Source organism: Pelodiscus sinensis, chromosome 20 (genome assembly GCF_052426305.1).
Source record: "Pelodiscus sinensis isolate ZL-2025 chromosome 20, ASM5242630v1, whole genome shotgun sequence".
NCBI lineage: Eukaryota > Metazoa > Chordata > Testudines > Trionychidae > Pelodiscus > Pelodiscus sinensis.
The window spans coordinates 11,074,515-11,521,352 of record NC_143071.1 but is presented as its reverse complement, the minus strand read 5'-3'; the positions used below and the strand labels follow the sequence as shown (position 1 = coordinate 11,521,352).

The following is a 446,838-nucleotide window of genomic DNA, read 5'->3' as shown; positions in this document are numbered from 1 at the left end:
AGCATTTGCTCCCATCAGTCTCCCTCTGTGGAGACTGCACCATGCTTGGCTTAAGGTTGTCTGACTCCAGCTACATTATTTACGTAGCTGGAGATGCGTACCTTAAGCCGACCTTCTGGGTCTAGTGTAGATTTGGCCCATGTCTCTTGAACAGGCCACAGTCTGCTCTACAGTGACTTTTAGTGGACTTACTCTACAGCTAGGGCCCAGTTCTACATCATTGAGATCAATGGGAATAGAATTGAGGCCTTCTATGGTGTAACTGAGGTGGGGGATCTGGCTCTTTGGAGAAACATCTATTCATAGCATAGAAAGAGGATGGAATGCACCCAGGACTGGTCAATATTTCTGCATACTCAGCATTGTCATCTTAAATTTACCATTATGTACTCATCTGATTTAAAAAAAGACGTGATTCTGTATTTCTGTTATGGTCTCCTACTTTTATGTAATGACCCACAAGTTCAGTCATACTCACAGGAGCACAATCTCTTTGTAGGTTAATCCACTGCCTGAATTTTGTCTGTCAGTAACGAATTAATTCAGTTTCACCCACTTAAATCTATAGGCTGAGATTTGGCAAAGAGGCCTGGGGGAATAAGACACCCTAAATCCCCTCTATCAGCTTGATGACAAAACCTGCCTTTGTTTCTTTGGGCTGGATTCTGCCATCCTCAGACCATGCTCTGTGAATTTTCATAGAAATCAGTGGGTCAGCTCTCACAGTAACATGCTACTCAGTATGAGTAAGGGTAGCAGAGTCAAGTCCAAAGATACAAACCCAGATACATGACCAGAGAGACAGTGTGTCCTAGTAGGTAGTGTGTTGTAGTAGAACTCAGGAAACTGGGGTTTTATTCCTAGCTCTGCTAGCGTGTGTTGATCAAATCACTTCACCTGTCAGTGCCTCGGTTTCCCCATTTATAGAGTGAGGATAATGGCATCTCCCTCCTTTGTAAAGTGCTTTGGGATCTATAGTTAATTTTTAAGAAAGCATCTTTGATCTAAAGGTTTTGGGTACATAGTGTTAATCTTCCTGCAGAGATACTGGGGCTGGTGTCAGTCTAGTTATATATTTGGTAATACTCACGCCAGTGTGAATCAGGAATAAGAGCAGAATGAGGTGCAGTGCACGGGAATGTGAAATGTAACAGAGCAAATAATGAGAAAGGTAAAAAAGAGAGAGGACACCAAGGAAAGTTAAAAACACTATTGTCTGGATCCACACCCTTAATAGTCAGAGAATTCTCCCATTCAAGCACATGTGTCACACTCTGACCTCTGGTGTGAATCTGGAATAATTAGGGATGGCTGACACATCCCCTCTGAAATGTAGATGGGAGTACTACAATCTTTGGAAATACCAAAAAAGGGCTGCCGCTGCTGGTTCTTGGATCTTGTAAAATTGAGGGTTTTTTATTTTAAACTTGGCTATTTTCAGTAGTGAGTTAATCCATTGTTCCCTTCCTGGTTATTGTTCCATGCCATTGTTAGTCTAACATGTTATTAATATATTAGCCTTTTGACTGCCCAACTGGTTCTAACAAACCGCTTACATTTATTTTTAGAGTTGTGAAAGTTATGATGTGTTACAACCTGATACGGGTGTGATTCCATCTGACCTGAATGCAGAGTTAATCCTCTTCATAGCCCCCATCCAGAATGGAGCTGCAATTGCAGTGTCCCCATTCAATAAATTCCCTGCTCTTTGGAGCCCAGTCAGCAGGTACTTGTATGGAGAAGGCCCACTCCCTGGTGAAGATGTGGTGAAGTCTACAGCGCCGATCTGGGGGGTGGACATACTCCCTGGGAGGCAAAGATCTTGGTTTCAGTGGGGCTGCCACTGAAGTTTTGTCACTGCCTTCCAGGAGAGTAGTGGCTGTCTGAGATCAGGCTCCACTGTAGGAACTTGTGCTGTGCAAAAATCCTGAAAAATGCCCAGTCCTGCTCCAGTTGAAATTAATAGGAACTTGACCTCAACTCCATTGGGAACAAGATCAGGACCTGAATCAACATGCAACAGGGCTGAAAATAGCAAATTAAACAGCTGTTTCAGGGATGCTCCAGCTAAGCAATATGTGATCATGTTAAATTGGGCGACGTATCTCCCTTACGCATAGGAGAGGTAGCAAATGTTCTATTCCTGTCTTGTTCTCTCTTCCTGTTTTTACATATTCTTAGCTATGGGTTTTTAGGACTAACCACAAGTAAAAACATGCAGCAATCTTTCTGCCTGAGCTGCTTTTAGTGGAACTGGCCTCAAGGAGTAAGCAGAATATATGATAGAAAAACCCAGTATGATAAAATAATGAATGAACAGCACATGCTACCCCGTGATCTCTGTAAACACAGTAATGATCTTATCACTTTTAAATCAAATTTGCCGGTGTTATTCCATGAAAAATAATCTGTGTCATCACCACAGTGCTCAGGGAGACAGTGCTAGTCTCTTGATCAGTGTGTGCAACTCTATTTACAAGAATTGCATTATTATGTAATTATGATGTGATTTCTATGCTATGATCACGTGATCAGCAGGTGCATCAATGTAACATCTCCCTTTAATAAATGTTATATCAATACTTTCCATGTAGTTTATTCTTTAGCCTTTTAGCCTGTGCTTCCTTACTTATTTTGCATATTCCCTGACTGTAAACATTTAGCAACCTTCTAACCAGGGAACATAACATCTGCATAGACTGTTATTTGATTTGTGTATTACTGGGGAGAGGCAGCAGAACAGCAAGAATACTGCATTAGCAAGGGAGATCCAGCTGCTTTTTCTCTCTCTGAGTGACACTGGTAAATCAAGCAATTTTTCCATGCCTCGGTTTCCCCATGAAAATATTCACCATTACAAAGCACTTTAAGGTCTATGGAGAAAAGATCCTAGAGGACGGTTCAGTGATGCATTTATTACACACACATATATATATTTATATATGTGTGTGTATGTCAAACTGTTTACCTCCCCTTTTTGTTTGGAGATGTTTGGCTAGCTTCCACTCAGCACTGACATTTTAATAAATAATCCTTGCTTGCATTGCCCTGGGTAGTGGCCTGTATATAATTTAAAACATATTTTCCAAACTGCCAAAAAATTATATTTCACAATAGCAACTTCTCCAGAAATTCTGTGAAATCTATCTAAAGTAATCATCTGTCTGTCTCATCACAACAGTGTCTAACCTCCTCCGTGTTCCATGACTACAAGCCACATAGATTTTCTAACCAAGAAGATGACAACATCCAAAGTAAAAGGTGCTTTATATTCTGATGTACATAGAGGCACTGCCCTCCTTTCCTTTCACTTAGGGTGCATCTACACAGCACCCTAAACTCGAAATAAGATATGCAATTTGCACCATGTAAATTGCATATCTTATTTCTATGGTATAAGTTATTTCAAAATTTGGCGTGTCTGCACAGTGCCAAATTTCGAAATAACACGCTATTTCCAGACATCCCTTAACCCTCATGGAACGAGAGTTACAGGGATGCCAGAATAGTGCGCGCCCGTTATTTTGAAAAATATTTTGAAATAACAGGTGCATTTAAAAGATACCTACTGTGTCCTGAAATAGCCCCGCTGTCTAGACGTATCCTTACTGATTTACAGGCTTGTCTGAGGCCCTCATTTCACCCTCTTGAGTCTGAGTAACTCCCATTGTAGTCAACAGGGTTTATTCACATCCTGTGCATGAAGGATTGGACATTTGAAATACAAATACTATTAAAGATGATGACAATCATAGGATCAGATGCAAGAGCAACTTCTAATCCGGCCCAGAACAATCAGGCCTTAGATCTTCCAGCTACCATTTCCCATGATCGCTAAGATCAAAGTCCCTTGATAAATTTATCTGAATCAGATAGTGTGGTAGTAATTGATTCAGCAGCTAAAATGGTTTTGGATATACAGGCAGTCCCCGGGTTACCTACAAGATAGGGACTGTAGGTTTGTTCTTAAGTTGAATTTGTATGTAAGTCAGAACTGGTATATATTGTAGGGGAAACTCTAGCCAAACATTTCTCCAGAGCTCAGTTTTATTCTCCCACACCTCACTTCCCTCAGTCCTTTATTCTCAAGCTGAGGTGTCTGCTGAGAAAAGACCGCGGCGCATCTCGTCTTGGCGGTCTGCTGGGGGGGGGGGGGCGCAGCTAGTGTGTGGTTGCCTCACCCCGTTTGTAAGTAGGGATCCGATATAAGTCGGATCCATGTAACCCAGGGACTGCCTGTAGTTGTGTACCCAGCTCATGTTTGTCATCTTGGAAATATAAGACAAGTTACCTTGTGTGTGTGTGTGTGCATGCACATACACATGCACACAGATACAGTACTCTACATTTGGAGAGTTTCCCTTTTACTTTTCTTTTTGCTATGCAAACGTAAGACCAGATTTTTCACAGGTGTGAAGCGCCTACAGCTCTCTTTGAATTCAAGTGGCATTTACAGTATTCAAGATTTCAGTAAAACCAGGCCTATAATAATTGGGCACGGGCAAGACTTTTAAAGTGAGATCTTGGGACAATTAAATATGTTTGTTTTACTACATTTTTTTTCTTTTTTTATGAAAATTTGGATGTATTTTACACTGGCTTTAAAATCCCCCAAGGGAGGGAGTTGAAAGCACTGGCTTATTTCTCTCTCTTTCTCTCTCAAATTTCTCACTGAGGCCCGTTCAAACCTTTTGCCAAGTCTTGGTCCTATCCAAATTGCTCTGCACAGCCCCCATGGCCATTCCCTACACTAATGCACAAGAAATGTACAATGAGGTAGCAACCGATGTGACTAGAGCAGGAGAGGAATGAATCAGCAGTCCAGGGTTTTCAGCTGATGAATCTGATTGTATTGTCAGACACATCATCTACCTCTAAGTCCAACCTCCTCCTGATCATGCAGCAATGTAACTAATGTAACTTTATTGCAGAATTGCAAAGTCCAGAGATGGAGGAGACCTATTAGGCCACCTGGGATACTCCCCTAGCCTATATTGTCCTAGACAGAGTGAATAACCCAATAGGCAGGGAAAGGAAATAGTCCACCTCTCCCTGAACCTCTCACCCACACAAACACACTTCAGGGAGACATGCGTAAGGCCCCGAGTGATGTGAGATCTACTCATTATTATAGTCTTTGGAAAGTCGAAATGCCACGAGACTATGATATTTCACATTATTTTAGTCCCATAAATAGCTAATTTTATCATACAAGCTAGGTGAAAACCCCTGCACAAATATTAATATAGCTGTCCTACAAAGGGCACATGACTAGCAGATATCTATATATTTATTAGAAATATCTGCAAGAACTCCTCCTAAACAGTAAGAGCTAGGGCCACCAAATTCAGTGTGGGGCATCCTCTTACTCTAATGTAAAGCAAGGCCAGGGGTTGGTTGTGCCAGGAAAATGGAAAGTGCAGAGAATGGGACTGTTTTTTAGCACACGGAAAGGGAGGAGGCAGAAAGGACAGGAAGAGATGCAGTCACCACTAGGGGCAGCAAGATCAGGGGACAGCTATACTGCAGAATGACCATTGGGGCAGCCACACCTGTAAGAGAGTGGCCAGCTGGGGATGGGGCTCTGCAGCAGAGCAGGTAAGTGGCCTCCTTACCTTAAAACAGTGTTGGGGGGAACCTCCCAACCCCCCTCCCCTGAGAAGAGGCCGGGCTGGGAATCATATCCCAGCCCTGGACAGACTGCAGTGGAGAGGGGTGCTGGTTAAGCGTTGGTGGGAGCAGGGCAGCCAAGGTGAGGGGTTTGTATCGGGGCTATGGGCAGGCATGTCAGGCCATTGAAGCAGGGGCAGAGCCTGCCTGCCCGCCTCTTTAGTGCAGCCGGGATCTGGGGCTGCTGCTGTGCAGCTGGGGCCGGGTCCTGCCTGCCCCCACTGTGGCCATGGCAGCACGTCCGCAGCCAGGGTCCTGCCTACCCATCATGCATCCCTGCCTGCTGAGTTGGCTGGGTTCCTGGCAGCAAGATCCAGGCAGCTGACAGGCCCATTAACTGGTTACCAAGTAAGCATTCTGGTAAGCCTAATGCTTACCGAGTAACTGGTTAACTGGTTAACCTTTTGCATCCTATTTGAGGCTTGGGCATGGATTTCCAGAGCAGCTGAGCAACCATGAATCCTAATCATTCCATTCTGCCCCTGCTGACAACCAGGTCTCTCGCAACCCAGACCCCTGAAAAATTAAGGTATCGCCAAAATCCAGGCCTCTTTTGAAAGCGTGGCTGACACTTGGGTAATTCCTTTGCCTCGTCACACCCTAAAGCAGGGGTGGGGAACCTTTTTTGTGTCAGGGGCCTCTGACCCGCAGAAAAATCAGTCAGGGGCCATGCACAAGTGAGAAGAGGAGGGACTGGAGCAGGCTCCTCAATGCTCGAGGGGGGGACCCTGAGCCTCGGGGGCTAGAATCATGCAAGCTAGGGCTGCATTCAGCCCCCCAGGCCTTAGCTTCCCAGGTGTGGAACGGGCACCAGCTGAAGGGCCGGAGGGCAGCTTGCCCAGCTACCAAGTGGCCTACTAGGTTGTGGTGCAGCCCCAAAGCAAACTTCTCCAGGCTCCTGTATCCCCTGCAGGAGTCTGATTACTCTTGGGTACCCCTAAGTTTCACCTAATTTGTTTACAAAAAGAGACCTAACCATACAAAAAGTGTCTCAGCAGGCTATTCCTGCAATATTGCTGACTTTCTCATGTGCACCGTATTATTATAAGATAAATCAAGTGGAATGCACCCATTGCCCTTACAATGTCAGCCCATAGTACGTAGTTGAAGCAAAATGCAGGACAATGTAGCACTTTAAAGACTAACAAGATGGTTTATTAGGTGATGAGCTTTCGTGGGCCAGACCCACTTCCTCAGATCAAATAGTGGAAGAAAGTAGTCACAACCATATATACCAAAGGATACAATTAAAAAAATGAACAAATATGAAAAGGACAAATCACATTGCAGAAGAGGAGGGGGATGCGGGGGGGGGGGGGGAGGAAGGAAGGTAAGTGTCTGTGAATTGATGATATTAGAGGTAGGGAGAGTGGGATGTTTGTGAGTTAATGGTATTAGAGGTGATAATTGGGGAAACTGGCTTGATAATGGGTGAGATAGTTCAAATGTTTGTTAAGTCCTTGTTGGCTTAGTACGTAGAGCAGCAGAAAGTCTTTGTATCAAATTTTAGCTGGTACTGACGTCCCTGGGGCTCTTTATGCAGCCTGCTGTAAAACTAGGCACATCTAGAGAGGAGTTCATCTCCCCCCTGCAAGCCCTCTGTTATACCCTGGCTTGCAAACCACAGCTCCACGCAGTATCCGCGGAGAGATCCACTAGGGGGCCTCTCTGTCCCTTCGTTTTTAGAGGGGGGAAAAAAAACCCGATTTGGATTGCTCGAATGGAAGCAAAAGGAGGGAGAGCGCGAGAGAAGAGGAAAATTACTGGACACGAGCAGGCATCATGACTTAGGGGAAACCCCCCAAAGCGGTGACTGTCCATTTCCTGGCTTGGGCAAACCTTAAGTGACCAAAGGCTCTTGGGGGGAGGGGGAGAGGGGGAGGGCGGGCAGCGCCTCCACATTTGCCAGGCTAACTTGCAGCAAGAGCTGTCTAATTTAGGGGGTGGGGACTCGGGTGCTTCCTTAAACAGCAAGGCGAGCGCGAGGGATTGAGCACAGGAGGTGAATCCCCTGTCACCCGCGGCCTCGGCAGCCCCGCGCCCGACACGCCGCCGATCGCCGCCGGGAAGTGTCATTCCCACGTGGGGGCTGCGCCGTGCGAACTTTCGCAGGATATTTTCTCTCCAACTTGGACGGAAACTCCGCGGGATCGGAAACGTTTCTTAATGGTGCAAAGGATCCAGTCGCCTCTTTCTGGTTTGGTGGGGTATTTTTTCCCCCTTCTGCTGGTCGGGTGGGGCTGCTCCCCTTCCCCCCTCTCCTGGGCAAATAGAACCGATTTTGTGGGGGGCCCCCATGGGAAATGTGGCGATGCCCCCCCCCCCTGCACTTTTTTTTCCCCCACAAGGGCGAAGAGGAAGGGTGGGAAAAATTCTCAGCGTGGTCAATACCAGCTTCGGTATCCCTCTCCTAGCGGAGGGCGGGGGTGATTTCTCCTTGCTTCTCTCCACTTCGTTGTACTTCCACTGCAAATCTGGGCTGTCCGTAATTCGGAGCCGGGCTTGCCTGAGGACAGGGGAGGGGAGAAAGCTCTCTTCCCCGGTGTCCTGTCCCCACCACACTGAGAGAAGGTAACCGGGTTTTGACAACGTAAGGGCGATCTCCCCTCCCCCTTGTGTAAACTTCTGCTTTAGCTAAGAAAAGCTGATCAGTTTCAGCCCTACACTCCCGCCCCCCCCCCCCCCCCCCCGGCTGCAGACAATACCTAGTCATGCTGCTCTTCTCTTGGTGCAGGGGCTAGGCACCGCACTTTACCGTGTGGTTTGCACGTTAACCCTTTGGCTTCACTCCCAACGCTGCAAGTGACCCTCGGTCTGGCTAGAAGGATAAACCCTGGATCTGGGTTTCAATGTGCAAGGCAGGGGGAGGCGGATTGAAGTCCCCGGAGAAGCCCGGCTTGATTTCGACCCCCTGGGGGTGGAGGAGTCACTTTTGAAGGCGAGTTCCCTGAAGTTAGGGAGGGGGCTGCTGCGGCAGCGGTTCTAGTTCACATCTCGCTCCCATGTGGCAATGCCAAGTTGCTTGCTCGTGTGTGTGTTTCAGCCGCCCGCTCAGGTGCTGGATCCCTGTTTTAAAACACTCAGAGGGGTGGCCGTAACTTTACAAACCAAGGAGTAGTCCCGGGGCACCAAGCAATATCAATGGTGTCTGAGCTTTCGTGGGCAAAACCCACGTCTTCCGCCGAGATAGCTCTCGGTGTTCGATCGGGTGGATTGGGTGAGTCTAGGGCTGGGTCTTTGCGGGCGAGATGAGAGGTTTGTGGATTCAACTGGCCTACAAAGTCCCAGTTCTCGGCTCCCAGGACCTGCAGTGCAGTAGTGCAGTGGAACAAGTCGAGCATGGCAACAGCTGAAAGTTAGAGCCAGGGGGTGGGAGAGAAAATCGTGGTTTAAAAAAAAATAATAATTGTCATTCTCTGGGATATTAACCCTTGCATGGGGCTGTTAGAAGCGGTGCCGTCCGACCGGTGGCACAGATCGGCAATAAGTCTGCTATGTTTTACCTCTTTCCGGGCACTAAGCGTGTGAGAGTTGGGTTCTCTCCTCAGCTGACTGATTTTCAAAAAATCATTTTAGACCCTGGTTAAAAGGTATTTCACCCCCTCCCCCCCCCATGGGGGGAAAACCCCGAATTCACTTCTTTTAAACTTTCACTTCTTTTAAACTTTCTAATCCAAGACTCCAATACAATTCCTCCTGGGATGCGCACAAATTAAGTATTATTACTTATTCAGATCTGAAAGCTCAGAAAGAAGATTTTCTTTCCTTTTTAACAGGGCGTTATCAGCAGTGGCTTCTTTTTGGAACTTTTTATACTCGCTGTGATGTTGTAAAACCAAAGGAAACACGTTGGAGCATAAAATATTTCACTCTGGGACTTTGGAAATGCGTATTGCTTGAGAAAAAGCCATAGATTTCCACATGGCGTACAGTTTCGGTTGTAATTAATTTTGACTTTATTATATCACTTTGAGGTCCCATGGTCCTAGACTGCACTGTACTAGCACAGTCTGCACTTCCCTCTAGAAAGTTTATTTTGCAGAACACACTTTAAATTTTAAGCTTACTTTCCATCTTGGGCTTTTTTAAAAAAAAAATCTGCGTCAGTATGGAAGTGATTGAATCCTCTGTGTGCCCATAGGACTTGTTTCTTCGAACTTTCACTTTCAGAAAATACAACTGATCAGATTTTTGTAAATCTGGTAATTTATTCAGACTTTTAACAGCTTTGCCCATTAGCTCTCTTCATGTTAATATGCTTCAATCACCAATCCCCCCCCATTTGTGCTAAAGTTGGTCCTTAATTTATAATTTGTGCCTTACATCTCTAAATTTTGCCTCTTTCTCTCATTCATACCCAACTTTTAGTGTGTCTATAAATATGAGTGTGCATGTATGATGATACATATAGTGTATCAAAATATATATGATTATATATACACTTTTGCGTTGTATAGTAGATACACATGCATACACATTACCTCTCTTGTTTCTCTCTCTCTCTCTGTATATTTATATGTATATATGCACACAAACAATGGAGAATGGTACAATCATATATATATATGAATTGTAAAATAATGATGGTGCCCTTTTGTGTTACCATTACATTTTTTATTCCTTGAGTTCTTACGTACGAAGTATTTTGAGGGCTAAAAAGTTTTGATTTGTTCTCCATTTTAAAGGCTAGACTACTGAAATAGGATAAGGAGCAAGGCCAAGAAATAATAGTATACAACTTGTCTAGAATTAATTGAGAATTAAAACCTTTAGGATTTTTTTCAGGCATTTTATAGAACTTATTAAACTTGTCTTTTTAATGGGTAATGTCGCCTTTTAATATCTCTGTTTCAGAATTGTATAAGGATGATTACACATAAATACAGATATTGTACTTTCTCCATTTAGTTATGTAGCATTCTGAAGAACCTTATTGGTTTCCTCCTTGTCGAATTCTACTAGACTCATGAAGCACAGTAATCATTAATATTTACATAATACTTTTTTATTGAAGCATCCCAAAGTGCTTTATAAACATTGTTATAACACACATGCAGTATATACAATTAAAACATTTGCATTCTGAAATTGTACATTGCATATTTAAATAATAATATTCCAGAATGTATCAGAGGCCTATTAGTTTTAACCCACAAAGAACTTTTGCCCATGTGTACGCATTTCTGATGTTTTCAGTTCATGACTTGAGCCTCCTGTCCCTGAAGTTAGAATGCTGCATTGGGCCTGATATCTTTATAAAACATCGTATTAAGAGCTGGTTGGGAAACTTTCCTTGAAACAAAATTTCTTTTATTTTCAAACTTCTCCCTGCCCCACTAGCTTTCCATCAAGCTCTGTCTGGTGGATACGTGAAGGAAAAGTGAGTGAAAATAAGATGTAAAGGCAAAAATCTAAAATGGTGGGTTTGCCCCCAACATTACAAATATTGTGCTTGTAACACTGAACACAGTTATAAAAAGTTCTGACTCTGAACTACCTGCCATCCTTCCCTAGGGATCATTAACCTTAAACTGCATTAATCTGTAATGAAATCACAGCAATCTGATTTTAATCAGTTGCCCTGAAACATATGGGAGCTTCAGCAAGACGAGTGAAGGTAACACATTGTAAAAGTACATTGGGCATACAGGGCTGTATCCTGCCATCAGGTTTTATGCAGGATTGTTGATTTCAGTGCGGATTTAGGCTTAAAAACTGATGGTACCGTATGGCCTGTCAAGTGGTGATGTGGGAGAGAGATCTATTTCTGAGTAAATCACTTCTCACGCCATCTTTCTAGCTGTCCATGCAACTTCTTGGACATCACTTTTTCTGTTGCAATGAAAGTGCAATTCTGACTCAAGATTATACGTGTGATTTCTTGCTATTTAGTTTCCTGGGATTAGCTGATGGGACAGCTATAGTTTTTCTTTCATAGGAGAGTTTCTTTATTGTGGTTTGCTTTGTAAAGTTTCATAAGCTGCCAGGTTTAGTTTTTGCCAGGACTCCAATGATCTGAAATATCTTATTTCCAGCAATATATTTTTCTTTTCTTTCTTTGAGTATTTTAGGCCAGAATTGTTAAAAATGACTGGTGATTTTGGGTTTCCAAATTTTGGTTGCCCAGTTAAAACATATTACAGGGAGCTAATTCTCAGAGGCTGTGTGATCCACTGTTTTGGCAAATCAGGCTTCTTTGAGTGTCTCAATTGAGCCCCCCCAAAATACAAGTTACTTCTAAAAATCTTTTTCTTTAATCACATTATTTGTCAAGGTGAAAGGACAAATGTTTTCAAGCACAATCCACCTGTTTTGAATGACAGTGGATGCAGTTGTTTTAAAACTGAAAGAACTCTAGTGACCTACTCGCTGATACTAGGAATTGTATTTTTTCCCCATTCATTTTCAACAACAATATTTGTTTAGATTTCAGTAGCACACACAAAGTTCTAGGCAGTATCCAAACGCAGCCCCGTGCCCACAGAGCAGTCTCAGCCAATGCAAATATTTTTTAGCATCATTAAATTCATTCTGATTGGATTAAAAACATCAGACTTGAATCTAAAATTCCCTCATCTCCTAAGTGACTTGACACATTACAAAGTAAAACCAATTGCTTTTTTTTTTTTAATTGGACAGAGCAAATGTTAGACTAGAAGTCAGGTTTGGCCCAGCCAATGCTTTAGAATGGGAAATGTTTCAAGCTTCGGCTACAAGTAGTTGCTCTGATAACAGTTTTCTTAAATGGTGATTTTACTGTTAATCTGTATTTCCAATTGCTCTGTGCTTTCTGGGTTGCAGGCTCAGTGAGGTTGTTAATAATGAAGCTTTGTTTTATTTTCACTTCCAAACTTTGCGCCTCTTCTGCTAATCTTTCTCAGTGTACAGATCAGTTTTCCTCAGCAGAGTTGACAGCATATACCCCACCATAACCTAATTCTGGGCAGAGTTGCTCCATCATATACAGAGAGACAAGCTCTTACTGTGAAGTTTTTTACACTGTAAGGCTGACATTTTCAGCCTTCTGAAAGAGTTGGTATATATTTGGCAGTTCCTACTCCTTTGGCACAAAAAAGGGCTGTGTTTTGTCTCACAGGGGCTGAAAGAAAACCAGCTGAGTAGTTAGGGCTCTGCTCGTTGAAGAGAGGGGTGGGGTTCCTGCTGGATTCTCACTGCGTGAATTGTGGAGAGAGAGGCAGAATGTTTGTTTGCCGCGTTTAGGAAACTGCTGTCGCTCCATGTTTGCAAGTAGCAAGCATCAGGATGGGGAGCCCTAAAAGCTCAGGAGTTACAAGAGGGTCTGGGACATAATGAGTGTGGGGAATCCTTTTTACACGTGTATGTGACTGAGGCTGTCGTCAATCTGGATTCTGTTCTATATGGTCTTTGCTATGCAGTACATGAGAGAGGCCAGGTTTTCAGAAGAGCCTAGCACCCAATTTTTACCCTACCTGCTCTGCTCCCCAGTGCATCCCAGAGTGAATGCAGCATGCCATGTATAACAGGCTCTTTCTGAAGTGCAGCTCTTAAAGAAACACAGTCACCAACAACCTTAGGAATGTTTGCACTTTCTTTTAAACATTTCTGAATTATAAAGGGAAGACAAATACTTCCAAATTGTTAATGCAGATCATAGCTTCCCTCCCGACCCCGCCTGTATCTAAATAGCAAATGGTCACTGATTCCAAATGGAAGCGATGGGGTAGATAAATGGCTAGAACACATCATAATTTGTCGGAGTTGGATCTGTCTGTCTAACCTCCATCACCACAGTATCGAGTGCCTTTGTTATATTCCATAGCAATAGCCAGTCCTATGGACTTCAGTCTCCCGTGTTTCTCCTTCTTTAGGATAACAACTCTGTTTGCTGGAGAGTTTTTGTGATTTCCCCCCCCCCCCCCCCCCCCGTACAGTATTAATTAACTTACTGCTAGGAGAACCCATAAAAGGGTATTGCCTAATGAACAGGTTCAGGATTCATGGCCTATTTGATCAGTTTTGGGGTAGTCCAAATGCTTAACCTTCCAGGGCTCAAAAGAGATGGCTAAAACTTTCTGTGGATTCCACAGGATCTTTATGGATTCCGGAGGATCCAAATGTTCTAGTAGTGGAAATCTGTTTTGTTTTCCCCTGTGCTGGTGGTACAGGGACACCTATTTCTCTCTAGACACCCTCTGATAATTTGGAGACTCTCCTTAAAAGTGTCCCAGGGTCCTCTACTATGGGATACTCTGTTCTCTCTTTCTATTGGTTTGTTCATGGTTTGAATATATTCTCCAGTAAGATTAGTTGTTGTTGCTCAGCTCCCGTTATGAGTCTAGGACTCAGTTCTATAAGCATTCTGGGTCCTAACCAATGTTCCCTCTAATCTTTTCCATACATGTACAGATTTTTTCCATACGTGAAATAAATTTTAGGTGCACCAAAGCAATTCACGGGGTGAATGTGCACCACCAATAGAAACAAAAAACTTAATCTGTAGGTGCTCTGCTCATCAGCTGGGTGGACCTGGAATTTCTGAGTGGCAGCACAAGCGCCCAGCTTACAGGGAATTCTGCTCCTAACTAGCACCTCTTCTAGGGAACTGTGGTTTCTTGATTACAAATGTGTATTTACTTGTAAAGAGTCCCACCTGATCAAGGCTTCTGGGCCCTAAACAGACAATCAAAGTGCAATGGTGATAATAAATAACAGTGAAATGGACACCATTAAAAGAGCTAACAAAACACTGATATTGGTTCTAATAATTTTGGGAAACAGGACATGGTCAGTGTTCCATTAAAAAGAATATAATACTGTCCTCCTTTTATAAGCAGCTGTGAGCTCTAGCAAGGAAAAGCATTATATGGATCTGATCCTGCTTTCGTTCACTTTAGTTGAATATTTTTCACTAACTACAGTGGTGCCAAGATGCTATTATTTTGAATCTCTTTAAACTGCATTGTCAGTTTTCTCAGTTTTAGCTATGGAATTTCCTAGAACTAAAAAGCCAGAGCAGCATTCATTCCGAAACAACTCTTCCCTTCATAATTCGATGAAGAACACCGCTTAAAACATGTTTAAATTTAATTTGCTACGCTGTCTGTCAAAACTATTCAGCAAATAACTAGACAGCAAGCTAAAGCAGTTCTTGAACCAAAGGTTTTGTGGACATGGAAAAACCTTTAGTCAGATCTGTGTGGTATTACAAAGGACGTGGCTTTTGAATCCTATGCTATCCACGGGGTTAAATGCAAATATGGAAGCGCAGTTGTTTCAGGAATAAGTTTCAGAAGCTATTTAACTTTCGGCTTCATTACAGAGCTGCAATCAGGTTGAGTTAAGCAGAATGGCTGTATGTTGAAACATCTGGAATAATATCACATTTCCACGAAAAGGAATTTTGTTAGGGAGAGCAAGGATGGGCTGATACTTGAGAGAATGGAGCTAATAGCAACTTACAAATGCTGGGAAAACCAATTAAGAATTTATAGCGTGAAAGAGTGAGACCTTGTCGGGAACCTTAATTTTGAATCGCAGTCTTTTTAAAAAACCAGCAGCAAAATTGCTTTTTAAATCTCAGACTTTCCCAACTGAATTGATCAATGGGAAGCCTTAAGATCTGGGGGCAGTGCTCAGCTTATTGGAAATAGACTTCTTAACATGTAATGGATTTTATTCCTATTAAACAAGTCATGGCAAACATATTTGGAGCTCGCAGGCTGGATGGTAGCAATGTTTGGGAGAAAATCAAAAGTGTTTTTTTTTTTTATGAAACAACAACTTGAACATAGTTCAGATGAGCTTGCTTTTTAAAACACTGTTAAGGCTATATTTGATAGTTCCTGGAATAAATAATGTCCTTTATTTCACTGTTAAATAGAATTGTTATAATTAGAGATGTTGTTAATGAAATTTTGACTGTAAGTTGTGTTTTAAAGTTATTATTTTGTACAAAACCTAATAAGAATAAAATGTGTAATTTATACATTTTATTGAATTGAGTAAGTAAAAACAACATTTTGGGGAAGGGGAAAAAGTGATTCTAATACAAGTCATTCAATACTAAGCTAGAAAGCTAATCTAAGCAAAAGTGAATTAACTAATTTACTTTTATTGTCCAATGTGAACAAAATACATAAAAGTAAACAAATGTCGTGACTATGAAGACAGGTTTCAGAGGAGTAGCCGAGTTATTCTGTTTCAGCAAAAACAAGAAGTCCAGTGGCTTATGCTCTGATAAATGTATTAGTCTTTAAAATGCCACTGACTCCTCACAATTATGAAAAGTGCATTGAGATATTTACAACTTCTGTCTTTTTTAATGTCAATGTGGTGCTATTCAGAAACACAGTTAATGATTTTTTATATTAATAGTACATGTGAAATTAGTCCACCCTAAAGATCTATAAAACAACCTGAAAGTGTTTGAAAATTATTTTAAAAAAATCAAGCTCTCAAGTACACTGAGTAATTTATCTGGACCAAAAAAATCCCCAGTCTTAGTTAATAAAGTGTTTTTAGAACTTAACCCAATATAGCTACCGACTCTGTAACCGACTTCAGAGAATCATTTTATAATGTTTGTCTGTTGCAGCTATAAGTGGTAAATTGAGATTAGAATTACAGAAAGCCTCAGACTAAATTTAGCCCTGGGATACATATACTGGACTCATTTCACTGGGAGAGTTTGGTTCGCATTTAGCATAGTTGAGCTAGTTTAGCATCTCCTTCGGGAATAAATTAGAGCTTGAATGAGGACATTCACACACATTTATGACATTAGTGCTATATGCTATTGGAAGTTCTGCTTATGTTGAGGCTGTAAAACTAACACTATCTCTTCCCTCCTCCAAGGACTTTATTTAATTTCTTTATCAAGAGCCACTAAAAGCTACTAGCCACAATGAAATGGAGGGGGGTTTTTGACAGCAGTTCTCCACTGAGATCTTTGCAAACACAGCAATAATCTTCTCTCTGCAGAATTCTCTATGGAGGGACTTTATCTTGTGATTACAGTGAGTGGAGCAGTTGTTTCATACAACCCTATTTTGAAATGTAAACGTTACAAAGAGTAAGGAAAATGCTTACTAGCCAATATAGGATGCTATATAATATAGTTTGTCTAAAGTTTTGACATGTTTTTTAACCCTGGGATACTGTTCATTTAAAAAAAAAATCCGCAGCTTTATTTCAAAACATCTGGTGGGAGTTTCATTATGAAAGATAAATTGGGGTTTTATATGTATGCCACATTGTATGTAACCCAGAATGGAGCAGTAATTCTCTAAGGAAATAGTACTATGGCTGTAAGCAGTTACAACAGATTCTCAGAAGTCAATGGAGCTACATTGATTTCCCCCAGCTGAGGTGTAATTTTTGTGAACAGTAATATTTTCTGACAAATATCCCTGAAGCCTTTTTCTCTTGATTGTTGTTAGGAATATTCCAAGCTAAAGAAATGCAAGTTATGTAGCACTGTATTATCAATATGACACCATGCTAAAATCAGAGCTCTGAGATACCATTTGGGCACATTTTTTGAAAGACAAATATTTTATCCCTAGCTACTAGTGTTACATTAATACTGAATTACAATCAGCCACTTTCCGGCTGTAAACAGATTGAAGTGTTTAAAAATAAAAATTATAAATATGCTCTTGCACTATATAATAGGACAGAGCCTTAGCTACTGCAAATGGGAATAGATGTTGACTTGAGTGGAACTGTACCAATTTATACCAGTTGAGAATTAAGGTTCCCCCTCATTTTTCCATCCATGTGTAGAATAAAGTTTGTTACATGCACTGAGACATGTACAGATGTGCACCACCAGTAGAAAAACACGCTATCCGCTGACTTGACTCAAGCGATGCTGATTGACACCAGTTGAGGATTTGGCCCAAGCAGAGTCATTGTTACAGTCTCTTTTCACACCCCAGCAGTGCAGAAGACTTGAACAGCATCACTGAGCCACTGTGTGAGACTCAGGCAGGAAAATGGCTTGAAACAAAAATAAAACTGAGCTGTCTGTTTTCTTTGTCTGAGCTTGAGAAAAATTCCAAAGAGAGATTGGACAGCACAAGTAAGGAGGCCAGAAGTTTTCTAAACCCCATCTGTGCAATAATTATGTATGTAGAAGATGTGGGGCAGCAGGCATTAACCAATAAACCTGATCTCAAACCCTTTTTAAGTCCAGGAGAAGGCCACATTGACCTCAATAGGAATTTGCCACCCTGTTTTCCATCTTACTGTTACAGTTCTTGGTGAGAGTCGGAAACAGTAAGCCATTAAAAATACATACACTAATACTGACTCACATTTCAAAAGCTCTTCAGTCACTTAGAAATCTGTCTCATTTACAGTAGAACAAAGCAAAATTTTTTAGCCAAAACTTTTTTTCCTCTGGAAAGTGCAGGTTTGGGTTGACCAAAATATTTAGTGAATTTATGTTCAATTCATTGACTTGTTTCAGTAAATAAATAAAAAAAAAAAAACCCTGAAAAAATTGAAATGTGTTTTAACATTTTCTAAAGCAAATGTTTTGATTTTTCTAATTGAAATGACTTTGTTTGGAATTTTACTTCCATTTTAATTTTTAAAAACATTTAAAAATTAAATGTTTCATTTTGTTTGACCTAAAATGAATTTTCCTCCCAAATCTGTTAGTTCTGTTAAAAGATCATTTCAACGTGAAACAATTTTTTTCTGGTTCAGACAACAAACCTAAGCTTCAGTTATTCACACAGCTCTAATTGAAAAGTACTCTATTTGAAAGGTGTGACTTAGACTCTTAAATAAATTTGGCATTTTTGAAAATTATGTCTGGAGAACTTAGATTTGCTTGACTTTAATATACTCCTGGCCCTTTAACACACACTTTTCCCATCCTTTCATATATTTTAGTTATGGACATACAAAGTAGCTAGTGGTACAGATTGCTTTACTATTTAATTTATTCAATAAAAGAAGTAGTCAGTTGTTTCACTAGTCACAATTCATTTTTAAAAATGTTCAAAAGGCTAAATAACTGAACTTAGGCACATTCATTGTCTAAATTAAAAAGTAAAATACAAAAAAGGAAACGTACATACTCTGCTTCTGAGAAGCAATTCTTAAGGCATATTCACCTTACATAGAAGCTATACTTTGAAAATATATATTTAACCTAGCTAAATTGATAATAGTGTTACAAGTTACGAAACTTACTATAAGTCACTAAAATCCAATCTTGTCAATTTGTAACAGTTCCTTAACTCGGTTGTTTTGTTCTGTATTTTTCTCGTTCTCTCTTGAATACTATATTCTAAACGATTTGCCTCTGAAAATACCTATGCTAGGACATAGAATGTATATATTTTGCATTTTATGAGTTGTCTATTAGCAAGTACCAAAGCTGACTTCAGCTTTGTGAAGTATTATGGGATACTTAGCATGAGTGGACATACTTGTGGGAAGGTCATAATATGTTCAGTTAATGTAACTTCTAAATACTTATGTTAATACTGTGCACATAATACTCATTAATGTGGTTTATACTATTTCTAACAGGCTAGCAAGTCACTGGACAGAGATCATATTCAAACACAGTCACTGTAGGCAACATTGCATGTAGACTGCATGCATGTTGGTCTGACTGAAAGTTGTGGTTTTACTGCTGCCCATAAGTGAAAGTCTTTATTCATGTGAACCTTATGGTGTTAACAACAAAGAAAAGGAAAATATTTAAAACATGAACTTCATGCGCCAACACCATTCTAATTTATTTAATGGAATTTAATAAATCCAGGAGCTCTTCCTGGGACCTTTACTCACACAAGCAGGCTTTTTGGATACAAAATTGACCCCCAAAATATAGCATATTTCCAACGGTCACTTACAGTATGTCTAGTAATTGTTTCCTATAGTTAGACATTTAAAAAAAATTACCAGGATGGGATCCAGGTAAAAAAAGTCAATTTACAAATTCCCCAGTACATAAAAGCCATATAGTGATTGAGTTAATCAGATATACTGTCTAATAACCAACTTTTTTTTTTGCACAAACTTTTCTTAGTAGATCAGTGTAAATGCCCAACAAAACAGTGAGACTTTAACCCAAAGGTTGCACAATTTTAAAGAGAGTGTTTATCATATTAAGTGTGAAAGGAGAGAGAATATTAGGGTTCAGTGTGAAATCTTTCTGGCAATCTAATACTTTTTTTCTTTCTCACTTTCCCTGGGAATAAAATGTGCTCTTTCATGAATTTACTGAATGGGTTGAAAGTAATAGCCACCATTTATTAGTTATTGGAGCTATTTTCTTTCACAAGGGTTGTTTCTATTGGTGGATGCTTCCTACGGAATTGACACAACTTTCTTTTCTAATCCTTATAATCAAAATCATTGCTTTCTTGGTTGGCCATTGAAAATTGATTTGCACATGCCCTACACTAATTGAAATCTCCTGGGCAGTCACTGTTAAAAGAGGTTTTGATCTGGGTGGGGAGCCCCCCCCTTTCAAATTGGTTCAGTTGGCACTACTGATAGGTCATGTGGATTCCTTAGTGAGAAGCCAGTTTGTTTATTTAATCCAACTTGCCTGAGCATGAGCCTCCGTGGCAAAACCATAAATGGGAGCAGTTATGTTTCCAGAAGGGGAGTTTGCATTGACTCCCTTAGTTCCATTTTGTTCATCTTCTGGAAATGGAGGAGATTTGATTTTCCTGCAGATACCATGAGCTGGGAAGAACTGTGCTGAGGAGGCAGAAAGATACAAGAAAAACATTCAAACATCCTGTAATGTTCTGGCTAATAAAATATGACTTGACACAAATAACCAGACTCGACCCATGATTTATTGACTGCACCCTGTCATGTGATGGGCCCTCTGGTAGTAATAACAATACTTTACAATTTCTTTGGAGGGTCTCAGATCGTTTCCTGAATACAAGCTAACTAATCCCCTTGACAACCAATGTTCCCTGTAAGCTGTGTGCTAAGGTGGCCACCCAGGAGAGAGTCGGGTGCTGCCAAGATGATTAGCATCATGCCCATAGCTCCCAAGCTGGCAGCATTTGTTTCTACTTGTGGTGCACATCTGCACGTGCTTTGGTGAACATAGCAAATTTTATTCTGCACATGGATAACCCTTATTATATCCTTTCTGCCAGGCTTGTAATTTATACAGCCTAACAAGCCAATTTGCATAGACTCCTTCCAGTCCTCGGTCTTCAGCACCTGGTCCTCTCCTATCACATCCCAGTCTCTCAATGTGTAATTATTTGTATGATCTCCATACAGGCTCTAGAGGCAATTTAAAAAAAAAATCAAATTAACCTTTTATTGTAACGCTCACATTGTACAAAGGCAGAATTCCTCTCATAAGAAAAAGTGGTGGTAGGCAATAGGTCAAGGTATCTGAGCCATGGCTCATTACAAAGAAAAGGGTGGTGGTGTTATATTGCATTGTCGCTGAAGGATTTCAGAAGCAAAAGTCCATTTTGCTGGACTTCCAGGAGTGAGCTGTTTTTGTGAGAAATATTAATTTAAAGTGTGAAATCTCCCTTAAAAAACAAAGACTCCATCGGATATAGAACAGCCAATGTTTTACCTCTTTGGCTACGTCTAGACTGGCATGATTTTCCGGAAATGCTTTTAACGGAAAAGTTTTCCATTAAAAGCATTTTCGGAAAAGCGCGTCTAGATTGGCAGGATGCTTTTCCGCAAAAGCACTTTTTGCGGAAAACCGTCCGTGGCCAATCTAGACGTGCTTTTCCGCAAAAAAGCCCCGATCGCCATTTTCGCGATTGGGGCTTTTTTGCGGAAAACAAATCTCTGTGTCTACACTGGCCCTTTTGCGCAAAAGTTTTTCGGAAAAAGACTTTTGCCCGAATGGGAGCAGCATAATATTTCTGCAAAAACACTGACAATCTTACATGAGATCGTCAGTGCTTTTGCGGAAATTCAAGCGGCCAGTGTAGACAGCTGGCAAGTTTTTCCGGAAAAGCAGATGCTTTTCCAGAAAAAGTGGCCAGTCTAGACACAGCCCATGTGTATAGACCCAGGCTGTAGTCCTATGAAGATATGCATAGATGCTTCACTTTGGACACTGTGAGTAATCCCAAAGTTAAATATGTAAATAAGTCATTGTAAGATGTGGTCAATATTCTTAATTCTGGATAATGTTAGTAATGTTACTATGATACTTAACTTGAGATATTTAACATCTGTTATTCATCTTTTAGTAATATCCATTCCAGGTAAACTGAGGATGTTAGAAATAATTTTGTTACAAAAGTGGGCATTAAAATCTAAAATCAGGGGCATGTTGAACCCTGTGTATTTTATCAGAACATAATCAATCTGATGCTGTTTAGTGAATTCACTTCATTTTTTCGGCCTCAAGGAATTGGGAAACTAGGAGCCGTATATGATCCATTGGATCAGATTACTGGCCCCGGTTCATTAAAGCACCTACCATTGCTTAACTTTAAAGCATGTGACTAATCAAATCTCTCTTCAGCAAATTAATTAAGCCTACACCTTAAGCACACAATTACTCCTGGGCTGATGTGCTTTGCCATATCAGCACCTGGGAATTATAAAAAGTACCTGTATTGTGATGAAACCTGTGAATTTGGAGGTGCTTTTAGGCTGGGGTTTTCAAAGGAACCTGAGGGAGTTAGACACCCAAAGCTCATGAAATGGCAGTGCCAGTCCATATCTTAAAGTTCCATCTGCAGTAAATGAAGCAATGTGTTCCTTGACATTATTAATAACTCCTTATTTAATTCAAAAGGAAACCTTTTTACAAATCCAATTTTCTTTGCACTTTTTCTCCCTGATCTTTGCTTACTATTTTCACTTTGCTCGGCACTTTGGCCAGCGCACATCTCTGAAGTCCGTTCCTCTGCTCATGGCGGTCAGCTGCATTCCTGGTTTCTTAGTGCTTCAGTGGTTGAGTCTTTCAGCCCATGTTTAGCGTGAAGCACGTGCTTGTGTCTTTCGAATCAGGGCTTAAAATGCTGTAGGTGACTATTTATTAGTTTAAAAGCAATTGTTTCCATCATAATTTAAGTCAGCAATGTCTCCAATGATGGGCTCTCACTGTGTTAAGCACAATACGCATCGTAGGCAGGTGTTTATGACACTAAATGGAGTGTCTTTACATCAATTAACTATTATATAAATTATGTCTGCCTCGTAACTGCAACAAGGGTCTCTGTGTGCCATATTCTGATTTTAGTTATACTTGTGCCTTACCAGACTAAAATAATTGGATTTTGGTGGAGCTGCTCTAGCCTCATGCAGGTGTCACTGGGAGCAGAATCTGGCCTGCCCTGAGGGGTCTTTATCTGGCGTTACCTGTTGTATCTCATTTGGTACTGTTTTCACTTTCAAATCAGCCCGTTGGGCCGGATTACCTTTTACTTGGTATCAGTGTTCCCTAAGTTCCCTGAAAGCTGGGTGCATGTGCAGTCACTCAGGAGAGATTCCAGTGCGGCCTAGCTAATTAGCAAGATTTTGGTTTCTACGTGTGGTACACATTTGCACATGCCTTGTGCACATAACAAAATTTATTCCGCACATGGATGGAAAAATCTGCATATGGATAAAATTAAAGGGAACATTGCTTGGTATAACCCAAAGAGGAGAATCCCTTGTGGAGTTTCTCCGCAGGTAATTGATTAGTCATTGCAGGGGCTGGTGCCAACCCCTGCAGATTCTGAGAGCGGCATCACCCCAGAATTCTTACTTCAGAATTCTTACTTCACCTTCGTGCCAACGATGGATACCCAGCACTTTCCCCCTCAGACTATGTCTACACTACTAGGTTATTTTGAAATAAGCTATTTTGAAATAACTCCCCAAAATAACTATTTTGAAGTAAGCTTATTCCTCTTCACAAGCAGGAGTTGTTAGTTTGAAATAACAAGCCCGTTATTTCGAAATAACAGGCTTGGTAGTGTGGACGCTCGCCTTGTTATTTCGAAATAAGGGGAGTTATTTGAAAATAACTCTCCAGTGTAGACATGCCCCCAGATTCTATACTTGGTTTATTGGTTTATCTTGGTCAAGGATTAAGGGCGTGGCTTAATTTTGTGCTGCTGCTGGCATGTGTCTGAGCTTCTTCTTTTGAACAGCAAAGCCGACACTCTGATCACTTCAAAAAAAGTCTCTTGAAACTAATTGTTTTGTTTAATGTAATTTGAGTCGGGTACTGTAGATGCCTTCATGGCCTTGCTCTGTTCTTCTGGTGTGTAAGTCCCCTGCACATAATGGCGAGCTCTTCAAAACAGGGTGAAAGTGTTAGATGAGCACTACAAGTTACTAGCTGAATAGTTGGCACCTGCCTGGTTGGGGTGCGGCCCATGACAGATCTGTGTGGGGTGTTTAATTATCCAAACCTGACAGGTTTCAAACAGACCCTGGGAAAGAGGCCTGAAATAAAATAACTTGGGCTTTCCAACTCTTCTGAGACAGGTGGACAAACCGGTCTTCCAAACTGAGGACATCAAAGCTAGTAAAATGCAAATGGTGTGAAATGCCCCTAACCAACCCTAGAGGCGAGGTGTTTTTGCACTCATGCACTAGTACTGCCCTCTTTCTTTCTGCACATACTCTCTGTTCTTGTATGTTTTAGTGATCCCATACAACACACTGGCCCTTTCAAGTGTCTTTCTCAGAGAAATCGAGGCATTGGTTAGCTCAGCTCTTTGCAGCGAGGGTAGAGAAGCATAGCAAGGGGCAGGTGAATCTTCCTGGAGCAGGAGAGAGCCTCTGTGCTGCATGAAATCCACGTGGCTTCCAGTACTTTTGTCACTTTCATGTTTTATCGGGACTGGGAACATAATAAGCTGTGGCCCCTTGGGGTTCAGTCCTGTAACCCTTACTTACGTAAACTGCAGGAGAAACTGGAGAGGGTCTAGAAAAGAGCAACAAAAATGATGAAAGGTCTGGAAAATATCACCAATGAGGGAAGACTGAAAGAACTGGGTTTGTTTTAAGGATGTTAGGAGGCGGGTAACTGACTAATCATATTGACTACACGATTAGTCGAGAAGAGAAGGCGCTTTGTCTCGACTTGTGGCGGTCCAATAGCTACCCCCGCTGCAGCTCTGCAGTTTAAATGTATTAGGAGTCAAACGGGCAGGCAGCCAGCCAGGCTCCTGCTACATTTAAAGTGCAGAGCTACAACAGGGGTATGTCCTGGACCGTCATGAGCCAGGACCACTGCTGCTCTGCATTTTGAGTGCAGTAAGAGTACAGCAGCCCGGCGGGGCTGTGGTGAGGTGGGGTGGCTGTGGCTGGCAGTGGGGAAGGAAGGTGGTCGGGGGAGCCGGTAACAGGGGACTTCCTCTGGTCCCTCATTCGGGACCGGTGAGGTCCCCAGTGTACCAGACCAGAGAAATCCAACCTGTAATAACCTCTTGATAACTGTCTGCATTACCTTGGACACATGGTGCAACTGCGCATTGCTTGAGTTGGGCATGGCTGACATAACATGCGTTATGAAATTATATACTTTTATGGGTACTCTGAAATCACAGATTCAGTATTTCCTTGGAGATCCAGAATATCATTTTAAGATGTTAATCAGCCTCAACCATATTCTCAAGAATAAATCTTGAGACAAGGCTCTATTCATAAAATAGTATGTTCTTCCAGGGGCTAAATACCAAAAATAATCAATTTTTGGATGCAGGCACCGCCCCCATGTCTCAAAAGACGTTAGAAAATTGCAAGGCTGCATCTTTGAGCATCAGCCATTTTCTTGATGTTCTTGTCCGCTGGCTCATTTAAATACAATCGGATTCACCTGTAAGACACATAACGTGTGTTTAGATTTCTCAGACTGTCAAGTGCTCTAAAGTCGGTTCTTGGTCTAGTTTAACATGGAGTCTGAGCCTGTTCCCAGTGGGAAAGCTCACATTGATGCCAAACGGGAGCAAGCTGAGGGACTGCACTCAAGGCCATGTCCTGAGCTGGTGAGAATTGGTGCTGTTCCATTGGATTTGCACCAGTCTTCATTTGGGGTATGGAACATTTTGTTTTCACTTTTTGCCTTGGAAAGGAAACCAGACAACGTAAAAGTCACGCTTTCAAACAAGCAAACAAACAAACAACCCTCTTGTCTGTTATTAATGACCCCTTCAGATGATTAAAGTTGAAAGAATTTTAAAAATCTAATTTACTTCTCGTGTTCCATGATGATTTTTTTTCTCTGCCTTGTCTTGTTTTTGCATTTTGCTCAGCTTAGGCCCAGAGCCAACAAAGCACATAAGCACATTTAACCACATGACCGACCGCTCTGATATCAGCGGGATTTAAGCATGTACTTAAGTGCTCTGCCGAAAGACAATGGGATTGCTCGCCTGCTTAATGCTAAGCACGTGCTTAAATGCCTTTGTCAACTTGGGGACTTGGACAGTGAAACGAAACTCCTGGATCTTGCTTTCCATTCCTGGTGCACTTCGCTCAGTCTGGACTTGCAATGCCAAAGAGCCATGTTCAATCCAAACGCTTGTAGCTTGAGAGCTCTGAGGAGGAAAGAACCAGTCGCCTAGCAGATACTGCTCTAAATATATCCAAATCTCTGAGTGAAATTGGTGTGGGTGATTCCATCACCCTGTGACATGTGCTTTTCTGTAAACTCTCTTTATTTTATTGTTACCCTGTTTCTCTGCCTGTTTTGTCCTGTATAATGTCCGGATCGATAGCTCTCTGGGGCATAGACTGCCTCCTGTGTTTCTTGTCTGTATAGCACCCGGCACAAAAAGAACATGATGTCGAACTCTCCCACAGAGTGTTAGCTCTTACACACTCCCACAGTAATAAAGAATAATAAAAAGGTTGCTTATTTTAGTGAATATGCATTAAAGGGCATTTTGCTACTCTTGCTCTGCATTTCTTTGCACAAGACCTGGCTGTTGCACTTCCTTTAGGACACCAGTTGTTTTTTTTAACTGCTGTCATAATTTTAAAAAGTTGCAAATAAGTTTGCTGGCTCAGAATCATGGCTGGTGTTTTATTAGCAAACAAGGACCAAGAGCTCTCTTTTACTTGTATTTCAGCCTCTGGGGGAAAAATGGTCCGTATAAAAATAATGAGGGTCTTATAGACCTTTTTGACTTTCATTGCCTGCAAAGGCAGATTGTGGTCTCCCCCTAGAAGACATGGGAGATAGAAATCTAATATTATACCTCATTGGTGTCTGTGTAGTGTGTAAAATCTAGACATTTACGTTGCATGCAAAGCAACACTGCTAACCTACCAGCTGTATCCGTGGTGATGACATGTTTGGCGCTTCAGCAACTCCAAACAAGATGCAGTTCTGTACAGAGAAAGCAGCTGAATGTGCCAACTTAGCTTACTTTATTTTGGAGATGAATGTTAACACACCTGTTGGAAACTGAATCCAACCCAATGCCGGGCAACGAGGGGGCACAGCAAAAGGCTGTTCTGTTTATCATCAGAGAGCTGCTGGCTGTCACTCTGCGGAGATTAGCTTCATGTTAAGAGCTGTTGAACCAATGACACTCTTCCTACCCTGCTACCAAGAAATGTATCGGGAAACGTTTGCACCTTCTTTAATGCAAGAGGAAAGCTGGGTTACTGTTATGCAATTGGCCTGGGACTTAGGCACCCTAGGTTCAGTTCCCGACTCTGCCACAAATTTCCTGTGTGACCTTGGGCAAGTCACTTAGTCTTTGTGTGCCTCAGTTCTCTATCCCTAAAATGGGGATAATCACACTGTCCCACCCCATAGGAGTGCTGTGAGTCTCAATACATCAAAGCCTGCAAGGCGTTCAAAAATGGAGATGTGGGCAAGGGAAGGACCTTAGGTGTGATGCAAAATGAGGCATTTCAGGGATTAGCTCAGGAGTTCAATTGAGTCCACCCATTAAAGCTTTGAATTATTGGTGAAAAAGCCCCACTCTCCTCACCCAGAACTGTGCAGTCGTAAATGTGCTGATGTATGATGGGATTTTCAAAGGAGTTAAAAGGCATGTAGCTCCCATAGATTTTCAGTAGGATCTGGGTACCTAGATCCTGTGGCCCTTTAGGTTGGAAGTTCTTTGGGGAAGGGTCCATCTTTTAGTTCTGTGTTTGTGCCCCATTTGGCATAGTGGGGTTCCAGTCATGATTGGGGTTCCTGGTAAAAATCAATAATAATCTCCTAATACAAATCTCAACTGTCCTGCCTCTATTAATAAATCAAAAGGAACTGAGGCTGTGTGTGGTTTCCTACCACTGACAGTTGATTGTTACTGCTGACCTTCCGTTAGCGCGCAGCGGTTTATCTTCTGATGACAGCATGAGTGGTTTGAGCTTGTTCCGTATTGGTCTCTGTGAGCGGAGAAAAGCCCCTTCCGCCAGCCAGAATGACACCTCTCGTTGGATTTGCTGTTCCTTTCATGTGCTTCATACAGAACCCGATTTGGTTGGTGCTCTAGTTGTTCAGGATAAAAAGCTATCTTCAAGCATGGGCAGTGGATGAACCTAAGACGGGGGGGGGGGGGCAACTCCCCCCCCCCCCCAGCCCTGCCTCTTCCACTCAAGGCCCTGCCCCCTGCTGGAGCCAAGCTCCCCCACACTGTAGGGGTAGAGCTCCAGCTCCCCCCTTCCCCTGCAAGCCACCCCCCACTGTAAGGACAGCTCTCCAGCCCCTCACAAAAGCTTCCCTGGCCCTGGAGCAGGGGGCGGCGTGTGGTCCCAGCCTCCCTGACCCCAGCGCATGGAGAGGGCAGGCAGCATGCAGTCCTGGCTTCTCCAGCCCCAGGGCACAGGGAGGGCGGGTAGCACACGATCCTAGCATCCAGCCCCGGAGCAAATGGAAGGCAAGCAGCATGCAGTCCCAGCCTCAGCGTGGCTGAAGCCCAAGGGCAGCCCGGGAGCCACGCTGAAGCAAGGTGTGGATTGTGGGAGGGACCACGCCTAGCATGTTGGGAAGGCAATACCTTCCCTTGCCTCTTGTACCCGCTGCCCATGCTGGCAGGGTTTGCTGGGTGGCATTTCGATTGGCTCACAGGGGGCTAGTGACCAAAAGTCACTGCAGCATATAACCTCCTCCTCCCCCCGTTGCACTATTTAGCTCGAAAGGCAAAACTTATGATGACTAAGCACCTCCAGTGGTTTCTCTGAGCGGTTGCTGGGGGAGAGAGGAGAGGACTGGGGAAACTGCGGAAACCTTCCCGTGTCAGTTTTACACAGCACCAGCCAACCGGAGCGAAGCAAGTCTGTCAAGTCTCCGAGCACACGGGGACCTGGAGGGCACTGAGAGGCAGCAAGAAAAATGAGGGACTTTCAGGGGCAGCTGTGTTTTACTAACCCAGTCATAATGCCCCTAAAAATCCTTATTGTTCTTGCAATGTTCAACTAAAACCTCCAGCCCTGGGAGGCCATTCCCAGGTAAGTATCAGCCTCTGGAAGGAAGACATCTGAGCAGGTGGTTGTGTTCTCATTTTAAAGGGATCCTGTCCACTAGGAACTTTATTATGATATGAAAGGCCGGGAGAAAAGGGACCTACCAAAGCAAATCTGGATAGGAACGTTGTCATGAATTGTCTTACAGAAAATTGTTTTATACCGAGAACCGAAACAATAATAGTTTGCGGACAGCATAAGAACCTAGACATGAAACCAAAGAGAAGTGCAATTAAAACTCGCTACTCTATTTCCCCGCTGCCCCTTGATTAACTGGAGTGAAATGCAAAATAATAGCAGAAAGGATTAATAATAGTTAAAATCAGATTTTTTAAAATCCTTCACTTTAGCAACTTGGATGTTTGTAAGTTCAGGTGTGGGAGGGAACCACCAAATCTGCAAAGACTTACATGCTTAATTTTACATGCTGAAAATTATCCCAGAGACCATTCACAGCATGGGAAGTTATGTAGATGCGTAACTTTGCAGGATCTGGGCCATAAGGAATGGATATTGAATTGGGAGAAACTGGTGTTTCTCAGAACCCTGCTGTTTAACATCAGCCAGAGATCCGGACCTTAAATGTTTACTGGTTTTTAAATTCAAATAAACGGGGTGTTTGTACATTTAAGTGCCCCGCCTTGCAAATACTTATGCTTGCATCCCTTTATGGAATTTTAAATGAATGTGTTCCTCTAATGGATTTAGAGTACCAGCATTTAAAAAATATTGTTCAGAGCCTGCAATATTGCCAGTACACAGCATGCAAATGTGTGTTTTTTCACAAAGGAATGTGGCCTTCCAGCTGTTCTTAGTGTCTTTTTATCCCTGTGTAATAAATTAGAAACATTTTGGTGATTCTCTTTAAACTTAAACAAATTCAGAATGACTCTCCCAAGAAACCAGACAGAACAAATGCTCCTCAAGTTGTCTGGAAGGACCCTGCTCCCTATCCAAAAGGAATCAGCCAACAAACCATCCTTCTTGTGTAGGAACATGCCCTGGCCTGTCCTCCCAACTCCTGGGACTGGACAGCAGTCTGCCATCCATACTGTTATGAAACCCTTCGACAGTGCAGCTTGGTCAGGAATAGCAGAGGAGAGAGGGAAACAGGAAATATTAATTGGAAGTAGAATTCCTGGGTGCAAATTTGTGAGGAACTCTGAATGAAGGTCCCACTTCAGCAAGGCCTAATATAAGCACATGACTAGCCTGACTGAAGTCACTGGAAGATAAATAATTATCTCGTGCCTGAGAATGTTGGGGCTGATACTGCATATGAAAATCCTTGAGAGTTTTGAGCTAAATTTCAAGGAAGGCAGGATTAGGACCCTTGTAAACTAGGGCCTTCGGATTAAGTGGGCCCCTCTGAAGCCGGTGACACAACTCCTTAGGCCATGTCTACACTGGCGGCTTCTTGCGCAAGAACATCTTGCGCAAGGGTTCTTGTGCAAGAAGTCGGGCGCAAGAAAATGTCCATACTGCCATGGGCGAGCTGTGCTTTTGCACAAGAGCATCCATGGCAGTGTGGACGCTCTCTTGCGGAAGAAAGCTCTGATGGCCATTTTAGCCATAGGACTTTCTTGCGTAAGAAACCCCTGCTGCATGTCCACACTGCCTTCTTGCACAAGAGCTCTTGCACAAGAGAGCTTACACCTGTTAGAAAAGAGCGTAGTTCTTGCGCAAGAAGCCCTCTCTTACCACGCTGTACTGTAAATCTTCTTGCGCAAGAGTAGGCAGGCAATGTGGACGGTCTGCGGATTCTTGTGCAAGAACGGCCGTTGTTGCACAAGAACCTGCCAGTGTACACACAGCCTTAGTGTTTACATTCTTTATATGCTTTTTACTACCTCCAGAAGCAAACTCTGAGTCAGACTTTACCTGAAGGAAAGTTTTCTAGCATGTGCTTCATAATCTGCTCTCCTCTTGTACAGCCCCCCGAAATCTAACCTGTTGTATCCCCTTTAATGACCCACAGGGCCCCTCTCCTGTGACGTTCTTCTGGAGACTATGTAGGATCTTCATTCCACACCCAGTGTGAAGCTAAGACAGCCTGGGAAGGCTCTTTCCATGACTCAGTGCTGACCTGTTGCTTCGAGGATACCAGCAGTTCAGTTCCAGAATTGAAGACACAAGCTCCAGCACATTTGAAATGAGTTGATATATGTGTCATAATGTTACGTCTGGACCTTCCACGTCAGGGCGTGGCCACAAAGCCAAGTCTGTGCAGCAGCTCCCCACGCTGGACCTATCTCTGGACAGAGGAGCTCAATCGAATGTGAATTCAGTAGAGTTCCACGAGGAGCCAGCTGACCACATGTCAATGGTTTCAGTGATGAAGGGTCAATCAAGCCCAGAATCTTGTCTCTGACAATATCCACACCGGTGCTGTTCAGAGGAAGAAACCTACCTCCTAGTGGACAAGTATGGAATTATCTGTTTATAAAGGATAGTTCTTGCTAATCCCTACACTGCGCCTGTTGGCCTACCGTTTAAAACAAGAAGTTTTATAGCCTTTATATTTTTACCTTGACTCTGGATGTTTTTCATTATGCACATAATTGACCATATTAATTCTGCTGAATTCTTGGCCTCAACAGCATCTTGTGGCTATGAGTTCCACCAGTAAATTATCTATGACATATAAAAGAATATTTCCTTTTCTCGGTTTTAAATGTGTTGCCTTTTGAATTCATTGACTAAGCTCTTGTATTATGGGAGAGGATAAACCAGGGCATTTGATTTGCCTTCTCGATACAGTACATTGTTTTGTAAGCCTCCCTCGTGCCCCCCCTTATTCATCTCCTCTTTAAACTGAGCAGCCCCAGTCTTGACAGTCTGTTCATATAGAAAACTTTCCAGGTCTCTGCTCATTTTTTGTCTCCTTTCTCACTCCTCTTTTTCTGCTGCATCCTTCTTAAGATCAGAAGAGAAGGCAATATTGCAGGTGAGGATTTCTCGTTGAGTTATAAAATAGCATTCTAATAGTCTCTGTATTATGCTCCATTCCATATGCATTCTAATGCTTTACTTGCATTTTTGACTGTGCATTGAAAAGAGGTTTCCATTGAGTTCTACAGTGATGCCCAGGGCCTCTTGCCATTTAAGCTTTTTGCAAATCCATAGAATCCACGTCAGCCAGGGCACGTCTACACTAGGAAATGATTTCAAAACAACTTATTTCGAAATACTAACTCCCGAAATAATTGTTTTGAAATAGAGTGTCCACACTACAGGGAAGCCTCAAAATTAGTTCAAGGCAGGCTCCCTTAATGTGGACATGCTGCCTCCCCTTGGAGTCGCAGGAAGCACTGGGGAGTAATTAGTTTGAATGGCTCTAGGGAGTAGTTATTTCGAAATAGCAACAGTGGATCATCCACACTACCGCTATTTCGAAATAACTATTTCAAAATACCCGCTATTCCTCATGGAAAGCAGGAGATATTATTTTGAAATAACCAGCCCCTTACTTCGAAATAACGGGCTTGGTAGTGTGGATGCTGCACTTGTTGTTTTGAAATATGTGGAGTTATTTCAAAATATTTCTGTAGTATAGACCAGGGCCTAGTTCTCCTGTAGCCACTAGGAGCCCATGCCACGCTCTAGTTCAGCGGTGCGCAGGCTGTCTTCCTGGGGGGTGACAGCGCTGGGCCGGCCGCCATTTTGTTTTCCTGGCTCGGCTCCCAACGTACATGCGGCGGGGGCGAGGGGAGTGCCAGGGGAGTGGACAGGCGCTTTAAATTAAAGGGGCCACAAGAAAATGTTCCCAATGCCTTTTTTGTTTGTTTTTCAACCAAAATTTTCCCAGCCCTGGGGGTCGCGAATTAAAAAAGGCTGGGGTGGCCAACCTGTGGCTCCAGAGCCACATGTGGTTCTTCAGAAGTTAATATGCGGCTCCTTGTATAGGGACCAAATCCAGGGCAGGAGCTACAGGTGCCAACTTTCTACTGGGCTGGAGGGTGCTCGCTGTTCCATCCCCAGTGCTGCCCTAGGCATTGTCCCCCTCCACCTTTTCCCCCTAGGATCCTGCCACTTCCTACCCTCTACACTGAGCCTGTGACACCCACGCTTCTCCCCTCCAGTGTCTCCCACTGAGACAGAGCTGATCCCAGTGGGCAGGAGGAAAAGGAGAAGGCGGCACTGACCGGTGGGGCTGCCAGTGGGCGGGATGTGCTGAGAGTGGTGGTGGGGAGAAGATCAGGGCTTGTGACATGTAACTGTTGCTCTTTGGTAAATTCTGGCTCCTTCTCAGTTTTAGGTTGGCCACCTCTGCTCTAGAAGATTAGAGACGCATGGTTTTCCTCTGCATTAACCATGCTGGTTTGTCCCTATGGTACCATATTCAGCAAGGTGTTATATATTCTGGTTTTATACATCATTTGAATCCGTTTACCAGGTTTTGCAATAAGACTTACTGCTCTGTTATTCCAGGGATCCCCTTTAGCACCTTCTTAAAAATAATGACTTTGCCACTGTCAAGATGATTTTTTATGAGTCTGAATATTTTTCATAACAATTCAGCTCAATTGTTGCATTCTTTCATTGCTTCTGAATTATTTCTGTACCACAGGGGTACCTAGAAGTCCCAACAGAAATCAGGACCCCATTATGCTAGGGGCTGTACCTACACTTGGTAAGGGCTTGTCCACATGAGGAAGTTATTCCAGAATAAGACCAGGTGTGAACTGAAAGCATTAGAGCTATTGTGGAATAAGCATGACAGCTTGGGGAGTTATTCTGGAACAGCAATGGCAGAATAGTTATGGGTCAATTTCCCTGCATAGAAAAGCCCCAGAAGACAATCCCTACCCCCAAAAGAGCTCTTGATCTAAATAGAGAAGATAGACCAGGGGAAGGGAAGGTTAATTATCCCCATTTTTCAGACTAGGAACTGAGGTATAAAGAGATGTAACTTGCCCAAAGAAATCTGTGGTGAGCCAAGAATTCACTCAAGAGTTATTGAGTCCCAGTAGAATGACTTAATCACTCAATCAGCCATCCTCTCTATTGCCTATCCTGGGGATTTCTTGCACTTGCAGTCAGCTGTTTGATTCAGTCCTTCCTGTTTTGACACCTCCGATGTCTTCCAATACCTCATCCTAGGAATCCTTAAGTGCAGAGCTCTCTTGATTGATAGACATTTCCTCCTCTAACACCTGCCAATGCCTTCCCCTGGTACTGAGGTAAGAAGGAAGGGGCGGCCTGTTTTCTTTGGCAAGGCCGGTGGATGTGACTAGCTTTATCTTTCTGCTTTGGTTCTGATGTGTAACACTGACTAGAGAGCATTACCATCCCAGGCAATAGGCTGGCGAACAAGAAGCGGGTTAATGGTAGTGCTGAAAACAGGAAAGGCCGGTCACGGTTAGAAACATGGACTTTTTTTTGGAATTTATTCTCTGGAATTCTTGATTTTGTCACTATTATTTTGAAGGATTTAAACGCTAAAGGGGGAATGTTTCTGTTATAAAATAAATCTGATCCAGCCTTCATCACAGAAGCCAAAGATTGCACATGCCGGCAGTGTCTGTGCAGCATTGAAAAAGCCATTGGTGGCCCGTGCCGGCTGACTTGGACTCGCAGGCTGTGTGGCTGCTTCATTGGCGTGTAGACTTCCCAGCTTGGTGCTCTGGAATGACCCTCCTACCTTTTAAGGTAGGAGGGTCTCAGAACTCGGGGTCCAGCCTGTGCCTAGAAGTCTAAACGATCCCACAGCCTGAGTTCCACAAGCTGGCCCAAGCCAGCGGCAGGTGTCTGGCTGCACTGTAGACCTGCCCAGCAATTGTTGCCTTTGGCCATGCAACTTGGGAGTAAACAGGAGTGTGTCTTTCAGGAAGACTTCCCGTCTTGGTACAAAGACTTTGGCAACCTGTTCCAATGGTTAACTCTTCTCTGTTAAAAATGTGCTTCCTATTTCTTATCTTCCGGCCAACTTCAACATCCAACCATTGGCTTTTGTAATGTCTTTGCTGCAGGAAAATTCCCCTTCTGTCAAATAGGGAGAAACTATGTGGATAATTCTGGTCCAATCAAGTCACGCCTCCACTTCCCTTATAGGTAATAGAGACAGAGGAAGCTGGACAAAGCCTGCACAGAGCCTTCCACCTCCATCCCCCAAACCTTTCCCAATCGTGGCCAGTTGTGCCACGTGGTCACATGTCAGCTGCACGAGTTTTGTGATGCCCCCTACTGCCTCTGCAGCTCTTTCCTCCAGAGCAGGGGGTGAGGGCTAGTGTTCCCTGTAAGCTGTGCACTTTTTTGTGGCCGCTCAGGAGAGATTCAAATGCCAGCCAGCTGATGAGCAAAGCGCCCACACTTAGGTGTTTTTGTCATGCCTTGGTGTACATACAGGGTATGTCTAGACTACATGTCTCTGCCGACAGAGGCATGTAAAATAGGCTACCTGACATAGTCAATGAAGCAGGGATTTAAATATCCCCGGCTTCATTAAAATAAAAATGGCCACTGTGCTGTGCCAGCTCATCTGATCGTCAGCACAGTGCGCGAGTCAAGACGCGGATCGGTCGACGGGAAGCCTTTGTTGACCACTTCCTTATGCCTTGTGATATTTAAATCCCTGCTTCATTGACTATGTCGGGTAGCCTATTTTACATGCCTCTCTGGACATACCCACAAAGTGTGTTCCACACACAGGTGAAAAAAATCCACATATGGATGAAAAAGATTAGAGGGAACAGTGCTGAGGGCATGCTAGGTTCATAGCAGATCTTCCTTCTTAGGTGATAGGCTGGCAGCCATTAATGTTCCACACTGCATGCTGCTCTGAGCCGGACTGCTGTGGAGGACCCAGACCTCTATAAGCCTTCTGGAAGGCCATGGCCTAAATGATCAAATGACTGGAGATGTTGGGTGCCTCAGTTTCTCAATGCCCAATTTACGGTGCCTTAAAAGGGCTTGACTTTCTCAAACCTGCTTGGCACTTCCAGAACCCAGGCCCCAACATGGAGGCACCTAACCTAGCTGGTCACGTTTGAAAATGGAGGCCAATGTGTGTGTGCAAAACAGTGTCTGAGGGCCCAGTCTGAGCCCGTGGACTAATTCCCCCCCACCAGCAGCGGAGGACCATCCGCAACCCCTCCACCATCTGTGCCAAACATCGGGCGTGCTTCTTCAACCTGCTGTGCAGCCTGGATGTTAACGAACCATCCACCATCCCTAAAAACCCAACCAAAATAAAACACGGCGCTACCCACACACTTATCCCTCTCTCTCTGCTGCTCAACATGAGAGAATGAGAGAGACCAAACCGGGTCTGAAAAGTGGTTGTGTCTTTTAGGGCATGTCTACACTAGGAAACTATTTTGAAATAACTAAAATCGATGTAATAACTCCAAAAATAACAAAATCGAAATGGCGGGTCCTCAGTATGGGGAACCCTCAAAAGTAGTCCGAGGCAGGCTCTGATGCGCTACCTTGACTTAGAGCCTCCGGCAGTACTGAGGAGTAATTAGTTTGAATGACTCTGGGAAGTAGTTATTTTGAAATAGCGGCACCAGAGCGTCCACACTATTTCAAAATAACTATTTCAAAATTAGTGTTATTCCTCGAGGAAAGCAGGAGTACAGATTTCAACTTAAGTGGCCCGTTATTTCAAAATAAGTCTAGGTCATGTGGACGCTCCGCTTAATAATTCGACCTAAGGGGGGTTATTTTGAAATAAAGCCCTAGTGCAGACCAGGGCTTAGTGTCCTACTGGAAGGGGCTCAGATAATACAGTGCTGTGTGATATAAGAACCTACGAATGATAGAACAGAGGGGCCTCGTGTGAACGAAGGTTTCAGGACCAGACCTCTACCGAAGAGCAATTAGAGTGATGTTTCACTCACAGCTTGCAGCCTGGCTTTTGTGGGCACCTGCTGAACTCTTCTGTACTAGTGTGAATCACCACCAGTTCACAGCTCACTTTTGTGGCACTGTAACATGGTGCGTCCAATCAGATGGGAATTGTCCGTGAGCCACATGATGTGAATTAAACCAGTGGCAGCAGGAAATACCCTAATTTCACAGTCAAAGCCTCTGATTATGCCAATGGAACTCTTTGGTTGGCGGCAGGAACGCTTGGTAAATAGCTGTTCACCAGCGGAAATAGGGTTATTAAGGAAAACTTAATTTTATTAGCAGTTGAAACACTTCTTTCTGGGGGAGATGGACGACATCCCAGTTGCTCAAGTACCCCTCGAGCAGATTGTTGGGGACTTTTTTTTTCTTCTCTCTACCTCAGACCAGAGCTGGTAGCATTAAAACCGGGAACATTTACAATGTGAGGGAATTTGCAGTGGGTGCTGGAAGGGGAGCAGCAACCTATGAGTAGGAGAACAGAGAAGCTTAGACCAAGATCTTTCAAAAAAGCTTAGCGATTGGGGGTGCTTGCAATATTGGGTATCCCACTTGAGTGGCCTTGCAGGGCAGATGTTCAGCACTTAAAAAAAATCAGGCTCCTTCAAGGTTCTCGTGTGAGGTACCACAAATTTTTAGTGGCTTCAACGATGCTAGATCCGGAGTGGTGGGGGAGCTGCGTCACCCCCTGGTTTGAAGTGGTTTCCATCTTACAGAGTTTACAGTTTGGTTCAATGCTTCTCAGTACCCCTATAGTATAAATTGTTCCTGAACCTCAGAGAAGCTTTAGAAAGTTGTGGCCCTTTACTATTCCAGGACTACTTGGTCATGCTTAGCCCGGGGGGCTGGACTAGTTAATCATGCCAGGTCCCGTTCAGACATAGGCTTCCATGATTCTGTGATTATCACGTTCCTCTGACCCCTTGTGATTAAAGAAATTCCATTCCAGTTTCACTGAGGCTGAATACATCTCCCCAGCCTGAATGCCAGGCAGGGATAAATTTATAAAACTGGAAGGGACCTCGAGAGATGATCAAGTCCAGTTCCCTCCCCTCACGGCAGGACCAAGCACTGTCTAGAATCATCCCTGACAGGTGTCTATCTGACCTGCTCTTAAATATCTCCGGTGATGGAGATTCCGCAACCTCCCTAGGCAATTTATTCAAGTTTTAACCACCCTGACAGTTAGGAAGTTTTTCCTAATGTCCAGCCTAAACCTCCCTTGCTGCAATTTAAGCCCATTGCTTCTTGCCCTATCCTCAGAGGCCAGGGAGAACAATTTTTCTCCCTCCTCCTTATAACATCCTTTTAGATAGATGAAAACTGATAGCATGTCCCTAGGTAAGGCTGAAGTTCCAGAGTTTGATGGCTGCATTATGAGCTACCAAAAATAAATCAAGCCTGCCACGTCTCCTGAATATGAAGATGAAAAGTGGAAGGAATGTGGCATCCCAAGGTAACCAATAAAGTGGGTGGTAGTGGATTAAAGGCTGGATTGTGTGGCCCGTAAAGTCACCTGTGACTGTCAGTGCGATCCTCTGCATGAGTTATCCTGGCTGCAGGAGGAGTCCGTCCATTTTCAAAGGCTTTCCCCCTAATAACTGCCCCTATTCCCTCCCAGACTCTCGCAGGCATGAGTAGCATCAGTGCTTAACCCTGATATGTTCATGTATAAAGAATGGAAGGCTGGAGATGTAGAGTTGCAGGATTCCTAAGGAATGGGCATAGGAGGTTTTTATTTGCCAGTAGTGGAGGGGAAGCCAATGAAGTTTCCCCTGTGTTTACCTAACTCTTCCAGCCCCTCCTCTATATTGCTGTAGCTGAAGAAGTAGAATCTGTGACACGTGCAAGCTTTTTGCAGTAGCTGGATCAATGCTGTAAGTGAGTCTGAGTAGGAAATTCCCTCCCCCCCAACCTATTACTGATTCTAGCTGCTCTTTAAGTGCAAATGAAGGTCAGACACATCAGTGATTAGGTTTTCTATTGACTGCGTTCTGTGAATGTTCTTTTAGAATACAAGCAGTCCTGTGGCACCTCCACAACTGAAAAGTCTATCATGAGCTTTTGTGGGTAAAACCCACTTCATCTGATGGAATTTGCAGTAAGTGCTCGAAGGGGAGTGTCAACCTATTAGTAGGAGGGCAGTGACCATTAGGCCAAGATTGTCAAGAATGCTTAGAGATTTGGGGTGCTTCCAGTATTGGGTGCCTGACCTGAGTGGCCTTCCAGACTAACATGGTTACCCTTCTGAGATTCTTAGAATAGGATTCATTGCACTTCTTCTGGGGCACTATGTGTTTCACGCTGCTATTGCACCCGCCATCCAAGGATCTCAAGGAGTTTAACAGAGGAAGCTTCCTCTCTCATTTAGCTTCTTTTGCAGCCAGTGATGTTTTAAGGCAGGGGATTTTAAATGTAACTACACCCTATATTGCCATCGATCCACAGCCTCTCTGCATGTAGTTGCTTGAGACCTGTGCATCCCGTGTATCCAGGAGCGGTCCAAGGCGGGCTGCGGCAGCTGGCACCCCAGGCGGAAAGTGGGATCGGCTCCTCCGCCTGCACGGCGATCAATGGGCCGTCAATGGGGTGATGTCATCATAAGGCGCCCCGTGGTGTCATCATCGGGCTCTGTCCACGGCGGCGCCCCTAGGCGACGGCTGAGTCAGCCTATAGCCACGGGCCGCCCCTGCGTGTATCTGACTGTCCCAGTGACTGGCTTATGGTGGGCTGTGCCTGCTCTAGGTTTTCTGGGTTGGATGGAGAATATTGTCCATGCCATTTACGGTGTTCCTGGACTTCAGGAATAAGACTTTGTCATTCAAGCTGCAAGGGGATTCGTGGCACATTTGACCTTCAACATAAACGAAAAACTAACAAACCATTTCTCACTGGCTCTTTTCAAATGTGATTTCTATTGTAAACATCACGACTGAGCCAATCTATACTTCATGGTCTCTTTAGTAAGGGCCAAATCCTGTGAGGTGCTGAGTACCCTCTATTCCCAGGCGCATGTTATGGATGAGCACTGGCTGCTATTTTAATCACCCCTGTAACTCTCTCTCTCTGGGTATGTCTAGACTACATCCCTCTGGCGACAGAAGTAAATTAGACATACCAAAATTGCTAATGAAGCGGGGATTAATTATCCCGCGCTTCATTTGAATAGAAATGGCCACCGCTTTTTGCCGCCGTGCCACTTTGCCAGCAAAAAGCGGCAGTCTAGACTGGGATCGGTTGACAAGGAAAGCCTTTTCTGACCGATCCTGTAAACCTCGCGAGGCATAAGGGAGCATAAGGCATAAGGGATCGGTCAGAAAAGGCTTTCCTTGTCGACCGATCCCCATCTAGACTGCTGCTCTTTGCCGGCAAAGTGCCGCATCAGCGAAAAGTGGCGGCCATTTTTATTCTAATGAAGCATGGGATATTTAAATCCCCACTTCATTAGCAATTTTGGTATGTCTAATTTCTATCCCTCTGGCAACAGAGGGCTGTAGTCTAGACACACACACACACACACACACCATTAGTGTCAGTTGCATTTGCCTCCCACCCCTGTGGTTTCCTTGGGTGAAGTCGAGATTGTTTCTCAATATCACCCTGTTAATTAGAAGTGCAGCCACTTGACCACCATGGGCTTGTCTTGCATCTGTCATGGGGCATAGATAGACTTTGCCCAGCAAGTAGGATACTATCTGTGCTGCCAAGCAAAAGATCAGCATGTATTGCAACAGGCTATTGCGACACGGCTATTTAAGGCCCCTCCCAGGCTGATGGCCAAAAGCTGGGTGGTGTAATGTAGGTTTGGAGAGGTGGAGCTAATACACTAACAGCAGCAGTGTGGCTGGGGCAGCACCTTGGTCTTTTTACCCACTATTTCTCCTGGGCTGGGGGTTGGAGAGTTTGTATTTAGGAGGCAAGACCGAGTCTGAGGTGCCAGCTGGCCCACCACAGTACAGCCTGCTTGGCATACTCCCTGGAGCAGTGTTAGCATGTTCCTGGGCAGCCTGTGGACAGAGTCTGCAGCGTAAACTGCAAGGAAGCAGGATGTGATGCTTAAAGCACGAGGCTCAGCCTCTGGAGAGCTCAGGTCTAGGCCAAACTCTGCCACTGATTGGCTGTGGGACAGTTAGGAAATCATTTCACCGCTCGGAGCCTCACTTTCCCATTTGTCAGATAGGGCCCATGATGCTTGGCTGCGGTGCTCCATCAATGAGTGTTTCTTAAATGCTTTGAACTCTCTGGCTATCAGGCACTAAAAAAGTGCAATGGATTAGAACCTGGCAGAGCATGTCAGCTGTAAGAAAGCCAGGATGGAAAACGGCTTGGAAACTGGCAAACATTTTCATAAAACCTTTTCCCCCCTTTTCCATCCAGCTCTCTCCAAAGTGTCAAGTCTTATGGAAAGAGCCATGTGCTTTCAGTGTTACTGGGAATTTACACTGCATGCTCTTGCGGTGTTTTTTTACTCTGCTGGAGGGAGGGGTTGCCATCCGACAAGCATGGATGAAAGAGCCAATCCTATTCCCAGTACTGTGCTAAGCCCACCCAGGTGTACATTAAAAATGTCCATTGCAGCAACAGAGCAAACTTTGTTTCAAGTTCCGCAGGTACCCAATGAGAAGCCAAAAAGAAAAGGATGCAAGTGGTAGAGGATGTTTAGGTTTACACACAGAAATAGTAAGGTAAAAACTACCTATTCTACAAATAACCATGGTAGTGACCGTTTTAAAAATAGCATTTGTCAATCAGTACCAGAGTTATAGTCTGGAATTTGGAATGCCAAATACAATGGGAAAACTATAATTTTTCCTATCCTATTGTATAGTAACTGTTGTCAGATAGTAGCCATGGATGCTGTAGGCTGTTAAACTAGCTGCTGTGTTTCACCCCAGAGATGGCTGCATTTCCAGGAATGAACTGCAACATAGCAATGCATTTATTACCAATGTAAATTGAAATAAACAGGATTTCAGATAATCCAGGATGAAAAGCATTGGAATAATGCCACTTAATGGACAAACAAAAATTGATCTCAATGAGTCAAAGAATGGGATGGATTTCAGTATTAAGGGGACCGATCTAATAACCTCTAGGAGTCCTAACTTATTTGAAAATTGCAGATCTGTAGAGCCCTGCACGGATACAAAATTTGGATCCACATCCACTTCTGTATCTGCAAAAATTAGTTGAGGATATCCACATTGCCATCCGCAGATGTGGAAATAAAACGGATATTTGCTGGGCTATATAGATCTGGGAATAATGCACAAAAGATCCCAAATAGTTACTCTAACAAAACCAGCAAAGAGAAATGATTATATTTGTTTTATAGCATATTTAAATTCTCCCAAATTCTGCTGGATAATTTTCTGCTCTTCCAGATATTTTCTTTCTTTCTTTCAATGGTCCCCAACCTTTTGGGGCTGCCGGGCACCCAGGGGGCGGGCCACCCATACGGCACATGTGCCCGGTGCTGGCGCCACCCATGCACTGCACTCCCAGTGCCGGCGCTGCTCCTGTGCTGCGCGCCCAGGGGTGGGGCTGCCCATATGCTGTGTGCCAGGGCCAGAACAGCCCATGTGCCGCATGCCCGGAGGTGGGGCCGCCACTGCCCGTGTGCTGCATGCCCGGGGCCGGCACCACTCCTGTGCTGCACGCCCAGGGGCCGGCACCACCCATATGCCGTGCGCCTGGGGCCAGTACAGCCCTTGCGCTGCGCACCCGGGGACGGGGCTGCCCAAACGCCACTTGCCCGGGTTCGGCACTGCCCGTGTGCTGCACGCCTGGGACCGGTGCTGCTCCTGTGCCGCATGCCCACAGCCGGGGCCGCCCCTGTGCCACGCACCCGGGGCCGGCACAGCCCTTGCACCGCACATCTGGGGGCAGAGCCACCCAAACGCTGCGCACCCGGGGGCGGGGCCGCCCATGTGCTACATACCCAGGGCCGACACTGCCCATCCGCCGCGCGCCCAGGGGCAGAGGTGGCCCCGTTCACTTGGCGGGCACACAGAAATGGCCCAGCGGGCGCCATGGCGCCTGCAGACAGCACGTTGGGGACCACTGTTTCAAATGCTGAGCTGTCCACAGGCCAATTGGATATAGCTTTGACACCTGGAAAAAGCAAAGTAGCAAATCCCCATGTCCCTCTCAGGAGCTGCTGTATCACGAAGCTGACAGCCTGGCACAGGCTGTACGTTAATGCCCTGTTTTCTTTACTTAACACTGTTATGGTTTTGTCTCTGCTTTTCAAGCGTTTTATTTTTATCTTGGTCAGAAAAGGAATGTGTGTGCCGCTGCGAGAGACCAAGAAGGAGAGAGAGCGACCAAGAAACTGTTCACTTCGTTGCTGTACAAATAATGTCTTGGCATGAAACCTGTAGCTCTGTAGATAAAGACTGGCTATTGAAACATTTTTAACTTTGGGTTCTTTAAATAAGCAGCCCCAAAACAAGGAAGTAGTCTGACAAAATTAGCAGCTCCCAAGTGCTACAGAAATCCTCTAAGGGCTGCTTGTTTATTGAAGGGAACTTTAAAGGATTTGTTTTTAAAAGCATTATTTTATTAGCAGCTGCATGTGTCAACAACTCAATGCATTTAGGAGTCCGGATTAGCCAAAGTTTTAGGTGTTGGCAGATGTGCTACAATGGAAGGGAAATACCAATGGAATAACATTAAATATGATCCAATCCCTGATGATTCACTGGATGTGTTAAAGTTTCCTTTCAGGCCATGTAAGTAATGCAGTGACAGAGTGCAGAATGCAAGTGACTCAGCTTTGCAAGGCAAAGAGAGGATGTCAGAATTACTCACTGGGCCAGCAGGAATCACATATAGCCATAGGCCAGGCAACAGCAGAGGGGAGCTGATCTTGTCTCCTTAAAGAGCTGAGTCTGCTGGTTCTCTGCTATCAAAGAAGGACCTTATTTTAGCTGTCGAACCAGAACTCGCAGCACAGGCCTCTCTTTCTTCCTTCATTTCCATTTGCAGTGATTAGTATCAGGTTAAACGTGCAGCTGCATTTTCAACCCCAGTTCGGATGGGGAAGCCTTCGAAACACCCACCAGGCCCACCTACATACCTAGGAGGAGCTCAGCATCAACACCCACTGAAGCCAAAGGGAGCTCAGGGTGGGCAGTAGCCTGTGGGAGGTGCTCTGCAGCATGCAGAATAAAACCCTTCCCAGGCTCACTTACCTTATTTTTGCATAAGAGCAGGCACCTTTCTTCTAGTGCAGCGGTTCTCAAACTTTTTGGCCCGCAGCCCACCTGCTCCATACAAAACTTTCCGTGGACCATCAGCCAACCACCCATGACAACAGAATGGCTGCAGGAGAGGATGTGGATGTGGGGTCTGGCCAGGACATAGGGTGCTGGAGCAGGCTGAGGGTGGGAGGTCGGGGGCGGGAGAAAGGGACTGGGGGCGTCTTGGCATGAGGGGATTTTACGAAGGCGATGGGGGTCATTTACCTGGCGCCACACCCTCCACTGCTCCTATTGGCTGTAATTCTGGCCAATGGAAGCAACAGGGAAAGCCTCTAGGAGAGCAGTTTCCTTTGCTGCTGTTCTCCCAGCTGAGGGGAAGAGAAGCAGCTGTGTATGGAGCCACTTCCTTCCCCCACAAGCCGGATCCGGCCTGTGAGCCCATTCCCTCTCCCTGCAGCAGGAAGTTGGCACTGGCACTCCAACCTCGCAGGGGTGAGTCCCAAGCCTGCGGTCCACCTGCAAGACTGTCGTGGACCACTAGTGGTCTCTGCGGACCACACTTTGAGAACCACTGTTCTAGTGCTATCGTCTTAGTGGTCAAATTGGTCGGTGCAGGAGCATGATACTAATGTCATCGCACCACCATTGTTTGGCCTATAGGGGCACCAACACAGGCCTCTCCAAGTTTAGTAAAGCACTGATTCCGGTGGCCAGTAGCAGTAGTAGACATTCATCCACTCTGTGGACTGGCCACTAGAGGTGAGACACTACGCACTAAACGTGCCTGTTCTACTACCAAAACTCTGCCTCTTGAGCATCTTATGGTAGGAGGCATAGAAAATTTTCCCCTGAATTGGAAGTGTGAATGTTGGGTCATAGACAAGTGGTGCCCACAGAGGGAGGAGGTGCTGGGAGGGTCACCCAGGGCAACAAGGAAGCACCCCGTTTAGCAATTAACATTTTGGGAGGGATACGGCATATTGGGGTGCATTAGTAGGCGCATTGCCAGCAGATCTAAAAAAGTGATTATTTCCCTTGATTTGGCACTGGTGAGGGCATATCTGGAATATTGCATCTAATTCTGCCCCTCCCCCCATTACAGAAAGGATGTGGACCCATCTAGACTACAAAAATCTATCGGAAAAAGATATGCAAATTGCAAAATGCAATTTGCGTATCTTTTTCCACTTTTCTTCCGAAAAAGGCTTTTCCATCAATTGGTCTACACTGGGCCAATTGTCGGAAAAGAAGCCTCTTTCAGAACATCCCTTCTTCCTTGTAGAATGAGGTTTACAGGGATGCCGAAAAAATGTGTCTGCTTTTCCAATTTTTTTTCGGAAAAGCAGACACATTCCTCGAATGCAGCAGAGCTTTTCCGGGATACCTCTGGAAGTCCAGTGGAGGGCAACAAAAATGATTAAGGAGTTGGAGCACATGACGTACGAGGAGAGGCTGAGGGATCTGGGCTTATTTAGTCTTCAGAAGAGAAGAGTGAAGGGGGATTTGATAGCAGCCTTCAGCTACTTAACGGGGAGTTCCAAAGAGGATGGAGAGAGGCTGTTCTCAGGAGTGACAGATGACGGAATGAGGCACAGTGGTCTCAAGGTGCAGTGGGGGAGGTCTAGGTTGGATATTAGGAAAAACTATTTCCCTAGGAGGGTGGTGAAGCACTGGAATGGGTTACCTAGGGAGGTGGTGGAATCTCCATCCCTAGAGGCTTTTAAGTCCCAGCTTGACAAAGCCCTGGCTGGGATGGTTTAGATGGGATTGATCCAGCTTTTAGCAAGGGTTTGGACTCAATGACCTCCCGAGTTCTTTTCCAACCCTGTGATTCTATGATACAGGGAGGTGGTGTCACTAACTCCTAAGTGATACCACAAGTCACCAAGGGAGGCTATGGGGGAGGCGGGGGGAATGGATGAGAGACGACTGGAATATAGAGCTTTGTGGCATCTTCTGCTGTCTGACTCCAAAAGCAGCTGAGGCCTGGATGAGATTGTCATGGCAAGGGCTCCCTGACGGCTGGTGAACGGAGCAGTTTGGTGAACGAAGTGTCTGGAGCGGTAGGCCTCAAAGAGCTTGGGGGCAAAGGGTGGCAGAGGTCTCCTATGAGGAAAATGAGATTTTAGTTCTTAATGGAAAAGCTAGAGATCAACCCCATTAGAAGTGCATTTTAGAGAGGCTATCTATCAAAACACAGCCCGGCATCGTTAATGGCCGGGTAGCTTGGAGCATACGCTGCCCTCAGCTTCATTAAAGGACACCAAGTGAGAAACTTGCTAATTTGCCAGAAGCAACATGTGCCTCCACCCTGGAATATTAATTACACTGCCACCTCAGGCCATTCATTTTAACTCAGCCTGGCTGATAACTTCTTCCCTAGTAGAAATGTGGTTATGGACTAGGCATAGCCAACAGGTAAGACCATGGGCCAAGACTTTTGAATGAACCCTAGTCTTTTTATTTATTTATTATCATTATTATTTTTGTTGTGGTTTTTTTCCTTTGGACTTTGAGTAAACTTGGACCAAAAAAATTGGACCTTAACAAAAAGGAATCAAAGCAGACGGTGAAGAGCTTCAAAAAGATCTCACCAAACTAAGTAACTGGGCAACAAAATGGCAAATCAAATGTAAGGTTGATAAATGTAAAGTAATGCACATTGGAAAAAGTAATCCCAACTATATATACAATATAATGGAGACTAATTTGGCTACAACTACTCAAGAGAGAGATCTTGGAGTATTTGTGGATAGTTCTCTGAAGACTTCCACTCAGTATGCAGTGGTAGTCAAAAAAGCAAATAGAATGTTAGGAGTCATTAAGAAATGGATAGAGAATAAGACAGAGAATATCTTATTGCCTCTACATAAAACCATGGTAAGCCCACATCTTGAATACTGTGCACAGACGTGGTCGCCTCATCTCAAAAAAGATATATTGGCATTGGAAAAGGTTCAGCATAGAGCAACAAAAATGATTAGGGGTTTGAAATGGGTCCCATATGAAGAGAGATTAAAAAGACTTGAACTTTTCAGTTTAGAAAAGAGGAGACTAGGGAGGGGATATGTTAGAGGTCTATAAAATCACGATTGGTATGGAAAAAGTGAATAAGGAAAAGTTATTTACTTATTCCCACAATATATGAAATTAATAGGCAGAAGATTTAAAACAAAAGGAAGTTTTTCCTTCACTCAGAGCACAGTCAATCTATGGAACTCCTTGCCAGAGGATGTGGTGAAGGCTAGAACTTTAAGAGGATTCAAAAAAGAGCTAGATAGATTCATGGATGTTAGGTCCATCAATGGCTATTCACCAGCATGAGTAGGAATGGTATCCCTAGCTTCTGTTTCTCTGGAGGTGGGTGGCAGGGGAGGGATCACGTGTGGATTACCTGTTGTGATTCTTCCTTCTGGGGCATCTGGCATTGGCCACTGTTGGCAGACAGGATACTGGGCTAGATGGACCTTTGGTCTGACCCAGTATGGCCATTCTTATGTTCTTAATCGACTACCAGTTATGATGGATGTGAATGGTTAACCAGTAAGTGTCACCCATTAAGGGTGATGTTTACTGGCTGTGGTTAACCAATGGGGACTGGAGCAGCCCACCGCAGGCAGGGGGCTGCTCCAGCCTGGGGGCCTGCTGGGGGAGGGAGGAGGACGGGGGTCCAACCCAGCTGGAGTAAGTCCCTGTCTGCAGCAGACCTGGGCTGGCTTGCTATGGGCAGAGGTGCTCCTGCCCATCCAGAGCAGCCGCTCCAACCCAGACATGGTGGGCAGGGAGACTGCTGCAAGCAGAGTGCCTCCCACCCCCATTTAAGCAGTGAATTGGTTAAACATAACTTTTAACCAGTTCACTACTTAAACATGATTTTACATCCCTACCAGTTAATAGATCACGCTTGAGGCTCATGCATCATCCTATCTTGCTGGACTGAGCATGTTCCATTAAAAGCTTCTTTTCCTTAACAGCACTGAGAGATGGATGCAACTGATGCACAAGTCTGTGATTGAGCCACAGTAGAAGAACCCCCATTTCCTCTCTGCCTATTGGCTGCGTCTAGACAGCTGGCAAGTTTTTCTGCAAAAGCAAACGCTTTTGCGGAAAAACTTGCCAGCTGTCTAGACTGGCCACTTGAATTTGCGCAAGACCACTGGCGATCTCATGTAAGATTGTCAGTGTTCTTGCGCAAATACTATGATGCTCCCGCTCGGGAAAAAGCCCTCTTGCGCAAATGCTTTTGCACAAGAGGGCCAGTGTAGACAGGTAAAAACTGTTTTGCACAAAAAAGCCCCGATGGTGAAAATGGCGATTGGGTCTTTCTTGCACAAAACCGCGTCCAGATTGGCAGGGACACTTTTCCGCAAAAAGTGGTTTTGCACAAAAGCATCTGTGCCAATCTAGACGCTCTTTTCCACAAATGCTTTTAACGGAAAAACTTTTCCGGTAAAAGCATTTGCAGAAAATCATGCCAGTCTAGACACAGCCAGTGTTGAAGTCAGGTCTTAGGGCTGCCACAGAGCGGGAGAAAGGCAGCCGGAGGAGGGAAGGGAAAAAAGCCAACTCCTTTATCAAGGAGGAGTGGGCCAATTAGGATCAGCTGACAAGGAGCTGTCTCAGGCAGATTAGGGATCAACTCAGACTGGGCTGCCTTGAACCAATTAGGGCCAGCTGACTCAACTTTTGGCCTGCTGGAGACCTTTTAAAAGCCTCCCCTGCTGGGTGGTGGGGTGAGTGTGAGTTAGGAAGGAAAGCGCACAGGTACATGTGTACTTACAAGAAACAGGAGGGGAGCAGGGTGCTCCAGGAGGAGCAATGGTCTTGAGCTGCAGTGGGGGAGGTCTAGGTTGGATATTAGGAAAAACTATTTCCCTAGGAGGGAGGTGAAATACTGGGATGGGTTCCCTAGGGAGGTGGTGGAATCTCCATCCCTAGAGGTTTGTCCTGGTGTGACAAAGCCCTGGCTGGGATGATTTAGGTGGGATTGGTCCCCCTTTGGGCAGGGGGCTGGACTTGATGGCCTCCTGAGGTATCTTCCAGTCCTAGGATTCTATGAGAGGCTGGGCTCCCTTTGCTGCTCCCAGGGCCTGACTACTAGGCTAACCTGCTTCTGAGGGAGGTCTGATTGCCCTTACTTGACAGACAAGGGGCTGTTTTGCCTGAGGCCTTTCTCACCGAGGGGAGAAGAGCAGAGTTCTGCAAGGGTGGCCCTTGCCACGCTTTGTAGATGGCCTCTCCCACCCTTCTGTCTCAGCATAGCCATTAATGAGCAAGGCAAAGTGCTGCAATTCTCTCTTGACAGATGAGTGAGGCTCCAGGAGATTGTCAGATTTTTTTTTTTAAAAGATCTCTAGATGCTTAAAAATGCCACTGAGTGGAACTTTCCAGAGCCTGTAGAGGCCTCACTTCCCCCTATCCTTTCTTCTTGCACTGGAAAAAAGCCCCACTTGCTTGCCCTCAGGGCACACTCTTGATGTGGCTATCACCCATGCTGCTGCTGCTGCTTTTGGGCTCAGGAAGCAGGTCATGCTGGAAGGCTCTGTGTTCCATCTGTCGCTACCAGTGCCCAAAATTCAAACTAGGGGCTTTTGCAACCCTCACTATGTGCCTATCTGGATCTTCAGATGCCTAAATAGCTGAACTACTCTGGCCCTAAGTTACACAAGGAGGTGGTGGAGCTGGAAAACGAACCCCAGTCTTTTAAATCCCTAGCTAGCAAGTGAAACATAAGACTGCCTTTCTGCTCCACCAGGGAAGTGGTATGGGACCTTGGGCATGTTACTTATCCTCTCTGGGCCTCTGCTTTCCCATCTCAAAGTGAAGAGAGCAGCATTGCCCTAGCTCACAGGGGTGTTGTGAGGATAAATCTACACTAACAGACTGGAAGGCACTCAGGCACAAGGGCAGAGCAGTACCCTACCTAAATAATCTACCGTTTGTCATAGGCAGTTTCTGCAGGTGAATGAGTGAATGTCTTAAAGCAAGTGGTAGAAAGTGCTGTGCTGGAACAGAAGAGCAAGCTCCCCTCCTCCTCCTCCACTGCAAAATACTTTGAAATCTTGAAATAATTGGGCGTGTATGTGAAATGTGCCCTGGGGGATCTCAAACATGCATGGCCAGCACTGGGCCCAGCACCTCCTGACCTTGGCAGTGTTGCAGGAATTAGATTTTTGTTGTAAAAGAGCAATCTCTTCTTGACCGGCCCCATCGCTGCCGGAAACACAAAGCCGCCTTGTCTGCCAGGTGTCCCAGCCTTCTCTGAAGGCCTGGTTATTGCTGCCCTAACACGTGGTTTGGGCATTGCAAGAAAAACACAAACTCTGCATTAAAGGGGCAGTGCCCAGTGAATGAAAGTCACAAGCTGAATCCCCCCTCTGCCCCCCTGCAATTCAAGGCAATGGAGGAGACCCAAAAAAACCCAAATGCCTGCAAAAGCTGGTGTCTGCTGGGCCTCCCTCTACTCTTACTTGTGTAAAAGGGGAACAACTCTTAAGATGTCATCACAGACACTTCTAGTGAGCACGGTTAGAAGCGACACTAGAATCAGGCCTGCAGAGGCTTGGTTAGTTTGTGCATTGAATAAAGAAAGCATTTCTATTTGCATCAGGTCAGGGTGACATTTCCTTTCAAGAGCCTGGAGTCATGTCCCCGGGGTCCTACATTGACAGTCAATAGCTGGCATTTTCAATGGAAGCCCATTAAATTCTCTCCAGCCCTTAGGCGCCTCTCGTGGCTTGAAGCCGACTTTGCTTCCCAGCCCTCCTGTAACAGTTTTGCCTATCCTTTCCCCCATGTGCTGTTTGCTGGTTGTTAATAGCTCTCCTGCAGCAGATCTGAGTCATCTGGAGGGCTGAGACCAGCCTCCCTGCCTGGCCCGTTAACAGTCTCTGGCCCAGTTCTGCTCCCGGGATCAACGCTGATTTCAGTGGTGCTGGGGTGAGGGAGCGCAGAGCTCAGACATGTGGCCTTTCCTCCGGGGGAGAGGGGTGCGCAGCAGGGAGCAGCAGCAGTTCAGGCCTTGAGGAAAGGCCTGCGCTGCGATACCCAGCGGTGCTACTTTGCTAGCTGCTGGGTTTTCGAGCAGGCACTGTTGGTGCATTTAGGGTCAAATTCATCTGCAGTGCGGGGAGCCGTGGGGTAGGGGCTGGGGCCTTGGCACTGAGTTTACCCCAGCAGAGCTCACATTGGAATCTGGCCTGCAGACGACTTTATCCAAGGAAAAGAGAAACCCAACAGCATCCACGAATTTCCTGTGCGTCCTAATAGCAGCAACTGTCCAAAAGGCTCTGTCCCAGTATGCTGCCCTCTATCGAAGGGGCACACTGGAGCAGGCTGGTATGGAAGCTGTTTCATTCACCATGTTATGCAAAGCATCCATGGGACTTTAGCATTTGCAGGGGCCGGAGCCTGAACTCTTGAAGCACTAATCACTGAACACAAGACCAGAGGAAATCTACAAGCACCCTGCATCCAACGTAGGCTGCTTCCATGAGAGTCACTAGCACAGATTCCGGCCCATGGATTTTAGCAGAAGCAGGATTGGGCCCTAAGAAATAGAAGTAGCAATTCTGGGACATGCTACAAATCAAAAAGCTAAGGAAAGGCAGTGTCTGTCTGGTGCACAGAGCATGTGTTAGGTGAATATTAATGATTCAAAACTCGTAATAAGGTAAGTGCCTCTGGATTCTTTGGCTGACTTTGGCAAGGGGCACTTTGCGAAGGATAAAACAATATTTTCTTTGCAGAGAGTTTTCCACCAGTAATAAAATATGCCCCAGAGGAGGCTGATAATGCTTGGTGATTGTTTTGGGGAACTGCTGGGAGTTAGAGATTTACACTGCTGAACTATATAAGCAAAACAACAGACTACTACAAAAGCCAGAATCTAGCATTTGCAAGTGCCTAATGCAAAAACAACCAGAGAGGCACCTGAGGTATGATTACTCTGTAACTCTGGGAAGAAGAAACTTTCTGTAAATGTCATATATTTTCTGTGCATATAAAATACCAAAACAATAAAAATTAGAAAAACAGCTGCATTGTATCAGCAACTAACACACTGAGACTGGTCACTGCTCAGAAATTCACAGCTTCCTTGGGATATCAGCAATAATTATTTATAGCCTACTATGTGCATAAATTAATCAAGAAAAAGTGAATGATTATAATGAATGAATAAAGTCACCACTAAGGGGAAGGGTGGAACACACTGCATCTTCCCACCTTGAAATACAAGATTTGGAATAGTGGGTGCATCATGATAGAACTGAGAGATATTTGTGTGTATAACGTAATGATTCCCTATTCTGTTCATTCCCTCTGGGGCACCTGGTACTGGCCATTGTCAGAAGACAGGATACTGGGTTAGATGGACTTTTGGTCTGAATTTATGGTCATTCTTATGTTCTTACTAGAAAACTTACCTGGTGTTGTCAGGTCAGGGAACTGGGGGCATGCAAGGGTGCAGGAGTCAAGGCAGGGCAGGAGGCTGGGTGCGGGGTGTGTGTGGGTGTGCAAGAGTGAAGGTTGGGGGGTGAGGAGGGGCTCAGGGCAGGGGGTCCCATTGGGCATGGGCCTTTTCTCCCCCTCTCAGTTCCCCAACTGACCACCAGGGGCCTTTTCTCTCTCCTTCCCCTCTGGCGCTGCTGTCATAGATCAGGAGTGGGGGGAAAGATTGGGGCAGGAGGGAAGGCTACTTATCTAGTGTGTTGGCAGGCAAGAAGGCTACTTATCTAGTGTGTTGGCAGGCAAGAAGGCTACTTATCTAGTGTGTTGGCAGCTGCCCCCAGTGGTCTCCCTGTAGTATAGCTCTTCCCGGTGGGCTCGCTGCCCCCAATGGCCACTCTCTGTATCGTGACCCCCTCACCCCCATGCCCCTCCATTTCCGTGTTATTGAAAACAATCCCTTTCCAGTCCCTTCCCATTGTCCCGGCACAACCAAACCCCGACCTTGCTTTAAGTTAAGGTAAGAGGAAGTTGCCTACCAAATTTGGTGGCCCGAGCTCTTACCTTTCAGGAGGAGTTTTTGAAAAACAGACTCACATACAGAGAAACAGACAGATGCACAGATCTCTAAAATATTCAGAGAGAGAAGCCGCATGAGGAGCTAGCCACAGACCCTGTCTAGGGGAGAGCTTATGACAGCAAGAAGAACCCTAGGCTTGTGAGTGGGCCACATGGATGGCCCTCCATCACCTCAGTGGTCTGCAAGATTGTCATAAACAAGATGGTTTCCCAGGATGGGGCAGTTTTGTTAACTGCGCTTGCTTCCCTAGAGTTTGTCAGGTGTGTTGACAGAACCATAGCAGCACTTTGATTGGATGCAGAGGGAGCGCACGGCTCTCACAGTCTGTGTTGTGTGACCTCAGCATGCACCTCACTTCATGTGCCCTTGTTTTACGTGTGCGTCACTTTTGTAATACCGGTAGGAAAAGAACGACGCAGACAGAAACCAGCGAAATCTGGCAACCCTGCGCATGGGCAACAGAAAAAGAAAATGTCTCGTGGGCTACACATTGAACCCTAATGGGCCACAGGTTGCCCACTACTGGCTTATGATTCAAATAGCTAAAGAGTAGGAAGCAAAATAGAGGCACAGTCAGTTGAAGTAACAGGCACAAGGTCATACAGTAGCTCACAGGCAGAACTAGAACCCCTACCTGCTGCTACCCAGTCTGGTGCCTTAGCTACTAGCCCAGCCTCCCTCCCTCTCTTGTCCTTTTCTGCTCAGTTCTAAAGTGTGGACAGCACGTAGCTTCAGCAGAAAGCTCAACCAGACCAAGAAATGCCTTGATTAACGAACATGTTCTGGCAACTGTGCAAACAAATGCTTTTGTATGATTAATCCTTGTCTCCTTTGCCAGACACATGAATCCTTGCCTGGAATCGGTGCCTATGTGAGCTAAGAAATGAAAACATTTTCCCCTCACGTCTCACCTCACAATTGTCCGCTGCATGTTATGCTAGCTTGATGGTGCAGCCACATAACTCTTCCCATCCTTGTGTGCTATGAATGTTTATAACTCCTTCCCCTCCTTGTGGTACACACCATCCGTAAGACATACCATGCGTTCTGAGCTAGCAATGCCTCTCACAGGTTCCGCACTGAAGTTTAATTCCACAGTTAATCTATACACAAAAATGCACTTTAGGCATTGTAATGATAATATAATTGAAGAGCAGTACATAAGCAAAAACTGGTTGCCTAGAAATAGACAAATATTTGTTTTCAAGTAATTGTCAGTATTAAGGGATATCAATCATCCCTTTTTATTTATTTTTTTCCCATCTTTATCTGCTTTTCCTGTGTTTAAAGGCATTAGTTAGCAGATAGTAGGACCAATTCTGCTCTCTCTTAGGGTACATCTACACCACGGCGCTATTTCGGGATACTTCTGTAGCTATTCCGTGTCTTGACAGCATGCCTGTTATTTTGCAATATCTTTCGAAATAATGGGTACGCTATTCCAACGTCCCTGTAAACCTCGTTTCACGAGGATTAAGGGATATTTTGGAATAGCGATTTATTTTGAAATACACCCAAAATAAGCTACACAATTTGCATAGCTTATTTCGAGCTAAGGGTTCAATGTAGACACACCCTTTCAGCAAGGCAGCTTCAGTGACATAATTAGTGCTGACTGGATTCTCACCAGCTTCAGGGATTGCATGCAGAATTGGGACCACTGTGCATATAAATTTCTTTTAGCTTCAGATTGTAATAGCCTCACTTTAATCAAAAGCAAAATCAAGGTGAAATGCAGTTTATTTGGAATCAGTTAAAAAGCCTAGCAACTGCTGAATATAAAGTGGAATTTATAAATGCCCCTTTCATCCTTATCAAATTTACTACTGGATGCAGTTGTGTTTGTTAATAACAACGTCCTTTAAACCACATTGTGAAAATCCATTAGCAATAAAGGCTTTAAAATGTATAAGAGGCGGTGACAGGTGATTTATTGAGGGCTCACACTGTTAAAACAATATACACAGCTTGAGCATACTAGAGAGAGCTGTGATTAAACACAAACGGTGCATATATTCATAAATGTACCACTTATACAGTGCTTTCTTCTTGGCTCTGATCACCTAGATTAGCTAATTGTAACCCAAACTACAGTAGCCTGTCCCCAACTTATTCTATAAAGCTCAGTTCCTTGCCCACCTGCTGTGGGAACAGGAGGTTGAAGGTAATTTCTAAACTCCAAGCTCCTAAGAGGCATATTGCACCCCACAGCAGTAGGCAGCTGTATTCCATTTTTTTAAAAGATGTGTCGTCCTTATAGTTAATGAAAGGCAAAGTATGAGTCACGGATTAACTGGGGCAGTGGGAGTGTGTGAGAGTCAATCACAGCTGGTGAATGAATGATGCAGCAGTTCTAGGCTGTCTGAGGCATTGTTGTTCTGCGCGGCAAATTAGAAGTAACCAAGCAGTCCATGAACGACAGCTCCTAGTCCCTCCTTCGGTGACTGATCTGCTCTCCTCCCTTATCTGAGCATTCCCCAAACCTATACAAATGCATAAACAGGCTGGTGCGTGGAAGCACAGGGCAAAGTGTTACAGTTCAGAAGCGAATACATAAAATGTTGCCCAATTAACTCCTGGGGGATACATTTAATACGTCATAGATGAATAGAGAAGCAGTGTTGGTTGAGGTAAAATCTTTTATTGGCATTGGAAAAGGTTCAGAAAAGGGCAACAAAATTTATTAGGGGTTTGGAACGGGTCCCATATGATGCACAGCTTAGAAAAGAGGAGACTAAGGGGGGATATGATAAAGGTCTATAAAATCATGACTAGTTTGGAAAAAGTGAATAAGGAAAAGTTATTTACCTAGTCTCACAATATAAGAACTAGGGATCACCAAATGAAATTAATAGGCAGCAGGTTTAAAACAAACAAAAGAAAGTTTTTCTTCACTCAGCACACAGTCAACCTGTGGAACTCCTTGCCAGGTGAACGTTAGAACTTTAACAGGGTTCAAGAAAGAGCTAGATAGATTCATGGAGGTTAGGTCCATCAATGGCTATTTGCCAGGATGGGTAGAAATTGTGTCCCTAGCCTCTGTTTCTCTGGAGGTGAGTGACAGAGGAGGAATCACGTGAGGTTTACCTGTTGTGATTCCTCCCTCTGGGGAATCTGGCATTGGCCACTGTTGGCAGACAAGATACTGGGCTGGATGGACCTTTGGTCTGACCCAGTATGGCCATTCTTATATTGGCCCAGCTTCTGTTGGGGAGAGAGTCAAACTGTCAAGCTTTTCCTCAGCTCTCTGTAGAACTTGAACACTTATTGGTTCTCTTTCCAACAGAAAAGATTTACCTCACCCATAACCGCTGATGGGGCAAGTGACCTGGAGCCTGATGATTCAAAAAGGACCAGGGCTCCCAGCCACTGCCACAGTAACTGGGCCTTTAAATTGCCACTGGAGCTCTGCGCCGCACACTCCAGGTGGCTCTGAGGTCTGTGGAGGGGCAGGCAGAGCTGAGGACTGCCTGCTTCTAGCCCTGCCCCTTCCAGGAGAGCAGAGCTGCCCCTCTCCAGGGGCTTAGGGTGGCTGTCAGCTCTTCTGACTTCACCCCCTCTTTTCTCTCTAATATCCTGGGACCAGCATGGCTACCCCAACACTGCAAAGCTAGAGGAGTAGACAGAGCTGTACTGTAGGATGACCAGCACTGAGTGGGCCTTCGTTACTCAGTTTATTAAAAGGATAAACTTAAAAAACAACAAATGGTCTGGAAGCACTTTATAGACTAACGAAACATGTAGATGGGATCATGAGCTTTCGTGGGCATAGCCCACTTCTTCAGATGACCGGAATTTTGAGTTTACGGTGTGCGGACCCAAAATAAACAGGGGAGAGGAGGAAAGGGGGGAAAAAGTAAGGGGGCGGGAAACAAGGAACAGAGGGCATGAAAATATCAAAGGGAAAAAGGAAAGGGTGGCAGAAGCAATTAGTAGCAGCCTGCATCTTCGGTAACGCACGCATAGGACTGATAGTTTTCTGTCCCAGCTGAGGCTGCATCTCTATGATTGTTTAATTCTTGAGGCCCCGGCACGGCTAGCCGGCAGCTACCGATGCTTACAGCTGAACAAGTGGAAATGCGATACATTTCCCAAAGAAAAAAACCTGCGTGCATGTTTCTACCCTGTAACATCTTCGTGGAAGGACTTGAACTACCTAACTCTCTAGGTAGCCATGACATGGTATGAAGGTTAGTGAATTGCTTGTCAGTGCTTAAGATGGTTGGTTCAATGTATCTCTCCAGATGAAAACTGTCCAGATAAATGCTGGCAGGACAATATTTGGCATCCCTCGGGAACCATCACTCTTGGATGGACTAGAACGCCCCTCACTTCAGTTCATTTTCTATCTCTCAGGGTACATCTAGACTACATGGCTCCGTCGACGGAGCCATGTAGATTTGTTGTTTTGGAAAAGGCAAATGAAGCCGCGATTTAAATGATCGCGGCTTCATTTACATTTACATGGCTGCCGCGCTGAGCCGACAAACAGCTGATCAGCTCTTTGTCGGCTCGTGCGCTAGTCTGAACGTTCCCCCTGTCGACATCAAAGCCCTTTGTCGGCAGCCCCGGTAAACCTCATTCCACGAGGAATAACGGGGCTGCCGACAAAGGGCTTTGATGTCGACGGGGGAACGTCCAGACTAGCGCGCGAGCCGACAAACAGCTGATCAGCTGTTTGTCGGCTCAGCTTAGCAGCCATGTAAATGTAAATGAAGCCGCGATCATTTAAATCGCGGCTTCATTTCCCTTTGCCTATCAGCCTAATCTACATGCCTCTGTCGACAGAGGCATGTAGTCTAGACACAGCCTCAGTTACTGCAGTGGCAGAAATGGGATATAGAGAGAAGCCAAGGGAAAAGGACTAGGGGTACACCAGTGAACAGGAGAGTGAGGCCTATAGGTAAGGAAAAGTGTTGGGACAGGTGAAGAGAAACAGGGACTGACGATACATTTAGGGCCCCTACTATTTATTCTCTTTGGGGGGGTGAAAGAGGGAGAGAGTGAATAAGAAATATTTTTCAAGAGGAGCCCTAAAAGGGTAAAGAAATGAAAATCAATCAAAGTGGAGAGAAATCTGAAGGAAAAGGGTTGATGTGAAAGAGAGGAAACCAGTAAGATGGAGGAGAAAGAAGGAAGAAGGACCAGCAAAGAGAACAACAGGAAACTTATGTGAGAGGCAGAGAGGGTGGAATACATTGAGGGAAAACATGAAGTGCAGGGGGGGATTAGGCAGAATATTGTGGGAAAAGATAAGGAAAGGGAGCCAACAAAAAATGGACACATGCCAGAGGCAGATCCCCATGGGGCTCAGCTCTGAAGTCAGTAGGTGGGAACTATTGCAAATAGGGTTGCCAGATGGTTTAACCAAAAATACCAAACCCCCCCCCCAAAAAAAACTCTGTTGAGAAAAAAAGGGGGAGATCAAAGTTGTTTAGCAAAAAAAAGGGGGGGGGGGACCTCAACAGTTATTAAGCAAAAAAACAAAAACAAAAAACCAGCCTCTTTAAGAACCTTTGGGGCTTTTTTTTGCTGGCAGCCATCTTGTTTTCTTACTCTGTGCGGGACGAGAGCTCCCCTGTGGAACCAGGTAAGTGGGGAGGAGGGAGCATCCAGGAGGGGGCTGGGGGCTGGGCCTGGTTGCTGATTGTGTGTAGGGTTGCCAGGTGTTTGGTATTTTCGCCTCGTGGCAGGGGAAAAAAAATCAGAAAATACCGGATTTTTTTTTTACTGGACACCTGGCAACCCTAGTTGTAAATGGGCAGAGGGGCCAACAGAACTGTCGGGCCCCCAGGCAAGAAGGGGATGGCTTGAGTGGAAGGGGTGGGACTGAGGGCTAGCCTCCCACCGCCAGCTCTTCTGCGATGCCCAGGGCTCCAACCAAGACTGAAAGACCCTGGCTCTAGCTGCTGCTTCTGCTGCAGTAGCAGCAGCTGGGATCCCTAAGCCCTTTTGAATCACCAGGCCCTGGGGCAGTTGCCCCCTTTGCTCCCCTGTTAGTGGGTCTGGGTGTGAGTAATGTGCATTGAGTCAGACCCTAGCTTGTGTTAATGGGTGTGAGTGCACTTACGTCACTAGTGCTACCACTGCTTTTGCACGAGGTAAGGGAGGGTTTTCAAACTGAGCTGAAAATAACAAGTCAGCAACGAGTGGCCTGGTTTTCACAGGTGCTGAGCGAATCCTGCTTTTACTGATGCTTCAGGCATCTGCCAACACTTACAGTCTCTGACAGTCAGCCCGTGGCTCCCTTTCATGTACCTTGGGAAGAGCTGGCACTTTTTGCATTGCTAACCACAGCCTGTCTCACTCGTTCTCTCGCTCGTTCACATTGAGCGCAATGGTAGCAAGAAAGATCAAGCCAATCCATGGCAGTTTCAGTGGCTAAGCCAGTGAAACTGTCATCTGTTGGCTGCTTTCCAGACATCAGAGGTACAGTTTGTTTTGCTTTCTCCAATAGCCTGCTAAGATCCCTGATTTACATGTGTAAGTAAGACATGAGTAGGGGAAAGAGGCATCCGTTCTGCTGGCTGAAGGGAAGTGTTTGGCTTTTTGGCATGGCTTGTTTGGCTTGGCTCTTAGCACTCACTCACTGTTACTAGAGTAAGCAATAAAAATACATTGCATACTAAAAGCTATATTAAAACAACATGGCGCATGCAACACAAATCAAACAATGCAGAGGGTTCATTGTTCAGACTGCCGTTCTATCCTTTGGTTATTACGTTGTACTTCTATTTTATGGAACCAGCGCTAGAAGCATTTAGATGGGTGAGCTTGTGGTTTAGGGCCTAGCCCTGTGGACCCCAATACCCAGATTCCAGTATTGGCTCCTTCCACAATTTGCTAAGTAGTTGGCTAGTCCAAGGTAGGGGAAGACTTTGGGTACAACTTGAAATTTCTTTCCAGAGTTTCTGAAAGCCCACAACCTGATGTTGAGTATTTCTTACAATCTGACACAAGCTTTGAAAAAGACCTAAAAATGCTTTGTATCTCCATTTCTCCATTTAGGTTAGTATTATAATATCCCCATCTTGCAAGAATATATGGAGGATTCATTCATTAATGTTTGCAGAGTTCTCTGAACTCTTCGGAGGGTTAGTGCTATAGAAGCATAAAGAATGACAGGTTGAACCTCTCTGGGCTCGGCCTCTCTTGTCTGGCAACATCTGTGGTCTGGCAGAGTTACATTAGGTTGGACAAAATGGATCTTAAAAGTAGCTCAAGCTGGTTTACAGCATAACCCCTGGACCATGTTTCTGTGACACACGCTAATGTGTCTCCCATCTCAGCAGTGGACATTTCTTAAATCTAGTTATTCGTATGGGTATCGCCCAGTAGGTGTACAAAGCACTGTACAATAGGCCGACTGCCATACAAGCCTGAAGCTGGAAGGCAGGAGCATGTTCTTATCTGACAATACAGAGCAATGGGTCGTTTTTAGAGCTGGTATAAACTGTGGCTCTCAAGCCTTTTGATCTCTGTTTTTTTGGCATGCAGCAGTCTACTGTTCAGAGCCATTGACAACATCATGCATGAGATGGGGAAGGAGATCAGTAATGAGGGTAAAGGAGGACTAGTAATGGAGAGTCATGCTCTAAAATGACTACATTCGGCACCTTTCTTCCAGTCTAGGCGGAAGCCAAAAATAGAATGGCCATAGGCACTAAACTCATGACTCCACGTTCAAACCGTGATAGACTTACTCACCTGAGTAATGTACCTTTATGCCTGTGTATCCATTCTAACTAGGCACATTTCTGTTCTTCCCCTGCTTGCTCACGCTTTAATTTGGGAGCTGTGGTTTTTGCCACGCACTTTCTTTGCAAAGCCAAGTCCAGTGTTGGGCAACCTGTGGCCCGTGGTCCACATGGGGCCCATCAGGGTTCTTTGTGTGGCCCGTGAGACATTTTGTTTACCGTTACCCATGCAGGGTTGCCAGATTCTGCTGGTTTTCATCCGCGTAGGTTTTTCCCTAATGCGATTACTAAAGTGGCACGCACATACAGCAAGGGCACGTGACGTGAAGTACATGTTGACTGCACACCACATCGACTGTGAGAGCTGTGTGCACCCTCTGCATCCAATCAAAGTACTGCTGCAGTTCAATCGGCACAGCCTGTCAATTCTAGGTACACAAGTGCAATTAGAAAACCCTAGCCTATCTTAGGGGACCATCTTAGTTATGACAATCTTTTGGCCCACTGAGATGAAGGAGGGCCACTCACGCGGCTCATTCATTAGCTTAGGCTGCCCATGTCTGGCCAAGTCCCATTTACGATAGCCTTTCTTTAATCTGGGTCCCCAATTCACGTCACTCATAGTTAGTCTATTGGCTAAGTGTTCGGATTCACAGGACTTGGCTTTGTCGCCTAGCTCTGTAATGTAATGGCCCATGGTCTCACCTGGCAGCTGGCTTTTTTAGAAATGTTTCTTCTCCAAGTGTCATTTATGTGTGGATCAAAATATGCTTTGAATTTCTGACTAGCTGTCTCTTGGCGTGATGTGGACCTTCCATGCTGGGATGCAACTCTGCAGGGCTTTTGCACAGCCACATGTAGCAGTGGGAACTATTCCCTCTTGGTATTGTCTTTGCATTTCTTCTGTGGGGCATCTGAAACTCACAAGCTATGCGGCAGATTGGTTGGGCCAAAGGTGAGCTGAGATGTCCCCCCACCCACTAAGCTCAGTTTGTTTTGTTACTCCTTTCCCCACCCACCTCCACTCCCATGCCTGTTATGTCCATTCTTGGCTCCTGACATCTAGCTCTCTGGGACAAAAACTATCTCTGTTGTTTGTCTGTGCAGCACAACAGGGTCCTGTCCTTGTTTGGGGTTCTTAATCACTTCCATAATACAAATAGTCAAAGAATGTGACATGGCAGTGACATATAAAACCCCGCAGAAGTGTGAAGTATTTTGGAGAATGTGACTCAAACGCCAATTGCGCCGAAGCAGAAGAAGCCAATGAAATGGGTACTTCAGCTCATTCATTGTTATAATTCAGAGACGTAACTTTAGGAAAGCAGGGTCAATTACTAGAACTGGATCACTAGTTTGAACAAGGTCAGAATGTTCCTTTGATTGCTCTGTGTGTGCGCGCACATGTGTGCAAATCAAGTCACGATGGAACAGCAAACCTCACAGAGAGGAATGAATTTATGTACTCATGACCTCTAACAAGTATAGCAATTGTTTCCTACATTCTGAGAGATCGAGAAGGAGCTATAATGTGATAATTATAGGGAAACCTTCCTAAATGTATATTTCTGATGCATCAGCAAAAACCCAGCAGGTCCCTCCAGCTGGCAGGGGAACATGTGAGTTAATCCCAAGATTCAAATCTGGCCACGCACATCAGCTTGTGCAGCTGTGCAGACTTAAGCAACTTGCAAGTATGAGGAGGAAAGAGAGCAGAGAAGCAGCAACAAAACTATTTCTGCAGTGCCTTGCTCATGCATTCATGAACTTCCTGTTTCCTGTATTAAACCCATCTTCCAGATGATTAAACTGAGGCACAGAGCGTCTACAGTAAAAATTATGCCATTAATTCAGGGTGCATCGATATTTGAGTCCCCAGTGTGAGGCAAGATGGGCCCAATTTGCACAATGCTAAGCTCCCGCAGATCTCGTGAGAAGAAATTATTCCTCCGCTCTATTCCTTTGCACTAAAGTAGCACACAGAGATCCTAGCAAGGCTCAGGACTCCATTGTGCTAGTTGCCAAACAAACACCATAAGGCAGCTCCTGCCTCAAAGAACTAAAACGCTCTGAAAGGCGCCTCAGTTTCTCCATCTGTGAAAGGGCTTTAATGACCCCCTCCAACCTCACTGGCATGTGTGAATGTTTTGCAAAGCACTTTTAGACCCTTGAAAGAAGGCCTTTGTAGAAGCACAAATGATAATTTATTGCTTCAGTATGAAAAAAAAAGTGTGTTTGACAATCAGCAGTCTGTTTATACTCCTATGTCCTCTCCAAAAGGAGCTCCAGCATTGGTAGCTGATGGCTTTTGGCACAGTCTGTCCGGTAATCCAGGCTCACCAGCCTCTTCTGTTACACACAGTGTTTCTGTGTAACTTTGCAGGCTGTGTTTGACTTGCCTGAACTTGAACAGTCACCACTGATTGATTGGCTTCTAAAAATACCCACCCACCACGTTTGACGTCTAGAAAGCTCTGGCAGATTTGGATGGGGACCTCTGAGTTGGAAAGCAGCTGGAAAGATAGACATCTGCCATCTGGTCTCTTCTGTTCCTTCTCTCCAATCTGCTGGCGGACTCTGCTGTGTTAGTAGGAGCGGGCAGAGGCAGACACTACGGAGGCTAGCCTTGCTCTCAAGCAAATTCTACGCTCCCTTCATGCTTGTCAGCACCAGTTACCATGGAGCTGCAAATCAACAGCATTTACCATGGCTCACAGATGCAGCGCTACAGTTAACAGTCCCTGCCCGAACACTATTTATAAACCCTCTGCCAGGCAGGATGGTGCAACATTATTGATCATCTGGATTAATCACTATGAACCTTGCTCAGGCAAAACGCTTCAAAATTAAAGACCTCTGGGCTCACACACTGAGCACACATGATTCCCTTGTTTCATTAAAAGTTGTAGGTGCTTGGCACATCTCAGAATCAGGCCCCATGTGCATGGTTGAGAGCCCACGGAAATAAATGGAAAGACCCACATGGCCTTCCATGAGCATTGGATTGACTGTGCATAAACTGGTCCAGAGGCAGGCATGGGTAATGGGAGCCATGCTCTCTCCTCTGTCCCCCCGGAGAACACTGCAGCTGTTGTGAAGTTGGGTGACAAAAAACCCCAGTATGAAGCAAGAAAAGAAAAGCATTTGGATTCTTTCTGATAGGGGTGGGGTTTTTCTCCCTCTCCTGCCCCTCCCCACTCCCCGCCCAGTGCCAGAGTAGCTGAATTTGGAAGGCACATCTGGATTGTGAAGCTCCAAAGTGCGATTGCAGCATGGTTTAATTGATGCCCCCACTCACTGGCTTCTCCAAGGCTACGTTTAGACTGGCATGATTTTTCCGCAAATGCTTTTAACTGAAAAGTTTTCCGTTAAAAGCATTTGTGGAAAAGAGAGTCTAGATTGGCACGGACGCTTTTCCGCAAAAGCACTTTTTGTGGAAAAGCGCCCATGCCAATCTAGACGCGCTTTTCCGCAAAAAAGCCCCGATCGCCATTTTCGCGATCAGGGCTTTTTTGCGCAAAACAAATCTGAGCTGTCTACACTGGCCCTTTTGCGCAAAAGGACTTTTGCCCGAACGGGAGCAGCATAGTATTTCCACAAGAAGCACTGATTTCAGACAGTAGGAAGTCAGTGTTCTTGCGGAAATTCAAGCGGCCAGTGTAGACAGCTGGCGAGTTTTTCCACAAAAGCAGCTGCTTTTGTGGAAAAACTTGCCAGTCTAGACACAGCCTTGCAAGAGTCCAGAATACGCTCACTCTGATTTCTCCACAACTGTGGGCCCACTTAGAACATAGGCATGGGCTGCCCTGACAAGGACCCAACTCCAGGAGAGAACAGAGAATTGTTCTCTGCCTTTCCCTCCAAGAAATTCCTCAGAAAGCAACCCTAGCAACTCCCCGATACAGAATCCTCTCCCCACCACAGCGGACAGGGTTTTGGAATGTCATTGTTGCTCCGTGAATTAGAAACACCCACTGTTTTCTCATTTCATTGGAACAGGTTAACGAGGAACTGACTTCAGCCAGGAAACCAGCAAATAAAATAAAATATATAAGAAGTCTTAGAGGCTTTCTATTTTTCTAGTGGCTCAGCTCTTGAAATCTGCTGCCTATTTTTTTCACCTAGTCAAGGATATTTTAGGTATTAGGTCCTAGGAACTGTTCGGTGTAAAGGGAAATGTTTAACCCCAGTTAAAATTAAATCCTGTAAATTAAGCAATGTGTAACAAATCTATTCTAGACACGGCCCATTTTCTTGCCTAGATATCCCAGACAGGGATTACCAATTTCTTAAGACATTGAAGTTGTACTGTATGTCAGAATCAACACCTTGGTCCTCCAAGGTCAGCAGGCTTTCAGGGGATATTAGACTTGAAATAGACTTTAAATAACGAGGAACACCACAGGCATCTAACAATGTGGGTCATCCCCTGGCACCAGAGCCAGCAGATGGCCAAGCAGTGTTCAGTCTAAATAAGATACAAAATGAATGTTGCCTCTATTACTGAATGCACCTTAACACAGCAGGACCTTTGTACAGTGATGCATTTTAGTTAGGTTCAACCTAGCTAAGGTCAGTTTTCTGCGAGGGCAGGTCTTCACTGCAACATTATCTTACCCAGGTACTGCCCTTTGGTCCTCTCCACGTACACACACTTCTGACCCAATTTCAGGGGTGCTCTCTACCTGTGCTAGCTGGCATGGCGTGGGATAGGGGATAGAGAGCCCTCTCTCACTTGCGCTGGTAACCCACCCACCTTGCCCTGAGCTTTCAGGCAAAATCACACGAAGGCAGCTAGTCCTCCACGACCAGCCCACAATTCCCCTCTGCCCCCGTGTGCCTGGAAGGACAGACAAGTTCTCCCATAATTTTCTGGGAAGGAATCACAGAGTGACTCAGCTCACTGGATATGCCCCCACAAAAGCTAACCAGAGGGTCTGGCCATAGTGTAGATCGGTAGTTTTCAAACTACGAGTCGCAACTCAGTACTGACTCATACAATGTCAGGTACTGGGTCTCATTGCTGCAGGGGGATCAGGTGACCAGTGGGGTGCTAAGGCAGCTACCTGCCTGTCCTGGCACCGCAGACTGCGCTGTGCCCCAGAGGGGGCCGGCAATGGCCCGGCTCCTAGATGCAGGGAAGGAGAGCGCACAGGCCTCCATGTACTGCTGCAAACACTAGCTCTGCACTCCCATTGGTTGGGAACTTGCTGCTGGCTGCTTCTGGGGCTAGGGCCGGCCTGAGCCATTTTGGTGCCCTGGGCCCGGGCGCACGGCGCATACGCGGGCCCACCCTTGGGGCGCGGACCTGCCCCTCCCAGGATGCGCAGGCCCATCCCTGGGGCGCACGGTGCATGTGCTGCCTGGCCCGACCACAGCCACTGGTGCGCAGTCCGGGGCCTGTCCCCGGGGCGCACAGCGCATGCGCTGCCAAGCCCAGCCCAGCCACCGCTGCTGATGTGCAGTCCGGGTCGGGCCGCACCTGGCCGTGCAGGGCCCTGCGGCCGTGGGGGGAAGGGCATTGCTGGCCAGCGCTTTGGGGATGGGGGGGCCAGCGCTGCGGGAGCCGGGCGCACGGTGCCTAATGGCAGCTATAAGGGACACTGCATGCCCCTTACAGCTGCCATTAGGCGCCCCCCATAGGTTGGTGCCCTGGGCACCTGCCTGGCTCGCCCACCCCTTAGTCTGGCCCTGTCTGGGGCACAGCATGGTCTGGGGTGCAAGGAGAGGCTGGAAGCTGCTTCAGCACCTCTGCTGCACCGCTGACTGGGAGCCGCCCAAGATAAGCCCCTCCTGCCCCAGCCCTGACAACCCCCAAAGCTGGAGGTTCCCCCCACACATCAAAGCTCTCAGCCTCAGCCCCACCCCGGAGCCCACACTCTAGTCAAATTATGTTGGGTCGCAGGCACCAACAATTTTCTTCCGCTGGTGTAGAATACTGGGGTCTGGGATTTGTTCCTGGCTACGCCTCAACAGTGGCATTAGCCCTGGAGGATCAATGGAGCTGGGAGCTTTGCATCTTAATTTGACAGTTTGTCACTACTAGCAGTTGTCAATGCTGTAATTGGTGCCCAGTGGGTGTGAAATGCTTCCGCCTGTTCTCCTTCCACAGCCACTGCTCTCTTTGCACAGGTGTGATTCCACAGCCAATCAAACTGGCGTTGTTGTTGGGAGGGTGCGCATGAGGGTTAATGGGCAATGTAGGACAGTCATGTCGAACTCAAAGCCTACTGAGGGCTGCACAAATGAAAATGGATAGATTTCAGGGCCACCATGTCAAAGAAAATGTACTTCTATTGGAAAGTCATAATTATTTATTATTATAGATTATGTTTTAGGTGTATTTTATAATATTTCAGGTCTTGTTTTAATATAACACAATAATTTGACATGTAAAATTATTATTTGCCCATATAATATAATTTTTTATTTAAATATAAATGTAAGGTACTTTTTAATTTTTGTATGATACATAACTTGTTTTGTTGAAATAAAAACAAGTATAAACTGTGGTTAATCAAATAGAACAGGCTTCTGTGAAAAAGACACTTTGTAAGTTTGAGATTTTGCATAAACATATATTCATGCAATTGCAAAAAATTGACATTTATTGATATAAAATTAATATACATTTTGTGACTTTATTTGGGAATAAATAAAAAATAAAATATTAACAAAATTTCTTTCTCCTCTCCCCCAGAGCCAGGCACTCCCCATACCCCCATTCTAATCCAATTCCCCTCCACTCCCCCAGGGCTTCCCTCCCCTACTCTAACCCAATGCACGTGCTGGAGCACCCAGCACAGAGCGGCCCAGTCGGCTGTGAGCACGTGCTGGGTGCCGTGTGCAGAGCGGCCAGTCGGTTGGCTGTGATCTGCACTCAGCCATGTGCTCTGAGTGGCCAGTGGGCCGCACTTTATTCTTTCATAAAATTATAGTGGCGGGCTGCAAAAAATTTCGATCGGGCCGCATGTGCAGATGCCTGTTTGACATGCCTGATTTAGAGCATCCCAAACCAAAATCTTCAGAACAGAATTTCCTTTCCATTGTCTTAAATGTCACGCCCCTCCAGAGCGGTGGTGTAAGCCTGCAGTGTGTAATAGTGGGAACTGCATGGAGTTCGACCTTGCTACCGCATGTGTTTGCATTGCGGTCGTCCTTAGCCTCAGTCGTAGCCTAGGTTCTCGTTGTGCAAGGCGCTGTACAAACACAAAAGACAACGAATTTACCTGTAGCCTATTGAAATGCTCACTGAAATCAGATTGATCTTGTGGTTGATGACCTCGTCATTGTCCATAACACAGTTTCCAAATATTGACTACTGCTGTGCTTGTATCAGTATGCCCTCCCCCCCCCCAGCTTATTTTCTGGGGGTGATGGTTCCTGCTTTATGGATGGAGACTTTGCTATCAGTTCATCAAGACTCTCCTGCTGCCACGTTCACTGAGAACCGTCAGATGCCATTGCCAGAGACCATCCCTGGTTATATTCTTTTGTTTCCTAGCTCGTCATTCCGCTGAGGTCTGGTGACCTGGCCACATTAATAATTTTAATTACCCAACCATCTGCTTTGGTTCAACATAAAACCTTTTAATATTCTTCCCCCACTCCCTTTACACACAGAAAAATATTGCCTTCCCAGGTTCCCATACAGTATCTTTTCATCCGTTTCTTTTCCTTAATTATCAAGGTAAGGAATTCATTCAAGCATTCAGCACGTTTTTCCCAATTCACATCCCTCGGAAGGCCCCAGTAACTCCTTGCCTGGTTGCCAGCCTTTAAAAAGATTTACTGTGTATATGCTGCTTTATAGCTTTCCTTGGTTTTGATTTACCATTTTGGCATACTTATCACACTGTAACACTTCCTATGTGTCTGCCTTTATAGCTGCTCGCCTTTCCTCCGTGAGACTGCCACGAGGCATTTCCTTAACTGCATTCACCCCAGTGCACATCTCCTGTAGAAGGCCTAAGCCCAGCAAAGCTTCGGTGGGGCATAAGTGGCTTCTTGAGCTGGCCCTGAGCACAAGGGCAGCGTTAATTCCCTGGTCAGCTTCCTTATACAGCCTTTTAGGGCTCTCTAAATTCCCGTCCATCTGTACTGCAGCAAATCTTTGGCCAATAAATGGCTTTGAGAAAATGTCACCTTTCTCCTCTGCACTTCTTTCTGACTGGCACCTGCCCCCACTCTCAATCCATCAGAGCAGAGATGAGACTGAAGCTATAAAATTGACATCTGGATTTCAACATCTCGCCCCAGTATGGGTGCGTGTTCTGTTCCCAGGTTTGAGGACAGCCTATTAGAGAAAGCAAAATGCAGGATCAAAAGGAAGTGGGTCTGGCCCACGAAAGCTCATCATCTAATAAACCATCTTGTTAGTCTTTAAAGTGCTACATTGTCCTGCATTTTGCTTCAGCTACCCCAGACTAACACGGCTACATTTCTATCACTATTAGAGAAAGTGAACCAACTGAGGCCAGGTCTGCACTTACCCTGAGATCGATGCTCCGGAGAGCAATCTTCCGGGGTTTGATTTAGCAGGTCTAGTAAGGACCCACTAAATCGACTGCTGATGGTGCCCCTATTGATCCCAGCACTCCATGGGATCGCGAGGAAAAAGGGAAGTCAGCAGGAGAGTTTCTCCCATTGAGATTCCTGCAGTGGGGACGCCATAGGAATTTGACTTAAGGTACGTCAACTCCAGCTATGTTATTCTGGTAGATGGAGTTGTGTATCTTAGGTCAACTTTCTTGCATAGTCTAGACCTGGCCTGGTAAATTCAAAATCATGCCCTGGGGCAGAGGCATACATGGAAGAAAGGGGCTGAAGTATTTCTATACTCTCTAGCAATCCCTGGCTACCATAAAAGCCTCCGCAAGCCATCACTCTGTAGGATTGGAAGAACAAAAAAAGGGCTCAAGCATCCACTGAATCTCCTACCCATATGTGAATGATCAAATGGTCTATAATCATAGCTAAGGTTCTTGTCTATGATTTTTTTAACCCAACCTTTGACGTTCTTTTCAGACTTGTTCTCTGACCTAGGCGTAAGTGTTCCCCGCTGTAGGGATTAAATATGATAATAAATTATCACATGAATGTTTACGATCACAATTACTCCTCTTCCTAGAAGGATTTTCACAGTCAATTAAGTCCCATTATTCACTTCTGTCTCCTTATGCTCTGCACTGAAATCCAAGCTTCCTGCGTAATTGAAACCTATAGGTTATGATTTCAGGTTATTAAAAAAAGGTATAAAATGCAGATCATCCCCAGTTGTACACTGGCACTATCACAGCAAGCCAGGCAGGGCACAGAATGGCTTTGACTGAATCCCTGGATACAAAGAAATGTTCTTAAAGATCATGTGCCTTCAAAAGAGGATAACAATGAGAAATGATCATGCATGTGGCCAGGACCCTAAGCCAATTGCTATAAAATGCTACAGGACCCCTGATTAAATCAATTTTATCCAAATTAGGCCCTGACATTTCCCTGGAGAGGAAATCTCTGTTACCAAGGTATATTAATAGAGCGCTGGATACTACCATTATTCAAGCATGCAAGATACTAGGCAAAAAAGCTGGAGAAAATTTTAAGCTGTCAGGTCCATTCCATCCCAACAGAAAAGCAGAAGCACTTGTGGGTGAAATTCACCTTCTTGGGCACAGGATCTGCATGGCTGCCTTGTATTGAATAGGATTTAAGAGGGAGTTAGGTGGCCCGCAGTTGAACTTTTTGGTGTGGGGCTCTCAAATCTAACTAGAACTAGGAACGGGAAATACAGACATTCTGTTTTACAGGCCTGTAGGCTGCAGCCCGTGAGGTGCTAAGTGCCCCCAGCTCCCACTGAAGTCACATGGAAAGATCAGTAATAGAGATGTAGCTGTGTTAGTCTAGTCTAGCTGAAACAAAAAACAGGACTATGTAGTACTTTAAAGACTAACAAGATGGCTTATTAGGTGATGAGCTTTCGTGGGCCAGACCCACTTCAAATAGTGGAAGAAAATAGGCATGACCATATATACCAAAGGGATACAATCAAAAAAAGTGAACACATATAAAAAGGGCAAATCAAATTTCAGAACAGAGGGGATATGGGGGGGGAGAGGTAAATGTCTGTGAGCTAATGATATTAGAGGTGATAATTGGGGAAGCTATCTTTGTAATGGGTAAGATCAGGCACTACAGATGAAAGTGTGGATTTAAAAATGATACTAGGCAAAGTTTACCTGCACATGAGGTCTAGGCCTGGAAGGGCTCAGCCCTTTAGCTGCTTCACCAATAATCAGACAAATAAATCAATGTATAATTAAAATCCCCATTAAGAGCCTTTTTGGAGCAGAGAGTTGTTTCACACTCTGTACTCAGAGATATCATGGGGCATTTTTTTTTCAGATCTCTCCCCCTCCCTGAGTGCAACTCAATTTATAAAGTGACCTTTCTGATAAGCAAAGTTAATTCCTACAGTAATGAGTTATGCAAGCTGATGTTCATGAACATACCAGACCCCTTTGAAGTCCCATGTAGCATATATGCCTAATGGACTTACATGGTCTTGTTATATGACTGAATTAATGTACAAAGGTAGCCATTAAAAAGCTAACAGTCACCAATAGTTTTGACATTACAGAATCTGATTTACCGCAGTCATTGCTTATTCTAATTGTAGGAAAAATGCTAGGTTATCCTATATGCTATGGTACGGTCACTTATAGCAAATGCTGAGTTTTTAAAATAATTTACTGTACTTACAACCTGTGCCTTAAATCAGTGATTCTGAGCCAATGGCACAAGTACCCTCAAGGGTCAAGAGAAATCTGGGGGGTATGTCAACATAACTGAAATTTGGAGAAAACTGAATTTTTGTTTTAAGTTTTACAGTGCTGTATTATTTTTGTACTTTTTACACCCACAAACTTCATCGCCTGCCCAGCTACAATTAAGTTGTTTAAACAAACGTGTTGCAATCCTAGAAAAAAAATTGTGTGTCTGAAAACTGTAGGTACTGGGAGTACTTACAATTTTTTTAAAAAAATGGGTACTTTATAAAAAAAAAAGGTTGAGAAACACTGCCTTAAATAGTTAATTGCTTGGTTGGGGAAGGGATGTGATTCTAAGATTTTCACATAATCTAACATAATATCATGTAAAGTGGCAAAAAAATACACCACAGAGGTCACAATCCTGCTAAGCATACATAAGCTTAGCTTCATTACACACTTTGCGTACCCTCGCTGAAATTAACGCAGCCGTTCTCAAGGTGTAAAGCCTGTGCATAAATGTTTGCCGGATCAGGACCTAAATTACCTTCTATACCGTTGAGGACTTAGTTCCACTTAATCCCATAGAATCTGTTTAAAATAATGTTGAAGCACTTAGCGATTGCTAAAAATAGAGCAGCAAATAAATTACTCTGCAGTGGAGCTGATAAAATGTAGCTGTTTACACATGATTCCGTCCTAGCACTAAGATTAAAGACAACTTCAAACACAGCCCTTGGCCAATATGTCATGTAAAATTCTGTTTGGTTTAAACAAAGCAGTGAATGATTTTAACAACCTTGTTAACCAGAGATTAAGAATGGAGAAGATTCTATTTGGCACTGCAGAGGGTGTTAATAACAACTGTGGGTGCAGAAGGGCTGTGAAAATGGACTGGACTAAGCGTCGGCATTCCAGTTATCCAGGGAGGGGCCACTGAACATGGGTGCTAAATCACATCCAAAAAACACTGGCACAGGGGCAATGGACTCAACTGTTATTTGTGGTCTGAAAGGTCACACAGCCTGCGCCTGGACTAGATTCCACACAGTGGCACGGTGAGCAATCTTTGCTGGATCTGTGCACCTCCTCTCTTGGCTGAACTCAGGTAACCGCTGAAGTGAGGCCATCTGCAGAGCAAACCAATAGCTACGGAAAACAATTTGCAGCGTGTGCTCAGTTGGGTGCTCTCCAGCCCTTCCAAAGTCCCCTCCACTTTCAGTGGGCTTCTCTTCATACAGAAAGAAGATGTATGGCTGAGGGATGCTAAACTGAGAACACTGTCATCTCACATTGAAACCGCATTGTGTGGGGGTGCAGTCACAGAAGCCCCCTTGGGATTGTTTCCTGGTGTGCTGATCATACCCCTGACACCTGCTGTCTTGCTCTCTGGGATTCCCCACCACCGTGTCCTGCTGGACCAGATCCTCTGGTCTCCCCCCAGACAAGGCACAGAGTTGGGGTAACCCCCTCCCAGCAGAGCAATGGAGATACTGGACCACTTCAGCTCTAGATGTAGTTCTAGGGCATAGTACCCAGGAAACCAACCCCCAAATGGTGCCCAACCCTCCAATAAATCCATCTTTCTTTGTGGAAAAATTTTTCACAAGGAAAGCTCATAGGGTATGTCTACACTACCCCGCTAGTTCGAACTAGCGGGGTAATGTATGCATACCGCACTTGCTAATGAAGCCCGGGATTTGAATTTCCCGGGCTTCATTAGCATAAGCGGGGAGCCGCCATTTTTAAATCCCCGCTGCTTCGAACCGGGGCTCGAACTAGGTAGTTCGGACTAGGGTCCTATTCCGAACTACCGTTACTCCTCGTGAAACGAGGAGTACCGGTAGTTCGGAATAGGCACCCTAGTCCGAACTACCTAGTTCGAGCCCCGTGTAGCCGCGCTACACGGGGTTCGAAGCAGCGGGGATTTAAAAATGGCGGCTCCCCGCTTATGCTAATGAAGCCCGGGAAATTCAAATCCCGGGCTTCATTAGCAAGTGCGGTATGCATACATTACCCTCCTAGTTCGAACTAGGAGGGTAGTGTAGACATACCCATAAGGATGTTCGCCTTCTTTATCAATGGAAGAGAGATATACACACGTGTCATTCCCCCGCAGGTAACAATTATTTATACCGAGTCTGGTAGAAAATAAAAGTTTTTATTAAATACAAACAGTAGGATTTAAGTGGTCGCAAGTGAAATCAAACAGTTCAAAGTATGTTACTAAATGAAAATGAAAAGAAAACACATAGCTAGTTCTAATTCACTAAGACACTTAGAGTAAGCAGATTCTTACCTTAAAAAGCTGCTCTTATTTCAGGCATAGTCCTCAAGACAGAGACAAACTCTTTCACTCTGAGAGTATGTCTACACTAGCCCTCTAGTTCGATCTAGGGAGGCTAATGAGGGTGATCGAAATTGCAAATGAAGCATGGGATTTAAATATCCCATGCTTCATTAGCATGTTTCTGGCTGGTCGCCATTTTAGAAATTGACTAGCCCGAAGTAACTGCCCGTGTCTACATTCCAAATTAAAGCCCTAACTTGAATTAGCTGGTAAACCTCATTGTAGGAGGAATAACAGCTAATTCGAGTTAGGGCTTTAATTCGGAATCCCGTTTCACTGCCGCGTGTAGACACGGGCAGTTACTTCGGGCTAGTCAATTTCTAAAATGGCAACCGGCAGGGAACATGCTAATGAAGCGTGGGATATTTAAATCCCGCACTTCATTTGCAATTTCGATCGGCCTCATTAGCCTCCCTAGATCGAACTAGGGGGCTAGTGTAGACATACCCTGACTTGGGTCTCCCCGCCCTCTTTGTATCTTTTTGTAGTATGCCAGGCCAGCCAAAGACAAAGGGCTGATAGCTTGCTATTGCTTAAATAGACTTTCCCTCCAGGGCATGAATCTTTTGTTCTACATTACCCCCCTCTGTGGAATTTACCAGGTTCAAGATAGATGCCAGCACCCAGAGGCATGGTCACATGTTTCCCGGGACAAATAAGGCTGTTTACATTTCGTTAAAAGTTGATCACCATGTTGCCAAGGCTTAATGGCTCTCATTAGCACATTTAAAACTATAAACGGTCTTACGCTTCATATTTCTAACTTTACATACAAGAATGATACGTGCACCAAAATAGGATGTATAGATCCAGCAGCTCAAAACACTAAAATTGATAGGTTACAGGAAGTATTTTGTCTAAAGCATCTCTGAGTTATGCATATTTATATGCATAAGCCAATAATCATAAAGCATGGGGGGGAACTGTCACACACACATACTCTTTAAAATACAGGGACTCAGTCTAACCAGCCTCTTAACTGCACTGGGTGAAACAGAGCAAGATGGACTGCTGGAAGCTCTGCCACCTGTTACTTCAGCAGTCAATCTGTCAGCTTCTCATGGGAATGTCTCTGTGCCTTCTTCCACGCAGCCTCCTATTTCTTTCCGAGCTCATGTGTCAGGCAACTCTACTGCCCTTTGCATTCAAAGTCCTTCCTGAAAGTCCTCTTCTGCCATGACCTACATATGAGAAACTAGCAGATGGATAATGATAAGTTAGAGGAGTAAGAGGGACGGCAGATAAGTTTGTGTTAACATAACTTTATATCACACAAATGAGGCCAATCACCCCCCCCCACCTCCACCCTCCGAACAATTTATTTCTGTGGTAGGTCTCTTCCCCTACCTTCTGTCAGCTTTGGGTATGTCAAACCTGTCCTTGTAGTGTAATCTAAGACAGTTTTTCTTAACCTTTTTTTTATAAAGTACCCCTTTACAAAAACCTATTATTAGTGCCCCCAGTACCTACAGTTTTCCAACACACACATATTTTTTCTACCATTGCAACACATTTGTTTAAACAACTTAATCATAGCCAGGAGGGAGATGAAATTTTTGGGTGTAAAAAGTACAAAAATAATAAAGCACTGTAAAACTTCAAACAAAAATTCAGTTTTCTCCACATTTCAATTGTGCTGACATATCGCCCCCCCCCCCCCCGACTTCTTTCAAGTACTTGTACCACTGGTTGAGAAACACTGATCTAAGCCACACAATTTGAGTTACATTAGAAGAGGAGAAAAAACTCTCCTATCAACTTCCCTTATTCATCTCATTCTGCTGGAGTACTTGAATTGACAGAAGAGTGATTGGTGGTCGATTTAGTGGCTCTTTAGCAGACTCACTAAATTGACTGCCTGTGGACTGATCGCTGAAAGATGTCAATACACCACATAGTGGAAGCAAGCCCTTTGTGAATGTCTTGAGGCTGGATTTACACCTTTTTCTATTAGCATAGTGTGGGGACAACCAGAAATGAGTCAGAATACATGAGAAGAAGCAGGTGAGTTGGTCTGGATTATGTCATTCGGAGGCCCTAAACTATGTCAAGTGTAAGAGGCCCCACAACATAAAAATGAATTTATTATTTTCACAGAAAGAGACATTGGATATATAAAAATGAAAGCTTTATGTTCCCACAGGAAAACAAGAGAGAATAATAGTTTCTTTGCACCATGAATAAGGAACATTAGCCTTCTTTTCTTATGAATAAATGAAAAATGATTCATTAATTTTGCTAGGAAAATACAAAATTTATCCAGACTACATATTTACAAATGTTTCTTCCAATTTAATTTTCATTATGAAACAATGACTTGTTGGGATTTTTCTTTTGCCATACTATAAAACCACAGTGATGGTTCCCAAAACTGACAGAGGGAAGTCAACACAAATTTATTCTCCTTCAGAGCCACATGACCCAAGTCCATAAGACGATCACCTGCAAATTCAATCATGTGAAGCAGAAGGCGACGTGTGCACTAAAATACACAATTGAACGTGTGTCCATATCAAAGAAAGAAAGAACACACGAACATTTAAGAAGATGAAGAAAAACAGGAGGGCAGGCACTATATAATTAAACCTCCTGGACTGTAAAAAAGAGATGGTGGCCTTCCAGTTATTACCAGCCAAGAGGGACTCTATGCTTGATGTCACTTCTAGGACGAGTCCCATATACGTATGGGCTTGTCAGGTTTGCTTCATGCCACTGCCATCTCTGACCTCACATTTTTCCCATTTGACTATGCGCTACATGAAGAAATATTTCCTTTTGTTTGTTTTAAACCTGCCGAGGAGCCGAAGAGACAGTTGGGTCGTGGTGCACAGGAGGAATACACCTCAGGCAGGATCCCTCCTCTGAAATGAATAGAGTAGCTCAGGAGATTGGCTGCAGCAGCTGGCGCCCCAGGTAGAACGTGATCGGTGTCCCCGCCTGCAGGGCCGTCAATGGACTGACGTCATCATTGGGCACCCTGTGCACCCCGTGATGTCATCATCGGGTGCCCCGGGCGCCCCGTTGAAGGTGGTGCCCTAGGGGGTATCTGAATCCGCCTATAGTTATGAGCTGCCCCTGGAGTAGCCCTATGATACATCTGTCCCGTTCTGTTTTAATTCGTCCCACAGAATGGAGCATTCAGGAAAGTGACTCCCATCAGAAACATCCACATTGGCTTTAGATTGTAAGCTCTTTGAGAGGCGACTGTGTTCTATTTGTACTGGACCTACCACCGTTGGGGCCTGATGCATGTCTGGGGTGCTTAGAGGTGCTTAGGCGCTACCATCGCACAAGTTGTACATAGGGACATTTAGAAATATTCCTAGTTTGGAGAATTCATGGCACAAGTCCAGGTCTTCAGATCTCCCCTTTATGGATTTAACTTTACAGCAGCGGTTCTCAAATTTTTTGGCCTGAAGCCCACCCCGCTCAATACAAATCTTTCTGTGGACCACCAGCCAGCCACCCAGCCAATCCCTTTGCTTGTCTTTAAATACCTTACATGTGAAATTATTTATGTTAGGCTACTGGAGCTATAACATAAGGGGGCGTGTATAATCGGTAAGAAAGGAAATATTATGAATCCAAATCAAAATAATTAAGTAGATTAAGTGCTTTAAGTTTATCATTATAATTTACCACACTTCATTTTAAATAAAGTAAAATAGGAATTGACCTCCAAAACTAAAGGTTTCAACCTTGTCTTTATTTACGGCAGGATTGGGGAACTTTTTAGGTTGGGGACCACTGATTCACAGAAATATCAGTTGGGGGGCTGCACAAAAAATGAGGTTTATAGGCTTTTTCTGCCAATGGCCCCATCTACACAGGGCTTTTTATCGCAAAAACCTCTTCTGCAAAAAGGATCGGAAGAGAACATGCAAATGAGAGCACGAGATTTGCAAATGAGCTCTGCATTTGCATTTCCTCTTCCAAAAAACTGTTGCAGTGTAGAAGTAGCCTGAACGTCAAGCCGCGGCCCATCTGCAAGGCAGCTGCAGCCCACTAGTAATCCATGGGCTCTAAGGGTACATCTACACTAGCCCCTTAATTCAAACTAGGGAGGCTAATGAGGGCGACCAAAATTGCTAATGAAGCACGGGATTTAAATATCCCGCGCTTGATTAGCATATTCCCGGCCGGTTGCCATTTTGGAAACTGACTAGCCCAAAGTAACTGCCCGCGTCTACACGCGGCAGTGAAACGGGATTCCGAATTAAAGCCCTAAATCGAATTAGCTGTTATTCCTCCTGCAATGAGGTTTACCAGCTAATTCAATTTAGGGCTTTAATTCGGAATCCCGTTTCACTGCCATGTGTAGACACAGGCAGTTACTTCGGGCTAGTCAATTTCTAAAATGGCAACCGGCTGGGAACATGCTAATGAAGCACAAGATATTTAAATCCCGCGCTTCATTTGCAATTTCGGTTATCATCATTAGCCTCCTTAGATCCAACTAGGGGGCTAGTGTAGACATACCCTTATATGTTCTTAAGTCTGTGCAGTGCTGAGCATCTTTAACTTCCAGTTCAGTCTAATGACTTTCTGCTCCTCCGAGAGAGTGGAGGTGCATAGTGCCCAGCAGCATCAGACCTTAAAGGCTGTTTGAAGGTAAGTGACAGCCTAGCATCAGCAAGTCTCCAGAATCACTTACCTCCCTGACTCAGTCCTTACTTTGCAAGAGGCAATCTACCCCCTGGGTCTGCACTGGGGTGTGCTCTTCCAGCCACATTCCATTCCCAGAAACACAACCCAGAAGCCAATGCTGCGAGCTAAAGTAACTAAAGAAACCACTTCAAAGTGAATTACCTTCCACTTGTTTGTTGCAGGAATGGCAAGACCGAAATGCTACATGAACACTTCTGTGCGAGTGCTTTTCTTGAGATGTTTACAACAAACTGCTCAAGGATAAAAAATAAAAATAAAAAAAAAATAAAAATTTGAATCCTCCCTTCTGTTTTGCAGGAAACAAGCAGTGATTCAACAGGAAAGAATTTCTTTAGGTACCATTCCTGAGAGTATTTTTGTGGCTTATAGCACAGCAATGCCCCATTCCGGATTGGAGCCCCTGTGTGCTAGGGGCTGTACATAGATATATGAAAAAAAAGGTGTCCAGATTTACAAAAATGACAGGCGATATGGGGTGTCCAACTGGAGATACCTTAAAAGGCCAGATTGTTCTGAAAGCGTTGAGCACCCAGCCTTTGGAAATCATGCTCCTTTAAGGTATCTTGAGGTGGGCACTCAAAAATTGAGTCTCCCAAAATTGCTGGTCATTTTTTAAAGTCTTAGCCAAGGTCCCAGTCCTGAAGATAGAGATTTACCATGCACGTGTTACCATGCATGTGTTTTAGGTGCAGTTTGCTATTAATGGTTTGTGTGTACTTGGATTTTTCAGAAAGGCTTTGACAAGGCCCTCACCAAAGGCTCTTAAGGACATGAAGTAGCCATGAGGTAAGCAAGAAGGCCCTCTCTTTTGAGATTAGCAACTGGTTGAGAGAAAGGAAATAAAGGGCCAGTTTTCAGAAGGGAGAGGGGCAAATAGTGGTGTCCCCCAAGGCTCTGTACTGGGTGTCGTGCTGCCAAACACATTCATAAATGATCTGGAAAGGGGTGAACAGCAACGTGGCAAAGTGGGTAGATGATACCGAATTATTGTTAAATCCAAAGCGGATTGTGAGGACAAGCATCTCACGTAACTAGATGACCAATAGAATGGCAGATGAAATTCGGTGTTGTTAAGTGTAACACACCTCCCAGTAGAAAAAATAATTCCAACTCTACATAACTTGTTTTTTCTAAAGGGGAAGAATATTCAGCATTTCCTTCCCAGAATTACCTGCCTCAATCCCAGCAAATAATTGGGAATGGGCTGCACTTGAAACTAAAGATTTCACTTTTTTTTTTTTAAGTGTAGGCACAGTAAAACCAATCATTCCTGAGCTTACAAAAATACTGTAATGCACAGCACATCAACAACGCACAGGAAATGAATTCTGATTCCCCGCTCCTCAGTCAAAATACTCCCACTTGGAATCAAGGCCCTTTGGAAGCATCCGTCAAGCAATCCATACCCAGACTCTGGGAGGAAAGTATTCTCCACACGGAGCTAGGTTGCACTTGGATTTCTTACCCATGCATGGAAATGGGAGAAGTAAGAATCCTAACTCTACATATTCAGTGCTGGGGACTAAATTAGCTGTTACTACTCAAGCAAGAGATCCTAGAGTCAATGCGGATAATTCTCTGAAAACTTCTGCTCAATGTGCAGCAGTAGTCCAAAAAAAGCTAACCAAATGTTAGGAGCTATTAAGAGAGGACTAGAAATATATAAATATAAATCTATGGTGAAGCCACACCTCGAGTACCATAAGGGCCCTGTCTCAAACAGGAAATAGTGGAACCGGAAAGTTCAGAGAAGGGCCATCAGGATGATCAAGCCTAAGGAATGACTTCCATATGAGGAGTGGCTAGAACGATTAGGGTTAGTCAGCTTAGAAAAGAGATGACTCAAAAGGATATGATTCAGGTCTATAAAATCCTGACTGGTGTGGAAAAAGAATTGAGAAGTGTTATTTACCTTTCACGCAATACAAAAAGCAGGGGGACAAACTGAAGACATGAAATGCAGCCAGTTTGATACACCCTAGAGGAAGTATTTCTTTTACACAATGCACAGCTCACCTGGAATGACAGGGTGGCCAGAAATATAACTGGGTTCAAAAAAGTGCTGGATAAGTTCATGGAAGAAAAATCCATCTACCGGATAAGTATCCAAGAATGGGATAAATCCGTCTGTGGCTATTACTAAGAGGGTCAGGAACATAACTCCCCATGTGGGTGAATCTAAACCTCTGACTGCCAGAAGCCAGTCATTCCATAAGTACCCTGTCTGTACACTCGGTCAGCCACAGTCGGTGATAGGATACTGGCAGGCCCGGCTCGAGCCATTCCTGTACCCTGGCCATGTGGCACCTGATTGCAGCTCTAAGGGGCACCACGTGGCCAGGCTTACAGCTGCCATCAGGCGCCCCCCATAGGTTGGTGCCCCGGGCAGCTGCCCGGCTAGCACTCCCCTTAATCCGGCCCTGGATGCTGGGTATGATGGACTATGTACGGCAACTCTTATGCTTCCATAGCTTCTTCTAGTCCAGGTCCCCAGCTTGTAAAGGAAGCTGCATAACACCTATTCAGGGTGGTACCTAGGGTGTTGCGGGGCCCAGGACTCAGATGCCAAGTTTCTAATCTTCTCAGGGTTTTCCTCCTGGCTCCACCCACTTCTCCCTTTCCCCCAACGCCCTACCCCCACCCAGCTTCTTCTCACCCTGACCTTGACTCGCCTCTTCTCGCCCCGCCTCTCCCCCACTCCACTTGTTTCCAACCCAGTTCTGCCCCTCCCCAAGTGCGCTTTGCCCTCGTCCCTCACTCCTCTCCTTCCCTCCCCCAGCACCTCCTGACCCCGTGAAACAGCTGATCTGTGGCAGGCATGTGGCCAGACAGACTATAACCCCATATCATCCATCTTATTTGCCTCTCTGAAGCACAGGGCAGAGAAGGAGCAATAATATCAGCATAGTCTATGCTGGCTCATCTGATCCTGAGAAGCTGAAACACAGATATGTGGATAGAGAGCAGCTAAGTCAATAAGCCGGCCTCGAGGCTGCGGCTGGCACCTATGTTGATTCGAACACACACAGTCCCAGGAAGAGGAATTTCCCACTGAGAAAACAATGTCCAGTACTTCAAAATTTAATCACCTCAAATCTCTTACAAGTGTAAATTAAGTTCACAACTCCCTTGTAAGAACTGGTCTCACAGCAGACAGACCAGCATCAATTGGCATTACAGATAAGAAAGAGAAATACGTGACCCCATGATTATAAAAGATGGGCCCAGCACACACTCACTTGGAGTGTCATTCTACCCTCTACCTGCTGGTCGGGTTAGGTGTTTGACCTCCCGAGGTTCTATGGGGACGCCCACCTCGTATTTTCGTCTTTCCTAGGAATTGAGGGACCGGCCCTGGCCTGACATGCTGGAGTCGAGAGGCACAGAAGGGGGTAAAAATGGTACCTGGATGTGGTCCTCTGTCTTAAGTGTACACATAGAAAGAGTAAGCTGTTACTTGGTACCATTATTTCTATTTTTCTATCTTTATCTTCTTTGTAACCATTTTTAAGACCTATATTTTGCTAATAGTTAAGAAATAGAGCAATAGCCATTGTAACCATATGATTTATAAGCTTCCTCAAATAAACCTGTAACTGTTTAAGTTTTAACCTGCCTCCTTCAGTTGCTGTAACAGAACCAAGCACAATTTAAAAGAACTTCAGCCGGTCTAAAGGGACAGTTATAGGAAGAGCTTGGGCGTTTGGATCTGTGTCACTCCCAGGTGACAGGACCCACTGGGGCATCTTTCAGTCTTTCCTCAAGGCTGCCCACTGCGAAGGAATTATGAAATTCTAGCAGCTGAAATCTAAGATGTAATAAGCTCTTCCTATATAACGGGGCGTCTGTTGGCCTGCTGGCCACCCTCTGCGATGGGACCCCGGTCCTAGCAGTAAAGGCACGGACGTTAAACCTTTTCTCGGAAACATACACACACACACTGCCCTGACCGTCGGCTGACAAGGCAGTAGGTGTGAAAAGCAGGGGGTCACTGAGCGGTGTGGCAGGAAGCACTGGGGAGAAAGGAGAGCTTCTGAGTGTGGGTGGGGGGGCAAAGAGTAAGGTGCAGGGTGCCCCAATTCGCTGTACCCAGGAGGCAGCTCTGGTGGTATAACCTCTCAATACAAAAGGAAACTGGGGTTAAATGTCTTACCCAGCATCACTTATTTGTATGACCACAGACAGTGGGCACACAGACACGTTATAGCGTGACTCTATTTCCCTTGCTGTGAGCTTCCTTTATTCAGACTGCTACTCCCCAAATGCTTCACTACAGAGCTCCTTACCTGCAAGCAGGCCCAGGGACACCCTCCCCCCCCCCACACACTTGCAGTTTGCAATGCCATCTGTCCTCGGTATGGCACCTGGGATGTCTATGGCAGAGCTGGGCCATTGCTCTCCTGAGGCCCCGACCTGAGCACCGGCCACTACAGGGAGAGCTACACAGAAAAGCCCAAACCCACAGCCGTGATGCTCAGAGCCAGGGTCTGCAGCCGTGGGCTTGTGTGGAAGGGCTAGCAACAGTCCTGTGGCCATCCCAGCTCAGACTGGCGGCAGTCCAGGGCTCTGAGCCTCACGGCTGCGGGTTTGGTTGTTGCTGTCAGGGCTGTTCCCCACTCTGGCACTCAGAGTGCAGAGCTCAAAAACACCCCACAAAAATCCTTTGCCTCTACAGACACTGGTTACCGAAAACTTCCCCCCAGAATCACCACACACAGATTTGGGGGAATTTGCTGCCACCATCAAGTGCTTTTTGTCCCTAAAACTGGGGGTGAACACTTTAATTCACCCCCAGGGGTATCCCCAAGCGCTTTTGCCCCAAAAAGAAAAGAGAAAAACAAGCTGCAGTCTCTGGTATGGGTTCCTATGTGCTGCTTTGCTAGGAGGGTTTGGAACAGGGCTGGTGGTGCCATTACTGCATAGACAGCCCTGTCCAGCCCCTCCATTTCTGCCCATGGAGTGTGCTAGGGTCACGGAGCCCCTCCGGGCTCGCCTTGAACTGGAACTGGCTGTTGTATAGACATGACGGTCAGTTGTGTAGAACAGCTATGGAAAGCCGCATGGGACAAACTGGTGCCTGGATGCCATGCTTGGGCCTGCTAGTGCTTTGCCACACATCTTTTTGCACGTCACATAGCTGCTCCGTGCCTCAGTTTACCAAACTTGACAGGCAGCATGAAGCTTTCTTGATTATTTGCCAAGTTCTTTAAAAGCTTGGGATGAAAGGTACTATGCCACATTCCTAAGCAGTCCACCCACAAATGCAGTGCTAAGATCTGCCAGCATATTACACTCAAACAACTGATTCAATTTGTCTTCTCCAGTAGTTACATTACTGACCCTGCCTGCATTACATTCTTGCTATTAATGTACAAACCTGATTGGTTTGGTTGTTAATCATCTCATTTAGACTCAGTTGTATTTCAGGTCATTTTTCTCCTCCCCCCCCCCCCCCCACTACTCCCAAATATGTATTTAGCATCAATGTGCTATGAACAGCTTTCAGAGTGTTTGTCTCCTTTAAGCTCTTCCTCTGATCTGTGGTTTTTGATGTGGTCCCAGAAAAGGGATCACACTTTAACTTCTTGACTCACACTCAGTGCAAATAATTTCTCTGGCACCTTGTAGGCACTGGGTTTTTAACAGAATTGCCAGTGTAGGTAGGGGAAGCGGCAATGGCTGCGTAATTAATTTAGTTCCTATTCGTTTAGCTTGTCCCCTGTCACAGGAGCAAAGTAAATGCTTCCTTTGCTTCACTCACTGTTTGCTCCCTGCCTGGCAACTCTCTAGACTAGCCTTGATGGAATGTGTTGGTGAAAAGCGCTTGAGACAATGGTCCAGTGCCAGCCCCCGTCCGTTCAGTTGCCTCACAGCTGTTTATTGCGAAAGGAAAGCCAGGCTGAGTGCTGGGAAGGCTGTGTGGCAAGCGCCACAAACTTCCCTCCAGAACAGACAAAAGCACCCCACTTTGTGGAGCGGACGGGAAAGCGAGGTGCCGCCCTTCAGATATCCCATGCCAAGTCTTGGGAGCGAGGGAGGAAGTGGCGACTTTCTCTCTTCGAACTCAGAATTGCTCGTTCCTGGTTTTCTTTGGCTCGTGAGCAGAATACCCTGCCCCCAGGCAGGCGTTGCGCCAAACCTTGGCTCTTTTGGGAGTCAGCATTCTCTGTTTCAAACCCTGTTTCACCTCTGGCAGCTGAGCACGCCAGCAGCTCTTGCTTTCTCTTTAAAGCAGTGGTCCCCAAACTTTTTACCTCATGCTTCCCCCTTGTTGGTTGGGAGTGGGACCACAGCTCCCGGTGGTGGGGGACCCGGACAGAGGTAAGGGTGTGAGGCTGAGAGCCACAGCTGGTGGTGGGAGTGGGAGAAGAGCTGACTGGCACTCCCTCCCTGCCCCTATGGTGGCTGGCCCAGGTGCCAGCCTCACCCTCCCAATCATTCCTCCACCTGCCCCCAAGAGAGGGCACCATACAAATTGGGGATCTCTGCTTTTGAGGCGACTTTCTGCAGTTGGGAATCCCCGTACCTGTCTGAAGTTTTATGGCTAAAGGTGGGGGCTCAAAATATCTGGGGCTCCATCTCAACCCGTGGGACCCTATGGACAAGTCCCTTTCAGTAAAATTTTCAGAAATGCCTACAGCACAGCGCCTCAAAAGCATTTAGGTGCATGACTGACTAACTTGGAGGAGAATGGGACACGGATGAGCAGCTACACAGTGCGAGTAGAAAGCCCCCAATCTCGCCTTTAACCAACAAGTTAGAATAGGCTCTGATCCTGTCCCAAAATGCTAGAATGCCTCTATTCCAGTTGTTTGTAGATTCCCGCTCATTATCTGGGAAGCAATCACTTTTTTGCTGTTGTTGCACATGAAGCAAGAGGTCAGGAGTAGAACTCTTTGATGGCTGCAGTTTGCAAGAGCATTTGCTCTTTCTTCAGCTTTCATTATGGGCCACTGTAGTCTTTAAAATAATGAAGAGGGGGGGAATCAAAAGGTTTTTTTTCAAGTTCTTATTAATGTTGAAACCAGTTGTTTTAGGCACATGCCCCAAACAGCCCTTCCCCTCCCCAGTCCTCTATGTCCCATAGCTAGGAAATCCTGCATGCTCATGTGAAACAGAGCTGGGCAGAGATTGGCATTTGTCAGGCTGTCAAATCAGCAAACTTCTGATTTTGTCCCTTCCTGAATTACAGGCTTGCTGTCAGCAAATGACCGGTTTTAAAAAGTCAAGCCAGGCCTCATTTCAAAGGCTGAGAAATAAATCTCTCATAAATCAGTGTATGTGGATTTTATATATAAAGCTCTAACTCAGTGTTGTTCTCTAATTGCAATATACACTGTGTATCTATAGATATGTAGCTTGAGTATTTTCTTTCTGGCCATAACACAAGCAATAAACCATATAATTCTCTTCTGTAACATACTTTTTCCTGCCTGTCCCGCTGACGTGATCTCTTACCCCTTTGTATTCAGTTCCAGTGCACTATAGAATTTTTTAGTGTACGTTACAGTTTGGTTTGGCACTGGTCCAATGAAGTGATCTGCTTTTTTCATAAAGCACACAAAACTGTACAGATAATCCAAGCACAGAAAATAAACATGGTATTGCCAACTTCAAGCATTCAACAGTTATGAGCTGGGATCTCAAACATTCTGGTTTTTTTTTTCCTTAAAAATCTCATGATTTTTTAAAGAGAGCTTTTAAAATGTGTCTTCTAGCCTTTGCAAGTTTCAGAATGAATCATGTTTTCAAGCTATTCTTTAAAACCACAAGAGCTAGAAACTTTTTTTTAACAAATGTTGAGATTTTCACTTACTAACAGGAATCCATGATCTGGGACTTTAAAACTATCAGCTTATGGTAAAATCATGAGAGCTGGCAACACGGTAGGATAGAGTTCACCCAGTGTTTCTTAAACTGTGTGCCACGAGGCAGTCAGAGGTGTGTCATGGAGAACAACAGAGTTCAAAATGCCCACCCTTAAAGGGGAAGGTGCTCAACAAAATCCTTGGTGTTCCTCATTAAAAAAAAATATTGTTTGGTGTTCCTTGGTCTTAAAAAGTTTAAGAAACACTGCTCTAATGCAAGGCAAGTTATCCTTAACCAATGGTCTTCCCTGTTTTCCAGCTGGGACCCCCTCAGATAGGTTTATCTCAGCTAACCAGGAACTAGCTGGGAACCAGCCTGGAGGGCACTACCCTCTGATGCCTGTTTGCAATCCCCATGCTGAGAACAGCCATCTCCTTGTTCATTTTGTAAGTGAAAGGATCCTACTGGATGACGGGAGAGGGTTCACCACCCATCTCGTTACCAGAAGCGTAAAACTGATGCTGTCCTCAGTTAAGACGATGCTAACCACCCACAACTCTGGCTGAAATGAATGGAAGCTAGGGATGCTGCGCACTGCTGCTAACCCAGCCTTGAGGCTGTGGTCCCAACTCTCCCAAGCCTGCCACAGCTGGTCCTGCAATTACAGCTGGAGCATGAGCGGCAAGGAGTCCTGTGGCACTTTATAGACTAACTGAAGTGTTGGAGCATAAGCTTTTATGGGCAAAGACCCACTTCAGTTAATCTATAAGGTGCCACAGGACTCCTCGCCACTTTTGCAGATTCAGACTAACACGGCTACCCCTCTGATAGCTGGAGCATGGAGAGTGAAACAACCCAGAGGTAGCCCATGAGCAGTATTTCCTCTAAGCTGAGCTCTAAGCAGCTGCCCAGGAGGGATTCAAATGCTGCCCAGGTGCCTAATAGAGTGCCCAGCTGGCAGCATGTGTTTCTACTGGTGGTGCACATCTGCTCATGCTTTGGTGCACATAACATTTATTCCACACATGGATGGAATATTGGAGGGAACATCCCCATGAGGTCAAACTCAGTCATATTTTTCAATTTTTGAAGGTCCTCCTGCATGCAGAAAACCCTCTGTTCCTTAGTCTGTCATTTCACAGCCTCCCAAATCCCCCCATATGTGCAGAGGGATCTAAGTGATTAATCCTGGAGCGATGTGCAGCTGAGGTGCCTAGCTCCAAATCCAAACTTTGGGTCACACCAACCACTCTAGATCACTGGTGGGCAGTCTGCAGCCCACGGGCCACATGCAGCCCGTTGAATTTCTATGTGCGGCCCATGAGACATTTGGTTTACCATTGCCAATGTGCCAGGTTGCCAGATTCTACTGGTTTCCACCCGCACAGTGTTTTTCCCTATCAGTATTACTAATGTAACACGCATGTAAAGCAACATGCAACATTGACTGTGAGGACCATGTGCTCCCTCTGCATCCAATCACAGCGCTGCTGCGGTTCAGTCGGCACAGCCCACAAATTCTAGGTATGCAAGTGCAGTTAACAGAACGAGGCTATGTCTAGACTGCAGGCTTCTTTCGGAAGAAGTTTCCCGGAAGAGATCTTTTGAAAAAACTTCTTCCGAAAGAGAGCGTCTACGCAGCAAAAGTGCACTGAAAAAGCAATCTGCTTTTTCGAAAGATAGCATCTACACTGAATGGACGCTCTCTCGCATTTCAGCTGTGATTACTATAGACGGAGGGGCTACCAGGGCACCTGTGCTTTTTCCTCTTTCCTCTTCTTGCTAAAGAACTCCCTCTTCCCCATCCACACATGCCTTTTTCCAAAAGAGCTCTTCTGGAAAAAGGCTTCTTCCTCATAGAAAGAAGTTTACCAATGTCAGAAAAGAGCCTGTTTTTTCTATTTTTTTTTTAAAGAACGTGATTGCTGTGTGGACGTTCCTCAAGTTTTTTCGGAAAAACGTCCGGTTTTCCAAAAAAGCTCTGCAGTTTAGACATACCCCTACTCTATCCTGGGAGAGCGTCTTGATTATGACAATCTTGCAGCCTGCTGAAATGAAGGACAGCTATTTATGTGACCCACTCACTAGCCTAGGTTGTCCGTAGTTGCTTTAGATGGCAGAGAAGAGACCCACTGCAGTATAGATCTGTCACTGATGGTTAACTGCTGCCTGTATGAAATACTACAGTTTCCCTGGTGAAAAGGGAGAGGTCCTGAAACAGTTTGTGGTAGCCAGCAAGGTTAGATCAACAATCTCTTAGGTGATACATCATCTGGCCACTCCAACCCAACCCTCTGCAGACCACAATTGCCACGTACTAACAAATCAAGGTGCCGGATCTATTTCTGTGGCTGTGCCTGAGATAGACAGAGCCTCCTGTCCCTGGAGGTAAATGAGACATTAATGCTTGTGCAACGTCCTGTACATTCTTCAGCACTTTGGGCAAGACTCTTCTCAATTTTTGATGACTCCCATGAATTCACTGGAACAACAGGACTTAACCCTCCAGGCTAATTTTTCCATCTCCGTTTCATGGTTAATCTGGGACAGGACAGCAGTTTGGGGCTCATGCCCCCCCTTCGCGGTCATTCCCATCCCTGGGAATTTGCTGTTCTTGCCTTTCTTGCCCATAACACTCACTCCGAAGCCAGCAGTGGGTGCATAGAATGCCATTGTCCCACTCCTTTGTTTAATCTTTCCCACATGTGCCTGCCCTTTCATATTGAGAACATGGGAAATATTTAGGCTGAGAAGTCAAATCTCCCAACTCCTATTGACAGTCAATGGGATTTAGGCACCTAACTCCCTTCACCCCCTTTGTGAATCCAAGCTGCAGGGCTTGGCTGCATGTAGGGTTCTACCAGTTTAACCTGAGGTGTGATTTTTAACCACTTTTAGTGAAACCAGTGCCAATGGCCCATGTGGATGCTTGTTCAGTTTGACCAAGGCTTGTTGCAATTCAGCATCAGTTGATTAGGAATCACTTTAAACTAAACTGAAACAAATTGAAAGAAGAGGGTCCACACAGCCCTGTGCACTCGCTTAACTAAGCCAGCTTACCTAAGCCAGTGCAAGTTTGTGTAACCCAAATCTACCCCCGCTTAAATCCTTCATCTTTGGCTTTTTTGCTTTGGATGGAGAAGGTGGACAAGGTGTTAGTTTAGAATTAGAGTGTTCTAGTTCTCCTGGTGAAGCTCCTATCTTCTCAAATCAAGTCACAATGCACACTAAGACCCTGTCCACGTAAGACAGTTGCACGCCTTGTAATTAAAATAAGTTTTTAAACGTTTGTTTTAAATCAGTGGACATACTCAGGCCACATCTTCACTAAATGGAAGATCAATGTTGCCATGATCAATCTTCCAGAGTTCGATTTAGCAAGTCTAGTTAAGACTCGTTAAATCAAACTCAGAGAGCGCCTGGTATTCCTGCTCTGCGAGACGTAAGGGAGGCTGACAGGAGCATTTGGGAATGGCAAGAAACTTGAAATAAGGTATGTCGACTCCAGCTACATAAGTAACATAGCTGGAATTGTGTATCTTGATTCAACATTCCCTTTTAGTGTAGACCTGGCCTCATTTTAGTGTAGACCTGGCTTTAAGGGGGACTTAGTTCAGTTTAATCTGATTCCTAAAGGATTTAAGATAAACTAAAGTAAGCCTAGTAAAATAAGGGGGGAAACTGTGTACGGGATATGCATTCCCTAGATAACTGTCCCTAGCCACCTTTCTGGCAAATGCAGTAGTGTTAAGATTGTTCCATGAATGTAGCTACTGGAAAAGAGCCAGTATCTGTGAGGAAATCTCTCTCTCTCTCTCCCTCCTGGACTGCAGTTATCTATTTTGGGATCTATCCCTGGAGACAAAATCTTTTAGGCTGACAATGCTGATGATGAATCTGATCCTACCAAGTGGAGCACCTGGCTGCAATAGTCTGGCTGTGTACTTAGTTTGTCAGGATCAGGCGCTTGGGACAGAGAGATCAGCAGACTTTGTGTAGTGGGTAGAAAGAAGCATTTTAAGTTCTGTCTTTGGGTTTTGTTCTGTTGCCCATCACAGTTGTGTCTGGGCAGTTCCCACCATAATTATATGGGCTACAGTGAAGTCCTGAGTAGACCTCAAGGGAGTAACAAGGAACAAGAGGGTTGCTCCCTCCCCGAAGGCACCCTTTTCCAGCCCTTACTACAGCAGACCCTCGCCCTGCCCTCTTAATGTGGCTTTGATTAACTTGTTGCAGCAATTGCTCTACAACAAATCTAACCACTAGCTAAAGAAAATAACATGCTTCTGTTGCCATTAATAACACAGCTGGTCAGAAAATGGCCCTCCCACTTGATGGTAAATATCAATTAAAAAGGGGGAGGGGGAAATTTTCAGTGGGAAATGTTGACTTTTTTTATCATCAAAAAACTGAAAATTTAAAAAAAAGCCCAAATGCCAAAACCCAAGAAGTTTTCTGCTGAAAATGTTCAGAGGAGAGTTTCTCAACAAAAAGCAAGCGCGTTCTGTGAAAAATGTCCCTTTTGTCATAAACCAAATTGTCAGTGGAGAGAAAAGGCGATAGAACATTTTCAACTAACCATCACAAATAATAATACTTTGTGGTATTGCCATATGGCAGTTTTCTCCTGAAAGTATCAAAGCATTTTACAAAAGAAGAGTATGTTGTCATATTGGCTACAGGCATCTTTTGGAAGAAGCTTTCTTTGGAAGAGATCTTCCGAAAAAACTTCTTCCAAAAGAGAGCGTCCACACTGCCAAAGTGCATCGAAAAAGCGATCTGCTTTTTCAAAAGAGAGCGTCCAGACTGAATGGATGCTCTCTCACATGTGAGCTGTGAATGCTATGGATGGAATGTCCACCAGGGCACCTGTGCTTTTTCCTCTTTCCTCTTCTTCCAAAAGAATTCCCTCTTCCCTGTCCACACACACCTTTTTGTGAAAGAGCTTATTCGCAAAAAGGCTTGTTCCTCAGAATGAGGATTACCAATGTTGGAAAAACACCTCTATTCTTTTGATTTTCTTGCGGAAGAACGCAATTGCAGTGTGGATGTTCCTCAAGATTTTTCGGAAAAACGTCTGTTTTTCCGACAAAACTCTGTAGTGTAGACATAGACTCATGGCCCCCAGAGGAGTCTGGTGAAGGGCTCTACAGAGAATACCCCTTTTAATAGCTGGGGGACTGAGGTACAGACAAGTGAAATGACTAGCTCAACATTATACATCACAACTGCAATTAGAGCCCTGGTCTTCTGAATCTAAATCCCTTGCTCTGTACATGGCACAGGGCTCTGTACAGGGCTCTGAGCACATCTGAACACACCCAAATGTCATCCCCGACACTCTGTTTTTAACAGGCAGCAAAATACCCAGCTCAGAACATCTCTGACTGTTGAGGTGGTGTGGCTCAAGATGTGTTCTGAGGCAGGGGGTCCCCGAGCAAATTGAGCTCACTGGATTCTCTCCTGCCATTGGACACTGCTGCTAAACAGATCACGTGTCACAATCAGGGGAACAGTTACACTGGAATGCAAGTAAATGCTCCCCAAGGAAAGCTCCTGAAATGTGGGATCCAAATCCCCCAGAGACTTCTATGGAAAAATTTCTCTTCCTCTCTGCTGATGGATGTTAACTTTATAATTATACTTGGCAAATGGATACGTCCTCAGAGAACAAGAAAGAAGAGTTTAGTCATTTATGGCACTCTAGTTGTCTCTGCCTCTATTCGGGTTTTAAAACCATTCTGCCTTGCAAACGCTTTGGGGCCCGATCCTGCAGAGGTTTAAGAATGTGTGTAGCCCACACCCATGCTACATGCGACAGTATCTTTCCCCTGCCCCACACCCAACACAACAGCCCTCTGCTAAAGGACATACAGGCATCCAAGGATGTATTTCAGCATGGTGCTCATTTGCCATGATGCTGGATTTTATGCAAGAGCTAAACTTCAAGTGCCTGTGCAAACGTGTTGGGTGCGTGTGTGTACCTGCATGTGTGGGCAAGCACATGTGCACAAGGACGGAATCGCTTCCCCCATCATTACCATGTAGTCACTTTTTTGCAGCTCCAGGATGGTGTCCCAAATATAAAAATCCACCCTGTGGATTTTCTGTGGCATTTCTGTGCTCCAGGCAGAGATGTTCTATCCACAAAGACTGCTGTTAGCTGCTCACCCATGCTTAGGTTGGGCGTGGGAGCCTTTTTTCGATCAGGGGGCCAATGATCCACAGAAAAAATAAGGGGGGGGGCTACACACAAGTGAAAAGCAAAAACAAAACCCCCAAACCCTCCCTAATTGGCCCCCAAGTGAGAAGCAAAAAACCCCCCAAACCAAACAAACAAACAAACAAACAAAAAACCCCTCAAATTGTCAGTGGGAAGAAAAGGGGAGAGAAAATTTACACTAACCTCACTTTCACTCAACTTGGGGGTACTGGGACTCTGCTTTCTCTCCAGCTGTGCACAGGGGGGAGAACAGGAGGGGACACTGAGGCTCAGGGCTTCCCCTGGCAATGCAGAGACTTGCTGCAGGCCGGATCAAAGTAAACTGCAGGTTCCCCTCCCCTGCACTAGGGCCTAGAAACCCCGATGGCAATTGCTGCTCTCTTGTGCAAGGTGCTGTACATACACACAGCAAAAGGCAATCCCTGTCCCAAGGAGCTCACAATCTATACAGTCAAAGAACAGATGGGGAAACTGAGGCACGGAGCCTTGCCCAGCGTCACACAGTAAGTCAGTCAATGCAGGGACAGGAACCCAGGCCATATGACTTGCCCTCCCATGCCTCTGGTATGCAGTAATAGAGACGGGCCACAGAGAAGACTGAGACACAAGGGGCACGTCTACCCTGCAACATTATTCTGAAATAACTAGCGCTAGTCCAAAATTATTTAGTCCGCATCTACACAGCAGGCAGTTATTTCGAAACAGTGTCAAAATACTGTCAAGCTGGAGGACTGCTTACTCCGACTCCTGGACCCTCATCGTCTGAGGAGTAAGGGAAGTGGGAGGAAGAGTGTGCTCTGTTTCGAAGTAAGTGCTGTGTAGAAGCTCCCTGTTTCGAAATAAGGTACACAATGGACGTAGCTCAGTTTGCGTAGCTCATTTCAAGTTAAGCCCTGCTGTGTAGACGCACCGAGCTGCAGCTGTGTGGCTGAAGCCTTCCATTTCCAACACCGTCGGTCGTGGCACCCTGGAGCAATGGTTCCCAACCTTTTTTCTATCAAGGACCAGCAAACCCATTTGTAAACTTTTAGTGGACCGGTAACTTTTTATTTGCACAGTTGCATATTCATTATACAAATAATGAATATGCAAATATGCAAATAAAACGTTACCAATCTGCCAGGAGCCTCGGCTCCCGAGCCCCCCAGTGGCAGCCCTAACTTCTAGAGCCCCCCACCCCTCCACTACCCCCAGCACCAGCTACTGACTACAGAGTCCCCTGCACCCAACCTCCCTATGCTAGTCTCCCACCCTCAGAGCCCCCCCGTGCCAGCCCTTCATCACAAATGCCTCAGTGCCAGCCTCTTGCCCCTTACAGACCCCCCACTAGACCCCCTCAGTGCCAGCCTCCTGTTTCCAGAGCCCCCCCGCACCCAACCCCCCGAGTACCCATCCAGTACCAGCCCCGAGTCCCCAATATTAACCCTGTCCCCAGAATCTCCCAGGGCCAGCCCTGCCCCCATAACCCTCCCACTACTAGCCTTGCCCCCCGAGCTCTCCAGTGCCAGCTCCCCACTGCAGATGACCCTGTGCCTCCCAATGTCAGCCCCCTGCCTCTTAGAGCCCCACCCCTTAGCGCTCCCCAGTACTAGGCCTGTTCCCATAGCCCCCAAGTATTAGCTTCATTCCAGAGCCCCCCAGTGCCAGCCCACCTCTTAGAGCTTCCCACCCCCTGAGCCCTCCACCACTAGCCCCACTCCCAGAACCCCTGTGCTGCCTCCCAGCCGCCAGCTGAGTGCTGCTGCCTGGGTCGTGGCTGCTTTGAGGGAAGGCACCCAACAAGGCACATTTACTCAAGGAAAACAGGGTAGTTCTCTGAACAGGTGTCCCATCAATTACATTAGGCCATCTTGTAAGGGCTCCTCTTGGCCCTCCCACCATGCAACGAACCGCTCTTCCACGTCTGGGAGGAGAGCCCACCCCGTCCAGCAGGGGTGGAGGAGGTGAGGCAGGACACGCCTCTGCCAACGGCCATGGCGGGAGGGGAAGGGCTGGGCAGCGTACCTCAGCCCCGGCCCCCAGAGCCGCTGCAGCCTGGCAGTCAGCGGTCCGCGGCCAGGCACCGGGGAACCGCTGCCCTAGAGTACTGATGGGGATGATGTGCAGGGTTTCATGTAGCTCAGTGCACAATTTGGCCCACCCAACAAGGCACATTTACTCAAGGAAAACAGGGTAGTTCTCTGAACAGGTGTCCCATCAATTACATTAGGTCACCTTGTAAGTCAATATGACACTTAACTGGGACACTTCACAATGCAGCATTATGTGCCATACAGGGAGTTATTCACTCAGCCAGAAACCAAGTAACCAGCTGCAGCAACTCCCCCGTTCATTCAGAGCAGAAGTCACCCCTGTGCAGAAACCCAGCACTCAAGCAAGGCACCATTTAAGTCAGGGGTGAGCAATAAGCATTCTACCGGCCACACATGGTTCGCCAGGGTTCAGCTCTGGTAGGCCTCCAGTTGCTTTATTTACCTGCACATCTGTAGGTACAGCCATTCACAGCTCCCATTGGTCGTGGATCACCATTCCTGGCCAAGAAGAGCTGTGGGAAGTGGTGTCTCAATCTGTGCCACTTTCTGCAGCTCCCATTGGCCAAGCATGGCGATCTATGGCCAATGGGAGCTGCGAGCAGCTGTATCTGTGGACACTCAGGTAAATAAAGTGTCTGGCGGCCTGCCAGTTGCTAACCCCGTCAAACTACATCCAGCCTGCGGGACGCTTATTGCCTGCCCCTGACTTAAGTGCTATTGCTGGAGTTTTCAAAGGAGCACTCAGGAGCTCATAGGAAGCTTATGTGAGGCTTGGGTGGTGTGAATTTCACCCTACGTCCCCATCCACAACACAGTACGTTTCCCAGATCAGATACATGCATACAAGTGCCATCTCCATCCTGCCAAACCAGAGCAAATTCTGCTAGGCACGTTAATACCAAAACCAGTCAGTCAGGTTATGTATGTCGCCCAGAAGCTGTTGCACTATTTACCTACAGTCACACAACACTCACAAAGGCATATATTTGTTTGCATGTGGTGCTTATGGGCAATAGAGCTTTGGATCTGTTTGTCATGTCTGAGCTCTGCACTGTCTTAGACCTTCTCTACCCTACAAGGTAAGGTCAAATTTATTAAGCTCAATTTTTTAGCACCCGATTTTGTCAAGTCGAAGGTGCATAACCCCACTGTGTGCAAGAGTTCAATGTAGTGCATCCCCAGTAGAGTGGCTACCATTGACTTTGACAGTGATGCACTGTGGGTAGCTATCTTGCAGTTCCTGCTACCCCTTTGCATTCTGGGCTAGGCTCCCAGTGCCTGATGGGACTAAAACAGTGCAGTGGGTGGTTCTGGGTATGTCATCAGTGTCCCATAATGCACTCATCTCCTCCTTCCCTCCCTGCTGGAAAGCAAAGGTAAACAATCTTTTTGCATCCTTTTTTCCCCTGGATATCTGTGCAGATGCCGCAGCAGGGCAAGCATGGACCCTGTTCAGCAGCAAAGTTCTATGGCAATCATAGCAAACATTTTGTGCCATATGCTGCAGTATGTCTGGAGCCTAGCCAGGGCCCACTGGAGCAAGGAAGCTTGTGAGGAGGCCATGAACAGATACTAGTGCTAAGCACTTGAGTTGAGCAATTGGCAGATGCTGGCAGCAGTCGATCCACCAGTGTCACGTTGGTTCTGGTGCCATTAGTCAAGCACAGACTGGTGGGACCGCCAGCTATGGGACAACCAGCAGTGGTGGCAAAACTTTGGCACACATAAGGTCGCTTTCGTGGAACATTGCAAATTGCTTTCCCTCACCCTGAAGTGCAGCAATACCAAAGTGAGACCTGCTCTGACAGTGGAAAAGTGAGTGGCACTAGCCCAGTGGGAACTCGTAATGCCAGATAGCTGCCAGTCAGTTAGGAATCAGTTTTGAGTGGCTAAATCTCTAATGGGGGCTGCTATGCTCCAAGTAGCCAAGGCAATCAGTACTCTTTGCAATGAAGGGTAGTGTCTCTGGGAAATGTGCAGGACAAAGTGGAGAGCTTTGCCACAATGGGGTTCCTTAACTGCGATGGGGTGCTAGGATGGAACGCACATCCCTATCTTGGAACCCAACCACCTTACCAAAGAATACATAAACCACAAGGGGTGCTTCTAGATCATAGGTTCCTAAACTGGGGAGCGTGAAGAAATTCCTGGGGGGGGGGGCACAAGGTCACCCAGGCCCCCCCCCATCAATCCTGCCCCCAAGAAAGAACCCAGTCCATCCAGTAAAAAAATTCAGAAAATACCATGTGAAATATCTGGGATTTTCTGTTTTTCCTGGCTCAAGGGTCCACCAGAACATGTGCAGCTTGGGCTGGCTGGGGAGGGGTGAGGACGGAGCATCCGGGCAGAGTTCAAAATGGCTGCCTTAAAAGGGCAACTTTTTTTTTTTTTTTTTGCTCAACAAGTTTTACTGCTTTTTCTTGGGGAGGGTGTGAGGGTTTCTCAAAATCAAAAAGGAGACGTGATGCCAAAAAGTTTGGGAAGCACTATTTTAGATGGTGGTGCAGGTGCAGGTGGATCACAAGGGCCATTTCACTGACATCAACGTGGGATGGCTGTGAAAAGTGCACAATGATGCGCACATCTTTAGGAACTCCAGTCTGTTCGGAATGCATGATGGAACTTTCTTCCCAGACCTGAAAATTAACATTGGAGGTGTTGAAATGTGATAGTCATCCTTCAAGACTCAGCCTCCTCCTTGCTCCCATGGCTCATGAAGCCCTACCCAGGCAGCCTGGACTGCAGCAAGGAGCATTTCAACTACAGTCTGAGCAAGTGCAGAATGTGCTTTTAGGGCATTTAAAGGAAAGATTTCACAATTTATTGACTAGGTTAGACCTCAACAAAAGCAACGTTCCTATTGTTGTGGCAGCCTGTTGTGTGCTTCGCAATATCTATGAAACTAAGGGAGAAATTTGTATGCCTGGATGGGAGGTTGAGGCACAGAATCTAGCCACTAATTTTGAGCAGCCAGACACCAGAGCAATAAGGAGAACACATCAAGGGACACTGAAAATGAGAGAAGCTTTAACAAACAACTTTGTGACTGACCAGGCAGCAATATGACAGTCATGCTTGTTGCTTTTAGTGAGGTCCCCCCTGCATTAAGTGTGTTTGCCAGTAAACTCCCAGCCTCCATGCAACACAAGGAGTAAAGATAATGTTGCTGAGGAATCATGTGTTTTTATTTAAGGAAGCAGGGACAGAAAGGGAGTTCAGGGTGGGAGCTTTGGAGTGGGGAAGGGAAAGTGGTGCCAGTCTCCATGTACAGCAATCACCCAGGTGTGAGAAGGACAGCCGTTTGTTCTGGGCGACATCCCTGGGGGATGAGTGTGAGGCTGCCCTTAAATTCCCATCACTCCCCATGTTCTAGGGTACCTGGCCGAGGAGGCTATGGAATGGGATGAGGAGGGCATATGGAGTCTGAGCCGGAGTGAGTGTCTGTGGATCTGACACTCCTGTGAGTCTACCAGGCCCATCACCAGCACTGCCAAGATCCTCAGGACAGTCTCCTCTGTGTTCATTTTGCGTTCCCTGCATGCTGTCCTGTCTTCACACCCCGCTAGCATCTCCTGCAGCAGCGCTCTCCCCCACTCATTGAATTGCACCCTGGCCAAGCAGGCGGATTGCATTTGCTCATTGAACATGTCATCCCTAGTATGTTTTTGCCTTCAGATCTGGGATAGCCAAACAGCTGGAGGAGCCGGACCCAGGAGGAGTGGGCAAAAGGCTTGCTGTTGCACCCACTGTAACAAAAAGTGACGGGCAGACTTTACAGGAGACACACTGTGCAGTGTAGAACCTAATCTCATCACATAAAGGAAGGGCTGTCCAAGACAATAGGCACGTGCTATGTACAAGGCCACAGGAATGCTTTTAAGCACCCGCTATGCAGCAGTTAGACCATAGAGACCTTAAGGGAGCAGCTGGACTGTTTGGTGTCACGCATGGTAAGGGACAGATGGGGGCTTGCTCTTTTGCTTCCACTTTGAAAGCATCTGTGACGCCGTGCTTGCAAATAGCAGCTCCCACAGCTAGGCAAGTGTCTGTGTTTGTAAAAGGGGCCATGGAGGTGTGGCAGCAGGGCAGGGACTCCAGAAGTGATCGTGCGTTCCGCACCCTCAGTTTGCCGGGAGAGTGCAACTTTCCCTTCCCACAGGAGCATGCAGGCAGGAGGGGGAGAGGGTCTGGGCATCGAGGAAGTGCAGAGGCACATGCACACCTAGGAGCCTGCAGGCAGGAGGGGTTCTTGGACGTAGCGGCATGGCAGGGGCTCAAGCCATGCATGCATTGTTGGGGACGGGCAGATGGAGGTGTACTGCTGTGATATATAGTTACACAGCTTCCCCTGCTTCATCCAGGTTGCCATGCATGGTATCATAGAATCATAGGGCTGGAAGAGACCTCAGGAGGTCATGGAGTCCAGACCCCAAATACCTTCTCCAGATCACACAGAGTGATAGGGAGTAGAGGCTGACTGGATGTGGCCAGACACGTGGGCCTTATGTTGCAATGCTTTGTGCTTCAATGATGCTAGACCATTTCCTTCTGGCTTGGCTTGTTCAACCAAGAAGGACAGAATAAGACTGACCTCCCTAGAAACTTTGTGAGAAGGACGAAAGAGTTCCTTTATGAGAGCTTTATGGAGATGTGCGAAGACGATTCTGCCTCATAACAACGGCCCTGTCCATCTAGTCCAGTATCCTGTCTATAAAAGGAATTTTCACCCCAGATGGGACTTGAACCCACAATCCCTGGCTTAGGAGGCCAGTGCCTTATCCATTAGGCCACTGGGGCTTGACACAGCAGAAATGTTCTGGGGTGTTCCCACTATGTAGGCAGCTTGCTGGCCATAGACCACACTCAATTGTTTTAATCCACATGTAGCATAATTAAAAATGTAAACTCAGCAGAAGTGCCTTCCCAGCGTCAGGGCTCAGGAGTGAGACATCCTGCGGGGAGGAGATTGGCTCTAAAGTTAAAAAAAAAAAGTCCTGGCTCTCAGTGAGGTCACTTGTTGACCATTTTCCACCTCCTCCTCTCCCTCATCCACACTGTCATCCCTGCTGTTGCCCGAGGGTGCCGGAGGAGTGTCTCGGGAGGAATCTATGGATTGGGTTAGGAAAATGGTCTGGTCTCCCCTACAATCCCATGCAGCTGCTCATAGAAGTGACATGGTTGGGGTGCTGACCCAGACCATCCATTTGCCTCCTTTGTTTTCTGGTACGCCTGCCTGAGCTCCTTTGTCACGTGGCGCTACCGGGTGTCCCAGGTGTATCCTTTCCCCTCCAGGCCCTGTGTGATTTTGGCACTGATATCTGGGTTTGTTTTGCTGCTCCGTAGTTCTGTAAGAACAGATTCCTCTCCCCACCCAGCAATGAGGTCTGATGATTTTGCGCAAAAAAATCCTTTTGCACAAAAGCCTTATGCAAAAGGGGTGGGTTTTTTTTTTTTTTTTTGCACAAAACAGAAGCGGCTACACTGCTTCTTTTTGCGCAAAAAGCATCAGCAGAAAATATGCTAATGACATCACGATTCATGCTAATGTGTCCGTCATTAGCATACATTCTGCCGCAAAAACCTTGTAGTGTAGACAAAGCCTCAGTGTCCTGCTAAAGAGTGACAGATATAAATGCAGGGGTCTACTCTGTCTTGCCTGTGCATGATTTCCTCAATAGGGGACTTTTAGAGAAACTAGGGGGCTGTGCCCTCAGCTTGCTATACTCACCTAATGCCACTCCCCACCCCCTCTGGCCGCTTTTGCTTTGCTGAGAGAACCTGTTGATGCTGATGACATCATTGGGTTGCCCGGCAGGAACATTCTGTCATCCGGCAGGAAAAACTTATTTTTATATAGAAGGAGATAAGAGTCTAGAGTCTCAAAGCTTGTTCTTCACTTTAAGCACATGGGTAATTCCACTGACACCCCACAGGATTGATGATTAGCGCTTTGTTGGATCAGCACATTGGTGGGGAAGTTCAGAGGGAATATTGGGGAAGGGGCTGTTCTTTATTTGCCCACTCACCTGAGCTGTCAGCAGGAGGGTCAGAGACAGTGATGCTGCTAATATGGGATCAGTGCTCATGGATGCTTCTCACTCCACACCAGAAAGAGGCTGAGCGTGTCCTGTCCAACTCTGAGCTAGGATTTGGGATTCAGGGGTGATTTAGGGCCAGGGCTCAAAGCTGACAATTCTGGCTGGAATATGATCTGCTGGGCAACATTTCCAATATTTAAAACAGGGGTGAGGAACTTCTAGTCCATGGGCTGGATCTGGGCCGCCCTTAATTTTATCCAGACCCCAGCAAACCTCCACACTGTGCCAGAAACCCCGGTTTGTCTTTGCAGCCCTCTAGGTGCAAGAGGTAAGGAAAGTTTGGCGATGAACCCTGCTCCCACTCCCAGAACCGACTCTGCATGGAAGCATGGCCAATGGGAGCTGCTGGGGCAGCGCCTATGGATGTGGGCAGCACATGCCACGCAGAGCCACTTGACCCCTTGGATGTGGTGGCTGCTTCCAGGAGCAGCATGGGACCAGGACAGGCAGGGAGCCTGCCTTAGCCTCGCTGCGTTCCTGACTGGGAATCGCCTCAGGTAAGCGCCGCCTGGCCCGAACCTGCACCTCGAAACCCTGCCCCAGGTCAGAACCCCCTCCCGCACCCTAACTCCATTCCCAGACCCCAAATCCACACCTCAACCCTCTGCCCTAGCCCTGAGCCCATTCCCACACTCCAGCTCCTTTGCCCCCAGCCCAGAGCCACATACCCATCTGGAGTCCTCACCCCCTCCTGCACCCTCACTCTCGGCCCCAGCCCAAAGACCCCTCCCCCACTCTGAATCTCTCATTTCTGGCCCCATTCCCAGTCTCCTGCGAGGCTGGGGGTGGCCTGCGATTGACTTTTTTCTGTGCGTCAGTGGCCCCGATAGATAAAAGATTTAAAACATACACCTGTTGGATACCCCCTCCACCCGGGACAAAAGACACAACTTGCACACACGTGACCACTGCTCGACCTGCAGAAGAGACAGAGCCTATGGCACCTAGAGCAATATCAAGGTGGCACACGGGCATTATCGAGGGAAAGGGCTGCTCCCTCTGAGCATATCTAGCGCAGAGGAGTGCAAATGGGCCACAGGACTGTGTGAGAAATCAAAGACCAGCTCAGATGGGAGGAGGAAAAGTCTTTTGGCTAAAGCATTAGATTGGGACTCCCGGCATCTGGTTCTGTTTGCAGAGTCGCTTGTGATCTTGGGCAAGTCCCCTCATCTCTTGGTGTCTCAACTCTCCATCTGTCACATGAGAGATAAGAATATGCCCCTGCCTCATGTGAGCAGTTTTTAGGCATGATGATAATGGTCTCAGAACCAGATGTCTGTACTGAGCTCTCTTGAACGTGCCTAATGGAGCAAGCTAAGAACTTTTGGAGGAGCAAACAAGCCTACTGACGGGACAGTCTTCAAGGAGCATTTAAAAGGCCAAACAAAACTATTAGGAAGTTGACCATATTTTAATATTTGAGGAGCTTGTTCTTCAACCTAGAAAAGCTAGAGTAGCATGGGAGTACTTACTGGCTGGGTCGTTTTGGTCCGTAGGTACATTTTGCCTGACAGGACGATTGAAAGATGAGAATCAACAAGAAACTACAGGAAACAAAGGGACGTTTCAAACGGCAGTAAGTTTCCAAGCATCAAAGCTGAAATGTGTTTGGGTGTGGGGAGGGGTGTTTATACTAAAAACTCTGTTTGGGGTCGAGTCTGATAACAGCTGAAATTGACTGTCAGGGTTCTTAGGAACGTGCTGAGAGAAAGCAGACTTATATACTGAAACAGGAGATATCACTGAGCAATAAAGACCTAAGGCAACTGGTAATTTGGCGGGGAGCAAGATTCCATTAAGTGCCTTTCCCTACCTTTGGGAATGGAAAACACAATGCTGTTCCAATACAATCCCCTTGCCAAGTGTGAAGGCACGGAGCCTGATTCTCCTCTAATTTATAACCATCTTAGGAGTCCATGGATTAAAGAACACTGGTGTAAAACCAGTGAAGATCAGAATCAGGGACCAGAATCCAAGATGCTCTTGTATTTGTTAAATCATAGGTTCCCAAACTGGTGGGGGATGCCCCCTTGGGGGGGCTTAAAGAAATTCCAGGGGGGGCACGAGGCATACCAGTCCCCCCTCCCCCGCCACGGTCAATCTCCCCCACAAGAAAGAGCCTGGTCTATGTGGTAAAAAAAAAATCAGAAAATACCATGTGAAATGTCCAGTATTTTCTGTCTTTCCTGGCTCAGGCATGTGCCAGAACATGTGCAGCTCAGGCTGGCTGAGGTGGGGGGAGGATGGAGCATCCCGGGCAGACTTCAAAATGGCTGCCTTAAAAGGGCAACTTTTTTTTTCTGCTGCTCTTTTTGGGGGGGGAGCATGAGGGTTTCTCAAAAATAAAAAGGGGGTGTGATGCCAAAAAGTTTGGGAACCACTGTGTTAGATCATGGGAGAGAGGCGGTGATTCAGCACTGAACAGCACAAGACAGTGACCCGGGGAACGTAATTTTGCCAGATGTTTTTGGAAGGTCTCTGACTATCAGACTCAAGAAAATGATTTGGTTATAGGTCTCTAGAAATTGTCAGGCAGCATATGAGCCCACTAGTGCAGAAGCTGATTATCCTATGGACTTCCTATTCCTCTTGACACCTTAGGATGAAATGCTGCCTACTAAAGCACTGTGTTGTTGAAGATCTTTCTACAAAAAGAACCAGGGGTGACCCCATGAAATCAATAGGTAGCAGCTTTAAAACAAACAAAAGGACGTTTTTCCTCATGCAGCACACTGTCAACCTGTGGAACTCCTTGCCAGCAGATGGTGTGAAGACCGAACTTTAACAGGGTTCAAAAAGGAACTAGATAAATTGATGGAGGTTGGGTCCATCAATATTTATTAGTCAGGATGGGTAGGAATGTTGTCTCTAGCCTCAGTTTGTCAGAGACTGGAAATGGGTGACAGCAGAGGGATCACTTGATGATTCCCTGTTCTGTTCACTCCCTCGGGGACATCTGGGATTGGGCACTGTTGGAAGACAGGATACTGGACAGGTGGACCTTTGATCTGACCCAATCTGGTCATTCTTATGTTCTTATAGTCTTATGCTTTATTTCAATCTTTATTTTCACAGTAGGCCAAATTATCTTCCATTATCAGTTTAAATCCAGAGTAATACAACCAGTTTGACCATGTAGATTAATCTTGTTGTTTGATTTCAGTGAATTAACATAGGATTTGCACCAGTGCAACCAAGAGGAGAATTTGTGTGATGTAACTTCTAACAATCAAAACTACAGCACATGAATTTTCAGTGCAAGACTAGGAGTAAAAACTTAGCAAGGCAGCCATTTTGCACCCAACCCTCTGGGCATCAATGCAACCTTTATTTATTTATTTATTTTTTTAATCAAACAATTCTCCTGAAAAGGCTTCCTGTTCATGCATGCAGTGTAAAATTCTGCAGGGCTCACCTGGATCGTTTCCTTTCGGAGTTAGCTTTTATTACTGAACACTTTTTAAAATGGGGAGTAGGGTGTGGGAAATAAAACCATACACAGAGAAGAAAAAACAAGCATTCGTAAAAGCACAGCATGGTTTTTTTCCATACATGCTTCCCCCATGAGTCAGGGGCCATATTGTGTCCTGACAGATCTGCAAACCTGCTCTGACATGTGGGCAAAAGTTTTAGGTGAGCACATCCCAGCACATGGAAAACACTGAGACCAAATTCCATCCCACAGACAAGCAGAGAGGAACTTTGTGCCATGCAATTTTCTTCCATAACATCAGAAAGCTGCTTTTCTGCTCCACACCCTGGAGATCGCACATTTGCTGGAGGCAGAGTCTAAGATAGGCTGTCAGACATTCTAAAAGGGTCCTGACATATGCCCTGATGGCAGGATCCTATGGGTGCAATTACAAAATAATCAACATTACCCAGGCTTCAATACTTGCCTTGAGTGCCACATTTCCCCTACTGAGAATGGGTAACAAGACTAATGTCATGGGAACCTTATTTTAACTGACTTTTTTTTTTTTTTTTTTTTGCATCACCCATTTAACTATAAAGATCATCCATCATATTATGAAATAGGCACACTTGAAATCTTGCCCTGCTTGGACAGGATTGAATAATTTGGCTGAATCTCCATCTAATCTAATTTCAAAAGCCAGGCAGTTATTTTTCTGTGGCTTGAATTGCGATTTAGAGATTGGTTAATTAGGCTGACCGTCCTGAAAGCTCTTAATTAAACTTTACAAGTGAGACATTAACCACCTTAGTTATGTTATTAGGCGTGTCCAGTAAACACAAAACAACTTTAAAGTTACACAATATATAACTGGCAACTATTTAGTAGCCTTAATTAAACTCTGATTATTATTAAGTATTTAACTTGCTTTTTCTAAAGGGGAAGAACATTCAGCAGTTCCTTCGGAGAATTACCTGCCTCAATCCCAGCAGATAATTGGGAATGGGCTGCACTTGAAACTAAAGATTTCACTTATTTTTTTTAAGTATAGGCACAGTGAAACCAATGATTCCTGAACTTACAAAAATACCGTAATGCACAGCACATTAAAAATGCACAGGAAGTGAATTCTGGTCCAACCTACCCCCGCCCCCCTAATACTCCTACTTGGAGTCAAAGCCCTTTGGAAGCATCGATCAAGCAATCCATACCCCGACTCTGGGAGGAAAGTATTCTCCACACGGAGCTCGGTTGCACTTGGATTTCTTATCCATGCATAGAAATGGGAGGAGTAAGAATTCCTCCTTGCATCTCTGTGCAGGGGAGCTGGACCATGGGGTCTGGGAGTGTCCAGTTAATCCCGCAGTGCTGGTGAATGTACAGTGGGCAGTGAAGGACAAGAACAGGCACAGTGCAGATGCCACCTCACACTCCACTCAGCCCAGCATGTATGTGTCGCAATAGGGCAGCTGCAAATCACTGTAGCACCCCTCTCTCAGCAAGGAGGATGCAGAGAGAAACGGATTCAGAGACGCGTCTGCAAGTCGCAACGGATCCCAGGATGGCGCAGCTTGTGCACGTCTTCAGGGCTGGGCTGAAAAATCACCGTCAAGCCCTAAGGACTTGCCCGAGCCGACAGAGGATGGCAGCATCTGTGATAGGGAGCTCCAGACCTAGTGCTGTGTGCAGAGCACGTGCCCGGGCCTCGCCCCTAAGAGGAGCTATATTTCAGTAGAGCGTTCTTTTCTTTAGCTCCGAGTTGCTTGCATCACAATAAATTCTCAACAAAGCTGTTATCCATTGCCAGCTTACTCATGTGCTCTCTGGGTCTTTGCCCCTGGCTTGGGGGCTGCTATAACATACATGCCACTTCCCAGAGCAGAGAATAACTGTAGTGCAACACACCTCAGTACATCCCTAACACAGTCCCTACGCCAAGGGCTGACAGGACTTGTGTAGCTCTACATTGGCTGTGGAAGGGCTCTTCATATGGGCATGGGGAGCAGTCCTTCCTATTTTAAGCCCCATGAATGCAAGTGCAGAGTTCGTATGGGAGCCAATTTAAAGGTTGTGTTGGCTTTCGTAAGGTGTATAATACATTACCAAATCACCTGCATTTACTAGCTTCTAAGTAGAACTGAATGAAATAATTGATTTTTTTGGTTAGTTAGGTGCTTTATTTTTGGTTTAGTGTTTCCCAAAACATTTGGGAAAAAACTGCTTCATTTCCAACCCAAACTGATTTTTTTGGTTTTTGGTTTTCTTGACAAATTAAAAGAAAAAGAAAGAGTTGTTCTGGCTGAAGGAAGCATTTTTTCACATTTCATTTGGAACACGTTGATTCAAAATGAAATGTCAAAATGGTACATTCATTTTGAGGTGAACCGTTTCAGTATTTCTAAAACGTTTGTTTCCAGGTTTTTGTTTTTCAGTTGAAACCACAGGCCAAATTTGACTCAAATTTGTAAACAGTCTTGTCCTATGTCAATGACATTTTTCAATAAAATTTCTAAAAAAGTGAACTTTCCAAAAACTAAAAACAAAGAAAAATGGGTCCACATCACATTTTTTCCAACCACACCACCCCATCCCACCCAACAACTTTGATGCTAGTTGAATTTTAGCGTGGATAGAGAGGTCAGCATCTTTAGTCTTAGAAAAACCCCTGTGGCAGTCCTGTGGCACCTTTGAGACTAACAAATTTATTAGGTCATGAGCTTTTGTGGGTAAAATCCACTTCATCAGATGAGTTGGAATGGAAATTACAGAATCCAGAGTATATATAACAGCAAAAGAAGTTACCTGTCAATTGCAGGACCAGTGTTAATGAAGCTGATTAAGTCAGGCTGGATGTGTTTCACTCATATCATGTGATTTGGGAATGTGAATATCAAAGGTAGGGAAAAGCGACGAGGAGTCCTGTGGCACCTTATAGACTAACTGAAGTGTAGGAGCATAAGCTTTCGTGGGCAAAGACCCACTTCGTCAAAGGTAGGGAAGTTGCTGTTGTAGTGCATTTCCCTGTAATACTCAATACCTAACAGAGGGTATGTCTACACTACCCCGCTAGTTCAAACTAGCGGGGTAATGTAGGCATACCGCTCTTGCAAATGAAGCCCGGAATTTGAATTTCCCGGGCTTCATTTGCATAAGCCGGGCGCCGCCATTTTTAAATCCCGGCTAGTTTGAACCCCGTGCCGCGTGTAGCCGCGCGGCACGGGGTTCGAACTAGCCGGGATTTAAAAATGGCGGTGCCCGGCTTATGCAAATGAAGCCCGGGAAATTCAAATCCCGGGCTTCATTTGCAAGTGCGGTATGCCTACATTACCCTACTAGTTCGAACTAGCGGGGTAGTGTAGACATACCCTTAGAGGCTTTCTTAGAAAATCTCAGAACACTTTGCAAAAATGGGGGCTATTAGTCCCATCTTACAGATGGGAAAACTGAGGCACAGAGTGGTTCATTGATTTGTCCAGGATCAAACAGTGAGTCAATGGCAGGGCTAGGAAAAAATCTCAGATCTTCTGACTCATAGTCTGGAACTCTATTACTGGATCACAGGCCCTTGATTTTTATTCTACATCTCATCCCGAGAGCAGCATCTCCATCAGCATAGTCTCCTAGCACCTTGTTGGGCAAGAAGAGTGCCACCTATTGAGTTGCAAACCCTTCTTCTATTAGCAGCAGTATGGAATCTTGGAGGTTCCCTAAATCAAGCAGGAAGTCTGGTGCTTAGTTTGCAGGAGCTTCGAAGGTCGCACCGTGAACTACCAGAGCTGCAGTTAAATCAGAACCTTTTATAGCCTCACAAATTATCATCAGCCACAATTTTTGAACAACATGTGAATGACTCCTTCTCATTCTACCTGTACCAGCTGGTAACAGAGAACAACTCAAACTGCAAAATAAAGCTCTGCTGATTAATCCTCCACATCTCTCCCATATTCGGCTTTGATGGTTTTAGACTCAGGCCCCTCTCTCCTCTGTCCAGAATGTATTTATATACCACTCTTTGGAGAGCAGCAATTCTCAGTTGTCCTCAGATGTTCGTGCGCCTGGAGAGAGGTTTCCAGTTACACTAATTTATTGCAGTGTGACACTTACAGATCTAATTTCTTGAGAGAGATAACTAGGTTCAGTACCTTCTGGCAAGGAACTGAAATGTCAATGTGACAAGCTGATCGCTTACCACACCATAACTTAATACATCCTGTGCATGTTTGGGAGGATGTTTTTGATGAACTAGCAACTTAAATTAGCAAGGAATTCTCAGCATGTGGATGCTCTTCTCATACGTCAGGTATCAGGGTTCACCTGGAACTGGAGATCATTCCATTGTCATGACTCCACTTGCTGTAGCATTGATTTATGTCTCAGAGGTTGGTGGGGCAAGGGGAGAAATAGCCACAATTATTCAGGGAAAGATGACACTCTCCAACAGACAATATGGCACCATTCACTTTCAAAATGCACAACGTTCTAAACAGATCAGCAGTAAGATGGAGGACATATGCTGCATCTTGATGATTGGATGGGAAAATCCCATATTATCCCACACCAAAAAATGAAAAGAGGATTCTCCCCCTCCCATTTATGCTGCTCCTGATTTCAGACACTTGGTCAAATAGCTTCAGGAGCATGGAGACAGCTTCATGGCTTTTTTAACTCCACAAGGCAAACAACCCTGATTGGAGAATGAAGGGGATACTGCAATGACTAATTACCAGCAAGATCAAACAGGATGGTTGATACAGGTTCATTCACGTAGGGCGACCATAGAAAAGCAGGACTAGATTTGGACTCAGTGATTTCTCAATCCTGGCTTTATCCCACTGAAATCTGTTGCTGTTTACAAGGTTGCTGCTGGGTTCACTCTACCTCTAGAGATGTGAAACTGTTTATCAGTAGCAAACTGCTGATGTTCACAGCTTTGTGCCACGTGTTTCTCAGATTACTGCCCCATAATCCAAATATAGTCATCTGTGATAGCCAAGATCTGGAAGTATTTTAAACAGGGCTCTCCTCCCCAAGGGCAGTATGCAATACAACTTGGAGTTGGAATAGTTGGTCTCTTTTCTTTTTGCTGGCACTCAGGACTTGGAAAGAAACACTCCTTGTGGAGATGAGACAAGAATACACAAACTCACAATCAGGAAGGTTAATGGCTCATGTTATTGTTACTATCAAATCTGCATACAATGGTGACAATCTACCCTGCACCTCGCAGACTTAGATAAAGGTGCATTCGGCACAGTAATGAGTTTACAAGCTCAAGAAGATCTATGCTGACGGAAAAAACAAGATAGCACACACAATTGTAGAACCCTTTTTGTCTCACTGGAAGTATTCAGAGACTACACTGATAAGGGTTATGAGTGCATTGATAGATCAGTATGTAGATTTAAAAGACTTAATATCTTATGCATGCACATGGGTTTCTGATCATAGTAAATTCTCATTGACTGTGTGGTTAGAGAGAGGCATGGTCTTGTGTTCTTAGCATATCACTGACCTCCTCTGGAAGTCTAATCCAGGTCCTGATAATGATTCCCCCTCTGGCCTTGAGAAAATCATTTAGCTTCTCTACTTCGTCTTCCCCATCTATAAAATGAGTTTACCATTAAGTTCAATAGGGCCAGATTTCACCCTAGGTCACTGTTACAAGGTAACACAATTGCCATTGATGAAAAATACCATATACTAGCCCCGCCTGACCTGCTCACTTCAGTCAATGGTGATATTTTTGGTCATCCATTGACTTGCTTTTTCAGCTTGCTCCAGTGATTAGCGCTCACCCCCCTGATCAGGACCCATTCTGAACCATCGAAACCCTGCCAATTAGAGCACCAAGATGATTATATTGCAAAGGCGGCACTCACAGTTTTAAAGGGACCCTGTTAAAATGGCTGACACAACATTTGATCTACCCTTCTTTGGCGCCCCCTATAGTTTCATGTTTGCAAAGTCCATGTGACGCATGGATTGGGAGGAACAATAAAGGGGCTTTTTCAGGGCAATTGTTTTATGTTTTTTCCCTGCCCCTCCAAAGTAGTGTTGTGAAAGCAAGTCAGTATTTATGAGCAATCGTATAATAACAAACCAGCATATAGGGCTGGATTAAGGCATGAGGATGTCCTAAACTACGCCAAGTTTAAAAGGCCCCATAGCATTACCAAAAATGTGCATTATTCTAACTGAAAGGACAATGAAAATAGAAAGAATAAAGTTGTATATTTGCCTATATACCGGTAGATAGGTGAGGCTGCAATGAAAAACTAGTAATTTTTGTATATAGAGGCCCCTCATAATCTGAGACCCTAAAATATAGCTTGCTTATTTTGTGCCTTAATCCAGCTCTGCCAGCGTACCAATCTGTGGAGTGAGCACAGAAGAGAGCTCTCACATTAATATGCCAGACAGCGCGCACAGAGGAGGCAGAGGGTAGTTGGTAAGGAAACAGGTTTGAGTTGCAAGTTCCTGAGGGTTTTTCTTTTTTTCAGTAAAACAGTAGTAAGAAAAAATATTTTTCAAATGGACCAAGCCGGCAGTGCCCATTGAAGAGAAGGTAAGGATTCGTCCAAAGTTCACCAGACTACAGGAGAGTCTGAATATTGATTTCAGTGGGCTTTGGATGAGGCTCATAGTGATCGAGTCTGCACAGCTCCTATATGTGTTGCAGGAGCCCCAGTTAATGACCTTACTTTACCTGGAAACACCCACCCCCATGCCTACATGCAAGCACAATATGCATGGCATATACAAGTTGGACCTCTCTACTCCAGCACTCTCTGGTCTGGCAATATCCGTGGTCCAGCATGATTTTAGTGAGCCAGATGTCCACTTATCATGGTTGTGGCCAAGTTTCCCGTGGTCCCATAAAGTTTGTTTACAGCCACTAGTCCTGGCTTTCAGTGTTCTGTGCTGTTATTTAGCTCTAATTTACCTCTAAATGTCTTCTAAGAACCCAGGAAGCTGTGGAAGTGTTGGTAATGCTGCTAGACAATTTTGACCTCCTGTGGTTTGGCAAATTCTCTGGCTCGGCACCGGTCAGATCCCAAGGGTTCTGGACTAGAGAAGGTCAACCTGTATGACATGTACAACACACACAATAGAGCACAATTTTCTAAGACATCCCAATCCCACTTCCAAGTCCCATTCAGAGCCAGCATTGGTTCCTCAAGCATCTTTTGAGCTGCTCTCCAATATCCTCTCCATACAATTTGTCCCGACTTGTGTCGGTGACATTGTTACTGGCCATGGGTGATGTTCTGAGGCAGCAGATGTGTTGTAATTCATGCAGCGATGCTACTGATCACATTGGGGCTCTGGGACTAAACTCCTTTGCAATCCTATTGGGAGGTGCTGACAAGAGGCCCTGATAAAGTTAAAAAAGTTATTCGGGACATATTTTATAGGCCTGATCCAAAACTCGGTGACACGAATGGAGTTCTTCCTATAGACTTTATTGGGCTTCTCTTCAAATGATTTATCTGATAACAATGCCATTTTTATTTCATGCACATAAACTCCCCAGGGGCTGAACAATAACTGCTGATTAAGATATTTATTGAATAAAGTCCTGTTAGTTTAATCTATTATTGATTTCTAGCATTGTAGTAGCCATGTTAGTCCCAGGATATAAGACGAACAAGGCACGGGAGGTCATATATTTTATTGGCCCAACTTCTTTTGATGCAAGAGCCATAGTTTTGGGCGCCACCACTCCACAATGATAGCAGAGTTTTGTGGAGGCTGGAAGCTTATCTCCTTTATCAACAGTGCTTGGTCCAATAAAAAAATATTACCTCCCCCAATGGTCCTGCTAATCTTTTCCATCCATGTGCAGAATAAATGTTCATGCGCACTAAGGCATGTGCATGCACCACCAATAGAAACAAAAAACCTAGCTGTGGGCACTCTGCTAATCAGCTGGGTGGCATTTGAATCTCTACTGAGGGATTGCCCTAGCACTCAGCTTATAGGAAACATTCCCTCCCACACATTGTCTTTCTAGTACACAACTAGATCACTACTTTTATCAGTATTTGACCAACTGTATTCTATATAGCAACATTGTAGGAGTGCACAATAGCTTGATGCAAAAGGGAAATATATATATGCTGACATTATTTGTATGGAAAATGCAAATGCTTTTGAGGGATATTGACAGGTAAACAGACACATACGTACACTGGCATTTGGTACAGCATGATTACGAAGTACAATCATTTTTTTTATTTAGCCTTCATTTATGTTTAAACAATATCAAGAACCACTTATTCTTTTTCATGAGTGAAGTCAAAATGTGTTCTGCTAGTATGGTCCTTTGCTACTTATAGATTTATAACAGATTTAAAAAGCCTGGTTCAAGTTATTGTGAAAAGTGTTTGTGAGAGAGAGAAAGAGAGAGAGAGAAAGAGAGAGCAAAAATACCATAGCCTGAAGTAGTTACCACGTAACTCCCCATGCCTGCAATTGACTGCGCCCAGACGGACCACTGTGCCCACACAGAACTTGCTGATTTCAGAAGGGATCGGCACAGCAGTCTGCCCACATGCTACCAATTGCAGGAACGGAAGGGAAAGGTGGGAGACAGGATGTGGAAAGCTGCAGAAGGTGTTTAATTATCCTACGTGGTTTGGTTGATCCAGACAGCAAAACAAGGAGATGCTTTAGCCGGAGTTGGCTGCTTTCCCCTCCAGTGGTGATCAGGGCACTGCACATATATTAAAGAAAGAAAGGCTGGTTCACTGTGTGATTGGCAACATCTAATCAGGGTACATCTACACTGCAACACTATTTCGAAAGAACTAGCGCTATTCCGAAATAACTTAGTCTGCATCTATACAGCAGGCAGTTATTTCGAAATCGTGTCAAAATACTGTCAAGCTGGAGGACTTCTTACTCCAACTCCTGGAACCCTCATCGTACGAGGAGTAAGGGAAGTTGGAGGAAGAGTGCTCTATTTCAAACTAAGTGCTGTGTAGATGCTCCCTATTTCGAAATAAGCTATTTCGAAATAAGATACGCAATTGCTGTAGCTCAATTTGTGTCGCTTTGTTTTCATCCTCCCCTCTACAGTACAGTGCAGTGTAGACACACCCTAAGCCATCCTGCACTGTACTGTAGAGGGGAAGATGAAAACAAAGCACAGCACATTCATTATTGTTTGAAAAACACACAGACACTACAGTGACAAGGCCCATAGCAAGCGCCACACCCTTTACATCACTTTTTATCGTGAACATTGTTCTTTCACTAGCACTGTGCACAAAGAACCAACTCCCCTCCCGTCAAAGCCAATGGCAAAATCCTCAATGGCGTCCCTGGAAATCAGGCCCATAATGGTAAGGAAAAAGTTAGCTCAGAAGCTTCCAAAGATGCTAGAAGGGCTTATGATGACCCCTTATTAATTCAGAAGCAAACCGATTATTTCTCTGAAGGTGCAAAGGGAGAATTATTTAAAAACTGTCTGTAGGCAGCTACCAGAGAATAAGAAAAATGCAACTACCTGCTATATCAGGTCTCATCTTCCAGAATAAAATTAAATGTGTCAGCTTGTTTCCTTGGTTGTGATTGTTTTAAAGCCAGAGTGAGAATTTTGTATGCGTTGGGAAGGCAGGTGTGGGTCTCTGAACTTTACATCCCTAGCGAGCTGCATTTGACAGTTTAGAGGGTTTTTAAAATGTAAATACAATTCTTCTATGTGGGAACAGAAGGGACAGGAAGTTGGGTGGGGTCCAGAAATGTGAAGACAGATTCTCTACCCCTCCACCTGATCCCTAAGCTTTTTCTGGGTGAGGATAGGGGGCGATTGAGCATTCTGCACCGTTAGGGCTGGGTTAGCAAGCATTTTATTGTGTTAGCATCTACTGGTATGAGCTGAGGGCAAGAGCTCACTTTGAGAGAGGTACTGCGCACATCACATTTCAAGAAAGATATGGACAAATTGGAAAAGGTCCAGAAAAGAGCAATAAAAATGATTAAAGATCTAGAGAACATGACCTCTGAGGGAAGACTGACAAAACTGGGTGTGTTTAATTTGGAAAAGAGAAGACTGAGAGGGGACATAGAATCATAGAACAATTTTTAACTTGAAGGGACCTCGAGAGGTCATCGAGTCCAGTCCCTTGCCCTCATGGCAGGACCCAATACCGTCCAGACCATCCCTGATAGATCTTTGTCTAACCTGCTCTTAAATATATCCAGAGATGGCGATTCCCCAACCTCCCTAGGCAACTTATTGCCTTTGCCTTTCTAATCTTGCCCTGCATGCCTGTATTGTTTGCGTATATTCATCCTTTGTAATTTGTCCTAGTTTCCACTTTTTACATGACACCTTTTTGATTTTTTACTTGACATGATAGCAGCTTTCATGTGCCTAAAAGAGTGTCACAAGGAGGAGGGAAAAATTATTCTCTTTAACGTCTGATAATAGGACAAGAAGCAACGGGCTTAAATTGCAGCACAGGATTTTTAGGTTGGACATTAGGAAACACTTCCTAACTGTCAGGGTTAAGCACTGGATTAAATTGCCTTGGAAGGCAGCGGAACCTCTATCATTAGAGATATTTAAGAACAGGGTAGACAGACATTTGTCAGGGGTGATCTAGACTGTGCTTGGACCTGCCATGAGGGCAGGGGACTAGCCTTGATGAACTTTTGAGGTCCCTTCCACTTCTAGTGTTCTATGAGTCTATGCTAGTGACTGGCCCCTACTCCCAAAGAAATAGCTGAGGAATAAGAAGGGAAACAGAGGCACAGAGGGAGAAATGACTTCTCTGAGGTCTAACAGTAGCTCAGTAGCAGACTCAGCCTAAGGCCTCCTAACTCCCAGTTTTGCCTCCAGATTCTCAGCTACTGTAGTTTGTCTCAGCTCAGCTTGACTCTCTGGGACAGAACAGTGGTACACCAGATGCCGAGCTGCCCCCAGAGTCTTAAATGTAGTAAGTGGTGGGATTGTCAAAGGAGTCAAGGAAGTTAGACCCTATTGGCACATCTGGCCACCTATCTCCAGCAGACTGCTTAGAAAACCCCAACTTTAATGTAGATGTGACGAATGGCGACTCGGCAAATGACTAGGTCATCTAGCCATCTATCTATCTAGTTTGTCTGAGAGTCATTTGTTCAAGAACTCCTCCTAAATGGAAAGACCCAGGGCCCACATTTGGTATGCAGCATCCTCTTCTCCTCCCTTAAAGTAACAGGGTTTGGTTGTGCCAGGAGACCCGGAAGCCCCGGGAATGGGACTGTTTTCCATAACATGCAAAGGGAGGGGCACAGAGAGGCGAGACACGATACTGAGAGTGGCCACTGAGGGGCAGTGAGTCTGCAGGGGAAAGCTCTCCTGCAGAGTCTCCGCTGGGGGAAGCCGTACCACCACGGGAGTGGACAGCAGGGCTGGGGCTCCGCCATCTTGCCTGCCAGCAAGTAGCTCCCCAACCCCAAACCCAAGGTGGCTTGGCGGAGAGAGAGGAAAAAACATGCCCCAGGCAGACTGCGGGGGTGGATGTGGGGGAGAGAACTAGCCTATGGCTCCCAGCGTCCTGCACCCTCCCACATCCCCAAGGTCCTATCCTGAAGGACGTGGGCACTGCCGGGGAAGTTGGCTAGTTTATATAAAAAGCATACACAGTGTTCACGACTTTGTAGCAGCTTCGTCTCTCTTCCTTAAACTTTTTAAACAACCTTCTTTTAAATGGAAGGTTCTGCAACCAGGGCTAGATCCCGCCCCGAGCAAAGGAGAATGGCCACATTCCTGCTGCCCAGGCAAGGGGAGGAGGAGCACGGTGCTGTAGGGGCTCTCTGGGCCTGGGGTGGAGGAACAGATTGTGGACAGTGGGGAAGAATAAGGGCAGCTGTGCAGACACTAGCCAGCTCCTCAGCGTGGCAAGGCAAAGACGAGCAGCTGCTGCTGGGGAAGTCAGGGCCAGAGGGTGGCTCATCTTCCATCCATCTCTACAGAGTCCTGTCCCAGGTCCAAGATCTGTCCCTTGGAGAACAATTGCAGCCAAACAAACATCTCTGGCTCCAATACTTTGTTTACTTCCCTTGATTTAAGGGGCAATGTTATTTCTGACCTAAACTGCTGCAGATACTCTGAAAAACTGCCTCTTTGCTTATCCTGAAGAACAGGAGGGAGTCTAGTGTATCTGGAACAAAAAACCACCTCTGGGAAAAGGACCTGATCAAGGTCTAGGCCCCACTCATGCCCCACTCTAGGGGATGGATCCCTTGATGGTTACCTGTTCTCTTTATTCCCTTTAGGGCACCTAGTGTAACCCACACACAGAGGCTACATCTACACTGGCGTGATCTTGCGCAAAAACTCTTTAGCGCAAGAGAGCGTCTACACTGGCATGTGCTTTTGCGCAAGAGCATCCTTGCCAGTGTAGACACTCTCTTGCGCAAGAAAGCTCTGATGGACATTTTGACCATTGGGCTTTCTTGCGCAAGAAATTCATGTTGCCTGTCTACACTGGCCTCTTGCACAAGAACAGTTGCGCAAAAGGGCTTATTCCCGAGCAGGAGCATCAGAGTTCTGGCGCAAGAAGCACTGATTTCATACATTAAAACATCGGTTTACTTGCGCAAGAACATGTGGCCAGTGGAGCGAGGAAGCAAGCTTTTGCGCAAGAGCGGCCACTTTTGCGCAAGATCGCGCCAGTGTAGACGCAGTCCTAGTGTGGTCACTGAACAATGCAAGTGGTACATAGACTACAGCTACAGTTAAGATTAAGAGACCTCTACAGCATGGACTAGGAGCTAGCTGGCTTTTAGCTCAGAGGGTAGAGGATCCTATAGTCTGTTTCAGAGAGCCCAGGTTCAAATCCACCTGGTGGTGGTTAGAAATGGGGGCTCATCCAGGATCTCAACTGGGTCTCTGAAGTTTGGGATGCGCTTCCTCATCTAGGGGAAGTATGTAACCCACACACCAAGGCTATGTCTACGCTGGCGTGATCTTGCGCCGGGAGTATGCAAATGAGGCTAAGCATGGAATATCACTGAGCCTCACTTGCATATCTAATGAGCTGCCATTTTTGCAAAAGAGGATCTTGCGCCAGAAGGAGCTGTCTACACTGCCCCTTCTTGCACAAGAAAAACCCTCTTGCGCAATGCCGCTACGCTGATTATTTTCAGGAATAATGGCATTGCGCAAGAGGGTTTTTCTTGTGCAAGAAGGGGCAGTGTAGACAGCTTCTTCTGGTGCAAGAGCCTCTTCCACAAAATGGCGGCTCATTAGATATGCAAATGAGGCTCGGCGATATTCCACGGTTAGCCTCATTTGCATATCTCTGGCGCAAGATCATGCCAGTGTTGACATAGCCTTAGTGTGGTTACAGAGCAATGCAAGTGGTACCTAGACCACAGCAACAGTTAAAATCAAGAGACCTCTATAGCATTGGCTGAGAGTCAGCTGGCTTTTAGCTCAGAGGGTAGAGGCTCCAATACTCTGCTTTAGAGGTCCCAGGTTCAAATCCACCTGGTGGTGGTTACACTAGCATGGGCCACTGTTGAATAGTAGGATACTGGGCTAGATGAACCTTTGATCTGACCCAGTCTGGCCGTTCTTAACCCTTGTCTGTATTCTCTGCACAAAGTAAAGTTGCACCTATCAGTAATAAAAGGCTTTGGGAAAGGATTAGACTGAAGTAATACAATGCCCCTGTAGTGACTCAGCCCCCAACATAGCACACTCTCTGGCTGCTCATTACCCTACCTCTGCTGTTCCACTTTTTCCTTTGGTTGTCCAATAGAAGTTGTAAGAACTCTCAAATTTTCAAACTCAAGCACAGCCCTCCAGATTTCAGGAAAAATTTGGAACCCCCCAGCTTTTCACAGGGTTGATTCAGCCTCATGTTTTCCTGGGACGGGCTCCCGGTGCCTGATGACTGAAAAGCAGAGAAAAAAGGAGAGAGTCAACAATTCACATTTTTCCAGGGCAAAGCTCATACAAGCCCAAGCCAATCAAGACAGCCATGGACTCTACCAGGGTTTGTTTTGTCTCTTAAATATTTTTAGCTGATGGTATCCTTTGTGTTCTATGGGAACGTTAAGAGACTCGTCGGTTTAAGAAGTCCTGCAAATCTCTTTCCTTTGATCTCCCCATATACTTTGCATGGGCGTGTTCTTATTACAGCTCAGAAAGACCTGAAGATCTTGTTTCCAAGTATGGGGCTGGTTTGAATTCCAGTCAGCAGAAAGTGGAAACAGAAGAGGGCTAGAGGGTGAATGCTTTTGCCCTATTGCTTGATTCTGCCCTGAAGGATGCAATTATGAGGGGGTGAAATTGACTCTGGAGCAAAGGGCCTGCACCATATAAGTCTTCCGTAAGCTCCTAGATTGTATCATCAGCCAGGCTTAGTAGCTGGTCAAATCATTTAAAAACCACATGGCTACATCTACACTGGCATGATTTTCCGAAAATGCTTTTAACGGAAAAGTTTTCTGTTAAAAGCATTTTCGGAAAGAGCGCGTCTAGATTGGCAGAACACTTTTCCACATAAGCACTTTTTGCAGAAAAGCACTGACAATCTTACATGAGATCGTCAGTGCTTTTCCGGAAATTCAAGCGGCCAGTGTAGACAGCTGGCAAGTTTTTCCGGAAAAGCGGCTGATTTCCCGGAAAAACTTGCCAGTCTAGACACAGCCCATGTGTGGGGTAATTCTTTCAAAATAAAAACCAAAAAACAAAACCAACCTGGCCTCCAGGCTCCAGAAAATCACTTACCTGACCTGCTGGTAGGGTGTGAGGAGCTCTTGTAGGGGCTTAAAAGGGGCAAAGTCTTTCAGCTGGTGCTTGGCACAGAGGGGAGTTCCAGCTTTCAAAAAAGTCAGAACCTTCACAAAAGCAGCCGAAGTCCGCACGGAACCCATTCACCTTTGGGTGCACTTGAGAGGCACCGAGCCCACTGACAGATAGCATAACGAAACTGTTCTACAGCCTTTGCCAAAAGATCAGGTGACTTTTAGCTCCTGGGATAGAGGCTCATGCACCAAGCTTCTCCAGAGGTCCTAGGTTCAATTCCAATTGCTGGCCTTATGCAAGGATCACTTGTGCAGGCCATGTGAACTCGGCAAGAGTTAGTGCCTTCAGTTAGGTATGCGCAAGCGTGTCCCTTCTGTTAAAGCTAGAATAACTTATCCCAGCCTGCCAGGGTATCATCCACAAATGGTCTGTGCACTTTGGTTGGTATAGAGAAGCAGTTTTCATGGAGTCTAAAAGGTCAGAACGGACTATGCTGATCACACAGTCTGCCCTTATGCATAAAAGAGGCTATAGAATTTCATCCAGTAATTCCTGTAACAGATGGAATTAATCTTCCCTCATAAGTGACTGATCATCCTCAAGTTGGGTGACTTGGGCCTGAACTGTAGCATATCTTTTAGAGAGACATCAGGGCCTAGCCCACAGGGGTTCTGATCCATGCTTAGGGCTCCTTGTTGCTACCCAAATAATAATCTGAAGACTCCAAATGATGATGATTTTGCGTTTTCCTTTGGCAAGCTGTTTGCTGAGCAGTTATGGTTAATTGCCCCTGTTATGCAAGAGCTGTTTCTTATTTCCAACATAAACTTTTCTAATCTCAACTTCCATCCTTTGGTTCTTGTTGTGACGTGGTTTACTAGATGAAAACCACAAAAATCAGATGCAGTCTCCCTCTCAGAGCATGATTAAGCAACCTTGTGGTGAAGAAATTAATTGGCATTTTAAGATTATTTCTGTGCAGAAGTCTAAGATCAACACCTGAAAATGTGCAAAAAAAAAAATTAGGGGAATACAAGACTGCCAACAACAACATATTTTTTGTCATTATAGGTAAAATTATACTCAGAACTTTGAATACAAAAGTCCACTTAGTCCAATTATCCAGAGCAGGAGAGAATTTCAGTGACTTTTATTATCTCACTCTTCATTAGTTCATATTACCAATAGGTTTGCACCAATCAGGGGCTATGTTCCTGCTAATCTTTTCCATATACAGATTTTTTCATTGATGCGTGGAATAATTTATATGTGCACCGAGACATGTGTGAATGTGCACCACCAGTAGAAACAAAAAGCCTAGCTGTGGGCACTCTGTTAATCAGCTGAGTGGCATGAATCTTTCTTGAGCGGCCTCGCAAGCAGCCAACTTACAGGTAACACTGGCCCTAGGGTCAATTTGGTAATTCATAATTACTCAAAACTCCTGCTGAAGGCAGTGTTTCTGGAGCACAGAATTTGTCCATACAGTATGAGTGAAAACTTTCAAACACGGGTGTAAGAAACAGTCGCCATTTAGCAGAGCTGGAGTAACTCAATGCTCAGAGTGTATTCCATGTCCTCCCATCTTTGCCTGATCCACAGAGGATATGAGTCCATTATAGTCATGAGCCTGAGAACTGACTCTTTAGCTCAAGCCAATTGTATTTCTCCTCCTGGTCAATCCCTGATATTTACTTAGGTTGCAGTCATCAGACTAGCATGGGTGAGATTGTGATCGCTCATCAGCTTGCGTGAAAAAGACACACTATGCATTAGGAAGGTTGAGTGCTCACAACTTGCACTGAACAAACTCCTCCGGAGCCATTCCATAATGAAGGACAGCAATGCTACTGTGGGAAACCATTTCAAGTCACAGTCCGAAACTAAAATCCCATCCAGAAAAAAGAAACCATAAAAATCTAATTGTAGGACAGGATTGTGACTCTAACTACAGGGAATTACCTAACAGAAGCTTTGATCTCTGCATAGGCATTTTGTTTAATTACAGAAGAGACGGCTACTATATCCAGTGAGAATGTGACATCGCATGAAATAAGGTAGCCATAGCGTAGAGCCACAACTAAAATTCTACAACAGCACAGCTATAGCGGCACCACCATAGAACTTCAGTGTAGACCGGGGGTGGACAATAAGCAGCGCAGGGCTAGACACGGTTCGCTGTGGTTCGCAGGTGGCCAGCACTTTATTTACCTGTGCGTCTGCAGGTACATCCGCTGGCAGCTTCCATTGGCCATGGATCGTCATTCCTGACCAATAGAAGCTGCAGAAAGTGGCGTGGCCAGGGACAGTGCTTCCTGCTGCTCCTATAGGCCGGGAATGGTGATCTGCAGGTGTGCGGTGAGCAGCATACACAGGTAAATAATACGTATTCTATGTAGCTGGAGTTGCGTACTTTAAGCCAAGCTCCCAGATCCAGTGTAGACCCTGCCTAAGTCACTAGACTTACTTGATTACACAGTAAATGACACAGGGCCACACTTCAATGACCAAATTTACAAGAAGTGAATTGTGGTTTCTCTATAGCTTTCTTCCAGTTTTGTTAGTTGAAATAACATGTTGCCAACAAGCTAATGCTATTTAACACTGAAGACGATCTGGAATCCTGCTGACTTCTTTTCACTTTTGGGTGCATGCCAAAGATAAGACTAGGTGTTCTTATATTAAAAATAACGTTCACATTTGAACTTCAAAGACCGGTTGCTGACTTCTGCCTATGAAATTTTCAGTGGAGTCTTCAGATATAATAATGTTACTCCTTTTACTCCGTCTGGGATTTAGGCTTTCTGGGTAAATTCATGCCGATCTCCGGTTTGGGTTTTAGTGATTTTACCCACCTTTGTTTTGTGTCTTTACCTGTTGTGATTCCCTCCCTTTGGGGCATCTGGTATTGGCCACTGTCAGCAGACAGGATACTGGGCTAGATGTACCTTTGGTCTGACCCAGTATGGCCGTTCTTATGTTCTTTGTGACAGTGCCATGGAATGTGACTGTTCTGAACTGAGAACTGCCCCTGGGGGATTCTGAATATGTGTCATGTGGATTTTATGTGGCTCTGGCAAAACCAAATGGGTGATCCAAAGTCCACTGGAATTTACACATTGGAATTTACCAGTTTAGGAATGATGCAGTTTTCAAGTCCAATAAGTCTGTAACCTTCCAGAGATTTCAAGGTCTTGCCCAAAGGAGCAAGAGATTTCAAAAGCTACTCTTAAAAAACCCCACCAAAATCCAAGAAGTAAATGAGACCTTACTGTGGAAGTCCTGGAGTAATCACAAGGAGATTCTGGCCCTCAGCTGAAACCATCAACTTTCATGTGATTATTTTATAGTGCTCATAATGTTCACAGCAGATGAATGCAAGCAAGGACTCATTTCTTTTACATTCAAGAAACTGTTTGTGTTGGCAGAAAATGTCTCTTCAAAGCCTATTAATGGTGAATTACAAAATAAGATAAAACAGTAAGTTACTTAAACTGGTAATCAAACCTGTTTACCTTGATGAAAGGAATGGTTAAGGGCAATGAAGGGCGTAGCAACAGATGAGAGACTCACACATTGAGCCCAATACTTCAAACGCTTACTCTGATGAGTAGACAAAACTCAGGATCATTTAGATGGGTATGAACACACCTGGAAGACCCCCAGGGAGCTGACAGACTTAAGTGGGGAGAGGACCGGTTCCATGCTCCCTTAAGGAATGGGGATTCAGGTGGAAGGGGTGGGGCTATGGCAGGCAGCCTTCAGTGCCACCTGGAGTGAACCACGCCGTGGCCCCTCCCCCAGCTGCCCAGAGCAGGCCATGCAGTGTTCCAGTGGTGATCTAAATGGCCCAGGGCAGCAGTGACTGGGACTTCAAAGCCTTTTTGAATCGCCAGGCCCCGGGGCAGTTGCCTCCTTACCTCCCTGCTGCTGACGAGCCCAGAGACCCCTTTTTACCAATTGTTCTTAGTAAGGTTAAACCACAATGTCCGACAAGATAAATCCCCGTTGAGTACAATGGCTTAGGGAAACAGTAGACCTATTTGGTCAGTCTCACCACTCAGACACTGGCAGCCTTATACTGGCTAGCCATAGGCTCGAAATTAGAGTTTCATAGGAACTGCTAAGGAGCAGAAATATTTGGCGCACCTAGATCAGTATTTTGTTGTTTGTCTAACAGGACGTAACTCAACGTGAAGTCATTGTGATGACCAGCAGCCACATATGAAGTTTCATAGTGTAAGGACAGACAGACCTCGGGAGTATCTATTCTGACCTGCAACATCACACAGGCCAGGGTGTTTCACCCCGTCATTCCTGTATCTGCCTGCATAGCTCAGCACATCACTGACTCTGCAAGTCCATTAGCTGGTGCAGTAGTGAGCACGTTTTGCAGGGCGACCTGAGAAGTTTAGGTATTAGGGCTCATTTTGGGCCTGGTAGACAACTCTTTATATGATCATTACACCAAATCCTGAGAGTAGGGTTGCCAGGTGTCTGGTATTGAACCGGACAGTCTGGTATTTTTGCCTCCTGTCCAGTAAAAAAATTCAGAGAATACTGGACACCTAAAACGTCTGATATTTTCTGGTTTTTTCCTGGGCAGGAGGCAAAAATCCTGGGTGCTTACCGGGTTCTGCAGGGGAGCTGTCCGGCCTGATGCAGGGAGGCAAGATGGCAGGCAGCTGCCAGCAGCCAGTTAGGGCCAAAAAGCCTAAAAAATAAAGCATTTCTTAAAGGGCCAGGCTGTTTTTGTTTTGTTTTGTTTTTTGTTGTTTTGTTGTTTTCTGCTTAACAACTCTCGGGGTCTCAGGGTCCTTTTTTGTTTTGCTTTTGTCTGGTATTTTTTCAGAAACCATCTGGCAACCCTACCTGAGAGGTACTGAGGATGTTCAATCCCAATGAATCTAGCAGAGGCTGCAGGGGGGGGAAGGGCCTTATGGATTTGGCTCCAGCTTTTTGTAGCAAGTTTCTAATTTACAGTGGGCTTAATCGGGAAAGCCAGACTCCAGTTTTATTGAAGTCAAAGGGGGAAGTGGGGAGTTTACTTAATTAAGGGCTGAATTGGGACTCATGGCCTTGACCCAAAACATGCAAACGTCTTAAAATACAGGGAACCCTCGTCAGTTGCAGCGGATGTGTTCCTGGTACCACCACAAATGGTGAAACCTGCAAATACTGGGAGTGGCAGCTTCCAACTGCCACAGTGAGCTCCCAAACCTGGTCGCTGCCGTGAGCGTCCTGTGGCTCCCAAACTCACTGCAACTTCCAGGATCTGTGGGGAGCCCACCAGGAAGGCCAGGAGCCATGGTGAGTCCCCTGCAGCTCCCAGCCCCAGCGGTGAGCTCCCCAAGGCTGCAATGAGTGCAGGAGTGGGGGGAGGGGGCCTGACCGCTGTTGTTATCTGGTAACAGGCCATCCTGAAGCTTTGTGTGCCCCCTACCCCCCATCCATGGGATGGGAGACACCTCAGAATACACAAAGTCATGGAATAGAGATTCTGAATCACAAGGATCTCCAGTAATTGCTTTGACTGCAGAGATTTTCCACCCCACTGAGGTGACCTGAAAAATTCCCATCCACTGGAAAGATCCAGGAATGCATCCTCATCCGTGCTCTCCGGCTCCAAGAGCACCATGCAGGAATATCACGGAGACTGCTCACTTCCCGGGCCAAGAACCCCAACCCAGAGATGTCAGGCAGTGAAATCACAGCTGCCCTTTGATGTATTTTGTTGCGCACAGTTCACATGTGAATTGAAATAGGATTGCTCACCACTTTTGGTTCCCAAAGATTAAAGCCAATGTCTTCATGCTCTCAGCATGAGTATGATACCTGTTCAGGGAGGAAAATCTTAGATCTTGATGAGTCAGATACCACTGTTTCTTTAAAATACTGGTAGTACCTGGCCACCATCCCAGAAAGAAGATTCAGAATAGGATCAAACAAATGAAAACTAAGTATTTGCAAAGGATAGAGGTTTGGTGTAAAGACCCAGGATAGGGCAATGACTATGGGACCAATCCTCTTCCCCATACCCAGGCAAAACTCCCCCAGAGCACTTATCTCCTCTAATAATGTGGGAAAACTGCAGCGGCAACAGGAGTTATTGTTCATGTACCTGTGTCGTTACTTTCCTACCTGTGACATCTTGCCCTAACTTGAACAGCCTCGGGGAGGCTAATTACACTCATCTAAGGGAGACAGTTCCTAATTGCTTGTATGGAGTGAAGCGATCCAGCAAAAGAACACCATTTAAAGAGCTGGTTTGCTTCCCAAGATCCCCAGATATGCCTGTTCAGTACTAACCTGGGAACTCATGCGATGACGCCTCAAAGTAAAGGCTTGGACCCAGTTGCTGTTTACACTGAGACCACATTACACAATTCTGACACACAATGGGGCCTTCTTATTGCTTCAGAATTTGCTTCCACTTTGTGCCAGGCCCCTTTACACAGGAATGACCTTTGTGTAAATGAGAATAAAGCCCAATAGATCTGTTAATATTGGCAGGGCAGTTCTCTATTATTTGTATTTTACATCGGGGACAAGCATCACCTCAGCAGCAGCTTAGTGCTTTGTTACTATTCTTTGTATTGTAGTTGTGCCAGTCACAGATGAGGACCCTATCATGCTAGGCCTGTAACACCAAGCCCTGGCACTTTGAGGCTGAAATTCTGCTGAGCCAGTCACCGCTGGAGAAGTTAGATGATTGTCACCCTGATTGCTACACATTAAGGCCTCGTCCTATTGACACTTCAGATATCGATCTTCCAGAGTTCGATTTAGCAGGTCTAGTAAGGACCAGCTAAATCGAACACTGATGGCGTACCCATCAACCCCAGGTCTCCACTACGTCATGAGGAGTAAGGGAAGTCAATGGAACAAACTCTCTCGTCCATAAGATATGTCGACTCCGGCTATGCTATTCTCGTAGCTAGAATTGCGTATCAGCATATTAATTTTTTTAAAGACTCCCATTTTTAAAGCCAATCTCATAGATTTGGAGTCTTGGCAATTCTGAGCATGCAAGTAAAGCGAAAAAGGTGACTTCGGAAAATAGACAGGGCAGTCCAGAGTAACAGTGCAATAAGCGGCTGTCACTACACACCAGTTACCTACCCATTGTGCAGGCTTTTTAGGGTCACTAATATGAGCATCTCCTAATGGAGATCATGCTCCAGGTGTACACCGGACAGCCACATTTGGGTTCCTCAGGAATACCTGTCATCAGATCAGAATATGGCTCAGGAAAAACCCTTTACTGAGGATCCCAGTGAAGAGTCTCGTTCACATCCCAGAGTGGATGACTAATCCTCACTTTACATTTATGAACAGTCATGACAGGCCCTGGTCCTGCAAAGCGCTCAAGCACATACTTCACTGTAAGCCTGCAACGGTAGTCTCAGGAAGTTTCAGAGTGTGATTAAGTGCTTTGCTGGAATGGGACCATACTTTTTAACGGTTCAACCTTGATGGTTGTTTGCATGCACATCAATTAAAACTCTCAGAAGGGATTGCTCATTATAAAACCTGCTTTTCTTACATTCACCACCCAATTGACATGAAAAGCTAAGTATAAGACACCTCCAGCCCACTCAATTAACCTCATTAGCACTGGCACTACAATTGACAGGTACTTCTCCCACCCCCCTTTTCCTTCTTTTTCTGTTATAAATTGTGAGAGTCCCTCCTTTTTTGCCACTCTGCTCATCTGAGGAAGTGGGTTTTTGTTAGTCTCTAAGGAGCCACAGGACTGCTCATTGGTATCAATTAAAATGTTACATTAAATTTAAAAAAGGGATGTTACGTGGAGGGGAAAGGAGAGAGGGTAAATCAATAGCAAAACATGGTGGCTAGGTGAGAGAGAGATGCTGCAGAAAGACTATCTGGTTCCTAAAATAAAACAATTACCAAACGTCCATGGCTCCCAGAAGGGAAAACGCAAGAGAGCTGTGCTATGTAACTGCGACTTCAGCATTCATAAAGGTTAGTGTGGCCACAGGTCTGTGAGGGCAGGGCTCAGTCAGAGACTTGCTCTATGTTTCGCGCCGAAAGCAGTTAATGACAAATATAAACAAGCAAGACTAGTGAGCGTATTGTGACCTGAGAAATCTTCTCTAGTGTGGCGCATGGAGGAGGCAGCCTGTGTTCTAACTAGGGATGTTAAATAGACAGCCGTGTAACCGCTACAAATCTCAGCAGTTACACGACTGTATGCTGCAGGCTCTGAAGTATGAAGCAGAACCCTCAGAAAAAGCTTCTTCAAGAGCAGGGCCGCCAGCTGACTCCTGGGGAGGAGGCTTCACTGCCCTTCCTCAGCAAAGCTGCTTCCCCAGGAGCCGGCTGAGTGTAACCAACGTTAGAGTTAACGTATCGGTTCAACAGTTAGCTGGTTGCACTCTCGCATCCTGAGTTCTAACTGTGCTTGTGGTTCAGGTGCAAAGGCCTCTGGGAGGGGCCAGGCATTCATTTTATCAGGCCCCCCCCCACCGCATCACAATCACAAGAAATAAGCGCCCTGCCATGGCTCCAGAGTGGTGTAACTGCCCTGACAGTAATGGACATCAGCCTACGTATAATAGGAACCACAGTGCGGAGGGCAGAGGAAGGAGGCAATCAGGAGATGCTATACATCAGGCCCGTGGGCTGGACGTGGCCCCCGAAGCTCAGGGCTTCCCACCTCCCCAGCATTGAGGAGTCTGTGCAGTTGTTCCAGTCTCGCTGCTGCAGGGCTATAACATTTGAGGTCTCCCAGCCAGAGCCTATCTCTGGCACTCCAGCCCCTCTCTTCATGCCCCAGCCCTCTATCCCCACATTACCCAAACCTTCTGCATCCCTGCTTCAGCCCTCATACACCTTCCCAGACACTGCATCCCCTCCTACACACCTCCTCAGGTCACAACCCCCTCTCAGACCTGGCACCCCAGTCTGCTATCCCTGGTCACAACTCAAATCTCTGCACCACGTCCTGCACTCCTGCCCCCGGTCACAACCCCTTCTCAGGCCCTGCACCCCCCTCCTCATCCCAGTCCGTTGCCCCAGGTCACGATCCTCTACTTCACCCAAACTCCCTCCCAGATCCCACACCCCAATCCCTTATCCCAAGCTCCCTTCTGCACCCAACCTCCATCCCAGACCCCTGGACCTCCTCCATTAATATAACAGAAGAGTGACGAGGAGTCCTGTGGCACCTTATAGACTAAATGAAGTGTAGGAGCATAAGCTTTCGTGGGCAAAGACCCACTTCGTCAGATGCATGTAGTGGAAATATCCAGAGGCAGGTATAAATATGCAGGCCAGGATCAGGCTGGAGATGACGAGGTGGATCCAATCAAGGAGAATGAGGCCCACTTCTAGCAGCTGATCTGGAGATGTGAATTCCAAGAGAGTAGAAGCTGCTTTTGTAGTTATCCTATCTGTTGTTAGATATCTCCAGTGATGGACATTCCACAGCCTCCCTGGGCAATTTATTCTAGTATTTAACCACTCTGACAGTTAGGAAGTTTTTCCTAATGTCCAACCTAAACCTCCCTTGCAGCAATTTAAGCCCATTGCTTCTTGTCCTATCATCAGATATTAAAGAGAATATTTTTTCTCCCTCCTCCTAGTCCCTTTTAGGCACTTGAAAGCTGCTATCATGTCCCTTCTCAGTCTTCTCTTTTCCAAATTAAATACATCCAATTCTTTCACACTTCCCTCATAGGTCATGTTCTCTAGACCTTTCATCATTTTTGTTGCTCTTCTCTGGACCTTCTCCAATTTCTCCACATCTTTATTCAAATGTGGTGCCCAGAACTGGACACAATACTCCAATTGAGGCCTAATCAGCACACAGTAGAGTGGAAGAATTACTACTCATGTCTTGCTCACAACACTCCTGTTAACGCATCCCAGAATCACATTTGCTTTTTTTTTTTTGCAACAGTGTCACACTGTTAACTCATCGTTAGCTTGTGGTCTACTATAACCCCTAGATCCGTTTCTGAAGTATCCTTCCTAGACAGTCACTTCCCATTCTGTATGTGTGAAACTGTTCCTCCCTAAAGGTATGGCTAGACTGTGAGGACCTATTGGAAAAAGATACACAAAATGCCCTCCACATTTTGCGTATCTTTTTCTGATATTTTTGTTGGAATAGGCTTTTCCAAAATTTGGCCCATTTAGACAGGGCCAAATTTCAGGAAAACCCCGTCTTTTGAAAGCCCCCTTCTTCCTTGTGGAACGAGGAATACAGGAGCTTCCAAAAGAACGCATTTGCTCTTCTGCAAAAACAAGCGGAAGGGCAAACGTGTTTCCTGGTCACAGTGGAGTTTTTTTGGGATACCTCTGGTATCCCGAAAACCCTCCACAGTTGAGCCGTACCCTTAGTGGAGTACTTTGCATTTGTCCTTATTAAACTTCATCCTGTTTAGCTCAGACCATTTCACTAGTTTGTCCAGATCATTTTGAATTTTCATCCTATCCTCCAAAGCACTTGTAACCCCTCCCAGCTTGGTATCATCTGCAAACGTAATAAGTGTACTCTCTATGCCATCATCTAAATCCTTGATGAAGATATCGAACAGAACTGGTCCTAAAACAGAATCCTGCGGAACCCCACTTGTTATGCCCTCCCAGCATGACTGTAAGGGTGTGTCTAAACTACATGGCTCCATCGACGGAGCAATGTAGATTAGGCTGATCGGCAGAGGGAAATGAAGCCGCGATTTAAATAATTTAAATAATTGCGGCTTCATTTAAATTTAAATGGCTGCTGCGCTCTGCCGACCAGCTGATGATCAGCTGTTTGTCGGCAGATCGGAGCAGTCTGGAAGCTCCCGCGCCGACCTGAAAGTCCTTTGTTGACCTCCCCCTTATGCCTCGTGGGATGAGGTTTACCGGGGAGGTCGACAAAGGGCTTTAAGGTTGACAGGGGAGTGTCCAGACTGCCCCGATCTGCCGACAAACAGCTGATCAGCAGAGCGCGGCAGCCATTTAAATTTAAATGAAGCCACAATTATTTAAATCGCGAATTCATTTCCCTTTGCCAAATAAACAAATCTACTTGGCTCCGTCGACGGAGCCATGTAGTCTAGACGTACCCTAATTGCTGTCTACTAACTGGAAATCCACAGACAGAGCATCCCTAAGAACTCCTCATGGGAAAGCACATTTGAGGATCCTAGAGAGAGTGGCGTAGAGCCCCCGAGTCACTCAAGATCACATGTATGTCTCCAAAAGCAGAATCTCTTTCCGAGCAAGATCCAGATGTGCTGCCCTCAGCAGGCTGGATCCAAAGCGGTACTGAGCTCCCTTTCTCTCACTGATGGCAGGAAGAGTCGGGGTTCAGCACTGCTGAGGAGCAGGCAGTGCTTGGGTGGTTGGAATGATTTCTACCTCCCGGCTATTATTTTAAACATGTTTCCAAGAGTTATTTTATCCTCACTAGCAGCTGTGACCCTTCAGTTCTTACATCCCCTCTTCTTCCTTGATAAGCCCCAGGGGCCAGGCCTGTGAGTCCAGAAAGTCAGACTTGACCTTTTTCCTTTGGAGGACAGACTGACAAGAGTGTTGAAAGTAAGGCTGCTCGGAAAGAAACCTGGTGATGGCACATAGGCTACGATCCCCCCGACCCCATGGAATTTGCGAATCAAATGTTCTATGATTGAAAACTCTATTGTCGGAAACACACAAGAACCCTGGTCAACATTCTCAAATGCGGAGCCTTACAGTTAGAGCCTCAAAGCTATTGGCAAGCATCTCAGGTGCTTAAGCAACACACAGACACAGCAGAGAAGTGAAGCGACTGGCCAAGGTCACCTAGCAGGCAAGCGAAAGATGGGGAAACAGAACTCAGCTTTCCTGCAACCAGCAGGGATTATCAGAAGCACTCAGCACTAGCTAACGGCTCCCAATGATGTCAATGAAAAGCTCTCCCAGAGACTTCCATGGGAACAGAGTTAAGCTAATGCTCAATACGTTTGAAAATCCCATCCCTCGTTCCGGTGTCCTAGTCACTGGGCCATGCTGCTTCCTGAGAGCCTTTGGCTGTGTCTAGACTGGCAAGTTTTTCCGCGAAATCATCTGATTTTGCGGAAAAACTTGCCAGCTGTCTACACTGGCCGCTTAAATTTCCAGAAAAGCACTGATGATCTCCTGTGAAATCATCAGTGCTTTTCCGGAAATACTATGCTGCTCCCGTTCGGGCAAAAGTCTTTTGCGTGAAAGGGCCAGTGTAGACAGCATAGTAGTGTTTTCTGCAAAAAAGCCCCGATCGTGAAAATGGTGATCAGGGCTTTTTTGCGGAAAACCGCATCTAGATTGGCCACGGACGCTTTTCCGCAAAAAGTGCTTTTGTGGAAAAGCATCCTGCCAATCTAGACGTGCTTTTCTGAAAATGCTTTTAACAGAAAACTTTTCCGTTAAAAGCATTTTCGGAAATTCATGCCAGTGTAGACGTAGCCTTTCAGTTTAGACCCCTTAGCTTGACCAAAATGATGAACCCTGCTCTAAAACAGAACAAACTCAGGCACAGGTACCCTGCTGGCCACTCTGTTCATAGTAATCACAGCTGAAATGCGAGATAGCGTCCATTTAGTGTGGATGCTATCTTTCGAAAAAGCAGATCGCTTTTTCGATGCATGTTGGCAGTGTGGACACTCTCTTTCGGAGGAAGTTTTTCCAGAAGATCTCTTCCAGAAAAGCTTCTTCCGAAAGAAGCCTGCAGTCTAGACATAGACCCTGTGTTAGATGATACAGTGGGAATTCTGTTGACGCTAGATTCCACTGTTGCCTCCAGACGTGGAGCTGATGTTTACTGTTGCCATTGGAGATGGTCTTGAATTCTCTCCTGGCTGAACAGTCTCAGTCTTGGAGGGCATCAGCAATTGGTCCCTGGATTGAGAGCTGACTTTTGCAAAGAGCCTTCATCTCTATAAAGGCCAAAGCAAACCTTGGCATATGGTGGTGCTGGAAATCGAGATGCAAAACTGGCAGTTTGGACTCACCCATGAGCAGAAGAACATGGGGATGAATTTGACACCCGCTCTGTCTTTCAAAGGACACAATGGAAGGGGTTTAGGCACCTCCTACCATTTATCAGCTCAAACGTTACCTACGCTAGTCTGAGTCCAATACCAAGATGTAGTTTGTGCTCTTGTCAGTTCAAGCTTAGAAAACAGTTGCAGGAATCCAGTCATGCTCATTGTCAGCCCATGTAGCTCTTTGATCAGACTCTGGTTTCCCCTCTTCCTTCCTATCATTTGCTTGTATCTTACATCATCTCTTAAATTAGACAGCAAGCTCTCCAAGCTGGGTGTATCGCATCTCTGTGGTTTTGTACTGCCTAGCATCACGAGGCTCCAATCCCGACTGGGCCTTTGTGTGCTACTGCAAGATAAACATTTTAAAAGCCCAATATTATGGTCCTACAGGTTATCCCTGAGGAAGAACCAGCCATTGAAGTTGCATGTGTTTAAGCTTTGTCCCTTACTCATCTCCACCAGTTTGCACTGGCTCTGACATCCGCCCCAGCTAATGACTCCTCCACCAGGCACTGCACTGCATCAGCTGCATAGCACTTCTCTTTGCAACCTTTTGACACCTGCGTTGTGTGTCATGATTTTGGAACTCTCCTCTCAGACTCAGCAATCTGGCTTTGTGATACTCATACAATTCCAGCTTTTGACGTTTTAACCTCAAGGATTGTTTGTTTCGCTTGGCACTTCCACTGCATCTGGACTGGAAAGGCTCCTGCGCTTGTGACTAGCTGCTTCCCACCTGAGAGTCCAAGTGCGGTTGGGCATGTCTCTCCCAGCTCCCGAGATCACCCACACCTCCTGGCCGGGTGTCAGAGGAAAGAGCAGAGCCTAAAAAACCCACTTATCCATTTTAGTTTGTTATTCATTGGCAGCCTAATGAAACATCTATGCTTATACTGCTAAATACAAATTGCCTCAGGACAGATCTACACTGCATGGGGGAGGGGGAAGGAAGATCAGCTTACAGTAAATAATGTAGCTGGAGTCGACGTACCTTAAGCCAAGCTTGGCACCATCTCCACAACAGGAGGGTAATGGAAGAAATGCTCCCATGGACTTCCCTTACTCCTTGCAGCAGTGAGGAGTGTTGGTGCCAATGGGGGTGCCCTCAGCATTCGATTTAGCCGGTCTTTACTAGACCAGCTAAATTGAACCCTGAAAGATCGATCGCCAGAGTGGTCTGAGGCCACTTCTCCTCTGGCAAGTGGAGAAGTGGCCTCAGACACGATTTGCACTGTGCTGACATGGCTTCTTCTAAAACATGAACTACCGCAGGGGCATCATGGAGATTAACAGCCAGTGCCTACAGGCAGGAAGGTTGTACAGATAATGTTACTGGTGGTAGCCACACCGATTCACAGTGCCTCACAAATGAGCGTAAAGGAGGCAAGACAGAGGGAGGGACAAAGGAGGAAAGGCTGAGGGATTTGGGCTTATTTAGTCTGAAGAAGAGAAGAGTGAAGGAGGATTTATTAGCAGCCTTCAACTTCCTGAAGGGAGGCTCCAAAGAGGATGGAGTGAGGCTGTTCACAGTAGTGAACGAAGGCAGAACAAGGAGCTTTTGTCTCACGTTACAGTGGGGAGGGTCTAGGTTGGATATTAGGACAAACTATTTCACCAGGAAGGTGGTGAAGCACTGGAATGGGCTCCCTAGGGAGGTGGTGGAATTGCCATCCCTAGAGGTTTTTAAGTCCCAGCTTGACCAAGCCCTGGCTGGGATGATTGAGTTGGGGTTCGTCCTGCTTTGGGCAGGGAATTGGACTCAACTCCTAAGGTCTTTTTCAGCCCTAGGATTCCATGGCCTTTAACAATCACCATATTCCAGGCCTCAGGCCCGACTCTCCTCTGCCTTACACTCTGTGCCTAATTTATGCCCACCCAAAGTCTTTCCCATCTGGTGGTGTTTCACATCCCGTTCCAGAAGCAACGCACAGATACAAGGCAGTGCAGAATTAGGCCCTACTGGAGCCAGTCTTGCCGGGCTGGGAACCTGAGATCCCAGGGAGACTTAGAGCACCAACCATGAATTCATGCCACACAAGCTACTATGATTTTGTACCATTGATGCAAAAGCCTTCTCCGCTGCTGCTCTTCTAGCCAGAGACGCCTTCCCACCTCGCTCTTCTTCATTCAATTTGCCAGTTATCTTGTAAGATCAGCTGAAACTATGTTTTTTCTTCCTTGGATGTCCATTAATATCTCTACTATCTCAAAGCTGGTAGACATTTTTCCACACAAAAATTATTTTGGATATAAAAAATAGCTTTTAAAGATGCAAAATTTCACATTTTGTGATGTAAAACCACAAAAGGTTACACTGATACTTGACAGGTGCCCCCCTTTTCCTCTTTGTTTTCCTTTTTCCATTTCACCACTGGAAAACTGAGGAAAAGAGGGAGAGAAGGCAGAAGGGACCAGGAACCATTGGGATTTCTGGTTTTGGTAGGAAAAAGTCTGACCATTTCTTAACTTTTCATAAAACATGCTGTCAATATATGGAGCTGTTCTCTCTCTTTCTCTCTCTCTCTCTTGCACTTCCCACAGCAACTCATGAACACTGCATGCAGGACACTAAGGAAAATAAACTGTATTTAGAAATATAGTCAGAATGAAACTTTCTTCAAGTTAAGGAATTAGATGGATTGACCCAAGCCCAGCTCCAATACCTTGAGCCAGTTCTCCCTGAGTCAGTGGAAAAACTTCTATTTTTTTCAGGAATTGGATCAGGCCCTAAATACAATTTTGTCGGGCATATTTCTGACGACTTTGCTTTGTAGTTTTTAAATCAGTTTTTGGCTAGGTTCCAAACTAGCCTCAACGGTTTCTGTTTGTCAGAGACAATTCCCCACTGGCTTTTTGACCTGAAACAGATTGAATTTCAGCACTCCAAGCTATTTGAACTCAGATCTTGTACGTGTTGCTTGCAATTACTGTAAGGGATCTTGGGGACTTTTGACATGAAATCTTCTGGCTCTAAATCAGCATTTGCACGCTGCCTTTTTACTTCTTTTTCTTTTTTTGGCCTCGAGGTGGAATGTATTTTCTTTGGATCAGAAAGAGCCGTCTGCTAGCATTAGAAGGTCTAATACATGGTTATTAAATCATTTAACATAAGATAATAAGCTGCTACAGAAAACTTAGGTGACATGTTCACTGATTCAAAACAGACATTGTGTACATAGATCCACGTGCTGCACTCAGGTTATATATCCCCACTCACCATCTATGTTCATGTCCCTCGCGTTATCTTAGGTGAAAGTTTACTCTGCAAAAAAGTCATAAAAAGATTGAAATGCCTGCCAAGATCTAGAACACATGGCAATTGAAACACAGGGGTGCAGCACTGGTTAGTGGCTAGAAACACTTCATATTTTTGGTGACATGTTTTTTTCCTCCTTTACTATAAATATTTCAATACTTTGTAGCTGTTTACCTGTTCTGAGAGAAGAGATTCTCTGAATTTCAAGCTCTGTTTGCCACTTCCTCCAAGATGCAATTCATAACCCAGGGAAAATTAGTTTGATTACTGTGTTGGATAGGGCCAGAAGAGGAAAAAACCTTCAGCAGTTTTGTAACTAATTTTGCTCTATTTTATTGTTCCCAATTTTTATGGCTGCCTGACTTTGCAGCCCAATTTTTTATCTTTTCCTCGTGTACTGCCTCTGGAAAACGCTAACAGGAAATGTCTGATTGCTGAGTTACCAACAAGCCAGTTATTTTCTCCTCGGTATTAAAGAGACAATGTTTTCCTGCAATGGTGGGCATTTGTTTTAGAACACTTTTGGTGGTAAATGCAGCTATGAAATCAGAATATTATTTCCCTTTTTGTACTGCACTGCCACATTCCCAACATTCACCGTGCATTCAGAGTTCTCAGAGTTGTGCAGCTTGTTAGAGAGGAAATGCACACACTGTGCTCTCACTCATGAAGAATTTACTTTTGTTCTGAACAGGGCTATCAAGCAATTATGAAAATTGATAATGATTAATAGCACCATTAAACAATAATAGAATATCATTGATGTCAATATTTTGGGTGTTTTCTACATTTTCAAATATATGGATTTAAATTAAACATAGTGCTCACTTTTTATTTATTTTCAATTACAAACGTTTGCACTGTAAAAAACAAAAGAAACAGTATTTTTTAATTCCTGCATTGCAAGTACTGTAGCACAATCTCTTTACCATGCAAGATGAACTTAGAAATGTAGAATAAAATATAAAATAACTGCACTAAAAATAATACAATGAAAACTTTAGAGCTTACAAGTTCACTCAGTCCTACTTCTTATTCAGACAATCATTAAGACAAACAAGTTTATTTACATTTGCGGTAGATAATGCTTCCCACTTCTTGCCTCACCCACCATTCCAGACAATATGCATCCATGGTGATGACAGGTTCTACTTGGTAATGGTCCAAAGCAGTGCGGACCAACACATGTTCACCATCTGAATCAGATGCCACCAGCATCTTTTTCGGTGGTTTGGATTCTGTAGTATCCATATTGGAATGTTGCTCTTTAAAGACTTCTAAAATAATTCTCCACAACTCTTCCTTCTAAAATTTTGAAAGGCATGGCAGATTCCTAAACCTTGGGTTGAGTGCTGTCTCTGTCTCACGTGGGTACCTTCTTTGTGGTTTGTCAAATCTGCAGTGAAAGTGTTCTTAAAACAAACATGTGCTGGGTCATCATCTGAGACTGCTGTAACATGAAATATATGGCAGAATGCAGGTAAAACAGAGCATGAGACATACAATTTTGCCCCAACATGTTCAGTCACAAATTTAATTAATGCATTATTTTTTTGTAACAAGTGTCATCAGCATTAAAGTATGTCCTCTGGAATAGTGGCCAAAGCATGAAGGGACATATGATTTAGCATATCTGGCATGTAAATATCTTGCAATGCCAACTGCAAAAGCACCAAGCAAACAACTGTTCTCATTTCAGGCGACATTTAAATAGGAAGCGGGCAGCAATATCGCTAGCAAATGTAAACAAACTTGTTTCTCTACATGGTTGCCTGAACAAGAAGTAGAACTGAGTGCACTTGTAGTTTCTAAAGTTTCATATTGTTTTCTTTTTGAGTGCAATTATGTAACAAAAAAATCTACATTTGTAAATTATACTTTCACGATAAAGAGATTGCACTACTTATATGAGGTGATCTAAAAATACTATTTTTGTTTATCCTTTTTACAGTGCAAATATTTGTAGTAGAATTAATAATATAAAGTGAGCCATGCATACTTTGGATTCTGTGTGGTAAGTGAAATCAATATATTTTAAAATGTAGAAAAACATCCAAAACTATGTAATGAGTTTCAATTGATATTCTATTTTTAACAGTGCAATTAAAACAGAAATTAATTGCAATTAATTTTTTAAACATTATTTTTTGTAATTAAGTGTGTGAATTAACTGAGATATTGGCAGCCCTAGTTGTGAAATAAAAGTTATTCAGAATGAAAGTATATGCCTATAGAAAAAAATGATACATCTAGATTCCCTAAAACTGCAGGATCTAGGCTCAGCAGAATCAACTCTGCTCCTTTATCTACCCCTTCATAGTAGATACACTGAGTCCAAATAAATTGTGTGTGCACAAAGGGTGTGTGTAGGTCTTTCTGGCCTTAAAGAGCAGATGAGGCCATAAAAGCGACTGTTCTCTTCAAATAGCACCTCCTTGCTCACCAGATCTGCTTCCCGTGTTCATTTGAAGTCATAACTATTTATTTTAGTAACTAAGAGCATATTTTCACTATTTTCTACTCTTGTTAGTGCAACGGAGCTTACAAGTTATTTCTCCTCTTTCTTGCAAATCAAAAGAATTTGTCATTCTACAGCCTACGCCTTACCTTGATGCACAAGGGGGGAAACCTGAATTGCACATATACGGGGTGGGGTTGACACCTTTTGTGAATCTGCAGGGAAGGTGTGGGAGGGGCCTTGCACTATGCCCCTGGAAGGGGCAAGGCCTCGGTTTGAAGAGGCGGGGCCTCAGGTGGAAGAGGCGGGGCCACGGGCACCTAGCCCTCAATGCCACTCAGATAACAGTGCTGGGTCCCCCTTAGTCCTCAGAGCCATGTGGCACGTGCAGAGTGGTGCCCCCCATCGATGGGCCTACACATACAACACAGAATTGCACTGGGGTTGCTGGTCACAGGCATTAAATTGATCCACCCAGGTGCTGAGTGGTCACTGCAAGTTGTGGGTGCTCAGCACCTTGCAAAATCGATGCTTTTGCCTGTCAGCTCCTTGGGTCAGTGGCTGTTTTCCTTTATGTCTACGGGGACCGACCACTCGTACGGTACTTGGCAAACAGGCTTTTAGGTCCACATGAGTCTGCCCATGAAAGCTGGCCGAAGGTGCGACTCTTCCAGAGAGGGACCATGCTTCTGTGAAAGGAAAAAAGTTGTTCCCCAGTTCCAGGAGCCCATCCCTAAAGTGTGGAGGAGGAAACAAACTGGCAAGGAGACAAGTTCCCCATCCTCGTGAGAATCTGGGGAAAGATCAGATGAGGTGTCACACGGGAGGAGGTGGAGATAGTGAACCAGCTTGTTGATTCGCAGGCAGGAACGGGGTCGAGAGACGTCTCTTGCCAAGGGCTCCGTTACACCTAGCACCACCCCGTAGGACTCAGATGGAAAGAATTTTACTGGCAGGCAGCAAGGTGAGCCAGATACAGTATCTCAGTGCTGTGCCCACCCTTTCTAGCCGACGGGCTTGCCACTGGTTTTTATGCTGTGTGTGTTTGGAATGCATCTACAAAGAAATGCCGGATCTGCGCCTGGATTGTCAACCTTTCCTCCACAAAGAAAATAAGTAGAATTAATTAAAAACGCCAAGGTTCCTCTGACTCAGGGTCTCTGAGTCACCCTGCACCAGCATCTCTGGCCAGTTACGTTATGAGGTGCATACACGTTCATGGAGCGTGCTACTGTAGGTCCATGGGGAGTGATACGCTAGATCCATGGGGTGTGCTACTCTAGATCCATTGGGCATGCTACTCTAGATTCATTGGGCGCGCTACTCTAGATCCATGAGGTGTGCTACACTAGATCCATGGGATGGGATACGCTAGATCCATGGGGTGTGCAACTCTAGATCCATGGGGCATGCTACGCTAGGTCCACGGGGTGTGCTACATTAGATCCATGGGGCATGCTATGCTAGATCTATGGGGTGGGATATGCTAGATCCATGGGGTGGGATACCCTAGATCCATGGGGCATGCTACTCTAGTTCCATGAGGTGTGCTACACTAAATCCTTACCCACAGCAGACAGCCAACAAGACGTTGCTATAGTCTTGGAGAGAGGCTTCCAAACATACAGCCCAAGAGACCCTAGGTCATTCCTGAGGGTGGTCTTAGGGGGCTGGACATAAATTATGAACTACATGTTCATTGCCACTGGGGTGCCTGGCATTGGCCACCTTCAGCAGACAGGATACTGAGCTAGATGGAACTTTGTTCAGACCCAATATAGCCGTTCTTATGTTCTTAAGATTGGGCTCAGGAGTGGAGCTGCACTGAACCCAGTTTCATTACAAACAAGTTCCACTCCACAGCAGTGAGATCACTGGTGTACGGTATCTCCAGTAACATGAGTCACCACCAATGAGCACTACTACCGAATAGGTAGCTATATATAGTGATGCACGTAAAGCAACAAATACAGAGGGGCAGATGTTGCCCTGATTAATTTCCATCAATTTCAGTGATGGTGGCAGGGATGTAGCGGTGGACAGAGAGGACCTCAGTGAGGTGATAAATAAGCCCAATATTCTTTAGCCCCAGGAGATTTACCTGTTGCGAAATGCACCAGACACATAATCATCTCATTGTTATCAATTCCACATTGCCAAGTCATGACTATGTTTAATAAGAAGTAGACCGCTCCTTTTTTAGTAAAGCAATGTGGTTTACTGGTAAGGTGGTGTTAGCAGTTAGCACTTCTGTGATAGTTTCATTTTCCAGGGGATAATAACTTGGCTGTAAAAATTTTACTCTGGAGTGAAATTTAGCAGAGACATGGTCTTGGCTCAGTTGCAAACATTTTTTTTTTTTTTGTAACGAATTTAAATAGTATCAGTTTGAGCAGTTAAGTGACACAAATACGATAGAGGCCTAGCCATTTATGGCGGGGTTATTTTTTTTCCTGCACTCAACTATCTCAGAACCATATTTCATTACAAAAACAGCCAAACTCAGTTCTAAGACCAAACACAACCTGCAAAAACACCCTTCTCATTGATTCTGCCCACGTGAGACTTGATCAGCTGATGAGTCCATTCTATTGTTGGTCACAGAGGTTGCAACTTCTGCGTTTTTAATGTGATCGTGCAATATTTGGTCTTTTTCTCAAAGCCCCAGAAAAAGTTTCTAGCCCTTGTGGCTGTGGAATAAAGCTTAAAACCACATGTCCTAAATGTTCAAAACCCAGAAAGCAAATAAAAAGAACCCCAAGTGTATTTTCTGGAGGGCAGACTCATGATTTAAAAGCGTAGGCTACACTACCATGGGCCATTGATCTAAGCTGCACAATTTCAGTTACATCAATTACGTAGTTGAAGTTGACACACTTTGATCTACTTACCACAGTATCTTCACCATGGTGAGTTGACAGCTGATGCTCTCCCATAGACTTCTCTCACTCTTCTCATTCTGGTGGAGTATTGGAGTGGACGGGAGAGTGCTTGGCTGTATTGTTGCATCTATATCAACCCCCACGGGATTGATCACTGCCCATCGATCTGGCGGGGTAGTGAAGACATGCCCAAGGAAAGGAAAAAAGAAAGCTGAGATTCTCACATGTTCACATAACTCCCAACCATTGGGGCTTTCAGTAAAACTTCCACATGCTGCAGCCCTCATGGGAAAACCGGGAGATTTGTCAACACTGGGGCTCATATTAGGGTCTTTCCTCCGATGCAACTTGGCGTGGCTGTTACCTGGAAGAGTTCCCTGGATCTCCATCCAAGTATTGGTGTGTGGTAGGGAAAGGTTAAGGTAGATCTCAGAAGCCACACACATTCTGCCTTCACATACAAGAGCAACCACATACTTTCAGTCTGACTAATCTGCATTTTATTGGGTATTATACTCACACCAAAGCAAGAAAGAACCAAAATAAGGCCTCGAGGCGGGAGCATAGCATATGAGTTCTGCCCTACAACAGGCAGCACCCGCACAGAAAACTGCAGCTACCTTTGCACCAGAAAGGGGATAAATCTCCCAGTTTTATCATGAGGGCTGCACCATGTGGAAGTCTCCTTTCCACATAAAGGGGCCGTGCATAAAACAAGCCAGCACAGCTACAAGCCGGGTGCTCCACATGTCTATCCACATTGGGAGATGTGTCCCTCTAACTACCAGTACGTCTACACAGCAGCTGGGTATGGATAGACAGACACGTTAGCTCTGCTCCAAGTTAGTGCACTAAAAATAGCAGTATGGCCATGGCAACTCGAGTCAGCTCCCTGGATAAGAAATCAGGGATAGATAAGCTCTTCATCCGGTCCTAAGCCAGACAGTCCTGCTTTTGTATCCTGTCTCCCCATCCAGAACTGAGATACAGTTAGAGGTGTTTTCCTTTGGTAGGATGCACAGAGGATACCTTTAGCAGAGCACATTGCTCTGCCTCCACTGGCGTGACCTTGCCCCCACACTGTTCATGCCAGGTCCTGCCCATGGGGACAGGACAACACACTCGGCAAAATGCACAAGGTTGCACCGGCAGAGGCGGGATCATGCAGACAGGGTTGGGGAAGTCTGGTATTCTGGGGATGTGTCAATGGCCCCTCTACCCACCGAGTCAGGGGGATAAGTACTCAAGAAATACCCCATGCCATTATCGGTGATGCCACTTCCACACTGTTATTTTTAGGTGACAGCTCGCGCACAGCTAATGTAGGTATGTCTATCCACTCTGGGAATTACGCCTCCCAGATGCTGTGTAGATGTACCTCCTGCTTAGGAAGTAACAGCTCCTCGACCCCCAGCTGGTAATAGAAAACAAATGAATGGCACGTACACCACAATTCAGACCCGAGCCAAACCCCAACAAAATCAATGGGAGTCTTTCCATCAATTTTAATGGATATGGATCAGGGACTCCGAAAGCATCACCTGCTACCCAGTTCCTACTCTCTCGCCATTTTGTCCTAAATAATTCTGCTTAATTCAGGTCCAAATTTATGTGCGTGGCTCTAGTCCCAGGACTTAAGCACATGCCTAAATGCTTTGCTGAAAGAAGGGCTAAAACATCCATGTTGCTCATTATTCCTATTGACCACAGGGATGAAACACCCCTATCTAGGGAGAGAAATGACATCTCCTTGCTATTGTTTGTGAAGTGCTGAATTCCAGCTTCTGCAGTATTAGCCCTTGATTGTAATTAAGGGCTCGTCTCCATTACACAGTGGATCGACACTGCAGTGATCAATCTGCAAGTGGTCGATTTATCGCAAAATCGATGAGAGAGCATCCTCCACTGACCTCACCACAAGGAAGACGCCGTGGTGGGTGGACAAGACTAGGAGGTGGGAAGAGCAGAATAGGAGAGTTCGGGGGGTAAGCCCCAGCCCCACTCAAGCCCACCTGTCCCTGGGGTATAGGGTAGACTAGGCCTCAGATCTCTGCCACCATGTGGGAGCCTGGGCACTGATAAGTTCTTGAGGTCCCGTCAAGCCCTATGTTTCTATGATTCTACAGAAACACGTGAGCCTTGATGCCATCGGACATTCTTATACTTTTCATACTTTTATTAGTGAGAAAGAAGAGTTGATAACATGCCTCCTTGCGCTATTTACAGCTCCAAAAAAATCCATCATGTTAGATCATTTCAGTTCACCACTGAAGAGCAAAGGTCACAGCTCTGTCACACCCATGCACATCCGAAGCATCTCTATTAAAGCAAAGGGAATGACTCCAAATTTACCCAAGGAGTAACTGAGACCAGACGGTCTGGAGATGAACATTTTCTGAGCCAGACTCTTCACCCTCAGCCTTGGGAACGTTTTCATAACAGAACACGATGTTTGTGAAAACGAGTCCAAAGGTGGCTTTCTCCCTCCGTAAACATGTCTAAAGCAAATTGGCAAGCGCAGGACGATGTCACTGGAATGTGCAGGAAATGGCTGTCACGATACTGATCCGTCAAACAAATAGCTTAATTCCCACCACCAAAAGAGATTCTAACATGTCATGCTCACAGTAGCTTTGATAAAGGGCGATAATATACGGTATGCCCCTTAAACAGCTTTTAAAGCTCAGCCAGAGCATTTCATTATGAGCTCATTCCCTCGGACGTGCTGCAGCCACACTGCAGAACACGGGGTAATTTAGAGCCGCCTTCCTGACCTAATATAATGTTGTGCTATAACAGTCAATGTAAACGTTCGTTTAAATTGCCAGTGTTGCCATACAAATCAGCACACTAGACTTGGCAGGAAACCAAATCTCTACGATAGTCAAATTTGGCACAAGCTGTAAGTGAGTCAGTTGCACAGTTAAGAAAAACAAACCTGTAGCATGAGAGTGCTTCACAGAGTTAGTATTTCATTTACATGTTTGTAAAATCTAAGGGCCACATTTTTATCTCATTTACATGGGTATAAATCCATAGTAACTGCATTGTCTACTGTTATTGAGATGTAGTTCTCATTCAAATCTAGCCCACTGTTTGACTTAATTGAAGGGTAAATTAGGCAAGACTAATTCTTCTTACAATTTCATCAGCACCAAAATCTAATTAGAATAGAAAAAGGGTATTTTAGCAGTGTCAGTCATGCTGCTATAATTAATTGTGCATGAGCTTTCATGGGCAGACCCACTTTATCAGTTGCATTCTGTGCTTATGCCCAAATGAATCTGTTAGTCTTTAAGGTGCTACAGGGCTACTCATTGTTTTTGCAGATGAAGAATAACACGGCTACCCCTCTGATTGTGCATTATAGCATTCATTACAAAACCTCTAGTAAAAAAAAGTTCATATATACCTGGCAAAAGTTCTCTTTAGACTGAAGTCTGGCAAACAAATGAGAAGGCATTTTGTTTTTTTATTTTTTAACCTTTTTAAAAATAAAAGCTTCAGAGGGGTAGTCGAGTTAGTCTGTAACAGGAAAAACTTTAAAAACAACAAATAGTCTATACGCTCTTTAAAGACTAACAAAACATGTAGATGGTATCATGAGCTTTCATGGGTACATCTACACTGCATGGTATTTCGAAACAGCTACCCTGCATTATTTCAAGCTGCCCGTTATTTCGAAATATTTTTGTAAATAACGATCGCTCTATTTCAGCATCCCTGTAACCCTCAATCCATGTGGGTTAAGGGATATCTCAAAATAGTGTGCTATTTCAAAATTTGGTGCCATGTAGACCCGCCAAATTTCAAAATAAGCTATTTCAAAATAGAATCAAAATAAGATATGCAATTTGCGTAATGCAAATTGCGTATCTTATTTTGAGTTTAGGGTGCTGTGTAGATGCACCCAAAGAGCATAACTGTTTCAAATACATAGTAATAAAGGGTCATTTTACTGTTGATTTCTCCATCAAAAAGATCCCAACTGATAATTTTCTATATTCAGTACTATAGCATATTTATAACACAGGTTTAATTATCCTACTATTAAACCTAGTGGCAATATTCTGATTGACTTCAATGGTGCAGAACTGGAACCTATTTTAATAATATAGTTACACTTAAATGTTGATTTAAGGGTAATACTATATTCCTTCGACTTGAATTTCTCAATGAAGTTAATGAAAATATTGAATTGAGCCCATATGTAACTGATCAGAGTGTCACTAGAAAATGCTACTGGAGTTCTGAGTAAAGAGTGCAGACTCAGACCCAGACTCAGAGCAATATGTATTTTTTTAGAACTATCCAATTGTACATTTTCCCTTCATCTCTTTGAAATATGAAAAATCAATTTTCTTAGTTTTAGACCCGCACTTAAGTTAGGAGTCAAACTGAGGGAAAAAGTAAGTAGTTCTCTAAGCTCTGTTTACAGAGTAAGCTCTAACCACTTTAGACACTAACTCAAATGTTTCTCTTTACTTTCATGAAAGCTTGAGATTTATAAAAATAAAACCTGAGTTTCTGAAGGACTAGAGAGCAACCTGAGAGAGTTGCCAGTATATTGGACCAGTCCAGTCCAAGCCTTTTAAGTGACACAAATCAAGAAAACCTAATAAATCCCAGCCATCTGAATTTCTTGTCATTGTAGCTTTTTCTGCTCATCAGAGCATGAGTTAGTAATGGAGTAGGAGACCATTTAGCATACAGGAAGCTTACAAGAAAGCTAATGCTAATAAAAAAATATTCTAACCATATGTTCAATTTCAGAGAGTAATATGACTGAAAATTCTATCTTAGGTATAGCAACAACAAAAAAATAGATCAAACAGGAAGTTACCCTCTTAGCATAAACAATATCTGATATCTGTGCAGAAAATTAGTGCCCTTCCATCACAAATATTCCAAGGAGCTTCCCAAAGTATACAACGTGCTTGAAATGCAGCCACCTCTAGGGCATTGTATAACAGCCAACTAGAATACAGCACCAGCGCAGAAGAGAGAAAGAGAAACATTTTTTACCTAAGGACACTACTCTGCTTTCTGGCCTCACCCAAACCCATGGAAGCCAGCGAGAGTTTTCCCCTCGACTCCAATGGGATTTGGATCAGGGCCTGTGCAAACACGAAAGAACGTAGGGCACCTTTAAGAAGCTGGCCGTGGCCAAAATCCGCCCTTCTTTAGCATGCTGTGTACTGGCTGCCACCCTACACCCTTTTCAGTGCTGTTGTACATGCTGTGAAGACCAAACTTGTTGGCTCTGGGCAGAAGTCCCACTGAAGGTGATGAAAGGTTTGCCCAAGTAATGACTAGATACTCGGGACCCTAGGGCTAATCCTGTAAACTGATCTGTGTGAGCACAGAGGTCTCCCTGCAAGGATCAGCTTGCTGGATCAGGGCCTTCGTTTTACAGAAGCATCCATTTTTAAGGCCAAAAGGGACCATTATGATCCTAACAGCACAGGGCCTTCAACTTGACAGATCACCTGTCTCTTCCTGCCACATGGATGCAGTTGTGATCAGAAGAAGTACATGAGCTCGATCCCCAAATGGAGTGGCGGGGAGGGGGTGTGGCGGGCATGGCAATCGAATACTCTCCATAAAGGACCCTTTGCTCTGGAAGGGTATGTCTACACTACCCCGCTAGTTCGAACTAGCAGGGTAATGTATGCATACCGCACTTGCTAATGAAGCCCGGGATTTGAATTTCCCAGGCTTCATTAGCATAAGCGGGGAGCCGCCATTTTTAAATTCCCGCTGCTTCGAACCCCGTGCAGCGCGGCTACACGGGGCTCGAACTAGGTAGTTCGGACTAGGTTCCTATTCCGAACTACCGTTACTCCTCGTGGGTGCACATCACAAACTGTATTCCACACACAGGATGGAAAACATTAGAGAGAACAATGGCCCTAATTTGTTGCCTTTTCTAGCTTGTGGCAAGGCTCATCTGTGCGTGAGGAAAGTAGGGTTGGCTCTGATTTTTGGAGTGTAGAAAACTATATTTTATTGTGGAAGTGGCTGTAGAGAAAGGGGAAAGCAGCTACTTAAATTGATTTTCGTGTTTGGGAGGGACACGGAGCCTTGGATGTTGCCACCAAAGAAATAACAAAGATGTTGGCTGTAATAGTTGTCAGAGTGTAAGTGATATATGGCCTGTTTGGTCTCATAGGGTATCCCTGTTGGCAGAGGGATGCAGATTAAGCAGGTCGTCATTGAAAATGAGGCAGGGATTTAAATATCCCGTGCCTAATTTGCATAAAAATGGCCACTGCGTTAGTGGACTCAGCACTTTGTCGGCAGAAAGTGGCAGTCTAGAGGGGGATCTGTCGAGAGAGAAAGCCTTTTTCGACAGATCCTGTAAACCTCATTGCAGGAAGCATAAGGGATCTGTCGAAAAAGCCTTTCTTTCTCAACAGATCCCCCTGTAGACTGCCGCTTTCTGCTGACAAAGTGCTGAGTCAGCAAAACGCGGTGGCCATTTTCATGCAAATTAGGCACGGGATATTTAAATCCCTGCCTCATTTGCAATGTCGACCTGCCTAATCTGCATCCCTCTGCTGACAGAGGGATGCAGTCTAGACATACCCATGCTGTAGAACCCTCTTCTGGACCCACAACGGGTCTCCCTGGGACTCTGTTCCCTTCCCCTTATTTTTTAATGAAACCACTTGTCTGTGCAGATCTGAGTTAAAAGCACTAGCATTCACCTACTTTGTTTGGTTCCTTTCAGCTGAATGTTCAACCCTGTTGTTGGGAAAAAAAACAACAACCCTGCCTTGCTGCAGAAATAGAAAAATATCAGCTGGTCATAAAAAAGAGCAAGTTATGAGCTCTTCAATTAGACCACAGCCATTTTACAAGGGAAGAGAGTCGGGGTGGGTTTTATTCCCAGAGCCTGAAATGTACAAGGCATTTGTAGGGTGTTATAGAGGATGAGTCTAGATCTAGCTGTCCAACCATGCAGATGCCTGTAAAAATAAATACGGACCTAAAAAAGAATGACATCAGCCAGAATTACTTATCCTACCAGGGATTTGGCAGGTACAAGGCAGCAAGAAACCAACTGCATCCTGTTGCCTGGGATCAGAGCCTATTTCCCATCATGCAGGGTGGCATGCCAAAACCTTGACACAATAGCAATCTTTGCCCCATGCCAACTATTCCCCATCTGGCAGCTTCTCTTGAGGTCATGGGACTGCAACGGCATCCAGGCTAGAGAAAACAGCATTACTTAGGAGGTGCAATGAGTGTCGTATGTGGGAGGGACTGTTTGCATGCATCCAATCCCTTCAAGCGTAGTGAGACATGGGATACAAACAGCAGAACAGTGCCATTACCAACCGGAGGCGGACTGTAGGGACAATGATCATGACCCATGGATATGTGGACCCCTCCCTGGAACCGTATGACAAATGGATTAAGAAACATTCTAATGGCGGATTCCCGCTCTAGAGGAGGCAGAGAACAGTGGGGGAGGAAGATGAGGAACTGGCATGTTGCCTCTCTCACCTTGTGTCACTCATGCTGGATGCTTTTCTAGCATCGTGGCAATGAGAAAAGTTCTGGATGGCATTAAATTCATCCCTATCCATAGGGATGTTTGCCATTTTGACAAGCTTTTGACACTTGGCCCCAGTGGATCATAGCTACAGGTGGCCTTTCTTCCCCTTGGCTTCTTGGTTAATGAGCAAGTCTAATATTGAACAACAAAACCACGGCTGTTGGAACACCAAGATGACAATGCTAAGTAAATACAACGACATATCAATCAGCTGCTCTTGAGCATTCCATGTGTGAATTCTTTCTGGGAGGGAGCCGCCTCTGTCCTTGGATGCTGGAGAGAGTAGAAGTAGGGGGCAGAACTCACTTGTCTGGTGAGACACTAAATACCTCCACAGTTATGTTTTGCTATCCCAACAGGTAGACAAAGGAACTGATGGTTAAGTGTCCTACAACCATCTAGGAAAAGCAAGTTATCGAGTCCCAGCCAGGCGGACTGCACAGGTAAGTTGCTTGCAGCAATACACACAAGCAAGGCTCCACTGTTACAAACCATTGCAGCTGGCTACAGAAAGATCTACTTCCACACAACGTTCAGTGTTGGCTGTTTCGAAGGGTTTAAAGCAGACCCATTTTTCAGCCCTCTGATTTTTTTCTATTTTCACTGACTATGTCTCATAACATTTTCTTTAACTATTTTCAAGAGAAATTCAGTCAACAAAAGGCATGACTAGACTTTGCAACACGCCAAAAATTCAGCCATTTTTCACACAAAAAATATCATTTCAGATGTTTGGAGAGAAACATCTTTGGTTTGAAAACTTCAAGCTAACTTCACAAACGGTCTCAAGATGACCTAAAGGTGAAAGAGTCTGATGCTATCCCTGTGCTTAGAGTCAGGTGTTCTGAATTCTAGTCCCAGTTCTGCACTGATGCCCTGTATGACCTCAGGCAAAGCACTTCTCTGCCTCAGTGTTCTCCCTCTAAAGTGGAAAGAACATATCACGTGAGGCTCAGATCATTCATATTTGTGAAAGGTTCCAATACAGGTTAAAACTCTCTGGTCTGGCATGAGTTTAATTAGCTGGATATCCACTTACCATGGGTGAGACCAAGTTTCCTGCAGTCCCATAAAGTTTGTTTACAGCCACCAGCCCTGGAACTCAATGTTCAGTGTTGTTATTTAGCTCTAATTTACCCCTAAATGTCTTCTAACAGCCCAGTAAGCAGCGGAAGTGTTGGTAATTCTTCTAGACAATATTCAACTCCCGTGGTTCGGCAAATTCTCTGGTTCAACACAGGTCAGGTCCCAAGGGTGCTAGACTAGAAAGATTCAACCAGCATGATGATGACCCTCAAACATGTGCAGCTACAGAAAAAGACTTGAAGGAGAAAAGAGATTCTGAGATCTCTCTCCCATGATCTCTCCTCCATCCTGTAGTTTCCTGGAGAAACATTGCTCCTTTAATTTGTTGGATTAACAGTTTCTACATTTACCAATGTAGCTTACACAATCATTTGCATGCAGCAAAGCCTGCAAGTTTGTGGGCTTTCCTGCACTCACAAACAGCTGGGATTGCAAACATTGTGGTTGCAGTTCGAAGGCTGCCTGGAAAACCTGGCCCTTAGCATCACCTTAGGTTGCTAAACAACCCTGTCTAGAGATTAACCACAGCCCACACAAAAACAGTTACCATCTTTTTTATCACTGTTCATGGAGAGCGGTGTTGGTAAGAAAGCAGGATTGATTTAAAAAAAATCTAATTAATTAAATCTGATATTTAAAAAAATCTAACTTCTATAAGCAGATTCTTCCTGGTAAATAAATATACAAAGACACAGGAGATGTCAAGGGATCATTTTAACATGTTTATATTTGGCATAGTAAATGCTTTCCAACCCTGAGCAACATTGCTGTGAATATACAGATTTTCCAACTGAAAAAAAAAACAAATAACAAAGCTGCATTTATTGTAATCGGTATTTTTGTTCATGAGTTGGTATTTAGGATAAAGCCAGATTATCTGGAGCAGTTTGCAAATTCATTGTTTAGGCCTCTATCTCCAATGGTAAACATCCTCCACTATGTATATAATACAAGCCACTATTTTTATACTTCAAAGTCTGGGCTCTTGGTTTAGGAAAGGGCAGGACATAAACAATCTCTCCCCCCCTTCGCCGCCCGTACACAGTACAGTAGCTTTATTGTTTTTCTGTAAAGAGAAGAGACGGTTCACGTTATCATTGTGGACGCCACGCACTTCCATTTCTTGGAGGGATTAACAGCAGAGAAAATAAATACAAACAGCAGGCGGCAAATCCCAGCTCCGTGAAGCAGCTGTGATGAAGAGTGGTTGACATAATGGCAGGGCTATGCAGACTAGCTTTTCCCTCTACTCCTTTGGGAAGGTGGTAGCTTTTTACCCAGGAACTGAGGTACTGATTCTGCAGGAGAGACTCTCCTGCCCGCCTCCCATCTCTGGGGATACATTAGTCAGCAAAAAGTAATATCCAAAGTCCAAATGAGGGCACTTTATGTCCATGGATTCTTCCATCAGAGGAGCTCGAAGCACTTTACAAATAATCAAGGCCATGGCTATACGATGTGGAAGATTGACGCTGCCACAGTTGATCTTCCAGGTTCAATATAGCCGGCCAAGTGAAGACCCACTAAATCAAACTCAGAGGATGCTGCCATCGACGCCAGAACATCTGCTCCTCACAAGGAGTAAGGAAAGCCAGTGAGAGCATTTGCTTCCATCAGCCACCCACTGTGTGGACAGTGCAGAAACTCAATTTAAGATACATAAGAACAGCCATACTGGGTCAGACCAAAGGTCCATCCAGCCCAGTATCCTGTCTACCGACAGTGGCCAATGCCAGGTGACCCAGATGGAGTGAACCGAACAGGTAATGATCAAGCGATCTCTCTCCTGCCATCCATCTCCACCCTCTGACAAACAGAGGCTAGGGACACTATTCCTACCTGTCCTGGCTAATAGCCATGAATGGACTTAATCTCCAGGAATTTATCTAGCTCTTTTTAAAACCCTGTTATAGTCCTAGCCTTCACAACCTCCTCAGGCAAGGAGTTCCACAGGTTGACTGTGCCCTGTGTGAAGAAGAACACCCTTTTATTCGTTTTAAACCTGCTGGTTTGTTTTCAACATCAGCTCCAGCAATGTAATTAATGTAGCTGGAGTTGCATATCTCAATTCGACCTTCCCCTGTAGTACAGACCAGGCCCATGCAAGCCTCACCCCAGTCCTGACCAGGCAGATATTATTTCCATTTTATACATGGGGCAACAGGCACAGAAATCGAAGGGCCAGCTTTTCCAGCGTATCATCTCATTTTGACTTCAACTGGACATCTGGATGCTCAGTACTGCTGGAAATTCATGCCCCCAGTGTCTCAAATGACACAATGTCCAACCTACTTTGGAAAATGTCAGCTTGCCAGGGTCACATAAGTCTGGGGCAGGATTAGGAACAGAACCCACATCTTCCAGCTCCTCTCCTGTTGCTTAGCCACAAAACGTTCCTCCCCCAACAACTAGATATTTGGATTTCGTCAACCATTTCCTTTTGCATTCCTGTGTGAACGGCACAGGGAAAAAGAAGAGGAGACTTGACATGGAAAATTAATTTCGAAATTGTTAAGCAGTGTCCGTTTGCCAGCTTTTATTTTTCTGGCCAATTCATTCCAGGCACTCGCTGCCCTTACTGAAGAGCTAGTTTTCAAGCTGCCTGCCAGATTTTGCAAGTGAGCATAAGAGGACGTTTTCTAAACGCCTTTCTTGGAGAAGCATGGGGAGGAGGGCAGCATATTAATAGCCAGGATTCTAATTCTCATGGTGGGAGAGACTTTTTTACTGTTCACAAGGGTGCCTGGAAGCTACCAAAAGCCAACTCTCCAGAGGAAGACCATCAATACCACATCGACAGCCCCTCTAGATGTACAATTAGATTAACGGGAGGATGTACGCACTCTTTCTTTAAATCTGTCGCAAAAGGCTAGGCAGGAGAGGCATGAGAAGTGTTCCAGGCAGAAGCTCTGCAGTCAGGGACAAAGTAGCTTTAGGGATTAATCCAGTTTCTAACATTCTACTGAGTAGAACCTCAAGGCTGCCAGACAGTTGATCTGCACCATCATGAATCCACCAATGTTCCACAGCCCCCGTTTTGCCCAAAAAATATGCAAATGAGGCAAAGCATGGAATATCACTGCGCCTCATTTGCATAATTAATGAGGCTCCATTTTTGTGCAAGAGGCTTTTGCGCAAAAACCTCTTCATGTGCAAGAGCCGTTCTTCCTGAAAAAAATGTGGGAAAATGGCTCTTGCACAAGAGGGGGTTTTTGAGCAAAAGCCTCTTGCGCAAAAACGGAGCCTCATTAATTATGTGAATGAGCCGCGGCGATATTCTATGCTTCGCCTCATTTGCATATTTTTTGCACAAAATTGGGGCAGTGTAGACATAGCCTCAGTGTTCTGTGTTGTTATTTAGCTCTAATTTACCCCTAAAAGTCCTTTCACAGCCCAGTAAGCAGTAGGAGTCTTGGTAATGCTGCTAGACAATACTGACCTCCCATGGACCAAAAATTCTCTGGTTTAAAGCCTGTCAGGTCCCAAGGGTGCTGGCCTAGAGAGGTGCAACCTCTACAACACTGAGCACCCTGAGACTGACTGTCCAGACTTTTCACAGCTTAGTCATCACTTCTGCTGTGTTCATGAGCCTTCTGTGGCCTTTACAGAAGCTGCCAAATTTGGTGAAAGGGGAAAAACAAAGAAAGACCTACCACTCGCCTCCTTTTGTTGCAACAAAATGTCCTCAAAGCCTCCAACAGTGAAAAGCAATCTCAATTGTGCTATGTATTTGGCACTTAATGCACTGCAGGCCACGCACGTTAGAGAGATGCTAGTGCCTGAAGCCAACAGGTGTCTCATGGCTGCTTCAAAACTTCAGTTTTGCCAGCCAGAAGCAGGTTTAGCCTGTCCCAGTTACAGTTTGTTCCTAAGAAATGCGCTTAATGGTATCCTGGGCAGGCCACACAGCCTTCTGTTAATAATTCTGTTGGCAAAATGTTGCATCACGACAGCAGACAATATGCACATCAGGAAATAAATGCCTCCGTGTCTGAGAGAAAATGCTTGCGATCTACTGCACGCTGTTCCTCCACTCCAGCTGTGTTCCTGCACACTTTCGCCCATCCTCTGCATGGCCCTCTGAGATTTGCAGAGGGCACGCCCGGTACACATTTACAGAATTCCAGACACACGGGGTAAGTAGCCTAGTTAGATTCCAGACTGCAGATCAATAGGCAATGGAAGAAAGCATGGAATTTACAGTTACATCAGCATACATCTGGAGTCGCGCCACGGATGACAGTGGAGCCTCTCTGCATTCGCACAGATGTAACCGAAAGCAGAATTTGGCCCGCAGACTTTGGGGTGCTTCCTGGAAACTGACAAGAGTAATTTAGCAACTTAAATCTCAGTTGCCAACATCAAGGTCCAAAGAAGAATGTGCAGCAACATTGAGATTAAAAACAGATGGATGGGCAACCAAGGTTTTGTAGTTTAATTTAACAACCTTGGAATTCTTGGGCATATCAGCATGTTCATTCCTTGGTATGATTCAGTGTGTGTTATTACTTCTGGGCACCTTCCCGGGACGCAAAGCCAAATACATCCCTCTAATGATACAACCTAAGACAATATACACATTTGTGAGAGGCTTGAGAAGAAAAGGTTAAGAATGTTGACTCTGGCCCAGCGAAAGCACTCTATAATGAGGACATCTATACGCAGCACATTAATAGCCACCGAAGGAGGCTGGAATTTAAAATATGACGAGCAAAAACAGCTTGGGGAGGGGTTTTAGGAACTTGGCAAGTTGAACGTGACTGACGGTGTTCTGGATGGCTAGAAGCCTGTTCCATTAAGGTAGACTGAGGGATTTGAATGAGATTCACTGTAAGAGCCTGAAGGATTCACTCTAGTCCAGCAGGGTCTTCCTGCTTCATCCTCTCAGATCTGCTCTAGCCTTCTTGGGCCAGCTCAGCTGTTATGAAGGGGTCGCAAAGCCGGCTTAGCCAGCCTCTGTGGAATATCCCACCTCACTGAAGTGTTCTTGAGTGATGGAGGGAGTTCGCACTGCCTTCAGTCCCCTGGAGCTGCTCACAGAGAGGAGTGGCCAGAGGCAGAAGCTGTCAAGGTCAGAACGCACACAGAACACTCTGTGCTCTGGCTAGAAGGCCGCGGCCAGGCCTACATTCTCAGAAGCACAGTAGTGTTGTACTGTTCCCTTTGCCTCCCTCCTCCCCTCAGCACAGCTCACTTGCCATATCCCTTCAGGGCTCAAAACTAAGCTCTAAACCCTGATTTCCCTGCCTTAAAGGGGCTGGACCAAACCCCTAGATCCTAATAGCTTGGAACTTCAGAGTGTTTAAAATCTGGATCCAGAGCCCATATTTTTGTGGTCTGGGCCTATCTAGAGATTCACTCTCACTCACTGGACTCCTCCCATTCTGGAGGCACCTCACATGAGGCTTGCCTGGAATCCTCCATGACCTGGAAGTTGACACAGTTGTGTCCTCCACACTGCCCTGTGTCAACACCCGTCCTAGTGATAGCCCCCTGCATTCCAACAAAGCAACACTGAGCAAGGGCCGCCTGGCAGGAAGGTGCCCCACCTCTCACAAGGCTCTGGCTGGAGTTAAAACTCACACATTTTAACCACGAGCCTGTCTCTGTTTACTCTTGTGGGGGCATCTTGTTTAACATCCTGCTAATTAAAGTGTTAGAAAACACATTGTCTAGTAGGAAGTCTCACCCAGGAACTTAACTCTGCAACAAACTCCATTGCCACCTCTATCTACACCTCTATACAAGCGACACTATCACAGGACCTAACAACAGGAGCTCATACAACTGCACATCCTCTAATGCAGGGTGGGCAAGAGGCACCCAGTGGGCTGGATCTGACCCCCCAAGTCAGCAGATCTGGCCCATGGCTGCCTCCCCAGAACCCTTAGGCAGAGAGCAGCTCACACTCTGCTCTGGATGCTGAGGAGGAAGGCTTTGCGCACTTGTCCCACCCCCAGCCTCAGCAAAATCTCTCAGATCTCATTGGCTAGTTTCTGGCCAATAGAAGCTGAGAAATTTTACCAGGGACGGGGACAGGGACAGCTTGTGAACCCTCTCTCCCTCTTCCCCCTCCCCCATGCCCACAGCAGAGCCAGATGGAGTGGCCAGCCCATAAACCTGGGATTGCAGGAGACACCCTGCCTCAGTCTCCTGCAGGGCTGCTGGCTGGGAGCCACCTAAGTAAGTGCCTCCCAGCCAGAGCCTGCCTCTAGTACCCCACACACTCTCTTCCCTCCAACTACCTGCCCTAGGCCACCATCCAAACACTCTGCACCCCTTTCCCTGTCTCCCAGGTCACAACTCCCTCCCAGACCCTGCACCCCACCCTACACTCCTCCTCCAGGCCAGAATCCTCTCCTGGACCCCATACCCTCTCCCTAACCCCGCACTCCATTCCGCTGCCCCCAGTCACTACCCAATCCCCTTCTCCCAGATCACAATGCCTTCCTAGAACCTGCACCTCCTCGTCCAGCTCCTCCCCCTGGCCAGAATCCTCTCCCCTCTCAGACTCCACACCTCCTCCTGCACCTTAGTCCCCTACCCCAACATGCCCTCTGCACCCAACCTCCATCCCAGACTCTGTGCCACCTCCATAGGAGTGTGGCCCTTGACCACTTGCCAAAATCTTGGTGTGGTCCCCCCCCCCATTAAAAATGATTGTCCACCTCTGCTCTAATGTGATATATATAATCAATATATGGAGACATACCTATCCTGTCTCATAGAGCTGGCAGGGACCTTGTGAGGTCATCAAGTCCAGTGCCCTGCCCTCACGGCAGGTCCAAGTACCATCCCTAACAGATTTGCCCCAGATCCCTAAGTGGCCTCCTCAAGGCTTGAGCTCACACTGCTGGGTTTAGCAGACCAATGCTCAAACCATTGAGCTATCCCTCTTTCTGAGTACCACTACTGCCCCTCTGCCATGTATATTGGCCAAACTGGACAGTCTCTACAACAGTGATCTCCAACCTTCTTACACCCAAGATCACTTTTTAAATCTCAGAACAGGCAAAGATCTACCGCCCCACACCTTCCTTGAAGCCCCGCCCCTTCCTTGAAGCCCCACCCTCTCTATTCTCCTCCTGTCCATCACTTGCTTTCCCCAGCCCTTACTTACACACTCTGATAAATAGTTTATTTTAAAATTATGCGATACATAAAATTAAAATCACAAGTTTATAGTTATGAAATAAATGGTCTGTTTTTTATTCTTGCTATTTAAATCGAAAATGAAGCATTTATAATTATACATTTTGTAGGGACAGAGTTCTGCGGCTGGGAGCAGGGGAGAGGGAACAGGGTGCTGGGAGGGCAGAGGACAGGGTTCTGCAGCAGGGGACAGGGTGCCAGTGGGGACAGAGTTCAGGGAGTGGGGACGGGAGTGGGGACAGAATTCTGTGGCTGGGGAGTAAGGTCTGGGGAGCGGGGAGTGGAGTCTGGGGAGTGGGGACAGGGGCGGGGTGCCAGTGGAGGCAGAGACCCCTGCATCTGCCTCCTCCCAGGATTCCAGCCCCCCCCCAGAGGGAAGCCAGCGCATGCCTCCTCTGGGCCCAACCCCAACCCCAACCCCTCCCACGGTGCAGGAAAATCCCGCGAGTGCCTGCCCCAGGGCCAACCCCCCCGCAGCACAGGGAAACTCCGCACGTGCCTGCCCCAGGCCGACTCACCTTTCCAGCACCAGTGCAAGGAAGTCGCCAAGCTCCTCCTCCGGGGCCAGCATGCCCAGCAAAGCAGCCAATGCACAGCCGGAATCCCCGGAAGTGCCGTTAAGCTGCGGGACTTCGGTCCACCCACAGGAAGCCAGCGCTACCTCCATTTTTGCTGGAGGTAGGCAGTGGGGCTTCTCGGGGGTGGGGGGACAATAGGGGGGGGACAGACGCTTCGCGATCGACTGGTCGAGGCCTTGCAATCGACCAATCGATAGCGATCAACCTGTTGGTGACCACGGCTCTACAACAAAGGACAAATGGACACAAATCAGACATCAGAAATGGTATCACACACTAATCCATGGGGGAACATTTTAACCTCCCTGGCCATTCTATAATGGATTTAAAAGTAGCCATTCTTCTACAAAGGAATTTCACCACTCAATTACAGAGAGAGACTGCCAAAAATGGAGTTCATTTGCATGTTCAACACTGTTTTCCTGGGCTGGAATAAAGATATTAACTGGTTAATGCACTACAAAGGCAATTTCTCCTGCCTTTAACATTCACATTTCACATCAATAGCTATGAATGCGACACATCCAGCCTACTTAATTAGCTTCGTTAATACGGGTCCTACAATTGACAGATAACTGTGCTGGCTGTTATACATATCTTGGATCTGTATTTCCACTCCAACTAATCGGATGAAGTGTGTTTGACCCATGAAAGCTCATGATCCGATACCTTTGTTAGTCTCTAAGGTGCTCCAGGACTACTCATTAATTTCCAGTAAGTCTATAGTGCACACATGGCTTAGATGTTGAAATTACACACAGCAATAGGCCATCATTCTGGCTAGTTCAACCACACTTCGCGCCTACTGTGCTAAGCTCTTTAGGAGACACAGGGGCATGAGCCATTTGTGCAAACAACTGCAGGTGTCTGTTGTACTTGAAAACTGCAGTTCCTTCTCCCTCAGCCCCCCTGCACTGATAAAGTATATTAGCCAGGGCTGTGATTTATAACCAAGAATACACCAAAAATGCATTATCTGGATCTAGACCCCTTTACTGAAATCAACGGAAAAAATACTTGCATTTGTTTTTGATTTATGTGTTACAGGGTCACTGTTATGGAGTTTTAACATTTCCTGTTCAGTAATATTTCTGGAGCTTGACACTTGGAGACAGAAAACAAAGAGCAGGCGCTAAGTTAGTCATGCAGATTTCTACGTTATCTGGAATCTTCATAACAAAATAGCCACCTGATCAATTTGGTATGGTCTCCTGCTTGTGATTGTGACACAATCCAAAGTAAGTGACTTTGGCTTCAATGGGATTTGAATCAGGTTTGGTATGGATCTCTTACCTGGTTCCCTGGCTACTGCCTCAGTTTCCTTTTCTGGTGTATGTCATTTAGGCCGTGTCCAGACTCCGGGGTTTTTCCGGGAAAAGTAGCCTTTTCCTGAAAAAACTTCCCCTGCGTCCAGACTCAAGCCGCGTTCTTTCGAAATTATTTCGAAAGAACGCGGCTTTTCTTTCGATGGCGGTAAACCTCATTTCACGAGGAAGAACGCCTTCTTTTGAAAGTTCCTCTTTCGAAAGAAGGCGTTCTTCAATGTAAAGAGGCCGTCTTCGAAAGAGAGCATCCAGACTCGCTGGGTGCTCTCTTTCGAAAAAGCGGATTTTTCTTTCGAAAGATCCGCCTGCAGTCTAGACGCGATCTTTCGAAAGAGGCTCTTTCGAAAGAAGCCTGCAGTCTAGACATAGCCTTAGTCCCAACCAGTCCAGGTCAATGGAGATCCAGAACAAAACAGCCAGAATTGAGCATCCTCATCAGGTTTCTTCTCTCAAGTGATTCTTCTGAGGCCCAACTCATGGGCAACTGGTGCCTTCTGGGGGAGAGGCTGCAGGGAGGGCCACCCACAGGGGCAGAGAGAGGGCATGTAGAAGCACCCTATTTAACAAATACAATTTTTGTGGGGATATGGGGTGACATCTCCCAAGTGCTACCATGAGTCACCTATGGCCCACTCACCCTAGTGGTTAGTGTATAGAGATCAAACATGCACAACAGGAGGATGCATGCTAAATACCATGCAATTGGATCCTCGGTTACCTCGTTCCAAGCCCTCAACCAGGTCATAACTTGTTCTCACCCAACAGCTGTAGGAAATAGGTGAAGGGAAGGAAATTTTCCTCCTCCTCTTGCTAGAAGTCCTGACTCTGGGCCCCAAAAGAAAGCCCAGGCCATTTTCTTCACCCAGAAGAAAACTCTCCTAACAGAGTTCCCCCAAACACCAAAATAGCCCTGATCTGTTAAGGCAAACTGCAAGATTTATCTGTGTGTGAGGAGGATGGGGTGGCTGGGGCATGGAGCTTGGATCCTTCTTAGGGTACGTCTACACTAGCCCCCTAGATCGATCTAGGGAGGCTCATGAGGGCGACCGAAATTGCAAATCAAGCCCGGGATTTAAATAACCCACGCTTGATTTGCATGTTCCCAGCTGGTTGCCATTTTTAGAAATTGACTAGCCTGAAGTTACTGCCTGCAACTACACGCGGCAGTGAAACAGGACTCTGATTTAAAGCCCTAACTCAAATTAGCTGGTATTCCTCCTGCAATGAGGTTTACCAGCTAATTCGATTTAGGGGCTTTAAATCGGAATCCTGTTTCACTGCCGCGTGTAGACACGGGCAGCTACTTTGGGCTAGTCAATTTCTAAAATGGCGACCGGCCGGGAACATGCAAATCAAATGTGGGATATTTAAATCCCAGGCTTGATTTGCAATTTTGGTCTCGCTCATTAGCCTCCCTAGATCAATCTAGGGGGCTAGTGTAGACGTACCCTTAGAGAGAGGGAAACTGTGTAAAATAAAAACTCCCTGTTTGGTTTTCTCCTTCAATCGCTCAGCAATTCCACACTCTGTAATATTCCCTCAGCTACATCCCTGGTTCTCACAAACCGATCCAGAGGAGCCCAGTCAGCGGCCACTTCTCTCTCCAACGTGCGAGAGACAGTGGCTTATATAGCCGCAAGGTTCTCTTTCCCAGAATGCCTTGTGCCAAAGTCAGGTTCATCTTACTCTGAAGCATTCAGGATGCTAGAATAAGACACCCAAAATACATAATGCACCTGAAAATACCACCTCATCACATTCAGAACATAATGGTTCCGATTCTCCTATCCATTACAACAGCCTTACTCTGCCGTTACCATTAACTCAGCTGACTTCAATTGAGAATGCCTTCTCTTCGACCCTTAAAAAGAAGGGTCTGATTTTCAAACCAGCCTACATTTTTGTGTGCATAATTTTACCCATAATTCCCCCTCCCAGTGCTTTTTTTCCTTTTTTCAGGTGGAAATCTGCAAGCACAGTTCATCGCAGGTACAGAACTGCATACCCCAAAACAGAGGCTTGCTTTGAACAATCAGATTCAAAATGTGTTTGGACAGACGAACATAGGAGCCAAACCTCAACCTAAACCTTCCATACAGTAAATATGAGATCAAATGACCTTCCAGAAAAAGACTTCTCCAAACTAACTTGGCTCGCAGTATTTTCATTCAGATTAAATTAAAAGAATTGTAAATCACATAATCTGGGAGCTGTCTTCTGTAAACCACTCTTCGGTATTACATCAAGTTTTGAGATCTTTATGTCGGATTCAATCCTAAAAAACGTGTTGAGAAAGAGAACCAGTTGCCTTTTCTCAGGGATGAGAGAGGGGTGACCCAGTATAGATTGCAAAATTGGGATAAAGTAAAATAACTTTTTGAGGGATTGGGAGGCTGGAGTTTCTTCTCTACAGGTAACCAGCTAAAAATGAGAAAGATTGAGAGCGGAAGTGTTCTCTGGATTTTAATCAGAAACTGGTGCCAAGTTGTTTATTTCACACACCAACATGCTTTAGCTAACAATATGTTCCTAATGATTTCCATGTGATGGCTACCTGAGAACTCTAGAGCCTTAACTGCACCAAAACCAGCCACCCAGCCTTGCAGGTTCACCACATGCAAAGAATAAGGCCACATGGACTTTGACTGGACTCTGACAGGACCGGACGTGAACTGCCAGGCTTCTTGTTGTATCCTGACAAATGAGAGAGGCAAACCTGAAGTAAACTTGGCTGTCAATCCCTGCCCTTCAGCTGTAGCCGCCAGCCAGGTTTTTAGACTCATAGAATTCTAGAGTTGGAAGAGACCTCAGGAGGTCATCAAGTCCAGCCTCCTGCTCAAAGCAGGACCAACCCCAACTAAATCAACCCAGCCAGGGCTTTGTCAAGCCAGGATTTAAAAACCTCTAGGGATGGAGATTTCACCCCCTCCCTAGGGAACCCATCCTAGTGCTTCACCCCCCTCGTAGGGAAATAGTTTTTCCGAATATCCAACCTAGACTTTCCCCACTGCAACTTGAGACCATTGCTCAGGTTTTGGGTATCACACTAGAACGCTCATTTCACACGTTATTTATTTTTCCTCGGATGCCTGTTTATTGGCGGTAAGAAAACCCTGCTAATAGCTTTTCCCTGCCCCTCGATGGGCTTTGGGTGGTCTCGCAGATTGATCTAGGGAGGCTAATGAGGGAGACCGAAATTGCCCAAGTCTACTGACTAAGGGTGAGAACCTTCTATAGGACACCCAGCCAAAGTAAAGGTGCCCTGCATTCCACCACAGGAGCATGGGAAGAGGAGCAGTGTCCCCAGCCGCTGCCTACAGTAATAGGGATGCAGCCACAGTGCACACACCATTGCAGGGAATTTCTTCCTCTTCCCTCACAACTGGTTTGAGAGATAATAGAATCATAGAGCTGAAAGAGACCTCAGGAGGTCATCAAGTCCAGCCCCCTGCCCAAGACAGGACCAATCCCAACTAAATCAACCCAGCCAGGGCTTTGTCAAGCCAAGACTTAAGCACCTCTATGGATGGAGATTCCACCACCTCCCTGGGTAAGCACTCCAGCGCTTCACCACCCTCCTAGTGAAACAGTTTTTCCTACTATCCAACCTGGACCTCCTCCACTGTAACTTGAGCCCATTGCTCCTTGTTCTGCCATCCGTCACTACTGTGAACAGCCTCTCTCCATCCTCTTTGGAACCTCCCTTCAGGGAGTTGAAGGCTGCTATCAAATCCCCCCTCACTCTTCTCTTCTGCAGACTAAACAAACCCAAATCCCTCAGTCCCTCCTTATAGGTCATGCACTCCAGCCCCCTAATCATTTTGGTCGCCCTCCACTGGACCTTCTCCAATGCGGCCACATCCTTTCTATAGTGGGGGGGCCCAGAACTGGACACAATATTCCAGATGTGGCCTCACCAGAGCCGAATAAAGGGGAATAATCACTTAGCTGGATCTGCTGGCAATGCTCTTCCTAATGTACCTCAATATGCCATTAGCCTTCTTGGCTACAAGGACACACTGTTGACTCATATCCATCTTTTCATCCACTATAATCCCCAGGTCCTTTTCTGCTGAACTGCTACTTAGCCAGTCGGTCCCCAGCCTGTACCAATGCTTGGGGTTCTTCCATCCCAAGTGCAGGATCTATACTTGTCCTTGTTGAACCTCATCAGATTTCTTTTGGCCCAATCCTCTAATCTGTTCAGGTCACTCTGGACCCTATCACTGCCCTCCAGCATATCTACCTCTCCCCCAGCTTATTGTCATCTGCAAACTTGCTGAGGGTGCAATTCATCCCCTCACCCAAGTCATTAATAAAGATGTTAAACAAAACCGGTACAAGAACCGATCCTTGGGGCACTCCGCTAGAAACCGACTGCCATCCTGACATCGAGCCATTGATCACTACCCGTTGGGTCCAACAGTCTAGCCAGGTTTCTATCCATCTTACAGTCCATTTATCCAATCCATACTCCCCTAACTTGCTGGCAAGAATATTGTGGGAGACCGTACCGAAAGCTTTGCTAAAGTCAAGATATGTCACATCCACTGACTTTCCCATGTCCACAGAGCCAGTTACCTTATCATAGAAGCTAATCAGATTGGTCAGGCATGACTTGCCCTTTGTGAATCCACGTTGACTATTCCTGATCACTTTCCCCTCTTCCAAGTGTTTCAAAATGGATTCCTTGAGGATCCCCTCCATGATTTTTCTGGGGACTGAGATAAGACTGACTGGTCTGTAGTTCCCTGGATTGTCCTTCCCTTTCTTAAAGATGGGCACTACATTTGCATTTTTCCAATCATCCAGGATCTCTCCCAATCTCCACGAGTTTCCAAAGATAATGGCTAAAGGCTTCACAATGACATTTGCCAACTCCCTCAGTACCCTCAGATGCAGTAAATCTGGGTCCATGGATTTGTGTATGTTTAGTTTTTCTAAATAGTTCCTCGCTTGTTCTTTCCCCACCAAGGGCTGTCCACCTCCTTCCCATACTGCATTTCCTAGCACATTTGTCTGGGAGCTGACCTTGTCCATGAAGACAGAGGCAAAGAAAGCATTGAGTACATCAGCTTTTTCCACATCATCTGTCACTAGGTTACCTCCCTCATCCAGTAAGGGCCCCACACCCTCTCTGATCACCCTCTTATTGCTAACATGCCTGTAGAAACCTTTCTTGTTACCCTTCACATCCCTTGCCAGCTGCAATTCCAATTGCGCTTTCGCCTTCCTGATAACTCCCCTGCATTCTCTAGCAAATTATTTATACTCCTCCCTAGTCATCTGTCCAAGTTTCCACTTCTTGTAAGCATCCTTTTTGTGTTTAAATTCACCATGGATGGCCCCAGTAAGCCAATCTGGTCGCCTACCATGTTTGCTTCTCTTGCTGCGCATCGGGATGGTTTCTTCCCGTGCCTTTAATAAGGCTGCTTTAAAATACTGCCAGCTCTCCTGGACTCTTTTCTCCTTCATGTCAGCATCCCAAGGAATCCTGCCCATCAGTTCTCTGAGGGAGTCAGTCTGCTCTTCTGAAGTCCAGGGTGTGTATTTTGCTGCTCTCCTTCCTTCCTTTGATCAGGATCCTGAAATCTACCCTCTCATGACCACTGCTTCCCAGGTTATCACCCACCTCTACATCCCCTACCAGTTCCTCCCTGTTTGTGAGCAGTGGATTGACACAGGCATGGGCCCGCATCCAGACAGAGCTCCCTTGTATGTGGGGTAATATGGAAGAGTTCTCACAGGCATGTGTTTTAAAGGACCTCATTGATGGCCAATGGATTTCACCCAGCAATAAGAAAAATGCAGCTGGAGAAGCAGAGTCTGCAGACTCCAAGGCTATCCCCTTTTCTAGGGATGTTCATTGTCGATTAATTGAATAATCGTGTAACCGTGTCAGATTTTAGCAGTTACACGACTATTCGGTAGTCCCCGGGGATGGGGCCAGCAGCCAGTGTGCTCCCAGCCCCGCTCCCTGGGAGCTCCCTGCCACCAGCGCTGCTGCCGCTCTATCAGAGGCAGCAGTGTGGGGCAACAGGTTGCAGCCGCTCTGCGTGGGGAGCTGGTTTAAAAACTGGCTCCCCATGCAAACTGGCTCCCAGGTGCCACCCCATGCTGATACAGAGGCAACAGCATGGGGTGGCATTAGCCCCTGTCCCACAGGGGACCCCAGTTCCCCACAGACAGAGACTCTGCTGGCATTCCATGGAGCAGCCTCTGTCTGGCGAGCCTGGGTCTGCTGTGGACAGAGGCTGCTCCACATCAGCCTCCCTTCCCCCTCCACACCCCATTCTGCTGCCTCTGATAGAGACAGCAGTGTGGGGGGGAGGGTAGGTGGCTCCATGGAGCCAGTGCATATGGGGAGCCAGCTCCCCTCAAGCACTGGCTCCCCCCCCATGCATATTGGCTCCCACTTGCCCCCCTCCCCCTCTGGTGTGTCTGATAGACAGGCAGCAGTGGGGGGCCAGCAACTCCACAGGAGCCAATATGCATGGGGAGCTGGCTCCCACTTGCCTCACTCATCCTCCATGCTGCTGACTATCGATCAGAGGCAGCAATGTGGAGGGGATTGGGAGAGGCAGCTCCACGGGCTCACCACCCCACCCTCCTGTCTCCTCTGTGTCAGAGGCAGTGGAGAGGGAGTGCATGTAATTGCTAGGATTAACCATTAAGCCCAGGCTTATCAGTTAATCGTGTGGTCAGTACATGTTGACATCCCTACCCTTTTCCACAAAACCCCCATGGGGAGACACTCTTATAGGACGAGGGAAGCAGTTTTTTGTACAGTGGCCAGAGCAGAGTAATGGGAAGACACCAGGACTCTGACCCTGATGCTCCCGCTAATCCAGAGAGAGGTTTGGAGCTGGTCACGTAATGTCTCTGGGTCTCATTTTCCATATCCGTAAAGTGAGTCTGAAGATTCCCATCTTGTGGCAGAATTGCTCCAAGTGCTGTGAGATCCTTGGTTGAGGTGGCATGGAAGGGCAAAGGACAGCTATTGACATGGGGAGAAATCGGTGCATTGGTCCTTGTTATGGAGAGGTTGAGAATGAGTTAAACTCCGCCACATGCATTCATTTCCAGAGCCTCTGCTAAATTTGCTCTTTCTTATGGGTGCCAATAAATCCTCACATTCCAGCCATGCTTCTCTAAAAGATACAGACATAAATTCTCATTTCTACTTGGCTAGTTTCATGACTGAAACAAAAGGAAATGAGAGCTGGGGGGGAGGGGGAGAAGCCGCAGTACAAGTGCACAGTTAGCCCATCGTGCAATATTCTCTTGAAACACCCCAAACTGGTGCCGCATTTCAGGAGAGCCAAGAACTCTATGGGCAGCAGCTTTAACGACACACATATTCACAAAAATGCAACTTCCACATCCAGCGAGGATCAGAGCTGCAAGCAACGATTGTGCAATGCTTGCAGGTAGCTAGTAACGATAAGGGAAGTAATGCTTTGCCCTTCTCCAGCACATGGGATCTCAAAGCACTTTACAAACATTTAGGGTACGTCTACACAGCAGGGCTAAAGTTGAATTAAGCTATGCAAGTTGAGCTACGTCAATTGCGTAGCAAAGTCGAAATAGCTTAACTCGACTTTTGGTTCTGTCTCCACAGCAGGAAGTTGAAGGAAGAACACTCTTTCTTCAACTTCCCTTGCTCCTCGTAAAACAAGAGTTACAGGAGTCAGAGTAAGACATCCTCCAGCTCGCTATTGTTTCGAAATAACAGCTTGCAGTGTAGACATGCTCTGTTATTTTGGAATAACAGCAGTGTAGACATAGCCTTACGGTTTAATGCTAACCATGTCCTAGTGAAGAAGGCAAGTGTTATTTGCCTCCCTTTGTGGCTGGGGAAAGAGAGGTAAGGAAAGTGGAAGTGATTTGTTTGAGGACACAGAACACGCATGAGGCAGAGTCAGGAATAAAATAGGGCCTCTTGGCTCCAATTCTTGTGCCTCAAACACAAAGCCATCCCATCAGGGCTAGTATGTTTTGCCACCTTCTCCTTCTTTGCCCTGGCATTGCCGTGAATGGCTTAGATTTTACTTTACACCATTCCCCTTTTTGTACAATTTAGGATTACCGTGCCATTTCTATGAACTGCAGTTAGCTTCTGCTTACATATTCTGAACACTCGGTTAAATGTAGTGAATCCCCAGTCGGGTAGCAATCACACAGTCCATATTGCCCCATCACAGCCTGGGCCAGCGCCAAAAACAGGACATCCAATATATCCTCATCATTCAGTCTGTTGATAGGAACAGCTAGAATTTAAACTATGTTCCACAGAGTAGAGCAGGATATATTTTATTAATGAGCTGTGACATGTAACTCACTTTCGAAACCTGGAATTGCCTAGGTTATTAGCTGTAGTTATCCACGGAGGTGATCGTTCTTTCAGAGGAGTTTGGGGTGCTCCTCTCATTAATGGGATTCTGCTCTGGCTTTGGGGTGGTATCACGGTGATTTTGGTTCCCCCCCCCATCACACACAACACGTTTCAGCCACCTCCTTGACAGTTGTAAGTGACACATCAGGGTGGTCTGCTGAGAAGTTCCCCCACCTGATGGAGTTCTCCCTGTAGACGCCGCAATTGCAGAGTTCAGGACAAGAGTCATTCTTCCACTCCCCACTAAATAGGCCACTGAGCTCACTAATGAATCCTAGTGAAATGGAACAGCGCAGCCCAACCAGTTCCTCTGGCGTGATGCAAAGTGCACGCAGGACCGTTTAACATACGACTTTAGAGGCGCAGTTCAATTCTTTTAATGCAGAAATCCAAGAGGTGGCTTGGACAGAGCCTGTGACAGCGTTAGTGGGAGTGGCAAGGATTCGTCAGCCTACGCAGAATTTAAACCACCCCGGGGCACGCTGAATTGTAAACGAGAAACATAAAATGGCAAGATGGTCCTGTCTCATTAAAGGGACAAACAGAAATGCACCAGGGCTCCCCCCAATCAAAGTACAGGCTAGGGATGAACAGTGAGGCTTTCGTCAGCCCCAACCAGAGCAACAGGGTAAAGTAAAGTGAACAATAAGTGGCCATGGGCCAGACACAGTTCACCAGGGTTAGCCCCCAGTGGGCCATCACCAGTTTACTTATCTGCGTGTCCACTGGTATGGCCACCTGCAGCTCCCACTGGCTGCAGTTCACCATTCCTGGCCAATGGGAGCTATAGGAAGCGGTGTCCCAGTCCACGCCACTTCCCACAGCTCCCATTGGCCGAGAACGGCGAACCGCAGCCAATGGGAGCTGCAAACGGCTGTACTTGTGGATGCCCAGATAAATAATGCACCAGTGGCCCACCAGGGGCTAACCCTGGCGAACTGTGGCCCATGGGCTGCTTATTGCCTATCCCAGGTTAAAGTGTGGATTACTCCATCCAAGTTCAGAAGGGGGAATGATGATAAATATAGTTAATATTAGGTACCAATATTATATATTTGTTAGCAAATGGTTCTATCAATATAAATATTAATTATTAAATCATATAAATATTATGTATAACAATACTTAATTTATATCCTTATAAAATGCTCTGAGCTTCTGGAGTGAAAGCATGGCAAGAATAAACACACAACCCCCGCAGGGTGCAAAAGAACATGCTCCCCACCCCAATTGTCTCATCTCTTTTGCAGCAGGTCTATCCCGGAAGTTGTGTGAGTGGTTGCAGCCTCCCAAAGTTGGACCGGTATCGTTAAAACCCATCACGCAGCTCTTGCCGTTTGCAAGACACAGTCATTGCTCTGGTCACGAGCCACTTTCAGAATCAGACCCTACTGAAATGAGAGGACGGAGAAGCACAGAGAATGGACTCTGTCTAATTGCCGGAAACCTAACCCTCAAAACCATTTATATAGGACTCGATAAGGGGTGGAGAACCTAAGGCCAGGGGCTGCAGGGATACAGTCCCTGAGGCTAGGGCCCCCCCCCCCATTATTGGGGAGCCTGTGCTTGTGCTCCAGCCCCCGCCTGTTTCCATCGCTCTGTGGGGCTGGAGCACACAATCTACTAGCCTGGGCCTCCCAACGTTCTGATATGCAAAGGGAATGTGGAGAACGTCTCTCTCCTCGGTTGGGAGCGGCCTCAATGAGGGGCTGTAACGAGGTATTCCTGGCAAGTACTGTGCCTCACAGACACTCATTAGGGGGCACAAGTTCCCACCTCATTTGCCCTTGGCCTGGGAGCAGGTGTCGCTCACCTCTCTCTCTGCATCCGGCCAGCAGATATGGGAAGGCAGAGTCAAGTTTCTGCCTGTCCAACCTGTTCACAGCGGGAGTGCCTGGGGGAGGTGGCTTGCTCTCATCAACAGATTTGGACCCAAAACGCAAGGGTAAGCAAGGTGTCTTAGGGGGCATTGCTCCCTTGCGAGGCTAAGGGGGCATATTGTCAGCTGCGATGACCTTGTGCTTCACTCAGCCCTCATGAGATGGATCAGTAGTAAATGTCACACAGAAACCACTTAGTTCCCGAATGAATATTCCTGTGTTGGTGTTGGAGCAAGCAGGGAAATATTAAAAGCTGGAGCCCCCCCATCAGAAGGCAACAAAGCTTCCGTCTCAAGGTTGTACTTGTCTGTTGCTGAGGGGATCGTCTCCATGTTAAGCCACGTGCTGCAGAACTCAGATTCAATTGCAGTATCTAGGGCACAGCTCTTGACAAACACACAAAAAAGCAGAGGCCTGACAGTCAATACCGGCTATTGCCGAGTGTTTCTGCAGCAGGGTCAAGAGGAGGCCAAGGATGAGCAATATTATGGAGATGAAATTGTGATAATTTGCAGCCCGAGATTGGTTTGTATTTCAAGGGAGGTGGATAAAAAGCTGAATTTTTACTGCTCCGTTTTAGGCAAGGACTTAAGTCATCGTTATAAATGTAGTGAGGTTTGAATGTCAGAGCTAAGGACTTAATACAAGAAGCGTAACTTTGAACTTCGCGGCATTAATTAGTTTTCCAACAGGCTGTGAGACCAGACAGCATACACGATAGCGAGCAGGGACACCGTCGGGACAATGCGTTGCCTAAGGACAAGGGATTGGGTTGGAGTGGTGCTCAGAGGGGATCTAGCAGACAAGAAGCCATTTTTTGTTCTGTGTTTGCACAGCAGCTAGTGCAGCGTGATCCGAGTTGATGGTGAAGGCTCCTCGATGCTAAATTAATACAAATAACTGAAGAATGGTTGAAAGAAGGAGTTTGCAGTAAGGGGCGCTAAGCAGCGACCGCGAGAAGAAGCCATTCTTGGTAAAAGCAGTGAGAAGTATGGAGCAGCGTGTGCGAAAACATAGGTGGACAGAGCGCACAACTTTAGGGTACATCTACACTGCATGGCTATTCCGGGATAGCAGAGGTGCCCCAAAATTGCTATCCCACGTCTACAAAAGCCGCCTGTTATTTTGAAATATTTTTCGAAATAACAGGCGCGCTATTTCGGCATCTCGATAAACCTCGTTGCATGAGGGCTAAGGGATGGCTTGAAATAGCGTGCTATTTTGAAATTTGGTGCTGTGTAGACACGCCAAATTTCAAAATAAGCTATTTCGAAATAGATTCGAAACAAGATACTCAATTTGCGTAGTGCAAATCACGTATCTTATTTCAAGTTTAGGATGCTGTGTAGACACACTCATAGAGATGAATGGCCACACTTCAGAACAGAAGGTGGCCACTCAGACATAGTCAGCTGTACCATTTGTGAGCTGATGATGCACAGCGACGCAGAGCAGTGCTGCGGGAAAATACAAGGGAGGAAAGTGAGATTCTGACAAAGTAGAAGAGCATGGTAAAAAAAAGCGTGTAAAATATCAGAATCCAAATTCCGCTCTACTGTAAATGAATGCTGTTTTCTTTTTAGGGAGGACACTTCTTTTAGAGTCACCCTCCCATGCGCTGAGGAAGGAAGCCCTACCTTAGGATCGCTTTAGGCGTGGGGAAATCTAGAATTTAAAAAAAAAGCCTATTTAAAAGACGATCCAAGTAAAAAAAACCCTGGCAAGGAATAACACTTATGTTTTTAATACCCCGACAAACACACACACAAAGTGGGGAGAAGAGAGGTGTCACCATGAACTCATAATTGCCTGACCATGGAACCGATGACTCATATTTCAATGCAGAGAGAAAATCATGGTTTTGAAATTATCGATTTGGCATTTCCAGCCAACATCTCGTCTTTTATCAACTTATGAGTGACCCTTTCAACTTGGGCTTCTCTCCAGCTTTGTGGGTCCAGTGACGATGATCAATCTCCGCTACTGGCCAACTGCACCCAAATGATCTTAGCCAACTGGAATGATAAATGCAATCGCTTGTTTCCAAAGAATTTTATCATCTGGTCTGTCCAGGCCAAGGGTAAATCCTACCACAGTGCTCTCTCTCCTAAATAGATGCAAGTCGCTCTCTCTTTCTCACTCTCTCTCCATTTTTTTTTCTTTTTCTTTGGATACATATTAGAACAACCGGAATATCCCGCAATTTATCTTGTGTGCACAATACTCAATACGCCAGATTCTGATCTCACTTGCACCAGTATAAATCCAGAGCTATGACTTCAGCTAAAAGCAAGGATCTTTCCTGTTGCTCCTAAGGCATTTGCAATGAACAGCTTCCATCATCAATGCATACCGCTTCTTTCACATAGCAGCCCTTTAACTCGTGGGACAGGACCGCAAGGACTATTCCCATTTACCCCTGCAAAATCTCATGAACATTTATGAGGCCATCCCATGTCGACACCATGTGATCCCTCTGGCCCTGACTCAGCACAGCAATGGAGTTAACTGGGACTTAGTTGCTTGCTTGAAAGAAAACCCAGTGGTTTGGTGCTTGGCTGGCTCAGAGCCAGGTGCTCAGTACAATCCACACACCTTTAAGGTGTGTGGCACTGTCCCATCGAGTTGCACTGAGACCACTTACAAAGAGAACAGTGAGTTTGCACTATAGCGTGAGCTAATAGTCCACTGGCTTTTAGTTCACAAGGTAAGGGCTTATGCACTAAGCTTCAGAGGTCCTAGGTTTGATTCCACCTGTTGGCATTACATCAGCACCTTACAGGATCACATCAGTAAGCACTCCAAAGACGTGCTGATGGAAAGTTAGGGTGTTAAGGATGAAGAGTCTGACTTTTGTACTAGAGAAGAAAGAACCAGGAGGTCTTGAGGAGATGGGGCTGATGTGATCAGAGTACAGAGGGCGGTTACTTCAAGGGAGATATGATGAATAGATTGGAGAGAAGAAAAGAGACTCAGGATGTCCAGGTGAAGGAGAGACCCAGGCCTGGCAGCAAGGATGGGGAGGCAAGGGAATGCTGTAGAGGAGGAAGAATCAGGATTAGGCAAGTGGCTTAGCGATGGGGGAGATTGTGAGATCTCAGCGGAGATGGGGAAAGAGAGAGAAGAAAGATAGGAAACTCGGGTTTCACTATGTTCAGTTTAAGGAAACGTTGGAACATCCGCGAGGCGATCTCAAGAGGTGAGACTGGGCAGAGCTGAGGTGAAAACCAGATATGTGAGATCCAAGCATAAAGGTGCTAAGCAAGACTATGGAGGAGATGTGGTTTCTCAGTAGTAAGTGAAAAACCAGGGGTTCGAGGGCAGGTCCCAATAGGAGCAGGATGGGAATTCACTAACAGTAATTCTCAGAAATGCAGGAGGAGAACCAGGAAGGGAAACCCGAAGAGCAGTGGGCTTTGAGAAGATAAAGGTAGTTGACAGTGTCAAAGGCAAGTAGAGCATGGAGAATGAACATGTGGCAGATACTTAGACTTGGCAGAGAAAAGGTCTCTGGTGACCATTGGAACGTCCAGTTCAGTGGAGCAAAGAGGGGTTATTTACGTACTAATAAAATACAATAAAGAAGCCTTTATACTAGGATACAATTGTGATTCCCTACTAGTGTTAGGAGCTTAACAGAGCTTCCTTCACTTGAAAGAGAATTTGTATAATGGAAATGACTCTTACCCCATCACCTACCCTCTTAGACCAACCGTTATTCCTCTCTCAGTGCTTGTCATGGCAGGCCCGGCCCATTCCTGACAGGCTGAAGGCTAATCTGCTAATATTAAAAAAATGTGGATGATGTGCAATTAAGGCCATATTGCGGCTGGGTCCTGTGCCAAAACTGTTTGGCTTGCTCATCAAAAATAAGAGCGCTGACACATAAATCTATTTTCTCTATTGCACAACAGAACTTCTAACTTCTTCCCCTGCCCCCTAAGTGGAGTGTGCTCCCAGACTCTACTTACACTTCCATCAACCACCCCTCCGCCCTTACTCCCATTGATCTGCGGGTGACAAGCCTCCTCCAAAGTCACACACGACAATGGGTGTCTTTCCATTGACTTCAGTGGCACCACTCTCCCCGAAGCAATGCACTTTAGTCCATTGAACTTGGTACAATGAACTTTAGTAGATGTCAAGTACAGTAGCAGGGGTTCAAGAGTTGCTAATAGTGTGTGGCTTTTTCACTTTAGCCAGACCCATCAGTCTTCCCCATTATATTGATAGGAAATAGCTCTCCAAATAGTACAGAAGTAGAATGGTGACCACAGGAATCTGAAGATGGTGTGAGAAGTGACCACCATGGGCCGAGGGGGAAGGCAAGTCCCAGCCCCGCCCTTTCTGCCAGAAGCCCCGCCTCATTGAGCTAAGCCGAGCCCCCATCAGCTGAACACCCCATACTCCTTAATATCCCCTGTCCCAGTAGATGGCCACAGTACCTGGTGGATGGAGGGCCAGGCAGCTGCACCACAGCCCCATCCTTTCCTGGATAGCTGGAGATTGTACACAGTTTCAGGAAGCCAGTGCCTTCCCTTGCCTATGTTACCCACTGCCCACGGTATTAGGAATGGTCAGCCAATCTGGACCTATTCTACCATGGCCTTCCTCCAGTTCTATTCCGTTTGTTTTACTCCACTGATGTCACAAATTGCAGTCAGTGCAGTCACACCAGCGCGTGTAAAGTGGTGTGGAAACAGGCCCACCAGTCTGAAGCTTTGCAGATGTCTGCGAGCATACAAGGGAGATACATTATTCTATCAGCCAACATCTATTTCTTGAGGTTTTTTTAATGTGGAAAAATCTCAGTGGCACTTCACTCTATTTGTCTTTTTTTTTCTCTAGTCATATGATAGTGTACACTTAAAACCAGTGAATCATCAAAAAGAAAAGTCATAAAGAGAAAAATAACTCCTATGTATGCCTCTGTGGTCAATGAAATCACTGACAACAGGTATAATGGGAATAATTATATATTGCTGAGAAACTTTACCCAAAGCCCAGCTCGGAAGGCCACTTACGAAGTTGGAACCAATGCTGAACAATTCTGAAAGTGCCAGGTTAGGAGGTTTCAGATTTGTGTTATTTTGCAGGGAAACATCCTTCCCTCGTGCCTGTTCTATGCTGAACATTGTTTATACCTAATTGAACAATAATAACTTAATAGATTGATTGCCGGGGTTTTTTTTAATTGACTTTTAAGTCGGGAAATATCTTGTCATTAGAAAGTCGAATAGCCAGTTTTGGGAGAATCTGGCACTATTGTATAACTGATCTTTTAAAGTATTAATATTCAGGGCTCGACAAGTCACTGAATCTATTTGTGAGTAGATTTCAGCCGGTCGCCCCGTTCACCAGCAGCTCGCGCATGCGCAATGCGGGTCTTGCGCATGCTCAGTGCGGGGCCAGTGAGTAGGTTTCGCCACCATTTGTCAAGCCCTGTTAATATTTATTATTTGATTTCCATTTTTATAATATTTAGGGGCTGAGCATGCAAGCTCCTACTTACATGAGTAGTTCTTTATTCCATTCTGGGACTACATTCTGGAAGAAGGATGGAACAGTGGTTGCAGCTCTAGCATTGGACTTGGCAGGTCTGGATTCTCTGCTCTGCCATAATTTTCCAGGGACACTTTTCAGGATCAGGCCCTACCACATTTTGATTCTCACACCTATTTCTCCTGCGTCGCTCCACTTTTCATTCACACATGGGCTATGTCTACACTGGCGGCTTCTTGGGCAAGATGTTCTTGGCAAGGGTTCTTGTGCAAGAAGTCTTGCACAAGAGAGTGTCCACACTGCCATGTGCGCGCTGTGCTTTTGCGCAAGAGCATCCATGGCAGTGTGGACGCTCTCTTGCGCAAGAAAGCTCTGACGGCCATTTTAGCCATAGGGCTTTCTTGCACAAGAAATCCCTTCTGAGCATCCACACTGCCCTGTTGTGCAAGAGCTCCTGCACAAGAGGGCTTACACCCATTAAAAAAGAGCATAGCTCTTGCGCAAGAAGCCCTCTCTTACCACGCCATACTGTAAATTTCCTTGCACAAGAGCAGATGGGCAGTGTGGACACTCTGCGGATTCTTGCACAAGAACGGCTGTACTTGCACAAGAAGCCACACATGTAGACATAGCCATGTAGAGTAACATACCATTTACCACTCCAGTTTAAAAGGATTATCTGCTGGTATGTTACTGATTCATTGTAACATGACCTCCAAGATCAGAAGTCAGACCTTTTATTACCTTTGTGAAATACGTGGGTGTCAATCCAGTTTAATGACGAGGAACCTATGTTTAAAAAAAACCCAAAACACCATGGCAGACAGCACTATCATTAGCAGTCTCCATGGAGAGGCTAAGGGCCTAGTAGGCTTTAATTAACCTCTCCGTCTGATGACTTCCAGGGCTGAGGCAGATTAGTGGAGTACGGAATGGAGAACCATACCCTGTCACTGCCTGTTATATAGACAACTAGCACATTTACCCAGCGTTGCTGAGGTCCTTAACTCAATTAAGTTTGTGCACTTTTCCCTCACTCCCTGAGAGTATGTCTACACTACCCTCCTAGTTCGAACTAGGAGGGTAATGTAGGCATACCGCACTTGCAAATGAAGCCCGGGATTTGAATTTCCCGGGCTTCATTTGCATAAGCGGGGAGCACTAGGCTTCCTAGTTCGAACTACCGTTACTCCTCGTGAAATGAGGAGTAACGGTAGTTCGAACTAGGAAGCCTAGTTCGAACTACCTAGTTCGTGCCCCGTGTAGCCGCGCTGCACGGGGTTCGAACCAGTGGGGTTTTAAAAATGGCGGCTCCCCGCTTATGCAAATGAAGCCCGGGAAATTCAAATCCCGGGCTTCATTTGCAAGTGCGGTATGCCTACATTACCCTGCTAGTTCGAACTAGCGGGGTAGTATAGACATACCCTGACAGTTATGAAGGGGAATAGCCAGCAACATCCCCATATGAATCTGGGGAAGGGGGAAGCTGCAACCCTTTCCCCCACCCTCCCTAAAGGGCATCTAGGAGGTGGGAGGCTTAGGGCTGGGGCAATCCTTCACTGAGGGGGGTGGGGCATGTGTGACAGACTGAGCCGGGTCTGGGCACAGCTGAGGGCATCCACGCAGGGCAAATTGCTCAAATTCGGGGCTCTCTCTAGCCCGCAGACTGGAGGCCTTCCCAAACAGGCCACAAACCAGTCCCACAGAGCGCTTCAGCTGCCTGCCTGAAGCCTCACGAGCAAAACCCCTCCGACACCCCAGCAATATCTGCACCCCAGATAGCCCCGGCCTCATACACCGGTGGGGGGGTCTTAGAACCCAATATCACCTACCCCAAACAAATTCTGTCCGGTTCCAAGAAACCAGCCACAGTTCCCAGGTCAATTTACACTCTGGATCTTACCCACAAATCACGCTAAGCCAATCCTTTAGAATCTACAATCTAAAGGTTTATTACTACAAGAAAGAAAAGCATGAGAGTAAGGCTGTTAAAGTATCATACATTACATGCATCGAATCTCCCAGTTCTCGATGCAGGCTTGCAGCAGAGATGTTATAGCTGCTGGCTTAAAAGTCCTTGGTGCACATCCTATGCCAGGATGGGTCCACAGCTCTTCCCCACTCGTGAATCCCTGCGAGGCCGCAGCTGGGGTCAGGAGCAGATCTGGAGACCCACATGGAGTCGGCCATATGGCCTATTTATACCTCCTTCCTGGTTTCTTCCAAGCTGGCTAGAGTCACATGGTCACATGGCCAGTGGCCAGGTGTGTCTTTGGCCTCCAGAGATCCATTATGCCCTGGAGATTTGCTCATTAGCATGTGCATTGGCTGAGCATTCTTTGTCTATTCTCAGCCACAAACAGAGAAATATTCAGTATCCACACAGAATACATGCTTATAACTTCACACACAGACATTATACAATTACATGAATAGCATATAAAGAATCAGTATAAAGTAAGCGTTTGTTTGACACCTCACATGGCCCCCTTTGTACCCACTTTTGGAGCAAACACTCCCCCATGGGCGCAGCAGGGACCTGGCTGTTTCTCTCAAAATCCAATAACGTGACAGCATCCCCTCAGCCAGTCCCTTTCATCTGCCTTGTGATTCTATCTCTTGTCTATATAGTTTTCGGCGAAGCAATCCCATTCCAGGCACATCCCATTTTCCTGTCACAACCAAACCGTCACATTGCTTTAAGTTATGATAAGAGGAAACTGGATACCAAATGTGGTGGTCCTAGCTCTTACCCTTTAGGAGGAGTTTTGGGACAGACAGACAGCCAAATGGACGGACTCTCTCAAATATATAGTAGATGAGAGGATTGCGGTGTCCGGTGCGGTCAGCCGTAAGGCCTTCTGTGACTACTCAGCCGAAAGAAAGACTAAAAATGAATCGCACATACCAAATCCTCCCGAGTGAGAATTTAAACCCCCAAACCAATGCAGCTGTGAGAAATTAAAAACCAAACCTAGCCGCCGTGGTGGGTACAGCTGTGAAAGCATGAAGCTTTGTGGTCACTGTACCGTGACAGGGCACCGTTAGCAATAGCATGATGGGCACTGCTGAGACGCTTGCAGGCAGGGCAATCCTCAGGATTTATGGGGGCCGACGCAGCATTATTAAAACTGCTGCCCCTTTGCCTGGTGGCAGCTGGGGAGATGACGATTTTTTAGAGGTGCGATTTTATAATCCTCAGCGACACACTAATGAACTATTTTTAAAACATACTTTAAACCAAGGCCCTGTCCACTAACACAGTAAATTCAGACACTGACAAAATATATCCAGGGTTGGCAAGAGCCTGTTAAACGGCTTTGTTACCACTTGAATGGCTCTGTCATGGGTTCAATATTCTGCTATTAGCTCTAGCAGGCTTTTTCAGTCAATTAGATCCTCTCCAGCAGTAGCAGAGCCACAGAACCAGGAGAGGAAGAGGCAGATGGGTGGACTCTAAGACCCAGCGGTGCCCCAAATTTTCAGGTGCCCTACACAGCTGCCTATTCCCCGTATGAGTAAGGATGGCTCTGAGTGCAGGTTTAATGACAGGCAATGAATCAGTTAGGATATGTCTAAACTACATGGCTCCGTTGACGGAGCCATGTAGATTAGTGTACTCGAAAAAGGGAAATGAAGCAGCGATTTAAATAATCGCCGCTTCATTTACATCAAAATGGCTGCCGCGCTGTGCCGATCAGCTGTTTGGCGGCACAGTGCAGTAGTCTGGATGCTCCGCGGTCAACAAGGGAAGCCCTTGTCAACCGCTCTAGTAAACCTCACTCCACGAGGCATAATGTGGAATCATTTCCCTATGTCTAGAAACCTCATCTACATGGCTTCGTCAAGGAGCCGTATAATCTAGCCATACCCTTAGTGTTGGGGTTACTAACATTTGTTTGGGAACTGCTGAGCTCGTGAGGCAACTTGCTCAGCAATTGGGAGGAGAAAGGTGGGAGGAACAAGAAGCAGGGGAGCTCAGTAGGTGAGCCTGGGCTGAGGAGGAAAAGCAGCATGGAAGTCTCCTTCTGTTTTAACCCAGCAATGCATTTTTCTATATGGTGTAAGTGAAGAATAAATACACGTGTGGCAAAAGCGAAACAAGCTGGTGTATGTTTGTGGGTAAGAGATCAAGAAACAGGGAAGCAGAGGAACACACTGGATTGAGCCTGTGCTACGTACTTTTCTATTTCTGAGGACTATTCCAGTGGCTGAAGACAGCAGCTAATTTTCTTCTACGAGCTGTTACAGAGACTAGGCACATGCTGCGCTCTCTCTTGGAAAATGCGCTTGTGTGCTTTCCCTTGATGTAAAATAAAAGCCCTGTTCTACTAAAAGGGAACAGATGCTCTTTATGGATCCAAAAAACCCACAAAACATGGTTCAGCTGATTCACACCAAAAACATGAGCCTTGCCCATCTGCTCCCCTCCCCGCCCCAGCACAGCACCACAAATTCACCAGCACTGGTCTTGGTCCTACGAGACACTACATGCCCTCCACTCCCATTGACTTGCATTGACTCGTCGCGATGCAGTTCTAGGCAACAAGTTCTATTTCTGAGAACATCGTGTATGTCAAGAATGATTGAAGCAGCTGGATGAGATCCTGCCAACGCTAGGAGCAACCAACTGTCCAGCCTACAGTGAAGAACACCTGGTGAGGTCTCAGATGTAGTATCATGGGCCATTGTACTGTACGAAAGTGGGAACAAATTGGAGAGAGTCTGGAGGAAAGCAACAAAAATAATAAGAGGTTTAGAACAGTGTTTCTCAACCTTTTTTTATAAAGTACTCCTTTAAAAAAAAGTCACCCCAGTACCAACAGTTTTCAGACACACACATTTTTTTCTACCAATGCAACACATTTGTTTAAACAACTTAATCGTAGACGGGCAGGTGATGACATTTTTGGGGGGTAAAAAGTACAAAAATAATAAAGCGCTGTAAAACTTAAAACAAAAATTCAGTTTTCTCCAAATGTCAGTTGTGTTGACGTATCCCCCAGACTTCTCTCGAGTCTCCCTAAGGGGACTCGTACCACTGGGTGAGAAAATGTGACTTAGCAGGAAAAGGCTAAAAGAACAGGACATGTTCCATCTGGAGAAGAGAAAAGGCCTGATAACAGACTATGTCAGTGGTGGGCAACCTGCAGTCCAAGAGCCTCATGTGGCTCCCAAGACATTGGCTGTGTCTAGACTGGCAAGTTTTTCTGGAAAATCATCTGCTTTTCCAGAAAAACTTGCCAGCTGTCTACACTGGCCACTTGAATTTCCGGAAAAGCACTGACGATCTCATGTAAAATCATCAGTGCTTTTCCGGAAAAACTATGCTGCTCCCATTTGGGCAAAAGTCCTTCTGCGCAAAACTTTTGTGCAAAAGGGCCAGTGTAGACAGCTCAGATTTGTTTTCTGCAAAAAAGCCCTGATCGCAAAAATGGCGATCGGGGTTTTTTTGCGGAAAATCGCGTCTAGATTGGCCACGGACGCTTTTCCACAAAAAGTGCTTTTGCGGAAAAGCATCCTGCCAATCTAGACGCGCTTTTCCGAAAATGATTTTAACAGAAAGCTTTTCCGTTAAAAGCATTTTCGGAAATTCATGCCAGTCTAGACGTAGCCATTTTGTTTACCATTGCCCATGTGCAGGGTTGCCAAATTCTACTGGTTTCCATCTATGTAGTACTTTTTCCCACCTGTATCAGCAAGAGCACCTGAAGTGAGAAGCGGGCGGATTGCACAGAACCATGACAGTGAGAGCCGTGTGCTCCCTCTGCATCCAATCAAAGCATAGCTCTGGTTCAATCGGTGTACCCCACCAATTCTAGATACACAAGTGCTATTAGCAAAACTCCCCTTATCCCAGGAGATCATCTTGGTATAACAATCTTGTGGTCCACTGAGATGAAGGAGGACCATTCATTCAGCCCACTGCCTCGGCTGCCAATCGCTGCTCTATATAAAAGGTTGCTACAAAGAGGAGGAGGATCAATTGTTCTTCAAGTCTGCTGATGGTAGGACAAGAAGTAATCGGCTTAGTCTGCCGCAAAGGAGATTCATGTTAGATATTAGGAAAAACTTTCTAACTATAAGGCTGGTTAAGCTCTGCAACAGGTTATCTAAGGAGTCAGTGGAATCGGCAGCATTAGGGATTTTTAAGAACAGGTTAGGCAAACATCTGTGAGGGATGGTCTAGACACATTTAATCCCGCTTCAGCACAGGGGATGGACTTGACAACCTTCTAAAGTCCCTTCCAGTGCAACATGTCTATGATTCACTTGAGAAAGCAACTGAAAATGTCCCTTTAAGGGGAGATGAGATGCTGTTGTAGCATTTCTGGGAAATGTGAGACATTATATGATCTTAATTTATTCCAGAATTTCCCTTTACTCTTTAACAATACAGTTCAGTCTTCAGTTCAAGCCATAATGCCTAATGGCTTGTGGTCAGCTGAGTTTATCCAACATTTCTGTGCCAGGTTAAAAAATAAACAAAGCTGCATCTACTGAATGGTACAGTCAGAGGGGTTTGTAATGCTCCCTTCCCAAAATCTGCACTGTAACTTGCAAGTCCTACTTCAATAGGGCTTGCAGAAGAGTAGGAATTCTGTAAAACCCTTTAATAAAAGGCAACATGACTTGGATAGTTCACAGAGGTGTGACCTCTGCATATTAGGGGACACCAATGCTGGAAAATTTTCAAACCAAAATTTAGTGAATAAAAGGCCTATCTAGAGCCTGCTTTAAGGACACGCACCAATATAACTTCCAAACACCACCTGAGAAGGAAAAAAGAGGGTGACCTAGAGAAATGTTAATGAGAACAGAGAGACGGAGAAGGAAGCCAGATCTATCCACACACTCAGAGCAGCACAAGACTGAAATAAGGGGCAGAAAGTGTTGGACACGGTCACGGCCTCAATCCCCAAACCCGATACTCTGCGTGCGCGGGGGGGGGGGGGGAAGAGGGAGGTGTCTAGTAGAATAGCCACTGCAAAAGCCTGTCTCTGTGATTCCCACAGACAAACTTATTCAATCTCAGTCCCCCAGAGATTCAACAAAAAAAAAGACAAGACCGGTTCTTCGCTGCCACCACCCAAGTGATGACAAGAAAATATAAAAATAAACCCTTTTCCAGGGAACAGATCACTTGGGAATCCCCTCCCCAAGGTAAAGCTCCCGCCCCTCCTCCCCCGCCTCAACCTCTGTTTTGCTTGGAGTTGGGAAAACAGAGGGAAATCCACACACAACAATGGACTCTGCCCTTGTAACTAGGCATTTAATCCTAAGGCCACAACAATCGACCAATGCCAGTTAATTAGAAAAAAAGAAATCTTTTTTTATTTTCAAAACAAAGCTACTGTTGCAAGCATAGTAAATTGGCTAGGTGGTAAATAACCACAATTTGACATATACGCAGGGAAAGTTCCTGAGCTGTAATCCTTGGTTACAAAAGAGAAAAACAATTAGCCAGCTCAGAGATGATTTCCAAACCCCCAAACAAGGAAAACAATAAATCCTGATGGACTATCTAAACTTTTCCCACATTTTAAGAAGTCTGTTCTTGGAGAGAGACGCATTTCCCATCTCCCTCGATACCTGGGAAAAGCTGCTCTGATCTCAAAACAAAGAAGAGAGAAAGAAAAACTCCTTTTTTCCAGTTTGACATTCCTACCTGCATTGTTATTGGCTGACTGCCTGACTCCCCCTTCCCCCAGCCGACACCTTTGCTAGGCACCTGAGTTAACCCCTTAGGGTATGTCTACACTACCCCGCTAGTTCGAACTAGCGGGGTAATGTAGGCATACCGCACTTGCAAATGAAGCCCGGGATTTGAATTTCCCGGGCTTCATTTGCATAAGCAGGGAGCCGCCATTTTTAAAACCCCGCTGGTTCGAACCCCATGCAGCGCGGCTACACGGGGCACGAACTAGGTAGTTCGAACTAGGCTCATTTCACGAGGAGTAACGGTAGTTCGAACTAGGAAACCTAGTTCGAACTACCTAGTTCGTGCCCCGTGTAGCCGCAAATGAAGCCCAGGAAATTCAAATCCCAGGCTTCATTTGCAAGTGCGGTATGCCTACATTACCCTCCTAGTTCGAACTAGGAGGGTAGTGTAGACATACCCTTAGTCACCGGGTGCTGGTCAGCACTCCTGATCATGACAGACATCTTGTGTCTCAGAGGGCATGGGAAAATGAAAAAAGGGCAGAGGCCTGCTCTGAGATCAGGAATCAGTTGTGCAAGGAGCTTATCTGTTGTGCAGAGTTAACTTGAGTGATTCATCTTGAACTTGAGATTAGTTCAAATTTATTAAGGTCGATTTTCAGCACCTGATTTTGTAAAGTCAAAGGTGTATGTCCCTCCTGTGCGCAAGACTTTGATGAAGTATATCCCCAGTAGGGTGGCTACCGTCTTAAGCTACCCCACAGTTCCTGTCGCCCCTTTGCATTCTGGGTTAGGCTCCCAGTGCCTGATGGGACAAAAACAGTGCAATGGTTGGTTCTGGGTACATCTTCAGTGTCCCATAATGCACTCATCTCCTCCCTCTCCACCCTGCTTGAAAGAACGAGCAAACAATCTTTTCACACCCCGTTTTCCCTGGTTATCCAGGCAGATGCCATAGCAGGGCAAGATGCCTCATTCAGCTACGAAGTGCTATGGTAATGCTAGTAAACACCTTAAGCCTTATGCTGCAGTTTATCCAGAGCCTAGTCAAGAGCTTCCAGAGTAAAGGAGAATGTGAGGAGGCCACAAACACAGCCATGTATGAAACACCTGAGTGGAGCAGCGGGCAGATGCTGGCAGCAGTTGATCCTTTTGACACAGTGGCACGCCGGTTCTGGTGCTGACGCAGAGGCTGGCAGGACCGCACAGATATGCAGCAATGGGACAAGTCAGCAGCAGCTGCAAACTTTAGGCCGCTTTCACTGAAGTTTGCAAATTGCTTTCCCCCCCACCCTGGCTGTGTCTAGACTGGCCAGTTTTTCTGGAAAATCAGCCGCTTTTCTGGAAAAATTTGCCAGCTGTTTACACTGGCCGCTTGAATTTCCGCAAAAGCACTGACTATCTCGTGTAAGATTGTCAGTGTTCTTGTGGAAATACTATGCTGCTCCCGTTCGGGCAAAAGCCCTTTTGCGCAAAACTTTTGTGCAAAAGGGCCAATATAGACAGCTCAGATTTGTTTTCCGCAAAAAAGCCCTGATCGCGAAAATGGTAATCGGGGCTTTTTTGCGGAAAACCGCGTCTAGATTATCACGGACACCTTTCCGCAAAAAGTGCTTTTGTGGAAAAGCGTCCGGGCCAATCTGGACTCTCTTTTCCGAAAATGCTTTTCACGGAAAACTGTTCTGTTAAAAGCATTTGCGGAAAATCATGCCAGTCTAGACATAGCCCCTGAAGCACAGCAATGCCAGAATGAGAGCCACTCTGACAGTGGAGAAGCGCAAGGCAATAGCTTTGTAGACGCTTGCAATGCCAGACAGCTACTGGTCAGTTGGGAATCAGTTTAGAGGGGGTAAATACAGAAGGGGCTGCTGTGATCCAAATAGCCAAGGCAACCAATACCTTCTGCTAGGAAGGACAGTGTCTCTGGGAAATGTGCAGGACATCGTAGATGGCTCTGCTGGGAGGAGGTTCCCTGACTGTGGTGGGGCAACAGACAAAACACATCTCTGTCTTGGTACCAGACCACCTTGCCAAAGAGTACATAAACCACAAAGGGTTCTTCTTGATGGTGCTATAGGTGCTGGCAAATCACAAGGGCCATTTCACTGTCATCAGCTTGGGATGGTCGGGATAGGTGCAGGACGTACACACCTTTAGGATCTCCAGTCTGTTCAGAAAGCTGCACGGTGGAACGTTCTTCCCAGACCTGAAAATTAACATCGGAAGTGCTGACATGCTAATAGTCATTTTTCAAGACTCAACCTACCCCTTGATCCCGTGGCTCATGGAGCCATATACAGGCAGGCTAGACTGCAGTAAGGAGCCGTTCATCAACAGGCTGTGCAAATGCAGAGCGGTGGTACAATGCGCTTTTGGATGTTTAAAGGGAAGGTTTCACAATTTATTCACTAGCTTAAACCTCGGTGAAAGCAACATTCTCATTGTTGTGGCAGCCGTCCGTGAGTTCCATAATATCTGTGAAAGTGTAGGGGGTGGGGAGATTTTATATCAAGGTGGGGGCAAGGCAGGTCGCCTAGCCAGTAATTATGAGCAGCCAGACATCAGGACAATAAGGAGAGCACATCAAGGGGCACTGCAAATCAGAGAGGTTTTGAAAAATAACTTTGTAAATGGTCAGACGATGATATATGTTGCTCTTAATGAGGTGCCCCCTGCTATAAGTGCGCAGGCCTGTATACACACTTCCCTATGCAACAAAAGCAACAGAGGTCCTGTAGTTGAGAAATGATGCATTTTCATTTAGGGAACACAAGGAAGCAGAGACAGAAAAGGAGTTCAGGGTGCCAGCTGAACAGCTGGAGGAGCCGGCTTGCTGTTGCCCCACTGTAATGAAAAAAGTGAAGGGCAGACATTGGAGGAGATACATTGTAGACTGCAGAATCTAATCTCTTGTCAGAAAAGAACAGCTGTCCAAGACAAGAGGCATATACAAGGTCACAGTTATGTTCTTAAGCGCCCACTATGCAGCCGATACGGCACAGAGATCTTAAGGGAACAGCTGGACTCGGTCTGGTGGCAGGCATGGTAAGAAACCATTCAGGGCTAGTACTTTTGTTTCTGCTTCAAGAGTATGTGTGACGCAGAGCCTGCAAATATCAGCTGCCGCTCCCAGAGCAGGGGCTCACTCGGTGACCATGTGTTCAGCACCCTCCATTTGCCAAGGAAGTGCAACTTTCCCTTCCTACAGGAGCCCGCAGGTAGAAGGGGATTCAGGCACGGCAGCAGGGCAGGGGCTCACGTGGGCATCGAGGAGCGGGTGGCAGGAAAGGTGGGCCAGGCAAGGTGGCAGGACAGGGGCTCATGCAGTCGGCAAACCTTGCTTTATTGGGGATGAGCAAATGGAGGTGTACTGCTGTGGTAGATAGTTGCACAGCTTCCCATCATTAATTGTTCAATGCACAATATTAGTCGTCTCTGCAACACTCAGAGCAATAGGGAATATTTATTTGTATCTCTAGACCCCTTGCTCCATTCATCTGGACTAGTGGGCTGTGCCCACGAAAGCGCATGATACTATCTATTTCTTGGTGTTTGTCTCTTACGGTATGTCTAAACTACATCTCTCTGTCACCAGAGGGATGTAAATTAGACATACCGAAATTGCTAATGAAGCGGGGATTTAAATATCCCGTGCTTCATTAGAATAAAAATGGCCACTGCTTTTTGCCAATGCGGCAATTTGCTGGCAAAAAGCGGCAGTCTAGACGGGGATCGTCAACAAGGAAAGCCTTTTCCGAGCGATCCCTTATGCCTCATGCAATGAGGTTTAAAGGATCAGTCGGAAAAGGCTTTCCTTGTTGACGGATCCCCGTCTAGACTGCCACTTTTTGCCGGCAAATTGCCACATCGGCAAAAAGCAGCACACATTTTTATTCTAATGAAGCATGGAATATTTAAATCCCCGCTTCATTAGCAATTTCAGTATATCTAATTTACATCCCTCTGGCGACCCTTAGGGTACGTCTAGACTACAGGCTATTTTCGACAGCGGCTTTGTCAACAGATACTGTCGACAAAGCCTCTGTCAAAAAAGAGCATCTAGACTACAGCCAGTTCTGTCGACAAAGCAAGCCGCTTTTTTGACAGAGAATCTAGATGCTCTCTTTTGAAAAAGCACAGTGTGGATGCAATAGCGCCTTTTTTTGACATACCTCTGTCGAAAAAAGGCATTATTCCTTGTAGAATGAGGTTTACCGCCGTTGACAAAACTGCCGCATTCTATCAACTTACTGTCGACAGAACTCGGCAGTAGTGTAGACGCAGGTATTGTTTTGTTGACAAAACCCTGTAGTCTAGACACCCTTAGGTACTACATGACCATTTGTTGTTTTTTTCAGACTTTTTAGCATGATAGGGAGTAGATACTGACTGAATGTGGCCAGAGACCTGGATCTTATGCTGCAGAGCTTTTTGCTGCAATGATGGCAGGCCACTTACTGCTCACTTGGCATGGAAGGATGTCCCAACAAGAAGGACAGAATAAGGTTGGCCTTCCTAGAAACCTTGTGAGAAGGATGAAAGAGTTCCTCTGTGAGAGCTTCATGGAGATGTGTAGGGAGGATTCCGTCGCCAGAAATGTTAATAAAATGTTCTGGGGAGCTCCTCTGTGTAAGCACAGTGGCCTCCACAGATCACATCCAGTTGCCTTAACCTACTTGTAGCATCATTAAAAAATGTGAACTCACCAGAAGTGCCCTCCCTCCCCCCATCAGGGCCCAGCAGCGATGTCTCCTGAGAAGAAACAAAAGACAGGACTATGCAGCACTTTAAAGACTAACAAGATGGTTTACGTGGTGATGAACTTTCGTGGGCCAGACCCACTTCCTCAGATCCACTTCCACTTCTCCTGAGAAGAGAGAGAGAGAGTCCCTGTGAGTCCTTGCGACCCTTTTAAAACATAGAGGGCAGGAAGCGAAACAGAGCCACAGAGAAGTGAAAGTGACTTACTCAGGTCAAGTAGCAAATCCTAATTTCCCAAAGATCCTTCCCCTTCCTTTTGATACTGGGAGCTCACCAACCAAAAACCCCCCACTGAGTTTTACTAGGCAGCCAACAGTCCCCTTAAAATGGCGGAGTTGGCACATCTCCTAGTCCCAGGCCAGGGCTCTGTGCATTGAACCAGGCTGCTTCCCAAAGAGTTTAAATGTAATCTATAGCTCGACTGAACTGGAGAGTCTCAAGTCCGCAAAATTCCCCTCAGGGAGGACGTTGGCTTGACTCCCTTGTAGGTGGCCATACTCGTGGACTTCAGCGAAACTTCATCCCAGGAAGGAAAAGCCTGTGCGAGACAAAGCACGCTACCGGGGGACGGGAGACGGCACTTGCGTCTGTTTGGCTTTCTGCTAGACACACAAACCTCTCTCCCTCATTAGTATCAGCTCTCAATAAAATCAGCTGAAAAAAAATATTACGGCTAGATCCTCAGTTGGTGCAAATAGGCACAGTTCCACTGACATCAATGAAGCCAGGCGGAGGTAAATCAGCGAGAGGCTGGCCCTTTATGTGCTTTTGTCGGTCGCTACACCCCCTTTAGATCCTTTCTTTCCCACTCCAGCCCTGGTCCCTTTCACTCTTTCAGGTGCCTGGGAAATTGAGTATCTTTAGGTCCACTGATGTGGGGGACAAGGGGGCAATTTCCCTGCGGGCTAGCAATTCTAAAAGGTCTGGGGCTCCCAGCTGCTACTGCAGCATTAGCATTGCTGTAGGAGTGCCACATGGCATGAGCCAAAGCCCTGTTCTCTGCCCTCCAGCCAGCTCTGAGGGCCGTCAGGTTTGGGGTGCTGGGCTGTCCGTGTAGCACTGGGGGCTGGCTATCCCAGCTCCGCCCCTTCTGCCCAAGGCCCCACCCCTTATGGGAGCACAGAGTCCCCCATTGTCCTGTCAGCTCCCCTGAATATCTTCCATTGTTTTATACTGTATAGCTGAAGCCATACGGGCCCCAAGGTATTAACAAGATAAGGTGGGTGAAGTAATATCTTTAATTGGACGAGCTTCTGGGGCCGAGACAGAATGGGAGGAGGAGGGAGAAGAAGAGCTCTCTCTGCTCAAAAACTTGTCTCTCTCCTCCCCACACACAGAAGCGGGGCCAATAAAAGATATTACCTCACCTACCTTGTCTCTTTGACATGTCAAGCACTGACGGAGACCACCGCAGTCACGTACATGGAAATATAATCAGTCGCTCCGTGCACGGAAGCGTGGCCCGGAGGGTCAGTATATTACAGACAAACCACACGGAAATCTGGAGCATGAATCAAGATGAGCCATGACGACAGGTGCCCGCATACGGAAAGGAGCCTCCGAAGCAGGCCCCAGGGAGCCAGAATGGAAACCATTCTTCTACGCAGGGCCAGACATAGGATAGCCAGCTCAAAATGTCAAATGCTGATGTGCCATGCCAAGCCACTGGTCAGGCACACATCAAGTGAGTCTTCTTATTTGGCATCAGCACCTCCCCACTGAACACACATTCCCTCTTTAAGGCCTATGTGGATTAATCTGTAGTTGTCATGATTCATGATGAAAGAAAGTCTTGGTCCAGCCCAAACTGGCACTTTAAGGATACAGATTCTCATGAATCCGTCTGCATTGATCCTCTTCCTTTGCTTTCCTTCCTGTGCTAAATACCAGCCAGCAGCTGAAATAGCTAGTTCTCCAAAATCATCTTTTAATGTAATTTCTGCAAACTTGACAGCAACTATTTAAAGCTGGCTTGTGGTTTGAGTATTTTCAAGGAGAAATTATTGTGAGAGGCTTTGAAAAGTTTCCATTTGTTACTTTATTGCTTCTTGGTCCTTTGGTACTTTCTTTACTGGCCGCTTTACCCATTCAACTTGCCACTCCATCACTATGCAAAATTGAATGGATCTCTTTGAGGCTCTCTTACTTAATGGTGCTAATAGGAAAGGCAGAATGACACAGAGTGTTACATTCGAAACAGAACTGCTTGGCCCTGCCCATAAAAATATTTTGAGTGCAAATGTACTAATAAAGCATTTTCCCTTTTGCTCAAAGAGGCTTTCTTTTCTGCACAAAAAGCTCAGAGTAAAAGTACATTTCTGTTTCCCAGAAAAGACCATTTACTACAGCTCTCTTTTGCAGTACTTTGTGGAGTGGTTTTTTGAAATCTGTTATAGCAATGGCACAGAACTGACCTACAGTACCATCAAAGAAATCTCCTCTAAGACTTCCAGTCTGTTATTTGGAGGTCTGGATTCCTATCCAGAAAGCCTGTCTGTTGCACTTAAACAAAGTGTTGTTTTTTTAAAAAAGACCACCATTTGATGTCTTAAAATATATTTTAACATATTCTCTCCTATGTCAGAAAGACTGGGCTGTTGGCCAGCTTTTACTGTAATGGAATCTCATCTCCACCCTGCCCCCAATGAAAGGCAAGAGGTTAACTAGTTTTTAGTCCTCTGATATCACTTTCACATGTGTTCAGCATATATTGTTTCTTTGCTTTTGCTCCTGTATTCTGCAGCTAAATACATAAAAATATGACTGCTTTGGGCTTTTGCGACACCATTCACCTCATGATTCCCAATCTCTTTATAAACATCTATTAATTAAGCTGCACAGCACCCCTGAGGTAGTTGCTGCTGCCCTCTGAAGAGGATCCAACACAGCCCTCCAATTATGCACCCAACTCAAAGCGGGAAAGCAAACACCTCTGCCAGAGAGGGGAATCCATTCGTCTCCACATTGCTTCTCCCATCCGACTGACATCAACTGAGTTTAAACTGGTCTGAGCTTCAGCCAGCGAGTGCCCATCTATGCCCAAGCTCTCCCTGACAGAAAGAGATGATGGTCTAGTGGTCAGAGCACTAAAACGTGGGAGAGCTGAATTCAAGCATCTGTTCCACCATAGACTTCCTGCGTGACCTTGGGCCACACCCAAGTCTCTCTGTGCCAAAGTTTGCCATCTCCAACATGAGGATAAAAGCCCCGCCCTATCTCATAGGAGTGTTGCGGGGATAAATGCATCAGAGATTGTGAGGTGTTCGGATGCTGTGGTAACAGAGGCCTTTCACATCGAGGTGACAGACACAGGCAGGGGCAGATGACCATTTTGCAGGGCCCAGGGCAGCACAATTTCATGGGCCCCCCCCTTTGCCATGGCGCATGCGCGGGGCTTCTTGAAGCGCAGGGCCCGGGGCGGCCACCCCGCTCGCCCTGCCCTATATCCACCCCTGGACATAGGCTCAACAGCCCTGGCGGGGCCGGGTGAACTGGCAGTGGGCAAGGGGGCGTCATGCACGCAGCTAGCAGTAAAAGTAATTGTTGTAACCTTTGGTCTGAAGCTAGTTAACCGGTCAGCGTCACCAGTGATGTCCTCAGAGCCTCAGTGGAAGGTACCATTGCATCAGGAGGGCTAACTCCCTAATAACTAGGGACCTACCAAATTCACAGCCATGCAAAACATGGCACGGACCATGAAATCTGATGTCCTTTGTGACATCTGGCCTTGTGTGAGCTTGCATCCCATACTACACAGATTTCATGGGGAAGACAAGCGTTTCTCGAATTCCTGACCCAAAAGAGAGTTGCAGGGGGATCATGAGGTTATTTTAGGAGGGTCAGGGTATTGCCACTCTTAGTTCTGTGCTGCCTTCAGATCTGAGCGACTGGAGAGTGGTGGTTGTAATACTGGCCACATGCCCAGCTCTGAAGTCAGCATCCTGCCAGCAGCAGCACAGAAGTAAGGGGGAGGGAGGAAGAGGCAATACCACATATCACATCACCCTTACTTCTGTACTGCTGCTTTCAGAGCTGGGTGGCCAGACAGAGGCGGCTGCTGACTAACTGTCCAGCTTTGCAGGCAGAGTGCAGAAGTGAGGATGGCCTGGTATGGTATTGCTACCCTCACTTCTGCACTGATGCTGGTGGGGTGCTGCCTTTGGAGTTGGGCATATGGCCAATATTAAAACCACCTCTCTTTAGCTGCCCAGCTCTGAAAGCAATGCTGCTGCCAGCAGCTGCCCAGAAGTAAGGGTAGCAATACCTCAACCCCCAAACAACAACTATGTGACCCACACACAACTCTTTTTGGGTCAGGACCCTACAATTACAACACCGTGAAATTTCAAAATTAAACAACTGAAATCACGAAATTTACCATTTTAAAAATCAGATGACCATGAAATAAACCAAACAGGACCACGAATTTGGTAGGGCCCTATTAATAACCTCTGAACTTTTCTCCAGACCTTGCCAAAAGGCGTAGGCTATTCCTCTGAAAACTTCCTATGTCATTGTCAATGATGCAGGAACATCAGTCTCATGGATGCCATAGAGAGCTACAAACACACAGATGAGTAGAAGCCAAGACTCCAAATTCTTTTTTTTTCCCCGTGGCTCTACTTGTCAAGTCACACTAGTCAGGTCATGTTACATGCCCAACTACCACACAGAAATACAATGATTATTTCTCTAATACTGTCCCTGCAAAGACTCTGTCAGCTTTTCGACGAGCTGCTTAACTCGTACCAGCCAGCACAATGGGGCTGAAATGTAATTGCAACTTGACTCGCAGGTCTGCACTATGCACACAAGACACAACACAAACCGAGGATGCACAGATGAGCCAGTTTCTAATGGAAGTGAAAAAATAAACCTCTTTCCGTTTGTTTTTGTTTTTGTTTGGTTCTCACATGCACGCACTGCATCCCATCTTTCCCCACTGACAACAAACCAGAACCCGAATACTTGCCAAATGAGCTGACTCATACAGTTCAGCCTGGAGAGGAGGCATGTAGAGTGGGCATTCAAACCTTGGCACCTCTTTATTCATTATCCATGGCTGCCGGGGGATTAAAATGTTAAACGAGGCTTTCTTACGATAAATATTACTATAAAATGAAGCAAAAGAGAGAGGTGGGTGGGTCAGGCGATTGTTAAGTTTTAGTTCCTGCTCCAGAACCCTTTCTCACTCTCTCTTACACACGCTTCTTGCCAAATTAGAATTTTCCAACAACTGCACCAGCTGTTTCAGATTAAATCTCAATGGTGGGGAGCGCAGCCTGTTTATGGTTGGTCCCTCAGCTGGGCTTCCACAAACGCTCCAACTTCTTACTTGCTCTTTCAGAAGTTTCCATTCTGAAAACAAAAACAAACCAACCTCCTGCCTCACGACTTAGGGCCTGATCCAAAAGCCCACCCAAGTCAATGGAAAGACTCTTCATTGGGATTTGGATGAAGACTTTTGGGGATCTCGACATGCCCTCAAGTGTGCAGCAGAGTATGCTGACTGGCCTGAGAAATGCATCTGTGAAGGCAGAATTTTTACTCTCGGGTCCAGAGCAAGCATGATCCAGCTGTTGCCCCTGGAAACTTTGCTGAAGGTCCACCAAATAAACCCACCTGAGAACCAAGCAGTGGAGGACTGGAAAAGGAGACAGCTTTAAAAAGAAGACTTGGTAAGTGGTCCACAGAATTCTACTGTGGAAGCCAAGAGTTTTGGATGAAATGCTGGTTCCAGTGAACTCAAAGGGAGTTTTACCATTGATTTCAAAGGACCCAGGATTTCACCCCTGAGAATCTGGCCTCAACTGCTCCACTGATTTGTAGGCAGGTCAACTCAACCAATCTGGGCATAGGTTGCCACAGCTGTGAAATGGGGATAATACTGCTCCCCTGCTTCACTAATACTGCTCCCCTACTTCACAAGGGTTTGGTGAGGCTTACATTTTTGCAAAGTGCTTTAAGATCCTCCCCAGAAAGCTTCGGTAGAGGGTCAAAGTATGGGAGTCATATGGGCTGTGTCTACACTGGCCTCTTATTCCAGAAAAACAGCCGCTTTTCCGGAATAACTTGCCTGCTGTCTACAGTGGCCGCTTGAATTTCCGGAAAAGCACTGACGATCTACTGTAAAATCATCAGTGCTTTTCCGGAAAAATTATGCTGCTCCCGTTCGGGCAAAAGTCCTTTTCCGGAAAACTGTTCCAGAAAAGGGCCAGTGTAGACAGCACATATTTATTTTCCGCAAAAAAGCCCCGAGGATGTAAGTTGGGAGATTTCGGCCCCTTCCGCGCTTACGGAAAAGGGCATAAGTGCAGGGGTTCTCATAACTCAGGCCGTCGCAAAGCAGGGTCCTCCTGTATAAAGGATAATGACTCGCATCAGTTGAGATTCTGATCCAAGGCATATTGAAATCTGTGTCAGCCCATTGCCTTGGTGGGCTTTAGATGCCCTCAGCCTTGCAGGATCAGGCCCTGATAAAGCCATTAAAAGCAGCCAGAAGAGGATGGGAACACAAATCTGAAAAGATCTTTTCAGGATTCACCTGGGCTTGATCTACACTGCAGGAGTTTTGCACAAGAAACGTTTTGTGGAAGAGATCTTCCACAGAAACTTCTTATGCAAAAACGCATCCACACCTCAAAAGCGCATCGCAAAAGCGATATGCTTTTGCACAAGACAGCGTCCACACTGCATGGACGCTCTTGCGCAAGAAAGCTCTGAAGGTCATTCACAGAATAGCCATCAGAGCACCTGTGCTTTTTCTGATAGGCTCTTTCTGTGCAAGAAACCCCGGTGGAGCGTCCACACATGCCTTTTTGTGCAAGAGCTGTATTGCAAAAAGGAGTTATTCCTCCTGGGGAGAGGAATAACTCTACTGGCAAAAGCCCTCTGTCCTGTCAATTTACTGTGTTTTTTGTGTGTGCAAAAATGCACTTAAGGTGTGGATGCTCCGCTGTTTTTTGGGCAAAAACAACCGTTTTTGTGCAAAAACCTTGTAGGATAGACATAGCCCTGGAGTCTGTGCCTGACAAGCATACAGTAGGATTGAAAGAGATGGAGAAAAATGCAAACAGATGAAAACCAATCTCAGGGGCCGCGAGATTGGTGTTCTTTAGAAAAGATCAGATGAAAAGAGAACACAACTGAGCTATACAATTCTCCAGAAGGATCCTGAGCTAGTGGAAGCCACCAGACTTTGGGATCAAGCAATAAATCCGAGAACAAGAGGACATGCCCTGAAACTAAGAAAGGGGAAGGTGCTGGAGGTGCTTCACAGAAATGTCTTGTTCACAGACAATGCTAAGGAGCAGGGAGTCATGGGATTACTGTCAGTATTACCCAGGGTCATTGGCACAGAAACAAGGCTGTTAAGCAGACGACAGTGATATCTGGAGTTTAACCAACAGGAAGGACAGCCAACATGCAGAAGGAATTTTTCAACTGGTGCAGGCAGCAAAATAAGGTTCTCAGGAAGGGTGCCAAACGGAAAAAGGAGAGAACAAAGAAACCAGTTCTGAAAGACGTGTGCATGAATAATACCTTTACGCTTGGCAACGAGAGTGAGGAACTCCAGAGGAAGCCCACAGTTACACATCACTGCACAGAGGTCTCTTCTCTGGCCTGCAGGGAGGTGTGTACAGATTTACAATGGCGGGTTAAAGAAGGATAATGAGAGAGCTGCTACAAGATAGCCGGCAACAGCATTACAAGAACCAGAAGCCAGAAATTTTTAGACGAGAAATAAGGCAGGAACTTTTAACACAGACAGTAATTAATAATGGATACGGCTTAACAGATAATGTGACCGATTCTCCATCACTTGAAATGTTTAAAGCTCCAGTTTTCAAAAAACTGTGTGTAGCTATTGGGGTGTTGGGAATGCTTAGAGCAGCCACTAAGAGCACAGAGCAAGAAGGTATGAGTCTGTGTAAACAGGAAGTGAAGATGGTCTCTCTCCCTCTCGTCCAGGCTCGCAGTGTTCACAGATGCACATAGCTGTGCAGCCAGCTGCTCTGAACGGCATGTGGGGATGGCACAGGCCGGGAGCCTGCCTGAGGCTCTGGCTGGCCCACAGGCCAGACGTGGCAGTGTGGCAGGCCGAATCAGCCTGCCGGCTGTATTTTGCCCATCCCTGTGCTACAGGATCTTAAAACCTATGACAGCAGTCCCCAACCTTTTGGGGCTGCCGGGCGCCCGGAAGCGGGGCCGCTCATGCGCTGCGTGCCCGGGGTAGGGGCCGTGCATGTGACACGCACCCAGGGCCTGGGGCGCAAGAATGGCTTCGGCCAGCCCTGGTCACTCGGCGGGCACACATAAATGCCCCGGCAGGCACCATGGCGCCCGCGGGCACCGCATTGGGGACCACTGAGATACGGAGAGTGTAATTAAGCCATCTCACACGTGGAGAGGACTTTTGGTTCCCTCTGCTGAAAACCTTCACCTGCAGTTGGTTCCTTCTCACTCTACTGATACACTCTGGGGTCTTCCTCACCATCACGAAGGAGCAAAACCGAAAAACAGCAGCAAATCAGAAAAAGATGTGTGTGTGTCTGTGTGTGTGTCTGTATGTGTGACATCGCGTGGAGAGACAGGAGGAAAAAGCCAAGGGATTAGAGAACAAACCAATATAAAAGCCTTTGTGAAGCATCTGTAGTTACAAGGCAGCCATAATGCAAGGAGATGGACCAGACTTACTTCAGATGGATGATCAAGGGATGGTGGGAAAACTGAGGCTAGGACTACACTATAGCCTTTTTTGGAAAAAAATTACGCAAATTGCATAGCTTTTTCCGATTGCTTTTCCTGAAAAGGCTTTTCTAGACGGTCTAGATGGGGCCAAAAGGCGGAAAAGCCTCCTTTTTCGGAGGAGCCCTTATTCATCGTAGAACGAGGAATACAGGGCTCCCCGAAAGAGCATGTTTGCTTTTCCGCAAAAAAAATCGGAAGAGCAAACGCATTCCCTGGACGTGGTGGAGTTTTTCTGGGATACCTCTGGTCTCCTGGAAACACCAGCCCCTCCCCAGTCTAGTCATACCCTGAGAATGATGACAGCTGGGTTCCGAGCATCTGTAAAAAGGTTCAGCCCCAATTCAGGAAAGCACCCTGTTCATGATAGCACTTACCAAAGTACTTAAACCTATCCACGTGCTTAGGGGGACATCTTGAATACAGAGGAACTTAAACACGTGCATGTTCTCCTCAAATGGGAGCTCCATGCACGTATTTGCAAGCTAAGGAGACGAGGGAAATTTTTTTGTTCCAGCCAAATTTTTTTTAATGAAAAGAGAAAGATAAAAAGTGCCACCATGCAGGGTAAAATCAGGCTCTTGGATTCAATCAGAAGAGCTACCTATGCAGGATGAAACAGCAGAGCGGAGAGATTGTCGCTTTGTTACAAATGTAAGTGCATTTTCTGTAAACAAAAAAAGCTGAACAAATCTAAAGGCATTTTGTGCTGCTGAAAGAAGGACACTGGGTGAAATTAAATGCATGTCAAGTAATTAATTGTTTAACAAATTAATACCAAACTTCATCTTTAGACGCTTCAGAGGGTAGCTGAGTTAGTCTGTACAGGATAAACTTAAACAACAACAAATGGTCTGGTAGCACTTTATAGATTAACAAAACATGTAGATGGTATCATGAGCTTTCATGGGCACAGCCCACTTCTTCAGATGACCAGAGTTTTGAGTTTAGGGTGTGCAGACCCAAAATAAATAGGGGAGAAGGCAGGGCGGGGGGGGAGAAAAAAGGAAGGGGAGTTCCTCCTTGTTTCCCGCCCCTCCTCCTTTTTTTCCTTCCCCCTGCCCTTTTCCCCAATTTATTTTGGGTCTGCACATCCTAAACTCAAAACTCCGGTCATCTGAAGAAGTGGGCTGTGCCCATTAAAGCTCATGATACCATCTACATGTTTTGTTAATCTATAAAGTGCTACCAGACCATTTGTTGTTTTTTAAATTCATCTTTAGAGGTTTTGAAGGCCAGGCTTGACAAAGCCCTGGCTGGGATGATTGAGTTGGGAATGGTCGTGCTTTGAACAGAGGACTGGAATCCATGACTCCTGAAATCTCTTCCAACGGTGCTTTTCTATGATTCTATGACAGGAATTTAAAACACTGCCCAAGTACAGCATCCTTCCCCTAAAGATCTGAAAGCAGGATACTAACACCAGTTCTGAAGAGCTAACGACTGACGCCCTCGTGGCCCACAAACAGAAACTGAGGCTTAAGCAAGTTGTGCCTGACAACAAATCCATGTTGAATCTGGGAGCAGAACACAGAAAAGCTGCCTCACTGTGCAGTGCTGTACAAAAGGAGCTCATTGCTTGTCATGCAACGCTCCAGGTTATTGAGAGTGAGAGGGAGCAAGGGGATCCTTTCCTTGGCCATGGAAAGCACGCTGGTTTGCCTCCATCATGACTCATGTGGCAAAGTCTCAGTGATACCCACTATAACATATGGAACAACCACGTCTGATAAAGAGATTAGAGAAAGTCCTTGTATCCCGCAGATCTCAAAGCCTCATCTGGAATCAGTTAGTGTCAATTCAGGCTTTATTTAAACACATTGTTTGGATACAGTTTATCCCTCTTGGTGCATGGTTCAGAGTTCACTCTTTAAACTCTGACATGCTCTTTCTTGCTCTGAAACGGTCGCCCATTTAGGAACATCTTGGGAACAGAATTAAATGCAATCAAAATTCCTTGAGTCTCTTAACACTGTTGCTAATGCCCTATGCCTGTTATTAAGAGCTATCACACTGCAATGCATATGTGCCCGTATGCATGCGCACACAATGCCAGAGCAGTATAAATACCTTTGTGTAACTGAAAATCAGGTCCATATGAGTTTACAGCATGCTGTGCAATATGCGTAAAGTACATATGCACTCAACTTCAAATGCACGGTGGAAGTTTCCAGTCTGCCAGAGCCAGGAGAGTTAAAAACAAACTCAGTAACTCAAGGACCATGTTATCTTTCCCTTTTCATGTGCTATCTTCACTACAGTAAACAGCATCTCTCTGAAAATCTAGGGCTTAACTCAACACAAAGGTTTTTCTCTCTTGGAGATGTTATTAAATGTTTGCACTCAAGAAGACCCTCCTTGTTGTTGTCTATATTATTCCCTCCTGAGTGAAATATCTGGTCTCTCAAATGCCTATTCAACTCAGCTATCCCTCCTAAGCATGAAACTTTGAGCATGAATTTGTCCATGAGTAGAAATGTTCAAAGGTGCCCAAATGACTTAGGAGCTTCAACCCCACTTTCAAAAGTGACTTGGGTCAGATTTTCAAAGGTATTTCAGGACTAAAAATTGAGACATTTAGTGGGATTTTTAAAGTATGTAGGCTCCTAACCCTGACTAGGCACATTTGAAAATCCAAATACATCTTCAGGTACCTAAACACCTTTAAAAATCCAGCCTCAAGTCCCGAATGAGTCTCTGGATGCTTCTGCACAGCAGGGCTTAACTCGAAATAAGCTACGCAAATTGAGCTACGTCAATTGTGTAGATTATTTCGCAATTGGGAGCGTCTACACAGCACTTACTTCGAAATAGAGCACTCTTCTTCCAACTTCCCTTACTCCTCATAGGATGAGGGTTATATGAGTCAGAGTAAGAAGTCCTCCAGCTTGACAGTATTTTGACATTATTTTGAAATAACTGCCTGCTGTGTAGACACAGACTAAGTTATTTCAAAATAACACTAGTTATTTCAAAATGATGTTGATGTGTAGACGTACCCTCTTTCTCACTGAGAGCCAATTGGATTCCTAAACCCCTTAATTCTTCTTAAACTGCAACTGTCCTTTTAAAAATATCTTACCTCAGGCCTGATTATTTATTCCTCCTCTTAAGACAAACACAAGTCACACCTTCTACTATGGATATCTTTATAACAAGCTTATAAATGTAAGCAAGGGTTGAATCAATGCTTCATTACAGCCAGCAGGCATGGGAAAGAAATCCTGGGCGTGTTTATGTGAATACAGTTTGCCCCTGCTTTGCTTAGATATGTTTGATATTCAGCTGTTACAAGGCTATTTTGCCCATTGTAACCCATTTGGCTGTTGTGGGGTCACAAATTGTGTTAACATTAAATGCAGGAATTGTGAGATATGATCACCAGTGCTTGCAGTTATTGTGGGAATGCAGACAAGTCAGACTGTGTCTTACTCAGTTCAAAAGGAGAGACCTTGTCAGTGTAAATACACTTGGATGGACAGAGGCTGGACTTCCAGAGCCCTATGAGAGGAAGCCGCGGAGAGAGGACTCTGAGTCAGCAGGTTGCAGGCCCTGGAGGTGTGAGCTGTTAGACTGGTTCAACCTGTTTCTCCCCACTGTTTCAATGGTAGATCTAAAGATAGGCTCCATAAGGAGTCTCTTTAGTAATTCAAGTTACTCCCGTGGCTGCTGGAAGCTTTTGTGGCTGGCCTGTGCTTTGAGCTAAGCACTGAAATCACTAGGTTTGGCCCACAGCCAAACCCACGCAAGCCAGCGGAAGATGTGCTGTGCAGCATGGTGAGCGGCCAGCAGGGCAGTGATGTAGAGGTGTAGAGAGCAGCAAGCAGGTGGATGGTGAGTGACTAGCGGAGTAAGATGCCTCCTACGTGTCCTCCGGCACTCAGGATGGGATGTGAACTCTGCAGATGCACCTTTGAACAGAGGGTCTGCCCTGACCAAGGGCAGCAACTGTGAGTGGGGTGCAAAAGAGGGTTGAGCATGTGAAGGAGACATTTACGTCGCTGGACTTAGGAACCGGAGTGGGAAAAGACACTGCCCAACCTATCTGAGCTGGGGCATTTACTCGTGGTTTTTGTTACAAACTGTTTATGGTGTTTTCCCAAATTAATACCACATTACTTCCCTCCACTTTTATGAAAGGGTTCTTTTCTACACTCAGACTCAGTGCTGCCTCCCAGAGGTGCCCAGGAGTTTTGTGTGAATTTCCCAGGTTACTGTGTAGTGGCTCGAGCCAGTTATGTGTTGGATGGTTAGAGAGGAACCCCCAGATACTGAACCCGGCCCTGGCTGCGGCTGGCACTCCCTGGCAGAAGGGTTACATAAAGGACTAGAAGATTTACCTGGCGTAGCTCGGGTCCTTAACTCAATTAATGTTTGTTTTTTGGAAAATAAAATGAAAATGTTTTTTGGAAAATAAAATTAAAATCATTGCTATAGGGCCTCTACCTAGTGCTAAATTTTGAAATAAAGAGCTCTTCCAAGTCATCCTTTATTCCTCGTAGAACGAGGTTTACAGGGATGGTGAAAGAGCGCATCAGCTATTTCGAAAAAAAATTCCAAAATAGTGGGCCCATTCCTTGGATGCAGCATTGCTATTTCTGGATACTTGCAGTATCCTGACATAGCAATGCAGTCTAGACATAACCTAAGATACCAGCAGAGGTGCTTAGTTTTGCAGTTTTCAAGCTGTGGATTTGTGTATTCAGGGGTAACATGTAGATAAATAAATAAATAAATAAATAAATAAATAAATAAATAAATAAAGGTGATAAATAACAGCCCTAACCCTATTGTCTCGCTTCAAATTTGTGTACACAGAGTCAATCCCATACCTCTCTTTAAAAGGCAACAACATTGATAACTAATGGCATTTCACTGCCCCTGCATTCATACTAAAGTGATTTGTAATCCAACATTAGCCAAAGTCGATCACTTTGAGCAACAGGGCTATATCTGCTGGATATCTTTGCAGAGTAAGTGGTTTTCATGTAAATACAGTTTGCTCTGTCAGTCCCTTCCTCTCCCAGCTAGTTGTCATGAGAGAACTGATTCAGATCTTTCTTACAAATTTAAAATGTGGCTGGGACGCTTGCCATGTATTTGACTTCAGTAAGTTTTGGCTCAGGACCCCAAAAGGTAATTTCTAACTGCAAGGAACCCAGCTCTTTTTAAGTCAGCAAGGGTGTGTCTTAACTACATGGCTCCATCGATGGAGCCATGTAGATTAGGCTGATCGGCAAAGAGAAATGAAGCCACGATTTAAATAATCGCGGCTTCGTTTAAATTTAAATGGCTGCCGCGCTGAGCCGACAAACAGCTGATCAGCTGTTTGTCGGCTCAGCGCGCTAGTCTGGATGCTCCCGCACCGACCAGAAAGCCCTTTATCGACCTCCCCGTTATGCCTCGTAGGATGAGGTTTACCAGGGAGGTCGATAAAGGGCTTTTATTTAAATCGCGACTTTATTTCCCTTTGCCAAACAAACAAATCTACATGGCTCCGTCGACGGAGCCATATAGTTTAGACATACCCCAAAGGAATTTTCAAACCTAAAGCTATAGTCAGAACAGTGAAATCAGTTCTTGTCCACAGCTTCCATATCTACCTGGTTACTTAAAGGCAGCAGCTGTAAATGAAGCAGATAAAAGTGAGTGACATGGACTCAGAGATTACATTAGCATAAAGTACATTACTGGACAGTGTACATTTTTTAGATAATGTAAGAAAAAAAGGAAATATAGACTAGAGTGAATAATTATTTCCATTAATGGGACTGTGATGTTTAAATTAGGCAATTCTAACTTTTTTTCTTTTTAATGGCATTTTCCCAGAAAAGAAAGGTACATTTAATAAATATTTCAAAGTAACCTGGGCAGCAATTTCCAGATATTAAGCTCTCATGTTGCTGGCCCTAGGTACATTGATTCAGTGTAATTATATACATCTTAACATCCAGTAAGCTCTTAAATGAAAACAAACACCTTTCCTTAGTAGTCAAATGAGCTTCATGTTATAGGACTGAACAAATGCCATAGAACAATGAATAGTTCTATATTAAACATTACATATTGGAACTGGGGCCTGGATGGAAAGAGTGATATATCTAAATGAAGCCTTGATTTACAGTGAGCACAGAGTTACCATAGAATTCTCATGGCTTTCAAGACAGCAGGAGAAGGCCCTGAGATGTGGAATGTAGCGTTGGGGACACGCAAGTAGCAAATGAAATAGCTGTTGCAACTGATTAGGCAAACAGCTGCTTCTCTGTGGGCTGCAGCCAAAACCTGCTGACTTTTCCTTTGACTTTAGTGGGCTTTGGATCAGGGCCTATGGGCTGCATTTACAAACCAACTTTGCCCTCACCATCAGAAATCGCTTTTGAAGAGAGCTCAGCACATGGGAAATCTAGCCTTTAACGTACACAATGCCTCTTCTCCAGACTACCCGGAACAAAGCGTTCTCCAGGTCAGGGCTATGATCTTTGGAAAAGATTGGAATGCCTGAATTCGGCCCATTGTAAATATACTTTAGCTTGGGGTAGGCTTCTCCAGGAACGGCCTGATGTAATTTATAGCCTATGAGTGACGTTGGAGGAGTTGTGTTCACCCATCTGAGAAAGGCAGGCTATCCGAGGCAAATAGATCTGGCAAGGAAGTGTGCTATAGTCTCTAAGTTTGCCAGGGCTGTGACCGATTTACTGTTCATTTCCTGCTCCTCCCCATCCTTCATCGCTTCCGCTCTCAGACACTTTTCAGATATGAAAAGCAATTTTGCGAGGCTGTTTTGGACATCAGGCTCAATTGAGAGTCTCTCTCACTCTCCTCCGGCTCCCTCTGTCTTCCCCCCACCTCCTCCTTCCCTGCTGGTCCCCTCCTTTTGTGTGGATGCTGAAATATACCAGACAGGATGGTAAAGTCTGACTCGTTGGTTTTATGGTAAAGTCTGACCCGTTGGTTCCTCTGCTTTTATGGTAAAGTCTGACCCGTTGGTTCCTCTGCTCCTTGGAACTACTTGTTTGAGTTTCCTACTGTCTCGGTGTTTTGGGGGGACTTTTCTTGACTCACTGTTAAGTGTGAGCCTGCTGGGTTGCAGGAAGCATCCCTTGCCAAAATCCATAACTCTAGCAGATAGCTTGCTACAGCTCTAAAGGCCAAAAATATGGGGATTTGATTGTTACTGGAAAATGTATTAGATATGGTGAAAATATTGCAGTGTTTCATATATACTGTAAATTAGTATGTAAACCTCACTTTCTTCAAGTGTTTGACTAATGTTGATAGCCAGAGAAGACATAAAACAGGCATTGCAACTCTTTGGGATCATTAAAGATTATACACATTATTTATTATTTTTGTTCCAGAAGTGCCTAAAGGCACCAGCCAACTGGGCCTCCTTGGGCTAAGTGCTATACAAACACACACTAAAAAGCAGTCTCTGCCCCCAAACAGTTTACAATCTAAACAGAAAAAAACAGCAAAAGAAGAATTTTTATTCCCCTTTTATTAATGGAAAACTGAGGCACAAAGAGATGTGATACAGAAAATTAGTGGTGGAACCAAGAATTGAACCTACCTTTCCTGAGTTGCTCATACTAGTGCCTTAACAACAAACCCTTCCTTCCTGTCTAAGAGTATGCAGCATTTTCTGCAGGAGGATAAGTATTGCCATCCAGCTTGGCTAACTATATTCCCTCTTGTTGTTTCAGTTAGATAAGGCATTCACTTCCTGTCCGAAACTGCTTTGTAGTATAGCTGTTTGCTGGTAAACTATTGTTGGGAATCTATTGTTCTCCGTCCCAGAAGTGTCTGCAATCACTGGCAGGTGAAGTGATCTTTGGGTATAGTTAGCACAGTGAAGGGGGATAATTTTTGGAGGGATACTCCAAGGTTTTGGAAAGTGGTCAAGAACCATACTTTCCTATGGAGAGGATGAGGGTCTGGGATGGAGGCTGGGTGCAGAAGAGAGCTTGCAGTAGGGGAGTTGAGTGCAGGGGATGGTTTGGGGTCTGAGAGTGAGTTTAGGAGAAGGAAGGGATTGTGATTTAGGGCATGGGCTTGGGGTGCAGGATCCAGAAGGGAATATGGGTGCAGGAGAGGATTCTGGCCTGGGGCAGGCGTATAAAAGCAGCTGCAGGGTCTTGTGACCTGGGGGAGGAGGGGTGTAGAGGGTTTGGGTAATGAACCACTAGCAGCTGAGAAATTGTGCTGGGGGGTGGGAGCAATGTGTGAAGCCATCCCCTCCCTCCAGTGCTCAGAACAGAGAACCACAGAGAGCAGCCAGCCACTTAAAACCATGTGGGGCTGCTCTGGGCTTGAGTGTCCTGGCAGGATGGCCTGCAGGCTAGATCTGACGGTTTAGTGGGCTGAATGCAGCCCACTGGCTGCATCTTGCCCACCCATGAGTTAGCATATCAAAGTATGGGCGTGCGAAAACTTTTTGTTCCTGTGTGGGATGAAAGCTGCCAGCTAAATTGATGCTGTTACAATGGACACTGTAGACTTTGGATCTGCCGCCTGGAAACCTGAGTCTCACCAGCTCTCCTCATGATGCAGGAGAGTTTTCCACTCCTTTTTTTTCCTGACATTTTGTGAATCTTTGCTGTGGAGGTTTCCCTGCTGACTCCTGTCTTGCATTCCTGGCCGGGACCCTAGGAATTATTAAGAAAGGGATAGAAAATAAGACCCAGAATATCTTACTGCCCCTGTATAAAACTATGGTACGCCCACATCTTCAGTACTGTGTACAGATGTAGTCTCCTCACCTCAAAAAAGATATTTTGGCCTTGGAAAGGGTTCAGAAAAGGGCAACTAAAATGATTAGGGGTTTGGAACGGGTCCCATATGAAGAGAGGCTAAAGAGACTGGGACTTTTCCGCTTAGAAAAGAGGAGCTTGAGGGGGTATATGATAGAGGTCTATAAAATCATGAGTGGTGTGGAGAGCGCGAATAAAGAAAAGTTATTTATTAGTTCCCATCACAGAAGAACTAGAGGACACCAAATGAAGTTAATGGGTAGCAGGTTTAAAACTAATAAAAGAAAGTTCTTCTTCACACAGCACATAGTCAACCTGTGGAACTCCTTGCCAGAAGAGGCTGTGAAGGCTAGGACTATAACAGAGTTTAAAGAGAAGCTAGATAATTTCATGGAGTTAGGTCCATAAAAGGCTATTAGCCAGGGGATAAAATGGTGTCCCTGGCCTCTCTTTGTCAGAGGCTGGAGAGGGATGGCAGGAGACAAATCGCTTGATCATTGTCTTCGGTCCACCCTCTCTGGGGCACCTGGTGCTGGCCACTGTTGACAGACAGGACACTGAGCTAGATGGACCTTTGGTCTGACCCAGTACGGCCGTTCTTATGTTCTTATGACACACAGCCCTTGTAAAAAAGCCTGTGCACGAAGGGCTTTAGCCTTGTTTTCCTGTGCCAGGGAATGAGCACCACTTCTCAGAGCCATCAATGGGGCCACAAAATTGCTGCCTGGCACTGCTAAGGGTCTCTAGCCCCCATTAGAGAGGCCAAATGGCTCCTGGTGCAAGCCAGGGGTAGTGATGGTGTGAGAGGGGCTGTGAGCCAGCCCACTCTGCTAGAGAAACGGTCTCTGGGTCAATGGGTCTGATTCTGATCTCGCTCACACCTTCTTCACACTGATACTACTCTGCTCTGCTAACTTGACCTATAGCCATTGACACCCCATGTGAGAGGGTGGCCAGGCTCAGAGTGCCCTGCAGAAGCTTTGGGAAGCATGGGGCCAAATACTTCCTCTTCCTACAGCAGCTCAGCTGGTCTGGGAGGTTCAGAGAAACTCCCTCCTCCCGCACGTCCCTGCACACAAGACGGACAGCAAAGCAGATGAGTCTGGCCCCTGAGCAGAGCGTAAAGGAGGTGAGGGTAGGGTCCTTGCTCCCTTTCTTCCCTTTACACATCCACATCGGGGAGCTAGACCCGGTCTGGCCCTGTGCAGTTCTGCCTTCCATCCAGAGTAAATCGACTCAGGAGGGAATGTTAGAATTAACCACAGAGGTTCACAGAGCACAGAGCGCGCTTTGGAAGCTAAGGGTTATTACAGGGCTGCAGTCCAGCGCCCCAGCTCAACTGGAATAACCTCTCTGTCTCCACAGAGCGACTCGCAAGGTAGGATGCCATTCAGGGTGTGTTAGCGGCAGAATCTGCCTCTTAAACCCTCCCCCAACCAGCCCTTCAGCAGCTCGGTCTCATTTAGCCAAGCACTTCAGTTCACTTGAGGCATGTGCTGAAGTCCCTTTGGCTTAACCCTGAGCACATGCTTCATGGCTTTGCTGACTAGGGATGCACCAAAGTTGCAGGTTAAATGCTTTGCTGGCTTGGAGCTGTTGGGGGAAGTGGAAGGTTCTTAGTTACCCAGGCCAATTTGCCCATCCTTTAGCCTCCAGATGAAATGTAGAGCCCAGAGCAGTGGTGGGCAATGTGCAGCCCAAGAGCCTCATGGAGCCCAGCAGGGTTCTACGTGCAGCCCACAGGATGCTTGGTTTACTGTTGTCCATGCACATGGTTGCCAGACTCCACTGGTTTCCATCTAAGTCGTTTTTTTCCAGCCAGTACAGTAATTCCTCATTTAACACGTGCCCGCTTAACACGTTTTCGTGATAGCACGATTTTTTTTTAGGGACCGTTTTTTGAATTACACGACTGTCCTCAAAATAACACAATTTCCCCAGCCAGCCCATTGCCGGTGGCTACGCACGGCTTCCCTCACCTCCCTGCAAAGCGGTGGAGGGTTTGCCACTTGCCATGCTGTTCCCTGCTGACTCCCCTCACCGGATGCCTTGCCCCCTCTCCCCTGCTCCCGCTTGCAGGCCAGAAGCTGGGTTTCCCCTGCCGATCCATCGCCGGTGACTGCGCGGGGCTTCTCCTGCCTCCCTGCACAGCGGCGGAGGGTTCACCGCTCACCACGCCGTTCTCCGGCGACCCACATCGCTGGACACAGTGCGGGTGCCAGCAGACTTGTCACGGGGCATACTCCCAACCCAATCACACTCCCTTCCTTTCCCCAGAGCCAAACACCTCCCCTCCCTGCTGTAACCCAGGTCCCTTTCTCCCCCAACCTTATGTCCCGGTCCCAACAGACACCACCGCTTGAAACGCAACTCCCACCTTTTCCATTATCTTCAATGGGAAAACTGACCCCGCATAACACGTTTTCACTTAAGACGATCATTATCTGAAACATCTCTATAGTGTTAAACGAGGAATTACTGTATTGCTAAAGTGACACATACCGGAAGCAAGGCTCTATGAAGTGAGGGCTTGCGGATTGCTCATAGGACTGACTGTGAGAGCCGTGCGCTCCCTCTGCGCCCAGTCAAAGTCCTGCTACGGTTCAAATTCCAGGCACGCGAGTGCAGTTTGCAAAACTCCCTTATCCCAGGAGACCACTGTGACGGCACGTCGGGGACCCCCGACCCTGCACCCCCGTCTGCAGCAAGATGTGACTCCGCCAGCCAGTAGAATAGAGAGGATTTATTGCTTCTCCAAGATACAGCACAGCCCAGGTTTGATATGGGCATCGAAGTAGGGGGGCAGGCAGCCTCAGAGCCCTTGGGGTAGGGGTCCACGGCCCCTGAACTCCCTGTACTCAGCTTAGTCTCTTCTCTTCATGATTGCTGAGCCAAGACTGCCTCTTCTCTAAAACCACTGAACACACACACACCCAGTAGCCACACCCCTTCCTTTGTTTAAACCTCTTCCCCTAGTCAGGTGAGAACCAGCTGGGCCATGGTCTACCTGACATGACAGCCCGCAGGGGCAACCCCCCACTAGGCAGTGCTTACAGACAGAGGCCTGTAGGGGTCACCCCCAGCACACACAGCAACCAGCAAATGCCCAACAGAGTGCACCCAGAGCCACTAGAGTAGACAACCCCCAACTACGTCACAACCACTTGGGTTACAACAATTTTGCAGCCTGCTGAGATGAAGGAGGGCCACTCATGCGACCCACTCGCTAGCCTAAGTTACCCATTGCTGGCCCAGAGTCTCAGTGTGCATGGATAGAGCCAATACTTCTCAACTCCCTATGTCTCTCATGCTGCATGCCCATCGGCACAACCTCCATTTTCAGTCTGACACTTGAGGAAGCTACAGGAGAAGTGAGCGCTGACATCTGCATCAACACGCGCTCTTCCTGACACTGTGTTCTGTGAACGATGGAAACAATCATTGAATTTGTTGGGGAGCATAGCAGATAATATTCATTTTCCTCTCCTCTTCGCTCTAGCTTGCTACTGAGACTAACAACAGTCACAACCCCTTGAGAAACCCCCGCAGTAGATGTATCTATAAAAAGTTATAGCGATTAATAAATGATTCATAGACATTCGAATTAATGATTGTTACAATGATTGAGTTTGCTATATCAATAGGTTGCTTAGATCCTCTATCTATAGTACCTTCTGTTGATAAGCTCACAACCATCTATAATACACACTGTTCATGTCTCTAACATGTTTATAACTTCTATTAAACATGTATTCATCCACCATATATTTGAGCATGTTTGTCTGTTTGTTCAAGAATTCCTAAATGGTAAGAGATAGAACCATCAAATTTGGTAAAGCAACAAAAGGGTTTAATTGTGCCAGGAAAATGGGATGTGCCTGGAATGGGATTGCTTCTCAAAAAAACATACAGAAAAGAGATAGACTCAGCAGGCAGGTGAAAGGGGTTGGCTAGGGGAGTGCACCCATCCCCATCCAGAACTACACCAGTCCCAAGCCTCTATCCTCACCAGGCACCCTTTACAGAGGATGTGGGGGCCTGAAGCTCCTCCCCCCTCTGATTCTGTTCACCTTCATCAGGGAGCAAGGGGAAAGTGCACAGCTTGCTGCATTCCTCAGTCTGGCTGGGGAGCCAGACCTGCCCCAGCCGAGGAACATGCACCCTTCCCCCAGCTGTGTCCGCTGGGGCTGCAGTGGCCTTGGAGAGGTGCTTCTCACCTGGCCCCAACCTGCTCTGTTAAGAGAGGGCTGGGATAGCCCTCTCTCCCTGGGGCAACCTGCATCCTGAACCTGCATCCACAGCCCCACCCCAGAGCAATGATGTCAATGAAGCATGGCCATTTTCATTTTATTTTCCAAAAACCAAAAATTAATTGAGTTAAGGACCCGAGCAATACAGGGTAAATCTTCCAGTCAGACATACAGGAAGAGCCTATTCTGTATGGATGAAACATAAGTTGTTTCAAAGTTCTGTTTCTTTCTTTTAATACATATTATTCTTAATTTAAAGGAGGAAAGGATCAGAAACTCAACTCAGGATCTGCTTTCCATGTCATGTTAATCAATTACTCTAATTTTCAGAAGATTCTTTCTTTTTATAGTCCCTCCTGACCTTTGTGGCTAATTTTGACCCTCAATATCATACCTATAGTGCAGGGGTGGGGAATCTTTTCAGGATCGGGGGCTGATGGCCCACAGAAAAATCAGTCAGGGGCCGCACAAAAGTAAGAAGAAAAAAACACCCCCCTGACGTGGCCCCTGACTGAGAAGCAGTGGTGTAGCGAGGGGAGGCAGGGGCATAGTTGCCCCTGGGCACCACGCTAGAGGGGCACCAATTTAGCTGCTGGGCCATTTGCTCCCTGCAGATAGGCCCTGGCTTGGGAGCCTCTGCTGCCCCCATGCACAGTTCGGTGCAGTCTGCCTTTGCCCCCCAGGCACATAAGACCCTCACGATGCCACTGCTGAGAACAGGGCTGGCCTTACCAGGAGGCGAACTGAGGCAGCCGCCTTAGGTGCCAGACTGGGGGAGGGGCACCACTAGGACCCAGCGTGTAGAAAATCGTGTCTGCTGCTGGTGCATTTTATTGGAGTAGGTAGCAGAGCAGCACCATGTGAGGGGTAGAACAGGAAGAAGGCAGAATTGAGACCTTTCAAAGTTTTGGCCCAAGCGAGGAGGCATGGGGGTGTCATTTGAGCTCCCCACCTCAGGTGCCAAAATGTTGTGGGCCGGGCCTGGCTGAGAAGCAGAAAGACACTCCCCCACATTTCTCTCCCACACCTAAGGGGGCCCCTCCTTAGATTTTATGGGCCCCTCCGGCTCTGGGGGGGGGGCAAAAATGCTGCACTGCCGCTTCCCCAGCCCCAGCTTGCCTGACTTCAGCCTGTGAGGCTTGGGCTCCCCCCTCCTCTGCAACTGAGAGCCAGCACTGGCACTCCAGCCAAATGGGAGGGGAGGACAGGAGTGCTGGGGGGAGGGGAGCCTTGAGCCTCGGGGACCAGATTCAGACAAGCCAGGGGCCAGATTCGTCTCCGGCCTATAGGTTCCCCACTCCTGTGGGGATAAACTGCTATTGAATTCCATGGGTAACTGATGGCACAATTGAGTCCATGATTGTTTTGGATTTTCGCCCTTTCTTGCTCTTTCAGGCTTGCCTATTTGTACGATGTGCCGTGGAGATTGGGGGGCGGCTGATGTTTGGCTGTAAAAGGCTGGCCGTTGGTTACCATGTCAGTAAGGCTGTGTCCAGACTCAGGGTTTTTTTCGAAAAAACTTCACCTGCGTCTAGACTGCAGCCGCGTTCTTTCGAAATTAAATCGAAAGAATGCGGCTTTTCTTTCGACGGTGGTAAACCTAATTCCACGAGGAAGAACGCCTTCTTTCGAAAGTGCTCTTTCGAAAGAAGGCGTTCTTGAAAGCAAACAGGCTTTTTAGAAAGAGAGCATCCAGACTCACTGGGTGCTTTCTTTCGAAAAAGCGGCTTGCTTTTTCGAAAGTTCCGCGTGCAGTCTAGACGCTCTCTTTCGAAAGAGGCTCTTTCGAAAGTATCTTTTGAAAGAGCCTCTTTTGAAAGAGGCTTGCAGTCTAGACATAGCCTAGATGGTTACCTTGTCAGTGGACGGAATTCAAGCCATTCAGGATGCTTCTGTTTTGCAGCTATTTATGGCCCATTTTTCTTTGGAATTTCTTGTGTGGTCACATTGTCTCCTGTGAAGACAACTGTCTACACACCCATAAAAATAAATAGATCTCTTCTCCTGCAGTCGGAGGGGCACCTCTCAAAGAAGACGGCGCGTAAGTGCAGACGTGTAAATAAAGAGCATGTGAGAGTGATCTGAAACCAGTTGCTGCAAGGTTAAGTACTATGTTCAGCTCAACAAAAGCTGCGGCTCTGTTGCCGTTTCATTTGGCTTTTAGACGTGGCTCATGCTGACCTGCTTGCCTTTGACTAACTCAAAACATTCCACTTCTGTTGGTCTGTACATTTTTCACACCGTTGTGGAGATCGGATGATCTAACTTTCCCCCCTTGTGTGGAACCATTACCTTTGCCTTTGTTCCTATTATTCATCACAATCTGCTTGAAGAGGAAAACAGAGACTGGATTAAATTAGCCAATTGCTAAAACATTTATAACTTAGCCATAGTAGGTGCAACACTTGGCTTCTTTCACAACAACTTTGTCCACTTTCTTCTATCTTTTCTGTTTCTTCTGCTCTCCTGCAGAGGAGTAATATCAGCTTTCAGATCCATGCATGCAGGGGCCTGCTGTGTTCCTGGAACTTGTTAATGCACAACCGAATTTCCTGTCTTATGAAATCCTTCAGCAGCAAATGCTTTCCTTCCAGGGCTCCATATCTTCTGTAATATTCACCAGATCAGTAAGGGAAAGTACTATATAAAGCGCATTCTCCTCTTGGTTTTGCAGACTAATGATACAAACCTGACATGCTTGGAGACTAGTTAGAGAAATAAGGTAATATGCAGGTAATGTCGTGGGAAAACTGGTGTCCTATCAATCCCCCTGCTACTTCACTTGGTTGATCTGCCAAGAAGTTGGAAGCTGGGACTTTCAGCAACTTCATGCAGTACAGGAGGCTGTAAATCATTCACGGCAAGAGGAAGAGTTTTAAACACACCAAATGCCTGGATTTGGATGGATCGCACTCCATTATTTTATGCAGTGTAATATTTGATTTCTGTATGGTTTTCTGACATTTCAGGTGCATCCCATTTTTCCTGGCACAACCAACCCCTTACTTTGCTTTAAGTTATGATAAGAGGAAGCTGTATACCGCATTTAGTGGTCCTAGTGCTTACCGTTTAGGAAGACTTCTTGAACAAACAGACGAACAGACAAAGTCTCTGAAATACACAGTGCAGGGTATCCCCACCATAAATCGCCCTGGGTACACATCCATTCCACACTAAAGTTGTTGACGCCTGTAGGAAATGATGCGTTGTAAGTCCTCCCATTTCCCACTCTTAAAACACACACACACACACACACACACAATTTGTTCAAATGGAAGTCAGCCATGTGAAAAAAAATCCCAGCTTTAAATTGTTTCACTATAAATCCAAGGTTTTTTAACGTATCTTGGACCTAAAGCGAGGAAAGCCTGTAGATTATAAGACCAGGTGACATGTGATGATAATGACATTTCAGTGCAAGATTGCAGGAAAAATGTGGGCTCTTAAACACGTCTATGAAAAATCTGCTTCCAGCATAACAAAGTCCCACAGTTTATCTTTCTTTAACAAGGGTGAAGGTTAGACCTTCTTTTTGGTACCATACAGCACAGCAAGAGCAGTCCAGGTATGTATTTCATATACCTCCTTTCTCCAATGTTTCCATACCTCTCTCCAAATAGGTGTAAGATAGAACTGGTCAAAACACAAAAACAAAATGTCAAAGGTGCTCCTGCCCTGCAGGTTTTCAAACGCACACACCTTTCATTTTTTCACCATTTTTCATTATTTTTTAAAATACAGATCTTCTCAAACCCATTATTGAAGTTTCCCCATGTTTTCAGTAAATGAGAAATGTCAATAATATATCAGTAGTGCTTCCAATACAGATTCTAATTAAAATATGATTAAAAAATGCATGGAAACAAAAAAATGGGAAAAGGAGAACACTGATTATGATTTTTTTAGAGAATATTTCTCAGTGAAAAAACCAAAATCTTTGCACCACCTCTTGTGTTCAAAGACCTTTGAAGAGTCTAGTTTTGGAGGGCCGGTGGGGCTGTATCTCAGGAACCCACTGATTAACTGACCTCAGATTTTCCCACCAACTCTACGTCAGCATCTGCCTTGGCCTGCTAATTTTCAAGCCAATCTGATTACGGAGGTCAGTGGTTTTCACACTTTTTTTCTCATGACTCAGTTGAAAAAAACTGTTGATGTCCGTGACCCAACATAATTTAACTAAAGTGCGGGCTTCAGGGTGGGGGTGAGGATGAGAGCTTTGGGGTACAGGAGAGGGCTTTGGCTTTGGGGAGGGCAGGACTGGGGCAGGAGGGACTTGCCTCAATTGGCTCCCAGTCAGCAGTGCAGCAGGGGTGCTAAGGCAGCTTCCTGACTCTCCGAGCACCACAGACCATGCTGCACCCCAGAAACAGCCAGCAGCTGATTCCCATCCAATGGGAGTGTGGAGCTAGAGCTCAGGGCAGAGACAGTACATGGAGCCCTGTGCACCTCCTTGCCACCTAGGAGCTGGGCCCGTTGCCAGCTACTTCTGGGGCACAGCACAGGCTGCGGTGCCAACACAGGCAGGTAGCTGCCCTAACCCCCACTGATCCCCCTGCTGCAACGAGACCCAGTGCCTGAAATTCCAAGACCCAGTCCTGAGTCGCAACACCTAGTTTGAAAACCACCAAAGTAGGTGATTTTTAGAGAGGATGCCAAATTCATCTTTGAACAGAAATGTGGCCTCCCCCTTAACCGTGGTACAACTAGCAATCATTCCTTAAGAGTCGCGGCTTAGATCCTGCTGCTACTGAAGCCCTTGGCAAGGCTCCCTGTGACCTTAGTGAGGGCAGAATTGGACACTAGATCAATCTGGCCACTTGACAGCACCGTGAGAAATAACTCTCTGCCATGGCCCAAATGGCAACACTCAGCCTGTTCGACTAACGCTTTCTGCGGCAGTTACCTCATCTTCAACAGCAAAAGAGCCTTGGGAATTTTTGCAAGGCCTTTAAGTGAAAGTAAGGGACTATGCATATGAGAGATGCAAAAACGTCCAAAGCAAACCCAAAATGAGGACGTCTCCTGGGCCCCTTAGAGGCACTTAAGCTTTTTCTTGCCATTTTGGTTTTCGAAATAACGTGCATAAACCTTTATTGCCTGTAGGTCTCAGTGGTATTTTTGTGGCTAGCAGGGTCACTTATAATTGAAATCTGAGATTAAAGAGGATACTATTTTTGTTTCTTCTGGCAGAAATATCCTGTTCCCCATCAGTGAAACTGAGCTTTCTAGAAGAGCTTGCAAAGCAATCCAACTCCTCCTATGCCATTAGCCTTTTCTTGGCTCTGTTCTGACCAACCTTGGAAGTTCTTTACCATACTGTTCTCCTACAGAGCAAAATTCACCCCCGTGCAGAGGGCCAGCTCAAAGCCTATGCATTATTTACTGTTTGGAGAATTTAAGTGGCAGAGAAGTCTTGTGCTGGCTCTCTGATCAGAATGAATAATAGTCAGCTAATAAAAGAATCTGCAAAATCAGACAAGAGGAAAAATATCACAGGGATAATAATTCAGTTCCTTAAACTAGCTTTGAAGGGGCAGGCAACTACCAAATGTTCCATCTGAAGCCTACATAAAATCATTCCACATCTGATGGCTCAAAATGTCATTCGGAAGTAGCTGACTTAATTCATTTTGAAAAAATATTTGGCACCTTCAGAAACTAACAAGGTTTGCAACATCTATTTATGTAGTCAGGCGATCTTATCCTCATTTCCTTTCTCCTTCTTTTTCATCCTCATTTACTGCCTAGTCTGAAATTAGATTGTATGCGAATATCTCTGAGGCCAGGTCTACATTAGATCTGGCAGCTCAGCTTAAGGTACGCAACTCCAGCTATGGCTTACCTTAAACCCACCATCCCTACAACGAGAGGCCGATGGAAGCATTTTCTCCCATTGGCTTCACTTGCTCCTCGCAAAAGGAGGAATACCAAGGGCACCCTCTGAGTTCGATTTAGTGAGTCTTAACTAGACCTGCTAAATCGAACTCTGGAAGACCGATTGAGGCAGTGACGATCTTCCTTTTAGTGTAAACAAAGCTTCTTTGTGCATGTACAGCATCTCGTACCAACGACACCTAACTGGGACTTCCGGGTGTTGTAATATTAATAATAATGGTGGTTAGCCCAGTACAAAAACCTCAGTATCTCAGGAGTATTAAAAGCTCACAATTTAACATTTAATTATTTTAAAATATTGATTAAATGTAATATATGGAAGCACGGTCTAGTGATTAAAGCAAGAAGCTTCACATCATGTTTAGGTCCTCAGCTTTGTCACTGCCTTGCTGCGTGTAGTTTTTTTCTTCGGCTCTGATAGACCATTATGTCTGTTTCAGAGGCTTCCCACTTCTGGAAAACCAAGCCCTTAACTCTTCTGTGCCTCTGTTCCCCCCTGTTAAAAAGGGGCTACCGCTACTCACCAAATTCTTAGCGACGTTGTCTTAGTCAATATCTGAAAAGCAGGGAGAGCCTCAAATGAAAGGCTCAAATGCACACAGTAGGGCTCCAGAGAATTTCTGACAGATTAGCTAAAGGAACCTTGTGGAACATATAGAAACAGTTGTATTGCTTTGTTTACCTCCAACTTTGGGTTTTTTTTTAATAGTGACAGCTCTGAGACTCCCATTGTCTCACATTAATCTATTTTCCCCTCACCACTTTACAATGAGTTGACTGCTAACTTCCTGTCCAGAGCAGGGGTCAGGCGTTCCCAGCAGAGTGAATATCACTGGCTGATCAGTGAATTATCCTGCAGGGAGCAGTGAGGTCAGCAAAGTCTGAAATGTAACCCTCCACCAGGCTGACATCATCCATTTTAGGATGCACCTGAGCTCCCTAGGCTAGCAGGCTAAAATCTGTTCCAAAATTCACTTCTGTCCCAGGAACTCAGCAAGCTTTCCAAAGCACGGGGTGGGGGAAAGAGGAAAATTGTCTATAGCCTACATTATACGTTTATGATCCGTGCAGGTTTTAAACTAGGAGATGTTCATTTAAATAAGCTTCTGTGAGGCCTCACAAAGAAAATCCTATAATGCCATAAAAATTAAGAAGCATGTTACAGACTAACGCAGCTACCCCTCGGAGACTTTATAAGAATTCAGAGGAGACTCAGTATGAGTTTGGTTTTGATCCACACGAACATGTTACCAGCACTGCCAATCCCAACCATTTAAAAATCATGAGTCTGGCGCCTCAAATGCATGAGATTGGCTGAAAAATTAGGAGATTATTAAAAAAATGAATTTGGGGCTTTTTTCCCTTAGACTTCTGGTCTCTGAGCAACTAGCATCCCCCTCCAATCACATTTTTGAGCTTTTCTGTGTAACCACAAGAGCTAGACACTGACATTTTTTAAACGAGGGCAGTGATTCTCACGCAGTGTCAACTCCAGCAACTGGTGCTTTAAAAAAATACCACACCTCAGAACTGCTGTCAACCCTGTTAACAGAAAATTGGGGGGAGGGATAGCTCAGGGTATGTCTACACTACAGCACTAATTCAAACTAATTTAATTCAAATTAGTTAATTCGAACTAAGCTAATTCGAAGTAGTGCATCTAGATCGAAAAACTAATTTGAATTAGCGTTTTGCTAATTCGAAATAGCATGTCCACATTGAGTGGACCCTGAACCGAAGTTAAGGTTGGCCAGAACCAGTGCCAGCAGGGCATCAGGTTAGGACTTAGAGCATGGAGCTGCTGCCTCAGGCTAGCCGAGGGCTGTGCTTAAAGGGACCCGACCCCCACCCCAGACAGATAGTTCTCAGGGTTCCCCGCTTGCTTGTCTACCTCGATGAGGGACAGCAAAGCAGTCCTGTCTTGGAGTGCCCTGAGTGCCCACACTCGGCACATCACAGCACTCGGCCATCAGCCCGGCTGCACTTGCCACAGGCTGCAATCCGGGGGGCTGTCAGGATCCAGGAGGCCCTGCAGGAGAGTTTCCACCCCAAGGAGCCTGCAGAGCCACCCCATTCCTCTCTCACCTCCTTCCACTTACCCCTCCCTAGCCCCCCTTCCTGATGTAAAAAATAAAGGGCACATGTGTTCAAAAATAGAAACTCTCTTTATTTAACAAAACTGGGGAGCGGGGGGATTAACCTCTGGGGAGATTGGGAAAAGGAGGTGGGAGCGGCGAAGAGAGAGGGTGAGAGTGGGGAGGAGGAAACCTGGGAGGAGGGAGCTGGAAGGGGGAAGCCAGGAGAAGAAGGAGGAGGGGAAGTATAAAACTATGGTACGCCATATCTTCAGTACTGTGTACAGATGTGGTGGTCTCACCTCAAAAAAGATATTTTGGCCTTGGAAAGGGTTCAGAAAAGGGCAACTAAAATAATTAGGAGTTTGGAACAGGTCCCATATGAAGAGAGGCTAAAGAGACTGGGACTTTTCAGCTTAGAAAAGAGGAGATTGAGGGGGGATATGATAGAGGTATATAAAATCATGAGTGGTGTGGAGAGGGTGAATAAAGAAAAGTTCTTTATTAGTTCCCATAATATGAGGACTTGAGGACACCAAATGAAATTAATGGGCAGCAGGTTTAAAACTAATAAGCGAACGTTCTTCTTCACACAGCACATAGTCAACCTGTGGAACTCCTTGCTGCAGGAGGCTGTGAAGGCTAGAACTATAACAGAGTTTAAAGAGAAGTTAGATAAATTCATGGAGGTTGGGTCCATGGAGTGCTATTAGCCAGGGGGTAGGAACGGTGTCCCTGGCCTCTGTTTGTGGAAGGCTGGAGATGGATGGCACGAAACAAATCGCTTGGTCATTGTCTTCGGTCCATCCCCTCCGGGGTACCTGGTGCTGGCCGCTGTCGGCAGACAGGCTACTGGGCTAGATGGACCTTTGGTCTTACCCAGTACTGACATTCTAAGCTCAGGGCTCAGGGTCGGGGGTCTCACTGGACCAACTTGATTTTCATGCAAACCTGCTCCTGGGTTCGCATGTGGCCCTTGGTGGTCAGGCTGGCAGCTATCCTGCCATAGACAGCTGCGTTCCTGTGCCTAGTGCAGAGATCGTGGATGTTGGAGACCTCCCCCCAAACCTTGATGAGGTCCACGATCTCCGCACTAGACCAGGTGGGCGCCTGCCTCTTGTGGCCCCGGGCAGGCTCCTGGGAGCCGCCAGCCAAGTCCTGGGAAGAGGCAGAGGGCTGGGTGGCAGCGGGTGGCTGGCTCATGCTGTACCAGGTGCAGGGTCTGCTGGCTGGGTGCTGGCAGGCTTGCAACTGGCACAAGCACTGTAGCCAGACTGTGCCTCTTTGAGGGCTCCGGGGCCAGGAGGGGGGCAGAAGAGTTTCCCTGGATTGGCCCAGAGTGGCCACCAGAGTAACCTGGGAAGGGCTAGATTCCAACTAGTTCGAATTAAGTGGCTACACAGCCTTTAATTCGAACTACTTAATTCAAACTAGGCGTTAGTCCTCCTAGAATGAGGTTTCCCTAGTTCGAATTAAGCGCTCCGCTAGTTCGATTTAAATTCGAACTAGCAGTTTGTATGTGTAACCCCTATTAAAGTTAATTCAAACTAATGGCTGTTAGTTCGAATTAACTTTGTAGTGTAGACATACCCTCAGCGGTTTGAGCACTGGCCTGCTAGACCCAGGCTTGTAAACTCAATCCACGAGGGGGCCATTTAGGGATCTGAGGCAAATCTGTCAGGGATGGTGCTTGGCCCTGCCATGAGGGCAGGGACTGGACTCAATTAGCCTCAAGGTCCCTTCCAGTTCTATGAGATAGGTATATCTCCATGTATTATATTACATAAACAAAGAAGGAATATGATACAGATTGAACCTCTGTGGCTCAGGACTGTCTGGTCTGGCAACATCCCTGGTCCGGCAGGACCACAGATGTTGCTGGACCAGAGAGCTCCTGGACCAGAGAACCCGGGAAGCCCAGTGTCCTGGGGCTGCCACAGAGTAGTGGCTCTAGGGCAGCAGTCCCAGCTCCTCAGAGGCAGGAGGGGATCCAGACTTGGCTGGCAGTGGAACCAGGTGGGGAACCTAGTGGAGTCTACTGATGGACCCCAGGAGCGCCTGGAGTCCATCAACAGAGGGGCTGGCATTGACTTCCCCTGGTCAGGCAAAATCCCTTGTTCAGACCAGTCAGGTCCCAGCAATGCCGTGCCAGGAACGTCCACCCTGTTAAACATTAGTTTGGAGTCAGGACTGTCTTGTGGCTAAGGCACTGGGATTCAGCAGAACTCAACTGCAAGTCCCATCATGGATTTGCTGTGTGACCGTGGACTTAAGCTATCGGTGCTTCCTTTTCCCACCTATAAAATGGAGGTGCCCATGCTCTGTTGCACCCACCTTTTGTCTGTCTTTTCTATTCAGATTGTAAGCTCTTGGGGGCAAGGACCATCTTTTACTAGCGTTATCCCCGTTAACGCTTAGTCAGTCTTTCACCCTTTGAAAATCTGTTCTTTTTCTTTACAACAATGGAGGTCGTGGTTTGTTAGATTCCAGCTCCCGGCAGGCCCATTTGCTACCAGTGCTCTTGAACCTTATGGGTTTGGGTTCTAGCAAAAATGAACTGGGACAAAACAAGAATCTGGGACATAACACTGTTTGAAAGCTCACTTGGTAGTTACAATAGGTCAGGGTTGGGCAAAGTCCAGCTGGACCTAGTCCTCAGGGTTAATCCCATGCTGGTCCCCACCTCTATGTTTACCTGCACCTCTCCAGGTATTGGACGATCCGCAGCTCTCTTTGGCTGCGAATCGCCGATCACGGCCAATGGAAGTGGCAGGAAGCGGCGTCCCGGTCTGTGCCGCTTCCCACCGTTTGCATTGGCCGTGAACGACAATCCATGACCAATGAGAGCTGCGATCATCTGATACCTGCGAAGATACGGGTAAATATATACGGGTAAATATAGTAGGACTAACCCTGGTGGGTTGCTTTTTTTTTTTATTGCCCATCCCTGCAATAGGTGCTTCTTCCACTTCAGGCAAAAAATAAAAAATAAAATTAAAAAAAAAGGGCTTCGACTTCTCAATGGGGTTCTTAGGTGCTACCACAATACCAGTTAATAACAACAATTGTAATTAATTGGCTGGGCTTGGTTGATCAGCCAGCTGGGGAGAACCCACTGTATTAGCGGAGGAAGCAGGAAGTAAGACAGATTTAAGTTGGAAGATCTAGACGAGGGACTGGGAGTAAGAGAAGAAAAGGTTAAATCTCTCCGGTCCAGCAATATCTGCAGACCAGCATGATTTTTGTTAGCTGGATGTCCACTAATCAGGGATGTGGACAAGTTCCCTGCAGTCCCATAAAGTTTGTTTACAGCCACCAGTTCTGGCTCTCAGGGTTCTGTGCTGTAATTTAACTTTAATTTACCTCTAAATGTCTTCTAAGAGACCAGTAACAAGTGGAAATGTTGGCAATGCTGCTAGACAATACTGACCTCCCATGGTCCAGCAAATTCTCTGGTTTGACACTAGTCCGGCCCCAGAGTGCCAGGCTAGAGAGGTTCAAAACGGTATAAAGGATGGGACATCTGAAAGTCCAGATCTGTTCAGATAACCCACTAACACCTGAGGATTTAACTAATCTATTGCTGTGCTTTTTGCTTACACAAGAGCTAGCAACCACAAAAATATCACACATTATTTGAAAAAGAGCAAAACAAATGAGAAGACCCCCTGCACTCAGTGTAGGTAAAATATTTACCACCCTGTAGTGAAATCCAGTTGGCATTGTCACCTTATTATGCAGTGCTAGTAAAAAAAACAAACAAACAAGGAAAAAAACCTAAGATTTTCCTGTACCTTTAAGTAAACAAAATGAAAAATAAATTGATCCAGAACAACTGCTAATTAAGTTGTGTTTTACTAGATATATTTGAGACCTTGCATAATTTTTTATTGTTGCTATTTAATGAAGTAATTTGTAATTAGTAATACAGTTGTCACATAGAAAATCATTATATAACTTACAATAAACTAGAAAATGGCTTGATTTATGGAAGGCAGTGATGTCTAGTGGTTAGTATACAGGTCTGGGATTTCGTTCCATGTAATTAGTAATGCATTTGGACTCACAATACTGTTGTTGATCAACACATATGTATATGAATCAGTGAGGGGGGGTTCATACTTCAGTTTCAATGCACTGGCTGCTGGGTATGTGCACTAACCACTAGACCAGTGGTCCCCAACGCGGTGCCCGCGGGCGCCATGGCGCCCGCCGGGGCATTTGTAGGCACCCGCCGACAACCCGGGCTGGCCCCGCCCCCAGCGCACTGGAGGCGCCGGCCCCAGGCACGCGACACTCACCGGCGCCTGGTGCGCGGCGCTCGGGCGGCCCCAGCCCCGGGGCACATGCGGGCGCGCGGCGCCGGTGCCGGCCCCAGGCACGCAGCTCGGGCGGCGGCGCCAGCCCCGGGCCCACGGCACAAGGGGCTCGGGCGGCCCCGGCCCTGGCGTGCCCCAGGACGCGCGGGCGTGCCCCAGGACGCGCGGCCCCGCCCCCGGGCGCCCGGCGCGTGTGTGGCCCCGCCCCCGGGCGCCCGGGAGCCCGTAAAGGTTGGGGACCACTGCACTAGACCATACTGTCACCCATAAATAAAAGCATTTTTAACATGCTGAAAGTGGGAATAATTACTTGCTACATGGCAGATGTGCTCCTAATGACAATATAGGGCAAATAAACTTTGGTCTGTTCACATCCCTCCCTCCTCCCCTCAACTGATTCACTTTGCGATCTAAGCAATTCACTTAGACCATGACTACGGTACCCTACAGATACGATTGAAGCAGCCGCTGTTGATCTTCCAGGGTTCTAATTAGCGGGTTTAGTGAGAGGGCTCTCCCATTGATGCCAGTAGTCCTGCTTCTACGAAGAGTACAGAAAGTCGAAGGGAGCATGTGAACTATAAGGTGGGTGCATAACTGGCTGGATAACCGTACTCAGAGAGTGGTTATTAATGGTTCACAATCCTGCTGGAAAGGCATAACAAGTGGGGTTCCGCAGGGGTCTGTTTTGGGACCGGCTCTGTTCAATATCTTCATCAGCAATTTAGATATTGGTATAGAAAGTACGCTTATTAAGTTTGCAGATGATACCAAGCTGGGAGGGGTTGCGACTAATCTGGAGGATAGGGTCATAATTCAAAATGACCTGGACAAATTGGAGAAACGGTCTGAGATAAATAGGATGAAGTTTAATAAAGACAAATGCAAAGTGCTCCACTTAGGAAGGAACAATCAGTTTCACACATACAGAATGGGAAGCGACAGTCTGGGAAGGAGTACGGCAGAAAGGGATCTAGGGGTTATAGTGGACCACAAGTTAAATATGAGTCAGCAGTGTGATGCTGTTGCACAGAAAGCAAACATGATTCTGAGATGTATTAACAGGTGTGTTGTGAGCAAGACACGAGAAGTCATTCTTCCGCTCTACTCTGCGCTGGTTAGGCCTCAATTGGAGTATTGTGTCCAGTTCTGGTCACCGAATTTCAAGAAAGATGTGGAGAAATTGGAGAAGGTCCAGAGAAGAGAAACGAGAATGATTAAAGGTCTAGAGAACATGACCTATGAGGGAAGGCTGAAGGAATTGGGTTTGTTTAGTTTAGAAAAGAGAAGACTGAGGGGGGACATGATAGCAGTTTTCAGGTATCTAAAAGGGTGTCATAAGGAGGAGGGAGAAAACTTGTTCATCTTGGCCTCTGAGGATAGAACAAGAAGCAATGGGCTTAAGCTGCAGCAAGGAAGGTTTAGGTTGGACATTAGGAAAAAGTTCCTAACTGTCAGGGTGGTGAAACACTGGAATAAATTGCCCAGGGAGGTTGTGGAATCCCCATCTCTGGAGATATTTAAGAGTAGGTTAGATAAATGTCTATCAGGGATGGTCTACACAGTATTTGGTCCTGCCACGAGGGCAGGAGACTGGACTCGATGACCCCTCAAGGTCCCTTCCAGTCCTAGGATTCTATGATTCCATGATAACCCATGAGCATCACAGTCCATGTATTAACGGGCTATTAATGTTGTCTCCAATCCCCACGCCGAGGTCTGCCTCCTTTCCTCTCAGAGCCTGGAGTTTCAGATGGGAGAATTCAGAATATTCTCATTCCCTGCAATGTACATCTGTGTTTATTATTTTTTGGCCTGTGAGGTTGACAATGTGCAATCCTAGGCTATTCATGTATTTTCTAAAAGAGAGCAGAGTTTGTTTACCTATCAGTTGTGGGTGCCAGTGCTTAGTGTGTATGAGTTGACAGGAAAATAAATGGAGCTATTATACCACATTTAGTCTCCTCCCACTCCAGCATATTTGTCTTTACTTCTGTTCTAAAAGTGGGGCTGCAGAACACATTGTACTGTGTTCTGGCTTGCAGCTGTTTGGTCCCTCATAAGCATGTTTTAAATACATGGAATTTTGCTTCAAGGGCTTGATCCTGTATTACCCCATAGACCGGGGAGGGCAATAATTTTTGTAGGAGGGCCACTTCACCAATATTAGCAGTGGCCGTGGGCCAGCCTCAGAAGAGGGGGAGCCTCAGGCAGACGGGGTGGTTCCCTCTAGGCACCCAGTGTGGGGGAGGGGAAGGGAGACTCCCCGTGGGGCGGGGAGCATGGGAAGTGTCTCACCTCCCCCTGTCCTGCCCAGCCAGGGGTGCACAGTGCCCAGAGGGAACCTGGAGGAACAGCTGGAGGTTCCCTCTGGTGCGGCGCATCCCTAGTGGGGGGGGGAGACTCCACGTGTTCCCCTGCCCCCAGACCTCAATTGGTAGGGAGGCGGGGGAGCACATGAAGTCTCCCGTCCCTGCCCTGCCAGGGCACATAACACCTAGAAGAATTGCCCAGCTGTTTTGAACAGCTGGTGGTTCCATCTAGTGCTGCACATCCCTGGCAGGGGGAGGAGACTTTGCACACTTCCCCACCAGGGTTCCTTCTAAGATTTTCCAGCCATGAACGGAGTGAGTTTTGGCTTGTGCACCAATACTGAGGTCATATGCGCTGGTTTGGATGTATGCCACCGTAGCACCCAATTTATTAACACACACATTCCCGGCCGCTGGAGAAAAAAACCCTCTATCCCCCCAGCCATTTGGTATGTCCCGTTTCCAGCCACTAGAGTAGAAACTCCCCTCCCCTGCCATGCAGCATGTCCCATTCCCTGCTGCCAGAGCAGATACCCTCCCCTCCCCCATCATGTGGCAGGTCCCGTTCCCAGCCCCAGCCGCCAGAAAAGGCCCTGGCCCCCCTGCCACGTGGCAGCCCTGGCCACCAGAGCAGGCCTCCACCTCTCGACCCCAGTGGCTCCCTCACCACACAGTCTCAGCCGACCCCACCCGCCGGAGCAGCCGCCTGCCGTGCGAGTGCTCCTAGGTGGCTCTCCAGAAGAGTTGGGTAGGAGAAGAATTTTTGTGCACAGCCATATAGATGCACATGGGAACTATGTTTCTCCCCTCCCCCCCCCCAGCCCGACTGGCTTGGGGACGGGGGCGTAACAGGGCAGAATGCGGGCCAGCTAAAATGGGTCGGTGGGCCAGATCCAGCCCACAGGCCATATCTTGCCAACGCCTGCCATAGACAAAAATCAGGACTGGCCCTTTAAAGGGAGATTGCTACTGCTGTAATGAACTGAGCTGGTTCAGAATTTTCGACTGCTTCTTTAACTGGGAGTGTTTCAAATGAACCCATGGAGAAATTGCCTGGGTTTTAAAGGCAGATAAATAATTTCTGCAGCATACAGAACCAGGCCAAAGAGAATTTATGAGGCTCTCTAGTGTGTATTTACAGTAACAATGTGACTGTTCAGCCTTTGTTTTCTGTGTACTGGATTTTTAAATCTAAAAATGAGAGCTGGTGAAAAAACGAGTGTTTTTTTCCCATGGAAAATGCTGACTTTTTCATCCAAAAAATGGAAAACCCCAAAACTGAAAACTGTTGGCCAAAACCTAACAAAAACAAAACAAAACAAAATTTTAGCTGAAAACTGCCCAAATGCAAAAAAGTTTCAATTTCCAGCCAAAAATTTGGGGGGGTTGATTTTCCAATGAAAAATACTTTTAGTAAAAGAGAAGACACTTTCCATAAAAATGTTTATTTAGTCAAAAACCCAATTTCTGTTAAAAAAAAGTTACAACAGAAATTGTTAAAGACTACTACATACACAGTTGGCCATTTTGTGTTTATTTCAGCACAAACTGTTATAGAGGACATACACACACAAACTTGCTCTCTCTGGGTAGGTCTACATTATAGCCTTCTTTTGGAAAAGGCTATGCAAATTGTGCTCCACAATTTGTGTAGCTTTTTCTAATTGCTTTTATGGAAGAGGCTTGGCGGAAAAGCCTCCTCTTTCGGAGGAGCCCTTATTCCTAGTAGAACGAGGTATACAGGGCTCCCTGAAAGAGCGTGTTTGCTCTCCTGCAAAAAAAAAGTGGAAGAGCAAATGCGTTCCCTGGATGTGGTGGGGGTAGGTATCCCGGAAAACCCCCACATTCTAGCCGTACCCGCTCTTGCTCTCTCAGAATCTGAACTTTTGTTTTTTCTGATTTACATCAGCCCCAAGATTTGTTACAGCAGAGGTCAATAGTATGAGACCCAACAGACCAGTTTCCTATTGAGATTGCCTTGCATCACATTCCTGGATGCATTTTTTTATACCTTAAAATTATGATAGAAGCTCAAAAAGCAGAATAAATATGAGAGACAAGCCTTTGTCCTTGAGACCATCCCTGATCCCACTTAACAATCTACATTTATTACAAAATAGCCTGAAATGTTGAAATCACTGAAAAGTATCTGATGGGAAAGCAGCTTTTGCACTGAGAAAGCTCAGCCTCCCTTTTTTCCCTGCAATGTAACGTTTTAAGAATACAGAATTCTGCTCAAGTTACGGGCAATGAAATTTGCAAATTTGCAAGGGTAGGGAGCTGTATTCCCTTTAATTTTTTCCATCCATGTGCAGCATAAATTTTGTTTTAAGCACCTAAACATGTACTGATGTGCACCACCAGTAGAAACACGTGCTGCCGGCTTTGGGCACTCCGCTAATCAGCTGGGTGGCATTTGAATCTCATGTGGGTGGATGCCTAAGCACTCAGCTTACAGGGAACCACTGGTGGAGAGTGGTTCCTTGAATGTTACAGCCCAGCCCTTTGATAGACAGTTGGACTGTTCTGTTGTCCATCTGGGAGTAGAAAAGCAAGCCTGGAAAGAAAGAGACAACAGCTCTAGATAAGTCAGACCCCCAATTCCTTGAATGCAACTTGTTCATTGAGGGTGTATGGGAAGGAGGGGGCTACAATTAATTTGTCGGTGCTCAGTCAATATTAATGATATAACGAAACAGAAGAGTGAGCATGACTGGAGCAAAAAGACCTTCTTAAGATCTTGACAACCAGGCCTGATGTTCTCTCTCTCACGTGCTGTGCAATATCCGCAAATCCCAGAGCTTGGATTCTGGTGAGAGCACTCAGCATCCAGCAGAATTTGGCTGTAAATTTGTGCTGAATTGTAAGCTTGTGCCTCAGCCAATTAAATCAATAGGAGTTGTTCAGTGTCTCTAAAAAGCTCCAAATAGAACTAATCTCTCTCATTTCAGATGGAAATAATTAGAAAGCAAGACCTCTAACTGTGGGGAGATTTCTGATTATGAATGTCCTCCATGGACAGAATATGCATGTTTTTTCATGTTGTGCCTTCGTTTTCATCCAAAGTGGCTTCAACCTTCTTTATGAAACAATCTATGGCTTGTCCTTTGGTCCACAGATCTTTGTAGCTTCCTTTTTTATGTGTCTCCAAATGTTGATACATTGGAAACTATAGATGCTCCATAGCTAGACTTGGCAGAATTCCATCTTTTTAATAACGTGGACAGATAATATCAATGTTCATTTTTAAGCCTTTTCCTCTCAATTCTTATCTATTGAAATGATCACAGTTGCAGGAAGTTGTGGGAAGTGCAGAAAATTACTGAACAACAATAGACACTGAGAGTCAAAGAGTTAAAGCTTTATGACATTAAAACATGCTGAATAATCTTACCTCAAACTTTAAGAAGTTCACATGCCACCTTCTTCTTACTATACCTATTATTACTATGCCTATTATTATTATTACTGATTATTATCAGTGGGAACTTTTTTCCATTGGGATGTGTGTGTGGGGGGGGGGGGGTGTATGGTGAAATTGACACGCATCATGCAAATCTAATCTTTCCTAGCCTATACCTCAGGGCTGGGCAAAATGCAGCCCGTGGGCCAGATCTGGCCCGCCAAGCCACTGTATCTGACACACGGATGCAGCAGGGAGCCTCAGACAGACTGCCCTGCTCCCAACCCCCTTCTCTTCCCCCCCTCCAGAAAAGTAGCTGTGGGCAGTTTGTGTTTTACAGCTGTGAGGAGGGAGGAGAGGCTTCATGTGCTGCCCTCATCCCCAGCACAATCCCATTGGCTGGTTTCTAGCCAATGGGAGCTGCCTGTTTGAAGAATAGGCAGCATGTGAAGTACCACTCTCCCCTCCTCTCCAGCTTGTAGTTATTCACAATGCACATGGCCCCTGTAGCCTGTGCAGGGGCAGGGCAGGCAGGAAGGCTACCTGAGAACCCTGCTGGACTGCTGGCCAAGAGTTACCTAGATAAGTCTCCTGGTCAGAGCCTACCTAAAGACCTGCTAAATCAAATGCTGAGAGCGCCCCCAGCTGGCGCCACTACTCCTGCTCCTCGCAAGGAGTAAGGGACGCTGAGGGGGGTGTTTGCTCCTGTCAGACTCCCCCTGTAGAGATGGCACCAACCTTGGCTTAAGTGTGTTGACTCCAGCTACATTATTTATGTAGCTTGAGTTGCATATCTTAGGCCGACCTTCCGGGTCTAATATAGTCCTGGCCTATGATATCTACACACCTTGCTTCTCAGCCTGGGTTGACAGGCTTGGGCTGGTGCTCAAAAACAGTGTTTCTCAACCTTTTTTTATATAGTGTCCCTTTAAAAAAAAAAAAAAAATTATAAGTAACCCCAGTACCTTCAGTTTTCAGATACACACAAAAAGTTTCTACCATTGCAACATTTGTTTAAACAACTTAATCGCAGCTGGGCAGGCGATGACATTTTTGGGTGTAAAAATTATAAAAATAATAAAGTTCTGTAAAACTTACAACAAAAATTCAGTTTTCTCCAAATTTCAGTTGTGTTGACGTACCCCCCAGACTTCTCTTGAGTACCCCTAAGGGTACTCGTACCACTGATTGAGAAACACGGCTCTAAAACAAGCATTGTTGGAAGTTGTGGCTCAGGTAGAAACTTGGGCTCTGAAGCCTGGGATGGAAGTTTTACACTGGTGTCACTCCATGGACTGATTTACCCTGGAGGGAGAGAACAAAGTAACAAAGCAAGAATCAAATGGATTAAAAACCACATTAGCCTAAGCCTGGAAAGTCACTAATACAACTAAATACTGTTGACGTAGGAAAAGAAAATCACATGTCAAAGCTGAAGGAAGAGAGGATTTAATTCAAGTTTCCCTAATACACCTAACTGGTTCAGCCACAATTAACGTACCTGCGCCACTGACACAGTTCACTCCAGCCAGCATGGAAACCTGTGGGATTGAGTCTCTCCTGACCCACAGCAATAATACGCTGGTATAAACTCAGCAGAGCTACTCTTGACTTACAGCAACATACATGAGAAACGACTCGAGCGCGGAAGCTTCTGCACCCTGCAAGGCCTGTGTCAATTATCCAGGATCAAATAAACCACCTAAAGAATGCAGTGCGGCTTGAAACTCTTTTATAGTGCTTTAATTTTCATTTTCAACTTGCTCCACACTAGTTCTCATTAAAAGATTCACCGCTGGCTGGGGAAAAGGAGTTTTTCCATGCAAGGACAGGAACTTCGTTTTCATTCTACTAGCTAAGAAATTGACAAGCCAAACAAGAAATGCGGGAGGGATTTTTTTTTAATTTTATTTTACAATAAAAGAGGGTAATGTTTGATTTTCTTTCAGCTCTTGTCCTCGAGCTAACTTCAGGGATATTTCAGGCCCTGACCCTGCAAAGCACGTATATACCTGTGCATGTGATTAGTCATTATTTCTACACCTGTAATACCTCAGCTGAGATCGGGCCCACAGTCAGAAATCACAGAGTGTAAAATCAAGTTATCTCGTGATCCAGGGCCACTCAACTTTGGAAGCCTCAGGGGCCACAATGATATGTATAGCACATACCGAGGTCCGCAACTTAAGTCTGGTTGCATATACATGCAAATATGTATGCAAATAGCTTCTTTCACACTGACAGGCATGAATACATAGCACTTCCCACAATGCCCCTGTGTTCCTAGCACCTCCTCCCTGTGGGCTAGAAATGCAGACACCCTGTACCCATCTGTTCCAGCCAGCCTGTCCGTTTGCATCTTTCAATGCTCACCCCGCTTGGGAGACACCTCACCGTTGTCTTCCCAGTGAAGGCCACATTCAAAGGATCCCCCCCATGGGCCTCATGTTGAGCTCCGTGTAAACCCAAACCACACCGCGAGCCACAAACAAATGGGCTGCGGGCCGCATGTTGAGCAGCCCTGATCTAGTCTGACCTCATCCCTAAGGCAGGCCATAAAACGTCCCTGAATTAACTCCTAATTGAACCACAGCAGGTATTTTAGAAAAAGATTTCATCTCGATTTAAACATTTTACTTCCCTTGGTATCTTGTTCTAATGGATAATTACCCTCACTGTCAAAAATATGAGACTTATTTTGAGTCTCAGTGTATCTAGCTTTAACTTCCAGCCATTGGATCATGTTGTACCTTTGTGTGCTAGACTGAAGAGCCCTCTGTTATGAAATTTCTGTCCCCATGTGGGTGTTTATAGCCTGAAATCAAATCAGTTTTCAACCTTTTTGATGAGCTAAATGGTGTTAGGTGCTCTACAGTCACACTGTCATAGGCAGCCCCTCCCTGAAAGAGTTAACCATCTGACATTACAAATGTGTTTGATTTAATGAACACAAATAATGTATCAAATCTTTTAATTTAAGTGCTATTTTCAAAACAAGATACGTTAAAGCAAAAGAAAGTAGAAAAAGAACTTGAATAAAATAGGAAAATCATTAAAAGTCAGGAAAAAATGCATACACAGGCTGTGGCTGGTGTTTTCTCATGACAGTAAAAAGCACTGAGACAAAATCAACATTTTGATATCCACACAAAATTGACCTTTTAGTAGAAGCCAAATGAGTAGAATCTTTTAACATGTATACCTGCTGATGGAGGTTAGCAAGAGAAAGCAAAATACAGCCTTACTCTTTTTCACATATACTTAGGTGTGTGTGGTACCTTAAATTCATACACACAAAAAACCCCACAAGGTCACACCCGTTAGCAGCCATATAAAGGCCTGATCGTGGACATTCTTCAGAGAATGTCTGGGTCTCTGTATGAGCAGATAACATAATGGCAACTGGCTACAGAGATGAAATGATTTCCCAGGATATAAGGAAAAAGGGATAACACCTTTGGGAGAGTATAATTTATCGAGGAAGCAGAAATCTAAATTGTCCATGTAACACTGTGCAGTTCAATATTTGGGATTTATGCATCTCATTTAGTTGTCATAATCCTGAAGTTCGTGCTTATTAAAATGAATCTTTCCCAGCCTCTCAGAACTGGTATTTCACCAGTTTACACAACACAGGCTGGGTAAGTACCTTGGCTTAGCAGCAAGAGAACAATAAGCACTGGGTTTGGACTTGGTAAATCTGAGCTACCTCCAGAGCCTGAGATTGTGGGTTTGAATTCCTCTCATGCCCCCACCCTAAAGAGGCTGCTGCACGCACACTCCCACCAAGACCCAGCCCCCGCCATAAGATTGACAGATGGCAGCCCGAATGTGTGAATGAAGCTGGATATGACCAGTTATGATGAAGTTTAATAAAGAGAAATGCAAAGTGCTCCACTTAGGAAGGAACAATCAGTTCCATACATACAAGATGGGAAGCGACTGTCTAGGAAGGAGCATGGCGGAAAGGGATCTAGGGGTCATAGTGGACCACAAGTTGAATATGAGTCAACAGTGTGATGCTGTTGCAAAAAAAAGCAAATATGATTCTAGGCTGTATCAACAGGTGTGTTGTAAGCAAAACTCGTGAAGTCATTCTGCCGCTCTACTCTGCACTAGTTAGGCCTCAGCTGGAGTACTGTGTCCAGTTCTGGGCGCCACATTTCAAGAAAGATGCGGAGAAATTGGAAAGGGTACAGAGAAGAGCGACAAGAATGATTAAAGGTCTAGAGAACATGACCTATGAAGCCAGGCTTCATGAACTGGGCTTGTTTAGTTTGGAAAAGAGAAGATTAAGGGGGGGACATGATAGCGGTTTTCAAATATCTAAAAGGGTGTCACAAGGAGGAAGGAGAAAATTTGTTCCTCTTGGTTTCTGAGGACAGAACAAGGAGTAATGGGCTTAAAGAGCAGCAGGGGAGGTTTAGATTGGACATTAGGAAAAAATTCCTAACTGTCAGGGTGGTCAAATATTGGAATAAATTGCCAAGGGAGGTGGTGGAATCTCCCTCTCTGGAAATATTTAAGAACAGGTTAGATAGACATCTGTCAGGGATGGTGTAGACGGAGCTTGGTCCTGCCTTGAGGGCGGGGGGCTGGACTCGATCACCTCTCGAGGTCCCTTCCAGTCCTATGATTCTATGATGTAAACTTCAAAGTAATGCGCAAAAAGATGCAGCAGTCCCTTTAAATAAAGTCTGTGAGTACAATGTTTCATTGATGCTATTACTAATCGTTATGTCAATTATCAATACTATTACATTGTATATTTTCAGTCATACAAATGGGCAGTTTTATACAGCTCTTTGTTGGCCACCTGTTCTGAATTTTGATGTAGTTTTGCTCTTTCTTTTGAAAAGGCTGCCGACCCCTATCTAAATAAGACAAACTTGACCAAGTGTGGCACAACATAAAAACACTGGGTAGTATCCAGTTAAGTGGGAGGAGGAACAGAAGCATAGAGAGGTGACATGACTCCTCAAGTTCATGCTGCAGGAGCTAAACTGGGACTAGACCTTTGATCTCCTGATTCTCAGTACCGTACCAGGCCCGTACGCAGGGTGGGGGGCTGCAAAGGGTGCGAATGCGTATGGTTCCCCATGTCAGTGTGAGGGTGCTCCTCAGCCGCCTCCCTGGTGGTCCACAGCTTGAGCTCAGTTCCCTTCCCCTGCAGCGGGAAGCCTACGCTGGCGCTTCAGCCTCGCCCTCCCACCTCCCCCTACTCCATGCAGTTGGACCACCAATGCCAGCTTCCTGCTGGGAAGAGAGAGAGAAAGATCCCCCTGCTGCACGATCCAGCTCACAGGGAAGAAGCACTCCCCATCCCCTTCTCCCGGCTGGGGGAACAGCAGCACACGTTTCCCCAGCCAAGAGAGGGGGAAGGGGAGGAGAAACGCTTATTCCCTGCGAGCTGTATCATGCAACGAAGCTCAGGGATTTCTTTCTCCTCCCCCGACCCAGTGGGAATCCGGTGCTGGTGCTCAAATGGAATCCAGCCAATGGGAGCATCAGGAGGCAGTGTCTGGGACCGATGCAGGGCACCAAGGTGAGTAAGTGCCCCCTAGCCCACCGCACACCCAGCCCCCTCACGCACCACCACTTTGCTGAGAACCCCCACCCCACCCTGCTCCTGCACCCCGGCCTGCTCCTGCACCCTCCTCCCTAACCAGACACCCTACCTCCAGCCCACTCCTGCACCCTTCCTCCCATCCAGATCTCACACCTCACCCTGTCCTGCAGCCCACCTCCTGCCCAAACCTTGCACACTCACTCCTCCTACACACCATCTCCCGCCCAGATCCTGCACTCCCATTCCTCTTGCTGGCAGCCCTGTCCTGCACACTGAACCCGCCATTTTTGTCCCAACCCCAGAGCCCGGGGGGTCCACAAAATCCGCTAACCCTGGAACCCCAGAAGAGTAAATCGGGTCTATGGAAAGCCCTGAACCTCAGTCCTCCCTGTCCCTCCCTATCCCCTGGTGGGGCTGGAGCACCAGAGGAGTGAAGTATCTCAGCTGGGGGCTACATCAGTGAGGCTTGGGGGTTTTCAGACTTTTTTTTATTTGGCTTCTTACTTGTGTGGTCCCAAAATGATTTTTTTCTATTGGTCAGTGCCCCCCCCCAAAAAAAGGTTCCCCACCCCAGCCATAAATAAGGAAAACATGGGAACCTTTTGTGTTGGACATAATTTAATATTTTAAAATGAAGTCTGATAAACTAACATGAGAAAATTAAAGTGCTTAGTCTGTTTAATAATTTAAATTAATATTTCCTTTGTAACTGGTTAAATTCAACCATTCTCCCTAGTTGCAGCCCTAGCAAAATGGCTTGAGCATAATTATGTAATTAACTGGTGGTCCACGGAAAGGTGTGCATTGAGCCAAGGGGGCCATGGGCCAAAAGGTTTGGGAACCACTGTGTTAGGGAGTGGGAGAGAGCTGTGTTGCTGGGGGATGGGCGGGTGGGTCTGATGGCAGTGCAGCAGGGCTGGGGGAACAGCACCTCCCCCCTGCAAAGAGCAGCCCGGGCCCGGCCTCGCTGGCCAGAAGACCCACCCGCAATCACCTGGCGCTGGCTTCACCAAGCAGGTACAGCAGCAGCAGGCAGAGGCGGCCGAAGGTGCAGGGGGCCATGGCAGCCGCACTGTCCGCCATGATCCCAGAAGGTAATTTCTATAAGACCTTTATCACTGTATAAATGTTTAGTATGTGACAACAAAATCATTTTACCAATCACTGTTTCCTCTCGAATTTTTCATTAACTTCTCTTATGTACACTCACTGCACGACTATTTTGAACTCCTTTATATTTAAAAAAAAATTGCAATCAACATTTACAAAAAAAGCATCCCCCAATGAAATTCCTGCATACAGTGCTGTCTACACTGCTTCCCACATGAGTCCATTAAGACTACCCAGTTGAGGAATGGTATTCACATGCCTTATGTTTTCCAGGATCAGAACCTACAGTAATTAAGAGCACCAGATCTTCAAGGTTATGCCTACATTCCACCTATATTAGGCCTTGATTCCACATTCACTGAGTCAAAGGGAGTCTTTCTGTTGATTTCAGGTCCACAGTGCATGTGCGCATATTTTAAAAGCTTTAGGTCAGATACACTCAAATGACCTATGTGTAGGACGCAATCTTTTTTACTGTGCATGTATGGAAAACAGCCAGATCCTTTCATGCCAGATTCTTAAAAAGCTTTTCTTTCTTTTTAAAAAAAAAAAAATAACTAAAAAGGGAATGCTGATCCTTAGCAATAGAACCAGGAATTGGTGATATAGAAATATAAACGACATATGGATTTCCCTACCCTTCCCTCTCTTTGCAACTTTGTGCATGGGACCTGATGTTGATTTAAACCATTTCATGTTCCTCCATGGTTAAAACACTGGAACACATGGGACAGGATCTGACATTAAGAAAACACAGTGGGTTTCTACACATTGTTTAAGGTACCACATTACCAAATATTATCCCATCTGCTTACTCATACATCGAAGGGTTAATATAGCCCAGCTTCCTTGCACGGTAGTTTATTGAGGTGTATCAAGTTTTGGCGCTGGAGTCACTGAGCAGTCGCATGCTAACGTGTTCATGTTGTACTGTATGTTAGCAAGACTGCTCTCCAAACAGTCTGCCGGAGTGAAAGAAATTGCCAGGACTTATCCGTATGCTGGCATCCTTGCCAAGATGGGGGGCAGGGGTTGCTTTGGACCCCCAGAAGAAGTGGGGCCTTTGCTGGAAGGGGCGGGGCTGGGGCAGCCTGCTCCACTCATCCCTTGCCATTCATGGCCGCCGTTGCCATGGCAGCCAAGAGCCCCATGGCTGTGGCAGCGATTTGAAGGACCAGAGGCTCCTGGCCAGCGCTGCTCCAGTAGCAGCATTCAAGAGCCCCAAGCCCTTTTAAATCACCCCAGAACAGCTCCCCTTTCCACCCCCATCAGGGACCCTGCTGGAGGGTCTGGAAGAACTGCCTGATCCTACCAGCAGGGCCACCTACAGGGAGGGAACAAAAGAGGCAGCAACGTTAATGTCGGCTGTGTATGGGCTGGTAACGAAGACCAGTTCCTACCGGTATGCTGTACCAGCCCGTATCGGCCCACTTTCCCTCCACAGTCTACCACATAGTGAAACCCAAATTCGTCCCCCCCCCCCCCTCCCAATCAGGGTTCAGCTTTATTAGCAAACAGAATAACCCTGCGAACATTCAGACCTTCTCTTCACACCTGGCTGCTTCTAAGGTTCCTCTCTCAGGAATGCTCAGCCTTCAGCCTATCCCCTCTTTCCCCAGGAGCGGTTCCCATCTCTCTTATCATCCAACAGCGTAAGGGAGCATCTGTTTCAATGACTCAATGGAACCCACTTTCCCAAGAGGATCAACAGCTGCTCATGGAGTGGGGTGCTTCAGGCAAACGCTGCTGCCCTGTAAACAACTGGTCTGCTGATCATTGACTGTCATGTAGCCACCAGCCCCTTCCCTCCCCTGCTGAGCTCAGGCCAGCTGCAAGGGGTCCGGAGCCACATGAAGGGACCAAAATTAACTATATTTGGCAGGATGTAGCAGCTCCCATTAGGGAATGTGAAAGTGCTTCACAGACCAGCTGTAACGCCTCTTTACAATATACCTGTCAGGTTGGTGAATATTATGTATCCCTGTTTCAGCCATGCCTAAACAGAAGCAGAGAGAGGGCAGCCTGGCCACGATTATGCAGCGAGTCAATGACCAGGAACAGAACCAAGGAGTCCTATTGTAATGAGGAATTTGTTCATCAGATAAATATGTGCTTTGTGAGTGTATTTTACCCCTCATAAACTGAGGCACAGGCAGATCGTGACTTGCCCACAGTAACACAATGAGCCTGGAAAATAATGCAGTTCTCTCTAATGAGGAAAGCCTTGAAAAACTGGGTAGTATCCCTTTAAACAGGAGGGGAAACAGATGCACAGAGAGGTGAATTGACTTGCCCACATTTACACTGGAGCCAAGCTAGGACTAGATCTTGGCTCTTCCGAGACTCAGTAGAGTATGGGGCTCTGTTCCCTAGGCCACACTGCTTTCCCAAATGAGTCCAATAATGACTCATTCGAGGATAGTTACATTTGTGCTGTTTGTGCTTTATTGTACATATGCATTATGCATCATGTTAATCCCTCTGCAGCCGTATTAATCAGTGCTGCTGACAGACAGCCTATGTTCAAAAAGTAACAGCAAAGGGACTTTGCACCTGCACGCACAAATGTCATGGCATTATTATTAAAGAAGGGGATCGTGGACTCAGATTTGCAGCTCAGCGATTTCTTCAGTCTTGTTCTGACCAGTCACAGGCCAGAAATTATAATAGTCCAATAGTTAAAACACTAGTCTACAACTTGGGATCCCTTCCGTGCCACCGATGTTCTGTGGGACCTTGGACAAGTCACTCTCTGTGCCTCGGTTTCCCATCCGTACAATGAACTGGGTATTATTACTGTTATGGCCCATTTCTCCCAGTCAGCACTGCACCCCAGCTCTCAGAGGGCACCACACTTACTGCAGCTGTGAGAAGCCAGGTTGTAAAGGAAAAATCCATTTCCCTCTGCTAACATCTAGTGCCTTAGGAATGAAGGGGCAGGAAGCTGACAGTACTACTTCAGGTCTTATAATAAACAGGTATTAGAATGCATGAAAATCAAAACTATAAACATTGAATCCAGCATTAGTTTCCTGACTGATTTAATTACTGTGTCTGGATGGCTGGAGTCACCTTCTGCAAAGCGATAGCAGATACTGGGGGCCCTGCAGATCACTTTCCCATTGAAGAGACAGGATGTGGAGTCTAGGTATATTTTTAGTGTAAGTTGTTTTGATTATACCATAATCCTTTCTTTCTGAAACCTCACCCCAAACATCCATTCCTGGCAGCAGCTCTACCCAAGAGTCGACTCTTTTGCCAGAGATTAAGGCAGGGAGCAAACACTCTCGCTAATTGCCACAGCTCCGCCAAAATGAACCTGCAGCATCACACGAACAACAATACAGCTTTTCTCCGGGGATGGAATAGTGTCTGCACACTAAGGAGAAAGAACGTGTAAGGCTACATGGAACCACGCCATCTGATGACTTCTGCTATGGCAACATAGATATGAAATCTTTTGAAATGTATCATGATTGACATTTCCACTGATTCTTAACAAGGGTGACAGCCTTGAGGTCTGAGCACTGAGATTACTAGTTACTGTGTAATTTTACATTAAGGCTATATGGATTTATTTTCTAGGTCTACAATTTGAGTCCTACTGTTCCTAGAGGAGGCTTCATTTAAAACAAGGCAATGTCAGATTTAACTGCCTCAGGTATGCTGATCCCTGCTGCATATCAACATCCCTCAGGCCTGGGGATGAGATTTCACACACTGCATGCCAATCTGATGATTACGAGCAGTCAGGTAGGCACATGCAGTACCTGAGAACAATCCAAGGACCTAAGAAAAAACTACAGAGCGTGGCCTGTTTATTAAAGCTGCCCACCACAAAAGAAGTTATCAGCAGGCAGCTTTAGATCTTAGATGCTACGGCAAAGCAAAGGGGAAGTAGCAGGTCAGAGCTACAACACAGCAGGAATTTTTAAGAGGTTCTCTGGTCTATGAGATAGAGCCAAAGGGAGGGGAATAGCAATCGGGTGGAGCTGTGAGGATGGCTCAACATGATACAGTTGGTCAGATCATCTCCATATATCACCAAGCTTCCCCTCGGTACCAGCATTATCGAACTGCACCTAGGGTACGTCTAGACTACCGCGTTTTGTCGACGGAAGTTTTGTCGACAGATACTGTTGACAAAACTTCCGTCGACAAAGAGCATCCAGACACATTGAGTTCTGTCGACAAAGCAAGCTGCTTTGTCGACAGAACTCCGTAGTCTGGACGCAGTGTTACAGGCAATAACACCTTCTGTCGACAGAGTTCTGTCGACAGAAGGTGTTATGCCTCGTAAAATGAGGTATACCAGCGTCGACAAAACTGCTGAGTTCTGTCGACGTTATGTCGACAGAACTCAGCGGTAGTGTAGACGCTGGTATAGTTTTGTCGACAAAAGTCCACTTTTGTCGACAAAACTAGGTAGTCTAGACACACCCTTAGACCTGGCCCTGAATCACACAATTGGAACACACGTCCCATCCTCCCTAAAATGTGAGGGATTGGGAAGCCCCCAAAGACTTGACCTGAGCCCATTGTTAGTGCCTCTTGGGACCGAATCTCTAGCATGTTTCAGCTTTGTCTTAGTGAGGCCTGCAGAGCATGGGCTGGCCCTGGCTGCCGCCAACAATCAAGGGAGGACACGGGACCTTTGTACGGGAGTGAGAATAATGTTGTTAGACATTCACATATTGCAGTGGTGACGGTAGTGGAGGGACTTGATCCAAAGTCTGTCAAGGACAGCGGTGGCAGGGATATCATTTCCGAGGGAGCCGGGGCAACGTTGTGTCAGCAAATTTCTACATACCCCTATGAAGAGTGATGGGAAGGGGGCAAATGAAGCGGTAGAGGTTAGACTGTCTCCCTTGCCCCAGAGGGAACGATGCTCATCGTGAATAGCTACAGCTTCAGTGGGTTGGTGATCAGTCCTTAAATGTTTAAATTCAATGAGGCATATAGACAGGAGACCAGCTTAGCTGGGGAAGGACTACAGCAGGGATTTGGGGACAGGCTCCCAAATCAGCGAGTATGACAGTCCTGGTGACCATGAGAGGAACTAGCCTCCCATCTGCTGGGAGGGGATGTTATTCCTGACTGCAGAGTTTGGATCATACACACCCTCTTGGGGGGGAGAGACAACCAGGCCTGCCGACAGGGGGGAAAAGGGGGCAAATGCCCCAGGGCCCAGTGATTCAAAAGGGCCCAGGGCTCCCGTCCACCACTGCCACTCCCAGAGCAGCAGTGGTGGCCGGAACCTGGACCCTTTAAATCACCACCAGAGCCCTGCATGGCATACCCCAGGTGGCTCTGAGGACTGGCTCAGGTGGAGGGTGGTGTGATGCAATCCAGCCCTGCCCCATCTGCCTGAGACTCCACTCAAGGCCCCCCTCTCCAGGAGCATGGAGCCAGGTCCCCCCTTTATCTTGTCCAGGGGCCTGGCAATTCTGTCAGCCCCCGGAGGCAACAGATGTAATGTAACTGCTGCTTATTACACAGAACCATCACGGTCTGACTCTTGCCTTGTGCCCTCCCCATCCGGCTGTGGGATCCACCTGTTCTCTCTCCTCTTGGGCTTAAGAGTGCAAGCTATTTGGGGCAGAGGCCATGAAACTCCATGTGGGTTTGCAGTGACTGGTGCAATGTGGCCCCCGTCCTTCAGGCATGAGTGCAATATGAACACACAAGACTAAAAGAAGGGCCTGTCTATTTCTGGCCACAGACAAGGTCAACCATGGCCTTCTGGATGGGTTAAAATAGGTGTTACGTGCCCAATTGTAATGCGGGATGTTTACATGACCCTTCCCTGGAAATAAACCTGTGGCATTGCCATTCCAGTGATGGCTTGGGATCGAGTAAAAGGGATTCTGGCCCAGGAAGGTGTGGAAACCTCTCAAGCCCTATCTTTCTGCGTGCTCTTTAAAATGGGCAAATTGCTGACTCTTTCCTAAAGTGCCATGATTCACTGTTTTATAGACAGGCTAAGAATCCACTGGCAGTATAACACTTAATCAGCTTATGTCAGCTGACCCCGCTCGGCCTAACACAGCCTCAGCAGCAGAAAGGGGAATGGCATGTTTGTGTTTGTGCTGCTATGGGTGTTTTAAAAGCCTCTGGCTCTGTCTGATCTCCAGACAACAGTCTGCTCACTGCCAGGGCAAGCCGCTGATTTATTGTCACAAGGCATCATTTCAACTGGTCTGCCAGCCAGCACAACAAGCAGGACATTTGGATCTCCTATGGGGGATACACAGATGAGCTCCCCAGAGGCAGATGTATCCGAGACTGCACCAATTCCACAATGACAAACTTAGAAGGCTCTTTCTGCTCTGCATCTTGCCTAGAGGGCAGGAGGTCAAATTTTCTAAAGCACCTAAATTATGTAGGCTCCTAAGTTTTGCTTTCAGAAGTGACTTAGGGCCTTACAGGCCAGATCCTTAAAGTATTAGGCAGTCCTGGCCTTAGGGCAAAGCGAGCAAGGCGGTTACCTTGGGCCCCGCGCCTTCAGGGCCCTGCGCTGCCCAATGCCTGCCCGCCCACTCACTGCCCTGGCTGGGAGCCACCAAGCCACATGGTGCAGCCAACCACAACATGCTGCATTGGACCTTGCAAACTCTTTGGCTGGGCCTGGTATTAGGCACCTAACTCCTACTGGTACGAATGGAAGTAAGGCACCTGACTAGCTGTGAGGAGCTGGCCTGAAGCACCTAATTCTTACTGGAATTTAGTGCTAGGATTTCCAGATGCTTTCACAAAAAATTCCGAATGTGTCAGGAAAAAATTGGTTGAGAAAAAAAACGGGGGACAAAAATTGTTGGAAAAAAAAAGTCGCTATACCTTTAAAAATCCCCACACTCCTCCATCTCCCCTCCTCCCCCCCATCCCTCCTCCAGATGCAGCAGGGGAATAATAATGTCCATGCTGGCCTTCTGTCCGAGAAAAACAGAAAATACCAGACATTTTACATGTCCGGTATTTTCTTTTTTTTCCCCCCCACTGGTCAGCGGTCACAAATACCCAACTGTTCAGACAAAAACTGGACACCTGGCAACCCTATTTACTGCTGAAGGGCCAAAGTCTTAAAGATATTTTGACCCCCAGTGGGCTTTTGAAAGCACCAGCGCATAACACCTATGGGTGTTAACAACATAGATCCCTTTGGATAGCCTACCAGGCCCCTAAATCCCTCCTACTATATCTCTGGCAAGCTCAGCTATTGTAAACTCCAAAGCAGGCTCCCTCTCTTAATAGCTGCTTCCAAGATTAAACAGTTCTCACTTGAATAGCTGCTCTTTCCAGTACCCCGTGACAAAGCATTATGAATGATGCAGTCCCTGTGCCAGCCACATCAAAGGAAAGACCAGGCAGTTTATTCAGTTATCCTCCGCATTGACACATTTCTCTTCTCTTCCTCAGTTCAGAACTTCCCTGAATGTTTTATTCAGTGTTATATTTCTTGCCCTCCATCAAGGCTTGTGTTATAGTCAATGGCCATAGCACAGTGCCTCTGTTAATCCTTCAAAATAGTGTATTTTTAAAACCCATAACCATCTCTTGGCCAGTGAAGCTTTCAAAAGTATTCATCTCCCCTGATGACAAACGATTCTTGTATATATCACTGGAGATTATCTACTGCAGCTTTACCACAGACTCCAAAAGGAACAGCATTAAGCCCAGGCCTGCCGACAGGGAAGGGAGGAGGGACAAGGAGAGCAGTTGCCTGGGCCCCCCATGATTCACAAGGGCTGGGGATCCCGGCTTCCACTGCTACTACTGTGTCAGTGTCACTGTCTGGAGCACTGGGCCCTTTAACTTGCCACCAGAGCAGTGTGTGGCCGTACTCTGGGTGGCTCTGAGGGCTGGGGTGGGGCACATCAGGCGACGATCTGGGTAGCTAGAGTTGCCAGATGGTTTAACCAAAAATATCGAACACCGCCTCCGCTAAAAAATAAGAAACATCAGGGAAAAAATTCGTTTGAGAAAAAAAGGGGAGACCAAAGCATGTTGAGGAAAAAAACCCAGCATGGCCCCTTTAAGAAATGCCTTTGAGGATTTTTGCCGGCAGCTATCTTTCCTGCTCCAAGCCAGAAGACAGCTCCCCTGCGGAACCAGGTAAGTGGGGAGTGGAGGAACTGGGCCCAGTTGCTGAGTGTGTTGTAGGGTTGCCAAGTGTCTGGTATTTTCACCTCCTGGCAGGGGGAAAAAAATCAGAAAATACTGGACATTTTAAGTGTCCGGTATTTTCTGAATTTTTTTTACCGGACAGGAGGTGAAAATACCGGATTGTCCGGGTCAATACCGGCAACTCTACGAGTAGCGCTGAGGGCTGCCTGCTCACACCCCCTCCACCTGCGGCCCAGCCCCTTCTAGGAGCACAGTGCACCCTCCCCCACACCTTGCTTAGGTCAATGTTGAACACTTTATAAATTTCCACCACAGTGTCTTTAGCGGCATTTGTACTCCTTGTGTGCCCGATGGGGCTGGGAGAAAAGATGGCAGGGGAGTCAGTGAAGCTGCTCCCTCACCCTGCCCTGGTGCAGGAAATTCATGTGAAACTGATTCTGGCAGCATGTGAGGTTTTGTGTGCGATTCCCAAACACTCCACCGCATCTAAAGCGCTCCACATCCAGAGGGATTTGGCCATAACTCCGCAAGACAATTCAGGACCATTTGCAATACAGTAACAGATTTTGAAGGGCAGATGAAGAGCCCTTCAGGTAAAGTGTTTGTAATTAAACAAGAAGTCTCCACACCATTAAGCCACCCATTTATTAAATGGCAAGATTTTTTTTTTTTTAGATGAACTAAACAGATGCCTTGAGACTTTCGCCTACCAGCCATCTGAGAGACAGGCTTTGTGACATCTATTTCCAGACAAGGCTGGGAGGAAGAGATGTTGCAAAACAACAAGCATGCAGAGTACCGTGTCATATGGGGTTGTGCTGTTTTGACACTGGGTGGCTGGTTTTAAATAGGATTAGCATTTGGAAATTAGGCGAGAGGATGAGTTTCCATTGCTACATGGAGACTCAACTACAGCCTCCCCAATTGGGAAATAGCAGGGGGGCTGACGGAATTGCTGGGTCCCTGAACAAAGTAGGGGGTCTCAGCTCCTGGCTCCCAGAAGGGGTTGGGCCTGGAGTAGAAGGGGCGAGGCTGGGGGGCTAGCCTGCCCCTGCCTTCCTTTCAGCGCCACTCGGAGCCCATCACACAGTGCTCTGGCAGTGATTTAGAATCATAGAATCATAGAATAATAGGACTGGAAGGGACCTCGAGAGGTCATCGAGTCCAGCCCCCCGCCCTCAAGGCAGGATCAAGCTCCGTCTACACCATCCCTGACAGATGTCTATCTAACCTGTTCTTAAATATCTCCAGAGAGGGAGATTCCACCACCTCCCTTGGCAATTTATTCCAATATTTGACCACCCTGACAGTTAGGAATTTTTTCCTAATGTCCAATCTAAACCTCCCCTGCTGCACTTTCAGAAACCAAGAGGAACAAATTTTCTCCTTCCTCCTTGTGACACCCTTTTAGATATTTGAAAACCGCTATCATGTCCCCCCTTAATCTTCTTTTTTCCAAACTAAACAAGCCCAGTTCATGAAGCCTGGCTTCATAGGTCATGTTCTCTAAACCTTTAATCATTCTTGTCGCTCTTCTCTGTACCCTTTCCAATTTCTCCACATCTTTCTTGAAATGTGGCGCCCAGAACTGGACACAGTACTCCAGCTGAGGCCTAACTAGTGCAGAGTAGAGCGGCAGAATGACTTCACGAGTTTTGCTTACAACACACCTGTTGATACAACCTAGAATCATATTTGCTTTTTTTGCAACAGCATCACACTGTTGGCTCATATTCAACTTGTGGTCCACTATGACCCCTAGATCCCTTTCCGCCATGCTCCTTCCTAGACAGTCGCTTCCCATCTTGTATGTATGGAACTGATTGTTCCTTCCTAAGTGGAGCACTTTGCATTTCTCTTTATTAAACCTCATCCTGTTTACCTCTGACCATTTCTCTAACTTGCTACGGTCATTTTGAATTATGTCCCTATCCTCCAAAGAAGTCGCAACCCCACCCAGTTTGGTATCATCTGCAAATTTAAAGGGCCCAGGGCTCCAGTTGCCATCACTGTCACAGTAGCAGTAGCTGGGAGCCCCGGGCCCTTTTGAATCACCAGGCCCTAGAGCAACTGCTCCCTTTGCTCCCCACCCCCATTAGTGGTCCTGGGAAATAGCAAGGCCTGGAACAAGAAGAAGAGGCTAAATCTAATGGTAAACTGAGGATTCCAAATTCCTGCGTGCACCAAAGATACCAGGAGTTTTGCCATTAATTTCAGTAGGAGCAAAACTGAGCCCCTGCCTTCCACAAAATACAGAAATACACTGCTTCCCACACAACTATCTGAGGTACTTCTCTAGCCCCCATCGCCATACATCAGAGCACCTCATGATCTTTAATGTATTTATCCTCGCTGCACCCTTGTGAAGCAGGGCAGTGTGGTTAGCCCATTTCACAGCTGTGGAGCTGAGGAAAGCAAGGCCCAAATCCTTAGGGAAGTTAGGCACAGATTCTTGAAGCTAATTAAATATTAGGACTATAACAGAGTTTAAAGAGAAGCTAGATAATTTCATGGAGGTTAGGTCCATAAAAGGCTATTAGCCAGGGGATAAAATGGTGTCCTTGGCCTCTGTTTGTCGGAGGCTGGAGAGAGATGGCAGGAGACAAATCGCTTTATCATTGTCTTCGGTCCACCCTCTCTGGGGCACCTGGTGCTGGCCACTGTCGGCAGACAGGATACTGGGCTAGAAGGACCTTTGGGGTACGTCTAGACTACCGGGTTTTGTCGACAGACGTTTTGTCGACAGATACTGTCGACAAAACTTCTGTCGACATAGAGCGTCTAGACACATTCAGTTCTGTCGACAAAGCAAGCTGCTTTGTCGACAGAACCCTGTAGTCTAGACGCAACCCTACAGGCAATAACACCTTCTGTCGACAGAACTCTGTCGACAGAAGGTGTTATGCCTCGTAAAATGAGGTATACCAGCGTCGACAAAACTGCTGAGTTCTGTCGACGTTACGTCGACAGAACTCAGCGGTAGTGTAGACGCTGGTATAGTTTTGTCGACAAAAGTCCACTTTTGTCGACAAAACTCAGTAGTCTAGACACACCCTTGGTCTGACCCAGTACGGCCGTTCTTATGTTCTTAAATGTCTAAGTGACTTGCCCAAGATAACACAGGAAGTATGTTGCAAAGCAGGGAATTGATGGAGGTCTCCCAAGCCCCAAACTAGTGCCCTACCACAAGACTTCTCAGGAAGTGCATTTACCTGTAGGATGGTAACAGCTACAACCAAGGGCACCTCTCCACATCCTGAAATTTGGGCAACCGATGAACATTGGGGGGCTTTAGGATTTTTCCCTATGAGCTACACTGATGCTATTTGGCTTCAAGTCCAGCCCAAAACATTCAGAAACTGAAAAATAACAAGGCATATGGCTCTATACTGCATTGCTTTCTGCTCCAGAAACAGCCAATGCTGCATTTCTTTTTATAAGCCAGTCAGATTCATGTTGGTACAACCCAAGAAATGTAGAGGTCGTAAGGTGTAAAATAGTCAAAAATTGGCCCCTGTCTCTTTCAGATAGCAACGCACTTCCTTGTTGTCTGCCCTCAGAATCTTCCATGCAAAAAGCCTGAGAAATCTTGATAGAAATGGGTGAACCTCTGGCAGTTGGGTGTTTTGTGGACCTTTCGCACTTATGTATAGGGTTTAATTTTCTGTGGATCACTTTCTCAACCTCATGTTCTTGAATTAAGGCCTGGGGAACCCAGAAGGAATTCAAGGAGTTGCATGCAGGACACAGCCCTTAGCATCCAGTTAAAATAGACGTCTGACTGTATTAAAGCAGCTTGGTTCATGGCAGACCACCAAGCCCCACATACACGGTCAGCCAGATGCATTAAAGTGCATCATAGATTTAAAGAAATGCCAACTAACAGAAAGAGCAATTATTCCCCCAGAAGAAGTACATCCATCATCCAAAGGCCACATGTGGCTTGCAAACTCTCAGACATTTGTAACATTCCTTGCTAAGCTGCCTTTTCTCTGTTCCAGAGAAGGCAAATTCCTAAGCACATCAGGCTCATGTTTTGTCCATATTACCATGCACACAATGTATAGCTTGGGAGGGGACTCCAGGTTAGGGTATGGTTCATAGAACACCTCCCTTGACACAAAAGAATTTTTCCCTGCCGTTTGTCCTCAGAGTCCTGCAACCGAAAGCCTGAGGACCCATGAGATGGAAGTTACAGACATACCGGAAGGGCTGCTGAGACAGTACAATACTGGCTTTCTTTGTCAGATTTATAACAGTGAATGCAGCATGGAGAAACACAGCTCTCCGTTTCTAGGCAGCGTTGATGGGTGGTTTCTATGGCTGCTCCAATGAGGCAACATTCCCGTCGCTCACTGTAAACAGTAGCCTGCTTTTAAAACCCAAACATGTCTAGGTTTCTTCCTCTCCAGGAGTCCTCTTGCTCCCTCTCATCACTGAACAAGAGTGGATTCTTTTTTTAAACTTGCCTCCATTTGTCAGCAGCCTGTAAATAGACAGACTCAGGCCCCACTGCATCTGATGGGCTGTGAGCTGCAAGGTTAATTTCTACATTGCCATTCCAAATTTAAGGTTAAAACGGCCTCTTTAGTAAGAAACTCACATTTTTTTCAGTGCTGGCACAAAGGATGCACCATCCAGAAAGGACTTGTCCTTGTGCGTAATCCCAGGGGGGATGAGAGTTTTGCGGGGCCCAGGGCAGCACAATTTTGCGGGGCCCCTCTCACCTGTGTTGCGCGACATTTCAGCACGCCGCGCATGCGCTCCTCCAGCGTGCGGTGCCGGGGAATTTAAAGTGCAGTATCCCGTCAGGACAGTCCATCCTTGAGCGCAGGGCCCAGGGCAGCCACCCCGCTCACCCTGACCTATATCCACTGCTGCGTAAGCCACCGATACCACCTGCCACTTCACATCTTCACAGCAGTGCACTCAATGCCCCTGGGATGTGAGTAGCTAAGGTTGCCAGTGGTTTAACCAAAAATACCGAACACCTCCCTGCCCCCCCAAAAAAACACTGGGGAAAAAATTCTGTTGAGGAAAAAAAAGGAGGAGACCAAAGTTGCTGAATAAATAAAAAAGGCCCCCAAGAGTTGTTAAGCAAAACAAATTTAAAAATTTTAAAATTTTAAAATAACACAGCATGGCCCCTTTAAAAAAATGCTTTTGAGGCTTTTTGGCCACAGCCATATTGCCTCCCTGTGCCGGGCTGGACAGCTCCCCTGCAGAACCCGGTAAGCACCCAGGATTTTCGCCTCCTGGCCAGGAAAAAAAACAGAAAACACTAGACATTTTAGGTTTCCGGTATTTTCTGAATTTTTTTACTGGACAGGAGGCGAAAATACCAGATTGTCTGGTTCAATACCAGACACCAGGCAACCCTATGCATGTGTCCTTTTTGCAGATGGGAGCCATACACACAAAACGCCTGCTTCTGAGTTCGGCTAAGGCCCTTTCAGACTGACAGATTTGCTGGACCCTAGGCAAAGGGAGGGATGGGGAACCCAGCTCTGCATTACCGGAAGGGGCAGGGCCTTGAGTGGAATCGGCGGGGTGGGAGCAGCCGCACCCCTTCACCCTCTCCCACCAGCCCTCAGAGCTGCCTGGATCACATCACGCAGTATCCAGCAGAAATTTAAAGGGCCAGGGGCTCCAACTGCCACCGCTCCTGTAGTAGAGGCCAAGAGGCCAGGACCCTGTTGAATTGCTGCACCCCCCTAGGCAACTGCCCCTTTTGCCCCCCCTGTCGGCGGGTCCAGGCACAAGTATACAGCCATATGGCTGGGTGCTTATTTCCAGGGGACAGCCAAGATGGGGGAGGCAAAGGTGGCTTACAGCCACTGATGCTTCCCCTATTCTCTTGTTCCTAGGGGCCAACCCAACTCTTTCTGCAAGTTAGAGCTGCCACGAGGCTGTTCCAGCTTGTGAAGGCTACAGTCATTTTCTGGCGACTGTTTTGTCAGGCAGGCAGTAGCAGAGGGCATGAAGGGGATGCCCCTGGTTGCAATTATCACCATACCACCTTGGGCTCATTCTGCCTTCCATCCTTCAGCCCAGGAGTCCCCAGCACCCACAGCACAAAGAGACTGAGGATCTGACTCATCGATATCACAGATCATAGAAGAATGAGTAAAGAAGCCGCATCTCCCAGCCCCAAAACTCACACCCCTTCGAATGAAACCAAGCTAATATTTCCTCCTAGATTCAGGGCCAGATTAAGATTCTGAGAGGCCTAAAGCTAATGGGAGGGAAGGATGTAAATAAGAATGACATATTGCAAAAAAAAAATTAAGTCTTCAAACACTGATCTACATACATATTTACATATTATTTATTTTCGCAAAATTAACCAGTTTACTCTGCTCTCACTGCACTCAGTTCTTCAAACAGATACTTGTCCCACAAGGGATGCTACGCTGTCCTTCTCTTAGGCCTCCTCCTCTCTCCTGCGTAGCAGAGTGCTCATCTGTATGCAAAGGAACACGGACACATTCTCCTTCCTGCTTACCACTTTCAACCTTGTGCTTCTACCCTCAGCTCTCTATATAGCATAGCACAGTACGAAGCCCAGCCCTGCCCATGTGTCCCCCAAGCTACGGCCTCCGTACCACATCCCCTAGCTCACTCTGACTCCAGTCTGGGAGGCAGCTGGCTTTTGTTATGTAAAAGAAAACCACTCCAGTGTAAAATCCATGGAAGTGGAGGGAAATGACATTGTAGTGGCATTGTATTGTGGTGGTCATGCTCCAAAAGGTGCCTCCTAGGCTACGTCTACACAGCTTCCCTCTTCCTCAAAAGCCTGTGCAAATGAAGTGCAGATTAGCATACTGCCACAGTTCATTTGCATAATTAATTAGGAAACGTTCTTGCACAAGAGCCATTCTTCCTGAAAAATGAGGAAGAACGGCTCTTGCGCAAGGGGGGAGGGGTTGTGCAAAAAGGCACTGTGTAGACGGTGCCTTTTTGCGCAAATACCTCTTGTGCAAAAACGGCTCCTAATTAATTATACAAATGAAGCATGGCAATATGCTAATCTGCAGTTCATTTGCATAGGCTTTTGTGGAAGAGGGAAGCTGTGTAGACGTAGCCCTAGTGTTGCACTGGCTGAGGGCAATGAATTGCTGTTTTCAAATGGAACCCAAATATTATCTGTGGGATGATATCCAGTTTTGTAGTTAATCTACCATGATTCACCACACCAGACTATTCTGTCATCAAGCTCTTCCACAATTAGAATCCTAGGATAGAATCATAGGATGGATGGGAGAGGTCATCTAGTCTTGTTCCCTCATGGCAGCTGCAGGACTAAGTCGCCTACAGACAATATCCCAACCAGAAGCAAATACTTACCAGCAGCCACACACCACACCTAAGACATACACACCCAGAAACCTACCCCTGCAACAAACCCCATTGCCAACTCTGTCCACATATCTATACAAGTGACACCTTCACAGGACTTAACCACATAAGCCACAACATCAGGGGCTCATACAACTGCACATCCTCTAATGTGATCTATGCCATCAAGTGCCAGCAATGCCCCTCTGCCATATATATTGGCCAAACTGGATAGTCATTGCAACAAAAGATAAGTGGACACAAATCAGACATCTGGAATGGTAACACACATAAACTTGTAGGGGATATTTTTACCTACCTGGACACTCAATCATGGATTTAAAAGGAGCCATTCTTCTACAATTGAATTTTACTGCCCAATTACAGAGAGAGACTGCTGAACTAGAATTCATTTACAAATATGACACTGTCAACTTGGGCTTGAATAAAGATATTAACTGGTTAACACACTACAAAGGCAATTTCTCCTGCCTTTGACATTTGGATTTTCACATCAAAAGCTATGAATGGGATACATCCAGCCCACTTAATTAGCTTCATTATCATGGATCCTTCAATTGACAGGTAGCTGCTTTTGCTGTTATATATATCTTGGATTCTGTTATTTCCACTGTAATTCATCTGACGAAGTGCTTTTATCCACAAAAGCTCATGATCCTATATATTTTTGTTAGTCCCTACAGTGCCATAGGATTACTTATTGTTTTTAAAGTTACAGACTAACAAGGCTACCCCCTGAGACTAGACAGTGTAGTCAGCAGCTCTGACATGAGCTTTTTTAAGCATGAATTCTGTGTATGCCAGCCCTTGTATTTGTTTGTTGAAAGCTTTCTGTAAGAAAAAGGTAACATCTAGAAGAGAGACAGGTTGCCCAGTCATATTTAGTACTTCTGTACAATGTTAGCTCTTCAAAATCACTGTACAAACATTAAACAAACTTAATCTAAAGCCTTTCAGCTTTTGAAAGACAGGAGTTGACAAAACAGAACTATTCCCTCTTGTATTCTCTGCCCTCCTGAACAAAAAGACTTCCCTGAAAATCAACATCTTAAAAGCACCATTAAGGATCTTTCAAAAGAACAGTCCAAGGAAGACTGCTGCAGTGACACTCTTGTAAAATCAGATCTGGTGTTTGTTTAAGGCAGGTGTGGAATGAAAGGGAGATTTCTGTTTCATTTGCATGTGTAAATCATGCAGATCTTGCTTATTTTTTTCCTTAAAGTGCTTAGAGTTTAGGGGAGTGGTTTAATGTGCCAACCCCCGCACTGGGCCAGGAGCAGTCAGCCAGGGCTATCTGGCTGAGAGAACCCCACTGGGCATGTGCTCCAACTGGAGGATGAGTATAAAGGCCAGTGGCATAGGCCAGTCAGGAATGACCACTGCAGAGGAAGGAGCTGCTGCCAGAGCTTGGCAGCAGCAGGAGTAGGAAGAGCAGCAGCAGATGGATGCTGCAGCAGAGGCCAGCCAGCGGAGGCAGGTAGGAAGTAGCCCAGAGTGGGGAGTTGGAGCCCTGAGAGCGCAGCATGTTGCAGACGGATTCCCCGCTGAGCTAATGGCGGGACACTCTCACCATTGACTGGGACCTGGCGGAGAGGGAGGACTCGGGTCCTCCTACCTCCACTCCTCATTAAACCACAATGGGGCACTACCGTTGTTGCTACTGACTTTGGCTGCCAGGCCCTATTGCCCTGCGAACAAGGATTTGTTATTGACTCGGGCCACTAGGCCTTATTACCCTGTGGACAGAGGTTGCTATTGACTTGGCCACTGGTTCCTACTGTCCCATGGACTGGGGTTGCTATTGCCTTAGGCCACTGGGCCCTATTGCCCCATGGACCGGGGGGTGGTTACTGACTTTTGCCACTAATCTGGACTCTTGTATGGGGAAGAAGGGGGTAGTGAGAGGCCTGGGGGTATTTGGGGCTGTAACATTCACGGGGAGGAACATGTGTTCAGGGGCCTGACAGGCTCAGCATCCTGCCTCCGAGGCAGCTGGGCATACCCACCCCATGACAGGGAGGAAAGTGATTGAGATTCTGCTTATGCCAGGTGTGAAAAAGCAGAAAGCTCCAAAATCTATTCTTGTGCAAAAATCCGCTTTCTTCGAAGTCAGTAAGAGTACACAGGTGTAACTACCAACAGGAACTGGCCTTTGTTCTCATTCTCTTCTAGAATCACACTCATTCCATGCTTACCCAACATTTTCAACTTGGGAAAGAAGTTAGTTTGTGTTAGGGCAGAGGACTAACTTCAGGTTTATTTAGCTTTAAGCTTTTTAAATGAAATTGAAAAGAGATCAAATGTGAGACACTTTTATAATTCACTGAACTAGTAGAGACTCAGCAAATGGACAGAAAATGCCTTTAGTCTATTCAGCCAGTCTTTCTATCATACCTTGCTAAGAAGTGGATTTAAAATCCTTGAGGGAGATGGGAAAGAAAAACCTACAACACTGTGTTCAACACTACATGGGAAGGTTGAAGTAAGAGACACAACTTCAGCTGTATACATTTCATAGCTGGAGTCCATGTATCTTAAATCCCCATGGGCTTCCTTTACTCCTTGCAAGGAGTAGGAGTATCCATCACTAATGGGGGTGCCCTTTCAGTTCAATCTAGCGGGTCTATACTAGGGATGTAATAGTGCAGTCGATTAACCGATAAGCAAAAGTGTATAGGTTAACGCTATAGACTTCATGCATTTCCCCCCCACCCCTGCCAGTACATTTTTTAGCAAGCTAGCCAGCAGCCCATCTCAGTCCCAGCTTACACTGGGTCCTGGACCTACCCCCGGAGCGGCTCTGCATTTAAAGTGTATTAGGATCCAAGTGGGCCGGCAGCCCGGCTCAGTCCTGGCTCATGCCAAGTCTGGGAGCTCAGACCCCACCCCCGCAGACAGGTGCTGCCCCGGGACTATAGAATAGTCGACTAACCAATAAGAATTCATGAGGTTAATTGACGATTCAATTAACCGATATTTAACATCCCTAGTCAATACTACACCCACTAAACTGAACCACGGAAGATCGACCGCAGCAGCATCAACCTTCCGTGTAGTGTAGACGCGCCCTGTGTGCTGAGCTTCCTCCAATGCTTTTGCAACCCCTTAAAAGTACAAAGATGTACTAAAGGCTAAGAATAAGGAAAGAACTTGGCTGCCTGTGTATGCCAGTAAAGAAAAATACATCAAAGGAAAAATGGGATTCCTTTGATTTTTAACGCAGTACAATTTTCAATACAGTATTGGACACAGTTCATCATCAAGCAGAAGCCTCCCAATGGAGGGTATTGTAAAAATTGAAGTACTGGTATCCAGAATGGGATGCTTTGTTTTGTTTTGCCGACAAATGTGTGGGAATTTGTTTCTTACACATGGGAAGGACAACAGTTCTGTCTGGAACTGGATAGTGTGTGTGCAAGTTCTAAGCAAGCTTCCCACCCTACCACTGGGGTACTGCATCTTCTCTCTGCCACGCCTCGCCCTGCCCCTTCCCACAAAAGGCACTCACCAGTTGTCCAGAAACAGGACCCAGTGCACATGGAAGATGATGATGATGGGTACTAGGACCCAGGAGGCAGTATCCTGAAGCTGCTTGCCAGCCTCAGTCAAGGAAAGGTAGCTAGAATCTCTTCCCTCCCTGTTAGCTAAGTTCCTCTTCACTCGGTCCTGACCACACCCCCAGCCTGACCACTAAGGCCTAAAAAAAGTCAGGGTTGCTTAGGGAGGTTGTAGAATCTCAATCATTGGAGATATTTAAGAGCAGGTTAGACAGACATCTGCCAGGGATGATCTAGATGGTGCTTGATCCTGCTGTGAGGGCAGGGGACTGGACTTGATGACCTCTCGAGGTCCCTTCCAGTTCTAGGATTCTATGAATCACCAATGTCATAAAAGAACTCTACGGCGGGGGGAAGGAGGAGGAGGGGAGCAAAAGCAGCACCCATCCCCATTCTGCACTGGCCAATAAAGCTGGGCGGGCAGAGAGAGAAGCGCATGTGGCGCCTTGTTAAAGCGAGCTGCTGAGGTGTATGCTCTCCCAGTGTTCCCAGAAGCCCTGTGCATTATAATGGCTTTGACAGCAGCTGTTGGTCCCACCCTCTTTCACTCTTCAGTGTCTTTTGTCTTTACAGCACAGACGCAACATGGGGGGAAAAAATCAAACGGGCACAACAGTGGGGTTCAAATAAGCATGTTTCTTGAGCACATCAGCATGACAGGACTAGCTACATATACACACCGCTTTTCTGGTTGAGTTCTGAAAGCTTCTGGCTTCAGCAGATCCTCCCAGTTTCACAATATTTCTGGCACAAGATCTTATATTTATTGTGTAAAGACCAAAGGCACAGCACCTCCCCAATGAGGCCTTGGCTTAAAGCCATGGCGTGCTCCGTAGTCAACACTAGGTGAAGATCATTCTGCTTTACTCTGACAATTAAAGCAGGTTGAATCAAATTAGACACATTTCCAAATATTTCTCAGATCAGTTATTTGACTGTTCATCATCACTACTTTTCTAACCTAGATAATACATTACAAGGCATTCATGTGCTGTTATACTAACTACCTGCTGAAGGAATCATGGGGAAATCCAGATCTCTGCTTTCTGTAGATGTAAGTGAAATTCTCAATGCAGTTCATGTCTCTGGTAAGGAAAATATCATTGAGAAGCTAAATGCCTGTCAGAGGGGGTAAAAGAGGTCAAGTACATGCTATCCTAAACTTCTTTTTATCAAAGCAAACTTTCTTCAACAAAGAAATATTCACAGCTCTGGGAAAGGAAACACACTTATCAGATCAGCACTGTTTGCAAAGGAAATGAAAAATGGTCAGTGTTTATAACACAAAGTGTTTTAAATGAGCCTAAGTAGAGTATTCTGGGCAAGATGGAAAAGTAAAACAGCTTAGAAAAACAAGCAGCATAAGAGAGATTTTGTGATGTGATTGCAATTTACTAATTACCTGCTTTGCACTAGCAGACATGTCCCAGACACCTGCACTGGCCCTATTTCATTGTGATCATCTATTCTGTGGGCTGACTGCAAAATTGCCATGGAAAACCTCTTGCCATGTACTAATGTGAACAAATCAACATGGCCACCATTTGTAGCCAGAGCAGAATGATGGGATCTCTAGCTACTTGCCAAACTGATATATTTTATAGTATAAACTTAAAAAACAACAAATGGCACTTTATAGACTAACAAAACATGTAGATGGTATCATGCGTTTTCGTTGACACTTCTTCAGATGACTGGAGTTTTGAGTTTAGGATGTGCAGACCCGAAATAAATAGGGGAGAAAGGGCGGCGGGTAAAGGGGGCGAGCAGGAAACAAGGAGCAGAGGGTATGGAAATAACAAAGGGAAAAATAGGAAGGAAGAATGGGAATCAGTAAGCACCTGAAGATTGGGTAATTAAAACGAAGCAGACAAGAATAAAAGGCAATAACAGGAATCAACAAAAAGAGCTGTTTGCCCCTTCATTGAATATTAGGTTGATAGTGTCCCAACCATCCCTCGTCACGATTGAGTCCCTTAGCATGAGAATTGAACTTGCGGATGAACTGTAATGCCAACGCCTCTCTGTGTATTTGGCTAGTAGAATTGGTTTGTGACAAGACAGCCACTTGAAGATCTTTTAAACAGTGATTAGGTAGATAAAAGTGTTCCCAAATAGGTTTCTGTATGTTCCCTTTACGTATATCTGATTTGTGTCCATTGATCCTTTCCCGTAGGGACTGTCCAGTTTGTCCAATATATATAGTAGTGGAGCATTGCTGGCATAGATCAAATTACTGGATGTGCAGTCAAATGACCTTTTGATTTGGTAGTTTATGTTGTTGGCTCCAGTGATGAATTCGCTTGTATAGATATGTGGGCAGAGTTGGCACCATGATTGGTTGCAGGGCTGATGCTTATGATGTGGTTGTGTGGCATGGTTACCGGAAAGAATTAGTTTCAGGCTGGGGTGGTTGTCTGTAAGCAAGAATAGGCTTTTCTCCCAAGGCCTCTGAGAGTGAGAGATCATTTTCCAAGATGGGTTGTAGATTGCGTATAATGCATTGGAGGGGTTTGTGCTGTGGACTATAGGTAATAACAAGAGACTCCCACATATCAGGGACACCACCCAGAACTTCTCAGGTTTTCATGCTTCTCTGGCTAAAATATTAAGGGTCTTATTGCAGTCAGAAGAGCAGATGAGTAATCCAAATTTAAAGCCAGTTAAAGGTGGCATGTGAAAACAAAAAGCTGGGAGAGTCAGTATTCTGGCAAAAATCAGAAACAAAACTTTGGAGCTGAGCATAAAAGGATAACTCCACAAGGAAACTGTAATGAAAAGAGCATGCTATATACCCAAAGGAAGATCAGATAAGATCAACCCATTTTGTAGGTAATTAAAAAGAACAGAGTACTGCAGCTTAGGCCCCGATGCTCCAGCTGAAGCCATTTTGTCACATATTCTAGAGCAGTGTTTCTCCACCAGTGGTACAAGTCTCTTATGGGTACTCAAGAGAAGTATAGGAGGTACATCAACACAACTGAAATTTGGAGAAAACTGAATTTTTGTTTTAAGTTTTACAGTGGGTTTTTTTTTTTTTTTTGGGTACTTTTTACACCCAAAAATTTCAACGCCCACCCAGCTACTATTAAGTTGTTTAAACAAATGTTTCACAATGGTAGAAAAAAATATTGTGTGTTTGAAAACTGTAGGTACTGGGGGTACTTATATTTTTTAAAAGGGGGTACTTAATTTTTTAAAGGGGTACTTTATTGAAAAAAAGTTGAGAAACATTGCTTCAGAGGATTCCACGAGTCCAGAGAGGCTGTGTGTGGATGCAGAAGACCACCAACCCCTGGAACATGCTGCCTTGGGTACTATGCACAGGAACAGCAAGAGATTGTCCATAAACAACAGAGATTTTTTTTAACAAATATGTTAATGAAGGAGACAGCCACTGGGTCACTCTGTACTGTTAAGAATCATCAGTCTTGGACCTTCGGCCGGTGGTGGGCAACCTGCAGCCCCCACTGGGGTTCTACTTGCAGCCTCCATGTCAATCTTCAACTGGAGCAGAGGGAAACCATCCCATAGTTGGGACCCTCCATCCAAATGTTGTGCCATCCTCTCGCATTGAGGATACCTCTCTGGGGGCGGGAACTTCAGTCATTAGGAAAAGGCAAGTGTTAGTAATGGGGGATTCAATCATTAGAAACGTAGATAGCCGCGTTGTGATGACCGGGAGAACCGTATGGTGACTTGCCTGCCTGGTGTGAAGGTTGCGGATCTCTTAAGAGGTCTAGATAGACTTATGTGTAGTGCTGGGGAGCAGCTGGCAGTCCTGGTAGATGTAGGTGCCAATGACATAGGGAAAGGTAGAAGAAAGGTTCTGGATGCCAAATTTAGGCTGCTAGGAAAGAGATTGAAATCCAGGACCTCTATGGTAGTGTTCTCTCAAATGCTTCCAGTTCCACACGCAGGGCTGGGTAGGCAGGCAGAGCTTCAGAGTCTCAATGAGAGGATGAGACGATGGTGTAGAGAAGAGGGGTTTAGATTTATTAGGAACTGGGGAAACTTTTGGGATAGGGGAAGCCTATGCAGGAAGGATGGGCTTCACCTAAACCAAAATGGAACCAGATTGCTGGGACTTAGTTTAAAAATTGCTCTACGACCTATTTAATGTTAAGGGCTGAGGGAAAGCCAATGGGTGTGGAGTAGCACATGGGTCGGACAATAGATCTCTTAGGGGAGGATCTATTAACGGAGATTCTCTGTTCTAGTCAGGAGGAGAGGCTGGAAGATGACAAAGTATGGGTGAGATCAGATAAGAAACAATCAAATGAGAAAGAGTCTAACACATCATAAAATGGCAGACCAATAAATAGTGACAAATTTTTAAAGTGCTTAAACACAAACACTAGGGCTATGTCTACACTATACATTTTTGCAGCAGAAAATATGCTAATGAGGGACTCATAATAGAGGCCCAACTTAAATGTATACCACAAATTAAAAAAACACAGAAACAGAAACAGAAAAGTGCCACCATGGCTTAACAACCAAGTAAAAGAAGCAGTGAGATAAAAAGGCATTGTTTAAAAAGTGGAAGTTAATCCTAGTGAGGAAAATAGAAAGGAGCATAAAATCTGTCAAATTACGTGTAAAAATATAATAAGAAAAGCCAAAAAGGAGTTTGAAGAGCAGCTAGCCAAAAACTCAAAGTAATAGCAAAATGCTTTTTAAATACATCAGACACAGAAAGCCTGCTAAACAACCAGTAGGGCCCCTGGACGATCGAGATGCTAAAGAAGCATTCAAAGACAATGAAGTCATTGCAGAGAAATTAAATGAATTCTTTACTTCGGTCTTCATGACTGAGGGTGTTAGAAAGATTCCCAAACCTGAGCATTTCTTTTCAGGTGATAAATCTGAGGAATTGTCCCCCAGACTGAGGTGCCATTAGAGGAGGTTTTGGAACAAATTGATAAATTTAACAAGTCACTGGGACCAGATGGCATTCACCCAAGAATTTTGAAAGAACTCAGATGTGAAATTGCAGAACTATTAACTGTGGTTTGTAACCTACCCTTTAAATCAGCTTCTGTACCTAATGACTGGAAGATAGCTAATGTGACGCCAATATTTAAAAAGGTCTCTAGAGGTGATCCTGGCAATAACTGATGGGTAAAACTAATCTCAGAGCTGGGCAAATTAATTGAAATTATAGTAAAGAATAAAATTGTCAGATACACAGATGAACATAATTTGTTGGGGAAAATGTAACATGGTTTCTGTAAAGGGAAATCACGCCTTACTAATCTACTAGAGTTCTTTGGGGGGGGAGTCAATAAACATGTGGACAAAGGGGATCCAGTGGATATACTGTACTTGGATTTCCAGATAACCTTTGAAAAGGTTCCTCACCAAAGTCCCTTACGTTAAGTAAGCTATCATGGGATAAGAGGGAAGGTCCTCTCATGGATTGATAACTGGTTAAAAGACAGGAAACAAAGGGTAGGAATAAATGATAAATTTTCAGAACAGAGAGAGGTAACTAGTGGTGTCCCCCTCAGAGTCCGCACTAAGACCAATCCTATTCAACCTGTTTATAAATGATCTGGAGAAAGGTAAAGAGTGAGGTGGCAAAATTTGGAGAGGATACTAAACTGCTCAAGATAGTTTGGTAAGATCTTTTTGAAGCTCTCCACGGTCTGCTTTAGGGTTAACTAAGTGATTGGGCAACAAAATGGTAAATGAAATTTAATGTTGATAAACGTAAAGCAATGCACATTGGAAAAAAATAATCCCAATTATACATACAATATGATAGGGACTAATTTAGCTATAACTACTCAAAAGAGAGATCTTGGCAGCATAGTGGATAGTTCTCTGAAAATATCATTCAGTGTGCAGCAGCAGTGAAAAAGCAAATAGAATTTTTGGAATCATTAAAAAAGGGATAGAGAATAAGAAGATATCCTATTGCCTCTATATAAATCCATGGTATGCCCACATCTTGAATACTGCGTACAGATGTGGTCGCCTCATCTCAAAAAAGATATATTGGCATTGGAAAAGGTTCAGAAAAGGGCAATAAAAATGATTTGGGGTTTGGAACAGGTCCCATATGAAGAGAGATTAAAAAGGCCAGGACTTTTCAGCTTAGAAAAGAGGAGACTGAGGGCGGATATGATAGAGGTCTATAAAATCATGACTGATGTGGAAAAAGTGGAAAAGGAAACGTTATTTACTTGCTCCCATAACATAAGAACTAGGGGTAACTAAATGAAATTAATAGGTAGCAGGTTTAAAACAAACAAAAGGAAGTTTTTCTTCACACAGTGAACAGTCAACCTGTGGAACTCCTCGCCAGAAAATGTTGTAAAGACCAGGACTTTAACAGGGTTCAAAAAAGACCTAGATAAATTCATGGAGGTTAGGTCCATTGATGGCTATTAGCAGGGCTCACCGAACCATGGCGAGCCCCGCTCGCCAGCCGCACTATCCGGCGATCTGTGCATGCGCAGATCGCCCAAACCTGGCTCTTCTGGGTTACAGTCTACTCACCATGGGCGAGTAGATTGTATTATTTGTCAAGCGCTGGCTATTAGCTAGGATGGGTAGGAATGGTATCCCTAGCCTTTGTTCATCAGAAGCTGGAAATGGATGACAGGAGAGGGATCACATGATGATTACCTGTTCTGTTCACTCCCTCTGGGGCATCTGGCATTGGCCACTGTTGGCAGACAGGACACTGGGCTAGATGGACCTTTGGTTTGACCCAGTACGGCCATTCTTATGTGGCCCACTGGATTTCCACCGCCGTCCCGTCTGCCACCCCTCCCCCATGTGCCTCACACTCTGGAGCTCCACACTTCCTATCTCTCCCACCCAGCACTGTCAGAGCACCATGAATCTACCAATTCATGCTCTGCCCCTGCTCCTCCCCCTCTCTCCCAGAGCTTGAATGCCACAGATCAGCTGTTGAAGCTCTGGGAGGGAGGATGAGGCACGGTGACGGAGCACGGATCAGTACATTCATAGTACTCTGAAAGTGCTGGGCGGGAGGGGGACCGGGAGGAGTAGGAAGTCCAGGGCTCCAGTGAAAGAGAGGTTTGGGGGAAGTGGACGGGGGGAAGGGGATGCAGGCTGCAGGTGGAATCCCAGTGGGCTGCAGGCTCCCCACCCCTAGCAATCATGCAGCCCACTAAAACGAAGAAGAATCACTCCTGCAGCCCACTCACTAGTCTTGGCTGCCTACTGCTGCCTTAGCCTGTCTCTACTTTGCTACCCAAATTAATGTGGTAGCAGCATGTCCCTGGGTGTACAGTGACCTGAGAATTAAATGTAGTTTTGAACTGAAGGGAAAGTTCAGTCCTCAATGCCATGCCCTGGGAAGGGTGATCGATTTGAGAAAACGCCAGCACGATTCTCTGGGAGGGGGATCACTGACTAGACTTTGTTTTCAGGTAAGGAGAAGGTAACTCTCCCAATAGGGGTAAAGCCTCCCCATTTGGGTAGAATGCCAGTTGGCTGGGGATGTTTGTGGTTGTTTTCTCAAGCTGTAGTTCAAACACATTATTTGCTCTTGCTTAAATGTAAGCTAGTGGGAGCAGCAACCGTGCCAGCCTATTTATGGCATCATGAAAAGTATTCCTGCTCCCCACGGACACCCAGGACTGTCTGGAAAACTGAGACTTGAAGGAAATCATTGAGCCATTGGCAGTCCCAAGGCATTAAGATGGCAGCCTCTGAACACTAGGCAGGCCATTTTGTCATGGAAACAGAATCTTGGCTTCATATTGTTGGCACAGGCGACAGTCTGACATCCCAACCATTGCAAAAAATGTGTCCTGTATGCCAAGTGACTGCTCCTCTGTGGAGTTTGGACAGAGCTCCACTGATACATGGAATATCCATTGCTGCTAAAGGGACTGTTTCCATATCGCCAATGAACATAGCTGCTCCACTCGGAAATCTCTTGGTAACTTGCCCTGACATTTTGAAGGAAACACAGGAGATTAATACAAAATCATGGGGCAGGGCGGAGATTACTCATTTAGGACAAAAAATTCTTCCCAGAGATACAAAAAATTCTGCCCGGGTTTGATAAAAGTGTAGCATATGCACCGTGACATAAGGTAAACAAACATGACTCTGGGAAGGTGCGTTTCCAAGTAGGGATGTTAATTTGATTAACCTAATGAATTCTTATCGGTTACTCAACTGTTCTATCGTCCCAGGGGGCAAGGCCAAGCAGCCAGTGTGCTCCAGCCCCACTCCCAAAGAACCCCCTGCCACTCTGTGCTGCTGCCTCCGTATCAGAGCTCCTAGACGCAGCACAAGCTGGAACTGAGCTGGGCTGCCTGCCCATATGGCTCCTAATACACTTTAAATGCAGAGCCACAGTGGAAGTAGGTCCTGAACCCAGCCCAAGCCAGAATTGGGCTGGGCGCCTGGTCAACCTGCTAACAAATTTACTGGCAGGGGGAGGAGGAGAAATGCGTGTAGTCTATAGCATTAACCTATGAGCCTTTGCTTATTGATTAATCAGTTAATCGACTATACTATTACATCCCTATTTCCAAGAAGAGTTTGACAGAATCAGAAAAACCATATCAGACTATAATCCTTACTGAAAGGAGGTATACTAGAGAGAGACAGAGAGAGAGAGAGAGAGAGATTGTCACTGAGTTGAAACATGTAAACATTTCAGACCTAACTCTCATTTACACTGTGGGCCCTTTACACTACTCTGGCAGCATAAAAGGACTTTAAAGTGAATGCTAACTGTTAAGGGGCCACTAATGTAACTGAGAATTAAGCCTTCCTGTTGCCTGAGGTGAAAGAGAGATAAATACTTCAGAAGTGAATTTTCCCAGTGACTGATCAGCATATTTACAGTCTAACCCTTCAGTGCTTGTGCCAAGAACAGATGGTACCGATGGCAAAAGAAGATACAATCTGCATGAGCATCGACTTCTGCAATGTGAATTTATCAGCCTTTGATGGATACGCAGTGCCCCAAGTGAATAATTAATTGTGATTGATTGATAAAAATGGATCAAGCGGAAATATGTTACTAAGTCTGATTTTGCTAATAAGCAACAGCCAGGGGCTGTAATTAACAACATGGTCTTTTCACCTCTTAAAAAGAGTCTACTTTCAGGGTTATGCAGTTGGGCTTTCAGCTATGTGGTGCTCAAGTACAGCTCACTGTTCTAGCATTCGGGAAATCAGAGTGGCCTGTTTAGGTTATGGTTTTATCCACATTAACTCAAAGAATTTACAAGCACCTGAAAATATAAGGGCCTGGGCTGATTATTTTTCACAAATGAGTCAGGAAGCAGACAAACAGGTATTCCAGACTCACGCCTAATTAGTTCAGAGCTATCACAGAGCCTGTTACTGATTTTCCTGTACCCTCTAACACAATCTCTGCAATTTTTCATGAACTCGTATACTCCCTTTGTGAACGAGCTAGCAACTCAAAATGGAGAACTAACAGTAGGAATCTAGGCATCCTATCAGTGCCTGGGGGCATGATGACCAGCTCCAGCGGCTTCTGAGGATGGTGTAAGAAATCCCACAGCGTCCAGTGATGCAATAACTTGTCAATAAGAGGATTTCCTTCCCAAACCTCATCAGTTACAAGCTGGTGGGTGCCTTGAAGCATGAGCGAGTCTAATCAGGAATCTGTCACTGAATTCTCTCCTTAGATTAGCTGCTGAGGAGAAAAGACAGGGAGTTTGTCTAGGTAGCAAGTTCATGGGTGGTAAGGTTGGTGAGTTGTAGATTCAGACCCTGGCTTACTGCAGGCTAAGGTCGCTGCATAGACAAGACAGAGTCACTACTTTATGCTAATCCGCTAGCGAGGGTGACCAGATGTCCCAATTTTACAGGGATGGTCCCAACATTCAGGGCTTTGTCTTATATAGGTGCCTATGACCCAGGCTGCCTCAGAGGTCCAGAGAGGCCTGGGCCACTTCCAGCTTTGAGGCCTCTCGTCATAATTAAAAATAAAAAATGATGCCTCAAGAAAACAAAATAAAGCACCAAAAAAAGAGTGAGGCATCATTTGAATATTACTTTTATTTAAGAAATGCTTTTCTAGCCTGAGAGAGTGGGTCATGTTTTGGTCCGATAGGGATGCGCATAAAAACAGGTTGTGAAACTTATCAAATGCCACAAAATTAACAAGTGCCGAAATTGGAGGCCTTCTCTGGGTCCTCTCTCTGATTGGCCCTGCTATTACCTCCCAACCCCATCCTGATTTTTCACCCTGGGCCCTACCTCTAGCAATCACTGGAAAAGACACATTCTAGGGTCTACAGCAGGTGTGGTCAAACCAGGGTTTGCAAGCTTCACGAAGCTCTTTTACGGTTTAAAAGCAGCTCATGGAATGCCCCCTTCCTCACCTCCATTCTTTACCTATCAGACTGAGGAGGGGAGCTTGGGACCTCTGCCTTGCAGGGGGGTGATGGAGGAGAGGCTTCTGCCCAGGGGGGGCAGGGATCTCGAGGGTTCGGCCCCACAATATGCACCTGCTAGTGGCGGGGATTCAGCAGGAGGGAAGCTCAAGCCCCAAGCAGGCACCTCCCACAGACATAGGTTCTGGAAGTGGAGGTGTGGGGGGTGCTGCAGTACCCTCAGGTTTGGGGCCTTCTGGCCACATTCCTTGCTGCCCAGGGTCTCTGCTGCTGCTGCCCCCGCAGTTCCCTGGCAGCTTCTATTCCAGCCTAAGAGCTCTGCTTACCCTCTCGGCTGCCATCCCCATCTACAGGGGCTCGTGGCTGGCCCCGGGTCCCACTCAGCTGCTGGCCCCGCATACAGGATCCCACCCAGCTGCAGGACCCAGGGTCCCAGCCACTGGCCCCTTGTGCAAGGCCCTGGCTGCTGGCCCCAGCTCTAAAGAGCAGTGAGGGGCATGGACAGAGGTAAAAGGGGATGCAGCTCAGCACCCCCACACTGCAAATTGTTCCCGGGCCACTGCCCACACAGCTGTAGCCCTGAGCAGTGCTCAGACTTCAGAAGATTGTAGCACATGGCTCACAGGGTCCCTAAGTTGGGCCATCCCTGGTCTGAAGTTCATGAGACTGAAATGAGGAGCATAATAAGGCAGGTGCACAAGCGCGTATGCATGAGACGCAGGGACAATATTTACTTTAGTTTTCTGCATTTTGCCCAGCCTTCCTTTCTGCCGCTTCCCAGAAAAACACAAACCCACGACACCGCTTAGCGACGAGCCCAGTTAGAGACTTTCAGTTGGGATCCTTTGCATTCTTGGCACCCAGCATTTGCTCTTGCTCACATGAAAACCGGAACGGGGATTATTTTTCCCACGGCATTTCAAAGTAAGGTAAAGGTTGAGCACTGCTTGGAAATGCAGGGAATGAGCCCCGTCTGTCTGTGATCCATGGGATGTAACAGCAGTGCTGCTGGAAGACAGGAAAACGATTATTTCAAGGGAGAAGAAAGGTCTGGATGTGGTGGCTTGCAGGGTGATGCCAGCAGGAGACTGCAGAAGTAAATGAACACACACTAATTATTTATGTCTGGAAGGGAGGAGGCAATATCTGTTGGCTCCTGAGTTGGGCCTGATTCCAGTGTCTATCTTCTGCCTGGAAATACTGCAGCACTTCATTGCGAACTTTGACATCGCGAGCTCTCAGAGCGGCCTGTATGCTACGGTGAGTGTTCACTAATGGTAGTTAAATTTGGCTCTCCCTGCTCTGCTTGTTATGACAATTACTCTGAAGCTACAGACATTCTTTCTGGTTCTCCGTCCAGTCCACTGACCTCAGATCATGCAGCAGCATATTTGGCATGTAAGACTGCCCACTATTCAATAGCTTAGGGTCCTACATTCCCTGTAAGCTGCGCAGCCCAGACCCCCACCTGCCACAGCTGGGGCAGCCTGAACCCCAGCCCCGCTGCAGCTGGAGTGGTCTGGCCCCAGAGTCCCCCCCCCAGCCACAACCCCCTCCCACGCTCACTCTCACACCTCTGCAACCCCACCTCCCCACCCCAGAGCCCGCCCCCCTGCCAGACCTTTTGTACCCCATCTCTCCTCTGTCCCAGCTCTGAGCCCCTCAACTCCAGCCCCACCACAGAGTACTCACAGGCCCAGTTGTCAGACACAGGTGGATCGATCCTGTATCTGGATACTTAAAGTAGAAATTTAAATGGGGCAATGTGGGGTTTTTCCTAAGAGCCAATTTAAGCGTCCAGGATGGATTTGGAAATCTTTCCTAGGTGCCCACCTGAGAGATGTGGGCTCTCTGTTTCCATCTTCCATTGCCCTGCATGGCTGGTGTCATACCTTTACCAGTGTTCCCTGTAAGCTCAGGACCTGGGCGGCTGCTCAGGAGAGATTCCAATGCCACCCAGATGATTAGCAGACAGCCCGCCGCTAGATGTGTGTTTCTATTAGTGGTGCACATTCACACATGCCTCGGTGCACAGAGAACAATTTATTCTGCACATGGATGGAAAAGATTAGAGGGAACATTGACATTCACTGTTGCATAAAGGTGGCTTCGTATGTGTGCTGAAGACAGCCATTTTCTAAAGAAAAACTGGCCGAGGATGAGGATGGCTAAGTAAACAGCAAGTTTGTGCCCTGGGGAAAGCGCCTAAACTGAGAGCCGCTGTGAACCCCTGAGGCGAGCAGCCTGCCTGAAAGCGGGAGACCCCCTGAGATAGAGAAGGGGCTTCATCACACGACACATGAGCACCACACTGCAGAGGGTGTCACAGATGACCCTACAGAGATTGCTCAGGCAAAAGTCTCCTACAACAGTGCACGTGGGCACGCACTAGGGATGTAACAGTGTAGTCGATCAACTGATTACCCGATAAGCAAAAGCTTGTAAGCTATAGACCAGTGTTTCCTAATTTTATTTGGCCACAGAACCCCTAGGGCCCCACTGCCACATTTCATCGAGCAAAGAAAAAGAAAAAAAAGCCCCGCTGCCAGGATTCCCACCCAGTAAAGATTCTGTCTCTTTAAGAGGGGGCGGGGGAGTGGCCGCTCTTTGCAGAACCCTTGCTTTTCGCTTCCATGGAGCACCAATTGGGAAACACTGCTATAGACTATATGCATTTTCCTCCGTCCCCACCTTACCAGTAAATTTTTTAGCAGGCTGGCCAGCAGCCTGGCTCACTACCCCCGCTACGGCTCTGCATTTAAAATGTATTAGGAGTCAGGCAGGCAGGCAGCCTGGCTCAGTTCTGTCTCAGCGCATCACCTACCTCTCCTCCCCACCCCCGGCCAGGGGCTGCTGCCACAGAGGCAGCAGCACGGCATGACAGGCAGCCAGTCCATGAGGGGAGCAGGTTTTTAAACTGACTCCCCTCACAGACCAGCTCCCACCTGGCACCCTGCACTGCTGCCTGTGGAGTGGCAGGGAGCTCCTCGGGAGTGGGGCCAGAGCGTACTGGCTACCAGCCCCACCCATGAGGACTATAGAATAGTCAAGTAACCAATAAGAATTCATGAGGTTAAATCGACTATTCAATTAACACGCACAGCTAGAATGGAACTGACATGAGCAAGCACTTGAAGAAGAATTGGAATGTCTCTCTGAAAGGCAAAGAGCTCTAGGGCCTGGCCAGAGAGGCCCTTAAGAATACTTATGGGAGAATGTTTAGGGTTTGGCTGGTATCTGAGTTACCAATAAAGCGAAATACTAGGAAAAGGACACTTTGAGGCTTTCTACAGCACACACGTATTCTATTCAGAGCAGGCCGGGGTTTGCATATTCACATAAAACCTGGATCCACTAGGTAATTCAGAGATTTCTGGCTGAGCACACTACTGTATAGTGTTCTGTACTGGGCCCATTTGGCATCAATGACAAGTATATGACATATAGGGTGTGTCTAAACTACATGGCTCCATTAATGGAGCCATGTAGATTAGGCTGATTGGCAAAGAGAAATGAAGCCACGATTTAAATAATCGCGGCTTCATTTAAATTTAAATGGCTGCCGCGCTGAGCCGACAAACAGCTGATCAGCTGTTTGTCGGCTCAACGCGCTAGTCTGGACACTCCCGGGCCCACCTGAAAGCCCTTTATCGACCTCCCCGTTATGCCTTGTAGGATGAGATTTACCGGGTCGATAAATGGCTTTCATGTCGGCAGGGGAGCGTCCAGACTAGCACGCTGAGCCGACAAACAGATGATCAGCTGTTTGTCGGCTCAGCGCGGCAGCCATTTAAATTTAAATGAAGCCGCGATTATTTAAATCGCGGCTTCATTTCCCTTTGCCAATCAGCCTAATCTACATGGCTCCATCGATGGAGCCATGTAGTTTAGACACACCCATAGGGGCATAAATGGGCACACATGAATGGTAAGGTTCCACTAAGAAGCATGGGTGATTTAGACAAGTCCTCCTGCTCTTTGCACCAGCGCTCTGAAGGATGGACCTGAGGGTGCCATTCTGAAAGAGAAGAGATGCTTCCAAAACTCCACATAACTTCCTTAGAGCAATAATAACATTTGCCTTCTCCTTCTCATGTTTCTGATACTTCTATGCCTGTTGTGAGAGCCACTGCACATTCCATGGCCTCTGGAGTCCATCCCACCTCTTATGTTATAGTCAGGAATCTCCAGGGTATAATCCTCTCTGTTCCCTAGAGAAGAAAGTTCAACTTCAGTGAGAGTATGGTCTAGAGACATAAATGGTCAACTGGTTACCCAGTTACCATTGCCTTATCGGCATGCTTACTGGAATAACCGGTTAGCTGGTGCCCTGCCTGGCTGGAGCAGCCCCCACCTGTGATGCGGTGGCCCAGTTAGCCAGTTAAACATATAGTTTCATGATGAGGGGTTTTAGATAATAGTTAACATTATAGATGCGATTTTACATCCCTAGTGTGGTCTGGTGAAGAATGAGTGGCTTGTGTCCCCAACTGTCATTGATTAGATGTGAAGTCTTGGGCAGGTCACTGAAGCTCTGACTCTCAGTTTCCCCATCTCTAAAACGGGGGCATGATTCATGGGGCTGCTGTGAGAAGTGATTGACACTTGCAGGAAAAGTCAATGGGTAGGTGCCATATATTTTAATGTTTATTCACATCTATTCCTATTTAGGCAAAGGATGATTAATAAAACAGCATGAAATCCAAGATCTACTCTTCTAGGTTCATTTCTCCCTTCATAGTGTATGTGTGGGAGGGGAGGAGGGAGCAGACACCTTTATCTGCCAACCCCTTAGATCCGTGGAGTCCAACATGCTAGCCCAGGGACTATCAAACCAAAGAGCCAAACTAAATCAAAATTCAGAACACATGGTCAACAAAGAACCGTATAAGAATGCCCATTTGCACGACCGAAAATACACAACTTAATATTATTGATAATTGACATAATGACTAATAATAGCATCAATGAAACATTGTACTCACCGACTATATTTAATGGGACTTCTGCTGCCACATCTTTTTGCACATTTCTTTGAAGTTTACACTGAAACTAGTCAAATCCAGCTTCATGCAGGCATTCAGACTGTCTTCTGTCAATCATATGGCAGGGGATTGGAGATGTGGGGGTGCAGGAATCTAGGTTGGAGTGTATGAGGGGCTCAGGGCAGGGGAGTTGGGTGTATGATTGGCTCAGGGCACATGGTTGAGATGTGTAGGAGTGCAGAAGTGTTATGGCAGGGGGCTGGAGATAGAAGGGTACAGTAGTCTGGGGATGTGGGAGTATGAGGGGCTCAGAGCAGGGGGGGATCAGGTGTATGATGGGCTCAGGGTTGGTGTGGGGGAGGGTGCCGGAATGTTATGACGCTGCAGCCAGGTGGGGGCTGGGCCCCAATTAGGGACTTGTTGGCCAGGCTTCATTTATAAATAAAGTAAAATATTATGTCCAACACAAAAGGTTTCAACATTGTCATTATCTATGGCAGGAGTGGGGAACCTTTTTTGGGTCAGGGACCACTGAGTTTGGGTGAAGGAGGCAGTTGTGACCCAATGCACAGGACTGGGGTGCAGGAGTTTGGATTGTGACCTAGGGCAGGAGGGGACTGTGTTCGGGGCAGAAGATTGGAGTGCAGGGGTGCCAGAGGCAGGCCCCAGCTGGGAGATTCCAGGCCAGTAGTGCAGCACGCTCAGGAGGCTGCAGGGCCGTGCGCTCTGTGAATAAGAGCCTGAGGGGAGGGGAGATAAGCGCGTTGCATGATGCTTGTTCTTGAAACAGGCAGCTTCCATTGGCCAGAAACTGACCAATGGGATTGTGCTGGGAGCAGGAGCACTGCGTGAAGCACCCCTCTCCCCGCTCTTCCTGGCTCACAGTTTGTGAAAAACAAACGGCCCCACAGCCACTTTTCTGAGCAGTGTGCAAGGGAGGGACGAGCATGGGAGTCTGCCTGGGGGCTCCCTGCTGCGTCCGCAGGCTGGATTGTTTTGCCCAGGCCTGCTATAGCGCCAGTGCGGGATCCCTGCTGTGGGGCAAGCGGGGGGAGGTGAAGGGGGGAGAAGGGCTGGGCTCAAGCTTCAGAAGATCCATATCTAGCTTCCTAGTGAGCCATATTTAGCTCGTGAGCCATAGGTTGCCAACCCCTGGGCTAGCCACTAGCTACATATGGCTATTTGGCCGGTTGAATACAGCTAGTTAGCTGTAGCAGTAGCCACTATAATGGCTACTGCTTCAGAGCTGGTTGGAAACCAGGGCCTTAGATGAAGTCCCAGGAAATCCATGAGTTCTCTAACACCCATTCACTAATCAGCTTGTCTATATATGGAAAGCCAATTTCTGGTGCAACACACACTCTCAAGTTTGTCGGTGAACATCATGCCTAGGAACTGTCACAATTATCTGATGCCAAATTCTAGGTAGGAACTAAGCCATTCAGAATATGCCTCTCATTCCAAACCACCCTAACCAATTAAAAAAAACCCCAAAAACAGAAACTGGTTTATTAATTGAGACATTCTGCAAGGAGAGGCAAAACCGAGTACACACTTAGCAAGGGCTGAAAATGAAACCGAGGAAAGGAAGAACCAAAAATAGGCTTTAAGTGAATCAGAGATATAGAGGGAGAAACAGAGTAAGCAATGGAACAGCTTGTGTAAGAACACAACTGGAAAATAAAGCATGTGTTATCAAATACAAAAAACCTGAAAAAGCCAGACCTAAGTAGAGTTAGGTTATTAGCTTCTAATTGTAGCCACATGCCCTTTTCTTGTTCGTTTTCTGTGAATATCTAGTAAAAAAGATTCCTGACTAGACTGTTCTAAACGAGTGTATTTTACTCATCTATAGGAGCAAACTCAGAGAATTCAGATACATGAGCATTCTCGCTAGAATTCTAGTTCTAAGAGTTTTGTCCAGTCAGAGAATAGGAACAAGCCACGTATCCAAAATGCACCCCTACACCATGAGTTCAAAAAACAGGCCAGCCCACCCCAGATATTCAAAAATCATGTATCAGGCCCTCAAAATGATGAGGGTTTTTAAATAATAATATATTTTTCTTTTTATTGGCCTTCTGATTGCTGAAACTTCACGATACACTTGCTTCACATTTTCAAGTTTTTGCCTGCCACCATACAGAAACTTACTTTTTATTTTTTAAGGAAATCTGAGATTCTCTTGCAATTTGATGACAATAGCAGGTTGAGACTTTTAAAAAAACATCGTATCAGGGTATGAGTTGGAAACACTTAGTTTAAATGAACAGATAAAGAGGCAAAACATATTAACTGAGTTATTTATTCTGAAATATTCACCCAGCCAAAAAAGGAAGGAAAATGAAAACAAGTCTGGAAGAACTATAAGAGAGGCCATCACAAACAAAAGGTACATGAGATCATCAAACTTGAGCACTGTCAGTGCAAATAAATAGGATTGCTGGCAGGACATTCTTTGTGAGGGTCCTGGTCATTTCCTCTTTCTTGGTTTAAAATAGCTCAAGGCTAAGATCATGTGTAATCTTTGTAGCACATTGCTAAGTTCACCTTTTCTTCCCATGCTGGACATTGTGGGAAATAGTCCCAAAGGGAGGCAATTGTGGTTGGTTGTCTTAACCTGCAACATGTAGATTGCGGGAGTGTGTAGGAGCCCTTTTTATATTTTTATAAACGTAAATCAAATCAACTAGATGCAAAGAAATCCCTTTTAAAAGCAAATTGTTGGTTCTTTTAAGTAAGAATCAAAACCAATGGCAGGGATTTGATTGAACAGAAATCTCTGGATTATCTAGTGCAGGGGTGCCCAAACTTTTTTCAAAGAGGGCCAGATTTGATGAAGTGAACAAGTGTGAGGGCCGACCATTTAGCCTGACGTTCTTTGAACCATTAAAATTAAATGCAAATTAACTATTTTATGCAAAGTTTATTGCAAACGGCATACTTTTCATTTCGTCACATGGATGACAAATCTAAACAGGTGTTAAATCACTCTGCCTTTCATATCTGAAGGCCAGATGAAAAAAAAATCCAGGAAGCTGAAATTTATGTCAGGAACATTGTAAAGTACATTACATATTATTGGTAATAAAGGTTGTCTGTCAACTTTTAAGTTCAAAAAATATGAACAGGAACATAACACCAAGTATACATGTTGTGTCCAAATATATTTATAACTGATTTAGACCAACTGACATTAACTGAGATTTTACAATATATTCATCTCAATACATATGGATTCGTTGGGGGCCATAAAAGATAGATATTGCCAAATTACCTGTGGGGCCGTATTAAACCAGAACACGGGCCGCAATTGGCCCGCGGGCCGGACTTTGGACATGCCTGATCTAGTGGATGAAGGATATCAAGGTTGCAGATATCTAATCATGTTTAGATCTGTAGAAATGTCAATTTGGAAAGAATTTTGTTAGACTGTGAGCAGGAGCCTTTCCCAGCCTGCTTTAAAATAAAGTCAGGGCACACTATGGCATTAAATCTCAGCCCCATTCCTGGGGTTTGGTTATTAACAAAGACTTTAATAATTACAAACATCAGCTCTAGCCTTCTCTCCAAGTTTGGCTGCTCCTAGGATTTCTCCTTCAAGTGTGCCTTGCCCACAGCCTAGATCTTCAGTCTCTAGAGAGCCACTCCCACCTCCATCAATGAGTCAGCAGACCCCAATTAACCCTTTCTCAGCATCAACAGCAGCTAACCAGAGCAGGGTGTTCCATACGAACTCTGCCAAGCCTATTAAATTTGTTGTCAATGGAATCTCTTGAAAAGTTTCAGTGGTTGTTATAATGTTCTCATACAAATTAGTTCCAAATTTTACAAAAGCAGAAGAGTCTTCAAAATAAGAAGTGAGTCATATGCTGTAGGTTTTCGTTACTTCTGCATTTTTACATATAAATAGTAAAAAGCAATTTTTGGTATTTATTTTTCAATAGAGATAAGGGTGTTACCATGGTTACCAACCTCCAGCAATATGGTTTAAAGGATTAGAAAAGGGAAACCAGACTGGGCTTGATATAGTCAGGTCACTTTGCCCAGTGCTCACACAATGCAAAAGATGACACCAAAAGGGGCCTGAAAAAGATAGTCAGTCTGGAAAAGATGGAGTATTGAACATAGAAATGAGCCAAGAATGTGGGAAATGGGACTTGTGTGCCATGGAGACACATTAGATTCAAGATATTTTAAATTGCATGGAATGGCTGAATAGGGCTATGCTACGTGTCAAATTTTAATTTGCTCTGGGGCTTTAATAAAGACGAACTCTTTCATTAAGAAGATTCATTCAACCACACAAGCAGTGGAGCTGGAATATTCTGCTTCGTGTGGGTGCCAAAAAAAGGGAACGAACCATGGTTTTGTGTCCAAGGCATTGGCCTGGGACTCAGAAAAAATGGTTACTCACCTTCTTGTAACTTGTTCTCTGAGATGTGTTTGTTCACATCCATCCCAATCAGGTAGGCACGCATCATAGGGAACTTTTTCCCTTAGCAGCTTCCATCAGGTCAGCTGGGGAGCCCCTGGAGTGGCACAATGACCTGATGAATCGCTTACCCCAATGCTCGTTCAGTTCCTTCTTGCTAGTTACTCCAACAGAGGAGAAGGAGGATGGGTACTGACTTGGACGTGAACAATGCATCTCAAAGGACAACAGTCACGAGAAGGTGAGTATCTTTTTTTCTTCAGGTGCTTGTTCACGTTGATTCACGACTCCCAAGCTCTGCCCCGGAGGCAGGGTCAGAGTTCAACCATCGCTGGTTGGAGAAACACTCTGCCAAAAGCTACATCATCTCTGGCATGCTGGCTGATGGCTGCCTGGTGAACGTGTGCACTGAAAACCAAGTTGCCATTCTACAGATTTTCCAGATAAACAGCTGGGGCAAAAATGGCAGTTGACAAGGCTTGCACTAGTGTGAAGCGAGCTGTGCTTGCTGGGGCCGGGACTTGGCCAGCTCGTAACAGGTCCAGATGCAGTCCATGATCCAGGATAAGATGTGTTGAGACAACACCGAGGGCCCTTTCACGTGGTCCACCACAGCTATGAAAAGTTGGTTTGATTTCCTGAAAGATGTCGTGTGCTCAGTGTAAACCGCTATCACTTTCCGCACATCTACAGCATGTGGTCTCAGCTCTTACACACTAGCATGAGGCTTGCGGTAGAAGACTAACAGGAAGATATCCTGGCCAGTGCAGATCTGAGACGTTGCTTTGGGTCGGAAGGCCGGGTGAAGTCCGAGCAGCACTTTTTATTTCTGAAAAACCATGGCAGAGGGGGTGTGTGCAGAGGTTAGCACTTTTAACTCAGATATTCTCCTGGCTGATATGATGGCTACCAGGAAAGCTGCGTTCCACAAAAGGCACAGAAGTGAGCATGTCACGAGGGGCTCACCCCCATTACTCTGGAGAGGACAAGGTTGAAGTCCCAAGCAGAACTGGTGGTCATGAATGAAGACATAGCTTCTCCGTGCCTTTCAGGAAACAGCCAACCGTGGAGTTTGGAAATACAAAGTGCCCCATCTCTCCCACCCCATCTCTCCCGAGATGACTGCAGTGTGCACCCAAGGAACCTGCTAACCCCTGTTGTTTCATGTGTAGTAGCTACTCAAGCATGAGCAGAATTGATACCTGAAACAGGGAGTAAGAGGTGTATGCTGCTCACACCAGTATGAGAGCCTTTTCTACTTAGCTAGATAAGTGGCTCTGGACCTGATGGTGAGTCCAGGGGGTCCATAAGGCCACTGTGCTGGGAAATGGCCACTGTGGGTGCCAAGCTGCTTACATCTCTGAACGGCATCTACTTGACCAATGTCTCTTGCACCTGGAGTATCAGAGTCGGCCTCTGAGTCCGAAGATCCTGAGGGCGATGACCATGGCAGCACTGACAGCCCCTGCACCAGGGGTCACTGCCACGACAAGGAGTGCCACGAAGATCGTGTTGAGAATCGGAGCCGTCTATCCCATGACCAAGACCAGCGCTGCCTGCTTGGTTCCAGTGAACAGCTGCTGTGCCTTGGCGCCGGCTCTGCCATAGTGACCTGGATCAGTGCTGACATTTTGAAGCCGGGGAAGCAGAACAATGCACTCTCAGTGCCTCTCAATGTGCCAGTGCCAGGGAGTGTCTCAAAGACCTGGACTGGTGCTGGGATCAGAGCCGGTCCAGCATCAGCGAGTGCCACATCATCGCAGGCTTGCTCTCCATGGAACCAACCTAGGGGGCGCCAGAGGCTTTTCTCTAACTGCTGGGGGTGGGGTCTCAGTTATTTCTACAAGGTCATTAGTGGCCTCAAATAGTCTGGAGTGGAGGGCGGTTCCAACACCTGCACCAAGCACTGCCCCACCAGAGAGTCACTAAGTGCTGGACTCAACAGTGCCCTCGGGGGTGCTGGAGTCAATAACATGAGCTCTTGTCCTTTCTCTGGCACAGCAAGGTCTCCCCCGATGGTCGTGTAGCTCTCTGGGGAGAGCACCCTCCATCCGCCTTCTTATGGGGCTTTTAGGGCACCAGGGATGTGGAGTGTTGCTGAGGTGCTGATGATCTGTGGTGCCAAAGGTCTCTCACTCCAGAGTCAGTCCTTGGAACCAGTACAGGGACAGACACCAGAGCGCTCTGCACCAAGTCCGGGACCTGGCAATCAGGTGCTGCTGGACGGAGAGCGGTTTCCATTAGCAACTGTTTTAATCGGAAGTCGTGCTCCTTTCTCGTCCTATGCTTGAAAGCCTTCTGGATCTGCCGCGCTCTGACTGATGCGCCTCCCCAAGGCACCTCGCATATGAATCGTGGGACTCACTACTGGGCATGGGCTTCTGGCATGTGCCACAAGACTTGAACCCTGGGGCTTTTGTCATGCTGCGACACCCAGGGCAGTGCGAGGGGATGTGAACGATCCTGCCCACCAATTTCTCTGCTAACTACATTAACAAACACAAGACAAAGAGACTGGAATGAACTGGCTGTTAGTGTCTCACTTGCTGATTTCAAGTCGTCACTTAACCTGACGGCAAGAAGGAACTAAAGGGGGGTCGGGTTGGTGGGGTGATATAGGGCGCATCTGTACAGCAGGGCTTAACACGAAATAAGCTATGCAAATTGAGCTGTCAGTTGCGTAGCTTATTTCGAAACAGCTTATTTCAAAATAGGGAGCATCTACACAGCACTTATTTCGAAATAGAGCACTCTTCCTCCGACTTCCCTTACTCCTCGTACAATGAGGGTTACAGGAGTCACAGTAAGAAGTCCTCCAGCTTACCAGTATTTTGACATGATTTCAGAATAACTGTCTGTTGTGTAGACACTATTTTGGAATAGTGTTGTAGTATAGACACACCCATATTGAGCACCATGAAGGCACCACTCCAGGGGGTTGCCCAGCACACCCAATGGGAGCTGCTAAGGGAAACAGTTTCCAACGACTGTGCACGCAGCACGCACACTTGACTGGAATCGATGTGAACAAGCACTCGAAGACGACGGCCAACGGTCAGTTCCTGGCTTTGCCACAAACTGCTTCTGTGGCCTTAGGCAGACTCAGGCTACCCGGCTTTAAAATCGCAAAGACAGCACCTGAAAGTTGTGACGTGTGGCTTCTAAGGACCACCCCAATCACTAGGCTTGGGCACCTGAGCCACAACAGCTATTTTTAGAGTGCTAGCCCAAGTCTCCCAGGCTCCGAGGCTCACAGCCGTAGGCTGTGTAGACGTACTCTATCTCTGCCCATGGGCAATACATGAGGGGAGATGAGGGGCCACATGACCCCCTAAAGACCGTGGTGGGGAGAGGCAGAGGGCCAGAGCAGGGCACCTGTGGCGAGGAGAGGTGAAGCAATGCAGCTCAGCTCCCCAGCTGCCAGCCTCATCACTCAGGGGAGGGGGCAGACTGCCCCTCCCCCCACACTCACTAGCAGGAAGTGGAGTGACACAGACAGCAACTGGGGAAGTGAAGTGGGCTGCAGCTTTTGTCACTCCACTTCCCCAGCCCCCCACCACTGACAGTGAGTGGGTCGGGGCTGGGCCTTGCTGCCAGAGCCAGACCCCCCCCCAATAGTCTTCCAAGCAGCATTTCTGGGGAGGGCTGGGGGGGAAGAGGCAGAGTAAGGGTGGGGAAGAGGCCAGGAGAGGCAGGGCCTGCGGTGGAGAGGATGTTGTCTTGGCCCTTCTGGGCTAGAGGTGGAATAGGGAGAAGTCACTTGGGGGGGTGACTGGTGCCCACCCTCCCTCATGTCCTTCCTCACAGTCGCCCATTTGTGCCCCAGTTCCTTATCTGTCAACTGTGCATGACAATAACACTTCCCTGCCCTCTAGTGTGTGGGGAGAGCCAAACCACGGCTGCTCCGGAGGTGCTCAGATGCGAGTGCTGTGGAACATACATAGGTAACAGATACAAATGTGGCCAGCAGGATATCAACAGACAACACATTCCACTAATTAAGTGCAAGAGAAAAATGTTACATCAGAACAAATGCCAAGGCACGGACACTTGCTTTGCAAATACTGACAGATAATGAACACTTTATCGGCAACATGTACAATATAAGCTATCTGTGGTATAATGTGACAAATTTGTGGCCATATTGCAGCAAGAATAGAATATAGATCTATCTCCTTCAGAAGCATAGGAAGCAACTGGTAATGCTCCAAGGGACTCTTAGTTAACGGTACAGGGACTCTGACAAGCAGCTGAGCAGTTCTGATTTCTTCCAATAGGGGGCAGCAATCTGAGTGCTATGCTTGTGCACAAATAAGAAGAAAGATTTTTTGTGCATAATGACGCTGAACTGCAGATGTACCCCACACCCTAGAATTTGGTTAGTTAGTGTGAATGATCAAGGGTACTTTTTTTTCCAGAGACAGGTAACTGCAGAATTCTTTTATTCTGTCTGCATATTTCTCAGGGTGGGATTGCAAAGGTCCCAAATGTTGGCCTGATCTTGACGCGTAGCCAAAAGCACTGCAATTTTAACACAACACAGCCCCCGTTGACACTGTTCCTTGCTCCAGTCTTCATCCGACTGAAGGATAAAATAGATCAGGCAAATGATTAGCAGTGAATTATGATAAAGCCACTGGCGGACTCACCTTGAAGAATTATGCAACAGGAATTTTTGTGTACTGCTGCCTTCAATATAAGCTGTTTCAACCGAGTCATTTGGAGACCTGAAGACAGGAGCCAAGCTTGGAGTTCTGGTACGGCACTACAAATCATTGAGTTAAGGTATGAGACTCCAATTGGAACCAGTAAATCAAGAAAAAGTCCTTGGATATTTGGTCCAGTTAATAGAAATTTTGGACGTCGTTCTAGCTGTTCATCTGGGGCCTAATCCAAAATCCGATAAAGTCAGTGAAAAGATATATACTGACTTCAGTGGGTTTGACTAGCCAGAAATAAATGAGCGCCTACTATGTCAATCCGAACCATTCCATCTCTGTAATACTTACAAGCGGGGGGCATACTTTGTACTCAACCCTGTGTGCAGAAACAGTGATGCACAGATGAGCTGCAAAGGTAGAATTAGGGAAATGTATGTTCCATTAAAGACTGGTTTATACACAGAGTTTGGTCCAGGTAAAACCATTTCATTGAGGGGTGTGATTTTTTTTTTAATCAAAATAGCTAAACCCCCAAGATGGACTCAGTTATCCCACTATAAATATGCCCTGTATATAATGCTTGTTTGGGATAGCTATACTAGTATAGGCTCATTAATACTAGTGTAATCGTGTCCACACTAAGGGGGTTGTACAGATACAGATAAAACAATACAGCTTGTGTTGTGGATAAGGCCTATTATCTTGATGGGAGCTTTTCCCTTGTTTCTATTTTCTAGTGAAGCAAGTTTTATAACATTATCTCCTTGTTTTAAAAAATGGGAAATCTGTATCTTTTCACACATTTCATTAACTAGCACATTGCAGATGCTTTAGATAGATATGCCTAGCCAGCTACTTTATGTGTAAAGAGAGAGACTTCATACCTTGTCTTAAGGATCCATTAAGATTTATCCTTGCATTTCACAAACTTTGCAAATAAGGTGTTATAGAAAATACTGAGAAGAATATGTGGTTATATGACTCATTATTTATTGATACAAGTTATTGTTCACAAAAATGTAGCCTCAGTTAAACAGAGCATAATACATTAGGGGGGGAAAGGAAAAAACTGTTTGGCTGCTGAAGATGATATACTTTTGCCATTTGTTGTCACATGACTGAGCTGTCTGCGGTGATAATTTATAGAGGGAAAGAACGATAATTTGTGCTTATATAACTGGGGCTATTTAAATTTTAAATGAAGACTATAATTTCAAAGTTCTCACTGTTTCTCAAACTGATTTTTTTCTCCCGTTTCCTCTACCCTCATTCTCTACAGTCCCCTGATGCTGAAATTGAATATTTAAAAGTTTAGGCTTCATTGTCCCTCCAGCTATTGGACAAATCTTATAAAATTCTGCATGCTGCTACCTCGACTCAGTGCCTGTTGAGAGTGCCTGGCCCTTCACATGATCTGCCTCCTAATTTGTACTGTTCTAAACTTTCCCATTACCTTAAATCACATGAGCGAAGCACACTGAGATGACTCTCTTGCAGCGCCAGCAGCGTCAGCACATTTTAACACTAGTTTGTTTGTGTGTTCTTAAGCCTCATGATGTCCTTTGTGCATTTGGCTTGATAGCTTGAAATTTGTTGATGCTTCTGGCGCCGCAGGAGGTTCATCTCTATGGAAGAGTAGCAATGCAATTTGCCCCATGGGATTTAAAGCACCAGGAACGTAGACTGATACAAATTAAAGGACTGATCCTGCAGGGTGCTGAGCGCCCACAATTCTCAGTGCCCAAGCCAGGCATAAGTGAGGAGGATATAACCACTGAACCCACATGCTGGATATTAAATTTCAGCAACATTCAGGAAGAATGTACAGAATTAAGCCAGTAGAATCAGAAAAAAGAAACCAGTGGAAGAGACACTGGGGACCTCCGGTCATCTGAAGAAGTGGGCTGTGCCCACGAAAGCTCATGATACTATTTACATGTTTTGTTAGTCTATAAAGTGCTACCAGACCATTTGTTGTTTTTAAGTTTATCCTATTCAGACTAACACGGCTACCTCCTGAAGCTACATTTATACTGTACTTTTATAAAGAGCCCTGATTATATAAGCCCAAATTATCTTTCTGTCCCTCAATAAATGATCACCACATGCAGCTCAGCCACAGAGCAATGAATTGCAAAAGTATCTGTCTTCTTAGGCAACAAAGCAATTTCTCCTCCCCTCTCCCATACAGTTCCATGCTTCACTGCAGGTGAACTATAATTCCAAATACGCACATTATCGTAATGAAATACCATGGTAACTTCTTAAGGAAAGGTAGTATTTGTAATAAATCTTATCTTGTGACTTGTTGAAATGCAATATGCACCAATGGGTCCTTGTTTTCCTTCCCAAGGTGCATCCAGATGTCCGTCCACTGCATCAACTGTTCTAACAACCGACACTGACAGCCAGCCACAAATATCAGGCACTGATTATCCACAGTTAGACCTGGTTTATGGGTCACTTGGGAATTTTGAACAGACCTATACATTTTTCATAGAAGACAGAAAAGAAAAAAAGACTAGACAGAATAGATGTGGGTGTATTAAAAGTTTTTTTCCCACCCCTGGGAACAGAGGCACACAAGTTTCTAACAAATAATATTTTATAAATGAACACGGGCAATCAACACTGGCAAAAGAAACGAGTCAGACTCATCTACTCTACATTCAGAACTACTTCAAGATACACATGGGCAAGACTCAGACCAGATGTGAGAGAACTGCATCACATTTTTAGAGCCTCTTCCTTTCTATGTTTAAACAAAACCCCCACAAAACTGTGAGGAAGATTTTCAAATGCTCCTGAAGGACTTAGGAACATAAGTCCCAGCCAGTGTCAACCTTAAGGCATATCTGAACACCCTACTCCTGGAAGCCCGCTGGATCCGTTCCAAGAACAAAGGCCCAAATATCAGCATACATTGTACCCCTGTGGGGAGTGTATGTTACAGGTCCTCTCCCGCCTCCCCGTAGGGTTGTTCAGAAGATATGATTTGTTACAGCCCAGCAATGGAACGTTGGCTCTTTAGATCATGTGTTTAGCTCTCGGGAGTCCTAGTGAGTCAGCCAAGAAGGCTGGTCATTACACGCAATTCACTTCATCATGGCTATTCAGTTAGTTATGGATAACACCATCACTCCCTTTACACTGAATGTCTTTTTTTTACAGATTAGCCCTCGTGATAATCATGCATTACACAGTGATGTGTCTATTATTCAGACTAATGCCAACAAGTCCCTGGGTTCTGGCTTTCCACACTGACACTGATTTACTAGGCGAGCTTGGGAACCTGATTCTAATAGAGTAAAAACATTGTAAACAAGATCATAAGCAAGCCCTTTGTCTCTCTGAGCCTCAGTTTCCTTCTCTGTGGAATGGGAATAAATCTACTTACCTATCTAGCCAAGGAGCTGTGAGGAATAATTCCCCGATATAAAGGGTTAGGAGATTCTTTGGTAAAAAGTGCTGCAAAAATCCATAAACATTATAATTTTCATCCATACAAAGCATCCACACAGATAATACTACAGGCAGTCCCTGGGTTACGTACAAGATAGGGACTGTAGGTTTGTTCTTAAGTTGAATTTGTATGTAAGTCGGAACTGGTACATATTGTAGGGGAAACTCTAGCCAAACATTTCTCCAGAGCTCAGTTTTATTCTCCCACACCTCACTTCCCTCAGTCCTTTATTCTCAAGCTGAGGTGTCTGCTGAGAAAAGCCGCTCCGCGTCTCCCTGGTCTGCTGGGGGGGGGGGAGGTACTAGCTTCGCGTCTCCCTGGTCTGCTGGGGGGAAGCAGCTAGTGCGGGATTGCCTCATCCCTTTTGTAAGTAGGGATCCGATGTAAGTCGGATCCATGTAACCCGGGGACTGCCTGTATTTGAAATTTGCTTAGCTATCCTCGGTAATAGCAGAGAAGACAATATTATTATTATCTAATGAGCATCACAGGAGTGACAAAGAAGAAGGATGATCTAGCAACTAGGGAGCTAGCCTGAGATTTGGATTTTATTTACTATTCTGCCACAGACTTCGTGTGGAACCGTGGGCAACTCACTTAGCCTGTGCCTCAGTTCCAAAATGTGGACATTGTGAGGATAAAGAGATTAAAGATTCCAAGGGGTGCAAATACTACAGAGGCCTAATAAGTGCCTAAAAAAGGAACTGTGGCTCAGATTTACACTGTGGCTTTCTGTTTCCCGCTGTCTCTTCAGCCTAGGCAGTAGATTGTTCCTGCTTTTAGATCTAAATGCCCCAGGTTCAGTCCCCATCAATAACAACCTATCCAGGGAGGTCATGTTGTACAGTCCCTGAAGTCATGTTACAAAGATGGAAGAAAAAGCAAGTTATTGTACCAAGGTAGGCTTGCAATCTAATTGTATGTTTGTGTTGGGGGCATCTGCCCCGCACTGGCCCTACAAGGGTTAAAATCAGTCTAGAGAGGCTGAGTGGTAGGCAACCAGAAGTTGCTGGTAACCGGAAGCTAGAGGCTTCCTGAGAGAGAACAGAGCTGGGGAATTCTGGCCTGATCTCACTCCCAGACTGCAGGGCCTGAGGGTACGAGGGCAGCAAGGAGGCAGCCAGGGCAGGAGAAGGCAGCAGGTCCACACCCCTTGCCAATGAGTGGCCATGTCAGGCTGCAGTTTGCCCCTGAGGTAAGGGGTTAGATGACGACTGGCAGTGGTTCACTGAGACAAGGTGGGTAGAAGGGGTTGGGGTTTTCCTGAGGGGGAGGACCCTGAAGTGTGGGGGCACTGCAGCAAGGCAGTATCCAAAAGGGAGGATGCTACGGTCTGGAAGGGACACGGATCCTAACACAGGGTGGTGAAGCCATGAACAGAAAACAGTGAACAGCAAGCAAGATACCAGCCAGAAGAGGGTGCTTCAGCACTGAACAGAGCTAATTCCTGAGCACCAGCAGGAGGCGCTGCAGTGGTAAGTCACACTGTGTGACAATGTTAAATAAAAGTAGTTTGTTTTAAAATGACATGCCAATTGAGGATCCAGTCTCTTAAAAATCTGGTTTGTTTTCTTTTAATATCATTATTTATCTTTTTGGTGGATGAGTACTGAAAGAGTCGATGGTCGTTTCCTTGGCGACTGATTTTTCAACTGGATCAGAGAACCATAGCATGGAACACCCATAGAAAGCTAAAAAAAACATTTTAAAATAGATAAAACTCACCCTCCTTTTTTATCTGCTTATCATGACCCTAGTCAGGAGACTCTTGTAGTACAGACCATGCACCTGGATTTGATTATAAGACTGGTGGTTTATAGGGCAAAAAGCTGAGATAGTATTTGTTTTACTTAGAAGAGAAAGTTAAGTAAAAATGTTGTGGAACGAAGCTACTGATCTGTATTGTCAGGCTGCACTGAAATCCCTTGCAAAGTTACTTTGGGTGGGCTTTCCAGCTTGTGTTAGTGTAATAACATTGCTCTTATTAAAGTCAGTAGGAGTCTAGATATTAATAAAAGCAGAGTTAGGCCAATGCTGAATGTTTTCCAAAACCCCACCATTCAGCTCTTCAGACCCTGATTCTGGGGAACCTTACTGAACTGTAAGAAATAAAATACCAACATCTTACCTCTAGAATGCTGCACGGTTTAGGCTCTGATTTTAGGATGACTTCCAGGATTTGAATTTCTTACAAAACCCAACCCTGGGAGAATGACAGATCAAGGTAGATAAATCCTATTAGCTTTCAGAATGCAGCTTCACCCACTCAAGGTGGGTTGACAGCTTCATTACGATCAATTGTTCTAAAAACAAGATGGATGTCCTACAACTGTGAGTATCCCCAAAGTAGCATTTCCTGTGTCTGCCCTAAATTCACACTTAAGGGAGTTTATGACCTTTCAGAGGAAAGGATCCTTAAGCCAGGTTAAGCATTTTAAAAGAGGCAGAGGTTTAGACTATGCAGATCTAAGATGATGGGCCAAATTCTCTTCTGGTGGAAAATGTCGATTTTACACTAGACGAAAATTTGGCTCCCAGTCTCTTCTAGATTAATTTACTCCGGTTGCAAACATAAAAATATTGGTGGTGAGGGAGGGCACGCTAAGGATATAAAGGGAGCAGCCTTATATGTAATACAAGCCATGGATTTAAAATGCTGAAAGCTTGCTATGATGAGACCATCAATAAAGTCCTACAATTCTGATAAAATCTGGGTCCAGAAAAAAACTCCTGAACTATGGAAAATAATAGAGCCCCTTTCCTTGGTAATATCATAAGTGATTATAACAAATGGCAAAAAATTACACTCAGTGTTCGGCAAAATCTTCTGTCATCTTAAGCAGAATAAAAGAAATGGTTTTAAAAAAATTGAGGGGAGAACTGGATGATCTTCCACCTAAAAAAAACAATGCGTCCGCCATATTTTCACCCTAAGAATAATCACTGAAGAGAACATTGAATGGCAAAACTCAATCATAATCAGCTCCATAAATTTCCACAAAGCATTCAGCAGTCTTTATTGTGGTCCATTTTGGCACCCCTTGAATTGTTTGATATACCAACAAAAATAGCAAACTTCATCAAGACCTTGTATCAAGGTTTGCCCAGTTAAAGCAAATAGTAAAATGTAGGCACTGGTGTTTAATGAAGATGCATTCTCACATCCCCTCTTGTTTGGCATTGCTATTGACTTCAATGTGAGAAAAAGCAGACAGATACAGAACAGCCTTCACGTGCCCCAACATCAGTACTCTAGAAGATCTAAATTCCACTGACAACATACCTCTTCTAAGCAACTACTCAACCAACATGCAAAGCAGAGGCCAAAAGACTGTCCAGCATCACAAAAAAGATAGGATTAATAATGAGAACCCAAGCAATAGCCAATGATTTAGAAATCAACAGAACAATAAATAACATACAAATAATAACTAACTTTTATACAGAACAAGTAGAGTCAATTCACATACCTGGGCATTAACATGCAAGCCAACAAAGAAGTCCAGAAGGAAATCATGTCATGAATTGGCAAGAAAGAAGCTGTATTTACCAGTTCAAACAAGATCTGGTCATTGAAAATCTACAATTTTAAAGGCTAAATTATAAATCTTCAATTCAAATGTTATTTCCATCTTACACAGGGATGTAAAAGCTGGAAATTCACTGAAGTACACACGGACATCTAAACGCCTTCAAAAGCAAATAACTTAGAAAAATATGAGGTATTAAATTGAATGAATTTCTAACAAATACCAAGATTCGTCAGCAACCTCTTATCTTTAAAGTTATCCAGAAAAGAAGATGGAAATATCTGGGACATATGTTAAGAATTAAGCTGGAGTGTCTGCCATGCAGGCGTGCCATTGGGCAGTGGGAGGAACACGTAGAAGGGGCCTACCAAAAGAATCCCTTCATCGAACACTGCTCAGAGAGGGAAAATTTATGGGACTTTCCCGTCTAAGCTGTTTGCATATGTGGGTAAGGCTGAGCCTTGTTTGTGCCCTGTGCAATGACTAATGGTGCAAAAAGGATTCAGCTTCATAAACTTTAACAGCTGGGGTCTCTGCTCCATTCAACCCTGTTTCATGGCAAAAGTGTGAACTAGTAATTTTTTAAAAGACATGGAATTCAATATAAAAGTAAACAGTGCTTTAAACTACTGTAGGGGCAGTATGGTCTGAAGGAAGGAGCGCTGAGCTCAAATCCAAGCAATCAGTGACTCCCCTGACCTTCGAGAAATCACTTCACCACCACCACCACCTCCCGCCTCAGTTTCTTCATCTTTAAAATGAAGATAATGCTGCTCATTCACCTAGGCAAAGATGAATTAGTTCACTGAGTTCAAGGCCAGACAGGAACGCAAGGATCATCTAGTTCAACTTCTGTATAACTCAGGCCAAAGACCGTCTCCTAGCTAGTGTCCAGACAGCACTCTAAAGATGTGTGTATTATTACCCTGGGAGAGCCCCTTTCACAAGAAGATATCAAAGGGCATTCTCTTCTCTTTTCTAAACAATCTTCCAGCTAAGTCCAAGTCTGCAGTGACCACTCCAAGTCAAGTCATATCTTACCCCATTACTGCACGTGCCCTGCTGGTTTTGTCAAGGTACGTTTTCAATAGGAGGTTTTGTCCTAACTACCCTGGAGCCTAGAATTGTTTGGATTTGTTTGTTCGGCATTTCTAGAAGTATGTAGGCGGAACTGCTTTTCTTTTTTACTGTGAGCAAAATTTAATGCTCACATCTGCGTGATCCATCATTTCACACAAGTACATATGTGATTTAGATGTTAGGTTTTTGGCCCAATAAGTATTTCTAAGTTCTGTGGCAAGTGTCCTGATCTCACAAGCTGTCCGGTCGTTGCACAGTTATCATTTCAGGACATGCCTAAAGAGAAGAGGTTTACTTTATTCTGAATTTATGAGTCAGAACTTCTGCCAATGTAAACTGGCCAAGATCCATTAAAGTCAATAGAGCTAGGCCAATTTACATCAGCTGAGAATCTGACACTATGTATTTACTGCTTTTAAAATAAGCTCATTTGGAAGCTGCATTTGTTTGCAGCTGTTACTGGGGATGCGTATATAGGAGAATTCAGGGCTGTGCTGTGAAGAGCAAATCACTTGGTAATGCTGAAATTATCTTGCAAAGTCCTACAAAATTGGGAAGCAAGTAACTTACGTAACCTTGCTCTATATTTTGCATTAGAATGCATCATGGTGATATAAGGCAGCATAGTTTACAGTAGTGGTGATGATGATGGTAATCACTTGTTGGTCAGCATAGTCATCTTCCGTGGGAGTTGACAGATGCTTCCAAGTAAAGCAGGAGGCTGTTGACCATGACTAGAAGCCAGTTTCCCCTTCCTCCTGCACCTCTTCTCCTCTTCAGCTTGTCGGCAGGCAAGTTCAAAATGCAGGGAGCCATTGCATAGGACTTGTCTCCATTTTGAGCGGTCCTGGGCGAGTGTCTCCCAAGTGTCAACGTCAATGTTGCACTTCTTTAAGTTATCCTTTAGTAAGTCCTTATGACACTTCTGTTGTCCTCACATGTTATGGTGTCCTTCTTTCAGCTTAGTAAACAAGACCTGTTTTGGGAGGCAATGATCTGACATCCGAACAACGTGACCAGTCAAGCAAAGTTGTTGATGGATGATCATTGTCTCAATACCGGTGGTCTTTGTCTCTTCCAGAATGCTGATGTTAGTGCGCCTGTCTTCCCATTTGATCTTTGAGATCTTGTGGAGGCAGCATTGGTGATATCTGTCAAGGACTTTCAAGTGGTGTCTGTAAGTTGTCCAGGTTTCAGACTCATACAATAGCGTTGGAAGAATGACAGCTTGATAGACAAAAAGTTTGGTGTCTGTTTGAATACTGTGATCTTCAAAAATCCTGTGCCATAAACAAGCAAAGGCTGCACTGGCACAGCTCATACGATGTTGGATTTCTACACTAATATCTGCCTTAGATGAAAGATAACTTCCGAGGTAGAGAAAATGATCAACATTATCCAGTGCCTCTCCATTGATTTTAATAGATGGGATGTATGGTACCTCATTTGGGGAATGTCGATGAAGCACTTTGGTGGACTTGATGTTGAGGGTGAATCCAAGACATGCATAAGCATTAGCAAACACATTCAAGATAGTGTGAAGATCTCTCTCAGAATGGGCAGAAACTGCATTGTCATCAGTATACTCAAGTTCCACAATAGATGTGATGGAAATCTTACTCTTAGCTTTCAGTCTGCTAAGCCTAAACAGCTTTCCATCCATTCTGTAGATGATTTCAAGGCCAGCTGGGAGCTTCCCAGCAATTAGGTAGAAAATGATGGCAATAAAGACTGTGAACATGGCTGGGGTGATGATACAGCCCTGTTCGACTCATGTTTGTACTTTGAAAGATTCACTTTGGGAGCCAGTGCTGCTCAGAGCAGTTGCTTTCATGTTGTCATGAAGCAACTTTAGGACGCTGATGTATTTATTGGGACATCCAATCTTTGAAATTACAGTCCAAAGGGCAGGGCAATTCACTGAGTCAAAGGCTTTAGTTAGATCAATAAAAGCCATGTACAGTGGTTAGTTTTGCTCCCAACACTTTTCTTGCAGCTGCCGTGCAATGACGATCATATCCGCAGTTCCGCAACATGATCGGAAGCAACTCTGTGACTCCAGTAAAATTTCTTCTAGAGAAGATGAGTTGCAAAGGACCAGAACTTTGCCTGCAACAGCAAAGAGAGAGATACCACAATAGTTTCCAGAGTCTGCTTTATCCCCTTTCTTAAAGCGGGTAACAATCAAGACATCCCTCATTTCACTGGGTATCTCCTCCTTTATCCAGATTTTAAGGATAAGCAGACTAAGCTGCCAAATTAACTCTGATCCACTGTCTTTAAAGATTTCAGCGGGGATCCCATCTGGAACTGCAGCCTCCTTGTTCTTCATCTGTTTGATGGCACTGTATACCTCATAAAAATTGGGAGGGTCTCCAAGCTCATCCCTAGAAGGTCGTTGGGTGTTTGCTTAAGAATTTTGTATGTAACCATGGAGTTACAATTACGAAGATCTTCAAAATGTTCTTTCCGGTGAAAATTAATGGCTTCATTGTCCTTCAAGACAAATCTGAGGATTGTGCCAAAAGAAATCTGACGAGGTTCAACAAGGACAAGTGTAGAGTCCTGCACTTGGGACAGAAGAATCCCAAGCATTGTTACAGGCTGGGGACCGACTGGCTAAGTAGCAGTTCTGCAGAAAAGGACCTGGGGATTATAGTGGATGAAAAGATGGATATGAGTCAACAGTGTGTCCTTGTAGCCAAGAAGGCTAATGGAATATTCGGTTGCATTACGAGGAGCATTGCCAGCAGATCCAGAGAAGTGATTATTCCCCTTTATTCAGCTCTGGTGAGGCCACATCTAGAATACTGTGTCCACGTTTTGGCCCCCCACTATAGAAAGGATGTGGACACATTGGAGAGGTTCCAGAGGAGGGCAACCAAAATGATTAGGGGGTTGGAGCGCATGACCTATGAAGAGAGACTGAGGGATTTGGGTTGGTTTAGTCTACAGAAGAGAAGAGTGAGGGTGGATTTGATAGCAGCCTTCAACTTCCTGAAGGGAGGTTCCAAAGAGGATGGAGAAAGGCTATTCACAGTAGTGACGGATGGAAGACCAAGGAGCAATGGTCTCAAGTTACAGTGGGGGAGGTCTAGGTTGGATATTAGGATAAACTATTTCACGAGGAGGGTGGTGAAGCACTGGAATGGGTTCCCTAGGGAGGTGGTGGAATGTCCATCCCTAGAGGTGTTTAAGTCTCAACTTGACAAAGCCCTGGCTGGTTTGATTTAGTTGGGATTGGTTCTGCCTTGGCCACGGGGCTGGGCTTGATGACCTCCTGAGGTCTCTTCCAGCTCTATGAGTCTATGATTCAAAAGTGTGGTTCCATCCTTAGAGCAAAGGGGGTTCATGCCATGACAAGCTGGCCCATACACAGCCCTAATGGCACTAAAGAAACCACGTGTATTACAGGTATCCACAAAACGTTGGAGTTCTTGCGCTCTCTCAGTCCACCATTTGTTTTTGAGTTCCCTGGTTTTACATTGGACTTCTCCCTCACCTTAGCATGGGCTTTTCTCTTTGTATTGCAATTTGTATCATTCTGCTAAGCACAAAGTACCATTCTCTTCCCATTGATGAGTTGCTCGATTTCAACATCATTCTCAAAAAAACCAGTCCTGATGCTGTCTAATGTGGTAGCCAATGGTTTCCTCACAGGTATTGATGATTGCTGCTTTCGGTTGACTCCAGTGTTCCTCAGTTTCTTCTGGAAACTCTGATGGAAGCTTTTCTTCTAAAACTGCTTGGAATTGTTCACCCTTAATGGGGTCTGTCAAGGCTGTTCTTCACTCTGGCACAATAAATGCAGAAATGGGGGCCCGCAAGAGCTCTCCAAAACTTTGCCTATACATGCTTTGGTACAAAAACTTCCTCCCCAAAATACTAATACCCAGATTTTTGGAGAATCCGCTGCCACCATCAAGTGCTTTTACATTTACAACCAGGGGTGGACACTTGAAACCAACCCCAGGGGTATCCCAATTTTTTTCCCAAAGGAGCTTGAAAAAGAGAAAAGAGAAAAACAAGCTGCAGTCTGTGGTAGCTGACCCCTCAGTCAGCCATGCAGATACACATAGATAGACCTTCCAGGACACAAAAAAATCAACCAATCCTGGTTGATTAGAAAAAAAAGAAACAAACTTTTATTATCAAAACAAAACTACAGCTGCAAGCATAGTAAAGTGGCTAGACAGAAAGAGCCACCAATTGATCTAGGTACTCAGGGGGAGCCCTTGGGCTAACAGCTTTAGTTACAAAAGAAAAAACACACACTTAACAGCTCAGACATTAATTCCAAATTCCCAAACCAGGAAAATAACAAAATCCTGACAAATTAGCTAAACTTTGCCTTACTTGCACATTGTAGGAAGTATGTTCTTGGAGACTCCCATTTCCCACAGTCTTGGAAGAAACCGTTCTAAAACCGATCTTAAATCCAGAAGAGAGAGGAAAAAACCCTTGTCTTCTAGTTTGAAATTCCTACCTGCATTATCATTGGCTGACTACCCGATACCTGGCTAGGTACAGGAGACATTGTTAACCACTTAATCACCGGGTGCTGGTCAGCACTTCTGATTATGACAGGGTCCTTCAGATCTTGGACCTTCAGCTTGTGCCTGATCTGCTTCTTTTGCAGCCTCCATTTGGGGGCAATCTTAATTTTTCCTGTGGATCGAATGAGGCGATGATCAGTCCAGCAGTCATCAGCACTTGTCAATGCTCTTATGAAAAGAACATCACTACGATCTCAAGTACGAACTATGACATAGTCAAGAAGATGCCAGTGCTTTGACCGTGGGTGTCTCCAAGATGTTTGGAACTTGTCCTTTTGTCGCAAAAGGGTGTTTGTGATGATAAGTTCATGTTCAGCACACTTGGTCAGGAGCAGGATTCCATTTGAGTTGCTTTTGCCAATTCCTTCTTTCCTGATTGTTCCTTTATACAGGTCTGAGTCTCGTCCAACATTTGGACTGAAACCCCCAGAAGAATGTCTTATCTTCTTTAGGGGTATCTGATAAAATAGTTTCCAGCTTAGAGTAGAAATCTTCCTTTACATCCTCATCGGCATCCACTGTTGGCGCATAGGCACTCACAATAGTTACTAGTTGGTTTTAGGTGAGCCTCAATCTGAGTTTGTTCTTTATAGCAAAGCCTACTCCATCCAATCAAGGTTCATCTAAAGATTTTACCTTCAAGAAGTAGGTGTACCTTCCTTTCTCCTCCCTCACCTGTCCTTCACCAGCTCTTCTAGTTTCGGACAAGGCAACAATATTGATGCTAAACCAATTCAATTCATGAGCAATGATAGCTGTACATCGCTCTGGTCAACCACTGTCTGAGTTGTCCATCAAGGTATGTACATTCCAGGTTCCAAAGTTGAAAAGTTTCTTACATTTTTGACCATGGGGGTGGTGATCCTACTGGATGCAGCTATCCAGCCAAGAGGAAAGGAGGCAAGACTATTTTTAAGGCACCTTTTCTAGTCTCCTCCCCGTGTGGGGTGGGTGGAGTGGGTCCTAAAGAGGACTGCTCAGCCATGGGTGCAGTTGCCAAGATGCTCAACCTGCCTCAGTCCTCGAGCAAGACGACTGACTCATACACCTGTTACCTGTCCCTGAACCAGCCAAAGAAATAACTTAGACAAAGGGTGAGCTAGAGCAACACTGGAGCTAATTTATTAGTATAGATTCTTAAGGGTATGGTGATACTCACACTCACATCACATTCATCCTGGCAGTTGAAGGTAGGCTGCAAGTGCAGCGTAGATGACTTCCAATTTCACAGGCGTCAGCTTCCCAGAGGTCGACTGCAAGGCCATGGCAATCCCTGAAGTCCCTTGAATCCATGGGAGGGCTACTGCCTCTTATTCAATACCAGGTTTCACAAGCTGTTACATCCCTTCCAAAAGAAGATGATTTCCTGGTCGCTCATCAGTTAATTTATCTACATTGCAGGGTCCTTGCTTGCCTTAAAAGGTTTCAGATCCTAGACTGCCTTACAATTGGGTATTTTTCATTCATACTACCACACACATTCCATAGATTACATACATATTCATAAGCCTACAGTAAGCAATATGGTTTCTAGGCAAAATCCGGTCTTATGTCCTTGACATAACAAAAAACCTAACATAAATGGTATGGCTTAACACAACAAGAAGACATAACAAAAAGCCTAACAAATCGTATTGCTTGACACCTAACATAAATTGTAGCTAAGAGAGCCAGAGTCAAGGGTAGGGGGAAAACACGGGAGTGCATCCAGCCAACTAGACTCCAAAAGGTGGAAGGGTCGTGTCTGGCTGGCTACAACATCCACCGTCTGTGTGTTGGTCGGTGACTAAGAACTTCCGGAACACACTGTCCTGTTCCCATTGCCACTCGCCGTCTGCTCTGCTGTTGAAGACCTTTTGGTTCATGCTTCATCTGGAACCTCTCCCTTGACCGTTCTGCTATAAGTGACCCTAAGGGAGTACATGACTCCAGGCAGCGTCGCTCTCGGGGGTCACTGGAACACGCAAGCCTCTCTACCACTACAAGGTAATGATCCATGGAGAGGAGAGCAGTGGTAAGTAACATGTGGCACATGGGTCACATGTGGCCCATTGGAATTCTATGTGTGGTCCGCAAGACATTTTGTTTCCCATTACCCATGCTCAGGATTACCAGATCGCACTAGTTTCCGTCTACATGGGGTTTTTTTCCCTACCGGTATTAATAAAGTGATATGCATGTAAAAAAAGGGCATGAGAAATAAAGTGCGTGCTGTTCGCACACAGCATTGATTGTGAGAACCATGAGCTCCCTCTGCATCCAAAGGGTTGGTAAGTTTCAATCGGCATGCCCCACAACTTCAAGCTATGCCAGTGCACTTAGCAAAACTACCCTATCCCAGAAGACCATCTTGGTTACGACAATCTTGTGGCCACTGAGATTAAAGAGGGTGACTTATGCAGCCCACTCACTAGCCTAGGTTGCCCATCATTGGCCTAGACCCTGGAGGGCAGGCATTGTATTCTAACTCCGGACTTCTAGGTCCCAACTCTGCCACCAGGGACAAGTCCGTTTCCTTCCATAGTGCATAGCGTAATGAAGCTTTGATGCTGATTGAAGCCAGGTACAGCTGTTATACAAATACCTGCATATTCATTATTTGTACCATAGCAGTGTCTAGCAGTCATGGACCAATACCTCATTGCAAACCCAAAGGAGTTGCAAGTGTGTCACTAGGGGTCTGATCATGAAATCAACGGGAATCTTTCCATTGACTGCAGTAGGCTTTGGATTGGGTCTCACGTCCTTAAAGCACCTTGAGGTAAGTCTTCTCACCAGGCTAATAGCACTGCCAAGTTTCACATAAGGATTTAATGCATCACAGTAAATTAGGCGAAACTCCAGTTTATATTAATCAAATTCCTCTTAAACTCAGGTGAACGTGGTGACTCAATAGAAGATTGAGCTCAGGCGCCCATTAAGAACCTGGAAATGCAATATAATAAACATGTTCCTCTCAAGATTACAAGCTTGGTTACCAACAGAAAGAAACCACCATGGAAGTAAATTTGTTACTTGTCAAATTCCATTTAGATTAGATTATCCTGGCGACTGAGAGCCAGACATGAAGTTCCAATCTGGGAGCAGATCATTTGTGGGAGATTATAGGCAGGGTTATAGTTTGGGCCCAGTTTGTCTGATATACAGATTTCTCCACCCTCTCTCTCCCGGCTCCTTGAATAAAAGAACAACCTGTCAAATAAGGGCACAACATAGGACTAAGCAACATCTATGGGGCAGACACCAGAGAAAGCTAGCAGCATAACCTGAATGCATCTGTGGAGGCTACTCAGCACATTCCTTGGATAACTTAGCCAGTCCCCTTCGCAGCCAGCCATGCCCACCTTCAGTGCTGTTCTGTGACAGGCTGTCACAACAAAGCCGGGTGGTACACGCCATGCACCATCACAAATGCTCCAGGTGAGATTTGACTAAGGATATTAAATATCGACTAACTGACTAATCGAATAGTTGATGTATTTTGCATCGACTAGTTGATAAGGTGCCTCCACTTTTCAAGTGTACCAAAGGTGAAAGCGCCACGTGGAGCCTAGGGTCAGCTGGGGACTCCCCCGCTGACCCCGGGCTCCATGTAGTGCTGCCACTTTGAGATGCCACAGGGAGCCTGGAATCAGGCTGCACACGGAGTTTCAAAGCGGCAGTGCCACGTGGAGCCCAGGGTCTGGTCCCAGGCTCCAAGCAGTGCTGCTGCTTTGGAAGTACCCCCTCCTCTTCTCCCCCTTGCTGCTTTTTTCTGATAAAGGCAACAAGGGCGGGGGGGAGTGACTAGTCGACTAGCCTGTTGACTATCCGATAAGCATATAAGAATAGTCGACTAGTCCTTCACATCCCTAGATTTGACACTGGCATGTTTCCTGCCCACTGGGCAGCAGTAATAGAAAATATCTGAACCTGTACCTGAATCAGGCCCCCAGTCTTAAAGCAGAAGATTCAGATTTGCAATGTGAACCCTTCCTGAGTTATGGGTAAAGGCAGGCTGGATAACCTGTTAGTGTTGCCCTGGTCGATGCAAGGATATAGGGATGACCAGGACTCTGGACATATTCATCCTACATCTGCTGTTGTCAGTCCTCCATCGCATATGAATATTTCTTTAACAACAATATTGGTACGTGTTTAACATCACATACCCAGGCAAGGTCTTAGCAGACAGAAATACACCACATGACACTCAACACTAGGAGAGTTATATACTTTGTACCACAAATACTGTCCTTACACACATGTATATCCTCATGGTATGCAAATGGAGACAAGCTGAAGGCTCCCATTCACATAAGTAGAGTCCTGCATATCCACTTTAAATCAGAGAATATCTGCATTGGCAGATGTGGATGTGGCTATCCACAGCTCATTTTTGCGGATATGAATGTAGATACAAATGTTGTATCTAGAAACCTGCAAATTTGCTGATATCCACTTCGTATCCACGTGTATTCACATTGGCGGATGGAGGTGTGGCTAGCCGGGGCTCATTGCGGTGGATACAGATGCAGATACAAAATTTTGCATCCGCGCAGGGCTCTAGACTTACGTGGTACCAGCATGCGTCTAGGTAGTTCTGTGGGCTTCTATCACCACTGAGTCTGAGAATCTCACAAACACTGACTGTATCCTCAGAGCAACTCTATCAATAGGCAGAATCACTGTCCCCATTTCACATATGGGAACCTGAGGCACCAAGTAATTACACGACTCATGCAAGGCCACACATAAGGCTCATGTTTACATATGTATCAGCCTCTATGCTGTACAGACACTTACCCAAATATTAAAAGTGTTCTGGGAGACACCTGGATAGAGGTGCTATAAAGTGCAATATCATTATCCTTATTACCTCATTCATGCATAAAATTTTACGTGCACTCTAGTGATCAAGCTAATAACGCTGTCTCAGCACCAGTAGACAGCACCTCTGATGCAAAACATCTCCTGAGCATATAGAGAGAGACGGATTTTTGAGAAATGTTCTGAATCAACCTTTGGGAGCTGTTTCTATTAAGACTTAAATGTGAGTAGCAAACTGAAATATTTCTATAGTCAGGATTTATCTTCATAACTTCTATCGCGGTCACGGGGGAATCTCGACAGTGCATTAGAAAAACTAACTAAACTTCACATCACACCTGTGAATGACATGTGACACATTATAATTTCCATTCATGCAGACAGGGAAAGCAAGCCACAGAGAGATTAAATGTTATCCCCGTGGTCCCACAACAAGTCAATGGCACAAATCCTAGCTAAAAATCCCCTGCTCCAACCATTAGATCCAACTCATTCCCTATTGCAAGAAAATATATTGCAAAGAAAATTTATCAGTGCATCTTTCTGTCATATAAACGCTGAGTTTATATGTAAGCTCATCTAGAGGAAAAAGGAATCCTCCTACAACCCATCGGGGTTCTACGTGTGGCTCACAAGACTTTTTGTTTACCATTTCCCATGTATAGGGTTGCCAGATTCTGCTGGTTTCTGTCCATGTCGTTTTTTTCCTTCTGGTGTTATGAAAGTAACACAGACATAAAGCAAGGGAATGTAAAGTGAGGTGCATGCTGATTGCACACAACATTGATTGTAAGAGCCATGTGCTCCTTTTGCATCCAATCAAAGCGCTACTACGGTTCAATCAGCATGCCCTGCAAATACTAGGTACACAAGTGCAGTTAGCAAAACTACCCTATGCCAGGAGACAGTCTTGGTTACAAAACTCTTGTGCCACCAATTCAGAGAGCAGTTCTATATTGCTAATCAATTTTCCCTCTAGTCTTTTCCATCCGGGTGCGGATTTTTTCCATCCACGTGTAGAATAAATTTTGTCATGTGCACTGAGGCATGTGAAAATATGCACCAGCAGGAGAAAGACAAACCTAGCTGTGGGCACTCTGCTAATCAGCTGGGCAGCACTGAAATCTCTCCTGAGCAGCCGCACAAGTGCACAGCTTTCAGGGAATACAGCTGCTAATCTATTCACGTGTTTTGCTTTTATTTTTGTCTATTTTATATTGATTTCCAGCCATTTTTTAAGTTAATTTCACAACAAGCCAATCCGGGCATGAATGGCCCTGTGTAATGATGCTGTGCTACAGCGCACACTGCCTGCTGCCCAGCTTTTATCACACCCTCTCTGGTATCTACGCAGAGGACAGCTTTGCCATAAAATGTATGTGATTTGAAAGGATAGGGACTCGTTTTTGGGACGGTGGCAAAGATGCGAGACCATTTTATCTCCTACCAGGCATGTTTGATCAAATCTGAGCTTGTAAACCAAGACCTCTGCTGCCGCGTGTGTTGGAGAGTGAGAGCCGGTTTTGTGAGAATGATCTAGCGACAGAAAAATGCCAAAGCGAGCAGCACACCTTTGTGAGAAGCACATTGCAGTGCTACTTGGCACCGCACGCCGCAAGTCAAGCTTCTGCTCGCGTCAGCAGGCTTGTCTCTTTTGGTGGACGCTTGGCAGGGTGATGGAAAAACTGCTCATTCCCTGCTCCCTCTCTGATGAGGCCCTGCCTCCATCGCTTCAGCACCAGCAGCAATCAAGGCCTGCTTGAGTGGTGCTGTCTGATTCGCCCGGGATATAATGCCACCCATGGGCTATGGGTGAAGGGAGGGCTGGGGGAGGCAAACCCTGCTCCCAGCCCCTCCCCTTCTGCCCAATCACCCCCCATCCCGCAGGAACCAAGCCGCAGCCTCCACCCACAGCACCACAGGCAGGTGGAGCGGCACATGGCCCCAGCCTCCCCTGCTCCAGCGCATGAGGAAGGGCAGCAACGCTCCGCCCCCGCAGCACCCTTACAGTAGTTCTGGGGGCGCAACATGGGTGGGGACAGGATGGCAGTTTGGGAAGGCAATGCCTTCCTCTGCCTAGGAAACCCAGCACCCATGATGCCACCTGTGTTTTTGATCAGTGTTTTTCCTCTGAAGGAAATAGAAGATTTAATGGCCGCCCAAGTGGTAGCTCCCTGCACTTGGAAATGAAAAAAAAAAAAGTGTTGCTAATTGTAACACACTAAAAAAGAGCCTGAGTTTAGAGCAGGGCTGGGCAGAATACGGCCTGCAGGCCAGATTTGGTTTGCCAAGCCACTGGATCCAGCCTGTGGGCACAGCAGGAGTCTCAGTTGGGCTCCCTGCCTGCCCCGCCCCCGCATGCCACTCAGAGCAGCTGGCTTCAGGGCCATGTTTGTCTGTGGACAGCTGTGGGGGGCATGGTCTCAGCGCAGGGGGAGCAGAGGCGTCGCTCACTGCCCCCGCCCCTGCCACAATCTCACAGCAAACCGGCCACTGGGAAGTTGTCTCTTTGAAGAACAGGCAGTGCACAAAATACCCCACCCTCCCGCCTTCCTCCCCTCAGGTTTGCAGCTGTTCACAGACGCACATGGCCCTGTAGCCAGCTGCTCGGAGCAGCCTGCCAGGCTGCTGGCGCGGAGTCACCCAGGTAAGCATCCCCTGGCCAGGGCCTGCCTCTGGCAACCCAGCCCCTTCCTATCTCAACCCTCTGCCTCCCCGCATCCCTACTCCACATAACCAAACCCCCTGCCACTCCCGCCTGCACTCATACCCCCTACCCAGACCATGCACCCCATCCTCTGCCCCAGGGCAGAACCCCCTCCTGCCCTAGATCACAACCAAAACCCCTTCACCCCTTTTGTACAATCCAGTTCCTGCCCCAGATCACGATGCCCTCCTGCCCTAGGTCACAACCCAAACCCCTGCATGCCTTCCTGCCCTCTAATCCTCTTCCTCAGGTCACAACCCTCTCCTTCACCCACACTCTCTCCCAGATTCCACACCCCCTCCTGAACTCCAGTCCCTTACCCCAAGTTCCCTTCTGCACTCAAACTCCATCCCAGACCCCATGCCTCCTCCATAAATATCATGGAAGAGTGCAGCCCTTGACCACTTACCAAATTCTTGGAGTGCCTCCTCCTCCCCTGACCCCATAAAAAATTATTGCCTACCCCTGGTTTAGAGGTTACGATTAGAGGCTTTCAAACAGACAGGGAAATTAAATTAATGAGTTAATTAGATCATCATTAACTCAATATTGATACACACCTAAATGTTGTAACAACTTCTTCACAATAGCATTGGGTACCATTCCGAGAAGACTGGCTTTGTCTCTGGCTTGCTGCTTTGGTAGATAGCACCTGGATGTGGCTTTATACTGCACTGGGGAGCCTGCACCTTTTGAGAACAAGCCCTGATGTGAAGCCAGTCCTGCTGTGAGCTCTGCTGGAATAACAGGGAATCGCATTTGGGCCCATGCCTCAGAAACAATGAGGGAAAAAAAACAATGAAAACGGTGCCAGGATCCAGGAGACAAGATTGCTGTAACAAATCCACAGCCACCCAGGGCTGACACTAAACTACACACCACAGTGAGCTGGAATGTCATGCAATGGCCCTAAAATAGAACCCTCCTGAACCAAAAGCAGGCCAGCAGTTCTGACTCTGTCCACCAGAGGGCAGAGATGCTCAGACACTAGTGGGTTCGTGCTATTGTCACCATTAAATGCAGTTCAAAAGGGACCCCGCACGTTAGTGCCCGTGCATCCTGTCTGCACTATGAGAAATATTCATTTCTAGCAGAAGAAACTAAATTCCCCTCTCCCGTCTTGCCTTCTTAAGAGGACCACCATCAGTGTGAGGCTTGAATGCACAGCTCAGCACTTGGGAGAAGGCCTGCACAAATTGACAAGACTTGCCCCAAGTCCTAAAAATAGCAGGTTTCACCCCATCGCTGGCCGCAGCAAGTTCTGCAGCGTGGAGGAATAAAATGATTTTGTTGGGAATGAGAGAGAATTTGACTTCGGCATGGGAAAGCAATGGTAAGAGGACAGGTGACCCTACTATGCAGAACCACGGTCTCTAGTAAAGTTGGGGGGGAGGGTAGTGTATGGAAATTTTACAATTAAAATCAGGAATAGAAGGGAAAACATTACTATAATAAAAATAAGTCAGTAGGAGTTCTATCTGCCTGGGGACTGTACGTGTAACACTTTAAAATTATAGTCTAATGAACTTTGACATCTACTGAAGTAGCTATTTGTAAGTACTTTTACAGGACTGGCATGTGAATTCAGCTTCAGATAGACATGTTCTTTTAAAGTAGCTTACAGGCCAAATTCTGTTGCTGGTAACACCAGTGATTTCAATTGACCTTACTCCTGATTCTCATGACAATCTGACTACATATTGTGACAAATCTACTCAGACTTGGTGGGCCCTGTGCTTTCAGGCAGATTGCTCACCTGAGAGGCTCACAGTGGACCTTAATTTAGGCACCACACCAAGGGCATCAGCTTGCTGTTTGTTGAGCTACTCTCATCTTTGGCCAGCATAAGATATAGATGGAAAACCCAACTCCACAGTCTCAGTGGACCCCTCAAATGAGATAGGGCTGGGCAGACCTCTTTCTTTTCCCCAGCCAGTCTTTTCCCTGAGTGGAAATGGGGAGGTGGGTGATGGGGGGGAACCTAGGCCCAACCTCTACTTCGGGTTCCAGCCCAGGGCCCTGTAATAGTAACTGCTATAAAAGTCTCCAATACCAGCTGTGAGACAGCTACAAAACCCTGGGCTGCTTCCCTGCACCTTCCTTATCTCATGCTCTTCCTTCTAGTATCCACTGGTGCTTGCTCCTCCTAGAATCTCTGCAGCTCTCCCTCTGTCCTCTCAGCTCCCCACACACACTAACTGCAGAGAAGCTCTTTTTAACCAGTCTCAACTGTTCTTTAATTGGCCCCAAGTGTTCCAACTAGCCTTGGCTCACCTGACTCTGAAAGCCCACTTATTTAGTTCCAGGTGCTTAATTGCCCTGATTGATTGTGGCAAGTTCTCCCTGGCTCTGGACCCGCCTCTGCCCCTGGAAACAGAAATTTACTCAATCTGAGGCTAATATACCTCCCTTCTATCATTCTCTTGTACCACTCTGGCCTAATCCTGTCACGATATGTACACATATACATGCATACATATGTGCAGATTGCATGCAGATAATTATACCCATCTCAGGAATGTTTATCATCTTGAAAACAATAATTTTATATTTAATGTTGCCTACAATTTTTTTCTACCCTCTACTGACTTTGCAAAGATTTGTAACCAAACCCAAACCTAATTTCTTCACTCATGTTAGTAGATCCATTGGCTTCAACTCACTCATGTGAGTAAGGTGAACAGAATTATGTACCATATAAAACCAATGTAGAAGTCGTATTTTCTCCATTAAAACATTTCAGCCTTCACTGTAAGAAAAAAAGCAATGCACAAGATTTTTTTTAATAGAGCCCTTTTGGCAAAGCTGCTAAATTGGTCTTTAGTAAGAGAACAGATCTACACCCTTTTGGCACATGTACAGTTACTCAGCTGTTCAGATACAAGTTTAATAAAATAATCGGACTGGAAAACAGGAGGCCACAGTGATTATAAATGCAAACATGAAGCGGTTAGGAGTTCCATTCTGCACAAACTTGCAAATGTACATGCACCAGGAAGGTTTCAAGTAAGCCATATCCGTTTAAAATCCCTTGAGTGAGAGCACCAAAACTGAAACAAAAGCATCATTGTGAGACATTTTGAGACAGTCACAGATTTCTCTGGCAGCTCGGAGTTTTCACTCTGGGACTCTCCACCTGCTGGACTGTAAGTAAGGTTCCTTGTGCACTGTGGAAATTCAAGGGAGCTGCCCGGGTATTAGTGCCTTTTGAAGCCTGCCCGTTTATCTGAGAGGAGGTCTCCACCCACCAGCGTTGCTAGTGAGGAAGTGGAAGCCACACACCACAGAGGTAAGGCACCCCGAACTACCTAAATGGCAGGCTCCTCGTGAAGAATACGAGTGCCTGCAGAGGCATACACTCCCGGAGTAGCAAAAGTTCTTCATCTTTCTCCACCTTGGCCTCTTCCTGGCTCTTTGTTTGCATCCTTCCCAGTGGGGCTCCAATGACTAAGGACTGCTGCTGACAGAGTCTTTAGGGAAATTGCTCTTCCCAAAGAAATTCTCCTGAGTTTGGTGGGATCTTCCAGCCAAGCAGCTCAAACCATTTTTACAATCAAGCATTCAGACACGTGACACCCCCTGGGGCAGGTGGCTTTTAGTCTCATGAGCTAACAGTGGCGCACAGAACTGCCCAAGAAGCTGAAGACCAGGTAGGCAAGGCAAGGGGGCAATGCAGAGTCTGACTTGGTGGAGCCCACAGCAGCGGATGCCTGCGGGAACACAACCTGAGTCCTGAACAATGGGAACAAACTGTGGATTTGCCTGCTCCCAGAGAGTGCACTCAATTGCCAGGCCAGGGGTGGGCAATAATTTTCAATGGGAGCCCCTCCATGAATATGGTAAGTGGTCAGGAGACACCTTTGTACGATATTTATTAATGGAAGGGGTGTGGGATCTGGGTGCAGGGGGAGCTCTGGGCAGGGGACTAGGGTGCAGGAGAAGACGTGGGTTCAGGAAGGAGTTTGGGTTCAAGAGAGGGTTCTGACCTGGGGTAGGGGTCCAGGATGGGGGTAGGGGCAAGGGCAGGGAGGGAGTTTGGATGCAAGAGGAGGTTTGACCTGGGGCAGAGGTACAAGAGGGGTTGCAGGCAGTGTGGGTGTGGGAGGGGGTTGTGACCTGTGGCAGGGTGTAGGGGTGCAGGAGGGGTGCCAGGAGCAGCTTACCGCAGGCGGCTCCCAGACGGTGGCTCAGTCGGACTCAGAGGTAGATTCTGGGGCTGCCGCAGCTCCACACATCACTAAAAGTGGCCAGCTGTGGGGGGCAGTGAGCGTGTCTCTGCACAGCGCCCCCTTTGGGGGGTGGGAGGAGAGTGGGAAACTGGCCAATGGGAGGTCTGAGGATGGAGCTGGGGTGGCAGCAGTGCACGGAGGCTTCCCTCCCCCAACGGGGCGCACTGCACAGAGACACACTCGCTGCCTCCAGCAGCTGGCTCCTTGGAGCAGCATGTGGGACCACAGCAGCCAGAGAGCCTGCCTGAGGGTCCTGATGGGCTGGATCCAAATGTTTAGCAGGCTGTATTCAGTCTCCTCCTATGCTGGTCTACAATGTTCATAGAAACTGAAGGGAGCTGGGTGCCCAATTCTTATTGGAATTCAATAGAATTTGGGTGCTTACCTCTCTTAGGTGCTTGGAAAAATCCAGCCCTCATGCTATGTGAATGCCATCCTCCTTCAATCATGCAGTCGTTCTTGGCCAACACATCATCTGTGCATTAAGGATTTGGAACCTAATCCAATGTCCAAGAAGTCTTTTCCCTGGCCTCCATGGGTGATGGACTGAGGCTTCAGTGAGACGATCCAGTGGCCATTACTATTTTAAAAACATGCAGCTCGTAATTCCATGCCCAGACGCAACAGGGACTGCACATTTCATACAGAGGCAGAAATATTTTTAACATTATGGGCCTGATGCTCTTCTCACACATTGTGAACCTGAGGTCAGTGAATTTGGGCCTATATAAAACTAGCATGACTAGGAAAATGAGGGACAGTGTTAAAGAGGGAAAGCAGGCCTGGGTTTTGAGGACTCCGGGAAAAAATATCCACACTTACTTGGCAGAAATGGTTGCTGTGATTAGTTTTTCGGGCAAGCACTCAGCTCTCAGAATCAGAACTTGTTAACTTTGATGACACCAAGCCTAGACTAGTGGGGCCAAGTTCTCAGCAGGTGTAAAGTGGCATAGCTCTGTTGAAGTCAGTGGAACAACATCAATTTACAACACCTGACCACTTGGTCTGTAACTTTCACACACACACGCGCGCTTGCGCTCACTTCAGGGAATTTGCTTTTCTATCACAAGACAAGCCAATTTTGGTTTTCTCCTCCCCCCCGCCCAAAAAATGTATGGCTTTATTCTACCACATTGAGGGTTAGTCACAACGCTTTTTCATTGCTGTCCACTTTATTCAGAGTATGGTTTCACTCCCACTCGTTATTCAGTTTTGGGGCTCCCTTGTGAATTAAAAGTCTTCCAGTAATATAGTAACAGCTCAGATGCTAGACATCCCCTCTCTAGGTACCTAGTTGAGGGGCTGGTAATTTGAAACCTTTTATTTGAACCCCAGCCATCTTCCAAAACACAACTTAACAGATCAAAATTACTGTACTTTCAAATTACTGAGAGCAGCAGGTGGGATACAAGAAAGCAATTTGTTATAAACATGACTCTGTCTGCATAATGGTAGAGGCTTAATCTCAGCGGTGTTTAATGGCCAACATGCTGCAGTAAAGTGCAGAACGATTTATCTTCTTTCTTCCTTTTTTTTTTTTTTTTTTTGGTAATAGAAGACTGGATTCTGAGAAGGGTAACGCGATATATGGATCAGACTATTTTGGTTATATCGCAGTCCTCTCAAACAGCACTCAGGTAACATTTCAGGCTATTCATATCCTAGGGTGGCTTTAACAGCCTAATCATCAGATTGAAACATGTTGGCTTCTTGAGGTTTTTTAGCTTTTCGTCCTTCTGAGGCACAGGAGATACAATGAATGATTTGAGCAGAGGGAAGGCTTATAAACAGTACAGGATCTTGTCTCAGCTGAGTCCTTACAAAACTCTGCTCTGAAGAGATATTAAAACATGGCACATTTGGGTCCCATCCAACATCCCCTCTAATTTTTTTAATCCATGTGTGGAATTAATTTTGTTATTTGCACTGAGACATGTGCCGATGTGCACCACCAGTAGAAACACATGCTGCTGCCTGTGGGTGCTCTGCTAATCAGCTGGATGGCACCTGAATCTCTGCTGGGCAGTTGCCCAAGCACTCAGCTTACAGGGAACATTGGCCCAATCCCATGCCCTGATTCTCAGAACGTAGGAAGAAATTTTGGCCAAGATCTGGTGACAATTTTCATATTAAAGAGTCAGAATCTGTAATTCTTGCTCTTGTGAGTAGCTTTTCCTCTCCCCTCCCCGCCCCCCAGCACAACTGGCCACCTGATGCATATCGTCCTCCCTCTAGAGACAAAAGCATTTTTTAATTGGCGGCCGACACATTTTCAAATGTGGCTAGTGATTTTGCGTGGCTCTGAGGACCACAAAGGGGACTGAACTGGGAACCACCATAGCTAAAAACAGGAGTTGCCACAGCTGGAGGTAAAGTGGTATGGCTGGGGCTGTAGTGACTCAAATCCTTGTGCGGATCAGCCCAGAAGGGTGGGTTCTGTGTGACTCCCTGGCCTGGGAGTTATACCCAGCCAGAACTTAAAAGGGCCTGATTTTCAGCTCAACGTCATCTAAAAATCAGACTCTTTTCAAAGTGTCTCAGAAATCACTACAGGTTGCACCTCTATAAACCAGAACTCTCTGGTCCGGCAACATCTGTGATCTGGAAGGACCTCAGATGTTCCAGGATCAGAGAGTCTTGGTGCATTCCGACAGGTGGAGGGGCTGGGAGCCTGGAGCAATTCTGGGAGAGGGGCAACGCGTGGCCCAGCTGGGCTGTTGGTGAAGGGGCAGCGACAGATGGAAGCCAGGAAGCCACATGCACAGCTTAGATGAGCTGAGCAGGGGAGAAGCAACACAGCTGGGCTACGGGGGTGGGGGAGTGGGCGCACACATCAGCTGGCCTGTGGGGAGCAGGCAGGCAGCGTTGTAGGGTAGTAGGGGGGAAAGCCAGGAAGCCCGAAGGGAGGGGGTGGGGCCGGCAGAAGTGGGGGCCAGAAATGACCTCCCCTGGTCCAGAAAAATCCCTCCTCTGGAACCAGTCAGGTCCTAAGGGTGCCAGACCAGGGATGTCCAACCTGCAGTCATTTTAGAAAATGTGAGCCCTGCTGAATATTTCCTGCGGCTTCCCAAATCTTGTCCAACAAAGGGTGGAATGCTCAGGGACCAAACCCCCACATCTGCCTCCATCTGTCATGACAGAAACATAGGGCTGGAAGGAATCTCAGCAGCTCATCTCGTTCAGCCAGCCTCCCGTGCTGAGGCAGGACCAAGCCACCCTAGACCAGTGAGTCTCAGATGATGTTGCACCACGGCTCCCTTCTGACCACAAAAATTGCCACAGCAGTGTGGGTGTGCTGAAGCCACAGCCTTTGCAAGGATGGCTGATGCCAAACTCCAAACCCTGCCACCCAGGAGAGGAACCCTTCGGCTTTGGCTTCAGCCCCAGAGGCCTCTAACATTAGCCTTGGTGAATCCATTGAAATGAGATCATGGCCAGTGGTCCCTGTAAGCGGTGCATGTGTGCAGCCACTCAGAAGAGATTCAGATGCTGCCCAGCTGATTAGCAGAGCATCTACAGCTAGGTTTGTGTTTCTACCAGTGGTGCCGATTTGCACAGGCCTCAGTGCACATAGAATCATTTAATCTGCACATGGATAGCAAAGATTATAGAGAACGTGGGTTATGATCCACAGTTTGAGAACTGCCAATCTAGACCATCCCTGACCGGTTTTTGTCTTAAAAGCCTCCCATGGCGGGGATTCCACAATCTTCTTTGGAAACCTGTTCCAGAACTCAGCTATTCTCATCACTAGAACGTGTTTCCTAATAGCTAACCCAAATCTCCCTTGCTGCAGACTAAGCTGATTGCATCTCATCTTCCCTTCAGTGGGCATAAACGCACAGAGTTCAAGGCCAGAAGGGACTGGTGATCATCTAGTCTGACCTCATATGTGTCATAGGCCAAAAACTTCCCCACAATAATTCCTAGAGCAGATCTTTTAGACATGGAGAACAATTGATCACCATCCCCTTTAAAAAAGTCCTTATTGTATTTAAGCAGGAGGCCCAACTAACATAGCGGGACTCTAGGCAAGGTGGAATGGGGAGCTGGCTCCACACTTGTGGAAGGGGTGGAGCTTCAGGCAGAAGGGGTGTGGCCAGAGGTGTCCTTACCCATACACAGAATATACAGCTATGTAGGGCTCCTGAAAATTTGGGGCACCACTGGGTCTTAATGTCCACACATCCACCTCTTCCCATCCTGGATCTGTGGCTGTGCTTTCTCCGGAGAGAATCTAGTTAACTTAAAAGGGACAAAGTCTGCCAGACCTATTAGCAGAACATCGAACCTGTGACAGAGCCATTCAAGACCTAGTGAAGCCATTTAACAGGCTTTTACCAACCCCAGGAGAAGACACCCATTTCTGAATTCACTGTATTAGTCGACAGGACCTTAGTTTAAAATTTGCGTTAAAATGTTTCATTAGTGTCTTGTTGAAAATTATAAAATCTCGTCTCTAAAAATATCAAAATCCCTCGCCCACAGGCTGCCATCAGGCATAGGGGCAACAGTGCTGCATAGGGCCCCATAAATCCTAAGGACAGCCCTGGTGTGGCACCCCACCGCGCCCCTTCCCTCCCCAGGTGACCCTCACAGCCACCCAGAACGCACCATGTGGTGCTCTGGAAGTGATTTAAAGAGACCGGGGCTCCAGCTGCTGCAGTATTTGCTGTGGGTCTCAGACCCTAGAGCAGTTGCTCCCTTTGCCCCTCCCTGTCAGCAGGCCTGTATCCACACACACACACACACACACACACACACACACACACACACACACACACACGTACATTTTTTGATCTTTCCTCCCAGGTCCAGGCTTTCTAAAACTTTTATCATCTTTCTGGACTCTCCCATTTGTCCATGTGTGATGCACCAAACTGGACACAGTTCTTCAGTTTGACTGAGGCCTCACCAGTGCTGAATACAGCAAAACTATTACCTCCCGTATCTTACATATGACACCCATGCAGTATGCCACAGAACATTAGCCATTTCATAACATCATCACAGTGCTGGCTGATAGGCAGCCTATGATCCTCTATAGCCCGCTGGATCTTTTCTGCAGTACTTGGATGATGCATGGAAAGAAAAATATAGACTACAAAACAATGGTAAATGTTAACAGTAATGACGGACACTCATGGGTTTTTTGTTTTTGTGTGTTTGTTTTACTTCTGAGCAAAGAAGCTGAGTTATATTGATAATGGATCATACAAGACAAACATTGCATGCAAAACAGAAAAGGTGCATGGCCATATTTACAAGCACTGGATTCAGGGTTGATCCGATACGTATGTATGGTGAGAATCCAAATGTGCAGGGAAGAAAAAGCCTCACAAGGAGGGTGCGAGAGCTTGAAAGTGATGTCCCACCTAAATGAAGTGGAAAAAAATTGCACCTACACCCTTGATTGCAAATCACAAGGTAACTGTATCTTTCCACAGAAGTTATTGTAACATATACAAAAAAATTGATCGCCATGAAACAAAGTTTACTCTGTGGCACTTTTACTGTTCTGCTGATGAGCCAGTTAAGAAAATGCTGAATAAATTATGAAACAGCAGCAAGAAGGTGGCTCATTACAAAGAGTGTTCAATATAACAATTTTAAAAGGCCATAACACAGGTTTATTGAAGTTGGCAGGGTTTGTAAATCCCAACTCCCATTACTGTGCCATAAAAAAAAAGAGGTGTCCTTCAATTTGTCATTGGAGATTTCAAAACTAAACGAGTTATTCTCATGTTGGAAGAGCTTCGTGCTTACGGCACAACATGCCAAACCCCACAACAAATGTGGCACTGCACAACGCCATGTGTCCTCTCTGTGGGATTTGTTCTTGGGGTGTATCCAGTTGGCTGAGTATTTGTGTGTCAGAGATGCCCCATTAACTGCCACATGTTGCCTAAGGATCAGGACAGCCACCTCAGGACACGTGGCTTCGAAAAGCTTGTATTAGCTCAGAAGGAACTTGAGTCTTGCTGTTATTTGTATTCCCATAGTGTGTGGGGGGGGGGAGGGGGAAGGGCAGTGGAGCTGACAGCTTCTGTGAGGCCCTGGACACGGTAGGGGAGGAGGATACCGTTCCGAGCCCCTGGAAGGGGCAGGGCCTTGGGTAGAAGGGGCGGGACCAGCATGCCGCCCTCAGCACTTCCCAGAGCATGGCACGGCGTGCTCCACCCCCGGCCCTCCATGCCACCCAGAGCAACACCCTCTCCCCCTAGTCCTTAGTGCTGTCCAGAGCATGCTCCAGTGGTGATATAGGCCTCATTTACGTTAGGTCAGCTCCACTGCCCCTCCCCCACCCCCACACTACAAATAACAATACAAACAACAGCAAGACTCAAGTTGAATTGCCAGGCCTTGGGGCAATTGCCCGCTTTGCCCCTTCTCCCCCATAGGCAGGCCTGCGTAGGGGCCCTCGTCACAATCCAGGACCCATTGTGTTAGATGCTCAATACACACAGAACTAAGGTCCTCAGAGAGGAGGCCCACAGCTTTCTCCTGGTGTTCCAGCTGCAACCTAGACGCCTAAAGTGGATACTTGGGCACCTGAGCAATAACGCCAGCCCGTTTCCACACTGAGAAGCACTGCAGCTGTCTCAGCCACAGCTCATCCTACAGCCAAGGAGCTTTACTGGGTGAAGGAAAGTCGCCTTCGCAGTCTGCATGGGCCTGGGTGGGCATTTTTAGAGACATGCTGGGCAGGTCACTCACCTAGGGTACTGCTATGAGAGGAGAGGGTGCAATTGGGCCTGAGCTGCTGTAGGAGATGGGAAACCAGGGCTCTATGAGAAAACAAGCCCAGAGCATAAAAAGGCTGTTGTTGCCCCTAATGTTGGAGATGCCATGTTCACACTTAAACTTCTGGGATGTTTAGGGCCTAATTCTGATCCCACTGACGTTGGCAGTAACATCATGGCCAAGATGTTTTAGTCATTTTACTTGGGGGGGGGGGGGCACATGATTTTAACCCACATGGAGACCTGGTTCTCTGGTACATACACAGAGGGAAGAGACAACAAAATCAACACACACATCTTGCACACACATATACACCCTACACCAGGGCTACTCAGCCTGCGGCCCATTTGTTCGCGGCCCGTGGTGCGGTTTGGGTTTATGCAGGGCTCAACACCTGGCCCATGGGTGGGATCCTTTGAACATGGCAAGGCATCTCCCAGGCAGGGTGAGCACTGAAAGATGCAAGTGGATAGGCTGGCTGGAACAGACAGGTACAGGGTGTTGGTGTTTCTAGCTTCTAGGGAGGAGGTGCCGGGAGTGCTGTGTGAAAAAAGCTATTTGCATATATGTGCATATATAATTGCATGCATATGCAACCGCACTTAAGCTGCGGCCCTCGGCATGTGCTGTGAGTATCAATGTGGCCCCTGGGCTTTCTAAGTTGAGTAGCCCTGCCCTACGCTCTTCCTGCCCAATTTTACCCCTCTGCGCATATACACAAGGGGGAAGCATGATCTGCTAGGGTTGCAATTGGGGCTAGCTGGGAAGACAGCTGTAAGAAGGAAGAAACCATCCTTCACTATTTCCCTTTATGGGCCTCTCTCACCCTATTTAAGGGAAAGGGGATTTTTGCTCTTTAATAGGAGCAGCACGGAGCCCTAAAAGTCTGCCATTCTGTTTCCTTTTCCTGTTCTGTCTCTGTCACAAATTGGAAAATGTTAATCTGCTGCTAATAAATTGTCCTATTGCAGCACCCAGCCTCACCGCCAGCACCCATTCATTGAGAGCAAGACAGAATTAGAGCATTTTGTTCTTATTCCCACTGAAAACTACATGGGAGCAGAGCCCACTGGAAATGCAGCTGCTCCCTGCACGACACTCCAAACGGTCATGACCTAGCAATTATTCCCCAAGTTGCCACAAAAGCTTTAAACTTCCTGGTTTGCATTTATTCATGGGGGCGCCCACCTGTGCACAGACTAAAAGGTCCAAAAAAAAAAAAAAAAAAAAAAAGTTGCTGGCATTTTGAATGACTCAGCAATTTTGCAGCAATCTGTGGCAGGGTTTCTGTCTGTTTCTGTTTCACTCTTGCAGTTGGGAAGCTGGAATCGAACCAGCTGTAGAGTGCAAAAGAAATAAATCTTAGTCTGGCGTTGCCAGTCAGCTCGGAAAATATTAACACATAAAAGACCTAATCCAGAACCCAATGAGGTCAGTGGAAAGACTTCCACTGACTAACGAGTGCTGGACCAGGCCCTAAAGGAAATTGTCGTCCCTAAGCTGGAGCAATCCTACATGCTCAAATTGCTGGGATGCTTGGGGCCTGTGGAAGGGTCCCTCTTTCCCTTGACAGCCTCTGCACGTCTCCCGTTGGCAGGAAGGGCCTGAGGTAAAACACCCTCCTTACCGCCATGTCTGGCCAGTCAACCTTTCCCTTAGCAGGCGGTTGGGCTTATAGACTTCCCCGGGGGTAGGGAGCCCAGCCGCCCCCTTCTGGAGCACCTCATGCCCCTACTGTCTCTTAGCGCTGGTTCTGTCTATCTCTCCTCTACCCTGCACCAAAAGGGGAGGCTTTTAAAAGGTCTCAAGCAGGTCTGGAGTGGAATCAGCTGACCCTAATAGGGCCAAGATAGGCAGATTAGGATCAGCTGGGACAGGGCTGAGACAACACATGGTCAGCTGTTGCTGCTTGCCCTGCAGGAACCCACTATTAATTAACAGGGGAGTTGGCTTTTTATCCTTCTAGGGCTGCCGTTTCCCATTCCCTTGCTGCCCTCTCATTTGACCATGTCACGGGCCCGATTCTGATCCCACTGAAATCAGCAGTAACATTCATCTGACTTCAGTGGGAACAAGATTCAGCCTTCACACCGGCAAGTCTGTAACCCCGGTGACTTCTATGGGAGACCAGGGCTCTGCGGCTGGTAGGATAGGCCCATGACAATGCTAAATGAAAGGCGTCCTCCATATCGGACAAAACTGCCATACATTTATACAGAGCTTTTAAGCCCAGCAGGATTTCTAACCGTTGACAAACTACGGGCCATATATAGACCTAGCGTAAGCAGGCAAAAGTGCCATTCAAACAGAGCTGCCTGCTGGGGAGGGTTTCCCAGAACTTTTCCAGACTAGCTATCTGCAGCCCAACTCGGCCGATGCCACTGTACAAAGATGTGATGCTAGGGTTTATTCATTTGACTTCAACAGACATTCACAGGATCTGGCCCCATGTGTCTCTGTATTGTACAAGTCAAGAAGGTCATGTGAGAAGCGCTTCCGTGTAGATCAGGGTAGGCAATCATTTTTTCGGGGGGGGGGGGCACTTACTGAATTTTGGTACCAGTCACAGGTTGGCTCCACCCCCTTGGGAGGGGATCTGGATCCAGAGGTTTTGAAGTGAAAACACAGCAAAGGGCTTGCAGCTCCCGACCTCACTGCTACCGCATTGCCTGGCAGCCGCCCAGGGTTGCCGCAGCTATTTAAAGGGCTTGCAGCTCTAGCCCCTGCTGGGATAGCACCACAAATGGGACCCACTAGCCGTTTAAATAGGATCCTGCTACCTGAGCCACCGCCTGGAAATTGGGTGGCGTGGGCAGCAGGATGTCCAGTTCTGGGCCCCCACTACAGAAGGATGTGGACACGATGGAGAGGGTTCAGCGAAGGGCAACCAAAATGATTAGAGGGTTGGAGCACATGACCTATGAGGAAAGACTGAGGGATTTGGGTTGGTTTAGGCTGCAGAAGAGAAGAGTGAGGGGGGATTTGATAGCAGCCTTCAACTCCCTGAAGGGAGGTTCCAAAGAGGATGGAGAGAGGCTGTTCACAGTGGTGATGGATGGCAGAACACGGAGCAATGGTCTCAAGTTACACTGGGGGAGGTCTAGGTTGGATATTAGGAGAAAGTATTTCACGAGGAGGATGGTGAAGTACTGGGCTGGGTTCCCTAGGGAGGTGGTAGAATCTCCATCCCTAGAGGTGTTTACGTCTCGGCTTGACAAAGCCCTGGCTGGGATGATTTAGTTGGGATTGGTCCTGCCTTGGGCAGGTGGCTGGACTTGATGACCTCCTGAGGTCTCTTCCAGCTCTATGATTCTAAGATATAAATAGAAATCAGCCAGATGCAGTCTGTGGGCCAGATCAAAGTGTTAGGCGGGCCAGATCTGGCCCCTGGGCCACATCTTGCCCACCCCTGATGTAGATGCTACCTATACCAATCTGCTTCCTTAAAAAGTGTGGTAGCCAGATTGACAGAATTCTTCCATTGGCTTAGCTCTGTCTACACCGAGGGTTAAATTGGCTTAATTATGCCACTGAAGGAGGTGGATTTTTCACATCCGTGAGCAATACAACTGGGTTGACCCAACTTTTGAGCATGGACCAACCCTCAGAGAGGACGCAATCCATAGCTCTTTGAAGTTAATATAAAGAATCCCACTGATTCTAGTCAACCGTGAGCTGGATGTATATGCTATGGGAACCTGGAGTAGGCTTTTTTGGTCTCACATTTTTTTAGAGAATGTCAGAGTTAGCTGAAGAACCCTTAGGTCCTATCAGTGAATGAGTCTTTTTAAAATATGGGAAAAATCCAAAGTCTCCAAAAGAAGCTATAAAGAATAAATAAATACACTTCACCCAAAGAGGATTAAGAGTATGAAATAACCCTCTCTCTGAAGAAAGATGGTCTTATTCTTGTGGCCAGATTACTAGATAGAGTCATGAATATATGAAGAATCAGAGAGAATGAGGAAGAGGGCTATTTCACTGGAATTGTTTTGAATGTTAAAAACCACTGACAGTCTCTCCCAGGATGATGGCACCGACATTTATACTATCACCTTTAGGTTTCAGAGTCAACAACTTATTTATTGCAATCCAGGGAAGAGGTCTATGTTTGTACTATTATTTAGTGCTAGTGCAATATGTGTAAGATTAAAAAGCTTTAGCAATGCAGTAGGGTGTAAAATGACAAGGCAACAGCTCCACATAGATTATAGCCAAACTTCAGCAAAAGAAACAGGAAAGACGTTGGGGTCGTAAATATTAGGTTCATTAAAGATGAGGTCTGGTAAAAGCATACAGGTGGGGAATTATAATCTGCAGTCTCATCTAACGAAAATCCCCATACTATTGCTGTCTTCAGAGCAATTCCAATACTCAGGGAGATATTCGAAATGTTAGTTACTAGATATAAAACATAGGGCAGTCAGAACAGATTTATGAAAAGAATCCATTTCCTTGAATTCTCTGAGCACGTCCGCAAATAGGTGGGCAAAGCGAAGCACCTTTTAAGGAGATTTCAGAAGCATTCCATCCCACAACAGATTGATTTACACAGTCAGAAACATGTGGCAGTGAGAAGTAGTGACATAGGTTACTGATCAGACGGACAGTACCAGGAAAAACAGAACAGTTAGGATGGAGAGAAACAGCATGTGAAGTGCTCCAAAGGTCCCTAGGGGAACGTCTACACGTCAGCATTACTTCAGAATAACTGATGTTATTCTGAAATAGCAAAGAGCACATCTATACTACAAGCCTTTATTTCGAAATAACATCAAGCTGGAGGACTTCTTATTCTGACTCTTGTAAACCTAATTTCATGAGAAGTAAGGAAAGTTGAACGAAGAGCGTCTTTCCTTCAACTTCCTGCTACGTAGACAGTGCCAAAAGCCAAAATAAGCTATTTCGACTTCAGCTACACAATTGACATAGCTGAAGTTGCGTAGCTTATTCCGACTTCAGCCCTGCTGTGTAGATATCAGTGTTGTCTTCAAGTCGTTATTGTCAAGTCCAAGTCGAGTCTCAAGTCACTACAGATCAAGTCTCAAGTAGAGTCTCGAGTCCCTAAAGTCACTTTCAAGTCAAGTCCCAAATCAAGTCTCAGGTCTTAATTTAAAAAATGTCAAGTCGCTTTTGTACAAGCCATTAATATTGGCATTTTCAGACAATTTTTTCCCCAAGTCGATTAAACAAAATTAGCAAGTCTCAAGTCGAGTCTCAAGTCACAAACAATGAACCCGAGTCAAGTCGCCTAGGCGACTTAAGTTGGACTCGAGTTCAAGTTGTGGGACTTGAGTCAACAACTCTGGTAGACATACTCTAAAAGTTTGACCACTGAATCCATTGGTATCAGGATTTGGCTCCTTGTTCTCCAAGTCAATTGAATCACAAGATTCTGGGCAAAATCATAGCATGAACTCCAGAAAGGGCACACAATGCTGTGGTCTGTAGTAGTTACCAGATTAAATGAAGACCGGAGGAGAAATGAAATAGCAGCTAAAAGGAGAGGAGTGAAAGAGTTAGGAACCATCATCACTCAGCAATGATCAACTCAACACTGGGGAGAAAGGGCTGTGGAGGAAAGAGGATCCCCTAGAGGTACACCATTAAAAGACCCAGAAATGGAAGGAAGAGAGTGGTCCAATAAAACACTAGATGTAGTCACTAACTCCAAAATGAGAGGTCATGGACTGAAGCTGGGCAGGATATTAGCAATTTAAGAAAAAAATTATTTACACAACAGGTGGCTGGAATATAGAACAAGCCAGCTGCCAAAGTCAGCAAGAGCGCTGAGTAATGAAATTCAGCTGAGAAACATTCTCCTCTAGACACCTGTTTGGAAAAGGAAACATTAGAGAGAAGCAGGCTTGAGGAAGTGGCATTCTCAAGCATTTGCTACAAGAGACTTGGACTCAACACCATTCCTGCTCAATGCTAGCTATCAAAGAAAAAAATTCGGTGCCCAGTGTGATGTTTTGCCCCCTTTATTTTTATAGAAATATGTTTTTGAATATGAATATGCATAACTCGAATACGCTTTATGCAAAACAGGGTCAAATAACCTATCATTCAGGAGCCTGTGATCCCCTGAATGTGTATATTCTATTACTGTGCATGTATCATTCTTGTATGTGCCATTAGAAATATGAAGTGTAAACCTAGGTCTTCTAGTGAAAACCATTAGTGGCAGTTAAGGGACTTAATGGCTGGGTGCTCAAGGCAATGATTTGTAAATGGTTTTGGTTTTCCTGTAAACCTAAATTGTGGTTGGTGACCATGCCACTTAGTGCTGGAATTTTTTTTCCATGGGGATAGGAAGAATTAAACAAAGGATTCACGCCCTATAGAAATTCTATTTAGGCGATAGCAATTAAGGATCATCTTCATCTGGCTTTTGAAAACTGTCTCCCCAACCTAAGAGGATACACAAGAAGCTGTTATACCCAGGCCAGAGACTAGATCAGCTCTAACTTAAAGGATTTTACCTGGAATAAGGACTAGGGTGAGAAATATGATCTGTTACCATCTCTCAGTGTATTAGGATTCACTGGCGTGTTTTGTTTATTTTAGATTAGTGACTTGCTTTGATCTGTCTGTTTTCACTTGCAATCACTTAAATCCTACTTTTTATACTTAGTGAAAACATGTTTGTTTAGTATCAGACCCAGTGTAAATAATTGTTACCAGGGGGATGGACCAACAGCTGTGCATCTCTCTCTTCCACTGATAGAGAGTGAACTTATCAGCTTTCTCTGTGTAAAACTTTTATACAGAGTAAGGTGGATTTATTTGGGGTTTTGGTCCCTTTGGAGGGCCATGCTCCTAGATGTTGTCAAGTCTCTATAGCTGAGTCCTCCCAATGCTGTTATTAGCATCTGTGTTACTCTGCTGGGGGAGGGGCATTAACCTAACTCTGTGCATTGATTGGGGGAGACCAGAGCTTCTGGCTCAGAACAAGAGGGTGGTGGGGTGCTCCAAAGGGCAGATAGGTGGGCACAGCGGTATGATCAGCCCACTGACTATCTCAAGAGATCCTCTGTGATCTCACCCAGACCATATGTGATCAATAACAAGGGTGGAGTATTCAAGAGAAACTACTGACCTCTACAGTGTGTTCCTCAGAAAGGACAATCAACAGAGAAAACTCTAGAGATGGCAGATATAGAACAGGACGATGATGATGACTGAAGGATTCTAGACTGACCACAGCCAGCTGTTGTAATTAATAGGTGGCCAGGTGGCCAAGTTGTTATGCGGTCAGGACATGTAATTAGAAAAACGGTATGTTCAGAGACCCTTAGGAGACTGACCCATACTGAACTTCAAAAAGAGCATGATTGTGCAAATATTATGAACAGGAGGAATGTAGATCTTAAAGGGGAAGATGCAACAGAATGCTAAACTGCATTACACTATTCAGCCACTAGGTGGAGATGTATGTAACTCACCTTATTTAAAAACGAGTAGTCCTGTGGCCAACTCATCTGAAGAAGAGGGCTTTACCCATGAAATCTCATGATACTATCTATATTTGTTAGTCTCTAAAGTGCCACAGGACTGCTCGTTGTTACAGACTAAGACGGTTACCCCTCTGTTACCTTATTTAAGCTAACCTCAGCTATAGGGGGAGAGCATTAAACCTTCTGATGAGTATCTCACCCAGAAGGAAGCTGATAGCCAGTCCATACTTAGTACAGGAGCATGATACATTCTGTTCCCTGCTCTGCTACAGACTCACCCTGTGACCTGAGACAATTCTCTTTACCTCTCTCAGCAAAACGGCCCACTTTTGTCTTGTGTAACAATAGCAGCTACAGATCCCAGCCAAGGATAGAGCCTGGGGAAATACTCGAAACATTGGCCAGCAAATACAAATACACAGGAAGAGTCCGTCTCTGCCCCAAAGTCTTTAAAATCTAAACATACAAGGCAAACAAAAACTATTGTCCCCATTCTGCAAGATGGAGAACAGACCCACAGAGAAATTAAGGGACTTACCCAAGATTCTACAGAAAGTCTGTGACAGAGTAAGGAACTGAGGAGTAAGGAACTCTGCGACAGAGTAGGCACTGGGATCCTCTGAGTCCCAGCCCAGTGCCTTAATCTTAAGGCTCATATCTGTAAATGTATCAGATCCATATTTTCTACAGTCACTTAATAAAGCACTGGGAGTGTTCTGGGAGCCACCTGGCCAGAATTGCTATGTAGATATAAGATCATTACTATTACCTAACTCCTGCATAGAATTGTAAGTGCACCATAGCTAACCATGCTGCCTAGTTTACAGAATACTGTACCTCTCATACCAAATGTCTCTTCATTATAAGGTCACATTTCCAATTGCTGCACTGGAGATCGATCTCCTGGCATTCGATTTAGCAGGTCTAGTAAGGACCCACTAAATCAAATGCTGAGGGTTCCCCTGGTTGGTGCTGGTACTCATCAAATTGCAAAGAGTATTTGCTCGCATCAACCTCCTGCTGTGAAAACGGTTCTAAGCTCCGCTTAAGGTATGTCAACTCCAGTGACATTATTTACATAGCTGGAGTTTCATACCTTAAGCCGACCTTCTAGGTCTAGAATAGACCTGGCCTAAGATAAATTAAGTGAATGAAGATCATGTACAGCAGCACCAGGAGTTAAACCTAGACCATCTAAATCCCAGTCTGGAGCCTTAACAATGAGGCTATCCTCCTCTCGGTGGGTATAGGCTAACAAAGAGGAGTTGGGTCTCCAACTTCCTGAGCCTTGGCTGGAAGGTTAAACGAGGACAGTGTATTATTCTGGATGATGTCACAGTATTTCAGTTAGGCACATCTGCAGGAACCTTTAGATGCCGGTCTACTGTGGCAGAAAGACTGTTAGAGGGGAGTTTCTAAGAGAAGTTTTATCATTCTGCATTTAAATTGAAGACATTTTCCAGAGTGATGGACCCAAGATCGCCACTCATAAAATGCAGCCCCCTGAAGAAGGCAATACCCATAAAACAGACACATATAGCTTATCCTCCAGAGCAGTCCGTGGTTGCAACTGACTTGTATGAAGCACATCTATGCTTCCCTGCATGCACAGCGAGTTACAGATGAATCATAAAGCAATCACTGCAAAATAATGGTGCTACAATTGATGCTGGTTTCAGGAAACTAAGCTTCATTTAGGCATGTCTCCATAAGACCAACAATATTACAGAGAAAGCTCCAAAACAGCAAGATTTATTCTTATGTCTAGGTGCTTCTATGGCTGGTCATCACAGACTCAGAGAGCTTCATAAACATTAATGACTTTCCATGATAACATCCCCCCCAGCTTGTTTCTTAAATAGATGGGGATTTGAGGCACAGCAAGAATAATGACCTGACCTGAAGCTGGCTGAAGTCAAAGGAAAACTACTTGCTTCAAGTCAGACGGGAAGTAACTGGGAGTGTTGGGGGTTGAACTCAGAACTTTTAAATCTGATCTAACATCCATTGCACTCAAAGGGATTCTTTCTGTTGACTTGAATGGACAATGTCTCACAGCCCCAGGGCCATAACCAGAAGACCATTCTTGGCACCAATCTGAAGTCTAGAAGTGATTATTGAGCAACTACGATTGATTGCCACGCAGCACTGACACATGGCCCCTGAAGAAACGACATGAGCTGAACATGCTTTGAAAGGAGACAGCACTAACACATCCCAGTCTTCATTATCACCATGTATCATAAAACCCTTGGAAATCTGAAAATGAAATCTGTTTCCTTAAAAATAAATATGTATTTCCTTTCACATCCCTCTCATGGGTTGTGCACTCACCCCCACAGCGCCTCCTGCTGGTCACTTAGGGTATGTCTACATTACAGCGCTAATTCGAACTTAGTTCGAATTAGTTAATTCAAACTAAGCTAATTTGAACTAACGCATCCAGACTAAAAAACTAGTTCGAATTAGCGTTTTGCTAATTCGAACTAGCATGTCCACATTAAGTGGACCCTGAACAGGGCTTAAGGATGGCCGGAAGCAGTGCCGGCAGGGCATCAGATGAGGACTTAGAGCGTGGATCTGCTGCCTCAGGCTAGCCGAGGGCTGTGCTTAAAGGGACCCCCACCCCAGACAGACAGTTCTCAGGGGTGCCCCGCTTGCAAAGCAGTCCTGTCTTGGAGTGCCCGGAGTGCCCACACTGGGCACATCACAGCACTCGGCCATCAGCCCGGCTGCACTTGCCGCAGGCTGCCATCTGGGGAGAGGGGGCAATTGGGGGGCTGCAGGAGAGCTTCCATCCCCAGAAGCCCGCAGAGCCAGCCCAGTCCTCCCCATCGGGGGCTCGTACCCCATTCCTCCCTCACCTCCTTCCACTTACCCTTCCCTAGCCCCCCTTCCTGATGTACAAAATAAAGAAAACGTGTGGTCAAAAATAGAATCTCTCTTTATTGAACAAAACTCGGGGAGACTGGGAAAAGGAGGTGGGAGAGGGGAAGAGAGAGGGTGGGAGAGGGGAGGGCAACTAAAATGATCAGAGGTTTGGAACAGGTCCCATATGAAGAGAGGCTAAAGAGACTGGGACTTTTCAGCTTAGAAAAGAGGAGACTGAGGGGGGATAGGATAGCGGTCTGTAAAAGCATGAGTGGGGTGGAGAGGGTGCATCAAGAAAAGTTCTTCATTAGTTCCCATAATAGAAGAACTAGAGGACACTAAAGGAAAGGAATGGGTAGCAGGCTTCAAACTAGTAACAGAAAGTTGTTCTTCACAAAGCAAAGAGTCAACCTGTGGAACTCCTTGCTGCAGGAGGCTGTGAAGGCTAGAACTAGAACAGAGTTTAAAGAGAAGTGAGATCAAGTCATGGAGGTTGGGTCCATGGAGTGGTATTAGCCAGGGAGTAGGAGTGGTGTCCCTGCCCAAAGTTTGTGGAAGGCTGGAGAGGGATGGCATGAGACAAATGGCTTGGTCACTGTCTTCGGTCCATCCCCTCCAGGGTCCCTAGGGTTGGCCACTGTCGGCAGACAGGCTACTGGGCTAGATGGACCTTTGGTCTGACCCAGTATGGCCATTCTAAGCTCAGGGCTCAGGGTCGGGGGTCTCAGTGGACCACCTTGATTTTCATGCACACCTGCTCCTGGGTGGCCAGGCTGGCAGCTCTCCTGCCCTAGACGGCCACTTTCCTGTGCCTAGTGCGGAGGTCGTGGACGAGGTCCACGATGTCAGCACTAGACCAGGCGGGTGCCCGCCTCTTGCGGTCCCGGGCAAACTCCCAGGAGCCGCCAGCCTGGTCCCGGGAAGAGGGGGAGGGCTGGGGGGCATCGGGTGGCTGGCTCGAGCCGTGCCAGGTGCAGGGTCCGCTAGCTGGGTGCTGGCAGGCTTGCACCTGGCACCGGCACTGTAGCCAGCCCGTGCCCCTTTAAGGGGTCTGGGGCCGGGAGGGGGGCAATAGAGTTTCCCTGGTGTTGGCCAGAGTGGCCACCAGGGAAAGCTGGGGAGGGCTAGCCTCCCACTAGTTCGAATTAAGGGGCTACACAGGAGGCATAAAGGATCTGTCGAAAAAGGCTTTCTTTCTCGACAGATCTCCCTCTAGACTGCCTCTTTTTGCCTACAAAGTGCTGAGTCGGCAAAAACGGTGGCCATTTTTATGCAAATTAAACGTGGGATATTTAAATCCACACTTCATTTGGAATGTCGACCTGCCTAATCTGCATCCCTCTGTCTACATGCAGCCTAACATGTTGCCTGTCTACACTGGCGGGGAGTTCTTGCACAAGAACACTGACGTTCTAATGTGTGAAATCAGTGCTTCTTGCACAAGAACTATGATGCTCCCGCTCAGGAAAAAGCCCTTTTATGCAACTGTTCTTACACCAAGAGGCCAGTGTAGACAGGCAACATGAATTTCTTGCGCAAGAAAGCTCCGATGGCCATTTTAGCCAAGAGAGCGTCTACACTGGCACGGATGCTTTTGCGCAAAACCACATGCCAGTGTAGATGCTCTCTTGTGCAAATACTTTAATGCAAAAACTCTTGTGTTAAAAATATTTGTGCAAAATCTTGCCAATGTACACGTAGCCTTAGAGTGCAGGAAGTGGGCTTTAGAGAGCAACTTCCTTCATTTACTCCCGGGTTTTTTATTATTATTTTTTGTTGCAACATGTCTTTAATAGCAAGTCATAAAGCTTCCATTGCCTGAGAATCTAGGCCAACACTTTTGTGCCTGTTCAAGTGCCCTGCTGGTATCTTGCCGTGCTGCTCTACTTAACAAGAGCTGCAATGTGCACAGGCTTGTGTAAAATATGTGTAGGGTCACAAACACTCCTGAGGAGACGTTTTGATCATGTTCACTTTGCAAATGATTCGCCCCAATTGTTCAAAGCGTGAAAATGTAGTGGCGTAACTCGCTGTATAGCCCCCAGGACCACAATGAAAGCGTAGGGGGGTGATGTATCCAATTACAATGTCCACATTGGGGAAAGGCATCGGGTAAATTCTCCTCAGGTGAAAAATGTCTGATCCAATGGACTATCTCTCCAGGCAGCTACTTTCTGAGCCCGAGTAATCAATATTCATCTACCTGCTGTCCAGATATGTGACGCCTTCATGCTAAACCTACCTGAAACCTGCTCCATTGACGTTAGCATGGACAGGACTGGGCCCTTGGTATGCACTTTACACAAGAAAGTACATTCTTAAATGGGGCTAGATCCATCACCACTGATGCCAGTGGAAGTTTTGCGATGCACACCAGCAACAGACTGTGTAAAGCTCTGAAAATGCCAAAGAACTGAAGCTCAAGTCCTCCAAGCATCTGAAGATGTCTCACAGGCTCAGGCCCCAATTTTGTTTAGGTTGGTTACCAAATCTTAATTAACTTAGACAAAATCTTGCGACGCAGACTTGGAACAACGTAAAGAGAAATACAAGCTATCAAGGCAAGGAGAGGCAAATCTCCTTTCAGCCAGCTGCATCTCTCTCTCCCTACAAAAATGTAAGAAACTAATGACTAGAACTCTGTGTGGATACAAAACTGGTATCCACATCTGTATCTGTATAAATGAGCCTCAGATATCCACATCTGCAGTCACGGATACCTAATGGATAGACAAATTTTCAGGGTTCTAGATATAAAATTTCTACCCATATCTGTAGCCGCAGAAATGAGCCACAGATATCCGCATCAGCATCCACAGTTGAGGATGCCAGCGGATATTTGTAGATTTGCAGGGTTCTGCTAATGGCCTGCTGATAGCATCTCTCTGAACTTTTGTATATGGCCTCCTGGAAGTTTAACAGACCTTGTAAGCAAAAACCAAGTGGGAATCTGGTTCCATTGATTCTCATTTAATGGAGAAGTTCAGACTGAAGTTGTGGGTTACAAAACAACAAGGCCATGAGGAGCTAGCAGAGAGGCCAGGATGTTCATTTGATCCCCACCTGCCTCTTATCTTGCTAAAAGCAATGGCATATGCACATGACATTCCTAAGCATTAGCAGTCTCAGAGGGGTAGCCATGTTAGTCTGTAACTTTAAAAACAATGAGTAGTCCTGTAGTACCCTAAAGACTAACAAATATATATATCTAGCATCATGAGCTTTCCTGGGCAAAACCCACTTCCTCAGATGACAAACAGTACATACATTAGCAGTCAATGCTGGAATGTTATTAAAACGTAGACGCAAAGCTTTGAAGTTGCAACTTCCCAAAGTATGTCATAAAAAACTACTGAATATTTTGGAAAGTATTATTGACCTGCACGCAGCTCTGTGACGGGGCTGTGTTACAGCATAACCTCACAGTAGTGTAGGGCAGGAAACAAAGAAAATCACCATATCCAACCGAAACTGTAAGGGTGCTTTCGGTAGGCAAGAAACTACTTAAGCTAGAATTTGGCCAGGAAAGAGACGTTCCTCCACCTTGTGCAGTCACTGATATTCTTCGAGATGGCTGTCCCTGTGGGTTTTCCACTTTCTGTGTCTGGGCACCTTGCATTAAGAGTAAGACATCTATGGTAACTACCCCAGTTGGCAGTGCACACAGGGCAGCTGTCTCATGCTGCTCCGAGCAGTCACTTAGCACATGCCACCAATCATTCCTTCTCCAGAACAGAAGGCCGAAAGGGGTCGGGGGGATGGGACGGGTAGTGCATCGCTAACAGGGACAGCCATCTTGAAGAACATCAGTAAGTGCATAAGGTGAATAATCTCTTTAAGGAGTATCCTTATGCAGGGCCAGGAATAAATGGTAGGAATAAATGGTAAATTTTCAGATTGGAGAGGGGTAACTAGTGGTGTCCCCCAAGGGTCAATCCTGGGACCAATCCTTTTCAACTTATTCATGAATGATCTGGAGAAAGGGGTAAGCAGTGAGGTAGTAAAGTTTGCAGATGATACAAAACTGTTTAGGATAGTCAAGACAGAAGCAGACTGTGAGGGACTCCAAGAAGATCTCACCAAACAGAGTGATTGGGCAACAAAATGGCAAATGAAATTTAATGTGGATAAGTGTAAAGTAATGCACATCGGGAAAAATAACCCCAACTAAACATACAGTATGATGGGGGCTAATTTGGCTATGACAAATCAGGAAAGAGATCTTGGAGTTATCGTGGACAGTTCTCTGAAAACTTCCACGCAGTGTGCAGCGGCGGTCAAAAAGGTAAATAGGATGCTAGGAATTATTAGGAATGGGATAGAAAATAAGACCCAGAATATTTTACTGCCCCTGTATAAAACTATGGTACGCCCACATCTTGAATACTGTGTACAGATGTGGTCTCCTCACCTCAAAAACGATATTTTGGCCTTGGAAAGCGTTCAGAAAAGGGCAACTAAAATGATTAGGGGTTTGGAACGGGTCCCATATGAGGAGAGGTTAAAGCGACTGGGACTTTTCACTTTAGAAAAGAGGAGACTAAGAGGGGACATGATAGAGGTCTATAAAATCATGAGTGGTGTGGAGAGGGCGAATAAAAAAAAGTTATGTATTAGTTCCCTAAATAGAAGAACTAGAGGACACCAAATGAAATTAATGGGTAGCAGGTTTAAAACTAATAAAAGAAAGTTCTTCTTCACACAGTGTGTAGTCAACCTGTGGAACTCCTTGCTACAGGAGGTGGTGAAGGCTAGGACTATAATAGAGTTTAAAGAGAAGCTAGATAATTTCATGGAGTTTAGGTCCATAAAAGGCTATTAGCCAGGGATAGAAATGGTGTCCTTGGCCTCTGTCTGTCAGAGGCTGGAGAGGGATGGCAGGAGACAAATCGCTTGATCATTGTCTTCGGTCCATCCTCTCTGGGGCACCTGGTGCTGGCCACTGTCGGCAGACAGGATACTGGGCTAGATGACCTTTGGTCTGACCCAGTACGGCTGTTCTTATACCATCCCTAGGGGGTGCAACCCCTCTCTCCAACACAGGCCCCTCCACCTCTTCTCATCCTGCCCCCACCCCTTATCCAAAGGCCCTTCCTCACTTTGCCCCCACCCCAGCCCCCTTGCACCTCTTCCCCCAAATCCCCTCCCCTTAGAGATGCAGTCTAGGAGATCAGCAGGGGGGCTTTTGCCAGCGGCAGGGGTTGTGCCCACCTACCCCCACACTTACAAATGGCAGTGGGAAGCAAAGCAACCCAGTCCCAGCCCATTCCACTTCCCTGGCTCACAGCTGCATCACTCCACTTTCCAGCCAATAGGAAGTGAGAGATTTTCCTGGGGGCGGGGACAGAACGCAAAACCTCTCCCCCCCTCCCGTCGCAACGCAGAGCCACAGCGAACAGCCAGCCACTTTGAGCAGCACTGCTCCATGTAACAGGTGGATTAAAAGGCTTGACAGGGCGGATCTAGCCTACCCCTGCTCTAGATCCTGGGATTGTCCATACGGGCTCCCCAGCCTTCCAGGGAGGCATCTGTGGTGAGCAAGACTTTGGGAGTTTTTTCTGAAATGGACATCCCCACCCTGCATATGTCGTGTGGCTGTAGCCCCCACTGTAGAGTCTCCTTAGCCCTGCAAGGCATCCTGAGACGTTTTGGAAGGGAATGATTGTGGGGTATGTAGCAAGTGTGGAGCCAGCCCTGTAGGCATTACATATGTAGTCTGGCCTGTCTGATTTCATAAGCTGTAGTGGCCATATGTCTGAGAAGTTGCACCCCTGCTCTGTGGGGATATGGGGGTCTGTCTATAATGGTTGTCATCAGTTTGGTTACGTTGGTGAAATGCTGTTGAGGCAATTTCGCTTGTGCTGTTCGGCAATAGAGATGGACGCCTATAAGTTCGAACTGTTGTTCTGGGGTCAGATGTGACTTTTGGTGGCTTATCTAACACCCGAGGTTGATGACTAGGGTTCCTGTGTTTAGGGTGGCTCGTACTGCCTCCTGTTCAGATAAGGCTCTTGTGAAGCAGTCATCCAAATGGAGGACAATTGTAATCCCCATCTTGCAGAGGTGAGCAGCAGCCACTGTAGAACCTTTGGCTGTGTCTACATTGGCATGATTTTGTGCAAAAGCAGCCACTTTTGTGCAAAAACATGCTGCCTGTCTACACTGGCGGGGAGTTCTTGCGCAAGAACACTGACATTCTAATGTGTGAAATCAGTGCTTCTTGTGCAAGAACTATGATGCTCCTGCTCAGGAAAAAGCCCTCTTGTGCAACTGTTCTTGTGCAAGAGGCCAGTGTAGACAGGCAACATGAATTTCTTGCGCAAGAAAGCCCAATGGCTAAAATGGCCATCAGAAATTTCTTGCACAAGAGAGAGTCTACACTGGCACAGATGCCTTTGTGCAAAAGCACATGCCAGTGTAGACGCTCTCTTGCGCAAATACTTTAACGCAAAAACTCTTGCGTTAAAAGTATTTGCGCAAAATCTTGCCAGTGTAGACGTTGCCTTTGAATATATCATCAGAGCTGTGGCTAGGCCGAAGGGCAGTACGCTGTATTAACAGTGTTGATTGAAACGGAGGAATCTCCTATGTGCTGGGTGGGTTGTAACAAGCTGATAGCTTATTTTAAAGATTGAGGGAGGATAGTCAATCTTCCTTCTGTACTGCCAGAATTATGGATGCCACAGTTACCATTTCAAAGTGTTGTTTTCATACATATTTGTTTAACTGGTGTGAGTCCAGAATTAGTCACCATCCTCCATTCTTTTTTCGCATGGGAAAGTAACGGGAGTAGAACCTTGTTCCCGTGTGACGCAGTGGTAATGTTTCTACAGCTCCTAAGTGTTTTAGATGAGTTGTAACAGGTTCTTGCTGGAGGGATCCCTGAAATGGGATGAGGAAAGTTGGGGGGTTAAACATAAATGGGATGGAGTAATCTTTGAAAACAATTTCAGCATGCACCTGTCTGTAGCGATGTTTTGCCAGACAGGGTAGTATGTTAACTGATGGTCTCTGAAGAGCGTGAGTGGGTTCGTATTCTGGAGAAGGAAGAGGCGTTGAACCCTCTACCAATGGCTCAAAACAGAAGGCTGGGACATGGCAGGTTGCTCTTATGTCTGCCTGCATCTCATCTGTTTCCGTCTACAGTGTTAATCAGATGGACATTAAATCTGTGTGTACGGTGTCAGACCAAATTGTTGTGTATAAAAACAGCCCTGGGTTTTTTGGGGGTTGTGGAATATCCATGCCTAAGGTTTCTAAGGTTGCATGGGAGTCTTTTAGAGTATATAACAATGTTTCAGTACTCTCAGCAAATAGTTTCTGGCCCTCAAAGGGTTGATCTTTTGCAGTGTTTTGTACTTCCTTGGGGAACCCTGACAGGTGGAGCCAGGACATCCGGCACATAACAACAGCCATTGCCAACAATCAGGCTGCTGTGTCTGCATAGACAAGAGAAGCTTGTAACTCTATCTTGGCTATGAGGAAGCCCTCTGCCATGTTGGATTTGTATTGTTCTCTCACATCCTTTGGCATTTGTTCAATAAATGATCTCATTTTATTGAACAAGTTGTATGTTACCAGGAGTGCAGAATATTTTGCAATGGGGAACTGTAATGAGTCTGATGAGTAGGTTTTCTGGCCAGATAGGCCCAATTTTTCCAGTCCTTATTGTACAGGATACTTTATACTGGATCTGCTTTCCCTATTGATGGATTGCATCCATTACTGGGGAATTCAGAGTTGGTCATGTGAATTGGAATTCCACTCCATTGGCTGGAACATGGTACTTTCTGTCTGAGTATTTGCATGATGGTGGAGTAGTGGCCGGTGCCTGCCATATTAGCTTAGCCAGGTCCGTGATAGCGGAGTTCATTGGTAGGGCAATCTTGGCCAACAGGGATGCCTGCAATACACAGGTTCAGTTTATGTTGAGTCTCTGTTAATTCCACAAGAGCAGTGTTTTTCAAACTTGAGTCATGGGGCCACCAGGGTAAGCCACCAGTGGGCCCGCGCCACGTTGTTTACTTAATGTGTTCATAGTCAAGGAGCCTCACAGCTCCAGTTGGCTGCGGTTCACCATTTCCTGTCAGGGGTAACTGCAGGAAGGGTTCTGGCTAGAAATGACAAATCACACAAAGTGGCACGGCCCTGCCATCCAAGTTTGAAAAGCAATGCACTAGAGAGATATCCAAAGAGTCTGCCACCTTCTATAATAGGTCCAGAAAGGACTTAAAGTCATCACCTGTGGTGGTATGATTGTCTCATCTGGAAACGATGATTAAATGTGTGGGGGCAGTAGACGATTGCTCTCTGTAGCCTCTTCCAGTTCCTCTCCTCATCCTGTTGAGTTTCAGAAGGTGGTGGAGCTGAGGGTGAAGGAGGCTGGGTAGCTATGTGGTGGGGGGGTAGTGAGGGGAAGATTCCCATTCATTCTTCTTTTATCGTTTTGGATGAAACTCGCTAGTAACATTTTCCCATCACATAAAAGTGAGCTATTGTGTCAAAGACTACAGCTGGTATTGGATTAAAAAGTAAAAGGCATGGATGAGGCAATATCAAGCAGGCCACAGATGACAGAAGGCTCAGCATTTGTCCAAAGGAATGTCAGGCATCCCAGGGATAAAGGGGGTGATGGTTAGAGGCGCTGCCTTTTTCTCTCCTCTGCTCTAACCCTTACTGGTCCATTAGTCCAGCTCTACTCTAGCGGACAAAGTCGAACTAAGATTCACAACTCCAGCTACGTGAATAGCATAGTTGGAATTTATGTACCTTAGTTTGAATTTCTGCAATGTCCACATCGACTTCCCATTCTCTTCTAATGACCTGGTTGAGTACTGGGTCAATGGGGGCACAATCAGCAGTTGAGTTAGCCGGCCCTTACTAGACCTGCTAAATCAACTCTCAGGAGATCGATCCCCGCAGCGTTAATATCCTGGTAAGTAGAGACAAGGTCTTATTAACCCCTTTAGAAATGCAGAGATCCCTGGTTTTGGTTACAGGGACAGATTTTTCTAGGAGGCTGGAGGAGTACATCAAATCAGAGTGTTTTTAATTCACACAAGGGAAAGTGAATGGAGAGTCTTAGGTATAAAAATATGGGAAGAAAGGTTTAACAAGGGCCAAGAGAAATTTGTGGATGATTCATCAATTAGTAGCAAACATGCTCATCTCTTCTTTAAGGCAACTGAAATCCTAGCTAATTCCTTTACCCTGTGGTTCAATTCAGCAGTAACACAGCAGTCTAGTGGTAGGTAATTCACTGTCATTAAATTGAATGAAAAAATGACCTTGGTTGGCTTCTCTAGCTCTTTGCCAGAAGCTGCCTTCTTCAATCACACAGTACCCCAGGCCAGGTTATCTGCTGACTAACATTGGCCTCTTGCCTCTTCTCTAAAATAAAGGCCAAAAATAGAAGGAGCCAACAAAAATAGTTACCCAACTCCCAAAGAGCTCTGTGTAAGCTTAGAAGCTTGTTTCTGCCCCCAACAGAAGTTGTCCAATAAAAGATATTATCTCACTACTTTGTCTCTCTAATACCCTGGGACTAACATGGCTACAACTCCACTGCATGTGACTCCCACCGAACATTCGAGACAGAACACCTGCAGTGCTACTGACAGTGCCTGGTAAGCCCCTAGCATTCCATAGGTTTCCATGGAGTACAAATCGAGAATTAATGGATGATGGAATGCACAGCAGGAGCCATGGAAGGACCAACGGCGATGCAGTTAATTAGGATGTGGTTAAAATAAAGGGAATTTAAATTGTTCCATTTTGAGGCATTCTTATTACACTGTTTCTTCTGTTTTAATTCATTTCAGTATGTCCAATTACACATTGATGTGAGCCAAAACATTGCACACAGCAACACCAGGGAAGAGGAACACAGATGAAAAGATAGTCCAATGGTTTGTGCACTAGCTTATTACTTGGGAAACTTTCGGTCAAGTCTCTGCTCTGCCTGACTTCCTGTATGACATTGGGTACCTCAAACTTCATTGCTTTGTGTCTCAGTTTCCCATCTGTAAAAAGCATTGCCCTGCCATGCAAGAGTGTTATGACATTCAATACATTTGAGACGGTGAAGCACTCAGGACACATCTCCACTTACTGGAGGATCATTGCTCCAGCAATTGATCTTCCAGGGTTCAATTTAGCAGGTCTAGTAAAGTCATGCTAAATCAAAGGCTGAGCGTGACCGTCTGCACCAGTACTCCTCACTGTCACAAGGAGTAAAGAACCTCCCACTGTGGAGACAGCACCAAACTCCACTTAAGCTACATCAACTCCAGCTACATTATTTATAAAAATGGAGTTGCGCACCTTAAGCAGACCTTGCAGGTGTAGTGTACACAAGGCCTCAGATACTACAATAATGGGAGTCATGTAAATGCCAGAGAAAAACAATCATTTACATTTATTCAGCTCTTCTCTTTGCAAAGATTTTCAAATTGGTATGCACAGAATGCAGACAACTCTGGGGAACAGAAGAACAGCCAGACTGGGTCAGACTAACCCTTCATTTTGCCCACTATCCTGTCTCCCAACAGCAGCAAGAGGCAGGTGTTTCAGAGGGAAGGAACAAAACAGGGTAATTATTGATTGATCCATTCCCTGTCATCCAGTTCCAGCTTCTGGCAGTGAAATGTTTATAGATACCCAGGCTACACTTACACTACAAGTTTTGCTGGAAGAGGCGGATTAGCATTTTTTCACATTTCATTTGCATAATGTCTTCTGATCTGTTTTTACGGCAGGGGTTTTTGCACAAACACAAGCAGCGTGGATGTTTCCTTTTTGCGCAAGATCGATATACCTCCTTTTTTGAGGCATAAGGATCTTGCACCAAAAGAGATTTTTGTGCAAAAAGGAAATGTCCACACTGCTTGTTTTTGCACAAAAACCCCTAGCACAAAAACGGATCGGAAGAAAGTATGCAAATGAAGCGCGAGAAAATGCTAATCCGCACTTCATTTGCATTGCCTCTTCCAACAAAACTCATAGTGTAGACATAGCCCCAGGGCATGGGGTTGTGTCCCTGACCACCTTAGCTAATACCTATTGACAAGAGCTGGTGACAGACCTCGCCAGACCCTGGGCAATGTGAGGAGGCCTCAGGACTGGGCCCGTACCCTGTCCTCAGTGCCACCCAGACTGTGCTGTGTAGGGCTCTTGAGGTGATTTAAAGGGCCCGGTACTCCAGCTGCTGCTGGTGGTAGTGGTGATAGTGGCCCAGAGACCTGGACCCTTTTAAATCACCAGGCCCCCATCCCCATCTCTGCCCAGATGTAAGTCTTTTAAAAAAAAAAAAAAACAGTTATACTTTTGACCTCCGAAACATCCCCAGCAATGAGTTCCAAAGGCTGACTGTGCATTGCAGGAAGTACTTATGTTAATTTTAAACTTCATGCCTATTCATTTCATGGGACAACTCCTGGTTCTTGTGTTATGTGATGAGGTCCCTCTTCACACTCTTTCACACTTCCCTTTTTACTTTCTACACACCATTCATGATCCCATAGACCTTTATCATATCCCCACCTTAGTTGTCTCTTTTCCAAGTTGAACAGTCCCAGGCCAGGTCTACACTAAAGGGGAAGATCAAATTAAGATATACACAACTCAAGCTACATTAATTACATAGCTGGAGTCAATGGACCTTAATATGAGTTTCCCCGCTGTCCTCCCAATGGAAAGTCAACAAGAGTAGACACTCCCAGTGGCTTCCCTTGCTCCTCAGAAGCAGGAGTACTGGCATCAACTGAGATGCCCTCTAAATTTGAGTTAGTGGGTCTTTACTAGACCCAATAAATGGAACTCCGGAAAATTGATCACAGCAACATCGATCTTCTGAGTAGTGAAGACATGGCCCCAGTCTTTTTAATACTTCTTGTACGGAAACTGTTCCATGCCCCTAAACATTTTTGTTGCCCTTCTTGGTACCTTTTCCAGTTCTAATATACATTTTGTGATTTTTTTTTAAATGAAGCTCAACCAGATATAATTTTCAAAAGGTTTCAGGGAAATTTATGATGAGGCAAATATTCAGGTGGGGTAAATGGACCTAAGTTTCAACATTTCATTGTTTACAGTTGTTAAGTAACAATTTAAGACTATGAATTTATTGAGGTAAAATGATCTTTTACTTCATGGCACCAATTTAAGCAAACACCAAATATTGGGGGGGAGGAACATTGCAACACTGCACGTTAGTTTAGGACAGGAAATGAAGAAAAATTGTGTTTCCAGTTGAAACTACAAGGGAATTTGTTAATTATTATTATTGGCCAACAGATCGAAATTACCCACAGTGGAATTTGGCCAAGACACCTCCCCTACTTTTGTGCGTGTGTGCGCACACGCACGCACGCACACACTGTCAAAGAATCTTTAAGGAGTTCAAGCAAACAGGCCATGTCAGCCAAAAAAGATATTACCTCCAACAACACATGACCAGTTAGCACCGCAGAAAGCATTCATGCAAACTAACTCAAAGGAGAAACCACCACCTACTAATCCCCCAAAAGCACTTCTGTGTTCCCTGGAAGTCTCCCATTCACATACCAAACTAGCCCTTCTCTGTTTAAATTGTGACAGCTGGTAAAACCATAGTACAAAACCTCTTGGGGAAAAAAATTCTTGGAGATCAGAGCAGTGATGGGTGGGATGCACCGAATGATTTAGATCTAGTCCTCTCTTTCTACTTGTTCTCAAGGAGGACAAAATAGCTGTTTGTGCTGTGAAGATATTTGTGGCCAGTGACTTCAGCCACATCCGTTGGAATCGGGCTTTCATCCACTCCGCTTGGGAATAGCTGTATTTCTCATGCATGGGTTAGACACATTTTTCGGCAGAGAATCCAGTATGCATTCTTGCAAGTTGGTCATTTGTTTCATTTGCAAGATGCCTGTTGCTAAAGTGTGGGCGGAAGGCGTAAATCAGGACTGAATGGGATTGTGAAAACCAGGTAAACAATGGAACTCTAACCTTCTGTACTCAGCTGTCTATTTCCCCTGTCTGTTCTATAAGTCCCCTCACGGGCTGCGTTCTCCTAAAATTTCTCAGCCACGTACCATCTTCTTATTACAGTTTTCCATAGAAAAGGTCCAAATAGACAGATGGATTAACACAAGAATGACTTCCTTGGTGTCAAGAGAGAAATAAAGAACAATAGTAATGTACCCCATGAGAGAGATCACAGCACAACACACCAGCCATTCCAGGAGGGGAGTGTTGGAAACTGAAAGGTGCAATGCAACAGGAAACAAAGAAACATCATTTTTATGGCCCTATACCAATATGCCCTGTAAATTTTTCCATCCATGTGCAGAATATTTTTTGTTAGGTGCACTGAGGCATGTGCAGATGTGCACCAGCAGTAGAAACACATGCTGCTGGCTGTGGGTGCTTTGCTAATCAGCTGGATAGCACCGGAATCTCTCCTGGACGGCTGCCCAAGTGCCCAACGTACAGGGGACACGCTCTATACACCAGTTTATCATCTGTCAAGTGACAGTAACGTGCTTCGCAGTCAGATGTTCCCAATTTTCCAGACATTTTTGGTCTTGGGACTCCAACCAATTGGTTAACGTGTCCTCAGCAGTTTTAATGCTTTACGCTTGAAAAATGGAACGGGCCAAAGACTTAGGACTCAGACAGCCCGGATTGAGCCTCAGAAGGCCTATTTCATGAAGATTCGAACACCTGGAGCAGCTGGAAGAGAGGTAAATGGCCCCGGGGTTGGGGATACCCCAGCCAGTGACCCCTATCTTGAGCTAGAATCAGCTGCTATTCCTTGCTGGGCTGGAGGCAGGAAAAGACAGGACTTCCTCTTTCCCTGGGGTGGCTGGGGCTATGTCAGAACCTCACTCAGCTGCAAGAAGCTAAGCATCCTCCACTGTTTCCCATGCATCTGGACTTCTCCTACCCAGACACCTCCCTGGTACATCCAGAACCCTCTTAGCCCCAGACTCCACTCCACTGAACCTCACCCCCTGCATCTGGAGCCCTCTGACACCCAGACCATACCCCACTGGACTTCTTGTCCTCAAATTCCCATCCTGATGAGCCCCAGCATCCAGACCATCATGCTGCTCACCCCGACTCCCACCCCACCAAGCTCCACTCTCCTAGCACCCATCCCTCCCACTGAAATCCTCACACCCAGACCCCTCTGCTGAGCTCCAACCACCTTGACCTGGAGGCCCTTGCAGAATCCCATTGCCCCTGAACCTGGAGCCCCCTACACAGGCATCCATATCCCCCTACACCTAGACCTCCCCATTACGCTGCATGCATCCAGACCATCCCATACAGAACCCTCTCACCCACACTTGGATCCATACCAGGGGGCAGGGCCATCGGGATTTTTTGGGGCTGGCCCAGGCCTTGTTCTGTGTCAAGATCAGGTGCATCTGTGTCTGAGGGGGGAGGGCTGCATGGGGACCTCCTACCTTCATGCCCAGTGCCATGCCAGAGCTTCTGCATTTATCGATTGGCAAATAAAACTTGCAGAATTTTAAAATATCATGCCCAGAATGGTTTATTTTTTGGCACAGACTGCCCTTAGGAGTCACATCGTTGTCTCTGCTTGCATGTCACATCCCTTTCTCCCACCCAGTGTCTGTCACATCTATTCAGACCGGGAGCTCTTTTGAAACATCCACTCAAACAGGCGCTCACCTAAGCCCCAGGCAAGGTCATCCTCAAGGTTTATGGGGCCCTACACGGTACTATTAAACTGATGCCCCTATGCCCGTCGGCAGCCCAGGGGCGTGACCGCCTTTTAGAAATGTGATTTTATCATTTTCAGCAATACACTAATGAAATATTTTAAAGCAACTTTTAAACGAAGATCCTGTCGACTAACACAGTAAATTCAGAAACTGACAACATATACCTGGGAGGGGCGGGGGTTGGTAAATGCCTGTTCAATGGCTTCATTACCACTTGAATGGCTCTTTCCCAGGTTCAGTGTTCTGCTCATAGCTCTGGAAGGCTTTCCCCTTTCAAGTTAACTAGATCCTCTCCGGAGGAAGCAGAGCCACAGACCAGGGACAGGAGGAGGCGGCTGGGTGGACATTAAGAGCCAGTGGTGCCCCAAATTTTCAGGTGTCCCATGCAGCTGCATATTGTGAGTATGCGTAAAGATGACCCCGGCCTCAGAGGAGCAGGAAAGAGGCACAGGTGGTGGACAGCAGTCCAAGTGCTGGCTGGTGGACTCCGGAGGAGTAGGGGGCATTGCGCAGCCAGTGGCTGCTGGAAAGAAGAAGCGCTTGAAAGGGAAAATACTGCTTCTCTCCAGCCACTGCCTACACGCCCCCCCCCCCCCCCCATCCCTTGCTCCTCTGGAGTCCTCCAGCCCACGCTTGCATCGCTTGGCACCTCCTGGTAGCAGGGGCTGAGTGCAGTGGTGGGAAGCAGAGGAAGCGGCCAGGGGATGGGGTTGGTTGTAAGAGTTCTCAGAATCTCCACCAACCCTCTCCTCCTGCTCTAAGTAAGCCTGCCTTTCCTCAAGCACCAGCATTCACAGTTCCTTAAAAAAATGATTTTCCACTATTTTTCATTTCAGCCCCATTATGGGTTAAATAGGCTTCTGAAGGCCAACTTGGGAACCTCCCTACCACTTATAACAATGCATGCTGAGTCCCAAACAACTGACCTACAAACGAACTTTTGGAACACAACCCATTCCTGCAATACAAGGTCTCCTGATTTCTAATGCAGTGGCCTGTCTACTAGCCCATGCTGCCATCTTGAGTCAATACAGCTACATCAATTTACACCAGTGAGGATCTGACCCATTGATTTCAATGGCTATTGAGAGGATTCAGTTCCTTTCCAGCGGCAAACTCAGTAGCTTGCCCTAAGCTAACAGGTCAGCAGCCTTGAGAAATTCTTCTCACCTCCTCAGCAATGGGTCAGTAAGATTTTCATCAACATCTGCAGTAAAGGGCAGGCAAGACGGTCCAGTGCCTTGACTAGTACATTCTTCGGTTATTCTGCTAAACAGACTGAAAGATCTAAGCATTCACAGGCATTGCTACAGGCTGGGGACCAACTGGCTAAGCAGCAGTTTGGCAGAAACGGACCTGGGGATTACAATGGATGAGAAGCTGGATATGAGGCAACAATGTGCCCTTGTAGCCAAGAGAGCTAATGGCATATTAGGGTGAATTAGGAGGAGTGTTTCCAGCAGAACTAGAAAAGTGATTATTCACCTTTATTTAGCACTGGTGAGGCTACCTCTGGAGTAATGCATCCAGTTCTAGGCCCCCCACTACAGAAAGGAGGTGGCTGCATTGGAGAGGGTCCAGCAGAGGGCAACAAAAACTATTAGGGGGCTGGAGCACATGACCTACAAGGAGAGGCTGAAGGATTTGGGCTTGTTTAGTCTGCAGAAGAGTAGAGTGAGGGGGGATTTGACAGCAGCCTTCAACTTCCTGAAAGGAGGTTCCAAAGAGGATGGAGAGGCTGTACTCAGTAGTGACAGATGGCAGAACAAGGAGCCTGCACTTGGGCATAGCAAGGAATGGTACACGTAGAATCACAGAACCCTAGGGTTGGAAGAGACCTCAGGAGGGGGAGCTCTAGGCTGGATATTTGGAAATCTATTTCCCTAGGAGGGTGGGGAAGCACGGGAATGGGTTCCCTAGGGAGGAGGTGGAATCTCCATCCCTAGAGGTTTTTAAGTCCCGGCTTGACAAAGCCCTGGCTGGGATGATTTAGTTGGGGTTGGTCCTGCTTTGGGCAGGGGGCTAGACTCGATGACCTCCTGAGATCTCTTCCAACCCTAGGATTCTATGATTCTATGTGTACCATTCCTTGCTATGCCCAAGTGCAGGCTCAGTTTGCGAATCTTCAGCTTATCGTTCCTCAAAATGCTGGCAGCAAGTTAGTTCACACCAGGGTCAAAGCAACACTGCTCCCAAAAAAGATAAATCATTAACAAGTTTGGGTACATCGTTAAGCAATGGAAGAGCATATTGATGTACCTGGCAAATAAGCAACTCCTTCTTGGAACAAGATGAAAGACTTTCTGTGTTGTTAGTGTGCAAGCTCAAACTATGGCTACCAGTTACGTCTAGACTACATGCCTCTGTTGCCAGAGGCATGTAGATTAGGCTACCAGACATAGGAAAATGAAGCGGCGATTTAAATAATCGCCGCTTCATTTAAATTTAAATTTACATAAATGTATGCCTCCTGGGATGAGGTTTACCTGGGTGGTCGACAAATACCTTTGATGTCGACGCCCGCGCGTCCAGACTATCGCACTGAGCCGACAAACAGCTGATCAGCTGTTTGTCGGCTCAGCACGGCAGCCATGTAAATTTAAATGAAGCGGCGATTATTTAAATCGCCGCTTCATTTTCCTATGTCTGGTAGCCTAATCTACATGCCTCTGGCGACAGAGGCATGTAGTCTAGACGTACCCTTAGATTGGGCTTCCTTCTGCCATTTCATTCTTTCAGTGCATGAGCAAATCCTGCTTCTCCTCATACAACATAAAGTATTAAAACTGAAACAAACGCTCAGATTCTCTCTACTGCTGACCCACAGCAATGGTTTGTGTCAATAGCAGTTCTTTGGCGAGTTGCCTGGAACTTTAACCTTCCAGATACCAGTGTTTGTATATTCAGTTAAAGAAATATATCCTCACATCTTCAGTCATACTCACATCAAAAGGGTTGGCAAAACATTATTTATTAGACTGGTCCAGAGTTGGAATTTTCCACAAGGCTTAAGGTAGTTGCTTTAGCTGGGCTTGCACAAAGCCCTGCCATCAGTTCGCTTCAATAACCATTAGCAGAACACTTACACGTTTTCAGTGTAAAGTTAGGTACCTGTTTGCTATACACTCCTGCCAATCTTACGGGCCACATTTTCAGCTGATGTCAATCAGAGCAGCTGCACCAACTGTGGCTCTGTCCTTTCAGCTTTCTCTATAAAGAAAAATTATACTTGAACTCAAATTTCCATTATAACACAGCTCCCCTTTCTTTATTTGGCAAAAAGTCCCTCAAAGATTCTTTTCATGAGTTCACATTTTCCATGCACGCTCTCAGCCAACAGGGGAAAATTTGAGGGAAACCCCATCAGCTATTTTTAAGTTATTGGAGGGTGAAAACAATTCAGCTTAAAATATTATTACACTTTTTTCTTTGCGCTCACAAATCTCTCCTACTTGGAGAGAGGAAGGACATTCTTGCGGTTAAGGCAACAGGGCTGGGACTCAGAACACCTGGGTTCTATTCCCATTCTGCAACAGACTGCCTTTGTGAAAGAGAACTCATTTCATCTTTGTGCCTCGGTTCCTCGTTTGTATAATGGGGATATTTACTGTCTCCCAACCTTTGTCTGGCTTCTCTATTTAGATCATAAATTCTTCTCTGGCTGTTCATTTAATAGTACAGTAACTAGTATTCAAAACCACCCTACATGTACAATGGGAGACAGTTTGCACCACTGGGAGAAATTTAACTCTTCCTTGCTTACCTTTATACACATAGAGAGGATTTCCCTAAGTGCCTAAGTGATCTAGGAGCATGTTGCCACTGAAAAGCAATGAAACTAGTGCCTCTACCTCCCTTAAGTTAAGGGGTGATTTTCAAAACCACCTGTCTCACACTTACCACAGTACTTCTATAGTTTTTATGCTGAAATACAGCAGCAACATGTACATGTAGCTTTAGAAACACATGCCTGCATCTTGCAAATTCTTTCCCTGCATTGTCCAGTTGTGCTAGCAGGTAGGAGAATACAAGCAGCCAACTCCCCCATTCCTGTAGACTCACACAGCAGCTGGGCACAATTCCATTCTGATGGGGTAATCACCAACATGCCATTAGCTGCCATTCAAGGGTGGACATAAACTCATGCTGCTCCTTTTTTAGGAGAGCAGTCTGCTCTGCATTACCTCTAGTCCCCATCCTCACCTGAGTCATCCCACCATGCACCAGACAAAGGATGCCATCTCCTCTTCTTGACTTCTGTTTCATGGGAACAGGAGGTAATGGATCAGAATCGGTCTTGAGAGCAATATCATGCAGGAAAGCAATCACTGGAAACAGACCAATGTTGACTAATTGCCAAGGCTATTTATGCTAGGATGGTCTAGTACTTCAGGACAATCAGCTGCAGTGAGCACCACTCTACTGCCTTAGAATCTGAACGGATGCTAGTCTCATTTCCATTACAGCTAATACAAGGGCATGTGTCACTAGAATAGCTCTGAAGCTATAAACTGGTTCCATCTTCTGCTAATGTTCTCACAGAGTTATGTCTACAGCCCATCCAGGAGACTGAAGACAATAGTGGAATAATAATATTAGAAAGAATAATTAACACTAAGTACTTTTATAAACCATTATTAAAGCCTCACAATATCTCTAGGAGGCAGGCATTAATTAAGACAGAGAGAAACTGTGACTTGCCCACAATCTCACAATAGCAAACCAGGAATAAAATACAGGTCTCAGAATCAGAACACACTGTCTCCCCATTCCTCCATAATCTTGTAATGTTCTTGACAGCATTGCAGTTGACAATTTTTCCCCAGGTAGGAAATGTAGATTTGTGGAGAAAATTCAACCATTGAAAAATTTTGGCTGAAAACTGAAATATTTTGATTTGGAAATATTGCTACAGAGCCTCATGAGAACTATAGTTCAAGGGCCTGAATTTACCATTCTCCTCTATAGGTCAGACTCCCCGGTCAGACTATAACTCCCAGGATGCATCATGGTTTCTCCTCTTGGAGAGGGGAGGCAATTACTCATGAGAGTCCCTTGCATTGGTGCATCATGGGAGATGTAGTCCCACTGGGGAACCAAGTCTGTAAAGGAGATTGGAGCTAGGAGCCAATCAAACTGCAACTCCCAAGAAGGACCCCAGCAGTAATTTCAGATCAATTTATTTTGGTTTTCAGCCAAATATTTCAGGGTTTAGAAGCTTGTGGGGTAAGGGGGCTTAAATGAAAAATCTTTTTTTTTTCCTACAGAAACCAGACACTGCTCAGAAAAATGTGCTTAGTCAAATTGCAAGTTTCTAACATATAAGTTTTGACAAATATTTTGGGTTAGCCCCAATTCTGAGCTTTAAAATGAGCTTTTGAGGCAAATGGAAGACCCCTACACCTTAAAAAATGCACCTTCATATTAATCTAGTGGTGAGCTGAGACTTCTAGTTTTCTGATAAACCCTGTTCATTTTGTTAACTTGTCCTCTTCCTCCAAACCCCAATGTTGCCTGTTTCATCCATTTGTTGTATCCTGTGACACACCTAGACTGTAACCTCCATGTTCAGTGCCAGCACAATGGAGCCCAGATCTTTGACTGAGGGTTCCTAGGTTCTAGTGTAATAAACCAGCTAGAGCCTGATCCAAAGCTCATAGAAGTCAAAGGGAGTCTTTCCACTGACTCCTATGAGCTTTGGATCAGACCCAGAATTCAGAACTTCCTCTCACTGATTAATACACACCCTCTGCTATTGGACTTATGGCAGTGAAAAGCAATTTTTGCCAACTATAGATCAGCAGAGATTGAGTACAGAATATCTGAACAAAACATTGGGATGCAAGATGCTGAGACTGTAGCAAAGCGTCCTATCCTGCAGCAAACCAGCATCATAATTTGTCATTCACAATCTCATGTAGCAGCACAGGTAACTTTCCACTGGGGCTTGGGCACGGAGTAACATTCAGAGTCTTGTCTACGTTATAACCTCACTAATCATCACTTCGCTAATCCACTTGGTTTTATTAACTGCACCAAAGCCTCACTGCAGAGTGCTGGAATGAGTTCTCGTATTACTATAAAGTCAGTGATTTTAACCAAATGTGCTACACACATTAACTTGCACATTATGAAGCAGTTTGATAAATAATTAGAGCTAAACTAGAGTTGTCAAAATAAAAGCCGTGGCATGTTTGGAGAGAAGAGAAGCCATCTGGGGTTTCAAGTTACACAAGTACATTCTAACGGAACACTCCTATTTCTCAGCACCTCTCAGAATTTGGTCCTGTAGGAACAAAATACATTCCTTGATATATGTGCTTTGCCTTTTTGCTGTATCAACTTACTCGCTAGCTTACTTGCAAAGTGATCTCCCCGCCGTTCCTGACTTCATGAATTAGTCTGCATCCTTAGATGAAAGCCAACAAGGCTTCATAGTTAATGAAAACTTTTGACTATGCTCCGAAATAAAACCCACTGTCCACTATGGAGCCTTACGTCTGTGCTTAGCAACCCCTAATATTTCTCTGAACTAGATCTTACAACTCAACCATAATATCAGCACTAAGATTCTTTGGTTATGGCGGTTTCACTTTCCAAACCTACCAGATGTTACACATATGCCATGCTTAAGACTGGAACTAAAGTGATAGCCCATCATTAATCTTCTTCCTGTTTTCCAGGACATTTTAAACAAGTGAAAAGAATAATCAGTTTACTAACTTGTTCATTATGTTTCTTGTTCATTCTGTCTGTTATTTTTATTATTAAAACAAATGAATCATGTATATGTTTATATAGCAATATAAGGGAAGTTCATCAAGAAAAGGGCAATAAAATAGGGTTGCGCTTATACGGATACATTTTTACATCTGAGAATGAAATATTTAGCAATTAAAATTGTAAACAGACAGCAATGGCACGCAAGTACAGGGTGTCCCTGCTATAAGTCGCCCCAGCATATATCCATTCTGCACTAAAGCTTGTAGAAACTGATGCATAATAAGCCCTCCCATTCCTCACTCTTAAGTCATGCAAAAAAAAAAAATCAATCTGCACAAATGGAAGTCAGCCACAGGAAAAAAAATCCCCGCTTTAAAGTTGTTTCGCTATAAGTCCAAGTTTTTTGGAATGTGTCTTGGACTTATAGCAAGGACAGCCTGTACTGCAAATGAATTTCAATTAATCAGTTTGGAAATTTGAACAAATTCTGTTTTTACACTTTCCACTAACATTCATGAAATCCAGTGTTACTTGTACAAATGCAGACTGCAATTTTTAAGCTCACGTAAAGCAACATTTTATAGTCTCGTCCCAGGTACGTTCATACCAAAAATTAATTACAGAAGTTATCCTCCCAGTCAGGAACAGAATTAAAACGATACAACTTATGTTTTTCCCACTATAAGTCCACACAGTTTGGGAGGATTTTACTAATTGCTTTAACTTTAAATATGTTCAGAATTGTAATTGAACTGAGTTAATTTATTGCGGTAGGTTTCTTTGCTGAGTTGGCCCAGCAACCCACACTGGAATAATAGAAAAATGACAACATTGTTGTAAGATCAACCTTACAAGCTAAGGCGATGGGTTGACAATGCATGAGTTTTTGCACATTTAGTCATTGGTTTGAATCAGAAACCATTACATGCTGAAAAACATTCAGCGATTAAACAAGTCAGGAGATCTCTCAAGTACACTTTCCCATGGGCAGATGTGATAAAATAATAAAAATAATACTGGAAGGGACCTTGGTAAGTTATCTAGTCCAGCTCACTGCACTCAAAGCAGGACTAAGTAATAACTACACCCTTCCTCACAGGTGCTTGTCTAACCTGTTCTTAGAAACCGCCAATGATGGAGATTCCACAACCTCCGTAGGCAATTTGTTCCAGTTGAACAAATTCACTACAGCTACATTTGTCCTCTGTTTTTACAATTTCCATCAGCATTCATGAAATCAAGTTTTACTGGCACAAGTGCAGGCAGCAAATTTTATTTTCTTTCCATATCCATTCACATTAAAAACTAACATGGGCGGTTACAAAGTTTTTCCCAACTTCCAACCTAAATACCCCTTGCTGCAATTTAAACCCATTATTATTTGTCCTGTTCTCAGAGGTTAAGGAGAAGAGTCTTTCAACCTCTCCTCCTTGTAGCAACCTTTTATATAATTGAAAACTGTTATGCCCCACCTCATTCTTCTCTTCTCCAGACTTTTGATCTCCCCTCATTGGTCATGTTTCCTAGAACTTTCATCATTTTTGTTGCTCTTCTCTGGACTTTCTCCAGTTTGTCCACATCTTTCCTGAAATGAGGGACCCCAGAACTGGATACAATATTCCAGCTGAGGCCTAATCAGTACAGAATAGAGTGGAAGAATTACTTCTCGTGTCTTGATTACATCATTCCAGGGGCCCACAGAATTGCTGGGCCCCTGGTAAGGTGGGTTAGAACCTGACTCTTTGGTTCCAGAAGGGAGAAGGGCACAGGTAGAAGGAGCAGAGCTTGGACAGCCAGCCCTCAGCGCTGCCAGGAGCCTGCTGCGCAGGGATCCAGCAGTAATTTAAAAGGCTCAGGGCTCCGAGCGCTACCACCACTGCTACAGTAGTGGCCGGGAGCTAGGGATGCCAGGTCTCTGGTTTTTGCCTGGACAGTCCATTATTTCTGGCCCCTGTCCAGTAAAAAAAAAAAAAACAGAAAATATCGGACATGTATTCTCAGATGGAAGGCTGGTGGGGACATTTTTCCCTGCCATGTCTGGCGAGGGCGGGGAGCGAGGAGAGCAGGGATATTTAAACTTTGGCTCCCCAGGGTTGGTTTTGTGGGCTTTTTTCTTTTTTGCTCAACCAATTTTTTTTCCCCTGCCACATTCGGAATTTTTGGTGAAAGTATCTGGCAACCCTACCAGGAGCCCTGCGCTCCAGGGAAGTTGCCCTTTGTGCCCCCACATCAACGGGCCTGACAGCATCCCTGCGGATACATCCCCCTCCATTAGAACTAACACCTTGGCAGGCAGAAGGCAGGCTAAAGGCTGAATTTGCATGGAGACTGAACTAAGATGACTGGCAGGACAGGAGAAAGGCTACTTCTTTTGCTGTATCATCTGATGACTAAGCAGAGAGCTTCATTCTCCAGAGCCGTCAGCCCTGGCATTGTTCAGAAGCACCACGGCGCCAGATTCTCAGTGAGGGGGAATCAGCGTAGTTCCCTAGCTACCAATGGAGATGCACCCACTTACACCAGTGAAGGATGTGAACCGTGTGCAGACGGACATTTTAAATTAAGAGTATAAACTCAAATCATAACGAGGCGGACATTTCCCAGTGAGCCCCACAGAAGGCAGCCCTGCGCACAGCAGGAGTAATAGCATTGATTCAATAGATGTTAATGTTTTCTCAAAGTTGGGCTTGAAATTCAACCTTTGCCAAGTTGCTACAAGAGGTCAAATCTGAAAAACAAGCTGTGGCACAGGAACAGCAGCATATCCCCTCCATCTCAGGCAGCTGAACTCTTGCAGGTTTAAATGAGGGCAATTCAGGAACCACCAACTCCAAGTAACACGGTCGGTGAGGTTCCTACCACACTGGTACATCATTCTCAGCTCCCAGAATATGCTCACCGGCGGCAGCTTTGGATTGGTCAGAGCGGTGCCCAGTGGAACACCCGCTTCTGCCAAACCAAAGTGATGCTGCTCCAGGCTTGTGTACGTATGTCTTCTCTGGCATCAGTCATTCGCAGCAAGCCTGAAAAGCTACTCTAACTTCCTGCCCAACTGCAGTCAAATATTTTGCACTTCTGGTCTGTAAGGCACCATTCAGTCAAGCCACATACCGCTCCTCTGTACTAGGCTTCCATGTTGTTATTCAACAGGGGATGCTGACACACACAGAACTTAAGGCAGGAGCAGGGAACCTTTTTTGGGTTGGGGGCCACTGACCCACAAAAAAATCAGTGGGGGCCGCACACAAGTGAGAAGTGGGGGGAAAAAACCCTCAGGCTACGTCTAGACTGGCATGATTTTCCGAAAATGCTTTTAACGGAAAAGTTTTCCGTTAAAAGCATTTGCGGAAAAGAGCGTCTAGATTGGCACGGACGCTTTTCCGCAAAAGCACTTTTTGCGGAAAAGCGTCCGTGCCAATCTAGACGCGGTTTTGTGCAAGAAAGCGCCGATCGCCATTTTCGTGATCGGGGCTTTTTTGCGCAAAACAATACTGTGTTGTCTACAATGGTCCTCTTGCGCAAAAGCATTTGCGCAAGAGGGCTTTTGCCCGAACAGGAGCAGCATAGCATTTCCACAAGAAGCACTGATTTCAGACAGTAGGAAGTCAGTGTTCTTGTGGAAATTCAAGCAGACAGTGTTTTTGCAGAAATTCAAGCAGCTGCTTTTGCGGAAAAACTTGCCAATCTAGACACAGCCTCACTGTGGCTCCTGACTGAAACAGAAAAGACACTCCCCACATTCTCCTCAGTCACCATAGCCAGGGGGGCCCAGCCTAGTAGCTTGTGTGTGTTCCACCCCCAGGGGGCTGGAGCACCAGCATGGGCTCCCCACTGCTGGGGGCGCTGATACTCAGGGGCCAGATCCAGGCACGGTGAGGGCCATACTTGGCCTCTGGGCCTGAAGTTCCCCACACCTGAGTTAAGGGATAGGACCCCAAAGCAACAAATCAGCAGGGCGGGGTCAGGAACTGAAGGCAGAACTCCACTCCCATCCATACGCTTTAAACATGACCCCATTTCTCTCTCCACAAAAGTACACTTCTACCTGGGCACTGCTCTGGCTGTGAACTTAGCCACAGGTCTTCCGTCTGCCATAAGGGATATGAACTGACCATAGCGCTCTAGTGCCACAGCATTCCCGAGTGTCTAGCATGGGAGATGATGCAGGTGTGAGCATTTCCTCCTGCGGTCTTTTCCAGCCCTACGATTCTCTGATTTCGAATCACTGTTAATTCAGCATGACTGGTAGTTTGCTCAGTACCAGCAGCAAGCATGGCATTACACACAGCACAAATGGAGGCGGGCAATGCCTCAAGATGACAACATGCTACACAATTAGAAAACTCCATTCTTGAGCCTGATCTGCATTTCCCTAGGGAGATGAGCAGGCGATGCTCCTATTCACATCTATCTTATAGAAATGTGCCAGAGCCACAAATGTTCCCACAGACAAAGAGGTTTTGGAGCTAGTGCTTGAGTTTATCCCGTATCACTCTGTATGGCCTCCTGTAGCCGAATCTACATCAGCTGATACTGACATATTTAACACCTGCTTTTTCACCTCTCCCTTGCTGAGTTAGCTTTTACACTATACCCGTGCTTCCACTTCCACTGTCATTAGATACAGTACTTAGTATAAACCCCAATTCCCAAAGCAGCATGCAGGGTTTCAACAGACACAAACCAAATCAACATCCTCATAAGTCCTCCAATGTGCTGCTTTGAATCTTGGGAGGTTAACTTCAAACTCTAGCTCCTCTGTCTATACAAAAAAGTTACTTATGTGTCATCTCCTAGGGCAAGTGCTGTGCACACAACACAACAAAGAAAATATTTCCTCTTGTTATTCTTCCTTGGCGTAAGCCTACTAAAGTCTGTGGCAGTGCATCCAGTATTCTGTGTGCATCTCCTAGCGAAGAAGGAACCAATACTTCAGTGTAACTGATGCTGAACCAGAGTTTTTTTTTTTTTAAATAAAAGACATCCATAAACATGTTTTTATTTGGGTTGGCTATAAGGGAGGAATAGTTCCCACTGACCAATGGCTTCTGAGAAAATTGCTGCTTCCCAAGCAACAAGGCTTTGAATTCTGCAAAAAACGTGTTAAACTCTTTCCCAAAAGCTAATAAAACCAGCTCTCCTGTGTAATGTGAGTTATGCTGCCTTTTTATTGGTTAGATCTCACTCTTCCAATCTACACTGGTAGGTTCTGCTGCATGTGAAACTGGAGGCAAAATGCCAGTACAATATTTTGTAGGTCATCCAAAACACCCCCTTCCCTCCCATACACATACACATGCAGTGAGTGGGTGTACTAACACCCTGTAAATAAGTCAGATATGGCCAACCCCTTAAATCTGAACACCGCTTCATTCTCCCATTCCCACGCCATTGGGAATTTTTGGCTTATTCAGACCTGAAGTCTGGGGTGTGATTTGACCCCTGCATTTTAGGGTCCTGGGGCAGATCCAAGCTCACAGACAGAGGTCATAAATATCTCTCTTCATTGAACTTCTGTTTCCAAACTAGACCCTGCAACTGAAAGAAGCAGCTTTACAAGCACCAGGCAGTAGAAGGACTGCCAAGCTAAATGCCAATTTAGGGTCTGAGCCTAAATTCACTGAGGCCAATGGGCGTTGGATCAGGGGCTTATTAAGAGATCCTGAAAGCACAGAATTGCCCATAATACTTAAGTTCATTCCAGGGAGACATTTTAAAATTAATTTGGTCTTTGTCTCCGCCTGTTGGTATGGAAGAATAATGCTCCTTGAATGCTTTCCTTGTAAAAACAAAAACCCATGGCACACAGATCAAAGGACTTTAGTATCTGGCAGTTCTGACAGACAAGGTTACAGTAGAATAGTAATAGAGATGTAGCTGTGTTAGTCTGGTCTTGCTGAAACAGAAGACAGGACTATGCAGCACTTTACAGACTAACAAGGTTACAGTAAGTACTCTTAAAAACCTAGCATTCAGAGATAAAGTGTCTTCCCTGACTTACAATAAAGGAACCAAGAGGCCATATTTACAGAAGACTGGAGATTTTATGGTACACTCTGCCAGTAAATTAGGAATGTAAGAAACTCTGTTTAAAAGAAATAATATATTTCATTAAATGTAAAACAGGATGGAGGTTTGCAGAACCCTCCTAAACTAAACTGAAAATGGAAAACAGTCACAGCATTTGATTAAAATTGTTCTTAAGCCGCATCCAGCAACAGGATGTAAACACACAGAAATCCAAGAGTTGTAATATCACCTGCCTTGTCCTAAACTAACTGGTTATTCTCAGATGTTCAGGTGGTAGAATCATAGACCAAACTGTCTTCACTAAAATTGGTGCTGAGCTTCACTTGTAATTTATTCAGAGCTCATACAGATTAGATGGCTGCATGTGCTCTGCATCTATTCATTCATTCCACAGACAAAATAAAAATGTTGCGATTGCAACCGTGTTTTCCAAGCTGGGATATTTTGTATTATTTCAACAACAATATTTACCTGTTTGCAAATCTCCAGAAGGCTAATGACAGGAAAGAAATAAGCCAGTCCAAAAGTAATGCCCATTATTTAGGTTACATATACACTGCAGTGACGGGGGGCAGGGTGACTGCAGCAAGTTTGGACATTACTGGCTTGGTTATCAGTAGCAACAAAACAACCACAGTATAGGCTGCAGATAAGCTAACCACTCAAGTATGTACCCAGGCGCCCTGGCGTGCTGGTACTCTGGTGGCTACTCTGTGCTATGGAGCTTCACTGCTACTGATACCAGACTGAGCCAGATTAAAACTAGCTCAGGTACGTGTCTACCTGTGGCAGTCAAACCTGTGATGGGACTTTGTGGTTGGCCCATGCTCTGTCTGGAGCAGAGTTTCTCAGGACCATGGGCCCGCAGGCCCTCACTGCTTTGTTTAGCTTAGCCACAAAGCCTTACAGCTCCCATTGGCTCTGGTTCATCATTTCCAGCCAGTTATATCCCAAACTTCCCTTCACGTGTTTCAGTCAGGCCCACTGATGCAGGGGGGAAGGGGGAGGAGAGAAAAGGGGGCAGTTGTCTCAGGGCCCAGTGATTCAAAATGGCTTGGAGCTCCTGGCCATCCTTTAAATCACCACCTGAGTACCATGTGGTGCACTCCAGGAGGCCCTCAGGGCTGGGAGGCTCTGAAGGCTGGTGGGGGCAGCACTGAAGGCTGGCTGCCCAAAGCCCCACCCCTTATGCCCAAGATCCCACCTTTCCTCCAAAAGCCACCCCTTCCCAGAGTGTGGCACTACCTCTCCACACCTTGCCCAGGGGCCCGGCAAGTCTGTCAAGTTCAGCTTAACTACGGAGGCCTCATCATCCAGATAAAATATCTAATCCTGTTTTGAATCCTGCAAAGCTCTTGGCTTCTTGTATAACATCTTGTGGCAATGAGTTCCACAAGTTACTTAAAAGCACATAAAAACATTCATAAAACTCAATCTGTCAGGCTGAACAAAGCCCCTGATTTTAAATTAATGTGTTAGCCAGGTACTTCTCCAAATCTGAAATTTGTACACCCATCAAACTACAGAAGTTGCTGTAACTAAAGCAACCTTAAAAGTTCATCTTTTAAAAAATTAATTCAGCAAACAATAGAGCAGAGATTCAGCTCCCGAAGTGGGAAAAAACATTTCTCCCAGCTGACTCAGGTTCTTCAATACATGAAACTATTCCACCCTGGCCACCACCAATGACTTCAGAAGCTCTTTCTCCCACAATCAGAACCAACAGAATCATCTGAACTCTTGGAGTTCTCTTGGTATTCAACCCTTAGCCATCAAGCCCATGGTCTCATAGTGCTCAATTTTGGCAACATCTGTGAAACAAGATACCCTTTTCTGTATGTCCAGTTACAGGAAACGCAGCTGTCTCTAACTGAAGAATGGAATAAGGATGCAGAAACCACATCCAGCTGCATTTTCCTCTGAACATTTGCAACGAAGGCGAGTATCAAAGCTTACTGAATGCACTTTTGCATTACTGTACTGGGGAGCTGTCAAGAAAAGAGTAACCCATCCTTTAGAGCAGTTTTTCTCACCCAGTGGTACAAGTACCCTTAGGGGTACTCAGGAGAACTCTGGAGTGTACATCAACACAACTGAAATTTGGAGAAAACCGAGTTTTTGTTGTTTTACAGCACTTTATTATTTTTGTACTTTTTATACCCAAAAATTTCATCGCCCACTGGGTTACGATTAAGTTGTATAAACAAATGTGTTGCAATGGTAGAAAAAAAATTGTGGGTCTGAAAACTAGGTACTAGGGGTTCTTATAATTTATTTTTTAAAGGGGTACTTTATAAAAAAAGTTGAGAAACACTATGTTAGAGTAAGTTAGCTAAATCTGGAGTGTGCATGCTATTCTTCCTATGATTTTTAAAACAGGCTCTTTTAATAGATGCTTGTATGTCACAATATTACAAACCTTGTAAAACTTGTGTGTGAGAGCTATCCTCAATATTTTAAGATAGTACAACCAAAATTAAAACAAATTTCAACTCCCCCCTATCATAAAAAAGAGAGCCTACAGGATAATTAGCATGCAGAGCTGTGTAACAGAAACAAAAATCACTTGAAGGTCTTAACAGCCCGACAGCCCTCCCCAAGCTGCCAGAAGATACTAATAAGAAAGGGACAGATGTGCTGGGAAATCAGACAATGCAACAGACAGAGCAAAAAGAAAGGTGTTGAACACTGCAGAACAAGCATCCCTGAACACAAGTATTAAAACTGCCACAGCAGGAATTTTAATAAAAGAAGCCGGGAGCTGATTTTATTGTTCCCAAAGTGTTCAAAAATAAAGGATTTGCCCAGGACTTTACCAAGCCGTCAGCAAAGACCAAACAAGCAGCAGCTGGAGTGCTACCTGTGACGTAGTGGGGGTAACTTGCTGGGGCTGTGGGCAACCTCTGCTGTCTGTAGCAGGACCCAGCAGGGCAGGGGGTGAGTCATTATGCAAAGGGGGCTCCAAACCTGTCTGACCAGCTTCCCCCCAGGGAGAGAAACAAAGGAAGGTGGAATGCCGCCCCTGGCTGGGGGGCAGGGCTGGAAGAGAGTTAGTTAGTTCCTGTCTGGGAAGCAGGGGGGAAGGAGCTGGGGAGGGGGCTAGTATTGTAGGGCCCTGCCACCCCCATCTCAAGGGGGGGCACTGAGGCCTCTTAGCCCCAGTTCCTGTAACCAGATTACATCTGTGCTGTGCTATATCCTTGAGAAGCAATAAACTCCCTCTATTCTACTGGCTGGTGGAGTCTGTTCGTGCCATTTCGGGGGTGCAGGAGACAGGAAAACCCCAACGCGCCGTCACACTACCAAGTGGGAGAACGAAGCTATCACTAGGATAGTTTCTACAGGGAGGGATCTGGATCCTGTGTTCCTATCCCACACATAACAGATCCAACACAGGCAGGACAAAATGACAGCTAACCCTGAATCTCACTAGTGCATCCGTGCTTTATATTTAGAGAAAGATCTGGCCAACTGAGCATCAAGTAGCTGTTCCTAGATTGCAGTCACCAGGAACAGGTGCCAAGAGCCCAGTAGTAGAAGCATGGAATAGCCAAGAATGAAGAGTCCTCCCTGTTAATATTAGAACACTGAGGATACTTGATAAGACATCATGGGGGGAGGGAAACAGATGGTCTATATGGCTTTAAAATAGTGCTGGACAGTGAAATGGTACAGGGGGACACTCTCCAAAGCCTGAGCATGAGAAAACAGGCTAAAAATAAAACTGTTTCTCATCAATCTAATCTCTAAGGTAACATCCTACCAACAGGTGTGGCACAAAAAGTTACTGTTGCAATTTCAAGCTGCAAAGCAAGATCTCTCCGATTAATTACATGAGGCTTGGATGAATCAGACAGGAGATAAGCCAACACATGAATACACAGCACTTCCAGCATAACTCCTCTGGGGAGCCCACCATAGTTTCCTCAACATCCTTACCCCCACAGAGCTGTGTTGCCTCTGTCAGCCTTTCAGACATATAGAAAACTGGATGGGGTCTTTCTTCAGAGATGATCCATGCAACTCCCCATCCGGCCAGAAGGGGTGCTGTAGAGCAATGCAAAACCCTTGCAGTTTCTTCTGGTTTAAGCAGCAGGACACCAGAGAAGGAATCGCTCTCAGCTTTTCTTTGAATGATGGTCCCTATTTTATTGCACTGAGCTAATGTTCTCGCATATACCAGAGCAGCATTGCAATGTCTCTAGTAGGGATGTTACCCGATAGTGGCTCTGCACTGAAAGTCATCAGGCAGGCTCAGTCCTGTCTCATGTCAGGTCCTGGCAACTACCCCCCGTTGCAGCTCTGCATTGAAAGTACATAAGGAGTCCAGAACGACCAAAGTTCAACACAAGAGACACAAAGCTGAAAGCAAAGAGAAGGAAGAAAGAAGTTAACACACGATACTGCTTCCCATTGCTGAGTGTGTGCTGCGTGTCTCTTCTGAGCTTGATCCTTGGAGGACACAGACCTGTTACAACCCCAGCTGGCTCATTAGTTTAACTTGCGTCAATTTATTCATTTAGCGCTGGAGGTTCCTGGTCCAAGTGGTGGTGTAATAGTCAAGATGGCTGCTGTCCTAATATTGCTGGCATTTAATTCCTTTAATTTGATTACCTACTGCCCTATACTAGAGCCAAACACAAAAATAAACCTAAGCCCAAAGGCCCCCCCAGACAGTAGGAACCACTAGCAAATGAAAAAGAGCAAAGGAAAATACACCCCCCAAAAAGGTATCTAGTGAAATACAGAGTCAAACAAAACAGTCAAATAGGAGTTGAAAGGCCTAACACCAAGCCTTCAAGAGAGAGATGGAGCAAATTCTACAGAATGTCAGCAGTGGTCTGAAGAGGACAGTCCACACAGCTGAGCAAGAGCTATTGAAACAAACTTGTCAGGGTTGGGAAGACAGGGAGGAAGAGCAGGAAACCCAAATACCTACAGCAGGGGTGGGCAATAATTTTCGGTGGGAGGGCCACTCCAAGATTTTGGAAAGTAGTCAAGGGCCGCACTTTCTGTGGAGGAGATGGGGTGTCTAGAATGGAGGCTGGGTACAGAAGGGCGGATGGGGAAAGGGACTGGGGTGCAGGAGACAGCAGGAGAGGGAGTTTGAGTGAAGGAGGGGGTTGTGATCTGGGTCAGGGGATTGGGGTGCAGGGTCTGGGAGGATGTTTGGATGGAGGAGAGGATTCTGGCCTGGGGGAAGGGTATAGGAGGGGGTACAGAACCTGGGAGGGATTTGTGACCTAGGGCAGGGGAGTGCAGAGGGCTTGACCTGGGGGACGGCGTTGCGGTGTGGGACGGGAAGAGGTGCCAGAGCCAGGCTTTGGCTGGGAGGCACTTACCTAAGTATCTCCTGGCCAGTACCTCCAAGGCAGGCTGGGCTCCCTGCCTGCTGCAGCTCCAGATCAATTAGAGCTTCAAGCTATTCCCTCCATGTGGCTATCCGCTCCAGGTGGGGAAAAGGCTTGCGCTGCCCCGTCCCCCAGGCCAATCTCTCAGTTCCTATTGGCTGGTTGTTTCCAGCCAATAGGAGCTGAGAGATTAGCTGGTGGTCAATTCCTAGTGGCCGGTTGTTTCTGGCCAATAAGAGCTGAGGGTTGAGCTGGGGGCAGGGAGATCACACAAAGCCTCTCCTCCCACCAGAGCAGAGCCACTGGCTTGCGCTTTAAACCCACAGCTGTCATGTGCCTAAGGGTCCCAGCAGGGTGGTCTGTGGGCTGGATCTGGCCCCAGGACAGTATTTTGCCCAGTCCTGATCTAGAGCCTACATTACAAACACTTCATTAGCTAAACATCAGCAAGGCCTTGAATTGAATTCTTTGACTCTTAGGCAGTGTGCAGATCACAATTTGTGGGGCATTACCAATTCCCCCAATCTTAGCGCAGAGAACTGCTGGGTCACGGCCTTCTGCCAATGATGCAGCTCTGGCTTAGTTTCACGGGGAGCCCAGGTAGGGGCACGTTACAATAATCTAGCCTGACGATGACAAAGACGAGACCTGGATAGGATCTCTGGTGCATCCTTTAATCAGGATTGTACTTCTGAGGGGAGTCAGGGGGAATCTTACATTATTAACACTCGATGAACCTATAAACCCTACTCCTCTAGCTGCCAGCAGCAGGCGCTTTATTTTATGTGGACACCTTTGTAGTAACACACACACAAAATAAATCCCGTTGATGTTGATGGGAGACATGCTAAGCACTCCCTATTAACTGCTGAGAATTTACCACTGTATGTAATTAGAAGGTTCAGAAAGTACAACAGGAACCAGAGACACGCTATATTGTTTGTTTCTATAGCAGCACGATGCACTTTAATTTCCATGAAAAGGACTGTCCCCCAAACCAAAGTCCCAGACCTCAGGACCACTGAACATGTAGGGGTGCAGCAATCTGAACCCCAACCCAGATCTGAATTGCACAGTTCATCCATCTCTAACAGGACTACGCAACCCCCCTAAACAATCCCTCAGGCTGCGGCTCAAAGAACAAATCCTAGGCAGATATTCAACAGGCAGGCAAAGTCCCTACCCCAAGTAGTTTACAATAGACTCTTGCAGACTTTACTTATATGAGCAATCTCATTGAACGCAACAGGACAATGTTGGCTAGTAAGTGCGACAGGATCAGGCCCTAAATTAGATAGGTTCAGTATAAGTGATTCAGAAATGCAGGTGCAGAAGGCATCACCAGATGAGCACTAGATGGTTGGACAAAAGGAGAGAGTTCAAGAGGTTTTGAAGGTCCCTTGCAGGGCCATCCTTAGGATTTATCAGAAGCTTCAGGGGGTAGCAGAGTTAGTCTGTACAGGATAAACTTAAAAAACAACAAATGGTCTGGTAGCACTTTATAGACTAACAAAACATGTAGATGGGATCGTGAGCTTTCGTGGGCACAGCCCACTTCTTCAGATGACTGGTCATGTGAAGAAGTAGGCTGTGCCCATGAAAGATCATGATAACATCTACATGTTTTGTAAGTCTATAAAGTGCTACCAGACCATTTGTTGTTTCTTAGGATTTATGGGACTCTACTATTAAGCTGGTGCCCCTCTACCCAATAGCAGCCATGGGGGATATTTTTAGAGAGGTGATTTTATAATCTTCAGTAACACACTAATGAAATATTTTTAAAGCAAATTTTAAACTGAGGTCATGTTGACTAACACAGTAAATTCAGAAATTGACAGTACATACCTGGGGTTGGCAAACACCTGTTAAATGGCTTCATTATCAATTGAATGGCTCTTCCACAGTTTCAATGCTCTGCTAATAGCTCTGGCAGGCTCTGTCACTTTTAAATTAACTAGATTCCCTCCAGAGGAAGCAGAGCCCCAGAGATAGGAAGAGGCGGGTGGGTGGACATTAAGATGCAGGGGTGCCCCAATTTTTTGGGTGCCCTACGCTGCTGCACATACGGCATATGGGTAAGGACAATCTTGGTATCTTGGCCAAGGAGAATCACAGGATTTCTGCAAGCACAGGGAGCTGGCCTACAGAAAGGCATCATTACATCAAAAGCAAAAGGAGACCAGTATTATAGTGAACCTGATTGAAAAAAATGCAGTGAATAAAATGTCGGTGGCTTGTGGATCAGCACTGTGGATATTTGCAGGCTCTACAACTCTGCATTTTTGGGGGGATTTGCACCTGTGTAACTCAAGACAGGAGAGGCAACTTCAGGCTGTGATATACAGAACTATCCACACCTTGGAGCCAAACTCACAAGCTTTCCTAGGGCTTTTTTCTAAGAGCAAGACAACATTTTCTTCCCTTTTTTACTGGATAGTTCTTCAGAGGCACCAAACAGCACAATGCTTATTAACCAGGATTATTCATCTGCATTTCCTGCAAACTTGACTCTCAGGACACCTTGTGGCAAGATCCCATAATAGCAGGTCTCCTAGTGGATGAAAAGAGTCCTAATGAGCACATTGGACTGCCTTAGGCCTGAGATAGGATCCGGGCCAGCAGTGTCTTCCCACATAGACATTCAAAGACTTCAACAAAGCTCCACATGAGCGTGAGGTTTGCCTGGCTAGACTGAGTGCAGGATGAGGGTGCTAGGTAAGACACTGCTTTAAAAAAGCTGTTTTGCACAACTGGTAATGACATTTAATTTTCTTAGACGCGTATATTAATAGCTTCCTCTACTAAATATTTGAGAGAGTTCGTCTGTCTGTCTGTTCAAGAACTCCTCTTAAACAGTAAGAGCTAAGACCACCAAATTCGTAACTTAACACAAGGTCAGGGTTTGATTGGGCCAGGAAAATGGGATGGGGCCAGAATGGGATGGCTTCTCATAAAAACATACAGAAAAGAAACAGAATCACCATGCAGGTGGAAGGGGCTGGATGGGGATGCCCCCCGAATTCAGGACTGCCCCAACCCCAAAGCTCCCGCCCCCACAGTCACTCTTTAGATAGGGTAGGGGGGCTGAAGCTTCCCCTCTCCCCCAATTTGTATGGAAACATTGTTGTCTGTTTCCCAGGGGAAAGTGCACAGTTCGCTGCACTCCTCACACTGGCTGGGGAGCACAGGGGACAGATGAACCTGGACCTCACCCAGCTGGGGGACATGCACTCCTCCTCCCCCTTGTGCCTGCTGGAGCTGCAGCAGCCATGGAGAGGCGCTTCTCACCTGGCCCCAAACAGCTGTGCTAAGAGAAGGCTGGGCTAGTCTTCTCTCCCCAGGGCAGCCTGAACACTGAACCCTCATCTCCAGTCCCTCCATTTTATTTTCCATAAAACAAAAATTAATTGAGATAAGGACCCAAGCGACGCCAGGTAAACCTTCTAGTCTAGCTATAAAATAAGAGCTTTCAAAATTTAAAACCAAAGAGAAGAAAAAGCCCCCTCCCCATCCCACTGCAGGGAATATTGGGAGAAGTTCTCTAGCCTGTGTTAGGCTGGAGATCAGATTAGCTGATCATTGTGTGGTCTCGCCTGACCTTTAAAATCTATGACATTTAAACATTAAAAAGTTTAAAACAGCAGATTTACTTTCCTCCCTTCTGCTCCCTTTTCCCCAAGCGGGGGGGGAAAAACAGAGGATCAGAATTAGCATTCAGAACTGGATGGTTTTACAGGTCCCAGAACATCAGCTAAAACAAGGTAACAAGCTGCTAGAGAAACATAACGAGAATCAAAATATTCTTTGTCCAGGAGGAAAAACTCCCAGCTGAACGGGGCAAAGCACTGAGCTTTTCCCCTACGGTTCCCCACCAGCCTCGAAAAGTGTTAGTTGGTGCTCACAAAAGATATTGCATTGACAGCCCTGGACACTGCAGAAGTCAATGTGCTACAGAGGTGGTACAGAAGAAGCAATAGCAGAGGAACGTTCCCATAGAAAGTCAACATGAGTCTGGATCAGGCCTTGAATGTGCCTCAATGTGTAGAAAGGGGCGGCATGTTTTAGGTGTTGTTGCCATCTGCAGTTCAATCCCTGGCCTCTTGCAGAGGCTCCTAAAATGACTGAAGGCTAGTCCAATCTGAACTCCACAGAGCAGAGCATTTACCACGGGCCACCAGCTTTTATCACCATCCACCGAAGAGGCACCAAATGGTGGCAATCTTCCGATATGACTGACCCACGCTCGAAACGAAACGGTGATCTTTTGGTGAAAGAGGCTCAGCCTCCCATTACCAAGCTCCCTACAGCGCTCTGTATCAATATGCAAACGGTTAGCAGCTTTGGGGACGTACGCTGCATTCAGAATCCCAACCACACAATTGCCATCTGCCCTAGCAAGAGCTGGCCAATGGAAATTCAGCCTCTTTATCTCACATGTAGGTATGTAAGAGACAACCAGCCTTCTCAGCTGGGCAGGGAAGCTCTGATTTCATCGAAGGATGTTAAATATTGTTTATTTTAGTAACCATGTAGCCGCAACAATTTTTAGCAGTTACACGGTTATTAAAATACAGGCAGTCCCCGGGTTACGTAAAAGATAGGGACTGTAGGTTTGTTCTTAAGTTGAATTTGTATGTAAGTCGGAACTGGTACATATTGTAGGGGAAACTCTAGCCAAACATTTCTCCAGAGCTCAGTTTTATTCTCCCACACCTCACTTCCCTCAGTTCTTTATTCTTAAGCTGAGGTGTCTGCTGAGAAAAGCTGCTCCGCGTCTCCCTGGTCTGCTGGGGGGGCGCTAGCTTCGTGTCTCCCTGGTCTGCTGCGGGGGGGGGCGCTAGCTTCGCGTCTCCGTGGTCTGCTGGGGGGAAGCAGCTAGTGCGGGGTTGCCTCACCCCGTTTGTAAGTAGGGATCCGATGTAAGTCGGATCCATGTAACCCGGGGACTGCCTGTACTCCACCCAGAGGCAGGGGAGGCAGTCAGTGTGCTCCAGGCCCCACTCCTGGGGAGCCCCTTGCCACTCCATGCTGTGGTCTCTGTACTTGTGGGGTTACAGGCAGAGCCAGTTTAAAAATTGGCTCCCCACACAGACCTGCTCCTGGCTGCCGCTCGCACTGCTGCCTCTGTATCAGAGGTAGCAGCACAGGGTGGCAGCAGCCCCTGTCCACAGGGAACCCGAGCTCCCCATGGACAGAGATTGCTCCAGCATCCTGCCCTGCCCTTCCCACCACCACATGCTGCCTCTAACACAGGGGCAGCAGTGCAGGGAGGGGACAGGCGGCTCCGCAGAGCCAGTGCTCATGATGAGCCACCTTTTAAGCCTGCTCCCCTCTTACATCAGCTCCTGCCTGTCACCCCTGCTGCCTTTGTGGGAGGCAGCAAGAGGGGTGCAGATGGCTTTGCGGAGCAAGCACACATAGAGAGCTTGCTTAAAAGCCAGCTCCCCATGTGTATTGGCTCCTGTCTGCTTCCCACCGCACTGCTGCCTCTGATAGGGAGGATCCCGCAGAACCGCCACCCTCCCCACTGCCTCCCACAGATGCAGCAGTGCAGGGGGAGGGGCAGATGGGAGCTGGTGCTCGGGGAAGCCAGCCTAAAAGCTGGATCCCCACCTGCCTCCACACTCCTGTGCTGTGATATAAAGCTGGCTTCCCATGTGTACTGGCTCCCACCTGTCCCCCTCACCCTCCATGCTGCTGCCTCTCTATAGTTCTATAGCTTGTGATGCAATCACTGGAGAAACAGAACACGCATCTGGAGAAACAGTTCCTCCTTCCTGCAGGTTTGAAAGTTCTCAGGCGGAGGCTGTCAGACTAGAAATACAAGCCAGAGTGATGGAGTGCGATCAGCATTGGATTACTGCATCTGAATAAGAATCCATTGTCTACACAGATTAAAATGATGAAGGTGGCCCTCCAAATACTTTTGAGTTGTGCAGTTCGCTCGACCTTAGAGTACAAGAACTGCTCCAAGGCCTCCTTATCTCAGATGGTGCAAAAACTAAACACGTAGTCCGACTTTCAGAGTTTCTGAGCACCCACAACTCCAAATGAAGAGGGTTGGAGCTGTTTGCATTCAGTCCCCCATGAAAAGCAGGACTCCAATTTTAAATATTGGCATCTAAACCCTAATCAGAATTTAGACACAAACATATAGATGCCAGAACCAAGGCTGGGAGAGGTGCAGCCACACCTCCTGGGATATACATTATATAACCCATTATGCACAGGGTTCACAATTCACTTTAGCGATTCCCAGCACCCCCTCTATAAACACTGTTCCAGCACCCATGCACGTAAATGCCCCTTTCATGGTACCAATTTAAGTACCAACCCACAGGTGACGCTGGAGGGTTCCGATTTAAACCTCCTACTTGTGCAACAGAGGAGGAAGAGTTTGTTGGCTACAGGGCGATAAATTCTCCTGTGTTGAAGCTGGTTGAATGTTCTGAAATTAAGTATTCTCAGCCTAGAAGAGAAAAGAATTACATGAAAGGAACAAGAGAAAGGCAAGTTTGGTTTTGCTCCATTTTGATCAGTGGTTTTACGCCAGATATGACTATAGCAAAAATGGCAAAAATGCCTCCGTGACCTGAATTCAGCCCGCCAAGCAGATGGATCCAGCCCGCAGAGGCCCTGATGCTCCCCTGCCCCCAGGCCAAATAGGGTCTGGGAGCGGGGGAGCACACAAAGCCTCCTCCTGCCCCGCCAGGAGCAAAGCGCCACGTGAAGAGCTGCGCACTGCTCACAGGGCTGGCGGGGAGAGCGAAGGAAGTTTTGAACGCTCCCCTGCATCCAGGCCAATCAGGGCCTGGGGGCGGGGGAGCTGCATGAAGCTTCCTTCACCCTGCCCTGGCCCTGCGATGTGCGTGGCGCTTCAAAGTGCCACATGCTTCTCGCAGAGCGTGGAGGCAGCTTCCTGTGCTCACCCGCCCCCAAGTCCTGATTGGCCTGGAGGTGGGGGAGCATGCCAACCCTCTTCCAGGGCATGGGTGCCTAGGGGAAAGGGGGCCAAAGGAGTGTCCCCCACCCCCAGACAAATCATGGTCTGAGGGTGGGGTAGCCCTGCCCCTTCCCATTTAGGCTCCACCCTTTCCGGGATGACCCAGGACTACACTTCAAATTTTTGAAGTGGCCCCTGGGCAAAAATTATTGCCCACCCCTGCTATAGCCCATGATAGCTAAAGACTAAAATCCATGCCAGCAATAGAATGGGAGGACTAAGACACGTCACCCAGAAAAGCAAAGCTCCAGTGTTAGGCAGAGTTGCCAGCTGCATTGCTAAGTGAGTGCAAAGGCTCAGACCCCCCTCAGCTGATGTCAATGCAAGTAAGTCCACTGCTGTGACAACTGACACCAGCTGTGTCTGCCCCAAGACATTCAAGGGAAGCTCTGTTCACTACCAAGGTTAATTAGCCGTGTTGTGCACTCCAGAGAGAACTTTGCAGTTTTTCTTGGTAGGTTGCATACTGGCCCCTGCCATCCTAAGAACCTGTGCTATGAGCAACTGGTAATTCCCACCACAACTTGCTCCGCATCAGTGCGATCCCATAGAAAACGATACTCACTCAGGAGCATATGTTTACATTGCAGATCCCCAGAGGGTGGAGAATTACAAGTCTGCAACAGTTTCCTTTCCCTGCCTATGGGCTGCAGGAACTTACCCATCAGCTTCACAGAGCGACACTGTGAACTGGGGATTTAAGACAGACCACTTGGAAGCTGGAGATGGCCAAGATGGGCTGCTACCATCAGCATTTCCCCGCCAGTCTGCTTCTGCTGACAGAGGAGGCATTTTCTCAAACTGTGATCCCAGGCACAGAGTTTCAGTTGTATGACCATATAACAGATCACCAGACATCACTATTTCAACTAAGAAACACAGCTCTTAAAGAACACACAGGGGAAGTAAGTTATCGGATGGTGTCTCACATAACAACAAGGAAGCCCTATCAAAACCTCCTCCGTACCTTAGATGCTGCCTATAATCAACAGACAGCATGAAGAATACTTTCCTTAATTACGTCCTCCTGCAAATCATTCCTCTCCACAATTCAAAGAAAGTGACTGAAAAGAAGTTTTATTTTTTTTCATTGATGTATTCACTTTTCTTAGAAGAGACCTTTTAATACCAGCAGCTCTTATGAAGCACTTTTCAGTCACCAATCTCAAAGCGCTTTGTACAAGAGGTTTATATCATTATCCCCACTATACAGATGGGAAAACTGAGGAACCAGGAGCTAACTTACCCAAGGTCACAGACCAAAGCATTGGCAATGCCAGGAATCAGACCCAGGTTTCCTAACTCCCAGTCTAGTAACCTGTCTGCCAGGCTCCAATGTCAACCCATATAAAGCATCAAGGTGTATTAAATCACAGTACAGAACTTCCTGCCCTTTGGATGATGTATTCCCCAGCATCTAGCTCAGGAGGAATCTAGCAAAGTCACATAAGGAAGTTTAACTCAGCAAGCTTTCAAAATTGGCTTGTGTAGTACCAACGTGCTTATTCTGATTTTGCAAAGAGATCTACCAGCATGACCCTTATGCCCATTGGCTAGAATGCAACTCAGTACAGGTGTAAGGTGTGGTCCTGGCAGGCATCTCTGCCTAAGTGTTAGCTCATGTGCTACCTGATGATATACATTATGTCAATAGGCAGCATGAGGTCAAATGCAAGATTCGCTTTGGAATTTTGAAGACTCTCCAATCCAGGGATGTTTGGATCTAGGAGATTTGGACTTAAGCCCATTAAGAGAGGAGTCCTTTGAGAAATCCACATCTATACTTCAAAGCCCACTGAAGTCTGGGGCTATTCAGGTCAGAAGTTTTACTTTGGGCCCACCACTAAGGAACAGGGCTCAAGATGAACAAAAAGTTACTTTTGCCAACATTCCCCCAAAGCAAGCTAGACATCTCCACAGTACAAGGCTCATGGTTTAAGACCTAATGATTTTTAAGAAAATAATTTTAAACTATTGATAAACAGAAAGCTATCATGAATCCTTTAACTTCTAGTCACTTAAAGTATGCACAGTCAATTTAATAAGCCATACCCTCCATAGCAAGATTTCCCTTAAATAAAATGTCAGTTAAGAAAAATACTCCTAATTCCAATTAAAAGCATAGCGGTATAAAAGTTCCTGTTTACAAGGAGAGTTATTCCAGAAGAGCTATTCTGATTAAATCCAAGTGTGGACGCTTTTATTCCAGAAGAAGAGCATCCACACACAGAAATAATCAGGAATAGTAATTCACTATCACACCATACCTAATTCCATATTAAGATGCCTGTGTTGAAAAATTCTAGGTTTAATTTTAAATTAGCTTTGAGATCTGTCCTACCATTTATGGAGCACATGAGAAAATGCTTGTAGAGTAAAAGGGATTAATTTTCCAGAGGATTTCAACTCCAAGCTGCAGACACCTGTAACAAGATTCAATAATATAAGGTTTCTTTAGAAACTTTGTTCATCTTTAGTAAACCTTTTGGCTTTTTCCCACACGGTCAGTAATAACACAGTAAGTAAAATTACATAAAACACTAATTACCCACTACAAAGATAGCTTCCCCAATTATCACCTCTAATATCATTAGCTCATAGACATTTACCTCCCCTCCTTTTCTCCCTCCCCCTTCTGTTCTGAAATTTGATTTGTCCTTTTCATATGTGTTCATTTTTTTAATTGTATCCTTTGGTATATATGGTTGTGACAATTTTCTTCCACTATTTGATCTGAGGAAGTGGGTCTGGCCCACGAAAGCTCATCACCTATTAAACCATCTTGTTAGTCTTTAAAGTGCTACACAGTCCTGTTTTTTGTTTCAACTGCACCAGACTAACACGGCTACATTTCTACCACTAAAATTACATAGTACCCTTGTCTCTTCTCATGCTTTGCAAAGGTAGCAATTTCTATTTCATCAATATGCAATGTAGTCGTAGCTGTACTGTCATACAATTCCCAAACTTGAAGAAGAGCTCTGTATGGCTCAAAAGCTTGTCTCAGTCACCAACAGAAGCTGGCCCATCAAAGATCTTACTTCACCCACCTTTGTCTCGCTCAAGATCTGTAAATGCAATTTTAGGGGGAATGTTAAACTATAGGAAACTAAAGAAAATGCTATAAAGCAAGCTCACCATGGTAGATAAACAGTAGAGCTGGACTAAACCCAGATCCAAATACCTTTGTGTATCAGGATGTTGGAAATCCAGCTCTTAATTTGAAACTTGCTGCATAAGTCCACTGCCAATAAAAATTCATTGAGTTGACTTTTTGCTGCCCTCTGCAGGGCAGCATTGTGTACTGCCAGCCACAGCAAGAATTTGTAGGGAAAATGTCCCACAAATGAAAGTAATAGAGATGTGGCCATGTTAGTCTGGTCTAGCTGAAACAAAAGACAGGACAATGTAGCACTTTAAAGGCTAACAAGATGGTTTATTAGGTGATGAGCTTTCTCATCTCATCCACTTCCTCAGATCAAATTGTGGAAGAAAATTGGCATGACCATATACACCAAAGGGAAAGGGATACAATCAAAAAAAGTGAACACATATAAAAAGGACAAATCAGATTTCAGAACAAAGGGAGGATGGGGGGGGGGAGGTTAATGTCTGTGAGCTAATGATATTAGAGGTGAAAATTGGGGAAGCTATCTTTGTAATGGGTAAGGTAATTAGCATCTTTGTTGAGACCCAGGCATAAAGTGTCAAATTTAAGCATGAACGACAGTTCAGAGGTTTCTCTTTCAAGTCTTGTGTTAAAATGTCTTTGAAGCAGGATGCAGGTAATCAAGTCGTTGGGACAATGCACTTTCTGGTTGAAATGGCAAGAAACTGTTTTTTCTTTGTGACAGTGTCTGATATCTGTTTTGTGTGCATTGATTCTTTGGCGAAGTGTCTGAGATGTTTGTCCAATGTACATAGCAGATGGACACTGTCGGCACATGATGGCATAAATTATATTTCTGGATGAGCAGGAATATGTGTTCTTGATCTTATAACTGAATTGGTTAGGTCCAATAATGGTGTCAGCCGGGTAAATATGTGGACAAAGCTGGCCACGGGATTTGTTGCAAGGGAAAGTACCAGGGTTGGTATTAGTGTGGTATATCCTGTGGTGGTTGGTAAGAATCATCTTGAGGTTAGGTGGCTGTCTATAGGAGACTATGGGTCTGTCTCCCAGAGCCTCTCGGAGTTTAGTATCCTGTTCCAGTATAGGTTGTAGTTTATTGATAATGTGTTGGACAGGTTTAAGTTGGGGGCTATAGGTGACAACAAGCGGTGTTCTATTGTTGGTTTTCTTGGGTCTGTCTTGAAGTAGATGGTTTCTGGGTATTCGTCTGGCTCTTTCAATTTGTTTTTTTATTTCTCCAGGTGGGTAATTGAGGTTTATAAATGCTTGGTAGAGATCCTGAAGTTTCTGGTCTCTGTCAGTGGGATTAGAGCAGATGCGGTTGTATCGAAGGGCTTGGCTATAGACGATGGATCGTATGGTGTGTTCTGGATGGGAGCTGGAGGCATGTAGGTAAATGTATGAGTCAGTGGGTTTTCTGTAAAGAGTGGCATCTAATTTACCATTGGTGATTTGTACTGTGGTATCCAGGAAATGGACCTCTTGTGTAGAATGGCCCACGCTGAGATTGATGGTGGGGTGTAGGTTGTTAAAGTCTCTGTGGAATGCCTCAAAGAAAACAAAGTTTTGTCTGAGGTCATTTTAACCCTACACAGCACGCCAGTGTTGTTGCAACACCAAACTGTGTTCAATTAGATGTTAGGAGGAGAATACAAAGTGGACTTTTCAATGTAGATGGTGAGCCACTTAAAAGTAGTCATGCTTCCTCCAGCTTTCTAATTAGATGTAGTTTCTTTATCTGCCAGGTTTAACATTTTGGCTGTGTCTACAGTGGCATGAATTTCCGGAAATGCTTAAAACGGAATACTATTCCGTTTTCAGTTTTTCCGGAAAAGGAGCGTCTACATTGGCAGGCTGCTTTTCCGGAAAACCCCCTTTTCCGGAAAAGCGTCTGTGGCCAATGTAGACGCGCTTTTCCGGAAAAGAGTCCCGATCGCCATTTTAGCGATCGGGGCTTTTTTCCGGAAAAGACTACTGGGCTGTCTACACTGGCCCTTTTCTGAAACAATGTTCCGGAATAAGGACTTATGCCCGAGCAGGAGCAGAATAGTTTTTCCGGAATAGTGGCTGATTTTGTACAGTAGAGCATCGTTGCTTTTCCGGAAATTCAAGGGCCAGTGTAGACAGCTCGCAGCTTATTCCAGAAAAGCAGCTGATTTTCCGGAATAAGTGGCCCAGTGTAGACACAGCCATTGTATACACCTGAGCCTACAAAGGGCTGAACACTCCCAACTCTCATCCTAGTTCAGAGGCGGCGGTAGCTAACCATTACCAAACCTCATTCCCCACCAAAAAAGAGCTTACACTGTACTGCTGATGTAGAACAAGGCTGGTCTCCATGCTCTAGGGCAGTGTTTCCCAATTTTATTTGGCCACAGAACCCTTTTCAGCTTAAAATAATTTCAAGGAACCCCTAGGCTTTCCAGGATAAAATTTGGCAAGCAAAAAAAAAAGCCCCACCAGAATTGGTTGAGCAAAAAAACCTGCAAAATACTCTGTCTCTTTAAGAGGGGGTGGGGCAATGCCGCGTTCTCACAGAACCCTTACTTTCGCTTCGCGGAACCCTGGGGTTCCACAGAGCACCAATTGGGAAACACTGCTCTAGGGAGCGCAACTGGTGTTCTCTTTCTCTGCAAGGGGAGCAGCAAGAGTTGGGATGCCCCACAGGCTGCGCTGTGCACTATAGAGAATATGGACTGTGGTAGAAATAACTATGCCCTCCATGGAGGGAACAGGGTGGGAACTGGTCATGGGTCTTGAGCTTGCTGCAGGACTCTTGGTAGGTTTCCGTTGCCCAGTTATGCAGGCTGTGAGGCAGGCACTAGGATGTACCTTGGAATTGCTCACCTTGTGCCATTTTAGAAGACAGAACAATTCCCCTACAGCAAGGGGGGGGGAGCCTCCAACTTTGTCCCAGATTCACCATGTTGCTTCATTTTACCTGGCACGCAAAGCCCCCTGTCATAAATAGGAGCTGCTAAGGAGAGCCTGACTTACCTGAAGAGTGAGGAAAGGGTTAAGCAACTGGAGTAGCACCTGAGGGAGGGGGCTCGGGCATTCAGCCAATGAAATGCAGATAGGAATTTCAAACTGAGAAAGAGTGGTTTTTCTTCCTCTCTTCGTTTGAGATCAGAGCAGTTTTTTCCAGGTATCAAGGGAGACGGGCTTTCCAAGAAATTGACTTCTTAAAATGTGCAAGTAGGGAACAGTTTAGATAGTTCATCAGGTTTTATTGTTTTCCTTTTTGGGGGGTTTGGAAATCATGTCTGAGCTGATTAACTGTTTTTCTCTTTGTAACTCAGGATTACAATCCAGGGATTTCCCTTGACTTGGTTTCATTCCATGGCTTTTTAACACCCAGTCATTTACAGGGGAGAGAGTTTTGCCTTAGGAAGGAGATTCCCAAGAGATCTTTTCCCTGGAAAAGGGTTTATTTTATTTTTTTCTTTTACTCACTTGGGTGGTGGCATCGAGCGAATCAGTCTGTCTTTTGGATCCCAGGGAGACTGAGACTGGACAAGTTTGTCTCTGGGAGTCACAGAGACACGTTTTACAGAGTTTATTCTACTAGCTGGCTCCCCATCTCTGCACTCTGAGTGTCAGGTTGGGGAACTGAGCCATAACACCCCCTCATTGAGCTTGAGCCGCAAGTTCTGGCTTGCAGGCATGTGCCTGTGGTCCTTAGGCAGCAGGGCAACCAGGGAAAATCCTTGTGCTGCCTCCACTCCCAGCACTGACTTTGCAGCTTCCATTGGCCAGGGCAGTGCCTCTGGGTGCAGGCAGCAACATGCACCACGCAGAACTGCACAGGGGCCAGACATGGCAGACACTTCGAGGAGCCAGGGAGCCTGCCTTAGCCCCATTGCGCTGCCAAGTAGGAACCATCTGGCTGGAACCTATACTCCAACCCCGTGCCCAAGGTCAGAACCCCTTTCTACACCCTAACTTCTTTCCACAGCCTGCACTCCAACCCTGAGCCCCCTCCCACACCCAAACTCCCAGAGTGTGCACCACAAACTTCATCCCACATTCCAGCCCCCTTTCCCATCCTTGGCCCCACTGCATAGCCCACATCCCCAGCCAGAGCCTGCTCCCCCGCCCAAACCCCTGTCTTTTAATTTAAAGAGAGTGAATAGAGATAGCTGAATTACAAGTAACAAAGGTTTGGGAAGTTTATCCGCTCGCTCTACTTATTCCTCACTTGTGGTCATTTGCATTAACTCCAAGGCAAACACAAGGTCAGCGACCTGGTTCTAGTCCTAGCTCTCCCATTGACTTCCCTAGCACCACATCACTTAATCATTCGGTGCCTTTGTTTCCTTATTTGTATCACAACTTCTTGTTCCACAGCAACATGACGAAGCTTAATTCGCTATCTGCAGAGCACATGGAGACCCTCCCTTGGAAGGCTCTGCAGAAGTCTTTTACAGTGATATGTCTGACATCACGAGGAGATGCCATGGCAATAATTAAAAAGGAGGATGAGACGCCAACTGAAGACCAAGATGCTCATGTCACAACTTCTGCTCTGCATTGCCAACCCCTTCAGTGGGAGGATTTCAAACACACAAAAACGTGTATTTGGTCATTCTGCCCTCTAGCATCCCTGCTGACCAAATGTGGCACGGCAGAAATTTGTCTTGGTTGCCCCTTCTCTCGTGGCTCCTTAATAAACACGACACACATACCCCATCCTTGCCTGGGGCTGGTTTAATAACAGTTCAAAACAATCCTCAAAGTCCCCAAGAAAGTCCATCACCACAACATTAAGGGTTATACTTATCTCTGGGTCTTCAGCCTGTTGTGGTGCTCTCCTTCTGTCTCAGCTCACTCTTTACCCCACAGTCACTCTTCACCATTCCCACTTGGAGCTCAGACACCTTCAACTCTCTCTCTTTAGCTCAGGGAGGCCCGCAGGCAAAACCCCTCCACTGCTCTTTTGGCCCATCCCTAGATACTATCTCCTGTAGAATCCTAGACTCCTAGAACTAGAAAGGACTTCGAGAGGTCATCAAGTCCAGTCCCCTGACCTCACAACAGGACCAAGCACCATCTAGACCAGTGGTCACCAACCAGTCGATCGGGACCTACTGGTAGATCCTGGAGCCTCTGATAGGTGATCTTGACTGGTTTGGCCAAGAGGCTATCAAATGCCAGCACTTCAGCTCTCTCTCCCCCTTCTGCTGTGCACATCTTGCTCTTTGCCTTGAAGCTGTCATCCTCCACCACTCCCTCCCCTCCCCGCTCCCGCTTGCTGTGCAGGGCAGGGAAGGAAGAGAAGGGGCACTGATGTCAGGGTGCCCCCTCTCCTACCCTGCAGTCTGTCTCCACAGAACGGAGGGGGACACAACAGGGCTTGGGATGGAGGGAGTTTGCTGGCTGCTTTTGGGAGTGGTGCAGGGCCAAGGCAGGGGTGAGCCTGCCTTAGCCCCAGTGCACCTCCTGTGGTAAGTAGTGTCCAGCTGGAGTCTGCATCCTGAACCCCTGCCCCAGTCCTAAACCCCCTCCTGTACCTCAAGCCCCTGCCCTAGCCCTGAGCCCCTCCTAGACCCAAACTCCCTTACAGAGCCTGTACCCTGAACCCCCTCCTGCAGCCCAGCTCCCTGCCCCACACTCAGCTCAGAGCCCCTCACACGCCAAATCCCTTGACCCAAGACCAGAGTCTGCGCCCCAACCCTGTGCCCTTGCCTGATGAAAGGGAGGAAGGATGAGGAAGGGAGGGAAAATGGCGTGAGCAGGGGTGGGGCCTTGGAGAAGGGGCACATAGGAGGTGGGGCAAGGGTATTTGGGTTTAAGGTAGATCCTGGATTGCACTTAAATTCAAAAAAGTGATCTTGTGCTTAAAAGGTGGAGACCCCTGGTCTAGATCAGGGCTACTCAACTTTGGAAGCCCCGGGGGCCACAATGATACTCACAGCACATGCCAAGGGCCACAACTTAAGTGTGGTTGCATATACATGCAAATATATGCAAATAGCTTCTTTCATACTGACAGGCATGAATACAAAGATTAAGGCAAGACGACACAACATGCAGGTCCCATTTAAGTCAGTTCTGCTGATATTAATAAAATGCAAAGGTTACCCAATTTCCATCCATACGACAGCACTTTTAATGAGCAATGGCAGCCAAAGAATGTAAGTACTAAAACACATATCAACAGAAGACCATTATATTGACTTCTTTTTTGTTTCGGCTCCCACTTGCAGGCTATGTGTTGAGCCCCAGGTAAACCCAAACTGCACCGTGGGCTGCAAACAAACAGGCCGAGGGCAGCCCATGGGCCCCATGTTGAGTGGCCCTGATCGAGATTATCCCTGACAGATGTTTGTTTAACCTGCTCTTAAATATCTACATTGATGGAGATTCCACAACCTCCCTCAGCAATTTATTCCAGTGCTTAGGAAGTGTTTCCTAATGTCCAACCTAAACCTTACTTGGTACAATTTAAGTCCGTTTTTCCTTGTCCTATTATGAGAGACTATGGAGAATAATTTTTCTCCCTCCTCCTTGTAACAATTTTTTAGGTATTTGAAAACTGCTACAGGGTCCCCTCTCAGTCTTCTCTTTTCCAAACTAAACAAAACCAATTTTTTCAGTCTTCCCTCATAGGTCATGTCTTCTAGACCTTTAATCATCTATCAGGGATGGTCTAAATAGTACTGGACCCTGCCATGAGGGCAGGGGAATGGACTCGATGACCTCTCAAGTTCCCTTCAAGTTCTGGTGTTCTGTGATTCTTGTTGCTCTTCTCTGGATCTTCTCCAATTTCTCCACGTCTTTCCTGAAATGTGGTGCATAGAACTGGACACAATGCTCCAGTTGAGACCTATTCAGCATAGGGTAGAGGAGAAGAATGATTTCTTGGGTGTTGTTCACAACACTCCCATTAATGCACCCCAGAATGATGTTTCCTTTTTTTGCAACAGTGTCACATGGCTGGCTTATATTTAGCTTGTGGTTCACTATGATGGCCAGAACCTTTTCTATTTTACTCCTTAGACCAGGCATGTCCAAAGTCCGGCCCGCGGGCCAATTGCGGCCCGCGGTCGGATTTAATACGGCCCCCGCTTCTCCCGGCTCCCCGGTGCTCCTTTTAACTGGCGCGCCGCTTCGGACCGCGCTGCCGCCGCGGTCCTACACCCTGCCCTGTAGGGAACGTCCGCAGCCCCGCTCCCTCGCTTGGCTGCGGGTTCGCCCTGCCCCCGGGCCGCCGTGAAGCCAGCGTGCCCTGCACTCTCTGACCCCGCGGGCCCTCCGCTTTGGGGCTGAGAGTGCGGGGACAGCCCCCGCTTCCTCCCCCTCTCCTGGCTCCCCAGCGCTCCTCTGAACTGGCGCGCACAGCGCGCCGCTTCCGGCCGCACCGCCGCCATCCATGGCAGCTGCTGCGGTCCTAAAGCCTGCCATGTAGGGCACGTCCGCAGCCCCGCTCCCCCGCTTGGCTGCGGGTTCGCCCTGCCCCCGTGCCGCCGTGAGACCAGCGTGCCCTGCGCTCTCCTGTGCTGCAGTCCAGATCTCAGTTTCACCCTTCACATTAGTGTAGGCAAGTTTTTTTTTTCAATTGAGATGAATACATTGTAAAATCTTAGTTAATGTCAGTTGGTCTAAATCAGTTATAAATATATTTGGACACAACATGTATAGTTGGTGTTATGTTCCTGTTCATATTTTTTGAACTTAAAAGTTGATAATATGTAATGTACTTTACAATGTTCCTGACATATATTTCAGCTTCCTGGATTTTTTTTTCATCTGGCCTTCAGATATGAAAGGCAGAGTGATTTAACACCTGTTTAGATTTGTCATCCATGTGATGAAATGAAAAGTATGCCGTTTGCAATAAACTTTGCATAAAATAGTTAATTTGCATTTAATTTTAATGGTTCAAAGAATGTCAGGCAAAATGGTCGGCCCTCACGCATGTTCACTTCTTCAAATCTGGCCCTCTTTGAAAAAAGTTTGGACACCCCTGCCTTAGACAGTCCCTTCCCATTTTGTACGTGTGAAACGGATTGTTCCTTCCTGATCTGTGCCCTGCTGTGTTATTTTCCCAACAGATGTCTGGATAGCTCAAGTCCCCCATCACCACCAAGTCCTGTGCTTTGGATGATTTTGTTAGTTGTTTTTTAAAAAGCCTCGCCTGCTTCTTCTTCCTAGTGACGTGGTCTGTAATAGACCTCTCCCATGACATCACTCACTTTTACCTTATCCAGAGACTTTAAACAAGTCTGTCTCCTGGGTCCATCTTAACCTCAGTCCAAATGCATACATGTTTAATATATAAGATAACACCTTCTCCCTTTTTCCCCTGCCTATGCTTCCTGAGCAAGCTGTACCCTTCTACACCAATATCCCAATTGTGTATTTTCCCACCAAGTCTCTCTGATATCAACTATGTCAGAGTTGTGTTTATTTACTAGAATTTCAAGCTCTTCCTGCTTATTCCCCAGCTCTCCTGCTCTCTGTAGTCTCTGGCACAGTTTCCTCTAGCACCCTTACCTCCTTGGGTAGAGAGGGGGCAGACAGCCCTCCTTGCCTTGCTACTGTCTACTTGTTCTGCGTCTTTTACCTGTGATCCAGCTTGACAGCAAAGAATAAATCACAGGTGCTGAATCCTACTTCCTCTCTAAGGAGCCTCAATCAAAGCTACTTTCACTAACGCCTCAATTACACAATCCTTAGTCACGGGCATTGTCTCACTGGCTACAATGGGATTGTTTGAGTAAGTGCTCAGCAACATAAGTAAATCATGCACCAGCACTCTTGTTGACATTTGACTCTGTAACTCCCCATTTGTATTGACTGACAAAAAAATAGCCTTAGTGTAAAGAACAAAGCCTTCTGTATTTCTCATGACTAAATATTGTTGCATACTCTCTGCCTGTCAGAGGCTTACACTTCAAACACAATGTGGTCATGCTACTTATGACGTAGAATCTATAACAAGAAAAAGAAGATTTAATCCCAACTTGACAATTAATGCCAAATAAAAGAAGAAAAATTAAAGTTATATGATGAGATCTAGGTTAGACCTGGCTAATCCCAGTTACTGAGCCATCGTTTAAAAATCATACGTCTCCAACAGCTTTTTTTTTTCCCTTTAAAAAAAAACCATGAAAATGAAACACGCTACAAAACAGCACTGATGCCTAGGATTAGCGTCCAGTCCGAGATCCTCTCTTCTTCCTACCAGTCGTCATGATCAGTTTATTTGTAGCTCAAGGACAGTCTCGAGGAAAGTTTCCAGGGAAGGTAGAGAATTACTGCCCCTGTTTTGAAACCAATGGGGTAGGTGAAGGTGCACCATCTTGCAGTGCATCTCTGCAATGGAGCACAATCCAGTTTGCCAAGTACAGCCCTGAATAGAGGCAAACCTCTGCATCATCAAACATCTGCATCATCAAACTGGCCAACCTCAGGCAATCTATTTGGCAAACTCAGAGTGAGTGGAGCTGCATGGTGACACCTGGGGTCATACAAGAATTCTTCTTCCCACGCACAGGATGGCAATAGATCACTTCCCTGAAGACTATCACAGTCGATATCTTCCACATCTAAAGAGGATTTTTAAAAATAAGAGTGTTATTAGACTGCATTAGAACACTCAGCATTGGCTATTGCTGCCACGGTTTTGTTGTACAAATTATTTGCACTAGTGCAAATAATTTGTCAGTTTGGCTGACCAACACTGGTGCATGAAACCTACAAAACCTTTGTGCAACTGAGAGTGCCAGTAGAAAAGCTTCAGTGAATTACCTGCTCAAGATCTCCCAGACAGCCTCTGACAGAGCTAGGAACAGAAGCCACAACTCCTAGCTCAGGATCTCGGGCCTTAAGCACGAGACCATCCCACCCTTACATGGTCTATGCAGCCACAAAGCCACTATGCATTCCCACTATTCCACAATGACCCCTGCCACACTCTTTTCCGCCTCCTTCATCCATCTGCCAGCACATGAGGAACTCTTTGCTGGATCAGGTCAAGAATGAGCGAGGCTGGAAATGGGACAGGGAGCTGGTGCTGACCCAGTGTATTCTCTAGCCTACAACTAACTTCATTAAAATAAAATATCTTAACAGACATGCCACAAAAACACAGTAGGGTCCACTGTGCACAGGCAAGAGGATTTGCAGCTAAACAGGGAAATGCCAAGTGGCTGCTGCCATTATAAACCTCAGGGAACCATGGGTCTTAAAAAGCCAGATTCACAAAAAACGGCATTATTCCCACCACTAATTTTTCAGCGGTGCTGCGAAACAAGGCACCAAAATGTGTCAATCGAGAAAGTAAATATAAAAAATGATGCAGGACAGGACAGATCAAGTGGATGGCGATTTGTGGATATTCGAAGAATCCAGACAGAAGAGCTCAATGTTAGTTGTAAACTCCCAAGCCGCAGGCGGGGTTTCCCTCCATTTCTAGGTTTATGTGTGCTTGAAAGGTATGAATTGCAGGTAAGATGCTGAAGAATGAATGGGAGAAGTCCTTGTGCCAAAGACTAATCAAGTTTGTGGTCAGATAAAAAAAAATTTAAAACACAATATTTAGTCTCCTCATCTAAGAATATAACAACAGCCTTACTGGGTGGGACGAAAGATCCATCTAGCCTAGTATCCTGTCTTCCGATAGTGGCCAATGCCAGGTACACCAGAGGGAGTGAATGGAACAGGTAATCATCAAGTGATCCCTCTCCAGTCATTCATTTCCAGCTTCTGACAAACAGAGGCTAGGGACACAATTCCTACCCATCCTGGCTAATAGCCACTGAGGGATATAACCTCCATGAATTTATCTAGTTCTTTTTTGAACCCTGTTAAAGTCCTGGTCTTTACAACATCCTCTGGCAAGGAGTTCCACAGGTTGACTGTGCGCTGAGTGAAGAAAAACTTCCTTTTGTTTGTTTTAAACCTGCTACCTATTAGTTTCATTTGGTGACCCCCTAGTTCTTATGTTATGGGAACAAGTAAATAACTTTTCCTTATTCACTTTTTCCACACCAGTCATGATTGTATAGACCTCTATCATATCCCCCCTTAGTCTCCTCTTTTCTAAGATGAAAAGTACCATTATTTTTAATCTCTCTTCATATGGCACCTGTTCCAAACCCCTAATCGTTTTTGTTGTTCTTTTCTGAACCTTTTCCAATGCCAATATATCTTTTTTGAGATCAGGCAACCACATCAGTATGCAGTATTCAATATGTGGGCATACCATGGATTTATATAGAGGCAATAAGATATTCTTGGTCTTATTCTCCATCCCCTTTTTCATGATTCCTAACATTCTGTTTGCTTTTTTGACTGTTGCTGCATTCTGAGTGGATGTTTTCAGAGAACTATCCACAATGACTCCAAGAACTCTCTCTTGAATAGTTATAGCTAAATTAGTCCCCATCATTTTGTATGTATAGTTAGGATTATTTTTTCCAATGTGCATTACTTTACATTTATCAACATTACATTTCATTTACCATTTTTGTTGCCCAATCACTTAGTTTTGTGAGATCTTGTTGAAGCTCTTCATAGTCTGCTTTGGTCTTCACTATTTTGAGCAGTTTAGTATTATCTACAGATTTTGCCACCTCATATAGACTTTTTTTTTTTTTTTTTTTGGAGATTTTGTATCTCTTAGAACTGGAAGGGACCTTGAAAGGTTATGGAGTCCAGTCCCCTGCCTTCACAGCATGACCAAGTACCATCCCTGACAATTTTTTTTTTTTTGCCCCAAATCCTTAAGGGTGTGTCTAGACTACCTAGTTTTGTCGACAAAAGTGGACTTTTGTCGACAAAACTATACCAGTGTCTACACTACCGCTGAGTTCTGTCGACATAATGTCGACAGAACTCAGCAGTTTTGTCGACGCTGGTATACCTCATTTTACGAGGCATAACACCTTCTGTCGACAGAACTCTGTCGACAGAAGGTGTTATGGCCTGTAACATTGCGTCCAGACTACGGAGTTCTGTCGACAAAGCAGCTTGCTTTGTCGACAGAACTCAATGTGTCTGGACGCTCTTTGTTGACGGAAGTTTTGTCGACAGTATCTGTCGACAAAACTTCCGTCGACAAAATGCGGTAGTCTAGACGTACCCTAAATGTCCTCCACAAGGATTGAACTCACAATCCTGGGTTTATCAGGCCAATACTCATACCACTGAGCTATCCCTCCCCCCTCTGTGCTGAGGTTAACTGAGAATGAAACACAAGCACAGCTATCTACACTTTAGCTAACTCAATACTATAGGAACTCTAAGGAGGCGAGCCTTGATTTTTCTGCTATTAACCTATGGAACTCAATTGAATGCTGCAGTCATATACAAAAAGGAAAGATAAATACTATTGAACAAAACCAACAAAAGAATCAATTCCTCCCGGGCAAAGAGGGAATTGTTTTATTTGTACAAATTCTAAGAGACAGAGAGAGTGTAGGACAAGGAGACAGAACGAGCTGGTCCTATTGCTTATTTACAAACCCTCCATGGGTTATTCATTAAACACACCAGCAGTTTGCTGAACATAAGTGTCTAGTCTGGCAAAACTCTAAATGCTTTCATCACCCACTGACTGCAGTGGCAGCTCAGAGTAGCCAACCTTCCAACACCTCCACGCTCTACAGTAGGGATGTCAGTGACTACTCGACTAGCAAATGTTTATCGGATAGTTGAGTAGCTACTTGACTAGTTGCCCCTCCCTCCATTTGCTGGGGTGGAGCAAGAGCAGTCTGTCCAGCACCAGCCCCTGTTCGCCGCAGACTGTCCACCACGAACAGGGGCTGCTGGACTCAGCACAAACTGGCTACTGGACTCAGCAAGAGCTCAGCAGCTCTTACTACATTTAAAATGCAGAGCCGCAGCACAGGTGGCTCCGGAGCCAGCACAAGCCAGGACAGCTCAGTCCCAGCTCAAGTCCCCCGCTGCAGCTCTGCACAGTGGCGCTTATTGACTAACTGATTGCCAGATAGTCGCATTTTAACATCCCCACTCTACAGGGAGGAGACTGACAAAGCCCAGGGTAAATCTCTCTCAGGAGGGAAGGAGATGAATCCTTTAGAGCTTTCATCTACTGGATACCCACTACCAGGAGGTCAAGATCAGCCCACCTCTCTTGCCCCAGAGCAATATACAAGACTTAAGGACCTAGCCCTAGAGCAATGCTATGTGCACATTTTCCCCTTGCCATACCATCTAATAAAAACCCCCAATGTCCAAGGAAAGAGCCATGGCTGTTCCATTTGAACACAGCAATATTTATTTTAAACTATTGTATTTTCAGACCTAGGTACAACTGTGCATCATAAACAAGGCAGACAGAAAGCAACCAAAGAGCTGCTTCCAAATGCTCAAAATAGGTGAAAGTGGAGCTTCTCATCAGATAGTTGACAAGCTTGTCGATTAGTTGCTCCCCTCTCCCCCGCCCCTTTGCTGCTTCTATCAGAAAAAGGCAGCAACCGGGGGGAGAGAAAGGGGATACTTCAAAGAGGCAGCACCGCGAGGAGCCTGGGGCCAGACCCCGGTCTCCACTCAGCTCTGCCACTGCTGAGAGGAGCCTGACTCCAAGCTCATGTGGTGGCGTTTCAAAGTAGCAGTGCCGTGTGGAGCCTGGGATCAGCTAGGGACTCTCCACTGACCCCGGGATCTGTGCTGCGCTGCTGCTTTGAAATGCTGCAAAACCCTAGGGCTGCTTCTACAATTCAAAGGCAGAAACGCCCTATTGACTAGTCGAATAGTCAATGCAAAATGCATTGACTATTCGATTAATCAATTACCCGCAATTTAACATCCCTAGCTCAAATGGGCTGTCAGACAAAGCACCGCGCCCCCCATCCACCTACAGTCCTAGGCTCAATGAAAGTATAGGCAAATCTGTGCCTACCGTATGGATTACATTCAGCAGCCTCCAATTCTTTATCCCAATCCTCTTCCTCGTATTGAGGATTAATTTTCAGCTCATGGAAAGATGCAGCGCAGGCTTCGTCATTTAACTCCCAGCTCTCAAGGTCACTCTGGAAGTCATCAAAGTCACCAAGACATTTAATAGGAGGCCCAGAGGAATCCGAATCCACATGACTGGTGTCACTTTCGTAGCAAGGGAAATCAGAAAATTTATTCTGGTGAGATTCGTCATCAGAAAGGTTCCTTGCCAAACAACCTGCAATACAACAGAAATTGCAGAGATGCTTAGGAAATAAACTGGGGCAGTGAACATGCCTTAATATCATGCAGTAGTTCAGCCAGCTACATGAAGACACTTTGTGAACACAGACCTGTTTTGAGCAAGCAATGAAGATAGTCAAAACCCAGGAAAACTGCAACAGTTCTGCAAGTTACAGCTACAGACAGAAATCTAACCCCAACCCATTATACTGTGCTAAGGTTGCAGAAGGAATAAAATTCTGTAACACAAGACGACATCAATTCTATTGAATTATAAAAAGCCCAATTTCACATGTGTATTTAATAGCACAGAAGTATTGCTCTGGGTTTCAGATATTTGCTGTGTTTGGAATACATTACAGATAGCCTGAATCTCATCACAAGCTCCAAACTTCCAAAAACTTTGGATCAGAACTTCACAGCTCTTTAACGGGGCCAAAGTTTGGGTCTGAACTTTTCACCTTCGGCTGATGTCTGGTACTTACAATCCTGTTTTATCTTCACTACGTCTTGCGATTGTGTAATGCAGAGATGAGCAATAAGTGGCCAACGGGCCAAACACAGTTCACCAGAGTTAGTCCCCGGCAGGCCACCAGACACTTAATTTACCCAAGCGCCTGCAGGTATAAGCACTCGCAGCTCCCTCTGGCTGCAGTTAGCTGTTCCTGGCCAACGGGAGCCGTGGGAAGCAGCATGGGTCAGGCCCACCGCTTCCTGCAGCTCCCATTAGCAAGGAACAGTGAACCGTGGCCAACGGGAGCTGCAAGTGACCCTACCTGCGGACACTCAGGTAAATAAAAGATCTGACGGCTCTCCAGGGACTAACCCTGGCTAACCCTCATCCCACCTCTAGGCTGTTTATTGCCCACCCCTGCTTTCAGGGCAAATTTATCGAATTAGTCCAGCTGGAGTCTCCAAAACAACAGGAATTTGTTTTGCAAGATCGATTAAGTACTCTTCTATCTAGGGATCCACATAAAATGGGCAACAATAATTTAGCAGTCGCTCAAAAGAAGTTTTCCACCCATCAGCACTATACAGCTTTGCTGGTCTCTCCTAGCAGACAGCATTAGTAACTATTCTCTCTCACCTTGTTCTGACTGAATGCCTTTTTTTTTCCTGCATACCTTTTCTAGGCCTCCAAGTCACAATTTTTCCTCCCTTCACAAGCTCTTCTTCCTCATGACATGTGCAGTCTCCTGCTGCCACAGCTACCTAATAAGCAGAAATACAGTTTTAAAGGGCTCCACAGCTTTACTCTACTATACAGTGAGACTCCTGTTCCAATGTGAATTGGGGGGGCGGGAGGGATCCAAGCCACCTACTTCTGCCCAAGTTAAGGTTTCATTTTAAATAAGCCTGCAGACGGGTCCAGCATGCAGAAAGCAACAGCCTCTGGGCAGTTTCACCATTGCTGTTCAGAAACCTCTGGGAAGCAGTGAAATCAACACAAGTCAATGTCAGAACTACAACTGCCTGGAAAAAGCCCTGAGCAAAAGCAGGCAGAGGGGAGAGGGAGAGTTAATGGAATGGAAACCTAGCCCCACTGCAGGAGCCCAGATGCTGGAGAAATAAAGAGAATGTGCACTCATTACAGCAGCCAGAAGGGTTGGGAAAACATTAAGGACCAAAAGACAAAAATAAAAGTTTCTCCAACAGTACAGCAGCCCTTCTACATAGGACCCAGCGCTGGGAAGTATAAGACAGAAAGGAAATTGGGCTGCTCACTCTGGTTTCACGAATACAATGGGGACAAATACAGTTCTGCTGGAGAACTGTCTCCCATGCTGGTATCCATACCAAAGTGGGGAAAAGGAATATGGCAGAGCAACAGCACCTCTCCACCAGTCCAGTAGTCCAGGGAAGACTAGAGAGAGAGATTGAGCCAGCTTATGAGTTTCCAGATCTGCATGGAGCAACTGACCACATCTTGGGCTTAAGGCCAGCTGTGAGCAACTGCACTGCCATCCAATCCCCCATAGCCCTGTCCATAATCCCAACTCTAACCCTGGGCTCACTAAAATACAGTACCTCTGACTCACACACACAATCTAAACCCTCCCATGAATCTCCTTATACAGTTATTCCCCAGGCATCACTGGCTTCCTATACCTCTCCTCCCCACTGCACACAGTCCCATGGCCCCCAACAACCTCCACATACCCTGCATACAGCACCCCATGGCCCCCAACCACCTCCCCTCCCGCTGCACACAGCCCCATGGCACCCACCTATCTCCCCTCTCCCCCCTACGCACAGCCCCATGACCCCCAACTACCTCCCCTCCCCCCTGCACACAGCCCCATGACCCCCAACTACCTCCCCTCCCCCTGCACACAGCCCCATGACCCCCAACTACCTCCCCTCCCCCTGCACTCAGCCCCATGACCCCCAACTACCTCCCCTCCCCCTACACTCAGCCCCATGACCCCCAACTACCTCCCCTCCCCCTACACTCAGTCCCATGGCCCCCAACTACCTCCCCTCCCCCTACACTCAGCCCCATGGCCCCCAACTACCTCCCCTCCCCCTGCACACAGCCCCACGGCCCCCACTTACCTCCCCTCCCCCTGCACACAGCCCTATGACCCCCAAATACCTCCCCTCCCCCTACACACAGCCCCATGACCCCCAACTACCTCCCCTCCCCCTACACACAGCCCCACGGCCCCCACTTACCTCCCCTCCCCCTACACACAGCCCCACGGCCCCCACCTCCCCCCTGCTCCGCCCTCCCGCACCCGCCTCTCACCTTCGGTCCCAGGAGCGGCCCCTCTTCCTGCTGCTGCGCCCCTGGCGCCTCCATCCCCGGCTGCAGCGGCCCCTCCGCAGGGCTGGAGCGACCCACGCGCTGCGCCCCCACGCGGCCGGCGGGCGGGGAGAGACGCACGTGGCGTGGGAGAGCCCCGGGCCCAGCTGCGCGGGGTGGGAGGGTCTGAAAGGCGCTGCAACGCCCCCCCCCCCCCGTGGGGCTGTGAACCCCCCCTCAGTGCTTGAGCTATTGATAGGCCCTCCCCCCTATTGCACGGGAATAGTCACAGTCCTTGCCCCCCTTCCATGGGGCTGGTGACAGCCCCCCCCATTGCAGCGCCCACCCCCCTGGGTATGTCCTTCAGCACAGTGTCCTCAACTCCAGCTGAGCTAGGGGGGTGGCAGGTTGGGTTTGCCGCGCCATCCAGAACTAGAGCGCCAGGTGCTAACCCACGTCACACCCCTCATTGCTGCCCCTCACTGCTCTTTCCACTGGGTTGAGCACATACTATTTTATTAATTGAGGATCTACCCCAGTGGGGCAGATGGGTACCCTTCCCGACTACTGTTCCCCTTTCAGGAGGCTGATTTGTCTTGCGCACCCTCCTGTCACCTCACTTAAAAATGACGCGCTTGCAAAATCAAATATGAAACTACAAAAGTGTCACAGCCCGCTAGTACTGAAAAATGGCTCACTGTCTCATTTGCACCATAGAATTATAAAGTCAATCAATTGGAATATACTTATCTACTTACTTTTTTAGGATACGGCAGTATAAACAAGTCACTGGGTGTGTCTAGACTACAGGGTTTTGTCGACAAAAGTGGACTTTTGTCCACAAAACTATACCTGCGTTTACACTACCGCCGAGTTCTGTCGACAGAAAGTCAACAGAATGCAGCAGTTTTGTCCACGGCAGTAAACCTCATTCTCTGAGGAATAACACCTTTTGTCGACAGAGTTCTGTCGACAAAAAGCGCTATTGCATCCACACTGTGCTTTTTCAAAAGAGAGCGTCCACACTCTGTCAAAAAAGCGGCTTGCTTTGTCGTCAGAACTGGCTGTAGTCTAGACACTCTGGGTATGTCTAGACTACATCCCTCTGTCGCCAGAGGGATGTAAATTAGACGTACCGAAATTGCAACAAGGTTTACAGGTCAGAAAAGGCTTTCCTTGTCAACTTATCCCCGTCTAGACTGCCGCTTTTTGCCGGCAAAGTGCTGGATTGGCAAAAAGCGGCAGCCATTTTTATCCTAATGAAGCGCAGGATATTTAAATCCCTGCTTGATTAGCAATTTCTGTATGTCTAATTTACATCCCTCTGGCAACAGAGGGATGTAGTCTAGCCATACCCTCTTTGTCAACAGAGGCTTTGTCAACAGATACTGTTGACAAAGCCTCTGTCGACAAAAGCCTGTAGTCTAGATGTACCCTGTATGTATGAAATTTTAGTTTGTACTGACTTTGCTAGTGCTTTTTATGTTGCCTGTTGTAAAAGTAGGCAAATAAGCTAGATAAGTTGATGTGCCCTCTGGAAGGCCTCTGTGCACCCAGCGCTGCAAATCCGTGAATATCCATTTTATATCCATGGTTCATTTTTGTGGATGTGGATGCAGATACAGATTTTGTATCCATGCAGTGCTCTCCACCCTCAGAAGTACACATTCCACTGATTGAGAACCACTGTGTCAGACTTTGAATAGACACTGGATAAGCAGTGCAGATTGAGTGACTGGTTATTAGCAATAAGGTAAATTCACATGCAGGCATTTATTTTTCCTTTCCAACATAGCAGCTAACTCTATTTCTTAAGACTTCTCACAACCCTCAACCTCTGTCATAAAAGAAATTGGCTTGCCATTTTTATGTTCTGCAAGACAGGCATGGCCTCTGTTCCTTCCTGCCTCCTGCAGCCCTAACCACATGGTGAGTATTTAGCTAATTATCTACAGTCTGTGTACTAATATTCCATCCGGAAATAGTGTTTCAATGGCAATAGATAGAAGCTCTGGATTATACTGTGGCATTCTGGTCTCTGGTGGCATTCTACAACTCTAATGCCAAGAACACAAGAGTTAGAAAGCTGAATCTTCACTAACAGAATATATTGACCACTACAGCAATCATGGGATTAGGAGACCAGGCAATAATGACTTTCCATTAGGTAATGAATGAGATGTTTTAAATCCGTGGTCCCCAACCCGGTTCCCCCGGGCGCCATGGCGCCCGCTGGGCCCTTTACGTGCACCCGCGGAGCAATCTGGGCTGGTGCCAGCCCCGGCAGAATCCCTAGTCCATGGATGCAGCAGGGAGCCTCAGGCAGACTCCTTGCCTCCCTCCCCATCTGCCCTTCCCCCCAAAAAACTGCTGCGGAGCTTTGAACAGTTGTGAGCCTTCATGGGCTGCTCCCACCACCAGCACAATCCCATGGGCCAGTTTCAGAGTAGGGGGCTGCTGCTCTGCTTGGTGTCCTAACCACAGTAATAGTCCCTTGCCCATAAGGCAGACAGGCTGTGCCCCAGGACAGGCGGTGGGACTGGCTGGGGGGTTGCTGGCTGTAGCAGGAAGGGCCCAAGAGTGTAGCTTCTCTTCCCTCCCTCCAACTGAGCGTCCCCCCCCCCCCTGGCCCTTTGCTGCAGGAGGGGCCACTGCTGCTTTAGCAGGTACTGTCAGGCTCTGCCCGCCCCCCACTTCTGAGGGGTGATTCCCCCTTCACGGCTATCACCTCAGTCCCACATTCTAGTGGGAAGTCAAGGGACCGTCCCTAGTGGGAAGTAAAGGGACCATAGGAAGTAAAGGGACCGTCCCTTTTGAATGGCATCTGATTCTGTTGCAGCTTGCTCAGAGTACGAGCTGGTTTGGAAATGCCTCTGAAGCGACTACACTTTTCACAAAGCCATCCCTCTGTATCGGATCCCTCAGGCCTCGCCCTCAGAGGAAGCCTGTACAACAGCATTAAAAATAAAATAAAATAAAAAAGAGAGAGAGAGAGAGAGAGCGAGCCTGGGAATTTAAATTCATACCTTTGCTAGATGCTACAAAATATGGACTGGACAGACACACTGGATTTAGGATTCATTACACCAATCTGTGACCCTCTTCACTAGCCCATGACCAGGAAGTTGTTAAAGGACCACTGCACTTTAAAGTGGTCCTTTGAAAAATGTGTTAGCTATTTGTGCTAAACCACCTGCTCCATCTTCTATCTGACAGTGACACTGACTCGGAGCGTATCTCCCAAACCCGAAGAGCTCCGTGTAGCTTGAAAACTTGTCTCTCTCACCAACTCAGATTGGTCCAGTACAATTTATATAAGACAGTACCTTGTTTCTGTGAGGTAACAGCACGTCATACTTCCCCTTCTGATCAAGCCTTGTGGATGCCCCTCAGCTACCAGCATGGGGGCAAACATGGTTCTTCAGAGCCCAAAGGATTAAAGCTGGAGACCATCTTCTGAATGTGGCTTCAAATACAGGCAGATTTCCAATTAGCCATTTGAACTGATGAATCAGGCCCATAGGCAGGGGGAATGCAAAGGGTACGACCCTGGGCCCACCAGAGCATGGGGGAGGGAGGCTTTGGCAGTGTGCCATGCCTGCCTTTCTCTGGCTGACCGGAGCATGCTTACCTGGGGGACCATTGGAAGAGGGGGTGCACTCGCACCCTTGCAGTCTACATTTACAAAGAAAGCACCCAAAGAAATTCCTGTGCATGGTCGTGAGGCGGTCTGTGGATAGTTCTGAGACACACGCTTAGGTGGCTGCATGTGAGAGAACGAAGGGCTGCCTTCCTCATTAGTGGCTCTCAGATGTGGCTCCACTAATTAGGTGCCTGGAGCCTTACATGCTTCAGGGGGTAGCCGAGTTAGTCTGTTACAGAAAAAAAAACAGCAAGCAAGTGGTCTGGTAGCACTTTGTAGTCTAAAGTGCTACCAGACCATGTAAGGTGAGGTGGTTGGTATCTCATTTGGAGTTCCACAGTTTAGAAATAAATCACTGGAAACACAGAGAGCTTTAAGTATCAGAGGGGTAGCCGTGTTAGTCTGAATCTGCAAAAGCGACGAAGAGTCCTGTGGCACCTTATAGACTAACTGAAGTGTAGGAGCATAAGCTTTCGTGGGCAAAGACCCACTTCTGACGAAGTGGATCTGACGAAGTGGGTCTTTGCCCACGAAAGCTTATGCTCCTACACTTCAGTTAGTCTATAAGGTGCCACAGGACTCTTCGTCGCTTTTGCAGAGAGCTTTAGCAGTTGCAAGTGTCCATTTTATTTCATAACACAGAACTAACTGAAACCAGCCCAAACCGGCTGGGCTGACCCTTAGTGACCTAACTCAGTTACTCTAACAAGATCTATATTTACAACCCAATACACAACAGTGGTGGCATTGGGGTGAGTGGGGGTAGGTGGAGGGAGTAGGGGGATGAGGTGGGGGGAAAAGAAAGGTACATGCGGGCCATGGAGTGAGAAGAGGAGTGTGGGAAATTTGGGACATGCAGGGCTGTCCCCAAAAATAAAAGAGATGACTTTCACCAGTTCCCGGACTGCGGCTGCCAGGGAGAGATGGCCTTCTTCCCAGCCCCAACTCTGTGGCTGCTATGGCAGAGGAGAGACCCCCATTGCTATTCAAATATGAATTGTATGCTTTTATTTGTAGAACAAAAGTGTGTTACTTTTTTGTATTTAGCACCTTTATCCAAAGTGCTTTACAATATTTAGCTAACAGCACAAGCAACACTGGGAAAGATCATGAAGTGGTCTGCCGAGAGCAATTTTCACGTGGTCTGTGGGGGGAAAGGAGTTTGAGAACCTTTGCTCCAAGAAGTTTTCTTTCTAGCAGCGTAGGGCTTCCTTCCCCCCAACATAGTCATGGCTTCCCTAGCTGCAGCTGTGAGCTGTACGGCCAGTTGATACAGCCAGGGGAAAGGTGTGAATGGTGTAGATGCCCTTGCCATGGATTGGTGTGAAGCAGGAAGGAGAGTGTTCCTAAAAACTCAGTCTGCACAAGTTACTGTAGGACAAGGGTAGGGCTTGGATCACTACTGTCCCTGCTCTTTGGCCTGATGACACCTGGCTTTGCTTTGAAGCTCGAAGCACTTTATGGTGTTTAGTATCTTTAGCCCCATTTTACAGAGACATAAAGAGGGGAAGTGACTTGCCCAAGGTCACGCAGTAGCGCAGTAGCAGAGCTAGAAATCAAACCCAAGGTCTTCTATGCTCTGTCCACTAGCCCAGAGTGCCTCCCCTGCAAGAGAAACATCTGTGGCCTTGTGTGTGTGTGCAAAAAGAGACTCTGTAGCTCCTCTGTAATTGCTGGGGCATAGGAGGGAGGGCTCCTCATGGTGATTGCCACTGTGCTGGGGCCCTTCTGCAGCTCACTAGCTGTTCTGGGGAAGGGTGCATGGCCCTGCTATTTTCTCCTCTTCCCTTATAAAAGGGCAACTTTTCACTGCTCTTCAGGGGTGCTGAGAGCCATTGAACCCAACTCTAAACCCTGTACAGGTTAAGGCTCCCTGGTCCAGCTCGCTCAGATTCTGACCAGTCCTGGACCAGGAAATTTATTGGACCAGAAGAAGTCAATGCTGGCCCCTCTGCTGCCACCCGGGCCCCCATATAGGGGGCTCTGCTCTTGCCTCCAGGCCCTGATCTTATCCCCTGGCCTCTTCCCCTAGCACACCCTATCCCCACTCCTCCCCGCTCCCCAAGCTTGAAAACTGGAAATCAGCTATTTGCAATGCTCCAGAAGTCTGGGAGAGCAGGGGAGGAGTTGCCAAGTGTGGGGGTGCCACAGCGTGAGGGAGCTTGGTGCTGGTTTTCCCCATGAATGCTCCAGCCTCCGAGCTGGTTGCTGACAATCTGGACCAAGGATGCTACTGGATGAGGGAATCCCAGATTATACAGGTTCAAGCTGTATATAAGGGAAACCATTTCACACAAGGGGGTGCAGTAACACCCCAGCACACCAAGTTCCAGCACCTATGCAGCAGCTGCTAGTCACTCATGAATAATTCCTCTTTAATCTGTACTGTGCCTTTAATTAGTGGACAAGTGTAAATGTCTGTTTGAGCCACGCCTCTGAAGGAAAGTCAAGAGATCTGCTCCTTTCTCTTACCTCCAGGATCTGAGGAAGTGGGTCTGGCCCACAAATGCTCATCACCTAATAAACCATCTTTTTAGTCTTTAAAGTGCTACATAGTTCTGTCTTTTGTTTCACCCTCTAACTTAGGACATTTGCTGTTGCACCTGGTGCTGCTTTCACAGGAAAAATCCACAGCAAGAGAGTGAAATCCAGCTCAGAAAGATTCCTCCCAGTACCTGTCCGTGAAGTGGAAATTGAGCCAGAGTGGTGGTAAGTACCTGCTGAGATGAAGCTGTATCTACTTTCTGCTGCTTATAAACCTTCTCTAAAGTATGCAAACAGCAGAGCTGCACTACACTGGCTGAAACTAAGCATTGACTGAGAGATGCTACTCAGTCTCTAGGACAAATTGAGTTAGGACAGCACAGTGGTGTAAATTGGTTAGAAATGTGCAACTGGTAAAGTAGTGTAACCTGTACCACCTTGACCTGCAGAATGTACACAAAACATGTGGCATGTGGCAAATTAGGAGTGGAGAGACAGGCAAAGACGGGTGTTATTTTATACCCTCTGTGGTTGCACATCTACTCTACACTGCAGGGCTATCGCAGGAAAAGCAAAGCAAGTACTTTACACACTAAGATTGAAAACTTTGAAGCAGAAAACTATTGCCTATGTGTTAAAGATTTCCAGCAGTCCTGCCCTCCCCCCCATTACACACCCACTGAATATCAAGCTGATGAAAATCACACTCTGATACCTACACCTCTGTCAACAACATTGGTAAAATCATTCTGTATTTTAGCCCAGTATAAAATACAGAAACAGATCAAGCTGGTAGTGAATGGAGGATAATGGATAAGGTTGGTGTTGTACAAGAGAAAGGTGTGACAAGGAAATAGCTGGGTTGGCTAACCCAAGTGGACCTGGCTGTGGTATTTTCAGTTTCAGGTTTCAGCTATGCAGACCAATTACTGCTTGCTGAAAACAATGAATGCCCAAGCGAGCAATGGTTTGGGGAAAAGACTGTTTTCATTCGCAAGGAGTTGCCGTCTCTCTGTTCAGCCTTCACCTGGCCTGACTATAACCATCTTAATACAAAAAGGGGAGGAGGGGGGAGAATGGGCTAGTAGGTCTTAAATGTTATTTTGTGCACTGCTCAGGAGCCAAGGTTGAATTTACTGTGTCAAATCAAATTTGGTTTAAAAATCCCATGGCAACTGAAGTCTTGATCTTTCATGTCAAAGGCAAGTACCTTTCAGTCAGAAACTGAGGTTATTCGCAACCAAGCACCAACATTTGTCATCCCTGTGCAATCACAATTCCTGCCCCAGCGGGCGCACAACTGACAGGCCTTGTCTACACTGGAAAACTCTAGACCTTTTCCCCAGGAACGGCAGAAGCTACACCAGACGTTAACAGAAGCAACCTATTTTAAAAGTTGGTTTGCACTATTGTTTCCATACTATTCCAGTTCTGCATAATGGCTCCAGTTTAAGGCCATACCTAACAAGCAGAGAACTCATGGGATAAAAATCCTAGTCTCTCTCTAAGGAAAAACAGCCAATCTTGTTTTAAAAAGTACCAGCTGCACACAACTTCAATCCTACTGTCCCTTTCTCTGGCCATGACTACTTGGAAGGCTCCTGACTAAGGCTGTTAAAATGAGATTATCTGGCTAATCGTTTATACGATTAGTTGATAAGCACCTGCTGTGCAGAGCCACAGCAGGGTAGCTCCAGAAGCCAAATCTAGCCGGGAATGAGCAGTCCTGGTCTCTGACAAAGGTGGCAGGAGGGGAGGGGAGGGGACACCCCACAGATGGTGCTAGGGGGAACTGGCTTTTAAGCTGACTGCCCACAGCACCAGCTCCTGTCCCACCCCTTGCTGCCTCTCATGGAGACCGGGGGGGAGGGGGAAGAGGGAGCAGAGAACACCGGATAAACAGGAACTGCTTGAGTCCCTGCTCACCCCATGCACCTTGTGGCACTTCTGCTTTTGAAATGTACAAAGGCCCCGGAGGGCTCTTGCACATTTCAAAAGCAGAAGCACCCGCCATGGGAATGGAACAAGCAGGGACTGAACTGTTTCCCGGCTGTGCTTCTGCCTCCCCCGCCCCCCACGGAGCACCAGCTCCTGCTCCCTGCCCTTGCTGCCTCTCTCTGATAGAGGCTGCAAGGAGGGGGGAACAACTAGTAGAGTCACAACTCGACTATCTGATAAGCAGTTGCTTATTGGACAGTCAACTAATCGCTTACATCCCTACTCCTGACAGATGTGCACCTTGAAGAGGGATTCAAAGGAGAGGGAAGTGGCTTTACAACCTAGATCAGGGAAGGCGTGCCAAGCAGAAAAGGGCATTAGGGCAACAAGCACTAAGAAGCTATTGGGCTTTAAAAATTTTACCATCAATTTTTTAAAAGCATATGGTGCTTTTCTTAGCATGCTTTACATGGGAGGTAAGTATTTCCCCATCTGTAAAATGGGGATAATGAAGGTACTGAGAAGTAAAGTGACTTGACCTAGGTTATCCGGCAGGCCAGTGGCAGAGGAGGGAACAAAGCCCAGGTCTCATTCCCATCCAGCATTCTATCCACAGGGCAACAGTTCCTACCCAACTCTGATGCCTTTGTTTCACATTCAAAAGTGGTGGCTTTTAAAATGTTTAACAAATAATAAAATGATGTAGCAGGAAAGTGGTACAGGGATTCGGAACAGGTGACATGGTAGACAGGTGGATTTTCAATGGACTGGATGCCTGGGCATAGTGTGGGTGCTAAAAGGGCCACAGAAGCAGTAGTTATAAAACAAAAAATCCAACCACCCCATGCACAAAACAATGCAGGAGGTGAACAGGACTTGGCTGAGCACATGGGCCAGAGACAATAAGGATTCTCTCAGACATGTCATCGAGGAAGTAGCAGCAAGATTTGGATGCATTTCCTGTGTGTTCTGTACAGGCTACTGTTGACAGTTATTTGCTTATGAGATTGATGATTTGTAGATTCTTTCATTGTAGGTTTTCTTCTATACTAAAGTGATTCTAATTTTAGTAGAGTACCACAAAAATTGACTCCTATCTTACAGGCAGCTGATGAGAATGGAGTACTGGTTGAGGAAAATTAATCCTGTTGCCTTATTTTGTGGTGCCTCAAGCAACTACGTCTATGAACTGGAAGAAAAAAACAGAATGTTGTTCTGCCTCCAACTTCTTCTGATAGTTTTAATTGTGATCCTTCTGATTGTTTTAAGAGTACTTCTAATGTCAATTTTTAGAAACTAGGGAGACATTTCAAGGCTTGTGGATGAGAGAAACACTTTAATGAAAGAAAATTTACTCTTAACACAGTAACTCACCACGAAAATCCATGGCTGAGAAATAAAAATTCAATCTTAAGAATTTTGTTTCAAGAGCACACCTGAACCAAATACTACCAGGAATTATCAATCAAGATACTTTTACCATTCCTCACTTTTTAATTTAAATTGTAACTTCCAATAGATCTGTTTCTAAAATAAAAATTGGTAAGTCTACAAGATTCTGAAATCTCTCGACAAGCAGTTAATAATTTTCAGGGTGGTGAATCTATTATAGGTAGCAAGTCAAAAGCAAAGTAGTCTCCAATACTTACCAAACTTTTCAAACAATTGTTTGTTGCTCATCCATCTCCAGCATGCTCCCTGCTCCAGTAGAAACATAATTTGTGTGTTTGTCTCTGTTCTTTAATGAGACTTATGTCCCATTTTAAAATTAATTTTGGTTTCATACTGTAAGAGGGGAGGAAATGGGGGCAACAGGCACTATGAACAGAAGCAACATTCATTCACTGTAAGGATCCAATATCATAAAAACACACCCCCACTCTTCTTTCTCGGCCTTGCAACCTATAGAAAAGCCCTTCTGTAAACAAAAGATTCAGGGCTCAAAGTACAAAGGGGGGATAAGTGTCTCAACCACTTTGTAGAAGGATGCAGTTTCCTCTCTTGCAAAATATTACTAGCTCTGCAGCTTGATCACTTCTGGTCCCTCCTCACCCCCAAATTAGGATATGTTAAACCCCCAGTCAGGGGGCCTGAATCTAGTGCCCAGAGAGATTCTGATAAATTCCAATGGGCACAAAAAAACACACTTAGGGTTAGAAGCCAATAAATGCACTGACCGATTTGGGACATAGCCATAGTAACACCCCAAAGGCCTTTGTTCAAATCTGACAGTCTCTTGCAAGCTTCTGAGCAGGAAAAGAAAAGTAAAACACATCATCAAAGTACAGAGGGCTTTTGTCATATACCCCAAACATGTAAAACATATGCCTAAACCATTAGATTTGTCATGGGGCAATTTAAAAACCAAGTGACTTTAAGAATGGACATAAAGTGTACTGGGTATTCATTGAAGATGCTCTTTACCTTCACCAGTTCAAAGAAAGACCTTGAATAATCTCACGGACCCAAAAATGGCATGCTGCATCCCCCTTTTTGAATTCAGCGCTCCTTATTCCGGTTGACATGAAACATGACTTGGCAAGCGAGTCTCGCTATTGTGAGATGGATGTTCCATTAGTTCTGTTTTTATGGGCAAGTAGGTATCAATAAAGATGAGAATGCTCAGCTACCACACTGACAAAGGGTCATAAGAACCCAGATCAGCTCCCCCTGAGACTTTTGATTGTCATAACAATGTTTATCATTTTCCATTTTAAAGTGGGGAAGAGTAACAGCTGATTTAAATAAAAATAAAAGCCAAATCAGCTACACATACCCCAACAAAAAATTAAAAGTAGAAAAGCTAAGGGGGTATTTGCTGTCAAGAAACTAGAAATCCTCAAAATATGTAAATTTGCCTGTCCCACATTAACAAGCAAACAGTACCCCCATAGCTCGAGTATAGGGCAGGATTGGAGAACCTAAGTCCTGGGGGCCGGACGCAGGCCCCCAGCTTGCCTGAATCCAACCCAGAGGGCCTTGCTCCTGCTGACCCCCACGCTGCTGGAGCACAAAAAATCTACCAGCCTGGGCCCCCTAGGCTCTGGTATGCGAGGGGAATGTGTGGATTGTCTCTCTCAGTTGGGGGCCACATCCGTGAAGGTTTGTTTGGGGTTTGTTTGTTTTTTTAACTTCTCATTTGTGAGCAGCCCCCCAACAGATTTTTCAGTGGGTCAGCGGCCCCAGACTTGAAAAAGGTTCCCCACCCTTGGTACAGGGACTAGTTCAGATAAGGATGTAAACGAGGCTTTGTCCGGTATTTTATATTTCATTTCAGCTTCATCAGAAAACACAGGAGTAAGAGGATTCTGTCAGCAATAAAGAGCAAAATAAAAAGGGGGAAAATAGTTTCTAAAAGTTTACACAATACAATGGCTTTTTAAAAGAAAATTATGGAAAGAGTGGAGGTCCTTTTAAACTGGCCGTACTGAGACTTTCATTTTATATTTAAATAACTACATGGATACAATGAAATGGTGTATTTCAATCAATCAATTACAATTAAATAAGTGAAAAGGCTGTCCATTATATTTTGGAAAGGGGCAAGATTCACTACATGCAAATACCCAAATTACCTTGATCACCAAAGCACGATGCCAAGCTTCAGTTTCTAGTTAAAATCCTTTGCATCTATTTTAGTTGTAATATACACTTTTATAAGTGTGAAAGCTGATATATAATGGCTCTTTACTGCACCAGATAGCATAGACCGTTGGGAGCATTTGCTCTCAGTTCTCAGTAACAAATACACTGATAGATGCCTTCACTTGCTTTGTAACGAGTTTCTCCTCTTCAACTGTGGATTTGTACCCTTTTGCAAGAACTCACCACTGAAATAGAGCAACACTTGTAGCAGCTGTGTGCTAAATAAATTCCAAAATACTTGAAAATAATATATGTACTAGGATGGGTCAGGAACATATTTATTTTCAGAATCTTGTAGAAAAATTTAGACAACCAACCCTGCAAATTCCGTGCTCTGACAGTCTGTCAGAAATGTTTGCAAGTTCAACATAATCAACTTTTTCACAAGTGTCCAGTTTGCAGCAAAGTGTATTTGGAAACAAATGTTTCCACTAGTTCTCCCTCTAGCATCTTCATAGCTCTCCAGTGAATGTTGCCGCAGTTTATTGGTTTGCCTTGGGGATGGTTTAGCTCCTCTTTGACGTAGTCTAGCCAGAGATCTTTTAAAGAAAAAAACATGTGGTTATGTTCTGATTTGACTGTGGTAAGGGACATGTGCCCCGGCCTAACATGGAATCTCTCCACATTATTGAATATGGGATGTCTGTCTGTCTGTGTCTGTCTCTCTCACACACAGATTCAGGGGAGCAGGCAAGAGGCACAACTAGCAACTCAGGGACAAGGGACACGGATAGCTCAGTGGTTTGAGCATTGGCCTACTAAACCCAGGGTTGCAAGTTCAATCCTTGAAGAGGCCATTTAGGGATCTGGGGCAAAAGTTTGTCAGGAATGGTACTTGGTCCTGCTGTGAAGGCAGGGGACTGGACTCAATTACCTTAAAAGGTCCCTTCTAGCTCTAGGAGACAGGCAATCTCCATTTAAAAAAAAAAAAAAAAATACTGGCTGCAGGACTCCAGAGGAGCAGGGGGTGGTGGTGGTGGCGGTGGCATAGTCAGTGGCTGGAGAGAAGTGGAGGGGTGGAGGGTGGCGTCAGGTGGAGGATGCCCAGAAGTCTCTTTCAGAATCTCCACCTCCCTCATCCTCCTCTCATTAAAACAGACTTTCCACAGACTTTCCTCAGGCACCAGCATTCAAGGTTATATAAAAAAGCTAGTTCTACTATTTTTCTCTGCAAATATCCAGTATTGCAGCTACATTTACATTATGGGTTAAACAGGATTTTGTGGGCTAGCCTGGAAACCTCATTACCATTTATAACATTATTTCTATGGGAAAATGCATTCCAAGTTCCAACAAACCAACGTTTGGAACACAACCCGTTTGTTAGTATGGGACTTCCCGCACAGTGAAGTCCAACTGTGTTTCTCCTTGAACAGAGGAAGCTTTGCCTAAGGGTTATAGCCCAGACACGGAGTCCAGAGAGCTGCGTTGTCTTCCCAGCTGTGACAGAGACATGCTTCACCATGCTACACACACCATCTGTAAAATGCTACCCTCAAAGGATGTTTGGTAATGACCATGATTACACACATTTGATTTGTACCTCATACAAACTAGCGAGTTACAGACGGCTGTTTCACCCTAGGCCAGCCAATGTCAACAAACCCCCAAACCCTGACTCCTACAAGTAACCCTGCCGACGTTGGTGGGACTACCCACATGAGTATGTGCAGGAATCAGGGCCCTGGACCAGGGGTTCTCAAACTTCACTGCACCACACACTCTTGCTGACAGCATAAACTGCATGACCCCAGGAGGGGGAGCTGAAGCCTATCCTGGCCCTGTACATGAGGGGAAAGGGAGCAAGAGCAAAAGCCCAAGTCCTACTATTCCCGGTGGAGGCACCAAAGCCACAGCCCCAGGGCTTCCACCCTCAGTGGCGAGGGTGCGAGGCTACACCCCTGAGCAACGCCACCATGGGCTGAAGTCCTCAGGCTTGGACTTCACGCCCTAACAGTGGGGCTTGTGCTTTGGCTCTGGGCCCCAGCAAATCTAACACCAGCCCTAGTGACCCCATTAAAATTGGGTCCTGACCCGCAATTTGAGAACTGAGAAATAGACTCAAAATGCTGTGGGCCAAGCTCACTGCAGAGCCCCATCCCAAGGGAAAGCACAGCATCAGCAACCTGCACCATGCTGGTTAGCAGGAATTAGTGATAGGACTGGTTAACCGGTAAGCCTCAACCTACGGGTATGGGTCAGTTACCTGCTGAAGGCAGGGGGCTACTCTAGCCCCATGAGGCCCATTGTGGGCAGGGGCGCTCCAGCCCAGCCAGAACAGCCCCTCAGTGGACGGGGAGGGGGGCCACTGGAGCATCTCTCCTCCCCCGCTCACCACCCCTTTAATCTGTTAACTAGTTAAACATTACGTTTAACCAATTAAACAGGATTTCACACCCTAGCAGGGATAAGGGCAGGAAGATCCCCCCCGCCCCGTTTCTCAGCCTGATGGGAACCCAAGGCACTGAATAAGAAAGTCTCATACCAGAGTCTGTAGAACCAAACTCTCTCAGGGCACGTTCATAGTATTCTCTCAGATTAAGCATCTTGCAGGCTTCCTAAGAAAGGAAAAGTTAAAGACCATTGCTGGGATACAGAAAGTAACCAGTCTGCTGCTTTGTTAGATACTTTAAACAAAATGTTATGCTAATTACATTGTTACATGCAGCTCAGAAGTTCAGACTAATTACTGCAGGAGACTCCGTTTTAAATTACATGGTCTGGATCCACTTATGATGACAAATATGGAGGGGACTGCAGCATAGTTACATTGTACTCAGACAACTACCTCTTCCTGGTCCAAAGCTGTAACACATGTTCCACAAAATATGATATTACGTTGATATATAACACTTACTTGTTCCTTTTCTATTTTGATCATTTTCCTGAAGAACTCGACTGAAAAGGGGCGACTTTCATGCAGGCTAAAATAAAAGCATTAAGAACTTTAGACTTCAGATCTCCTCCAACCACGTTAGAAAAGCCAGATTTCAGACTTGTATTTTTCACCTGGTAAAGACTTTCTTTGCTTTCCTGTAACCACCAATCCTGTAGGCCCAATCAAGGTATTTTTCTTTCATGGTTATTGAGTCAGTGGGGGTTGTGACAATTAAGGATCTCTGCAAGTTAAAACACAACAGGATCTCTGCTACAATTGCAAAGTAAGTATAGAGAACGATACCAAACAATTTCTTGTCTCCATTTTCGAATACACTGGCATCAAATATCTGTCTCCTGAGAGAGTCTGAATGTCAAGTATTGGAACTGTCACTGAAAAATTGGTAGATTCATCAGACTCTGTATTTTTCAACTACACAAAGCTCAAATTAGAGCTAAAATTTCTTCCTTTCCAATATTCAAGTCAGTTTAAAGAATTAATACTTGGCATCTTCACAGCACTTCTCATCTGCAGGTTCTCCAAATTAGTTCTCAATGGTCCCATAAGCAGCAAGTATTTTACATTACAAGTAGAGACAGAGGCAGAGAGGTGAAATGTTTTGGACAAAGCTACCCAGTGGGTCTCTGTTGGGATCAGAACCAAAATGTTTTCCCCTAATTTTCTGGTACTGTATTCATGTGTTCATAAGGCAGGTTAGGTGTTCAAGGGAATGTTTGACAAACTGACAGTTGAAAATAGCACACAAATTGAAAGCTGGTAAGATATTAGAGGGGTGAATTTAAAAAAAAAAAAAAAAAAGACTTAGGAACCTCAGACCCACATTCAAAAGTGATTTAGGCTCCAAAATCAATTGATTTTCAGTGAGACTTCAGAGTACATCTACACAGCTGCGACAGCAACCCTCCCAGCCTGGGCTGGCAGATTGGCTTGTGCTACCATGCTAGGAACAGATGTGTAGAAGTTGTGGCTCCAACTGGGCCTTGGGCTCCGAAGCCCACACCTCTCCTGCTTTAAAGTGCTGTCTACACAGCTGTTTTTTGAGCACTAGCGCCACTACCTTAAGCTTGTCGACCCACACTGGGAAGCTCATGGTCACGGGCTGCATAAACATACCCTTAGAACCAATGGTGCTTTTCCCCCTTTAAAAATTCCCCAAACATATCAACAAAATGGCATTTGTAACACCGGCAGGCGGAATCGAACCTGGGATCTCTGGAGCTCAATGCATGAGCCTCTATTGCAAGAAAAGCTAGCTGGCTATTAGCTACTGCTGTAGAGCAGACTCCTTATTCTTTCTGTAAGTGGTCTTAGGGCCATTAGATGCGACAAGGGATGTGAACATATAACTGTGTAAATGGTTAACCAATAAGCCTAGGCTTATCAGTTAACATTCACTGTTACACACAGGCTCCTGGGGAGCAGGCGGGAGCTGGTTCGTGCCAGGAGATGGCTTAAAAGCTGGCTTCTGGCACACACAGGCTCCCAAGGAGCCGGCTGCTGCTGCCTGAAACTGCTGAGTTTTTCAGCGGTCACCTGGTTACACAATTACCCATTTTAAACAACCCTAGATGCGACAGTACACCCACCCCCAGGGGTGTGGGTTACACATTCACATCAAAGCCTGTGACAAGGGCAGCATGTAGAAAACATTTGTTAAGCAAGCCCCACCTACTGTCCCAGTTATCTCATGGCAGTTATTTACTTTCTAGTCCATTTCAAACAGTAATAAGAACCTTATATCCCTCAGCCAAATACCTGGTAGAGGGCTTCTGTGTCTTCCTTGCTGTTTGCTGCTTCGCTCCATTCCACCCAGAGAGCCCATAAAGGCAAACAGTCCTGTACAAGAAAAGGAAGCAGTGAAAGCTCAGAGCCAAGCCTCAGTTTGAGATGCAGAAAAATGCAACTGTCACCAGAGAGCTTAACAACGTTGCACAAACAATTCCAGCCAATAGCCACATATGTTCTTACTTAGATGCTGTACATCCAGGTGCAAAATCACCCATCAAAAGGGGCTGTCATGAACCAATGACTACTCCACAGGCACAGAGAGCAACTAGAGGTTACATACGCCTCCACAATTTTCCTCCTCTCCAGGTGGAAAACGTGGCCTGGCTTAACAGCTGCTTGACACCATGGTGGGAGTGGGTCCTCTTGTACCGCCAAACAGAGATCAGTCCAAAGGCAGCAGAAGAAGGAATCAGATAATCCTTCCTGGAGCTCAACTGAAAGCATGTGGGATGGGGAAAATGACCAGCTTGCAGTGTTCCCTGTAAGCTGAGGGCTTGGGCATCCACCCAAGAGAGATTCAGATGCCACGCAGCTGATTAGCAGAGTGCCCACAGCCGGCACCATGAGTTTTTACTGGTGATGCACATCCACACATGCCTCGGTGCACATAACAAAATTTATTCTGCACATGGGTGGAAAAAAATAGAGGGAACACTGCTTCTGATCAAAGCCCTAAACTCCATTCCTCCTTCCTTCCCCAGCACTTTGGGGGCAGCCACCTGACCATGCAAAGCCGGGATGCAAGAGCATATGGGCACCTCTCCAAGGCAGACAAGAAATACCAGTTGGCCACTAGAACAACAAACAGCCTAGTAATTCATTGTTCAAATCCTTGAATTCCTAAGTCATGTTTCTGTTTGCACTTCACAGACTCAACCTAACGTGCATTTTGAATGGTGAGTCCATATCTATTTATTTTAAAATTTTAAGAAAATATAAAACCACAGGCTAGAGGATTTTTGTTGCGAAACATGGCACAACAGATTAAAATGGTCACAGACCTTAGATTTCACTTGTCTCATGGCTTCCTCAAAACACCGGGCCACATCGGACTTGTTCAGTTTGATTAGCACCTGCAGTCTTGTTTGCCACATTTCCACTGACTGGCGGAACCGTTCAGTTGCTGCTGCAGCTACCTCTGTGGCCTTCTCAGAAAGGTCACACTCCAGTAACAGGTGAAGCTGAAACAGCCAATGAAATTAATCAACAAAACAGGTCTGCAGCCTTTATTAAGTAATGGGGCCCTGATCTGGCATTCCCGCACATCCAAAGCTCCTACAGGAGTGGCAGGTTTGGGAGTTGCCAGCATTTCAGGATCAAGGCCCAAGTCTGGTTTCCTGCATATCTCCTTACCCACTGCTTATACAACGTCTCAGGGAGCAAGGTGGCCTCATGGGCTCTGCTGAACACACTCAAAGTCCTGTCCAGCCTCTGAAAGACAAGGAGAGCAAGCGTTGCTGCGTGTACCTATCAACATCAAGTGTGTATTTCCAAGGCTGGGGCTTTCTAAGGAGCCCAAATCCCACTGGAATTCAATAGACTCTGGAGGCAAATTCCTCAGTCTTAGGGTTCCATCCTCCCTTAGGGTATGTCTACACAGCAAAGTTATTTCAAAATAACTTTCCTAGCGTCTACACAGCCAAACCGCTATTTCAAAATTAATTCAAAAGAGCGGAGCGCTTATTTCGAATTTGGCAAACCTCATTCCACGAGGAAGAAAGCCAAATTCGAAATAAGTGCTGTGTAGACACTTATTTCGAAATAGGGGTCCTCCAGCCTTCCTAGGGTGGCCTGGTGGCCACTCCAGCCTCAACCAAGAACACTCTTCTCCCTCCCCGCCTCCCTGGAGCCCTTAAAGGAGCAGACTCTGGCCATAGTGCCTGTGCCAGCTCCAAGCCTACCAGCCCAGAGCCAGCAGTCACTGCCCCTGACTCAGTGGCCCCAAAACATGAATCAGCAAACCACTGGCAGCCAGTCCTCCACCGCTCAGCAGGAGCAGTCTGCCAGCTCCCAGGAGCCTGCCAGGGCCCGGAGAAGGCGGGCGCCTTCCTGGTCCAGGGTGGAGATCATGGACCTTATTCAGGTTTGGGGAGATGCCCCCAACGTCAATGATCTCTGCACTAGAGGGGGGGGAACGCGGCCGTCTATGGCAGGATAGCTGCCAGCCTGGCCACCAAAGGCCATATGTGAACCCAGGAGCAGGTTTGCATGAAAATCAAGTTGGTCTGGCGAGACCCCACCCCTGAGCTTCCCCTTCCCCTTCTTCCCCTTGTTTCTCCCTTCCAGCTCCCTCCTCCCAGGTTTCTCCCTCCCCTCTCTCATCCTCTGTCCTCCCCCTCCCGCCTCCTTTCCCCAGTTTCACCAGAGTTTCATCCCCCCCCCAGTTATGTTAAATAAAGAGGGCGGAATGAGGCTCAAGCCCCCAGTGGGGCAGACCAGGGAGGCTCTTAGTGCTCCTCAGAGTGGAAGCTCTCCCACAGGGCCTCCTGGATACTGACAACCACCCCGATGGACCTTCCAGATGGCAGCCTGCAGAAAGTGCAGCCAGGCTCACCGCAACGCACCCACGAGAAGCATCAGAGTGCCCAGGGGCAGCTCTGGCTCCATGTTGCAGAGTGCTGTGGTGTTCCGAGTGAGGGCAAACAGAGCACACTGGGACAAAATGCTTTGCTGTCTCTCATCGAGGTAGACAAGCAAACAGGGAAACCTGAGAACTGGCTGTCCAGGGTGGGAGTGGGGGGAGCGGGCTTTAAGCACAGACCTCAGTTAGCCTCAGGCAGCATCCCCACACAGTAAGTCCTGACCTGGTACCCTGCCGGAACTGGTTCAGGCCAGCCTTAAATGCGATTCAGAGTCCTCTCAGTGTGGATGCACTATTTTGAAATAGCAAAATGCTATTTCAAAATGCATTTTGTGTGTAGATGTGTTATTTCGAAATAAGATATTTCGAAATAACACTGTAACGTAGACATACCCTTAGAGACAGATGCCTACAGGCACTTTGAACGCTGACTGTACTAGGAACATAGCAAAGCTCATTTGCAGTGCCAAGGGCAGAGCCAAACCATAAGTGGCTAATTAAGAGAGTCAAAAGGGAAACAATGAAGGCAACAGCTTTCTTAATTCAGCCAGTCAGGTTAAGCACCGATGAGCTGTCCAGGTACTAAAAGTCTGTTCATCCAGATAAGGAAAAAAACTATTTATTCACTCATCAAATAATGCTGTCTCTAAGCAAGTATTGTTTTGCACTCCTGTTATGACAAATTAAGAATTTTGTGCTCCTATAGCTCCTTTGAATGAAGGTGCTCACAGAACTTGACCGATTTTAAGCTTCCTTTGATCTCAAGGAAGCTAGGATGAATTATATCCAGCAGATGGGTTAAACAAGCCACAGAAAGGTTAAGCAACAGGCGAAGGTCAGAGAGCAGTCCTGGAAATACATAAGAGCCAAGGATTCCAGTTTCCCAGTTCTGACTACTAATTTTTTTTTTTAATATTAAAGACCACTGTCTCTTTTGAGAATGCAGCCATGAGACTGGACAAGAACCAGATATGGCAACATGGTCCAGAGGCTCAGACAATGACAGTCAGGAAATCTGTGTTCTGTGTCCAATTCTTCTACTTTCTGTGTCCAGTTCTTCCACTTACCAGCTGTAAGATCTAGGGCAAGTCTTTCCCTGCCTTGGTTTACCCATCTGTAGAATGGGAATGATACTTAGAACTTTAGAAGGGAAAATTACGATTGCTGGGTGAAAAAAATCTTAAAAATATAATGAAATCTTAAAAAAAAAAAAAAAAAATCTTTGCTACTGGGTCATGTTAGACTTGACATTTTTATACAGCATTTGTTAACAGAAGTACGAGTAAAAAAAAAAACAAGAAATTAAATGTGAGTTAGAAGCATTTGTTTAAAAATTCAGGTTTTATGATTAAAGTTTTTTTTTTCCCTCTCCACTACAAGAACTCAAAGAAAACCCCAGACTTTGGGACACTTACTTGAATCAAAAATGTTTAATCAGTTTCAGGCTTTCCCACCCCATAAAGGACATAACTCATTCACATCTGAGTACATGCATGCCAATTTTCAATTAGATGATCAAATGGGAAGACTGATTTACACAGTCCCAAACAAGAATGCCTAATAGGGAGAACTCATCTTTAATGACAGTTATCAATCCAAACCATTAGCCAGTTCTCATATGAGACGCATCATTGGTTTCAAATTAATGGCGACTGACCAGTTTACAAGAGTATCACAAAGACAGAGTATGGAAATCAGTGTCAGAAGAAGATTTTGGTACTATGAATGCATGATAAACACTTACCTTCCGCCTCAATTCCTCACTATTGGTTTTCCTGTTAAGTCTTTCCAGGCAAAAAGTGACATAGCATTTCCACATGGCCCCTGCCAAGTCAAAGGGAGAGTCAGACACTGAACAGACCCATAGCAGAAAGCACACACCTGTCTTGTGGAGGGGGAAATGTCAAGCCCTATTCCAAGTATAAATACTATGGGTGATGCAGCCGTAATGACAAATGAATATTTAAAATAACTTGTCTGCCATATGAAGCACAGATGGTAACGCTTAGCAAAGAGCCTTCAATCCAATTGGGATTTTACTCTGAAGAGCATTCAGGCCTCACTGAAATAAAGCATTTATCACATGGCGCAGTCCAACCCCATTCACAACAGCACTTTAGCACATGCTTAACTTGAAGTGCATCCTTCAGTTCTATTGAATGGCATGGAACTGTGGCATGGAACTGAAGCACAGACTTGAGTGTTTTGCTGAACTGGGGCCAAAATGAGGAAGGAATGTGGTTCCTGGCAGAAAGGCTAAGTGAGGAACACATGCAGGGGTTATCCTCCAGGACCTATAGGCACAGTAACAGTAGGCAATGGCTCTTACTACCCAGGGAATTAGAGACCATCCAGCCTAAATTTGATACCTGGAAAGATACTAGAACAAATTATTAAACAATCAATTTGTAAGCACCGACAGGAAAATAAGGCAAAAAGTAATAGCCACTGTGGACTTTTCAAGAATAATATTATGCCAAACCAGCCCCGTTTCCTTTGACCAGTGAATGGTGGGGGAAGCAGCAGATACAATATAACTTGATTTTAATAAAGATTTTTTTAAATCCCACATGACATTCTCATAAGCAAACTAGGGAAATGTGGTCTAGATAAAATTACTATTAGGTAGGTGCACAACTAGTTGAAAGACTGTACTCAAAGAGTAGTTGTCAATGATTCTCTGTCAAACTGGGAGGACATATTTACTGGGGTCAGTCCTGGCTCTGATACTAATCAACATTTTCATTAATGACTTAGATAATGGAAAGAGCATGCTTGTAAAATCTGTGGATGGTACCAAACTGCGATGGGTTGCTGGATGGGATTAGAATTAAAAATGATGCTGATAAATTGGAGAATTGGTCTGAAATCAATAAAATAAAATTCAATAAAGACAAGTGCACAAATACAAAAAGTGGGAAATAAGCGACCAGGTGGTAATAATGCTGAAAAGAATCTGGGGTTTATAGTGGATCACAAATTAAATAAGCCAACAACATGATGTAGTTGCAAAAATGGCTAATTCTGCGGAATACTAACGTGAGTGCCATATATGAGACATGGGAGGTAACTTGTTTACTGCCCTCAATATTTGTAAATGCTCCTCTGGAGTGCTGTATCCACTTCTGGGCATCACACAAAGATGTGGACCCCAAAAAAATCCAGAGGAGAGCAACAAAATAGATCAGGTTTCTAAGCCTTTCATTATGATCTGTCTTCACTCCCTGCCAAGATCCCTGCCCCTGGACTCCCAGCTGGCTCCCGCTCCCAACCGCCAGGGCTCTCTGGTCCAGCAACATTCATGGTCCTACTGGACCACAGATGTTGCCAGACCATAGAGGTTCAACTATATTGGAATTCTACAGGTTTTCATCAGGCACAGAATCAGTTTTTTAAGCCTCTCTCAATGGTTTCCAAACAGTGGTCTGAAGAGGTAGGGCTGCCTGCAAGCTTTGGACTCTCCCCATTTAAAAAAAAAAAAAAAAAAAAAGCGCTAAAAATAAACACTTGTCCATTCTGCTATTCCAGGAATCAACTGCTACCTTTGCTGCTACAGGGATGTTGCAGGTTTCTGTGTGTGAGGACATGACCTGTAGAATTGCATATGGATGAGGTGTCCCCAAGATACTCCCTTTCTATTTAGAAATGGGCCCCCGCAATAAAATAGCTGAGGAAGCCTTGTTGCACATTTCTCACAAGCACCAACAGGAAAAAACAAAGAGAAAAACAATTTTAAAATGGACGCAAAGTTTCTAACCCATGGGGAGCGATGTCACTGCCTCCTCGAAGACCGCACAGCACCGCTCTTCCTTCTGGGTCACCTCGGATGCTTTTGCCTGTTTAGATGAACATTCTGGGGATGGCAAGGTCTCCATTTCCAGTTCCCGACGGGCCATGAAGTCCCACGTAAGGGGATCATCAGCATGCTCGGCCTGCAAGCTAAGACACACAGACCACAATGCCATTATATGCAAACTGCCATCTTGCATCAAGCTCATTCTAGAGCAGAGGAGATTTGGAGTCACCTATTGTCGTTTTACTCCAAGGGGACAATTCTAAAGGAATTAAATTTCATTTCATTTTAATTTTTTAACTAAATGTCATTTAAATGCAATGTTTCACCCTTGCACAAGAGGCAGTTATCCAAAATTTTGGCCAGTTTCTCTTCAACAGGGCTTGAACTTGACTGTCAGCTGTCAAAGCAGCTCTTTTGGAAAAAGAAATGCATATGGAAAGCTTAAGGTGCACAGTTACAAGCAACTAAGTGAACTAGGAAGCTACATGTTTCCTGAAATTGTTATCCTGAGTATAAATAGTCTCTCCCCAAGGACAAGTGCATTTTATCCACATTTTATTAGCATGACCTGAAACAAAGCCAATGTTGCATTCCACACATGCACCATGTTCTTCTTTAAAAAGCTGGCTTGCCTGCCTGCCTGCGCATCAGTGTCCCCTGTGAGCTGTGCACTGAGAAATTCCAATGCTGCTTAGCTGTTTAGCGCAGGACCCACAGCTGGGTTGTGTGTTTCTACTGGTGCTGCACATTCACACATGCCTCAGTGCACATAAAAAAATTATTCCACGCATGGATGGAAAAAACCTGTACATGGATTTAAAAGATTAGTGGGAACATTGCTCAGCACCAATGCTTGTTTGACACTAAAAATCAGTCTTTTTCTTAAAAAGAAAGTTGTTAGATCTTAACCTCCGATTTCAACAGTACGGTGTCTCTGACACCAAATGGCGGGCCGGAAATTAGGACCTTGCTGGTGATTTTTTTTTTTTTAAATCAACTTACTTTTCAAGAATTTCTTTTTGCAAGTCTTGCGTAAAATCAAAAAGCTTTGCAATTGAAAGCAAGGACAGGTGGAATTCAGCACCTAAGATAAAGAGAGCAAAGAAACTCAATGAGAAGTAATATACTTCATTCCTCTGCATTTCTATCATTATTTCTGGTTTCCAATGGTTTTATATCATTTCCAAAAAAGTAAATATAATATTGTAAAAATCTATCCAGCTACTGACAGGTCATCTACTATATATTTGAGTTTGTCTGTCTGTCTGTTCAAGAACTTCTCCTAAATGGTAAGAGCTAGGACAACCAAATTTGGTAGGCAGCTTCCTCTTATCATAACTTAAAGTGATGTAAGGGTTTTGTTGTGCCAGGAAAATGGGATGTGCCTGGAATGGGATTGCTTCTTATAAAACAATACAGAAAACAGATACACTCACCAGGCAAGTGAAAGGCTACACTCTCCCCAAAATCTGGGACTGCCCCAACTCTGAGCCTCCCCCCTCCCAATTCATTTGGGAACATTGCTGGCTGTTCCCCTTGGTAAGGGAGAGAAGAATCTGGGGGGGTCATAGTGGACCACAAGCTAAATGTAAGTCAACAGTGTAACACTGTTGCCAAAAAAGCAACTATGATTCTGGGATGTATTAGCAAGAGTGTCATAAGCAAGACATGATAATTCTGTGCTCATAATGCCTCAACTGGAGTATCGTGTCCAGTTCTGGGCACCACACTTCAGGAAAGCGGCGGACCAACTGGAGAAAGTCCAGAAAAGAACAAAAATAATTAAAGGTCTAGAAAACATGACCTATGATTGAATACTGAAAGTATGGAGTTTGTTGAGTCTGGAAAAGGGAAGACTGAGAGCGGACATAACAACAGCTTTCAAGTATCTAAAAGGGCATTACAAGGTGGAGAAAAATTGTTCTTCTTACGCTCTGAGCATAGAACTAGAAGCAATAGGCTTAAATTGCAGCAAGAAAGGTTTAGGTTAGACATTAGGAAAAAACTTCCTATCCGGGTGGTTAAATCCTGGAATAAATTACCAAGATGGGTTGTGAAATCTCCATCACTGGAGGTTTTTAAGAGCAGGTTAGACAAACACCTGCCAGGGATGGTCCGATTGTGCTTGGTCTTTCCACGGGTGCACGGGACTGAGCTAGGTGACCACTCGAGGTCCCTTCCAGTCCTATGATTCTATAATGCATACATATGGGCAGACCAGATGTTAGTTATGTTTATTTTTCACTGTGTTTCATGTTTGTAATTGGGACAAGCAAGGACATGAATCTGCAACCCATACTGTCACCAGGCATCTTATGGCAGGAGAGGGGGAAATCGCACTTCTTGCTTGAGTGAGAACTGTAGTTTGAGTCACACCCTTTTTGATCCTGAAAACATTTCTATGCTTGGTTTAAATCGAGGTCATAGTAAATCTGCTTTTTCTGCAGTACAGCAAAAGAGAAGGGGTTAATGAAACGTGCTTTATATTCTGTACCATGATCACTACTGTGCCCAGAGGAGATTTTTTTTTTTTTTTTTTACAAATAACCATGGGCCCAATCTCCTGTTCATGCAGATCTAATGGATCTAAAATACAAGGGGTGTGGAAGGGCAATGGTTGCTATTTCAGGCAAAAGCCAGAAGAACCAGAGAAGGTGCCTGCCTAAAAGGGTGAATTTTACCACTTGAGCACACATCTCTATACAGACAATGAAGCCAGGATTAGCCATAAAAGATACCAGAGTCTCACTCCCATAGGGTCATTTTTCCATTAAGAAAGAAGGGTGGGGAAGCATTCAATTACCTTTAATTTTCTGAAAGGCGTTTCTGTAGATTATTCGAGCCATTTCCCCATTCAGAACCTCCTCAGAATAACTGAACTCGCCCTAAAATGTGAGAGAGTCAACTTTAGATAAATGTTTCATTTTGAACAACTACTCTCTGATTTAGAACTGGCAATAGAAATTTTTCTCCACCCCAACACACACCTGTGTAGCCTGTAGTAGAGGTGTAAATATCAATCAAAACAGTTAACTGGTTAAACTATTACAATTATATCATTGTTTAACCAGTTAACCATTGGAGGGCTGGCATAGGGCAGCTAGGGCTGTGGGCATGGCCCATCCAACTCAACCAGGGCTGCTGTGGCCTGACACAACTGGTGGTCCAGTTAATCTGTTACCTAGTAAGCATGTGGGTAACCTAATGCTTACCAGGTAACCAGTTAACCTTTCACAACCCTAGTCTGAAAACAAACTAGTATTAAATCAACGCCTAGTACAATACAGAGGAACCCAGTTTAATTAGTCTTAATCAGAAGCTTCTATTTACTTTCAAACTCATGGGTATAGAGTCAAGTATAGCAGAATCCTGTCTATCTCCTGATCAGATAAGCAAAAATTCAGACAATTTGGAGAACAGGAAAGTGTGATGCTGCAGCACCATCTAGTGGCAATAAGAGATATCACCTGCTTCCAGACCCACATGTGCTGAGTGTTTGGTTAATAGAACCAGATAATGGAGGGTCAAAGAAATGGGTTTCTACTGGACTACATACTTCTAAACCTGAACGAGCATTGTCTGTCCATTTTAAACAGAAGAAATTGCAAGTGTCCTACCAAATCCATCTTGGCTTGTTCAAACTCCTTCTTTTCTTTTCTCTGTTTTTCAGCATGCATCAGTTCCATTCTGAAATACTGCAGAAAACGAATGGATAAAAAGGAAATGGAGGAGGGGGTAAGTATTTTCAGCATATAAACACGTGGACATTTACTAAAGCAAGCCCTGTATAAAGATCTGCAGGTAAGAACTTCCCACCAGTGTCTGGGGGACCTATTGAGAAATAGCAATGAAGCAGCTATTTCAAAACCATAGGATTAATGCATTACCATGGACAGTTTGCTGAACTTCGTTTCAGCAGCTGTGATACAGCTTTATTGGTGATAACACTGCATCAGCAAGTGGACAGTGAAGCAATTTGCAAAACCAATTACATTTTAGTAATATTCCAGTTCACTGCAGCATCTGCTATTCCATCTTTGCTGAGATGTAAAGGGAAGCCGCCCATTACATATGTATGTAGTAAGTTGAGGGTCAGTAACATGGAGTCAGCAGGCCTAAACAGAGGCCTGTAACATGAAAACAGCAACAGGCCTGCAATCTAGTGAGCAAGACTTTGGTTCAGTAACACAGGAGCCAAGAAAGAGGCCCTATTGATAACTGTGTGATTGTGTAAGTTAGGTCGAGCATGGAAGGACACAGGGAGGCAATGGGTACAGACTGTGAGCCAAAGGGGAGTAATGGAACATCTTAATAAGAAATGTCTTGGTACAAAAACTCCCTAAAAACTAATGCACATACCGACCTACGTTCAGGACTGGGTCGAAATTGACAGCATGAAGGATAGTAAGTAAGCCCCCCTTCCGTAAGGTGAGGGGTGGTAACTAGGCAACAGAGGGTGGTAACCTGGTGCGTAAAGAAATGATGTAAGTTGTTTGTACCTGTCTATAAAAGGACACCGCAGAGGGTACTCTCCGGCCGACCTTGGGGGGGGGGGGGCGCACTAGGCGCCTGAACGGTAGGTGTCATTGCCTAAACTTACAGAATGCACAGTAGCTTAACTTTGACTAAGCGCTGTTAATATCTGATATATGGCAATAGGCCTGCCTGGTGTTGGTACCTTGTCAACGCGGGCCATAGTGCCCAGTGGTGTAACATTGTACTGATCTGTTACCAACTGGTAGAGCTTCGCATTTGACAATAAACCTGCTCGACTGATTTCAAACCTTGCCTGCATCTGTTGTTTCCGGGGCCCCTCAAAGATCTCTTGTGTTGACCCAAGTGCACAGGGTCTAACACTCTAGATAAAGGGAGTACCGATTGTTATGCACGCAGCTGAAAGTTTAACAACGGAGTAGAGGTCCTGTCAGGAGCACGCCAGGACAACCCTGACCAGACGACGCTGACACTGACAGTCCAGACCACCGAAGGTACCAAGGTACGAAAACACCAAGGTACGACAATGTAGATTATGAAGCATGCACTTGAGCAAGGGATCATTGGCCTTAGGTCCAATTAAATATACATATACTGAAATCAGATGACAGACCACCAGCCTTTTTCCTTTTTAGAAAGAGTATCTCCTATTACAGCAATCAGGATTAATCTTTGCCAAAGGCTTCATGAGCACACCCTGTAAGCCACTCAGATTTGTTTTGTACTCTGTGTTGGTTGCTTGTGCCAGTGACAGTTCACTTACAACACAGTGGCAGCTATTATAATACAAACAAAAAGTAAGTTGGGATACTCCAATCTACACTTAGTCAAGACTCCCATTGATTTGAATTTCACCAGTGTAGGAATGCAGCCTCCTATGCTTATAGTAATGTAATTACAAAGCTGTTCTAACACTCCCTGGAATTCACATTTACCAAGTAGGGACCTTCACTGACTTCTAAACTCGCTCTCTGCAAAAGCCATTCCTCAACTTGAGATTAGACGAAGGTTTCTAACCATTAGAGGAGTGAAGTTCTGGAACGGCCTTCCAAGGGAAGTAGTGGGGGCAAAAGATCTATCTGGTTTCAAGATTAAACTAGATGGGTTTATGAAGGGGATGGTTTGATGAGATAACAGGATCTTGGTATCTAATTGACCATTCATTATCAGTGGGAAATAGGTCAATGGAGGGATGATAGGAGTTACTATAGAGAACTTTCTGGGTGTCTGGCTGATGAGTCTTGCCCACATGCTCAGGGTTTAGCTGATCGCCATATTTGGGGTCGGGAAGGAATTTTCCTCCAGGGTAGATTGGCAGAGGCCCTGGAGGTTTTTCGCCTTCCTCTGTAGCATGGGGTACAGATCACAGCTAGAGGATCTCTGCATCTTGGGGTCTTCAAAGTATTTGAAGGCTTCAATATCTGAGATATAGGTGAGAGGATTATTCTAGGAGGGGTGGGTGAGATTTTGTGGCCTGCACTGTGCAGGGGGTCAGACTAGATGATCATAGTGGTCCCTTCTGACCTTGGAGTCTATGAGTCTATAACTCTTGTTTTCTCAACCATTATGCTTTACCCCAGTAGCTAATGATATGGAAACCAGAAATAAAGGTCAAATTCTGTTCTCATTTAGCCTGTAGTAAGTTGAAAGCAACTCAGCTGAAGTCAATGGAGTTACAGCAGTGAAAAACTCCTTGACAACTAGGTTTTACTAGAGCACACGAGAGGACTGGACAAAAGAGGCGAAAGCAAATCTGACTGTAATGTGGCTATTTACACTTAACTGGGTAAGATACAACAACTCCCCCAGCAGAGTTTGGATGCCAACCTCTAACGCAGAGCAGTTTTTGCCTGTAGAACTCTCAATGCCTAGAAATAAGTGTTTAAGATAAGGTCAAAATTTCTCTTAATTCTAGGTGTTAGAATTTTACTCTAATTACAATTTGAACCTCTCTAGTCTGGCACTCTTTAGTCCGACAACATCCATGGTCTGGCATGATTTAGTTAACCAGATGTCCACTTATGGGTATGGCCAAGTTTCTTGTGGTCCCACAAAGTTTGTTTATAACCACCAGTCCTGGCTCTCAGTGTTTTGTGCTCTTATTTATCTCTAATTTACCCCAAAATGTCTTCTAAGAGCCCAGTAAGCAGTGGAAGTGCTGGTAATGCTGCTAGACAATATTGACCTCCTATTGTTTGGTAAATTCTCTGGTTCGGCAGCAGTCAGGTCCCCAGGGTGCCAGACTAGAGAGGTTCAACCTGTAATTGAAAGCCACTCTCGCAGAACGGTTGCGAAATATTACCAATTTAAGCTCAAAACCAATAACCATTGGGAAACTAATTTTTGCAAGAGCGTTCCAAGCACACACAACTATACTCAGAGGCAGAATCATAAACTCACCTCTTGATACAGTTTTGGAGACTCTGGATGGAAGCGCAAGGCACGAAGGAACAAGTGCCTGGCACTTTCGGACGAAAAGCGTTCCTCCATCTCCCACTTGGCAGCCATAATCCACAATGCTGCAATGGAACAAAGAAATGGATCTGTTATAAGCTTTGCTACAAGACTAATGGGGAAAAGAGGGCAATTCTGGAAGGTACAGCCAAGGAAGTACTAACATGGCATTAAGCCCAGCACACAGAGGAAGATTTCTATTTCAGTGACATTTGTTTAGTGCCACACGCTCCTTAGGAAAAGGGCCTTTGAGCCCAGAGAATTCTCAGAGACACTGTTTTTCCTGGCATGCTAGCATAACCCTTCCTTTCACCACCCTCTCACTGCAGTGACATTCCCTTCAGTGGAGCGTCAAGATGGAAAATGCAAGGGAGGGATTGTTAAAGAGTTGAATGGGGATCTCAAAGAGCAGTAGCTTGGATTGACTAGTTTGTCATGCTAACATATTATATGTTCTTCTAAAAGAATCAAATTGGCTGATTTGAACACACGACACTAAAAAGCACTTTACTGTACCTGGCTTATTCGGATGAATGGCTAGCATAGCAGAAAATACCTTGCTAAGCTGGTTTTTTTTATTCTGTAAAGACAAGAGAACTCCTTGAGCTTTACCAGTTGTGAACATTTTAGCACTGAATTGAAATATTTTGCAACAAAGATGCATTATAGATCGAGAGCTACCTTACAGTCATGTTGAAAAAGGCATTTCCATTCCAACCTGATTGTTTTTTAGTGACTTCCCGCCCCATTAAAAAAAAATGCCTTTTGGGAATGACATTCCTCAGATCTATTCGGCACTGAAGATGTGACTTCTGTAAAATTACAGAAAAGTAACATTTTGAATACTCACCCATTTCTTGCAAAAAGCCACATGTGACAACCAGAGCTGAATGTCATCCTATTGGAAAGGCAAGAAGCCAGGGTTAACTGGAGAAAACATGGCAGTAATACACCTTTACAACTGGCTGTGCATTTTGAATAGTATAGAGCATATGTTTGTTATGACTGTAGTAGAGCATGTAGCTGGAAGTGATTTTTCTGCTTGGGGTCCTACCTTCCTTCACACCTTCCACCCATAAATACAAACCGCTGCATCCCTGCAAAGATGCCTCCAAGAGCCCATCCCTCAATTCCAAAATACAGTCTCCTCTTTCCCCATCATCTTCCTGCAACATACATAACTCATCATTACTCCTCATTACTCCCAGGTGACTCAAGGCAATCCCTTCCTCTGAAACGACTTCGTTTCCAGCTGTTGCCAGGAAAATTCACATGGCAATATAAGGCACTAAAGCTGAAAGACCGAGTAGATCATAGAGTCGATCTGTTCACTGGGCTGAATATTATCTCTTCAAGAGGTTGTGAATCAGATATTGGATGATTATCCGTAAACTACTAGCAGCTATTTCGACAAACCTCCATTTAACTTTTCTTTTATATTCTCCTGTATGATCACAGATACTTGTTAGGAGGCCTGCCAAAGTGGGAAGGAGAGGGGGTGCAAATGCCCCATAGCTCAGAGATTGGAGCCCTTTAAGAGCACCACACTCCGATCAGGGCTAGGTGGGGGCGCCACAATCCGAGCAGCACTGAGGGCTGGGTGTCCCCAGCCCCGTCCCTTCTGGGAGTGCATTTATTCTCTTACATCACGGTGCATGAAGAGGTTGTGTAATACAGCCAGGCCCTACAGAAGGAAACATGCTTACTTTCCACTTTTCTGTGGCACGCTTGAACAGCCCGTGTATTCTCTGCACAATAGAATACTCAATCTCATCCTTCTTAAAGGAATAGCCAATGCGCTGAGGGGTAGGGAAAAAAAATAGTTAATTTTCCTGCACTGTCAAGATTTGATTTATGCTACTTTGCATTGTAAGGAGTTCATCAACTTACCGATCTTCTTTTCTTGATTAGTTCCAACATATTAATTTCATACTAGGGGAAGGGGAGAAAATTAAAAAGTAATTGAAAGAAAAAAAATAGATCTCCAAGCTAAGCTCTTTATAGCTGTTAAATAGCTTATTGGGTGGACAATAAACATATATCCATGACAGAGTAACCATCAAGTTAGAGCCAAACATTTGTCAGTTATCCAGCTATGGAAGTTGCCTGCACTCAAGTATGATTATACTAGGGGTGAAACAAAATACAGAACTATGTAGCACTTTAAAGACTAACAAGATGGTTTATTAGATGATGAGCTTTCGTGGGTCTGGCCCATGAAAGCTCATCATATAATAAACCATCTTGTTAGTCTTTAAAGTGCTACATAGTCCTGTATTTTGTTTCAGCTACACCAGACTAACACGGCTACACTTCTATCACTATACTAAGGGTGACATTTCAGACACTCTCAAGCACCCTAAAGTAGTTTACAAGTTCAATTAAGTTAACTGCTGGCCCAAAATAGATCACACTTTATTATTAATAATACACTGCATTTCTCTAGCACCTTTAGGAGGGTGTCTTAGCTGAGCCTCAACATTTCTGAATGAAGAAGGAAGCTGATGCACAGCAAAATTCAGTCCCTTGTCCAGGGTCACAAAGCAACTCTGTGGCAGAGTCAGGGACAGAAAACTAGACCATCTGGCTCCCAGCCCTGTGCTTTAACTACTAGTACATCAGTTCTCATCTTGGGGATCAGGACTCTAAAGTGGATTGCCAGGGATGACTTAGGCTTGTTGGGACCCAGGGCTGAACTCCACACCCCTGGGCAGCAGGGCTCTGATTATATATAGACTCCTACCTAGGGCTGAAGCTCTGGGGCTTTGCTAGCCACCGCATCTCTGCCTGGGAAAGAGGGGCTCGGGCAGGCTCAAGCTCTCCTAGGGCCATGTCATTATTGTTATCAGAAGGGGACTGCAGTACAATGAAGTCTGAGAAGCCCAGCACCAGTACATGTTCTCTCATGGAATGTGTTACTAAAAGGCCCGGCCAAGCCAATACCCTGGGCCCTAACTAAAACATACCTGGATGTAATTGATAAAGTCTTCCTTGTGGAGCGCTCTCCTCTGAATTTTGTATTCTAGAGCGGAGGCCTTCTTTATGACTGCCCTGGAGAAACGCAAGAATTCCATTTTTTAGGCATCTTTTAATGGCTCTTAATCCCAAAAAACTGATGTTGTAGTGTACAGCAGTATGGGCATTTTCTACAGGGCAGGTTTTGAGTTCCATTTTATTAACATTCCTTTTCTACCTGGCAAGAGTCAAAGGATGACCAAGCAATTGTGTGTCAAACTGTGATGCAGGCACAGGCTCCGGTCTACACATTCTTAAATTCTCTCTCTTCCCATTGTGACATCCTGAAGGCACTGAGCCTCTTTGGAGCTTGGGTTCTTGGAAAGTATCCCATATTACTCTATCCGAGCACATTTCCCCTGAATGGTTCCAACACTCCCCCCCCCCTCCCCACACACACCCAATTAGACACAAGGTAGATTTCCAGTCCCCACACTGCTTCTTCAGACCCCAAGAAAATGAAAATAAAGCCAAAAAACTCCATTACTAAGCTGCTATCACTGTTCTGGAAAATGATTGCTACATCCCTTGGATTTTTCAGTTTAGTTGCTAAATTGGTGCTTACTATTCCTCCCCCTGACCAAAACCTCTCCTCTGCTCAACACCCCTCACAACATGTGCTTGCAGCTCTACTTCCGGCCCCAGAATTGAAATGGGTCTTCGCCCACCCTCCGATAACCTGAACTGAATTCAGCCCAAGTCTCTGCCACCTCACACACCCAGATACTACTGGTTCAGCTCTTCCCCAGTGACCTGTAGTCCAGCTGCTGCATCCCACCACCAGGGTCCTACCCCTCCTTCCTCAATAAACTGAGGTCTGAGCTTCGATGTGGTCCAGCCCCCACTCACATTCATAACCCTGGCTCAGCCCTTTTCCCCAATATCCACAGCCCCAATAACCTGGTCTCAGTCTGAGCCCAATAACCTTGTTTCTAGCTCAGCCTCTACTCCAATAATATGGCTGTTGTCTCAGATACCCAGTAACCTGGGTTCCCACCCCATAACCCAGGCTCAAACTCCCTCGCCTTAAAAAAACTTGGGCTCTCACCCTTAGGCCCCTAATTGCTCAGGCTCAAGTCCAGTCTGGGGGAAGCTCTACAGCATGGGTTCCCAAACTGGGAGGGGAGTGAAGAAATTCCTGGGGGGGGTGCGAGGCGATCCAGACCCCCCTCCGTCCCCGATCAACTCCTTCTCCCTTAAGTTTTGCTGCTATTTTTGCCTTTTAGCACCAGTCAGTGCCTCTTTTTTTTGCTCAACAAGTTTTGCTGCTGGGGGGAGGGGGTTCTATGGATCTTCCTGCTCACCCCTATCCTTCATGGGATCAGTGGTGTAGTAAGAGGGGTCAGTTGCCCCTGGGCACCATGCTGGGGAGGGGGCCATTTAGCTGCCAGGCCACTTGCTCCCTGCAGATAAGCCTTGGAGGCAGGGCCGGGCGGCAGAAGCGGGCACTTCAAAAGCCTGCCTGGGAGCCCAGTGCCCCTGGCTCAGGAGCTACTGTTGCCCCTGCTGCACAGTTCAGCGCAGTTTTGTCTTTGGCCTGGGCACATCATACCCTCGCTATGCCAGTGCATGGGACATGGGAGAAAATAGATTTGCTTGTATTTCTCTCAACATACTCCTAGCACTTGTAGATCCACAGTTCAGAAAATGACTGTTCTCCAATCTTGTGCTTCTGGTCTTCAGACCATGCCTAGAGGAGTCAGGAAGGATTTCCCCACCCCCCTCCAATGCGTAACTGGTCACGTGTGTTTGCACTTGGGGACAGGGAACAGTCAATCTTCCTCAGAAGCACCTCAGGATGGCCACAGCAGAGAACGGATTGTGTGCGTGTTCGCTAAAAGATCAAATCCAAGATGGCAATGCGCTGAGATGCAACAGAGAAACCTGTATCCTAGGCCTGGGCAAGATGCAGCCCAGGGGCTGGATTCAGCCCACCAAGCCTTTCAATCCAAGGCATGGCTCCCACCACTGGACCCAGAGGCAGGGAGCAGCCCCAGGGCTCAGAGCAACTAGCTGCTCCATCTGCCTCTGGGAGTTAGGGGGAAGAGTCGCGCACTACAAACCGCTTCCTTCCCCCAAGCTCCCTCTAAGCCCCCCACCTTCTCCTGCACCCCAATCCCCTACCCTTTCTGCACCCACCTCTGTCCCAGACCCTGGGACGGGGTCGTGGGTTCTAGTCCCGGGTCGGGTCGAACCGATCGGCCCGGGGCTGGAGGGATAAGGGGCGCCCTGACGGTAAGGTGGTGGGGCGGGTTCCCGCGTGTCCTAGGGGATAGGCCGGTCGCCTGGGAAGGACGGAGTCATGGGTTCGCCATAGAAAAGTGTGACCCTTAACCACTTACCAAAAACTTGGAGTGCCCCCCCATTAAAAATTATTGCCCCTCCCTCCCCCGTATCCCATGCTCAGCTGCTGTGTGCCGCTCACATGCTCAGGGTCCAACTGATCCCCAGGTTGGAGGATGGCAAGGAACGGAGGGAGAGCAGGACGAGTTTCCTTCTTCTGCAGCCTGGGGTCTGCTGGGAGCCACCCCATCCATTCCCATCCCTGCCCTAGCCAGGGGGGCTTGGCTAGGAACCGACAAGGGCACGGAGCTGTCCCCTGGGGCCCAGGCCGGGTGTGTATCCCGGAGGCAAAGCCCAGCGAGGCTCAGGACACACGCGCGGCTCCAAAACTCTTCTGGCCTTAAGCTCCACGAAGCCAAATCGCTGCCCCCTCCCGGCTCCCTGCGGCCCCGCTCACTTGATCTCCTTGCGCGTGAAGAGCCCGACCCGCTCCAGCTGCTCTAGCTCCGGGAGGCGGCCCTCGATGCGCTGCTCGATCCTCTCGGCCATGGCGGGCGCTGCAGCGCGGGGCCCCTGCGCGACTCGGCAGCCCCAGCCCGGCTTCCGGAGTCAGCCCGGGGAGCGCCAGGCACGGGGCTCTGCCGCCTCTCTGCGGCTCCAGCCGCCACTGCGCCCAGCGTCGGCACCGAGCTGCAAAGCCCCCCAGCTCCTGGCGCCCTGTTGCCCTAGGGCAGGGGTGTCCAAACTTTTTTCAAAGAGGGCCAAATTTGATGAAGTGAACATGCGTGAGGGCCGACCATTTCGCCTGACATTCTTTGAACCATTAAAATTAAATGCAAATTAACTATTTTATGCAAAGTTTATTGCAAACGGCATACTTTTCATTTCGTCACATGGATGACAAATCTAAACAGGTGTTAAATCACTCTGCCTTTCATATCTGAAGGCCAGATGAAAAAAAAATCCAGGAAGCTGAAATATATGTCAGGAACATTGTAAAGTACATTACATATTATTGGTAATAAAGGTTGTCTGTCAACTTTTAAGTTCAAAAAATATGAACAGGAACATAACACCAAGTATACATGTTGTGTCCAAATATATTTATAACTGATTTAGACCAACTGACATTAACGGAGATTTTACAATGTATTCATCTCAATACATATGGATTCGTTGGGGGCCATAAAAGATAGATATTGCCAAATTACCTGTGGGGCTGTATTAAACCGGAACACGGGCCGCAATTGGCCCGCGGGCCGGACTTTGGACATGCCTGCCCTAGGGAGACTTTCAGCTTTGGCTCCGAACGTACCGCACGTTTGCAGCTGCCCGGAAAATCTGGAAAGTGTGACTCGTTTAGGCTTAAAGAAACAACAACCGAGAAGACACATAGAAAGAACTCCTCATTTAAAAAAAAAGAAAGAGCTTTTTAAAAAGTGTAACCTTAGTTCGGTCAGGCCTGGCTCCTGCTTTTTGGAAAAACTTTAGAAACAACGAATAGTCTAGCACAGGGCTACTCCACACGTGGTGCACTTTGGGTTTATCTGGGGCTCCACGCGTGGCCCAGAAGTGGGAGCCAAAACAAAAAAGGAGTCCATAGGATGGTCTTCTGTTGAGATGCGTTTTCCTAGTTAAATTCCTGCACTGTCATATGGGTGGAATATTGCATTTTATTAATATTCGCAGAACTGACTTAAATGGGGCCTCTGTGTTGTGTAGTCTTGCCTTAATCTTTGTATTCATGCCCCCTCAGTGTAAAATAATCTATTTGCATATACAGTTGCATGTATACGCAACCACACTTAAGTTGCAGCCCTTGACATTGTGCTGTGAGTATCATCGTGGCCCTCTGAGCTTCCTAAGTTGAATAGCCCTGGTCTAGCAGCACCTTAAAGCTCATGATACTATCTACATCAGTGGTCACCAACCAGTAGATCTTGAAGCCTCTAACAGGTGATCTTGACTGGTTTGGCCAAGAGGCTATCAAGCACAGCGCTTCAGCTGCCCCTCCCACCATTGCGGTGCACCTCCAGCCCTTTGCCTTGGAGATACCCCCTGGGAAGCCTCCTGTTTGCGATACAGAGCAGGGAAGGGAGAGGAGGGGTACTGATGTCAGGGTGCCCCCTCTTCCACCCTGTATTCTATTTCCACAGAACGGGGAGAGAGGGATAACAGGCCTAGGGATGGAGGGAGTTTGCTGGCTGCTTTTGAGAGTGGTGCGGGGCCAAGACAGGGGTGAGCCTGCCTTAACCCCACTGCACCTCCACCCAGGAGCCACCTGAGGTAAGCAGTGCCCAGCTGGAGCCAGCAAACCCCTGCTCAGTCATGTACCCCCCTCCACTCTCCAAGTCCCTGCCCTAGCCCTGAGCCCCCCCCAGACCCAAACTCCCTTACAGAGCCTGCACCCTGAACCCCCTCCTGTACCTCAACTCCCTACCCAGGCTGAGCTCAGAGCCCCCTCATGCTCCAAATCCCTTAGCCCAAAACCAGAGCCTGTGCCCCAACCCTCTGCCCCTGCCTGGTGAAAGGGAGGGAGAATGGGGGAGGGAGGACGGAGTAAGCAGGGGCAGGGCCTCAGAGAAGGGGCCAGGGTATTTGGGCTTGAGGTAGATCTTACATTGCACTTAGGGTTGCCAGGTGTCCGGTATTCACCTGGACAGTCCGGTATTTTCGCCTTCTGTTGGTAAAAAAATTCAGAGCATACCGGACACCTGAGATGTCCGGTATTTTCTGAATTTTTCCCCGGCCAGGAGGCGAAAATGCCAGGCACCTGGCAACCCTACAAACACTCAGTGCCCGTCCTCCCCACCGAGCCTCCTCTGGCCCCCAACACCCCCTGACCCCAGCGCCCAAGGCTGCCGGCACAAAATGGCTGCTGGCCAAAAGACCTAGGGGAAGCAACACTCCCCCTGGGTCTTAGTGCTCAATGGCTCCCCTGTTCCTATCCCTGCACTCACTCCTAAAGGGGACATGCTGTTTTATTTATTTATTTATTTATTTTGCTTAATAAGTCCTTGGAGTCCTTTTTTTTTTTTTTTTTTTTGGCTCAACAACTTTGATCCAGTCCCCCTGCTTTTTTCCCCCCTTCAACAGTGGTTTTTTTGGGGGGAGGGGGCCGTATTTTTGTTTCAACCATCTGGCAACCCTAATTGCACTTAAATTCAAAAAGTGTGTGTTTAAAAAGGTTGGAGACCCCTGGTCTACATGTTGGTATCAGTGAGAAGATTAATAAAGACAAATGCAAAGTACTTCACTTAGGAAGGAACAATCCATTTCACGCATACAGAATGGGGAGTGAATGTCTTGGAAGGAGTACTGCAGAAAGGGATCTAGGAGTCATAGTGGACCACAAGCTAAATATGAGCCAACAGTGTGACTCTGTTGCAAAAAAAGCAAACATAATTCTGAGATTCATTAACAGGAATGTTGTGAGCAAGACGCAAGAAGTCATTCTTCCACTCTACTCTGTGCTAATTAGGCCTCAGCTGGAGTATTGTGTCCAGTCCTGGGCACCACATTTCAGGAAAGATGTGGAGAAATTAGAGAAGGTCCAAAGAAGAACAACAAGAATGATTAAAGGTCTAATGAGCATGACCTTTGAAGGAAGACTGAAAGAATTGGGCTTGTTTAGTTTGGAAAGGAGAAGACTGAGAAAGGACAAGATAGTGGTTTTCAGGTATCTAAAAGGGTGTCACAAGAAGACGGGAGAAAAATTGTTCTGCTTGGCCTCTGATGATAGGACAAGAAGCAATAGGCTTAAACTGTAGCAAGTGAGGTTTAGGTTGGACATTAAGAAAAACTTCCTAACTGTCAGAGTGGTTAAACACTGGAATAAATTGCCTAGGGAGATTGGGAAATCTCTATCTCTGGAGATATTTAAAAGCAGATTAGATAGACATCTATCAGGGATGGTCTAAACGGTATGAGTCCTGCCATGAGGGCAGAGGGCTGGACTCGATGACCTCTTGAGGTCCCTTCCAGTACTAGTCTTCTATGATTCTATGTTTAGTTAGTCTTTAAGGTGCTGCTAGACTATTAGTTGTTTTTAAAATTTTTCCAGTTACAGACTAACTTGGCTATCTCTCTGAAGCTTCTGCTTTTTGAACACTAAGGCTGTGTCTACATTGGCACCCTTTTCCGGAAAAGGGATGCTAATGAGACACTTCGGAATCGCAAATGCCGCGGGGGATTTAAATATCCCCCGCGGCATTTGCATGAACATGGCTGCCGCTTTTTTCCGGCTCGGGGCTTTGCCGGAGAAAAGCGCCAGTCTAGACGGGATCTTTCGGAAAATAAAGCCTTTTCCGGAAGATCCCTTATTCCTCTTAAAATCAGGAATAAGGGATCTTCCGGAAAAGGCTTTATTTTCCGAAGATCCCGTCTAGACTGGCGCTTTTCTCCGGCAAAGCCCCGAGCCGGAAAAAAGCGGCAGCCATGTTCATGCAAATGCCGCGGGGGATATTTAAATCCCCCGCGGCATTTGCAATTCCGAAGTGTCTCATTAGCATCCCTTTTCCGGAAAAGGGTGCCAATGTAGACACCGCCAAAGAGTACGTCTACACAGCAGAGCTTAACTCAAAATAAGGTACGCAAATTGAACTACATCAGTTGCGTAGCTTATTTCAAAATTGTTTATTTTGAAATTGGGAGCATCTACACATTACTTATTTTGAAGTAATGCACTCTTCCTCTAACTACCCTTAGTCCTCATACAATGAGGGTTACAAGAGAGGGAGTAAGAAGTCCTCCAGCTAGACAGTATTTTGACATTATTTCAAAATAACTGCCTGTTATGTAAATGCAGACTAAGTTATTTCAGAATAACACTAGTTATTTAGAAGTAACGTTGCTGTATGGATAACACCGAACTGAGCTCCTTGCAGAATCAGGCCTTCATTCTCTCAAATTATATTTACACTGAAACAATTTAAATTAGGTTAGTTCAAGAGATGGTCTCACATTGTTTGTTCCGTAGGCAACACTCCCATAAAAAATTGTTGACATTTTGAACTTTTTTGAACAGTTCTAGCTGATTTATCAAAGCCAAAAGATGAGGTACTATCAAGGGATAACAAAGACCTAGAATGAGAGAGAGAAATTATTCATGCAGGGAACTTAAAATGCTGTGTGATTTCTTCCTTTAATGTGAATGGGTCTATAGGGAACTGTGGTTCTAAAATGAATGATGCCTTGGAATTCAGGAACCTTTGAAAAGATTAAGATTGATTTTAAAAAATCATGAATGGAATTTTAAATAATATTTAGTACTCATAGAGGGCTAGATTGTCACAGCCTTTACTCAGCTGTTTGCGGGAGTAAAACACTTCCTTTAATCATCATATCATGTCACTACTTAAATCCATAGTCCGCCCACTCCCTGAATGTTGTTCTGGTTGCCTCATCTTTAAAAAAAAAAGATATATTAGAACTGCAAAGTTTGTTGTCTATACATAGACAACAAAAATGAATAGATATATGGAACTGATTCATGAGAGTCCCATTACAAATGAACAATACTGATTAGTCTGGAAGAGACAACTAAGGGGGGATCTGACAGAGATTTATAAAATCATGAATGGTTTGGAGAAAATGAATATGGAAATGTTATTTACCTCTTCCCATAACACAAAAACTAGGGTTCACCCAATGAAATTAACAGACAACAAGTTTAAAACAAACAAAAAGATATACTTCTTCTCTCAACACACAGTCAACCTGTGGAACTCATTGCCAATGGATGTTGTAAAGGCCAAAACTATCACTGGATTAAAAACAATTAGATACATTCATGGAGGATAAATCAATCAATGGCTGTTTGCCAAGATGGTCAGGGATTTGACCACATGCTTTGGGTGTACCTAAGCCTCCGATTGACAGAAGCTGGGACTGAGTGGCAGGGGAGAGATCACTCAATAATTGCCCTATTTGATTCATTCTTTCTGAAGTGTCTAGTACCAGCCACAGTCAGAAGACAGGATTCTGGGCCAGATGAAACATTGATCTGACCCAGTATAGGTATTCTTATTCCTTTGTTTAGCTCTGAATTTCAGATCATAATTCCAGCTGCAGAAAGGACATCGTCTATGACAGGACTACTCAACATGTGGCCCATGGCCCATTTGTTTACGCGGGGCTCAACATACGGCTTACATCTGGGAGCCAAAACAAAAAAGTAGTCAATACAATGGTCTTCTGTTGATATGCGTTTTAGAACAGGCAGTCCCCGGGTTACGTACAAGATAGGGACTATAGGTTTGTTCTTAAGTTGAATTTGTATGTAAGTCGGAACTGGTTCCAGATTCAGCCGCTGCTGAAACTGATCAGCGGCTGACTACAGGAAGCCCTAGGCAGAGTTGCTCTGCCCCCCGGCTTCCTGGAATCAGCCGCTGATCAGTTTCAACAGTGGCTGAATCTGGACTCCTGGGACAGAACAGCTGGGGCACTGCCGGGTAGGTCCCCGCAGGACCAACCGGCAGCACCCCAGCTGCTCTACCCCAGGCATCCCGCAACAAAAGCCTGGTCTGCTGGGGGGGGGGGGCACACTAGCTGCGCTCCCTCCCCTCCCAGCAGACCAGGGAGACCCGAGCAAAGCCGCGGAGGCGCAGAGGTCCCGCCGCCTCTGCGGCTTTGCTCCTGTCTCCCTGCTGTGCTGGGGGAGTCCCCCCCAGCAGACCAGGGAGACCCGAGCAAAGCCGCACAGGCGGCGGGGTCCCCTGCCTCTGTGGCTTTGCTCCTGTCTCCCTGCTGTGCTGGGGGGGAGTCCCCCCCAGCACACCAGGGAGACCCGGAGTAGCTTTTCTCACCCCGGAGGATGCGGTGGCGAGATTGCTGCGCTCTGGGCGGTCCCGCCGCCCGCGAGCTCCGGGGCGAGAAAAGCCCCGTTTGTAAGTGCGGATCCGACATAAGTCGGATCCGCGTAAGTCGGGGACTGCTTGTAGTTGCATTCCTGAACTGTCATTGTTCATTAAAAGTGCTGTCATATGGGTGGAAATCAGGTAAATATTGCATTTTATTAATATCAGCAGACTTAAATGGGGCCTGTGTGTTGTGTATTCTTGTCTTAATCTTAGTACTCATGTCCATCAGTGTGAAAGAAGCTATTTGCATATACAGGTAGTCCCCGGGTTACGTACAAGATAGGGACTGTAGGTTTGTTCTTAAGTTGAATTTGTATGTAAGTTGGAACTGGTACATATTGTAGGGGAAACTCTAGCCAAACATTTCTCCAGAGCTCAGTTTTATTCTCCCACACCTCACTTCCCTCAGTCCTTTATTCTCAAGCTGAGGTGTCTGCTGAGAAAAGCCGCTCCGCGTCTCCCTGGTCTGTTGTGGGGAAGGGGGAGTGCTAGCTTCGCGTCTCCCTGGTCTGCTGGGAGGAAGCAGCTAGTGCGGGGTTGCCTCACCCCGTTTGTAAGTAGGGATCCGATGTAAGTCGGATCCATGTAACCCGGGGACTGCCTGTATATTTGGATGTATTTGTATACGCAACCACACTTAAGTTGCGGCCCTAGGCATGTGCTGTGAGTATCATTGCGGCCCCCGGGGCTTCCAAAGTTGAGTAGCTCTGCTCTATGAAAGCAAGTGGGCGGGAAACAAGCAGAGAAAGGCAACAAGTTGGAGAATCCCTGGATGAATTTCCCTGCTACCCACATACTTTCCAGCCCCTGTTGCTGGCTGGGTAAACAGGAAGTCATAAACAGCTCCACAAAATGGGATAAAGTTCTGCAGAGGATTTGTGACTTTCTGAGTCACAGTTCAGTCTCTGGTCTGTTCTTGTGGCAATGTGGGTATCTTCTGCCCCTTACCTAGAGCAGATATTGGGCAGCTACCATTTAGCCCATCGAGTTTTTCATCCACAGGTGAAAATGATTTCTAAAGCAGGGAGGATTTAGAGAGGGAACATGTTTACCCACCTTTTACAGATACAGAATCTGAGGCACCTAGAGATAAGCTGATTTCCTCAAGGCAGTTCAGTGAGTCAGTGACAGTGGTGGAAAAAGGGCCCATGTCTCTGACTAATCTCTGCTCCTCAGCATAATGAGCAAGATGCTTTAAAACAAAAACAAGAACAACTCCCTTAAAACGAATCCAAAATAAGGAAATTATCCACCGATGACTGAGAATTTAAACTGCAGTCTCCCAGCTGTTTTAAATACGTGCAGTCAGGGTGATCAGACTCTTTGTGTGTGCCCGTTATTGCGTCAGAGGGCATTAAGCCCAGTCCCAAAGCATGTTGCTTTTGGCATCCTTGAGAGCGAACCAGCATCCTTGGTGTCAACAGAAGGATCAAGCACACAAAAAATGTAAATGTTAGGAGACAGATTCTGAGCTTCATATTACATCTAATGCCACCTGTGTGCTTCCCTAATTCTAGGTGCTCTGTCTGTATCTCAACTGTCCTTCAAATCGCCCCACTCTTGGCACTCCCCTGATGCCTTGATGCTCAGAGCAGCACAGGTGACTGGCATCCATGCTCTGCCAAGTCTGGGCAGGGAACCATCTGCTGCTTTTATTTCACTGGAGTGGCATAAAGGGCTGTAAGTGGGGACTAATTTGTGCCCTGGGTCATTGGCGGGTATAACAAAATGGCAGCCCATGGTGATGCAGGTGACCCGCTTGTCCAGCGCCAGCTCCAGCCGCATCCCCTTGAACTTGGGCTCAGTGTCTTGCTCGCCTTGCCATAAGGCCGGACCTATAGATAAGTTATTTTATCCCTCTCAGTAGCATAGTATCTTTGCACTTTCCAGTAATGTATTAATTGTTGTTATTACTATTTATTCACATTATGGTAGCAACTATGAGCCCCAGTAATGGACCAAGACCCTGTTGTGCCAGGTGCTCTACAAACACAGAACAAAAAGTCCCTGCTCCAAAGATTTTATAATCTGACAGACAAAAGAGATTAGGTGGATACAGGCCAATGAGGAGAACATATGAATGGCCATACTGGGTCAGACCAAATGTCCATCTAGCTTAGTATCCTGTTGTCCAACAGTGGCCAATGCAAGATGCCCCAGAGGGAATGAACAGAACATATAATCATCAAATGAACCCTCTCCTTTCAGTCATTTTCAGCCCCTGACAAATAGAGGCTAGGGACACCATTCCTACCCATTCTGGCTAATAAGTATTGATGAACCTAATCTCCGTGAATATATCTAGTTCTTATTTGAATGCCATTGAAGTCCTGATCTTTATAATATCCTCTAGCAAGGATTTCCACAGGTAGTCTGTACGCTGCATGAAGAAAAACTTCCTTTATTTGTTTTAAACCTGCTACCAATTCATTTCATTTGGTGACCCCCTACTTCTTATGTTATGGGAACAAGTAAATAACTTTTCCTTATCCATGTTCTCCACGCCAATCATGATTTTACAGACCTCTATCATGTCCCCTCTTAGTCTCCTCTTTTCTAAACTGAAAAGTTCCAGTCTTTTTAATCTCTCTTTATATGGTACCCATTCCAACCCCCTTATCATTTTTGTTGCTCTTTTCTGAAACTTTTCCAATGCCAATATATCTTTTTTGAGATGAAGTGACCACATCTGTATGCAGTATTCAAGATGTGGATGGACCATAGATTTATATAGAAGCAATAAGAAATTTTCTGTCTTATTCTCTATCCCTTTTTAAATTATTTCTAACAAAGAAATAACATTGATCAGCATGATGTGGTAGCCTCATTATTCCATCAGCTCTCTCTGTTGTCATGGTTTTCCTAGGCATCTTGGGAAAGGAGAGTTTTAAGGAGGGATTCGAAGGAGGATAATTAATTAGTTTTGTAGATGTTTACAGGGAGCTTCTCCCAAGAGTGAGGGACACCATGGGAGAAGGCATCTGCCATGTATTTGGTTTCTTATCTTCTCTCTAGGGGAGAAGTGCGTGCCATGGAGTGTCTTGGTTTTGTTGATTCCCCCAACCCGTATATTTGTTGTTGCTACATGTTTATGTTAGACAAGGATAGATCGAAGAAATGCATATTGCAGTTGGAGCAAAAGGTGATGAGGTTTGTGATGTTCTTTAGTTCCTGGTCTTTAGTTTTTTAAGTCTTTTACAACTTTGTTTTAGTCCCTCCCCCTGTATTAGTAATTTTAATGGTAAAAATATGTCCTTAGCAGGAAAAGAGAGTCAGACAAAACTTGTCCCTCTAAGTGACAGGTAGGCACAGAAAATTGACACCCTTTAAAAAAATAGTGCAACAGAAATGTGTTTTGGAGAAGCGTTATCTGATCATGAAATTGACATCTGCAAATCACTGAATTCTAATCCTGGTTTTGCTAATGTAGCTTTGGGTAATCACTTAGGGTACGTCTACACTTGTTCCCTAGTTCGAGCTAGGGATGCAAATGTAGGTGACCGAAATTGCTAATGAAGCGGGGATTTAAATACCCCGCGCTTCATAAGCATGATCTCTCCGGCGTATTACTCCGCTCAACAGCTGATTTGAACCAGGAAGTGCGCGCCGGGATGCGTTAGTTTGAACCAAACTAAAGTTACTCCTCATTTTTTAGGGGTTTAGCACTATGCAAATTGCGTATCTTATTTCGATTGTATTTCAAAATAGCTTATTTCAAAATATGGTGCATTTACACATCACCAAATTTTGAAATAACATGCTATTTCAACACATCCCTTAACCCTCATGGAATGAGGGTTACAGGAATGCTGAAATAACACGCCAGTTATTTCGAAAAATATCTCCGGTATCCCGAAATAACCCCACTGTTTAGACGTAACCCTACAGACTAATTTTTAGAGGCATGCTCCCCTACAGACTTCAGCTGAAATTGTAGCCCCTCAGCACCTCACTAAGCAGGCCCTTAATGCTTAAGCCCTTTTTCATATTTGGGGACAATAATGCCTGTTTCTAATGATGGTATGAGAATTTATCCATTCATGTTTGTGAAGTGCTTGAAAGATGTTGGGCCACATTATCCCTGGTGAATACCCATTAATTTCAATGGAACTGTACTTAAACCATCACTGAAAATGATCTAGTATTAATATATTAATTGAAATCCTAAACAAAGAAATGATTAGAATGACTATACTCAATTGTTTATTTATACTATGCATACGATAGCCTGGCTTTATAATATAAAAAAAAATCTAAATGTAGAATATATATCTGCTACTGTGCGCTTAGCAACATGAAAATCAGAACAGACCAACATTCAGTGTGGGAGTCAAAGCTTAAAATGCAGCCATTCTCCACTGTTACCTGGAAACCTCATGCAAATTCTGTTTTTGACTCCCCGTTTCCCCAGTTCATAAAACCTTGATCTTATAAATACAATGATAGAAGTGAAGCAGAGATACAAATGAAAACAATAGAATCATCTCTTGAAACCATTTGACTGACCATTGTAAGAACCCTGAAAACATTTTGTGAGGCTCAACATTTGTTGCCACTTGGTTGCTAATCCTAAATTAAGACCTTCACCATTCAATAGTGTTAATATTAGAAAAATGCTAGTGAATAGTCTCTGAATTACTGGTTGATGCTGGCAAAGATTTTTATTCCTGTATTTACTAGTAGTTAAAATAGCATTTTGATCCCTGTATATTATTTTAATCTCGATAGGGCCAACAGGCTTGCTTTGTACTTGGCAAAGTCTTTTTAAAATGAGGAATAGTACACTATAAAAGTCTTACTATGGGTTTGGAACCAGGCACTCCTGATCCTGGCTCAATTACTAATATGGGCCACAATCCAATCAACACAAGTGTGTTGAGTCAGCGCTATTCAGATGCACACACATACGGCTCCTAAAAGTAAGAAACATGTCACCAGGGCAAACTGAAATCTCTACCATGAAGTGTGTCTCGAGAAAGATTCAGTCATCCGGAGACAAGATCACACATCTTACCATCAGGTCTTTGACATATGTGAAAGTTATGTCCTACCCACACAAGAGTAACAATATGTGACTAACAATGCCTTTGGGGCCATTAATGCCTTTTTTAGCACTTCTCAAAGTGCCACAATATCATCTGATGGGAGCATACAGGCAAAGCACAAACAACTCTGCATGACCTAGTGCTGTGGGACTCAATGAAAGGAAGAATGGTGTGCACCAAAATCCCAAAGGTTTAGTTTTGGGACTCGGTATTTCCGTGCCAAAAACACATGCACACAGAGTAATAATGAGATTTAAACTGTTGATGATGGTCTGACAAGCTGTTTTCACAAGCTGTGAGAAAGAGTTTGAAATGATCTTTTTCATTTCCTCAACTAACACTCCTTTCACCTAAATATACAAATAAAAGCCACCCCTACCCCCAACAAAATGATCCTTATAACAATGAACAGGGTGGACTGTCAAAAGCTTTCAAACTAAAGTAACTAATGCAGTGTGTGGCAGGCAAGCTTAGCCCGACCCACCAGAACACTGCACAGTGGATTTGTCATGCAAATCAAAATGGAACCTGACATGCGCTTTGTTCTTTTCCCTTTCAGAAAATCTGCTTTAAATGCCTCCCATGTGCCTTGTTTTGGCAGCATACATTCTCAATGCATCTGTGCTGATGAAGAAGGGATCCATTAAAGATAAAGAGGCTGGGTCTGGAGAAATTTTACTAAGAAGATCTGAAAGAAACCTAGTGCTGCTTCTATACTGTGGGTATACATGCTCTGTCGATGATACTACTGCCGCTTTTGTAATGCCTCTGTAGAAAATGCGCGCGGTAAAAGTTCTAGCAAGTTGACAGAGTGTAATGTTTGTAAGCATCCTTCGATGCAAAGTGATACATCATGATCTGGAAAAAAAAGTCATTTTGATGTACTTTTTTTTCTTTGCTTGTTTTGATTTATTTTATTTTATTCTCTACGGATCTGTCTGTGTTGAAATGCACTATGCTTAAGTGCATTAAGCAAAATAAGTTTAAATGCAATTTAAATTGCTTGAACCATATCTATAATAGAGGTTTGAGCTGGCAACTAAGTAGATTTTAAATAAATTAAAGTTTTCTAAGATAGACCGAGCCTAAGCATCTCACCTATGGTACGCAACAGAACATAAACTTTAAAGCCCCACTTTTAAATATTTAGGTGAAATCCTGACCTTATTAAAGAAAACAGAAAATTCCCTTTGATTTCAATGGTGACAAGAGTTCACCACTAAGGTTTCATTTTCAATTGGCCTCCTCTAAGACCTACCAAAATGTGAGATCTTTTTTTGGTTTGCGAAAAGGATGTGGATGTTCCCATTAATTGAAGCAACTGTAAGTTTGCTCTTGAGCAAGGAATACATATGTGAAGCTCTCCTCATTTTCTAGTTAAAAATAGCTCTGGTTCACATGATAACTGGTTTTTTAATCTGCCAAAGCAGGCAAGCAATCACTGTAAGTGTTGGTTTGATCCACTGTTGGCTGTGGATCCAACTGTGAGCTTCATCTGCAAACATCCCCAAGGTCAAATCCAGCATTGGGCCCATCAGACTGATATTGTACCTACCCTGAAATTGCTACGTGCACTTTTCGAAGATCTGAGTGTTCATTTTAATTCTTATAGCAAAAATGCTTGTCGATGTTAATGTTAATGCAACCGTTCTCTCTTGCAGATTATCTGCTTGTCTCTTAATCCTCATCTGTGCTGTGAAACAGCAGTAGCACGCTGTCCTTCCCAAAATGTGATTCTCCCCACCCACCTTTTCAACCTGCAGCACTGAAAATGGGCGTAAATCACCTTGTACCCTGAGCTTGGACACATCTAATATCAAATGACTCACCCTCAGTGTAGGCAGGATCTTTACCCATTGCTGTAAATTGGTTCTGAGCCTGAACTTTGAGTCAGATTTTTCTCCTACTCACTTTCAGATGTTCTGTATCTCTGCTGTCACCCCTAGATTTGAACACCTGTAGGCAGGGAGATGTTAGTGAGGTGACGCAGAAGCTCTGGGATGTGGCTCCCCAATTGGTTAATTTTTGGGGCATGATGCAAAACCCATCTGATTATTCAGTCTTCTGCTGCAGCCTGCCTGAGAAGTGTGGGAGCTATATTTATGCCTTTGCTTTGATTTTGACACTCGGCCTGTTAATAAGGAGTTGACATTTTGTCAAAGCATGTTTTTGTTTTACTTTTTGATGATTTGCATAAGAGGATTTTGTATTTGGATCAGTTGAATATGAATCCATGTGATAACAACAATCTAAAATGTGATTGATGATCTCCTACTTTAGTCCCACAATGGATAACATTGTAAAACTGATCAGCTTCTGCAAATATCTTTTCATGATGCTTTCTTGCAGACACACTCGAACTCAGGGGTTTGCCCAGAAGTGTCTCAGGCATGATCTTGGAAAACCTTCTTCACATGACTCTCACTCTAAGTCTAGTGATAGAGATGTAGCCGTGTTAGTCTGGGGTAGCGGAAGCAAAATGCAGGACAATGTAGCACTTTAAAGACTAACAAGATGGTTTATTAGATGATGAGCTTTCATGGGCCAGACCCACTTCCTCAGATCAAATAGTGGAAGAAAGTAGTCACAACCATATATACCAAAGGATACAATTAAAAAAATGAACAATTATGAAAAGGACAAATCACATTGCAGAACAGGAGGAGGATGCAGGGCGGGGGGTGGGGGGGAAGGAAGGAAGGTAAGTGTCTGTGAACTCTAATATCATCAATTCACAGACACTTACCTTCCTTCCTTTCCCCCCCCCCCCCCCCGCCCTGCATCCTCCTCCTGTTCTGCAATGTGATTTGTCCTTTTCATAATTGTTCATTTTTTTAATTGTATCCTTTGGTATATATGGTTGTGACTACTTTCTTCCACTATTTGATCTGAGGAAGTGGGTCTGGCCCACGAAAGCTCATCATCTAATAAACCATCTTGTTAGTCTTTAAAGTGCTACATTGTCCTGCATTTTACTCTAAGTCTAATCTGTCTCGTTTCCCAGAGTGGGCAGAATGGTGGCCTGGCTTGCATGGCTTAGCAAAGATGTTAAGAGGCAGACAGGACTCCGTTAGGCTGCTGTGTGGACTATCCATATTGTGAGTAGCAGAGCAGAGAGATGTCTCAGGGAGTTGCTACATGCCCTCTCTGCTCTGCTTATGGGGGGGGGTGCTTGTGGGGAATGGGTAGAGTCTTGGCTCCTTCCTCCCCCTTGCCTCCCAGTGTCTTTAACTAGGGATGTAAAATCCCATTTAATCAGTTAAATGTTTAGTTTAACTGGTTAGCTGATGAAATGGAGGTGGGTGGGTGGGCACTGCTCAAGGTCTCGCACTGGGCTGCTGGCTTCCAGCCTGCACAGGCTAGCCCCTGGCTGCTGCTTCTGGTCCAGTGCGAGGCTGCTGACTCCCAGCCTGTGAACTCATGGTTACCCGTTTACATCCCTACGTTTAACCAGTGCCCCAGAAACACAGGCTGCGGCAGAGATGGATTTAGTGCAAGATACTCCCCCCACCAGACAAGGAGGAACCCAGGAGGCAAGATTGTAATTCTCAGGGCTTGTCTTCACTAGATGGTGGATTTATGCTGTAGCAGAGGTAGATCCACCAGAGGCAGATTTATCACCTCTTCTTAGCTGAAATAAATCAACCTTCGAGCACCATCCCTTCTGCTCCAGTATTCCACCAGGACAAGAAGAGTAGATGGAGTCAATGGAAAGCATCAGCTGTTGAACCTACTGCGTGGAAGATACCACAGTAAATACATTGACTTCAGCTACACTATTCGTATAGCTGAACTTGCGTGTCTCAGATTGACGGGGGGAGGGAGAAGGAGGTGTATTATAGACTAGCAGACACAATCTGCCTTCCAGTGTGCAACCATGAGTTAGCCAAGAATACTGTGACCCTCTTCATGATACTGAAGAGGGGTAGCGATGTTAGTCTGTATCTGCAAAAGCAACAAGGAGTCTTTAAGATGCCACTGGACTCCTCCTTGTTTTGGCATGATACCTAAGTACCTCATAAATCAATGAGATTATTTTTGTGTGTAAGGATTACACTTGTGAGTAAGGGTTTGCAGAATGAAGCACCTTAATCAGTACTTAGAACATGAGGTAAAATCCTGGAAATGCTTTTGGTGGCAATAGCACTGTATAATTATTGGGGGTCAGAGATATGTTGATTTTTTCCAAGAAGCTTTAGTAGGCTTTTATGCCTGTGAATTTGGCGTTGCTGAGTAAAAACTGAAGTAGAGGAGAAACAGTGTTTCTCCACAGAACTTGTCAGTAAGGTCACTGCTGGCAATAAAGAGAGAAACTCTCCACACCTGGCTTACTCCTGGAGTCTCCTGACTCACAAGATCAGATTTTTTACTCTGGCTATGTCTATACTGCGCTGTTTTGTGCAAGAAATATACAAATGAGGCGAAGCGTGGAATATCACCACACCTTGTTTGCATAATTAATGAGCAGCTGCTTTTTGCGCAAGAGGCTTTTGCACAAAAAGAAGCCATCTACATGCCAGAGCCATTTTTCCGCATTTTTTTCGGGAAGAATGGCTCTTGCGCAAGAGGGGGTTTTTGTGCAGAAAGGAACAGTGTAGACGGCTCCTTTTTGCGCAAAAGCTTCTTGCGCAAAAAGCAGCCGCTCATTAATTATGCAAATGAGGTGCAGGGATATACCACGCTTTGTCTCATTTGCATATTTATTGTGCAAAACAGAGCAGTATAGGCACAAGCCCCAGAATATCCCTGATTCTGAAAAAAAACCCACTATGAATGAAGCTTCTGGATAATTATTTTAGGGAGGTTTTCTCTTTACTGTCTGTTGACTTCCTTTGATCCTCCTCTGTATTTTTTTTCTGACTGATAGAGCTAATGGAGAGAAACTCCAGTCCACATCTGTAACTGACTTCATTTTCGCATCTTCCCATGCAGTTCCCCTTTCATCTCTGCATCTCTGTGTTTAATTACTAAGTCGGTTTCAACAGCTCCAGTATTTCACTTGCCCTACCTTTCACTGCTTCCATGGCTTGATGAATAGAATCCAACTCCTGAAAGCTCACCTATTTTATTTTTAAATTAATCCTGTAATAAATATGACCTACTCCTACAAGCTCTGGGGTTTTTTATGTTTTTTTCTAAACTAATGTAATTCCTATTTCTAGGGCCTGGGCTAAACAATATTTTACAAGCCAAGGACTACTTTTCAAGAAGGTATATTACTTTTTCTCTTCTTTGTGGATTTATCACATACAAAAACTCCATGTTGCTTTTAAAAACAACACTAGATTAAGAGCCACAAAAAACCTTTTGTTTGTTTTTAAAGGGTAAAATTCAAAGGGGTTCCTCAATTAAATCATGACAGAAACCTACAGTCACTCTGAAGACTGGAGAGAAGGGACAGTTGATCAAGATAGCCTCTATCACATTGTCCAACAATTATAAATTGGAATTAGAATTTTAGACCCAAATGTCCAGACCAACTCCCAGTGAAGACAATGTAGAGATTTTTAATTATTTGATTGGGAGCTGAATTGGGCACTAGCAGTGAAATTCATCCCATTGCAGAGAGCTGTACAAGAACCACTTACATTTCACTCCAAGTTCTTACATTGGGGTGAGACATAGGGCACTATGCAGATCCTCTGTACAGGGGTGAATTTCATCTTTATCCATGAATTCCTTAGTCAGTTTTTACAGAACTCTTATGCAGCCAGAACTTCCTTTGACTTGAGTGACCATTTTTCCAGAGTAAAGACTTTGGGATTCTGTCCTCAGTTTTCTAAACAATGTTTAAACTTTTTCTTTATGTTACAAAGTTTTCTTATAACAAAGAGTTCAGTGTGGGGTATGTAGGTTCCCCCCCACCACCACCACGTTCTGCTAGAATTAGAGGCATGTGGACTCCTGGGCTTACACCAGAATGATCTACAATAGATCTGTGATCCTGCAGGGGCCCAGGAATGGTCATTGTTATTAACAGCTGTGTGTGCCTTTTATATTCTTTCCTTGCTATTCTGGTATATTCATTCTACTCTCTGGATTCTACCACAAACAGTACTGCTTAATAAGCATACCAATAAATAAACTGTGAACTGGACAACAGAGAAGGAACTATAGGAAGTTAGGAATATGGCTCAAAATAACCGATGCTTCACTGCATTGAGTATGATCTCCAGCCGAATGAAATAAGGATAAGGAAGTCAATACAGCAGCACCAACATGTATTTTACATGTACCTTTCATCTCTCCTATGTCAGTGAGTCAGCCACCTGAGTAATCTGCTCATCAACGGTGGGTGCACATTGTGGGTGTGTTAGCATTATCTGAGAAGCAAGTCCCTTATATGGGTGTCAGAGAGTATGCATTTTGGAGGCCCATGGGAAAAGAAAAAGCCGCTGCTGCAATACTTTTGAATAGCTTGCTACAAAAGCCAGTCCCCAGCGAAACACAAAACTGAAAATCACAAGTGGTTTCTCTGTTAATCTCCACACAGAAATTGCAGCCAAAACCATGCAAAAAACGATTTGTTTTTCACAGAGCTGACTGTCTAACCTAGGTGTGGGCAATAATTTTTGTTGGGGGGGGTGCTCCAACATTTTGGTCAGTGGTCAAGGGCTGAACTTTTCTGTGGAGAGGGTGTGGGATCTGGGATGGAGGTTGGGTGCAGAAGGGAGCTCGGGGTAGAGGACTGGGGTGCAAGAGAGTGGGGAGTCTGAGAGGGAGTATGGGTAAAGGAAGGGATTATGATCTGAGGCAGGCGCTTGGAGTGCAGGGTACAGGAGGAGGTATGAGTGCAGGAGAGAATTCTGGTCTGGGGGAGGAGTGTAGGAGGGTATGAGAGGGAGTTGTGACATAGGGGAAGGAGATGCAGAAGGTTTGGGTGATGACCTGGGCAGAGAGTAGAGGAGCAGGAGGTGGGGGATGCCAGAGACACGATCTGGCTGGGAGATGCTTACCTAGGTGGCTCCCGGACAGCAGCTCTTCAGGATCTTAAGGCAGGCTCCCTGTCAGCCAGTAGCTTCAGACCACTCAAAATGGCTGGCTGCTCCCTGTGGCTCTATGCTCTGAGCCAATAGGAGCGGAGAGATTTTTCTGGGAGGAGGTGGGGCAGCATGCAAAGCCTCTCTCTCCCCCCAGCATCCAGAGCAGAGAGCCACAGGGAACAACCAGCCCTTAAAGTGGCATGGGGCTGCTCTGTGCCTGAGGGTCCTGGTTGGGCGGCTTATGAGGTATGGTGACCATATTTTCTGAACCAAAATTAGGGACACATTAGTCACGCCCCTGACCCCCATTAGCCATGCCTTCTGCCACAAGAAATCCCACCCTTGGAGGTAATACTCCAGGGGTCAAGATGGACACATGATCCGAAGTAAAGGGTGTCATGTGACCCCCTCTAAGAACTCCTCCCACCATCCTCTACCAATTGGGATGGGTTTGGCCTCCACAGGACCCTCTCCATGAAACTAGCCTGCAATTGCATTTACCCAACTTGCATTGAATTAACTTGGGAGAGCGGCCGGGAGCAGTGTTCCCTCTAAGATTTTCCACCCTTGAGCAGAGTGACTTTTGTGCACCAGTATTGATTTCATGTACACTTGTTCGGACGTGTGCCACTGTGGCACCAAGTTATTAATAAATATCTTATAAACCTCTCCCTTTCCCCCTCTGCTACCTTGTCTCCCACCCTCCCCTGGTGCTTACTGCTGCGCCCCCCTCACCTTCCTCGGCTGCCCTGGCTCCTGCCCTTCTCACTCCCCTCAGCCCTTTGGGGACCTGCCTCCTTCCCCATCCTTTTTGACCCCTGCACCAGCACTTCTCTTCCCTTTGTGCCCACTCCTCCTCTAGCCCCACTGATCATCTGTAGCTGCTCCTCCCCATCTCCTCTCCTAACACCTCCCTCTACACACCTGCCCTGCCTCTCTCCTCTGGCTGCACTTTCTGCAGGCTGCCATCCGGAAAGTCCATCAGGGGGCTGTCAGTATCCAGGAGGCCCTGCAGGAGAGCTTCTACCCTGAAGAGCACTAAGAGCTTCCCTGGTCTGCCCCATTTGGGGCTTGTGCCTCATTCCTCCCTCACATCCTTCCACTTACCCCTCCCTAACCCCCTTTCTGATGTCAAGTAAAATACATGTATTGTCATGAACACAAACTCTCTTTATTTAACAAAACTGGCGGGGGAGGGAATGAAACTCTGGTGAGACTGTGGAAAGGAGGCAGGAGAAGGTAGGAGAGAGGGTGGGAGAGGGGAGGGGAAACCTGGGAGGAGGGAGCTGGAAGGGGGAAGAAAGGGGAGGGTAAGCTCAGGGCTCAGGTTTGGGAGTCTTGCCGGACCAACTTGAATTTCATGCGAACCTGCTCCTGGGTTCGCACGTGGTCTTTGATGGCCAGGCTGGCAGCTATCCTACCATAGACGGTCGTGTTCCTCCAGCTAGTGCGGAGACATGGATGTTGGGGGTATCCCCCCAAACATGAATAAGGTTCATGATCTCCACCCTGGACCAGGAAGGTGCCCGCCTTCTCTGGGCCCTGGCAGGCTCCTCGGAGCTGGCAGACTGCTTCTGGGGAGCAGTGGAGGGCTGGCTGCCAGTGGTTTGCTGGCTCATGTTTTGGGGCCACGGGGTCAGGGGCAGTGACTGCTGGCTCTGGGCTGGCAGGCTTGTAGCTGGCACAGGCACTGTGGCCAGAGTCTACCCCTTTAAGGGCTCTAGGAAGGGGGGAGGGAGGGGAGTGTTCTTGGTTGAGGCCAGAGTGGCCACCAGGGCACCCTGGGAAGGGCTGGAGGCCCCCTATTTAAATAAGTGTCTACACAGCACTTATTTCGAAATAGCAATTTCGAAATTGGCGTTATTCCTTGTGGAATGAGGTTTACCAATTTTGAAATAAGCGCTCTGCTATTTCAATTTAATTTTGAAATAGCGGTTTGGCTGCGTAGACGCTAGGAAAGTTATTTCGAAATCACTTTGATGTGTAGACATAGCCCTAACTCCCAGCCTTGCATCCCAACTCTGGGCTGGGAATGGAGTTGTGATCTGTAATGGAGGCTGAGGGTGGGGCCAGCGGAACATGAAGCTGAGAGCCTGGGACACAGCTGGGGATCAGACCAAAGCAAAGCTGGGGGTGGGGAGGGACCGAGTGGCATTTCCTCCTCCTCCCCTCCCCCACAATGGGGCTGGCCTGGGCCCTATCATGCACTTACTTGACAGTCCTCCATGTCCCTCCCCAGAGAGGGGAGTGCCCCACACTCTGGGGAGTTTGGTCTAAACTACCCAAGATGTTCTCGGTTCTCTACCTATTAAAATAAAGCAACCTTAGATCCCAATGGGTGGAGCATGAAACTGAGGCTATGAGCTGCCAGCTCTCTGATCCCTTCATCTAAAACATACCCAGGACCTTTCACCCACCTACTCCACAGTCTTCATCTCCTAAGGCTGTGGTGACTTCCTTCTTCAGCCTGCGAGATTTCATAGCTTCTGCTGACCACCGTTTACTCAGGGGTGGGGAACCTACAGATCCAGCCCCCGACTTGCCTGGATCTGGCCCCCAAAGTTCGGGGCTTCCTCTGCCAGCATCAGGGAGCCAGTGCTGGTGTTTCAGCCCTGTGGCTCCCCTGGGACCCTCCCCATGTGGGGCTGGAGCACCAGTGCCGGCTCCCCATGTGGGCGGCAGAAAGCTCCAAGCCTCGTGGGCCAGAGACAAGCCGAGGCTGGATCCAACCCACAGGCTCTGCCTGGCGGCAGGGGGGTGGAAGGGAAGTGGCTCTGTGCACTGATGCTCCCCCTCCCCCAAATGGCAGCAAAATGATGCCTGGAGGCTTTTCCCCCGCCACTCCAACTGGTCATAATTGCAGTCAATAGGAGCAGCGGGAGAGGGGTGGTGCCTGGGAGTGGTGGGGGACATGAAGCCATCTTCATCCCTGGGGAGCTGTGTGAGGTAAGCTCCTCCCCATCACCCAAACCCTGCGCTGCCCACCCTGCTCCTGCACCTCCCCTTCCATCCAGACCCACACCCCAGTCCTGCATCTCTCCTCCCATCCGGACCCCCCAGCTTGCTCCTGCACCCTACCATCCACCCAGCCCTCCCACCCCAGCTCACTCCTGCACCCTCCTGCCCAGACCTCCATCCTAGCTTGATCCTGCATCTTATCTCCCACCCAGTCTTCCTGCCCCCAGCATGGTCCTGCATCCCCCTCCACTCCTGCACCCTACCTCCCAGCCAGCCCTCCCACCCTCAGCCTGCTCCTGCACCCTTCTCCCTTCTCAGACCCACCAACCCCCAACCCACTCCTGCACTCTCCCTCCCAGACTCCACATTCCAACCCTACTTTTTGGAAGCCCCCTCACATATACTGAATCCCTCATTTTTTACCCCACCCCAGAACGTAGGGGAGCCCACAAAATTTACTAGCCTGGTCCCCCTAGGCTTTGGTTTGCAAGGGGAATGCAGGGAGCATCTTTCTGCTTCTCAGCCGGGGGCCATGTCAGTGAGGGGTTTTGGGGTTGTTGGTTTGTTTGTTTCTTTCTTTGCTTCTCATTTTTGTGTGGTCCCCGACTGTCCTTTTTGTGGGTCAGTGGCCCCCGACCCAAAAAAATGTCTCATCCCTGCTCAATATGAACTAGGAATGTTGGAATGGGAGCTGAATTGCCACCTTCCTAAGTGTATTGATGAAGCAGTTATCCCAATAATTGTAGTGGCCTGTTAGTACTGAAGTCACAATGATCTGGGTAAAATGGGTAACCGGGAATGTGACTAGTAAGTCAGTTGTGAACATGTGTTGCAAGACTCCAAGTAGCCTCTGGGACCACAGCCAGATCTGTGTGCTGACCAAATAAAGTCTCTCCCTCAAAGAGCTTATAATCTAAAAGGCATGAGCATGTACAACATAGAACAAACAGATGGCGTGTGGTCATTATAGCTGGGACACTTAACATTTGCTCTAGTTATTAGCTTGATTAGAATGGAAGTGAACCAGACAAACTAATAGAGACATCACTTAACATGTCGAGACCTCCAGGGACAACTGGAGATGAAAGCCAAAGTTGCTTGTGTTTTTTGGATGTGCTGTTAATGTACATATTAGGAAAATACTTTGAAGACTGCATTAATGGTTGTGAGAGAGGCCTAAATTCAGTCCAAGTGAAAGGAGGCAAAACTTCCAATGACTTCCAATGAGCCAAAGTTTGCATGGGTGGGGAAAGAGTTTTTTACTAAAAAGGGAATCTAGAAATAAATTTAAAATGAAAGAATAAATGCTTAATAAAGGGAAATGTCTAGCTGTTTACGCAGCATTCAAAACAAACAACTCTCTGTTTAAGTCAGTGGGAGTTTTGTGTATGGAGACGCTATAGTGTAGTATTAGTGTGATCTGAACGTTTCTGTAACACATTCAACTACCTGAAACAAAATATGCTTGGCAAAACTACATTCAGCATCAGTCTATTGGAGAAAGATGAGTCAGGCCTTCCTATTCTCATGCTAGATTGCCATGCTTAGCCTAAAAATTAACTGGTGTGTCTAGACTACAGGGTTTTGTTGACAAAAGTGGATTTTTGTCAACAAAACTATACTTGTGTCTACACTACCACCGAGTTCTGTTGACAGTAAGTCGACAGACCGCGGCAGTTTTGTCGACAGCGGTAAACCTCATTCTATGAGGAATAATGCCTTTTGTCGACAGAGTCCTGTCGACAAAAGGTGCTATTGCATCCACACTGTGCTTTTTCAAAAGAGAGCATCTAGATTCTCTGTCGAAAAAGTGGCTTGCTTTGTCGACAGAACTGGCTGTAGTCTAGACGCTCTTTGTCGACAGAGGCTTTGTCGACAGTATCTGTCGACAAAGCCTCTGTTGACAAAAGCCTGTAGTCTAGACATACTCTTAATGATTAATATCAAAATGAAGGCCCCTGTTGCAAGATGACAGACAAAATTCCTTCAAATGACGGAGATACAAATTAGAGAAAATATCACATCCTGTGTGCATACGCCTGCATGCACTCTCATGCTTGTCTCTAAAAAGCAGTTGTGTTTCAATGTCCTTCCTGCTAGGATCACCAGCACTAACACATTCCTCATGTTTTGTTTTGAATGCTGCTGAATAGCAGCTACTGTGAAATGTGTATCACTTCTTGCTCTCTAGATCAGTGGTTTTCAAACTATTTTTCTCATGGCCCAGTTGAAGAAAATTGTTGATGCCCGTGACCCAACATAATTATATCTTTTAACTAGAGTGTGGGCTCCTGGGAGTGAGGGATTTGGTGTACAGGATGGGGCCCAGCGCTGGGGCAGAGGATTGGGGCACTGAGTTGGGCATGGGCTTACCTCCAGCGACTCAACCCAGATCGGCAGAGAGTATAAGGCTAGCTTTCTACCTGTCCTGGAACTAGGGTTGCCAGATGGTTTCAACAAAAATCCCGGACACACTTGCCATTACATCACAATCTACATTACATCTTATTTAGAAAATACCGGACATCTGTATTTTCTCAATTTGTTTCCCAAGCAGAAAGCTCAAATACTGGCCTGTCCGGTTCAAAACCGGACACCGGGCAACCCTACCTGGAACCTCAGACCATGCTGTGCCCCAGAAACAGCCAGTAGCAGGTCTGAGTCCTAGCCAGAAGTGCCAAGTGGCTCTGCGTGCTGCTCTCACATGTAGGTAATGTCCTTCCCAGCTCCCATTGGTCGGGAGTGTGAAGTCAATGCCCAGGGGAGGACAGTGCATGGAGCCCTGTGGCACCAGACCCGTTGCGGTGCAGTGCGGTCTGTGGTGCCAGGACAGGGAGGAAGCCTGCCTTAGCTGGGTTTTAAGGCTTCTTGAACCTTTCAAAGATGCAATCAGCTTGGAAAGAGGAGCAAGATCTCATAATTAGAGCATTAGACAAAGGTTTGGGGTTCTATTACTGGCCATTGTCTTCTTGTGAGTGTAGCAATAACACCAATATTCATTGCCAATAGGCTTGTTGAAGAAGATATCTGAAACTCACCAATGTAATATGAGATGCAAAGTTTTATCGACTTAACCAAAATTTAAATAGGGCATGTGGATTTCTAAGAAGAAAGTCCAACACAGATCTGTATCAAAACGAAAATGGTGTGAATTAAAACTAAGAAACGGAAGTGCAGTTTTGCTTACTTTGATATTCCAAAATAATTAGTGACAGACAATGGATCACAATTCACTGCAGAAGAATTGAAGTCATTCCAATCTAAATATGATTTGGATCTTATTACTAGGATCTGATGTTACTCACAAGGAAATGGAGAAGCTGAGAGAGCTGTACAGACAGACAAGAAAATTCTACGGCAAGAAGAACCCATTCCTTATTCATCTGAGTTATAGATCAAGACCAGCACAACTCTTGATGGGAAGACAACTCAGAAAATACTAAGGAAAAGAATTTATCTCCATAGTGGCTGGACATTAAGAGAGTAGCCAAACTGGATAAAAGGTAAAACGAGTCTATGAACACTTTTACAGCAGACCACACTCAGTTGGAGAACTGCTAAGTCTAGAACTTAGTGAAAAAAGGTGAACAACTCCAGCTGTCATAAAGGAAATGAACCCAAGCGTGCAGATCATATGTGATTGAGACTGAATGTGGAAAGTTCAGCAGAAACCATCAACTTCTACAGTTTGTTCCTCAGAAAAAACAATCAAGAGAGCAAATGCCAAACATGGCAGATGCAGAACAAGAGGAAGACAATGCCAGGGTTCCAAAATGACCACAGCCAGTTGTTGCAACTACAGTATATTCTCACTATAATGCCCTTCATAATAACAAATCTTTGGCTATAATGAACCTTGTGCCTAGATCCCACCGCCAGCCCCGCAGCTGCGGGAGGGACTGACATTTCCTTTAGCTCTGCAGCTGTGGAAGGGGCTGACAGCTCCAGTGGAGCTGGAGGAGCTGTGAGCTGCCTTCTCTTCCCCTCCCCGTGACCGCCAAGAACAAGAGCAGGGCTCTTTCACTGTAACCAACCCCTGGCAATAATGAACAAATGGCTTGGATCGTGATATTGTAGCAAGGATGTACTGTAACAGCCAGACAGATGACCAAGTCATTGTGCATTTGTTCGTGTAATTAGAAAACCAGTATAATTCAGAGATGCTTAACAGACCAATATGCACTGAACTTCAAAGATAGTATGATAGTGTAAATACGGTACGTGGCTGGAATGTAGAAGTTAAAGGCGGAAAAGCAAAGGAATGCTAAATTATATTATAGTGCTCAGCCACTAGGTGGCGATGTGTATAAAATACTTTATTTCAAGGAACCTCAGCCATACTTGGCAGAACAGTAATAGATCTTATGATGAGCACATCTGGTGTGTATAAGCAAGCATTGTTGCCAGTCCGTATCTGGTACAGGGACATGAAACTTCCCCCTGGAAAGAAATCAAGTAGACGGTGGTAACAACCGACAAAGGGTACATGAAAATGTGAAAGATGTTAGCAGAAAGAAGTAAAACTTGAAAAAATTAGAGGGTATCAAATACATGGAGGCTGATCCAATGAGGTGCTGGGTCAGTGTGCCAGTACATTGTAGGGATGTAAGCAACTAGTCAAGTCAATACTTGTTTTTTTATTAGAGGCAGCAAGGGGGGGAGCAAGCGTTGGGGCAGGGGGAAGCCAGCTTAAAAGCCAGTTCCACCAACCACCATCAGGATGGGGAGAGGGCAGGGGAGGCAGAGGCGCAGCAGGGGACCAGTCATGAGCCAGGAATCAGCTGATTCCTGGCTCACACCTGGTTTGAGGCACTGCACCTATGCTTTTTAAATGTAGTAAGAGCTGTCAGGGTCTTACTACATTTCAAAGACAGAGGCACAGTGGGAGATCAGTTGCTGCAGCCCTGCTTGTACTACATTTAAACTCCAGAGCCACAGCAGGGATAGCGAACACTCCCACTCCTTATCGACCAATCTTCACACAGCGTGTAGTCAACCTGTGGAACTCCTTGCCAGAGGAGGCTGTGAAGGCTAGGACTATAATAGAGTTTAAAGAGAAGCTAGATAATTTCATGGAGGTTAGGTCCATAAAAGGCTATTAGCCAGGGGATGAAATGGTGTCCTTGGCCTTTGTTTGTCAGAGGCTGGAGAAGGATGTCAGGAGACAAATCGCTTGATCATTGTCTTCGGTCCGCCCTCTCTGGGGCACCTGGTGCTGGCCACTGTCAGCAGACAGGATACTGGGCTAGATGGACCTTTGGTCCATTCTTATGTTCTTATGTTGGAAATTCCATTGACCACTTGATTTGCTGATTATCCACATTTTAACATGCTTAGTACATTGTACTGGTAAGAATCAACTTCTGGTACTGGCCCATACAGGACTCATTAAAGTGCTGCCGTGACACTGTTTTTATGTTGTTGCCCCTTTTACTCTCCTCCACCTCTACCATCAGCATCCTGTCGGTCCTGTAGTGATGCTGCAATAGCACTTCACTGCCCCTTTTGCTCAAGCAGCATGCTGATAGGGTGTGTGTTGGCGGGGAGTTGGCAGGGGGAGCAAAGAGGGATAGCAACAATGTTAAAGTGCTGCTGCTGCAGCGTTCTCCCATGAGCCCTGTATAGCCACCGGTAATAGCAGCTAGTTCTTACTGGCATGCCGTACCAGCCCACTTTCACCTCTGACCAAGCACCTCATCAGCTCAGGCTCTATGTATTTGATACCCTCTAATCTGTAAAAGGGGCAGTGACATTAAAGCACCACCACAGCAGCGCTGCCAGACTCCACCAGCAGGACCACTGATGGCAGGGGAGCAAAAAAGGAAGCAACCTCAGGGGCTGGGGATTTAAAAGGGCCTGGGGCTCCCATCTGCAGTTACCGTGGCAGCAGTCCTGGGCCTTTCAGATCACCACCACAGCCCCAGGCTGACTGGGGGAGTCTGGTTCCAAACCCTGCCACGTCCCCCAAAGGCTCCTCCTCTTCTGGGGGCCCAGTGCCACCCCCACATCTTGCACAGGAAGATCCCAGCTTACCAGTAAATCTGTTCACTTATTTTCACTCTTGTGTTTGGTCCTTAACTCCCACAGAAAGCTTTCAGGCTTGGACTGGGGCCTCAATAGTCCAGCTATCTGACAACTACATTTTAAATTTGTTATTCTCTACCATTTTCTGTATAGCAGATTCCAGCTTTCTATTGACCATTCCCCAAATGTCCCAAAGTAGCACTCACTATTAAATACTAATAGTTGCCTTCATGAAGGGCTGAATTAGCCCAGGAATTTATCAGTGGATTGGCAATACGACTACAGTGTATTCAGCGATTATTTTTGCTAAGACTTCTTATTAAAATAAAAAAGTCAGAGGACAGATATAGACAAGAAAAAAGAAATAACCCACAACATGTGCAGTTGTGCTAATGAAGCCACATACTAATGAACTGATTGAAATGCCTTGACTTCTGGTAGTTACTAACAGCTTCTAAATATACATAGGCAGGCAAGCACATGCTCGAAGCCATGGTTTCATCAATGTCAGAATTAGAACTTCAATTTACTCTGATTTCCTACTGCAAGAGGTAATTGGTCTCCTTCTTAAACTACTGGAAAGGTCATTTTTACACGGGGCAGCCGTAATATGGAGGCCTAGGAACACTGCAGCTGAACTGCAGAAACAGAAGAGTGCAACTGTATGAGTTCTGTAAAAGAGCAAGAAAAGCATCTAATTAAGAAGGGAGTTGAAAAGTTCAAGATAAATGATTGTAATAATGTGTATGCTAGCCCTACTACCAGTACATGAAAACAAGACTGCATCATTAGCTATCTTAAATAATCAGCTCTGATATACAGGTTGGAGCTTTCTGTCTGGCATATTTAGAACCTGACTGGTCCTGAACGAGTCATTGCTGGACCAGGGGAGGTCCCTTGCTACTGGATCTGCAGCCCACTGCCCCTTCCCGCTGCTGGCCCCCCACAATCCTGCCGGACCACAGATGTTGCCAGACCAGAGAGTCCCAGTTTTGGGAGGTCCAAGCTGTTCATCCTACAGTTATCCCATCCAAGTATTTCTCGGCCATTTGTACTGTGACTGACATGTTTGTGACATTTGCGAAATGGTTGTTTTTATTACATGTCTGAAATGGAACTTCTTAAACTGGATGCATTTGCATTGTCTCATAATTTCCTATACAAGTCTTGCAAACCAAACTGTTCCCATTTTCTTACCCTTGACTTATTTTTTATGTCTCAGTATGAGCTTTTAGTAAGGGTATGTCTATACTGCACGCTAATTTCAATATAAACTATTCCGGAAAAGTTATTCCGAAATAACTTATTTTGAAATAGCGCATCTAACACTACAGGGAAGCCTTAAAATCAGTCCAAGGCAGGCTTCCCTAATGTGGACATGCTATCTCAATTTACAGCCCCAGGAGGCACTGGGGAGGAATAGCTTAGAATGGCCCTGGTGAGGGGCTATTTCGAAATAGCAGCAGTAGAGCATCTACACATGCCTTATTTCGAAATAGCTATTTTGAAATAGGTGTTATTCCTCATAGAAAGAGGTTTACAGTTTTCAGAATAAACTAGCTGTTATTTTGAAATAATGGAATGGCTGTGTAGATGCTCGCATTTTTATTTCAAAATAACACTAGTTATCTCAAAATAACGGTGAAGTATAGACGCATGCTTTGTCACTATTTGCTAATACTTTAATTTAGGAAGGACCATTTTCACTAACCTTAAAAATATCCACTGACTTTGCAAAAGCAAGTGAATTCCCTTTAATAATCTTGCTTGAACCTAGTTTACAGTTATACCTCAAATAATTTAGTCTTTAGTTAGTGCATTTGTTAGCGATGAAAATGTACATAATTTAGGATTGCTAGGCAGGTCCATAACATAATGGTCTCCTATGAGATATAGTCAGTGATCTCACTTGGCAGCTAGCTTCTTGCAAAGAAAATGTGCTGTTCCCAGACAGACAAGTTGGCTGAGATAATATCTTCTTTTGGACCAACTTCTGTTGGTGAGGGGGAAAAAAAAACATTAGGACATACACAGAACTCTTCTTCAAATTACTTCTTGAGTAGCCATATCTAGTAATTTATAGTCTTCATGCTCCTCAGTAGATCTCCAGTACTTTAGGGCTCATCACATGCAACAGCATGGAGAATTTCACCCTCCACAAATTCTCTCCTATACTAGGGTATGTCTACACTACAGCGCTAATTTGAACTAACTTAGTTCGAATTAGTTAATTCGAACTAAGCTAATTCGAACTAGTGCATCTAGACTTAAAAACTAGTTCGAATTAGCGTTTTGCTAATTCGAACTAGCGCATCCACACCGATTGGACGCAGGGGCGCATTTAAGGGCAGCTGAAACCGGTTCTGGCAGGGCATCAGGTCAGTAGTTGCTTTGTGTGGCTGCTGTCTGAGGCTATCTGAGGCTTGTGCTTAAAGGGACCCCCCTGGACAGCCGGTTCTCAGCTTTTCCTGCTTGCTTGCCTACCTCGCCGAGGGACAGCAAAGCGTTGATCTCTGCACCCATGTGTGTCGGTGCTTCCCTTCGGGGACGCCGCCATAGGTGGCAACATGGAGCCAGAACTCCCCCTGCACTTTCTGGTGCAGTTTCTGGACTTGCTGCTGCAAGCCTGCCAGCTATGGGTGGAGGCTGCCGTGCACCACCTGGTGCACGTCAGCTCCCTGCCTCTCCGCCTGGCCACCCTGGGGGCCATGGTGCAGATGCGACAGCGCCCGGGCGCAGGCGTGCCCCGCCGCATCTGGCGTCTGGACACCAGCAGCGACTGGTGGGACCGCATCGTCCTGGAGAGCTGGGGAGACCAACAGTGGATCCAGAACTTCAGGATGAAGAGGGACACCTTCCTGGAGCTCTGCGAGTGACTCGCCCCTGCTCTGCGCAGAAGGGACACTCGCATGAGGCCCGCCATCCCCCTCCAGAAGAGTGTGGCCATCGCCCTCTGGAAGCTCTCCACGCCTGACAGCTACCGATCCGTTGGGAACCAGTTCGGCGTGGGGAGATCCACCATCGGAGCGGTGCTCATGCAGGTACGGCACTCACCGGCCACTGGACCGGGGGCGACGGGGGGCTGCAAGGAGGGGATGGGCCGCCCCAGGAAAAACGGGGGTTGGGAGGGAAGGAGGCAAAAGTGCCCCGCACCGGAGGGGCCGGTCTCTCCCGGCCGTACTACACGCCGCCCGGGGGGAGTTGCTTCCGGGAGTGGGGCGCGGGGCACTGCCAGGGCATGAACACTCCCAGCCACCCGGGCGCCCCACTGATTTGTGCTTTGTTGTGTCTCTCCGCAGGTGGTCAAGGCCATCAACCGGGTGCTGCTCCGCAGGGTGGTCCGCCTCGCCGACCCGGACGCCGTCATCTGGGGGTTCGGCGCCCTCGGCTTCCCCAACTGCGGGGGGGCCATCAACAGGACGCACATCCCCATCCGTGCCCCGGAACACCAGGCCTCCCAGAATGTGAACCGCAGGCCGTGTGTGACCACCGGGGACAGTTCACGGACATTAATGTGGGCTGGTCCGGCAAAGCACACGACGCACGGGTGTACCGGAACTCCTCCGTGTGCCAGAGGCTGCAGGCCAGGACCTTCTTCCCCGACCGCCACATCAGGGTCGGGGACGTGGACATGCCCGTGTGCCTGGTGGGGGATGCGGCCTACCCCCTACAGCCCTGGCTCATGAAGCCCTACACAGGGCACCTCAACCCCTCCCGCCAGGCCTTCAATGTGAGGCTGACCAGGACCCGCATCATCATTGAGGGGGCCATCGGGCAACTGAAAGCCCGATTTAGGTGCCTCCTCACCCGCCTCGACCTCGCCGAGCACAACATCCCTCCTGTGGTGGCAGCATGTTCTGTGCTACACAATTTGTGTGAGCGAAAGGGGGAGGCTTTCCTGCCAGCCTGGATGGCTGAGGCTGATCGCATGGCTGGCCAGTACGCTCAGCCCCACACCGCCGCCGTCCGGGAAGCCCAGCAGGGGGCCGTCCGGATCCGGGAACCCCTGCCGGAGAGCTTCCAGGTGGAGGAGGAGGACTGAACTCTCCCTGCATGCCCCACTGGGGCCTTCTTCCACCCTCCCCCCTTCTCCTTTCCCCTTCCTAACCCCCCCTCCTAAGTAATGTAAAATAAAGTCACCTGTTTTGGCAAACAAAATCTCTTTTTATTGTACATAACTGGGGTGGGGGGAGGGAGGAGGGAGGAGTGAGGGTGGGAGAGGAGAGGGGGAAACCTGGGAGGGGGGAGCTGGAAGGGGGTGGAAGGGGAGGAAGGGAAGGGAAAGCTCAGGCTTGGGAGTCCGGCTGGCTCTCCCGTCTCACAACACTGCAGGTGCGGGGACATCGGGGGGGGGGGGGAGCGGGTGTGGAGGGTGGGGCAGGAGGGACGGGGAGGGCAGAGGAAGCAGGAGGGGGAGCAGGGGCAGGGGGAGCAGGGGCAGCAGGGGTGGGAGGAGGAGCGAGAGCTAGGGCAGCTGCAGGAGTTGGAGCAGGAGGAGGCAGGAACCTGTTGACCAGGGTCTGGAGGTGGCCTCTGAGGGCACGGCTCTGCTCCTCCAGCACCTCCAAACTCCGCTGGCGCAGCCAAAGGTCCCCCTGGACCCAGTACTCCTGACTGCGGAGCAGCCGCTCCAGGAACCAGAGGTGCCGCCGCTGGTAGTCCTCCTGGTTCCTGGCTCTCCTGCTGGCCCGGGCGCGGGTGGCTGTTGCAGGCGGGGTGGTGCGCCCTGCAGTCCCAGGTGCTGCAGCTGTGGTGAAACAAGAGCAGCGGTCAATTCTCCCTGGGCCCAGGTGGGTGAAACCCAGCCCCCCTCTGCAAGGCCAGTGCCCCTGCATGGCACCCAGCTGCTGCTCCGTGGTGGGCAAGGCCCAGGCACACGGTCCCTGGGCTCCCTCTCCTCCCCACCCCCCCCATACACATAAGGGGAGCATGATGGTACTCACAGGTGGAGGCCTCCCCAGCCTCGGACGACACAGGAGACGTGCTCAGTGGGGTGCCTCAGGGGTCCTGGGTCCTGGGCAGGCTCCTGGCTCTCGGCGTCCTCCGGCTTCTCCTCCTCTGTGTCCGGGAGTGGTCCCTCTGCCCCGGGTCAATCACCACCCGGGAGGCATGGACGGCGTGAGCCCCGAGGATGCGGTCCAGAGCCTCAAAGTGGGGGCATGCCTCCGGGTTGGCCCCTGGCTGGCAGGCACGGCAGTAGGACTGCCGCAGGTCCTTAATTTTGCAGCGGACCTGCTCCCGGCTGCGCTGGTGGCCTCTGGCAGCCAGGCTGGCAGCCATGCAGCTGTAGACGGACGCGTTCCTGTGGCTAGTGTGGAGATCGTGGACATTGGAGGCTTCCCCCCAAACCTGGATGAGGTCCACGATCTCCGCACTTGTCCAAGCGGGCGCCCACCTCTTGCGTCCCTGGGCAGGCTCCTGGGAGCTGTCAGGCTGATCCTGGGGAGCAGTGGAGGGCTGGGTGGCATCGGGTGGCTGGCTCATGCCGTGGCAGGTGCAGGCTCTGCTGGCTGGGTGCTGGCAGGCTTGCAACTGGCACAAACAGTGTAGCCAGCCCGTGGCCCTTTAAGGGCTCCGGGGCTGGGAGGAGGGCAGTAGAGTTTGCCTGGTGTTGGCCAGAGTGGCCACCAGGGCAAGCTGGGAAGGGCTAGCCTCCCACTAGTTCAAATTAAGTGGCTACACAGCCCTTAATTCGAACTAGCTAATTTGAACTAGGCGTTAGTCCTCGTAAAATGAGGTTTACCTAGTTCGAATTAAGCGCTCCGCTAGTTCGAATTAAGTTCGAACTAGCAGTTTGCTAGTGTAGCGCCTATCAAAGTTAATTCGAACTAACGTCTGTTAGTTCGAATTAACTTTGTAGTGTAGACATACCCCTACTTGCTTTCAGAAAAATGTAGAAGGGTTAGGACCAATGTCAGGTACTCTGCCAAGTTCCCTTCCATACTAAGGGATTCAGGAGGCTTAATTTGTTCCATTTTTGCCAACAATTTAATTTTCTTTGGACACCATGTAATAAAAGTGTTTGATAGACAGGAACATTGAAATGAGATTGGTCTTTATTTCCAGGCCCAAACACATGACAGTTCAGATTTACAAAAAGTTATACCTCAAGGTTCAGAAGTAACTGATTCCAGTTCCAATTATTCAATATTGCCAACCCCATAACACCGGTCATTCTGGATCAGACCAAAGGTCCATCTAGCTCAATATCCTGTCT

The 446,838-nt window shown here is 46.0% G+C and overlaps 2 protein-coding genes, 2 long non-coding RNA genes and 1 other non-coding gene across 9 annotated transcripts; 1 reads left to right on the top strand and 4 right to left on the bottom strand.

Annotated features, from left to right (window-relative positions):
- The first annotated feature begins 7,555 nt into the window (after nt 1-7,555).
- On the top strand, nt 7,556-279,169 carry LOC112546137 (uncharacterized). 2 transcript variants are annotated; one of them, XR_012896884.2, is made up of 5 exons: nt 7,556-7,867; nt 31,037-32,005; nt 101,038-101,283; nt 102,283-102,362; nt 278,755-279,169. It is a non-coding gene; the product is annotated as an uncharacterized LOC112546137 (long non-coding RNA). The 2 variants fall into 2 exon arrangements; XR_012896886.2 differs by lacking the exons at nt 101,038-101,283; nt 102,283-102,362; nt 278,755-279,169 and adding an exon at nt 43,190-44,314 and having other exon boundaries at nt 7,559-7,867.
- On the bottom strand, nt 99,413-99,485 carry TRNAR-CCU (transfer RNA arginine (anticodon CCU)). The gene has a single exon. It is a non-coding gene; the product is annotated as a tRNA-Arg (tRNA).
- LOC102461078 (uncharacterized) lies at nt 107,580-145,636 on the bottom strand. Of its 3 annotated transcripts, XR_012896890.2 has the most exons (7): nt 145,415-145,636; nt 140,581-140,737; nt 135,193-135,237; nt 118,933-119,949; nt 117,922-118,093; nt 111,145-112,917; nt 107,580-109,802 (listed from the first exon to the last, which is right to left on the bottom strand). It is a non-coding gene; the product is annotated as an uncharacterized LOC102461078 (long non-coding RNA). The 3 variants fall into 3 exon arrangements; XR_016347530.1 differs by having other exon boundaries at nt 107,580-112,917; nt 145,415-145,629; XR_012896889.2 differs by having other exon boundaries at nt 107,580-111,284; nt 145,415-145,628.
- Nucleotides 279,170-369,653: 90,484 nt separating the features above from the next.
- Nucleotides 369,654-377,896, bottom strand: COPRS (coordinator of PRMT5 and differentiation stimulator). The gene is made up of 4 exons (XM_075904261.2): nt 377,735-377,896; nt 376,110-376,197; nt 374,702-374,977; nt 369,654-370,382 (listed from the first exon to the last, which is right to left on the bottom strand). The coding sequence occupies exons 1-4, from the start codon at nt 377,786-377,788 to the stop codon at nt 370,213-370,215; spliced, it is 588 nt and encodes a 195-aa protein (XP_075760376.2). The 5' UTR covers nt 377,789-377,896; the 3' UTR covers nt 369,654-370,212.
- An 11,807-nt stretch (nt 377,897-389,703) lies between these two features.
- Nucleotides 389,704-413,432, bottom strand: UTP6 (UTP6 small subunit processome component). Of its 2 annotated transcripts, XM_075903848.2 has the most exons (20): nt 413,209-413,366; nt 412,085-412,302; nt 410,420-410,504; nt 409,344-409,385; nt 409,160-409,252; nt 408,304-408,351; nt 407,970-408,033; nt 407,400-407,518; nt 404,123-404,200; nt 403,309-403,390; nt 401,508-401,589; nt 400,467-400,648; nt 398,454-398,533; nt 395,482-395,559; nt 395,130-395,309; nt 394,096-394,176; nt 392,451-392,560; nt 392,299-392,365; nt 391,927-391,999; nt 389,704-389,980 (listed from the first exon to the last, which is right to left on the bottom strand). In XM_075903848.2, exons 4-20 carry the CDS (start codon nt 409,371-409,373, stop codon nt 389,823-389,825), a joined length of 1,605 nt encoding a protein of 534 aa, XP_075759963.2. In that variant the 5' UTR covers nt 409,374-409,385; nt 410,420-410,504; nt 412,085-412,302; nt 413,209-413,366; the 3' UTR covers nt 389,704-389,822. The 2 variants fall into 2 exon arrangements, with proteins under 2 accessions (XP_075759963.2, XP_075759962.2); XM_075903847.2 differs by lacking the exon at nt 412,085-412,302 and having other exon boundaries at nt 413,209-413,432.
- Nucleotides 413,433-446,838: the final 33,406 nt, after the last annotated feature.

What these genes read in the sequence shown, in the direction of transcription:
- COPRS (XM_075904261.2), bottom strand. Translation starts at nt 377,788, where the DNA reads ATGGAGGCGCCAGGGGCGCAGCAGCAGGAAGAGGGGCCGCTCCTGGGA. An exon ending in GGCCGCTCCTGGGACCGAAG is followed by an intron (nt 376,198 to 377,734) that starts GTGAGAGGCGGG and finishes TCTGCTTATTAG; the next exon opens with GTAGCTGTGGCAGCAGGAGA. An exon ending in GACTTGGAGGCCTAGAAAAG is followed by an intron (nt 374,978 to 376,109) that starts GTATGCAGGAAA and finishes GTTGTATTGCAG; the next exon opens with GTTGTTTGGCAAGGAACCTT.
- UTP6 (XM_075903847.2), bottom strand. Translation starts at nt 413,300, where the DNA reads ATGGCCGAGAGGATCGAGCAGCGCATCGAGGGCCGCCTCCCGGAGCTA. An exon ending in TTCACGCGCAAGGAGATCAA is followed by an intron (nt 410,505 to 413,208) that starts GTGAGCGGGGCC and finishes GCGTTTCTCCAG; the next exon opens with GGCAGTCATAAAGAAGGCCT. An exon ending in ACACAGAAGCCCTCTACCAG is followed by an intron (nt 392,561 to 394,095) that starts GTATTTGGCTGA and finishes TTTAACTTGCAG; the next exon opens with AGATCCTTAATTGTCACAAC.